The sequence below is a fragment of the Falco biarmicus genome, chromosome 1, assembly GCF_023638135.1.
Source record: "Falco biarmicus isolate bFalBia1 chromosome 1, bFalBia1.pri, whole genome shotgun sequence".
NCBI lineage: Eukaryota > Metazoa > Chordata > Aves > Falconiformes > Falconidae > Falco > Falco biarmicus.
The window spans coordinates 62,658,747-63,235,462 of record NC_079288.1 but is presented as its reverse complement, the minus strand read 5'-3'; the positions used below and the strand labels follow the sequence as shown (position 1 = coordinate 63,235,462).

The following is a 576,716-nucleotide window of genomic DNA, read 5'->3' as shown; positions in this document are numbered from 1 at the left end:
ATCCATCCTTACAAAACATGCAAGAATTTGAAGGGAATTCAGATCCAAAGAAGAAAAATTATCAGATTTCTGGAAAGACTGATACACAAGGAGATATAAGGTAGCTTAAATATATAGCTTATCTAATCAATAATTAAGCAAGGGAAGGATAATGGTTTAAAAATATGTAAGAGAAGGATAATTATTTCAGATGAGGCATCGTCCCAGTTCAGCACAGTGCTTAAACACATGCGCATATCCATCAGCACTGCAAAACACCAGCGCACGTGATTTCAATGGACCTTAAGCACTTACCTAAATTTAAGCGTGCATCAAAGTACTTTGATTAATTGGGGCCATAACCACAACTAATGGTATGAAATTAAGAGATGGAAAAATGTAGGCTGAACAGCAGGAAAATCTTCCAAACGACAAGATATATGAGACTGGGGAGTAATCACTCAAGGGAATTGGTGGAAACCTCATCCCTGGACACCTTTCAAGTTTCGCTGGACAAAGCATTGGGAAAATATCCTTTGGGAAATAATCTTGTTGTTGCCTCTGGAGACTGCAACTGCACCACCTAATGTAACTTTTCTGTCTCTAAGTTTTTCTGGGCTGGCTCACAGCATTAAGCCGGAGAGATTATTTTAATGAGCAATGATAGAACAACAGGCTGGTGGCCTTCCGAAGCTCTTCTTTGCATCCCCTCACAATTCAGTGTGTTTTTTCCATCTTCATTACATGTAATGTTATGAGACTTAAAAAAAAAAAACCAAACCGAAAAAACCTCACAACACAAAAACCACCACACTTTTAGCGTAGTGGTACTTCCATCTTTTTTCCACTCACTGACTAAACATTGATTTCATAGAATGATGGAATCATAGAATGGTTTGGGTTGGAAGAGACCTTAAAGATCATCTAGCTCCAGCCCCCCTGCCATGGGCAGGGTCACCTTCCACTAGACCAGGTTGCTCAAAGCCCCATCCAGCCTGGCCTTGAACACTGCCAGTGATGGGGCATCCACAGCTGCTCTGGGCAACCTGTTCCAGTGTCTCACCACTCTCACAGGAAAGAAGTTCCTAATATCCGATATAACTCTACCCTCTTTCAGTTTAAGGCCCTTACCCCTTGTCCTGTCGCTACATGCCCTTGTAAAAAGTCCCTCTGCAGCTTTCCTGTAGGCCCCTTTGAGGTACTGGAAAGCTGCAATACGGTCTCCCCAGAGCCTTCTCTTCTCTGGGCTGAACAACCTCAACTCTCAGCCTGTCTTCACAGGAGAGCTGCTCCAGCCCTCTGTTCATTTTTGTGGTCCTCCTCTGGACTCGCTCCAACAGATCCATGTCCTTCTCATGTTTTGGGCTTCAGAGCTGAAGGCAGTACTCCAGGTGGGGGTCTCACGAGAGTGGAGTAGAGGAGGAGGATCACCTCCATCAACCTTCTGGCCATGCTTCTTTTGATCAGCCCAGGACAGGGTTGGCTTTCTGGGCTGCAAGCGCACACTACCAGGTCATATGGAGCTTCTCATCAACCAGCATCCCCAAGTCCTTCTCCAAAGGGCTGCTCTCAATCCATTCTCCGCCCAGCTTGTATTGATACTGGGGGTTGCCCTGACCCAGGTGCAGGACCTTACACTTGGCCTTGTTGAACTTCAGGAGGTTTGCACAGGCCCACCTCTCAAGCCTGTCAAGGTCTCTCTGGATGGCATCGCTTCCCTCCAGCATGTTGACCGCACCACTCAGCTTGGTATCATTGGCAAAACTGCTGAGGGTGCACTCTCATTCTCACCTCTGCATTAAAACAGAGCTTAAAGTTATATAGGAAATCTAATTTTAACTTGTAGGGCTTTGTTTCTTTCCCAGAGCATGTGTGATGAATATCGTCAGAGAGGTAATTGTATATTGGAGAATCTCATAACTCTGAGGATCCCAGCAGAGGTAGTAATAAAGATTTGGGGGGTTTGGTGGTTTCTTTGCTGGTTTTTTTCCCCCTCCATGCTGCCTCTGGCTGTTTCAGAAAAGGATTTTCTCAATGATGGACTGGTAGATTCTCTGAGGGCTTTTCCCACTGCAGGGAGTGATTTTGGTCAGCCAAATGTGAGGCCCAAGACACAATGTTTTTTTAATTGCTTTAAAACCTATCTTTTTCTTGAAGTAGACATTTGTAGAATGCTGTGCATCATCCACCTGAACTTTTGGGGATATTTTGCAGCCTTGTGGGAAAGGCCAGGTGTTTTTTAACACGACTTTATAGAGGTCTGCTGGAAATGGAAATGGTTGAGACAGATCTGTTATAACTTTTAGATTCCTGCCCCCGCCCCTGAATTTCACCGTTTCACCACAGCTGACATTCTTCTTCCTCCCCCCTGCCCCAGTGTCACAGAGATGGGCCCTGTTCTTATTCTTGGGAAAACAGCATTTATGTATATTGGTCTTAATTTTCCACAGCACACCAATGCATCCAGAATAACATGTTTTAATCTAAAGTACAGATTTTTGTGCCCATCTAACTAGCGATGCAGCTCGGAATACATGTGAGCATCTTCCTGACTCATGGTCTCAGTTAAAAAACAAGATTAATTAATTAATTAATTAACCCACTGAAAAGGATGGCCTTGCCAGTTCTCTGTCATCAGAGATCTTTAAGAGCTTGTCAAAGAAACAGCTGGGCAGGATAATAACAGGTGTGGGCCTTCCATGGGGGTGGGCTGGGTGGCCTCATTTGGGCCCTCCTGGCTGTCTTGGCCGCAGGGTCGGGCTGTGTGTGCTGGACGCCGTGGCTGCAGCCGCATCGCCCCGAACAGTCTGGTCACTGGGGTAAAGTGTGGCACGTTGCATCCGTTAGAACTGGGGCAATTGGGAATTAATTGTTGGCTTTTTTCCCCTTCTGTTTGATTTGTTTGGGTTGTGCTCTCCAAAATTAAGAGCCAACGGGCAGCGCAGCCTTGGAAAAAAGTGTTTGTCACCTTCCAGCCAAGCACCATGACCTCTGGAGGTCCCCTGTAAACACGTAAAACGGCAGTTTAAAACAACAGCACGCTTCTCACGCCCTGTGCTGGGTGGCCTCGGCTGCCCAGGGATCAGGGGATTCACATTTTCCACCTCCAGGTGGCCCCAGGGCAGGGACAGAGTGTGTGTGCCCAGCCCCGGCTGCCCTGAGCCCCATCCCGGGGCTGGGCCGCAGGGACAGGGTCTGTGGCTGGTAGGCAGGCTGCGATTGGCCGTTTGGCTGGGCAGAGGAGGCCAAGTGGCCAATCGGGAGGTGGGGAATCCTGTGGAGCACGGTTCCGCGCCAGAAAGACAGGCTGCGATTGGCTTCCTGGGAGGGGAGCAATAGGCCGGGCAGCGAACGGGGAGGTGAGGAAACCAGCCGGCGATGGTTCCGTGCCGGCAAGGCAGGCTGCGGTTGGCTGCTTGGCCGGGGACAAAGCTCAAGTGGCGAATGGGGAAATAAGGAATCCAGTGTGGAACGGTTCCGTGCCTGGTAGGCATGCTGCCATTGGTTGCCTGGGAGGGGAGCAATGGGCAGAGTGGCCAATGGGGGGGTGGGGGATCCTCTCGGGAGGTGTGCGGGAGGTGGTGTGCGGGAGGTGGTGGGCGGGTGGGTGCTGGGGCAGCGGAGGGCCCGGGGGGGGGAGGGCGGCCGCGGGGCACTGCGGGACCGAGGGTCGGCAGGGCGGGAGCCCGCGGCGGGGCCGTGCCGTGCCGTGCCGGCCGGCTGCTAGGTGGAGCCCGCGTCCGCGCAACCCAGATCCGGGCTCTTGCCGCTCCCCCGCCCCTCGGCTCGCCGCCGGCCCGGCTCCGTGCGGCAGCCGCCGGGCAGGGCAGCAGCGCCGCGCTGCCCGCTGCCTCCTCCGCCGCCGCCTCCTCCCCGGGCTCCCAGCCCGGCTCTGCGGGGAACGCGGGTGCCGCGCGTCCCGCTGTCCCGGAGCCCCCTCCCGTGTGCGGCACGTCCGTGCTGCGCTGTGCCGAGCCGAGCCGGCCGGGCCGCCCGCCCGCGGCCATGGGCCCCCCCCGCGCCCGCTAGGCACTGCGCGGGGCGCGCCCGCCGAGCCACCGCCGCTCCGCGCCCGCGGAGCCGCCCCCCGCCCGCCGGAGCCGCGCTGGGGCTGGCGATCTCCGCAGCGGGAGGCGAAGCGGAGGCAGGATCGGGGGTGCCGGCGGAGCCCGGGGGGCTGAGCAGCACCCGCCTCCATCTGCGCGGGCGCCTTTGTGTCCCCCAGCCCCGGCGGAGCGAGGGGCCGCGGGCAGGGGAGCGGATGCGAAGGGCGGCTGGTGCTGGAGGGGGAAGAGAAAAGGAGAAAAGGGGGATGGTGGAAGATTTCTCTCCGTGGGTTTTTGGTTTTTTTTGGTTTCTGGTGGTGGTTTTTTTTTTTTGGTGGTCTCTTCGGCAGCGGCTGTTCTTCCCCAGCAGCAGCGGCAGCGGCAGCAGCAGCAGCACAGGCAATGACTCTGCCGCATACAAATCGCTTGGTCGGTGGTGCCGGTTCCGGAGACATCACCTTGCTCTGAAGTTGCCCACCTGGAGGAGGTAAATCGGAGCGGGGCTTTGGTCCAGAGGGGTCGGCGACGACGGGGGAGAGGAGGGAGCGATCGCTTCCCCCTTCCCCACGCATCCTCCGTCCTCCGGGAGGGAGCCTGTGGTGTAGGCAGAAGAACACGGCAGAAAAGGAGAGACTTTTTCTTCTTCCTATTTTTTTTTATTATTATTATTTTTCCTTCCTTGAGGGACATTCCCTGCTTCTCATCCCCTCCTTTTCCTCCTGGCTGAGGGGCTTTAGTACTGTGGCCGGGTCTGCTTCCTGCCTCCACCCCTGGTTTTAATGGCTGGATTGTGGCAGCAGCTCCCTGCTGCAGGTTGTTGAGGAACTGATGGGGACTTGCATCGCAGGAGCTGGAGGTGACTAAAGGTAATTAACCACCCATCGGATGGATGCTCACCAGCCCTTGCCTTGCCATCAGTTGCACCCTTGCCCGATCGCATTGGGCTGAAGGGTGCCAGCCGCCCTGGGCGCACGCTTGGATTGAATTATTTCATAATAAGGATAGTTGCCTTCAGGGAGGCTGGATCCTCCAGGTAACGGGGGAGCATCTCTGGGGGTCTGCATGCGGGGGGGGACGACAGTGGGAACGACAGTGGGGACAAGGGGTGTGCTGGTAGTTGGGGAATGCCTTGTAGGCTCCAGCTGGGTTTGGCCGTGGACAGTTGGGTGGCGAAGGCAGTGGGTAGATGGAGGAGACCTGGTAGATTTTGTTCTTGCTCTCCCTTCTGTTTTTCTGTGAAAGGCACCACATTGGACCGGTGGGTTTGCTGGTGTTACACTGAGTAATTCCGGAGTTTCATGTGTCCCCCCCATCCTCATGCCCACCCCTTCGTGGATCTACGTTTCTTTCTAATTACTGAAGGGTGCCTCAAGAAGCAATGGCTTTTCTGGATAGCAGGAGGCAGAGGATGGGCAGGGGTTATAGGTGGGGATGCTGCTGAACTGGGGGGTTGCCTCCAGGGTCGCATGTACGTGGATATGGGGTGGTAGGGTAGAGGTCTGCATCCAGCCCAGCGGCCCCAGGTTACAGGTAGGCACGAGATTCTCTTTCCCTTGCAGCCACAGAGGAAAAGATACAGTCCAGGTAGATGCATTGCTAGAGATGTTCTGAGCTTCCACCTCCTGCCTGTGAGATTGCATTTGCCAGCTCTAACCGTATAGGGCTGGCATTTGCCAGAGGGATTTTTGAGCAAAAGGGCTGGTATGTATGGCTGGAAGAAGAAAATTGCTTTTGGTTTTGTGCCTTGTTTTTTTTTTAATTCTTGGTTTATTTGCTTACTTAAATTACTTATCTGCATTCCTCTTGCAATCATCTTGTGACTGTTTAACTTGGAAATACGATTGCAAGGCAGATGATCGCTCCCTGCCATGAGCCAGAGAGCAGCCCGTTCCTGTTTCCCAGCCTATGGAGCCTACCTCGCGCTGGTGCCCTTTATTGCTAATGGAGATGTAGGTACAGTGCCCCAGAAACGTGCCCTGTGTATCTGGGGGATTACCTTCACGGGCTCAGTTTGATCAACAACATAGCCCCCACAATGCGTTTAGTTGGATTTTTTTCACCCTTTTCCCTACAGACAGGCAGACGTTTAGTTTTGCGGGGGGTATGGCAAGGTAGGAGAGGAGCCTCTCATTCTTTCCCTTTCCTGATAGGCATGTGATTCTTCTCTGCGGTGGTTAAAACCATTTGTATATTGCCAAAAGCAATGGCTTGTTGTCTGCTTGTCACTGTGGCATTCCGGGCTTTAGCCAAAACAACTCATGTCTATTGTATTTACTTTCCTGTTTAGATCACTCATTAGGAGATATTAGCATTTCCACTCTCCCAGTCCTGGTTCCAGGCAGCTAGCTGCCTAGGAGGAGGCTGAGATTAAAAAAAAAAAAAAAAAAAAAGGGGTGTGTGTGAAAATGCCATCTGTGTCTTGATAGAAGGCACATAGGTAGTCTGCTAGTTACAGTTTCTTTCTGTATTATAGCACTGATTATTCCAGAGCGTTGAACTAAGATTTTCAAAGCCGACCCCCAAAAAAATCTTCCCTGGGGTTAAAAATAAGTTCCATTTTCTTTGTGGAATGCTGTCTCTTAAAGAGTGCAGCCAATGCTGGCTGCTTGGTATTGAGTAGTAGTGTGTGTATTGTAGAGCTCATTTATCATCATTTCCAGGGGCTCGTGATATGAGCAGGCTTCTACTGTGTATTCATTAGGAAAGATCCTTTTATGGAGTTTTTTATGGGGGTAAACCAGGCTGCTATCAAAAAGTCTGCAGTTGTCACTTGAGAATACCGGACTAAAAAGGGAGAAAATCTGTGCACCTGTGCTGATGTTAGGTGACAAAGTTCGGGTTAGGGCTCCACTGTAAAGGCAAAGCTAAAACAACTGCTGTCAGGTGGCGGGGGTCAGTCCCCCTTGTTGTGGTTGAGCCTGCTCCTGTTCCAGCTCCTTAAGAATACTTTTTCCTTTTTTAGACTTTGTTTACTATAAAGTGACTGTTGTCTTCTTACCTGCTAACAAAAAGTAAAGTGAATACAGATCTCTGGTGTGTCAGTTTCCAAAAGGACTGAAGTTTTTACAAAGCTAGTGTTGGCCTATGAGTTCAGTATGATTTTTATTGTTCAATAAAACATGAATTTTCTCTTTTCTTCTGGGGGCTGTTAGGAGAGGGTATGTTTAATTTTGCATTTAATTCCAGAGCAAGCTAAGTGGCAGTGCAGATTAATAACAGTGAAAACACAGAGTCCTCCATTGTGGGGCAATGAGATTTTAATGGTATTTATTAAACTTAAGGCTAGCAAGTCCTTGCTCGGATGTTTTGTCTGACAAAAGTAGGAGCTCGGTTTTTGATTTCTCTGTGCCCTCCGGAGATGGTGGAGCAGCTTCTGTGTCAGCCTAGAAATTCATCCCTGAGCACTTGCTGGGTTGATCACCTCCTTTGTTTGCCGCAGCCAGTGCTCGGCTGCCTGTCCCACAGGTCAGCATGCCATGGGGACCACGTCCCTCCCTGCCAAGCGTGATGTGGCAGAGGTGCTCGATTCCCTATCCTGGTGTTAATTGCAGAAAAAAACTTTTTCCTCCCACATCAGAGAACAAATCGCCCTGCCCACCAGTGTGAAAATGAAGCTGGTGTCTTTTGCTGGCTGGGAGGGAAATGCAAGCAGGTTTGTAGGTAAAGATGCAGGCACATGCATTGAGCCGGCTGGCTGGTGAGCTGTGTGTCTGCATGCTGCCCAGCATCGCCGGGCTGTTATAAAAATTAATAAATAAAGATTTAGAGGCAGGTGGACCAAATTATTGGCCAGGACTGGAGAGGAATATGCATGATCTTTGGTCAACAGGTCAGTTGAAGGGCCTGATGCTGTCATCAGAGTTTTCACATTCAGAGCATGAGTGCATGCATCATCAACATGAATAAATGAGATGCACGCAAGAGAATGAAGTCTTTGTAAATGGAGTAGTCCTGGGAACAGGTGATTTATTATTACAGATTTTAATACTAATAGTGTTGGAACTGGTGTAGACTGACTAGGAAACAATTTCATGCGCAACACAGTATAAAGGATGGGTTGGAGATTGATGAAAGAGATGGAGTTCAGGGAGCAAGAATGCATCAGGGAAAAGCTAAAACGTGGAGGATGGGCATGAGGCCTTTTATGCTTTAAATAAGTTTTGTTTCTTTTTTTTAAATTCTCTTTAAACTATGTTTCTTGATGGTTGTGGTGGAAACAGCCCAGTGCTGTGATTGGAGTGATTTTGATAAAACTTCTTACTCCTTAGGCTATTCTTGCACAAAAGAGGTTTGGAAGAACAACTGAAGAAATACTCTTTTGGAGCAGTGATGATCTGAGGGCTAGGCATCACAATATTGGTGTATTGCTTGGGACAATACTGAGACACCATGACAGCCCTGCAAAATAGAGAAATGTTTTGCTGCCACTTTTGATGATGGGCTGCTTATTGGGGTGGGATGCACTTGGTGAGCACTGAAGTTTTGAAGAGATGTTTCCGTAGTTCATGTGGACTCCCAATTCTTCCCTGCTAGTCCCTTTCTCATTCAATAGATGCCCTCCTGCTGGCAGGTGAACGCTAGAAGTGCACCGTGATGCCAAATTTTGAGTGTACCTACACACTTCAGTTTCTGCTGTGTCTATAGGCAATGTTTCAGGTGCCTGTAAGATGAAGAGCTAGAAAATGTGTCATTTGTAACAGTTTGCCCTGGGGTATTTGTAGGAACATAACTGTCCCAGATGTGGTAGTCCGGCATGCTGGCCTCTTGACTGTGTCGTCTCCTGGGGTCATGTCTGCCATGGCAAATCTTTGTCACGATTCTCACCAGCACTTAGTGTCAGGCTCTTTAATCCCTGCTTGGGACGTGTATGAATATGTCCTCATTTTGTAGGTGTTGAGATGCTCGAGCACTCCCTGATCTCATCCTGGTGCTGTAGGCAGTGGAAGCTCCCAGAGCAGGCAGTGAAGGAGGAGGAGGAGCTTGCTTTTAAGCATCTACTTTAATTTTTGGCTACTTTAATGGCAAGGAAACCACCTCCTACTCAAATGCAATGTGATTCTATCTAAGACCTTATCCCATGGTGTGTTTTTAGCTTGCAAGTTTTCGGTGTAATGCTTGCTTTATGTTCCTCACTAGATAATCTCTATAGCACAGCCTGAAACACATGTGTCTCCTGGGTGCAAGCTAAGCATCATTTTTAAGACAACTTCTCTAAGGACACCTTGACACTATAACTTTCTTCAGCAGTCTTTGCAGAGAGCCTTCTGATTTTGCCTGTAAGACATACGCGGTTATCAGTTATCACACCAAGCTTCTGTAGCTATATTGGGTAGCTAGTATTGGGTGGCTGTATCTGTAGCTATATTGGGTAGCTAGTCTTTTCAGGCAATAAAAACTTTATTTTAATTGTGTTCTCGACCACTGTTATTACTTACTAAGCAGTGCTCAATGTGGGACATCTTCCTAGCCTGTCTGAAACCTCTGTTTTCCTCCAGCAGAGAAGTGAGGACTAAATAATTTTTTTTTTTTTTTTCTTTTTTGTTTTTTTCCTCCCTTTTTAAACTTTTAATCTCTACTTTTTCAGGCCTACTCCCATCCAAGGGAGATACTGCTGCATCTGTGGTGAGGTTTCTGCTGTAATCAGTAGAGTACTACTGTTGGCTTCCCAAAAATCTCAGATGCAGTGTCTTCTCAAAAACGTTGCCCTGCTTCAGCATCATTTTTCTAATAATTGTGTTGTAGTGTCTTTGCCAGAGGTGGCATTTCAGGCTGAACAAAGCTGTGCACGCAGGTAAAGACTTGAAATGTGTGCACACTTCTAAAATCGGCTTATGAAAACAGTCAAAAGTTAAAATGAAGAGACTACCGTTTGGGACTTGACAGCTTTTGGTTTCAAGCACCATGTAATAGATACCATTCTGAAGGAAGCAAAGAAGTATTTGGAAGCTGTCCTAATTAGGCAATATGAAGTTATATATATTTAATTTAAATGCCTAATAGTAATAAACTTCCACAGAGCATCCCTTGATGTATGACCTCATGCTACCAGGTTTTTTTTATTAATTTTTTTTTAAGCACCTTAGTCAACACGTGAGTAATTAAATAAGAATTATTTTGGTGGTTACAAACCTAATGCTTCCTCAATCTGTAGCACAACTCCAATTCATTGCAGTTGATACCCGACAGGGAGCAGCTTTGAAATATTTTGTACAATGTTTTGAGTAGGTTAGAACATAGCTTTGGTACTGTTAATTGTAATAGGTTTACTGACTTGATTGCAGTTGTATTGATTTATAATGTTTTGAACTTTGCAATGGAGCTATGCATTTCTAAAACTTACAGTGAAATGTCATAAATACAAAGGATCAACATGAATGTGTTCATACAGCAATGCAAAGTTAAAATGAAGTGCAGGAGAACTCTCTGTACTTTTGTAGAAGTGGTGCTTAAAATTTAATCATGAAATTGCCCTACTATAAAGTTCTGCACAAAGGTGCCAGTGCTGAACAGTGCTGTTCTGAAAAGAAGTCTGGTGTAAACCTGGTGCTTTCGGATAAGACTCTTAAGTGGTTTTATACAAACGACAAGTAGTTTGCTTGTAACAGGCATCGCGTACAATGCATATGAGTTTTTACAGTAAGTCCCATTCCCACTCTGTGGGAACCAAGAATTGAGTTACAGAGCTGAAGGTGCTGAATGAATAGACACTGTTTAAAGTTAGAGGGATAGAAACATTCTGACTAATGCAGTCTTAGTGCATCCACTTATTATATGCAGACACCATAGATAGACTTATGAATATCACAGTTTGGGCAACAGACACGGTTCTGAAATTTTTTTTTTTGGTCAAACTTGGGGAAGTGAAAAAGAGGTATGTAAGAATTGCAGCTATACCCAAAACATATGTACCTGCATCTGTATGTCTGTGTGTGTCCATAGGTTTTGTTTGTGAAATCATGGTGCTGATGCATAGAGGTGTTTTTAAATTCTATTGCTGGAAAAACTTCTATCCCTATTGATTTTCTGATTCTTTCTTGCATTTGAGATGTAGGTGCAGTGATGGACAATAACAGCAAAATACTTGTGTATGGGCCTGCAGTTTTAAAATTTTAACTGAGTTGCTCAGTTAGTCTGACACTGAAATAAACCAACCACGTTTCAGATACGCTGAGCAACCACATGTTTCATCGGAGCTGGTGATAGTCCTTGCTTATTTGTTGCAGGAGCTTGTTCCCATTCTGAAGTTGCTGATCCCAAGCCTTCCTTAATGCGATTCTTTTTCACTGCCCTCAGAGCACAGGAAAGTGTCACTGTGTTGCAGAAGTGATGTGTGCAGCTTTCTTGGGGATGTCAACATTTTCCTTCAAGAGAGGAGTAGGAGTATGTTAGAGGTAATTACGCTAGCAAACTTTGGGCTGATTTAGGTTAGATGGGGAATTTAGCTCGCAAGAGCCCCGCACCAGGAGCTGCCAAGCTGTTGACTTTTTTTAATGTACCCGGTGCGCCGTGTTGGAGGACAGCAGGGGAAAAGGGAAGCATTAAGCAGAAGCCAGCGACACCCCTGTTCTTGTTTGATCGGTGGCTCTTGCTGTTTGCCAGCCCTGCAGGGGCACTGCCCTGCCTTACTATTCAGCACCCTGTTGCAAACCGAGCCTTGGCTTAAGCCTGTGAGAATAGGGGAGGGACCTGAGCCCAGTTTTTGATGTTCTGCATCGGTGGGTACCCTGAATACTCAAATGCATTCCAGTGACAGCTGACCCTGTAAGGAGATTTTCAATAGCTCTCTGGGGTTTTTTCCCCCCGCCCCCCTTTTTTTTTCCTCCATCCTGCCCCTTTTTCTCTTTCTTTTTTTTTTTTTTTTTTTGCTTTTTTTTCCCCCCACCACCCCAGTTCCAAAGACTGCTGCTGGGGGTGGGGGGTTGGGGGGGGAAGCACCCATCATAGTTGTCTGAGTAGATTTCACTGTTGGAGAGAGTTGAGAATTTCAGTGATCATGCTAACTCCTTTTCTTTCACACTGCCTTCGTGCATGCACATCGTCATTTTGAAATGGTGCAAATTCCTGTCACTTGTTTCAAAGGGGACAGATTTTGGTTTTTTTTTATGGTTGGTTGTTTTTTTTTTTTTTTTTTTTTCAGCCAGATGTACATTGCAGGTTTTGTATCCAGAAATATCTGCCATGTAGTTTTCCTTATTTGCCACTTTTTTTTCTGTGTATTCTTTTGTATCTTTTGGCTTGGGTCTTCCCCCACCCCCCTTTTTTTGTCCTGTAGTAGCAAAAGGCTTTGGGATTCTGTCCTGAATGACTTTTTATGTTAAGGCTATCTGGAGGTACACAGAACTGGTCTATAATCCTGTAGTAGTTGGCTTATCCAGAGAACAGTCATTCTGGTTTACAGCATACAGCAGATTGCTCTGTTGGACATTGCATCTCAGCTCGACCTCACTGGAACTGTGTGTGTGATCTAAAATTTTATTTCTTTGGAGTTAAGATATTTGCCTAAACCAAGGCTTTTAATAATTTGGTAATGTGGTGTATATATCCCTCTTCCTTCTGAGGGAAATTATGATGTGACTACTGCACTTGCAGCTCCTGCAGCACAGACTTCTTCAAGATGATGTCATTTTGGACTGTCATTAATGGGCACAGGTGTGTGGAATGGCTGCATGTCTTTTGCCCCCTCCCCCCTTTTCCTTTTTTTTTTTTATTTTTTTTAAAAGGGACAGTAATATTACAATCTCTACTTTATTTGGTGCAACTCCAAAACGCTATGTGTCTCCTTGTGTAAAATTCATCCTCATAGGTATTTGAAACGTAACGGTGCATAGAGTGATAACTTGTGACCTTTTGACAAGCGATCCACAATTACGATTGTAACGCACTTTATAGATCTCCTTAAGTAGGTCACCAATTTGCAATGAGTCTTTCTAAAGACTGTGTGATGCATTTTGTTTGGGGGAGTGGGGAGCATTTTTCTGTATACACAACATCACTGGTTTTCCGAAGGAAGGCTGAAATGCAAGAAGGGATTTTATACCTGTGCAAGTATCTTTGTTTGGATGAGAAATACAGGACACATCACTGAACGCATGAGGGTGCTCCCATCTGAGCAGCTCTGTGTTTGCAGAGGGGTGGAGGTGTTGGGTGAAACTTAAGCACTTGTAGAAGGATGTTGGCCAGTAGACTCAAGCAGTTGTTTATGCCAGCCTAAGCTAAGAAGTTGTGATTTTCCCACACAAGGGCAGAATCTGGACCTTCACTGTGTCTGCAGGGATGTTTGTGGCAGGGAGAATGGGATACGGTGGGGAATATATCTAAGAGCTGCCTGGCTGTTTGTCTCCTCCAGCTTTGGGAGCAGCAGATGGGGGTGGGTGGGAGTCTTCTCCAATGCCTTTACGCTTGATCGCTCCCTCATCCCGTGGGAGTGAAGGGCAGGCCAGCATAACCCATGGGACAGGCTGTAAGGGTGAGGATGCCAGCTTTTGTTTGACACGTTTCAAGCTGTGAGCTTGAGCACAGCGAGGGTCCAGAGTTCCTCCCAAGTTCATGTAATCTGGGAGCAAAGCCTTTCCAGAAGTAGTTATTGTGGTAAAGCTGGGGACTTAACTACATAAATGATTCTATGATTCTACTAATTTTTAGGTTGGAAAAGATCTTTAAGATCATTGCGTCCAACTGTAAACCTAACACTGCCAAGTCCAAAGTAGTAGGCAAGTTAGTGAAGGGTCTCATGAAAGTCTGGTCTGTAGTAATATAGATATATTTTGCAGTAGTAATAATGTAATGCTGTTTCTGTGAGCTGGTTCATGCTCTTATTACTGTGATAAAATAAATGGAAAAGCGTATGTTGACCTAGGGGTGCCAAGTTCACTCCTGATTTCTCAAGTCAAATAGGTCTCTGCTGGGCAGCAGTAGGAGCTGTAGTCAAACACCAAGCAGATAATCACATGGTTGTTTGTTTGTTTCTTTTTTTTTCCTTTCCTGTGAATCACTTTTCCTTTTATGCCGTAGACATTTGTGTGGGTGGTTCCTTGCTGACCACAATGATGTGTTTTTTGTTGTCTTTCATTTACGTTCTCTATTGAATTAGCAGAGTTACGCAGTTTTGTCTGTCACACTTGGGTGGGAAACTGCAATGATTTAATTTAAAACGAAAGAGAGATGTCTTCATTTTAGGGAAAACCATGGCTAAGCGGTGTGAGTAAGCAGGTTTAGCCTTTACCAGAAACCCTAATTAGAAGAAATCCCATGTACGGTTGACCTTGACTATTGAGACAACCCTCAAAGAAGAAAGAGCACTAAAAATTAGTATGCTGCCGGTGCTGCACTTTTATTATTTGACGTTATTAAGCAAACTCGGTGTGTATTTCTTTTTTGAAGCGTTTGATTAAATGTGTGATCTTATCTTGGTGAAATGGCCCGCTGGGCTGCAGACAGTGGTGTTCAGAAATGAAATTTGTTTAGAGCCTCTGAACAGACATTTATTCAATGAGACCTTTCTTGAATAATAGATGTGACAATGAGATAGCTGTGCAAGGTGTTGTGGGGTTTGGGCTTTTTTTTTTTTTGGTGTAGGGACGTGCAACATGATCAGGGGGAGAAGATAACACAGGAGTGAGAATCAGGCCCCAGTTCTGCAAAGCGTTATTTTTGGGCCAAGCTTTGCATGCTTCAGGACCTCTCTGTTGACATGTTATCTGGCATATCAAGTGATGCACATATCTAGGTCTGTATCAATAATCTTATCCTTTAGCTAGAGCTTTTAAGATGCTTAAATTTTGTGGAAATAAAAAATCCAACCCACAGACAAAAATTTGTAAACAAAAAACCAGAGAACTATGGTAGTTGACTCTTGGGGCCAGTGCTGATGTCCTTAGGCATTTCTTTGGTTTATAGTAGTCCCATCAAATCAGTGGGAATAAGGGAAGGAGGCTAGTTATTGCATAAGGAAGGCGGGCTTCACCAGAGGGTGCTCACCTCTTGCATTGTGTCCAGCAGTGAGAAAATGTGAAATGTAGGTAAATATTCACATCTTCCTTGTTTGTTTTTTTTTTTATTTGGAAGCATGGTGCTTTCTTATTAGGCACAGCTACTGTGGGACCCTCCACCTGGGAAAAAATACCCTAAATGGGGCTTCCAGTTTTGAAGCGTTATCAGAGACACAATGGTATATATCAGCAAAAGAGTCAGCTTCATTGTAGCTTTCCATAAGCTCACAGGGATAAGATTTCATTGAGCATGTGGACTGCACAGGATTTTCAGCTGTTGAGACACTATTACCTGCCTTGCTTTTCCCAAGATGAAGCTGAGAAGGAATATGAATACCTGAAAAATGTATTTTTTAGAATTTTCTTTTAGTAGTGAATTTGTAAGAATATACTGTGGTGATCTCTGAGGGTGAGAGATGTGAATTTTCCGAGTGGGTTAGTCTTCCCCTGCAAAAGGGCCTTCTTTATATAAAAAGTTTGCTTTTGAATGAAAGGAGCCCCGGAGTGCCTCTGTTGTAACTGCATTTTGATCAATCCCCATCTGCCCCGCTGCTCCCCTGCATTGTACAGCAGCGGTTTTCACATCAGGTTGGATAGTGATTAAGTGGTTTCTCCTTTTAGAGGTAAAACCAAAACCTTCCCTTACTGGAGCCGGGGGAAGATGTGAGCTCTGTGCTTGAATGATACACTGAGGTGCCAGGTTAGGGGCCCCCCAGCATTTGGCGCTCCAGCTGCTCACCTTACCTGCTCATTGGTTAATGTAGTTTTTCTCGAAAGCTGTATGGCTCTCAGGACTTTCTGATAACTTTCAATTACAGAGACATTTTTCTTTCCTGGCGCACAACTAATCCCACCAGATGCCAAGCGTGGATTCGTGATGCTGGGTGTAAAGTACAGGAATTCACGTGTTTGGGAGCCCTGTGTATTTTGGCATGATGCTTGCTTGAGCTTGAGGGATAATTTCTGCTTGTGAGGTGGTTTGCGTATGTGGTATACTGAGGAATATTTTAAGGGCCTCTTCCATAGATCTGTAGCTGGATGGATATGAGTCATCTTAGTAGCAGAGGGAGCAAGCCCAGAACAAACATGATCCTCTTGTCTTGAGCGTCCTGGATGGTGTTCCCCAGGGGGCTGGTTTGGTGCTGGGTGAAGCTACCTGCCATGAGATCATCCCTCTGGGATGGTGGTGGGCAGTGGGGAAGGGACAGGGGGCAAGGAGAGCCATGTTTATAACTGCTTTGTTGGTTGCGCAAAGATGACAGGCATTCTTAGCTCTGGCATGAGCTCAGTGAAGTGCTCAGATGGGCCATGTGTCATCTGGGTGCCTGCATGGAAGGTAGGTTATAATCCAGCCTTAAAAAAAAATAATCCCCAAACATTTAAAAATGGTCCTTTATGCAGGTGAAACTTGCATAAGAAAGCACAGCCTGCTAGAAAAAGCAAGGTCCCATTATGATCTGCTTAAACTAGAAGTTTGTCAGGAAAATGAAGATGGAAAATTCACTGGACTGAAGTCTGCTTGACATCTACTCTTCTACAGAAGTAACTTGGTCTAAGTAACTCCATACATAGTGGTTTCTGACCCGGGTCTGGTAATTTGTTTCTGAACTGGGAATGGTAACTCGGTATAATTTTTATTATTCTATCTTTATTTTTTTTTTTTTTAATGTAAATGCTGCAGAGCTATAGCATTTCACCTAATTTGGAACTCTTAATGGGACTCTACAATGAGAAAAAAAAATCCATCACAGATAATTTTCTAGGGTAGCTGTTTAAGAAGGGAGCTAACATTACATTTTTTACTAGTATTCTGTTGCTCCTAAAGCTAAGCCAATGTTTTTAATTAAAAAAAGTTACTTGCCGCGTGTGCTGGGTATGCACGCTTTTAGTACACCGCTGAAGCTTCCCTTCCTGAGAGATGTGGTGGCCCGTGGCAAAGGTGCATGGGAGCAGTGCTGCTCCTGTACCAAGAGGTAGTCCGTGGTCCCATTTCCCTGTCTGGAGGTCACCTGTGCGGCGCTTGAGGACTTTGTGTTGTGTGGGCTTTGGGGCTGCAGTTCCTGCTGAAGGTCCCACATGTGCCAGCAATCTCTGTGGCCAAAACTAATGCTACACATGTGCCGTAAGGAAGGGGTCGTTCCCCCTTACAACATCATCCTAGGACCCGAGGTAACCCACCTGGAGTGGCATTACACAGAACCTGTGTTGCCCCAGGAGGCAGCACAAGGTGTCTTGCGGCAGCACATCCTAATAATCCCACTTGACAATGTTGCTTATTTTCTGCTCCTGTTGAATTTTTATCTAATTTTGCCTAACACGCCTAATTTGAGTTAGGGAGTAAGAGACTAATCACAACCATGCAGTTAGACTTGTGTGTGTGCAGTAATAGGGTTCAAAGGTGGCTGTGTAATTATATTAAGTTTCCAGCCTCCTTGCTAATTTTCTGCTGATTGAGGGGAGAAATGAGGATCCCTTTTTGTGCCCTGACAAGTATCTTCCCTTCCAGGAAATCAGGGGCTGATGCCTGGCTACCTCAGCCCTTTCCTAGCCGGATGCCTACTCTATTTTCTTACAGTTTCTTCACTTCCATTTCCAGATTCATTATGTCAGACATCCAGGGTATGTAAAGATGATCAATGTGCATCTACTGATGCTATTGTAACATGGAGCAATTATTTAAATTAAGCAAGAGGACATCTTTCATCAAAAGGGTGAGATAAAATAATAGCAGGAGTGCTGCTTTGTTTAATGCAGGTCTGCGGTCTCGCTACTGAGATTTCAGCAGCTGGCAAGACACTTCATCATCTGGGAAGGCCTGCTGGGAGACACAAATTAATCGTGTCGTCGTATCTTCATGTTGCCTTGCAGTGTTTGTGCTGCGGTATTCAGCTGTAGGTGCTGGTGTTACGTTATGGCAAAAAATATATCGGCATGTGCCGATGGAGCAGGATGAGCAGATAATCTTGTGGTTGCCTCCATTTTCTGGCTGCAATGAGCTTATGAAGGGAGAGGGCTTCCCCCCCCCCCCCCGCCCCTGCCCTTGCCTTTTCTCATTTTCTCACTGCCTTGCATATCAGTTCTCATCTTATTTACATTTTAGGATATCGGGCCAATGGAAGAGGTATTTCCTGTGTTTTCATATTGATACAATTTTCCTGTCCTTGTCTCTATACAGCTTTTGTCAGAGAAGCATATAGTGAAGAGTCAATTTTTGCTTTTAAACTGCAAAAAAGCCATCTTTTCCTTATTAATTTGGCTTTGGCTAATGCTCTGCAATCTTTGAAGTGGTATGGAAATGTCCCTTTAGTTTGCATGCTTGGACAAAGGCCAGCAGAGGTTTTCTTGTGTGGACTTGCTTTGTTTTGCTCAAAAACTGTGTGTTGATTCAGGCCAGTTGCTGCTGATACAGTCTGGGTCTTTGGATGTGGTATTTGTAGCTAATTAAAAATAGCTGCTAATTGAGAGCTGAATGTTTTGGACTTGAATTTTCCTACATGTTAGCTGGGATAAGAGTTTTCCAGGAAAAGTAAAGAGTGTATCTGCTTGAAGAGGCTTGCAAAGATCTGCTTCGTTCAGTTTGGAGATGCATTTGGAAAGTAATTCAGTGGTGACTCATAATATTGCTAAAATGTGCGGGAAACTGAAGTTTGTTTAAAAAGTGCAACATCTTGTCACTGTGTTTTACTTTTAAGTAATAACTTCCAGGTTATTACTTACTATTTACCTATGATTCACAGGGCCATCACCTGCAGGTACCCGCAGCAGAAGTTGAGTTCAGTTGTGAGTGTGGCACAGTGTAATTCCCTCGTGCCACATGATCCATCTGCTGAACTTCCTTCATTCCCCGTGCTGACCTTTATCGTTTCATGTCTTTTCTCTTTAGACAGTTCTATGTATGCCACTGATTGAAAATGATGTTTAAACACTCCAGTGCGGAGTTGCATGTGTACAGTGACTTCACCAAAATCATGGTGTGCCAAAGTCTGTGAACTCTGGAGATACCATAAAAGTTGTTGCCGCTCCAGAAATGGCACCTGTTATACGTTGGATATGAAAGGAACAAAGATAAAGAACTCTCTTTTTTTTTTTTTTTTAATGTATTTATTATTTTATTTATTTATTTATTACTTTATGCAGAAATAGTGGTTGATGCTTGGGTCGTACTTGTGTATATTTTTATTCTGACGAATGCTTAGCTTTTCCTTTCATCAAACCTTGGCTCCAGATTGCTTGTGCTTCTGCTGGCTGCTTTTTGGTGAGTATTGCGTTCCTGGGAGTTTACATTTTACTTTTCCCCCTGAAATAACTGGACAGAATTATTTGAGCTGGTCAGGTGTCTAGAACACCGTTCCAGTGAGCAGCCTGCCTGCTCTCCTGGTACCTATTGGGTCACTGAGTTGGGTGTAGCCATGCAGAGTGGGATGCTGCTGCAGCTGGAGAGCATCCACCAGGGCATGTTTGGTCATCAGATGGCCAGTCAATGCTTTAGGCTGCTAGCTGGTAAGCCTGGGATGGTTAACAGGCTCATTAGCAAGCTTTTATTGCAGGGCTGAAGTGTGGTGCAGAGGAAGCGGGCATTGTTCTGGCTTGTTTGTTTAGCTAATTGATATTTTTATAATTTTATTCTTTTATTCTGCGCTTCACTTCTGCTTTGGGATTAGTGTGTGTGGTTTTTGTAGTACTTTGGTTTGATTTTGTGGTTTGTTGTTTTTTTTTTCTGTGGGTTCTGGTTTTTGTTTTTTTTCAAAAGAAGGATGAGGTAGGTTTAGTTTATCTGTGTGAATGGAGGTATGTGGGTGTGCAAACTAATAATTTAAACTGGCTTTGTACTTAATGGAAAGAGGCAGGCACTTGAGAGGCAGGGTTCCTTTCCTTCTTGTGCAGACATTTAAAATAGGTCAGATGAATTGCACCCTAAAAAGCTTATCTCTGTCCACTGACTGTCAAGGAAGCCTAAGGTGACAAACCCAGAGACATTTACATTGCAGATACCTTAAGATGGAGGAGGTGAATCCCACCCCAGGAGGTCACTTTCCTTGGCTTGCAGTGCATTTCCAATTTAAATGTGAATCTAAATGTGAATGTGTGTGATAAGCTCAGCAAAGCTAATCCAGCAGGAAGTGCATGGGAAGGAATTAAAATGGCCCCTGGTCTTCACAGAACTTGTGCCCAGGAGGATCTTGTACTTACTCAGAGGAGGATTGGCAAGAGTTGAACAGGTGTAAGGCATGTACCTTAAATATCACAAAAATAAGTGCAAGCATGGTGGAATTTGAGTGATCCCTCCTGTTAGGTTTTGTGCAGTCCTGTATGTTGAGAGTGGGACTCCCATTATGTGCTTTTGTACCCTCATGGCTTTTTTCCCCCAAGAACATGTAGTAATCTGCAAACCTGAGCAGTTACACCTCTACTGTCCTATTTTCTTTCAAGAACTGAAACACAAGCCTGTGAAGAGGCAGAAAAGGTATTTGCTGGGAGATGTGCCTCCCGCTACTTGAGTGGGAAGGCATCCCTTGGGTATGTGCTTTGGGACGCTGAGCACATTGGTGGGAGAGGAGCTTCCCAGACTGCAGCCCAAAGCTCCTGGTCCCTGGCCAATTAAGGGTGTAGCTAATATAGCTGTGTCCTATGAATACGGTGTGGATAGATCCTGCTAGTCTCTTAAGACTCCAAAAAAAAAAAAATTGTGTGTTTTTTTTTTCCTGCCCTCCTTTCTGGAGTCTCTGAGAGCTGCAGTTTGGACAGATGTTCCAGTGCAAGTTTTGGCTGCTTCCCCTCCACCCCAAATCAAACCCCTTCGTTTTGCCATCTGTTTCTGTGGCTGTATGGGGAACCAGGCTGGGAAATGAAGCTCTAATTTTACAATCTACGTTGGGTTTGTAGCTCTTGCTGGGCTGTTTTCGCCTGGGATTGGTTTCCTGGATGGTTTACAGCTGACTTTTGTGTAGCTGTGTAGTAGTAGCACAAGCTGTGGGACGGTGTGGGGAGTGCAGAGCTGCTTAAAATGTGTATGAGGTTTTCTCTGCAGTGTAGGTGGCTCTCACAACCATCCTGTTTCCAATCTGAAGGTCAGTCCCCAATGTGTTGGCAGTCTCTTGCTCTAGGGAACACTGAACATTGCATGTATACAGTACACATGTATATGTGTGTAGGAGTGTGTACATATATATACATCTATATATGTATGGTAACTTGCTAAGCAAGCTTTATTCTGTTCTCTTTCTTCCCATTGTTTGTAACATACTCCAATGAAACTGGACAGAACCGAACCTCAGCATCATACAAATCCATTTTACAACTTGCACAGAACTTTGGAGAAAGACGCAAGAGCAAACTGTATCTTGCATCTTAAAAGCAGAGCTATATATGCATAGCACATGCCTGAATCCATCAATATTGCAGATACGTAGCACTAAATTCACTCACCCCATTCCTAATTATTTGGTGCCCGTTTCTTCTCTGCACTGTTGGTTTTAATTTTTTTAAGCAGGTGACTGAATCCTTCAACAGCCCTTCCTCTTGAATTGGATGGAGATGGGGATTTTTAGGACAGTACTATAGTAGTAACACACTGGTGGCTGTGTCTTTGTTGGTTGGGGTTTTTTTGGATAGCTGGTCTCATGTCTGTGATGCCATTGTTTGGATGATATTGCCGTCATTAGAGGACCGAGGGAAGATTTATTCTTTAGTCTTGATGTATAATGGTATATGTTACTTTAAATAAAAGGAGAGCTGATAGAAGTATTTAAATACCGAATGTAAGCTAATGATGAAGGAGCATTTAAACTTTCTGTTGTTCTGAATAAGTTTTAAATGAACAATGAAAACAAAGCAGATTTAAACTGAGTGTTTACTCAGTGTGACTTAACAATTCAATTTGTGCTTTACAGTTGTAATTGTCAGATCAAATTAAAAAATCGGAGGGAAGCCACATGGGGTTAGATCCAATAAAGGACTTCGTATGACTCATTGCCTCCAAAAAAAGAAAAAAAGGGATAATATTACTTGAAAATTTTTTCTGCCTTTGCTGGACATGGCCAGTTCTGATTTAGGGGATTGAGAATGTTCTCTTCAGGGTTACTTGGTAGCCCTTGGACTTGGTAATTTTGCTTCAAGTAATTGTTTATGAATATACTATATTCCAATGTATTATATTATTCATGCCTTCCATAGTCTTACAAAACTGTGCATGTCTCATTACAATGATCTGTCAGATATAGGGCCTTTTTTTATGATTTATTTGTGTTTGTTTACAGTATAGTCATGTTGATTTTCTCAAATTGCTGGGATTTTATCAGTGCATCAAACATCTTTACTTACTTTCAGGTTAGCATTGCCCCCTAACTACAGTGGCCAAGCAAAGTGCTTTTGCACAGACCTGTTACTGAAAATATCTTGAGGTCATGAAGACATGTGTGTTCATTTTGAATAAAATTGATTTGCATTAAAAAAAATCTTTGAGCAGTGAGAAGGCCGTAACTTTGTAAAGCTCCCAAGTGCAAGTTCAGACTCTGTTCGTGTCCAGGGCAGCACTTGTGGACAAAGCCAGTGTCCAAGGTATTTAAACGTAATATTTAATGATCTTAGTTGAACCTTCTTTTCAGTAATTTTCCTAATATTTGAAAATTTGAAATCTGAACAAATCCTCCTCTTATTGGACAAAACTAGGTTTCTGGTTAGATCTTGTGGTACACTAGGGGCTCTGATCAATACAGCTTTAGCATCTGCCTCTGTGAGAAAGAGCGGATTGAGCCTGAATAGCGTTGAGGCGTTGCATTACGACCAGCCTTTCGTACTGAAGGACGCACTTGAATAGAGAAGTCCAAGCACCAGCTTCTCTCTGAGTTATCATTCTGTATTTCTGCAAATCTGCTACTCTCTTGTGGGGATCTTAAATATTATTTTGATGCAGGCTTCTGTTCCCTCTGATTTTACAGCAGCTGTTAATACAAACTGTTCATAGAGCTTCTCTGACTTCTGTAGTGTTGATTTTTATTATTACTATTTGTTTAAAGATTTTTTTTTTTGAGAAAGAATGTAAATTTGAAGCCTCATTAGTAAAAATGGGGCATGGGGACTGGTTGGCGTACATATGTGGAAGGACAGTCATAGCAAAGAACAGGCTACAGATGTTTACAGAGCAATGAAAAGTTAGAGGATGCATTTCAATAATCATCTTAGCAAGACATCTGAATTCTGTAATGTGTAAGGTAGTATTTAGATAGCTCTTTCTACAGGTGGCTCTTGTTTTAAAGCTGAAATTTTAAGTATGTGCAGTCTCTACAATTCATACTGCTAGAATACCTTGAATGTTTTTATTATTTGGCCTTTATAGTTTATGTATTCTTGTGAATAGTTTTTAATGCTGTTCAGGAATGGCATACATGCTTGCTCTTTTCTTACAGTGATTTATTTTTCATTTTTCACTCTTTTGTTTAAAAACAAAATCTTAAGAGGAGAATGATAATTACCAGTTATTAACCTTCCTTTGCCACTAGTTGTGTTGAAAGCTGGCGTCACAAATGCTGTGAGCATTAAGAAATGTTTTAATTGGGTCATTAGATCCTGTGTGATTCAGTGATTGCCCAGCGAGAAATGCTAACAGGAAGAGGTGTAAACGGGCAGAGTCTTAATTCAACAAAGCGTTTATGCAGATTCACTAATAGGGCTTAAATCCTCCCTTGCAGTTGAGCATAGGCTTTGCTGTGTTAGAGCCTAAAACAGATTTCTACCTCAAATGGGGAGGCCTCAGCACCTTGGCAGAAGTAGCTGGTGCAGTGCAGCTGGTGAAGTTGGTGAGTTCTGGCTCTGTGGGCACTGTTTCTGTTAGCTGGAAGTGGTGCCACATGGCGGTAACGTCTGCCTTGGTACTTCTCCTATGCTGTAATTTCTTCATTGAGAGTGTTGTTAGTCTGTTGGGGGGAAAAAAATTAAAAAGGAAAAAAAAACTGGGGGGGGGGGGGGGTGTGGAAGGAGGAAAAAAATATGAAAGGAGTAGGTAGTAAATTAGTAAATTCTGCCTCAGACTGGAAAATGACATCTTGTTTCTCATTTACTGCCCTGAGCTTCAATAGATGCTTTCACTGTGGCAGCATAAGCATGTATTTTTATCAATATAATAGAGCAATTCTCTGTGCAGTTTCCTAAAGGGCCCATTGACTGCCTGGATTTTCATGTCTTCCCAGTGAATGGCTTAGAGCAGGAAATACTGGGTTGGATTTCAGAAGTCAAAAAACCCTTGACATTTGGCTGGGGGGATGTTTCTTTCGCCTGCTTTACTAAAAAGGGGAAAAAACTTCAACATATTAATTTTTACAAGATGTTTAGTAGCAACGAAATGTCATATCCTCTGCAATCACATTGTAGCAATTTTAGAGCACAATCAGTAGGATTTAATATTTTATCACATGTTCCCTTCCCACCTTTAAAAAGTGTTTTTCCTGGAAGGAAGACATAGTTAATGGTTGTACAGGTCAATGTGCCCTGTGTCACAGCCTGGTAACTTTTGAATCTGTTGCTGAACTTGATTACCAGAGGAGGAGAGGTTTTAGATTTTTTTTCTTCAGATTGTGAAAGCTGAGGCCCAGTTTTTCATAACCTTAAGGGTGGGGTTTGTTTTGTTTGGGGTTTGTTGGGATTTGTTTGTTTTGGTTTTTTTGGTTGGTTTTTTTTTTTTACAAGCAGAGATGAGCAAGACCTGAACCTCAAATGATGTATTGAGGCAGTGCTTACAGAACCTTCCACAGTGCTCCGGTCTATTTATACCATCTGAAGTCTGGCTTTAATTGATGGATTTTTGTACCTTTTTAAGTGATCATAAATTATATGAATGCTTTACAGTCCAAAGTAATAAAAAATCTGAATTGTCACCATTTCTTTCTACTCAGGAATCTGTCTTGTGATACGATTAAAGTACGCACATAAACTTTTAGCCCATTGAAATATGCATATATAATTTAATTTGCATCCATTAAATTCTTAGTTTCATTAATGATTTAAGGTTCTTTTGCAGTTGGATGGCTCTGTCACATTTTTTGCTTGATTGAATTGCCTATTCTATTTAAACCAGACTTGGTAATATTGCTTGTGCATTACAGAACGATACTGGTAACTTTGTTAGACCTTTTATCAACATGACTAATTTATAACTGGCCACAGTGTATTATTAGCCAGAGATATATTACAGTATAAGACTTCCCAAGAGTGGAGATTTTAAAGTACAAGTAAGATGGCAATTGCAGGGGATGTAGCTGGAAAGGTGAAGGAAATAAACCTTGGCACTGTACATCAAAAGAGCATTTTCATATTAGCATTGTGAAAAAGGCAGTAAACCAAATTTGTGGTTTCCTTATAAATAAAAATATTAACTGATATAACAAAGTTCTTCTTTAAAAATATGCTACAGCAAAACAATAAATGCAGATTATTTTGAACAGATTTTAAACAGTAGCATACTAAATGAATGAAGAGCCTTATTTTGCTGCTGGCCCAGTGCTGGCTTGGAAGCTGCTGTTGCTCATGGGCTTTTTCTTTTTGCTGGGATTGTTTCTTTTGGAAGGTTGTAGGAGTATTGCCCCACTAGGTGACCTCCCATGCCTTAGGCATTCTTCTGGCATGTAGTAAATAAGGTTTTTAAAAGGTGGGTCCATAGGAGGCTATTGCTGTTGGGATGCCATTGGGTCACATTTTCTGTTCATCTACTCAAAATCTCCAGTTATTATCAGTTTCTACTCATTTCCTTGAAACTGGAGTAGTCTATGTGATTCTCTGATAACCCCATAATCATATCTCTGGTACAGACCAGGAAGAGTGAAAAACAAAACAAAAAACCAACAAAGCTGCACGGGGCACATGCTGACTCCCTGGATGTGTTGTGGTGGGACTTGGCCCTGTTCAGAATTTATTTTCTCACGATAGCAGTTGGGTTTGGTGCTTTCAGAATCTGGGTGGACTTCCAGGAGCTCCTGACCCATCTTCACAATGCCTCTGGAGTGAAGGCTGGGTGAAGACAGAGCTACTTCAACACCTCCGTCTCCTCCTTCACCCAGAAATGCAAATGTTTTTCTTCAGTATAGAGCAGCTCACAGAATCCCCATCCAGAATTTAACAAGAACCAGTGAAAACCTAAACCCAAGGTGTTACTGTCTGGTGGCCAAAAATAACCAGGAGAAAGACAAAGCTACAGAACAAACAGAAATTGCCTGCTTGTGTAGCACCCACCTTTCCAGGAGGTGGAGAAAACTCCCAGATTTAGGAGGGTCCTTGTCTCTTCAGAGCTAGTTTATCTGTGGAGCAACTGTACCATGGTTTCCAAGCAGTGAAGAAACTAAATGAAGAAGCAACAGGCAAGCAGGGTCTGGGAAGTGGCAGCTTCTTTCATGGAGAGAGCAAAGCTGCTATGCAGGAGGGCTCTTCCAGAACGGATGCATGGAGGTGCAGGGCAGTAGGAAATCCCTCCAAGGAAAAACAAGGACTAGGGACAAAATCTAGAGCAACAGGGTTGGGGGTAGGAATGGGTGAACTGAGAAACCCAGTGTATTAGGTCCAGGCGTGTGCAGGCTGTTTGGTGGGGTTTTATCATCTCAATATTTAATTCCTGGGGTGGATGCTTTTTGCATCCAGGCTTGTGTCCCGTTTTTATTTTATCTTTCTTCCCTGCCTACATTGAGGGCTGAAATGGGAAGCCAATCTGGACTATCTTTGCCAAGAGGTGGTTCGTAGTGAAGGATGTAAATGAATTGTAATTGCCCATGAGGGCCCTGATCCTGTAGGTGCATGTGTTGGCTGTAGAAAAGAGTGGTCCCAATAAGGTTGTGGGACATGTCTGCTTCTTAAATATACATGTGTAGATGAATGTGCTTGCCTTGGTTATACTGTGAGATGTTGGTTAGGGCCGGTATTGAGTTTCAAAGGTGCTGTGATTATAAAGAAACAAATACTAAAGAAGGAATAGGAGAGAAAGTGGACGGTTGCTGAGAACAGAGAAATCACATAGTGCTGAAAGATTCCCTTTTTACTGAGTATCAGATATTCTCGGAGAATGTACTGACACTTGCTCTTGAGTACAGCCAGTTTGCACTTTGATATTAATTGAACCAATGACTAAAATTCCTGCTTTTTTTTGATTGATTTTTTTTTAATTTTAAACTGATTAATGTTTTCATTTGAATAGCACTGCTGACTCTGCAGAAGATGTGATCTTTTAATTAGCAGATGTCAGGATTAGCATTAGTGTTGAGCTGTAATTAGCATTTGTACGCATAGCAAAAGACCTGGGCTCAGCTTGGCAGCAAGGAGAATGAAATTATAGGTAGTGATGTAGCTTGGCACTTTCCTGCATATCTGTAATGTGTTGTTTGGTTTTTTTTAAGTGAAACCCACAAGTATCATGATCAAGGCATGAAGTCTAGCAGATTAATTGCTGATAGAAAAATTACATATAAATTATTGGTATGTGTTCTTGCTAGTTAAATGATAAGTTTTGTTGGCCTAATAGAATTTAGTTTATCTAATTGTCACACACACTGATGCTCTTAAATGGAATGCTGCAAATGATAATGATTTCTTGGCTAACCATAGCAGCATAGAGACATGGATGTCTCTGGGAATGGTGTTTTGTGAGTAGAGTACACCTAACTGAAGTAGGTGACATTCAGGGCTGCTAGAGTCCTACTTCAGATTAATTTAAAGAACAAATGCACATTGACTTTATGCTCCTATTTGCAGAAGTGAGGGTTTATGTGAATGGGGCTGTATGTGAATGTAGGACAAAGCAAGAGGCAGTGCAGTTATCACGGGTCAGGATATACAGAGGGACCCAGGTACAGAAAGTCATGAAATCTGGGTATCTCCAAGGAAGGAGACTTTCCCTTTCCTGCTGATGAAAAATCAGCGTCATCCCAACTCAGTGAAAAGAAAACATCATTGACTAATGTAGGACTTAAGAGCTGGTTATCGGTTATTGTGGGGAAATCTATTCAGTAGCATTTAACCCACGTAAAGGAAAAATAGTCCTTTTTAATGCTACCAAGGTAATTGAAGACAATGGTGATTTCTGTGACCATTTGTCAAACAATTAGACAAAACTCAATGGCTCTGCTTTCTGATACACCAAAGGAAAAAAAAAAAAAAGCTACTTGATTATAGACAGTTCAAGAATGGATGTTTCAAGTTTGCAGTTTTGGTGCTTGGTGGAAAAAAGGAGCCTTCTGTACAGCACATCTATGGTAAATGCCCATAATGTTGTAATATAAAATTAGTTCCTAGGACTGGATAGAAGAGCAGGATCCTCTTCCTGACTTGTGTGCATGGATCATTCTGGTTTTGGTTTCCTCATCTAAATGAGGAAAAATGAATCTAAACGCCATTGAAGTGGGGTTAATGATTCTGACCACCTTTAAGGCTCTGAAATTCATCACTGACAAGTGTTGTATTAGGGTGATGAGTTGTTTCTGGTTGCCACTTCTTTGTGGTTTTAAACTCTATTGTAGATAAAAAGGACAAAGAAAAAGACAAGCATTATGTATGTGAAGCTATGAAATGATGCTTTAAAAATTAAAATCTTTTGGGAGAAAACACAGAATTGAGCTTCAAATCCGTATTACTTTTTTTTTTTTTTCCCTCTCCTTCTTTAAAATTGAATGTTTCCAGGTAACAAAAATTTCAAATACTTGTAGCAGATGACAGGCTGCTCCCATCTTGCATTTCCACCAGGGAGAAGCGATAAAGATTCAGCTGTCATCTTGCATGTATAAATAATGTTTGTATGCATAACCACTCCCCTCAAACCAACCTTCTCATGCATGCAACCCCCTTCTCAGATCTGTGGAAATAGACATGAGTCATCATAGGAACTTAATGTATGCTATTTCGGGTGGGGTTTTATGATTGCATTTGAACTTCCCTCCAGTGCTTTATTTCTGGAAGGCAAGAGAAATGCTATCAAACCCCTTTTCAAGGTGTTTGACCTTTCCAGGGAAGAGTGTGGTACATGCGCAGCGGTGTAAACCCTCACTGATCATTCAATAAAATAGCATTAAAAGCTATGGTGTGTCTGACTTGTCAAATGAAGAAGTAGTACATCTCACATTCCGGCTGAATAAATACAGCTCATAGCAGAGGGTAATGCTGTCATCATAACATAATTGAAATTATATTATTCCAATGTACAATTCAATAAAACTAACCACAGTAGTGGAGTTATCAATTTAAACTCAGTTAAAAGCAGTTCACATATTCAGTTCAAAATATTTCTGATGAATATCAGCTTTGGTAATATGATTTCTTTCATTCAGTAGCAGAAAATAAGTTTTTATCAGCCTGAAAGATCAGATAAACTGTTAAGAAAGTATTTCATCTTTGCACCATTGGCTTTAGCGGACTGACTCCTCAGTGGCAAGAGCACTTTGGTTTTTTTCAGTGTATGCATTTCTGGTGCATTCCTAGTTTTTAGCATGTTTCAAAAAAACCCCAAAAAACTGGTGCATTACTTAATCACACGTGTCCAAAGGCAAGAGGAGTCCTTTTTTGCTTGAAGCAGCCACTGCTAGTTGTAGGCATGATTATTTGTCATGTAAGTGCATGGCTCAGACCTCTTCTGAACCAGAGGAAAGAGTCTGTGGTAATTACTTGGGTTTTTCCTAGTGTAATTAGCAAGTAATCTGCTGTGACATCTAAGTACAACGTATGTAGTCAGTGTGTGAGTAAATATGTTGTTTGGTGGATTTTAAAGCAATGTCGCCCTTTTTTTAAGTGGTATTGCAGGAAAGCCTTTTGCATACACTGATGCTAAAGGATATTTTTTCTCAGGTCATTCTGTGTACAAGGAAGATCAGTGAAGCTAGTGAAGGATCTAGAGAACAAATGCTATGAGGAGTGTCTGAGGAAACCAGATTTTTTTAGCCTGAAGAAGAAGAGGCTGAAGGGTGTCCATATCACTCTCTACAACTACCTGAAAGGAGGTTGTAGCAAGGTGGGTGTCTGTCTCTTTTCCTGAGTAACAAGTGGTAGAACAAGAGGAAATGGCCTCAAGTGGCACCAGGGGAGGTCTACATTGGATATTAGGAAAAAAATTCTTCACTGAAAGGATTATGAAGCATTGAAACAGGCTGCCCAGGGAATTGGTTGGGTACCATCCCTGGAAGTATTTAAAAAATGTGTGGATGTGGCATTTAGGGACATGGTTTAGTGGTAGACTTGGCAGTGTTAGGTTAATAGTTGGGCTCTATGATCTTAAAGGTCTTTTCCAACCTAAATAATTCTATTATTATATGATTGTAAGAGGTCATTGAAACATGAGGATGCAACAGCATAAATCATTTCACATGAGGGGAGGTGAGAATATATGGGCATGTTTCTTCCTTGTGTTCCTCATGGATCAGTACTGCAGTCCTAAGGCCAACACCGCCCTTCTTTTTCTTTCCCATCTTCTTCTGTTTTTTCTTTCCTTCCTGTTTTAAATCCACTTTTAAAAGGGCAGCACAGCAGTTAATAGTTTCAAGATTTAGATTTTGCAGTAAGTTTACTTGTTTGTTGGTTCTGTTTCAGAATAGCTATCAACTGCTTGTACACCAGTGCTGCTTTTTCTATAGGAGTCTTAGAAAAAAAAATCACGTGTCAAAGAAAAGTGGATCCAGTGTGCTTTCTTATTCCTCCCACCCCCCCTCAAGAGTTGTGCTTGACCCTTTCCATTTTATGTATAGCTTTTACCAAAAAATATTTCCCCCCCCCCACCTGTCTGCTCTTCTTTTGTGCTTACTTCCCCAAATTGCCATACTTGTTCTGTGCTTATGTGTATCCTTCTGCTTTGTGGCAAGTGTTTGACAAAACCCCTTGCAGTAGGAGCAAGCCAGCTCTGTGCAACCTGCTGAAGCTGGCCGGAGATCCTTGCTCTGTCTGAGATTGCTTTATCACACTGAAACTGAGATATAAGATGTATTCCATGTTGCTTCTAAATGTGATAACAAGGATGCAATTGAGAGCTGTAACCATGAAACAAAAGCACTTTTTTCGTGTGTGTGGGTTTTTTTTTGTTTAACATTTTAAGTTAGAGGCTTTGCATTTGACTATTTTTTTTCCTGCTTGGCTTATTCATAAAGATGCAAACCATTTTCGTCTTTCAGCAGCACGTCTAAGTGATTTCAGAGTGAGGAAGAAAATAAAACGAGCTCATGGTGAACATTATTCCTCCTTGAAATCTTCTGAATACTTCAATTTATCATACCATTCTAGTTAAAAGGAGGGCTGTACCCTGAAAAACCAAGAAATGAACAGTGTCTGCACCTGCTCATGGCAAGACCTTATTTAGCAGGCTATACCTAATGTTCTTTAATCTGTCATTGCATAAATACCAGGCTGCCTGAGTTGGTGGTCCCCTACCTCTGGCAAATACAGCTGCTACGCCGCCTTGTTTTCTCTGAGTAGGTCAGTTAATGCTGTAAATGGCTTGGGGAAGGAGAACTCAAGCGATGAGGTAAAGGTTGTCCTGGGAATGGGTCTTGGTTGGTGATTGAAGGCATTCAAGCCTGGCTGGCCACAAATATAAGTAACTTACAGTTAGGAGCATAACCTGGAGTTTGCTGTTAATGGTATCTTTGGTAAGGCAGTTTTGGAAGCAAATTTCCAATTTCATGCATGCTATCAGAGGTTGCTATATGTGGGGTTTTTTACACTAGGGATCTGCAAGAAAGTGTTGAGGAATTTTTATGGTACCCCTTGAAGTGAATTAAACACACATTTGTGTTTAAATACAAAAGAAAAATCGAGTGAACAGTGCATTGGGCAGAATCCTCCTGCAGTGTGTGGTTCTACATGGAGTCTGCAAGGATGCATCACAAGCAAATTCCTTATCTACACTGGCACCAGCACCAATCCCAGGAGTGGTTTTTTGGGGCACCTCAGCCTGGCCATGGGTGCATCCTCCAGTCCCACTTTGCTGCCCAAAGGTGGCCCCTGGGGGCTCCCATTCCAGGATGGCTACAAGACATTGCTGAGGCTGTTTCTTATCTCATCAGGGAAACTTTACTCCCTTGCAAGGAGTTCTTTCATCCCTGGCATTCCTGCTTCCAGCCAGTTTAACCCCTTGTTGTAGTTGGGCCGCCTTGCCCTTTGTGCCAGATCATTCCTGGGTCACAAATAACTACTGCTGAGTAGTTAGAATTAGAATTTCCCCTTCAAAAGCAACCCTTGCACAGTACTGAGCTGAATGACCATTAATTTCATGGAGGAGATCACACTCTATGCTATACCATCAGTATGCTTGCTTTGTTACATCAATAATGGAGTTTAAAACGTTACAGCCCTTTCATGAGCTACTGCTTCCTGCCTCCTTGATTGTAGCACTTAGTATTTCTTAGACAGGGGATATATTTTTAAAAAAAGGGTTTCCTTTGCTCTTCTCCACTGTACGACCTCCACTTGCTTCTGCCTGATTTAGGATTTGTTGCAAACTCTGGAAGAACATTTTAAACCCACAGGGAAGCCTGCTCCCTCCCTGGGGCCTGGGTCTGGGATGTTACTAGAAACATCCCTTGTCTGGTGCGGCCTGTGATTGCTGCCCATTGCTGCTCTCCCAAGTGGCCAGTGCTGACATCCAAACAAGAAGTCTGAGGGCGACCAAGAGAGACCTCAGGGCCTTGGGGCGACTGGCTGAGGGATCAGGAGCACAGGCAGTGTTTGCTTCTGCAGTGCCAGTTGCGGGGAACGATGGGGCATGTAATTGGAAGGTGACACAGATCAGTGCCTGGCTCCAGGTCTGTGTCAGTGGCTGAATTTTTTTTGATCATGGGTCAGTTGGCACAGCACCAGGTCTGTTGGCAATAGATGGGGTTCACCTGTCTCAAAGGGGGGAAAAAAAGAGTCCTAGGCCAGGATTTAGCAGGGCTCATTGAGAGAGCTTTAAAGTAGATCTGAAGGGGGAAGGGAATAAACCCAAGGTCACTAGAGATGAGCCTGGGGCAGCATGCCAGGGTTGGAGGTGAGACTGATAGCACAGCTGAAGTGCATCTGTGCCAATGCCCAAAGCATGGGCAGCAAACAGGAGGAGCTAGAAGCCATCATGCAGCCGGAAGACTTGTGACAGAGTCACCATCACAGAAACATGGGATGTCTCACATGACTGGAGTGCTGCAGTGAATGGCTACAAGCTCTTCAGAAGGGATAGGCAAGGAAGGAGAGGCAACAAAGTAGCTCTGTATGTCAGGGAGTGTTTTGACTGCCTACAGCTGAACGACCATGACACTAGAGTTGAGTGTTTATGGTTAAAAATCCAGGGGAGGGCCAACAAGGCAGATATCCTGCTGGGAGTCTTACAGACCACCCAGCCAGGATGAGGAGGCAGGTGAAACATTTCACAGGCAGCTGGGAGAAGTCTCACAATTGCCAGCCCTTGTTCTCGTGGGGGACCACAACCTATGGATGCTTGCTGGACACACAACACAGTGGACAGGGAACAGCCCAGGAGGTTCCTGGAGCGCACGGAAGACACTTCCCGACAGCCGGTCAGGGAGCCTCCCAGGGGAGATGCCCCTCAGGACCTGCTGTTTACAAACAGGGAAGGACTGAAGGGTGGGTGATGTGGTGGTCAGAGGATGTCCTGGGCACAGTGAGCATGAGATATTATTGGGGAAGTAAGGAGGGGGCTCAGCAGAACCTCTACCTTGGACTTCCAGAGGGCTGACTTTGGCCTGCTAAGAGCCTGGCTGGCAGGGTCCCTTGGGAGGCAGTCCTGAAGGGCAGAGGGCTCCAGGAAGGCTGCACTATCTTCAAGAAGGTAATCTTAAAGGCACAGCAGCAGGCTGTCCCCATGTGCGGAAAGATGAGCCAGCTGGTAAGACCGGACTGGCCTGAAAGAGAGCTTTCACTGGAACTCGGGGTGGAGGGGGTGGGGGGGAAGGACAGTTTGGCACCTTTGGAAGAAGGGACAGGCGGCTCTGGAGGACTATAAGGATGTTGTGAGGTTATGCAGGGCAAGGTTTAGAGAGGGGGAAGCCCAGCTAGGAACTCAGGCTGGTCACTGCCATAAAAGATAACAAAAAATGTTTTTGAAAATACATTAGAAACAGAAGGAGGGCCAAGGATAATCTTAATCCTTTATTGGATGCAGCAGGGAACATTGCCACAAGAGTTGAGGAAGAGGCTGAGGTACTTAATGCTTTCTTTGCCTCAGTCTTTAATAGCAAGTCTGGCTTCCCTCAGGTAACTCAGCCCCCTGAGCTGGAAGACAGGGATGAGGAGCAGAATGAATCCCCCACAGTCCAGGAGGAAACAGTTAGTGACCTGCTGCTCCACTTAGACATGCACAGGGATATGGTGCTGGATGGGATCCACCCGAGGGAGCTGGAGGAGGAGCTAGCCAAGCAACTCCATCATTTATCAGTGTCCTGGCTAACTAGGGAGGTCCCAGTTAACTGGAGGTTAGGCAATGTGACACCCATCTACAAGAAGGGCAGGAAGGAGAATCCAGGGAGCTACAGGCCTGTCAGCCTGACCTTGGTGCCAGGGAAGGTTCTGGAGCAGATCAGCCTGAGCACCATCACGCGGCACCTGCAGGACAACCAGGGGATCAGTCCCAGCCAGCATGGGGTTGTGAAAGGCAGGTCCTGCTTGACTAACCTGATCTCCTTCTATGACAAGATGACCTGCCTAGTGGATCTTGTCTGCCTGGACCTTAGTAAAGCCTTTGATACTGACTCCCACAGCATTCTCCTGGAGAAACTGCCTGCTCACGGCTTGGGCAGGGGTACTCTGTGCTGGGTTGGATGCCTTCTGGACGGCCAAGCACCAGAGAGTTGCTGTGAGTGGAGTTACATCCAGCTGGAGGCCAGTCACAAGAGGTGTTCCCAGGGCTCTGTACTGGGGCCAGTCCTGTTTAGTATCTTTATCGATGATCTGAATGAGGGGATGGAGGGCACCTTCAGTAGTAAGTGTAGAGGAATGAAGGCAGTGGGTTGATTGACATGGATGATGTGCAGCTGTAGCTCGTTCCTGCTAAGTGGTTAAATAGCCCTGAGGATGGTGGGAGTGGTGGTTGGATGGAGGGGGAGTAGTGTGGTCTGAGCTCTGGAGGAAAGAGAAACAGTGTGGATGGTAGAATCTGAACAATGGTAAAAGCCTTGTTGCAGTCTACTAGTTTGTTTGTGCTGCAGCAGGAAGTTTGCAGGAAACACCAAGTTGTGGGTGAGTGTTGATCTACTTGAGGGCAGGAAGGCTCTGCAGAGGGATCTGGACCCTTGGGCCAAGGCCATTTTAATGAGGTTTGACAAGAAGTGCTGGGTCCTGCATTTGGGTCACAACAGCCCTATACAATGCACTAGCCTTGTGGAAGAGTGGCTCAAAAGCTGTGTGGTGGAAAGGGACCTGGGGGTGCTGGCTGACAGCCGGCTGAACATGAGCCAGCAGTGTGTGTGTCCAGTGTGCCTAGGTGGCCAAGGAGGCCAACAGCATCCTGGCCTGTATCCAAAACAGGGTGGCCAGCAGGACCAGGGCAGTGATTGTCCCCCTGTGCTCGGCACTGGTGAGGCTGCACCTCAAATACTGTGCTCAGTTTTGGAACCTTCACTTCAAGAGGTATATGGAGGTTCTGCAGTATGCCCAGAGAGGGACAGTGAGGCTGGTGAAGGGTCTAGAGCACAAGTCTTATGACTAGTGGCTGAAAGAATTGGTGTTGTTTACCCTGGAGAAGAGGACTCTCAGGGAGGATGTTACTGCTTTCTGTAACTCCCTGAAAGGAGGTTGTAGGCAGGTGAGGGTAGGTCCTCCCAACCTCCCAAATAATTAGTGACAGGACAAGAGGAAAGGACCTCAAGTTATGCTAGAGGAGGTTTAGTTTATATATTAGGAAAATCTTCCCTGAAAGGGTGGTGAAGCATTTGAATAAGCTGCCCAGGGAGGTGGTGGAATCACTGTCCCTGTAGGTATTTAAAAAATGTGTAGATAAGGTGTTTAGCAACATGGTTTAGTGATGGACTTGGCAGTCCTGGATTTATGCTTGGACTGGATAATCTGAAAGGCCTTTTCCAACCTAAATGATTCCATGAACAGTCTCTAGCTGTGGTGCTGGTGGTACTTACCTGTGCAGCGTCATAACATAATCTCTTCCAAAGGTTTAGTTGATTAAAACACGCTTTCACAGCTGTGCTCAAATGTTGCAAAGTTGCTGAATTTTGTGGAGTGCAATTCACTTGCTATCTCATCGTTCACAGGTTTTATCAAGATTTTTTGTTTTGTTATGAGTTTGAAATTTTGAGAAGTGCAGCTGATACGTATACTGAGCCCTGACAATGACACAATTTGAAACACAAATGCCTGTCTGGCAGTATCCTTGTGAGCCTCTTTGGTCATGCCATGATGCTGTTCTGTAAAAGGAGTAAAAAGCTGGGGCTCATTGAAATGATAGCAATAGAAATCAAAATAGATCATTTGATATTTCACTGAGGGAAAACACTGCTGCAGAAGCAACAGCACACCCAGGGTTCAGTGTGCCATCAACTTGCTCTTGTTTATTAATGTGGATGTATAGAAACCGTCTTTTGCTTGAGTGAATGAGATTGGTGAAGCTACTGGATCTCTCTTGGCTTGGAGATGTGATGTGTTAGGAGCAGAGAGCCTGCAGCTGCTATGGTACTGGAGGAATGGTATCATGCAATGTCTTCAGGCCTTCTGCAAGCCCAGGGATGAAACAGAAGCAGAAATGAGCCCTGTGTAAAGAAGCCTGTGTAGGGATGTGAGAGTGGTTTACTTGAGAGGTGATGAATGTGCAGAGGAATTACTGTATCAGATGAGATAAGCTAAGGTTCAGCACTCTGAGGGGTAGAAAAAGCTGCAGTTGTATAAACTGCATGTGTGTAAGCTGTGATGGTTTGGCTGCTTTTACCTCCTGGGACTCAGTTATTTGAGCAGGTGGCAGGAAGAAGCTCTGCTTGTGGTGTGGGTGCATGTGCAAATTCATTAGCTTGAGAAAATATTCCCATCTTAATGATATTGGATCAATTGTTTGAGGCAGAACGCTGACCTTTCCCTTTTTTTGGTGTTCTGGCTTCTTGCAGGAGTAGTCATCTGAAAGGGTGTTGCTCTGCTCTGCCAGGCAAGGCTGGAAGGCTCTTCTTCCTTCCACCTCAGTAATAGCACTTGCCATCTTGCTGTGCAAGTGGATTTTTACGCAGCTCAGCATGCTTTCCAGCAGACACGAAAATATTAATTATAATGCTGTAAAAATTAATTGAAACACAGCATAATCTTTGTTAAGTAAGGTCACTTAAATTGTCTTAAAATAGACCCCTCAAGAAACAAGATGAAATCTCTCGACAGAGAAACTTGGCAGATTTCCTGTGCCAGTCCTCTTGAGATGCTTCCTGTTGCCATTGAAGTGCATTCAGTATTTCTGTGTTTTCCCTTAGAGCACCTGCCATTCGGAGCAGCTTTCCTATCCTGCTCATCTCTGCTAACCTGTTACAGTATTTTGGCCTCCCATGTCCAGGCAGTGGTGATGGGAGCCAAGCACTAACTGTTGGCATCTTTGTCTTTGGGAGAAGACATGGAACCATAGAGGATGTGGATGGAGATCCAGTTGGGCAGTTCTTTGATTCCCACAGATCTAATACCTGAATTACCTGTGATGACCTTGCAACGTTTTGGAGCAGAGCTGGCACAAAACATTTGGTTGTTAGTGTCTACCCAGCGCCTACAAAACAGGTCTGGTGAAGTGGGTAGAAACATAAAATCCCACCTGCTTTCCACTAACCCCTGTCCAACTGTTCTGTGGTTTTTAGGAATGACAGCAGTGTGTTTTTCATCCCATTTCAAGCCAGCCCATACTAAATCTGGTTAGATTTGGAAGCAGAATGCACGTTTATGCTAAAGATTGTTCTTATTTCATTGAAGTGGCTACAAATTATACAAATAAATATAATAAAAATAATATGTTTCAGAAACACTTTTTCTTGCAGGCAGATGGCCTATAACTTCAGGGCCACAGTGGAATGCAAGCTAGCATTTTAAGGATCTTGCCAGTGATACAGTTACTTTATAAGAAATTCAGGCTCTCAAACGGTGCAATAAGCCTTTACTTCCAGAGGCTGCATGAATGGAATCTCTGACAGTTTGTGATTTTGGCTGACACCCGCTGCATTTTAAGTTAAACTGCTGTCTGGAAAGGTAAAATAATTTTCTGCAGTCAGAGAAGATCCAGCTGGACCTAACAAGCTTCCCTACATATAACAGTGTGACCTTTTTCCAGCTCTGGTTTTTTCTTTCGATCTTATAAAGTCCTTTTCTCCGACCAGAGATCAATGGCCTGCAGAAATAGTAACCTTCAAGTGGAAGGGGAAAAAAATAAGAAAGAAAAGAAATCAGAGCTTCAGGTGAGCAAGATGAGAGCACGGGTGGAGGAGCTGCAGTGTTGTCTGGATGCTGTGATGCTCTGTGCCTTTCACCTCTGTGCTCCAAGGACAAGCCCTTCTGCAACAGTGTTTGTTTGGGTTTTTTTTTTCTTTCCTGTTGATACAATCTGTGGGGAGGAAATAGGTATGTGTGAGGCTAACTGTTCTAAAGCTAATAGAAAGAGGTTGCTTGGATCACGGCTAGGTGAGAAATAAGGCCCTGTGTTAGTGCTTCTAAGGTGCTGGCAGCTGCTTACAAAAGCACATCTGTGAAGCAAGTGGAGAGAAGTGGTTTCTGTAAGCAGGGCCAGAAGAGGAACACCCACAGTTTTGCAGGACTGGGACCTGCACATTTGGAGCAGAAGACTATTTGAAACATATCCTTAGCATTTAAAAAGAAGTGTGGTAAACTCACAGTGTCCTCCTTCCTCTTCCCAGAGGGCTGTGAATAGGCAAGGCGGGCAGTGCATTATTGCACCATGGTGGATTAAATGTCTTTTAAATGTTGGGAATGGTGATTAATAATGATGATTAATAGCCAGTCCGCTTTCCCACACAGAGCTAGTTTTAGGTAAAAGGCTACAGGGCTTCAGTGGGGAGAGGAGGGATTTCAGACCAGAGGCAGCCTGCGCTGGGGATGGTCTCTGCCTTTTGTTCGTTTGCTTTTCTTTTCAATAAAAATTCTGTAGTTTCAGAAGGAGCTTCCTAAGGGAGAGAGGATAGCAGCATTGTGTGTGAATTTTTAGTTCACTGGTATGGTAGAGCTTTAAGAATAAAAACCTGGACGGCTTAGCACTTGAAGTTTTTCTGTGATTTTGGTTGATGTAAAGATAACTTTACTGTGAACTCTAGACTGGCATGGTCTCTGGACTCATGTAGCAGCCAGGGAAGGGACTATGTTGCAAACTGCAGTGATTAATCCAGGCAGTTTGTTTGTTAGGCTTTCAGGAGGCGTGCCTTGCCATGTAAAAGTTGAAGCAAGCAGAAATCTGAAAATCAGACTGCAACCTCCTCTTAGATCCGGCTTCGCACAATGCATCTGAAGTGTGCTATATCAATTTTTTTTAAAAAATTGTTGCTAAACTTTGCAAGAAAAGAGCAATCAGACTTCATGTTATGATGACAGAGGGTGGATCCACTGCAGACTAGAGGCTTAGGTTATCCCCAGCGATTGCCATGCTGTAAATATTCAGTCTTCCTCACTGAAGTCAGCAGCCTATAACCCTTTTAGAGAAGAAATGCAACAAGGTTGTGAACCAGCAGACCCATTTGGAAACTTACTCTTCCTCTGTTGTTTTTCATGCTGTAACGCCCAACAAATTAAAAGGCTCCATCATAGGATATTATTACTAGCTTATGATGCAACTTAGCTTCTGAAAGACAGTCTGTTACTACAATTCCTTCTGGCTGCTGACAGCTCACCAGGTGCTTGGAAATATCAGCTACTGCCCCAGGATATATGGAGAGGTTGTGGTTTAATTCTCAGGCCTTCCGTGCTCTCCGTGAGTGGAACTTAGCGGGGAGTTGGCCCCAGAGGTCTTGCATCCAGCCTGTGTTTCTCAGTGTTATCTTTAGTCTACATGAATGGTGCTCTTGCAGACCGCACTGTTTTGTCGGACTAGTGAGTTTTGGTGCATTACAGTCGCCTGTGTTGGTAGTCAGTTTTGGTTTTGGCTTTACTCTGAGTCCTTCAGAATTTGTTCATGTGCTGCCACTCCTTGTTTTGTTTTTTTTTTTTTCCCCCCCCCCCCCCCCCCCCCCCCCCCCCCTTTTAAGGAGGGGCCTGCTCAGCCATACTGGTATGTTTGGTAACTGTATAATTAGAAAGCTAAAAATAATGTACTGAAAACAGCAGTTTCAGAGGAGGCATCCCAATTGGCAATACTGGGCTCTGACTCACATTTGCTTTGCTAAGAGCTGAGCTGGTTTAAGACAGGAGTGGATATTAAGCATTGCCTTTCCGAGCAGCTAGTGTTTGACTGTGGTGCAATGTAGCTGAGATCTGGCCACGCAGCTCCAGCTCTGACAACACAAGTGTGATGAGGATGGAGATTTATTGCACTCTGTGTTTATTTAGGATTTATTACAATGCTTACCAAAACCCTACCCAGCTCTCTAACTATCTTGGTGCTAGCAGCGATGATACAAATCAAAGAACAAACCTCCACATCTTTGTCTGACAGCCAGCAGATCTCAGTTTTATCAGCAGTAATGTTTTTATCCTTAAAGACGGTACTGCAAGCAGTATTCTTTAAATTTTTTAAAATTACTATTATTTTGCTTCCTTCTGTGCAGTGACAGGCCATAGATTCCTTTCTCTTGCACTGGTTTTTATTGTTTGTAGTATGCCAGTTCGCAGAATCTGAACCCAAATCATTAATGCTGGTTCTTTACAAACCCACTGTAAGGAAGGAACTCCCTAAAATACCGAAGAAGCCTGTTTTACCACCTTGCTTTATAATTTGAATATGTGCTCTTCTGGGATAGAGTTCGAATGAAGGAAAACGCAAACTCTGAAGTAAAGATTTCGTACTATGCTGATGCACCAGGTGAAAATCCCTGTTGTTGCTGATGTGTTGTCCTTTTTATAGTGTGTTTTCCAGTATGCACTCTTTTTCATCAGGTCCCAGCCTTTAGATTTGTGTGGTCTTAGAGGGACCTCAGCACGTTGGCTGCTTCACCTTGTAACTGTGTGGAAAACTTTTAATTATGGATCTTAAAAATGGTGGCACCCAAATACAAGCAGAAAAAGTCCCAAAGCTGTTGCCCTTGTCTGTTGTTCTGTGAATAGCTTACCTGATCTTCTGGGGGTTGATTTGTGACCTTCAAGCACTGAATGCCTGAGATGCCGTCAGGATGGTGGGAAGTCAGATCTGGCTTTATATAAATCTAAATGCACAAAAGCTCATAGGGTTTAACTTATTTAGTTATTTATCCCCTGCACTGTCATTTTACTGGTGACCACATTCAGTGAACTGCAGAGGAGAGGTACCTACTTAAAGTCTGCCTTGTTCTGAACAGTTTCTTTCAAACTTTATCTTGCCTTTTAGTTGAAATAGGGAGTAAATGTACAGCTATGGTTTGTGAGCTCAGCTTAGCTCAAATGATAACTAACTGTTAAATGTGCTGCCACTGGGTTTTGAAGGGAAGCAATTGCAGCCCAGTGCTGGGACCATGGAACTGCCTGTAAATGGTGATTACTGGTAATAAATAAAAATGCATGAGGAAAAGGTTTCGGCTAAAGACTTTAAACCCTCACTACGAGTGCTTTTTAAAATCTCTGAGACTGCTTTGCTTTATATATACACCACTTCCGGACATCCTCATTTCCCAGTGGATTGGCTGATGCAATGTACAGATTTGAGATCATGCTGTAAGAGCAGCCGAGGGCCATCTGCCCACTGATCTGAATGTGGAGATACATCTATGTGTACCTGCAGAGCAGAAGGTAGACATTGGGCCTGAGCAAGCCCTAAATTGAACTGTGTTGCATCATCTGCCAGGCTAGTGCATCAGCTTTCTGTGTGTCCACAGCACAAGCAGGATGTTGTTCCTGCATGTAGCTTGGTTTCTCCTAGCAGGAGGTCCTCAGGAGCACTGCTTTCAGGATAACCTAGTCATATGAGTGGGTCCCTGGATCCCAGATGTGCTCCTGCATCCCTGCAGATGTGGTTCCCAGGGTTTTTTAACAAGTTTTGGGTTTGCATGCCAGTGTGACAGTTATCCACAGGCTGGTCATGTTGATCATGCAGCTGATGAAATTGATGGTGGGTGTCACCACAGGCTTAACAGTGGAAGACTGCACACTGGTTTAGGAAAAGACAGGCCTCAACATGGGGTGGATCCAGCCTCTGCTAATGATAATAAGCTATGGAGCAAAGACTAGAGACAAACAGCATGAGCCCTGAAATCTGGCAGCTGCCTGAGTTGGCTGAGAATGTGTTGGGCAGTCCAAGTCCATGTGCAGCTGAGAGTTTCCCTGCAGGGTGGTGGTGAAGTAGTGTGTTTTCCTGCATTTGAGGCTGAGCTCACATAGTTACCTTGGAAGAAAAATTGACTGTGTCTTGTCTCTGCTAAGCTTTAGGGAAGAAAAGGAGGGCTGCTGTTCTCAGTGGACTTGTCCCAGTGGGCAGGGTTGGGTGCTCTGGATCACAGCACACAGCTGAAAACTGGCATTTCTGGCCCTGTGATGGTTTGCCTTCTGCAAGAAGTAAGAGTTTGAATTTATTCTTGCTGAGTCAGTGAAATAAGGTGTAACTGGTTTTGGGAGGGAAGAAGAGGTGTGTAGATATATTTATCTGGGTGGCCATGGGTCACTTCTTCATTGCTGGAGCACAGTGTGGCTCTTTCACTTACTTATTTATTTGCTAGATAAAAAAACTACACAATTTTGGAGGAAAGGCTGAGAATGCTGATTTGTTAGCTGAATGCCTTCCATCCATGCTGTGCACAGGCAGATGCATCTTTGTATCCGGTTTTTAAATTCTAATCCGTGACGTTGTACATGAGGTGTGGGATGGTGGCTGACATTTCAGCTCACTTCATGTTATATTATTTTTAATCAGAAGTTAGTGCTCAACTTCAAATAAACACTGATGAGTCAACTTCACTGGTCCCATCGAGTGGTAATAAGGATTGTGATTTCATTCTTTGCAGCATCATTAGTTGCAATGCCTATAAGTGATATTTTGACCGTTAACTTTTGACACCGTAAACTCATTTTTAGAATTCTTAACAAAAATGATATGCAGAAGTGTTTCTTTGTGTCCAAGATCATGTTGGCAATTGACAGGAATCAAATATTTTGCTGCCCGCACTATAGGTGGATTACTGACATCACAGAAATCAGTGATTTTTATGAGTGATTTTGCAGTCTCTGGCCATTCCTGTCCTCCAGTGTCAGCAAGCTTCTTAGAAAAGAGGAGAACTTCAAAAGGAGGACTGTGCTATATCAGAGCTCTTAATTAAATTACTGAAACTTGTCTTTCCTATCCTGTTTTCCAAATTACCTTGTAACTAATCTTTAAACAGAATACAAAATCTGCAGGCCACCTGCAAGAAGGGGATTATTTCCATTTAATAATATTTTCTTAGCAAAGATACAAAAGAAATGCCCCACAGAGTTAATCACAAATATCCGTTGAGAATAAACATGCAAAATGTTACATCAACAGTGTTCCTATGTATGCAGCACTCCAAGCTCTGCTGCTATTAATAATATGGTCAGAAGGCATGGGTGTGCAAAGGAATGAAGATGTTATATGCATATATATATATATTTATATATACCCACCAACTGTATAACCTACATGCTAGACTTTACATGTATCTGGATTAGTTTCACCCTACTGCTGCCTGCAAGACATCTGGGACTTAATTGCGTGCTAGAGGATCTTTGCAGCATCAAATGGTGAATATGTTATTAAAAGGAAGAGCTTGGCAGTGGCACAAGCTACAGTCAGGAGTGCTAACTATAAAATGTTGGGTGATGACTTGTCTTTGCCAAGCTTGGTTGCCACACGTGCATCCCAAACCATCCTGGCTACAGGTGGAAATATAGTTAGGTCATCGGAGGGAGGATGGATGTGTAGCCACCTGAAGTTTACTTAGATAATGAACAGTTCCCATACAGAAAAACATCCTTAAAAGCTGAGTCCTGGGGATTTCTTCAGAAGAGAACCTGCAGTTGATTTTGCCCCCAGCAGCAAACCAATTTGCTTGTGAGAGCTCATGAACAAGCTGCCTGCTATAGGCTGTGAAGGAAGCAGCATTGTGAATTGTTGCAAAGAGTTAAACTCTGAAAAAACCACAGTTTTTCATGTCAAAGCTGGGTTACTTAGGTTGTCCTTGGCACTGCAAAACTGCTTTAGCCCCTCCTTCCCCCCCTCCCATTTTATTCTGTATTATACAAGACCACCTCTATGGAGGAGAGAAAATTCACTGTAATGAAAGCACCCCTCTCGGTTCCAACCTGTTTTGCGCGGCTTTTTTTTCTTTCTTTTTTTTTTTTTCTTTGCAGTTTTATAAACATCCATGCAGGAGCTCAGCTTTCAGTGCTCCTATATAGAACTCTGTGGGTATCTGCTTTACAGACAGGTGCAGCTCTGGCAGTCTAATGCAGCTACAACCATTCCCAAAATATTTTTGGGCACTTTCATCTGTAAGAGGGGTTACCTGCGTTTGACTTCTCTGATGGAGGAAATATTTCATGATCTAGCAACTTTTAATTCTTCACTGCCCTGCTAGCACGCAGAGTCAGCTCAGATCCCAGCACGGGGCATTGCAACCGGTGTTTGGCTTCAAGGCAGGAGAGAGGGGCTATCTAAATCATCCCACTGCCTCCTCTGTGCTCCTGGCTGGCCACGTTTTTCCCCTGTTGTTCAGCATTCATCAAAACACAGCCCTTGGAGAATGGATTTGCTGTGCTCTGCAGGAGCCTCCTGCGGCACTCATTTCAACCAGGAAGAGCAGCATCATCCCATCCTGGCTCAGTGCTTGGAGGATGCTCAGGCTGGACTACCTGTTGGGATGTGAGGATGGACCTTTACTAGACACCTTAGTGCCTGTACTTGATGCAGAGAATAATGTATGTACTCTCCACCAGCTAGCGGTGATCAGATTACTGTTCGCATACATGGGTATGTGCATCGTGTATACATGGCTGCGATATCTGGGTGCAACCAAACTGGCACAGCTTTCTCCCTTCCTGGGATGTTGTCTTTCCTGTAATAACCCCAAATTTGCCTATTTGCTTTGCAGGTCATGGGGTGATAACTTAAGATGGTCTTACTTGCTGGGCAATTTGAAATTCTAATGTTAATCAGAATTTTTAAGTGGCTGCTTCTGGACGAGAGACAAGATGCCAAAATCAACATTTATCCATTAAAGTCAGTCTTAATTACTACAAAGCCAAGCATTGTCTGTTCAGACCACAAGCTTCACATTTGGTTTCCTTTTTATTTCTTATTTTTTGCCAGTTTTTTCGTTGTAATGAACTATGTTCATACTTCCATCATTTTTAAAAAAACCTGATTTCTAATAAATATATATTAGATATTTTTTTTTGAGGGAAGTGACTTAGTTTTGCTGAAAATGGAAATCCAGATTCAATAATATATTTTTTTCTCTCTGTTTTCAGTTTCTTGGTGCAGTCCAATCTTCTTTCTCCTTTTAATCCAGAAATAATAGCTTTTTCAGAGTACTCTGTCTGCTTGAAATGCTGTATCTACCAGCTTGACCAGATTCCTCTTCCTTGTAATCAGCACAGATGTCATACACCACCTTTCTTCTCTCTGGGTCCGAGGCTACAGTGATTTTAATGGGTTTGAAGACAACTTCAGTATTAATAACAGCAGTGTTCATTTATTTCTATTGCTTCTGACAGGTTATGCAGATATTGCAGTTATTGTAACATTGTGCGTGCTTCAGATATCAGATGTCCTTTGATAATTTTACAAGATGTGTTTTGCCTAATTATTTTGTCCCTAGGTAATTCAGGCTGTCCTTGACGTCAGGGCAGCGCAGGGTGCACGTGCCGTGGATTCCTGGGAAGGGATTTAAATTCCTGGGCTTGCTGGGGCTTGCAGAAATAGCTTCTTCTTGCTTCAGATATGAACCAGCAGCATCTCTGCTGTCCATGCCCCCGATGGGTCTGGGGTTGCTCAGCTCCTGCTCCCCCTCAGATCTTCTGGGCCTCGGTGGGATGGTGGCTCTGGCTCTCCCTGCTAGCCATGGGTGACAGCAGGCAATGCCCCTCTCCAGCCCTATCCCTGCACTCCTGGGCTAAATCCTTAGCTTGTAATGCTGGAGGATTTCCCTTGAAAGGGCTTGAGGAAGGGAAAATGCTGTGGACAGACAGAAAAAGTGGCCTTTCTTGGGGTTTTAATGTGTTAACTGCAATCAGCAGGCAGGCATTAGTTGGGTTGTTCTTCTTTGATGCTAGCACGCACAGTGAAAGTTCTAAAATTCCTGGTTTCTTTGTTGTTTGTTTTATTTTATTTTATTTTACTTTATTTGTGTTTGAGACTATGCGCAACAAAAGATTTATTTGAAAGTGCCAGCAGAAATAAGCAAAAGTAGAAAATGGAATTAAAATGTGATGGAGGCAGAAGCTAAGAAATTAATCAGTTTAAATGAAGGAAAAAAGTGTACTTTATTTATTTTAAGGGCATCAGATTTGAAGTATTAAAAGTGAGAATTGGCAAAAAATATTTAAAAACAAGAAGGCACCTCTCCTTACCAGCGGAGCCGGGCACACCCAGCTGTCCTCATGACAGGCTTTTCTGCAGGAGTAAGGTCTGCGTGGAAAGTCTTGGCACAGGGCAGCCTGGGTTTTGTTGGCCCCTAGCATAGCACTCGCAAACAAACAAGACTTTGAACTCTATGGTAATTTTGGGGCTGGGGAACGCAGTAATTACAGCCAGGGAATTGGTATTACGCCGAATTATTTTCTGATTGTACTGTACTGGACTTGCAAAGCAAAGATTATTTCCAAGCCAGTTGCTCCTAGAAGCTTTCTGTAAGCCTCTGTTTGTGTTGGGCAGTGAAATGCGTATTTCTCATCTTCTGTATGAGAAACACCTTCTGCAGGAGCGTTGGCTTTTCAGGGAAGATGAGCCTTTCCAAAGCTCCATCGTGGCATCACTGGCAAGGTGCTCCCACGAAGCAGCTCTGTAAATGACACTTTTCACTGCTATTAGTGTTGGCCTGTCCTCATTCTATCTTTTCACCATGCCATCCCAAAAAGGGGTTGCTGCATGTCTTTGATGCCCAGCAGGCAATTAATTACAAGTGGAGGATTGAAAGTTTTGGGAATTTTGATGTCTTGCTCGTTCTGGATAGAAACCATAAACTGGGAGGTAAAGGAGACATAAGTTGCTTATATCTTCATAATATTTTGAGGTGAATCTTGAGTTTTGCAAGACCCTTTGCAGCCTTTGGGGCAGACTTAATTTGATTTCTGGAGTATTGCAGAGTGGCTTTTAGCTGTTCCATATTACAAGGTGATGCAGATGATGCTGTGGCCATCCTTCATTCCTGTTCTTTACTGACAATTCAAAACTGCATTTTCTCAAATTTGAGAAAAGTTATGCCAGTTCCTTTTTGCTGGTTAATTGGTTTATGCTTAATGGTAGGATTACATGTCACATAGTGTTGATGGTAGGTAGCACATGAAGTCACATTGCAGGAACACTCTACTGGGCACTGTGCTGGTGGGCGCTGAGGGCATGGCACTTGCTTGCAGCAAGAAGAGAAGGTTATTTCTCTTCCTTACTTGTCAATTTCCTGGTTTTGTTTCCATCTGAAGACCCTGAGATAGGCAGTGCTTTTGGCTTGACTGTAAATGAAGTCTATGCTCAGTCTTCTGGTTGGTAGGCTGTGCTCCTCAAGTTGCCCTTGAATTGAAGGAGATGAAGGTGGTTGTGTGCAGAAACATTATTTTACGAGTAAGGAAAATTGTCCCAATCATACTTACCAAGTTTGTTGCTTTTTTGGTCAACCTGAAGCACCATGTATCTTCTTAAAAGGCTGAAATTACTCAAAATAACTGGATTTGTAGTTTTGAAAGTCAGTTGTAAAGTAATTTTGTGATCATTTTGCTGACTGAGACAGCAGCATGTTATATTTCTGCTCCTCTTGTCCCTTAAGACATTCATAAAATGAGATCTTCTACCTCATGAGCCTGTCAAAATGACTGCATTTTAAAGTAAATATGAAGACATCAGTGAACATAATTTTCTTTGAGTTCAGTCCCAGCCTAATGGCTATGACAGAACATCCAGTTAATTTTGCTCTAGGCTTCTGCTGCAATATATCCTAAGGAAATTACTGGAGATGATCAGATTTCTTTGTTTTTGAGAGATGAATGCTGCTGAGTTTGCCTGCTTTCTCCTTGCTGGTATGGCTACGAGCTGGGGTTGGCTTTCCAGAGAGCTTGATGTGAGGTTGTACAGAATTAGAGGTCCTCCATGGTGAGGAATAGCTGCCGTGATGCCTTCCCCAAAGGCTGGCACTGCAGGTGGGTTGGCCAGCAGTAGGTGCAAAGCCTCAAAAGTCCTCTTTGAGCAGACTTGGGGCTCATTCCTCCTTGCTCTGCCACAAAGCCTTTTATTCATCCTTCCAGTTCTCAGCCAACAAGCATATCACATGGCTTTCCTTGCATTTAAATACTGCATGGGTGAATGTAACACCATTAACCTTTAAGCCATCAGGGTAGCCATGTTTACTGGCCCACAGGCTCATGTATTGTGTGGTGGAAAGTCATTGCATTTTGCAGAGCAGTGCTGCTTCGCGTGGACCAGCAGAGAAGCTGATGTGGAGCTTTCTCACTCTGGAAATTTTGTCCAGCTCACAGTTAGGTGTTTTGCTTCTAACTGTTGGCAAATGAATGAACATGTTGTAATTAATCCAAAATGGTCTTGCATTGACTAGCATTTGCATGATCTTGGGTGGTGGTCCAGCTGTTCAAAGTTTACTGTATCCTTCAAAAAACAATGGCTTAAAACTGAGAAGAAATAGGGAGAAAGCCACTCCTCTTAATCAAGAAAAAATAAGCCCAGATGCATGTGTGCATGAGAGGCAAGAAAAGTGGAGTATGAGGGGAAAGAAGAAATAAAGCAGTATCTCTTGTGCTAACTGGGACCAGGGTTTATGCAACAAATCATCTCCAGCCAAATCATCCTCCTCCTTTTCACTGTAATGCAGCAAAACACGCTGCCTTTCTCTCTCCCCAAATTGGTCCTCCCGTATGAGTCTTGCCCAGTACAGAACACAAGTATGTAAAATCATTCAGCATTGGTTTGTTTGAGAACAGTGCTTAGAGTCAAAAAGAATATTCTGAACAAATTGGTACAAGGATGTTCATCTGAAACTACTGTACTCTTGCATTTTAAAAACAGATATTTTGGAATTTGAGTCTCGATTTAGCCTTAAAAGGAAAAGATTGTTTAAAATTAAAAAGAACAAAATGGAGCACAAGTTCATTACCTAGCATCTAATGTCTTTGCAGAAAATGTTTTGCAATAATGTTGGGGTTTTTTTAGGTTTTGTTTTATAATAAAAGAGTCTTTTTGAGTAAATTGTTTAATCAGAACTGTTGGCAGTGTAACAGATTTAATATTTTTGAAATACCTTTGGGTTTGTTTTTTTCCCCAGAATATTTATGAAAAATCTTCTCGTTTGGTGTTTTCTGTGGAAAATGGTTTTACAGCCAGTTCGGTAAACATTAATGCTTTTACTACAGATATCACTGCGTTTGAAAATGTTACACTAGGTTTTCTTAAAAATCCAGCAGACGTTGTCATTTCTCACAGGAGGTAGGTTTGCATTTTACCCAGGTCAGTACTTCATTGTGGTAGGTCAGAGGTAGAGGCTGGGTGCGAGCGGGGCCGTGCCATTCCCAAATTGACTCATGTTACTGGTGTTGGTGTGAGCCAGCTGAGCTTTGCTGGACTTTTGACCTTATTCATCTCCCTGCATATCCAGGGAGCACGCATTTAGCCAGGAATGCATCCCGTTTTAGAGAAAGATAAAGCCATCCCCGCACCCTCCCCCTGTCCCTGTCCTGTATTTAGCGCTGCACTTGCAAGAGCAACGAGTTCGTTTGCGTCAGCATCGCACAATCACCAAACCAGTTTTCCAGGAGTTGAAAGACTTGTATCTTACTAGTTACTGAGATATTAATTTGGTGCTGTAATCGTTAGGCAGGATTTGCAAACAGTCCTGAAGGTTGGGGAAAACTCAAAAGATGCCATAGGCTGATTTTCAGTCCTCTCTGTAAATCATACTTAACCGTGTAAGTTATGCTGCCCAGCCAGGTATTTAAAAACCTCCCAGCCATACACAGTATAGCCCCATTTAAACACTGGATGTTACGGTGTGCTGAAATCTTGCATAGGTATCTTGCTCTTTATCTCAAAGGAATAAAAACCCCAAACCTCAGCCTCTTTTGAAGGGAATGTTTCCATTCCTTCAGTAGTGGCTGTGAAAGAGGGTGTTTCAGTGGGAGTCTTGCATTGTGGGTATCTGTGTTAATGAGATTGAGTGAGGAAACCATGGAATACGTGAGCGAAAACATTACCAGAAATTATACATTTAGATATTTTACTATCTTAGTAAGCTTTTTCAGTCTTTCTACCAATTTATCTTTACTTTTTGCTTCCATGTTATTTTCAGTGCCATTCTGAAAATCAGTAATGCAAATGAAAGCATTGCTAGAAAAAGAGCAAATGTGGGGTTATTTCTTTTGTTTAGTATTATTATTTCCATCTCTTTCTTTTTTTTCCGCATCTGATAAATGATAGGAGCTGAAAGGACCGGTAATTTATGAACTTCGAAAAAGCCTCCTTTAAATGACATGAAAGTTTAATTTTGCATTGCCTTTGGGGAATATTTTTGAAGGTCTGTGGCTAATTCTAGTTCATTTCAGTGGGAAATAGGAGCCTAAACACCCTTTAAAAATCTTTTTGGTAGCACTTAGGGCACTTTACAAGGCAGTGGTATTTGTGTGCTTATGTTATCGAAGCATTTTTGAAAATTACATTTAACAGCTTTGGAGGCAGACCCACCATTGGAAGCTATGGGGATTTGTTTTACTAAGTTACTTAGGTGCTGTTGATAACCTGAAGTGATTGTAGGTTTCTTATTTAAAACAAATTAAAGTCCCCTTCCTTTGGCTGAAGACCATTTTTCACTGCCTTTTTTATTCGTGGTAGAAACCGTGGAGGGCCTCCGTGTTTCCAAGAGTAAGGCAGGATGCAAGAAGCTGCTTTTCCCTACAGTGATACAGAAATCTTAATTACAAAGACTGAGGAGAAGAAAAGTATTTTACTGTTAATACAGTGTGTATTAGCACTCCTTAGGCAAGCGGGCAGATCAGTTCTTACCTGTTCAAAATAAATTTGCAGTCAGCTTTATCCAAGGCTCTTCTGCGGGGCTGTTGGCAGCACACTTGCCCCGAATGGCTCATCCTGCCCCTGGCTCAGCTTAAATGTACAGAGGCTGCTGCTGAATGCCCAGATCAAGGTATGTGTCCGTAAAGCCTTGCATGCAGAAAAATATCTGATTCCAATTTCAGGTGGAGCTGCAAGCTTGACATATATTTTTTCCGTCCCCCCCTTTTTTTTTAATAATTATTTTTTTATTTGCATGAGCCTGTACATTCGGGGCAAGAACAGGAGTAAACCTTGTGGCAGTGTGTTTGAGAAGGGTTTCCTTGGAGAAATGCTGGATGTACTTTCGGAAGAAGGAATGGTGCCTTATGTTGGGTATTTTTCTGCTTAAGGGTTATCTTGGGTGAAAATTATTTCTTCCTAAAATGATCCTCATTTATCCTCTCCTGTCTGCTTTCTGTGTACAACCTGCTTCCCTGGCTGCTGACAGGGTCCAGCCAGAGCAATCATTAAAGACAGGCTGGATGGAAGATGGGTCTTCCGAAAATCTGCCCCTGTGTTAGAGCATTTAAAAAAAATACAGATGAGAAACTTTATCATCTGTAAGTGGTGCACAGAGCATGACTATCATTTTCCACCTCCATTAATCTTCCTTCAGGGTTCATGGGGATACCTTAAGCCAGAGTTAAAGCTAGACATGTGCCAACCCTGGATTGCACCATCTCCTTGAATCACAGCCTTAGTGTGACAATGATTTTAAACTTAGTAGAAGGCTCAGAGTGCCTGTAAAAATATTTCTGAAGTATTGCTTTCCTGGAATAGGGGTATACCAATGAGATACTGCTGTTGGCTTCATGTGGTGCATCCAGAGGGGGGCCAAAATTTCCTGGTGGTTTGCAATTAAAAGAACTTTACAATAATAAGTGCTGGAACAACCTGAAAAAAGTGAAAGAAATTCAACTTCAGAGCGCCTGCTTTGGCTTCTAGGATAATTTAAATAATCGTTAAACCTTAAATTTAGGAATTAAGGGTTTGTTTTCTGAATACTGCTGCCAGCTAGCATGCTTGGGGATGCTTAGGGATTCACCTGCTAAATTTAGCTCTTCTCCACTCAAGACTTTGCTTCTCAAAGCATTTCTGAGCAGTTTTTCCTGCCTTAAAATACAGGGGCGATGTAGAAGAGATAACGTAACTCCTAAACACACATAACACGCTTATCCCCCCTCTCTCCGACGCTATTTACAGAGATCCTCCAGACCTCACCAGCCCCTCCATGAGGTTTCTTCAAAGGGGAAAACTTTCAGAGACTTAAATAAATAACTTTCTTTGAAATGGTTGTAAAGATAGCAGCTTCTGGAGCAAAGCCCAGCTTTTGCAGGCGTCTGTTGGCCAGGTGTGAGAATCTGTGGGCTGCTGGCCAGTGTCAACCCAATATACTAGGGCTGCTGGCCGGTGTAAAGCCAACAGAGCATCTCTGAGATCTTGCAGCTTTGAAGTTTGGGGAAGGAGTCCTGCCAGCCCCAAAGAAGGGGCTATGAAGGTGGAAACAACCACGATTAGTTTAGGAAGGATTCTCTGGGTTGATGTTTCGCTGTGGGATGCTGCTCTCTGTGGAGAGGCTGTTTGCTGCCACACTGAGGGTCCTGATTTCTGTCTTTAACTATTTTGAAGCTCAACTGAGTGTTCAATGAGCAATTTTTATAGCACTTCTGGTGTATCTTCCAGACTGTCTGGTGGCATCAGTCTGATTGCTATGAAGTCTTGACTGATAGTATAAGTGTGTTTTAAAGTAGCAAAATGCATTTAGTATGAATAATAGCTGTATTGGCAAAGGCTAAATTGCATGCTGGCTCTAGAAAACAGGGCAGATGCCTGTTCTGGCATGAATTGATTCCAGGCTGGTGTAAATTCCCAAGGGTGGCTATTGTGTTTATTGCTAAGGTAGGTGATGAGTTCACTTGTTATCTGTCTTGTCCTGGGAGCCAAAGACAACGTGTCCCTTAGGGGCTGGCTGAGCATGGCCTGAGATCTTTCCTGAGCTGGGATGGGTATGGTTTTAGCTGAATCAGACTCTTGTTTCAAAATGTGTCAGTGGCCATTCCTCCAGGTTTTCTACAGCAGGGAGAATTTTGAATCAATCTGTTAATTTTGATGCACTGGTACCTTACCTGTAGTGACATTAACTTTATTGAATGAGGTTGCTTTTGACCTTTCCAATGATTCTTCTGGTGGTCATTAGCCTGTCTGGGTGAATGGAGGAAGAGTTGGTGGCTTTGATAGATCACCAGCCATGTTTTCTGCTTCGTTTGGAGACAGAGATGCTTGCACCAAGGTGGCTTTTCATTTTTTCCGTCCAACTTGCATGGCACTCTGCTCCCTGAGTGCTGACACAGTAAATCTTTGTTTTGGTCTGTAGCTTTCTAAAGTTGTGTGCACTGCATTATCAGGATGGTGCTAGATCAATCTGTAAAAGGATGCTTGCTGTGTAGGTAATAATTTCTTATTTGTCTCCACCATCAAATAAAGTGCAGTGTTTTAATATATTTTGCATTGATACTAACCATCTTGGTGGATAAATAATGCAATTCATCTTGTAATTTCCCCTACTAAGAAGTAATATAGCTCTTTGGTTTAAATACAGTCCTCTTTTGTGTGTAATTTCAGTATCAGTTGGTTCTGGGTTTGTTGCTGTCCTCTGGTTTACTATGAAAAGGGGTGGACGTCTGAATTTTGGCATGTCTTGGGTTTGATGCTGCTTCACTTTCAGATGGTAGATGGTGATGTTCTGTCAGACAAACCCTCTTACAACTTGTTCATTTGTCAAAATGGAAGCACAGGCAGCTGCTCTTTGCTTGTTCATGTCTTGGCCAATTTTTAGAGAGGTTTTTTTTTTCTGGTTTATTAGCAGTTGTATGATCGTCGTCAAAATGTCTGATTATTTATAATTTATGATATTGATAATTAATTTATAATTTTAGTTCAGTTTTTTATTCCTGTTTCTGAATGGCCTGACAACCTTCATATAGTGTCAACAGAAAATTTAACTTGTAACCAATGAGGAAATAATATTACTTTGAAATAGAAATTTAGAGCATCCCTAGTTGTAGGAGGAGTCATTTCTTGTCTACTTGATTATTGTGACCTTCTTTGCTGTCACAGCTAAGCATCTCACAAATTTTGACATGGAAATCTTCCTGTTATGTTGTTTTACAGCTGGGGAGCTGGGGCAAGGTGATACGCCAAGTCATGCAGGTGCCCAGAGTACATCAGAGCATCTGGCTCCCTTCCCACTTGGCTGTGCACCCTCTGAAACACGGAAATTATGTCTGTAGTTAACATTAATGTAATGTGGTGCTAGTAGTGGAAAGTGCAATTGCAAGGTGATGCAAGAGGCCTGTGCAATTTATGGCATAATTACTTGAGCTGGATGAGTGGAAATTTAGGGCTAAACCCCCTTCCAAGGCTTGGGGTACAAGGAGAAAAAAACACAAAGGAAAAAGAGTCTCTTTGCCTGTGCTTCCCCAAGGACTAATAAAACACTTAGAAATGCTGCCACCTTATTCTCACTGGTTTTCAGTCCCCTTGGCTTTTAAGGAAGCTTTTGGCTTGTGTGCAGGTTAGGAAGTGGTACTTGGATTTCTGAACCTCCCTCCACTTAGACATCTAATCATAGGTGTCTGCATGCGAAGAAATTTTCTGAGAACTTTATTTCCCAGTTAGATGTTATACCTGGTGGATCCAGTAATTTAGTTTTAAAAAATTCCATTCATTTATTAATATCAAAAGGAAATACTGCAAGACAGGGGTTTCTTAGTAGCATGTTTTGTTTGGGTGTTTTTTTGTTTGTTTGTTTTGTATTGCTCATGAAAGCGAGAAGTTGCTTAAGCTAGACTTGAGACTCCATGTTCAATAGAGTTACCATTTGGATCTCTTTGCACACCCTTGCAATAAAATCATCTTATGTTTTCCTTTAGATATTTTTGTTTCTGCTCATGAAAAAGATGAACAGCTCATTGAGATTTCAGCACCCCTCATAGTCCCTAAGGAAAGGAGAAAATTATGGATGCATTGGAGGAAACGGTGATCTGAAACATGCTGAACTGTTGAGCAGAACCTCCCAGTGAAGCTTGTTGGATACCTCCTTCCTCTGCTTGGAGAACAGCTTTTGCAGATATTTAGGACATGCACCAAACTGTACTATGAGCCAGGAGGGTGGGGAGGAGGTGGGGGACAGAAAAGGCATATTCACATGGCTGGTCAGCTTAATTACTGGCTAATGATGCTGTGTGGGCAAGCAGTCTTGGTAAGGGAAGATCAAAGAAACAAGGTTTTCAGGTCAGTGCTACTTAACCAGCTCCAAGCAAAAACCTTGGCGCAGAGCAAGGGCTTCTGTTTTCAGGGCCACCTGGGAAATGCTGTATTTTTTTGGAACAGCTGGTGAGTACTGGTAAAGAGTTAAACCCTTCCCTGCTTTGCAGATCTGAAAGGCCACAGCATTGCTTATCTGAACTTGTTAGTTCATGCCCAGTTTGAGCATAGTTTTGTGTATTGAACCAAATTGTAATTCTGCAAATTCTAAGCTCAGATGACTAAAGCAGAGTTATGGAGGTCTGGTTTTTAATGTCTTAAGCAGGAATAATTTTTATCCAGAGAGAAGGTAGTCTAGAAATGCATGCATTTAGGTCAGATACCAGCGAAATGCTGATTGTGCTGTGCTGGACAAGATACCTGAACACTTCATACCTTGGAGCTGTGCATGGACGGACACCACTGTCGGGTTCAGGGTGGCCTTTTTGGTGGGTGCTTGAGATGACATGCAGGAAAGGAATGTTTACTCTATCCTTTTAAAGTCCCATGTGTACATAGCTGAGACATCATTATGATAAGAATCTTGAAAGTTTTAAGAAGCACAAAGCATGTATTTGTACAGGATGGGCAACTTTAAACATACACGTTTTAAGGCAAAAGCTATTTATCTTCTCGACCTGCTATGTAAATGTAACATGTAGTTCTAAATATAACAGTTTCATAAATGACCATTGCCTCTGTCAATAATACGTCATATACAGCGTATTGCCATGACACCTGGTTGCTGGAAGCAGAAGTTTTTAATAATGTGCAGAGAAAGTTGCTGTTGCATTGCATCTTGTGCTCATTGCCTCCTGGATTATAAATACACATAGTGATGTGTTTAATGTGACACATCCTGTTTCAACATATTGACATTTCCATTTTAATGCACTGTACCTATCTTGTGAGGCTACCTTTAATGTGCACCACGAGCATAAAAATCATCAGGAGAAAAGAAAAAAGAGCCCACTTGAAGAAATGATAGCTAATTTAGCATCGTATTACTTCTGGGAAAGTTTTATGTGTGAACAAATGTTGCAATTTTTTGGAGTGTGCACCGATCCTCAAAATGTGTTCTGCAGCTAGCATAATAAAATGGTGATTGGGCCATGGGAAAGATGCTGTTTCTCCCAGGGGGAGCATCGCTCCTTCTTGTTAATTTAAGCTATGGCTTAAAGGTTTTAAAGGAGATACAGTCACAGGGTGCTGAGGTTAGATTATGCATGGCCACCACCTAGGAGCTGAATTTTGATCTTTATTAAACTGGGTGGAATATCTTCAACCTGAGATATGGAGGCAGGGGAGGGAAACTGTCTAGAGATGCTAGGGAAATAGACCTAGGAAGGGCAGGGGGCTTGGGGAATAAGATACTTGATACAGGGAAGAGCAGCAGAGCCCACTGTTTTCAGCAGGGAGCAAAGCTCCTTTGATTGCTGTTTTTTATTTAGCTGTGACATATGTGAAGAGAGAGGGGAAAACCAGTGAGATTTTCCTTTTTTTTTTTTTTTTTTTTTAAATGCTTTGGAAGATTACTGAGGGAGTTGCTCCTTAAGACTACCGAGAGAGTTCTAGCTTGCAACACAAAATTTAATAGATTCCAAGTGCATAAAGTAAAATACCATCCTTGGATGTCTTGGAGAAATAAAATCATACTGTCAGGGTATTGCTTCGTTCAGAACATCTATTTTCCCCCAATGTTTGTGCGCTGCAGTATGCAGATTAACTGGAGCTTTGATTTGCCCCCCAAAACCATCCACATCCTCCTATGGAGACCTGATAAAGTAAATTCATAACTTTTTTTTTTTTTCTTTTTTGACTGCAAGAAGTGGTGATTGTGCTTTGTGGAGTGTAAATAAGAAGTGACATGGTCGGCAGCAGTGGCTCTGAATCAGCCCTTGTATGCTATTGTGTCCCTTGCCAATTAAAGGTCATTTGGAGGGCACAGCAGTAGGGATGTAGGGGCTAAGCCTATTGTCCACACATTAATGACCACTGAGATCAGAGGCAGCTGAAAAATTCGGGGGCCAAACCCAGTTCTTGTATGCTGGCAGGATGAGGGCAGGGCGATGCTGGGAAAGGCACACGAGTGTTCCTGCCTAATGATGCATGGTGGCCACCGCTGCCCACCTCTGCTTGATTTTTTCCCCAGGCTACCTCTGGCTCTTTTACCTTCCTCTGTGTCTTGTCGGTGGGATGATCTTTGGAACAGGGACTCTGGGTACCTCTTGGTATCGCTATGCAGATGGGATCCTGAAGGTGCTGGGATGGGAAGAGCAGACCCACTTTCCAGTCACGTGTAGCCCCAATGGTTTCTTCCTACACAACATTCCTTTGGATGTCATGTTCCATGTCAAAGAGCCTTAAAAGCAGCCACAATTTGAAGGTTGTGGCACCTTTATTGGATGAGCTATTAGAGTCTTTGTTTTAGACGTGGCAGAACCAAGTGAAGAGATGTTTTTGCTTCAGCAGATTGAAGTCTCTCTGCCAAATTTTGGAGTGGGTATGCCGCAAGAGCTTAAAATGGTGGTGTGGTCCAGGCAATGCTCAGCACCAAATGTGCCAGTGCAGAAATCCCTAGTAAATGCAGAATTTTGAGGAGTGCAGTGATCTACCCTGAGCTGGGACGAGCAGCCTTGTTTGAGGACATCTGCCCCCGTGTTCTACTGTTTTACTTGCTGTCAGGTTCCAGCATCTTTGTTATTTTTGGTGGTGTTATTTACTGTTTTGGCGCTGTTAGAAAACAAATAGTGAAAAATTTGTTTTTCCACCAGGGACCCCATATGCCTTTTTGAAGGCTCAGTACATAAGAGCAATGGAAATCAGCAACCAGAATAGAATCACTGACAAGCCGTATATCTTTATCCATAAATTACCATTGCTGAAGGCACAGGACTAAAGTGGGGTTGACAGGGAGGGATAATAGGTCTGGGACTGGAATTAAGAGTCTTCTTAAATGTAACGCAGAAGTAGATAGCAGAAGGCTTTCCTTTGAACATGCAGGATGGGTGAATTCTGACTGTGGTGTTTCCACAATTTAATGTCAGGCTCAGGCATGATCTTTTGAATTTGTAGCCGAGGCTGAAGAGGTAATGGTGCAAATGTGCCAGGCAGCAGAATTAATAACAGGTGTTAAACCATATTTCAAGAGACACCACTACTCAAAAGCATACTTCTCTAGCCTCTTTAAGACTGCATTGTTTTGTAGGGGCTTTATTTCATGTTGGGCATGACAATTTGGTAGCAGATTTCTTCATCTTATATTCTCTTGACAGCTTCTTAATGTTGCTGTCATATCTTGTGATTTTTTTTTTTTGTCATGTGTCACATGGTTTCATATTTTTTTAAAAAAAATTCTGGTGCAGTTTATGGAATTGGAATATTTAGTGCTTATTTCAGCATTCATTAAAAAAATAAGTTTTAGCAAGGAAACCTAGCACCCAATGTCAGCAAGGGTGCACTAAAGTCTGTGTGAAGATAGGCTGCTGCATCTCTCTTGTTGTCCAGGTGATACTTACTGCCCAGGAGGCTGAAGGAGGCCAGGAACTGAAGATGCTCTTTAGCCACAGGTTCCTGCTGCACTTTTATTGTAGTCTATCAGTGTTTCCTTGGAGAAACAGGATGAGCTGGTGAGGCACCTGCAGGAATGTCAGGGTGACTTTTTCTTCCAGGGCTGAGTTGCATCCCAAGGTGAGACCCTGGTTCCTGTGAATGGATTGCCAAATCCTCATTGAGTCAGGGCAGTCAGGGTAGCACAAGCAGTTTTTATTGCACTGCTTGCAGCTACAGCATTATAGCGACCGGCAAGAGACACCACACACAGTATTGACTTTGTCTGCTGTAGTAGGAAATGCATGGCTTAATATAATGAATGCCTAAATGCAAGAAAGGATAACCATCCTGCACAGGAGTCCTTTACGCTTATTTAATTGTGTGTCACAGACAGGTTTTTGGCATAGCTTGTCTCATGGGCAGTGGAGTCTGCAGGGTGCTAAACCCTTGCTGGCACTTCAGGTGAGGGTCCCAAACTGGAGGAGGAGGGATCTATCACTTGATGGGTGTTGGTCCCTCCTCCCTCACCCAGGAGTGCCATCCTTCTGATTTATGGTGCCCGCCTTTGGGTTCAGCAGACACATCGCTCCTGTCTGCTGTCTAATTTCTCATGCTTGACAACCTTCATGGGTGAGCTGGCTTTCCGCTCCTTGATACAGCACACTTCTTGGTTTACGGCTCACACAACAGAGTCTTTTAATTGAATTTATATTTGTTTGTATAGCACTTGTCAATGCAACATGAATCTTTATCAGGTTCACTTGCCTTCCACCAAGTTCATATGTAAACCCCACAGTAAGCGCTTCGAAGCTGGAAGTCTTGTTTCCCCTTCAGGGGAAAGGCAGCCACTTTAGGGAATGGCTGTATTTTTTCTCATGCCTATCCAGTACCTCGCACCATCAAGCTTTTGTCCCATACTGGAGACAGCAATAATAGGGTTGTGATTTTTTTGTTTGTTTAATGCATATTGAATATTTACTTATGAAAAACCTAACTGTGGCTATTTTTAATACTGCCAAAGCAGTGAGATAAGCCAGGGGACCATGGCTGTTGGAAATCCTGGGAGGAAGGGGGGTTGTGTGGTCAGATGCTTCCCCTTTGCATGTCAGAGGACCAGAGTTTGCGTGGAATAAGCGGCTTCCCCTCTCACAGAATCTGAGCTGAAAGGCCTTAAGGCCTCGAGAATTACTGACGCAGGAAACATGGTAACAGTACTGGAAAAGGGATAACAGAAACAGGACTGTAGTAATTCAGTTAACAATATGTTTGACAGATTACCTTCATAACTCTTTCTACTTGGGGACACAATTTGCTTGCTGTATTATGCCAGTAGAGATAACCCTTAATTCCTTTCATATCCTGGTTTTGAATCATTTTGTTAAACAAAGGCCTTTGAGTCCTCCTTTGTTGCTGAGAACAAATGGTGAGATTTTGGGGACTGTAGCTACTTTTGTTATTCACAAATTCCAGAGCCTTTCAAAATTCTTCATCATTCACATTCTAGGCTTCACCACACAATCATTCATTATGTCAGCAGCTGCCTGGGGAGTCTCACTTCAGCTCATTCAGCCAAATAATAAGCACTGGGACAACTGCTTCTTCATTAAAATAATAATAAAATAATAAATAGAGGTCCTTGCATGTGCAGAACAATGTGGCTGTCTTCTGCTTTTTGACACATACCTGCCTGAAAGTTGATGATCGTTTTTTCTCAGCATCAATATTGAAATGAACCTGGGCATTTGGGAAATTACCTTTTTCTGAAGGATGTTTCAATATGGCCAAAGACTTAAGTTCTGCCCAATTTCTGGACACGTTTTAAACAAGTTTCTTCTCGGATGTATTTTTATGTTGCAGTCATTTGCCAGGAGGATTTGTGGTGCCCACCCTGCCCTGCATTTGCAGGTGTATTAGCCTATAGGTTTAGAGATGTGGAGATACCACAGCCCAGCAACTGAAGTGTTTTTTCCTGATACGGAAGTGGGATTGCAAGTGAGTGACCAACACTATGAGTTTGTTGTTTGGTGCAACGATTTTATTTTTCCAAGTGAGTGCATCCAATGAGCTAATAATAATGTTAGTGTGCTGCTTCACCCTTCCTGTTTAATTAGGATAAGGAACGTAATTTACAAAGTAAAGCAGGATTATTCCTTCCATCTCCTGTGCAAACAGTTTGTGCTAACTTCCTGCGCAGATGTATGCAAATATAAACGTCCCATCTGAGTGCAGGTTATCAGTGTTGCAGTCTCCCTGGTAGCTGGCTAATCCAACTTGGCTTTATCCAGGTGTCGTGCTGTCCCAAGACCTGAAGCGATATGTTCTGCCTGCACCATCGCCTCATTCATCTAAGTGGAATTTACATGCTGATTCAGCTGAGCAAAGGAGAGCTGCCCATGGCTTTTCAGGGATGTGTAGCTTTTGATGCATCAGACAGGCTATGCTGGACATTGCCACATTTTGCTGAACTCTTCCTGCCTACACAGAGTGCCACATGCAACAGAAACCTGCTATTGATAGTGTGTGGAAGCAGCCCGCTCTGTTAGAGGAAGGCATTTAGATATTTATGGGAGATGCATGGAAGAAAATTTACTAGTTCTTTTTTTTTCTTTTAAAGTGAGTATGAGGACTGTATGGAAGTGATGTTCACCAAAAGGCTGACATTGGTCAGTTTTAAGAGAGAGTCTGAAAAGGTTCAGTAAGGATTTTCTCTTCTGAGCACAAATACAAGGTCTGGACAAAGTTTTTTCCTTGTTCACCCACTTGGCCTCACTCCTTTTACTAAAGAGACTGGGTAACAAAAAAATGAAAGGGAGAGAGAAGCATTTAAGTTGTGTTTGTGACTTGTTCTTTGTGGTGAAGCACAAAGATCTTGTGTTTTCAAATGACATAATTTGTTTTTATATATTAGGTCGTAAACAGGAGCCTCTTGTAACCTGCCATCTCCTTTGTGTCTTGCAGACAGGGGCATTGCCTTTAAAATGGGAAGATATGCCTTGATCTGCACAGTCTCCATCATTTCTTACCATGTACATGCTGGAGCCACTTCATATTTATGGTCAAGCCCATTTATAGCTTATTTCTTTTTCCGGTTTTCTGTTTTTTTCTTTTTTCTTTTTTCCCCCTCTTTTTTTCTCAAGTCAAGGGAAATGTCCTTAACTGTTGCACCTTTGGAGGAGAGACTGTTTTCTTTTACCTTTGAAGAGCTGCTAGCCCACGGAAACCCCCTCTTAGCCAGGGATCCCGTGGTAACAGACTATGTTATCTACCTGCATGGTTTGTTGGTTTTTTTGGTGGGGGTGGGGTGATGGAGATCGGAGCTTCCTAAGCCCTTGTGCAACTCTAAACCTAGACGACTGGCTTGTCTCAGCCTGGTGAGCCACATTCCTAAATTGTCACGTAGCAAAGAGCCTTCTCCCTCCTTCAACACTGTACACTGCAGTTTGGCTCCCAGCCTTATGCCTTCTATTTCTACATCTTCCTTCTTAAACCTCTGCAGAGGAGGTTCTCAGCCTACACTCTCACATATCTGAAGCATCTCAAAAAGGTACAGTATTGATGACTCTCAGGTGGCCTGGACCCCAGCCTCCATGTCCAGCTGCTGCAGCCTGGTTATTGGTAAAACAGCCCCTAGTCGCTCCCTGGCTTCTTCACCTCTTAGTCATTTGTCTGCCCAATCTTTTATTTTATGAGTATTTTTCTGCTCTCTGTGTTTGCACATTTACCACGGTGCTTACAGATGAGGTGGGAAAAAACCCCTTTTCCCTCGGCACTTGCCTGGAGGAGAGTTGGGAGAGGTGATACTGAGGGATGGCTCCCCTTGGGTGAAGTCAATGCTGGGCTTCACCAGTGGAGACAGGCAAAGGTCTCTTCCAGCACTTGGTCTTTCAGGCAGTCTTTGTGAATCTACATGAAAATCCTGTCTTATCTTCTGCAAGACACCCAAGGCACATTGCAAAGTGATATGGGTTGCAGTCTGCATGGCCAAACCTAACCATATCTTGCACTAGAGCAAGATAAAAGAGCTCAATTAAAAAAAAAAAAAGGGGGGGGGGGAATACTCAGATGGGGAAAAGTTCATTTGCAAGATTTCCCACTCAGGTTTTTTCCAGGTTTTGGGTATGAACTGTCTAGAAAGACCGAAGTGATGCCTGTCTGTGCCGTAGCTTCCCAGACCTTGCTCAGCAGCCTGCCGCGCTTTCAGCACTGTGTGGGCTTGGCAGAGCCTTGTGCATACACTGTCTGCAGGGGCAGAGGGATGTTTGTATGCTGATGTGTGTTCAATTTGCATTTTCAAAGCTGGGAATGCAGGCTGGGCATGAAGAGTAAAGGCTGATCCCCTTCATCTGTTTTACTCAGTTCAGCTGCTGGGGCCCTCTTTGCAAAAATTGAACACTAGTCTGAGAAGAAACGTTATTACATCTTTATGCAATAGCAACACAGGTTGTAGAGGCTGTTAGGACAAGCATAATTTCTGCTGGCCTGTCCTCTTGGCAAGCAGTTTACTTCTTGTACATGCTGGTGGACGCCCCTGTTTGGGTCAGATGAATCACTCCCTGGACTCCCCTGACTACATTGGCTCAGCTCTCTGCTGACTATAAAAGGAGCCTGGCGAGTATTTAGGCTACTGATGGCTCTGTTTTAGCCACCAGCCCTTGGGCAGATGAATCTGTCATCTAAGAGTCATTAGCCTGGGAACTGCTGGGAAACAGTGGTCTGAATGCCAGGAATGGAGGGTACTGCTCCATCAGCCTTGCCACCCCTGGAGGTGGAGAGACGGGCACTCGCTGGGATTGCAGCCCCTCCCGATCCTCCTAGCAGGGCTACTTGGAGCCAAGCTCCCTCCTTCAGCATTTAGCCTGCCCAGTGGCTAGCTCACCCTGAAAGCTGTACAGCGCACCCCGAAATTTGGTTTCCTTTGGCCAAACCTACCTGTCAGTCAGGGCTATGCCCACAGGTCACATAAGATTTCTCCATTCACATACTTGCCAGGGTCCCTGTGCTGGGGTTCAGGGCAGCTGTTGCTCCTTGAGAGGGTCTGGGGTTACAATGACACTGCACAACATGTAAGAGTGGCAAAGTAACAGGTTGCAACAACTTTCCCATGAATGAAACTTAGTGAGAGTGCAGGAGCAAATAGTGTATCTGCTAGTCCCATTACTAGAATGGACATGCCATAAGCATGCAAGAAATACATTCTTTAAAGATATATAAAGATGACTGCATTAAAATCCATACCTGTGTGGTCACAGCACAGTGCGTGATCTGTCCTTTGAATTTCAGCAAGCTGAGAGCTGCCAGAGAAATGGTTGAGCACGGGGCAGTGGGGGAGGAGGAGTGGTTGGTAGCACATCCCCTGGTTTTCCTGCTCTCCAGCATCCCTTTTCCCTGACAAAGGCAACAGCTGTTGCTGCTGTGCACAGATGTGACAAAGTCCTCCAGGTAGAGGAGAGCTGCTACTCTTGTCTGAGGAGCAGCTGCTCCTAAATTGTTATTTTCCTCTGTTTCCACCAGCCCTGAATCTCACTGATACCTCCTTGTAGAGTGTCTGCCTCTTCCAGCCTTCTCAGCATACTTCTTGCTTGTAGGGAGGCAGTTCTGTTTTCTTCTCCTTTGAAGAGGTGAGAGCTGAAGGCTATGCTCTTATTTTTGATAAACCTTTCTGCAGTGTTTGTATCCGGTTTAGTTTGTCTTTAGCATGCTGGGTGACCCATGAAACCAAGTATCATTCTCTTTTCCTCTGCCTTGCTCCTCCATGCACAAACTCTGAGCAGTCTCTCCAGATCTGCTGTATCTGATGTATTGTGAGTATTTTGGGACTCGAGTTTTTATGTCAGTGAGGAGAAAATCCTTTTAATCTTGTGTTTTGCACTTTACTTGGGAAAGTCAATATTCTTCCCTGTTACCTGGCTTGGATCTAGATACCAGCTGAGTTAAAAGGTGCCAGTTTGACTTGACTTTTGCAATTTGGTCATGTGGTCTTTGATCCTCTCTTTGGTTTCCTACATCTGCTTTTACGTTGGATTTGTATGTGCCTCCTGTGGCTCAGCCATGGCTAAAAAACTTCACTGTGGTGTAGCTGTGGATTTAGTTTTACTATATTTCTGCTTCTTGGCTATTAGGAGACCCCTTTTCTTTGCACAATCACTGGTCTTTGCAAAATTGTTTCATCCAGAGAGGAAAGGCAAACCTCCATTAGTTTATTTGTTAATCAAGCACCTTGGCTATATTTCTGTTTTGAATTAGCACCTCCTGTATCATGATCTAGAAGCTGCTTGGCAGGGGCTGTGCTTTCCGGTGGTGAAACCCTGCTTTTCTAGGGCCTGTACCTTTGGTATGTTCCCATTCAAATACCTGAGCTCACTGGTTACCACTGTTTTTACAGATTCTGGTCCTTGCTTCAGTACCCTTCACACATCCTTCTCTTGATCATAAGGTTATGTTTATAGGTGGCAGAATATTTTTTTTCAGAGAGGGAAAGTTATTTTCCTGAGAAAAAATCCTTATTTTTTAAATGAGACATCTGGGGGAAAAGTAATTGTTTTCCATTCTCTAAAATACCATCATGATCTCTTATTGTTGCATCTTAACAATATACTTAAATGTGAATAATTGTCTTTCAGTACTCAAGGCAAAAATGAGGCATTATTTGGTTTAATATATTTTAAACACTGAAAAAAAGAACGTTTGCCTTTTTGCATTCTGTAGCAATTGCACCTAGGACTGTTGGACTCCTGCACGTGTTTGAGAGCCTATCTCCTTTAGAGATGCATGATCAGCCCCCTTCTTTCACTATCAACTATCTTAAGTTCAAACACTTCTTTTGTTTCAAGCAGAGGACAAAACTTAACCTTGTACAGACTGCTTTTTTCTCAGACCAGAGTGGACCAGCTTTGGCCGTAAATAACCCAGAAGGCATTTTGGTTCAACTCCCTGTCTCAGTTTTCCTCAAAAATGTAATGGAGGTTCTGATTTTGGCAGTACTTTTGGTTTGACCACATTCCTCTTGCTGTGTTGTTGTTCATCACCACTGATCTCAGGAAGTCCTCAGAGTCAGTGCTGGACCACCCTTCTCTGAGCCCTGGCTCCTTAAACTGCTTGCTTTCCTCTTAACCTGTTGGTTTGAGTTGTTCCCAAAACTGCGTGTGATCTCTGTAAGCTGTAGGGTGCAATGGAAAGATGCTGTATGTCCATTCTGTAGTACAAAACCCGTTTCTGAAAATGGTCTAAGCACATTTTGCTGAATGAGATAACACCCTTGTGGTGGTGGTCTCAAACCAGGTAAATGAGAGAGGAAGTAGAAATTAAACGTGTAGATTTCAGAGAAGCAAACCCACCCCATGCTTGCAGTCCGGGGCACTTAACATCTCTCCATTTAACCTGCAAACCTGTATGGCCACATTTATTTAATCTGCCTGCATTCAGGGATGGGTGTACTGGCAGGGACACTGTGATCTTTAGCTTTGTACTTAACCCTTTCTCTTGCCCTGACGAGATGCTGGTGGCACATCCCCTCTCCCAGCAGCTGCATGGATTGCAGAGCTTTCTGGCATCTCCTACCCCGAGGAGAAGCTGCCATGTTTTCCCACATCTGTGCCATCTACTGGCTTCTGCCACGTCATCTGATAACATAGGCATGATTCTGTCCTGTGACCCTGGTAGAATCAGTTTAATGTGAATGCAAGGCTCGCTCAGAGCCTTCATCAGCCCCTGCTTTATCATCCAAAGTACTTTGAATAATATAACAGCAAGGACAAGGATGAGAGAGCTGCAAGAACCTCCAAAACCAAATAGACAGCTGGATCAGGACGTGGCCCCAACTGCACACAGCAGTATGTAGGACACACCCTGGCTATCAATAACTAAAATTGTTGTGCATCCTGACTTGTGATATATTTCTGTAAGAGGGGTGGTTGCTCTGAATGCTCCCTGTTGGCCTGCATTCCTAATGAAGGCTATGGCTGGAATCACCCGCCCCAAGCTAATGATGGCACTTTTACTGCTGATTTCAGCGTTAAGCCAGAATGCGATAATTTTGTAAACCCCGTGCATTGCCACCAACATGTCTTTAGTGTTACTAGGCAAGGTGTATTTTTAGTTGTGATAAGCTTTCTACATGCAAACAAAGCAAGCAGCAAATTCCTCCTTTCAGTTGTAACAGTATTTTTATTTGTGTGACTTTATGTATGTCAGGAAAAGCAAATCCCATTTGTTCTACTTCTGCCACTTAGTGTGGAAAGGATGGGAATGCATGGGCTAGTTTAATGCAGATGCCAAAAACTACTATGAGGAGAAAACTGGTCACAAAGGAACAATATACAAGGTCTTCAGAAACGCAGGAGAACCCACGTAGCAATATGCTTGAAAGGAAAACTTCTGCACAGGATAAAATTTCTCAATATAATTACTCTTTGTAAGTTACTCTTCTCAGAGTTTGTGGCTTTGTTTAGTATTAGATTGCTTTCATCTTGTGGCTTGTGCAACTGGAGTTTATCAGGATTGAGTGACATGAAAGTGTTTGCATATTCATAAATTAGACTTTTTAAGACTTCCCAGTGGGACTCTTAACTATGCTTAGTCTGTTTATCCACTCAAATCCACCACTACAGTGTTTTAAAACTTGAAATCATAACTGCATCTGAATTTCACTGTGAAATAAAATATTGTAAGTGAGGACACATGTTAGCAATCAACACAAGGTCTTTCAAATGAACCCTTGTGCTACAGGACGGGAGGCTGTTTCCGGGCAAGTATTGACAGACCCTTGATCAGTTGAAGCCTGGGGCACTGAAGTCCATCAGTAGGCAGAGGTTAACTCAGAACAGGTTTCAGAGGTGCTCAGCGCTCTTCAGGATGGACCACATTATTTCAGTGTCTTAACTGTAGCTGGCTGAGCTTGTCAGGCTAGCTGTAAATCACATCATGGAGAAGGTGCAGAGGTAAAAGCAAGAAGGACAATTGGCTTAAATTGCGTATCTGGAGCTATCACAGCTTTTTTTCAGTCTCCGCATGCCCCCGAGTGCTGATGTTTTGACTGGCACCAAATTTTCCATGTAGTAACAGTGGTCTTGTTGAATTATTCCTCTTATCTCACCTCTTCTCATTTTAGTATGAGCGTTGGCCAGTCTGTAGGATTGCTGATTGGATTTGTTCAATTAAAAGAGACTTTCATGTTGCAGAAATGAAAAGTCATATTTTTAAAATTTTATTGCTGTATAGCTGAACTGGCCAGCTGGGGATGAAGTTTTTAGAAGATAAGCAGCAGTGGATTAAAGTTAGGAGTCACGGCTGTGATTTTCCAGCAGACTGGAGATCTTGTGGGTCACACTTATTAGAAGTCCAGCTTGGGGCTTTTTTGAAGAGGTTTCACTTCTAAAGGACAAGTATGTGGAATTTTTTAAAAAAATAATTCTGATGGCAAAATGCTTTGCATGCACTGAAAGGGGTGGTAGTTCTGGAAACAAGCAACTGGATGATTAAAGATACTCGTTATAGTAGAGAAAAGTATAGAAATTGTAAGATGTGGTGCGTTACAACACTAGGGGGAAGCCCTGGGGAAAGTGCTACACCATAACATAAAGCACTGCAGAATGGAGGAGCTGGAAACAAAGGCACAGGAGTATCTTCAGAAAAGCGTGGTGTAGTTGGCTGAGATTAGAAAAGAATGAACACATCATCTTTTCTTGAGGGCAGAAGGCGACTTGTAAAACTAGCAGGTAAAATTCTCATTTAATATTTTTAATACTTAATACAAATTCTGTGATTTGTAAAGCTTCAGGCCATGTCTTTTTTTGCATATATATATTTTTATTAAATTGAAATTATGTCTACTTCTAAGCTGCTATGAAGTTCCTTAATTCATTTGGCATGCCTTGGCCACTACAATAGTGGAATAATAAGAGAGACCTCTGATCCTGGTGTGTGCACATTATACTCTACTGTATAGCAGCCTGCATTTCCTAGCCGTACTCTTATCTTCTCCTTTAAAGCAATACAATTTAACTTTGCCGGCCCTGTCATCCAGCAGTAATTTTCTGTCACTGCAGGATACCAGTCCCCTGTTTGCAACTCAGATGCATTTTAACACTTTACCCTGTTAGCATGCATCATTTTTTGAGGACTTATGTAGATGAGGGATCCCTAAGCTGAGTTTCTGAAGACTGAATTCACTGTCTTGTTTCAAACATTCAGTACTACTTTTACTGTGGTTACTTTATTTTGGACCTTGTCTTACATTTGCTTTTTGACAGATTGAAAAACAGGCAAAAGTAAAAAAGAAACAACAAACAAAAACAAAACCACAAAAAAAATCAAACCACACCCATCTTCTGCTGTCTCCCAATGTTTAAATGCTGTTGATAGTTCTTGTCTTATAACATAGAATGATAGAATGGTTTGGGTTGGAAGGGACCTTAACTCTCAGTCCACGTCTCTGCAATTTAAAGACAAGGATGTCGTGCGGGATGGTGTTAAATACCTTGCACAAGTCCAGGTAGATGATGTTAGTTGCTTTTTCCTCATGTACCAGTGCTGTAACACTGTCATAGAAGGCCACCAAATTTTTCAGGCACGACTTGCCCTGAGTGAAGCCATGTTGGCTGTCACCAGTCACCTCCTCATTTCCATGGACCTTAATGTAATTTCCAGGAGGATCTGCTCCATGATCTTGTTGGACACTGAGAAGAGACTGATCAGCCTGTAGTTTTCCAGGTGTTCCTTTTTTCCTTTTTAAAAATGGGGGTTATTTTTCCCCTTTTGAAGTCCGTCGGAGCTTCACCAGACTGCCACAACTTCTCAAATATGATGGATAGTGTCCTAGCCACTTCATCTGCTGGTTCCTTCAGGACCTGCAGGTGCATCTCATCAGGTCCCATGGACTTGTGCACCTGCAAGTTCCTTTCCTCCATTCTCCCAGTCCCTGCCTTTGCCTTCTACAGTGTGGGAGGTGTGGCTGGCACACTTGCCAGTGAAAACTGAGGTGACAGTGTCATTGACTACCTCAACCTTCTCCGTGTCCTGGGTAACCAGGTCTCCCATTTCCTTCTGGAGAGGGTTCACGTTTTCCCTAGTCTTCCTTTACCACTGACATACCCATAGAAGCTTTTCTTGTTGCCCTTGACATCCCTGGCCAGATTTAATCCTGTCAGGGCTTTAGCTTTCCTGACCCGATCAATGTGAAACTGCTTGGACCATTTCTCTGTATTCCTCTCAGGCTACTTCTCCTTGATTCCACTCTCTGCAGGCATTCTTTTTGCTTTTGAGTTTGTTCAGGAGCTCCTTGTTCACCCATGCGGGCCTCCTGGCCATTCTGCCCGACTTCCTCTGTGTTGGGATGCATCACTCCTGAGCTTGGAGGAGCTGATCCTTGAATATTTAACCAGCTTTCTTGGGACTCTCTTCCCTCCAGAGCTTTATCCCGTGGTACCCTACCAAGCATATGCCTGAAGAGGCCAGAGTCTGCTCATCTGAAATCCAAGGTAGGAAGCTTGCTGTGCACCCCCCTTGCTGCCCTGAGGATCTTGAACTCCACCATTTCATGGTCACTGCAGCCAAGGCTGCCCTTGGACTATACATATAGAGAGGGCTTCACCTGCTCTGTCTTCCTGGTTGGGTGGCCTGTACCAGTCTTATAGCTAGGTTTGTGTGGGATCATTTATTATAGGTTTCCCTAGACCACAACATTTTATTTCTTTAACCATTGATGAACAAATTAGCTTTATTTGATGTTTAACTTACTAAGACAGAAGAGGAAGGTTGGAGAGAGCACAAAGAGGACGCAAGAACAGTTACGGTTAGAAAAAATTGTGAGAGGACTTAAATAGCTTAAAGAAAACAAGAAGAAAACAGAAAATGAGAGAATAAAGAGAAGTAGCAGAACCTTAGGCAGAATACTGGAATCTTGCCCTGTGCACAAGCTCCTGCTTTGTGCTTGTGGATATGGGAAACCCAGTCAGTACAGCTGTTGATTTGTGAATGAACAGAATTTTGTGTTTTATAGCTGGGAGTTTCTTTTGGTTTGTTATTTTCTCTGTTAGGCTTACGTATAGGCTGGATCTTTCGGTGGGGAGGCAGATGTTTGGAAGTCTGTGTGTCCTTGGTACACTACAACTTCTTACACGTAGTGTTTTTCAATGACTTTGTAAGCAGTTTCATTGTTGCTGAATTTACATTTTGTGTGATTAGATGTGATTTTTAGGTTAACCATTTTCAAGTTTGTGGTCTTTTTTAGAAAACACATTGTTACTAGTATTCTTTGAGCTCTGTGGAGATTGTAAAATGGGTTCTGTAAATAATAGATGCGTAAATAAATCTTCATTTTAAAAAGCCAGAAACTGTCATTGTCTACAAGGTTAAGCTCTCTACTGTTGCACACCTGAAAAATGGTCACCCTAAGGATTCACTGTAACTTTTCAGTGCAAACAGACCAAGGCCCACACATGTGCCTGGTTCTCAGTTTCTTCCCCTGCAAGTAAGACGCATACTTTGTCCAGGTTGAAACCCCAGATTCTCAAGCTGGCTTTTTAAGTCATGTGTTTGCGCAGCTGTTCCATCTGCAGCAAATTGTCCCATCCAGAACGTGCCTGTGGAGATTTGGGAGTCTGTGCAAGGCTCTGTGTGTCCTCCCAACCTACTCCCTCCCTCTGCAGTGGCAGCGATGCTGGATCCCAGCATCCCATCTCATGTGCTGAAGACCAGAGCATGACACATTGCGGGCCAGAGAGGCGAACGAGAAAACCACTTGGTGCAGGTTTCCCCAAGGAAAAGCTATGCTCTTGGAAGCTGGTACCTGGCAGAGAGGCCCATGCAAGGTCCAAAAATAGACCTTCACCTTTTCTTTGCTGCGGAGCTGTTGCAGCTTGATATGGATCAAGCCCCGGTTCCTATTCTAATGCTTTGAAGAACTGGTGAACCTGTAATAGCCATGACAGCGAGTGTAAGTGGGAAAGGAATCCTTCCTCAGGAGCGCTGGGATTTTTTCTTTCTTCCCCCTTTGACTGTTTTTAGGACATGTATTTCCTCATCTCAAAGCTGGTTGGTTGTTTTTTTTTTTTGTCTGAAAAGCGTGAAGGGCTAGAAGCAAGCAGCGATGCATGGCAGCATGGGGTCTACAAGAAGCATGGCGATACCAGCTCTTCTCCTTTGTAAAAGGTAGTGCTGGTGTGGGGTCAGAGCTTAAAGCTGTGCCTGCTGTGGGTGCAGGTGAAGAAAAACAGGGGAGCACTGGGAGACGAGGTACCTGCAGCAGCAAGGGTAGTCGTTACCTGGCTCAGAGAATTTTAATTAGGAAAAGATGGGATGAAAGGAAGAGCTATTTGGTCAAGTTGTCTTTTTTAAAAATGCAAAGTGCATTGCCTGAAATAAATTTGGGGTGGAGGAATCAAATGGTAATTTTAATGGTGTAGCAAAAAGTAATGTTGAAATATAGTTCCTCAGGGGTGTTCATCATAGCATGTACCTTTAAAAACACAGGCTTCAGGGGGTAGAAATTGTAGCGTCTATCTGTGCAGGCTTTTATTTGACATGGTTGGGTAGGCTATTGAATTCCTACTCTCCGCCTTTAGCTTAGCTGTGTACTATATGTTCTCCACAGTACCTCAAGCTGAAAATTGATCTCTGGTCAATACTGTGCGATGATTCGAACCACTCCCGTAATCACGCCGCTTGTTGAATGAAATTCATCACGGGAGGCCTGATTATTGTCTCTGCCAGGACTGACCCGATTGAAAGGGCTATCAGACTGTCTGAATTTGGACACTTTGGACAATTGCCATCAGGAATTATCTATGCTCACAGAAAGGGCTAAATTGAGCAGAGATGAAGTGCTGGTGTCTATTGATTCTTTTTTTCTTTTTTTTTAAACTTTTTTTCTTTTTTCCCCTGCACTCCTCCTGGCTAGGTAGAGTAGAGGCAGCTTTAGCAACATGTTGTGGGGGCTGAGATAGCATTGCTGCAGTGAAGATGAATCTTTTCGGACTCCATGTCAAATTGTCTGCAACATGCACTGGAAGATTTCAGGGCTGCTTTTTAAGGAAAGACCATTTGTCAAAAATGCTACAGTCACTGGTTGGGATACCCTCATCTTACATTATGAAGCTTTCTGCAGCTGTCTGAGCAAAACGGATATATTACATGAGCACAATAATGAAGGGCTTATTAGCAGTTAATATTTTAACACTTGACACTTGCTTGGATAATACCTTTTTTCCTCTTAACCTTTGTATAGGAGTACAGAAAGTGGAGCAGATTTTTTGTCTTGCCTTACCGGTATGGAAATTTCAGTTACACTGGTACCATCTATATTGCAAAAACCTGTTTCCTCCTACAGGAGTAAATGCCACTTTTTATTTTGTATTTAAATAATGTACAAATGAATAATTGTATTTATTTCACAGAGCATTTTTAAAGTTAGTGTGATCAGGAGATGTCGAGCTTTAATCACGGAAAACCGAAGTAAGGCTCATTGGTGAAACTATATCACCGTGCACTGTTGCCTGCCTACCTGAAGAGTTTTATGCAGTAAGTGCATGGTCTAGGCTTGCTAATGGCACATTTTCTCTCCCCAGCAGCAACTGTTTTGCCTCTTGACTTGTCGAGGACCTGGACTGAAGTCTTAATTCACTGCAAAGCTCTCATCGACGGGTATGGACTTTGCTTCAGCTCAGTTTGATGGAGTGCAGTGGAAGCGCTCTTCACCAAGGGCATTGTGCCTGTTTGTCACCAGATAACCTCTCGTCTTTTAATAGAGTTAAAGCTTCGTGGGCAGGCTCTGCCCTTTAATACCATGGCATTGTTCTCATTGGCTTCAAAAGGAGGAGACACTTAGACTGGGACTCACAAAGGCCTTTAGGAGCCTAAGTCCCATTCATTTTGTGATTTCAGTGGGACTTAGAGTCCTAAATCCCTTTGTGAATCCAAGCCATAATGCTCTACTATCTAGGCACAAGTATTAACAAGAGTTCTCTTTTTATCCTCTTAACATGGTAAGCTTGGAATGTGGAGCTTCTTATTATATTCCCTGTGCTCCTGAAATAGGCTGAAAATACATGTAGCTGTTTAAATATGGAAGTTATCTTCTTACTTGAGTCTGGATTATCTCCTCTTTTCCAGAACTATGGAAGCAAACAAGTCTGGATGACCAAGCTCCTTTCTGGGCTGAAACTCTGCGGGAGGGGTGTTGGGGTGGAGAATGGGTAACCTGAGTGAAGGGAGAGAAGTCCATCATCACTTGAACCCATTTTGTTCTTCTTCCTCCCACCAATATTGGTCCCTTGGGATGTGAATGAGTCATCTATATGACAAACCCTTTCCATAGTGGTAACCAAGCTTTGGAAGAGCCCTGTGCCATAGTCTCCACAAGAACTTTATCCACAGACCCTGTGCCGAAGCCAGGTACTCATTGGTGGGGCCATAAAAATCAAACCCTCAGTAAGATACCTTTGTAATACCCTCTTGCTGTCATTCTTCCAATGAGTTTTTTGCATCTGCTTGCTCATTTCCAAATCTATTGATGATGGGCCCGGTGCTCAGCTGATGCAAATTAGCTTAGCACCACTGAAATCAGGTCACTGCTGTGTCAATTCATTGCATTTGAGGAGCTGATATAGGCTTTCTGGTTCTTCTGGTGTTAAACACTTCTCTGTCTGTACCCATCTTCATCCATTCAAGAGCAATGTGAGTCTAGAAATGATTTTGACTAAAAGAAAGAGCTCTACGATGTGTTATGTCAAAAGTAAATAATGTATAGGCTTACAGGGGATCTAATGATTAGATGTTGGCATGTATTCTTGATAGATTAGGTATCCTTATCCCATTAATGGGTCAGCTCTTAGCCTCTGTGATAAATAGCTTTGATTGACAGAAAAGCAGAATGATGAGATGTATTCCCTTTGCTATGATGATCCTAAGAAACGAGGGATGTCTAGTTCTGAAAAATCCTTTCACCAAAATAAATAAAACACCTAATTGATCTACAGTTAGTGCAGGGAACTGCTACAGAGGTGCCACTCTACTCTTACCATTTACAGAAAAGTGTGTTTGCAGCAGGAAGGCTTTGACTTAACTGATTTTGTGTCAATTTTCAAATCCATGAAGTACAGAGGCTCACCATTTTCCATTGTTCCAGAGGGGAACGGGGTAGTAATAGTTAAGTTGATGGGAATAGAGAACGTAGCGTGGTCTTGCATTTAGGAGCCAGGGGTAACACTACAGGGATTAATTCTCCTCCTCCCCTAGTGAGCCATCCTGCCAAGCTAGGGAGCACTGTGATGTTGAGTTTCTTTGTCCTTCTGTTGTGGATCACTGGTTTTAATGGCTTGCGCCACAGTTGTCTCTGGAAACAGGGCCCTTCCTGCTTTTTTGTATTTTTGCTAAGAATGTGTCCCGAGTGCTGCATGGAGTTTTGTAACAGGAGAAGTATTGATGAGAGGGGTTATCAGAAGGTTTCACATCCCTTAAGGGACATATATTTTCCATGCTTGGTATCTGTTTGATTACCTCGTGTATCAGTTGGATCCTAAAATCCAGAGAGGCTCAGAGTATAGCTCTGAAACAGTCGGTTTTTTGCAACGCATTCAGGGGGATGCTTTCCCTTTTCTTGCTGAATTACCAGCTCACGATAGCAGAGAGTGGCATTCCAGGAGGATGCATGAAGTACCTAACCACAGCGTTTAGCAGCACTGGCTCAGACATCAGAGAGGGGAGGGCTGGCCTTGTGGTGGGCTCCAGACTGCAATTCAGGTGACCTGTGCTCACTTACCATTGATTTTTCATCTGATCCCACACAAGGAGTGTAACCTCCTCCTGCCCCGGTTGGCCGTCTGCACCGCAGGGACAATGCTACTGCCTCTTTCATGGTCTTTGTCTTCAGACGTATTGAATATATATTGTTCAGGGCAGAAGGGGTTTTACTGTATGTGTGCAGTACTTAGCAGGCAGGAGCTTAGGGCTCCACTGGGATTTTTGGGTACGGTGGTAGTAGTAAAATAATGAATGATATCTTGTGCGCTGCTTTCCTCCCACTTTATAACCATTGCCATCCCGACCCTTTTTCTGCCTATAAAGCTACCACATTGGCTTTGAAATGGTTTCCTGTGACTGTTTGTGCGACGATGGACGGGTAATATGTAGCTTATGCAGCCGATAGGCATTTTGCAGTTTATGTCATTTCCAGTTGCAGGTACCTCGATTTGGGAAGAATCCCAATTTTTATTTGCTGAAGTTGTATTAAAAATTCAATGGAATAGCAAAAAACCTGGAAGAAGAGTAACTCCGCATGCTCTTGAGAAGTTTAAGGTGTTATTCTACCACTAGGAATCATTGTTGAAGCTTCTGCAAAGTTAGTCACATCTTGGCTTGAACAGATATACTGGAACAAAACCTTAAAATACTTGCTTTAAAATATATGATTAGACTGCTGGGGAATGGTTATAGAATACATTAGACTGAGTGGCTCTTAAATAATTCTTTTTAAAGCAAATTAATTTGGTTCTCAGAATTGCTTTCTGTAGAAGTGCCAGTTGCCATGACCAACAGGGCTCCAGTGACTCTCAGGAATGTATCATTTTTAAAGTGATTAGAGATTAATTAAACAGAGCTTCATCATCGGATGGAATAGTTAAAATATACATTTGCTTTATCGTAAGTTGGCAATAAAAAGGATATATATATTCTCGGTGGCCAAAGGTGCTGCTGCATATTGTGGAGGCAGCATGCCGCCCGTTGACTCTTTGGCAGCTTCTTCAGCTCTTCTCTTCATGACTTTGGTCGTGAGGCAGGAGCATGGCATGGCTGGGTATTGCCTAGGGCATCAGGGACCATTCACTCAGGGCAGGGGGAATAATCACAGTCCCCTTCGAGAGGCAGCCAAAAATTTTATCTTTGATCTTTCATGGTTTCCTTGGGTAGCAGCTTTTCTATAACGAGGAGCTCAGATCCGTCTATTTAATCCCAGGGTCTAAAAGCTGTTCTTTCCCAAATTAACATAGAAGAAAAAAGAAAAAAAAATGCCTTCTGCGCATCTGCGTTTGACTTAAGCTAGCAACTTCTCCTTCTCCAAGTGTTTGTCGCTAAAATGTGTGTTTGTTGGGGGTGGAGAGCAGGCTTGTAAACACTGATATTCTCCAAACATCAAAGAAGTCTGGTGTGTAGCCCCTGCACCCCCCAGTTTGAATCACAACAATTTTTCTCTAACCTCTTGGAATTAGTTTGAAAATCCCCATTGTATGGCTGTAAAGGATAAGCATAACCATAGGAACTGGTGAGCTTAATTCAAAGTCTTTACGGTTCATCTTCAGAATGATGCTTTAGCACGCAACTTCCTTATTTTTTTTACTTCCTTTTAAAGTAGATATTCCTATGGCACCTTCTTCTGGAATTAACAATGTCTTTGTCATTAGTGATCAAGATAATTCCAATAATGAAAAATCACAGGAATTTTTACAATGGTTCCAATTCATGCTTGCTTTCTTCTTCTTCCCCCTATCCTCCCCCCTTGTTGGAAGGATTATAAATGTATGAGAAAAAATGTATGGCTGTTCAGGTCAAATTATCCTTCAGCAATTATTTTTACATTTTGAATCTTACTCTGATGTCCGTATGTCAGAATTTTGGAGGCTTGACTTTTCTGATCTTAATGTCACTTCATTTTTTGGCTGCAGGAAGCAACTGTAGACTTCAAAGGGCAGAAGCAGAGACGATTTTCTAAGTGCAGGAAAACCAGCCAGGATGCTGTGTGCATGTTCAGTTTGCAAATTGTGTGCTGAGACAGACAAAGGCACTGGATGTAGCCCCACACCAAAAAGCCAGCTTTCTTAGTGCATCCTTGCTGATACTCTTCACCTTGGCTTCCTGGGTGTGAAGAAGCTACGTGTGGTCAGGCATTGTGTACCGCATTGCTTACTGTCTTCAGCAATGCTGCTGCTCTGTTGAATACGTGAGTGCTGTTCTAAGGCTGCCTCCCGGCCATGCATCTCACCAGCCGCATCAAGAGGGTTCCTTTATCAAGGTGTTTCCCTTCTCCTTGGGTCGGGAGGTGAGAGAGCTGAACCTCTTCCAGGTCTATTGGAAATCCTGTAGGAAAAAAGGTAGAGAGCCCTTGGTGAAAGTTGTCTGGGATCTTCCGCCGTTGTGCATCAGCATCATTGTGCTAATCTGATTTCTTACTTGTATCTTCTCTTTATTAAGATCTGAATAAGAAAACCAACCTTAGGTGACTGTAAGATGTTACTGTGCAGTTTATTTCCCCCTAACCTACTAGAGTGTATCCTTGCCTGAGGCAATACAACATGCTGTCATATTGTCAGAGTGGAGTTGTACTAAACAAAAAAAGAAGGAACACACACACACCCCACCCCCCCCCCCCCCCCCTTGGTTTTGTTCTGGCCTTAAATGCAGCAACATGGCAAAGCAATCCAGTGTAAACCTTTAGGCAGTCTATGCCTTTATTGCAGCCCTTGAAAATAATACAGCAAACAAGCATAATATGGAGTGAATGGTGAAATGTGGGGTTTCTTTTTAGTGAGCTCTCTTCAGCCTTCAAAGACAGGTGAAATGACTGATGGAAAGAGAATGTGTGTGTAGTCAAAAGGCCACCCTTTGTCCTAAAAATGACCTGATTGCCTAATTTATTTTTTTCCCTAACCAGCTGTTGTTATAAATAGCAGCTTTGTATGGACTGGAAGTGTTGACAGTGTATCTGTTTTTACATTGCTCACTTTGCATTTCCCCTCTGTACTTTAAAGATTTGTTGTTTGTCGCTTTGGTTTTCACCTCTCCCTTTTTTTACCCTGCAGGCAAACAAAAACGCCCAAACCAAGCCATTTTGTCAGGGGTATGAAAATCTTGGGGTCAAGTTGCGGACTTGGCAATAGAATATCTAAAACTTCTGATTTAATTTTGTAGGATGGTACTCATCAAGTCAACGATACCTCCTTTTAAGCAAGCGTTACATATCATAGTCTTAAGCACATTGCGTGCCAGGTCTTCTGTATATACATACATATATGTATATACTTATGCAGAGATATTTATATGCATGTGTGTATATATATCCACTAGGAAATTTAAGTAAACTATTTACAACAAGGTTCCCAGCTTGCAATGATACTGTGTAGCTAGGATTCACTGTACCCTCCTTGGAACATTTACAAGAGAGCAAGGAAGGAGCAGACACTTCTGCAGCAGTGTTTGAGCTTTGTAATGGGATCTGCCAACTTTGCCGGTGGCTGTGTTTTTCAAAGTCACTTTGGAGCACGCTGTAGGCCCCTGCTAGTGCTTGTGATGGTGCAGGAGCAGGCACCAAGGGCCTGGTTTTGGGGAGTCCTGACCCAGGAGAAAAGAGGAAGGTTTCATGTTTGGTTTCTGCTTTTCACGGGATGGGGCCACCTGTAGACTCCATTCTCCTCCCTGTTGCTTTGAAAACATCAGGGGTTTGGGTTGTACATCAGTACTTGCAATCCCAACTTTTGTTTGCAATATTTCCAAATAGCATACGGGGTTAAATGCAACCCTGTGTTTTGTTGTAACATACAAGTAGAGTACTAAAGGCGATTTCCATCTGTACCAAACACCTGTCTACAGCAAGGAGACAGGAGAGCTCCCCTCCCCTGAAACCATTCCCTCTGAGCAAGGTTAACCTGCTTGGGTAGTAGAGGATGGTTGCTTTCTGAAACAATTCCTGAAAGCCAAGTGCTCAAGAAGTTTAAGAAAGACTGAAATCAGTGGGCTTTAGGCATCTCAGCCCTGTCCCTTAGTACTTCTGCATTGCTGTGTAGCCTCACTTCCTGAGCTTGTTCCACTGGTCTAAGGAGGGACAACGAATGTTCAGTGAGCATCTTCAGAGTATTTTGTATTCTCTCAGCTGCTGCCCTCGTACTTTATTCCCTGCAAAGTATCAAAATGCTGAAGATACAGTTATTAACATAATTTTGACTCCTTTGTGCTGTTTGTTGCAGATGTATTGCTGTGCTCCAGAATCAGCAATGAATTTATTTTCTCCTTACCATTGCAATGTATCTGTCTGTCTGTTTACTTGGGTGGCTCTGCAGATGGCAAAGTCAGGGTTGGAGAACTCTGCCTGCTGGCTGCAGGTGTGGGGTCAGACTTGCCCGCATAGTGAGCATGTGTTGTGCTCTGTTTATTCAAAGCAAGGGCTCCCCTGACTTCAGTTGTGGTTTTATATGCATTAAACTTTTGCAGTGGAGATCCTGGGTTCTCCCTTCAGGTTTCTGACAATTTTTGCCTTTCTGGAAGTTCAGCTCCCACTTCAGCTTCTTAGATTCACTCCTGTTCAATGGGGAGGTCCAAAACCAGAAAAGGATGCTGTTGGTGACTGGGAAGCATGAATGCTGTCAACACCTTCTGCCTCAAGACAGCTCAGGTCTTCACCGAAAGCTCTTGGAAATGTGTGCATTGAGCAGCAGGGAACAATGCAGAAGCACTGGAAAGGAAAAAGGCATCTGGCAGCATGAGAAATAGCAGTTATCCTTCTTACTGGAGTGTCCAGTTTGGGAAAACCAGAGACATGAATGAATTCCTTTTCCTAGGGGCTGGAGCAAAGAAACTGGTAGGTCTCCACTGAAGTGTTGCTGAGTGCCGCGTGCCTCCCAGTGCTCACTTACTGTTATCTTGCTGGGTGCTGCCCGCTCAGCCTGCTGGGCTCCGTGCACCTCCCAGCCTTGCCGTGTTCTGCTGATTATGCTTTTTCCTTGTGCAGCTGAGTTAATTTTCCTGCAGCAGAGTTCTTTGTGAGGCTCCCCTGCCTCAGGAATTCTGCCGTCAGCCTTCAGGAGATGCTGCCTGCAGGATTCAAAAATAGTATCTGACCTGCAGGGACTCCCTGGCTGGGGTAAGTGGAGCCTTGGCTCTGCTAACTTCAGTGGCCCAGCATCACCTCTAGGCACTTTACTTACCTGTGTAAAATATTTAACTGACACCTGGGATTCTTGGTTTCTCCAAAGCCTTAAGGCTGCCTCTGGCTGACTTCCAGCCACAGCAGAGGAAGGGAAGCCTGGCCAAGCAGTGCCTGTTCACCCTGTCATGGTGACTTTCTCGGGGGAGGAAGGTGTGTTTTGTTCCAGATGCAAACTGGCTCCATGCAGCTTGCTGGAGATGTGTTGCTGCCTTCCAGTAAAGCAGAGGACTTACACGGGTCTGAGTTCTCTACAGAAGAGGGCAATACCACTGCCTTCCCACGCCTGTAAGTTCTTCTTCCTTGGGAAAGGAAATGGCTAAAAGGACTAAAAAGTTTGTGTGGACTTTGGAAGTGAGCCTTTGGTTTGGGGTCCCATTGCTTTCCCTCTTTTCTGCCTTACTGCTATTTGTGGAGAGAGATTTTTTTTCATTGTGGAGGAGGCAGAAAGGGGAGCAATGCTTCCAAAGTGCTCAGTCTTTCTTCTTAAATATGTGTTGCCTGTGTTGTCTTGTTTCCAGGCTTAGGCATAATGTAGCTATCAAAGCCTCCCCCTTGGCCTCATCGTGCAGTGTAGCATATTTTTGCCCTTAAGCAAGGGAAACAGATGAGAAGCTGAAGCTAGCCGTCCTTGTACTGAAAGTGCCGGCATGGGGCCAGCGATCCCCGCCACCGCAGGTATGTGCCTGCTATGGATGCCTCGCTTTCCATTAATTCGTGCCATGTGCCAGCTGCTCCTTTTCAAGGTGGTGCAACATCCTAGGAGGTCACAGTGTTGGGGAAATGGTCAATGCACTCTTAGTCCTGCCTCTGCAGTCTGGCAATGAGAAGCGAGGCGCTAAAGCCAGGCCAGGAGAAACCTGTGGACCAAGAGCAAGCAAGCGGGTGCCTCAGCCTGAGAAACACTAACCAAGAGCAGACCCTTTAAAAGTGAAATGTTCTCTCTTCTCCAGTGTAGGAGACTAAAAGGTTCTTGGTATCTGTGGAGGACTCACAGGAAGGTGACATGTTGTGGCCCTTGTGTCCCCTACCAGGTGTCCCCCCTCTGCCAGCCTCCCCTCTGGCAGGGGGGAGGCTACCAGTGCAAAAGAAGATTATTGTCCTCTCTTAAGGAGTGGTTTATCAATTTAGTTTGCAGGTAGGCGTTGTGTTTTAAAGTTATAATAGAAGACAATTTTGATAGGTTTAGAGATCTCCTGTGGTGTCGATTTGTTTGTTGCTTGGGGTTGTGCCTCACCTTGCAGGCATCCTAGCATTATGCCATTATGAAGCAAAGTGTTATTATCCATTACTTGTAGAGGGGAAAGATGGCATTTTTCTTCCCATTGCTTGTGTGTACACAGTTTCTAGGGTTTTTTTTGGTTTTTTTTTTAGCTTTGATAGCAGGAAAAGTGCTGACTGATAGATACAGATCCTCATCATAGACTTTGTTCCCATGGAAGTGAGTGAGGACATCTGGTCTTGACTTTAGAGGGTCCTGATCAGCCTTGTCAGGTGAGAATGCATGAATGGTGCAGGTCAGGAGACGAAATGGGAGAAAAAAGGATTGTTGCTGTATGATATCTGCAAATCAATTCTGAGAATTTTGTTTTCCCTTTTGAGTGTTTAGCCAAGTAGTCTGCCTTCACCTTCTGTTCCCAAGAAAATATGAAGGGGGAAACCAGTGTGTTAGCCAGAAGGAACGCAGCTGCAGGAGGAGCGCTGAGTGCACTCATTGTCCCAGCAGCATTGTCCCTGTGTTTCACAATTGCCTGTTTGACATTTGGAGTTCCTGGAAAGCTGTCTGCGCTCATACCCCTCGCTGAGGGTTGATGTTTGCAGAAGGCATGTGAAATCCTGCTGTGAAGACTTTAGTGGGCACGGGGTGTTGCTCAGAAGGTTTCCTGCCTGCTGTCAAAAGTGCCAAACCTCTTGATTGTCCTCCAAGACCTGGAGGCCTTGCAGCACTTTCAGACTTTCCCACTGTCAAAGTATTTTGCTTAACAAATATCCCAAAGACAACTTTAGAGTTGTATGGGTCTGATTGCAGTACAAGGCTATCAAACGGCTTCTTTCACCATTTGATTATTTTTTCTTTTGCTTTTTCTAGAAACGTGGGCCTGTGCCTCGATGCCCTCCCCTCTAGTCCCTAACTAAAAGTCCCATGGGAAACACCAGCAGCATTACTGCTTTCAGAAGGGCAGGTGTGTCCTTGGGTTTGACAAAGTTCATGCAAATACACATTACTTTTCTAGGGTTAATAGTGGTTGATTTTTTGATCCAATCTCCGATCTTAAGCAACTGGATTTGGGTACCCAGTTGGACACAGGTTTATATGCTGCATAGACAGGAAAGACAAATATTTGCCCAGATGTCACAAACTGTTTCCTGCGTTTGCAGAGATACTAGATCACCTTTCCTTAAAATGTAGCCACTAAGCTTCTTTCATCCCTGTTGATGAGAGATGTACCAGCTCCTTTCTGTGCCATATCCCTTGCTATATTCCTGTTGAGGTAGTTGGCAAAAGTGCAAGACAATTAAGATTATGTACTCTCCAAAGTGCTGTGACTAAAAGAGAGTGCTGACTGGCAAGCATCTTTGAGGATAAGTTTAATAATTCCTCTGTTTGGGAAAAAATGGTGAGCTGCAAAAACAGTCCAAGAGATTTTATCTGTGAAACATTTATTTGAATTTTTTTTTTCTTCTCCCTGCCCCCCCCCCTTCCCCCTATTTAGCTGGATGGAATAGTATTTTATGAGCTGTGTTAACTAAATCATGGCTGTGAATTGTCTCTGACTTGGAAACTTCTATGAAACATAGAGATTAGCCAAAGTGGGATCTTACTACGTAGTGTCCAGAGCTGTTGTTGATCTGAAACACTTGCAGCTTGCCAGTGCTCAGCTGGTGGGTAGCACTCAGCTCGCTGGGTTGCAGGACTCAAGTCAGGCTGAAGCATGTAGATACTCAGAAATTAGGGAACCGCGGATGTGCTGAGTAGGACCACAAATCATGCATTAGCTTGCATTTGCACAATGCTCTGAAGATGATAAATGCTGTCTAAATGTTCACTTGAACTTCAGCATGCATTAAATCCAATAGAAATTTGGTTTGAACTTTATTTTCAAAACGTTGCAACTGCACAAATAGTTTTTGTGGTGGTTTCCTGGTTTTGTTCATTTAAATATTTATGAAAAATACGGGGAAAGGATTCTATTAAGAAATAAATCTTGCAGTATTGAACTGACTGTCTTAATATCTAGTTCTGTGGTGTGTGACTGCAGCACCAAATCTTGCAGATTCCTTTTGTGGCTACAGTAAAACCTGTGTATGATGAGACCAAGCAGAGTCATCAAGAGTTAGAAGTAGTTCTTCCCTGAGCTTAAACCTCCTGTTTGCAACAGGGGTTGCCTCTAGTTTCGCACTTTCTGGAGTGGGGCACAGACTGACCAGTGATGACTGCACTTGGTATGGTCAGAGCAGTGAGCCAAAGTCTGCTGGCTGGTGTTACACAGAAACCTAGAGCAGCTGAGCCATCAGTCCTTTCTAGCCTGGAAATGGGAGAATCTGGGCCAGGATTCAGGGGAATGCTGCCCAAGGTTAGGCTTTAAAACACGGCCTCCTGAATTTCAGACATGCTAAGTCCTCAGCGGCTCCCACAGGTGTCGAAAGCTGGTTTGGAAGCCTTGGCACAGCGGAGGATGAGGCTGCTTTATCCAGGTGACTGAAGGCATTTGGCTTTAAGATTGATTTTCAGCCCATGTTTCTGGAGGGTTTATCTTCTAGCAGCCCAGACCTGTTTGCAGCAGCGGGGATGCTGCCTGCCTGATCAAGGTCTGACGTGCAAGAACCTTTACAGTCCTAACAAATGATAAAAATATATAAAAGGAGGTTAGTTGTTTTTTTTTTTCCCCCCCAGTCTAAGTAAGCCTTAGTTTAATTTCTTTATGCTCTGCATCCTCCTACTGTGATGCGCGGGATCTCAGCCCTTAACTTGTTTTCACCTTGTTAAATTCACTGTGTATATTAGTACAGTGAGTGAGTCATCTGGCATATTTAAGTGCAGACCTTAGGAGAAGATAGCTCTAAAATTACCTTTTCTACTGGAAGCTGATAAGCTCATTATGTATGCAAAAAAGGATGAGTATATTAGGCAAAGCCAATATGTGACTTGGTACCGAAGACCAGTCTGAAATACAAAATATATGTAATGATGAATTTAAACACCTTACTAAATCACAGCTGTGCCATTTTATTAGACATTGTTTCATAAACTATGAAAGCTTTGGCTATCATATAAATCTGTCTCTTAATAGGCAACAGTTCCAGTTCTTTGTAATTTATTTCTCTGATACCACTGAGCAAAAATGCACCTTCCTGGCAACTCCATTTATGTACTACAGTTTGTTTATCATTGCAAGCCCAGATTTCTTGCCATGCTCTCGCTGCTGGTTCCATGTGAATAACAGAAACACAATCTAGAGGTTGTGAAGATAGAAGTTACAAGGAAGTCCTTGTGTTGCTGGTGCTGAGCAAGGGGGTTGAGATGGGTTTCTGCAAGCAGCTTCTCACGTTTCTCATCTGGGATCACCCACTGCTTAGGGTTTGCTTAACACCAAAGGCAGTGGGGCCTCTTGCAGCAGTTCAAAATGAACTTGATAAATATACATGAGCCGTCAGGGATTGCTGGTATCCCAGCTCGGACTGGTCATTATCATTTTTATTGCCCTAACATGATGCTTATGCGAGTCATTTGCTCCAGACGTGGGGGTAGGTGTGAACATCTTTGATAAATGTTCTAGGAGATTCCAGCCAGCAAATACCTAATAAATTACAATTTGAGGATGTTGAGCATGACTTGTGATGCCAGTCAGGTATGTGTACAGACTGCCTTTCAGGGTGGTTCTCAATTCAGCTGTCATGATTTCCCCCAGCTGTCTGGTGTGGAGCTGCCATTGGCATCCAGGAGCTGCAATGGGTTTGTCCATCCTTCTTTTGTTTAGATCATTAGTGTCTCGCCACCAGTTCCAATCAAGAGAGTGGTATGCCCCAGTCCTAAGTCTACTAAACATTTTTACATTTTTCTGTCTGCATTTTTTATACAAATCTAACACTGGATGAAAACCTGCAGCCTCTCATTCTGCTAAATGGCTAGCACTGGCCTTTTTTCATACTGTTTTAAACAATTCTGGTCTTCCTTTTTCGTTCATTTGATGTTTTTTCAACCAATGTTCTTGCTCTGGCAGAGTATTTTGAACACTGTTTCTTTGTTTATACTTCTTTATATCAGCAGAGAAGCAGCAGCGGGAATGGGGATAGACAGAGCTTTCTCTGTGATGTTCAGCAACTGATGCTTTCTAGCCAAATGACCTCTGTAATGATTAATGCTTTCTAGCCAAATGACCTCTGTGATGATTAATGCAAAAAAAGGGAAATTTAAATAATATTTTTTGTTCTATTTACTAGAGGTCTGCCTTTTTTTTTTTTTTTTTTTTTTTTTTTGGCCACACCGTTAGTAAAATCTTCTTCTCCATGTTAAGGAAAGCCTGAGCAGTGCTTATTGTTTTAGGAGTTGATTATTCCTCTCTTATATCTAAAAACAAGACAACTGTGAAAGATGTGGTATTCATTGAGACCTCCTTGTACAAAACTTCCTTAAAGCGCACCTGAGAAAAGTGCACTTTTTAATACCTTTTTTTTCTTAAATTCAGAAGGGATTACTAATTCATGTGACTTGAGAAAAACATATCAGACAAAACCAGTGTGCCTAGAAGATCGTCAGGTTCTGTCAGCTCCAAATGAGTGCAGTTTTCTAGATGTTGAAAGAGTCTGTAATGGGGGATTTGAATGGGTACAGAAACGTTACCTTGTGGTTGATGCATTTGTTATCAAGGACCGCCACAGCAAAGTTCTGATTTACCCCAAACCAGTGTCTCTGCCAGTTCCTGCAATAGGTTTTTCTCACAGCCATCCCATTCAGTATGTCTCTATAATTTAAATAAGTAATTTAACTCCTTTAAAAAGTACATGCTTACCTGGAATACTTTCCTGCATTTTTAATTTGCTTTTGCTTGTCTCAGACTGCTGATGACATTGCAAAATGAAATGAATATTTGATTGCAGAGTTTATAACAAATGCAGGTCTGATTGCTTAAGCCAGCCATGTTTATATATCTGATGCCATCAAACTTCTTTTGGAAAAATACAGCACGACCCCAGTCTGACAGGGCCCTTCACCACATCCTTAATTTTCATCTGCATTAGTTTTACGGATGCTGCCAAAACTCCTCAGTTATTTGAAGCTGAGAAGGGGGTTGGCTTGTTTTCCTTCTGCAGCAGTAATGCTGGGGTTTAAGCCCTGTATTAAGGATGGTGTGGCAGCACGTGCCAGCAAATCCTAGAATTTTAGAGCATATGTAGAGTTGAGCACATGCTTAAATTGTGCAGTTCTATGCTTTGCAATGCTTAGTAAATGTACCCATCAGTTGAATGAAGGAGAAGTGTTACCAGGAGCATCTGTCTTGTCTGAGATTCAAGAAGTTGTCAAGAAAGAAGTGTCTTTGCTGTTTGGTCAGGTGTGTCAAATGCAAGCAGCAGCTTTGCAACAGAAGGACTCTTCTGTCACGGATATTTAAGCAAGTTATTAAAACACTTATTCTTGTCCTTTCTGTGAAAAATTGTGGTGAGTGGTTGAGAGATGATTTGTTTATGCTGCTTACTGCAAACAAAACTTTTATCGTTTTAACTTTTAAAAAATTTAGGGTGAAACCAAGCAAGGAAATTTAAAAAGAAAAAAAAAAAGTGGTTGAAAAGCAGTGACCTTCTCAAACACACAGAGAAAACATTTGTTAGTGAGAGCTGGTTATGTTCTACCTCTGGGAAACCAGTATCGATGACAATTAAAATACATTTATTTGTTCAGAAGGGAAAACCAGAATATATTTGATTCTTGGTTACCCTTTTTTTAATCACAACAGGCAAGTTGATATATTTGGCCTTAATTCCAGTTTTCCTGAAAAGGGAGGATTATACAAGTTGCTGGGCTGGAGCTGAGCAGGTAGCGGTGTAGCACCTGTTTTAATTGTGTGCTCGTGAGAAGATCTCTCTGTATTGGGGGGTGATGCTTCACCCACGTGGGATGGGGTGACATGCGAGAAGGCCAGGCTTGAGTGTCTAAACTTTCATTAAACCTCTTTCAGAATAATGGAGGATAGATCCTGAGGATTTCAATGGGTTTGCAGGTGTTGTTAGGGACACCGTTAAAGGTGTGAGCGCCCCACTTCAGAAAAGTTTACTGCACACCTAGGGCAGCTCTTGCTTCCTTTTAACTTGGGACATGTCTGACACTCAGTTCTGGGACTGCTAAGAGCCAGGGTCTTTATGTTTGTAATCTATTCCACTTTCTGGTGCAAAGAAGAAAATATTTTTAATGCAAAATCCATTTTAAAACACACACACACAAAAAGCTCCTGCAGCTGTTTGAAAGCTGTTCGGAAGTATGGCATATTAGAAATAGTCCCAGCTGAAATGGATTAGCAGGCAGAGTTCAAGTGAGGAGGTCAAATGTGTAAACTGAATGCAATTTATCTTGTGGCACTGCAGTTTATCATGTGGTTGCAGAAATAAAGGAATACCACACGCATGCACATATTCACACCTAATAATTTAAGAATAACTGGAAAAGGTCTTAAAAGACATTAAAAGGCTTCTGATGACATCATGCTATCTGGGGTAATAAACCAAAGACAGTTGAAGTCTGTTCCAAAATAGCTGTAGCCAGAGATATGCCCGCCTTTGTATATATTTCACGTCTCAAGGTAAAGGTATCGAACACTAGTATTGCATATTAAATGTATGGGGAGACACTGGTAAGATTTTTCCTCTTGTGGATTTTTTCATGCTGCACGTTTTACTTATTTATTTTTTACATGTACAGAAATCCTTTAGTGTCTGGAATAGCTGTATGTACAGATCTTTAAAACTTGTGGGATGCTTTGTCCCTTAGAAAAACAAAAGAAGATTTCAGCAGGGCATGACTCCGCAGTTTCCTTGGAGTCTCTCCTTTTGGGAAAGTTTTATTTTCTGTTTTAGGAGGAGCAGGAGGGTTTTTTTTCCCCTCCCCTTTTTAAAAACCTTTGTTATTAGCTAGAGAGCTTTTCCCTGAATTCAGATAGCAGATTGTTGGATAGTTGAATTCACGAGAGTATAGCACAGAGACCCCCTGCTTCCCTGTGGTTTCAGATCCTGACGGTGCGGGATTTCCAAAGCCCGTGCTTTGCCAGTGCCGCAATGTTGGTGATCCTTCAGTGCATTGGGACCGTGTGCAGTATTTTCCTTGACAGGTTGCAAAGCTCATAAAATGAGCTTGTAGAAGCTCATTTAAAGGTCATGGAAGATGCTCATGAAAATCTGGCCATCCTGGGACTTGTAGATTGGACCACATTGCCTTGAGACAATGCAGCTTGTTAATAACCTTTAGTCATGTGTTGGGTATTAATATAATTTGAGGTTGTGCATGTGTGTTAATCATGCTCTGATGTGGGAAAGTATTCCTCTGCACTTCGAAAGATGTTTACTAATGTCACCAAAATAGAAAAGGTGATGGGTCTCCTTGTGAAGGAGGAACTGTGACTGGTGTGCCACTAGGAATTAAAAGGTCAAGATAATTTTACATTTCAGTCACATTGGATGCTAAGTGTAATGATAAGGACGTTTTCTGAAAGACACTTTAGGTGGCATAAACTCCAGTGAAGGATGTTAGAGTCGCATTAATAATAATTATTTAGAAGTGTCACAAATTCATCTTAAGCAGCCCCTATTAGACATAATCTCAGAATGAAATTTAAAGTAGAAGGTAATTTCTAAATGCAGTTAAAAACTTGTCAGGGTGAAGAAGCAGCCACTTTCTGTGTCTGTTTGATTGTAAGCACTGTAACGAAGTGGCTCAGCCTGGCATTTTCCTGCCTGCAGCTTGAGCATGGGCAATCCTAGCACACCATCTGATGCCATTGCATTTCTAACACATTAAGCTGTTGTTCTTGGAGGAAAAATACCTCTTTTTTTTTTTTTTTTCTTTTAAGGACTTTTTAAAAATAAGTCCCTGAAGTATCAGTGGCCCTTATTTCAGACGTAATTGTTTCAAGATGTGATCCCTGCAGAAAACTATTGAGTTGGCATGTTTGCAACTTTTCTTTATCCTTACATGCCAGTTGCTTGAGGGATAGTAACTGGAGCATGTAGCCCTCCTTCCAGCGTGCCTTCCCAAGGCTGCATATTTCTGGACTCCTCCTTTCCTTTGGCCTGCTTATGTTTTACATTATTAAGGAACTTGATATGTGCAAGAAGTGCCTCAACAACAGCCTCAGGGTTTCTTTTGGTTTAGACCAAAACCATTATACTTTGCTGTTTATGCATCCCCATCTACCACTTCTGTGACCCCAGTCTACTGGCCTGGGCAGCTCCTGTAATCAGGGCATGGATGGACTTTTTAATTGTGACCATTCTAACTCCAGATTTGAATTTCTGTGTCCTCTAATCTGGTTCTCCCACCTGGATTTCTAAGAGCCATTTGCCTCATTTCACATTAACAATATTCAGGAGGCGGCATTAAGGGGGAGACCTTTGATGGGTCTAAGATAATTATTGTATGCTAGCATCCATGGTTTTATCTTGACATTTCCCACAAGCAGGCCATTTAATAGCAGATCTGCGAGTGTTTTGTCTTGCCTTGTTGCAAGGCTCAGCTTCTCAAAGGAAGTGGTGGGTGCTCAGCAGAGAAGGCTGATTTTAACTCTGTATTATTGGACTTGATGCCCCTTAAACCCTCAGTGCCAGTGACTGTGCTGATATCGTGTCTTGGTGCACATACAGCCTGTGACTTGCAGTGACTGTGCCTATCGGCTCTCCACGAGGCTCAGTGAGGTCCCTGTAGGACCATCCCTTTGCCAGCGTGTTTCCATGGTTCAGGATGCCCTTAGGCAAGCTGTGGTGGACCTTCACAAATGTCTCCCCAGCTGTGGTTGACAGCGACACAGAGCTGGGATAGGGGCCTTGCAGCTACTGGTTTTGGTTACAAGTGTCAGGATAGGGCTGCCTGGGGGCCTGAGTTTCAGCTTGGGGGCTGGGCATGCCCCATCACCCAACACATCATGAAGCCAGTGATTTAGATTTTAAAGAAAATAATGTTGGGAAAGGACAGAAGTCTATAAAACAAAACTAAAATTAACTGTGGGTGGAATGTATGCACAGGAGAAAGGTTGCATTTACCCTCTTTTATAAGGATATTAAAAAACCCAACAACCTCAAAACATTGACTTAGCATAGAAAAAATGGAGCCAATATGTCCTAAGTTTGGATACTGATGTCTGGTGGGATTCTTGCTTTGTGTGTGTTTTGGTAAATATTGGAAGAGTTCTAGGGTTGTGTAGTTCTATGCATTTTATGGCACATTTAAATGTCTATAACATAAATAGCTTTACCATCAGAAGGCATAAATGTCAGCCTATTGACACGTTTATAAAGACACAAATGGAATGTAGCCTGGCAGACTGATGCTGGTTTTGAGATTTAATGGTACATCTGTATCATTTATCCCAGTGGGAAATAACACAGGATGTTGCCTTGTAATCTTTTACTACTGTATAATAAAATGTAACCATAATAAATGGTGTATAAGCAAGTAATGCAGCAGATTCTGGATTTTGTCCAGTGTGTCTTTACCACTTCTCTTAGGTTAGGTTTGCCCTTCCCACATTAGGCAACATATGATTTTGACTGGTTACAAATTGAAGGTGGATCTCTTCAATGTGTTAAGCACGTATCTGTAAGAGAAAGAGATCTTCCTGTCCCAAATGCATCCCACCTTTTAGTTAGCTGGTGTTAGCAGTGTACTGGTTCATTCCTCCTTAACTCGCATCCTAAGTCAAACTGTCCTTGAAAGGATCTGTTCTGCATTTCTGCACTTCAAGAATGTCTTTTCAGGTTGATTGCTTTCCCAAATGTCTTTAGTCTGATACCGTGTTATGTGAAGGTAGCTTTTTGATAAAACCTCAAGAAAAACCTTATCAGACTCATGCAAATTGAGAGCAGGGATTTGGTGTGTTTATGTTGGTTGAATTTAACTCTGCACACATTCCCTGTGCAATGCTAATGGGACATCCTGCATACCGTTCAGCAGGCTTTGGAGGTGCTGTGTCCTGCCCAGTGCTGGTCCTTCCCTAGCTGCAGTGCCTGGGCTGTCGCATTGCTGCAGGCTGTGATTTTTTTATTAAAGCCATGAGAAGTCTGTAAAAGGGCTCGGCATCCATTTAGGCACTTCTGCAGGGGCCCAGGAATGCAGAAGGGCTCTCTGGGTGCTTTCTAACATCTGGTCCGTCATGTTCCAAGTGAAGAAAAATACAAAAACATTATTCTGTGTGTGAGTACTGCACATTTGTAAAAAGACAATTATCGTATAAATGAGGGAGGCTTTTGATTCATCAAGTAGATTCAACAGACTGTGTCATTTCCTTGATTTTCGTTTTAATTAGGATTAATCAGTTTTATCTTCTAAGGTCTTTGCAGGGAATTTACAAGAAACAGAAGACTTTGGTCAGTGGTGTGCCGGTGTAATAGCCCCTACTTGAAGAAATCCAGCTGTGGCATGCCTAGCCAGGATTAGATTTGGCAGGACTCCAGGCTCCCTCCTCCTCTTGCATTAAATGTCTTGCTGCTGCAGGAAACCCTCTGGGTCTTCCAGTACCAGGGCCTGGGCTTCACATCGTTGCCTGGTTGCTTGCTTCTAAAACCACTTGGGACCGGTATATTGCTTGAACTCCCCCCCCAACCCCCCCAGGGATGCCAGCTTGAAATAATGGCTGCTTTCTGCTCCAAAGACAGACACAAAAAGTCTCGCTTAACCCCAGCAGCTGTTGGTCCTGACAGCTGGGAGCTAGAGCTGGTTGAGACAAAATGAAGCTGACCTTTTTCTCCTCAAACTCAATATATTTCACAGAAGCGTATGGGTTTGGATGGAGCTTCAGAGATTCTGTTTGATATGTTAGAAGTGGAAAATGAGGGAAGGGAGCCAGGTAGTTATATAGGAAGGAGTGAGGCATCCCAACGGCCTCGTAGGGGACGCGGTCAGGTTTAAGTGCGTGTTCTGCATGATGCAGAGCAGAAGCATGGCTCCAGCATGCCTTAGGTGAGTGTTGCTGTCTTAGCATTGGTCTATGTGCTGTTTCTCTTCTTTTTCTTTCTATTTCTTGCACCTTTTTTGAAGTTGCATTCTCATCTCACTGAGGAAAAAAAATATCTTCGAAAACTTCGAAAAAAAATCTTCAAAAACCAAATGAATCCTCCTGGTTTAGTTGCTAGATGTATTTATGAGCAGACAAATTTCATCTTGGAAATTAGAGTAATTTGCAAACATGATGAGCATTTTATTATGATTGTTTTTCTCTACCTAAAATAGATGTCTTGCTATGAAAACTTACACAGAACTTATAGGTGAAAATTCAGCTTATTTGTTTCCTTAGTGGAAAGGATATGATTGCTCTGGAATATATGAAATGTAAATGTTTTCCTGTTAATTGTAGAACAAAATTTCATCCATGTGTGCCCTACAACAGTAAAGTATCAAGGGTAGGCTTTAAGCTTCTTGTACAGTCAAATAACAGATTTGAAAGCCATTAGGCATATGAGCAAGAAGAAAATTGAGACCGAAGGCAAAGAATGCTGAGGGGAGAATCCTACTGAAAGCCCACAAAACATTTTCAAGCTTACAGAGATGGCCTGCTCTGTTCCTGTTACACAGAAGTGTTAAAATGAGAGCAGGCAACCCCTCTCCCCCAAAATCATTAATCTGTTATGTCTGCAATGTATTTAGACTGACTCCTTTCCCAGATGCTGTGGATCTGTTGGTTCCAGAAGAAATCAGTGGGATTTTACCGTTTGGTTTGAGGAAGAGAGGACTGGACTTTCTCCTGATGTCTTTGGCAGGAAGAAGCGAGGAGCATGCCTGTCTGCTTTCTTTAAATATTGTGTCTTTTTAAGCTTTTTTGCCAGATAGCCTAATTTGTGTTACTGCAATATACCATGCTGGAAAATTACAGAGGTTAATGTACATCTCTGTGATACACGACTGTAATGGTAGACTCTAATGTTTTTTAAATGGTAAACCAAAGGCATTCATAATACGAGTTACAGTGAATTGCCTGCAATCCTTGCCAGAATTAGTTAGCATTGCTTTTAATATTTTATGCACTGAAATTGTTTGCAAAGACTAAAGTCTTCGCTCACTTCGCACACTCGTGCTTTATTCTTTTCCTATACGAAGCACAAGAGAAGTACTGTCTTGCTGATAAATTGTATGGCAGGAAGTTTTATTAAATTCCAGTTATACTGCCTTGGAAAGATTTTTCTAGTAATCAGTGAAAACTATATCAGATTTATGGTGTCATAACTGGGCCGGGTAGTTAGAAATCTAACCTTTTGTAATATCCTTAGTTGCATATTAATATTTTTAAATATCTGAAACACATATGAAAGATGTAGGGAGGTTTTGACTTTAAATGTTACTGTAGAGGTTTGACTGTACATAATCCCATTAAAATGGAAGAGTACAAGATAAAAATGATCCATTTGCAATTATAATTATGCATATCGAGATTGACCATTCTTTAAAAAATTGGAAGCGCAAGGTGGAGAAGGGCGCTTGAGCAATCACTCTTTCTTGAAAGCATTGATGGAAGAACAAAAAAAATTGTGGGGAATCGATTTGTCAGTAATGTGCACAAAAAAGTATGGGAAGCATTTCTTCTGAAGGTGAAGGGAAGGTAACTCTTTTGCTGTCGTGGTTAGCTTTGCTTGGAGAGAGCCACCAAGAAAGTACGTGATCAAACACAGAACAAGCAAGTAACTCTATGAACTATGCCATCTGTTCTTGATACTTGATAAATGAAGTGTATTAGTTGATCAGCTTGGTATCGAAGAGTCAGCACGGCCTCATGGGTGGTGGGTTTTGTTCTAGCTCTGTCGGTGGCCTGTTTGGTCTTGAGCAACTATTTTTTGTGTCTGTGCCTTTCTGCTGTTCCTTGATTGCCTCGTCTTTTTGGAGAATGAACTCTTCAGGAGAGAGATTTCTGTGCTCTGTACACAATGAAGTTTGAGCCTAGCTGAAGCCTCTAGGGGCATCTCTAACACAAATTATAATTGTTAGCTTTAATCACTTTCATCAGAAGAGCTTGGTAATGGAGGATGGCAGTGTGCGGGATTTGGAGAGATCAGTAGGGTGCATGTTAATTAAGTCACTGTAGGTGAAAGTTGCTGATTTGGTTTCATGGGGCTGCTGCAGAGATGCTAACACCCGGGAGTTATGCTGCGCTGCTCCATGTGGCTTTTCACCTCCAGAAGCATGATGTCGGGTGCTCGCTCCTCTACTTGAACAGAGCCAGAAATGAGGTGCATTTTAGGAAACAAGGCTTTTTCACAAGCATTCTGCTGGTTGCCTAGATCTTTGTATGTTTTTTTGTGAGTCCCTCTGCTGTGAGCATTGATGACTGAAGTCAGACTGCTTGGCGTTTCGTGGTGAAGACAGCTGCTTAAGGGTGAGCCATCCCATCTTGGTGGAGTCTCCTCCCAGTCTTTGCTGTTGCTGAACAGAAAGTGTTTATTGTCGCTCTCCCTGATAGCTGCTTCTGTTTTGGTATGAAGGTGCAGCAGCATGCTGGTTTGCAGATTAATTGCCCTTCTTCTGGCATCTAGTGATGCAGAGCAGTATGCCCTCGTCCTCTTTGGGCAGATGCATTATTCATCACAGCAGAGGATTTAGAAATATTTAGCTGTAAAAATGCCAACAGTCAGGTTAGTAAGAGCAGGCTGTGTTCAAGTACCTACATTATCCATTTAGCAGTAATCATCTCTGCAGGTAGAGCTCCAGGGTAGCCCGGGATAGAGCAAGGGAGAGAAGGTGATTTCCTCTCCTCATTAGCACCTCAAGTGAAACCTCTTGCCAAATTGTCCAGACAGAGTACAACTGGGGAAGAACTGGGGAAGAAATGTCAAGTGCTTTCTGAGAGTTTTAGGGGGGGAGCAGGTTTGTCCAGTGGTGTGGAAAGCAGTAAAAGAAAATAAACCCAAGCTTCTCTTTCATACGGGACAGGTACTGTACTGCTGTGAGTATTAACAGTAGTCAGATGTAAAGCAACGTCTCTTTCTTTAGTGTGTTTGTTCTCTCTTTTTAGGGCTAATACCAAATCCCTGTAGTTAGTTCACCCACTGCCAGTGAGAACGGACTCTCTAGCAAGTCTTTTGCAAGATCTTTGCTGTGCAGGAATCCCTGTTTTGTTCCCTTTTTATTTCAATAAGAACAAGTATTCCCCAAACTGCAGTTGAAATCTGCATAGAAAAAACATATGGTACAGGCCAACTCAAGGTCATACATTTGGCATTTGGGGATGGAAGGCAAGAAAGATTTACCAGTCCATACACTCCCATTACGATAAAATAAAGGTGAGGTGGGAGGAGAGCATGTGCTGAATCCAAAGACTACACAGAAGTGCCATAAACCACTGTATGTTGTGCTGTCTCTAGCCCTTTATGCTCCAAGCAGAAGTGAAATCTGAGGTGTCATAAATGAAAAAAAGATCTTGTTTTAATTTCATTTTAAAAGCCACTGCAAGGTAATGGGAGAAGAAACAACTTCTTCAGACTGGGCAAGCCACCATTTCTCTGCTCTATACTGCTGCCATCAAATCGGTTATTTTCCAAAAGCTGCTTGGAACCGGTTGGAAGTTTTGCTATATAACACAAGTGAAGTAGTCTAAACAAATGGCATTCTTCTGGAAATAAAATACACGGATGCCCTCATGAGGTGTTGCCTGGTCTACTCTGCATTTGTGGTTTTTCCTACTGAAACTGTATCTGTTAGATGAAAATCTAGCGCTGGAAACAGGTAACATCTGGAGACGTTTTCATTTGTACAGTGAGAAATAATAGCTGGTCTTACCCTGAATTTGCCTGTAAACTTCTTAGATGATCCAAAACCTGTTTATTGCTTACAGAAGCAACTTTGATGACAGGTGACCTGGAACAGTTCTCTTTTTCTTCCAGTGCATCCATACTAGCCTGGTATAGAGAAATCACTCAAAAAGTGGCTTGCATGATGTTGGACTCTCAGGCCTTGTTTTAAGTTTTAATTTACTTGTCTAACTTCCAAGGTTACTGAACGCAAGTGATTACTCCTTTAGTACATAAATAAGATGATTTATGTGTTGGGGACCAATGCCTCAGCCTCCTTCTTTTCATGCTCTCGAAGGAGTACCTGCCGAGGAGTGCATAGAGCTGGGGTGAAATTGTCTTTTTTTTTTTTTTTTTTTTTTTTTTTTGGCATCAGAGATTAAAGCAGGACAGTTCTGGGTCAGCTGAGCTGTGAAACTGGAGCCCTAGGACCTTTTTAGTCTGTAAAGTTTTTAAGGTAGAGGATGGTCGAGCGTGTGGGACCATGGCCGCAGGGGGAAAGCTGTGCTGCAGTCCCTGTTGGGAAAGGCTTAGGGACCTCCTGCTGCAGTCAGACCTAATCGTTTTTCATTTTAATAAATTTCTTCCAAATGCAGTGACTTGTGTTCTTCCTTACAGGTTGCGGAAAACAAGGTGGGCTTGTAGTTAATGTTGGAAGCAAATTGACGCAGGAGGATTCCTTGCTATTTCCCTTGTGTGTGGTTTTTTTTTTAATTTTAATTTCTAATTTTTTAATTGGGGCAGGATGGGGGTCCCAGGGTCCTGTGCCATCCAGCTTGACTCTGGCAAAACTGATTCCCACTGAAGTGTCATATGTAGCAATCTCAATTGTCAGGATCAATTTTTCATATGTAATTAATCCTAATAAAACCAACACTTCCAGGAGGCTGACCTGGATCCATGCATTTCATGCTTTTGTCAATTAATGTTACATTTAGCATCTAACAGTATAGGTAGAAGAAAATACCGAAGATGTAAGGAGATGGAAGAAATCTAACTGTTGAGTAACAGGAATTAGCATCCTTACAGTCATAATTCCTTTTACTTTCTTTACAAACTAGATATTTATCTATTATTGTGGTGCAGCAACCTCTCAAAATCTCTGATAAGTTCTCTAGTATAGCAATAGTTTATCCAGGGCACATGGGAGTCTGCTATGGTGAAGACATACTTGCGTACCTGCACATGTGTTCGATAACTACTTGTGTATCTAAAGCTTTTTTTTATAATTGGCAGTGATAGCTTCCACTGATTTTTTCATCCATACGTTGTTGTTTATGTGCTAGTACTGTTTTCCCATACCGAGATGTGCTTGATAAAGATTTAAAATTCTTACAGGCTTTTTAAAATCAGATCTGTTGACCAAAACCAGTTGTTCATTGCTGTATCCCCTGGTACGCGTACAGCAGAACATTCGTGAGCACCTAATAGGTCCTCAAAGGCAAGTATAAATGTTTTCTAATTTTTTTTCTTTTTCTCTTTGTTTCCAGAAATGCTGGATTTGGTACTCTGCAAAAAATAGTGTGTGGATTTTTACCAGCTGAAGAACAAGAAAAGGTAATTACTGGACCATATAGTCTAGTCTCATTTGTTAGCTGTGCTGAAATATTAAACTGCTCAACCTGATCACACTGCGTGAGCCTACAGCACCATCACCGAGTATGGGCTTTGTGTATTTTCAGTTACGCAGGCACGGTTGTTTCTTGAGAATACTCCTTTATGGAAAGGGAGCAGGGGAACAAAAGCAGCAGAGCATGAAAATGCTGAAGCAAAATGGTAGGGAAGAGCACACCATGAATTTTTCTAGTGCATATAGGAGTGAAAAAGGTAAAAGAGGGAAAAAACAAATCAGGGTTTATACGTGCCAACAGAAAAGGCTGTGGACTTGTCTATATTTGCAAGACCACCTAGCGCAGCCTTGCAGCCCAGTGGGCAGGTATTGAAGGAGGCTCGGTGTTACAGCAGCCTCCTCATGTTTCGGTGACCAAGTAACTTGTGGGGTGGTGCACCCTGCTTCAAAGGTCATGAGCTCCTCTGCTGCCTGTGAGTCTGCCTCTTGCAATCAAGTTTCTTGATCCTCTTGGGTCGTGACATTTTGCTTGGGCAATGCAGCTCAGCAGGACTGTGGCTCAGTTGCTGGTGTTAAACAAAATGCTGTTCATGAAACTTTTATGAGCCGCTTTGCCAGGGGCTGCATCTTGAAAGACTAGGCTCCGAAAAGCACCGAGGAAAGCTGTGCTGTTCTGTACCACTGCCATCTCCTGTATTTTCTTCTACCTTCTTTCCAAGGCTGAGGGGCAACAACCCCTGTGAGACCTTGTGTGGTTTTGGCCTTTGTTCCTTTCTGGAGACAAGTGATATAGAAGTTGGGCAAGGAGGGCATGGCCACGATGAAGAGTGGCAGCCCTGCTTCAGCTGGTACATCCTTCCATCCGTACAGTGATCCAGAGGAGGGATCAGGACCCTACATCTGCCTTAAAGGATGTGCATGGCTTCCTGATTACTGTGGATAACCTAGAGGAATCCACACAAACTGAGCCTTTCAGTTAGTTTTTGTAGTAACTAATATAGTAACTTCAAAGTGAGAAGAGATGTACGTAGATGCCACAGTATGGAGAACAAGGGGAAATTACATGAAGTGAAGGTCTGTATATTTGAGTATAGCAAAGCAAGCATAGTGAGATTTTAAAATGCATATGCAAAGAGATACAGATAGAGATGTTGCAGGGGTCAGGACAGCTTCTGTATGAACACGTAGCGTTCTTAGGAGACACTTAATTTCATCGCTTGCGTTTGAAAAGTGCATGTGAGTGACATCTTGTGTTCACTGCAGCTGCAGTGCCATGCTGCTGATGATTAGCGTGTGTATTTCGGAGGCAGTATGTAAGCCAAAATGACAACTGCAAACAAATCGTAGGGTGGACCAATGGTGCCTTGTTCATGTATCAGCATTACAATTTGCTGGAAGCCCATCTTCCCACCCTACAAGTGGAAGGGCCTTCTCATTTCTCAGGAAGGATGTTGAAACATATTGAAAGGGCTTGAATTTGCAACTTGCTTTGATCCTTTTGTATTTTTTTGTGGTGGACTCTGCATGCATCAATTTAATGTGGAATTGTGACAGAAAAGGAATAATAGCAGACAGAGGGAAAAGCTCTAGGAGCAAATAAATGCTTGAACAAAATGCAGTGAGTGTTTAGAGAACCACACTGTCCTGGTTTGCGCTCAGTGTTTTGCATTACTTTCCATGTGCTAATGAATGGGATTTGTTATGTTGGGTACTTCCATTAGGATTTAGGCTGTCATTTAAAACTCTGTAAAGCCTTATGTCACCATCGCCAGCACATTTCTCGGCCCTGAGACTGTCATGTTCAGGCACTTAACACATACAGGAGATGTAGGATAATTTTACTGGGGACTCAAACAATTCATTGCTTTGAGTATAAGTCGGTTTATCCGTGTTGAAAAGAAAGATTGAAAAACCTGATTTCTTTAAAATCACGAATTTCCCAAGGGGAATAATGGAAAGGTAGTTTATAGCTTTCTCCCCCTCAGTATCCTGCAGTTTACAGTAGGAAGTGATGTGTTTGCAAAGAGAAAGACTGTGCTGCACTGTTGAATTTCACTAGTATTTCACTGCTTTTTTATAAGAAGGTGAAGTGTTAGTTTTAAGTTACCTGTGAAATTTAAAATTATCTCCAGAGATTCAATTGTTCATGTTTATTTATGCTTTTGGTACAGTTGTAAAGCTTTTTTTTTTTTTTTTTTTAATCAGTATTCCTTTTTGCAAGTAAGAAACTAAAAATAACTCCCAGATTCATCATGGCCAACTGGTTTCCAAAGTCTTTGAATGAAACTACCCGTGCTTTAATGCAATGTGGCTCAAACAGGGATTTCTTAAAAGCCATAGCTAAACATAAGCAGTATTGTAAGTAGGTAAGGGTATGTATGTAGCAAAGAAGTGGCCCCTCATGTAGTTACATTTGATCAATGTGTCATTTTAATCATCTTCTCCTGTTCTCTGAGGACAAGTGGTTGCAGGCAAGCTTTTTTCAGCCTGCGAAAGGGATACCACAGAGTCATTCAGCTCTGTCAGCTGTAAGAGGAGGACAACCTCACGGAGCTCTATAATTCCTCCAGACTTCAGCACTGGCCTTTCATTTGGTACCATGTGGCACTAGGTTGCACTAGCTGGGCTAGAGACCTGTCAGATGTATTTCATTGTATTGAAGAGATACTAGCTGCTCCGCGTGTGAGCCATCCCCAGGAAAGGTTTTGCCCCATCTTATGAGAGAGGTGACCTTGATGCGGGTGATCACCACCATGAAATGGGGGATTTTTTCAGGTGGAGTGGATTTCATGCTGTGCTGCTGTTAGTATCAGTGAGTGGGGTCCGAAGCTTCAGAAAATGAGACCGTACTTTAATTCCCTGCATGGCCAGGCCGAAAAAAGAGAGCCCAAGGCTCAAGGGCATGAGAAGCACTCTTTTCTTTTGTTCTTGGTGCCTTTTTTTCCCTTTTTTTGAACCAGCTGGCCATGACATTAAGTTTTCTAATTAATTTAGAAACCACAGGCAGTTGAGGAGAGTGAGCAATGCAATAACTGGGCCATGGGGCAGAGTAAAAGCACATCAATTATTCAGGCAGTTGCTGCTGCTTATTTCCTTCCCAGAGCTGGGCTGACTGTCAGTGTGTGTCAGCGATGCTGCTAATGCCCTTCAGAATTTACATGCATAAACAGTGGCCTTTTTAAATCTGCATGAGGATAACTTTAGCATTTCCAACGATAGCTGCCAGCAGCATACTCCGTCTGGTGAGTGTTGGGGACTCCGACTGGTATTTTGGGTGTCTAGTTCAAAACCAGGATCTTGGCAGGCGTATCCACCGGAAGCCTCTGCCATGGAGAAGTTGCTCCTCAAAGAGGCTGAGGGGCAGTCTGAGCCATGGGAAGAAAGAAACAGTTCTGCTTTAAAATGCAGATGGTGTCTGAGAATGTTCTCAGAGTAAGTAAAGACCAGCATCTCTTATAATGCATCATCCTGTCCTGCTATTTCCATGATGTCTCCAAAGCACATGGTGCAAGGATGCCAGGGTTGCCACTGGGGCTGGAGCCACTGCAGTTGCTCTACTGGGATGAGGGGCAGGAAGCATCCTCCTCCTCGCTGCGTGGCTGTTTGATGTCCTGGGCTTTGGCTTAGCAGTGGGAAAGTTTGAAAATGAGGAGTCTTTTCTCACTCCAAACAACTAGATTGATGGGAATGCAGTGATTATTTTACGTGGGTGCACCACAAAGTCTCTGTCAGGGATGCCACAGCGAGCAACACTGATTTCTACGTTAAGCCATCAAGCGAACTGAAAACTGGGGAACCTGTTGGATTTTTCTGCTGTGAACTACAAGCAGAGCACAAAGCTTTATTTTCCTGGCTGGTCAGCACGGTTATCCCTACTGCTGGAGGCAACCACCTTGCTTTTTAAAAAGTGAACTAATTTGTGAAGGTGACAAAATAAAATGAGCCTTGCTAATTATGTGTTGTGACGGCAAAATGACCAGCTTCGGTTTGGAAAACACTGGCTGTAATTAACAGTGAAAGGCTTTCTTCTCTGATCTGTGTAGCCATTTATGAACCACTTCTCCCCGCAGAAACTTTTAAATCTGTCTCACTGGGGAGCCTGAGGAGGAACAGGTAAAATGGATTTGCTTTAATAGCTGCGGCTGTAACTTAAACACTTGAAATATTAAGAATCTTTCTCCATTAGCATTTCACGTTGATCCTCATGATATACCAGGCGAGGCTAAGGCAGGATCAGCGTTCATTAAATGGAAGAAACTAAACTCCGTAGACAAATGCTTTGGCTAAATGGGGCCTTCATTGCACTGACAACAAGAATGCAATTAGCTCAAATGTTTGTTTACAAAATCTAATTCCTGGGGAGTATCTTCTCAGATTGCCGCTTACATCTCTTGGGCTGGTTTTGTTGCCAAGGCTTGCAGATTGACGGATTTTGCAAAGCTCAGTTGTAGCACATATATAATGGATGGGTCAAACTTTGCATGGTAAGGCTGAATCCTGCTGAAGAGGTGGGGCTAAGCTGCAGGCGTGCCGGAGTGTATTTGTGCATTTCCCCCGTCTCTTTATGGTTTACAGTTAGGTGCAATTGATAATAACTGTTAGATTTCCACATATTAAATGGTGTAGGCTGAAGAGAAGCTGGAAAGGGTGCAGTGCTGTGTTGTTAATTGCTATCCTCCTGTCTCCCACCGGGAGCCTAAACCAGGGAAATCACAAATGGGTTCCAGCTGGGTGAAGATGCATCTCTCCCAGGGTACCTGCATGAGGAGCCGTGTCCTCCTGGTTAGCTGAGAAACGTGGACATCCTCAGAAAATTATTTTGCCCATCTGTGATATGAGTTGTGCTCTGGAAATGCTGCTTCTCCTTAGGTTTAGAAGGAGCTGACAGGACATGGCTGCGATCCGGATATTAGGGTTGGGTGTTACTTTTTTCAGTTGAGGATTTTTTTGATGTGTATGGTTTTCGGTGGTTTTGTTTGTTGGGTTTTTTTTGTTTCTTTGGGTTTTTTTTGTTGTTTTTGAATTAAGGCCGGTTACATGGTTAAGAGGTTATATTTCGGTGAAGCAGTAGACAGGGAAAAACTATTGTAGGGAAATGTAAACATGGGTTGTAAGACCCAGATGAGAAAACTGGTCTTGACAAGAAGAAAATGGCTCACACCGCTTTTAATTGGCTATGCACAAAGGGTGGGGGCTTGGGCACTTCTTTCTGTGCCTTGGCACAGGTGATGAAGTGCTGGTGGTGGAGTTTGGTTTTGTTGATGTGTAGGGTTTGCAGAGCTTGAAGGATCAGGTGTTTTGAGTGCGTGTTGATAACACCAAAATAGCGTGTATGAATTTTAAAATGTGTAATAAAACATTGCTTTGCACACCAGGATATGGTGTGGTGGTATGTATTACCTCATTTTCTTCTTACTCTGTATGGTGGCTCTGCTTTCTTTGCAGTTACTTCTTGTGGCTTCCTTGCAAATGAATAGGATGTCTGGACTTACCCATCAGGTGACATTGGGCAAGCAAGCATTTCCTGGACACATTTGCCTTGTGTGTCTGGTGACAAACATTAAACAGTTACCAGAATAATACAATTTCCTCCCCATTTGCGGAATACAGGATATTAATGGAATAGTCAATTTAATCTGTTTGGTGATGGCTTATAGTCGTGTTAAATGATGGGTAACAGGCTAATGAAGATCATCCTATTGATGGATAGGGGTTACAATTCACCAGCCCCACAGTACCTGAAATAAAACAAAACTGCTTTTGCCTAATCTGCAGAGTGATCGGTGATGCGCAGGTATGTTCATGGACTTTGTACCGAGAAGGGCTGCAAAACAAGGGGGCAAGCCCTGGACCGCTGTGGGAGGTCAGGATGGGATGGTACTGCTGCAGAGGCTCCTTACCTGGTTGCAAGATTATCTTTACAAACCTTACCGTGTTTGTAAAGTCTCAAATTCTTTCAGGTGTCTTAGCCGTGACTTGTTAACAAACAGGTTGCAGTGTTTTGGGTCTTGCTGCCTCCTCCTGCGGAAGTGGTGCTCCCTGGCAGTGCTGCTCCTTCAGACAGTAAAAGGGGAATGGCAGGATCTGATGCAGGGGCTTGCTCCTTTAGGGGGGCTGCTCAGGGGTTCCCTTGGGATTTGATGCTAACATAGCATTTAAAACACTGCTTTTTCAGTGTCAACACTGGAAATGACAAATGCTTGCCTTAATTTGAGAGAAGTGTGCCTATATTGCATGCTCATATATGCCTGAGAATGTATTCTCAAGACAATAAATGGGCCTATCTCCTATGAAAGCTGATTTCACTATTAGAAGAAGATCCTGCTAACTTAGTAAGATACATTTATTTGTGTCTTAAGAGGATTTTTTGCTGAGGTGAAAGAAATCCTGAACGTTGCCAAATTTTATTGGAAATGTATTGTTCTTCCCTGTCCCTTCCTCTCTCCCCATGTCAAAACTGTTCTGGAAATTGAAATTATTTCATAAGAACGAGGCATGCCAATGTAAATGAAGTCCAGCAGTATTTGACTTAGCTGTAGAAAAATTTGTTGTGCAGATGGCTTGAGACTGATTTTATTTTCTTTTTTCTCTCCTGTGAGATAGTCAGTAGGAAGCAGTGTTGCTGACAGAGCCATATATATTAAAGGTATAGAAACCCCAGGGGAACAGAAAGCACCGTGGCATAGGTATCTGCCTTTGACACAGGTCTGCTGTGACTTCAGCAGCCACCTCAGGTGCTATCAAGACTTTGGGGCAGATCAAGAGTTTTATTGCCTGGGTGTACCTTGGGATGGAGGAGAGGATGTGGGGCTAGAATGGCTGCATCTACCCCTTCCCCAGCACCCACTTCTCGATATCCCATGATGCAGATCATCTTTATCTCCTCTGCACTTCCACAGACAGTTATTCTTCCACTGCTATTAGGAGCTGGACCTTGAGGTTTTGTACCAGCATGATTTGAATGAAGTCTAATTTAGACAAAAGTTTTAAGAGTTCTCTCCCTTCTCTCCCATGCAAAATAAATTGCAGAGTTTAAATGCACTGTGTCTGGCTTGGAGGCATTTCCCTGTGGTTTATTGCTTTGCTTTTATTGATGGGCCGTGTTTGCTCTCACACAAACTGATTAATTTGAACTCGATGATTTGTTTCACAGAAGTTGTTTGCTTACGGATGAAGGCCAAATTAAGGGAATTTTATGGGGTGGAAACTTTAGTTCCTGCAGACTTCTTCAGATCTCGGTTCCACTCCCTGCAAAGTTCATAGAGACCTAGATAAAGTAGCCCTTGGCCAAGCTGGAAAGATGCAACCTGCCAAGTTAGCTGTAGGGAGAGCAGAAGGATACGTTAAATTACAGACAGATACATTAAATTACACACAGCATTTGAAAATTTCAGAATGTCCTGCTGAAGCAAAATGATGGACCTTTTAAGATGATCTGATTCTGATGCTTAATTTCCAAAAAATAAGAACAAAATTGAAACAATCAATCCAATTATATTAAAATAGGAAGATATGCAAAGTACAGCATTAGATATGTATTGTTTCACTATAAATACACCCCCAAGGAATCATTCTATTTTTAAGATGAACTTGGTATTATGGTAATGTGAAAGAAGTCTATAATTTATAATTCCAATTGGAGGTGAAGAAATTTAATGTCAGTTTCTCTATTCATTACCCCAGCAGTCAAGACTAACAGGCTGTTCCTTCAGCCTTGCTGTCAATCATTTAGATAGACCACTTACAGAATCAGTTAAAAAAATTTAGATATCAAAAGTAAATGCAGCATAAGAAGTTCAACATACTATTTAAAAAAAAACCCCAAAACAGGTCTGTAAGAGTACATTTAGTTCTGTGCTGCGCGAGCTTCATGACCAAAACTCTCCAACTATTACTTTGGTCTTTCTGGAGGTGCCATATGGACTAAGTTGAGAAGTGGTTCTTCAGTGTTTGCGTGATGGAAAAGAGCTGGTGACAGCTGACAGTCACTTCTTGAACCACTTAGAAAACACTCCCTGCCTGGCAGTTTTGTGTTGTGTTTTTTGTTCGTTTGGCTTTTTTTTTTTTTTTTTTTAAAAAAAAAAAAAAGGAGGAGGTGAAAGAGAAAGTCCTATATTGGTATTTGGGTCTTGGTTGTGCAGAGCTGTTCATGGATGCTGAAAAAAAAAAAAAGTGCGTTTTGGCTGGGTTGAGATTGCTATTCATTTTAAGCATTAGTTTTTGGAGTTTTGAGCCTTAAGTTTCCCAGTGCAACACTTCTGTAGCACTGAATTTAGAGGGGACTGTTTCGTTTTGAGATGTAGGATATAATTGCATTGACCTCTGTTCTCCCAGTACTAAATATTCAGTGTGTTCCAAAAAAAATTCCACAGAACTGGAAAATCAGATTCCTTGTTGAGATGCATAAATATAGTCTGAGGTCTAGTAATTTTGTTTTAAAGAAGCCGCATACCTTTGGGGTAAGTTTATTACGACAAAATATACATGGTCAGACTTAAATATAGTTAACCTAATATGATTAGACTTATTTGGAGCAGAGGTAGGTCAACGCTAAGTGCTTTTGAAAATCTCATTCGAGCTCTCTAGAGGTTAAGGCTATGAGTGCAGTGCATCAGCCTAAGTTATGCTGAAGAGGTAGAAGGGAGATTTCTCAATGGAGAGAGCCTTCAGCTGAGAAGCAGGAGCACTGGAAGGGTGAGAAAGATCTGAAGCCAGATGGGGAAAAATCCAGCTTTGCCCAAGGTGTGAGGCTTGGAAGTTAACCTGCTTGGTTGGATCCATGACTCGCCCTGCTAGCAGCAGTTTGTGTCTGTGGGCAGACTCCCTTTTTTTCGGGTGGGTAGGGGCATCCCCTCCTCTTGTGTTTTGAGCAGTACTGCTGCACTGAGGGAGTACAGATGAAAAACTGGAGGTTGCCAGCCCCAGTTTTCTCTTTGGTTTCACCTTCTTTTCTTTTTTTTAAAAAAAAAGTTGTTGAAAAGACAGTGTCTTTACTCACTGGAATCTCACAGCGTGGGAACTCATTTTTGGTGTAACGTTTACATTTCAATACTTAGAAGTCCAGTATTATTTTAGGCATTTGAGTGAGTAGTCTTGCTGTTGCACATGGGAAGAGACTTGAGGGCTCTCCTCTTGTATCTCTGTGAAGAGCGTGTGTAACTGATACAGTTAAGGCGTTGAAAACATAAGGTCTAGCAAGGCCATGGGAAGAGTACTGACACCCTTTGCATGCATAGCTTCCTATTGAAATAACTGGAGCTGTGTTTTTCTGAAGTGGGTCTGAGTTTGGCTCCTAGATCATGTGGCTGTGAGAAGAGAATTGGCCGCATCCAAGCCACACAGCGTTGGTCCCTTTACAATCACTTAGGTGACTCGTTCGATCACCTCACCTTCAGATGCTCTTGCTCATTGCTAGTGCTTCATCCTGCACGCGTCCAGCCGATGGAGGTGCTATTCCCATCAGCCTGTGGTGTCCTGGCCTGAGATGCTTGCAGTCTGCTGGTGCCTCCCCGACTGTGCTCTCAGTGCCAGCTGTGTTACTGCAAGCCCCCAGAGGAAGGCATTCTTGCCAGTTTCTGTAATATTTAGAGTCACATTGTCTCCCCTTATAACTATTGCAGTTTATTCAAGTGACAGCTGAATTCACCAACGAAACCTTCTTTTATAGAATTAGCAATTTTAAAAGCAATTCCTGCTATTTAAAATAAATAAAAATCTAGCATAAGCAGTAAGTTTAGCTCTTAAACTTCAGAAGCTTGGTGCCTTTTGGAAAAACACACAGCTGCTTTACATATAACGTGTGTGTGAGTTAAACCTCCTGGGTTACTTTCTGTGATCAATGGTTTATACAGGAACACGCACATCTCAGTAAGTGGATCTAAAACATATTATGGCTTATCCTTTGAGACTGACTTTTGCATGTCCATATTACATGGTGCCTGCAAAGGACTGGAAAGACTTTGTCAGCATCTGTGTATCCCTGGGCTGGGCCTGGCACCTATATATAAGAAAAAAACCCTGCAAATGCTCAAGGCAGAGGATAGGAAAGAAGCAGCACATTGAGTAAACAGATGGGGCGGGCCAACGTTTAAGAGCAGGATGGTTATGGTAAGTGTAATGTGCAGAAGTCACAGTACATCAGCTGGCTAATCAGTGCCAAATGATTTGTAGGCATCTCAGCAGAGGTGAGTTTTAAGGAGGTTTGAAGGAGAACAGTGTCGTGGCTCTGCAGATTTTTACTCTTCACCTGCATAAAGAGGGACTCTGGGAAAAGCATGAAGGTTATTACTTGAGTGCTGCTTTTCTACATATTTTTATATATTCTTCTTTTTCTATAATCTTTTTCTTTGTATTTTTTTCTGTCTTTTTTAAAATTCTTTTTTCCTCACATTCTCTACAGAGTCTCTCTAATGAGACAGGGTGATTGTGGGCCCAGATGCTGTGCGGCAAATGCCATTTTTTAAACCAGCTGAGAATCTGGCCTGATATTTAGCTGTCGCTTAGTACTTTCATCTTCAAAGTACTGTGCAAACATTAATTAATTCTGCTGGGGAGCGCACAAGAAAGTGCTGCTGGAATAGTTATGCAGACTGCAAAGGCAGGAGAGGTGGCAAGGACGGTGTTGCTGGGCTTGGGAGGTCTATACTTAATTACATGATTTGGCAAAGAGCTGCACAACAAGCGCTTTCATGAGAGAAAAAGCTCCTTTAGGTGCATTTTTTTCCCTCACTGAGTGGGCACTTGGTGTTTCCACAGAAGAGGGTATCTCCCTGCTGCTGCTGCCCTGCTTAGGGAGATGCGTGACCTGGGATTTCTGTGCCCACAGCCACCCCTTCAGATGGGTTCAAGCCTGCAGAGACAGTAACCTCAATAGCCAGGCAAATGCTTTGTGAATGCTTGGTGCTGAGGCAAAAAGAGGCTGTGCAGATGTCAGGGCTGCAATTGCATGCTTTTCACTTAAAAAATGTATAAACTGCTTGTGGCACATGCGGATTTGGAGAGGCACAGTGCTCTGCTCCATGCTTGCAGCTCTTTGCATACGCAAAACCATTTTGCCCATGCAGACTTTGGCTTTGGCAGGAGTGAAAAAGCTCAGTGGAACTGCAAAAAGTTGCACCATGAGAACGCCTTTCATCTGCTCTTAAGGATAGCATCAGCAACCTTTGGCATGGGCTGCAGTAACCTACACTGGAGAGGATGAGTAGTGTTCGTACATCCTCTTCCCAGGTGGGATAGCGCAGCCAAGGAGCAGCAGTAGCAGCATTTCAAGCTATTGCTGTCACTGATGTCTTCTAGCTGCACACCTAATTCCATCTGGCATGAGGCGATCAACACTGCCCATGCTTTGAGACTTGCCTGGAGTACCGCTTTTGAGCAAAGATGCAACTCCACAATATTTTAACACTAAGTCCACTCAACCAGTCATTATATTATTAAAAGGAGTAGTTTTTACGTGATCGTGCCTACTGATGTGGAATTATTAACAGTGAACCACGCAAGCTTTATTTGACTTGACTAATGCTGTATCAGTCAATTCCAGATTGAAGCAGGCATTGAGGAGTGAGGAGGTATGCCATTTTGTTGGTATTATGAGGGTAAGATGGAGTGGGAATGCTGAGGGGACCAAACGGGAAGGCAGAGGGATGCTTGATGCCAGAATATAACACAACTGTAAAGAGATTTTGCTCCTTGAACGTCTGTCAGGGATTGGACGTGAATCTGTGCTTTGGTCTGAAAGCTGGAGGCGAGGCATGTCTTCATACTGAGCAGAAACAGGTCTTTGAACAAAAGACAGATTCAGGTTGACAGTATGGGAGCTGGGTTTTGGCTTGACACCTCTCTCAGATGAGGAGGGGGTGGGAAACTTTAAACTTCTCACACAACTCATTTAATAGCACTTAACGCAATGGCAACTCTCAGAAGTTCTGCAAATGCATGTGGGGAAGTATATTTCTTTTACCTTTGGTGAAACAAGTAGATAAAATGTTCCTGGCTGCAGGTTTGCGTTCATTGAGATCTGTAGCTACCTACTGACAGTTACCTGAATTTATTTTTCAAGTCGGTGAGTTAAGGAGCCACGGAAAGAGAGATCACGACCGAGGCAGTTACTTTTCCAGCGTGGATGGTTTATGCAGTTAAGATAGTAAAATTATATCTAAAGCTGCACAGTTTTAATTTCCCACTCTTCCTAAGACTTCAGCAGATTAACGTGCTCAGAAATATTTCTTTTTAATCTCAAGGTATTTCCATGCCTAGGTTTGCATGAAAGGCAAGGCCGTATCTCTTGAGGCTTGTAAGATGTAGTCAGAGATGTTTATATGAAATTCTAGTGTTCCATCATATCTTACCATCTTGGGACTGAAAAAATAAACTTAATGAACCTGGATCAGACAGATTTGTGATGAAGTCCCAAAGAAGAGAGAGGATTTGCAAGTAGCTGTGATTTTGCTGTGTGATTTTAATTTTATGGGCCCCTGTTGTTCAACATTTTCTTCAGAGTAACTAAGAGTTGCATTAAACATTAAACAAACGGTGTGATGATTCATAAAGAGGGTCATGAGCTCCATATGTGAGTTAGAAATTTAATCTCCAGCTGGTTTCACTATAATCCATGTCATATGTCTGGGATCAGAGAACTCCAGTGTCTTCAAATAATTAGTTAGTGATCAAAACAGGAAAAAAAAATTCAATTGAAACAATTTTCTCTTAAAAAAGGCTGTTTCTTCAAAACAGAATTGCTTGTTAAAGCTCATCAATTTTAATGGCATTTTCTTTTGAGTGGAAGTAAGACAAAAATAATTTGGAAAATGTCAGAATGTCGTCTTGATATTTGCAGAGCTGATAAATTTTTTTAGTGTAAAATGTCTTTCATTTAGAGTTGTAACTCTTATTTTTTTTTTTAATTAGGAAAAGAGGAAAGTGAGGCTTTTTCTTTTCATCGAATGTAACTTACTTTAATTAACCTAAAATTACTTTCTAGAATATTGTTTCACCAAAAAAAGGAAAAGTTGATTAGCTTTTTCTGATATCTATATATAATTTTAATACTAGTTCAGTTAGGGAGAAACAAATTTAAATCTCCAAGTCTTTTCTCTGGATTAGGAAATTAATTTTTCCTCTACTTTCCCCTGGAGCCGTAGAAAAATACTTGTCAGCCATTCATCTCTGAGACAAATATGCGGAGGTTTTCCCCAGGCCTTGCAGAGATTGCATCGGCCATGCTGAGGGATACCACACAAGTTAAAAACTTGCCTGTCCTTCATAGCAGCCACTCACAAAAAAACACGCACAGATATGCAAAGTCCAGTGCTTATCCACAGTTTCCCAAGAGGTTTGCCAATGCTGCAGGTGGCTTTCCACCTGCGCACAGATGCATGCATAGAGCTTACATGTTGGCTCAGTTTCATCTTGGACTTTGAGCTAGCTATACAAAGTTTTTGTTTGGGGTATTTGGTATTGGATCTACACTCAAGAAATACCTTGGAGGCAGTGGAAGTGCAGGTCCTGTTGTGGTGTGGTAGGTTAGTTCATGTGTGGCTCTAATTAAGGAGTGTTGCTGGCCAGGGATATGGATGCACGCAGAATTCAAGTTTTAATGCCTGTAGTGGCTGAAAATACAACTGTACTTAGTTTCTTATGGATGAGGGATGTATTTCTTGGTGTGTGGCTTGCGTCTTACCGTTTTGTTCAGAAAGAAGTAGGGTATGAAGTTTCCTGCCCCTGTGCTAGGATGGTAGAAGCTGGAAGGTATAAAAAACCTGGTGGGGTGGGATCTGTGGGGTTACTGGTCCAGCCTCCCAGGCAGGGCAGGACTGTTGTCTGTGGAAGACCAACTCTACAGTGGCTTTGTATAGCTGTATCTTAAAAACCTGCAAGGGTGGAGACAGCACTATCTCTCTGAAAACGTGTCCTGGGGTATTGAATGCTTAAAATAAGCGAAATGTGTAGACTTGAGTAAGTTTTGGGGGAGAAAAAGTAAAGCTAAATTAAAAAAGTAAAAAATGCCAAACGAAACCAAAACAAAAAAACCCAAAACCAAACCAAACCAAAAAATCTCATTAACTGTATTAAAACCATGCAATTAGGGAAGCATGCAAATGATTACGCAAGCAGAAGTTTGGTATCTAATTGTAAATTAGACAGCTGCAGGATATCGATAGACATATGGAAGGAATGTAAGTAGTTTGCTAACACTTTAGTGACGTCCTGGAAAGCTGTGTATAAACTTTCTGAAGTGAAGAGAGAAGATAATTTCCTGGAAAAGAGAGTTTTCGAGAGAAATGATCACTAATAAATAATCCGTGTCCCTCTGGAAGGTGAAAGTTTCATTTTGGCACTCGCTTAAAAAGCAGCCTCTAATCAGATTGCATTTTCTCTTTGGCTGACAAACACCAAGCTAGCTGGAGAAGGTGCCGGCTGCATTGTGTAGTTGGAGCCATCGTAGGTCAGAGATAGCTCCTCTGTGGGACCTGCCTGCTGATGTCAGCGTAACCTCCTGCCAGAAACTTTGGGTCTACCAGGATTTAGGGAAGATGACAAAGGGTGTGTGTGTGGGGGGAGGTAAATAGTTGAGTAATTCAAGAGGGAGCGTCAGATTCCAGAATATAAATTTTTATGTCAGTGGCCAAAACTCCTTGTTCTTCTACCAAACAGAACACAAGACTTGCCTACATACCAGCTGTAGGGGTTGCTGCTACTTATAGTGACCTTTAAAATAGTACACTAGTGGAATCCAATACTGTGAGGCACTAATTTTGACTTATTTTTCAAGCCAGCAAAGCTGTCCAAATCTTTAATTCTCTTTCATTAGTAGTTGGCCATTGTATGTTTTGCTTTGCATAAGGTGATAGTATCGATACCATAAAAACTCCTAATCTATTGATAACTAATGTTGGTTCTCATATTTTCCAAAAGATATAGCAAGAGTAAACTCTTAATAGCATGCTTGATTTCTGGATGTATGTCTAGTGACTTCTTAAATAATTATTGTAAAGTTTGCAGTCAGCCAAGTTCTGGGCCTGTTGAGGTCAACAGTAGCTATTCCAGTTTACTTTGTCGGGATCATGCATCTGCCTTGGGGATGGGTTTCAGTCCCGTAGCTTGTTAATTGTAATTTTAGTCAAAGGGCCAGGCTTATTTAGCAGCTTGACGTTTGGTTGTGTGGTTTTTTAAAAATTTTTTTTAAACATAACATTTCTGAAGGATGTGAAGAAACTTTTATGGAGAAGAAGTGGTGAAAGGAGAGCGACCAAAATAAAAGAAGTTTAGGCATTAGTAATGTTTCAAAAGTACATTTCGTAAGGGAGATTTCCTTAACTATCCTTCAAAGATGACATGATTGAAAATTCGGTTATTAATCAATAGTGCTATCTCTGTTGGGTTCAAGAACATATTTTAAAAATGAAGATTAACAGCTGGTTCAGTCTGCAAAGGATTTTTTGAATTGTAAAACTTTTAAGTAACCATAAATTACTTAAAGTGCATTGAGGATTAATACGAAAAATACTTCAAGCGTTGATTCTTAAGAGGTGAGTTCAGCCTCTGTAGTCATAGAGTTATGTCATTGGTATATCCTTACCAAATAATTGCAAACATACAGCGCAAATCAGTCCCTGGAATCAGCTGACATATAAATATACTATAGGGTGTTTTATTACAGCAGAGCTTGAGAACTGCAAAACCAATTTTCCATAGAAAAATTAGTTTAATACAATCTGAGTGCCATGATTTGGTTAATTTGAAATGTTGCAAGTCAGGCTGTTTGCTGATGTGCCTAGTAGGCCTCTGTAATTCTACATTTATTTATAAAAGCCTAATTTATAATAGAAATTATGCCCAGTGCTAGTAAATAAGAAATTGGAGTATTTCTTAGGTGGAGATGGGTGGGGGGTGGGTGTATTTAACCAGATAACTTTCCACTCATGAAGCAGGACGGACCAACCATCGTTGCTTTCCAAAAGCTACTGTGAAAGATGAGATCTCTTTTTTTTCTCCTTTATCGCAGCACATTTCTGGTTTGCTTTGCAGCAAGCAGAGGACTTTGTAGTCATCTCATGGCCATAACACTGTGGATGGCTTTTTACCTGGACTGAACTTTGGTATTTCAGTAGCCCCGAACTGCTTTCTCTAAAAACTTACGTATTGGTGTCTCACTTAAAAAATAGTACTAAGTTATGTCCCTGTTAGTTGTGGTGGCACTCTTGGCATTTTAATGGCGGACGTTGGCTTTATGATCATTCTACAAGCTCAGTTTTGCTTCAAATGAGTCTAGAGAACAACATGATGAAAATAGGGTTGTATCTATGTTTGAAATTATTTTCTATGGGAGAGGTACCGGGTAGCATTGGATTGTTTTCTGACTGTCAAGACCTTGGCAGATTTTAGTTACGGATGCTGGAAGCTAAGTAGGTCAGGATTGTAAATGTATAAAATGTCTTTTCTTCTTCTGGAAAGATTGGTTAATATTTTTGTTGGTGGGTTTCTCGGAGAAGACTAGATAAAAGTTCATATACGTAAAAGAAGCCTGATGCTTTATTTCAATCTTACAAAGATGTAAATATGTTATTTTCTGCTGTGCGATTCTGCACTTACATGGCTAAATTGAGTGGAGCAAGTGGTGACTCAGGCTCTGAAAAAATGCTTAGGCACAAATTCCTAAAATACCAAAACCTATTTTTCACTTGCTCCAGATGGATGAAGCATTCATTCTTTGCCTCCTCCGTGGGCTTCCCTGTAGTGAGACTTTCACGTCTTCCCAGTCTCTTGTTTTCCATCAGCATGGATATTTAGGGTCACTATCTCCTCTTTTCTCCTCTCCCATCCCTGACTTCTTCCTCTGCAAATCTGTCTCCTTGAGTCCCAGGTGTGACTGATAGGCAGCTCTGTGGAAAAATGAAGGTTTTGTACGAGGTTTGTTTGAGAAAAAACATTGCTGGTTATTACTTGCCTGCTTTAAAGCCCTCTTAGGTGTTTTTCTGTGCTTCAGCAAATACATGGTCATTATATTCCTTCTTTGGCTTTCTCTTTTTCTGGTTTGAGTCCCTTTTAGCCGTGCCAAACAGCACTGTGCCACCCCAGGAGCCTGTAGGTCCCACATCCCATTGAGAGGATTCTCCAGCCTTGCTAAGGAAGATGCTTACCATCGATGAGATGAGATCTCTGCTGGGAAATGCCCATTTCTGCCTTGGCTCCAGCCATGTCCCGTTGGGGTTGCCCTGAGGCTTGCGAGCTGAAACTGCTTTCCCCTAGCAGAAAGGTAGAAGGGGAAGGGGATTTGGCTGCTGCAGAAAATGTCAAGTTTTTGTTAGGAGCAGAGGGGTGAAACAGAAAAATTAAAGAAGGAAGATCGCTTACAGTGAAGACCATATAGAAGAGTTTAACATCATCCCTCCAAGGTTGACTGAAGATATCCTGAGCTAGGTGATCCTTCCCAAGTACTGCCTGGCTTTTCCCCAGCCGGCTGAACTCCTTGCCTGCCTGCTTTTCCTGAGATGCTTTATAACTGTGTGACTTCCACGCTGCCCACGGTAGATGAGCAAAGAGATGTTTTATCAAGGAAGCACGGGCTAGAGGAGAAAATGGAGCATTTCAGCGCTGCAAGGGGCACTGCAGTGGACAAACAGATAGAAAACTTTCTAAGGTAGTTTTGACTTGTTTTCAGTCTCTTTGAAATAATCCCTTTAGGTTTCCCGGTGGGAATTTTGTTTTTGCTTAATGCTTTTTCTTCTTGGAGTTTTGATGAAATGTCAAACATTGTGGAGCTTTTCCAGCTAGCTTAGTTTTTGCCCCTCTGGAAAGACCTGGGTAGAGATAAAAACAAAGTCAGAGGGCCTGCCTTGCCTATTTGCAGGCTGGAGGCATAATTTCTAGCTAGAACAGTAAGGATGTAAGACTTCTCCGGAAGAGCTTAGCATTCTGAAGCTCCCATTGTTCTCACTACGTGGCACATTTTGAAAAATTGGCCCTGCCTGGAAAAGCTGAAAACTCTACAAAACTTACCCCTGAATTATTCTATGTATTTTGAAAGCCTGGACTTACTTCCTCAGATAAGGCACTAACTTGCTAAGAGAAAGAGGGAGGAAAAAAAAATTGGAAAAAATGCCCTTCACCCCAATATATAACTCTCTGCAGTGTCAGCTTCTCCTGACTGGTTGCTTGTCTTGATTAACTTATTTTCAGGATTGGTGTAACTGGTTTGCATGTAAATTACATGTTTAGTAATATACATCTTTCTTTTCCATTGTTTTGGATTGGCAGAGATTTCATCCTCTGGGCTTGCCATGTTTCACTCTTTCATGCATCAAGGAAAGCTCAAAAGTCTTCCCCATACTTATTCTCCATTTTAAAACGAAAAAGTTACACTGAAGTTGAACAGCGCAGTCGTCTTTAATGCAATATGCAGTTTGGACTCAGACCACTTGCTGCTGTGTATAATTTATACATGAATCATGAGTTATGTTTGGATTCTCAGGAAGTGAAAATAAATTGGGTAGAGCCACGTCCAATTATGTAATGAATTCCTCACAGTGAAATTTATGGTGGGGATGTTGCAAAGTGGAATACTGATAAAAGATTTCCAAAAGATTTGTTGCAGTATTTCCCAATGAAAATAAACCTCTGTCCATTTTAGGCGCAGAAGAGCCATTTTGATTCAAACAATAAAATATTTAAAGGTGCATTGGATTATTTTTCATTGTAGTTTAAGTACTGGTGCATAGATCAAGGAGGAGAAGAAATACTTGATACAGTCTCACTGAACAAAAGCTCTTTCTGCACATCGTAAAGACCCTGCAACATAACTCTTTTTTATGGCTCTAAAAGCACTTTCTAGGTTGCATCTAACAGATTATATTTTGAGGGACTATTTCGTGACCCTGGCCTTGACTTTTTTAAACTTGCTGCTGAACCCTGCCTTGCTGGGCAAAATACGGCTTGTGAGCTTATATAAGGCAAGCAAACAGCCGATAGCACTGTGAGAAATATTGCTAATTTCACCTGTATTTGTGGCATTGATTTCTTTTAATAGATTTTGTTTGCATTTCTTCCCACGTGTTTGTCACTGTGCCTTTATCGGTGGCTTTTGATTCATTTTTCAGTCAATACTTAAGTAGCCTGGGCTTGGTGTGTGTTGTGCAGGTGTTTTTCTGAGGAGGACATTCCCAGTCTTTCCAGTGGGATGTCCTTCGAAATTGTAATGTGGTTCTGAGAAGTTGCATATTGGTTGCAGTCAAAGGGCAAACAGGAATTAAATAAATTGTCTTCTGATGCTGCAGCTCATATCAGAAAAATTTCATGACAGTTACCAATGACTTGCACCATACAGATATCAGTAGCTATTAATCGAACATTTTCCTTTCTTTGCTTCAAATTTCCTGCCTCAACAAATCTTCATGCTATTTTTCACCAAAAAACTGTGTCTGCATAGCAGGGAGCCGACTCCAGCGTGGGAAATGGAATAGTGGCATCCAAAGAACTTTGCTTGAAGCCACATGCTATCTTCAAAGCTTAGGTTTTATAAAACCAGAAGTCCATAGATAGGCATTTGAATAAGGAGCATCTTTTATTTTCCTAGATGATTAGAACATCTTAGCAGCTCCTATGGCTTAATACCATTTAATTGATTAATTTATCTATTAGATTGTTTACATGAAATGTAGAAGCAGATCTATGCAAGAGAAGAGCTTGGGACTCGCTCTCTTAATTCCTGATGGTTTCCAGTGTTTCCTGTGGTGGTTTTAATTTTGCCAAATGCTTTAAGTGTAAATAAAACCTTGGCCTGCTCTCAAGCTAGTGGTGGGAGGTTTGCCATCATCTTCAAAGAGGCTGAGGATTTCCCTGAGTAGGGTTAAAGGGGATGTATGCCCTGGCAGAGTTCAGGGTCAAAGCAAGAAAGAAAATGCTCTCGCTTTACACAAAAGCAGCCTTAAACTCTCAGGCCCAGAGCTCCTCTGTGGCCTGATGTCATCTCCCCTGACAGCACCCACATGGTCCCCTGAAAGAGGGTGCTGGCTCCCAGGGCTCAGCCGCTACCACTGCCCAGATCCCCACATAGCTGTATGGAAAGGTTCAGGAGGCATGGTTGGGGCGACCTCAGAGGAGGTTTCTAACCAGAGCGCGTGGTCTAAGCAGTCATTAGATGACCATAATCTGTAGTTTGCGTCAAGGGCTTTATAACAAGAACACTGCCAAACCAAAAGGCGTGTATTCTGATGGACTCTTCCAGAACTCAAACTGAACTACTCTGTTCCCCTACGCTTCCTTTGGTAATGACACAAGTCCCATTTTATTCCATTTGATCAAAGCAATCTTTGACAGGGCTGTTCTTTGCTATATACCCAGTCCTAATCATACCGAATTTTGTAACAGGTGATTTCCAGCTTGGCACGTCAGACTGTAGCTGATGGGAGTCAGATGCTTGTGTGCACAGCTCTGCTCAAACTATGAGCTTGGTGAAGGCATCCCGAGTGAATGCTTTTTTGGACATCAAAAGCTAAAAAAAAAAAAAAAAAGCTAAAGTCAAGCTGAGCTATATAGTTCCTGTGAATTTACAGCTTTCCACATATTCTTAGCTAAGCAAAACTTGATTATTTTTTTCCAAGTGCAAATTCAAGCTGAGACAATAATTAGCATCTTGTTTGTTTGTTTGTCACCTTGAAGGAAGAAAGGTCAAATATAGTCAGCCTGAGAACTACTTGCATTTCCCCCTTGAAGCATTTAATTAGATTTCTCATGTAATTGTAAAAAAGAGATGGTACTTTGAATATGGGAGTCAGAGCTTGCTGAAACAGCTTATCCATTTAAGACTTTTTTCCCCCCCTCCTTTTCTTTCTTGCTGGCTTCAGAGCCCTATTTGTAATTTTTCTGAGAAAGTGACAAGTTTAAACGCTTAACCCTTCTTGCAGAGGATAGGCAGGGGTTTTGCCTTTTTTAGAAGGGAAAGCTATAAATTGGCACAATATACAAATAAAAACGTGGCTGTGTAAGGTAGTAAGAGTCACTTAAAGAAAAGAAAATGCCCAGAATGGTAGTCTTAGAGCTTATGCATCTTCCCCTCCCCCCTGGAATATATACGTAAATTCTGTATGCATAGCTCTTTGAAAATAGACTAATTATTTCATGGGTTTTGCAATATTTTTTTGCTTGACTCTCCTGTTTTTCGTTTTGTTTTGGTTTTGTTTTCTTCTTTTTTTCCCTCCCAGAGGACAGGCTTGCTAGATAACTGGAACTGTACTTTTCAGGCTGTGAGCTTGGTTCGGTGATTTTCATGATGGGAAGCAATTGCAAGGAGGAGAGAGGCAGTATGCGTTGGTGGGTTGAAGACCAGGCTTGCTGCATGTCACAACAGCTGACAGACCATGAACACATATATCTTTTTTTTTTCTTTCTGTCGTGTCCTGGTTCATTTGAGTTACAGCTGGGAGGGCGCTTCCCTTGTTCTCTCTCCTGTGGTCTTGCAGTCCCTCTGCCTGCAGAGGCATGGCCACCAATTTTCTTTAAAATCCCAATACAGCTCCTCTCCATGCCCAATGGACTGAACTACGCTGTGGGTATCTTTTACCTACGTGTATGTACTCATGCACTGTTTCAGACATGCATTAAGTCCGCACTGAAACAGCAGAGTGGGTTTGCAGTGTTACTTGTGTCATGGCATTAAAACAGGAATTTTCCTGAAATTTCTTTCCCCTGTGTGCAGTCCCATCCATTTTCTCTCCCAGGTGAACTGGAGCTTGTAACCTCTTCTAACCCACGTCTTTTTGCTGTTATGACTTTTACTAGTAATGCAAAGCCCCAGAGGGGATTAGCCAACCTGAACATTTCAAATTTTAAAGTTCAGTAAGTCTTGAGTTGTAAGTAGTGAGAAAAAGCCTTTCTCGGTCATATTCAAATCCACTTACTGTCTCCCCCCCATACCTTCCCCTCTCCCTCCTGCAGCAGAACTGGTGGGTTGTTTTTTTTCTGTGTGAATGTAAAATGAAAACTCTTGAAGGAAAAATCGTGCCCATCCTTCCAGGGCATGGAGAGATGGTGAGGCCTGGAAAATGCTAGAACACAAGGAGGATTTTTCAGTGTCTCCTGTATGGAGAAATGCTCCTGTGGATCTGACCCTAACCAGCATCTTGCAGTCACTAATTGCGCCTTACTTTTAGACTGGGCACCTAAATCTGCTGGATATGGAGGAGAGAGTTGTGGATCTCAGGATTTAAATCAGTCTCTAAAGCAGGTACCATTTTACAAGGGTATCAAAAGCCAGAATATCTCCTTGTTTGTAGCAAAAGCTGCTTGGTGGCGAGTAGCTAAAAAGAAAAAAATAAAAATAAAAAGGTCGTTTTTTATGGTGTTTTCATTTCAGTTTGAATATCTAAGTCGTATCTGTGAGGATGTAGAGACATGCAGACCTAGTTGACTGTTTCCCAAAACCTTCTTTTGAAATGCAGCAGCACTTGGTGTCAGAAATTAAGACAGGTACATTAGCAAATGCCCATGGGATAAAGTCTGTAAACATGAAGAAAGGAAGACAGATTTATTGTCACACCTGGGAAGGGAAAAAAAAAAACATTCTTAGGAAGTAGGAAAGGCAATAATGGGCATACTGCAGTGAAAGGAGTGCCATGGGGCCGGGGGGGGGAGGGTTTTTTTGTTTGGATTTTTTTTTTAGCAGTAGAAATATATCAGTTTATTTCTGCATAACACATTTGTATTCACGCTGCTTAACCACACCATTAAAATAGCAATTCAAACGTCAATATTATATTGAAATGTCAGACAATTAAGTTTTCAGTTATTTCTTAGTAAAAGGGCTCCAACTGAGAACATACTAGCCCATAGTCTCCTAAGTGGGAGTAGTCTGCAATGGGCAACTATTGACTAAATGGGCAGGGTTATGTGGCGTTTATTTTATTTGTTTATTCAGAATTATTCAATATTTTTTTTAAAAAAGCCCTTAATGGGTAATTGATTTCTATAAGCATTTTATGTTTGCTATGTTGATTAGTTGCGATCTATAAGATGGTGTAAGTTGAAGTGGACTTTCTGGTTCTGGAGATGTTTGCCTGTGACTTTGCATTTCGATTTCCTGCATAGTTAAATTTAAAGTCACTGCAAACATTTTTTCCAAGAAAATAGAAGAAGATACCATAAAGTATTTGGAGTCATTAAAATTGCCTGCTAAAACCATGAAGTGGTTGGCATTAAAGGTGGCTGTTTGGCTAGTTGTACCTGTATTTTCAATGACATTCAGTAATTCATCAGGTTAATGAGGAGGAAAAGTCTGGAGGTGTTAGAAAGTAGCTAAAGGAATATCTGGGAGATGTGGACTTATTGACTTGGTTGTGGAATAAAGCGAGCGTGTTTGTTTTAGCAGCCCTTCAACTGGCTTTGACACAGGTCTTGTTTCTACTTCTTGTTCGAGAGGGACAATTAAGGACTCCCACTTACTTGAGTAGGAGTAATAAACTTTAGTAAATAGCTCTCTCCTCTTTGAAAAAGAGTTCTGCATGTTCAAGAGTAATTTTGTTTATTCTTGAGCAAAACAGTGTGTTGAGGAATTTCTTGGCTATATGTCAAAAAAGGAGCAAGGAGGGTAGGAAACGGTCTTATGCCATCCTTGGTTTTTCCAGTCAGCCTAAAAAGTGCAAATTAATAGCACAAATTAGGAGCCAGATTCAGATGTGGTGTATTGTTAGAGGCACAGCTGTAATTCATGTATGATACATAAAAACCAGAAACACCTCAAGCTGCATTAGGTGGTGTTGATTGCCAGTTCCCTCCTGCATAAATGCCATTAGATGCCTAAAGTTACAAATTGCTTTAATAACTTTCACAACTGATTGGTAATCACCCTGCAGTTAATGAAATAGGGAAAACACCTGTCGCTAAATGCATTGTATTCATTTCCTCCTGCATAATTGCCAAGGTGTACAGATAATTTTCAATAAATCCCATGCTAGAAAGGTCATCTGTTAGGCTTTACACATTTCTGTTTGCCTTTCTCAGTTCAAAAAAATACAAATCCAAGCCAGTTTTCCCATGCCCTGTTGTCCAGTGTGGCTTTGTGCACACGCTGCGGTGTTTGGCTGCTGGTTACCTCCAAGGAGATCTTTGCAGCTCAGTGGAAGTGACGCTGAGGACAAGTTTGCCAGAGCTGCTCTTGCTGTGTGTCCATCCAGACAGACGGAGAATCACACTGTAAACTCCCATAGCACTGCACTTACAGCCTAAAAAAGCCATGTGAGATGGAGAATTGCAGTTCAGGATAGACCTGTTTGAATGGGGCGGTGTTTTTTTCCCCCGCCCCCCCGGCCTCCTAAAGTGATAAGAGTTACACGAATTGGTCTCTGGAAAAGCCCCATAAAATTGTATCGTCATTTAAGGATAAAATTAGTGGCCACTAGTTAATGATGCAGGAATTAAATACATGGCACTGAACTGAGTGCAACACTTTACCTCTTGCTGTTGCTAGATTTCAGAGGCATTAATGTCCCTTAACAAACATCTAAAGGTAATTTCAAACGGTTGGGGAGGTTAGAGAAAAGAGCACAGCAGTGTTTTGTAGTTGAGATTGCCTATATTTTAGACAGCTCTGACAGAGCGTGTAATTAATTTTTTAAGTGTTTATACTGAAGAATAAATAACTAGTAATACATATGGCACATTATAAATGTTTCAATTGCACTGTAGTTGGGCTAGATGTTAAGCTATAGCTTTGTTGTGGTTTTGAACAGTCAGCATAGGTAAAATTGGCTATGTTGGGGTCAGGTTTTCTCAAGTGCGTTTAGCATACACTTAAGAGTCTAAGTAAGGTGTCCTGGTTTGGGAAAAGTCTTAACACCCAGGCTGTGTATCAGCAAAATTCAAAAGCATGGTGGTGGTTTCTGCCGTTCTTGCTGTCCTCAGAAAAAAATCAGCTGATTTCTCCAGCGGTCTCTCTGCTGACAGTTAGTATCTAAATGGGTGCTGAGTGCTTTTGAAATTCTGGTCTTTAGCTTTTAATATGATATATAATTTTATACACAGTGCATCTGAAGAAGAATATGTATGATTCATATACACATACAGGAACCAACATAGAGGGATAATTTTAATATAAATTCCAGTGCTGTCTGTTTGTTATGTTCTGAAATGTTGCACAGAATAATTCAAATATTTATAGATGGTAGTTCAGCTGGTGCTTTGCTTGCAGCATTTGCCTTTTTTCATATCTCAGTTGAGCCATTCTTCCTTCCTTCCTTTGCACTGAAAACATCACCTGTGCCCAGCTCTGCCCTTCTGCTTCATCCTCTGGAAACTCAAGCCATCAAAAAGACACTTCAGGGTCTGGGATCCCATTTTCTGCGCTCTCACTGAAGCCATACCAAGGAGGAGGGCTGCATTCCTTTGCCACGTGTTCCATCAGGAATGGAGGGCTTTGTTCTGCTTTTTGTGGAATGTGTCCTCTGCTACTAAGGCAGAGGAGTTTGTTTAATGGCAACTTGTATACAGTAAGTAAGTTAGGACTATGCTAGATGTGAAGTGATGATTAGAAGGGTGTTAACATCTGCATTTTCATGCCGACCACACACAGTGTCTTGGCCTGGCAGTCCCAGCTGGGGGGTTGCTTTGAAACAGCTTCTTTGCACTTTAAAAAAAGGGGTTTTTTTCCTACCAGGGAAGCCCCAAGAAACGCTTAGGTTTGAGATGTGCCTGGAAAGCAAGGCTGGTATAATTACCCATAGAGATTCACGTCTGTCATCGGCACTGGGGGGAGGATTTAATCTATATGTATAAAGTTGCCTGTTTAGGAAGTTGCACATTTTATGTGTTTTTCTTTTTGCTTGTGCTTTAGTTCTTCACCGCCTGGCTGGGAGATAGAGAAGCAGTAAAGTCGTCAACATTGAGAAGTGTGGTATAATATTAAAATGCTATAGTTTCCATTGAGCAGATGATGGCAAGAAGTTATTTTAATGGGTTTGTTGAGAATTGTGCTTTCAAAGACTCTTAAATTATTGCAGACTGTGCTGCTGGGATACATATGGGAAACAGCCATTTTAATTAGGAAGATACGCTTGGAAATGAAAAGTAATTTTTTAAAGGTAATTTCCTTCATGAGTGTTTTACTGACCGCTTGAATTTATTTACCACACAGACCTAGCAATAAAATAGGTATTTATGGGTTAGTTTTTAATTAGAAATAATGGCTGGTAGAGTTGAAGTGATTAATCATCTTATCCATATAGGCTGCGGTAGTCCTAGCGAAAGACAGTTGTATTGACAATTCAAGGAGTGATCTAACTACATGTTTTGTCCTTAAACGCCACCACCACTGATACAATTAAGTTTTGATGTTGAAGAGGAGAAATCAGGCTATCACAGTGTAGCAAACTTTACATGCGGATGACTGAGGACACACTCAACAAAGCTGGGCTTTTGGCCAGTCGATACCCAAGAAAGGTGGGTTTTTGGGCATCGTTGACATTCATATAAGAGTAAATGAAAGAGTAATCCAGTGATGTGGCTTTATTTCTGCATGCAAATGGCATTTGGAGGGAGTCAACCGATGATGACAGATTTATGGTGAGAGTATTCGTGACAGTAGTGGGCTCACTGCTGAAACCGCCTGGGCAGATGCAAGTGGGTATCGTTTCAGGAAGGATCAGAGATTTTTAATCAGCCTTTTATTTCTTGGTTGAGAAGCGTGGGCATAGAAATTACAAGAAACCCAACTTCACAGCTTTAATGGCCTCAGCAGAAAGAGGGTGAGAGTTTGGGGAGTGTAGCACAAGGAAAATGGTGCATGTTCTACCAGTTAGCTTTATTAAGCTTCACATTGAGTCATACGTTTCCTTTACCCTCTCTGCCCGAGGAGGTTTTCACTCCATATTTCAAAATGCAGCATGTAAGAAACAAGAGCCAGCGTGCACTGCAGTATACATTTTAGCATGTAAGAAGCAAGAGCCAGTGCATATCATTTTCGGGAAAGTAATGAAATGTCATGGCAAGTGCATGAAAGAAATGTATTTTTATGTACTCATTTTTAGAAATCAGTGTAGTTATAAGATTCAGCTTTTTATTGAAGGGCCTTTCCAGAAGCTGTCTGACTGCTGCTAATGGCTCTACCTATTTTTCACTCTGAAAGTATGCTAATTATTTTTACAAGAATCAAGGCACTTTCTTCCTTTTCAGTATCCATAGGAACCCATCAGGGATGAAAAAGCGGACATTTTGATTCCCAGCTTTTGTTTCCCTAATCAAAAATAAAGGCATAATGGATGAGAAGAAGCAGTTTCATTCAGTTTTCTCATCACAGCAAGTTTTATGATTAGTCTGAATCCCCACTGCATTTTATTAAATTATGCCTCTGTTGGAGTTTACAGCATCACTTCTTCAAGGAGAGCTCACTGCAGCCCAACTTGTAGTAATCTGTGTTTTCTCATAAGCTCAGTGTTCATCAGGTGAGCTTGAAATTTCTCACTGGCCTACCTAATTTGTGAGTTTTGTGTGGTAACTGAATCAGTGCCTTCCTGTGTGTTCCCCCCACAGCCCGGTCCTGCAGATTTGAGCTTGTCCTTGCTAATGTAGGCAAAAGAGAGACAGGGCTGTGTCACACCGCTTGCTGATTTTGCTAGCAAAACAGGCTTTGCAAAGCTGCTTAAATTCAATTTGCATTTGGAAAATAAAACCACAGTGCAACACGGTCCACTGTGAGATTTTTTCATGCCACACAGGTATATTTTCAGAAGTGGTAATCAAATATGCTGCTGGCGTACACACAAGGTTTCTGGTTTAGTTATGGTCCTTTTGTTTCATTTGGGATGAAAGTGAATTACTGTTGTTTCTTGCCTATTGAAGAAGTCCATTCACAGGACGACTGAAATGGTAAGCTGCTCTGAAAGTGCTATTTATTGACTTGAAAACCAGTTGAAAGGCAGTTTTGTCATCCTCTAAAAGTTCATATGGCGGCTCATGTGTACAGCCAAAGCCCTTTCGTCTCCGAGGGAGACCTGCAGTAGTCAATGCTGAGTCCAAGCATGTGTGCGAGAGCTGCATCATCATTGATGGGATGAAAAGAGATTTATCATGTATTTCTCATTTCACAGCCTGCTCATTGGAAAAGAGCTGCTTTGTGAATAGCAAAAGTCCCTGGCATCAGGCTGAATGCACAAAAACTGGTGGGATAATTCAGTAAACATGTTAAAAAAAAAAAAAAAAAAAAAGTCTCTGGGTTCATCTAGGTACAACTTAATGCCCGTAATGTTGCTAAGATGTCATGCTCATATTTTTGAATTAATTTTTGTTGTACCTAAAGTTGCCTGTGTCAGCCTGTAATGTTTTCCTACCGATTGTAGGCTGAGAACTTTGATTTAGCCTTGTAGAAATCTTCCCAGGCTGAATTTTCTGGCACTTCTTTTCTATAAAGGAGCTTCTTTTAAATAAAATCTCTTGAATAGACCTTTTGAGTAAGGGGTCCCTCATTTCCAAATGTACAAGGTTTCTCCTTTCTTCCCCCAGAGCGCCTTGAGTTCAGCGTGGAGATGGTCTTTGGTTTGCATGGGAGTGAAGGACAGGTTTTGGTGGCTCGTAACTGCTCACATGCCCATATAGGAGGACTGGCCTCATAAGTCACTTTCTTTTAAAAGCTCTTTAAAAAAAGCTGAGAGCGAGATTTCATTTATTCGTTAGACAGAGATCGTATTTGAAAGTTTACAACCAGTATGTATGAAGTAAGTATGGCTTTCGTTAAAGAGGAGACATGTATTTTATCTCACCTGAGGAATGAGGAAACATGGGCCATAAAGCAAATATTGTAATAGTCTCCCTTTTTAATAGCAAGCTGTGTGCTGCACTTCTGAAAAGCCTGGAGTTCTGGGAGCTGAGCTGATCAGAGCTCAGCATGCTTTTTTTTCTCTGTGCCTTATAACCCTTTTTAACTTTTCAACTTGTCAGGTACGTGGTGGTTTATGAAATTTTAAAGCTAAGTATGCTGTGCAGGGATCACAGCGATACGCTAGACTTTTGAGTGCATCCTGAGATGAATAAATCATGAAGTCGCAGAAAGTTGCAATTAACGAATGCAAACCGGGATGCTTGAAATATTATACCTGGGTTTGTGTGACTTCAAACAATCAGGGCTGGAAGTGGTCCACGCTTAAACTGGAGATGGGGGTGGGGAGATGTCTGTGGAACGTGAGTCTCTTCCAGGACAGCAGACTGATATTTACTGACCTTAAGTGGAATTACTGCTGATGGAGTCAGTTTCCTTCAGCTGAAACAGGTAGACATGATCCCACTGGAGACGGAAATTTCCTGGTCTGGTTTCCTCCTGGAACGGCTTCCTTATAAATTAAGATAATCCTTTGTTTGATGCTTGCTTAGTTGGTGACCTTCCTGTATTTGGCTGAGTCTCTGTGAAAACACTGCAGATTATATTAATTTTTTGCTAGAATCCACTATGGCTTTAGTAGTTACATTGCTACTATGGGTCAGGCAAGGGTTGCATTAACATTTCATCCCACCCCTGGCTCCCCAGTAGCCTTTATTTCTGATTTTCCACAGACTTGAGATGAGCAGACAGTGTGTCTCATGCTTGTATCACTTCTTATTTTAGTTTCCCCTTGAAAAACATGAAAAAAAATCACCATTATGGCCCTGTGTTTCAAGAGGGTCTCGGTGGGAGTCATGCCTTTTCTGTCAGTAGGGACACCCTGTGATTCACTTTTTTGACTTCACGTCCATGAGTAATCTCCCTGACTTCAACAGGATTACCCAGGTGTTTAAAATAAGACTGTGTTGTAAAGGTCTGTGGGATTATGAGCCGAGAAGGATAGGTTGTGTGACTAGTCACTGGGATTTTCTTTTAATTTCTCCTTTTATGAGTTTGAAAAGTCAATAAAAAATAATGCAAAACACATGCATGATTAAGGTAGGGCTTAGCTGCAGCTATGCCAGGAAGTTCTCAGTTGGGGTTTCTGGAGGAACCCTCTCGTGTTTTTTCTTCTGTATGTTTTTGCACTGTAAAAAATGTGTAGTATGTATCCGCATATATGGACTGATAACACTGCATCTAAGGTCATTTTTAACTGACAAAAAAATGTATTTGATCAATCTGGCCAGGTCAGGTGGGTACACTACTTCACCTTGGTTTCGTGTGGTTTTGTTTTTCCTCTTCTCGGTTGTTTCTTGATATCACTCTTACTGCTGCAGTTTCCAAATAGCTTCCAGCGGTGCACATCTGTATGTGCTCTTTCATCTGCTCTCCACAAAAAGAAGGATGTGGAGTTGAGTGTTTTCATTGGGAAGGTTTATATAATCATGCACATGCCTATGCAGGTAACGTATATGTACATGCTGTACTAGAAATGGGAATTAAGTGCAAAATTACCCTTATACCCCGAGCTGGAGGCTTGTCCACCCAGAGCAGCTGTCAAGAAACTTCTGCTTCTTCTGCCAGCAAAGCTGACCTAACTGCAAAATTATACACCCACATCACTCCATGTGGGTGTCCTGGGTGATCTTTATGACTGTAAGGGCCACGGAAGACCTTTGCAGTAGTGGCATAGTATATGAGCTCAACTGGAACGTTTTTAAATTTCTGCAGGCTGAAGAAGGTTAAAAATCACCCGGTGACCTGTGTGTGTGTGGAGTCCCAAATTTATTTCTCCTGCAGTCCTCTGGACTCTAATTCCAGGTTGTCTTCTGGCTCTGATTGCTTTATGATGGTATTAATGTCCTGCCACCATCCCTCCCCTTCAGATGCTAAGAGGGTCCATTTATAAGAATTTGCATGAGGAACATTAATATTGGGAAAAGGGTAATTGGAAACAAAACAAAACCAATACGTATACATATTTCATCTTAATTTCTGAAAATTAATTTTAGACTTTTTTCCCTCGTGAAACATTTTAAAAATAATATCAGTATTAACTTCCTAACAGAACTTCTTTATTTCTGTGAAAATTGTATTTGTCTTGGGGATGCAGGCTTACACAGCTGCAAGATAATGTAGAATTTGCATGCGCCTGATTTCTGACTGGAAAAAGAAAAGCTGTCGAAACAAATTGTTAAGATTTGAGGATGCTGGTGACACAAGATATATGTATGTCTTTGATGGGCATCAGCGGGGAAGAAAGAAGCATCTTGTTTTTATCAATCCCCATCACCACTGCAGTGAGGAGATGTGCGTACAGTAGTGGCAAACAAAACATAGGAATAGTTCTTTCCCACACACAACCCATATAGGAAAGGGAACAGGGTCTAGTTTCACATTTTTTCCACAATATTTATCGTCACATTTTACTTCAGTTAATAGTGTGCTTGAGCTGGTTTCACTGAGATGTCCCTTAAAGTGGAATAATTTGTGCATGCAGTTGTTCTGCCCTTGTCTCCCCCTCCCGTCTCTGGCTCTTCAGTAATTGCATCCTGGTTCATATTCATTTGGCATGCTAATTGTTAGAGATAAGAAAGAAGAGACTTGGCAAGATGCAGAAGAATTAAAGTGATTACCCTTTTGTCTGCAGAAACAATTGAAGTTAATAATTATTACTGTTATATTTTTGTTGTTAAAACTTTTCTCTCTCCCTCTCAGTTTCTGAGTCCTCTGTTTTTCCTGTGACAAAAAGCGATCTGGTTTGATGTGCATAGACAGTACTTCAGAATCCATCACTCACAGCCACAGCCTTCCCTGCCTCCTGTATATTAACAGGCAGATATGTCATCCTGCAGACTGTTCAATAATAGATCTTTTTAAGAACTGCTTTTCCTCTGTGTAGTTCAGGTACTCCAAAACTAGAATTTAAGCACTGCTTTCATTTTATGTAGAGGTATCAGGAGATACTCAGCTTAATGTAGAGTTGTATATTTGCATTTGCAGAACATTTTGTCTTCCTTTGTTCTCTTTGCAGACACAAGGTTTGGAATGCCAAAGAGCTCATCAAGATATACAGTGTGCAAGGAGGAAATAATGTCTAACTGTCTGGGGTTTTTTTTATTTTATTTTAAAATCTTCCTTACGTCACTTTCAAGGGAGCCTAAAGAACTCAAAAGTACATTGAACCTAATGTTTCTTTTTGCTTTCATTCCTACAAATTTGACACCTAATATGATAAAGCAAGCCATCAAATACGGCTCATCCCTGCTGTTAAATGTAGAGAGGAATTACAGTAGCCTTCTAGGAAGTTGTAATTAAAAAACCCACCATTAATTAGATTAAGCTTCTTATAAAACCCCAAGAATCCAACATGTTTCTATTCACGTGGTATATGTATGGACACTGCCTCATGCATGCATGCTCGCTCATGGCCAAATTACAAGTTTTTAAGTTCAAAAAGTGAATGCAGTGATCACCGGCAGGGTTAGTTGGGAGAGGCAGAGTAAGCGGCAGTTTTACACTCACCTGTATGCTTGCTCCCTGAGGATGCAGGAATGCTGCAGCACTTGGATCTCATGGGCTCACTCCAGCAAGCATCCCCATAATCTTGCTTTACTGTCCTGCAAATTCCTTGTCAAACACTTTCTCCTGTCCATGCTGGCCAGGACCCTGTGGATTTTGATGAACACCAGAAACCTACCTGTTTTCTATTAATTTGGACTCCTCCTGCCTTCTGTTAAAAACAAACAGGGTTCTAACTGGCAGGAGGTGGCCCAGCTGGAAGAAATCAAGGATGTAAAAATGTGTTGGAGGGGAGGGAGGGGGCTGAGAGCTGCTGGGAATGCCAGCCAGCTCCCACCTCAAGCCTTTCTCCCGGATCCTCAATTTTAAGGGAAATCGAGCTTTCTAGGACTGTTCCAAAATTGCTATGTAGAGATAGCAAGGGGCAAGATGAAGTAAAACATAAAGCATAGCAATTCCTGCAAAGGTGCTGTAATACAGACAGCAGCGTGTGTTCTTGAAATTAATTATCCAAATATCCAGTTCCTGTAACATCTGGGAGCCCCAGATGTGAACTGGAATCTCCTGCGCTAGGTACTGTACAACTGCAGGACAGAAAAGGGCACCTGCCCCAGAGCCCCCTTGCTGTAAGGTGTTATAGCCTGTATGTATATGTAGGGAGGCAGTGGGACAGTGATCCACCTCAGTTGCCAGCCTCAGCATGCCAGAAAGCAAGATTTTTTAAAAATTCACCATATAAATGCACTACAGCTGCAAGCAGAGTTACATGTGTTGATTTTAGTGGCAGTTACAAGGCCAGGCGTGTTTTTGTACCCTACTCTGCATGTCTGTGTCTGTGGGACTTCAAAACCAGACGTGAGGTCTGTCTTCTGCATTGCAGCAAGAAAGGGGTTTAGGAGAGGACCAGAGAGTTTTTCAGCACTTCTCCGCATGCCAGCGTAAGAGAAAATATGTTTGTTTGGCTTTTGAATATAGAAATTCAGGGGGGAAAGTTGCGTTTAGTGGCAGAGTAGAAGTACACCTCGGTAGCAGGAGAGGTGATGTTCAAGTTGGAGATAAGCCATAAAAAAACCTTCCAGCTAAAAGTACAGCATTTATTCTGAATGTGTGAAGTAGAGGGAACCGTGAAAAAAGCATGGAAGTGGGACATGGTCAAAGCAACAAGGTTGCAGAAAGGATCTTCATGGCAGTGTTTTGAGAGAAAACAAATGTGTCAGTGTGATTTTCTGCAAGGCCACAGGAGAGGATGTTGCAGTAATCAAAACATGAGTCCTTGGAGAGAAAGGGCTCAAACTTTTTATGGGACTGTGAGCTCCATAAAAAAAAGTTGCGAGTGCCACCTTCTTGGGCACAGCAAGGAAAATCTGTGCATGTGCAGCACAGCCTTAGTGTCTGAGGTGTACCCTGGGTTTCAGTGAGCTTGGGTAACCTGCTGGGACCACATGTAAAGCAGAACCACAGCTGCGGATCGTAAGTAGTGCCACAAGGAGGAGGCCAGGAGTGCCCCTGGGTGATGGAGGGGGGGAAGGACAAAATTTCCCCCAGACTGCTTCTTGCATACTGGTTAATGACATTGTAGTAAAACATTACTGGAAGGAGCTGTAGGACTGCATAGCCAGGCTCCCCAGTGCAGGAGCATTGTCATTTTGAGCTGTAGGGAGTCTGGCTTTCTGAGTTGTGTTAGGCACTAAAGCTGATTTTAATGTGAGATCTTGTGTGCAGTGTGTCATAGTTCCTGTTTGTTTAACTCTGTTGTTTTTATTTTTGAGTGAAACATTAGCTTTTAATTTTGGGTGTTTTTTGCTTGTGTCTACTAGTCACCCATTCACTTTCAAGTTGGGTTTAACAGCTGAATTTTACTTGCCTTTCCCTGGGCAGCAGGCTGATTGGCATCTCTTCCCCTGTCCAGCTGCTAGTGTTCACAAATCATGAAAAAAAAAATCGATTTATCTTTCTACTCTTCTTTCAAATGTTCAAAAATGATTGAGAGCAACCAGTGGGTTCAGAGGTATGAGGCAGGGAGGGAAGACAAATAAGAGAGACCAAAGTACGGGCAGTTGCATCGGTCTTGCTTCCTTAGGAAACGTGCAAAAAAAAGATTGTACTGGAAAATCTGGGGGAGCTAGAGAAGAATTGCTTTTTGTTTTAAACAAACCTAACTGTTGCTGTGAGGTAAGCTGTTTTTCTTTTTTGGTTGGTTTGAGGTTTTTTTGGTTGGTTTTGTTGTTGGTTTGTTTTTTTTTTTCTTCCCCCCACTTCATTTAAATGTGGTGGAACTTCTGCCAAACCTTCAAGGTAATTAATTTTCTTACACAGTCACGATATTGGTAATTTGATGAGTCTTAAAGCCAAAGGAGCGTCGCCTGTCTTCTGCAACTCAAAGGAAGTTTGCTCGCAGTGGCAGGGGAGGCATGCAAAGCACCTGGCTTGGTGCAGAGTTTTGGCAATGGAAATACTCCTTAAAAGTTCCTAATTGATTGTAAAAAATAAGTCATTACATAAATGTTTTTAATTCTGGGCTGCTCTGAGAAGCTTCATTAGGAGGAATACAAGAGTGGGAATTAGTTTTACTTACCTGTAATGAAGAGCGGACGGATCCTGAGAAGAGGCTGCAAGGTTAAGGAGGAAGAGAGATGGCTGCTCCCCCTTTACTAGCTCTGTTCATGAGATGCCATTTCGTACGGATTCACTTCCTTTTTGGTTTTATTTCATGGGAGGATGTCTGTGAATATATGGCATGAGAGCACGCTTCTGTTGTCTGCTATGAGTCTCTTCTAGGGGTAGGACAATGTGGAGGTGTGCAGCTAAGGCTACGTTGTAGGGAAGCATTAGGGACCTCTATCTCCACGAGTAATCACCAAATAATGACCACTCAGATAAGTTAACAAGAAGTCGGGGCTACTTAGAGCTTTAACTCGTTATTTCCTGACCACCAACAGACAAAGAGGCCATTATTTCTACAGTTTTATTTAATGAGTATTTCAGACGAGTACAGGACTCGACGTCCTGGCGGGGGCAGGGTGCTGCCTGAACATTTTGCTTCCAGCCTGTGAGAGACCTTTATAAAATCATGTAATTGGAAGAAAATCCTAGGTCTCTGGTGGCTGGACGAAGGTTGTTTAGCGGTGTCCTGGCTTTGGCTGGAATGAAGTTAATTTTCTTACTAGTAGCTAGTGCAGTGGTGTTCTGGCTTTGGTGTGAGAGCCACGACGAGCAGCTGCTCACCCTGGACAAGCTGGTAGGATTTCCGAGAGGACTTGGCACTAGCTTTGATGTTGATGCTCTTCAGCCCAATGGCAGTGAAATTTCAGGTGTGCTTCTGCTTATGCTAAATTTGCTGTGCAAAATGAGGAAGAGATCATGCTATCTTCACTCCCATGGAGTAGAGATCACCACCAAAAAGGCCCTCAGCTTTTGCTGGGCCAACTCAGTGAGAGAAAAAAAAAAAAGGGAGCAGAAGACATGTACTCTCATGTCTGTTGAACATCAAATTTTCATACCAATAGTTAAGTGGGAAATTCTAATTTATTTAATAAATAATCTGAGAAGCAGGCCTTCAGGTGAAATCTTGGCTCCACTTGAAGCTGTGGTACATTATCATTTGATGTCCTTAGGACATACATTGCATTTGATACGTTGAGTATTTTGGGCTTCAGTGGACACCTGATCTTGTCTCAGAACTGGATGTTTAATGCCTGGTACTAATAAAAGTTATTGATGGCAGTCAGGGTGGCAGAGAAGAAGGCTTGAAAGGAGAAAAGGAAGCAGGAAAATCTCAAAAGAATAAGCACAACTGCATTGGACTGGGCAGGCAATGCCATTAGCGATGAAGGGAGAATGGTGGAGAAATCAAGATGTGATACCACTAAATGTAATTGCCTTGTTCAGTAACACTAAATGCCCCAACAGCAGTTGTGTATGTCGCCTTAGCAGCAAAAGCACAAGTTGGGGGAAACATGCAACACCTGAGAAAGTGCTTACAGCTGCTGGGACTGGGCTGCTGACACTCTGGATACTTAACTTCGGCTAATAGGGATATTCCTCCACCTGCTGCGCTTCTACCTCTATCAGCAGTGATTATTGCTGCTACTAGGAGCCATGAACATGCTCGGGCAGAATGTGTCCTTTGTTTTAAAAAAATCAAACTCCCATTTTTATTGCTTCCTTCTGCACAGCCTTGCACAACGCGGCAGTGTGATCCCTTCAGGTTTTATAATATGGGCTTCTTTCATCTGGGTTTGGGGGTGGTGGTGGAGTTTATTAATGAGGTCTTCTGTCGGGCTGCTATGCAGAGTGGTAGGAAGGGATAGGTGAATGCCTTTTTGTATTGCCCAGGCATCAAATACGAATGCTTTGTAATAACAGAAAGGAACAGACAGGGGAGCCCTTGTAAATACATTTAGAAGAGGCTGTGGAGGTGATACAGAAGTTTCGTATTTGTGGCTTCAGGAGGGAAGGACAATTAAGTGTTTCCATGCATGCTGTGCACTGCTGCTCCTGCATCCTGGGAGCCTTGTTGAGTCTCCATGCACCCCCTGAACTCACACGGCACACACAGGCCGTGGTCCCCCCCCAAAGACATTGAAAGGACAGGGACTAAGAAGTTCTTTTCCTTTTCTGCTGCAGCAGTGGGGAGGTTCCTCTGGCCGGGCCGCTCATGTGCACTGAATTTGGGCCCCCAGCCCTGCCTTGTTCCCCTGGAAGGAGGCGTTATGGCTCCCAGCTGTGGCCCCAGCTGTGCACAGGGAGGAGGTATTTAGCTCTTCTTCGGGCAGGAGGCTGCTGGGCTGGATGCTGGTGGAGGTCTTGCTTTGCAGCAGCTTGTTGGGATGCTTCTGGCTAGTGATGGTGAGAGGGGGCTGTAGGGGGGTGGGAGTGGCGGTGGTATGCCAGTGACCTAGTGCTTGCAGGTCTAATCAGCAGGAAGAGAAACGTGCTTTTTCAGGGTTGTGTTTGTGAGGTCTTTCAGGCTTTCTGCCCCCAGCAGAAATGGGGTTTGGGTCAAACGAAACTGATGTGTTTGCAGTATGGTCCTGGGTCTGTGTTGATAAGCTTCTCTCATGCATGCCTCGCTGGTGTGTGGTAGCCCTCCGCTCCCTGATGCTGTTGCTGCCCCTCCTTTCGTGTAAAACACAGGCGGTACTTTCAGTGTTGTTACAAAGGCTTAATGTTTGTCTTGGGTACGCAGCCCAAAACTGGGCTGTGCCCAGACTTAAAATGCTCTTAAATGAGAATTAGTAACTCTTATAATGAGCGTCCCTGGGTGGTGGTTGTAACGTTCCTCAGCCAGAGATGTGAAGGAGAAATGGGAAGGGTAGACTGTATTATTTGCTGCCTTGTATTATTGCCCTTTGAAAGGGTTTATAGTGTTTTGGTTACTCAGGGAAAAGCAGGGACAGGACACAAACAGGCTGTGGAGAGCTTCATGTGTCTGAAGCCCTGCCTTCGTTATTATGCAGTGCAAGTGGGTGGTTGCTGGCACCAGGACAAATTCCACTGTAGATTATGCATGATTTACATGAGAAGCTCATTAATTCTCTAACACTGGATTTAGATGGTTTCATTTGTAAAGGGTGTCATTATAAACACTGCTCAAACATATTTCCCTCTATCTGCTGACTCAGAGTGTGTGCTGAAAGATGATAAACAATAAAGTGTGTATGTGTTCATAAATACATGCACACAGACACACATTAAAAAATGGTACCAATTAGAGGGTAACCTACACTCTGTGTTTAGCAATGGTGCCTGCAATACCCAAATTGGCTGCCTATTTAATAATTTTGCCTGCCTCAACATTTGCATGTTGTAGACCTCGTAAGTTTTTTGTGTTGTGCTTATTGATGTGGAGGTATTGTCTTTCATTTTTATTATTGAACCTGGATCCTAATGTTTATTATCTGCCCCTATGGCCCTGGGCGAGCCTTGTAGCTGGCTTCAGGAGCAGCAAGACTTGGTCGTGAACAAGCAGTACAGTTCTGCAGGATAATCAGTAAGCAATGTGTCTTGTCTTCTTTTTCCTCATATATTGCCTGTTTTTCCCAACTCTGTTGTAATTCAGAAGTTTGACTAAAAGAATAGTCAGGGGGGAAAGTAATCCCTCGGTGGAATTGATTTTTATTTGGGACTCTGTTTCTTGCAGCAGGATAGATATAGCTGATAAGCATACCAGAAGTAGCTGCTGTTGCAGCTCATAGGTTGAGATAATGTAGTCCATACTTCCATTTAATGTTGCTTTTGCATTAAGCAGCATGACCCTTCTGCATTAGCTGAAAGAATTATATGCTCATTTTCAGCTTGTACTTACTGTCCAAATCCAGCATCTGGAGCTACGTGTTCTCTGATACAGGGCTGATGCTGAAATTTGGGTGATGGTGTAAGTGTTTTATCATACGTTCATGTGCTGTTCAGATTTAAGTTGCAGCTTATAATTATTTTAAATGGGCAGTTGCTCTTTAGAAAATCTTAAGCTTGATGCAAACAATAAATGCAGGACAAGCTGCCAGACTCACCTTTGAAGTCTGGCCTAAGGAAACTATTCCTTGAGATCTCATTACTTTCCTTCTCTTATTGGAAACAAATGTGGACTTCCTACACGTAGATTAAATATGGCATGAATTAAGAAAGCTGAAGTAGACAGCAGCAGAAGAGGAGAAATTACGCTGCGCTCCGCTGCGGTTTAGTTTATCAGGACATGTCTGAATTTATTATTTTTTATGACTTGTAAGTTAGCACAAGGAAAGAAAAAGGAATAATATTTTTTTTTTTCCCTGTGACTATCAATCTACTGTTCCATATGCATTTAAAAAATTTTGCCACAGGGAAAAGAAAAACGTGCCAGTCTTAAGTAATCTGAACATCCACAGTGGTTTTTCCTCTTCTGCACGTAGCAAGACTTTCCTTGCTTTGGGTGAATTTTTTTCCGCTGCCTGGAGAAAGTGGTTGTGACTCGCAAGGCGTGGGGAAATGTAGGACAGGGTTTTGATGGAGGAGGAAATCCTGCTTGTGAACAGCATATGTCAGACCTTCCCTGACCTTTTTTTTTGGCCCTCAGGCTGAAGTCTTATGTCGTGACCTCTCTGCACCACTTGCAAGGAGTGGATGAAAATGTTTTTGAAAATAATACGGACATTTTTTTTTTCCCCCTAGCAAAACGTATTGCATAGAAGCTCCTTACCTAATTTCTTTGAGGATTTTTTTTGGTTTTTTTTTTTTAGGGTGGGCACGGGATGGGGGACACAACGACGGATGGGACACCAAGAAATGTTGTGTTATTTTGTCTTCAACAGCTTGCTTCTTGTAGAAGAGCATCAGAACATTTTGTCTGATTTAACAAGAATTGCAAAGTTGGTGATTCTGCCTCTCCCAGCCCCGCATCTTGAACTTGAGATGTATTGGGAAGGAGGTAGGGTGGGATACACATAGTTTTATATATTGCAAACAGCTGGAAATACTATACCTAAAGTTGCCACTTTGCAGGACAGAACACCTTATATGTGGTGCCACTCTGCATACTCTCTCTATGAGCCTTAAGTAAACACTGTGTTGTCTTGTTTTTCAGTAGCATTTCTTCTTTGAAGACCCAGCACTCCTGCATGCACAGTACCAATACCTCTTACATTGTTTTTGGTTTACCTTGGCTAAACTTTAGGTCTGGAAAAGCATTTTGAAATTATTTCATGGTTTTTTTTTTCTGGGGGGATATGAATGGGTCAGTTTTGTTTGAACTGTCCCAAAATATTGTACCCTCAGAGAATACTTGTGATTTCAGCCAGCTGCTCCCTTATGGACTGAGAAGGAGGTCTGTGTCTGCTGCAAATCTGTGCAAGTATAGTGGAAAAAAATTACAGGAGCAGTGCCAGATGAGAACCACGTGAAAAGCTGATCGCAGCTGTTAATGGCTCTCTTCAAGCGTCAGTGTTATTTTCCAGTGCAGACAAGCCCTCCGTGAGATCTCCCTTTCCTTTTCCGAAACCCATGGTACAATATACTGTCTTTAGTGGAATATTTTGATTTCTTTTCTAAATTTTTATGGAAGTCCATAATTCAAAATGCAAACAGAGTAGCAAGTGTTTATTTCTTTGTGAGGGTGAAGGTAAGAGCACCTTTGGGTTTGGTTGTAAACACTGCTTCCATCCTGAAAAACATACAGCTCTAGGGAGGCAAGATGGACAAAAGTTAGGAGATAAGAAGAGTTTATCCTCATTTGACAGGGACTGTACCAAGGCAGAAAAGAAAAACTAAGACCCCTAGTTTTGTAGACTTACAAGTCTACAAAGTAATCCCATCTGGAGAAACACAGTGGAATACAGGAGTGAAATTTCCTCTTATTTTTCTAAGGGAAGGCACCAGGAACATTTATGACATGTAAGAGGCCAGGCCAAGTATTTGCCAAAAATAAAACAAAACGGTCTCCCAGCAAACTACACTCTGTGTCTCTGTGTATGTATATTCCTATATATCTATATGTATTAAAATAAGAAAACTCTTACCCCATCTTTGTGGACTTTTCCATTTGAGGACATTTGGATTTGGTTTCTGCATGGTGCTGTACGTTAGCAAGCATGTATGTAGGTCATTTTGCTCCCAATGAAAGCACTGAAAATCAGCAGTTAATGTTATGCAAAGTGGAATGGCGAGCATGTCACCTGTGATATGACAAGGTGTTAAGCTCTTAATTCAGAGAAATGGCTGGACAGGCTGGAGTTTTAATCTGACTCTTGACTTTTGTGTCAAATAGGTTTCAGCCAAGCTACATGAATGTTTATAATTAATTTTGGATCAGCTAAATTTTTACACATTAAGCAAACTTGCATCTTTAGTCTCTGAAACAGGGAGGCGACTCAGCATGAGCCCCTGTGTGTTTTATTTAAAAAGAGACTGACTTAGGGACTCTGAAGCAATGTTTGGGGTTGAGCTGGCATTTGTGCACTGTGGCATTATCTCCTTCAAACAGCATCTTCACAGTGAGGTGAAGTCAGAAGCCCTTGAGATGCACAGATGAAACTTGAAAGGTTATAAGCCTGTCTCTTTTCTCTTTGTGGTGGTTTGATAGTGGCATAACTCTAGTGATACCAGTCACTTAATGAGTGGTACCACTGTAATAAACACCTGGACACTAATGGTGTTTGCAGTACTTTTACTTGTCCAGTCTTTGGCTACTGTTAAAACCTTGCTGTTATATGCTGCCCGCCCTTTCCACAGCTGAACAAACATCAGTTGACCAGCAATGGTTTTTGCCTTTTGTGCTTGGGGTCCCAATCTATTCTTCCATCCGGGCAGTAGTCAAACCCAGGTTTGCTCACGTTCCAAGGTCAGACAAAATCTTGTTTATAGCCATAGAGGAGAGCTCTAACGAGTGGTGATGTTAATAGACAAAGTGAACAATAAGTTGTTTTTAAGCAAACAGAGAATTACTCTTAAAAGGCCAGGGGAGATGGCACAGCACGACAGATATTTTTATCCCTCTAGTGATGCTGTGTGCAGCTCTGCATAGCTCTATGATGTTCCTTGCCTCATTTTTGCTGAACAGTAGCTGTTGTGCCACTTTCTCGCTGGGCCCTCTCCTGCAGTTCACATCTTCTGGTCTACCCATGCAGAGCAGGTTAACGTTTTATTTTGGAGTCAATGGATACCTTTAATTTGTCTTAAGGGCTTTCCCAGTGAATTACAAGGAACTTGTGTTTGTCTTTAAAATCAGGTCCCACTGCAGTGAAGAGAGGGCTGAAAATTGTTATGGAGGAAACATGCTAGTGCTTAAAACCCTACAAATGATGTTTCATTTTGCCCCCTCTGCTTTTAATTTGTTAAGGATCCCTAAATAGGAGGTTTTTAAAGGAGTAAGGAGCAAAAGCATGTCACAGAGCTATGAGCAAGATGTCAGTTGTAGTATCTCAGGTGTGCTATTCCCTAACACCCATGCAGCTTTCCTCATGGTGGTTCCCCACAGAGGACCTGGGGGCTGGATGCAAGCTGAGATCATTCCCCGGCTTCTGGCATCTGTTTGCTGAGGGCTGGAGCTGTGCGTTGAGTTGAGGGTGTGTGAACTGAGAAACAGAGACAACGTGATGTTGGGAGCAAGCCTGGATCGTGGGAACGTACTCCTCAAGCAGTCAGAAACTACTAGGCTGCCGTCTTTGTACCAAACTGAAGTCAAAAGCCATGTTGGTTTCGGAACCTCATTTTTTAAAAAAACATTATTAAAAAGTAAGTTGGATTTGTTGATTGATACGTTGTTGCTCTTTCACTGCTATTTGTACTCTTAGCTTTGACTTGTGCTGTACCCCTGAGGTCTTACGTTACAGGGAGCTGAGTATGTGCAGCAGAGAACTGAAAATCTGACCGAAATACTGATGTCTTGAAGTGTAGAACTGAGGATTATTTCTGCAACAAGTAGTGCTGCAATGTTTTGTTGGCTTGGGGTAGAAAAGAGGGAGGAGGGCTTTTTCTCTTAACAGTTTCTCCTCTGGCTTTTCTATAGTTGTGTTTGGGATTCTGGATGGAATAACTCCGGATGTTGCATCAAACATTTTGGTTGGGAACTGAAGGTAGGCGCTGTTCCATGTCTGTAGCTTGCTACAGAGAAAAATTAAGAAACGGTGAAAAAACTGTATTGAAATTCCTTGGTTTCTGACCTAAGATGTGGTAGTGCACGGAAGGGGAAGCTTTCCATGTGGGGTGGAGGAGTGGGAAGCTGGATGTAGAAGGTGGCTGTAAGACGTTAATATCCTAACTTACTTCCTATGCAAAGAAGGGGAGAGGATGGTGGGGGCAGGCTTAATTCTAGGACATTGGCCCCAATGAAACTCTTGCTGGTGACTAGGTCCGTCTTGAAATAAGCCTTTTTAGCAAACACGTAATTACTGAGGTTTCATACCTACTTAAAATGGTTAACGTATGATGCCCTTGTACAGTATTTCTTGCAGCTCATTTTTCCCTGTAGGGTGACTGTACAGGATTTACACACCCAGTTTGTGCTGATGGTGTCTCACCTGACAGTTTTTGGTCTAGAAAGTTTAAAGGCTGCTTGTGGGGCTTGTGAAGGCGAAAAAAATATATTATACTTGAGCCCAGTATTAGGCATGCTAAGCTGTCTGCAGACTAATTTGGTACTAAATCTTGACTTCTTTTGTTAACTAGATGCCACCAATTTAGGCAGCTCTACTTGTGTACCTTGCAGTCAGGCTGATGGACCAGTCAAAAATCACAGGGCTTCTCCCCTCCAGATACCCTGCTTTCTTCTCTAAACGTAGGCAGGAGGACTTAAAATGCCACCACTAAGTGAGCAGAAAGTGCATATTGGCTTCATGCTGTTACTGGAGCAAATGTCTTTCTATAGAGGGAAATCTGAAAAATTTAAATATGCTACTAAAGTTTGCATTAAAAATTCTGCATCTCCTTGCAGGAGGTGAAATAGTGCTCTCCTAGTGTGCCTGGCAAAAGTGATTGCACTTGAATTTCTTTGATACTGAAACTGGATTAAGAAGGTAATAAATGTTACCAGACTTGGTTTCTCCTTTTATGTCTGGAAGATGATCAGGCACTGCAGAGGACAGCATTAAATCTAAAGGAGGTTTTACTTGCCTCTTGAGCTGAAGCCCGCTTCAGGGGCAGGGTTGTTTGCACAGAGGTGGGATTATTGGCATCCTCATCTGCAGCTGCCTAGGTACTGTCATTGTTCAAATAGGAATTGCTAGATTGTTTTTTTCATTTTTTTTTTTTTTTTTCCCCATGAGCGTTGTTCTTGGTTGGAATTTGGTGGAGCTGAAAACACTGACAGGGCAAACTGAGCAACTGTTCAGGGCGTCTTATGGTTGACAATCTGATGAAAGAAGTGGGCAGCAGTATATTTATGAGCCCTTACCCCTTAGCAATTTTCATTAACATAATAAAAGGTTTATTTGATTTCTATTTTACCTTTACTACTTGTTACCTTAAGGAGCCATATCAAGTACAAGAAAACTTCACCTATCAAAACCTGCTACTACAGCTGAGAAGTTAAGCCATGGGCTTCAGTTGTGAATTTGCCTTGTGGTTTGTTTGTTGGTTTTTTTTTTAGTTCCCCTCCATAGCTCAGCCTTATTTATACCCATATGACTATGATATCCGTAGTCAGCTTATGGTATACAGAAGAACAGCATTTTACTAATGGTTATTATTTTTTTTTTTTTAATAAAGATCAGTTAAAGATACGACTACAGCAAATACAATAGTCTGACTTAGAACCATCCTAGGATATTTCTGCCCCACCCCACCCCCACCCCCCAGTTTTTCTGCAGTGATATAAGATGGAAGAAAATATCTTTCCAATTTTAAGAGTTAGTTATGACAAATAAGTGTTTGCATTGGTTGTGCACAAGGACAGATGCCACACGTACCTCAGTGGAAAGTACTTCTCATTACTTCAATGTGGATGATGCTCGCTCAGCTTCAGAATAGAGATCCCCTGACTGATATTTTTAATGAGCTAGGGGAGAGTATTAAAACTGCCTGCCTATCTACCTACAAGCCCTCAGGGCAGAGAGCTAAATCACTATGAAGCTTTAGAAGTAGAAGAGGTTATCTAACCAAGCATTTTCTCTGGTGTATACATATTTGTGTATGTGCATATCACACTTTTTTTATTATTTCTCCATTTTCTTACAAAGCAGCATGAATGACTGTGCTTCCATCAGCAGCCTTGAGTAACTCTTGTCTAGCCGACAGCCTCAAAACAATATAGCATGCCCAATTTCCTTGCTGGTTTGAGCTACTGAAACAAATTCTTTCTCCTTCATTTTCTTCTACCCTAAGGATATGAAAGGGGGGTGTATGTGGAGGAATGAGTGTTTGCGTGGGTGGTGGTGGGGCTGTGTATGTATGTGTTGTGTGGGCTGATAAATGTTGGGGACAAGCTGGAAGGGATACCTGTGACTATGCTACATTATACTAAAAATAAAGAGAAAACCTTTGGTAGCAGAACTTAATAGAATCAAGGAAAATATTGGATTCTGGGTGCTATTTTGAAGTCCTTTTCATCTGAATGGAAGTGGCATAATCAATATGTAGCTCTTTGGTTGTTAACTCTTCAGATTTAGCTGAAATCACATTAAATGGAATAGATTTTATTCCTGGCTTAGGCATAGAGGGTTATATTTAACTGAACTCTCTGGAAGTAAACTATTTGAGAGCTGCCAGCTCCTTGCAAAATGATGATGCCTGTAGCTGTAACCAAACAGATCATATCATTTCTTTGTCATTATTGATGTGGGCCCTGCTTTATAATTAAGTAAATACAAGAAGTTCTGGTGGCATGCATCCTGTTTGCTCTTCCTAATCCTTCCGTTGATTTTTTTGCCCATCTGGCCTCAGGTGAGCCATGCCATGCCTTTTCTGGCCTAAGGTATCTTTGCAAGAAACCATCTCCTTATCAGTGATTTGAAAAACTCTGCTGTAAGCAAAATTGCAGGCCGGTGTTGTAGGAAGGTCAAGGTTTGGACTGAGTTTGCAGCTTTAGGGAACATCTGTAACCAGGAGAGATGTCACTGGCAGCAGTTGTATTTAGCACCACTGCAAATGGCACCCAGTGGTTTGAAGTTCAATACTGAAACTGAGCCAGTCTTTACTGGAAATCTACAGGTAAGACCGCTGCAAAAATTATTGCTATTAATTACCAAGAAAGCTATTAATGGATGCATTCAGAAAGCCTTGGAAGCCAGTATTTCTGATTGCAAAGCAGTTTTTAAAAATTATTTTTGTTTCTTGCAAAAACCCTAACCTACCACTCAAAGAGAATCCAAACAAAAAACCCTTTTGAGTTCTGGAGATGCTGTCATGAGAGAGGGCTCCTAGGTTGCATCTGTTCACACTTCCCACATATTGCATAAATATATCTATCTCAAGTACTTAATCTCCTCAGAAGTCTGTCTATCTTCTCCAAAAAAGAAAGGTGGAATCCTCTCTTTCCTTACAAAATCTACCCATAGCTTGTCAAACTACCAGCTTAAGGTTGTTTGGGTGTGTTGTGTGGTCTGTTGGGCGCCTTTTTTTTTTTTTTTTTTTTTTTTTTTTTTTTTTTTATAATACTCCAATTTTAAATTTTGTATAAAAGCTGTAAATGTTTCTGGAGTTATGTATGATCTCATTTCCTCCATTCCCCAGGAACATTCCTAATAACTAACTCAGTTGTTCTCTTTTCTGAACAGGGAGAGTTTCAGTCATAAATAAAGCAACACTTGAAACTGTAAATAATGTTTGGACAGCTTGCACTGAGGGTTTCCCAAAGGGAAGAAGGTATTGTGTTGTGGCAGTGTATTGCAGGGCTATCTGGTGTCATGCTGAAAGTTGATGGTGTTGCTTTGGAGCATGCTGTTACGTGCGCATAGCGCCTCAAAGTTCCTGCAAGTTGGGTCGTGTTATTTTTTCCCCAAGGACTCCTGAAAAATTGGCTTGTGGGATGGCGAAGTAAATCACATTGATTAGAGAAGGGGAAAGGAAAAAGAAGGGGGAGAATGAAAGCCACAAAATAGTAACTGGTGCTAAGAAATTTCACACTGAGGCTGAAACTGCAGCCATATCTCAGGACTTGGTGGAAAAAAAATATGGCAGGAACATATGTCAGTGACAGATTGCCAACCGTAGCATTTAATTCCTGGCATTTTGTGGGTTTATAGGATTTGCTGACAAAATTATGAGGGGAGAGGGTTGGATGGGGTGTAATTTCCTGAGTGGTGTTCTTGAAGGGAAAAATCTCAACCCATCTTCTTTTATTTGAATATATTGGAAACAGCCTGAACAACTGTAGTTTTTCATTAGAGTAAATATCTTTGAGTTATGACACTCTCTCTCCTTTAAAAGCAGTGTCCAAAGCATAAGAGAAGTATGCATAATTAAATGCTTTCCTTAGCTGAACTTCATTAGGAGGCAGTCTATTTCTTTCTTCGACACCTCTGAGCTATGTAGACTCACGGTCTGTTAAAATGTGTATGTTTACAAAGATGTGAATAATCCCAGTCTGCCTGTTTTGCAAAGATGTATAATAAGTGATATTTTGAAAACTTCTGAGAAGCGTGACAATTGAGGATATTAGAAACAAAGCCCTATTTTGTACCCAGTTGTTTCAGACACTAACTAGCCACAGTGTATAAAAATACTGTGTGCTTCCTTGCTTTGCCCTTTTATCTCTAAATCTCTTATCTACCTGTTGAAATATGCTTGATTTGATGGCCTCTAACCTGCTTTTGGTAAGGGCCCAAACCAGGGAAACCATTTCAAGTGATACAATTAGAAATCCTGCGGGGAGATTTCATCTGGATAGCTCTGAGTATTGTACACTGAGTGGGCAACCTGAACGAAGCTATTAAAACATTTGTGGGAAAACTGTGAAACAATCTGAACATAATTTTTTTTTCCTTTTTATTTGTGGGTTTTTTCCCCTTTTCAGAGCAATTCCTGGATGAAGGAAGTGGGGATTAGAGTGCACTTTTTTTTTTTTTTTCCTTTGGATGTATGACCTGTTTCTATTGACCAAGGAAACAGCTTAGGAAAAAGAGAGCACTCCTCCGCTGAAGGGTTTGAAACATTTTCAGAAAAGGTTCTTCAATATGTAAAAGGTCTTTTAATATTCACAAAGGCCCCGGGTCTATTTAAGTGTGTGTCAATCTGCTGCTGTTTTTCTCACTGAGCAAGAGTACATGGAAACTGCTTCTAGGGGTTGGGTGCCAGAGTTCGTAAAGTGCTGGCTTGCAATTTTTGCCCTTTATACATCCACATCTAAGGAGAAGGCAAAAGGCCTTATCTTTTGGCTGTGTATCATCTCAGTGTGTACTTTGAGTTTGAAGGTCCCCTGGCATTACAGAATGAATATATGAACTTAATAGTTGTTTTTTTGTTTTTTTTTTTCCTTCCTGCTGATGTAAGTTTTGCAGACTATAAACTCTGTGCTGGTTGTAGTGGGCTCCTCCTAACCTGTGCGAATCTGGGAGTACAGAATGTATCTGGGTCAGTTTGTTGGTGCACCTTGTAAACTCCGCAGGTGACACCTCCAGTGGAAATACTCCGCAAGACCTTTGTTTCAGGTTTTATTGAGCCAACAAACTGCTCTAGCAAAATGATATGTTTTATAATCTCCGTGAGTTAGTTGTTCATTTCAGGGCTCATGAAATTTAAAAGCTAGGCAGGCCAGTTGACAGTACTTATAAAACCTATGAGTCTGTCTTTCCAGGTTGAGAGACTTGAAAATCCCTGACATGTCCATTGTGATCTTCATGGATCTGCCATGAAGGGGTTGGGGGAGCATGCAAAATCCTCAGGTAAACCAGAAGAACATATAACTACACGTGGCATGCCACCTCTTTTGGTATTCTGTTAGGGTCTTTACATGCTGAAATCCAACTTTCTCAGTCTCGTGAGGATTACAGAGGTTGTGGTGAAGGCAAGCGATATTTTTAATCCTGCTCTGAGGCTCTGTGGTTTTATGTCCCATGTGCAACTGCCATCATTTCTGCTCCATTTTGTTTGGTTTCCCCCCAAAATATTTGTTTGTTCTCATCAGTCTTTCTTCCTGTGCATTGGGTGGCTTAAGTCTGGTCCTTTGCAAAATGCATCTCTTTGAGCAGGTAGAAACCCCAGATGAATGGGGTGAAGGTGCATGTCTCTTCTCTGTAAAACAATGTTTAAACATCACGTATGTAAACACCTGCTGTGGTGCTGGTGTGTCCAGCCTCATGGCTTAGGCATGAGTGGAGGAGAGAGAAGTGTGGCTTAGCATGGACCGCTGGACTTGAAGAAAGGCAGTAAAGAAGTATTTGCTTGCTTAGCCCTGTGGCAAACTGATCATAAGTTGAGAGGTTTGTCCTTTTTGGCACATGTAGGCAGGTGACTACATGCTTGAATTACATAAATATCACAAGCTAGACTATCTTGTGGTGCTTTCCTGAATGGTGCTTGTCTTTAAGGGCCTTGGTACTAAAAACCAGGCCTAAAATCCTGTGCTTTCCGTGTCTGGGACAATGGCAAGGTTGGCTTGGTACATGGAGGGCCTCTAGTCTATAGGTGAGTGCTACCTGGAACTCCAGGGCAGGGAGATTTAAGCATTTCCAAAGAAGATTTTGTTTCAGTATATAATGGTTGCTGTGTTCTTTCTGGAGAAACATCTGCCTGGATGGAATCTTTTGCCTGAGGCTTTCATTAGGATTATCCAGCAAACGCCTCATTTTTTATCATTGAAGACTGAGTCGAGGCCCTTGTGGTGGGATTCTTCCCTAAAAGAAACTGAAGTGACTTCTTTGAGTTTTGTGCATGCACAGACACATATGTACATGCATACCTTCTAAATTGCTGTAAATTGCTACCAGCTTTTGAACTTAAGGGGAGGACGGAAGGGCCAAGAAAACCAGAACAGGAGAGGAAGAAGCCCACCCTACCTTTCAAGAATCTCAGGATCTCTTAACAAAACCTGCATGCTTGTAGGGCTCATTTGGTGTTAATGAAGCATGGAGAAATATTTTTGCAGCTGGATTACTGCTAATGAAAACTGTTAGTTTTGGAAGGACCTGTGTGCAGAACTGTGTTGCATAATTTTGGGTCCCTGGATTGCTTGAGCCTGGAAGAGTGTGCAGAGGGCTACAGCTAAATGGTTTTCTGGTCCTGATGCTCTGGCCTAGGCATTCACTGTACGTGATGTTTGAAGGTAACGTATCTAGACCTGTGGTCTACCCTAGGATGGCTGTTCGAATGAAGAGATAATAGATGTTTAAAAGTAGCTTTTTGTTTCCCTTGATGCTATTGTGGCTGAAGTGTGTTGTGTCCTCGTCTAAATGAAAGGATGAGACCGTGTCCAAGAGTGTGACAGAAGTCCAGGAGAGCAAGTAATTTTTATTTTCTAGCACTGAGAACTGATGGATAAACCTTGACTATCCTGCTGTAATCACGGAGGGTTTCACAGCAGTGGAACTGATCTGTTAGATATCCTGGGGAGTAGGACTGGGGCCACTTGCAGTGATCCATGTCATGGCTTTGTGGACTCGAAGCCCAGTACACATGGGTGTGTATGATTGGGCTGCAGGTGGGAGAGGAAAGTGAAGGGCGTAATAATTCCTCCTGAATTCTGTTCAGCTGCTTAGTGTGCAAGCGATGATTCAGCTTCATGCAAGTGGTCCATGTTTACTGTTAAAAAGCAATTTATTGGTGAAAACAGCAAGTCAAGTACTCTTTCAGAATTTGTGCCTGTTGTGTCTCTGGAGGGATACCAGCTCATACCAGGTGGCAGTAGCGGGTGTGTTTGTAGAAAGCAAACCACCAGGTTGGGAAAACAGGGCTGTTTGGCTAGGGCTCAATCTCTTACGTGCCCTGACTCTTGCTTTGTTGTACATTCTAATACATAGAGGGTTGTGGCTTCAAGTTTGCCCCTGTGCCCCACTCAGACCATCTGCCCTAAAGATATTTATTCTTAAGGATATTGCCTACCTTTATTTTAGGTTTTTTTCCCCTTTTAAATTCCTCTTCTAAGAGGATTGCTCGAATAGCATTTAATGAAATAAGGTTTTTTTAATATACATTTATGTTGAGGGAATAATGTAAATGTACGCAAGTAGGATGCTGTTGTGCAAGAGCTGTGGTGTATTTTACGTAAGATATTAAAACGTGGAGGTCTCATTTTATAACACTGAAGAGTTAATGGGAGTAAGTCATAAATCACAACATTAAGCTTACTGAATGTTTGAGATCCCTGTTTCTCTGTGTGAGTTGATGGACAGGAGAATGGCAGGTCCCTTTCTCTGTATGCACCTTTGTGGACTTTCACATGTTGACTTTACATCAGTATATCAATTCAGTGAGGCATAAGGAAATATTTTTAACATGCGGGTTTTGAAAACATGGGGAACAGGGGAATTACTTTCCCTCTTTGTCTGTCCCTACCTTCCTCCTTTGTTTCTGAAAGCAGCCCTGGTACCTGTGCCTGCAGAGCACCACACTGGAGCTCCAGCTCTGCGACATTACTCACTGAGGGCAGCAGTACACATAGGAGGTGAGGAGGTAGCTGGAATTGCCAGTAGGATAAAGATAAAGAACTCCAACTTTATGCACATGTGCGTACCCACACACACACACCCCCACCCATGCAGGTGTCTGTAGGTTTTGTGTGGCTGTAAGGATCTGCAGTGAGAGCCACTGAAAAAGGTGGAAGGTAGGGGTAAGCTATGCGTAGGGAGACTGATATTTATTCACTTTAGATCTGAAGCTGTGTCTGTAAAAACAACGTGCTTCTGATCTCCAAAAAATGCCCACTGTTGCCAAAGCCAAGTAGGGAATGGGAGGGAAGACCCAGGTGCCCAGCAGAGAGGGACTGCCCAGGCAGTACCAGACTGGCTTTCCTCATGTCCCATTCCTGGATACCTCAGACAGTCCTGATGGATGAAAGGCAAATGTGTCTTTTAAGTGCCGTTTTCGGCACAAGGAAGACAACGACACAAGGGATTTCGGGTTTATGGAAAACAAAATTATTTGCTTCTGATTCTGCTCCTCTGGATTAAATTTAAGACCCAGTATAGAAGTGCAATGTTGATAATGTATAAAATTATTTTTTCTAGAAGTCAAATAGATGTATTATAGCAGGGGTAGTTAATGATGAAAGACCACTGTTTATTGGTAAGCCTTTGAATATTAATGTGAATATTTAAATAGATAGACAGTTTGCCTTGGCTAATTATTTCAAGTACGGTTTGGTGACATACAATCAGGAGATGTCAGAAAAGAAAGCATCCACCCTTGAATGGCAAAGCATAATTGTTATAGACACAATTGATAGTGGCCAATATTGGACTCATGCTAATGATTGCTCAAACTGTTAGATTTGCTTTTTTGTCAGATCTCAGATTTTATCTGACAGCAGCAAAAGTCTTCTATCAAAATGTTAGTTTCTTTTTCTTTTCACCCCTCCACCCCCCACCCCCCCCCCCCTTCTTTTTTAGTCATTTGAACAATAATTTACTACCTTGCTTAGCTTTTTAGTCAGTTGTCTCCCACTCCGGAAAGCCAGGTTTCTTAAGTGCTTCTATGATGCCAAGTTAATTGCCTGAAAATAAGTGCTTGAAGATGGATCAAGTATTGTCTCATCAGCATTCAGCATCCCTGCCAGAGCATGTGAGGGGGAAGGGAGGCAAGCCAGGAAGGTTTGAAGAAAAAAGATGGGAAACAAAGGAAAGCACGATTGTCCTGCAAATGGCCCTGGCTAGGGCAAGCCAGCAAAGCTCTTCTTGGATGCCACTGAATCCCTGCCAAACTCACAGGTTGTCCTGGGAAATGTCATCAGTGCTGCCATGTGGGCACAAGTGCAATTTATCTCCCCTACCAAAAAATAAGAGGGGAGATTGTCCTTTTGTGTGGCCCCGGTCTTGATGCTTTACTAAGGCAGAAGTTGAAGCATGTACCCAGCTATTCAGGCAATACTAGTGTTACCACTGCTTCATTTTCCCTGCTTCTCCATAGAGCAAAGTGTGCGTGTGTGTGGGGAGTTGGTGTTCCTGACCTCTCATTATGGAGACAATGATCTCTAGATAAATGGGCAGTGCCAGAGGTATGTCTAAAATGCAAAGATATGTAAGAGCAATCGTTCAAGTTAAAGTGGGAAGAGCAGAGTAAAATTCACAGCTGGCACCCATGAGTCCACCTTGCTGCTGGTGTGTAATGCAGTTGCATGCAGCACAAGACTGGATATAAGCCAGCACTTTTTCCTTCTTTCATTGCCGTGGGCGCTGTGCGAAAAAAAACATGAGCAAGGGACCTAGCCATTGCAATGAAACCATGCTCATTTGAGGCAGGACAGGGGTTTTTTATAGGATTAAGCACCCAGTATTGCCCTTTAGGCTCCCAGGGGACTTTGAAGGAGCTGTGGGATGAGGACCAAAGGTGAATGCCTGGCCATCGGTAACACAGTGTGCAGCAACTGAAGTGCGAGATGAGTCCTATTGAAACCCCCTGTGCCTCAGTCAGTGGTGGGCAGGTGCCCAGCAGCTCCTCATGAGAGCATGAATGTGTTTGGGGTACCCAGCTGCCCAGCCCTGCCTGTCACCTCGAGTTGTACTCCCCAGATCTGGGGAGGGGAAGGGGACTACCACCCCCTCCAGACTTGCCAGCACCACTGGGGCTTTGCTTTATCCTACTTTGTTGAAAGCAAGGGCCACTCCCTGGGATTTAACAAATCCTCTGCTATTTCAGAGCCTGAGGGTATTGGCTGTGCTTTTGATCCCTCCGGTCCCATTCTTCCTCTGATTGCTTATGCTAGAGTGCCTTGGACTCTGCATCACAAGGGATTTCTTAACAGCCTTCCCTTTCTGGGACCCACTGGGCAGATTTGCTGTAATGGTGTGTATATTCCTGCCAGCCCCTTTACCTGACCTCAGTGAGTTTCAATGCCTTTTCTACACACCTTTAGTCTGCAAGAGCGTCCCTGCTCTGGAGAAGGAGCAAGCTTTTATTCCCGCTTGTGTGTCATCAGCATATTTGTTAACTAAGCTTTATATGTAAAACCTCTAATAAATGCGATGTCTGCACTTTAGAGAACCTGCCTGACTTTCCCATCCCACTGTCAGGGCCTGCAGTCAGAAATACTGGATTTGATACAGGTGTATGAATATACACATAGCCTATATTAGTCATTTTGGAGAACATGCGTATTATTTGAAAATCTGTTCTACCTTTCAGCCCTCATCTTGATCAGAAACGTTGCAGTCCTTTACTTGATTAGGCAGCACTGAAAGTAAATAATTATAGTTGAAAAAGGACTCTGAAAATATTAAATATTGTCTTAAGTGCTTTCCATCTACATTTGTGCTTTTTGTCAATGTGCAACCCTCGATTAACGTGTCAGCCTTTCTTTACCATTCATCTGTGAATGTTATTCCATTTATTGCATGCATTTTTGAAGGACCTGTCACTGCTGTGTCTGTACAGCTCTTCCATCTCTCGTTCACCAGACAGGTTGGGGCTGGCAATAACCAGAAAGGAGCGTGATGAGCCAGAGAGAGCCCAGCATGCCTGGTGCATATATTCAACCGTATCCTAGGTGATAAATTCGCACATATACCTTTGTTGGTGCTCATGCAGTAATGTCAGTTCAATAGTATCCCTTCAGGACAGTAAGATGGATTTTACATTTGTAATGAATTAGATAATTTTATTATTGTTGCTAGCAGCAGAGAGGTTTAGAGATAGTCTAGTTCGCAGCCCTGTGAGAAGCAGAAATGATGAAAGAAACATTGTGGCATTCCTCACATGCATTTGATCCATCAATCACACAGGGAAAGTGTGCACTCTTAAACCATTAAAGTGTGACATCGTCTCCTCAGACTTTTGAGTTTACTGACTTTAAAGCAGCAAGTCAATTAGGAAGCCAAACCTAGGGAGGAGAAGAAAAAACACTATTGAAATACTAACTTGACATGCTTAGGTTTGTTTGATAGGCTAACAGACTGCTAATATTTAATTTAAAAAACCTGGATGTAGTCCAAAGCAAACTTATGAATAGCAGAAGTCATATTAAAGCAAACTTTCATTAAGCAACAGCTTTCTCATAATTAGTTTCAGCAGAAGGATACAGTTTCGGAGAAACTATGGCATTTCTTTATTTTGGTGACAGAGCTTTCTGCTAAAGGTTATTTTCAGAGGGTTACTCCTCTTGTGGTGTGATGAAATAAATGAGGGACTGATAAATCTGGAAGGAAACCTAGACCAGGAGCCCAGCTCCTGATCTCTTCCTGACAGTCCCTTGGAGGTCAGTGTTGCTCTAAAATTTAACCCTCTACATGCAGTTGCCAGGGAGTACTTCAGGGTGAAGTGTGTTGGGTATTGGTTGCAGTTCTTTGTTGGAAATGCCACTGTCAGTTACCTGCTGAAAGACTGGGTAGGAAGAAAAGTGTAATGAAAGACAGTGTTGAGTAGTTCTGAAATGAAATTGTTTCAGTAACGGGACAAAGTAGTCTAATGGATGTATTGGAAATAGCTGCTTAAAGATTTGACTGCTGCATGAGATGCTTGCAGCCCTTGCGTGCTCATACCCCATCCAGAAGTCACAGTGGTACGTTGCTGTGTCTGGCAGTGTATGTGTCCTTGGGGCCAGCTGCGCTGAAAGCCGTATAGCTTTGGTTTTGGAGATTTTGGCCTGGTGTAGTATTTATGCTTTTGCTTTTTCTTTCATAAACTGCATTGTTAATTGCTAACGAGGGGAGGAATGTGCACAGAAACGTCCAAATTAGGAGCCCAAATTCTCTTGCCCAAACTGTCCTCAGTTCCTTAAATAGAAATGCACGCATCCAAAAATACAAAATCTAGCCCAAAATAATGACATGATGATATGTAGTTAGTGGCTTTTTTCTTACATTATTGTTTTGAAGCTTGTGCGCTTTCCCAGTAGTTCCACCATTTGACCTAGTAAGGTTTCTGCAATGATGAGGAGCAAGGGAGGTTTTATTACTTTTTGGTGAGTGTTTATTTTCCATGCCTTAGAAGCCATAATATGTGTGTGACAAGTGTTTGTATTTCCTGGGTGAGAGGAATGAGTTGTGGGAGTTAAAGGGGTCAGTGGATGGTGTCAGCAAGAAGTGTTGGAGGTGGCCCTGATCACGAGTCCTGCAGCTGCTCCTCAGAGGCATGGGAGTTCATGTTCTTGACAGCTTCCCTTTCAAGGTCTTCAGATTGGCTCTTAATTGGCAAGCTCATTAGCAAGCTCACTAACAGAAGGGAGAGCGAGCCAAATTTGTATTCTATCAGCACTTGCTATGAGGAGTCAGTAATCAAATAGCTTTTTTACAGTGTCGTCTTCAGTGTCTACTTCTGATGGCTCAGGTTTGTAGGCCTGCTATAAACCCCAATAAATATAACGGTCATTAATAACTGATTGACTGAAGGGATTTATGTAATCATGGGATTACAGATGCTAAATCCTTTCTCCAGTCATGTTTCTGCATTTTATTGATCGGGAAACTGGCTGTAAAACTGATTTAAACTAATGGTATGACAATGCAAGGGTGTGTTTAATACCACTTGGATGCCAAAAGACTGCTTGGGTTGAGCGATGCTTGGGCTGGTTTCACAAACACTTGTACGGGGAGGTGGGAAATCGTTGTGTCTCCTGAGGACAGCTTCTGCAGGAGTGCAGCCAACTCGCTTAGTCACCTCAGAGGAGTTGGCCATACTAGGCTGGCGTAAGTCTACCTCCTTGCAGTCTTTGCATCTGTAAGAGATGTACTCTGCTGTAGGTACCTATTTTCTTTGAGTATCAACATCCAGGACCCTGTTTTGTCTTACAAGACAGTTAGACTGTTTGGACTTCCTGATTCCAAATGGGAATTAAAGGGTTTTTCAGCTGGGGGGTGGGTCCAGGGAGAAGGAAGAAGTGCTGCCCTTCTAGAAGGGAGATCCTGGCTGGAGGTGGAGGCTAGGAGGGCTGGAGCTTCTGGGAGCTGTAATTGAAGGTCATAGAGGAGGACTCTGGCTGAGTGCTGGTGGGCCACAATGGCTGCTAGGGTGAGTCTGGGTAGTAGCGTACCCCCTCAGAGCCTGGTGAAACCTTGGGCCTGGCTTGGCATGAGGGGTCTGTCACATATGGGGGTGTGAGACACCACTTGCAGAAAAGGGGTTGCCCAGTCGCAACCATCCCTGCTCCCAAGCTTCTCTCAGGGCTGTCGAGCATGTCTCCCCACTGTGTTTCACCAGCTGGCATCACCCCGTTAGGCTGGGTCTCTGTCCCTTCCCCTGGCTGGTGTGGAGTGGTGAGGCTGATTGATACCAGCTACCAGCTCTTCCCCATATTTGAAACTCACGTGCTTAAAACCCCTTCAGATCTCTTCTGGAAATTACTAAAGAGCACACTTTCTCTGAGGTGCTACCTGAACGTCTTTCCCAACAGTCCAGTCTTTTGCCTGCAGTTTGACCTGAACTTTCAGCTGAAAACCAATTTTATTTCCTCCAAGATGTTAGTGAAATGGATGCTGGTGGCAGGAGAGTTTGGTTTGCTGAGCATGGGATGATCCTGTATTAGTAATGTGGCATTACTCCAGGTTGCAGAGGTGCTGTGGGTAGGTATCCATGAGGCACTGTAACACACTGCTTGCTGGGCTGGCTTCTTGTTATCTGCTGGAGACCCACAGCTCAAGGTAAAGTGATGAGGCCTCCACTCTTACGAAAATGTATTTCAGTTCATCAATGCTTTAGGCAGACTGTGGGAAATACCTCTAATGAACCGTCTTTCTTCATCATAAAGTAAACAAAATTTAAGTGAAGAAGCACTGACTAGAAATTATCAGATGGCAGTGGTTGACAGTCAGTGTATGCGATGTGAAATGTACTCTCAGCTCTCAAGGTAGAGGATGAATTTGGTGCCACATGTACGATGCCTTTGAATGCCAGACACGCCAGCTACATATGAAAGGTATCAAACCCAAAATCTGAGCAGAGGTGAGCGCCTATCAGCTCTGTCAGGCAAAATCCATTGTGAAAAGTGGCTGCTGGTAGAAAAACAGACAAAACATGGAGATGAAATGCTTTTCATCTGTGTTTCTGAACTGAATGTTTTTCCCCAAGTTTAAATATTACCCCCCCCAAAAAAAAAAAAAAAAAAAAGCAGCACTGACAGCCACATAGTTATTGAGAGTGTGTAGAAAACAGAAATAATAAAAAGAAGTGAGGTTGCTGGGTTGAATCCCTTGCTCTCTTGTGTTGTGGTCCCCAGAGCAGAACTTTTTGTAAAAGCTGTGGATGCCGCTTTCTACTGCACCCTTCCGTCCTACAGCAGAAGCAGTTCCCAAGGGTATCAGAAGCCTTTGCTATCCAGCTCTGGGAACAGTATCCCTGTTGTGCTATTTTGGTAGGCTGGAAGAAGTTAGGCCTTTCAAAGAGCAAGGGTTTCTGGACAAGGTATTGCCGTTTCTACTCCCACTCTGTTGCTGGCCCCATCGTGTCTTCTCTGCTGGAGCCTGGTGCACAGGTGGGCACAGCTGAGGGGGAGTTGCCCTTACCCAAAGGGAATCTCACTCTGTTTCCTTAACAGCTCCACATCTTACGGTCCTCCTGGGGCTTAGCTGGTGTAAAAAGTAATATCCCAACTTTGTGTGTCTGTTAAATTAAAAAAAAAAAAAAAAAAGAGGATTATTATTACCAGCAGCTCAGAACTGAGTGTTAAGACTTAAATGTTGTATCTAGGCTGTCTTTGAGGGGACAGCATGAATGAGCAGCAGACGCTGGATTAATGCCTTGTCCTAATCTCCTCTTATTTGCAAATATCCAGTTCCTTGCAGATGGTTCTGAACAACAACAAGCATACATGGCCTGCCTCTGGGGAAACATAGGTTATTTGTGGCCACTGCTGTCTGTGTTACAATCCCCGCTGTCAGTTTCTTGTTTTGTCACCAGAGCAAGGGTTCAGTGGCACTTCAAAGGCACAGCATCTCAAGGTGGTAGTGGGAGCAGCACCCCTTTGGGCTCTGAAGCAAGGCAGTGGAAAGAGAAAGAAGAGGACTTGCTCTTCTTAGAGAGCAGGAGGTGTGGGGTGGTTTTTTTTTTTCTCATCATCCTTTCACCAGTACCATGACAAAGGGGATCAGTGTAACCAGGTCACGTGAACATCTCTCCTTGTAGCAGGAGATGCCTTCCCATGGCAATGGGCTGAATCTGGAGCTAATTTCAGTGCAGACTGTCAGTTCTCCATCTTGACTGCTGTCCCCAGGCTTAGCTGATGTGTGGCAAGGTAGTGCTCATTCGTGACTTTATCCTGAACTTGTCAGAGCATCATATGAGAAATCAAATTTGATGTGATTAATTAAGGTCAGGGCTGGGCAATAACTACTCTTATGAAAGGTGGTGGTGGGGAAGGCTGCTTATCAGAAGATAATTAATCATGAAAATCAAATGATCAGATTAATTTTTGTGGCCTGGCTGAACCTCAGAAGCTGCCGACAGAAAAATGCAAGAAGCTTCCAATAAAGAGTAAGTGTTTCAGCAGGAGAGATAAGCGTGAGGGAACGTGTGCGAACAGAGGTACTAGGTGGTACTGTTAAAATTTGTCACTGCTAGCTACACAGCAAGAAGATTTTACTGGAGATGTCAATGTCACATTGTTAGCTCAAAGTGAAATGCTTTTTTGACTCATTATCTAAGACTGCAGGAAACTGTGGAAGATGATTAGCTACCAATGATATATCACTAGGGTACCTGAGCCAGCTTTTTGGATGCTGCCTGGGTAATCTAGGAGCAGCCTGTGTGTGGTTATTTGTGTGTGGGTTTTTTTGTTTTGTTTGGGGTATTTTTCTTTATGTGGGGAATTTCTGGGCCATAAAGGAGATATCTTTTCTTATCTGACGGCACTGCTCTTTATGAGGCTGGGGGCCCTGCTCCTCCTGCAAGCCAGTCCAGGGGCACTGCAGCCCTTGGGCCAGCTCATGGAGAGAAGCCCTGAGTAGAAAACTGCACTGGCTGCAGACAGTTCAGGAGAGGATCTGGTGTCCTTGCGTCTGGAGTTAGCAAAGTCCCTCAGACCTTCAGTTTGTGGCTGCACGCTTGTGAGGGCTGGTATCTCCACTAAAAATAATAGAAAGTTAGGCTGCTCCATCGCTTGAATGCCTTTAAATGTGGGATTAGTTAGTAAAATTGTTCCTGTAGCAGCTTAAATCATATTGAAAGTCTGTGAAGCACAAACATGCTAGTACTGTAAATTGTAATTGTAGTGCGAAACCTGCTTTTGATCAAGTCTATCATGGCAGCAATAGCAATGAAGCTCTGGCAGGACAAGGCTCTGGCACTCGAGTCAGCCTGATTAAACACGCTGCAGGTATGTCGACATGTGTTAGTTGCACCTTTGACAGAAATATGACTGTGCCTTGAGGCTCCTGCAATTTTGGAAGTATGTGGTTTATCTTATTTAAAGCCTAGAAATTGAAACAAGTTGTGTGCATCTCTTTTTCCCTTTACAAGCTGACAAAATCAGTCCAATATATGGGCCCTATCCTAAATCCTCTGCCATCACTGGGTGTTCCACCAGGTGTAGGCAGTGACAGGACAGAGCCTGACTCTGGAGAGGAAATAGCTGTCTTCAAAAGCAATGTTTTCAGTGTAGGCCTTGCTCCATTTCCCCCTTTTTCTCCTTTGTTAAAAATGTTGGGTTTGTAATTATATTGAAATGTGCAAATGGTTTTATGGGTGCAATCTGTAGGAAAGAAGCTTGGCCAGATGTACTCTCATATGCATGTACCCCTCTAGCTAGATTGTCTGAGTCACCTGAGTACCTAGTGCATGTCTTTGTATATGCTGGGCCTTCTGACTTTTAGTGCAGGAAGGCTATTTTATTAAGATTAGATTTACTGTTTCCAGATGGCTATTACAAGGGTTTGTGCTGTGACATTTTGTTCTGTCGTAAGTGCTTCATCATGCTGTAGCTTTCCAATACTCTCATCTTTTCATGGCAGACTGCTGCAGGTGACTCTGCCCAGGTGTAGCATCTCAGGCAGCTGACTTGAGCATCCTCTTGAAAGAAATGTGGTGTTGCAGTGTTGAACAGACTACTTATCTCAACTTTGCTTAACACACTTTGTGAAATATTGTGTTCCTCTCCCTTTCCTGACACACCTCCAGCACTTACTCAAGTGTCACTGAATTCAGGAGGCTTTGCAGGTCAAAATCCTCCTAGGGAAGAGATTTGGGGTTTTTGTTTGGTTATGGGGCATTTTGTAGATTTGTGCAGTGGTGGTTTGAATCATCAGGAGAAATACGTGCAGTTTAGCTTGAAGGGGCATTGATATTTTCCTGTTAGCTCCTGCTGGTTTTGAGACGCGTCCCTGGGTAGCAAGACTGTTGCAAACATGTTGCTTGTTATCTGAGCAGGGTCAAAAACTGAGCTTTGGAAGGCTGCACATGCTGGTGCTGCAGAGTGAGGTCCAGCTGGTGGCCTGAAAGTGGATTTCAAGTGGTTTAGGCAGCAGAAGGGGCCCACCTTGTCCCTAAGTCAGTTAGGGTGATGGCAGAATGAGGATTGTCCCATGGGGCTCATCCCTAGATGAGCACTGGCAGCTTGCTGCAGGGCTAGCTGTGGGCTGCAGCTATGTGAGCATCATTGCTCCAGCAGCTGTTGTGCTTGTTGCTGTCTGTGGGAGTGTGTCTGGAAGGGATTGCTGCAGGCCAGCTCTGCCTGTCCCAAGGCTTTTCTGGCATTCCTGCTGAGGGGTGCACACTGGTATTGACTGATGCTTAACAAAAGTGCCTTGGCACTTGATTTTTAATTTTTTTTTCTTCCGTTGGGTGGTTGGGGTTTTTTTTGGTTGTTTGTGTATTTTGGGGTTGTGTGTTTGTGGTGTGTTTTTTGCAATTTTGGGCTTTTGCATGGTTGGTTCTTTTTGGTGTGTGTGGTTCTTTGTTTTGTTTGGTTGTGGGGATTTTGCCTTTTTTTTTTTTTTTTTTTTTTTTTTTTAAGCAAACTGCCAGTGTCTAATAATACCAAGGCTGATAAATCTGTAGTTTGGTGCAACAGATCAAGGCAGTGCTTGCCTGCTCTAAGAATAATGCCATCTCCAAAGCACATGGAGGGAGGATTAAACAGTTTTCCAGCAACCTGCTGCCATCTGTCCAAACTGTTTCCTAAAATATGCTGGTAAATGCCTGTGGGAAGAGCCACAAGTCTGGTTGCGTTTGCAGACTGGTATGTTAGTCATTGGTCCTGTCTGCGAGGTTGCATATTGGCAGCATAGGCGGAAAGACAGCAATAGGGGTGGGGTAGATACAGCATGGGTGTGGGGGGTAGTGCTAACCCTTTGCAGGTGGTGGGGAGGGAGAGGTGGTGAGCATCAGAGAACTGGGAGGCTTTGAGTCCTTGCTCAGCAGGGATGCCTCCCAGAGCACCAGTGCTATTAAGCAGGGAATGGCTATCTTCGAGCAGTGCGGCAGTTGTAGTGTTATTATTAAATGATCTCTGTAGAGATGAGAGGCTGTTATTTCTACAAATTCGCTTTGAGCCAGATCCTGCTGTCTTCTCTCGTGTGCAGCAACTTGGTTTTCTGAATCCTGTTGGTTTTGGTGAGAGCTGTTGTGTGCCTAAAACCTGCTCAGCTTGAATATTGGTGGAATAATCTGGTCTTACTACCCCAAATGTTATGTTAAAACTCTGTAATTAAAAGAGGGAGAGGGATTTTCAAAGCATTTTCCTTTTCATATCACTATCTCACTCAAAGACGTATCTTTGCGAGAGAAGCCTTTGTGCTGAAGTGTGCATCTCTGCAGAAGGAAAAACAAACAGACTCTGACATAAGCTGCATTCTTCCTTGAGGCCTGTGAGATAGCAGCATAAAATATGACATTAACATCAGCCTTTTTTAAAGGCTTCCGGATAATTGTGAAGGATCTCTTTGTTCAGACCAGTCACTTTTCACAGCTCCTCTGCAAAAACCCTGGAGGGGAGGATCAAGAGCAAGAAACCCTCCTCTCTAGTCTGGGAAACACTGCCTTAAGAGGTCTGGGTTTTAGCATTTGTCTTACCTCAAATTTGATAAGGCTTCAGCTGTCTTGCTTGTTTTCTTTCCTTTTTGCTAGAAACTGGTGAGTTCATGAATGTGAATTCAAAGCTGCTATGCTGATGTTTGCCCTATTTGAAGTGATTCAGGACTGTGAAGGGCCCAGTCCTGCAAAATGATCTGTTAGTCTGATGAATCTCCTTATAGGAAGGTAGGATTAGTCACTATAGTTGAAATTATACCACCTAGGGCAGCAGGGCTCTGAGCAAGGACCAAAGACTTCATTTGGCTGAAATTATTCCAGGGAAAACATTTTGGTTTGCAACTGGAAGGCTTGGGAAAAAAATAAAAACCAAAACAAAACACTTTGTCACGGTAAACCAGTTCTCTTTTGATGGTCCCAAGCCCTTTTCTGAAAGATTAGGGAGTCAGTTTGAGGTTTATAAGTATGCTAGAATATGCTCTCTGTTTTAAAGCAAACATACAAGTTTTAGCACCATAAGTGGTGATAAGCGCAAGTGTGTGTCAGGGTGGCCGGACAAGGCCATAACACTGATCAGTTGCAGAGGCATAAGCAGAACACGGGTTCGCAAACACCAGCTCCTTGTCTTGGCCCATAGGCTATGTAACTCATCACCAAGCAAGGGAAGAAGAAAGCTTTACTTCCATTGGGGTATGACAAGCAGCTTGATTTGGTGTGAAGTTTAACTTGGAGAGAGTTTGAAACTTGTACATGCTTACTGGTTCGGGATCATTTGCCCCCTCTCTCTTCCCTCGGAAGAATGGTGATTTGCTGCTGTGAATGCTTTGCATGAACATGAGGTCTTGGGTTAAGACTGTAAAAAATCATCCATTTAAATCTGGCTTCAAGTCAAAGTCATAAATACTTGTCTGGCGCACAGTGAGAGAAAGGCAAGGTGGTTATCCCAAGCTGCAGCCGTCACTTGGGGTGGTGCTGACACTTCCCTGAACTTTTACTGGGGGCTTGATCCAAATTTCAGATTCATGGTGAAACCCGAATGGAGGTCGGCACAGTGCTGCCTCTGAGACTGTAACAAAACCACTCGCTTGGTGCTATTTATAATCTTTTAATTTGTAGCCTGGCCTGCTGAGCTCTCCAGGGGGCTGAAATAATAGTGACCGTAACTCGGCCCCCAAGAACGAACCAGTTCTAGCAGGGTCACTCTCTTCTGTAGCTGTTGAGTCCAAATTAAATGGTCCTGTTGACCTGTCCTTCTGCCTCTCAGAGGGGTCTTATAACATGGCACAAACACAGGTAGTGCTTTTAACAACCAGACCGGCACAAGTAGGAAGAAATTTGGTGTAGTTGTGCTTCCCCCTTGAAGGTTCCCAAAGCCAAGGGTCTGGTGGCACTGACCTTTCCCTCTTGCTTCACAGATCAGTTTGGTTGAAATCAATAGCATCTTGGTAGTGTGTGTGTTGTGATGGGCCTGAGCATGGAGCAGAAATACTGGAAGGTAATCTGAATGAGGAATAAATACAAGCAAGGTGCCTGTGGAGTAAGGGGAGCTGTTACCCAAGAACTGGTGATTTCCTCTGTTGCCCATCACAAGTCTCTTAACTTTTCCCATGTTTCTATTTTCAAAACCATTGTGTGCCTTGCTGGCTTGTATTACAATGTGTAATTGTCAGAGATTTACTTGTCTGGCATTTTGCATTTGGCTGTTACTGGGGTTTACAGCTAGGAGAGAATGTTAGCTCATCTACTCTAACCTTCAGGGTGTCTCAATTTTTTGTTTTCCAGGGTGTTTCTCCCTGGATTCCTGTAGCCTGAAGTTTTAGGTAGTCATAAGTATTGCTGTTGTCCCTACCCTTGCCTGTACCAAGAATATGTTGTTACAGCTCTTGGATATCTCTGAACAAAGGCATGCCAAGGCACCCTTTCACTCTTAGCCCCTGGTCAAGCAGCGTGTCTGAGGATGAGCTGTGCAAGGGTCTGGCCTCCCTGGCTGTAATCCCTCTACCTCTTACAAATAACCTTAATGTGTGTGTTCTTGTTTGGTGGTTTGTTTTTTGTTTTGTTTTGTCCTCTCATCTTTGATGTTGAAACTTAACTGCTTTAATTGAGGTGATTTGTCCACTAATTACTCAGGGCTGCTTTTGGTTCTACAGTTACTTGCACAAAAATGCAAACTTTTTGGATGCATGGATTGTAGGGCAGCAGTGTGTGCCTGCTGCGAGTGTTTATCTTGTCTCCCAAGTGACTCTTAAATGTGATATTATACTGTTTGGTTTTTTAATAAAGAATAAGATGCATGGCTGTTATTTAGAACTATTTTTTTATATGTTGTGAATCTATAATATTTTTATAAAGCACTTTTATTAGTAGTAATATAAGCAAGCTGCATCTGACTTGCTGGATGTGTAAGAGAGCTGTCTGCTTCTCATCCAAGTAACCAAAATAAGCTGGGGGAGGAAAGAGAGTTGCAGAGCAGGGAAGGAGACTGATTTAGGATTTTGCACCACTCTTGCTGAGTGCAGTTCTTGATTCAGAAATTTAAGGTGTGCTTTCTCATGGAGGCTGTACCTGCAGCTAGATACGCGATTCATGGGCAAATTTCTGTGAGATACCCAGTGCCAGTACCCTGTGGTCTGCAGGCACACGTTTGCTGATGTCCTGTAGGGAATTTGAAATAATTTGAGATATCTTTTTCTCCTGTGAGAGCTATGCCCTGCTTGACCTGGAATTAAGTCTGTGCACAGATTTACTAGGGAACGTGATATAAGATAACTTGTTTCAGAACACAGTATTTAGGACGGTGCAGGGCTAATGCTGGATTTATAGGTGTGTTGCTGTCATGGGCAGAGTTGTCCTTCTGCTTGCAGGCCATGTCTAGTGTTATTTTGGCCTGATTCCCACAGTCTTCCTTTAATGATAGTAGAAGCAATTAGGTCTCAGGAAATAGGGCTTTTTTAGTGTTAAAATTTATTATTCTAATTAAACTATGATGGCCAAGATGAAGTTAATGTTTCATGTTTGCAGCTAGGCATCAGTTCCTGATATATTCATATCCATCAGTATCTCTTTGTTGTGGCACACTGCAGTTTGGATGAGGCCATAACACAGCACTTGAAAATGATGAAAGAATATCTACTTAGCCTAAATCCTTGCCTGTCTAAGGCAGTTTTGTGGTACATGAGTGTATTGACTGTTTTGGCCTTCAGTGCAGTTTAATGAGCTGCTGCCTAAGAGAGCAGAGGGTTCTTCCAGCTTTGTTGCGAAAGCACAGTCTCTTATGTGACAAGCGGGGAAAAGGTGCTGTGCCTTTACCCACAGAAATGGTGTCTGCTGGTTGCACAGGCCACTGTATATGTCTGTTCTCTTCCACCAGTTTCATTGTGAAACTTACTGTATTTTGTATCTTTCTTGGAATCTCAGCTCCTTCAGTGCCATTACTGTGTGAAAATTGCAGCTTCACATTTGGTCTCTGAGCTGTGGAGTGAACAACAACAACAAAATCAGACATCTCTTGGGAAAGGGGAAACATTTCACCTTCTCCACAGCTGGAAAACCTAAAAGTTAAAGAGCAATCCAGTCAGTCCTGAAGGTGTGTGTATATTTCTTTTCTTTTTTTTAAAAAAAATCCATTTTTTGATGCAAAGAACAGTATTGCTAATATAGCAACGTTCTTAAAAATAGAAGCAACTCAGGTGCATTAGGGAATAGTGCTGTAGAGCAGGAACAGAATGCAAGTAACATAGGCTGCATTTGTCCCACTGTAGGGTGTTTTTGTTTGTGGTGTTTTTTCTTTTCTATTTTATTTTGGCCCAGCATCAAGGCGATGCCAGCTCCTGCAAGCAGTTTGTTTGATATTGCAGATTCCTTTTGTGCATGTCCTGTGTTCATGCTTCTCTGTGTTGATAAATGTTATAAGCAGGTGAGTGAAAGCATTGCAGCAGGTAAAAAAAGATAAGTCATGAAATCTGGTTTTGTATTTGTTACTCAGTTGTTCCTACATTAGGTGCAATATATGTTGGGTTTGTCTAAACATGTGTTAAACTAATAGGAGCTTAAAAAAAATAATCATGCATGCGTATATGCACACAGTTTACTATTGGTCAGTAAACCCTGGGGAGACTTACTTCATCATTTGCTACCTGAGAGTTTAAAACCAACAAATCCTCCCCTGCGGAGATAAAGCCCTTGTGAACAGTTCATTATCGTAGACTCTGTTTTGGTCTTAAGTTCTTCTTTCCTTCAGAGAAGCACCTGTTTAACAGCTCTCTTGTGTCAAGGGCCTTGGGGAGATAACTGCATGTTTATGGGCTGTGTGGGCTGGCAGTCGGGAGGAGAGAGAAGGATCTGTGTATGAGTGCTGTTGCTCAGTGTGTCACTGACCATCCCCTCTGCCTGATGAAGTGAGCTACTATGGGAGGTGACATGTTATTTCCCACCTTTGTGTTAACTGAGAGTATTGCTGTGTGGGGCACTGGGATGGCAGCTCTTGCTTGCCTGCTGTATCTGCATCCTCACAGGTGGCTGGGATTTGTGTTCTGGGAGGAATAAGCGTGGTGTTGTGCACAGGCAAAAAAGAAAATTGTTCATGTACTTGACCTGCATTGCAGTGGTGCCTAGCAGTTCTCTTTTTCAGCTAGCTCTTTGATGTGTATTTTCAGAGAGGCTCTGACACTGTGAATGAGGGACAGTGACTGACCTGAATTTTGGTGGAAAAAACCCAGGCAGGCAGTTTCATCAAGTGCCAAAGAAATAGACGATAGATGTTTTATCTTGAGAATCTCACAACTCTTGTTGCTCTCAATTTCTAACATTGTTTCCAGTTGTTTTCCCACTCCACTGTAAATGATAAACTCTTCCACAGTGGGGGGCAATCATTTCTATGTTGTAGAAAGTGCCAAGAGGCATTGGTACTTACATAAAGAATGGATGCTTTATCCCCACCCCCACCCTCCCCCCGGTTTTCTTACATCTGACTTACGGAAGGCTGTTTCTACAGAAGCAGCCTTTTCTTTGCACTCCATTCTACAGCCATGCTTGAACTGGGTAAAAGTTTATAACCCTTCAGCAGTGGCTGGGTGAATATACTGGATAGGTGTGCTATGCTGAAGAGCAGCCTCTTTGCATAGAATCAATTAGATTGGAGAAGACCTTTTAAGATTGAGTCCAGCTGTAAAACCTAAAACTGCTGCCAAGTCCACTGCTAAATTGTGTCCCAAAGTGACATGTCTTTCAAATACCTCCAGGTATTTAAATATAATAGTGATTCAGCTACTTCCCTGGGCAGCCTGTTCCAATGCTCCCATTCTGTGGAAAAAAAATAAAATTAAAATATCCAATCTAAACCTCTCCTGTTGCAACTTGAGGCCCTTTCCTCTTGTCCTGTGGGTTGTAATTTGAGAGAAGAGACCTACACCCATCTCATTACAACCTGTTTTCAGGGAATTGTAGAGTGATAAGGGTCTCCCCTGAGCCTCCTTTTCTCCAGGCTAAACAACCCCAGTTCCCTCAGCTGCTCTTCATAGGACTTTTTCTCTAGACGCTTCACCAGCTTCGTTGTCCTTCTTTGGGCATGTTCCAGCACCTTGATGTCTGTCTTGCAGTGAGGGGCCCAAAACTCAACATGGGATTTGAGGTGCGGCCTCACCAGTGTCGAGTAGAGGGGGACAATCCCTTCCCTAGTCTTGCTGGCCACACTGTTTCTGATACAAGCCAGGATGCTGTTGGCTTTTCTGGGTGCACTGCCAGCTTACAGTCAGCCAGCTGTCAACCAGCACCCCCAGGCCCTTTTCCACCAGGCAGCTTTCCAGCCACTCTTTTCTAAGCTTGTACTATTGTGTGGGGTGGTTGTGACCCAAGCGCAGGACCTGGCGTATAGCCTTGTTGAATCTCCTACAGTTGGCCGCAGCCTATTGATCCAGCCTGTCCAGTTTGTAGATATGTTAGTAGCAAATGTGAGGAAAATGCTACCAGCTCCCTCCCTTTTTGCCAATTTACTCATCACCTGTTTATTGAAGTTTCTCTGTTATGAATAGCATTGCAAGATTCCCTCTAGAACACGTCTTCCCAGGCAAAAGGGATAGTTAACTTCTCCCTTGTCTCTGACCTAACATCTGATTTCACTATTGCGATCCATCCGGTGCTCAGGTGAAGGTGATGCTAGGGTGGCTTCCCCTCAGCTTCAGTTTGTTTGGAGTTGGATGAAACTGACTTCATTTTGTATTTCTGATGCTTCTCCAAACATTGTGGCAAACTTTGGGCTTCATGCCAGTCTGTGAACCGAATTCTTACTTGAACTTCCATCTTCAGCTTGTGAGACCGCAGATTCATACAGCTGATGGCTACTCCTTCACAGGAAGTGTTGCTTACGGGATGCAAACTCCAAAAGCAGATTTACTGTTGAAAGAGACTTTCTAAATGCTTGAGTCTTTGAATTTTGTTATTTCTAAGAACCACATGAGCATTTAAAGCTCTCTGTAGTCCATTGGAAATGAACTCCAGGTTGAATCAAAAGACATCTCACTGGATCTGTGTGTCTGTCAATCACTGCTGGAAACTGAATAGCTTCTGTGGTGGTTTTTGCTTTTTTACTGTATCATGCACATCCAAATTGCCCTTTTAAAAAGGGGGAGTGTTACTGTTCTGCTCGTTTGAGTGCTACAGACTTCCCCTTTCTCTGAGTGCAGAGAAAGAAGCTTTGGTGTAGCCGCACATTTTTGCTTGTATAGCTGTACGTGCCTGTGACATCCAGCCTGGCCCAGTGTCATACATGGATGTGCCAGCCTGTACAGAGCCTGCCTGGCCATAGAGAAGGCTTCCATTCATCTCCTTTGCTGCTGCTGTCACCTTTTAGTTGTGTTCTGCCTTAGGTTTTGCTTAATGTTTGGCATTTCAGGCCAAGAACCATGCCTTTTAATCAAGCTGTAAATCACTTTGTACTTTTTGAGAACTGTGTAATAGAAATTTGCTGTCAACTTCTGAAAGATGCAAAAAAAGTTAAAATAAATTCTTACTAGAACAAAGGGTGATCACCTTTTGATGAATAAACTTGCAGGCAGTTAACATAGTAACTATAATGTCTCCAGACACCTGTCCTCTCCCTTTTTTGCCAGCCTTCCATATGTCATAGTTTCTAGGCAGAAAGTAAAAAGGAAATCCCCCATGAAATGTGTTGCCATTTCACAGGACCATTCCCTACCCAGCTGCTGCCATGATGCAACCCTGACATTGGCCACTGTACATGCAGAATAAGGTGATGCTTCTTCATAACCAAGGCCCTTCAGGGACCAGAATGTATTGTACAGTGCTTTGTGGAAAATGAAACTGCTCATGAGCACAGCCGTGCCGTAAGGAAGATTTTGCCAGTCATGGAGGGAGGGTGCATTGTGGAGGACAGTTAGGATCTGGGTATATGTGCTGGTTTTGGCTGGGATAGAGTTAATTTTCTTCATAGTAGCTACTATGAGGCGATGAGTTGGATTTGTGTTGATAATGCGGAGATGTTTTTAGTATTGCCAATCAGTGCTTACACGGAGTCAAGGCCTCTTCTGCTTCTCAACCCACCACCAACTAGTCTGGGGATGCACAAGAAGTTGGGAGGGGACACAGCTGGGATAGCTGACCCCAACTGACCAAAGGGATATTCCATACCATATGATGTAATGCTCAGCATATAAAGCTGGGGGAAGGAGGAAGGAAGCGGGTGAACATTTGGAGTGATGGCATTTGTCTTCCCAAATAACCATTACATGTGATGGAGCTGTGTGTGTGTGCTGGTGGGAAGTGGTGAATTAATTCTTTGCTCTGCTTCGTTTGTGTGTGCAGCTTTTGCTATTAAAACTGTCTTTATCTCAACACATGAGTTTTCTCACTTCTACTTTTCTGATTCTCTGCCCTGTCCTACTGCAGGACAGTGAGCAAGTGCCTGTGTGGTGCTTAGTTGTTGGCTGGAGTTAGACCATGACATTATGAAGACAGCTGTTCTCATACAGAGGACACTGGGGATACTTATCAATGAATTTTCCTTGTAGTTTTGGAGCTTAGACAGCCAGATAGTATGAAGACTGATACAGGGTACACTGTGCCTCAAACCTGCTCCATCTTCAGGAATAAAAACAATTTTGAAAGTGGTTTTTGCTGTAAGTGTCTATATTCTTGGTATGCAGCAGGAAGAATCTCTAAAAAACAAAACAAAAAAAAAACCCAAACAGAACTATCCAGGAAAGAATATAGGTAGTTGATAGGATGGAGACGGAGCAAGAAAAGAAATATAAATAAATAAAACCTTGCTTATATGTTTATTTTTAGTCACTAACATAAAGTGTTTTGTGACTTTTTCTTGGTTGGATGACATTTGCCTTAAGTTTTTCAGGGGATGATGGCAAGAGCGAGTCAGAATACGATTGCATCCAAGTTACCCACTTGCTGTTGCAACAGATGTGAGAGTTTTTCTGTATGTGAGTTTTTTCTATTTTGTTAGATCCTAAGCAGCAAAGAGATTGCCATATTGTCTAATAAATGGCTCCAGGATAACCTGGTCACAAGGATTTTGTGACTTCCTGAGGATTAGGGGCTAGGACATAAACAGCGGTGCTTTTGTGAATCAGCCTCATCACCCTCTTGCAGCAGTGAGTTCCCTGACTTAAATGGGACATGGAATTTCTTCAAGATGTTTTGACTTACTGCTTTTTTACACTGCTACATGACCCTTGATCTCATCTGGGGGAACATCAGTACCCAAGGTACCTGAATATCCTTCACGTTGTGACTGAGCTTCATCACTGTTGCTTTGGAAGCGGCACCTAAATGATGTGCTTCCATTGTATGCAGGATGTCTGGATACAGAGTATCTCTAGCTGATCGTGCTTTTGCGAGCCTGAATCATTGGTTTCCTTTGCACTACTGGTATGAGGAGACTGGATTTGTGCCGAGTTTTGTGGAAATGAGGAGTATTCTCGCTAGCATGCTGTGTGTTCCCACTTTTGAGACTGTAAAACTGCTTGTTAAATTTGTACCAACTGGTAACTAAAGGGGTGGTGGAGATGTAGTAGGCAACTCTGTGTTTGTGGCCCTAGACAAAGTGTTGTTTTTACACTGACTTTTGCAATATGAAAAGAAAGTATTTGCCTGCTAGTAAGGAAATTAGAGTGCTGGCTGGGGGAGAAGCAAGGGAGCACAGGAGTAGGAACAGGGGCAAGAAAAGGGAAGCAAATGACTGCTGGCTGTGTTCGAACTGTGCTTTCTGACCCAAACATTCTGCACATCTAAATTTCGTATGTCTTTGAATAGCTTAGCAGTATTAGGTTGAAATCCAAAAGATTGCTTTATTCAGCTGGGAGGGGGAAGTGTTTGAATCATGAGACTTTGAGCACAGCTTATTAACGCAGAGGGGATAAAATAAATTGGGGGAGCCATTAACAACAATGATGAAAATGTGTTATAGTGGTACCACAATTGGTACCTTGGCTGAGTGAGAAGTACTCAAAGCCAGTTGTATTAAGTGTTCATTTCTGAGGTGCAGACAAGGATTTACAGCTTCTTTTCTGTAAGTCCCATTTAGTCTCCGTAGCACTACATCTTTTACTGATGCACGTAAACAGTTACTATTAGTGGCTGGACCATTTCTCTAGAAGGGTATGTTTAAAGTATGATTGTTTCGGGGCAGAGGAGGAAGTGCTGTAGATCTTTAGCAACCTTTTGCAACGGCTGTGTTGCTTTTAGGGTACTGCTCTTGGTGTTCATTGACTACTTAAATGCAGCCTGACCCCTTCAGCTGGTGAAGGATGGCAGCCATGTTCTTACCATACTCTTTGGCCTGCTGGGGCACTTTGAGTGCCTCAAAGACATTGGGGAGACCTGATCTCACATAACAAGTCTTCGCAAACCATTTTACCTGCCTGTCTGGTTGGTTTAAAAGCTGTTTCAGCAATTTAATGGCCTCTTGATGTGCCTGATATGTCCTGAATTTGGGTCTGAAAGCAGCACTACAGACCTGTGTCTCCTTTCCTGCGTGGCTGATAGCCTCAGTATTGGTTTCCATAGAGGGGCAGCAGCGAGGACAACTTTTGTGCTGTGGGTGTGGGACCGGGCTGCTGGAGAACTTGTACGTTGTTGTCGTGGGGCCACTGGGCCCTGCCGGTGGGTCGCTGGGGCCTGGGGTGGGTTCTGCTTGGGGGCCATCAAAGTGAGGCCTTAGGGTCAGGGGTTGCGTGAGCCCCAGGGACCTTGGTGATGGGCCCTGAGGAGAAGGCCATGGGGCAGGCCCCACACCGCCTGGGTGGTGGGCCCCAGAGTGTGGGTCCGAGTGCCCTGAGGTGGTGCTGCCCCACCAGGGCCTCTACACTGTCCCCCATGAGACGGGGAAGCAGGGCCAGGGGTGGTGGCTGCAGTGACCATGCACAACTTCCCCTGAGATGCCACTCAGGGGCTGTATGTGACCTGTGCAGCCTTTTCCTACCCCTGCTGTTTCTGCCCACACCCCCACACCCCATCCCACCCCCCAGAAAAAATAAAATCTTTGGCTTGCTAAAGAAATCCCTTCGGAGGCCTGTGGCGCAATGTTGAAGAGGCCCTCCCCAGCACTCTTTGGGGATGCCCTCTGCAGTAGGAAAGCACTAGTAAGGAAGGTAGCCCTTCATGTTCCAGTCCTTGTCTAAAAAAAATAATTTTAAATAAGAGTCAAAATGATAAAAATTTTGTATGAAAAATTGTATATATGTACGATATATATGCATGTGACTTGCATGTATTTTTCAGAAGTACGCTTTGTCAGTACTTGCTGCTGCTGTGGTCTTTGAACTTGTAATCTTCCTAAACATCTCCTGACCCTTGTAGCTGTCTAGTTGGTATTTATTGTTTTACCAATGTGTTTATCCCCCAGCTCTTTTCTAATCCTGCCCTGGTTTTCACCCTGAGATCAGGGGCACAGTGGTGAGGGAATGCATTCCCAGAAGCCTTTAACATGGCTGGGAAGGAGGATGGGGACATGTGAGCCTCCAGTGGCTGACAGGCTCTTCTGTCTCTGGATGCCTGTTAAAATAAGCTCGTGCATTAATTTTACCTTGTTTTGTCCGCGCATAGTGATGTTCTTTGTCTGCACTCAGCAGGAGCAGTCTTTATTCAGGCAGTGTGTAACAAACCTGTCCAGGGAGTCTCACTGAGTTACCTGAGGTTGTCGTAACTAAGTGTTCAGCCTGATAAATCCACAGCAGAATATTAATAATAATAATTGAAAAAAAATACCCACAATTTTTTATTAATGTAAAGCCTTTTGACAAGTGTATAATGCAGAACATCCTACTAAGGGTTTTTGTAATTATTTAAGCGTGACTTCAGGGTTTTAGGAAGTATTATTTAGGAGTTTTGGTCTTCAGTTTTCTATTTTGCAAGGTGATTGAAATGTTTCAGAAGATGAAGAAAACGGTGTGGAGGTATAGCTCTACAGAATCAGTAGGTTCACACTGTTGCTTGTTTGGTTGGTGGCTTACCGATATTGGTCCTGAATAGTATTGATTTAGTTTTCTCACTGTTGCTGCAGCTATAGCTTTGCTTTACACCACAGAGATACAAGTTGTACGCTTTCAGTTTTCAGTGATTTTCATGCAGGCTGCATTTGGAATTTTCCTCACGGACAGAAGTATTTGCTTTGTGAAGATGAGCTTTTGCATTATTGTCTATCCCCACAATTGTTTCTGTCCTGCCTCTAACCATGCTGTGGTGTCCTTGGGTATTGCTCTTTGTTTGCTTAACATGGGAAAACCTTTCCAGGCACTGTTTGGTTAAGGCGACAGAGGAACATGTTTTAAGGGTTGAGGCTTGCTCCATTTCACAGAGAACTTTGCCAATTCAAAATGCAGTGATGAGATCTGGAGACACTGAAGGGCTACGAGGAAGGCTTAGTCCTAGTATAGTCTTGAAGTGTGGGCTGCAGGTATTCCCTGAAAGTATATATGTGACAGTGGCTTCATTAGATAATGTGAACCGGTCTGACTGACCCTGTCACTTAAACTGGATGAAATCCTGCTGTTGATTGGAAGATTAGCATTCAAAAATGAATCAAAGGTGCTGGCTGTTTTTACAGGGAAAGGTAATTAATGCTGCAGAGAGGGAGGCACAAGGAAGTCCTATGGATAAAAACTGCTATGCCAAATAACTAATTCAGGATTTACCTTTTTTTCTTTTCTGTTTTTTCTTTAACAGAAAACCTTAAGCTTTAATTCCAATTATTCCTGACATGAGCTTTTTAGGTCTGTGTTGTTTATGTGGACAATTCTGCCATGCATGGTAGGGAAGACTGCTTCTGCAGTACCAGTCATTTGTAGATGAGAATAGCAAGACCCAGATTAGGTCAGAGAAAGATCAGTGAAAGAGCGCTTCAGTCTCGCACCTTGCTACTTTGAAAGCTAAACATTAGTGATTGTGTTACAAGGCAGGCAGGAAACCAAGTAAGTTGAAGAAGCTGAAGTGCAAGAGGTTCTTGCAGAGAAAAGTGTTTGAACTGATTGTGTGGCACTTGAGGGTGGCTCTGCTGCAATGTCCTTTGCTGCTCTTCTCTTCCCTACTCTGTGCATTTTTGCTTGAGTAATGGTGAATTTGGTAGGGATGGACAAAAAAGTACGTGGTATTTTCCCTTACTGCTGGTACTAGTGAGTGTGCCACCAGGAAGCAGACCCACTGTTGGACTAGCTGTTCTGGTTTAATTGCAGCTAACCTCTAATTACTCAATAAGGAAAATATGATTCTGGGGAGATCAGTATTCTCAACTGTTCTGTCTATCAATTTTTAGTGATGTGCTGGTCTGTACTTCTCCCCTCAGTTTTGTTTTTACCTACAGTAATGAAACGCTTGGGACTCATGGCAGGTTCTGGGGGAAGAAGGCAGTGAGTTTAGGACTCAGCCCAGTGGGGTGGAGATTCTGGGTATTTTAAGAGGTGAAGGGTACACAAGTTGAAGTATATTTGGTAGCAGGAAAAAACGCTCTTGAAAATGTATGTGAATTTTGCATTGGAGGGGAGTGAGGGAGAAAGGACTTGTCCTTTTGCTGAGGGAAGTGTAAGAAAAATATGATGGGGAATCCGGGTCGTGGAGAGCATTCCAGCACCAGCGTTCATTAGTAGAACTGTGATTCCTTCTGGTTCTCCTCTCAGCACATAGTAGGCTGCCCAGTGGTCTACCATTATATGCAATAGTGATCTGAGTCATCACATTGCACGCATCTTCTCCACTGAGCAGAGAGAAAATTACTTTAAGTTATTGGCAATTTTGAGGAGGAAAGAAAATCCAGGGAGTACTATTTTCTGCAGAAAATTGACACTTTTTAAAATCAAAATCATGTATCAGCAAGAATGTTTCAACACAACTGAAATCTTTTCTGTTAAGAGCACCTTAGTTTCTTAAAATGAAATGCCATGAAGTGAAACATTACCAGAAAAAGTAATTTCTAGCTGTGTAATAGGAAAAACTTATTTCAAAAATATTGAAGTTGATCACCTGAATATTTTCAGAAAAACATAAAATTCTGAAAAGTTTCACTTGGGTCAGCAGCACAGGGGTAACAGCAAATTTGTGTCTTCTGTTTTCCTGGAGGAGAGTTTACATAATTCTAATTCTCAAGGAAGAGATGAAGGTAACTTTTCCAGGATATCCTTGATATGTGCTGGTTGGTTGAGAAGTTCCTACTGCACCCCAGTCCTGTGAGCAAAGGGCTTCTGGTGCCTCGGAGTGAAATTCAGCTCTGCTGCCGTGTAACCTGGGATGACTTCCTTGCCTTGGAGATGATCAATTCCTCCTCCTTCAGGTGATGTGGCTTGTAAAAGTACCTCATTTTCATGTGGTTGGAATGAACTGTGTTTGAAAACGGGAGGGTTTTTAATAGAAGGACAGTTGTAAAAGGGGATTAAATTCCTAGAAGTTTCCCAGCCTGATTGCCATGAAGAGGCATTTTTGTTGCTTGCTGTCAGTATGTGGACTGTGGCACTCAGACTCCTCAGGAGTGAAGCGAACCTCTGACATGAGTGTACTTTTTTGCCAAGCATTGCTGTCTCCCTCTAGCTGTGACTGAAGCTGTGAGAAAGTGCTTGTTTGGGGTCCTCCCCCCTGCCATTCTTCATGCTGGCGAACTGAGCCCCACATCAGTAGTTTTAATTCCTAATGTAGGAGGAAGAAATCGTGCATAAACTCCTTGATAAAGTTCTGGTAGCAAACTGTCCCATTTGGGCTCTCCCTGCTCTCTCACCCTAAAGCTATCTACAGCCTGAAATCTACTGGCATGTAATGCTCTGGCTTTATACACACAGATTGCTGAAGTGTTTCGATGCTAAACTGTTCCTGTTCCTGGTGATAGTACCTAATTTACGAATGGTATTTCTGTCTTCTTCCAAAATGAAACAGCTCTGGCTGGGATCTTGCGCTGTGAGCTTGTGTATAATATGCTGCTGAATTATAGCGGCTGCATTTGCAATGAACATACGCTTTGGGTAAAGGGAGAGTTAAACTGTGCGGTCAGAAGGGACAGTGATGCCAGGAAGCAACTTACCCCTTCTTGCCCTCAGAAGATGCACTCAGGTCTTTCTTCCCTCCCTATTTCTATGACAGTTTAGGCAAGGCCTGAATGGAAAAATGTTAGAGAAAATTAATTTTAGATATTGTTCTTTTTGTTGATAGTCAGTTTGGATGAACAGAAGGTCTTGACCTTTCTTTTCGCTGAAATACAGTTTTCTTTCAATTCAGATATTCCCATCTCTGGATTCTCATTGCTTTAGACGTGAAACTTACGTAAATGTAAGGTAAGCAGTGGATGAAAGGATCTTAATGTTAAGATTTTTAGCCATCAGTTGGCTCTGTTACATCTGATAGATTTCCCATCACAGGCGATCTGTGTTCTTGCTTGCTCTGATCCACACTGGTGCCAAGTGCTAAACAATGACACTATCTATCTTTCTGCACAATTTGCCAATTTTGGTTACTTTTGAAGCCCAGTGTTCCTGCTTTTTGCTTGTGAATCTCCCTTATAGGGAGAACAAAATAAACAAAAGAATGATTGCTTTAGTAAAATGTTTAGGGCTGACTTCTTTTTGTCATTTATCCACTTGTTTTATAAACTAGAGTATTTACTTCTCATACAGTAAAATAAGTCAAAGTAAAGATGTACTAAAAAGTAGTCGTTTGTTGTTTACCATGAATGGCTTTTCAGATAATCGAATGAAATACTTTATTGCAGTTCCACCTCCAGCTATGACCTTAAATAACAAAGGTTTTACTTGCTGCTTGCTAGGCTTGGGGTGATGTTTTTTCAAAGGCCCTCTCTTGGTTGTGCTGCTTACTACAGAAATCGGGGGGGGGGGGGTTGCCAGTGACCTCAGATTAGCTAGAACTAGAGCAGTGCATTTGGAACCCTTTCCTGTGGAGGATGAGAAATGTGGTCATCTCTTCACAAGGAAATGTTTAAGCAGATACCAAAATTCTCCTCCCTGTCCCCCAAATTAATCTTGCATATCAAGGATAGCTACATTTTGGTATTTATATACTCCCTTGCAAAATATCACAAGAGACAGGCCCATACATCAGACTAATTATCTTGTATTATAGTTGCCAGAGGTGCTTAATTTCTTCTCTGGAATTGCATATGATTTCTACAGTTAAATGTTTCTCCTCAACTACTAAGACATCTTGCTTTTTCTAGGCGGAAGCAATGCATTAAGAGTAAAATCTGAAGTGGACTTGCATACTTTATATACACCACCACAAATAAAGGTGTTACTGCAAATTTTACAGCTCTTAGGGTATATGGAAATGAGTGTTTACTGTTTCCTTAGAAATGATGGAAACTGAGTAGTTAAGTTCATTGCAGATTCTCGGTGGTGCAGCCATCCCATTGCAGTCTGACTGTATTTGATAGTATTTGATTTTGCCAGATGCCTGTGACTAACATGTTTACATTGCTTTCTTGATTAAGTTCAATGTGTACTTAAAAATGTAAAATGTTATAAAGGTCATTGTTGCAGTTTGGCAAACTACAAGTTGAGAGCATTGTTGTTGAATGCAGTCACTGCAGTCCTGCAATAATTCATCTAAAAGATTAATTCAAATCTCTTAATTTTAGGAGGAGTCAAGTAGGAGTAGGGTTACTTGGTGAAAAAGGCACTGAGAAATTTTCAGGGTTTGGTTTGGGCCCCCACTTTCTTCACATGATACTGCATCATTTTTCTGGGACTATAGTATAACTTGCAGTGGTAAGAACTGTCTTCATTTGTTCCGTGGATCTTATAGCGACCCACTATGTAATAAGCCATTAAGAAACATTTTTAATTTGAGTCTTACCAAGGCAGATGTGTTTTAGGCAAATTTGAAAACAGGTGTATTCGCTCTTTTGGCTGGTTGCTACTGATCTTCAGGCTATGAGACATGAAAATAGGCAAAGTGTCTCACATTCCTTACTCAGCTGCCCAAGAAAATTCTCTTAAACACATTTATCCTGATTGTCCTTGCAATTAATGTCTGCAAGAAAGCACTCGAGAAACTAATTAATTTTAGCCTGTCACCTACCCAAACATTTTATTGTTTAGAAACACTATAATAGTACCTTTAGAAAGTACATGTGCATACTGGATTAAATATTTCTTTTGCAAAACTCACTTTCCTTTTGCTGAAATTAGGGGATTAGGATTACGGGGCCAGTGCCTTTGGAGGACAACCAGTCACCATGTGGATCTTGGTGATGCCAGGTCATGATGCAGGAGTGGAGCTGGGAGCTGCTGGTGAAATTCCAGCTGAGTTTAAATGTTCTGTTTAATTAAGATCCCTTTTATACTTCCAGCCGGAAATATCTGGCTTTTGTTTCACTTTAAAAGGGAAGAGACATGTGTGTATGGGATCGTTATTTATGTAAATATTTTACCTATTCAGAGTTTCTAGTATAAAATGTTTCCTTTGTAATAGCAAGAGAAGCACTGGTGTTCAGCTCTAGTGCAGCGGCCCCTTCAGATTGCAAATCGCTGTTGTGTACAGCTGTATGATACTCCTCCTTAGGAAGGAGACCAAACAATGTGCACTCTGTCAGCTTGTGTTTGAGGGGGTACCGCTAGCTTGTGGTGACACCAAAGTATCTTCCTTCACACACAGCTGAGCCTTCGCATTTTCACTGGACAGGTTTAGCAGCGCTTTACACAAGATTGGCTGTAGTCTTGTCCTCCAATGTTATGAAGGCAATAAGAGAGATGCTGAGGATATTACCTCATTTCCATAAGGTTTGACAGGAGCTTTGCTGTCCAGTTTGCTAATCAAGCTTAAGTGCTGAAGCGGTACCTGGGGAAAAGACTGGGTTCACTGCTAACCTAAAAGATCTAGAAAGTACTCCTTTGGAGAGGGACAAACCTAAGGCAAGTGTATATTACTTGGGGGGAATAATTTTGTCAGAAATTGGACTTTGTTCAGTTGCGCTCGCTGGAGGAGCTGATTCTACAGAGATTAAGGAAATGCTGAGTATTTATCACTTGTTACTGAAGTCAGCTGGAAATGGTCCACTTACTGGCTGAAGCTTGGTTTCAGAGTTGAAGGGCAGACATGGAAATCACTAGCTGCTATCCATCTGCACCTCTGTTCTCTGCAGAAGAGTGTCTTCTTCCCATTCTTTGTTGATTAGATAATATGAAGGAGGAATGCGGAAGAAGGAAAGCTGTGTTTAGTGTGAGAATGCCCAGGACCTTTCATAACTAGGCTTTGGGTTAGATGGTGACCTCTGTTAGGAGAATATAAATAATAACAAAAGTACCTGGAAAAAATGAGTGCAATAATTAATTTTTTTTTTTCTTCACTCTACAAAGGTCAATGAGGCTGGACTCTTGATTAATGTGCAACACAAGTCATTAACATGGTAAAACGTGGAAAAACAGGCTCTTTGTTATTACTACACAGACATTTGCTGTAGGGAACTGTAAATATTTCTTGTTCTGTTATTTGGCCTATTGCTTTTTCTATTATTCCTGTGTTTGTAGCTCATTGGAAAATACCATACCTAGAAATGTAGATGCAACATTTATTGCACATGTGTATATCTTTTTTTTTTTTAATGATGCAGAATGCTGCTTCTGTGTTACTGTCTTGTTTTCTCAGTCAGTTGGTGGACTGGCTTTGCCTTGTTTGCCTGTTCTTCTTACACTACATCAAGTACCGTGTGTTTTTCTCCTAGCAGCCCATTGGGCTGCTTTATTGTCTCTAGGTCTAAGATGATTTTTTTTTTTCTTTGTAGGTATGAATGCGTAAGGTTAACTGCTTGCGTTGAAAAGGAGACAGTTTCTTACCTACTAATACTAATTTTTGAGAGTGTCAACAAAAAAACAAATTCTAGCTAAGAATTTTCCAACGCAGCAAGATCAGGAGTTTTTCATAGATTTTACTTCTATCCAGTTTTTCTTAATTTGCATCATTTGGTTGAATAATGTAACCCTCCTAATATTTTTGAAGCCACTTACACTTATCACACTTATCTTCAGCATAAACCTCATTGATTTTATTTCTCATTGAAAACATCAGTAGTAGCAAATATGATCCTATTGGCTCACAGTCTATTAGAAATAAAATTATATTAAATGTCTTGTGGGGTGTGAAGAGGTTAAGTCAAGGAGAGTCATCTGAGAAAGTCATCCCGGTGTAAAACATAAATCTGGTTTATATTTAAACTACATGTCACCCACCAGCCAAAAATAGCAATGGTCATTAAAACCTAATCTGCTGCTAAACATTAATAGACAGTTATTACATCATAACAGATCTGAAAGACAATTAAACTTAACTTTTTCCTAGATAACTCACTTGTAAAAATGTTATTTGCTTGGCTTTTGCCATTAATCTCATTTGCTAGTGATTTTTGTTTCATTTGAGAGGGTGCATGTATGCATAGAGTTGTGTGTATAGGTGATCTTGTTACTACTTTAATTCTTTCAAGAGCAGTATATTTTAAATGGGAAAAGCAATTAACCTTGCTTATACTGCCTGTTAATTTCCTAATCAGCACAAAAAGTGAAGGAAATTACACTTAGTGTGAAACAAGTAATACCTGTTACCATCCATTTGAGAAAGGAATAGTAAGCAAGAGCAGAATAAAAAGGCACTGGAGGCACATTTCACAGATTGCAGCAAAGCTGTGATCTATTTCCTGTTTTCACTGCAATTGCTCAGTCCAGTCATTCTCTTTCCCTTCTTTATTACTGCATATAGTTATACGTGTGAATAGTGACTGGGAGTAAGTCAAAGGCCGAGGAATTCCAGCATTGTCAAAAGTACTGCTTCCAACAACAAACACAGTTGTGATCCTGGTAATTTGGTTCATGCATTGCTGTCTTGTCATGTCCCTGCTGCTGCAGGTCCCGTGAAACAAGCCACTGTAGAGGCTGGGCTTTCTGTGGCAGCTTGGCAGTGCTCAGTTCCCTGTAGCTGTTGATGTCTTCAACTCTGCTGTTTAACCTTCTAACCAAAGAACTGTGGGGCCAACTGGGCTGTGAAAGTGTGCTAAGAGGTGGGCGTAAGGCAGTCCCTTTCCCCCTTTTCTGAACAGCAAGGCCTACATAAAAAGCGTTCACCATCATCTTTACATGTAGAATTCTTCTCTGGCATGTGCCATGGGGAGCAAAGAGCTCTGAAAGCCTGTGTACCATCCTCCTGTTCCTCACTGATGTATATATAGGGAGATGGAGCCCACCCATAAGGGCTTTGGGCTGCCTCCTGATGAGCTGCAGGTGAATGACAAATGGCCCCCACCTGTATTCCCCTACACCTCCAGGAAGAAAACCTGATCTTGCTCTGATGGCAAAGGGCACTAAACTCTTCTATATCTGCAGCTGCTGCAGTTTTGGGCAATGTAAGTTACTGGTCCTTTCCAGCCAGGAAGAGAAAAGGAAGACTATTGAGGTGGTATGGAGGTGGCAGAGCAGGAAGGGAGAGAGAGGGTGGATAAATGAATATTGAAAAATGTTTTAAAGGTTGCATCCAGAGGCATTTAAGAGTATCCCTCTGCTGGTCTAAGTATCACACTTCACTTAAAGATGTGCTATTTGAACTCCCCTGGAATTTTCTGTCATCTTTAGCTAATTTTCTCTTCAGAGGCTGTCACTTCCTCAGGTTAAAGCAAGACCCAATGCAGAATATGTGCTGTCACAATTACAGCCACTGTAAGACACTTGACTAGATGGGGTCTGTATGTATGGGAGAGGTGATGCCTTAAAATACAAGCTTGGCAAAGGGAAGTTAAAATTATGCTGACCCTGTTGATAAGCTTGTCTTCGTTTTCGATGCATGCACCACACATGTTTTATTTGTCACAGAAGAATTGCCAAAGGCTCTGTAGAATGCAAATAAGTATTATGAGAGTATGTCAAACCCAGGCTTTCAACATCATGAATCATTCACAGAAAAAATTGAGACTTGATTAAAAGTCATGTGAATTTCAAATCAAATAAATATGTTGAGTTATGTTTATTTACCACCAGTTTACTCAGCCTCTGAGCTGCATTAGGGTCACATTTTTCAGCTTTTTTATGTAATGAGAAATTTACTTGAAAAGAAAACTGAAATTTTCATTATTGGAAGGAGCTGCCACATACTGAGGGTTTTGCAATGAAATCTTAACTGTTTGCAATACTGTGAGGAATGCTTGTCTATGTACTATTTTCCTTGTATGAAAACAAAAACTTTTATGAAAGACATATTATGTAGGTATAATAAATTTTTGAGAAGAATCTGCAAACTATTCTGGAGGTGTTAAGAACATTGTTGTAATAATTGCTGTATATGATGATGAAATAGGATTGTTTCAGGTGGTCAGACGTTTATGGTGCTGTGCAGCTTGTGTGAAGAGCTGTATAGCTTTTCCCAAGACTTGTAGGTTTATTTTCCCCTGATGGAGTGATTGAGGAATCGATTTGCTTCTTGCCAGATGCTAACTGTTTCAGCAGGTGGTGCTTAACCAGTGAGAGTACCAAGTTTTTCCTAACCAGTTTTCGGAAAGCCCACTGATCTAGGGGTGGTAATACAGTACAAACATTTGCATATTTTACCACATCCTCAGATGATACCCTGCACCTTTTGAAACCCTGCATGTGTTATCATATATTTGCATACATGCAGGGACCTTATGAATGATGTATCTTCCTCTTTAAAATCTGTAATGGCCTATTACATTACAAAAGTTTTACAAAAAAATTAACAAAATTTTACAAAAAAACCCTCCCAAAATTACAAAAAAATGGCCTATTACATTACAAAATTATTACAAAATAAAAATGTAATGTAAATACCTATGGCCAAGGGTAACTAGCAGGTGCTTGAAGGCTGGAATATTCAGTAGCTATGTTACTCATGCGTACAATGCAGTACAAGCTTTCTAAGCTTCTGGACCACGTTTCCAAGACCCTTCCTTTTCTTTCTGTTCCTTCCCTCCATTCTCTCATGTGAAGTCTCAGCATGTGTGAGTAGCTTCACTTTTAGTTTGGTTATAATTTTCTGCTGAAATTGCATTGATCCTGGATCGTATGGGAAAACCAACAAGTAGCTGATAGCTTAAGTTCCCCTTTTGACCTTTGAGAAAGCACAAAAGGCCTCCATTTCACCTCTGCGGGGCGGGGGGAGCTACTGTATTCAGCTGGTCTGTATTTGGATGTACTCTTACCAAAGGTTTGATGAATCTGAAATGAATGAATTCAGTTAACACTTGAGAGGTATTTTGCAGCAAATCCCTTAGTACCTCTGAAGAGTTCTTTGTCACTTTGAATTATAGCTTAAACAGGTGGTTGTTGAGGCTCAGTTTGATCTGACAGTGGTTCCTTGCTGCCCCTGCTACTCTTCTCAAGGTGAGCATAGGTAGCACTGCAGGGATACCTGAGAATCTAGGGGGACCACAAACTTATTAGATGTTGCCATTGCTGCTTGCTTTTAAGGTTGGGTGTTTTTTTTTTTGTTTTTTTTTTTTTTTATTAAAAAAACAACTTCTCAGAGTGTTAAGATACAAAGGAGGAGTAAAGGGAAGAATGGTCTTAGGTTTTCAAACAGTATGCATGAAATAAATGTTAATATACAGGAATGTGTAATTAGGGACAGAGGTACAAGTGCTCATTTTAAACCTTGTTTGGAAATAGGTACTTGGAAGCACCTGTGTTTGTGTCTGTGGGGTGAGAGGGTTGAGGAGGTTCCTCCTAAGTTCATAGCCACAGCAGAGACATGAGAGAGAACAGGAGGGGCCTGCGGTGCAGAAAGAGGGTATAGATGTGAACAGGTTGAACCACAAGTTGTTGAGTCTACTTACCCAAAGTAGCATCGTCAAGTCTCTCTGTGCATCACGTTTAGCAAACTTAAAACCTGAAATGAAGAGCCAAAAGTCATGGCTGCCCCTTAACACTTTGAGAAACAAAAGCCTGTTTTCCTGAACTCTGTGAGAACTCTAACTTTATGAGCATTTGTGGTATGAGATGAACCTTCTCTTGGACTGAATGCAGACACAGATAAAAGTTTACGGACAGTTCAGTTTAGGTGTCTCAGAAACATGTTCTTGACTTAAAAATGCTTATGGAAAAATCTGCCCATAAATAACTGTGTCCCTGTAGTGATAACTTCAGTGAGTGTCTAGGAGTAAAAAGTACTTGTGGTTCCATTGAAATGCCAGGAGTACAACCTGCTCCTGCCCTGCTCCCCCTGTGTTATACTATCAGTAATGTCTGCCCTGATCTCTTGTATGGCAAGTTGTGTTCCTGACACCACAAAGTGACCATGAAGCCACATCCTGAGTGCCTGACAGGCAAAAAGATCTGAAATGGGGTAAAGGTGGAAGGCGAAAAAACTTTTCTTTTTTAATAATGTTTCAAAAAAAAAAAAAAAACCAAAAAAAAGTGTTATGCAGGTAACTCATGACCAAATGTATTGCAGCAATTCTTTTGTTTAGTTATTCATAATGGAAGTGGCAATATAGGTCATTATTTTACTTAAATTTTCTGACATTAAATTGCAGTTGATCTATTTCTGCAGAGATTGCATGTTATTTTTTTCCTTGCTGGGATTATTTCTCTTCCCTTTCTTCTTAGTAAAATTCTGAATATGTTGCTGGAATAAATTCTCTGAAGTAGCAGATGCTGAAAATGGGGAATTACATTCATGGTTCCAGCTTGGCCCATCAGTTACAAGAAGCTTAATTACTTCCAAACTTTTCCCCTTGTAAATGATGGATTTAATCAATATTTGTTTGAAACGTCACACATTTTCTACTTAGTAAGCAACTTCTGCCAATGGAGGAGATAATTACAGGAATCTTTTCTATTAAGAAATATAAAGTAATCCTTGTATCAATGATTTAAGGTAGTTTTAATATGCACGTTTTTAGGGGTGGGGAGAAAATTGATGCAAGTAAAACTGGATGAGAAATACTCTGTTTTTTCTGATGAGACCCCTTGTAAAACACTCTTGCCTCTCTTGTGGCTGTACCTCAACTGTCTCGAAAATGCTATATACCTGAGGAAGGCAGGCAGCTTTTGCTGTGTGAGAAGGGTAGTGTCCAGCTTTGTGCAGGTGCAAGGGCTTATGTTTGGAGGAAGGCAGTAATTAAGTGCGTTTATGACAGGTTTGGTTTGCGCTGCTCTAAATTCTACTTTGAATTTAGCCTATCTGTTCACTCACCAGATGAATTGGTTTCCTTTTCTTTTTCATCCTTCCTGTAGACCATCAACAGATGAACTCAGAAAATGATCTGTGTGCTGCTTGACATCAACTGCTGAATAACAGATTTGAGTAGATGCTGAGTTTGTCAGTGTATCTATAATGCTCTTTTATGAACAATGACTTGAATACTTCACCGCTCGTTTCTCTACCACGAGGTCTTAGTTTCCTTTGGCTTTCTCCTATTCTGTCAGTACCGCTTTGAGTTGGATTTTTGGGAACTGCTGGCATGCAGATCAGGTTTGGGTGATGCTTGGCAGCAGATCAGATCGTGAGGATGTTGGGGGCAGCCCTATGGGTAGAAAGGTCAGTGAGCAGAACTTTCTTTTAAGTCAATGCAGGCTGCATCATCTTTGTGGTTCAAGTCCAAATCCCGTAGGTCAAGCGTAGTCCTTAAAGTTTTCACTGTGATGGTATATCCCCTTCTTGCATCAATAAATGTATCACTCTGCAGTGAACAGTTCAGATATGTGTTCTAGTTTCTCTCTTTGGCTGTACTTTACCTGGATGTAATCCAAAGTGAATTTTGTTTCATGGGCCTCTTTCTGCATCTGACAATGCTGCTTGAGAGGGTTTGTGTGACCATTAAGAAAAAGGGTTGCTCCACTTGTTTCCCATCTAGCTGTTCCCCTGCAGATACCCAGTTCACAAATACACTGTGATTATTTGATTACATGAAATTCAAAACCGCCCAGATTTTTGTAGCACTACAATGTGTTTTGTTAATATAGTGGTCCTCTGTGTGGTTAAACAACTTTGGCATTTCTCCAGACACATTGTGGAATTGTTAGGATTCATGCATGAGTTTAAGCCTAAGGGGTTGAAGTCTTTGTAGGAGCAGGCTTAAGGGGAAGGTGGTGCCAGCCAGGATGTGCAAACACAACCTCACAGGCTGTGTCTCTGGCTTGTTCTACTCTGGCAGTAAGGAAAATAGAGCTGGGAATATTGGGCCAGATTTACAACCAGAGTAAATGGTGCATAATGCTGAGCTGGTCATATTGTCTCTGTTTTGCACAGGAGCTTCGCGACCGGATAATGCTCTTTCCAGTAGGATAAAATGTTTATTTGTGGTTCTGGTGGTTGCAAGGCATTAGTTCCCAAAATTAGGTTTTGGATGCTGCAGAGAGCAGGTGAATCCTGTTGCTCATTCAGCTCCAGCCCATGAGGTCATAGGATTTAAGGAATGTTTTTTCTATCGTGCAAGACAGATAAAGATAATTTTAAATGCTGCAGTGTAAATATTTTGTTGACAATTATTCCTTCTCAGGGATAGATAGCATAATTAATTTGTGACTACTTGGGTTTACAGCCAAAAACCTCTTACTGCACCATAACATTATCTCTTTCTAACAGATTTAGATTATTCAGAACTTGATTCAGTTAAAAAAAAAAAAAAATAATTCAAAAACAAACCTCCACTCCTTCAGTGCCTGGCAGAGCTTTTCCTTCAGGGAAGCGTACCTGACCTTGGATAGCTTCCCCCATCTGTATGCTTTTTCAGATTTTGTAGCACAAAAAGCTTCTCACTTTTAAAACTATACAGAGGATGCTGTAGAAGAAGCATGTATAAATAATGGCCAGTGGTATAGTTTGATGTGTACTGGTGGCCTCCTAAAATATAAATGGAAAACTTAATCACAGTTTAGATTGTATGATTTAAAAGTCACACAATTATATGTACATAATATTCATTAATCTTGTCCCCCTTTGGAAAACAGGCTTTAAATATTATCAGTGACTGTTCTGATTAGTCCCAGCACAAGCAAAGTTTTAATTTCTAGGATGTCTATAAAGAAGCCACTTGATTGTATATTGACTTTGGGCTTTTTAGTCACTCCAAGTAACAGAGCTGACAAAAAGCTTTGGAAATTGAATGCTACATTTCAGTGAACAAATTGCAGGGATAGCCTGTGAAGCAGAGTAGGGGGCAAGAATAAAATCTTGGCAGTGCAAGCAGATACATTTATTAAAAAAAAGCTGCATCTTCCTTAGAGACTTTGGTTCTGAACAATGTGGGGATTGATTTAGTTGATCAGCAGAGATAGGAGGCAAAACAAAGGCTGCTCTGTCATGCTGGAGTTTCAGAAATATACCCACATCACAATGGCATGCAGTGCAGTTTTTCATATAGTGTTTTGGCTCAAAGTGGATTTTGTGTAAGAACAAAAGTTGGCAAAAACAGCTTCTTTACTGAGAGAAGAATAACTTCTGTTGATCAGAGATTTTTTGAGAGATTTTTTTAATTAGACTAGTGCTGTGAAGGCTGCGGAGTCTAGGGAGTTCAAAACAGATATGCAAAGTACTTTTCAATTCCTCATATTTTATCATCACTTCAAAGTCAGCAGGGAGCTAAGCCTCAAACTGATGTTTATCCTGCCAAGTTTGAGTCACTGGCCATCTAGCCCCTTCTTGAGAGATGAAAATGATGGGAAGCTGGAACACTTTCTCCAATTAAATGACTGAATGTTTTATTAAAGCATGGATTTAGATTTCCCTGTGCTTTCCTGTAAGCATGTGGGGTGGACGAGACCGTTATTTTTAATCCCACAATGAGTAACTGTGGAGCTTGACTAGGAGTGAGTGACTTGAGTCACTGGTAGTGATCATAGAAAGTACTCTGTAGAGTAAGGGTGACTTTTAGGCTCTACCTGAGTTCAAATCCTGGTCTAGATTCAGTGATTAAAAGTCATACAGGACATTTCAAACAAGTACAAGTGACTTTTAGGTATATTTTCAGCAGACATACTCCCAAACCATATTATTGACCTCATTGCCTGGTATCTTGGTGTCAGCCCCAACAGTGAAGGGATGAAAGAAGTGGCAAAAGGAGTGGAGGGTCTTAGCAGAAGAGTGCACTGCCTGGCTACCTGGAGAAGAACTGGTCTCAGTTTCTGCCCAAGCTGTTCAGGACATGTAACAGATGTTTGCATAGATAATTTTTGGCCAGCATGTCCACCTGCACAAAATGTTAAAGAGAAAGTGGGATTATTGTCTGGCTGTTTTATCCCCTACACTGGGACCAGCTGAGCTGGTGTGGATGAGTTTATATATATTGAAAAAGGCTTCTGTTTGAAGGGTAGGGGGAGGCAGGCCAGGGAGTGCAGCTCTGTGACAGTTTAGAGTTGAATTTTCTTCTAAAGTGCTGGCTTCCTAAGCGTGCTCACAGGTACGGCCTAGACCAAACAGTGAGGTGACTTCTCTTGTTGGCATTTTGTTTATTTGCCAGCACGCAGGCAAGCGTGTTTTTCAGGAGCTTGCATTTACTCTCTGGCCCACGTGTATTTGAGGGTTTTGGGTGGAAAAGAAGTGGCTGGGTTGTAAATTTATTTCTGTTTAGGAGATCAGTGTGGATCCTAGGAACCAGTTAAACCTATTTAAGGTCTGGAATTTTTGTTGGCTTGTGATTTACAGATACCCAAATATTTTCAAGAGAGTTGCAGCCTGTTTTAAAAGTCCAGTGTACATAGGATACAGTGCAATACATATGGACTTGTTTTTTCTAGTCACCTTTCAAGCCTGTGGACTCTCTGGACCTCTGTGGGCATCATTATTCAAAACTGCTGTCTTAAGCCCTGTTTTGGGAGAGGAAGCAGAGCATTAGTGATGCACAAATTTAATTCCTATTGTGTGTAAGAATGTGCATACATCTGAAGGGCTGGGGGGAAGACTCATTTGCCTTTACAGCTGTTGGCAGCAAAGAAACACAGCAAGACTTGATTGAAAACACCTATCTTACTGTTTTACTAACGGCTTTTTTTTTGTTTTTTTTCTTTCTTTTTTTACTTTCTCATTTGTAGGTCTCAGACTCTGGATACTGGCTGTGGGATTTTTTTTTATTATTATTTTTTATTGGGTTTTTTTTCCCCTTTTTGGATGTGAATTGAAGGCCAACAGTTGAAGTGTTGGAAGCAAGAGAAGGAGGACGCTCACCTTGATTTGTTTGAACCCTCGTTTGCTGGGATACTTTCAAGCCCTCCTTCACAGTCATGTGGTCATCACAGCTGCTGTTCTTCACAATGCTCTTAACACCGTTAGCACATGGTGAGTGAGAGATGGTGTAAATTTGCCTGTGGGAAGGGAAGAGATTAGCAAGGATTTTGCCTATGTCTTCTACCTAATGGTGTGGTGGTTTTTTTCCAGGATGTTGATTTCTCTCCCTGCTTTCACCCCAGGTCTTTGAATTCCCAGGCTACATTATGAATAAAGTCCTGAAACAAAGAACTCTGGTCACATAAAGATTTGTGTTGTCAAGTTTAACTGCTATGTTAAGGCAGACTTTCTTCTTCATGTCCAAACCTATTCTGTTGGCTGTGTGTCACTACGATTGTTGCTCCTAGCCTCTGCATGGAAATGCCTTTCTCTTCTGTGAATATTGCTCAGTTAGGGGCTGCATGCTCCCCTTTATCCACAGCTCCAGGGTGGGCTCTTGCTTTCCATCATGTTAGACTGTGATTTCAAGCATTGTAGTTGATGTTTCCATGCTCTCTTGAAAGATGGAGGCTCAGTGATCTTGAGCTGAGAAGAGCCAAAGCCAGTAAAGTTGCCTTAGCCTGGCACGCTGTGTAACCCACCCAGCCATGTGGAGTTACTAGGTGTAACGCTGTGCTGCACAGCTAAGCTGCACCTGAGAACCGGGCTAATAGCATCAGGCACAGCTGCTGTGCTGTGGATATGTATGAGCCTGTGGTGGGTTGACCCTGGCTGGATGCCAGGTGCCCACTAAAGCTACTCTATCACTCCTTTCCCTCAGCTGGACACGGGAGAGAAAATATTGAAAGGGCTTATGGGTCAAGATAAGGACAGGGAGAGATCACTTGGCCGGTACCCTCATGGGCAAAACAGATTCAATGTGGGGAGAAAATAATTTTTTACCAGTCAAATCAGAGTAGAAGAATGAGGAATATAACCATATCTTAACCTGATACACCCACACACATCCCCACACCCCCCTGGCTTCTGCTCAGGCTTAGTTTTACTCCTGATCTTTTCTACCTCCTCCCCTCAACAGCACAGGGGGATCGGGAACGGGGTTTGTGGTGAGTTCATCAGATCTTGTCTCTGTTGCTCCTTCCTCCTTAGGGGGAAGACTCCTCACACTCTTCCCCTGCTCCAGTGTGGGGTCCCTTCCACAGGAGACAGTCCTCCACAAACTGCACCAGCGTGGGTCCCCCATGGGGTCATGAGTCCTGCTAGCAAACCTGCTCCATCCTGGGCTCCTCTTTCATGGGTCCACGGGTCCTGCCAGGAGCCAACTCTAGTGCAGGCTTTCCATGGGGTCACAGCCTCCTTCAGGCATCCACCTGCTCTGGGGTGGGGTTCTCCATGGGCTGCAGGTGGAGATCTGCTCCACTGTTAACCTCTATGGGTTGCAGGAGAACAACCTGCTTCACCATGGTCTTTACCATGGGCTCCAGGGGAATCTTTGCTCTGATGCCTGGAGCATCTCCTCCCACTCTTTCACAAACCTTGGTGTCTCCGGAGTTGTTTTTCTTGCATATTTTCACTCCTTTTTCAGGCTGCAGTTGTTCTTGTGCAGTTTGGGTTTTTTGTGTGTCCCCCGCACCCCCTTAAATATGTTGTCCAAGAGGTGCTGCTGCTATCGTTGATGGGCTCTGCGTTGGCCAGCAGTGAGTCCATCTTGGAGCTGGCTAGCATTGGCTCCATTGGACGTAGGAGAAGTTTCTAGCAGCTTGTTACATAACCCACCCTTGCAGCTTCCCTGCTAATAAAACTTTGTCATATAAACTGAACCCTACCCAAATGTAGGCCCCAGAAGTAGGTTGCCAGATTTTGTAAGGGCTGAAGGGTTCAGGAGCTCCTATTTGCAGTGATGGTTGCTAAATGCTCAGAGCAGGGTTTTGGAAAATCTGACTTGCCTGATTTTCTTGATGCCTAAATGGAAGGTGAGCTCCACCAAGGATGTAATTTTAATTACAGGTTAGTGGGAACGTGTTTGTAAATAACATGACTCCCTGTATGTAGGCAGTGGGCCCGGGCTTTGAAAATATTCATCAGACTTTTTGTGCTTTACATGCACTGTGTATGTGCTGAGACACTAGAGCAGAATTTACAGTGGAGGAGGTTAAAAAATGAAATGGGTGTAATTGGCTGAATATATCTGTAAAGAGCAATCTGTTTGCTCTTGTCACTTATAATACCTTTGGGTACAAAGGTTATCCATACTATTGTTCTTCAAGCAAAACTCCTCACTGGCTTGAAAATGAGAGTGAACATTTGAACTGAGCCAACCAGTTGTGGCAAAATGAAAGAGCTAATAGGAAAGGTGCTCTCCATTCTTCTCCAGGAAAGTTAAATGGTAATTTTTTTTTTTTTTTTAATCTTTATAATTAAACAGTATTAACAGTTAAAGCCATTAACGATTTAAATATGCCTCTGGCAGTTCTGTTGTAAATTTTTAATGCTATTGTAGCTGGAAAATCCTGCCTGATAGTTGCAGTAAATGAAAATGTCACAAGTATCCTAGGAGTCATGTTATGCTAAAGGTGAGCAAACACCAGAGATGCAGAAAGTAGGTGCCTGGAAGTTTTTCTACCCTTGATGTTATTCCTCAAAGTAAATGTACAGGGTGGTTGCTGTGGTTTTTGTAGCAGTCAGTTGTGGTAAATCTGACTACCACACATCTAACCAACACACGTCTTACCTGATCCCAGTAAATTGCTAGTGAAAGTACAGGAGAGGCTCACAGCCATCTTCTGAATGGCATGGAGACTCAAGACCTTTGGTGTGAGCCAGAGGACTTGGTTTTGATCTCTGAGACTGGCCAGGATGCAACTACTATCTCAGTTTTGGCTTGTTGCCTTTCTTGGGGGAAGCAGGTACTGAGTGTGTGTGTATTTGCTCAAGGGTGGCATGTTCCTTATACTAAATGAAGGGAGAAGCTGTGTGATGTTTGATGAGCGTGTTTTGTATCAGCTGGCACTGGGCAATCAAATCCATTCAAACTCCCATTGGGACTGAGGAACCAGCACATAAAAATAAGAGTTGTATCGAAGGTGGGAGTAAATAATTGAAGGGGGCTTCCAAGGCTTTGAAATCAGAGACTGAGTTTCTGATGACTTTCAGGTGCTCTCCCTTGGTGCCCTGTCCCCACAATTTCCTGCAGAAGGCTGCCTACTGGCAAGCCAGTATCAACGCAGGGGTTCCTGCTAGCCTAAAGACAGCATATGTGTGTTTAAACACATGCCACAGCCTCACATTGCATATAAAAATAGTCCAGTTAAGCCCTGGGGTGTTTTTACTATTTTTTTCCATTTTAATAATTCCCTTTAACTGTATGCAGAAAACTTTCATATTTTATGTTTAATGACTCAGGTATTTGAGTTCCTGTTTCATGGGCTGGAAAGACTCCTGTCCTTTAGTGATTGCCAGAGTTGAGACAAACTTGTTTTAAAGCCTAACTTTGCTTTCTGAGTTTCCTAACGCAGACTTTTTATCTGTAGTGGTAGCTACATTGTAGGCAGATTTCTTAGGCCAGTGATCTCATAAATTTGTCAAGTTGTTGGTTCCCCCACCCTACCCCCATTTTTGTTGTTTTTGTCTTTGGTTGTTCTTTTTTTAGTTATTTCTTGGAGTATATTGTATGTCTTGTGTTTTGATGGCAGATGCGGAGTCAAAGAAGGGTGTATGACTTCAGTGATCTGCAAGATGACAAGTAACCTTTAAGGATACTGCCCTGGTATGATGTCATCTTGTGATAAGCTCTAGAAATAATGAAAGGGGAAAATCATGAATTCTTACAGTTTCTTGATGGTTATGATATTCTGCTGTATCCTAAATGTACAGACACTGTACTGTCTAGTTTTGCTTGGACTGCTCTGAATCATGGCTCACAAAAATCTGAAACCATGTGAAATACTTGAGATAAAAGCAGAATTAAGTAGTGGATGCTTTCTTTACTGTTGTCCTTCACTGGAATGGAAAATAGCTAACAGCCTGCATAGACAATACAATTTGGACCAGTGGGAAGGCCCCCAGAAAGTTATCCCCTCTTCTAAGTTCCAGCAAAGCTTGTAAATTCATTTGTTGAATAAAACTAAACCAGTTATACAAAATCAGAATTAGCCAAGATAGAAAGAAACAATAACAGGGAACAAAAAAACCCCACCCAAAACAATCAGTGATAACAACAACAAAAAAAGGCTTTGTCATCCTTTGTATGGGCTCTGCTATAGACAGGGCTTTTGCATTCCTGCTTCTTTTTTTGCCAATGTTAGGAAGCTTTTTCCAAAGCATCTGAAGGCACCTAGGAAAGTGCTCCTTGGCTTGTATCCCCCTGTGTACACCTGACCAAACTGGTCCTCTTTACCTGTAACGGGCAGACTTCTCAGAGGCATCTTCTGGAATGAGCAGCTGTTCTCAGCTTCCTCAGCCTTGCACCCCTTGGCCCCAAACAAAGCAGATTTCTCTTTACTCACAAATGAACGCTGTCAAAGTTCACCTGAAATGAGATGGACGTGGTGGGCAGCAGCTCAGTTGGCGAGCCTGGAGAGACAGGCAGACACTTGCTGTATCACACAGCCACACATGAGCATGACAGCAGAGAGCTGGGATTTAAAATTTTGAGACTGCTGGACAAAAATAATAGTTAAAACGAAAGGGTACAAAACTGCACACTGTTAAGAGCAGGATAGTAAGGATACCGTGGTGATCACTGTGGGGTGATAGTTTGCATGTCTCCAAACAAGTAACTAATTTTAGGCTTTGGAAAAGAGCTGAAGGCCTGTTGTATGTAAAGATCTTTATCATCCCATCAGTTGTTTTATTATTATGCATTTGAAAATTAGTTTTTAGATTTGTATTCTGTGCATAATTTCATGATGGGCAGTGAAGAATTATTTGTTGGTTTTGTTACTCTAATGCTTTAACAGTCCAATCAAAAAATGGACAACCACTTATTACTACTCAGATTAAAGCAATAATCCAAATTGCCCAGTTCCTGTTGGAGATTGTTAGAAATGCAATAAAATCAACAGGCATAGCTATCTGCCTGTTTCCTCTGATGCTAACCTCTTGCCCTGTGCAGTTGTGTTATGAGAGTGAGCTGTCATTATCCTGGTTCCTGCTCGGGTGAAGTGTGGTTTTAGTTTGGGGGTTGGTTTCTGCTTGCTTCTTGGGGTTATTTTTTACAAGTTTTAACACTCTTGTTTGTTAATGGGTTGCAGACTGTTGTCTCCTGATGTTCTATGGGGTTAGTTCATTATTGCTGTGATTACTTAGGTTTCTTAATCTTTTCCTTGGTATACAGTGTGATTCTGGGGCTAGAACTATGTGCGTGGCCAAAACTAAGCAAGACTGAAGCCAGAACAAATTAGGCAATGATATAACCAAAACCTGGTTGAAATTACAGGACAAACAGTAGGTATCTGATATTAGAGTAGTTTTTCTGTTAGCTGGAATGGACTAGATGAGTCATCTGATCTCAGAGCAAGTTGCTGGTGCAGCAAAAGTTTCTCAAATAGCTTTGTAGATGGAGCTAGTTTTAAACTAAAATAGGTTCTAGTTCAGACAAAGCCTGAAAAATCCTGGAGCTTGTATTTTTATGAGGCTTAAAGCCTACAAAGGCCTACTTAAGGCCACAAAAGTGGCAGGGCTACAGCTGCTGCTGGCCCAGCTCTCCAAGAATTTATTTATGCAGAGTTGTAGCATAGCTGTAAAGTGACCTTCCTGCATTTAGGGACAGATGCCATCTTGTCTCTCTGTATGAGAATTAGTTCAAGATGAGGCTGAACTAATTTATCATTTGCAGAGTAGAAAATTAAATTTGAAGTCCTTTCAAGTCATTGCAGCTGCAAGGAAGAGAACCTTGTCTGCTGTTCTGTTCCTCACCCTCTGTGCTTCTGTGCCATCTTCCCAGTGTTTCTGGGAGACAAACGTGGTGAGGGGGGGCTGCATCTTTGTGAAAAGATGATGCTTGAAGGTCAAGCTGATCTCTCTAGGCATTAGCAGGTCTAGATGCCAAGCCAGTTTCTGTGGGAACAGTGGAAATATTTATTACTGAACAGCACTGGTAGTTGCCTGGTGACAATGATTCTGTTAGAGCAAGCAGCATTATCTTTCTTGGGGGAATATGTGATGCTAGCAAGCTGGTCCTCAGTGACAGAGTGCTGTTTAATGTGAGCTGAACATTTTCTTCACTACTATTTTAATACAACGGAAATACTGTCAGTGCTCACAATACATACTGTGTTTCTTTATACTTGTACAAGTGTTATGTTAGCTAGTGAATAGTGGATAATTGCCTCTTCCTACAGTACTCTTTATATAGTCAAAATGAAATACAAGAGACGTGTTTTATTAGTTGTGAAATAGCCAAGTTGACATCCAGGCTTCTGCCTAACTTCATTGTTTTAAAAGATTAATCATCCTTGAAATATTTCTAATATTTGCTGTTCTTGGTAATTTGTGTTACCTACAGCTGTGCCACCTTTTCCATAGTGGAACAAATGATCAAGGAAGTTTTCTCCTGATAAAAGGGGGTGGCTTTTCTATGTATATACTATAGTGCTTTCATTAGCAGCAATGTATTAAAAACAGGACTATTAAGTTCCCATCTGATGACTGACCAATCTATAAGCTGATAAAGGATGAAATTCAACCATGCAAAGACTCTATTCACCCTGTAATTCTCAATTAAGCCATGAAGCAGTGCACAGGTCTGTGTGGACCCATTTCTTTCATGTCTGAATTTCATACTAAATAAGGAAGGAGATTTTTAAAGGGTGTGGGTGGGGCTTTTTTTCTTCAGTGTTTGGCAAGTGTATCTGCTCACAGCATCTTCCAGTGTTACGGAGGGAAAAAAGGTCTTCTACTTTCACTTGCCATTTGTTCTAAAGCACACTTGGGGTATGTAACCCATAGCTATCAGCACAGCTGTAGTTGCAGTGAAGCTGGAGTTGTAGGACTTGAAGTACCAAAGGCGGCTGGTGTCTAGGGCCCAAACTAATGCATGGAAGTTATCCTTTCCTACATGCTTCTTAACATGTGTGACATACAGTAGCAGGTCACGTGGGTTTCTTTCTGAGCTACAGCAGTAGAAAATGTGCGTGCTGTCACAGCAATAGGAAGGGGGGAGTTGTGTTACCCTACAGGCCTATAACCTCTGATGCTTTCTTCATTTGTAACCGTTTCCTGCCAAGACTGGTTTCTGATCTCTAGTGACCAACTCTGTGCTCTCTGATTTTTATGGTTTTTTTTGTAGCATTAATTAAGCCGTAAGACATGACAGCATGTGAATTACAGTGTAGTAATTAACGCCCAGCACATTCAGGCACAAAGGTGAAGGCCAAATGGCCTCTGTGCAGCTAAGTGTGAATTATTGTACCATAATTTAATTCCCATTATATTTTACTGTGATTATAAAAATGTTTTTGTTAGGGAACGGCTTTTAAAAAAGTTTCTTTTTAAAAAACAGAATTGTGAAGTACAACACAGATCTTGTCACAAAGAGGGTTAAGTAGCTTTAGGAGACAAGAGTTTTAGTGAACCCTAAGAATTTATATTTGCACAGTTATTAACCCTCGCTAATGAGTGGGTGTTGTGGTGCAGACATCTGCTGTTTGAAAACCTGACCTAACTATTAATTTCATATCAGCTGCCAAGGAGTTGCTAAGTAGGATGACTAGATTTATTTGTTCCTCACCTGGTCTTGATTTGATTGGGAAACATTAACTCACAACCAGTCTCTTGAGTCATCTAATATTTTTCCAGGTCAGGCTATGCATATGTGCATGTCATACACTCTTACTATGGCTGGCATGTTTGGTTTTGGTCCTTGTGAGCGCTGAGTGAATAGACAAGACTTATTGTCTGCAGCAGTGTGGAAGAGCACCAGAGACACCAAGCTGGTATACTTGCTCTGCAGCGTGCTGAGGAAAATAAGCCAACCTGGAAAGTGGCTTGGGTGGTACTGGAGGGGGAAAACCAAAAGGGCTATGAACCCCTTAAAATCTTGCTCAATATTTCTTTCTCTTTGTCTTTCTACAAACTCTAATACTCTTCTTTTTTACTGAAGACAAAAGGCAAAGCTTATGAAGTTAAGGTTACCAAGATAAAATTCCCTTTCCAATGAACTGTTTTTGAAGAAATGAATGAAGAGCCGCTGTGTACTTGGCACATTGTTCATATGAGATGACAGGACCTCTGGGGTAATACCTGGCTGACTCTTTCTCTTAGGATTCAGGAGATGTTGAGTTTATTCATCAACACTGATCCTGGTGTGTGTCTCTTGCAGGAGTCTCAGGCTAATAAGCACTGTTAGCTAGCCCTGTCCACAACTAGTTCTTGTCATAGTTAAGTGCAGAATAAATAAGCAATAACTATTAGAAGTGAGTGCTTCCAAGGGACTTACTCTCTAAGTAAGTTTACTGATTCTTTCAGCAACTTCTGGCTGATCAGGATATTGACGAGGCCAGGGCCGTTTCGCTTTTGGTGGATATCTAAGTTTTAGGAATATTATAGCAGCCCAATGAAAAACCATGGTCATTTTCCATGTATGCAGTACATGTTTGTGATACTGTTACTATGATTTGGCTTTAGATGTAAATACTCTTTAAAAAAAACCCCAAAAAACCCCCCAAAAAAACCCAGAACAAACAACCCAAACAACAAAACAAAACCAACCCTAAAAACCTGCCTGACTTTTACGAATAAACACATCAGCGTAATTTTTTTAAATATCCTTTTGGAGTTAATAAACCCAAGCTACCAGAACTGAAAAATTTAGTGGGTCAAAGCTTGTCCCTTACCCAATACCCAGACGTACCATGGAGTACCAGGAATACTTCTGTGTCTGCAGCTATCTCTGCATGTGAGAAGACAGCTTGTCCCCTGTCTTTCTGGACATGCAGGGCACTCCAAATGGGCTGGTGTGGGGCAAGCCAAAGTTGAATGAAGCTGGTTCAGTAGAGAAAGAGGAGCAGAAGTGGGCAGCTTTCCTTTTCTCATCCCAGTGAATAGGGGAGGTGACTGCCTACTCATTCCTTGATTGTTTTCAACAATTGCATTATTACCTGAGTGGGAAAAGGGAGATCTATTTGGCTAATGGCTAATCATACCTAACACTTTCTTAATGCTAAACTTCCAGATAAAGCTTTTATGTGGTAAAGATGATAGGAAGCTACTAGAGGTTGGAGAGAGCCTACTATTCTGGGCAGTGTAAAGGGGTCTGGTGGATGAGGCTGTGTGTCTTTTCCCCAATAGTTGAAGTGCAGGACCTGAAGGCAGCTTCAAAGCCACAGTAGCTGCATAGTGCTAGGGCAGAGCCACCCTTTCCAGCAATGCAGATGGAGAACCATGGCCAGGTTTTGAAAGCAAAGCTCAGAAGCTTGATATGCCCATTCTTCCCATGCAGCTATAACGCCTCTTTTCCGGATGAGAACATGCCTACCGATGGAATGTCACTCCTGTTTATTTTTCTAATAACTTCAGCTAAGCTTAAACCATTAGAGTTGGGGCGGGAGATACTTCTGAGAGTTGCCTAGCTCTAGTTCTCGTGTTTAAGCTGGGCATGTTGAAGCACTTTAAGCTAAAACTAGAAAGGAGTGAGTATGAGGGAATGAATTTACAGCCACCTTCATTCTCACACTGCCTCCTCAGTTGCTGCTAACCTGCTCCCATAAGCTCTGGGCAAATCTGCTTTTTTTCTGTGTTACACACAGCACCCTTGGCCCAGCAAGAACAGCAAGCAGAAGCTCTTTATTGCAGATGAAACTGCTGATTCCCTAGAAGAAATCTCTAACATCCGTTTTATCAACTTCACAGTCATGTTGAATGAATCCTTGAGCCATCTGATATTTATTACCCCTTGGCACATTCATTGTTGTTCAGTTGGTTCCTTTAGTGATGATGATTTCTTAAATTGGTTATGTTGTTGGTAATGTGGTTTTATTTGAATTTGGAAGATGTTTCCTGTTGCTAAATGAGCAACACATCTGGGAAAGACACTCCGGGAAGGGAAGAAATTAAAAGCACGTCGGAGAGTTCAGAAGCTTTTCCCCACATTGAATTTCCCTGATTCTAGGAAACTGTTTGGTGCGGGGCAGCTCCCTCTAAATATCCTTCCCAGTGCCTGGTAGGACCATCTCTGTTCTCTCAGGAATCATGTCCAAGCTGCAGGATGCTCAGTGGGTTTCTAGCAAACATGCCACAGATGCTGCAATCTAGCCATCACAGAGAGCATAGGACTAGGCTGGTGGGTTGTTTTTTGTTTTTTTTTTTTTTTACTTACAGTGTAGTATTGAATGTATACCATAAATTCAAGGAATTGTAATCAGAGCAATGTATTTCCTTGTACTTTTTTGTATTGGGCTGCTTTCTGCAGTGCCTCATAGGGTGTGTACCAAGGCACCCAACACTGAGGTGTGAGTTTTTCATGGTTTTCTGTTTCTAAGATTCATGGATGCTAAAGATCTTCCCCAGTCAGTGTATGCATTAGAGTGGGTCTAATCCAAATCCCATGGCAAGTCAGTGATTCCATGTAAATGTACTTTGAATCTGGTCTGCTCAGCCCAGAGGGGTTATTTTGGGGAAAGCTGTAGTGTAACATGGAAGATATTGTACTCTCATCTTGTCTTTGCATGATTGTCTCCCAAATCTTACTGTTTATTTTAGTGTAAATCTTAAGAGTTGACCAGGTGGTGGGCTGCTCCCCTGCCCCAGGAGCTGCAGTGTTACACTTGGTCCTTATTCTCTTGGGAAGCTGTTCCCCTTCAAGCTTTTCTAGGAACAATTAGCAGTCATCAGTGCTGCTGAATTAAATAAGGATTTGGGTTTTCTGACACATATCCCCTGCCCCCACAGTTCTTGTTGCTGGAGATCTGTCTCCAGTTTTTAATTCACAATGTTTTGCTTCTATTACTGAAATGCTGGAGGCTGAAGTTAGGGTTGATTTAGTATCAAGAGAGTAGATGACAAAAAGAAAACTAGCTTTGGTATGTCAGTCTTCTGTAATACTCTCTCTAGCAGGGTGGAGGGGGAAATGTGCATGTTGGTTTGTAAGCAAGGCAGACAGGCTGTGCTAGTTGTGTCAAGCTGGCGTCGGGCTAGGAGCTTAGGTCCTTTGCAGTTCAAAGTGTGGATGAACAAACCCATGTGGAAGTGTCTCTGCAGACAGAGAAACCCAGAGTGATGCTCCACAAATCCAGGGGCTGGTAGTAACCATGCCAGCTGCTGCTTGCCATGCATGTCTCAAAGATGCATCATCTCCTTTCCCCTAACATGTCTGCCCCTCTGCTGGAGGGGAGCGTTCTGCAGGAGTGCTGACAGCTCTTCCTGCAAGCAGGTATCCCCTTTATTCCTGCAGTGGAGGCACAGCTCTGCTTTGCAAGACAGATTCATGCCCAAGTTCTGTTTATCGCTTAAAATAATATTTTGCCAGCATTGCTGCTCACTTCTCTGTGTATGTAATTTGTAACATGTTTTAAGGAAGAATGTCTATTTGTAATAGTTGTAGAAAAATCCAGGTTACTGAGTTTATTTTTGTATATTTATATATATGCGTGTGTGTGCTTTAAATATAATTTTCACACTGCATATATAAATAAGCCTATAGAGAGCTGGTCTATCTAAACTTGGAATAATGCAAGGAACATTTAACATGCCTTCATTTCATTGACATGACTGGAAATCTGGCCTGTCATCACAACTCTTATCTTTCGGGCATATGCAAATAAAAATCTTACTATTAGATACTACTCTGCGGAAATTCTGAGGACTAAGAGATCTACTAATGTTTAGTTGTTTTCCTTAATTTACTTTGGAAAAAAAAAAAAAAAAAAAGGCTTAGTCAGATGCCAAATTTGTTATGTATTTGTATCTTTAGCAGACACCTTAGAGTCTCCGAGCTCTGCTGACAAAAGTGCTTGGAAGTCGTGTGTTACAGTATCGGACAGCCTTAATAAAAGTTCTTGCTTACCTTTATGATTTTCTGAAAAAACAGGTCTGGATATAAATTTTTGGAGCTGGTGAGCTCTTTATTTGTGAGAAGCTATTTTGACATGTCCAGAGAGATACAGAGCAGTTGCTGTGAGGCGCTGTGTGTATGTCTGTGCATCATGACAGCTACAATCCTTGCTTCAGATCGTGTGCCAGAATTCACAGGACCCTTAGATTAAGGGTGTGGAAGACAGTAAGATGGAGGAGATGTCGCACAACAATGGGTGAATATGTATGCTCTGTTTAGTGTCTTTGGGGAAATGAAAAAAAAAAAAGGGGGGGGGGTAGGAATAGTGTTTAGTAGCAACATAAATGGTTTAGACTATCTGCTATATGCCATGATTTGTAGCATTGGTGCCAAAAATGTCCTAGCGGGCCCCAGAAGGTAAGACTGCTCTAATCGGTGCCTGGCTTGATGTAGATTCATGTTTTGACCTGTGCACTCTTTGTCCCCGTAATGCTGGTTGCCTCCTATTCACCTATACGATATCTGAGCTCTTCCTGCCTTTCTCTCATTAGGATGTTGAATTGTGGTCTTTCTCTTTTAACCAGCCAGCGGTTCTTGCAAAGCATGATAGTAACTTAATTTTTCAGGGTCTGCACTGACTAGCCTTGCATCTTGAGGCTACGCAGACACTCAGCCATAGAACATCTGGTGAACAACCAACTTTCTCAGGGTCGTAGGCCTTGCACAAATAAATTCTCTCTTTTTTGGTTAGTAAATATATGACAGATGAAATTCTCCAGCTCTTGAAGGAGTGCTGATATGTTGAACTTCATTGTCCCTTGTTGGCCAGTTGGCAAAAGGCAGCGAAGAATAGCTTCTGGGGAGGGCTGGCATATCCAATATAATTCTGGAATGCTATTACAGTTGAATAGCTTAAAGAAGGACAAGCTTGGGGAACAGAAAAGTTGGTAACAAGGAAATAAGATCAGTGTGTCTAGCACCCATGAAAATGGGTAAACTTTAAAGCCTATGGGAGCTGTGAGGTACAAACCTCTGTGGCAGTTAGACTCAGAACAGGTTTAGGTGCCAAGACTGTTTCAGTAGACTTCACTGCAGTGTGTGATTTTTTAAAATTATTATTATTTTTTAAATGGTTTACATTAGGATATGGCAATCTGAGTATCTTATGGAGGTGGTAACTGCAGAGCTGTCAAATGTTCTTTAGTTTTTATAAATACATTCACTAGCGTTTATACAGTAAGAATGCTTAAACCACGGCGGTACTATGTGTGAAGCCAAATATAAATTTAAAATACAGAGTAGTGAGGTATACTGAATGGAAAATAATAGAAAAGCTAGTTAAAGCTGTGGGGAAACAGCTAGTTAGAGCTGGAAAGGTAACAGTAATGCTAGTTAGAGCTGTGGGAAGGGTTATAGCAATGGTATTTTTTTCAGGGAAAGCCTAGGGGAATGATTGTTCATAAAGCTGAACATGTGGCTTTGACAACATTAAAAATAAAAAAATAAAAAATCTACTTTGAATGGAGTTTGCTGTGTTGTCTCAGGTAAGCTGTAAATCCTAGTGTCATGTGTGTTCTCTCCTGGTTGGGCTCCTTGTCTGAAACGTGTTTCCTGGTGCGACCCACCTTCCCTCAGCAGGCTAAGAAAGAAGGTGCTGGACTTGGCTGTTTAAGTTAAGCTGTGCAAAATGAAGACTATGTAGGCAGACACCACAACTTCCTCAGTTCTTGAGTGGGGAAGTTGGTCAAGTTCTGCTTTCATTAGATTATGAAGTTCAAAGCAAAGTTTAGGAGAAAATCATGCAAAGAAAGTGAATGAACTGTGAAAGCTATGTACTTCATGCCAGTAAAATGATGCTATTGTATAGCAGAGGGAGTGAAGGACTTTTCTCATTATACAGACCCTTAAATGACTTACAAACATCATAATCAACTTTATTTTCCCTCCTTCACTTTCATTCCCTTCCCACTTCCTAAACAAGGAGTGGAGAACCCAGCACCGCTCTCCCACCCCCCCACCCTCCCCAAACCCCCTTAAAATAACAAACCCAGCAGATAATCTTGTCTGCAGGGAATTGCCACTGTTCCTCAAGGACTGTCTCCAGGGTAACTTTGTTTGCAAGGTCCTCAAGGGGATGCTGCCCCTCAGACTTCGTTCTGGGAAACAAAGCTTTTGCCTTATGCCCTCAAATACATTGCATTATAATGCTTTGAATATTTCTGAGCACTCACTTGAACCCTGCAGAACGAGTGAGACTGTCATGCCAAAGTGGGGCAAGATTGAATAGCTGTCAACAGGATGTCTTGCTAGCAAATGTAACCACTTATGTATTAAAATAGATGTTCAGTGAAGCAAGATACTGGCTTGAATACAGAGGTATCTGGTTTAAGAGCACACTCTTTGTTTCAAGATCTGTGCTGTTCAGAACAGTTCCTCTTTTTGTATTGTTCCTTGCTGAGCATTAATTGATGGTCAGTTAACTGACTGACTCCCTTTGAAATAGAGAGCCGTAGTAAAAAATTTATTACTTGACTAGGAGGTTATGTGACACCTGAGATTATTGGCATGGCACATGCAATCTATCTCTTTAGCAGGAAGCAAGGAACATAGGAAAGCATCTTAGCTCTTCTTGTGCAGCTTCAGTGCAGATCATACATTGACGTCAGGAAACTTTTCCTGAAACACCTGTGTCCGATGCAAAAAGACCTGGAAAGTCAGAAGACTTTTCTGTCCCTGTACTTTTAGGAAATAGTCTGAAGAGATTTCTGTGTGGTCCTTTGGGGAGATAGGAGTTAAACAGGTTTTTTTTTCATTCTAAAAAGGTAACTTGTTTCATGGGCAAAGGAAATGATAAGAGACTGACTGCTATTTTGAATTCTTCCCTTCACTGGAGAAGCTAGTAGGGTCTGTCTCCAGTGCTAGGCTGCTCACTTCCATGAAACTTGCAGAAATTGAATTACTTATGCTCTCTGACCTTTTTGCCGGACAGGGTTCCAAATGGACAACAGGCTCAAAGTGGTTAGGGGGACACTGTCCAGCAGACATGGTCTGCAAGCTCATATTAGCTTCAATACCCTTGTACAAGAAGCCAAAACAAGAAAAAAAACAAAACAACCAACACCCAACTCCCCCCCCCCCCCCCCCCCGAAAAAAAACCCAAACAAAAAAACCAACAAAAAACCCTAAACAACCCCAAACCAACCAACCATCCCTTTTGCTATGCAGTTAGTTCATCGCTGCTTCCTGCTTCCTTGTGTGGATGTCATCTGCTGGCCCACCTTCCTCCCTTTCTGTGCATTAGCAAGGTTGAGGAGAACTGTAGGGGTCATCATCCTGTTAGGCCTTGAATGGCCAAATTTGGCCTTAAGGGGAAGGTGGGCTACCCGTGCAGGTTCAGTCTAGCACTGCAGAGACCTCACAGTCATGGGCTTCACGTGACCATTACAGCATGAGTGTTTTATAGTATTAGCTGCTGATTGCATATAATCTGTCAACAGCGCTCGTGGCTGGGCAGAATGAGAATGCTGGGGAAGTTTTTTCACAGGGGTGGGGATCTATGAGGCAAATGCTACAGCACCATTAAAATTGTGTAATGATGCTGTTGAAATGAAACCCTATATGGTGCTATTACAGATAGGGCTACATTTTCATGAAGTTTCTGGACTTGACACTGGTTTCCATAATTTGACACCTCTTTGTTCAAACAAAATATCAAAATGACACTTAAATGACACTGTGAGTGAAGAGCTTAATAATAACCACACAATGTAACGTGTTTAAATTAAAGCACAGTGTTGTTTCAGTCTGGGGTTTCAGATTTAATTTTAAAATGCTTTTCATCTCTGTATTGCAAATTTGACAGATGCTTTTTATTGGTAGAAGGTTGTAAAGACTATTTTCATTTACCTGACCTAAAGGACACAGAGTTTATTTGCATTTGGGAGGGAGTTTGCAGCACAGTGAATTAGCAGTAAACTGATAGTTTAGTTCTTATGGTTTTCAAAAAACAATTTCTCCCAGGCTTTTAAGTTTTTTTCAAAATACCATAATGTGTTTACACACAGCAAATTTATTATTTTTTTTCCCCCAAAGAAATTCTGTTTTCTTTTCAGGATAAAAAATACCATAAAACAGTAAACCAGAAAAAGAAAATGATTTTGAGACTTCTTTTGTGTTCCTTTTGAATTGTAACTTGGGTGCCTTAAATTTCATGTATGTGGAATGTATCAATGTTGATTTGCAATGCAGACACCCCGTATGATGTGTAACTTATGAATATGCTTGGTACTATCAGTATGTGTATCCTCTGCTGTTTCATTTTATTATATCTTTAATTCTGCTGCTAGTACAAGCTTAAATCTGCAAAGGCAATAATGAAAAATTAGGAAATGTTAAAATACAAGTGTCCTTGGCATGGTGAATCAGACTAAACAGTCCCCACTGCTGAAGGGCTATAACTTTACAATGCTTCTACTCTAAAGCCTCAAGAGCCAAAAACTCTTGCTGGATAGATCTAGAGTATCTAATGCAACATCTTTGCAGGCTAGGTACTGTCTAAGTACATTTTATTTTTCATTTCATTTAATCTTCCTTATGCCAACATCTATTCTTCTCTGTCATTTGTTGCTATTTCCATCTGCTTTGTGGTGGTGGTGTGATCAACTATTTTATCTTCCCTGCAAATATTTCTCAATTAGATTTTTATGGATGCTGTGGTTTCTATTTGATGGCTTCACATGGGGGATCTGAGTGAATGTGTCTGAAATGTGGGCATCCCTCCTTTTTTTTGGTAATAATGTAGTATTCTTACATGATACGTACTGAAACCTCAGAGTTGGTACTTGTAGATGTGAGCAGTATTTTAATGAGTGAAAAGCAGAAGTTAGAGTGAAGAACTTGAGGAGGGAATAGGCATCTGTTGCATCTTAACGCTCCTAACACAGAGTAATTTTTCACAACTGTAGTTACATCTACAGTCTTTCCCAAAGGTCAGTTTGTTGTGAGAAGGAAGCAAGGAATTGTCACAGTAATGCCGTAAATCTGTCTCTGGGGATGCTGTGTGGCAGCAGCATGAATGGGCACTACATTGTGTGCTGAGTGGGAATCGATTACTGAACACATCATGGTGTGCTTCACGTGGGACCCTTCTTGGTCACTGGGTGCTTTCTTCTTGGGTGATCTCCGGGTAGACGAGAAGGCAAAGAACAACAACTGTAAATCTCTAGTGCCCTGGCAACCTTTCCCCCTTTTTGCCTGGGCCTAGAGGGTTTATTTGTTCCTTGATTAATTCTTTTATTTTCAAAGTGGGCTGCCTACAGTCTCGGACTGGTCTTGAATGAGACAGAAATTGAGGCAGTCCTACAGAGTAACACTTTTTGGCATTGTTCCTTGCCCTAAGTGATACTTTTCTACCTGGTGAATAGAGTGGTGTTACAGACTATGGTATCTAAAGAGGAGCAACAGGTGGTACTTGCATGCATCACTAGAGATGGGAGAGATACGTGGTATTGGGGATACTCTTCCCAAAGCAACTAAGATAAAACTGGCTAAACCCAACTTTGTTGTTCATTGCATCCTATAGAATCATTTAGGTTGGATAAGACCTTTAGGATCAAATCCAGCCACTAACCTAGCACTGCCAAGTTCACCATGTTCCTAAGTGCAATATCTACACATCTTTAAAACATCTCCAGGGATGGTGACTCAAGCAGTTACCTGGGCAGCCTGTTCCACTATTTGCCAACCCTTTTGGTGAAGAAATTTTTCCTAATATCCAAATCTAAACCTCCTTTGGTGTAACTTGAGGCCCTTTCCTCTTATTCTGTGGCTTGTTATTTGGGAGAAGAGACCTACACCCATCTCAATACAACCTGCTTTCAGGGAATTGTAGAGAGCAGTGTGGTCTGCCCTGAACCTCCTTTTCTCCAGGCTGAACAGTGTTGGTTCCCTCTTTCTCTAGACCCTTCATCAGCTTCATTGCCCTTCTCTGGACACGGTCCAGCACCTCAGGGTCCTTCTTGCAGTGAGGGGCCCAAATCTGAGCACAGTATTTAAGGTGCGGCCTCACCAGTGCTGAGTACAAGGGGACAGTCCCTTCCCTAATCCTGCTGGCCATGCTGATTCTGATGCAAGTCAGGATGCTGTTGGCTTTCTTGGCCACCTGGGCACACTGCTGGTTTCCCATCTCTGTGGAGAATGATCTTCCAAGAAGTATGTCCAAGAAATTGTCCAGGAATAATACTTGTGTTAAGTAAATTCTGCTTTTAATGGCTTTTATTAAGTATTTGCCTAATTTCAGATCAGCTAGTTTAATAGCAAGCAAAGGTCATCATCAGAAACGGTGTATGCACAGAGATTCTTGCTAAAATGCTAATAGTTTCTGAAACTCTTGATGTTGAAGATGCTATAAAAATGCTGAAATATTTCACAGAGGGAGTAATTCACTTGACTCATGATTAAAAAAAAAAAAAAAAGGATTTCCTATTTTGAGGTTTGACATTTTTCCTACCGCAGCATGATTTTTCCCATCAGAGCCAGCTGTTAGCTGAGTTTTGGTGGAGACATATCCAATATGTGCTGCTTAAGAAAACTCTGTCTTATTGCAAGGGTTCCTGGAAATCTCTTACATTTCATTTGCCCTCAATGGATGGAGAAAACCAAACCCATATGAAAAATGTGATTTTTATGTTTATGGCCAGGCCAGAAATCCGAGCAACAGAAGAATAAAAATAGTTATCACTGTTAAATCATTTGAGGGTATGGGTGTCAATTTTCCAACTAAAAGGAAACTTCTAACCATGAGGAAAACTCTTGACTAAAACAACATTGTGAGTCCAAATGAAATGGTTTCTTTTTTCCTGTTAGGTTTTCTTAATAATGTTTTGGTCTGACATGCAGAATAAACTTCCAGAAGGTGCTTGATAACTTTAGAACTGCTTTTTGGTGACTAGGCTATTTAGGTGGAAAAAAAAAATAATGCATGAGGCAGAAAAAAACTCATCTCTTGCATCACTGAAGGTGGCATCATTGACTTAAATCTTGTGATATTTTGTGGTACGCCTTGTGATATTTAGTGTTTATTTAAAAAACAAAAAATGCACAACCAAAAAAACCTACTTGGTAGGAATAAGTGATTACCTTAGGCTTCCAACTTCTATTTAAGAATTAAAAATCCTATATTGCCCTCAATTTAGTGCAGGGAGCCTTTTAAAGACATGACTTGATGTTGCTGTTTAAGACAAATAAGATATTGGCTTGGGTGACTGCAAATAGTGATGTGAGTATGTCTAAAGTTCTCTCTCACAGTAGGCTTTGTTTTACTTTGCTTCTTGTGAGATTCATGCTACCCTAACAATAAATATTAGGGTTGGGTGCTAAGGGTTATAGTCAGTGGAGAGAGACTGACTTCTCTGGAGATACTGGCTGCATCTGTTTTTTTTTTTTTAACCTGAGTTACATGAGTAATGGCTTAGACTGCAAAGGACACATGGAGTTGATAGTGGATGCAATTAAGTAATAAGAATATGTCCCTTACAGAGCTCGTAGGACTGTACTGTTGCATGCACAAATCCTAAGCCTTCAGTTACTTCTCATGCTCCTCGCCTTTTCCTCCATTTCCACCTTCCTGCTCTCTCTCTCTCTCTGGTTTTTTTTGTGTTTTTTTTTTTTTTTTTAGTGTGGCCTTTCCTCTCTCACTAGCTGCTTTTTGCTGTTCCTGTTTCTTGAAGGGCTGCTGGTATGTGCAGCAGAAATGTGAGCTGGGTCAGGGGCTGAACAACTAGGAAAAGTGATGATCTTTGAGAGATTACAGAGTTTTAAAATAAATTAAAATGCAATGAAATTATGTGTCTTAAGAGGGTGAGGCAAATGCTTTCAAATTCAGGCCTGTGCTAATGTGAGCAACGCTTGAGGAACACATTCAGTAGGTTTGACATCGCGGGGTAGTTTAGTAAATGGACGCCATCACCTGCTAGTGTTTGACACCATTTCTTGAGGTCAGCATGCAGCAGGTTTTGGGGAGCTGGAGCAAAGGCATGCAGAACGTATGAAAAAAAAGTAGTGGATGGAAGACAACTTTTTTGTCAGCTCAGAGCATGCTATGTGCTAGAGCACAATAAACAGGTTATAACTGGGCAGCAGCTCATACTGTATATATCCCAAATACATCCCAATATATACATTTGTATATATCCCAAATACATCTGAGGAGCAAAGTAAATGTGGGGTTTTTTGCTTACTATGCAGATTATTTTTAGCCTTGACTGCTAAGGCTGGTGTGTGCGGGAAGACAGATTTTAAAAGCACAAGAACCCCTCATGCGTCATGACAGCCTTGTATGGCAAAGAGACAGCAAGCACTCTGGTGCCTCATCTTGGTGCGGGTGTTTTGCCCTTTGCTGTTAAATGTTCTTCTAGGCCTATTGTAAGACAAAGTTGGCTAGAGTGACTTTGCCAGAAGAATGGCTGGGAAGCAGAAGGTGGTCCCAAAAGCTTTCAAGACCTGCAGTGTCTGAGCAATGATCTCCAGTGCCCCCATGGGTACTGAAGGCACACAAATGCATCCTTCCATTATACCACTTACAGCTTTGGGCTAATGTGTTAACTGACAGCCAGCTGTTGTATAAGCAATGCAATTAAGCTGCAGACTGTAAAGATAGAGAAATTAAAGCCTTATTATTTTTTTTTAAGCATACTATTTCCTACAAATTCTATGGTACAACTGTCTGTAAAGTAGGCTTGTTTCGGTGTGTATCTGAATGCAGAACCATGTTGCTGTTACTGAGTTCCTCAGTCTTGAAATGTCAGTATCCTCTAATGTAGACTCCTGAACAGGGGGACAGTGTGGTGCAATTAGAAGACTCATGGGAGAAATGTAAGCTCTCTGCTAACCACCTTGTAGGAATAAAAGTATGAAAGCACCTTTACGTGTACACCAGCACAGAGAAGAGAGATGCCAGAAAGGTAGAGTGCAGCATGTGTGTATTTGTCAACATAGATGTCTCTAGAAGTCTATTATTAATTAGAAAAGTGTTCCACTACAAATTATGAAAATTAGCAGGAGACTGATTTCAGTTACTCTTGTTTGCTCTCATTAACACTTCAGCATAATGTGCACTTCAGTCAAATAAAGAATGGAACCTTTTTTTGTGCCTTTTGAGAGTGCCTCAAAAAGGGCCTTGATTTATACTCTACTTTTTAGCCTGATTAAAAGTGATGATTAAACCATGCAAGTTCCTTAAGGTGACTGTGTTAAGGTGATAATTTTTTTTTATAAGCTGAATAATGTTTAATGTTCAGGGTAAAGCTGTCTGAAAATGGAATTACAGCATTTCACTATGTTTTGTATTTAAACTTAAGTAATTAGCATCACCACCACCACCACCACTCGTGGATATTATTGTGGAAGATTATACACAGTTACTGAAATCACATACGAATGACTGTTATAGCCTTAGGCCTTACATCTCCGATATTGAATACCAGGGTGGCAGTCCTTGTCTCACCCAGGAACTCCTCATACCTGACTGTGTGTACCTGTTGTGCACCTTGGAGAGGCGGTCACTGCACGTGTAGAAGTGCTTAACTGAGCTTTATCTTTGTTGGGTCAGGTAGTGATGGGAGTGGAGGAACTGCAGAAGGAAGCATTCAATGTGATGTCTTGTGTGTTTGGTGAGCGGATCTTGTGCTATTTCAGCCTAATTGCTGGATTAAAGCTGCCCTGGCATGCTGATTTAGGCCTTGGTATGTTCTTGATGACACTTCTCCTCCACCTGGCATTTTAGAAATCTCAAACTTGCTATTTCTGTTTCAAAATGAAGGCTTGCTTTTGTCTGTCTGTATTTATGTTTTTGCTGCTTCTGCTCTGAGTATAGAGGGGTTTACCCTGCATAAGCATGGCTCAGTCCCTCTTCTGCCCACTTGTAAGGGCTCTTTGCAACCAAACTACTCAGAAGAGTGGAAGGTGTTGAAATTTTGGGATGAGGGGGACTGACCATGTACTGATCTTTCTTCTACTTGATAGCATTGTTTCCAGCACTACTTGGGCCTACACAGAGGGTTCTCCATGTGTGTGGCATCTGCGGAGATATGTGTGTAGGGTGGCAGGAAGCAGGCAAGCCGCCGTACACGTTTTCCTCCTGCAGCATGCCATGGTATCAATAAGAAGTCTGCACGAATGGCCCTTGGTGATGGGTTCCCAACCTATGGCTCTTGTATGGTGTGAAAATACATTTTACAATGCTGCACTAGCACTCCTGCTTTTTTGTGCACTGCTGTCATATTATTTTGAGATGAAGGGCTCTGTTTGGCTGTCACGCTTACAGTACATGATTTGGTCTGATTTCATTTTGGGTTAGTGTTTTAGACAAGCCACGCCACATGGCTTATGGATACAAAAGACCAGGCACAGCTCAGTCCTGTGAGGTTCTGTAAAGTGTCCTTTACCAGAAGCAGAGTAATTTCATTGCTGCATGGCTTATATGGAAGCTCTGGGCAGCTTGGGTCTCGTAAGATCAAACTCTGAGGATTACAGCCATTACTCCAAATTATCAAGACATTGCTCTGGGTCACATTTTCTAAGTGTGATGGGAGAAGTATATGTAGTTTGTGCTTGGGGAAGCAGAGACAAACATTAACTCTACTACAATTTTATAAAAGCTGTTGCAAACCATCTCTTGCAAGAAACACACACGCACAAAGAGAGGCAATACCGAAATGTGTATGGTGGACTTACAGAGAGCCTGATGTCTGCAGCATCTCCAGTGATGTGGCAGGGTCTGTGTTTAACCAGATGAACAAGGACAGTGCTTTGTTGTTGTAAAATTACATTGAGAATTCACTGGTGGAATGAAACCTTAACCTTTCTGGCTGCATTACATGGGGGTGTTGGAAGGATTTAAAAAAATGAGATCTACTGAAAAGAATTCCCATGTATAAACAGAATATAAATGCTGTAAGTGTATGGCTAGTATAATATTGAGGCTGTTCTAACTTGTATGCCTGCTTGACTGGGAACTGTGTTCAACCAGACCCTCCACAGTATGTATCTAACGTCCTTTACTCCCAGAAATTGCTCACTCGTTCATTCTTGGGCGGGAGTGATGACATCACTCCTTTGTTGAGGACAACAAACCTATTCTGTGTGTTGCAGGGTCCTGTGTTGCCTTTGCCACAGTAGTATCCAAACATTTGGCAATATTGCAGGGACCAGCATGAGAATCGGATGCAGTCTGCTCTTCACCCAGCAAATGAACTGTGACGACTGGAGGCCTTGCTATAGTTTGGTTACACTGTATTTTCTGTAGCTCTGAGATGGATGGCGTGATCAGGCTGTACATACAAAGGTAACCCTCCAAAACAGGGTGGCTACTTCCAGCTGAGTTACAGGATATGGTCTTTGACCTGCCCTAAACCCTTTGCCTTATCTGGATGTTGGGAGAAAATTGTTGCTGGAGCTGAAACCCATGGCAGGAACAGAGCTAAAAATTTGTATGTGGATGAGCACATGCTAGTGTCTGTGGTGGTGTCCTGGCCTTGTTGTATTTGGTCGTATAACTGTAATCTCAGTGTTGGGATTTTTTGGTTGTGGTGTGGTGGTGTGGTTTTTTTTGTGTGAGTTTGTTGTTTTTTGGGGTTTTTTTTGGCAGCATTTGCTCTTTCTTGCATACATTGTATTCTCACATTGTGCTACTGTGGCTAGGCTTGCACCAACTGTGGTGATTTGGCAATTTGCTTGGATAGACAATCCTGTGTATGTTTGGAGCAGGTCCTGCTGCTGCACACACAGAACGTGGAGATACTTCATTTTTACTCTAAAAAAACCTGTGTGAGCAGTGATATCTGGAGGTGGCTCTGTTTTGGTGTACTCTGCCCGGGTGCGCGTGCCCTGCAGCTGCTGATTAACAGCTGCTCTGAGGCCTCAGTGCGACAGTTGACGCGACATCAAGTGGCACCAAACCAAAATCCCCAAGGGAGACCAGGAAAGATCATCTAGAGAGCAACTGGTTGCCTGGGTTGTATCTCCTGCAGAGCTTCAAATGCCATGCGGGTAGGGCCCTGTGCTGCACCCTTGAACCCAGCTGGCATCCCTCCAAGGGACTCCCTCTGACAGGACCCTGTCACCCTTCGGGGTTGCCAGTGAAAGTCTCCCTGTGGCACAGTTCCCTCTGTCTTCCATGTCAGCATACCCAGGCTGAGACAGATGGGTTTGCTAATGGGTTCGCTAATGGGTTCATAGAAAAATGGGTTCTTAAAAAATTGTGGGTCATTGTTTAAATAGCTGGTGCTGTTCAGCTGGGAGGAGGACAAGAGTAACTGACACAGTAAAAGAAATGAAAAAGTTAATTTGAGGGAGTGTTTGGTGGTTTTTTTGCGTGGGTTGGGTTTGGGTTTTTTTGAGATGTAACCTGCATGTTTTCAAGCTTCACTTCCTTGAAAAATAGAAGAGTTTAGCTTTCTGTGTTTAAGAGGTGGTAATGAAAAGTAGACATGGGTACTCCATGAAACAGAATCTCAAATTTTGCTTATTTGTATTATTGTCCTTGAAACAAGTTATATTTTCATTCTGGTTTATATCTAATAGGAAATAATAATCTCTTGTGTGTTTATCTAAAATATGATATCCTTTTGTTTTTGCTACTCGCTCTTCCTTCAGGGAGAAAATGGGTATTAACTCTGCTTAGATTTTTGCAGGTACTTACGGTTTAGCACTCCTTTGTACAGCAAGTGTTAGATTAGCTCAAAGCTCTCAGCGTCATTGTTTGGCACTTTGGGACATGGAGATGCTCTTTGAATAAGTGTAAATAGCAGTGCATATGCATGGTGGGTGTCGAGAAGCCTGGATTACTGGGAAGCAACTTCTGAAACGTGTGGTTTATTCCAGCTTTGTGGTAGAGAGCCCATGTTGTGTTGGTGGTGTATCACATGCATCCATACTTGCTGCTCCTTCTCTTGACTGCCAGAAGGAGTGAAGGGAGATAAAACTCATGTCTTCAGTACTTTCTGTCTCAGCTTCCTTCACATGCTGTATGGCTCTTTTGACTTCAGTAAATGGGTCAGATCCCCAGGGGCAATTACCAGTAGTTTGCCCCTGACCTCATTCCTTAGGGACTAGGGATGTGGTGATGATGCTTTCCAAGAGCCAGGGAGGTGTTAGGTAGTGGGAGGACTCAGGCAATACAGGAAGACCTGGGAGAAAGACAAGTCCAATTTTTGAAGTGCTAGAAAATGCCTCCTGTTCTCCTAATAACCTTGCTGTGTGCTTCTGAATGTAATTAGTGCAACATTCATAGGTGAAGAAGCAAGTATCTGATGAGAGATTGCTTTCTTTTCCTGTTTTGAAAAAGGCTAATGATTTAATTTTCCTTTCACTGTACCTATACATGGCAGTTAAATAATTTAGTTGTTTTGCTTCCTTACTGGAGGAAGTTTCTGCTTTAGAAAAAATGAGATCTGTTTTTGCATTTAACTCTCATAGTAAAAGGAATGTGAAAGGAATTTCACTGAGTCAATGAAAAATAGCTCTATTACAGCAGCTACTAAAGGTGAATCTTAAAATTTATTTTAAAATGAAGTTATGAAAGGTATTGGAAATATTAAGAGTGTGCTTAGGTCTCTCACTCTCTTTTTTTAATTAAAAATAAATCTTTTGGTTCCATTTATGTGAATGCACTTGGTAAATAATTTGATAAAGAAAGAGCTGGCCGAATGAGGCCTGAAGTTAACAGCCAGAAGGGAAATGCAATGGGCTTTGGTTGTACTCTTTCTGAAATACTTTTTTTGACTTTTAAATGTTGGAAGCTTATGGTCCTTTAAACAGATCTCCAAGCTCAAGGTCACCATCAGCCCTTTGTGCTAGGAGTTAAATGGGGTTGCTCTGAGAATATCTTGACGTTTTGAGTGAGATACAGAATGCTCTCCACATTCACGACACTTGCCTCTTCTCATCAATCTCTTAATGGGTTTTTGTTTTCTTCCTGTGTTTTGGTAGAGATTCTTATTTCCTCCTGCTTTATATGTCACTGAATATTTCTTTTTTCTTTCTTTACGTACTCCCCTTTCCAGCTGCCTTTTGTGGGAAAAAAAACCCTGAATAACTACTTTTTTTCTCTTTACCTTTTTGCTCTGCCGTCAGTCTCTTCCCTCATCTCCAGGGTGACCCCTTGCCCTCTCATGTTTGAACTGTTGCTCTTTGTCTCAAAACGTGTCAGAAATTAAGTTCTCTGGGGCATAGAGTATGTCATCTGTGTCATCTTTTACTTGCTTGGGAAGGTGCCGTGGACGTTTTTGGCAATGGAGCTGTAGTGATGGCAATGGGGAAAGAGAACAGCAGAGTGGCTGAACTCTGCCTTTACTGAAACTTTCCCTTTTTTATAGTTTTGATGAAACAGCCTGGATTGGGGAGGAATACTGAAGGTCATTAAAAAAATTCATGAAATGCTGTTCCTTGCATCCCTGCCTAACAAGATCTGATCCTATTGGCATTATATCACTGGCAGGATGCTGGAGTGCCATATTAATGTCAAAAGCATTGAGATAAATGACAGCTACGTTAATTGGGTAGGCATTTGGGCTCAACTTGAGAGCCTCACATTTTTTATAGGTTTGCTTGGGGCAACAGAGGGGTAGCATGTTGAGAAGTTACTGGGCTCTGATATTAACCGCTAGGTATGTTAATGTGAACATAAGCATTGCTGTATCTGTAAGGCTGGGATTGCTAGAGAGGTAGTTTAGGGATGCTGTGCACATAGCCTTGAAAGGAGATAGATTCTCTGCATGTATCAGGTTTTTTTTCAGCTGCAGTCCCTTAGCACAAGGGGAGCTGTGCACAGGCAATATGAGCTGCCTACTGATCAGGCAGACAACTCCTACTCAGGTGGGGATTTTTAGGGAGGTTTAAGGGAGCTACAGCTGGATCCAGAAAATTAAGCACTTCAGCTTACATTGAAATGGGGGGGAAATTAGGAAGTACATAATATGTCAGAACTTCAGTCTTTTTGTGGATATCTGTTTGATGTTCAACAGAGCAAACACTTTTTTAAAATACCAGCTCTAAACTGTGCATGGGTTTGGGTATTCCTGTAATGTCAGTGTTGTACCAGAGGTCGTGATGCAGATGACACAGTGGGTGACACAAACGGTGGGCTTGACTTGTAGAGGCAACCAGGAAGAAAGTGCATGCTTTGCATTGACTGCCCAGCTGTTAAAGAGACTGCAATATTTGGTTGCTCAGGAATCTGTTGAATAGAAATGGTCTTTTTGATGGTAAAGAGTTCATCCACTTTGACTAAGTTAGTGTGCTGTGATGTCACCTTCCTGGTGACAACACTATTGCTATATTTATATTTTAAGAATTCCTGCTAGCAAATTAGAGCTAAGAAAGCTGGTTATTCTTCCTCTGCTGTGTTGGAGAAAACATGGCTTACTAAATTTTTTTCTACGTGGATAATTAGTTACACTTGTGCAGCTCCAAAAAAAAACAAACCATAAAATTGCACAGCAACAACCGTAGTTTAATTTATCTGAAGAACTTCTATTACTTATGCTGATGTGCAAGAAAGTTGTATCCTGGGCTGTTTTTTGCATTCCAAGCTAACTTTTTCGGGTGGGCTGACAGCGAGGCATTCCTATTTCATTCTTTGAAAGAACCCTGAAAACCTGCAGTCTTTTTGTGTATATGCTGTGCACATTTACTATGGAAATTACAGAGACAATAAAATCAGAGCCCTGCCATGTTTGGTGTGTTTTGTTGTTTTTTTTAACCTCCTGCTTGTCAGAGTTGAATAACATTTGCAGTCTTACGCTACAGCTGGGGAGTGAAATTGGTAGAGAATTGAAATAACATCTGATTCTAGAGATGTGCAGGTTTTTGGAGATAAATGGCATTAAGGGGACTTTTATGGCCTTTCTGATTTTCCACAAGTGGCAGCCCAGGATATACTCATTTTAACTAACATTTGTGCTTCAGATGATTTTATGTGCTAAGTAGGTCTTGAATAAAGTTTTAAAACTGGTTGCTTTCTATTTTATTGATGTTGATTAGTTAACAGGTGGCTATTAATAAAACCAGGAGTTTTCAATTGTTCTGCCCTGCGCTTAGCAGAAAGTGTCTGGACTTTGCCCCAGGCAAAGTGCAAGTCAGTGAGGGCATTGTACAATGTACGGGGTGAAGCTTGAAGTAATGGGTGATCTAATTTCCCTGATGAGATTGAAACTTTGTATTTTCTCCTGACAGAAAGCAGGAGACTCACTGGTACAGAGGAGGTAGCTCAAACCAGCTGTGCCAAAGCATTTGGTATCATAGATTCACAGCAGTCTCAGAGCTGGAGGGGATGTTGCTGAGCCAAAAGGGAGGTAAACAGCAGGAATATCGAGCCATGCATTTATTAACACCAGCTTTAATGTGATGCTCATCACATAAATAGCACTGACTGTATCTTCAAAACTATCATAAAAGCAATAATGGCTGTGGGGGGAGACATAGGGGAGTTTATCAGCAGTCGCATTAATAACCCAGGACTCTGGGTTTTCAAGTTGCAATTAGGTGCTCAGCAGCTGTGACCTGCTGGAGTTGCCCATTACTGTCACTCTCAGGAGCTGACTCTCCTGCCACAGCTCACTGACATCATCCACCTAAAAGGTCGCCTGCAGAAACTGGTCTTCAGATACTCACTGTCAGCTCTGCTTATGCCATATTCCATTTTGTTATGATAAAAAAGGCAAAAAATTGTTAATACGGCTATCGTAAATCCAGCTGTTCAGCCAGGCTTTAATGGGAGTGGTGATCATTATGCTTCTGATAACTCATGCTCCCAAAATTGGCAGACTTTTGAATGGTGGTGGTAGGGTGTGCTCTATCTTACAACTTTGTAACTAGATGAGGTCCCAATGCAGGAAGAAATTATTAAACTATTTGACGTGAAAAAAAACTTTCAGGTAAGGGAATAGAATTCTGCACGAACCTCCTGGGACTGCTGTCTTTTCTCCATATGGTCCTGATGGAAAACGACCACGTAGACGCTTCCATTTCAGATTTTTCCCTTTGAGTCAGAGTTTGACAGGAGCTGGAAAGGAAGGTTTTTTTTCAGATGTCTCGCATGTCAGAAGCATGGGGTGAAAATGGCAGTGGTAATTTTAGCTCAGAGAAGAAAGGTTTTGATGGTTTTGCAGCTATAACCGCTTCTCTTGAGTCTGGGTTTGTGCTGTGTTGCAGTTGTTGTCAGAGGGGTTACTTTCATCAGAAATGCGTGCCCCCTAGCCAAAACAAACAAACAAAACCCCCAAAAACTAACACCACCAAAACAAACAAACAATAACAGAGATCTCTCTTCCTGTGCCACAGCTAGTTCCTAAAATGTATGATGTGCAGCAAGATCTTGCTATGGGCAATGGGGATTTTTTCCTGATATTCTCTAAGAAATTGAAATTTATGATAAACATGGTTGTTTTTCTTACACTGTTTTCTGCTTCTCATATTTAACATTCATTAGAGATGGTTTGTTCCATAAAATCCTAATCCTGAAGGAACGCAGTAGAGTGTGGCTGTGTGCATGACTATGACAGTGCAGACTCCCTATCTGCTGAGAAAAGCCAGAGGAAAAAAAGCTTATTTGATCATGCCGAAATGATTTTGAGGCAAAAAGAAAAGAAAATTTTCCCATCCTGACTGGAATGTTAGTCTCTCAAATTTAATCAGTGTATAATTTGGCGGTGGGGAAAAGGGCATGAGAACTCATCAGTGAAAATATTGGATTTATGGTATTTGGAAGCACTGCATTTTAATTTCAACTTTTTTAAAAAAAACTTGATTGAAAAAAAGATTAATACGTGGTTGCAAATGAAAAAGCATTCAAGATTAGTTTAAATCTCTTCATTTAGAGGATGTTTTAGTTGGGCATTTTGGCAATTTGGAATTTGCTGGTTTATATGCATTTTTCTTTTCCAAAAAGGATTTCTCAGAATTTCCCCTCATTCTGTGAAGTTTTAGTTTTGACAGATCACCATTTTCTGATGAAAGAATGAGTTTTCCAGAACATTCTCAGCCAGCTCTTCTGGAGACTATACCTACTGAATAATAACAACCTGACAAGCATATTTTCTTAATCCGCATGTGCTTCAAGTAAAGCGTGAAAATGGGTGCATGTTATATTAGAATAAAATTTTAGGTTATGTGGGTTTTTTCTAGCTTTTTGGTATTACCAAATAACAGTGTGACTGGAAGATGAACCACTTTGTGGGTTTTGGGTGGGGTTTTTTTTTGTTTGGGTTTGTTTATTTTTTTTTTTTTTTTAAGTAAAACCAGGTAGTTTTGTACACTTTTTTTTGTGGTGAGAAAAAATGATAGTTCTGGTATAGCAGGAGCAAACTTCTTTGTTGGTATGTTGTGTTGTTTGTCATGGAAGACCTTTATGCTATACTGAGTAATTTGCAAGTAATTATCTTGTGTAGAAAACGTTTGTATGCATGGCAGGCCTTGTAGCATGCATGCTCGCGTTTCTTCCAGAAAAGCCGATGTCCACAGAATTGAAATACTGGTGGTGTAGCCTGAACATTTCCTGCTTGTGTTTGAAGTCAGCTTTTGTGGTAGTTAAATTACACACTTTTTTTTGTTGTTGTTTTTTTGTTTGTTTGTTTTTTAAACTCCCCATCCAGAAATAGGTATAATACATTCCTTTTAAGTAATGCAAAAAAGGCTTTCCAAAGAAGACACCACCTTACTAGGTGGTGTTATCAGGTGGGTCTACAGGTCTTACAGGTGAGGATAGCAGAAATACAGCCAGGTGTAGTAACCTGTAGGTCTGTGGTAGGCTGGTGTGACCAAGGCTTGGCTTTAGCCGTGTTCTCCCATTTGCAGGTAGAAATGTAGGGGAAAGCTGATTTTTCTCAAGACCTTGCTTTCTGGGTAATCTTCTGGATGTGGGCTCCAGAGCCAGGCAGCAGTTACTCTTCCAAAAAGTGCTGTTCCTACAGCTGTTGGCGCTTTCTGCTCATGCTGGGCTGTCCTCCTGTGCAAGGTGGTCCCTGACAGCTGCCCACAGCTCCTTAGCCTTGGGGCTACCCCTCTATGCTAATGGACATGGGAGGCAGCAGTGCAGATACAGATGCTTCAGTTTTCACTTCAGCAGAAATGTGACAGTTTTTAATCATCATTCCTAAATCACATTGTAAAATGGTGAGTAGACATAGTAATAGAAGTAAGAAACCTTTCTTCTTTTCAATCGTGTGTTGATTCTCTTCATTGCAGTGTGCAGTAACCTTGCCCTGAAAATTTGTGCAGTTTTGTTCCACAAGGTCCTGTGCACCCTCTGAGTCTTGGTCTGTGGATCGACAGTTCACTGGCTTGGAACAACTGTAGAATAGCTGCTACATCTTTGGTTGATGACTTTTAGGGGCTTAAATTCTAGCCTCTGTCATTTTGCCCTCGCCTTCACACAGTGGAGGCAGTTCTTGTGCACTTGTGCTGCAGACAGCAAGGGAGCAAGTGTCATTAATGTAACTTTTATGCCTGAAGGGAAGTGTAGGCAGAAAAGCTGGTCTGCACCAGGCTAAAAGGTAGTGGTCCTCTTGTTTTTACCCTTTTCCTTTTTTATTTTTTTAAGTATTATTTTCACTGCCCGCCCCCCTTCAGAGTTCACCTTTGTTATTTTTGAGAAGATGTATACTTCCCAACACCCTGAAATACAACTGTACAGAAACTTCAAACAGCCTGAAATCTGCAATTCCCATGTTCCTTAGAATAGGAAAGAGAAAGGGTGATAAAGTAACCAGTTATTCAGGCCTAGAGATTATTTTCAGCTGAATGCTATTATATGTCACGTGATTTCAACATCTTCTGCTAAGCAAAGTGACTCTTCTGAGGCTTCTTTTAGCTTTTTTTCCTTACTGCAGTGAAGCCTTTTTGGTCCAATAATTCACTGTTTCAGTGACTTTCTTCCTCTGATGGTTCTTCATTGGCTATGTTATTTGAGGACCTCAGCAGCTACTTTCTGAAATAGCCCCATGATTGCATCTGTCTAGGCTGTTACTGTATTTCACTACAGCTCTTTATTTTCAGTATATTAAATATATTTTTATATAAATATTTAAAATGCATATAAAAGGACATTTTAAATGCATACCAGTTGGTAAGGTTTCTTCTTCCTGTAGTAGGCAAACCTTAAACGGCAGCGTACTGTGTAAAGTAATACCTTGTTAGTTTTATGCAACCTATAGATTTGATTAAAATGTGGTAGAAAAGTGCCTTTGATATATATGAGGGAGCAAGGGCAAACCTTTCCTGAATCATTGCATGGAGCTCATGTGAGTCTTGCTGAGAGAAGCTGTAAAAGCTCCCCAAAGTGTATTAAATGAACCATGCTAGAGATCATGCAAAAGTGTTTTATTATATTCCAGAAATATTGTATCTTTTCTTTTTTTGTGTGTGATTTTAAAATGGCAAGAAGAAAATGAAGTCTTGAAATTAATTTGACAGTTAAAATGTAACTTTGCTGTGAGCTTGCCGTAGGACCAGCGGCACAATTAATTCTTCTTACATGCTGACAGAGCTGTTTGACAGCTGCACCGTCTGGTGGGGTGTGGGACAGACTGATTCTGATCAATATTTATTTTATAATTAACCCTTAGGATGCTGGCCTATATCCAGGAAGAAGGGATTTAGAGGTTATTGGTTCCTGCAGGGTTGGAAGCAAGGGGTGGGCTGGGAAAGGTTTTTTGATGACTGGAAAGCAGACGAAGATCCCACTCTCATGGGAACTGTCTATTCTGTTGTAGTGGGATATCCTGAGGCTTGAATACAGTCTTTGGATTAAGGGCATTGCTCGTTGCAGTATGTGCCTACCTAATGGGAGCCAGAAGATGGTAGTTGAGCAGAGTACTGAGTATACTGGATTCCTGTGGAGTCTAGTATGGGCTGAGCTGAAACTACAGCTTCTTCTGTGCTGCTAGGGTTCCTCTCTTTTGCCTTGTAACTGTTCTTGGGAAACAGGGAGGAAGTTAATCATTAGCAAAGTCTCTTTTTCTTGACTTGAAAGTCAGCGGCTTGGCAGGTTGCAGAATTACGGACCTATATGTAACAACGTTAAACACATCATGTTCCCATATGAAACAACACTAACACTAGGCCAAAGCAGGGTATAAGGTATATTGGAGCTGAGGTCTCCAGCCTGCCACAGTTTCCACAGCTTTTGTGCAAATGATAGGCCATGCCCTGTGATTGCACTTGACTTTGGCATGTTGGTATTGAGGAGCTGTTTGTTCTGTTTGAATCTTTGGGTTTTAGCGATAGAGACAGGTAATGTGTGTTGGGTGCTTCTTGAATGTTTCCCTTGGTGCTTTTTAGCTTTAGTCTGAGGAGTAGCATGTGAGATGTGTTCTCCTCTGCTGCCATTACTACCTTCCTTCAGAACTATCATTGAATTCAACAGGAGTTTTAACACAGAATTCAGGGAAAGCAATGTTAAGCCAGTCAAAGCTTTGCAAATCTGTTCTTTAGGAAATAACTTTTTACATTGATGTAATGATATCTTATTTATTAGAGCAATAGGGTGCAGGGGAGAAGAGAATAACACATGTATTTCCCCAGGTTTTGTCTACACAATAGCTGGGTAGAAGCTGACTTATGTTAACTAGCTCTAATTGCCCTCTCTTTCTCACAATCATTCTCATTTTTGTTAGGGGGATGGTAGAAGATGCCTTACCTTACTCAGTGAGAACACCCCCGAGGAAAGCGTTACTGGATCAGTCTGAAGACTTACTGACCCAGTGTCCTGTCTCCAGCAGTAGTTAGCAGCAGATGGGCTGAGAGAAAAAGTAGTATGATAATAATATGCTGCTTTGAACCTTGCCACCGTGCGTAGTTTATTGGCTTCCCTCACTTATGGTATTATGAGAAATACTGAACAATTCTTTCCTATTTGCCGCCTTCATATCATTACCAATGTTAAGCATTTCAGACATTTCTCTCTGTTGTGTTTTTTCCAAACTGAAGTTGGTTTGGTACATTCGTATCATGCTTGTAAGGAGGATATTTGGCTTTTGCTTGGGTGGAAGCTTTCCCATCCAAGGGTTATGCTGTAGTAATGAGCCTCCAAGTGAAGACTAAATTGGGATGCTTCTGTGATGGGTCAGTTGTCACTGAAGGTGACATGTGACTTGCTGTTGTGCCTTCCTCTTTGACTGTAGCTTTTTTTCAGCATTTTTTGCATCTGCTCTGCAGGCTGAACTGCCTCGGCTCCTCTTACCTGTCAGGTCAATATCTGATCTTTTAGTGACCTTGCTTGAAAGCTAGAGGATTTTTTAGGAACTTCCTTAGTGTAGGAACACTTGTGAGGGATAATGTTAATAACAGGGCTTTGCGCTTTTTGACATATGCATGCAGGCTGCTTACCTGCATGCCTTGCATCAGAATGCTGCCTGTGTGCATTTTGACCAATCCTGAGGGCTGTCATGGAAGCAAGGGGAGAGGCAGAGCAGTGATTTTTCTTCCCTAAATATTTCCACCTCTCTCAGCTGCCTAGTGAAAATAGCTAAGCTAAGGATCCTGCTTTTGCGCAGACATTCCTTATGACCACGGATGAGATGTTTGGGCTCATTTCCATGTGTCAGGAAGCCCACTGAGATAGCTGATGAGTGGGAACAAGGTGCTTGCATGCTGCTGTGGCAACAGCGAAGCTACCAGAGATGCTGATAGCACTGCCATGCTGAGCCTCATTGGGAAGATGCAGGATGGGGGTAAGCATTGGCTTTTGACTGAAGTGCCCATGTCAGTCCTTGCACCAAGTCGCATGATATTGCTTCTGACCAGTCTTTGTGGACCTGGCCCATAATCCTTTCAGACCCTGGTGTATGAAGTGAGGACAGGAATACTACTTTGTCTTTTGTTGCATGGTAGGCAGAAAAACATGAAATGCATTCACAAAAATGTGAAATGTCATGGGAACTGAGCCTTTATAAAGTGTGTGAAGTAGCCTTGACCGGGGACTGCATTTGTCTTCAGACTGTAGTTAAGGTCCTTATGTTGCTCTATCAACATATATGCTGGGAATAAGTCAAGATAACAAGGTCAATATCCAGAGAAATTGAAAACACCAAACAACTACCAGGTTCTGGTGCATTTTTTGAGGAGCTAAAATAAGGTGTAATCTGGAAAACTGGAGCAATCAGTGTATTTACAAGTACCTATTTTCTAATCTCTTTTAGACCTTGCTTCTCTCATCCTGTTGGTGTGTTGGTGGTAAACAACTGCAGGATCATTGAACAGCCCTGCGTACTGCTGTGAATGGAGCTGCTGTAATTTGCCACTGTATTTTCTGAGTAGTTGTGTTTTTTCAATTTTATTTTTTCCCTTTCCTTCCTTTGCCTGCTTCTCTCTATCTTGCCTACCAGTTACTATTGGTTTGAGAGCCACATGGGCATCTCTGTAAGTGTTGAAAGCCAGTACTGGTCACTGAAGGGATTCTCAGCAATTCTGAGAGGGGGGGAAAGGCTCTTAAGACCTTTTCTGTCTAATGGTTGTGACCACTTTGTTTCATGAAGTCCTGGAGGCAGCACATGTTTATAGCCACAAGAAAAAGAACAGCAGCCCAGAGCCATAAACCACCTAGCACATACATATGAAAGATGTATTGCAGACTTTTTTGACAGGATTGCAGGCCAGATTTGTATGGCAGGCCCTGTAAGTACATAGGAGACCTTGCACTGAGACAACATGATCACACCTTTGCTGACATGTAGGAGAAGCTGTAAGACAAGGGCAGGCTAGATGGTGCTTCTAGCTAGGGCTTGCCTGGCTGCCGGCTGTTTTGAGCTTGCCCAGCCTGATGTGACCCTACAAAATGTAGCAGTCCCTGTTACTGTGGAGCTGTGCTGTGTTAGTGTCAATATGCTGCCCAACCCCCCCACACGGGGTCCAGATCTGAGTTTTCCCTGATTTTAGCAGCTGTCTTGTGGCAAAGGCAGGTCTCATGTAAAAGCAGTGCAGGTGGGATGTTCTGGGTGGTGAGCTGTCCGCTTGAATGGGGAGAGGCTACATGCAGAGCTGCTGTTTCTGTGCATTTCAGTTGCTACCACCAAGTCATCTACTTACTGCTCTTGCACATGTGCACATGTGTATGTACAAACTGCCTCCTTTAGCATTGCGTGTTGCTGGTGGGCTGTTTGTGGGGACTCCCAGCACTGCGAAGAGCCCATGTAGCATGATGGGGAATGTGTCCACAGAGCAGGAGTGTTTGAGGGTCTGGTCTTTTCATCAGAAGCTTTCTACGTAAAGATTTGAGGAAAATGGATTTATTAGTGCAAAAGATACATTTGGGGTTTCTTCCATACCCTTCTCAGTGCTTTGTATTTCTTGTACCGCTTTTTCTCTCTGTTTCTGAAAAAAATCTCCATAGCAACATCCCTGGTACAGGGAGGAAAGAAGCCAGGATAAGAGAAGCAAGAGAAAGGCAGTCTGTAAACATGGCCAGAGTGTGTGCTGTAGCTGTAGCTCTACCTTTGCTAATTATGTTACTGAAGTAACTATTCAGTTTGGTTATTATCTAGAATAAGAAGGATAAAGTACAGTGGTGCCAACGAGACTCACAAGGGGGAAGAATTACAGCAGTGCTGGTTTGGAGGCACCTCTAGGGATCTGTAGTTCAAATTTCCACTCAAAGCAGGACTGGTGGCAGCCATATATCAACAAAAGATCATGATTAAAATGAGAAGGAAAAGAAAACCACCCTCACTATCAAACTAAATTAGAACTCTATGCAAGATCTCAAACACACAAAAAAAAACCTTTCATTTTGAACAAAATTCCCTTGCCAGGATCAGGGTGATAGAGAAAGGCAGACATGAGTGTCTGCACAGACCTACCTGGAGGATAAAGGTAACAAAACCACCATAAAATTTGCTTCCCAACTTACGGGCGAGCAGTGACCCCAGGCTATGACTGAGAAGCAGTTGCTGGGAACACTGCCCAAGGCTGCCTGGAGTTTGTGAGTGTCCTTGCTCCAGGTGGAGCAATACTGCTTCAGTTGCCCAGAAAGAAGATGCAGGAGAAGGCGGAGTTAACTGAGTTAGATAGCTGACAACTGTGGCTCCATCACATAAATTCTGGAGACCTTAAAGACTCCCTAGCAATGAATCCACATGATGCATACAGGAGGGAGGGTGGAGAGAAAGCTAATTGAAAGACCCAGTGAAGGGCTGAAAACCTAATGCAGAAGCGTGTGTGGGCTGCAGGAACCCAGAGTGCAGAAGGTATGGACCTACTTGTCTCTGTATGTGCAGTGCTAGAAGAGGTTGCCAAACATTTGACTGCCATATTTGCAGCTACGCTCTGAGTCAACAGCCCATTCAGTTTGCTCTAGATTGCCAAGCCAGCTGCTGTGTAATCCCAGCTGCGCTGATAAGTAGAAAATACAAGCCTAGGGAAATATGATCAGACCTTGAGACACAGCGCAATCATTCTGTGGCTAGCAGGCAAATATAAGCATGTTGTGATAACAAGCCTATGCAGGAGGATAGATTTTTGCCTGGAGCTTCGTGCAGCTGACGTACAGCAATACCACTTGTGGCATGGCATGGGTGTAATTGTAGGACAACACTGGAGAATACCCCGGAACAGGGCAGCAGAGCAGATACCTGGGCCTGTCCAGTGTTTGTAATATGAGGGTGCAACTGAAAATTAATGTCTACGGGGCAAGGTGAGAATAAAAATTAAAAGTCTTTTCTCTCAGCCTTGTCTCCTACTCCCTCCACCCGTGCAACACCTGTGTGGCTTCTGAAGCATAAAGTACTGATAATGCTGTTGGAGAAATCATTGCGTCCATTGAAACTGTCCTGTTCTTGATGGGTGGCTGACAGCATCAAGGAAGCCCTTTAGCAAACTGAGGAGTTGGTCCAGTCCAAGACCATTAAGGAGGATGCAGAAAAATAGCTGTTATTGTTGCCAAGGGGAAAAGATACACTGCTGCCTAACACGTGACAAAAACGGCTCTGGGTTATGGCAAGCTGACCTGGATGAGTTCCTCAGTGTCCGGACCTCAGGAACTTATTACAGTGTTTCTGAATGTGCTCACCTATAGTGAAAGGGCTTCCAGGCATATAGAGATGGTTGTTGATGGCGTTTGTATGGCAGGAACACAAAGATGCCACAGAAAATGATCACTGGGAAGTGCAGTGCCAAGGTCGGCGCATTCTTAAAGGGGAGATAATGCAGAGTACGAACAGGCTCACACATCAGAGCCAAGCTGTCCACCACTGATAGCCTCTAGCCTCCTCATCTCCTATCTTCTGTTTCTCTGCTGTGGTTCCCTTGCCAAAATGATTGAAGGGGGAGAAGGAAACAAAAAACAGAAGTTCCCGAAACCACTGGGGGGGGGTCCAACTAAGCTTTTTGGCTGGGCTGAAAGGAAAGGTTTCCTGTAGCTTTTGTCTATTTATTTTGTATAGCTGTTCTAAATTGCATTTAAAGAAATGTAAAAATATCTTTGTAAGGTGTTTGTTTTGTTTGGAAGATGTATCAATGGAGTAGTGTTGGGTGTGTGTTTAAAACTGAGAGGGGGAGATACTGTTTGATCCACTTCTGGTGTGCCTTACAGATTGCTTTGTTTAATGTGAATCTGGGCAAATAACACATTTGATTGACGCAACTGCTGCAGACTTCTGCCTGTGGCTTTGTATTTAAGTGAAGTTGTGGCACATCTTTATTTAATTCTTCTAATCAATAGAGTTTAATTTTGGAAACATGGTATTTTGTTGGTGCAGTGGGTTTGCATGGCAAGGTTTTGGTAGCAGGGGGGCTACAGGAGTGACTTCTGTGAGAAGATGCCAGAAGCTTCCCCCATGTCCAATGGAGCCAATGCCAGCCAGCTCCAAGACGGATTCACTGCTCGCCAAGCTAATCAGTGATGGTAGTAGCACCCCTGTGATTGCATATTAAGAAGGGGAGGGGGGAAAAAAGAATTGCACCAGCAGAAAAGAGAAGCAAGATTATGTGAGAGCATAGTCTTAACAGTGGAGCAGATATCCAACCTGCACCCCACAGAGGACCCCACACCAGAGCAGGTGGATGTCTGAAGGGGGCTGTGACCCATAGGAAGCCCATGCTGAAGCAAGTTTGCTGGTAGGACTTGTGGATCCGTGGAGGACCCACACTGGAGCAATCTGTTCCTGAAGGATTGCACCCCGTGGAAGGGACCCACGCTGGAGCAGTTAATGAAGAATTGCAGCCTGTGGGAAGGACCCTGTTGGAGAAGGACAACGTGGGAGGGGGCCCATGCTGGAGCAGGGGAAGGGTGTGAGGAGGAAGGAGTGCCAGAAACAGCATGTGATGAATTGACCATAGCCCCCATTCCCCTGCACTGCTCAGGGGGGAGGAGGTAGAGAAATCTGAAATTATGTTAAGACCAAGGAGGAGAGGGGTGGGGAAAGGTGTTTTTCAGTTTAGAATGGTAATAAATTAAACTAGGTTTTCCCAAGTAGAGTGTGTTTTTCCTGTGACTTTGCCTGTAGTTGCTGTGTGATCTCCCTGTCCTTATCTTAACCTGTCAGCCTTTCATTATATTTTTTTCTCCCCTGTCCAGTGGAAGAGGGGAGTGATAGAGCAGTTTTGGTGGGCACCTGTCGTTCAGCCAGGGTCAGACCACCACAGTCAGGTCCTTGTCTAGCACAAGATACATGGAAATAAACTGTCAGTGTTTACTGGGCTCACTGTGCTCTCTCTGTGTGTGCTGAACAGTGATGGTAATGCAGTAAACAATCACAAAGTGGGAATTACACTCTAACTTTAGGGGTCCTGGACCCAAGCCATGCCCAGGGGAGGTTGCCGCTATGAAGGAAGGATAATTTCCAGGACTGTCTCAATGTGTGACAAATCTATTAACATGCATCAGTCATAATAATTTTATATTCGATCTTGCTTTCTTCTTGTTACTGGTGAATGAGGCTGGAGACAGAAAAGGTTGATTACAAAATGCTTCATGGATGTCAGCTAGGCCTTTGGAAGCATTTTTCTTAAAAGGTGAGGCTTCCCCCCACTCCCCCCCTTTTTTTGGGGAGGCTGTCAGGAGCCCTGCCATAGCGTGGAAGAGCTTCCACCAGGTCTGTTCTGGACCTGTCAGGTTTTGTATCTGCTAGGATGGCCTTTCATGCAGAACTATGGCTGGTCCTCGAAGTTCTCTCTGCAAACAAAGAAACAACTGCGTGCTGACAAGGCAGGGGGAAGGCTAATGTGATTTTTCTCCTCATGCTCTTGCTACGTTCAGGGACCTCTCAACATGCTGCTAAAGCTTTTCTGTCTCCTTTGTTGTTGGAGCAAAGACCAAGACTGAGACGTCTTCTAAATGTGGTTCGTGTTGGGCATCCCCTGCAAGGCATGTACTGGGCCCATGTGGGGAAAGAGATGGAAGAGGAGGGGGTGAGCACCTTGCCTTTAGGTTAGAAATGGGACAACGACTGAAAAAGTCAGTTTAAAGTTGATGTGACAGTGTGCATTACAGCCAGGTTTTTAGGAGCTTGTCTCTTGCTTTTTAGATGGCTTATTTGTTTAAAGATAGTCAGTTCAGTGAATTAAACTTTTTCGCTTCACCTCACTTAACTTCTGTGTGCAGAGAGGCCTAAGCAATTGATATGACTTTTGCTTTTTGTGGCTGTTATTTTCTCAGGCATGTTTTTGCTTACTGTTGTCTCTATTGCAGTTGTTTGTTCTGTAAAAAGGGGGCAAAGCACTCCTACTCTGTATGTATTTTATTCCTTTGACCTCATATGTGTCAGTTACAAAAAATAGCAAAGAGGAAACGGAGAAGCAGGGGTCCCTCCTTGCAGACTTTTTTCCCCAAGGGGATGGGTTCTCGTCCATCTCTTAACAGGCATTAAAAGCAGAAAAGCAATATATTACTTTGGATTTACTCTGGAAATAGCTGATTTTGACACTATAGGAGAAGTCACCACATTGAGCAGCTGCAGAACTGATGATGCTTGTAATATTGCATCTCTGCCATTTCTGTGCTTGCTTTTTGACATAAAGCCCAACATGCCCAAGGCATGATAAAGCCCAGCGAAACATGTGTGTGCTGTTGCGCCTGTGTAACATAAATCCATAAGTTAACAATGTAGGATTGTTTCACTAAAGTAACTGTAACCCTAAACCCTTTTTTCCCCCTCATTTCTGTCAGTAGCGGTAAACAAATATTTTAGGTTTGATTTATGTAACAATATTGTGATGTACCCATCTTACTATAGGCTTCTCCTGAAGCCTCGCTGAATAGTAGTTGACATGTTCTTCACAGCCTGGTGGTAGTGGGGGGACTGCTTGGCATGCTGGCTTCTCCTTGTCTGCTGGTATTAGTATTCGTATCAAAGCGAGCTGTTTGGTTCCCTTTCTCTTGGGCAACTGCAGGAGTCAATCACTGCTCCCTGATGTGAATGGCAACAAAGACAAACCGTTCATAGATTCAGAGCAAAAGAGCCCAAGCGGGTGCTTTGATTTCAGAGAAACTCTGCCCTGCGTGGGCTCTGCAAGGTAGCCTGCCAGTGTTCTTCTGAATTGTGACTTCCAAAGTGTTTTGGCAATAAAGAAGAGTGAAAGATAAGCAGGCAGGCCTCATGGATAATTTTAGATTAATAACAATGACTTATAAATGCCACTGTAAGACAAGTGATTCCACTGTGAGAGTCAGACCATCATTAAAATATCTAACTCTGCAGAAGGGCTATGCTGGTGGTAAATGGATTATTGACTTCTGGCTCCTAGTTTGACTAAAACTACATACAGGATGTAAGGACTCCAGCAATTCCCAGTGCCTAAGGTGGTAATGTATTCTGTAAATCAATAATATATTAGTAATAAAAATGACCAAAGCATGCATCCATTAAGGTTTCATAATAGAAAATTGTTTAGGTTACATACTGTGTGTATTGATTGCTGCTATTTAAAGATGAAGTATGTCTTTCAAGCAGAGTGCTTATATATGTAGTTGCCTACATTTGAAATCCATTTATTTTTTATATGAAGATGAAATTAAATAACATGGGGAAATACGTATGAATAGAAGTCAGTATTTTATATTGTGAAATGTTATGGATATATAAGTGTGTTCAGAAGCCACATGTATATGTCTGATGTTGCTGAAACCTAAATATTGGACCTGAGCAAAATAATAAGCAATATATTTGGCAGTCATTGTTTGCAGCTACACACTTCCAGGTAGCTTAGGGTTTTTGTGGCTTTGCACCTTAACGTGGAATTGCTCACCTTTCCATGTGTCATGGTTTAACCCCGGCTGGCAGCCAAGCACCATGCAGCCACTCGCTCGCTCCCCCCACAGTGGGACGAGGGAGAGGACCGAAACAGTAAAAGTGAGAAAACTTGTGGGCTGAGATAAATACAGTTTAATGGGTAAAGTGAAAGCTATGCATGGAAGCAAAGCAAAAAAAGAAATTCATTCATTACTTTCTGTCAGCAGGCAGGTGTTCAGCCATCTCCAGGAAAGCAGGGCTCCATCACACATAGTGGTCACTTGGGAAGACAAATGCCGTAATGCTGAATGTCCTCCCTCTCCTCCTTCCCCCAGCTTTATATGCTGAGCATGACGTCCCATGGTATGGAATATCCCATTTGGCTAGCTTGGGTCACCTGTCCTGGCTGTGTCCCTTCCCAACTTCTTGTGCCCCTCCAGCTGTCAGGGCCTGAGAAACTGAAAAGTCCTTGATTTAGTATAAACATTACCTAGCAACAATTAAAAACCCATCAGTGTGCTATCAACATTGTTCTCACACCAAATCCAAAACACAGCACTGCACCAGCTACTGAGAAAATTAACTTAATCCCAGCTGAAACCAGGACACCATGTTGTGGTATAGTGTGTAATGTAACATGATGTAATATAGTAATATTGGGCCCTGCTTTGCCCAAGTGGCAGGGACAGATTTGTGGTACAGAGCTGCTGGCAGAATGGAGACCCTGCTTCTATGCAGTTATGCTGGCACTCTGCAACTCCCTGCATCTGATGTGAGTGGCTGCACAGTGAAAGAGGACTTATGGGACCATGCCAGCATGGGGGCTCCTGCAGCACTGTGACTGGGAAGTAGAAATTGTGAAATAATGCCCTCAACCCATCCCAGTGACATTGTAGGGTGCACACCACAAAGACTTTATGTCGCTGGTAGCACCTAGAGACCAGTTAATATGCTTTGCAGAATTATAATAGTTTAGTAGATAACCATATTGAAAGGCTGAATTAAAAAAAACCTACACACCCACACCCACCCAGACGAACCCAAACCCAGAGAAAACTTAAAAAAAAAAAGTAGTGCCATACATACGCTTTCCCATCCTCCTGAACTTACTCTGGCTGACTGGTCTAGGGTCCACTGTGTCTTCGGCAATGAAGAGGTACCTTCTGTAACAATGAATGGTTGAGAAAATAATTCCTGTGCCGTAGCTACGGTCTTTATGTCTCACTGCAGCAAATAAAAACTGGTTTAGATTACACAGATTATGGTTTATTATGAAAACAAAGCAAGCCTCTGACTGAAATTCCATCTGTTGGTTTGCAGTAAGCAATTGCCTTCCTCCTCCTTGCTGTCTTTTGTTCCTAGGAATTCAAAGATGCTGTCCTGGAACTTTTTTTTTTTCTTTTTCTTTTTTTCTCCCTATTCAGGACCACTCAATAAAGGCAAGATACAAACCTTCTTTGCATGGATGAGCACAGCAGGTATCTGCATAAAAGCTCCCTGAGGGCTTTTTTCTGTTGTTGTGTTTTGGTTTCTGCTTTTTTAATAATTATTAATATTATTTATTTTGTTACTATATTTTACACTAAGATAATAAATTCAGTGGGTTCCATGCTGCCAAATGTCTCCCCTCTTCCTGTTTTCTTTCTCCCAAATCTCCATAGATCTTTAAAATTCAAAGAGACTCCTATGATCAACAAACCAGAGTGTTTGCGCAATAAAGATCTCATCCAGTAATTTGTGAATCAGGCTCCTGTATCTTCTGTTTGAGCTGTAACATATCTTCCAGAAAAATATTCAGTCATGATTTAGGGACAGCTGATAAGGAATGCATCATATAGCTAAGTAAACTGTTCCGTGGTAAATTACACTGTTAAATATATGTGTGTTATTTCTAGCCTGAGTTTATCTGGCATCAGTTTGCAGGTTTTGTATCTCGCTTGCCTTTCTCTGCTAGATTAAAGAACTCCCTGTTGTAAGAAATAGTTTCCCTCTGTAGATACCTTCAGACTATAATGGTCTTCTGGACTAGTTAAACAGACTAAGCAGCGTTGGTGTCTCACTGGTAAAACTGGCTTTTCAGACTCTACTCATTTTTTAATTGAGATATATATATATAAATCTATAGATTTTCTTATGTTTTGCAAACCTTTTCAAAGTTTCTGACAATCTTTTTAAAGTATAGGCATAACAATGTACATGATCCAGTAATGGACTCATTAATACGTGTAGGGCAATTTCATCTTCCCACTTCTGCTTGTTATTCACCTCCTAAGGCTTGCAGAGATCATGTTTGCCCTTTGAGCGGTGGTGTAGTGTTCAAATCCTTATCAGTCATGAAAACAGTCTTGTTTCAGAATGACTGCTTGCGAGGCTGTGGTCTCACATAATGAGCACTTTTTGTATTCCTACCTGGATTTGTATCTGTCTGTATTAAAGCACTGTCTGCTCAGACAGTTTATAGATCAATCTGTGAAACCGACAAGGTCCATGTCTTACTTAACATTTCATCAATTTTTGCACTGACTGCAAATTTGGCAAGCTTTGAGTTTATTTTCTTTCACGTCGTTAAGAAGTGTGTTGAATGATATTGGAGTGATGAGGTTCTTGCTGAACTTCCTTCAGTGGTTCAGCTGGGATGATAATTCCACATTTACGGTATTTTTTGAGAAGCAGCAGCTAATGTATTTTTTCTGTGTGCAACTGAACTTACGTTCTGATTTTATAGCCTTGTTTTTGTGTGTGTGACTGTGCGGTTTTAACTAGTAGCAGTCTGTCAGTGTCCCTGATAAAAGTTAAAAAACAGCAAGGGTTTCTAAGGTGGTTGTGGGTTGGGTTTTTTTCCAAACTTCTGGGTAGAAGATACCTAATACTGCAGAATGAAAAATACTGAGCTGTTTGCTGTTACAACTTTCCTAATATCTGATAGAACAAAAACTACCTCTCCTATCACCGTGAATTATGAATACTTGTGTTTGCTTCTTTCCTGATACAGAAAGGAGTGAGTTGCTGAATAATTGTAGGGTGTTGGTTTTGTGCTTGGTAACTGGTTGTCTTTGCATCGTGCACCTTACTATTTCAAAAATACTGCTAATTCTTGAAAAATTTTGCAAGCATGATTTTTCTTAGCCTGATGGTCCACAGTTACTTCATTTGTATTTTGAGCTTTATTCCTGCAGATTTGTGTTTCCAAACTAACTTGCGCTTGTTAACTACATTGCTGTCTTTGTTTTCTTTTTTTAAGTAGGGTTTTGGATAAACCTTTAGGATAAACTTTATTGTTTATCAAAAGAGGCTTTATCTTGTGATTGCAGAGCTGGGGATTTTGTGAACTGGAACCAGACATCCCAGTTTACTGTCTGCATTTTTAGGCTTAAATCTTTATTTCTGTTTTATTTTAATCTACAAGGAGCTGTCCTGGGTAAAATCCTCAAGTATATGTGTTATATGTATTGGGACTGTGTTACACAGTCAGGACTGTGATCTTATTACTTCGAGTTACATTGGTTCATGGCTATTTGCTCATAGGTGTCTGTGTTAATTTTTTGGGGGGTGGGGGTGGGGCAGTGTCTGTGATCAACTTATTTGTTGGAAGAAGAACCTATATGAAGTTATCCAGAGACAATTTCCCTAAAGTTTCTGTAAATTTTTGTGGTCAAAAGTAAGCATCAATACTTCATTGATTTTGCCAGTTACGGTATGAGATCTCTAATATATACAATGCAATGAAAAAATTGCAGAGACATTTAGGAGTTTGTCTTCCTTATTCCTTATCTGAGTAGGGGTCTTAGGGCAAGCCTCCACCAGCACAACATCCCATATATTAGCACCTGTACCCAAAAGCAATAAGGGCAAATACTGCACTGTATCAAAACCTACTTGCTTTTTAGAGAGGATGGCCTCAACAGCAGAGTTGCTCGCTGACTTTTGGTATTTAGCCCAGGTAGTTCTCCCCAGCCTCTACAAAACTGTTTTTTTTAACCCTACATGGTTTGAGGTGCTTTATTATATAGTGGGGGGCATGGAAGAACTGTTAGTTAGAAAAGTGTAATCTCTTTTATGAAGGTTTTTCCCCGTGCTACAAAAGTGCCCTTGGAGAGGGCAGCGACAGCAGAATACTTTCCTTGAATATGAATGATAAACACAAGATGGTGGAAATACACAACAATTATAGTCTTAGAAAAAGCAGAAAATTCTAGATGTGAAGTATAAATAACTCTAGAAGAACAATGCCTGAAATAGGTACAGAAGGAAATGGGTACAGGAAAAAGTGCTTGAAATGGATCCTTTGTTAGAGAAGTCTGTTTGTGTTTAGAAAGTGTACTTAAATGTGCTGTAATATAATTACATTAGAAATTTAACTAATAATCTCCCAGAAACAGTTCTCTGGAAACCTTTCTATGGTGCTTTTATCAGCTTGGAGAAATCTTTCAGAAACCTTTAGGGAGGGACAGTACAGAAGGATTTTGCAAGTATCAGAGGTCAGTGCTAGGTTGGAAGTCTTGGTTCCCTAAGGCTGTCTGCTTCCAAATCTCGTTGGAGGGTACCGCTAAATCCTGTACTGGCGTCCTGGGGACTCCTGCCCTGAATGTGACAGCATCCCAGCCTCACCCATCTGCCACACTCAGACAATGTGTGTGAAGCTGCCTAGACCATCTTCTGTCCTGGGACATCTAAGCCGGGAGTCTGTAAGCCTAAGGTCAGTCTTAGTTGAGGTCTCCTAGATGTCCAACAGGGATTGCTCGGTTGAGGGTGCTGGATCCTGCATCTCACTGATCAGGGAAACTGTCTGTGAAGGACGCTGCTGTGTGGCTGAGCTGCGGTGCCCAGGTGTGCCTGAATTAACTTTGGCCTCACAATTCTCAAAGGGCCTCCTCTGTGTTGTACTCTTCTGTGTCCCATCAGTGTTGTCTTGTCTGGGGCTTGAAAAAGTTCTGCTCTTTCTGACCCTGTTAACTATAGGGGAAGGAGTCAGAGAGTCTTTATCAGGTTCTTTCATTGAGAACTTTTCTTTGCCTTTAGACCTGCTATCTCTCTCTGGTTTTGTTGGGCAATTAGATCCTGGTGGTTTTTGCCAGAGAGATCTGCAAAAGATTTACTTCTTTCATCTGTCTCTCAGAGGAAGAAAAGTTGAAACAAGATTAGTGATTGTGTTTTAAAAAAAAAAAGGGTGGGGGTTGGGAGAGTATTCCACCCATCATAGCTGTTTGCAGGTGATTTTATTTTTCCTGAAGTAAGTTAGATTTTACTTTTTTTTTCTAAACCATATTTTCATTGACCTGGTGAGCATTATGCCCTCAAGTATAGTATCTGCATCTGTTTGTTAACCGTGCTGCATGGCTGTCCTTTTCTGTGTTACCGTAGTTCCTGTCTCTAATCTGCATGTATTTCCTCTTCTTTTTAAAGCGTCCTTTGTGGCACTGACTCTCTTTTGGTTCATTGGGTGTCTGTGATGGAGCCCTATGCTTTCCCACAAGACAAGTAATAAATCATATCCAGTGCTGTAGGGACTTCCGTGAAACAGTGTTACCTTTTAACTGGTACTGGGTTGTTTTCTTACTGGGTGCAATGCCTCTGTGGATATTCGTATGTGTTATTACTGCTTTTTAAAATGCTTTTTTAGACTATTGTTAACCACTTTTGAAGGCTGGAGTGGAAAGTAAGTGGAAACATATTCTGGTGTACCCTGGTTACTTTAAACTGAAATTGTGGGGTGTGGAGGGCAGGATTCAGAGCATTTATTGCAGACAAAAATGTAATCAGGCAAGTTTGGTCAGGCTGCCAAGCCCCAAGCAAGCTGGGTTAGGGATGGCAGTCCTGGTGGTGCTGCTGGATAAGCATCACCTCCCTAGTGTGAAGCCCAGGAGTTTGCAGCTATTTTGCAGAGCTGTTCACCTGACTCTTATGGGAACAGTGAATCTGTTCAGAGCATTTCTGGAAGCCTACAGGTGACCATTATTTCAGAATTTTTTGTGGCTCACCTTGAGAAGGGAAGTATTGTGTGTGTATGTGTATTATATATACAGGCATATCTGTATGCACACTGTTTCTGAAGCAATGTTTGCACAGGCTGCATTAGGTGGAAAAACAATTAACCGCAGTGTTTGCTGTGAGCAGGTAAGTACAATAGGAAACTTTATCACTCAGGATTTTAGTTGTGTATCCCAGTAAGTGGACCATGTTGTGGAGTTAATTTAGTTCATTAGTTTTAATGTTTTGCTATATTTCCACTGAGGAGAATGTGTATCTGCAGGCATGTGACTTCCCTGAAAACCTGCTTCTACTTGGAATATATTTCCACCTGGAGCAAGTGTGTGTGTTGCAGGTCATTCTCCAGATTTAAATCTCCTATTATTTTTTATTTTTAAGACACGGGGAGTGGGGTGGGGAGTGTAGATAAAGTTGGCCACTGTTCAGATGACTGCATATGCTTCTGAAAAGCTCTTCTTAGCTGCTAGTATATTTTAGGTGAAATCCTTAATTTTTTGAGGTCAGAGGGGAATTATGTCAAAGGCTTTTGGGAGAGTCATGATTCAGAGGGCTGCAAAGAATGGCTTGCCACAGCCGACTTGTAATTCTTGTTAGCATATGAGCAAAAAGGGTCTTGGATCTCATGCCACTGTTTCAGAGATGGAGCTCGTAAGTGTAATGCTATGGAAATCCTTACCCAGAAGCTGAAGGGTGGATTCTCTTTGTAGTTTACTCACAGATCTTGCTGATAAGCACCCACTGGTTTCTAAAAATAAGTGACCTTAAGTTGTGCTGAGTAGGGTCCTGCCTGAGTAGGGGAGCCCAAATTTCATCTTGTCATGTAGAATACTACACTTTCCATTGTGACTGTTTAATATATATCATGCTTTTATAGAAGTATGTATATATATATATAAATAATATATATATATGTATGTGTCATGGGCAGTTGCTGTTTATGGCAGAGACTCAAAGGAGCTGTGATGTCAAAAACACCAAGAAAAATCACAATTATTTATTCAAGGATCTACAGTTTAGCCATACTACTTCCTGGAGATGGCTAGTCTTCAAGGTCGGGGTAATTTCTTGAAAAATTAACTCTAAATTCTTGGCATTTGATGATGTAAAGCAAGTGGTTTAAATAACAAATATGTGACGCCCTAGATTTTTATACAGTTATTTGAATGACAGGCTGTAATACTTAGGGAGAAAGTCTTTTCTTTTGCCTGCCTATCTTTTTTCTCTGGACAGTTCTTCAGATTTCACACACTTCTCCTTTCCAGACAATACAAACTTAAAAATAGATTTACTACTCTGGCAAACAAGTCCATAAACAGCACAAAGTAATCCTCACTCTGCTGTTCATAATTTCTTTAACAATGCAAATACTTCTACAAGAGCTTTCATGTTCTCCTTCATAGGCTCTCCAGGGAACTGAAATTCTAACTCTGAGGAGGGGTTGCTCAGTAGGAATCTATTATTTGTAGTCACTATGCTCCTTAGCAAAACTCCAAATACATCCAACTTGTCCGATTTGGGTCAGCCATAAAATAATTTCTAATTTCTGAACCTGCTAAGTGAACTGTATCTCTTCCTGACTTTGGAGGGGTTTGGGGATATTTTTGTTTTGGTTTTTGTTTTGTTTGTGTCATTGTTTGCTTTTTTGTTTTCCCCATATTTTTTTTTCTCCTGTTGTGAGATAGAAGTCAGTCTGGCCTCTATGGCATTCAGCCATCCTCCATGGCAGACAATCTCTAACTTTTGAGGATGCATTTGGGTTTCAGTCTCCTCCAGCTTATCCTTGTCCCGCTTCCTGTAGCTCACGGTTGATGCTTCCCAGTTCACAGCGATACAAATGATGGAGAGAAGCATGTCCTCAGCGTTTGGGCAGTGTCCATCTGGGGACACCACTAATCCTAATGAAGCCCATTTTGATTAGATACCTAAAAAATCTCTGCTGGTAACAGAAAAGTTATTCCAGATCAGCATTATTTTAGCAAGGCTAAGAATTTAAGTTATTGTTTTAAATGGAAATGATACTAAAGTGCAATATCAAATGAACTTATGATTTAATATGAAATCTGAAAATGGTAAACAGTTTCTTTTTCCTTAATCTTTCCTTTATCTTAGGCTAACCCCTTGATACTTTTTATCTAACTGCCTCTATGATGATACCTACTATGGTGGTTTAAAAAAGTTTTTTTTTACCAGTGATCATAAAATTAATGTTACTAATGGCTAAAATAAAAAGCTACAGTAGAGTAGTTTAAAAATGGGGTGAGTTTTGTTGTTACTCAGATTCTGTTGGCCTCACCACAATTTGTGCTGCATTATATTTGAGATTTCAAGGTTGTTTGTCAGAGTTCACTGTTTTTTTGGGTCTTTTTTTTGGGTTTCAGTTGGTTTTTGTTCTTTTGTTTGGGAAACAGTTAAGTATCTATTGTAACAGCAATAACTTTGAGTGCGGTAGGTAATAAATGGTGTGGTTTTCCATATTGAAGGCCCCAGTCTGATTTGCAGAATTTGTGAAAAGGACTGGTCCACCTGGCACAGCACCTAAAGCTTCCTTTATCAAGAACATGAGCATCTCAGTGTTATGGACCAGTATCTGAAACCCTGATATTTTAAGTAACGTCACTGTTAGGCTGGAGGGCAAGTTTAGCATAACGGTTGGTTATACATCTTATGCACTGCAGTACAGGGCTTTAACCACGGACTCTTTCTGTATCTGTGCACCATTTTTCTACACTGGAAAGTTAATTCACATGAAGGAAGCCTGTGAATTTAAAGAGCAGTCATATCCAAGTATCTTCTTGTGCATGCCTTTCATTAAATGAGGTGATACACTGCAAAGGAAAAGATACTTGGGAATAGCTTTTTCCCATGATGGAGCCTAAATATGAATGTACTTGCATTCAACCTTTCTGTTGGAGACAGCGTTTCATTTGCCTGTTGTTCTCAACTGATTGCTTCTGCTTTAATTAAAATCCTTTAAGTGACATTCAGGTCAGGCTGGGATTGTACTTCTGACCTCTGATTTGAAGGTAGGCTGGCCCTGTGTTTTTGGAAAGCACTTAAATGCAGCTTCCTTTCCTGCCACCTAAAAATCTTTTCCTTCCTTTCTATGACCTTAGCAAAGCTGTTCTGAGCTGATTCAACTCTACCAGTACAGCAGAATCTCTCTTTCTCCTTTCTCTCTCCTCTGCCCCCCCCCCCCCCCCCCCCCCAGTTTAGTTTCTTGGTGGACTGCTAAGTTGACATTCTTCATGAAGGGATGCAGTGAGCATCAGAACTGAGTGCAGGTCCAGCAGCTGAACCATGGCTGGAGATAGGAGGGCTTGGCTGGGTGAGAAGCAGGACCTACTTTCTCTTCAACAACAGTGGACCTGGATGTCAGCTTACCCTGAACCACTGCCTCTTTAGCAGCATGGAGGGTGGCCCTCGGTGATGCCTTGCCTTGCGGTATGTAATGGTGTAAATATTAGTAGCAGAGGCATTTACCGCTGTAAGTGGGATATTTGTGAAGATAAGAGCTGGTCAAAAGAAACATTATTTGCAATTCTCATCACTCGCTGATGAGGCAACGGCCCATGAGTCCCAAAAGTTGGGAGTGGAGAACCAGAAAGAAACTGCAGTACTGCTGTTGCACTGCTTTCTCCTGCAGGTCTGGTTCGGTTCAATGCCACGTCTCCCTGAGGCAGTCTGCCACCTTGCCTCTCTCTCTTTACATGTCCTCAGTCACTTCCTACTGTCAGACTCCTCCATTCATAGTTACCATCTAGTTTCTGTGGTCTTGCTCTTTTATCACTTCATGTCCTTTCCTCATAAGGCCTCACAAAGACCCATTTCCCTTGTGAATGCCCATCCTTAGGTGCAAATGCATCGAATTCACCGTTCTTCCCTCTTTTTGGTGATCTTCCACCAGTCCTCTTTGCCCATTACTTGTGGATTTATTTTCTCTTTCCACCTATAGGAAGAGCTAATGTAATACTTAGAGAGTTTAAGAGAATCTAATATTTTTACTAATGAGAATAGCTTCTCCATACTTTGATCTGGGTTTTGGAAGAGTGAGGGGAGAGAAGAAGGGCATTTACTAGCTGGGCATAGGAAGAAGATGAGGAATATCAGTGGTACAAAGTATGAGCAGCAGAAGTGCCCAAGGATGTAGCTGTCTGGTGCTTAGTTCTCTAGCTGCTGTTCCTGGGCTTCTTGGACATCCAGTGGGTGCTAGAAAGGGAGAGTTGTTTCTGCATCACCCTCTAGGGTGTCTAGAAATGTGGAAGGAAGAGATCTTCCATGGAAATAAAAGGTATTTTCCAGAAGGCTGGTACCTAGGGGCTGAGGCTTGCTTCAAAGACGTGCTGTTTGGGACTTGGCTAGGCTTTTCATTGTGCTCCTGTTTGCACCCTCGGCTGTATTGCCTTGGAAAATGTTTTCTGTGTGTAGGTTTGGCAACCCCTATAGAAAACTCTCTCTGTGTTTACTACACCCTTCTCCTGTGTCTCCTCTTCATTGTGGAGGAGGGTGTCAGATGTAAACATGGTGCCAAACATCTATTGTATTTTCAGTCATGTAACCTGAGAGCAAATCCCTAGCAAGTGTCACTTGAGTGTTATAATGGAGGTATATTGAGCAGTTTATGGAACCATAAGATAGTTGACCTCAGCCTCCACCTAAAATGCACATGGAAGTGTGTGAGAGTGTTTTTAGCTTTTCTTTTGTTGCCATGGCGGGGGTGTTGCACAGCATGTGTTTCTCTTCTGTCTTTTTGGTATACTCCATCCCACCATGTAAAAGGATGCTCTTCAGTTTGTGAAGTCTGTTCACAGGTGGGTGTTTATTGGGTAAGGGGAATCACTGCTGGTGGAGGTCCCTGAAGGAAAGTCACAGGGTTGGGGTTTTTTTAATATCTTCTATAAAATAGGAATCCAAGATAGCCTGGGGGGATGTGGGTACTTGATTCTCATGGGGAAACCCAGGCTGAGGCCACACTCCTCTCTCGGAGGATTATATCTAGTTCTCTTTTTCCTTTCTCTAGCAGATTTTGGAGTCCCTAATGGAGGAGATCAGATAATATCCCCATTTTTATCACTGAGAAAGCAATCATCTGAGTCACAGAGGGAGAGGCAGGAGTGGAAAGTAGCACTGTCGAGCTCCACCTTTGCATTGCTGATGGCTCCAGCTGTTTGGCCACGCTGGCTGCCTTCAGTCTTCATTTCTTCCCCAGGGGAGCTGGATGTGACTGTTCCAAATATTTGCTGCAGTGTCTTGGCACTAGCCACTGTCTGTAGGATGCACCTTTAACCCTTCTGCAGGCTGAGAGTAGAAGAAAGCTGTTCCCTAGAAAAGACACAGTGTTGTATCCTGTTTAATTTGTTGTCAGCGTATGTAGAGAAAATTGGGTGGGAGAGAATAGTATTTCCATACTCGTATACCAATCCCAAGTTTGCAGAGAACTTTGGACCAATGAGGATTTTAAGCTGTTTGGTACTGGATTGATATTTGTGAGCAGTGACAATACTGGGGAGTGGGAGTATTGTGCATTGGACAAATGTCTGTTCTCACGATCTTTAACCTGAGTTTTTGTTTGCTACTAATAATGATGAGATCAGAGGCCAGGTATAATATGATTAAGGAAAAGGGAGACAGAGAAGAAGCACTGAGCTGTGCTTGGACGTGTGGTGGGCTGACCTTGGCTGGATGCCAGGTGCCCACCAAGCTGCTCTATCACCCCTCAGCAGAATAGGGGGGAGAAAATAAGATGAAAAAAATTGTGGGTCAAGATAACTGCAGTTCAGTGGAAGCAACAGCAAAAGTTATGTGTATGGAAGGTAAGGAAACCAAAAGATGATATTCTCTACTTCCCATCAGCAGGCGATGTTCAGCCACCTCCCGGGAAGCAGGGCTTCGGTACATGTAGCGGTTGCTCGGGAAGGCAAACACTGTAAATAACAAATGCCGCCCCTTCCTCCTCCTTTCTCTTAGCTTTTATATCTGAGCAGACATCATATGGTGTAGGATATCCCTTTGGCCACTTTGGGTCAGCTGTCCTGGCTGTGTCCCCTCCCAAGATCTTGCCTACCCCCAGCCTACTGGTGGTGGGGAGGTTGGAGAGCCAGCCCTGATGCTGTGTGAGTGCTGCTCAGCAGCAGCCGAAACACCGGTGTGTTATCACCACCTTTCCAGCTACCAACACCAGCGCAGCACTGGGAGGGCTGCTGTGGGGCTCAGCCAGGCCCAATACAGCATGCTGCAAATGAATGCATTAATGAGACTTTATATCTTAATAGCAAAAAGCAGGGCCCTGATTTAGAAAATCACTTAAACGTGTTGCTTCTCTTTAGGCAGTGACGGTCACGTAAGGCCTGTTGACTCAAGAACTGTAAGGGATTTCAGCTCATACCCATACCTGAGTAGGCTTCAGAATAAGAGGGGGTAAAGGATTTTTTCATTATTGCTTTCTGCTATTTTCCGCCACCCCCCACCCCCGACTGAAGGTGAACTGTGTGAATATTATGTACTGGGGAATTACAAACACACAAGCATTCCTCCAAATTAGTGGGAAACCTTTTCTGCCAGCATGCTGTATTTGCCTTTGGGAACAGTAAGTCCGATTTTTACCTGGGCAGACAAAATCATTTGCAGAGCTTGTGAAAATAATTATCTCTTCATTTCCAGCTTTTGTTTCACTGCCCTTAAATATGCACAGAAATTTCACTCTCAAAATTCTGAGCCAGAACATGATGTTGCTGGGAAAATTGCATATAAAACCTATTTAATACCATCATCCCACACTTTTCTTTTAAAAGTACATCTACTACCATCATGGCTCTAAATGTAACAGAGCTCAACAAGTCTCTAGCAGCCAAGAAGACATGTAATTTAAAGGCTATTTCAGCATTTGATTAAGCACACAGTGATAACTACAAGCCCATGCCCTGCAGGCATGACAAGAGGCAATTATGTTCTGAGGTCAAAAGCAAGGGGGAGAAAAAGCACAAGATTTTGATGACTTACTTAATTTTCCAGCTCCTGAAATTAGCAGAGACAAAGAAGTTCTAAATCGCTCAGATAAAATCCTGTCATTATCTGTTGCCTTTTTACCCTCTGCTCTTGCTTTGCCCTGCAGAGGCTCAGGAGGACGATTTTCAACCAAATGGCTGCACTTAGAACACTCAAGTTGGCACACGTTTAAATGTTAAAAAGAGCGTTTTTCAAAATCTTTAAGTTCTGTCATCTGTATTTAGATGGCTGTCTGCACATAGGATTGTGGAAAAAGACACCTGTTTTCCAAAGTAGTGAGCAGCCATCAGCTCCTCTTGACTTCAAGCCAACAATTAGGTCACTTATTTAGGAGATTAAATAAGGAGCTCAGTGAGAGACTGCAAAGATAGAGAGCTACTCAAAGGAGTGAGAAGTGTATTAATGAATTAATACAATTGTGCTGTGTATTTCACAGATGGCCTTTGATGTATCTTATTTCATAGCAAAACCAACAAAAAATCTTTGCTTCTCACAGAAGAACTAGTAGAAATGTTTAAGATTATCATATAGGGACACAGCATCAAGAAATGTGCTTACAAGGAGATAAACAGCCAACCTCTAATCTCCCTTTGGAGTATTTATTGCAGATTATCAGGGTAGAAAAAAAGCCATGCAGAGCAACTGATTTGTTGGAGGATGGCAGGATGTAAAGCACGCACCATTGCTTTCTCCTATTATATTCTATTATAGTGTTCGGCTATTCCTACGGTTTCTCCAGAGTGTCCCATTTCCTTTATGTCATATATCCAGGAAATAAATGTTAACTCCGTGATTCCACAGTGGGGTGCCTGTAAGTAAAAGCTGCCCTTCTAGTGGCAAGCGGTCAAGTGATTATGTGAGAAACAAAAAGGTGAATACCAGTAAACAGAAAGCCACATCTAGAAATGTTTGCATCTTTCCAGATGTTCTTCAATGTGAAGTAGAATGTGAGCTGTTACTTTGGGGGCAAGAGGTGGGTGGGTTGGTTTTGGTTTTTAGGGGGACACTAGGCACTGTCATTCATGCAATTTTAGTAGATCAATGCCATAAAGTCTCATGTACAGGGAAGTTACCCAAGGTACAATAAATGTGCTTTCTAATCTGGTAAAGAAATTTGTTTAAAAGCTTTTACTAAACTTCTGTATTTTCGTATTAACTGTGATATCCTCCACCAGAAGCCTGAAGTACTGCATCATCATGGTTGATAGAGTTGCTGTGAGATTAAAAATGCTACCTTTGCCCCCAGATAAGGTTCTATTTTAATAGAACCATATTGCTCTTAGCAGATCCTAATGTCTTATTTCCAACAAAACACGAGAGTTAAGATTAGCTGCATATGTACAGGATTGCTGTTTGAGAAACACACCAGGTCTGTATGAGTGAATTCCCAGACAGTTAATTTCTGTGATTTTAAGCGTGATATTCCTCAACTATCATATGTTGAATGTTTGCTTTCTTTGACAATACAGAATGGTTACTGCAAAAAAATGTATAGGAATTAACAGCAAAAATACACTTTCTGAAGCAATTGGGTTGGAGGTTTGAGTTTTGTGTTCTCTAATGGGAACTGTGAAGTAGTATTAGCAACTGTCTTTGCTGTTTCTGTAGTCTACAGTAGCCTCCCAGAGAAAAGGATCCCATTTGCCCAAGAACCGGACTGAACCCTAGCCCCAAACAGCTAATGTTTACTGTAAACCTGATTTTTCTGCTTTCTTGGCAGTTAAAGGAGTCATCTAAGCACATGGCAGGAGGAGGGAGGGCACTTGGCCTCAGCATTCTGCCAAATGCTGCTAGAAACCTTCTGCCTCCCATGTCGCTAATCTGCTCAGGTTTAGTATAGAAGAGGCTTGAAAAGAAAGCTCACCACAGCTCTTGTGAAAAATCAGCAGCCTGGCATCAAAAGTTTTCTAGTCAGCACTGGGCCTGTGAATGCTAAAGGTAATGCAGGCAAATATAAACTCTCCCTCTGTTGCCACAGAGCCTGGCGTTTCACGGAGCAGGGGCTGCTGTAAGCTTCTGCAGACAGATCCTTTTAAGCAGAGTTAATAGCTCTTGATGTCGTGTGTAGGACAGGCTAAAATTGCTGGGCTTTGCTGACTCTACCTTTCTGACAGGCTTACCTCTTTGGTCACATGTTGTCTCTAACTTTATGTCCCGTTCTTCCTCCGCTCACCTTGTTGTTTAGTGATGTAAAGCCACAGGTAAGAATAAGGTTTTGTGTCTCAGAGGTTCACCATTGTCCTGGCTTCCTTCCTTCTGTAATAGGAAAACTTGTTTGTAGTAAGAATTTACTGCATTACACAAACATATGGTGTGATACAAGCTCAGGCCAAAACTGTTTCTCCGATATCAGGGAAGGACATCGTACATGATCCAAGCTCTAAAGCTATCTATGCTAATTGTAGAAGCTATTCAAGAATAAACGCGTGTCTGTCTTGGGAGTTTGGCAATTAGTCCACAACTCTGGCACATCAGTAAGAATCTGATATTAGAGTAATCCCTGCAAATTTACAGAAATGGGAATTCTTATATGTCCAATAATACAAATCTAAATGAGACAACAATAATAAAAGGCTTAACAGAAGTCAGAGTATTGTATTGGATTCCTGCTTGCTAGAAAAACACAACAGCCTTGATGGAGTTAAGGGGTATACTGAGAATTATCAGTACACTTTCATTTCCATAAGCGAAGTTGGTGTGCATGTACCGTGCACAGAGTTTTGGAAGGGATTTTTTGATTTTGAGAGGGTATAACGGCTTTTAAAATGGTGCTTGAGGGTGAGTGAGTTGTTGAAAGATGATTGGTGTCAGATGGGCCCTGAATCTGTTAGAGGGTTAAAACTTCCCTGACTGCTCTGTGACCATCGCACAGATACAGACTTAGTTTATATCTTTTGTTTTGTGGTTGGAAGTAGTACAACATGGAGCCAGAAGGGCATGTCATCCCTGCAGCTGCAAACCTTTTGGTGTGGGTGAGTTTTCATTCTTGTGTAATAAGGAAGGGAAGGGGCTAGCTTTAGTTTTAGCTTGCAGCTGGTGTGTTCGGCTGGAAAATAAGTATTTTATTCCCAGTTTCACCATGGATTTCCTTTGAGATCTTCTGGAAGCCACATAACCCTTCTGCAGCTGAGACGAGAAAGGCAATGTATAGCTACTTCGTATGGATATTTGGGGGATTAATGCATTAATGTTTGCCAAGCTGTTGAAGATCTTTAAATCAAAGACTCTGTAAAAATGGGAAATATTATTGCTTGTTGTCATGTGAGTTTATGTATAATAATTCAGTGCTTTGTTTTCAAAGCATCTCAAAGCGTGTTTCTTTTTTCTTTTGCAAACTGTAGCCTGGATTTCTTTTAAAACAGGTAAGATTTCTGAGAGATCTTTAACTTTGCAAGTACGTGCCAGTATTGAACATTCAGGCAGATCTGATGCAAAGCTAGGACTAAACTTTAATCACCTAGTGTCCAATATATTGGCCTTTCCATGGAAAATATCACTGCAGGGCCCAAACTTTGGGATGGTTGCCAGAACCTGCAGACCATCCCCCGACACACTGCAGGCAACAGCAAAAGCCATTAGGCTCGTTTTGTAAGGACCAAGAGAAGTACCAGGAGCAATGCAGATGCTGTTGCATCTGCAGGAGGACCGAAGCAATCTCACTGAGCAGGTGGGATCCTGGTGCTTGGATTGCTCATGGTCAGAAAATTTTCCCTGGTTGATCAGGTACGACAAAGGTCTGTAATTTTATATATCAAAGCCAACTAGCTTTTCACCTGGTAAGTAGAAGTAATAACAATGCCATAGTTGCTATTTACCTCTTTCAATAGGGTATTTCTAAAGCCTTGTATAAAGGAGATCACTAGCTTATTTTTGAGATGAGAAAATCAAGCCACTGAGTGGAGAAGTCATTTCTCTGGGCAGCCAGCAAACTGGGGATCAGACCTCATTTCTGCAGATCATATCTCAATGGTACTGAAACTATCTCAGTACAGCATATGGATAAAATCTGCTGCTAAAAGTCGTTCCGCTTTTAATCCTAGCCTCGGTATGGAAAGTAAATGTTTGCTGTGTTTCTGTGTTAATCCTTGCAGCTTTCAGCCGTGCCCCAGTCCCCATGGCTGTGGTCCGAAGGGAACTGTCCTGTGAGAGTTACCCCATAGAGCTTCGCTGCCCGGGAACAGATGTCATCATGATTGAAAGTGCCAACTATGGGAGGACTGATGATAAAATCTGTGACTCTGATCCTGCTCAGATGGAGAATATCCGCTGTTATCTGCCAGATGCATATAAGATTATGACTCAAAGGTATAGTATTTAATAATCTTTGTTTGCTGACTGTCATTTTTTTAATCCAGTATGTACACACCAATTTGTGCTTGTGTTTGCATGAGAAAATGCAGGTACTTTATGTATGTATGTATGTGCATAAAATTACAGCTATCACTGCTAAACTGTGGGTTTAGCAGAGCTGGGTTAGCATCACACAATATAAATAACATTTGCTGTAAGTGCTACTAATCAGTTATCTTGATACTCACTGTGTCCCAGTTTTACCTCTGAAATACCTAAATGTCATTGCTTTTAATGACCATGGAAGCGAAGTCTTTCTTAAATGCACATTCATTGTTTTTTGTGCTGTGTTCAAAGAGATGGCCAATAAACCATTAATATTTTGTGTTCAGAATAACATTTTTCACAATACAATGAAAACTCTCCATTTTTCATTGTGTTGCCATGTTTAGTTTTAGGAAAGGTCTGAATTCCCGGTCAAGGACTCGTATTCACACTGGTTTTGCAGAAGACGTGCTAAATTTCTGTACAGTAACTATTGTTGTTAAGTGTGGCTACTGCATCTGGAAATGGCACTGAGATACACACTATTTCGACAGACTCCTATATTTCAGAACCAGGCTACTGCATCTGGAAATGGTAACTGAGATACATGCTACTTAGACTCCTGTATGGCAGAACCAGGGCCTAACAGCTTATTCCAACCTAGAGGTATCCTGATTGTGGAAGGTTTAACTAGTGCTGAATTGTTCAGGGTATTTTCTGGCACCAGAGGTGCTGTGGGAAAGAGTTGCAAGTCACAGCTCTTGACATGTAGTTGCGTGCAGTATTTCTCATAATAACTGCATGTGAATATTTATTCATTACTTTTGACTGTGAATTAAATATAATAGACATTAATATTTCAGTGTATTAATAATGGTATTGATATAGGCAAAGTGTTGCTAACTGAAGTCATGACAACAGTGTTTGCGTGGTGATGTAATGGATAAAGCACTGCAAGGTTTTAACGGAGTATCTTGCTGTTGTTTGCTGCGAGACACTTTGCACTAAAAATGGAGCTGTGTGAGCAACAGAAAGCATGTGTTTCACTTTTGTTTGACCTCTCAACGGCTATTTTTGAGCTCCCTTTAGAATTGCTCTGGGTCAACGATTTAGATCTCAAAACGTTGAGAGGTCTTGTGAAAAAAAGTCCTCATCACTGCATATGCCTCCTGTAAGTCCATTCTTAAAGTTAAACCTCCTTGCATAGCTAGTTGAAGTTCTGTTTGTAGGATAGTGCCAGTTACGTTTTCAGGACAAGCGGAAACGCTAACAATGTGCATCAGCTTGTCCCTTGGATTCAGTGGTTTTAGTGGAATTACTGTAATTCTCCTGTTCAGGTTGTTAGTGGCTTCAAGCAGAAACCCCTAATCCTCTGCATATTGGCAGAATAAAATGGTGTCATCCCCTTTGTGGACTATCACAGTATAAAAAGTATTGCTATTTTTATATATATATATATGTAGCAGCATCCTCCAAGTGCCAGCCTTTAAGCCAAGTGCAGAGCTCTGCAGTCTTCTGGTCAGTCCCCGTGTGTCGCAGGTTTACAATAAATATTAGCTGTTTGGTGAGGGAGGGCACATAATCATGTTGTGCGCCCACTGTACTGGGATGAAAACTCGCATTGGTAACTCGGCTGCAGATGTCATCACTGTGGACTCGAACAGCTGGGCTTAGCAGAGAGTTATCAGGGAAGGATATCTCTGTGGCAAAGCATCTCTGTTTTCCCATTTGGGCAGAAAGTGGTGCTGTAGAGAACGGTCACCGAGGAAAAATTGTTTGTAAGGGAAAAGCAACTCCCTACTGACTGAATATTAGTATCTGTGGGGCCTTGTTTGATGCTGTTTATCAGTGGGGAGGCTCAGGAAAGGGTGGTGGTGGCTCTTTCCGTTTAAGTCATTTGGGGATCAATTTCCATGAAAAAGTGTGCAATCGTATTATTAATTGGATACTATTGAGTTTCTTGAAAATAAATATAAACCGGTTCTAGTCAAAAGGCAGGTTAAAAGGAGGGAAAATACATTTTTATGTCAGTCTCACGTCTTTTTTAACTCTCGATTAATTTGAAGAGTTGAAACAATTTTAAAACAAAGCCATTAAAATGAAATACGTTCTTACAATGCAAACCAGTCTACCAGCTCACAGCCCTGAGTACGCCTTTATAGCTTATTCTCTGAAAAAAGTATTGTAAAAGGAAAATTGTGACAGCCCTAGTAGCTGTGGCACTAACTATGGCATTTTCTTCTGAAAGACTTTAACTGCAAAATTAATCAATTTAGCAGTATTTGGGTGGTTTTGCAGACTTTAATACAATGAGCTTGTCTTTGCTAACGCTGCGGGGTGGGGAAGCAGTTACTGGGAACTAAAGATCCTAGTGGCAGTGTAACCCACATGGTAATCGAAGCTGTCTGTGTATGGAAAGAAAAATGATATGCGCAGTGCATGCTTATTATGCATTGATTAATTATTGCATTCATAAATACACAGTCCCCTTTTTTAAAATAAGTTGTCTTAACTGCTGGCAGTTTTTAATCAGCAATGCTGTACTTAGACACATTATGGCATGGCTGTGGGGTTGGGGAAGACAGAAAGGTGGGAAGAAAAGTATGTGTGAGACATGTTATTAGTATGTGAGCTGAGGCTGTGAGTGAGCAGATTTATGGTAGATATTAGAAACTGCTCCCCTAGCGCAACCTCCCCCTGCACCTACTGCCACTGGAAAAAAAAAAAAAAAAGCTAGCATGTTTCTTTCTTCTCTATGTTTATTTAAATTAATTTTGCAGACAAGTACGTGAGGTTATTTGGAAGGGGAAAGGCATAAATCTGATGGTGTGTTTGTGTAGCCCCCTGAGCAGAGGGAACACAAGGAGTTCTTACTGCAAGCGTTGCCCTGAAAATCTCTAAAATCTTCTAAGTAAAGAATTGTTTAAACAGTTTGTAGGGAGCTATTTTATAGGAAATTAAATCTCTGTGGCCTGTTTTGTTTTTTAACTTGCCAGCTCTTCCTTCAAGCATTTGAGCAGCAGCTGCTCATAAAAGCTCAAAAAGACTGCTTTACGGAGTGAGGTTTTTCTGATATGATTAGAGAAAAATGTATTTCATAGCATGTTTGCTTTGGAGAAATGTCTTTTTGAGGGCTACAACACACAATAACATTCTAGCCATGTCCATTGTAAACTGTGTGCACTGTACCATGGGAGACTTCGCTATGTCCTCCGTTGAGCAACTGTGCCACAAAATTAACATATCATCCATTCAAACAGCCGGGGTTCTCTGCGAACAACAGGGAAAAGCAGCCTCCTATTCCCATAAGAGTAGCCTTTGTTTTCATAGTGTTAACACTGTCGTTTATTAAAAAACACCCTACTGAAGAAAAGAAAAAAGAAAAGAAAAAAAAAAGCTTTCAGCATCCTCTCTTGAATTTCTTGTGGTTGCTTTCCACCAAGGAAACGCCCCACTCAGAAGGACAAAATCTGTGTATTATTTTTTGCATGTTGGTGGTTTCACAAGTCAGCGGAGCTTGTCGCCCTGTAAAAGTGCCACAGAAATTTAAGGCTGCAACGTGGGTAAGGGAATTAAACATTTAGTTGCCTCCTCCTTGATTCAGACAAATACACCAGCACATGTTTCTTTTTAAGGCACGTGCTTAAGCATTTTGTGGAATGAAGAACTGTCTGTGTACTCTCCTGGGTTGAAGCCAATGGAAGGAAGAAGATGGGGTGGATCAGGTTTTCCTGTATGTTCGCAGAACTGAGCACTCTTGATACCACTTTTGGTTTTAACTTTGTAATTTGAAACAGTTACTGATCTCCTTATCCTTTCCTGTAGGCTTTAACCTTGAATGTTATTATGGGCTGGAATGTCCAAGTAGCAAAGCTGGCACATGTAGGTACACATACACAGAACAATTGTATTTTTTTTGTATTGAAGGCAAGATCAAGGCTTTCCTTTTGCTTTCCATATATCAGGGGTGAAGGGATCTTTGTCTGCCCCAACCATTGTCTGCTACTCTTAAGCTGGAGGAAGGAAAGGAGGGATGGAATAACAAGATAAAACCAGCAGGCACAACAGGAGAGTCGGGGGAGAAATGTTCGCAGGTCTCAACAGCTGTTCCCAAAATCAAAGCAAAATTCCTTCTGCCTTTTCAAAATCTGGAAGTTAGAAAATGTGGAAAGCTCTTGCTGGGGAACTCAGATTTCTCATCAACTCGGCTCAGTTTGCAAAGGGGGCAGCTTTTGCTTTCTGCCACAGTAGAGCATTGTAGAGCTCTGTGCCGCTTTTGCCACTTCTGGCTTAGGGATGAGGGCTGAAAGCTGCTCAGCTCTCTCCTCGCCTGAAGGAAGGACTGGACCCATTTTGTGTCTCACAGGCAAGACACCTCTTGCCCAAAGCCACCTGCTGCTCACAGGACAGAGAAACTGCGGGTGCTCCGGTGGAGGATGTGTAGTCTGCACAGTGTGGCAGGATGGGTGCCCTCAGCACCACAGAAGCTGGCCATGGTGCCGTCTGCCCCAGCAAAGCGCCCTTGTGCGGTGCCCACCAGGGCCTGGCAGCTGGGCACTGCAGCTCTGCTGGACAAGCAGATAGGGAATTTCTAGTAGCTCTGGTGGAGGCAGAGCTGGAAGGTACTAGATGGCCTACCAAGCTGCAGTTGCTTAGCTAAGCTAGTTTCCTTTAGGTTTGAGTTTAATCTGCATGGTTTGTCTCTGTGGTTTCAGCGTTGGCATCGTTGAAGAAGCCCGCAGTTTCTTTTCCAGTAGTCAGAAGCATAGCGGCAGGCACTCTGCACGTGGTGGTTGAGAAGAAAGAAACTGTATGAACCACCTTGCGTTACACTGCAAAGATTTTTCGTTCCCTGAAGGGCTGTGTTTTGTTAATGTTTTTGGTTGATGACCTGAAAAATGCAGGAGTCCGAAAAAAGTGCCGTTATTATTTTAATAATATTACATCTCATGGTGTGCTGTTATTGATGCTATCGGCACCTGTGATTTTCAAGACACTTCTCAAATGCCAGTGATCTGCTCTTGCATTGGGAAATAAGAGGCAGGGATGTGCATATTTTACAGATAGGATAATTCACTGTAATAATGCAAGAAATAGCCACAGTTTTTGATCATACCAATTTTGGGATGTTTTGGTAGAGTTTTTTATAAAGTAGCTTGTCCCAGCGTACGTGGGGGGAAATGTGCAGGACAAGGAGAGCTGCAGATCTGGAAGTTCTGTAATGACATGGCTGTCAGTAGGACTGAATGAGCAGACTTCAGCTGAATTGCAGCACAGTTGTGTCAGGCTCTTCAAAATTAATGGCATATTTCTCAGAAAAAAAGCCCCCTGCTTAGACGTTGTCCTCACCTCTGACTTGGATACTGAATGTCCCATTTGGTAGGAACCCCTCCTCCTTCCCCTGCATCCTGAGTACATTTTGCAAAGACTGCCAAGATACTACTCATTTTTCTAAATTCGTTATCACACAGATGGCATGGGAAGTACATTTTTGAAGGACTGAGTTGTTGCAATGGGAAGCTTTTTTCTCTTCCTGGGAAGTGTGTCTGGTGCTTTGAGATTACCACGTGAAAAGCATCTATATGGAAAAATATTAATGTTTCAGTTAAGCAGTAGTTTCGGTAACCAGTAGAAATTAATAGGGAATACTGAAACTCATATTCTCAGGATTTAGCTTTTAAAGGCTAGAAAACTAGCCTCATGACTTGATTAAACAATCTATTTTCTCACCATGTGGAAAGATATTTTAAAATGAAGTAAATTATACTGATCTCATTTGCACTTTGACCCTGGGACAAGGGCACATATACTATTGCTAAGAGTGGGGAAGAAATAAAAAAGAAAAAAACCAATCCAGTAAGTGCTGGGTGGAGCAGCATGCACTGAGCTGTTGTATCACTGTAAAAAAAGACAGTACTTCCCAGCCTGTACAGTCTTAATTTATCCCACCTTTTCCTTTCCTGAAAATGCTGTCAGACCCAAGCAGAGGAGTAAAATTCTGAGACAGCCCCCTGGAATTGCCCTGGTACCTTAGTAAATCAGGTCTTGTCAGTCCGAGCATCTCAGCTGATTGCAGCTGCCATGGTAACAGATGAGGAGGCAGTAGTTTCTGAAGGTAATCAGGTTCCAAATCGTGGAAGGCTCTGTAGATCAAAAATAATGCTCTAGGCTTCTTTGGTTACCAACTGGTAGCCGTGGTCTGCTATAAACCACCACACTTAAATAAATAAATAGACAGTTGTGTTGTGCCATGGCCGCTTTTTGTTGCTGTTAGCATGCAACTCCAATCTGCTATCATTTGAGAAGATCCAGGCTTGCACTGGGAAAAGCGATGTGCAACTGGTGACCTCTGTGGCCAAAGGGAAAGGCCACCCTGAAGTGCACAGGCTGGAGGAAGCTGGAGGAATTAATCATTGCTGTTTTCTAAGACTGTTTAAGTTTTCTGGCTATTTTGTTTTGTTAATTTCATTTTTTTCCCCCCTCACTGGCCTTAAAGAGAAGGCATGGGATAATCTCTTGGATAAATCCTGTCTTGAAGAGGCCTCAGAAGTGCTGAACACTTTGGTGTGCTGAAAACCAAGCAGGGAAAATCCAGGTTTATTACTCCATCCATTTCTTTAATAGTATGAAAGTGGCCAGCTCAAGCCTGTCAGAGGGAAGGGACCGGCCAGCCCCTGGCAGCTCGCTGCGTGTAGCTTTTGCCAGTGGGAGAAGGCCTATGTGAAACATGCTCCTGTCATCTGTTTTTTCTGAACGTTTGAGGCTTGTTGAAAATAGCAGCTAGTAATTTGTACCCAAGGAGGAGGTGTTGAGCAAAGATGGAGACATCTTGCTGACAGTGGTGTCCACCATTTGAAAAGTGTGTTACATTTATTACTACATTGCAGGAGGCAGGTGCAAGCTCATAGAAAGCCTTCCTGTAGCTGCAGGGAGGGCAGTCGGGGAAGATGCAGCTCTAGACCCTCAGGTACTGTTCTCTGCTTTTGCTGAAACAGATTTCTACCTGAAAAGCATTATCCAAGATGCCTGAAAAGCAAAGTTTAAACCAAGTATCTGCGTGGTGCCCATGGTACCTCCTGTCCATTGTCTAAATTGCTGAAGCAGTCAACATTGAAGATGCTTCTGCTCAGTCTTCCTACATCTTCAGTCCATGTGAATGTGACAGCCTTACAAGGCCATCTCAGGGCTTGTTCTTCAGGTGCTTGGTCTTTTTGTCACAAGGCTTAAACTGATTTAGAGCACTGCAAGGTAGTGTAATGAGTTTATTCAGGCTAAATGGACTTATACTGTCTTAAGATAACAAAGAAATAATTTAGTTTCAGGAAATAGATACATTTCTATACTAATATATACTATACTATATATTATAATATATACTAATATATACTATATATACTAATATACTATACTAATATACTAATATATAGTAATACACTAAATATACTAATAGATAGTGGAGAACATGCTCCTTCTCCAGTTAGTCTTCTGGCTAGAAATAATGGCTAAAAGGCTGAGAGGTAAGATGACTTTGAAGTAATGCATCTATATCAGTTTATTTTGCTTTTTTTCTTTCTTCTTGTACAAAAGAGCTCAATTAGTCTTTGCCTGAGGTCAAAACTGGGTTTATACAGAGGGGATTGTCTGTTCTCCAGGATATTTCAAAGCTTGCATTCAGCACGTTTTTGACTGCATCATTTGTGGAATCTTTGGAGCTTGAACTCCATATTCCATTCCAAGACATGTAAAACCTGTGCTGGGTTATACCACACCCTCTCTGTGTGTATCCCTGGGTTTTCTGTACTTCTCTGCGGGGCTGGAAATGCACTCTGCAGTCTTCACTCTCCTCTGCATGTTTGTACTTTGGCATCCATAGTGTAGCTTTGCATTTTGTGTAACCACTCTGCTGATACCAAACGCAAACAGGCAAAAGATGGGTATTAGGCAAAAATCATTTGCTTCCCAGTGTCAAAAACATGGACTGATGCAGGCAATGTTCCTGGATCATCAGTTCAACATGGTCCTTAAATTTTAGTGTGAGTTTTTTAGTGGGATGAACTGAAGTTTATTTCAACCTCTTTGAGGAAAAGAAGGAACGAATGGCTATTATCAGGAGCAGTGACCCAAGAAAAGGTTTTGCTGCCATTATGATTCAGGAGAAGGAGTTTATGTATCAGTAAGCAGAGTGCATAAGAGATGCCAGGCCGCATCTGTGATGTAAAGGAAGGGCAGGATATGGAATTTATGATTAGAGCCATCTTCTATGCATTATGCATAAGATAATACATTGGTGTCAGTTACATACAGTAGAAGCCTTAATTCAGCTGGAGTCCCTGCTGACATCGTAAACTGGGAGACAGCAAGTAGTTTATGGGCAGTGGTAGAGCCTCTGGACTGAATTACAGTCTCAGCATTCAGTCTGTTAATGAGAGTTGCAGTTTGTGGTAGACAGTGTATTACATGCTTTTACCCAGAGTAGGACTGGTGACAAAGGAGGAAAACGTTTATTGCAGAGATGCTTTGAGGAGTGGGAGATGGAGTTATGGGCAAGAGAACCATAGAAAACTATAAAACTAATGCAAGGGAAGAAGGGATGATTTGGAGCTAGCCAGAAGAAAAGATGCCAGAATGGGAATAGGATTCCCCCATGCAGTCACTGGGCTACCGCTGTGCCTTGGCGTGCCCACCTTGAGCAAGAACTGTCTCTGCCACCCCCGTGCATTTTTTATCCTGATCCCTCATAGTTAGAGAGGGGCTTTCACCCCAATGCCCAAAATTGTTAATACTCTTTCTAGGTTGTTTTCTTTTTTTTGTTAGCATTAATTGCAATTGCTAGATGTTCTTGCTGTCCACGTGAATGGCCAAATTCTTTCTGAATCTCATCAAATCCCTGGCCATGATGACTTCCAGCAGGGTAACAGCTTATCATGTGAAAAATGATTGGGTTTTTGTCAGGTTTTAATTTTCCCTCCTCAGACTGTGGAGAGGGAGGCATCCAAGCTACCTTTTCCATTTCTGTTCATTAGCTTGTATGCGTCTGTCATGTTGCTTCTAACTTATCTGCTCTCCAAGGGAGAAAGTTATGATCTTTCAAGTATTTCTTCTTATGGGTGGTGTTTTGAGTTTTTATTGAGGATGTGAAGGTTCTTCTTGTTTTTTCCCTGGTTACCCTTTAATTCTACATTGCCATGTTTGAGGCAAGATGAGCTGTACAGTGTTTCAGTTCAGGCTGCATCTTGACCTATATAAAGGCAAGATGTTATTTTTTTATTATTATGTGCTCTTGCTGCCCCCACCCCCTGTGAAGCCTACTCCAAATGCTGAGGGTTTTCTTTATTTTAAGCAAAACCAAAAGGACAGGAGAGGGAGAAAAAAGATCTTTATGATAAATTTATGATAAACTTGATGGTTTGGAGCCATTTCTCTTTGGAAAGCTTGCTTCCTCTCTTCCTTTCCCCAAAGTGGCTTTGAATTAAGCAGAATGTCCCATTTGACTCAAATATTACAAGCCACATAAATATATAGCTATGTCCTTCCCCAAAATGCCTGTTCTGTTCCTGATAAATTAGGTCTCTTGGTCACTTGGAACAGATTGTTCTACTTAAATGATTACAGTGGTGCCCAGCTAGCACTGATGGAAAGTAAAGTTTGGTCCTTGATGCTAGTACTAGCAAATGTGTGGAGTAAAATACAAAAGCAACCATTAGCTTGGAGGGAGCAAGGTTAATTCTGGAAAAAAATTAGTGCTTGTTGCAGATGTCCTGGGTCTTAACTGCGCTGCATATCAGAGCACTGTGCTGTTATCAGGGATGTTGGTGGACTGGAGGTGTGCTCTAGTTGTAATTTTTCCCATGGGTAACTGAGAATTGGGTGTGTGGAGACAGATGAATAATCTCTGTTGACATTTAGGGGAGCAGGGGAAAAATCTGTAGGAACCCTGTGAGATCTACCTGTGTCAGAACTGCTCCTTGGCATTCTTTGGAATTACTGGCAATGTTGCCGACAGCTGAACACAGACATCTAATATCTGAGACAATTTAAAAAAACTTAAAGCCCTTACCTATACATACACACAAATAATATAGGTCACCTTCAATGCAGTGGATTTAGACTGAGCTCTGGAAAATCAATTTCAGTTGATTAGTTGCACTTGTAAAGAGTTAAAGCCAGGTACCAGGCTACACAGACTAATGTCTGTTGTGTCAGGCTGCAATCCAGAAAACACATTGGTGCTTGTGTAATGCCATGCATGTGACAGGAGCTGTCTGAAGCCAGTGCAGAGGTAGAAGCATTCCATGAGATCTCTGCAAACTTTGTTTCGTGGATGGCATCCAGGCAGCAAAAGCACATGGTGGGTCATCTTACCAAGTCACTGGAAGTCAAGGGGACGTAAGGGCAACTAAGCAGCCAGCTACTTCGCTGCAAACTGTGCAGGTGATTGGGTTGGCAAGCCAAGGGTGGATTGTATCCTAGTCACCACTTCCCCCATTTCTAATTGCTGCAGTTTTCTATGCCCAGGGGTGGCTGAAGTGAAACTGAAATTGTAAATATTTGTCAATTATTTAAAAACCAAAAGTACTCTATAAAGAGTGAAGGGAGTGGAAGAGGATGGAGATTTTCTTCTATACTGTTTAAAGAACACACTGTTTCATCAGTTTACAGATTCCGTGCCAATTAACACAGCATCTGCCAAAGGTGTTTTGTGTCAGGAGACTTTGAGTGGAGCAGAAACCTCCTATAACGAAAGTATCCTTTCAGAAGGACTCATGTATTTTCACTGGTTTTGACAATAGGTGAAGTAAATTCTTTTATGTCTTAACAACCTTTCTCTGTAGCTTACAATTTAAGGGCTTAAAACACTCAAAAGTGCCCATTGCAGCCAGGAGCCTGAATCCCACTGAACTGGCACGAGTCCTGGGTTCCCAATGTCCAGAAATTTCTTTTGGAAAGTGAAATTCACTCTTAAGTAGCTTTAGTGCCTTTTAATATTTTGCTCATGATCTAATTTGGATCTTAAGTATACCAATTTGGAAACAGCCTGCCTGACATCAAGCTCTGAGTTTTTAAACTCATGTGGTTTAATAAGATTAACTTGCTGCAGTTCTGATACAGTCTTCTGTGAAAGCTTATTCAAATTAAGAATCAGTCAGAGGGGAAGTAGCCTCAAGCATAAAGTTGGAGTGAGGTGGTGCCAAAAATCGGGGCTCTGAGAGGCTCTGTTGTCTCACCCTTCAGTGAGAGCAGAAACCTTTAGCAGCCAAAGAGGAGGGGGGGGAAAGCATAATTAAGAGATGAAAAACAAATATTCCCTTTTTCAGCTGTCGTCTTTGGAGATGTACACAGATAGGCACACACAGGAATGGATATGTAGTTCAAAAACTCATTTTTGAAGCTGTATAATATATATTAATATATGTGGGAACTGGGTACTTTCTCAAATGTCTGCTTGAATTATCAAGAATAATTCACAAAGTAGAGCATGGCCACTAAAATGAATGAATAAATAAGTGAGTCTGAGGAGTATTCCTGCCAAATCTGTGTTTTGGGGCTCTTCTGCATAAAGTAATTAATTTGTTTTTTAATCATTTTAGTTTCTTCCAGCGTTCCCTTGCATTTCTGCAGGTGAGCATCTCCACCATGAATTTAGTATCCTCAGTGTTGGTATGGGAAAACCTGATGGTGTAACCTCTTTTGACCCAAGGTTACATCTTAATCCTCTTCCTCCCAGGGGAAGACCATCACGTTTGATAAGTACTGTGCAATTTTCAAATGTGTACCATATTGATAACATGTATATGGAATCAGGGCCCTTCTGGTTCCAATTTGGATTCTGAGCATGTTGGGCATTTTTTCTTCTTCCATGAAGAAAATTTTCAGCAGAGTTTCCATGCATAATTTCATTCCACTGTTTCAGCAGGAATAAGGCAGCTGTGAAAGAGGAATGTGAAATCAAGAGCCCATCACTTTCTGATAACACAAATTTTATTAAAGGTGTTGTAGGAAGGAGAAAATCTATAGGACAGGTAGGGCTTTGGTCACAGTCCAGTGTTACTCATCTGGAAGAGAAGCAAGCTAATTTAAAGACATGCTTAGCATGGGCAGCAGGAATGGGCTGGAGTGCTTAGTCGTGGATATGAAGCCCTGGGGTAAACATTAGGTGATTCTGAAATCCGTGTGCTGCGACAGGAGCCATTGTCAGCTCTTGGTTGCCCAGACCTGGTCCAGGGGAGGACTTAACTAGAAATAAATGGTACAAAAAATGTGTTGACCACAGAGGAAAATAAAAGATATTGAGAGACTGAGATTTTCACGGGGTATGTCCTTTGTAGCGGTGATAAAAGTGTGTCTGTCATATCTTCCACAGCAGTTTAAAATACACTGAGAAGCAAGATGGTCTTCTGCCGATGTTGGTTGCTACTTGATGTAGCCTGGGTGTCTCTGATAAAGCTATTGCAGTAATGGTTAATTTGCTTGCAGAACAAAAAGCAGCTGGTAAATTTTCTTTGTGTAGGTTGGCAGAAGTGTACAAAATCTAGTTTGATTACATTAAGTATTTCTTCTATGTTTTTTTCCTCTTCCAGATGGCTATTGCCAAAATAGACAGTATACAGTATGATATTTTAAATATATGCATTTCTTTAATGTGAAACATTTGGCATGTTTGTATATATCTAGGTTGACTTGCATATATGTAGAAAGGGATATACATATGAGAAAGTACAGAAACGTGCACAGAAAAATAGCAAATGACAGCCTTTTTTAAATGGGAAACTTCACAATTCTTCCCTTTCATGTACACAAAGAGTAGAACAGATTTAAAATAAGAAGGAAAGCAGAAACAGCTCACTATCTCTGAAGATAATTAAAACCATTATCAACATCCAGAAGACCCCAAAGGTGGTATAGCATACTGGCAAGTCCACATTGGTTTATGATGCATATATTTGTTGGTCATTTGTTTTTCTTTGAAACCACAAAGCAAGTAAGAAAGTTGCACTGTCCTGGATGTCTGTTAAGCCTGCCCTGTTCCACCACACATAAGGCTGAAAAATTGCTGTGTCTTCATATCCCGTACAGGTGTTGTGACTTTCAGCTTGGCACCTCCAAACTTGTATGACTCCTAATCAATGAACTCACATGTGACCTTATAGCCCACTTGGTGCGTAAGACCATGGGAGGCAAATAGGGTCCAAGGGAGCTGGCTCCATAATACACCCAAGAATTTAGACTTTGACTTCCAACTGTATAAATTTTTCCATCTTATCCAAGCTTTTAACTTTATTATCATATTATTATCATCTCATTATTAGGCAGTGGAGAAAGCTGTAACTCTTGCTTTTAATACTTTCTATTTTTTCCTGACTTTATATCTGTTGGATTTTTTTCTTCCTAGGAGCTTTTCAGTGTCCTTTTGCTCCCGGGTGATCACTGTATTTTCTCTGTAACTGTGAAACCCGCACTGTTGTTGCTTATTTATAGGTAATCCTTATGTTTGGGGGTTTTATGTGGTTGCAGGGACTTTCATTACGCTGTATGGAAGTCTAGGTCCTGAACTGCTCTAGGTAAGCTGCACTTTGCTGATGCAGTTGGAGCACCTGATCTGCAAGTTCTAAGGATCTGTTGCATTCAATGCATCCATTGCATGGCTGCACCAGCGAATGCCTTCCATGGGGATAGCATCACCAGGGAGGGAAGTTTCTACTTTTAGTGACTTCATATGACCAGCAGCAGGCTATCTTCAGATTCAGGTTTTGCACTGAACAGGCAATCTGTGTCTTAGTGGGGTACATTGCATGACTGGAGAAGAGGGGAATTTTTCAGAAGTTGCACAGTCAGCTGGTATGGAATTAAGTGAATATTTTGCAAGACACTTGTTCTGTGGCTGTGTTCAATCCCTTCAATCTTTCTAGTACCTAATGAGGTGGGACCCCTGACTTTGTGTGCTGTGTGTGCGGCTCTGCAGATAAATCTGTGTTTGTATTCCTGGCCTTGGGCTGTGGTCTGAGCTGGGCATGGAGACTCTTCCTGCCATTTCAGCTCAGCTCAGTGTAAGTGGTCATGCTTCACGGAGGCTCTGAATAGCTTGAGATGGTGTGCAAAGCATCCTGAGCAGCACAGTAGGGTGGAAAGTACAGGGCTGTACGCGCAGGGAGCAAAACCAGATGAGTTTATAGCCTGGGAAGCATTGGCTATGGTCAATGATGGTTCTAACAGTGTTTTGGAGCATGAAAAGCCTGATTCTGGAGGGTCTGAGGTAATTCAAAGCGCTGTTGAGCATTAGTGGCTTGGTTCAACTGAAGACATTTCCTGAGTCATAGTGGTCATCTTTGTGATGTTTGCAAGATCCAGCCTATTGCTTTTGAAGGTCTCTCGCTGTGGATTTCAGGAGGCCACAGGAAGGAGGGAGGTGGAAGAGAAACGTGCTTCGCAATAAGGAGAATAAAGAACATTTTTGAGGCAAACCTTAATCTGAGGAATTGGCTTTTTTCATCAAGTAGTAAATTCATTAGTCATGTACAGCAAGGAAGTTGATTTATGGCTGTTAACTGTATTGAATTGATGAACGTAGCTTCTTGAAATTTAGTGGCCAAAATTAAGGCCTCTCCAGGTGTTAATAGATTAGACCGCTTAACAATTTATTAATTTATCCTGTGCAGGTGGGGGATAGGATACTTCTACAGTGATGCCTGTATTGCTTTAGAGATATTTTAGTATACATGTGATTAAAGGTCTGTTTGTAATTCCTACTAATTAACTAATGGCATGGAGTGGTGAAGGATGGCAAGGACCTTGGCTGAGGGTTAAGAATTTTGAATTTTGGAGACTTTGGAGTGGGAGACCCCACCCCAAAAATCTCAATTTGATTTGAGCAATGCTCTCTTCCTCTGCTTTCTATAAACTCTGTCAGCATCTGTTTGTAAAGGAGTTAAAGAAGTAAAATCAGAGGCTATTAACAGTACAGTATGTCTGCATTAAAATACAGTATTATGCATATATACTGTTATTTTTATTGCTGTAGTATGTGGATCAAGTGACATCCCATCATGATAAGCTCTGCATATACTTAATTTCCCATCTGGAGACCTTAAAAGATCACTGTATATTTTTGTGACGGATCATGTCACGCAGTCATATCATCTCCAAAGGAAATGACTTATGCTGTAAGTGGCTCGTCCTTAAGTGCTATCCTACCCAGAAGAGAAGGAAATAATTAAGATGGCATGCATTATGTAAAACAAACTTGAATAAAGAGTGACAGAAGGGCTGGCTTTGACAGCTGGATGCTAAATGAAATTTGTTTCTGTTGTTACAGATGCATAGACTGTTTTTAAATGTATAATTTATTTAGATTTATTTAAGGGGTAGAGGAAAGAAACAAGAAATCCCTGATGCGGAGAATTGAAATAATGAGTTGTTATACATACATAAATAGTCATTACAAAATATTTTATTGGTCTATTTTTTCTGTATTTATAAGGGCATTTTAAGACTCCTTGAGTCTGCATTTTACATGCATGCAAATACACGCTGCATTTTACCCAGCAATCCTTATTGCCTACTTAATTGAGTTAATAGCAGAAAGACATGAATACTCCTGACTGCTTCAGCTTGGCTCTTGGGAGAGAATGGATTTTTCATCTTTTCTAAAAGAGAATTTATCCTGAATGGCTGTATCTCAAACTGTGTTTTATTACTCATATCTTTAAGGATGCCAGCGCTTTAGGTAAGGAAAGGCTTTCTACTCTAAGCTGCAAGAGCTTTAGCTATGAAGTCAAAACATCTACAAAGAAATACTTAAGTTGCAATATAATGGTGGGGGAGAAAGGGCTGTTTCAAAAAAACCTTCAGATGGATGGCTGAGGTAGAATTGATCCTCTGGTTATGATGGCAGAGTGCTTTGTTGATGTGTCATTAACACTGTGGACCAAGGATTTATACACTGAGGGGAGGAATGATTTATCCTGGGTTTGTTAGACCAAGTCACATCATAATTCATCTACTATTTGCTCCTGACTTTTCCACTTATGCTATATGCGAATACATGTTATCACTAATCTTTATAAAGAAATTGTTTTCAAGATTAGCAGTATTCAGCACTGCATACTGATTTTATGGAGATTAAACTGGAGTAGTGCTTAGGACTTGAGTAGTCCTGAAGCAGGCAATTGTGAAAATTTGCCTTTAGGGCCAGTTCTTGCCACCTCTCCTTTCTGATCCTTGCTGTCACTGATTTAGTAGGTTTCACCAGATATAATATTACACATGTTGTTCTCTATTCTCTTTTTCTGGCATCCTAATAGTGTCTTAGAGCTCTTGGGCACCCCTGGGGCAAGTGGCAGAGGTTTCTGTTCTCCTAACCAGCTGCCTTGCCAGCACTGTGCTTTTGCTTTTTCTCAGTGTGAATACCTTCTGGGGTTTTTGAGGCTTATATATCGCTTCAGTGTAGAGAGATCTGTCTTCCTGCCTGTCCGTGGCATTTACTTTCCTGTAAGATGTTTGGAATGAATTGATGTCCCTGGTGCTTCTGCTTCTGCTGATCCTTTTTGTTGCAGATGCCTTTGGTTGCTGCTGACAACAGGATTGTCTGATAGCCTGTATCTCTGTGTTATTGCTTAATTGCCTCTATGATACCTGCAGTAATATGGTCAGGAATTTGTCGCTTTGGTCCTGAAAATCATAAAATGTGTGGTTTGCTCTCAGGTATTTTGTGATTCTTACAGAGAACTCAAAACTGAGCTTCTTTCTTTCGTATTTTTTATGTACAGTCCCAAAGGTGCCTCCGAAGTTGCTTTTACACAGTAAAACAGAACTAGTTTTCAGTTTGGTAGGCGCACAGGCAGAAATGCTGAGGGGCAATGGCATGGTAAAAATCTCTGATTCCTTCTCCAGTGCAGACACTGTTGGCAAGTTCAACAGAGGAAAGAAGGCAGCTTCCCATGCCCTCCACTCCTCATCCTAATTCCACCTGAAACATTCAATGTGTGGATCGCTGGGATAATTCCCATTCTCTGTTGTCCAAAACCAGAAAGCATATATGTATGCAAGTCAAGAATTAAGTTGCAATAATGGTATTTCATCATTGTGTACCTCTGTTGCCTATATTGCTGACAGACAAAATGAGAATTTCACCAGGGCAGTGAGAGCAGAGTTGGATGGTCAAAGCCTCTGGCATTTCTCATGTTCCTACAATTTTGCCTTTTATGTGCTTCCTCAGAAGCAATCTGAAGAAAAGTCTTTCCCCTCATTTGAAGTGTGCAGTAGATTCTGTTTTCTGCATCCAGAAGTGATGTCATTCGAAAAGTCTTTTCTGTGATGAAAAATTTGATTACCTGATTGTGTGTCTAGATCTACCTAGATAAAGAGGACCAATTATCATGTGAATAAAGTGTGAGGATTATTCCTTAATTATTGTTGACCTGAGTATGTTGTTCTTTGATGAAAACTGTTCTTTCAGCTTGTTGTCAAGTAAGAAATGCCACCTTGAGATCCCTTCTTAAGGGAGGACTATTTCTGGTCATGAAATACAGAGACTGTTGGCTGAGACTTTGTCCACCAGTGCCTTTTCTCCACAAGTAAATGCATGCATTTGGGAGAAACATGGATCCTTCCCATGTCAGAGATGATGATTTTGTACTAGTTGATCACAAGGAGGGCCATCAGTGGTGTTGGCAGCAGCTGCTCACAAGTTGCAGAGTGTAAGCAGAACCTCTCCCACATCCTTAGCTGGGCCCTTTGGCTGCATCAAGGCAGTAGAAAAGTTTTAGCAGCTTCACAGAAGGAAGGTTATTGAGACCAAACTTGTAAGGAAAGCTGGGTGTCGCAGGAATCTGAGTGAACTTCTGGGTGAAGTTGCAGTTTGTCCCTTTTTTCTGTAATTGAAAGGCACCGAGTTTTTTGCCTTAGAGAATGGCAAGTATTGAGTACAGTAAGGATAGAGTAATTCCTTTTCTGTTAAGTCATTTTAATGTGTGTTTTGGATCAATAGAAAGAATGAAGTGCTTGTCAAAACAGAAATTCTGAGAAGAATGTGCTGGGGAAACTGACACCGTAGATACTTGAATATAATTGTTTCTTGGCTCTCCAGAAGCCGAAAGATGGTGTGATTCAACTAACATAATAAAAACATGTACTAGCAGGTCCCATTCAGGTTACCAAAGATGTTTTTTGTGTGCTGAATCAATGTTTAGATGAGTGTTGTGAGCAGGGAGAAGTCCCCTGGATAGCCATTTGCAACTATTACTGCCAATAACCTTTCATTTCTGTTCAATTTTCTACTTACAGGTTGCTTGATCTGAATGTGGGTGCTATATATTAATTTTACCCTTAATTTTTATAGGACAAGTTACTTGTGAACAGTAAGTGATTTCTGTTTCCAAGAAATATTAGAATACTCTGTGTCTTTGACATTCTTGTGTATTAAAATACATGGTTACATCAATACATGCTAAAAAAATATTGGATAATCTGTAAAGCTTACTTGGTATCCTTTCCACCAACATTAAAAAGGTAATGGGGAAGAATGGGACTGTCTCTGTTAGCAGAGTCTATATTTTAATTAAATGTTGTGTCCTTTACGTTGTTTAATGAAGGTCTTTCTGCACGTAAAAGTTTGCATCCGTATCAGATAGCTTTCGCTTGAGAAGTACTTTTGTCTCTTAGAGAAATTTAGACTGGAAAAAGCCTCCAAGATATTGTAACCACCTTTGAGGAAGGAGAGATGTGTATGAAAGCCTGGTGAAGGACTGGATCATCTTGTTAAGTGCTGGATGGTTTGGTTTTGTTGGTTTGGGGTTTTTTTTGGTTGTTTTTTGTTTGTGGTTTTGGTTTTTTGGGTTTTTTTAGCGGGTGTGGTGGTGTTGGCAGTGTTGCTGCTGTTTACTACATGCTGTGTACCAGCAACATTAATTTGGAGAATGATGAGAGAGCAGAGCATGCAACAAGCACAACCTGGAGGCAGACGAATTTGGTTAGTATTAAATGTGTGGTGGCAGGGATGGACATCTGTGTGATAGCTGAGAGAGGTTTCTAGGGAAGTATTCTGGGAAGGAGCCTGGTGAGAGGATCTGAGGAAGAAAAGGGGGGGAATGTGGGTAAAGGCAGAAGAGTGCACTGACATGGATGCAAACCTTGACATGGATCATGGGACATCTATCTCAGTGATTCTCCCTGTCCTCTGGGCCATGGAAGAAAATGGAGGCAATCCCTGACTTCCATCACATCCCAAATTAGATTGTGGCCATGGTGGAGATGTAATTTAATTATCTCAGAGAACCTCAGTATCATCCAGAAGCTGGAGTGACTTTGCAAGCATCCCTATGACTTCATTGTGCATTCGTTATCCCAGCCTACTCTCCTGTCATGGCTCCTGCTTTCCAGTTGACAAGAGCCTCTGCCTTTCCATTTGGTCGATTAAATGCTGTAAATTCTGCGATGAGGGTCAAAGCATTAAATTTCTGAAGTGCGTCTGTGTGCCTTATCGTGGAGCCGCTTCCATGTTAACAGTATTTGATTCATACTGAAGGAAAATTGATGACCTGAATCCTCCTCACATAAGAGCTTCATTGTTAACATCTCTTGTTCTCTGTCACACACCTTTTTTTTTTTTTTTTTTTTTTTTTTTTATGCTATCCTGTTCAATTTATCAAGCGTGCTTTCAGCAATCAAAGGCTGGAAAATCGGTTCTCTTCTTGAGGAAGATACTCTGTGTCATTTTATCAAGATGCGGAACTTGATTCTCTGAAGAAAAGCGAAAGAAGTGGGGCTTTAGCTTAGCACCGTCTTCCAAGTCACATTAACAGAGGATTGCAGCCAAGGTGACAGCAGACCATTCCCAGTAAAAGAAAGCTCCCTCACATGGTCAAGGAGCCGTGGGTAAAATAACCTTTCTCATTGTATCAGTGTTCAGTACTAAAATGCACCGAGTCAGCTCTGGCACATTGTAAACGGCTTGGGGAGGAGTCTTTGAAATGCCTGACTTGGAAGCTGTAGAAGGATTGCGTGCGTGGATTTAAAAGAATAAGGAATATCAAGGGAGTTGATAGAAGGGAAAAAAAAAAAAGACAATTAAAACTGGTCAGACAGCATCAACCCAAGTTCAGATAATCTCCTGCTTTACAAAGAGTTGAATTTCAGGTGGATTTTGTAGCCTGAGTTGACAGGCTGTGTGTGGGCAGGCTGCTCTCACCATTAGTACCAAGTATATTTTGTTCGTACTTGTAAGATTAATTCTAACTCTTTGCTGTTGTTTAATACAACTAGTACTTGTCCCGTTTATGTAGACCCAGTATCAGGACAAGCAGATTTAGGAAGACACAGGAGTAATTAAAGTGCAGTTAGCTGTGCAATGGACCCATACTTAATTTTAAGTGCGTGCTCAATAAGTGAAGACAGGCTTGTTTGATGTTTTTTAAATGGGGCTGAATAGGTGAATAATCCAACTGAAAACTTTTTTTTGCAGTGTCCTTCTAGTGATGATACATGTGACACTCCAGTGTTTTGAGGGATTTGGCATTTGCTGTTTGTACAACCCCCGCTCTAGATGAGGAATGGTAGCATGGTTTTCGGCTCTGTTTTTACACTCAGAAGGGAGAAGGCATGTCATTTTGGAAAGTAAATTTGTTGGGAAATAGCTGTGAGACTGATTATTTTGCTGTCTGCCAAACCCTTTAACTATGACCTGGTTCACCTAACAACTCTAAACAGGAGCTGAGCAGCGCGTTGGAGAATTTAGCCCAGAAAACATGACAGTCATTATGTATGACCTGGTGCTGGATACCTCAGATTTACACAAGCAAGATTCACGCAATTGCAGTTTATTGGAAAGAGGACTGAAACAAGAAGTCATATAAACTTAACTGAAAACATCTGTCTGGTCACCATTTCAATTTCAGTACAACTGGTAGGTCTGCCTGCTGTGTGGCAACTAGCTCACAAAGATAAGGGGTAGGATGGTTAGTTATGCTAGTAGAATGAGGGGGAAATAGTAAGAAAGAACAATGAAGGGGGGGAGGGGGCAAAGATTACCTCACTATCTACTTTAAATACCTTCATTTATCTCTTGCTTGGTTGCTGTAACCTGACAGCTTTCACTCTGTGGAAGCTGTTGTCTTTGTAACCCCAATAACAGCTGAGATTTGTCTCTCGGGTTGTTTCTCGTCATTGGTACTTGTCACTGCAGCCCTGCCAGAAAAGCAGGATAAACCCTTTGTGATGAAGTATCAATCACCCTATATGATTCATTCTGGTTTTGTGCAGCTTTTTTTTTTTTTTTTCCCCTCACTTGTTAATGCCCTGGGTAGTTCAGCCCCTATGCAGGAATTTCTCTGACACTAATCACCTCCCATCTATCTAGCCATTCTGTCTGATAGGTAGTGCAGTCGAATAGCTTGAAGGTATGCGGCATGAAAACCATTGGAAAATGGTAAAAAATTGTATTTGGTGGTTTGCCAGCTGGGATTTTTTTGGTGCAGTCCATTTGGGTTTGACATGGTGATTTTGGAACATATGCTTTCCTTCTCATTCACCAGTTTTGGCTTTTGTAAAAGTTAGTGAAATTGCTTTCAGAGACTTACTGCATTCAGGTTGCAGAGATGGGCTGGGTAGAAAATGCTGAACGGTCCTCCAGATACACTTAATATGACGGCAATCTTAAACTAACAACAATATTTCTGTAATGCTTTAAAATAAACTGGTTTTGAAGCCTTTTCAGTTAGTGCTTTCACCCTGTTTTGTTTTCTGAGGGTCATAACAGGTAGCATATGCTTTCTCTGTTAAGGTTTCTTTGTTTTTGTTGGGGTTTTTAGGTAATTGTTGGTTAAGTTGCTGTGGAGCTCTGCAGAATGTCTCAGGATCTAGATAGACTGATCCAGCCCATGGTGCTGGCTTAATTTAATCCCTCCGCACAGAGCTAATTACTCACAGTGCTGGGGAGAGGGTTGGTTTTGGTGTGTACTAGAGAGCACTTAGAATGGAACTGAGAAAATTCTCCCCGCTTTTGTTGTCCATGTACGATATCACCACTATCACAGGTCTGTAACTTTGATGTATTCTTGCAAACTTCAAGTCAGAACCCAACTATTCCCCATTTTCAGTGCATACTTGCCATGTGTTGTATATACATACGTCTTTTCCTCTGATGTAGGTCATAAAGCTGAACTGTCAGGTATGTTTTGTTATGAAGGAGTCACTTACTGTAGCAATGAATTGTCCTCACCGAATTAATTTTCACTACAACAGCGTTTTCAATGGAAGTTTACAGTCACCATAGTTCAGGCAGGCAGCCAAGGCAGAAGGGATTTCTGTTTGTATTTCTCTGTTTCAGTGCCAAAGGAGGATTAGCTTGTGCTGAAAGGAGTAGAGAGGTGAGATAGAAATGCTTGACCTGGTCTTTACTAGACATTTGCTCATTATTTTCTTTTGAATGTTTTGCAAGTCCTTCTTCATGCGTGTGGAAAAGAACAGGTTAAAAACCATGTAGACCTGCCAAAGCTTTACAGATGTCTTTACTAGCTTTATTAAACCAAGCTAAAAGAAACCCAGTATATCTTCTTTCTTTCTCCTTTATTCTCACCCCACCCCCATCCTCCTACCCCCATAGGATTTGGGGTTTTTCTTTCCAGCCCACACATGTGTAAGTGCCTCCTTGGTGCAGGAGACACGTTTTCATAGTTTGTTAGCTTGCCTTTCCAGCCCCAGCTTGTCAGTACCCCTGACTGATGTGTTCAGGGCTTTGTTGGGTTGCTTGTGACCGTGTTTGGATGAGTGCTGCAATTTTTCTGTAACCTATCTGGTAATTTAGTTGAATGTAGCACAAGCTGGAAGATGGGGACAAGCCTTTGATCTCTGACACTGTGATACCAGCAGGGGAGAAAATAAAAAAAAACAAAACCCTTCAGAGTCAAGATGTGTTAAATTAGTTGGAAAGTAAATTGACAGAGAGTTGGCAACTAATGCATGCTATAAAATCGCTAACCCTTTTGGTAAAGTACGGGTATTTTCCAGCAGTGGAAAGTAGTTTGCCATTAAGCTTTTGTCTAAGTAAGCTGGCTAGTAATGGCAAGAGCAAAGGCTTAACGCTTCTGTTCTATATCCAAGAACTTTTTTGGGGATACCACAGCATTGTCTTAAGAAAATGAAAGTTGTTAATACAGCAAGAAGCTCTTCACATCTTATTTGGAATTCTTAACTACTTGTTTAAAGGTGCATTTCCTATTAATAGCCTATCAGGCTACTGTTTCTGCCAAAACTTCCCCGTGCCCCTCTTTTTGTAAGTTAGTTTGGTTTCCCGTTTCCCTTCCCTGTAGTAATGTAGTTCATTTAACAACCAAAATATTGCAGACTGTCAACACTGTCAGGCGGACTAGCAGAGTAAGACTTTGAAATCTCTGCAGTATTTTTGAGATAACATACAAAATATAATCAACAAGCTACGCTGATCCAAAACAGTCCGCCACCTGCCAAACCTAAACAAAACCCTGATTTTTTTTCCATCGGCGCCTATCAGTGAGCAGGTAATCCCCCTGCTTCCCACTTTGGAGGAATGCATGCGTTGCTGAGACGGCAAACATGGTCTGTAATATAAGTTAGTAAGTTAATTTCTATATCCAGTGGCTTTTGTTGAAGTTTCAGAAATAGTTATTTAACAAGTGTGTATTTAAAACCTTTTGAATCACTTCCTAGAAGCCTTCCTAGATTCCCTTTCCAGAAGTATTCTCTCTGGGTAGAGATGTCACGTGGTCTAAATAACTTGTGTGCAGATTTCTTCTGCATGAAATCTGACAGCGTCTTTTCAGGAGCAGTAGTGGGAATGGTAAATCCATAATGTGTTGCGACAAGGAAATGTGGAACAAAATGGTGTCATTTAAATTTAGGCCAGAAAGCCAGAACACATCAAGGAGCAGCTCTGAATTAAGGCAGATACACTGGGCGTGGAGGAGAGCAGCCAGGGATTGGAGGTTGAAGGAAAATCAGGAATCAAACCACTTAAGTTTTCCCAGAGAGCAGTATGTAGCATATGGCTGTTCTCTGCAATTGCGTGTGTGGTAGCAGTTTGTGTGCATGGTTACTCCTCAATCTGCACATGTTTTATGTTTTTTTCCTAAGGTTTCCTCTCTTTGTAATAAGATCAAACTCAATTATTGAGCTATGGACTGACTTCCCTAAAACTCCACAGGCCTAGATTTTCCAGTAGTCTGACTGGAACACAGACACCAGAGTAGTTTAAACAGGTGGTCATTTGCAGTGTAGTTACTGAAGTTGTTAATGATAAATAACAAGCTCAGCTTGCAAACACCAAGAATATCTAATTTGTTTGTCTGTCTGCAATGAATTGTCTTCTGTGCAGGATACAGATGATCCTGCTATTACAAGCCATAAAAAGGAAATTATTTCAATTCATCTGCCCTAGTCCTGGAAGCACTTGCAAGCTATCTGCAGGATTAGGGCCATCATTTGCTTCTGTGAGGGCAGCCAGTCTTTACCAGCTTTAATGGTATCCCAGTTTTGCAGAGGAGAGAAACCCTGGAGCAGCTTTCTGAAGTTTCCAGTGTGATAGTGATTTTGTTTTCTTTAGCAAACTGGACGTTTTTTTCACCTTAATCTCTAGCTGCTGCAGGCATGTTATTTTTTAACATTTTGATTTTTGAAACTATATTTTTACACTGGCTATTTAGAAAGACTTTTATTTGAGAGAGAGATTCATGCTCAGAAATGTCAGGAAAATGTTCCTTCTTTTTACATAGTTTTTTTTCTTAAATCATCCTGTTTTTAAGCGAATTAACACGTGATGTTCAAGCATCTGTGTTTGGCAATACTACTCAGTTAGCAATCAGTATAGGTTCTTCTTAAGGAGTACGTGATTCAGGTGAATCTTGTTGCCTTTTCATCCATTTCCTTAAAAAAATGAAATAATGATTCACCATCTATACTCTTTATAATCCCAAACACTTCCTCCCTTTCCCTGTATTTCTTAGGTACAATATATAAATTTGTGAAGAAATGAAGAATTGTTATTACAATGAAGAAATAGTCCAGCAAAAAAACTATGAGAAGGAAAACATCACCACCTTACTGTTAGAGTTAGGGCATGCATTTTTTCCCACTTACGAATTCTGTATTTTTAGTTGATTTGTATGGTTTGCTACCCACAAAAATTACACAGAATGGAGTAGAGGGAAGTGCATTTCTATTAAGCTGTCTTTTCTTTTTAAATACAAAAACTGTGAAGCGTGGATTGCAATGCAGAGGGTTTTTTCTTATAAAACCTTCCTTTAAGATATGGCAGGTATTGGAAAAAAATATTACTAATTTTTACTGATAACATTTACTTACACATTGTAGTACTAATCTTAGTAAGCGTATGCTTTTATATATTTGAGACCAATTCTTCAAATTTCTTTGCCGTTCGTTTCCCTTTGTGTTTATTAAACTCCAGTAACTTTTAAGCACACAAATGCTTTTTGATTTGGGGATTTTTTGTGTTTGTTTTTTTCCATTTTGAGATTATGCATCTGAACAGTTTGTCAAGAAATGCAATAAAAGGCTTTGCCTTGCTTTATGTCCTGTACACCGTTACAGATCATTATATCGTTGATGCTACAAACTTGCATTGACATTACACAGCTTTGGTTCTAGATGATGCGTTGGTAGAGGGAGGGAGGAATTTGATTTCAACTGCAAGTATGCCAGCCAAAAAAATAATAAAATAATAATAAAAGAAAAATCAGTTGACCATTACTATTTTTGTTTCTTGGGAAAGCACCTTTCCTTTCTTTAATCTGTGAAAGCTTGCCTACCAATAGATACTCTCGGCTGCCTTCTGGGGAGCTTGGAGTCGTAAACCATTTGTCTGCCTAAAGACATCTTAAAGAAAACCTATAAAGCAAAAATATAACATAGCTTAGCATGTAAAAGCTGAGCATTCATGTTAAACCTGCATATATCACAGAAAATGTGCCTTGCAGGAAATTTCACCTAAAAATTTTTAGACTGTTAAATCACAATTATTTCTTGATACCACATTTGATATATTGCCCCTGTCATTGGCCTCTTGTGTTTGTGAATATAGCCTTTATATTGAAACTTTGCTATTGATTGGTGATGATATTAATTCATGTTTGTTAGGAAACTGCTGCATCTTGCTAGTTTGAGCTGCTGAACACTGAGGAATGTCGAGGTGGACTTGTCAATAGAGTTGGTAATCCCACTTTGAGTAACTCAAATTGTCAATATGGTGCAAGAAAGCAGCATGCAGATGCCTTTGCAGAGAGTTAAGCTTTGTTAAATATTTCTGATGTGTTTGGTGTTACCTGACTGAACTCCCGTTGGGGGAGAACTATGTGTTGAAATTCACCTTGCAGTTTGAGCCTGATCTTTCTGCTGCTGGTTGTTATGCTCGCAGCTTCCAGGCTTCTGCTCACCGTCAAAGATGTCTAAGTAAAAAATACTAATGATCTGATGTCCGTTCTAGCTGGAAGGCTTTGTAGGTAGTTACGCTGTTATTAATTCTAGCTGCTTGGTTTTTCTCCACCTCGGGAACATTACATTCTCCACTTCCTTTTGTCACAGCGATGCCACTGTCCCATATGCATCCATTGTTTACAGTTTCCATTTCCATGTCGGTTACATATTACTGGCAATGCACCCATTTTTATTAGTTAACAGCATAAATCCATGTTGTGTTCTCTTTTGGACAAAGCTGCTTTTGGTCATATCCAAGTAAGCTGCCATTACAAGCTGCTGGAACTTGGACTACTTTTGTTGGACATGTTTTGTAATGGCATAAGATTCTGGCACATTATGTTGTAGAGGCTGATTTCAGTCAGTGCTGTTTAAACACACTAGATTCCCCATCAATTACATTGCTAAATCTTTGACAGACTCTGCCAATCTTTGGGTAAAAACTTTACAATTCTTCATTTTGACAGCCAAAGGAAGAGAGGGAAATGAGAACTACTTTGTACAGAACATTCAATATGGCGAGTGTGTCGAAGTTTTCTTAGCTGACTCTTTCCACAGTTAAGAAATGTATGGTAGGTTTTAGTTGTGATAGAGTTTCTTCAGATGCTTTACATCAGAAATGTCCTAGTGTTGTGTTTGAGTCTAATTTAACTTAGTAACTCTGGTTTTTCTTTTTCTTTTTTGAAATTATTTACATATATATATATATAAGTATATATATGTTTTCAATGGATGGTGTACTGGTTCACTTTTTAGCCAAAGAGGGTTTTTTTTTTTGATTGAATGCAAATGAAGACACATGTCAGTGCCTTGAATCTTACAGCTACTATATTTCTTTCCAAGGCATCTTTGAAGCAGCACTTCAGTGATACAGTACAGGAATCTTCCAGTTTTGTATCCATGACTGTCTGCATGATTCTTTCCTGTACAGAAATTCAGCTGGATGCTCTTTGGAAGTGTTTAAATACGCATGAGTTGCTTCATTGCCTACACCTTAAACTTTTTCCCAAATTCCTGGATCCTTTGTGCATGTGCTGTGTAATTTCACCAGAGCCTGTACAGTGTGCACAGCTAAGATTTGTGGACATACAGTAGCTTCATCTGGGCTACCAGATGCCCAGACATTCCTGCATTCAGCATTGTAGATGTATGAGCAGTCCTCAGTCATCCACAGAACATTTCTAAGAAACGCGTGCAAAGAGCAAGTCTTAGATTGTACTATTACCCTATTTTCAGTCATATTCAGAATCCTTTCTTTCATTTGTTGGGCGGCATCTTATTGAATATGTTATACCTGTACATTAGATGTGTGCGTATGTATATTGTGTGTGTAGTTTTATAAGTGTATTTTGGAAAAGATCTGTATTTAAGTACATATGCCTATAGCATAAGTACACTTGTGTTTGAAACCAGTATTGGCCTATCCCTGTACGTATTGTTCTGTGTGAATATGTACAGAATTAAATTCTGTTATTAGGAATGTGATTTTATGCAGATGTGAACAACATCTGAATGTAGTGGTTGAAATCTTGTTCCTATTAAAATCATTAACTGTCTACCCCTAGGTACTCAAGAATGGTATTTCAATAAGCATAGGTAAGTCATTCAAGGAAACAGGAAAAATAATCAGGGAAAATGAACTTGATTTATTAAGGCTATTCTTTATTACTTCTTAAAATAAACATTATTTCAATTGTCTTGCTGCAGAGTTAAGTGACCACTGAAGAGAGAAGTCAGAAGTCATTTGACATAATAGTTCATTGTGGCTTTCAGTGCTGCTGTTACTTGATTTTATGTGAACACAATGGTTAAACATAGGTAAATTAATGGAACTGGAGTTGTTTTGAAATGGTTATGCTAAGGGGAAAGAGATGGTTTCTTTTTCTGGACATACCTGAACAGCAGTTTTTCTCTTTTTGGATGGAAACCTAGACCCTAGGTCTAATGAAGCGCAACATAATGTGGGCTCACGGTTCTCGCTGTTCCTTTGCATTTTGGAGCTCTCTGCACCACAGAGACCCAGCTGCAAAAACTACACTGTTAAATTGCCAGCTTGGGCAAACTGAAAGGTTAAGACAGTCTTCGTGCCTCTCTTCTTGCTATTTGTGTCAGCCTTTGAGACCACCTTGCTGTCGTTTTGTTAAACTGTCCCCTTCTGAGGGTAGCCGAGAGGCCGGGATTGGCAGCTTGTCAGGACTCCTGAATCCCTTTGTAGCTTTTGGAAATTTGGGCTGAAGTTTGAGAATGTATTCCCTCCTGTAAATGTATAGGTTGTTATTACTTTGTTTTCAACAAGTGAGGGGCTTTGAGAATCTTTTTTGGCAGGGATTTTCAGCATCTCCCCCTCCTGCCCCCGCCCATCCCTTAATATTAATAAATGTTTTCTTAGGGTTTACCTCAGGTTAAGGAATTTGCATTGTGTGTGACAGTCATTTATAGCAAGGGTATTCTGTTTTAATCCCTTCACTATCATTGAACAGGAAAGGAAGCCTGTTCTTTCAAGTTGATGCAGGGAAGTATTAGTGATGATAAAGGATATTTTGTTTTAAAATGGCTGAGAAAATGTGCTGTCTACCTTGCTTTTTCCACCTTTCCTTATCTGTGATGGGCTTAGGAGGAGCCTTCACTCCCTCTTTGGGCATCTTCATTGTGGCTGCCCTGTGAGGGGCAAGGAAACGGAGAGAGAGAGAAAAAAGGTGAGAGCGCTGCTAGCATCCTTTTCCAAACCTGGTTAATGGCTCAATCAAAGGGCAGAATCTTGTGATGTACAAAGACGTTAATTAATGATCTGCACACACAGAGCTGTAGCACTAAAATAGGATTTTCAGCTCTTCCTTGTTAACAGTCTTTTATTATTATTTTTATAAGAAGGATGGCACTTTTCACTCCCTTCGTGCAAGCTTCAGTCATGCTATTAATACAGCTTCCTAAAGTATATGTGAAAGAGGCTGCAGTCAGCGATTTAGCAATGCAGACACACACTCATGGCAATATTGAGCAACACCACAAGCATGATTTGTAATGGTAAAGGGCTAGAGGATGAACCTAAACATGCAGCACATTCTCAAATCTAAGCCTCCAGCATTTGAATCAGAGTTAGGTTAGCAGATCCTGCTCATCTTTGGGCAACTTTTGAGAAGAGAGGTTTTCATCTCAGATATGACTGAAGGCTGGGGTGTGATTCAGTGTTTCATCTCTATGGGAGTACTAAAGGACTCTGATTTTGAATGTGATCTCAAAATGGATTAAAGTCTTTTAAAGGGCTGTAATGGTTACATCTGACCATCTAGCACCACGCCAGTGATGGCCAGAAAATGAGTTCTCATGCCCTGTGGGTTGCTGATCAGCAGAGGAATAAAAGATTAAATGGAAATTACAATCCATCTGGAAAGGATTTCTTATCACTCAGGATGGACTGGAGTCAACAAGGGATTTTATTAATTTAATTACTAAAATCTTTTTTCTCTTCCTTCTGAAAAAGAGAGATTAGATAAGGTGGCTGAAAAATAAGGTGTCAGTGATGGGATTAGAGAGGTTCCTGCAATTTTTCGGTCATTTTTTTTTAATTAAACATCATTCAAGCTTTATTTTGGGGCACTAATGCTCCCCCCTCCCCCACCCGCCCCACTTCAGTTTCAGGCTATAGTTGTAGACCTTTTTTTCTATCTGGGCTGGCCCTTGTCCCTAATCCAGACTACGAAGGAGCCACTTCTTGTAGATTGCATTTCTGGCAATGTGTTTGAGTGTTTGCCTCCATGTGTCCTTGTCAGCTGCTTCCCTGGAATAAGAGCCCTGCTCCTTCCAGGGTCTGATCTGCCTATCCTGCCGGCTAAATGCAAATGGCTTGCATGTGGCTGGCTGTAGTCACAGGAATCTTACCAGCAGGATAAGACCATATACTGGATTTTTGTAAGCACTTGAAGGTTTGTGTTTTCCTTTTATTTTGAGCTAGCTCCTTATCAGTAGGCACACAGCAAACTATCTTGGAGTTTCATTAAGAAGTAGGTTATTAGGTGAAAGCTTTATTTATTCTGTCTGTAATTCAGTGATTTGTTCCAAAATCATAAATCCGTCTTCCTCTTTCTTTTGCCACTGACCAGCTCATTCTTTCAGCTTCATGTCAGGCACTTCACTGCCCACTCCCTTTCTAGATCAGGTTTCCTTCATTACCTCCTTTCTTCTTACATCTTGTGAGGTTTTTTTTGCTTGTGGGTTTGTTGTTTTTTTGGTTTTGTTTTGTTTTTTGTTTTGTTTTTTTTTAACAATTATTGTGTTCCTCTAGCAGCCTCCATTTCCACAGTCTTTTTACAAAGAAACTGGGTTGTCTTTGTCTCTTTGCTGACGATCTTCCTGTCAAGTCAAAGCTCCTGATTTTTGCCTGGCTCCTGACCCTAGCACGATTTTGGCTGTATTAGTTGCTTGTGGGAAAATTAGCTGGTTCTTCCTTCTCCTTGCAGTTCCTTTCCTTTATACATCTCACATGTCCCCCATCAATCACCTTGTGCCAGCCTCAGAGGCTGTCAGGAGAAGTTGGCACTTCCCGCTTCCCCCCTCCTCCCAGGGATTCCACTTTTGGATCATGCCTTTATGCCTCCCGGAAGGACTTGCAGCTTCTTTTTGTGTGCTTTCTGTTCTGCAGAGCTGGCGTGCTCCCTCGCACACCTCGTTCTACCCTTGGTGCATCTTCCTGCCCAGCAGACGAGATGTTCCTTCCCTGCTAACTGCATTTAGCTGTGCTTAGGTGGTCTTCAGTCTCTTAGTTTATCGGCACCTTTCACTTTTATTGGTTGGCTCTTCTTTCCTGCTCTAGTTCTACATTAAATCTCTCCTAGGCTCTCATTTCTTATGAGTGTTATTCTGATTTAGATATGGTTGCAAAAAATGATTTAAGCTTCAGGGGAAAATTTGGACCCCTCCAAAACAGCAGACTTCCATTATGACAAGAAGTGTTTGGAGGGGAGAGCATGGTAGTGCTGGTGGGAGCAGGAAGGTTAAAGGGACTTTGGAAATCTCAGGCAGCTTCCCGAGATTCGGCACAGTGATGACACTCCTGAAGATCTCTGTTGCTGGTTTTATCATCAAAAAATACTTAACTCCCATAATCCTAGTCAGGTGGAATGAAAGAGCTCCATCCTTCAAAGAGTCCTGGCATTCCCACTGCCTTCCCATTACTTTTATCCCACTGCGTCTGCAGTCCTTAGCCAAGCGTGAGTTATATGCTTAGCAGTATGATCAAAACAGGGCTGAGGCTCAGATAAGCTCTCACAATTTTTTTATGCTATCTTTTGTACATTGCTGTTTTGAGATGAGAGAAGGAAAAAGGGTTAGGCTCGTATAGGCATTCAGAGACATATAGGTCTTATTTCTTAGGAAGTGCTGTTAGGATCCTTTAGGGATATGCTGCAATCCCACTATCTCATAATCCAATATTAATGTGCTCTTTTTGCCCTGCTACCCGTGAATCACGGTAGTAAGCAGTCTCCAGGTTTGTTTGCTTTTTACTTGGTCAGGGCCCACACCCGATGTGTGGTGGGTAGAATCAGCCTTGACTTCTAAGCAGCCTGCTAGCGCTGTCTGTAGCTAATTAGAAATCTGCTCTTACAGTCAGGTTTTCCTTTCAGAATGTTAATTAATTTTCCGAACCTCTGTTATTTGGATGAATTGGGACCATAGTGGCAAGATAAGAAACATCTGGCTTCTTTTCCAGCTCTGTTACACTTCTGGATTCCTATCCTCCTGTGTGCCGGTTAACCCTGTGATACCTGGGGTGGGGACGTGAGCCAGCTGCCTTTCTCCTCTCCATTTGATACGTCATGTGTGTGTGTCTGTCCCACCTTTACTTTGTGTTCTCTTGCAGTATCTAATTGATTCTTGATGAGGCCTCTGTGCTCCATTTCTTTCTGTGCAAAACATGTCAGTGCTGTTTGGCAGCATTGCTCTGTGGCATGAGTCCTTGGGGTCAGGAGACTGGCTCTGGGTTCATGTCCTCCCTGTCCCCCAGGGTCATCTGTGACCCCTTCTGCCCTCGCAGTCGGTCTGCTCTGTGAGGCTTTGCAGTGTGCACTTAGAGCTGTGAGCTGGAGAAGGAAGCGCCTGTAGCCTTTGTAAATTCTGCAGCATGTCATGTTATTTCTCTCCTTCCATCTGCAAAACAGAGATAACTACCCATCTGTATAAGAACAGTGTTGAGAGATTTAATTAGCTGCTGTCCACAGGGCTCTGAAGGTGTAAGGTATATCTGAAATGTTTTTAAATGTATTACTAAGTTTAGTTTTGCAGACTTTTGCTCTTTCCCATACAATTACCGTGAGATGTGCACAGTAGATGCGCAGATACGAAATACTTCAGAGTTCTTGTGTGTCCTTAGAAAAGACACCGCAATAAAACAAAACAATACATCAAAGTGAATTAAGGCCTTTTGAAATAATCTTTCTTACTGTATGTGGTTTAGGACCAGCTGAATCCTCTGCAAAGCCAACACAGGGAGCAAGAGAGGGAGAGGGGAGAGAGAAAGACACTTATTTATGTGAAGTCTGTCCCTCCGTTCGACTTTGTACAGTCAGAAACTGAAAGAAAGGCTTCCCTAGTGTGTCCAAGTTTCTGGTGAATGGCTCCTTTGGGTGCGGAAGTGAGCGCTGCAGAGCCTTTCAGCCGAAAGGAACAGTTAATGAGTGTTTCTCTGTTCTGCCCTGCTGGAATGAGACACATCCCTCTTTCTAGGTCACTAAGTTAATCAAGTCAAGGATTTCTGTCCATTGTCCTTCTTATCAGTCGCAGCTGCATTTGCATTAGGAAGCTTTCTGTTTCTTTAAGCCTCATTCATGCACTGATTAAATGCCTTTCCAAGTCTGCAGAAGCAAATGTCTTATGTATTATATAGCCATCTCTCGACCCAAGTAAAAACAACGTACAGTAGAATATGTTTAAAAGCAGATGAAAGGAAAAAAAATAATTATTTTGATTTATCTGATCCTTGGTGATAAAACATAGGGGCAAAACAGGTGGAAGCTAATGTTTCTAATGTGTGATTTTTAACTTGATGTTGGGTAGCATCAGTATCAGTGTGCAGCCGAACAGTCTAAGGTGGGATATGAAATTGCTTTTCTTGAATGTTTGAGTAACATTGCTGTAGCATTTCATAATAAGCAGCAGTAGCTGTTGCAATGTATTAGATAATAAATCAGTCCTGGTAGCACATTTCCAATTCACAGGGATGACTGAAGGATAAACTTGAGACAAAAATACAAAAACTACCACCATTGTAACCAAAGAGTTTTGTTTGTTTTTAAAAAGGTGGCAGTCTGCCTATGGTTATGCTTTGGTTTTCCCACTGATTCATAATCTGCATGTTTGCAGGTATTAGCTAGAATGTCCATTCTTTTTATTATGCATACAGCTTTGGACAAAATAATAAAGATTTCCTTGTCCTCTTGTGACTGCTGCAGTCCACCCACATCCCAAAGGGGGGACCCCATTGTTTGTTTTTTTTCCCCTCTGGATCTCCTGAGTTACTGGGACATGTTGACCTTAATTTTCTGCTAGTACAATTTTTGCCTTTAACAGTGTAGGAAAAATGGCCTTGGCCATCTTCTTACCTTTCCTGTGGCCATTAGTTCATTTTCCAGACCTACTTCAAAAATGTTGGGAAATATCTTTTGGGGAACAATACTAAGCTTTTTAGGTTTGGTTGGTTGTTTTGGTTTTTTTTTTCCTTTTTAAGAGCATCATCAAGGGTTCCCTGCTCAACAACTCTACTTTACCCTTCCTTGTATATTTTTTCCTGTAGGTTCCTTTACAAATGTCCTCTTTTAGACCATAGGTGATGTCCTGAAGCTTAGACTTTGCTGTGCTCCCTCAGCCTGGTGAGCATGTATGGGTTCAGCTCCTCTGCAGCACAGGAAGAAGTTCCTGTTGCTCTCATTTTCTTTCACTGCTCTCAGATAAATACTGAGTTCACCTCAGCCCAGCAGAATTCAAGTGCTGTGTCGTGATCACGGGGCCTCCCTCAAAAAGCAGCTGACTGAAGGTCAGCAATGCCAACAGGCAGTGGTAGGAGCAGGTTAAACCTCAGAAGTGCTGTGTCACAATACCAACACAAGCAAGATCTGAATGGCAATGGTTGTCCCAGTGGCTGCTGGATACCCCGGTACTCTTGCAGCTGTGGAGTGAAGAGTCATCTTGAGGAGGAGAAAATAAGAAATGTGTTGATAAGAAAACTTCTTATTTAAAAACAGGATTCGTATTATGAGAGCTAAACACACAGTGGTATACAAACTGCATAACTTAAAAGGCCTTACAATGCAGCTGGACCAACATGAAATCTTTTTCCCTCCTTACAAGCCTGCTTGCTGTAAAAGGCTCAGGTTGTCTCTTGCTGAGCAGTTTCTCCTAGGCTGCAGTGCAATCAACATCTCAAGTGTGCACACTTGTTTTTGCATTTTAATGCCCAGAAATCTGCTCAGCCAATCCTTTGAAATACTGTAAGTGTCCAGGATTAGGGACCAAGGAAGGGCTTTGTCTGGACAGTGAGGCACTGCAGAACAGTGGCTCTGCAGTAACTCTCAAAAAAAAAAAAAAAAAAAAAAAAATATATATATATATATACACATATATGTATTTTGAGGGACCATATAGTAATCCCAAGTCAATTTTAGGTAGCTTGTAAACTGCATTACTTGGCATTTGCTGAAAGCATGGTCAGCTGCTGGAGAGCAAATATATATTCAGTTAAAAGATAGGAATAAAAATAAGCAACTTTTGGAGTTAACTGGAGACCAATTATTCTGTGCTGCAGGAAATTCTGTCATTGAAGTGGCAATGTAACTTCATTGTAAAACAATTCTGTATTAACATAAGATCAAACATTTGTAAATAGTCCAGAAAAAAACTGATTTTGCATTGAAGGAAATATTTCTGTTGAATCAGAGTATTTTGCTTTTCAAGGCTACATAACCAATTTTAACGAGAACACATAAAATGCATTTTAAACTGGAAAGCTTTTTCCTAAATGACAATGTGAATAAACATGTTCATAACATTTTGATTCAATGGTTCCATCATACTCCTAAGGAAAACCATCCCTCAAAAATATTTGGCTGTGACAACTATGTGGATTCAGTTGTGTTGATAAGAAACAACATGGTGGTTCTTCCTGGGAATGCATGTGAGAGCCTAAAGAAACACAGAGACTGGAGTGGTGCAGCATTTGGTGGTACTGGCTCTGCATTCAGCAGGGATTACTCGTAGCTCCATGGGATTCTTATTGACTGAGACCTGCTAAGGATCTAGCTTGCTAAATATGCAAGATAGTTGTATCTCAAGCCTCCAGCATACTTAGGAGCCAATGACAGACAAGCTACAGATTAGCTGAGTGGTTTATTTGTTCTTATTATTTGTCCACTTTAGCCTGTGGTTTCTTGAACTGTACTTTGATTAAAATTCTTTGATTAAACAGATGAGTTGACAAGACTTGATGACAAGTTCAAGGCAAGACAAGCTGGCAGTTCCTCACAGCCCTCTGAATTGTGGTACAAAATTATGAACCTTTTCCTGCTTCATTTTTCATTCCTGCTTTCTCTCCCACCCATAGCCAAGTGGACTTAGGCTAAATCAATAGGGACCTAAACATATTTTGGAGCGGTATCTCTTGTGTAAGAACGTGTAGCAGCTATAACTGAAAGAGGGAGAGAATGGAGTTTCTTAGTAGCTTTTGCAGAAGACCATTGCAATTTTTTAATTGGTGAAATGGTTACAGACTTTTTAGCTCCCTGTTTAACATCAATAACAGAAGAAGAAAAGGAAAAAAAAAAAAAAGGGCAGCAGAGACCTCGACAAATACAAGCACTCAGTATCTGTCTTGCTGATGATGTTCAATCTGCATCTGAACAAAGACGTCCGATTCCTTTTGCGTTGCTATAATTGGGATTTGCCTGAAATGGGGTGGCAACACAGGAATAGGCAGGCCAGTGTGAGAGAGGATTTGGAGTGGATAGGGAGGGAGACTCCAGCTTTGTGCCCTTGTAATTATGCTGTGAAGTAAAGTGGATGGATATTCTTAAGGGCAGATGTTTAAGGGCATATCAGCACCAGAGGAATCAAAAGCTGAATGGGATTTTCCTGATGTGAGGGGGAAGCCTTTGGAAACAACACTGGACACCAATCTGCAGGCTGGTCTGCACTGGACCATTTTGCCAGTGTGTTTGTTAACAGTCTGGGAAGTTGTGCCATGCTACAGGGACTCATAATTTGAGCACATAACTATTAGCAAATAACTTGTTTTGCAAGGGTAGCTGGTTTTACAGAGAGCATGAGGAAAGCTCTGCCAGCAAAAGCCCTCACTTATCAACCTCTTTTACTTCACAGTGTTGTTCATTTGGTTTAGTTTGGATATGGTTACACAAAAATCAGGTTTTTATGAAGCAAGCATTATTTTTATTAAACATAAATGCTAAACTGGATTCAACATCACTTGCAATACTTCTAACAGAGACAGTGCTGACTTTGCGCCTTATGCAGACCTTAGACAGAGGCTGGCCCCTTCAGACAAGGTCCCCTTCTCTTGGGTGACACAAGGGTCCTGGGTGCTTCCCTGATTTCAGAGCATCATTTTGAGCATCGAAGTTATTACAGTGTGCAGGTTAGACTGCAAACTCATCAGGTCAGGGGTTGTGTTTCAAAACCAAGGGGGGCTTTGGACACCCAGTGAAGGTCTCTCGTTGGGGTGATGTAGTAAAAATAATCATCCTTGTTGGAAATCATTAGGTAATGAGAAATCTGGTTAGATTTGATAAGTATACAGCTATAATAAAGTAACATAGTGATGTCAGACCACCAGTGCTGCTGAGCATGTGCCATGTGGGCCATTATTTACTTTTTCTTCACAGAATTTATAGTGAAGGTTCACCAAACAGGAGCAAAGAGCTTTCATTTTGCTGTGATTGCTTGTCTGCTATTTCACTTGATGTAACAGGTTCCAGGTGAATAGGCAAAATGTCTTTCAGTTCCATGGGTTTTTTGAGATGCAACCAGCTTTTGACACTTACATCATCACAGGAAAGTGCTGACCATTTATCATATCCAAGAGTGTCCTGTTTAAAAGGGAATAAAACCTGAAAGCAGTCTATGAGCCAGTTTCAAAGCACTGGGCATCCCAGTAGTTCTTAGCACAAAGGTAGCAGGGGCAAAACCACAGCGGGTTTGATTCACTGCAGTGTTCTAGTACTGGGGGATTGGAATAACTGCTGAAATCAATACTGCTATTCCAGTGTACAAACAGAATCTTGCCAGGGTGAATTTCTTCCCTTGGAAACAAAGTGGACATGGATTTACTCACCTAGTCGGTAGTCCTCTCAATTTTACTTGTGTAAGTAACTGTTGTTGGCATGGGCATAACAGAGTCTACACTTGTGGCCTGGCTTTTTCAGTAGAGCTATCTGCCCCCCCCCCCCCCCCCCTTTTTTTTTTTTTTTTCTTTCTTCCTGTATCTGGTGAAAACTGCCTTGTTTGCCAGAGGTCATCCCACATCACTGCAGCTCACCAGGGAAATGGCAATAATTCAGCTACTTGGTATGGATGTCAGGCTGTCTCCCTTTTGTTTTGTGGCATGACTGCTGTTACTTTGCATTGGTTGAAGGCAGCAGTTAAGGGGACAGGATGAGTAAAGCTATGATTGCGTGAGATGTAAATGTACCTTGACTATTTAGGTGTTAATACCATTCCAGGAACAGTGTGAGAGTGCTTTGAAGTAGAGCAGAGGGAAAGTGGTGAGGAAGGATGAGCAGAGAAGGCACAAGAGAGAAAGGTCAAAATGCCAGTAGCTACCTCTGGCAGCTTTTGGCAGCCTCATAAAAAGTGAAGGACTGAACAGATCTTGAAAATACTGCCCCTAGGATGGTAGAAGATGCTGAGAGTTGCTGGAGCAACAGCATTATGTTTGCTCCCTTGTTGTCATTTCCATTTAATTTTTGCTTACGAGAGAAGAACATCTATTATGAAGAGAATACGTCGGTTGTCTCCTATACAACTGGGACTTACTCGTGCTGTAGTGGAGACATAGGGGTCTCTGAGCTGTCTTTCTAAAGCCTTTAAAGGCACAAAACCATCTTTTCAAATACATACCTTCGAGGAGAAGAGAAGGAGATGAGAGGCTGGGTATGATTTGTTAAAGACACCAAGGAAAAAGTCTCAAGATGTGATTCTCTGCATCATAGAGTAGAGAGTGGATCTCACTGAAGGTAGTGCCCGTTAGTCATACAGTGTTCAAAGAGTAGAGAGTCCCAGGGTTTTGCGTCCATAGGCACATCGGGTCCTGTAAGGAACAGTACCATAGTGGTGTGTCTGTTCTCCAGCTGAGTTAGAAATGGCTTGCATAAGACCCAGGGACCACTTATTTGAGCTGTCCATGCACCAGGTGGGACACATGAAGGCCACGGTTATGCATGCATGAGTGGAAGGGGTCGGAAGGAAAATGGTAACATTCTTAGGTACAAAGGGCGGCCTTAGTGTAATTTAGCCCACTACCCCCCCCCCTTCCCCACCCCCCACCCCACCCCTTTCCCAACCCTAGCATTGCTTGGAGTCAGCTAAAGCTGTGGTTTCATGTTTGTGTAATTTACTCCTGCTTGGAGACATGTGTTGGTGTTTTAATATGCCTTATTTAGTTTTATCATAAGTCAATTAGCAGGAAGAACAGGACAGAAACTGATTCTGTCACTCTTAACCAGGGGTTTGTATCAGCTTAACTAAATTCGTTTAATTAAATCAAACACTACGGCTTTCCTCAGTCTCCCAAAAAGGTTCCTGTGCTTGTGCATATGTATATGCAGAAGGTGCATGTGTGCTGAATGTGTATGCCACCATGTACATGCAAGCAACTTTCTAAATATCAACCAGTACCTGTCTGCACATTTATAAGTTTCCAATTACTCTAATATCACATCTAATGGAGAGATGTAAATGCCCCTATAAATTCAGCTCACTGCTTTGGCGGCTTTGCTGACAGACTAGTAAACAATTTCTATGTAGAGTGCAATTTTTCTACTTTAGGAATGGAGCCACTTAGATTAGAACTCAGTGTTTTAGTGAAAAATGTCTAAAACGTTTACATAACCTATTTACATATGAATACAAACATTACAGGCTTTATATTAACAGCCCTTGTTGTTGCTCATTACTATGCATAGAAAAAGACATCAGCATTTCTAGTAGCATCTACAAAATTATAAATATGTGATAGAGTAATTACTGATTTGGAAATCCAAATTATATTAAAATGATTGTAGCATCTGTGTCTCCAAAAACCTCTCCATTTGTCAATTCTAATCTTCTTTTGCTTAGGCAATAAACATAAGTCTGATGTCTGTTTACATAGTTCTTTGTGAATCCCACCGTCCCCTTGAAATTTTTTTTAAAAAGTGGAGGAAAGAGAGGTTTGATATCAAGGTACCTGAAATTGGTCCACAGCTGCTCCTCTCACCTTTTCTTTACCCCACACCCTCAGAAATATGAAAATTGATGGTAGCTCTTGCAGATTTATCAGAGGCAACCAGGAGCTTCCAGGAAGATCATGCTGGAGCTGACGATGTTTTGCCCTCATGGTAAAAACTGCAAGGGATGTGCCTTCCAAGAGACAGGGATCCATTTGGGACTGATCCTTTACTCTTTTTACCGCAAACTGGCTTGAGTCAAATGGTTGTGAGGCTTCTGTAAGCCAGGGAAGCATTTGGTGTGCTCCATGGCATGAGTGAATGAAACTCAAGTCTTACTGTGGTGTCAGTGATGCAAAGTAGAAACAAGGGACAGGTTCTGCTGCCCTTCATCCCAGTGGTGCTTTACTTCTAGAGGAGATGCCGTAGGTCTCAGCAGGTTTGTGTAGCAGACTTCACACATCAATGAATAGTAATAAAAGTAATATTTTTTTCTATCTGTGAATCTCAAAAGACTTTGCAGGGAGTTCACTATCATTCTTCCCATTTTGCAGAAGAGCACAGGTGCTGCCTCCAAGGTCACTCTGCCTTGCAGTAGAAATTACAGTAGAAGCCCTTTTGCTGCTCCCTGTCTGATCCGGCCACTAGAAGACACTGCCCAAAGGAATTTATTCATGTCTTGCAAAATTGTAGTTATTTGTAGCAGCGTCTGCTTCCAGGTTTTTCAGTCCTGGACTGAAATTCAAATTGGGGGATGTCAATGGGAGATGATTTGCCTGGAAATAATGTGCTCGCTATATACAGTGGATGCTGATGCCATGAGTACTCTGATAAGCTGAGCGGGGATTGACAGTGTAACGCTGACCTTTAAGAGGTCTTTGAAAATGGGTCCATGTTTTTCACCTTGCCTGCTGATGGGGACTGAACACTTCTGAAGTGGTAACTTTCCTCTGGCACACATTCTCCAGTTTTAGCTGAGCCATCCATGATTACCCCCTTGGCTATAATTACAGCACTGCCTCTTGTTTTCATCTCTCTTTACACCTTCTGCTTACGCCACACAGGGACTTAAAGGGCTGCATATGCATAGTAACAGTTCTGCGAGATGAAATGCTGTTGTATAAATAAAGCATTCATCACACCTGCAAGGGAGGTTTGAATAAAATCCCACATATTTTTACTGCATGAGCAATGAAAGATTGGAAATGACAAATGGGTTGACAAACGGTTTGCAGTGCATAAATAGCATTATTTATTTACTCAGTCATGTCAGAGTAAGTGAGATGAGGCTTGCTGGCTTTTTGAGAGAGTTGTTAAGAGTAATTGTAAAGGCAGAGGCCACAGAATCAAACCCGATCCCCTGGCACTAGCAGGTAGATCGCTGTTAGCTGGAAACCTGAAGCTTCTCTTGCCCAGGCTGCCCGGTTGCGGGGAGTGACTGATAGGAGGAGGGTGGTTGGGACACATAGAGAATTTCCTCGTTGGTCAGTATTTTACAGTTTGCCTGTCAATTTGTTTGCACTAAACTGTTCCTCAGCGCTGTCCAGATGCCTGTACTGGCTAATTCAGTATACTGAGGGGCACTGGTTTTCTATACACAAAGCTTCAAAAAGCCTGGAGTGAGATGAACGCTGTTAAAGGCACTGACTGACATAAGGGAAAGCACCGTTTTCTCAACATTTGAAGAAGAATTTACTTTCATAATGGATGAATGAATGAATTTACATCCATAGATGCACTGAAAAAAGGGAGGAAGAATTTAGATGCAGCCTGTGACTTAAGCTAGTCTTATTTACACTAACAGCAAATAAAATACTGATAGTCACCCATTATTTTTACTGCCTTCAGGGTTGGCAGTAGTGAGTATACGGAGAGTTTCTTTAACCCCAAAGCTGACGTGAGGTGTCTTCACCCCTAGCTGCTTACTCTCCAGCACCTGAGATACCATTCACCACAGCTCCTTATTACAGCCAGGCTGTAAAATGACCTACCAAAGTATTGCAGGATTTTAAGTCATCACAATTGTAACGGCATTACATAGAACTGAATGCATCATTTTTTCCATTGCTGCTCTTGCTTATATGTTAATTAATCAAATATTCATAGAGACAGATAGCAGCAGAGCCTGCCTGATACTTTATTCTAACAGTCCAACATATACTAGAAAGTGAGGATGCCATTTTCAGCCCCTACCCAAATGCTTCCTTAATTATTTCAGAAAAAGTGGAGCCCGTTGCAGAGAAGAGGTTGGACTTCATTGTAAGGCTGTTCTGCTACAGGATGGGAACTAAAGGTTTACAGCCATCCACGGAATTAAATCCAACTTTTTCAGATCCTGAACAATATCTGTGGTCCTTCAGAGAGCAGGAATAAAGTAGGCCCAAGGGACAAGGCATCATCAGGCCACTGTGCTCAGCACTAATGGCCCTGATGGGGTGCAGGACTTAAGTGGTGGTGGTGGTGTTGGGGATTTTTTGTCATGGTGTTGTTTTTGGTTTTTGTTGTGTTTTGTGGTTGGTTTTTTTGGTTGGTTGGTTTTTTGTGTGTTTTTTTGTTTGTTTTTGTTTTTTGTGGTTTTTTGTTTGGTTTTGTTTTTTTGTTTTTTTTTTTTAAGCCTGGGAGGTGTTGTAGCATTTTTAACAGTTAATTTCTGTGAGCTGTTGAGCTGGTACAAGGACTCCTGTGTCATGAGGCTGGGGGAATTGCTCTTTGGTGCATGACTCTCACCTCTGCACCTGTCTCTTCATCCTCTTGAGAGAATAGGGAGCTTTATAAATATAGATGTCAGCAAGGCACATATGGAATTGGATTTGGCAAAAAGTCCAGTAGCAGCTTCATGGTCTCAAGCATTCAGCACAGGGCTCAGCAGGACTGAAAGCCAGTTGGAAAATTATCCCTTGATTGGGAAACATGGGAGGAGCTGTCGGGTGTTCAGAAGTAATTTTCTGACCATGATGCCGGTGCTGGAAGGGCTGCCCACCCACGGTCTCTGCTCAGCAAGGAACAGTTTTTGGTTTTTCTCACTCATGTAGAAAAAAAAATCCTATTACCTCACCAAAGCTTCAAGGGTTTGTCTGAGTATCTGTAGTCACTTCAACGAAAATCTAGAGATCTGGGCAGCTGGTGAGTGTTTTTGTCTAGCTGTTTACATTTTAAGCACTTGCTTTCATTAATTGTACAAGGCTGGGGACAGATTTCTCCCCCAAAATGGATCTCTGATAAGTCAGAGCAGGGGGCTGTTTGTGTGAGGGCAGGAGACAAGGAGGCCGAGATGAGTATTTTAGGGAGGAGGGTGACGAGCACGTAACATGTGGCTGAATAATCCTGTAGAGAGGTTCGGCACAGTTACAGTGGCGAGTGTAGCTGAGTGTGGGTCACATGTATGGGGTGGTTCTTTTCATTAACAGCATTTTAAAATGTTAATATTCATGGGAGGCTTTGGGTAGGTGATTTGGGGGGTCGCTTTGGTGACATGAGCTGGTGAAACTCTTGTGTATTAAAATGGGAGCATCCTTCATTGTACGCTGCCACTACGTAGCTCATTAACCCTGTTAATGGTTAGTGGTGCCTGTAAATGACCATTCACCCCCTGAATTCAGTGGGGTGTGGATCAGGCCCATGGGTAAGTGCAACTATATGGCCAGCAGGATGTGGTTTGGTTGTTTCGTTTGTGTTTTTTTTCAAGGCACAGGTTACTCTTTTACTTCTTGCCATGAAGTGAATAGTTGATGCCTTCCTCCTGGCAGGGCTGAAGTACTCATGGCCTAGCCCATGATGTGACTGGGAGCAGACCACATTGCAAGGTACAGTAGGTCTCATAAGATAACAGGATGGGTATCACAGGCTACAGTCTTCTCCACCTTGGTGGTGGCTAGCAGAGTGAGCTAGCCTGCCTTGAGGAGCATTAATGCATAAAAATACCCTGTATCTTGTTATCTCTCAAATGCAAAGAGGAGGAATGTGATAGTGGGAGCCACACTCTCTTGGGAAACTGCTGACAAATTTGAAAGCTTTACATGGCTGTAGCAGTGCAGCTCCTTGTCATAAAATGGAGGATTTTATTTGCTTTTATTAAGGAACAGAAGCTTAATTAAGTTTCTCCTGAATGTAATAAAGTGATACAGCTGAATGTAGGTCAGTCCCAAGTAACTGTTCAAATACTTTAGCAGCTGTTTAACTAATGCTCAAGTATTAAATAAGAATACTGAAAAATCTTAATTTTGTTGTTGTTTGTTTGTTTTTTAAAGGGGCTAAGTGGTCTCTTTCTCAGGGGACTGTGAGGTTAGCCTTGGCCCTCAGAACCTAATTAATCAATGGCAAGGCTTTCTGAGTGCTGGCTGTGGAATGCTCTGTAATTGCTCACTTGTGCAGTCATTTGTTTTGTTTAACCTGCGACAGATTAAACTCTGTTATAAAGGTCCTTGCCTCTGTTGTAGAATAACTCCAGCCGCAAGAGCAAGTTCTCTGCTCAATTCCTGACCGGCCCAGGGTCATGGCGGGGAGAGGGCAGGATGGCCCTTCCCGCTCCCCCTCGCCACACCGCTTGGACCTGCTGCTGTTTTTGTGGGTCCTCCCCATCCCTGTCGGTGAGCTTCCCAGGCCTGTGCTCTTGGCAAAGGGAGTATCACTAGTTGTTAATATAACCCAAGAGTTCTCCAGATATCTCTCTTGCTTTCTTTCATTAAATGTGAAACTTTAGAGACAGAAACTTTAATGATTTTCTGTACATGTGCGTGTGTGTAATACTGTATGCTCCGCTGGGACCCCTCTGGCATGCCACATCTCCAAACAGCTGTCACACAGCTTAGATTCTTTTCCAAAATGCCAGTCTCCAAAAATATTTTCTCCTCTCCTCGAGTATGGAATTTTGACCCTGAGTCAGAGGGTCTGCACAAAGCAAGGTCAGGATTTGGTGACAAACTTAAGACTGCCAAAACATTAGGATCAGAAATAAGATCTTTTCTACCAGGTGGGGGAGTGGAGATGGGTGTGGGGGAGTGGAGATGAGGACTGTGAATTTCCAGGCTGCAGTGGGACTCTGCTTTCGTTCCCAGCCCCAGTGAATTGTTTTGAGACAGTATGTTTCTTGTAATGCTTGCCATTAACATTCAGAAGAAAGCTACATCATTTTAATATGTTTCAAAAAGGGATGTTAAACTTTATCTTCCTTTTTATTAGATCTACTGCACCAAGGCACCCAGTGGCTTTAGAAATGTAAGTAATGAAAGGCAGAGAACAAATGTGAACTATAGAAATGATTTATGGAGACATCTGATGAATTTATTCTGCATCTTTACCCTTTCATCCATCTCCCTGGACTTCAGCTAGTATGTCTGAGCAGCATCAGTCACATATTTTAAAGTTGACTTGCTGGAGAAATGCTCCATGCTATGGAATGTGGATTTCCCAGTTTCTGCTCCACCTAAGGCCCCTGTGAAATCCCAGGCAGGCAGGGTGTTTTTCTGCAGAGCTGTCTGGGTTGGATTACTAAAGCGGTTACGCACTCCATAACACAGCCTGCTGCCTGAAAAATGCTTAATAGCCAGCAGCTTCACTGCTGTCCATGAGAACACAGGAGTCCCTGGCCATGCTCAGCAGCTGCGCCTTTTTGTAGTTCCTCCAAGATCCAAGCGCTGGAAAAATTCAGCTCCAGTGGGAGGCATAGCCTTTCCGGAAAACTTGGTCTTTGAGTTTAGCTTCCTCAAAGGAAACTTTCTTGCATACAGCGAGTTTAATTCTGTGAGTACAGCATTAGGCAGGCTCTGTAGCATGAAATCGTCAATCCTCCACTAACCAAGTAGTTTCTGCATCTCACAAAAAAGACTTGAAGTTTTGCAGAAGCCCAGTTGCTTGGTTCCTGCCATTTGTTGTCCCACAGGTGTTCAGAAGCCATTTTCCTATCAGACTTTTTTTCAGCATAGTCTTTTTAGCTAAATCTGTATGTATTTTAATCATGTATTTTAAAGGCAGATAAGATATGTGATGAGCAAGTAGTGTCCCTTTCAGGATGATGACCAGATAGGGTGGAGCAGGAAAAGAGCTGGTGGGTGTATATAGCTGAAAACTGAGATAGATAGATAGATAGATATGCTGAAAACTACCCCTGGAAGAAGAAGCGAGGAGGGAATGGGGTGGTGGGAGGGCAGGCAGCAGAGTCTGATCCCTGACTTTCCCCAGCTTAGTGCGGAGCACAGCATGAGAAAGCCTCAGGGGAGCTGCTGGACAGGTGTTCTCAAAAATGCATCCCTCCAGCCCCTCCATGTTGCTGCATGCAGCCACAGAAAGTTCAGGGCTGTGTTTAGACATTTTGAGGAATTTCACAATGGATGTTTCCAGTAATATATTTAAGAATAGGCTTCCTGCCCCCCTACCATTTGCTTTTGTGTATGCTTGGGTTGGGCAGTGCCGGGCTGGGAAGCACATGAAGGTTTTGTGAGGCTGTGCTTTCTCTTGAGCTTAGAATCAAAGTGCAGGCTGCCTATATTCAAGCTTTGGGCTGAAGATCAGAGAGGCAGAGTTGGCTATGTTGGGAAAAAACAAAACAAAACCAAACCAAAAAAACCACCACAGGCTTTTGAATATCAAAAACATATTTAGCTCATTTCAGGATTATTTTTTGAGAAAGTTTGGTTTGTTTCTGATTAATATTTGTACTGATTTAATGCCTGAGACAGACAGGGGCCAAGACTCCTTTGCACAAGGTGCTATACAAAATCAGGCACCATAAACAGATGCTGTATTAACAGCATACAACCCTGGCAGGCTGTTTGTTTTACTTGGTAGTATTACCTTTTTGTCTGAACTGATTTAGCAATGATGCTAAAGGCATAACCTGTCACATGTTGATCCTAAATCTGACTCAGTTGGGAAGCTTCCCCCCGCCCCCCCCCCCCCCCCCATCAAGAGGCTGAGGGGTGATTGTTTCTTAACTAAAATCTATGGACCTGTACTTAAAAATCACCTTGGTGTCATGTCATTGGTAAGAGTGATGAAGGGAGAGGTTGCTCTGGGTTTTAGAAACAGTGCTGCATGGCTGCCTTCGATTCACTCCTGAGTTCATCAGGGAGTTGCCCAGCTTCGACCTCCTGTGCTGTTTGGATGTATGCATTTTTGTTTCATTGAGTCATTCAATTATTATGTCAAATTTGAGACGGAGAGCAGTACAAATTATTTTGGCCCAAAACCCTTCTTTAACCCTGTTCGCAGAGGTGAAAGGCTAATACATTAAACCTACCAACCCATGAATACAGATTACTGTAGCCCTTTTACAGACAATACTCTCTAATCTCAGTTTTTCCTTTTGCAGGAATCAGTCAGTGGTTGGGACAGGGGCATTGGTTGGTGACAGTACACGGCAGCACTGTGGTTATTACAGGCTGTGTAATTCCTTGTCCTTCAAGAAAACCTGACAGTTACTGAAGGGGGATGCAGTGGGAGTAATACTGGATTTTGCTTTAACAACAGGACAGAATTATCTTTTGTTAGTATTTTTAAAAGGCTTCTACATGCTCACATTCAGATTTGCTTTTTGCTTTGCCAGTGCTGAGCGCCAAGTTCACACCTTTGTGCTGCTACACAGCTGCAGCACCTTGATGTGCAGCATGGCATGGGCTCCCTGTGCTGCCGACTCAGTGGATAGGTAGGCAATAGTAGACTGAGGGTCTGAAAGCGCTTCAGAGCTGTTCTAGAGAATATAATCCTTCGCCACTTCCCCTGGCTATCCTAGCTCTCGGTAGCTGTACTAAAGAAGAAAAAATGGGCTTTAACTTGCAATGACTCTTGTTAAAGTGGCAGTGAAGACAAAGTAATGTGGAACACCAGCTGAAATTCAGCCTTGACCTCATCTAGCATTTAATTTGAACTCATAATCCAAACTAAAAGCCAAATTGTTTTCTGTTCGCAGTTATTTTAAGTAGCGTTAACTCTGGCTAAACTGATGAGCCTTTTATTGGTTGGTTTACTTCAGGTGTTTACTCTCCTCTCCAGATATCCTGTCAGTGTTCTGTAAAGTGGATTTTTATTAGTGTGCTACAGAAGTTTATGGAGTTGGAAGAAGTAGAATACCTGTAAAAAGGCAGATGTAGTCCTTTAAAAGATCTACTTTACAGCCTTAAGGCTTGCCTAGTTTGGTTTTCAGCCCTACAGACCAGCATCCAATGAAAGACATTAGTCTATATTGCAAACCTGCCCTTGCTTGGAACCTCAGCTACTTGCAGCTGATGCAGCACTGTGACTGCTTCAGACGTGCTCAGTGCAGATCTGTTTTCCATGGTGACCCAAAGCTTTTGTCAAAATATACCCAATGGCTTGGACAGAATGGTGCTTTGTTGTTCTTGCACTAACACTGAATGTTTCTTTCACTAGCCTTGCATTCAGATTGCCTTTGCTGCAGGGATGCTGTAGCCAGGCGCATTAGTACATGGTTCTTGGCAGGTTTTCCTGTTACACATTCATTGCCTTTGGGGGTTTCATCTCCCCTTCTCACTCTGTTGATCACAAAGAGATGGGACAGAAAGAAATCCAAGGAAACTATAAAATGTGAGGCATTACATGATGAAGCACAGAGGACAAACCTTTCATTGCTTGGGGGAGACCCTCCTTGGAGGGTGATGATGAGGCAGCACACCTACTGGCAAGTCCTGTCCGAGACCTCAGATTCCTAAGCTGGGGAGTCCCTGGCAGGGGAGCAGATGCACCATGTAAAGGGGTGCCCCAAATTGCCATTAAATCTGTAAAATCTTATGAATTTGCTGTTTAATGCTCCTGTTAAATTTTAAGGGCCTTATCAATAAGTTGAAACAGCATAATTACTTTTTTTTCCCTTATGTAAAACTAATATTTAAATTATGTCCAGTACCTGTTTTCCATCTTGCTCCCAGGCTCTCCATAATATATGAAAGTAATCCCATTGGTGACCTTTACAACTCTGATTCAGTTCGGCTCTGCAGGAATTTTCTGCTGTTTGGCTGGCTGTGGTTTTGGTGGTTTGTTTTTCCTCAGTTTTGCTTTTCTCAACGTAGAATAATAATCAGAGGAACAAAATTGTTTGAGGCTATAGAAAGAGGACTATTTTTTCTCATCAAACATAATAACATTTTACAATAAACACAGCAGTTTAAATGTATCTCATTGGCATATCTCCACAAAGGCACTTGGTGAGGCTGCAATTAGTGTGCTTTGCCTCTCCTTGTATTAGTTTGATCACATAAGCAGCAGCCCATCTGACAGCTCTAGCACCTGGATAGATAATTAAAACTCATCAACAAAACAACAAAATGCAGTATGTAGTGGGAATCACCCATACTAGCATTAAACACTGCAGATAATTATATCGCAGCAGAGGTTGGAAAGCCAGCTTCTCTGTGCTCTGAAAGATCAATAAAAAGGCCCATTCATAATGAAGAAAACATTTAGAGAGACTGGATTTTCATATCCCTGTCATTAGATCCTTTGCTTTTAAGGTTTTGCAGAGGCAGAAAAAGATTCTGTTGAGGAATTCATTGTTTCTGGAAGCTAAACAGGTGAAGATTTAGGTTTGCTCTTGTGTACTGCATTATTGAAAGCAAATGTGGTGAACCAAAGGCTTTTCTTGGGGCTTGTGGTTCTGTTCTCCCGTCTCCACCTTCCACTGCTTTCCTTCTCTGCTTGCTTTTTTTCTTCTTATTTGCAAGGCATCACATTAACTCCACTTACAAGTGAAATTTCTCTTTTCTTCCTGTTTACTTTCTCCAGGGCATTTTTTTTTTCCTTGGCCCTTCCTAAAGGGTTGATTTGGAAATATCACATATTGACAAGGGAGAACACACTCCTGGCTGACTTATTTGCTGTGACAGCCTCTTTCTTAAAGCAGTCATCTAGAGAAGAGATTTTTGTGTTCCAGAGATGGAAAAAGGATGTCTTGCAGCGTTACCATGAAGGATAATGAATTAAGTCTGTCTCTTACTGTAAAACCATTAGAGAAGTATAATAGACCTTGAGAAAGAGGCTTAGATACTGATGTCTTGGGTATAGTAGTGTGCCTAGGCACACGATGGCTGCCGTGTCTGTCATTGCAGAAAAAAAAATAAAATAGTGTCTGTGTAAAGTAAGTGTTTCAGTTGAGGGCAGAGGGAAAGAGTATCTTTGCTTTTGGTGACTGGTGCTCATGAAGGCAGGTGAGGCAGCTTGGTCTGCACGTGTGGGCATTAAGAAACCCTTGTTATAGGTTGCTGTAGGTGGAGGGTAGCGCCAGCTCCGAGCAGGGTTTGTCAGCAGCAGCAGCAAGGGATGGAAATGGCAGCACAGTGCTCTCCGTACAAGTCCAAGTTCACAGATGTGTAGCCTGAAATTTTCTGATCCTCAGGGTATTTAAGAGCCTAGCCCTGGACTCTGACCATCTGCTTGTGAATTCAGAGGGCATGGGTGACTTCCCCGTTTGTAGTGTTTTCCAGTACGCCCTGTTTGCAGGAGCTCCCCGCCCTGGTGTCGCAGAAAGCCTTGCTCCACCTCAGAAGTGCTTGTCTCTGGAGTGTAAGGGTGAGGAGAAAGAGGTTGTGTTGGGCTGAAATGGATGTTTGAGCCTCTAGGCTTGTTGTGGACTTCTGCACGGATTTCTGGTTGCTCTGCTCCTGCTGACCCTAGTATGATGGGTGCCTGCCCCCATGGTTTTGGCACCTGTTTTTCTTGTCTTCTTACTGGTATTGCACCTGCAATGATTGATGCTGAAAGGCTGTTGTTTGGGATTGATCTTTTATTTTGTGCTGCCTTTGCATTTTTCTTCTGGCAAACATATCACCACAGACATATCTAGCCTGATGCTGTCAACATGTCTGTGCTATTAACGTTTGTGGAAAGGCCTAAAATAAACATCACCTGCCAAACTATTATTGTTTCTTTTTTTTTTCTTTTCTCTTGGTAAATATATCAGAAATGTCAGCATTGGAAGAAAGCAAAGATATTGGAGCAGGAATAAGGAGCTGTTTATGTCTTAAAGTGTTCCTGCCTCACTATCACAAAACGACCTTGTCACTTAAAAATCATAAAAATGTTGCCAGGGAGAAGGAATGGAAGTTTGCTGAAGGGAAATGAAGTTTTAGTGGTGGGTTTTGTGTTTTGTTTTTTTTTTTTTTAAGTCTGAACTGGGAGTTGCAAGCAGCATTGAGCCCTGCAGCTGCTTCTGAACTCAGATGCTTCCTTCAGTCCCACTGCTATAAATGCAAAACAAATGCCACATGAATTATTATTACTGTTTCACATTAAAACTCTTGAAAGTCATTTTCCACTGGAACTGGGAGAAGTTCTGAAAAAATAATCCATGCTTTCTGTTACAGTGTCTGTGTTACACTGGATTGACACTTCTCTTCTAGGATAAATATTTTTCCACATCTGAAAGACAGAACAGGTACATTAATAAGTGGTGGGAATAAATATAGCTAGAAAGAAGGCAAAAAGAAACCCCCTTTCTTTCTTCTTCTTTCTTTCTTTTTCTCTCTTTTTTTTCTTATGACTGGGACAATTTATAATTTTCCCAGGGGGTAATTTTTCCTCACCAAAACATATAAGTGAATAATGTGAACTTCTGTTTATGAGCAGTCTTAAAGACTGCTGAGTATCTCAGACTGATTTTTAGGAGGGTTTTGAGTTACTCTCTTTTCCTGAACTACAGGAATATATATTTCCATCAGTCTTTCAAGTTGGGGTGAAAATACAGATCTTGGGTTATGCTTTGGTTTCTGATCTCTTTGTTGGTCTTGGTAGGCATCTGCACCTTGGCAAGTGGATGTGACATACTGACCTTTTCATTGCCCTTTGCACCAACATAAGCATTTTCAAAGGAAACCTGGGCACTGGCAAGTCACAGTTTCCATGTCTTGCGAAATGGAAGATGCAGCAGGCTTTTTGCCTTGCTAGCCTGAATGCTGTGGCAGCGTGGTGAGTTATTTCTGAAGAGCTGTGTGGATGCTCTTGGTCCTGGCAAAGTGTCCATGAATCCCTGCACCAGTTATGGAGGGGCCTGAGACGTGCAGGGTCTCTGAGAAGCAAGCTGTATGTTCATGTGCCCACCTCGCACTTCAGGGAGCAACAGAGAGGAGTGATTACAGTTAGAAATAAGGATTTCCAGATAAAACAAACCAACCCTAAACAACAGGATGGTGATAAATTTCTTGTCAGATTTAATGATAAATGGCAATAAAGGGAACTAAAACCACTTGAGGGGCTCCTTTAATTCTTCTGTGTCTCCAGAACATTTGCCTTAAAATATGGTACAAAGTCATAAAATTGAAGCTACTTTTTTAACAGGCATAAAATTGTGTATTTGTTCCCCCAAATTCACAGATTTCTCCCACAGCTCTCTTGTTTTCTTGGTGTCAGAGCATATGGAGAATGAGAACATATTCCAAGACACCAGGGTTCGCTTGGGAAAGTTTTGCCATGAGGGTAATGCAGGGGCAAGGGAAGTAGTTTCATCTGAAGGAGCTGATGAATCAGTGTTGGAAATATATTTATATAAACTAATATACTGCTTGCCAAAAGACAGTAAAAGAGGTATTGATGGTTGTAAAAAAGGTGACTGTAGTTTTTTGGAGTACAGTTATGCTAGACCCAGTGATGCAAACAGTTTCTGCCCTATTTTGGAGGGGAGTCTGGCAAGATGTAGAGCTGCTGTTTCTAGCATACAGCTAAGGGACTCTGGTAGTATTCCTGCAGTCGACCTACAGAAGAGACAGTTTTATGAACTGATGCAGAACTGGTTCTTACTGCGAATTGTAACTCCAGTAGTTAGTAAAGATCTTCCTTCAAGAAAGGAGGGAAAAAAGAAAAGGAAAAAAAACCCCATAATTAAAACAAAGGATTCTTGTTGTATTGGCTGGTAAGGTCAATACCCAGCAGTGAGCTTCGCAACTTGCAGGAGTTTGGAGCAAGTATTACTAAAACCCAAGCACCAAGAAATCCCAGGGTTCATTGTATAATCCCATAATTTACAAAGAAGAGCTCATGGGCTGATTTGCTGGGAATGCAGTAAAGCAAGATTATATTTCCCCACCGCCCACCCCTGTGTTTTCAAGTCTACAGATGCATCTTCTTTTAAACATCTCCTTTTCTGTGTCACTTCTTGTGTGTCACATAGTGTCACCCGGGCCTTTAATCTGTCGGGAAAGAAATAAAAAAAACCTGAAGGGACCAGGAAGCTGTTGTAAAAATGAAGAAAAAGTTTGAGCAAAAGCACAGTGACCAGAGCTTTAATGATGAGTATTTTTTACCTCTTTCTCTGCTTAAAATTTTCATAGACTGATGTCTGACAGTAGTAGTTGGTTAAACAGTTATTAGGGTTTTTTCCTAAGGTTTTAAGTCCATATTGCCCTCATCTCTTAGCGTGTTAGAATGGGAACCTGCATGTTTCACCCTGGGGTGATAAAAGGAAACTAAAAATGCCAAGTCTAGACTCAGGACTGCTGCCCATAGGAAATGGCTGTGAAAAAGAGAGGGGGCTGAGTTTCTCTGGTTTTGGTGGGGTGTTTTGTATGAGCCCTTTTTTGCAAATTGTGTGAGGTGACATGGCATACTATTTGAGCTTTTATTTAGGACTTTTTCACCTGCTTTTCTGTTGTTTACCCCCGCAAGGTGATACTGTTGATTTGATTTTGCCTACTATTGAAGTTTCTGTGCTTGGTAGGCACAGTGCTTTGCCATCCCCCAATCCCCAGGGATGTGCAAGGGGGCTTCAGGACTGCCTAGAGTTAGGGGAAAAGCCCATACCACCACTCTGCATTCCCAACTTGACCCCTTGTATCATGGTGTTTTTACTCTCTTTGGTGATATCTCAGAAGTCAGCGTGCATTTGGAGAGGTTAAAGCTGGTGTTCACGACTTTCGACTTCCAAACCAAGTTTTGAAATACTGGTTATGAACCTGGAGCTTTCTGGGTTGTGTGTTTTCACTTCTGGTTTTTGACCACAAGGAAACGCTTGGTCAAGTGGTGATTCAAACCAAACACTTACAGATAGAAAGAAAGAAGAAACACGCAGATGAACCCTAAATGTCTGTTCCTCCCTCCACATCCAGTTCCTCGCAATTTTTGATCCTGACTCATGCTTTTGAAATGTCTCTTTGATCCATTGCTGCTCTTCTATATAACGTGGCCAGGAATGTCGCTACAGCCAGAGAGACTATTGATTAGGCCAGTGCAATTGCTTTTTGAAAGGCACATTGAGCCCAGTAAACGATTTTTGTTGGAAGTGAAGGTTTGGATGATGTTCAAAGCCTCTCCTGGAAGACTGCCCGCTTGCATGGTCTAGTCTACCTGTGATATCCCAGCCAATCCACCTAAGTGTAAGTAGCAAGGGTGAGGACAACATAGTTACCCTTTTTTGTTAATTAAACTGTTTTTCTGTGTGTATAATAAAACTAGTCAGTTGCTGTGATAACTGTCATCTTTCAGCTAGGAAAAAAGAGAACAACCCAGCCCTCTGGATTATGTGTTATCCAGCAAAACAGCCTGATGAGCAAGCGTATCAGCTCTTATTAATCTTTCCATAAAATTAAAGAAAGTATGGAGCTTAAGGCAGTCACTAATGAATCAATTTTAATTTATGGGCTCAAATAAAATCTGCATTAAGGATGACAAACTGTAGCCTCAGGTAAACATGAAGCATTTCCACTGCAGACCTAAATGAGTTCTGTGCTGGATGTCACAGCTTCTGCTAGAAGAGCAGGAGTGTCAGGGGTCTTATGTCACATCAGAGGATGCAGCATCTCAGAGAAAGTAAATGCAATGAACTAGCCCTTAGGAGGTCTCTTTGTCGTGCAAAAGCATAAAAATCAAATGCTAACTATACTTCTCTCTCTTCACACACACATACCGCCCCCCCCCCCCAACAAACAAGCTGAGGATTCTTCTGTGTAAAACTGCTGTAAACTAAGTAATTTGGCATTCCACACATGCTAAAATCAGTCACCCATGGATGTGAGTCATATGTGCCACAGAGAAAGCATCTCGCAAAGCCCAACCTGTGTGCGTGCATAATCTTAACCTGAAAGATGCTTGCTGCAGCGGACAGGGTCGCTTCCTTCTCTGTGCACTTGTATGGCAAGTTCTTCAGTGAGAACAAGGTTTGCTTCTGGAAAAAATACATTGTCTCAGTAGGTGCATCCATGCTGGGCAGAATGAGTAACTAAAACTTGGCCATTTATAACTGATGTGTGTTGGCTCTGTGTGAAAAACCACTTGACAATTAAAAATTCACTGAAAATTAATGTGTTTTTAGACACCTTATTGGGTGATTATTTTTTCCCTCAAAGGTTGCTGTTTCTAGTCTTTGTATTAAACATTATTTGAGATGACTGTTTTTGTGGGAACACTTTATAAATATGTTGTAAAATGTATTTATTATGCCTGCTATAAAATATACAATGATTATTTTTGCCACAAATGTTGTTGGTTTAGTCTTTGCATTTTGTTTCGTGGGAATGCTGGTATTTAAGGTTAGTTGAAATCACTGTGATGGAGTTTGGGTTTCAAGATTTAGAGGACCACATCTCTGTAATTATTTGTTTTTTGTTATTGTTATCTGTTTTAAACCATCCTCTCAGATCCGTTTCAAAAAAATAATTCCTAGTGCTGTAAGAACTGCTTGGAGGGAAAGGGGTTATGCCACCATATGTCTTCGCTTCTGGCAATAAGCTGATGAAGATATCGGCGTTTGCCATCAGCCTTTACACGCTCTCTGTCGAGCTTCCCCAGCTGATGCTGAAGTCCTGGCTTCTGCATGTTCACTCCTGTTGACACTGTGGGGGCTGCTGCTCAACCTCTTGACCTGTCCTTCTGTCTGGACTGTTTTCTGACTTTTTTTCTTGTTTTTCAGATGCAGTAATCGGACCCAATGTGCAGTTGTTGCTGGCCCTGATGTGTTTCCAGACCCTTGCCCTGGGACATACAAGTACCTGGAAGTGCAGTATGAATGCGTCCCTTACAGTATGTATTTTGATATATTTGCCTTTGTTTCTTTAATAGAGATCTGATTGATTGTGGAGACTAGGCCATCCTTGAGCTTGTCTGTTGTTGCCCAAGGGCAAGTAAATGCTTGGTGACAAACCGGGTGCATCATATGAGACTGAGCTAGCAAGATATAAAAAATTTTCCTCTGTGCAAGGTTTGTGTTCATGTTAAAAATATCCTAATAGTGCCCCATGTTTTCCATGTAGTACAGTGTAACAGTGACATATCTCCTTTTGGAAAACATTTGGGAAGCAGACCGGGAGAATGAAGCACTATTGCTAGCTTATAGTTTCTCTTTCCAGGGTTTTATGCTTGTAATCATGTAGCAGCGCACTTTGACCAGCATGTGTCCGTGTAATTGGTGACATTTAATAAGTGCCTTAAATACAGTATTGTATCACTGAGGAGGCAGAAAGCTAGCGTTTCGGGAAATTTGATGCTTGATGATAGAAAATACTAATTTATAAGCTTCTAAGATTATGAAGGCAAATTACAGGCAAGCTATTTAGCCTAAATTTTTGCAGGTAGACAGTCAGTCATCTGGGATTACAGAATGTGTGCCAAATGGGAAGTGTCAGAGCTACAAAAAGTTAAGTATATCTCAGGTTTTGCTTCCTGTAGAAACCAAATGTGTTAGGTGCAGTTATGGTCCTACTATCATTAATGGCATACCTCAAAAAAGACATAAAAACTGTAATAGTAGGAGTGCACTTTTTGTTAGCAGTCGTAAAGGCTGAGCAGTGAATAGCAGCACCATCTCTAAGTTCTCAGTTTGTGTAGGCCACTGCTCATAGCACAGCTCTCAAAATAATAAAGCAGGTACAGGAATGGATGCTTTTTAGCTACAGAGTTGCATTAGACTTCAGTTTGCTGAAACCCAGGATTTGGCTTGAGGACTAAAAGCATCTTCTTTGTTGCCCTGAGCATGGGCTTCTGGAGAGCAGATGTGGCCGACAAATGATAGACATGCTGTCTGGAGGGGAAGCAAGAATTTACAATCCTTTGGGTGGTCCCTGTCCCTCATGCAGGAGGTGGGCACCTGTCTGCCACTACGATGTGGAAATGTTGTGCAAGGTTTTGCTTGTGAAACCACGAGTTGAGGGATGCAGCTAAGACCACCTCTCTGAGCAAAGGAGACCCTCTCTGCTGAGCGACTCTGTCTGCTGGCAGGGGTCTCAGCATAACCATATTTGATTTTTCTAAACAAAAATGTGAAGCTTCTAAATGCAGTGCTGGAATATTTTTAATGGGGTGAGCTATTAAACCCATGGAAAGAATGACATCAGGGCTTAGGGTCTGCCCTAGCAGGCTCGTACCAAATTACTGGTTTGGAGTTGTTCCACTCTAAATGAGATCTTTCATTTTACACACAACACTGTGTGCGGGGGAGGGCAAGGGGAGATTGGTTTCTACTTATCATAGCAGGTTGTATTTCCTTGTGATTTGTGATTTGCATGAGGTATGCTGCTCCCTTCTGAGACTGAGCTGGTAAAGCAATAGTGATTACATAGTATGCCTCTGTAGCCTTTGTTGCATATAAAACAAAGAGGAATAGTGGTGTCTTGTGAGAAAGGTAATATGTGAATATTATGCCCTGAGGTGTTAATCGGACCTGTGTACAAGATGTAAAATAACTCTTGTGAGGGGCTGCTGAGTACCAAACATACAGTAGGGATTGAGTATATTTTAATGAACTGAATGTGGGGAGGAAAACAATAATGACAAGTCACGCTGCCTTTACAGTTAAGTTAGTGGTTTAGCTGGCTGTTTCCTCAATTTCTTTATAAATCAAATATAGGGCCTCTGCTAGTACAGTTATGGGGGTGGAAATGAGGCGGAAGCTCATTGTAAAATAGGGTCCCATCTCCGCCCTTGTTTTTCTGTATTGTCTAGGAAATTTTGGGTCAAACCTTAATTATTGTTATTCAGTGTAGCTCCAGGGAAGCCGGTTGTGTTCAGGCAAACTGTGTCTCTTCATCTGCAGACATGGAGGGGGAAACCTTTTTATTCTTGCCCTACCTCAGTCTCCGTCTGGCTTTGTTACTTCCTCCGTTTCTGCCCTCTGAAAATGGTCAGCTCAGCTGTACAGATGTTCCTTGCCTGAGCCCCAGGAGTGCCCCATGAGTGAAGGCCATCCAGGTGATGGGGAAGGTGTCAGCTCTGGACAAGGAAGTCAGCGAGGGTATGGTCAGACCAAAGCTACCCCGGCGGATGAAATCTGTTTCCCCTTTGATGCCCTTGGTGATACCTCTGCCATTTGCTGGGGGTCAGTTGGTCCCCTTGTCACTGAGCCCACATGCTTGAGCCTGTCTAGCTGAATTTGGGCTGTTGCCCATGTCCTTTCAGGTCCAGCTTTCTTAGCATTGCTACCCACACCCAGCTGCCTTGCGTGATGCTTCACTGGAGGGAGGGTAGTGGGCTCTACAGGTTCCATGGTGCTGGTTGCTACTGGGGACAACCCCTCCTTATCCGCTGACATTTCCTCAGTGGCTTCGTGCACCAAGCCCTTGGTGAATGGTGGTGCCTGCCATATGGCCACCTCCTAAAGAAAGACAGCAGCTGCGTAACAAAGGAATTAATATGTCAGCAGGCACTTGTACTTGTGTGCAATTCCAGCTTTCTTTGTCTGGTTGGATGAGTTACTCCTTATGGTTTCAAATTATTCCTTATGGATGGAGAGAGAGAGTTTACCTAAGCGCTAGCTCAGCAGCAGAACGCAGTGTGTGTATGTCTCAAGAGAGCAGCGTTTAGGAGTCATCTTTAACATATGTTGTTAGGGCTGACCTTAGGTGCTTATGCTCGATATAGTGCTAGTGTATACACTCCCTTGGAGAAAAATTACAGAAGATTTAAAACTCCATTGGGTAGCATACTCCTCTTGAACTTTTATTTATTTATTAAATTTTCCACCAACAACTCATTTAATTTTCAAAAGGAAAGCATCCCCCTTTCCTGTCAGGAGGGGGGGGGAAACCCAACCTCTTCTAACTTCAGTAGTTCATATATTTTAAAATGTCCTCTGTGTTACCGTCTGCACCACATTCCTGTGTGTTCAGTACAGATACTCCTGATAATGAGAGTTTCGTGAGGCTGCAGTTACTTGACATGTGGGGAGGAAAACAGATGATCACGCAGACAGCCCAGTTGTCTCCTCGTTTTGCTGATCCCGTAGTCAGTTTATGTGATGGCAGATGCTGTCTGAAAAAATGGACAGTCATTCCAGGGATCTCTGGACTTTGTTTGTTGCCCTCTGACAATGAAAACCAAGTGAAAACCTGATGATTTCAGCAGGTTAAAAGATACTGGGCCTAAATTGACAGGCCTCAGTTGCACTGAAGTTGCCAAATTATTTTTGTCCTTGTCAGAGCAGGCCTTGGCATGTGCTCTTTATTCCTCTGACACCTGCCTTAAAGACTGCCCCTTTTCTTCCAAAATACTGAAATTACTACTCCAGTTTTCTAAAATTGAATTTTCTTTCTGACCAAGACAGCTTTTCCCTGGTTTTCTATTAATTTTTTGCTACTCCAGACCTGTAGTTTGCTATTGCTAGAGCTGTGCATACATGGCACGTTGCAGAGAGATGTCTGAAACTGCAATTTAGGCAGTGTTGCTCTGTATGTAAGTATGAGAAACCTTGCTCTGCGAGGGTCCCTTTGATCCAGTACTCTGTTGTTTCCTAGTGCATCCCTTCCCTCTCCCCTTCTCCCTTTACAAAGCAGCATTAAATGGGTAATGAGAATGGCAGTGGTGGTGGTGGTTTGTGAAGCTAGGCCAACTCTCCCATTGCAGAAACACCTCAGTATCTTCTTCTGGTGCTTGTACAGTCCTGTTGTCCTGGTGCCAGTACATGTAGGACTGTAATTTTTCTTACTTCACCTTTGTAATGTGCTGAAGAACTTCCCATTTCGTTCATGAGCCAGCACAGAAAGCAGATGAACAATTTATCCAATGCCAACACACGAGACTGGTGACAACCAAGAGAGTCAATTTTGCAAGAGCTTTGGTGATAGGGAGAGCTGCTGAGCTAGTTGTCATTGTAAGTAGCCAGTTTTTGTATTGGTAATCTGACAAATTCAAACCAACGTGTTGGTTTTCCATATAGAAACACAGCCTTTAGTATGTGTAAACCATCCATGTTTTAGTAGCCCTTTATGTATTTTCGAGATGGATGAAGAGAAAGAACAATCCACTTGGGGCTGACAAGCCTCCTTGCCTTTGCTCTCCTGAGCATGGGAGCTCTGTGAGCCACAGCGACAGTGCCGCCCTTCATGGGTGATACCCCAAGTCAGAACAGGGGGAGATTTTCCAACATGTGAGCAACTACCCCCCACTGGCTTTGACTGAAAATCAAGGATTGTCTGCATTTAGATTTTACTTTAGTTTTGAAAAAAGGTGTGAGTTGAATGTGTGGAGGTATTTTGAAGTGGTTTTTCTGTTCATTTCCCCCTTGAGACAGCTGTTCAGGCTCCCAAGGATCCAGCATGGTGCTAGGAAGAGGATTTAGCTAGCTGAGTTGAAATCTACCTTCAGTTTTTTCTGAACTCTCAGTTCCCTTAGGTTCTAGGTTTTGGAGTTCGCAGAATAACTTGTGCGCTGTTGTCCTCCAGAAACAGTCCTTTTTTCTACTAGAATTGGAAAATCTAAGGTAGAGGGCAGGACAAAGTGTAAAAAAGATGGGGGCTTAACGAGGGCCGTTGCTGCATTAACGGAAAGGATGGCAGCAGCAGAAGGGAGCAAGAAAGGTGGCCCAGGCATGGCATAGCCCACTGTGATGATAAATTGTCTTGCACCCAGGCGACAAGTCTTCCATCAGCTTTTAATATTGGGGAGATCTATTCAAAGGGCTGTTCCCCGCAAGGGAAAAATATTTGTGGCTTCTGAGGAAAGATGATTCATCCTTTCTTTCTGTTCCTCTGGGTAAATGGGCTAATAAATGTTATGAAGGCACCAAATATCTTTGGTGCTTACAGAGATTTTCCTGCTTCTTAAATGCTAACAAGGGGAAGGAAAACAACACTTGAGCATGGTTCATCTTTTCTTAAGACTTTTTTTCTTTTTACACATGGAACCTGAAATCACATATCCCAATTACTGTATTGATGGAAGGAAAGGTCATTTCTTTGCTAGAAATATTCCTATTATTGCTGACAGAAGAATAGATGGGCTCACATATCAATAAAAGTGAGGGATGGTAAGTGTGATGTGGGAACAGAATTCAATAAAGTTTTATTGTATCACGAGTGGACTGAAGTGCATTTAAAAACATTAAATGAAGGCTCACAATATCTGCTCCACTGGACCTTCGGGCCAGTGAATAGACAGATAATTGAATAATGACATTTTTAAGAGAATGCAAGCACTAGAAAGCAAACTGATGTTTTCATTGCTCCAAGATTGCTGGTGGAAGGGGGAATAGAGGGGGAGAAGCTGGGAGAAAATTGCAATCTGAAAGCAATTTAATGAGACCACTTTTCCCAAGAATACAGTTCTTAATTATTTCTGGAGTGCTATAAGACCATTATGTGGCCTCCAGACTTTCCCTGCGTGTGTTTTCTTGCTGCCTTCCCTATCGGTTGAGAAGCAGCGTTAGCCCATTGAGAGCAGGGCTGTGTTTTGTTAAACAAATGGACGTGTGGCTTCTCCACTTTTCTTTTGCTCTGGGTTTCTGGGTGTTTTGTCTTTTTCCAGGAGATTTTGGTCCTCTGGGGCCCACCAGCGAAAATGGCAAGCATTCCCAAGGAGTTAAACCCAGCTATTGGTGCTTTGGTCAGTAATGAGTGATTTCCACCTGAAGCCAGGAATCCTTTGTTTTATTTAGTTAAATGAATGATTTGTGTGCTTGGGCTAGGAACGATAATTAAGACTAACCAACCAAACAAAAAACACCAGACCTAACTACCCATTATGATTATTTCTGAGCAAAGATTCTTTACTTTGTATCCTGCTGACTAATTGCCTTTCTTCCAAGGCATACAATTTCCTGGGCATTGCAACCAAAAAAACCTTTTTTCTGCATTCGCTGAAACTTCCAGCTTTGCTTGTTCGTTCTTTATCCACAGAGGCAGAAATTAAGGATGTGGTACTTCCCCTGTCAGTCTCCTTTCACTGTGTGTTTGTGGGGAGAACGGACCTACACAACAGCCAGCTGGAAAAGACCCTTAATTAAAATAACCTGCTATTATGGTACTTTGTGATCATGGAGGCTGAGCTATCTGCATAGGTGTGTGCATGGTTTTCAAGAATGGGAAGAAAACTAAGTGCTGAGATCTGGGGGGAATTTTGGTGTTTGAAAACTTGAAAGTAGCCTGAGATGAGGGGAAAAGGACATTTTTTTGTGAGACACGGTGAAATATATGGCAATGTTGTTCATTTTTGGACCTAAGGTGAGTTTTATTTAAATTAACAAGATGATTTCAGCTGTTTGTGCCTGTAATACCTACTGGTTTAAAAGTCTGTGGTCACCAGGAGCACTATGGATTTTCTTATGAGAAGTTAGATAAATGTTAGACGGTCTCCATGGTATGAATGCCATCACTGCTTGCTCCATCAATAATTTCCAGCGTGCTCTTGTGAAAAGCCAGCTCCTGCTATCTTGGTCCTTTCCTCTAGTGTCTGTGGGACACTTCTTCATGTCTCCAACTTCTGCCAGTACGAGCCTTTGTGTGAAAAGTAATCTTTTCTCTGTTTACCTCTGTTTCTCTCTTCTGAGTGTTTAGCTGGTCACTTCCTGAACTAGCTCATCACTCCCCAGTGCCAGGCTTAAAATACTGAAATGCTTCTATTTACTGATGCATTCTATCTTTACGCCTTGTGCTGGTTCTGAAAATCCTATCTCCACATACAACAGGCAGTGCTCCCATGTGTCTTTGAATCGCACATGCTATCTTTATCAGAAAAGTTGCCACAGTGCTTCTGGTTAATGGTATTAGTTCTGAAATGCAGCAGAGGAAAGGAGTTGGAGTCTGTTATAGCCTGGGCACCTATGAACTTGTCAGCCAATCACAGGGTGTTTTATTGCACATTTGCTGTCAAAGTCAGTAAGGACATAATTTGATGGACATGTATGAATACCACTTAGAAAAATAACTTGGTAGCTTACCAGCTGAACAGGTTGTTATGGAAGAGTCATTGCCATGAGTAAGTGTAAATTCAGTCATATGAATGTTTGAGCGTCACTTCTCTGCCCATTTTAAAGTTGCACTCCTAATTAATCATGGAAGTGAGGTAACCCCAGAATGAGATCTGATATTTAAGCTGGACATCTGCAAGCTTTGTAGTTGTTGCTTTGTAGTTGTTGAAGATCTTGCACTCAAGCACAGTGAAAACCAAAGTGTTGCAGGAGGTTGAGGGGGGGAGACAGTTTAGTTTGCTCTCAAGAATATAGAAGGATGCCTTGCACCCCTGTATATTCCTTTTTCTCTGTTCTCTTATAACAGTTTCATTACCTCCAGATTTTTCAATTTTCACTCCAAAAAATGTATTTTTTCCCGCAATATTAAAACATGTCTTTTTTTTTTATCTGAAGGCTGAGCTAACCCATTATATGAACTACAAGCAGAGCAGCCAGCAGCATGCTCTACTGACAGGCGTCTGAATGGCACAGCTTGTTGGGCTACACAAGGTATAAATTAAACACACATGGTCTGAAATGTCAAGTCTTAGAGTGAGAAGGGTGTATTTTTATTTATTTTCTGAGGCAAATTCAGAACTTCCTTTTCCACTAATTTGGAAAACACTGAGCATCTTTTGGAGATGTTGGACACGTTGAACATAGGTGAGAGAAACAGCAGGAATGATGTGATTCTTCTGGTGTGAAAATTTGGGTATTCTGGTGATAGATATAATTAAGGAGGAGATTAGATTTTTCCCTTCCATTTTCCCTTCCAATTAATACTTAAGTAGGTGGAAAGTTAAATGGGTACCAGTGAGAAGTTTGCAAGAGTAAAATTCACAGACTGAAGGGAATGTGGGGGAACATGGAAAGTATGACAGTAATTTAATGTTGGGTTTAATTTAATATATTTTTTTTTCTGAAACAAGTGTAGCTGGGAGAAGGTATTCTTTAGAGAATATAAAAAGGCTTCTGTGGTACAGCAAGAGAGGCAAAATTTACATCTTTATCCCCGCCATCACCTCATGCTCACAAAATTTGCAGTGTGGAGATCCAGACTGTGAATAAGTCAAAGACTTTACTGTAGATAAGTGTTTCTCACATCTGATGTTTTTCTTGATGTAGAGCCCGGTCAGTTCTCCCTAGGGCCTCTATAACTGGTTTATTATGGAAACTGAAGGTGGAAAACTGTGATGAGTAGTGTAACATCTCATTTTATGAAGATTATGAATATAAGGGAGTAACTCAATTCCTTGTGTGACTTCTGTGCACCACTTACTCCTTTCTGATCTTGTCCCACAGCAGCTGCATTTTTGGTAAGAAAGCGTATCTTGTTGCTTTAGGTTTAGCCATTTAAACTAAAAGCTGCTTAAAATCTTTCAATCTGTTGCCTGAATGCCTTTGGCCTTTGAGTCTGAATCAAAGGTCATTAAATCACAGGGTAATGATCAGTGTCAGCAAACTTTGGGTCACATCCTGGCAACCTGAGGCTATCTGAAGCCATTAGCTTTTCTCCACAAATTAGTCTTTGTCACCCCCATGTCTAGCATAGCAAATAACTGATACTGTCTCACCTAAAATTGGAATTGTAACCAGTACTGGGCAGAAAGAAGAATGAAATGTTGTTGAATTCCTCAATATATTAATACACTACCATCCTTCCACCTTAGAGGTTGATGGTTCCACATCCAAATAGCAGAGTGTCTTTTGGATGTCTGCAATAGAATTGTGTTTGCTTAACAAACATGTTGATGAAACAAAGCAGCGTGACTCCTGCAAATATGCTTGTCTGGCATACCAATGGGGAAAAAACCCACTGACTTTAGGTCATTTGTACATCTTTTCTGACAGGTCTACTACTAGATATTTGCCACCAGTTTCTTGTCTAAACATGACCCCATACTTCCCAATTATCTCCGAACAATTCTGTCATCATTAAGTAGAATATATTTCTTTCTGTCTTCAATAATCATTGTTTAAATTGTGCTGTTATGCCAAGTGCCCTCTGGAAACATGGGTAGGGATTTTATACATTTTATAACAGATCTACATGGAGATTATATTTATATTTCTAGATTTTTTTTCCTGTTATCCTTTCATTTCTTTAGCAAAAGTACTGCAAAGTTTTCTTTCATTGGTGCAAGCAGTGTAAGGAGATTAAGACCATCCTTGCCAGGTGCTATTATAAATCCAAAAAAGAAATTAAATACATTTATTGGTTTTTATTCTGGCCAATGGGGAGAACAGAATACGTGTATCCAGTGGTTAAGTTGAGGATTGAAGTTCATGTCTTCTAGCACATGAGGGAGGAGGAGGAAGGGGGAAATTTGAGTGTATTAAGGCAAATCCCTTTAGTGTGTGAAATACGAAAACGCATCTTTCAAGATCTAAAAATACAACTTTGTTGAGTTTCTTTATATTGAAAGAGCTCCCAGGAAGAGAGCCAAATGTATCTGAATGTATTACTTTTTTACTCATTTCCTGCACTTTCCTTGCTAACAACATTTCCAGTCCACTTTTAATAACAATATAGGCCTGCATGAAACCACAGTAGTTGTATGTACCTCAAACTCTGGCAAAAGAGACAGAAACACAGACTGCATAGCATTTGATTTTTGTTAGCTGCTGTCTCTGTTTCCAAGAGCAATTAAATGGGAGGAGGATTTGTGGGAGGCTAAGGCAAAGGGGCCTTCCCCAGGGCATACTTTGGGGGGGTTGGGAAGGGATCAAGTTATACCTACATGTTTCCTAACCCAGACCTCACCAAAAAAATGACATGGCATGTCATTTACCCAGGCTGATTGCCAGGCTATGCAGAAATGTTCTTAAATGTTTTTCGGGGATGTGTCTGGCTTTTGTGGGGGGCAGTGACCAATTCAGATTAGAAAAGATTTCTTCCAATTGATTTCCTAGATGAATGTCTTGTTGAGGGTCTAAACTAATCTCCTCCTCCAAAGTCTTTTTTCCCCTCCATGGGTAATTTAAATATGTCTGAGGTAGTTTTAAAAAATGCCTTAATCTCATTTATCTTTAATTTCTCTGTTCTACTCTAGAGGCCCACATAAAAGGATTTACATTGGGTATTTATCCTTTCCAATATCAAAAGCAAATTCCCTTCCAGGTCTCAATTTTCACCAATAATCCTCAGAGATGTATAATTTTAATTTACCTTGCAGATGACGTCTACCTGGTTTCTCTCTCTGCTTCTGTGAAGGTATTATTCAGCTGCCCTGCATTAACTCTGGTTTTTTTCCTCTCTTGTGTGTGTGGAACAGTGTGTGTGAGTGAAACTATTGTCTTGCCCTTTGCAGGAGAGCACATGCTAGTTCAGCAGAGGCTTCGGCTAGCACCTCACTACGTAATCCAGCTGAGTCCTTTCTTTTTATGCCAGGAGAGGCAGTGTCGGGCCTTTGTCATTTTTGCTTTAAAAATTAATAATTGCACAGTTTTCAATTTAAGCTCTTGCAGAAGCTTGTGGGACCACACAGACGCACACTCATACCTGAAAGCTTCCAAAACCTCAGATGTTCAGATTCGCAAAATAATGGTTCTGCTAAACAGAACAGGAGCTGTTGCACTCTGTGGGATTTTGAAAATGAGCCCATTATTTTCAGGTGCCCTAATGAAAGCTAAGCTCCCCTAGAAATCTGCCTTTAATGTCTGTATATGAAACACTCCAGAGTTATTCCACCTATGTTGCTGTTTAAAGTAACAAATCGTGCATTTAAGCGCTATTCTGAATGCAACCTTAAAAGATGGTTCCATGTTTCTGCAGCAAAACTGAAGGAATGGGAAGGAATGTAAAGTCCACGTAGCAAATGCACACTAGGGTTTGAAGATTTGACCCTGAATAGAAAAAAAATCAAGAAACAATACAAAGCTGATGTTGGAGGTATTTTTTATTGATAAGACTTGGCAGAAAACATTGAAATTGTAAGATGAGTGACTGATATTCTACCCTTGCTTAGGAGAGTAGAAAGGAGTGTTTAGTGGCTTCAGTATAAAATTACACTATATTGATACTGGTGGTCCTTTTCTTATCATAGGCTGAAATTAGTCCTGCTTCAAGTATAATTGCATTTGTATGCTATTGCTACTTTGGGTATTTATACTCAGGTTGGCAGTACCTTTTTACTTTTGGTTGATAGTCAGCATAGAGCTGAAAATATGGAGGCATCAGCTATTAAAATGTCACAGGGAAAATGTGGTGGTATCTGAGTACTGCCACAGGTTTGATACCGAGCAATGTGTGTGCAGGGAGTGCCAGCAGTACATACAGGCACACCTGAGGTGGCTTTGATACCAACTAGAAGTGATGCAGAGGCACAAGGTGTGGCAGTGGAATAAATGTACCACATGAATATTTGTATGAGGCACAGTTGCACCCCTAGATTTTTCCCCATTTTTTTCCCATTGAGACCACTGGGATGCTTCTACCTAGGCATGTGCTTAAATGTTTGATGAATGTCAGCTTGTTTTTACATTTTATGTATGCTGTGCATAAATAACAGAAGCATAGTTTGGGGGTCACTTTATATGCTGAGGCTACATTTTCAAAGAAGGAACAAATGGGCCTTTGTCCATTTAAAGACTTACTCCGAATAGTGAGCATGTGCCATGTACATTTTCAATGACGTCAATAATTAAATACGTTCCAGATGACTCTGGTCGGGGAGGATATTAGTAATTACCATAAAGTGACAAATTTACATTCTGTGCAGGTACTTTGAAAACAAAGTCTGTGTTTCAAATAGAATCCATTAAAAATATATCTTGGTTCTATTGTCACATTTGTTAAATTAATGTCTTCAATTTTAGTTTGTTTTTTTTTTTTCTGGCTGTTTTTAATTGTTGATTGTGTTGTATGTTTTTAGTTTTTTCAAACAGACTTGATAAAGGTGCAGTAGTTGTCTTTGAGCACGTGCTTCTGATGAGAACCCAATGAAACACTTGGGAGTTTTCTTGTTGACTTGGAGGGAATTTGAAGGTACAGAGTAAAATTGGGCAGTATTAAAATCAGTGCAGCCTTGGTTATTAAACAGAGTGAGTCTGAGCCTTCAGATTTGTGAGTGGAGAAATCTGTGGTGCAGAGATGAAATGAAGATATTTCCAGTGCAAAGGAAAGGCATTCCTTTCTCAAAGAGGACTGCTCCATCCTCCTGTCTCCTCTCAGAGACAAAATTTAATTGCTATCAAAGTCCTATACCAGTTCCAGAGTACATAAAGCAATCATTCTGTTTTTCCCTTGATACAAGGAAGATTACAGAGCTATGGTTCATATATGCAAGAAGATATGAAAGGCCAAAGCTCAGTTAGGGTTGGAACTGGCCAGTGTTGTATCAGATAGCAAGAAGGACTTTTTAAAGTACATTCATAGCAAGAGGAGGTCTAAGAAAACATTGGACCAATACTTGTTGAAAATTGTTATCTGACCGATAGGGATTAAAAAAAAAAAAAAAAAAGAAAAAGAAAAAAGGAAAGAGCAGAGGCATTCAGTGATGTTTTGGGTTTTTTTTCTTGCCTCAGTCTTTAATAATGCTGATAGACCTTGGGCTGCCCAGTTCCCTGATCTGGAGGACCATGAGCGTAGGAGCAGTGACTTTCCATTTGTGGACACTGAAATTGTAAGAGACAAGCTGTATCGGCTGCATGTTCACAAGTCCATGTAGCCTGATAGGATTCATCCCAGAGTGCTGAATGAGCTAGTAGATGTTACAGCAGGACCCCTCTCAATTACTGACTGAAGGTCTTTGGAGTCTGGGGAGGTCCCTGCTGACTGGAAGCTAGCCAATGTTATTCCAATTTACAAGAAGTGTATGAGGGAAGAGTCAGGGAACTACAGACCTATTAGTCTGACCTCAGATCCTGAAAAAAATATGGAGAAGATTATACCGGATACTATTGCAAGACATTTAAAGAATAATGTGATCATCAGGCACAGTCAACGTGGGTTCACAAAGGGAAAGTCCTGTTCAACTGATTTGATACCCTTATATGATAAGGTCACCCACCCAGTAGGTGAAAAGAATGTGGTAAATGTAGTTTTTCTGGAGATTAATAAGGCAAGTTGTCCAACTGTTGGATGAGTGGGTTTACAGTGCACTGGGTGAAGAACTGGCTGAAGGGCAGAGTTGAAAGGGTTGTAGTGAATGGGGCTACATCTGGCTGGTGACTGGTCACCAGGGCTGTTCCTCAGGGCTCAATTCTAGGGCCAGTTCTGTTCAATATATTTATCAAAGGTCTAGGTGCAGGATTTGAATGCACTATTAGCAAGTTTGATGATGATACCAAACTGGGAGGTGGTATTGACTCTCTAGAGGGACAAGAGGCTTTGCAGAGGGATCTCCATAGATCAGAGCATTGGACAATGATTAATGGGATGAAATTTAATGAGAACAACTGCTGGATTCTTTATCTGGGATGGAGTAAAGTCAGGCACAAATGTAAATTGGGAGAGGAGCGGCTGGAGAGCAGCCCTGCGGAAAGGGATCTGGGTGTGCTCGTTGACAGCGGCTCAATATGAATCAGCAGTGTGCCCAGGCAGCCAAGAGGGCAAACCGCATCCTGGGGTGCATCAAACACAGTCTAACCAGCCAGTCAGAAGAGGTGTTTATCCCGCTGTATTTAGAGTTGGTTCAGCCTCCTCACTTTGAGTACTGTGTGCAGGTTTGGGCCCTACAATTGGACTTGCATGTCTCGAGAGGAGGGCAGCAAAGCTGGTGGAAGGGCTGGAAGGCATGTCCTGTGAGGAGCAGCTGAGGACTTTGGGTTCACCTAATTTGGAGAGGAGGTGGCCAAGGAATGACCTCATGGCTCTCTACAGCTTCCTGAGGAGGTGAAGTGGAGAGGCAGGTGCTGATCTCTTCTCCCTGATACCCACTGATAGGACACGCAGGAAGGGTTCACAGCTGTGCCAGGGGAGGTTTTAGACTGGGCGTTAGGAAGCATTTCTTTACTGTGAGGGTGGTCAAACACTGGAAGAGGCTTCCCTGAGAGGCAGTCGATGCCCAAGCCTGTCAGTGTTGGCCATTTGGACAATGCCCTTAATAACATGCTTTAACTTTTGGTCCGCCCTGAATTGGTCAGGCAGTTGGGCTAGATGATCCTTGTAGGTCCCTTTCAACTGAAAATATGCCCTGTCTATCCTTGCATTTTAAAAGTTCTGTTGACAGAGTCAACTGCTTTGCACAGTCACACAAACATCTAGTAATTTGTTTATTAACTGCTTGAGGGAAATGGTGCCAAATTGTTAAACTATTTTTGCCACAGGAAGATGTTGATGCTTTGCAATGACTCGATAAATGTGGCTTATAGAGCCCCGTGTGTATGCCTGGAGACAGTTGGCCATTGTTGCCTGTAATGTATAGCAAAGAAAGCTCCAATGAATTGCTTTGCAACACTTCTTCATCTGCACATTTATACTCGTGTTGAAATGGGTTTTCACAGTCAAACTCAGCCCAAATCTTATCAATTATGAATGGCTGCAACAGATGGTATGTATTATTGTTTTTAAGAATGAGTGATATGTTTCAAATGAGAAACACGTGTTGCTCTGCAGCTTTAGCTGCCACTTCTGAGATGGGAACCAACTCCCTGACTCCTCCTCCACTTGTTGATTAACATCCTGTTTTAATAACCAGAGAATGAAGACCATGAAATACTGCATGATGGAAAACTGTGAGCAAACATCAATTCCAGTGTAAGAGAATCCTACTCTTTCTCAGCTTGGTGGGAGCTGCACCTGTCTGGGCAAGGCTGAAATTTGTGTTCGCAACACAACAAAAAGTATTGATCAGCCTTTCCTGAGGGACCTTGGGACTGGGAAGTTTTGCAAGAGCTCTTACCTGACATCTTGAGAACTTCATACAATGTTTACTGCAAGGGGGGCAGCTGCTAACCTAAGGTCAAGGTGTATCATGATGATGTTCATGGGTGCTTTGTCAGTTGCCTGGCTTTGCAGAAAATACAGTGTATTCCTTTAGTAAGCTAGTTTTCCTTTCATTCTGCATCTCTTGTACTGCTTTCTTCTAAAAATGAAATTATTGCTCTAAATACAGCCAGGTGAAAGGTGGTTGTGGAATAAAAGCCTGGCCCTTGAAGAGCAATCCAGATAACAGCAATGCTGTGACTCATTAGCATCCAGATGACTGCAGCCCAGCCATCCTCAGAAACTGGACCAACCGTCTCAGAGACTACATTCTCTGAGTGTGTGCCTATTTTTACTACAGACATAAAAGTCCATGCACATGCCTTATCTGGAAACAAATAAACTGTGTAAGCATCTGCAGGATCGGTGCTTAATTTGGTGGAGAACAGGCTGTTAAAAATCTTTGTTGCTTTTACAAAATATGCTGCAAAAATATTTGCTGGCTATGATGCAAAATACATCATTAAGGCACATATTGCCAGAACAAATGAGCCAAAGGTCTTTTGTGATAGTAGCCATTCAAAAATAAAATCACAATCATTTTCTTACTTTCTCATTTATAAAATTGCTACAGCATCTTGCCAGAAACTGGGAGTAGAAATCATGTATGTTCTTCCTCTGGCCTTTTAAAATCCACACTTAACATTCATAACACAGCAAAATATTAATTTCTGTGTCTTTAAAACCAACCATATTAGTTATTCTCCTGCTGAATTTAGTGCTTATTCAAATGCATTCTCTGCTCTCCTTGAAAAGAAATTTTGGCTCAATTTCTTTAGTGCAAAGCCCTTCCTTAGTGCCTAGATAACACAGTGTTATCTTATTCTGTAATGCTTCACCATACAAAGCAATCTAAAACCCAAGGAAGCATGCCAAGAGACACTGGGCAAAAAGCCCTTATGTAAAGTTTGAACTTCTTTCCCTTAACAGAGCAGCATTTACACAGCCCTCTCTTCAGGCAAAGAAAATAAATAAATCTAAACAAAGCTCTAAAGTTAAACAAGTTTCTTAAGCACTACTTTTGATATTTATTTTAATGGGAAAAAAAACCCAAAGCATTTTATTTTTATCTGACAAAATTAGAGGAATTCTGCAGTGCTCTCTGCTAACAGTGGGACAAACTTCTTGTATTGTGCCATAGGTCAGATCTGGTTGTAGAGAGTGTCCACTGTAAAAGCCTATTTTTTGTGGTGAGATATGCTGCTCTATGGCTCCTTCCTGATCATCTGCAGAAGCATGGTGAGAGTCATGCAAGCTCTAAACGTTTTAGTTTCTGTAGAGCTAGGGGCAAGAAGGGGCAGACTTAGATACTGATGGTCATCTTGGCAAGAGGTGCACCTCCTGCTACCTGAATATTGCTGCGTGAAGATGCATGAGAGACGCATCTTCTTCCTCCTTCTCTCCCACTTGTGATCGTACTCCCTGCGATGCTTTTGGTCCAACACTGAGCTACTGTTACCTTTGCCATGCTATTTGCGGGCAGCATAAATCTCAGCAGGTTGACAGACTCATTAGAAGTCAGGATGTGTGGGAAGGAGCCCTAGGTAGCCAAAATTTGCTGTCTTCCTCATGATATCAGAGTCTATGGAAGTTAGGTGTATGAATACTGTTAAACAGTGTAGACATGTGAGCTATCTGCAGAGAGATTATTTATTCCTTTTCCTTCTCTCTGTCTGAATTCAGGGAAATGTTATTGAAAATTCACATTTCCTCTCCCCTCCTATTCTCTTTCCACTTCGTTTCTCCCACTCCCACTTACTCTATCATAAATGTACCTGTACAGCTGTGACTTTGGCTTTACAAGTTTCAGTCTTTTAAATCCAAGTGCTGTTCTTTGCAGTTGACCTTGCCTTTTGGGAGCAGAGGATCTTCTGAAAGACAGGGCTCTGGGAGGATATTGGCTTTTAGAGAATTGTATTTACTATTAAATGGTCAACATGGACTTCCCTGCGCCCCCCCCCCCCCCAAGTTTTTCTTGTTATGCCAGTAGAGAGTCCTAAAATCTGTTCACTGCTAGGAATGCAGAATTGTTGTAAATGTGCACATGGGTTTTGTGGTACCAGTGGTGTGTTTTACTTTGGTCAGTCAATAGGGTCAAGAGGAAAGAGTTTGTCTGGTTTATACCACTGTTTGCCTGAAGTTGGATAGGTAGGCAATTAAATTTTCCGATATTGAACAAGAATAGAGTGGTAGTGTCAGCTCTTCTGCAAATGGATATGAAATTACATGATGTAAAAGTGGATAAAGATGATTCACAGCAATAATATGACCCAGTTATGTATTTATTGAATTTAAAAGACAATTGGGCGGCTTGATTTCATTGCCAGTTGTGTGGTAGTTAATGATCAGTAAGAAAGCATCAAACTGAGAACAACTCCTGTTTCTAAATATAGTGTACCTTGCTGAATTTCAGAAGTTCCCAGAATGAATTGTGTATGTGTAATGGATCTAAAAATAAGAATTATGCTTTTATTGGAGACTAACAATATATATTCACCATAAAACTATTCTTAACCTACAAAGAAAAATCATGTGCAGAAATAATGGACTTGCTTCTAAATGCATATAATTGCTCTGACCTACAGCTATATGACTCCTGATTAATGCTGGCCATAAATGAATGTCCTAATAAAAATTTGAAATTTATGAAATCAGTAGTAGAAGCCAATATTGTTAACTTCCTCTTCAGACTGACATTTTTACTGCAACCATTAGTTTTAAAAACATCAGGCAAGCTCTTTACCGGAGTGGTCTGTCCAGTATCACTGTTTTGAAAATTAATTTCTGGAAACAATTGCACATATGATAAGCATCAGTTTGAAAATTCAATTTACTGCATAAAGAATTTGGGGGGACAGTTTTTCATAAAACAAAATAAGTCAATTAGAGCCTTCTTTTCACAGCCTGCATGTTTTCTTTCAAGCAAAATAACAGATTGTTTTTGGTCTATAAAAGCATGGACATTAAAGCTCCAAAGAATTATGTGCTACAGAAAATGTTGAATTGGACGTACCTAAGAGAAAATTAATTTTTCCTTTGCTTTTAGGTTTTATTATTTACGTGACTTGTTAGTTCCATTTAAAGAAATGAATATGCAAACAACTTTTGCTCCAAAACACATTTTATTTGAAAAAACAGAAATTCTTTCACATATTAATTAACATGTAGCAGCATCCTGATGTCTCTCTTCACCCAGGAGATGTTTATGTGGTGATACATGGCAGCTCTATAAAAAAGCGTAACAAACTGGGTGATGCTCTGGACAACATGCAAAGAAAACACTGGCTTTACTCATTTGTCTTTGTAGTTGGGAAAGAGTGCGATATGTGGGCCTGAATTTTGGGCCAGTGGACGCTCCTGCTGGGCCATTTTGGCAGGCTTTTGCCTGCCTTGAAATGGGGATGGAGCAGAAAACAGAATTTCAGCACCACTGCTTCAACGTTTGAGTCATTCTTTTAACTTAAATCCAAACAAAATTTGTTTTAGTTTCTCAGGGAGATGCCTGATCTGTAATGCTTGTGTAGATGCAAAACCTCCTTAGTAGTCCAGTACCTAGTGGAAGGGCTTTTCCAACTTCATGGGCTGGCAGGCTCCAAACCTAATTGACCTGAACTTTAAAAGATTTGATACCAAGGAAATGCTGGAAATATAAATGCGCCATTGTGTGTACCTGCAGCATACAATTGAACTAAAAGCTCCAAATGTTTTGGACTAGGCACACAGAAGTAGTTTGTTTTTAAAAACCCAATCGGCTCTCAGTAAGGTTTAAGTCTGCAAGAGATGATTAATGCAGCCTTGTTTGATAGTTATCCTGCTGAAGGTGCTTTGCAGTGGGCATTGTGTGCTGCCTGTGTTATTCCTAGCTGCTCAGGCAACTGAGGAATTGTAAAAAGATTAGTGACAAAAATAGCAAGCTTGGCAGGTGAAACTTGTGAGTGAAATAATAGGTAAAAAAAAAATAAAAATAAATAATCTTCTTCTACTTCTATTTAGTGTGAAGTTGTCATTATTTAGAATTTTTGGATACACTTTCTCTTTTTATCCAGAAGAGCTAATCCTTGACTGTTTCACTGCTAATGGAGCAACATTTACAAATCCTGTGTCTATTTAGTTGGGGTGGAATTTTACCAAATGTTAAGAGTTCATTGTAAGTTGACCAAAAAAAATAAAAAAAAGCCTATTGATTGCAGGACCCTGCATCCTTTGATGGTAAGTGTAGATGATGTAAGCTGTTGCCAGCTTCTCACAGTTAATTGCTTTTAAGGAATTGAAATTATATCTGCTGAAAGATGTCAAAAAAGAGAAACCAAAGGGGATCTGATTGCTCTTTGTCCCTTTGTTTCTTTCACTTCCTTTTTTGTTCCATGCAAAACATTGGAACTCATTGATACCAATGATCCCACTTCAAGGGATGCCATGGCTTGCCATGTAACATTCTAGGGGAAGGCAAGCTCTCCATGATTATGGAGACCTTTTGGACCAGTTGCATCAAAATGTTTATGCTTCAGTTGGGAGTATCGCAATGTAGGATGTAGAGAAGACAAGATATGCAGGGTGTTTCATCATTCCTGTTTTGCTCTTGCTAATGCCCTGGCTCCCTTGTGTTGGATTTCTATCATCTGGAAGGAAAGAGTCTTGGCCTTACAGCATGACATTGGTGCTACAGACTGCATTTCTATTCCACAGGTAGGAGATCTCCCCCTCCATTCCTCCATCCGATGGAGATTACTTTTAGAAAAGCTAATAGATATGCTCAACATTCTTCCTGTCTAAAACAGTTTGGTCATAACGTGTCACTTTCCTCTCCTCTTCCCCCTTCTGTCTTTAAACTATGTCCAACCAAGTCCCGTACTGGATGACCTGAAGGTTTTTTACTGGCTGTATACCACCCATCTTTTCTATCTCCAGCTTTAACATGTGGAATTAATCTAGGACAAGTTGAAAACTCTCTCTGCTTCAGCTTTGCCCTAAAACTGTAGGGCAGTAGCCTACGATGGTGCTATAGATGATTTTAATGTTGACTTACAGATCCTGAATATGTGTGGTGCTAGAGGTTGTTATTTTCTTACTCTTAACACAGTTTCATTTATACACGTTTGTTGAAATGCACACATGGTGGTGGTGGGTGGGGGGGGGAACCCTTGTTTTTAAAGAATTTTCAAGCACTTTGAAATTACTTTTTTTATAAAATAAGGGTTTTCTCTTTCTATTTTCCTTCAAAATGTGCACTGAAAAGTGCTGAACAGCAATTCTCACATTCTCTGTGTGGAAACTGTTCTGTACAAGAGACCTCATGTGTAGCAATGTTGAAAATCTAATCAGGAATGCTTCATGGAGCTGCAAAATCATTGCTGGATAAAACATTTTAACAGGGAAGCAAAGCTGTAATTGTCAGAGAAGGTCATGCTTGCAAACACTGTGTTGATTGGGTGTGACTTGGATGAATCCTGATGGTCCAGAAGGAAAGCCAGTTATGCCCTAACCTGGTGGCCACTATTTTCTGTTCCAGTTTTCCTCTTGTGAAACATAGTCATTATGTGGCTAAAGATTGGAAGACAAAGCAGAAATTCTGATTATAGTCAACAAGCTCAGCATTCTGCACACTCAGGTCCCTGGTGTGATGATATTGTGTACAGCAGTGCCATTTTCCACTATCGACTTTGTGAGCAGGAGCCTTCCCTGACCTGGTCTATAAATAAAGTCCATGTTGCATACAAAGCTCAAAGTCCCCTTTAGATTTATTAACAAAGTAAGCAACAAAAAACAGCGTGCTGAGCTGCTCCTGGGGCTCCTCCCCAAGGACTGCACTGTTCAGATCTGAAGTCCTCTCTGCACACTAAGTGCTCTCAATTTATCCTCCTTGTGAGGAAGGGTAGCAAGACTTGCTTTGAAGAATCCCTTAACCCTTTCCTGGAAGGAACTGTATCTTATACTATCTCTTGGGGGAGGGGTTGTCGTTTCCTTTCATCACAGTCCTCAAAGCATGCATACACTAAATGATTTTTATGGTATAATCTAACAAGGCAAATTCCTGCTGTTATGGTAGGGGAATTCAGAGTCGAAGGTCCTGTGACTTTCCAAGCCATCGTGTGTATGTCACGCATGTCACTGCATCAGGCTATCCCTGCAGTCCTGGCCTGGCAAAGCTGAGAACGTAACAGAGGGCCGAACTGGTGGTGCTCCACTGGCATCTGTCTGTCTTGGCATTTATTTTCCTGAAGCTCCTAAACATCTCATTTTGCTCTCCCCTGCTGTGAATGCCACCCCTATGTGGTCTCGCAGTGATACTGAACTCCAGCTCTTGTTGTCATATTTTCCACTTTCCTGTAGTTCTGGTCTGTGTTTTTTTTTAAGGTAGCATCTTGATGATCCTTGGCCTCCCCTGGCATTGCCAGGAAAGAAAACAGTAAGGCCATTATCCAGAGCCCCTTCAAACTGGTGCAGCTCTGGTGGTGGATATTCAGCATGTATCCTTATCCATGACCAAACTGACATCCATCAGTCCAGCGTGGCTCTACAGCATATGCGTACATGCAAAGTTTGACTTCACCTCGCAGCTGCTGTGCAGACATCAGGAATGGGGGAGAATGAGCATCAGTGAGAGTACCATATGCCTGATAGAGATGGGAAGGATGGTGGCACCCTTGCATCATTTGTCAAAGCGGCTATGGCTGCAACCTCATACTGTTTTCCTGTGTTTGGTGCCCATGGAGCAGCATTCCTGTTTTTTCCAGCTTTGGCTGCTGGAGAGGATGGCTGTCACTTCTTTGGCCATCCCCACTCCTGAGAAGGCCATTGCCAGCAGGTTCATGCAAAGACAGCTGCCCTGACAACAGGGTGCTGGGGGTGGCTGCTTCTGAGTCTTTGCCAGCTTCGTGGTAGGTTGAAGTGCATCCAGAAGGCAACTGGCACCTTGTCCAGAGCAGAGACCATGGCCTTTCCTCTTGGGAGCCGACTTGTGTGAAGGAGGAACAGCTGTGTTGTGCGCCAGCTTTAATCTGGTGGCTTTCCAAAGTACAGCCTATTTCTGGGAGTTTAACCTTGTAATGGTTGAGGCCAGGCCCATCTCTCAGAGGAAGAGAACAGACTTTTGACAAGCTGAGGAAGAGGAGCTTTTCTTACAGGGTTTTTTTCCCTCCTGCTGCTTCATGAGTCATAGTGTCAGATCTGTGGCGAGGCCGTCCCTAGGAAGTGGCTTGGCCAGTTAACAAGCCAACACCTGAAAATGATGCTGTAAGGTAACAAACTTTCTCGGTTCCTTAAAGCAGATCTCCCCATGACAAGGCATTCCCCACTGTCAACCAGACTACTGACAGCAGCCAATAGGCATCCAGGCAGGTGGTAGCATCTGTGTTCACTTCTGGTGCTTGCAGGTTTTTGTATTTTATTTTGGACTATGGTTTAAGTGATGGAATCCAGATTTGGCACCATTTCCCAGCTCTGCCACAGCTTCTCAGGTGAAGCAAGTAATGTTTTCCTGCCACTGTTCCCTAACAGGACTCTTAATCAGTCTTTCATTAATCCTGACTGTTTTGTCTGATTAGCTTGCAAGCTATTGGGAGAACATTTTTTTCTCCCATTAGCAGTGGACGGCTGTCTGTTTCTGCTCTGGCCCTGGGATATTGCTATAGGACCTGTATCATCAAAAATAACATGGTATTTTCTCGTCCCTGTCTTTGCTGTTGCAGTCACACCCATGGTGGAAATACTGTCATTGACTTGTTGATCCATAATTTTAACTAAGCATGCGTAACAGGAGTGTTCAGAGAAGCAGTTTTGCAACATCTATGAGATTTATGTTTATTATAGGATTAAGAGGAGCAAACCAAGATACATCCATGAAAAAGCGAACTTTCTTCATAGCAAAACTCAGTGGTTTAGGGATTTTTCACATTTCATCTAGCGTTTGTATTGTGTTTCAAACTTTAAGCAAGTATAAACAAAATGCTTTTTATTTCTGAAGGTCTTTGCTTAAGAGACTCAGCATGACAAGCTGAGAATATGTATATAGTTTTACCATTAGTGGGTTTTTTTCCTGTGAGTTAGAGTTGCAAAGTGATTGTTTCATCCCTTTCATTAGAAAAATGAGCACTGTTCTTTTGGGCTGGTATTTTTTCTCTGTATTTGGCTGTGATACAGTCAGAGATGACCAGAGTTGTGAGCAATGAAATAAGTATTTTGACAAGAGCTTAAAATTGCAATTCCAGTCCAAAGTGGCATGTGACTTTGGATGGAAATTACAGATATTTTTTAAAGTACCTCTTTAGGTGTTGGATATTGGTTTTGTTTGGTTTCACTGTAAAACTTACATATGGCTGTCTTTATATGCTTCACTTTCCTGCCCCCCCCCCCAAAAAAAAAAAAAAAAAAAAAAAAAGTGCCTTTGCTGTTCATACTGTGGATGCTTTCTCCTGGCTCCACTCACACTTCAGCAAGGAATGAGACTTATTTAGCAAATGTAGGTTTACTGTGGAACATCCAGATCTTTGAAGAGCTCTGACGTACTAGACTTTTCATCTCAGTATTTCATTGAGCATATTTCTCCTGTCCTTGTGTTCATGCATGGCTGTGCGTATGTCAAGCACAGTTTCATTTCACTTAATTCACTACAGATTGTGCTATGAGCACCTGGTCCAGTTTTCCTCTGACTTTGTTGCATGACTTGGAGCAAACTGTAAAATCCCTGGGCTTTTCCCTTTTGCCATCCTGAAAACTGGAGTAGTAATATTTTTAGAGAGTTTTTGAACTAAAAATTGCTGTAAGTTAATGGACATTGAATTAAATACCTGGCCAGCTGTGCCAGGTCACTGATCCTTGCACTGCCAGGGTTGCAGGGTGTTGCATTTGTGTTGGCTTCGTTACCAGTATGATGGAGATACCACTTTCTCAGATGTGGTTTGGAGGGAGTAGCTTTATAATACCTAGTCTTTGCGTTGAATGGAGAGTCCAGAACTCATTAGTCGCATGTTTATTTTGCAGACTCAGAGAGGTCCACTGAAAGATCTGGAGACCAGCAAACCAGGCTGCTTCCAGCTTATGTTTCTTGCCTTTTGGGCATGACAAGAGCAATGCCGTAGCCCTGCCCAGAAGGTTCACCATGGCTTAAAACCAGAGATGTCTGCTGGGGTTATGAGCTATTCAGCAGTGAGAGTTCCTGTAAATCAATCAGATCTGTCTTTCCCTATAGATTTTGCACTTGTTGTAAGGAATGCTGTCTTTGCTGTACAGCTGTGGGAGTGAGAGCCGCAGAAACACTGTCTGGAAGACACGGACATGTGGTCATGTAAGGAGAGGGTAAGAAAGCATGGGGTCTTCCGGATGTACCTTCAGGCAAGAGGGACTTGGGGATTTTTGCAGAGATGAGGACGGCTTTTCTTTGTTCTGATGCACCCTGAAATGCCGTGTGGCATTGTTGCGCCCATTTTGTATTTGTTTCCAATGGCATGTCTCAAGGGCACGTGTTCTGCTGGTTGAAATCGTGCATCATGAAAAAGCTTGGATGCTACAGCCCAACAGTAGGTTCCTTTGCTAGGAGCCTGGCCTAGGTTCATCAAAACCTCAGTGCACACCAAAGAGCAGGATGTCCCTGCTGCTGCTTTTTCTTCTCCCTGACTCCCATGTCAGCTGTCTCCCGCAGCTGCCTGTGACCATGCAGCACTGGAGCCATCCCATCCATGTACCTTTTTTCCTTCCCTCCATTTGAGTGTGACACCAGAACAGGCAACACCAGCTGCCGAGAGCCCCCAGCACCCCCTCCTTTAACTCTCAGAGAAGGGCAGTCTCTCAGCCAATGTAATATGTACACTTTCATCCTTGCTCCATGTCTCAGGTCACACACACAATCTACTATTATTAAGAACATTGCCGTTAAATGAAGGTATGGGCTATCATGTTTCTGAAACTGCTCAATACCTGCTCTCTTTAAATTAGAGGCCTTTTTGAAAAATAGGTTGGTCTTCTGCTAATGTAGACTAAAGATCAGGCCTTCCACCTCAGTCAACCCAGGTAGAGCTGTCGTGGGGACTTTGTTTCATGCGTTAGCTCAATGAGAACATAGTAATGCACTGGAAATTGTTTACATTTGTGTAAAGTATGTGTTTGTGAAATATCATACCACACAAGCTCCTTCTAGCAGTAGGATGGGCTACCCACAACCCTCACTTGAGGCACTGCTCTTGCCTTCAAGTTGTGATGAAGATGCACAGCATCCTAGGCTTTCATAAACCTGTTGAGACTACACAGTTGACTAAATCTTTGTTGCATTGTGCCTAAATATAAAATTCATACTTAAAAATCATAATGTGCTGTCACTGCCAAGAACACATGTTATTCTCATGTTGGTGTTTTGCTGGTCATCAGAAACTGCTGCATGTCTCTAAGAGGTGAACATGGAAAAAGCAGGCTGGGTCAGCAATGAGCTGTGGTGTGTACTAGTTGAGATGTGTGTTGTTGGGTGGTCTCTAGGTTGTGTTTCCATACCAGTCTTACTGGTAGATGCTTCTTAAACTGTTTCACTTCAAGTTCTATCCTGATGCGGCCTCTTCTCACCAGCCTTAGGTCACCTAGTTGTGCTTATTTTGTTCCAACTCTTCTCTGCCTTCTCAACCTTTCCTTCAACCTTTCCTTCCAATGCAAGGTTTTTTAGTAATTTGGTGGGAAGCTGGATCTTCAAAAGCCTCTCCCAGGAGATGCTGTAAGCTATATGCTCGTGCTGTACATGGGCTCAGGCCATGACATGCTTCCATTTGATCTGTTAGATGAGGCCTCCTGTGCAGAAGAGAATAGCATACAGTGAAAGAAAAGGGCCAAGTCTTCTGTGCCACCATATCAGCATGGCATCATTGATGTCCCTCTGGGAACCTCTGACAACACGATCATTTAGTTCTTGTGGGTTTGCCTCATCTGAATTGTCCAAAAGAGATTTCAAGAGAGCATTTATGTGAAGCAGGCATAGCCTTGTCATCTGGCTCTGTCCCCTAGATTTCTCAGCATCCCTCTTAGCTCTATTTCCTATTTTCAAATTAGTAAAATCTGGGCTGAAAACTAAACCTCGCACTTAATTCTTTTTTCCATTTTTGAAGTTAGCAAGATAAATAAGTGTTGTTTTACATAAAAACTAAGCCTTAGCAAAATAGACAGATTTACTGAATTACCTCATAGCAAAATGAGTGTGTTTCATTGTCACTGTTGTTTTGTTTTGTTTTACTTAGCAAGATATTATTTTTTTTTTTTAATCTATTGGTGCTATGGGGAAAATGCTGCATTGGCTATGAAATAGACAGAGGGCACCACACACTGACTGCTCCAGTAACGTGCACCACTATATATTGTGCAAGAGCTCAAGGATCCTAGTTTTAGAATACATAATATATTAGAAGTTAAGCTGTTCCAAAAGCACACGCACACAAAAGACTTCTCTGAACTTTCATAAATTCTTATGCTTTAAATTAGAAATAAAATAGTCTCTTTTTCATTAATGATGAAAATGATAGGTCTTAGCGGTGCCTAATACTCGTTCATTGCAAATAGTACCAAATTTCTATGTATTCTCTGCATATATTTTATTGCTGTAATTTGTGGTTCTCCCAAGCAGAATAATATTTTTACTTGACTGGTTATACCAGTACAAGTTAAAGGTCTCTCATGTATTCGTTTAAAATGACAGTTCATTCTAGCTAGGTCCCTTTGTATCAGTACTTATTCATTGAAAAAAAGTATAAAATATAATGTCATCCTTCTTAGTCCCAGATTCAAATAGTGGGGAGCCAAATCCCGAACCCCATACAGTGCTCTGTATTCACACTTGGGCTCAGAGCACACATTAGTAGTAAGCTACTGTCCCTTAATGCATTTACCTGCATGCTTGGTTGAGTAGATGCACCCCAGCACCAGCCTATGAAGGGTTTGCTGGCACGGCAGCCTCAGCTGGTGGCAGGCTGGCCTGCCACAGCCTTGCCAAGAGCACCACAGGGACTCTCGGCTTCATTTCTGCTCCTCGCTCAGCTCTGCAAATCTATGAGGGTTTTCTGCACTGTTTGGTAGGTAGTGATTAATGGGTGCTTGGCCTGGCAGGGAGACAAGTGAAACAGAGGCGAGGAAGATGCTTGTGCACAGCAGAGAGAGATTTGCTCAGCTGGAGTTTGAGGACACCCTAACGTTCACCAGAACCAGCACATTTAATGTTACCTTCTGGTCTGTGCATCTCGAGGAGGCAGCGATGACTGTCTCTGCACTGCATAGGCATGCACACAGTCTCTCCCATCTCCCCAGCACATCTGGAGCATGAACTGGGGAAAAGGCATGAGAGTATTTCACAATTCAGCAGGGCATGATCTCCTCTGAAACATCTGCCTCTCAGCTGAGATTTGTGTTGACTCTTGAGTACTGAGAGTTGGAGCAAAAGAAAAGATGAAATTAAAACTCCCAAGCAATTTTCTGCAGTACTTGCTTTAACGGGTAGTAGATGGGATGTGCGTGTCAGTCTACTGCAGAATCGTTTCTTTAGAGTGTTTGGGAATGTGCCTCAAAGTGTAAGCTATGCCAGTACCTTTCTGTAACACATGTGAACGTATGTGCGTGTGACATGCTTGGGTTAATTATTTAAATCTTTAAATCTTGGAAGTCACTCCTCTGCATATGAGTGTGCATATGTGCACACACATACAGCACACTTGCGTTAATTACTTAAACCTAAAAATGCTAGAAGTCGCGCCTTGATTCTTTTTTTTCTGCTTTTTTTAAAAATAGCAGATGTTGTTAAAATTTAGACCAGATTGTAAAATCTTGTTCCAAAGGACCAGTTCCTGAAGAAATCTGACGACTCCTTCCCCTGCTGTTCACTTGCTCTCCAAAGTGGTTGTAGTAAAATCCCACCTCTCCAGCTACTTTGTAGGTGTTCCCCCAATCCAGAGAGGAAAAAACAAATGTGTTGTTTTGGTGTTCAGCTTTGTGGAAATCCTTTTCTGATTTTGATGGGCATTTTACTACAGCATGCAGTTGGAGACACTTACCCTTTAAGTACTAGTGAGAGAGGCAATCGATGCAAAATCCTTCCATACCATTTTCTCAATAGTTAAAAAAGAAGCGGTGTTTTACCTACCAAAGTGTTATTAAAGGAAACTCAGCCATAGGAGCCAGTGTCAGCAATATGCCTTGCAATCAAACAAGAAATATGGTAGATACTCCAAGACATGAGATAACTGCCAAGGCTTATTGCAGAGCAAAGAGCTTTTCAAAAAATGTTTTCTCTGAAGAGTATCAGATTTCACTCACTTCTCACAGCACAGACATGCCTTGGCAATCATGATTAGCCTCATTTGGGCCTGTGAAATCCATTATTTTATAGCTAGTCTCATAGCTGGCAGGATGACAAACAGTTTATTCCTCTTTGGAGAGAAATCAGACCAAAAGACACAGAGCTTTAATTCTGCGTTCCCCCACCTAAGACATTTTTTCCTTCCTGCTTATTGCTTAAGGCAAGACACCTAGTGTTTGCCTTGATGGCTCTGTCAGGCTCTTGACATCCCAGATTTATCTCATGCCTGGATGAGGACAAATCTTTAATGAACTTCAGGGTTTTGTTCCTTTTAAAGTCAGGCAAGGAGGGTTTACAGTTCATCTGGCAAGGAAGACATAAAGAGCTATGCAAATAATAATTATTCTTAATTAGCTATATTTGCCTAGTTGCCAAGTAATCTTTCCATGTGTTTGACATCTCAGGGGGAAGAAGAAGTGGGGTGGTTTTGCAGGTCCATTTACCTGACCCGATTCCACTCCCTTACAGGGGGAGTAAGGCCCAGACTCAAACTTGCTTACAAGAGCTCTCCAGGGTTAGATTTTACCAGGCAAGGTTATTTCTCAAACAGCTGTTCTGTCATGGGGGTTTTAACGGTTCTGTTGGTCCATGTCTCCGTGCCCCCTCTCTGAGCATTCCTGGGTTGACCTGGCAGCACTGGGAATCAGGTGTAAGGAAGGTTCATTCCCTGGAAAGCCACGTTTAACAGCCCTGGAGAGTCAAACCCTGCTGCCAGCACCTCCTTGTGCTCCTTTATGTGCACAGAAGCCTTTCCTGATGGAGGGGAGCAGCATCTTAGTACTCATTTTGTGTCCAAATCTTTTCCAGAGGGGCACCCTGGAATTAACACATTCTTGGAAAATGCTCAGCTCCTTTTTTTTTTTTTTTTTTTGGACCTGGAGCTGTAAGTAATGCATGGTAATGCCGCTCTCCCCTATAAAAGGAGCTCAAAACCTAGGTGAGGTTTAATCCACACCTCCATTGGAGGGACCAGATCTCCACATAACTCTCTCGTCCTAACCATCAGGCTGTGTTGCAAAAGGCTGGTGGGTTTTCATTGGCAGCAAGAGCTGGCTACAGAAGCAGTGCTGCAGAGGGTCAGTCCTGCAGTGCTTGCCTACCTTTCTGGATCTGCACTTTCACTTTTCCTGTCCTGTCGTGTGTTGTCTGTCCATGTCCCTCCCCCATTATTGGACAATGATGTCCAGGTGGCTGATTCTGCTGTAATTTAATGGCAGCTCACTCATCTGCTGTTGTGCTGGAAACAATAAGAGGCCAGCTGCCAAGGGAAGTCGGGCTGAATGACTTGCAGCCATAATTGAATTTCACGCAGTACTTGTATGCTCCTTCCCCCTCTTTTTGCTAACTCATCTTGCTGCTTCTTTTTAATTGACAAATTCTGAAGGAAAATTCGGGTGTACAACAAGTTGAGGGTTGCAGTGAACTGAGAAGTTACTACTGGTTTTTGTATAAACTACTGACAACAGGGGGATGTGCTACTGGCAGTAGGGTCACAGCAGAAGTCTGCAACGGTTCATTTTTCTGCTTGTGATGGTGGTGGGTAGTGGCCAGTGCTCTGACACTTTGACTAGCATAAACAACCTTTCTATTTCAAAAATTCAGGTTGCTTTATCTCAGGAATAGTGCTCCAAACATAAAATCTCATCTACAGAAGAGATTTATACACTTGAAAAAAATTAGATATTCCTTCTGAAGATGAACTTTGAATATAACAATACTTGCTCCTTTTTTCCCAGTGTAGTATATTTCAGGGCTTATTAGACCTTAAATGAATTATCTTTACTTGAGCAAAAAATATTTACCTCTTGGAATAATACATTTAGAAACGCAGTGCAATCACATTCAGTATCTGCTGAAGCTGATGAAGTGTCTGCTTCTTCAGAGAAGCCAGTCACTGTGACTGCCACCTGGAATAATAACAAGAAGAGAGAAGCAAAGAAAGAATAGAAATTATTCACAGAATGTTGGGAAATCTGAATGTTTGCAGAACCGTTCAGAATCATCTCACTGATGATCTCTGCTCTGCACACCACGTCAGCTCTTGCAGGGCCAGGCATGTAGTAGGAATCTTACAGTTTAACCCTGAAACTCAGAATCCCAATGTTGTGGGTTTTGTGTTCCCCCCCCCCCCCCCCAAAAAAAAAAAATATTTAAAGGCATAATTTTTGTGTACTTTATTACCTAAAATTTGGAAATGAGTTCATAATGTTTAAGCTCCTAGAAAATTGGCCTTGAGAGGATAGTGCTGTGGAAAAGCATTTGTTGATTTTTGGGTTTGGCAGAAACTCTGTGTGAGGGCTTGGGCTTCTGATGCCTGTCATTCCTTATAGAAATGTCTAACAAAAATATGGCTTCCTCCCAAAATAGCCTAGAGTTTGATCTATAATACACAAGGCAATTTTGTAGATAACGGTGACTTTTTTCATCTCTCAGAAACCTCTAGTGGACTAGAAGAGTTAATGTATATTAGTGGTTTCCTGGGTCCTGATGATTCACAGTTAGACTGACAAGGATTTTAACATTAATAATCCTTAGTATTATTTCAGTGAACATCTATTAAATTTAGTTATTATGTATTAAAAAGCAGACTAAAACCACTGACATTTTAAGGAAGCCCAAATTAATGGTTTGAAAGGTTTCACGAATTTATCAGATGAGTGGAAATCTAAGCAGAAAAAAAAAATCCACTTATGAAAAATGACAGCTTTGATTTCTGAAAATCTATAGGTACCATATTTAAGGATCTAATTTAGGTTGTGGTTCGTGAAAGCATTTATGGATTACTGACATTTTCAATCTCTGTACTTCACAATGAAATTAATTAGGAAGCGATAATTTTGAGAGTGTGTTACATGAAGCTGTTGTAAGGCAAGGTACTTGTAGAGCACCTTCATTCACTGATGCCTGGGTATTATATGAAAAATGTAATTTGGAAACGGTGTAAGTGAGATTATTCATCCCTTTTATTAAATAAAGGATTAGCACTTCATTTGCTGTAAAAGGCAAGCATTTCTCCTGTGCAATAAATCAAGATATTTTTTTTTTTCCCCAGCCATATGGGGGGGGAGTATAATGTGCACACACAGGTACATACAGTTAATAAGAGGAAAGTACTCTGTTCACTGCAAAAGTTAATAATGTTACAGCCTAAGTGGGTCCCACTATTATAACCATTTGAACCTAAACAAACTTTAAAACTCTGCTTGCAGAATAGTTTTGTTCTGGTGGAGAACTGCAATGGAGAGGCTCAAATTTGTGTGTGGTTCTTTCGTAACAGAAATTGGCAGCTGTGAGAAAATTAATTTGTGGCAATATAATGGATAAAGAATAATGTCTTCATTCCTCTGACTGGAGTATGAAAATCTAAGTGCTTTACATTCAAGTGTCAGTTTTTACCTGACTGCAAAGCCAGGCAATGTGAATAGGGTCTGTTTCCCATTTAAATCCATGTGTGTCTTTGCCAGTACCACGAGTGAAGATCCCCCAGGTAAAGCAGTGGTGGGGCACCAAGTGCAATCTGCGGTGTGTTTCTTTATTGTACCTTGCCAAAGGAAGCTGACATTGTTCTTGCTCTGAAAAGGAAGGGAAATGAGTTCTAGAAAAGTTGTCATGTTGAGTGGGGGAAAAAAAAAACAGTGATAGTAAAGTGGGATTAGGTGGCAAAAGTGGGAAAGTAGAAATAGTATGTATTGGCAAAGTAGCCTTAGAAAACTTAGTTCTTCTATTCTCTGTGCTTGCTCCTGAGCCAAGACCCAAGAGGACTTCCCCTGTTGCATGTTAAAGCTTTTCACATTAAAAACTCGTTTTATGAGAGCTTCACTGGGGCTAATGGGGTAGGAGCTGAGTTTCTGACTTGGGGGCAGCTTGATGTGGTGGATGGGGACAGAGGCTGGTCGCTGTGTCTTCTGGAGCAAGGACAGTTGCAATGAAAGGACTGAGACCAAAGACCACTGTATTGCTGTTGGTTTTCCTTTGCTTACAGGCCAATGTCATCTGACCTTCTGCTGGCTACAGCTTGCTGCAGTGGATGTAACTGTTCCCATTATTATTAGGGCGTTCAGGGTCCAGCAACCACCCACCTGCACTACAGTGCGACCCCAGGCTTTCCTAGAAGGAGCAGGTGGATGACAGAAATGGTGGCATGTGCTTTGGTTTGCATCTGTGCTGCATGGACTAAGTGCTAGGCTTGGCTATGTGGTCTCTTTTGTCATTTTAATTATGTGTCAGGAGAAGAAAATGAAACAGAGAGGGGTACTTGTGCAGTGTTTTGAATTTTAGGTTGCCAAAAGATCTTGTGTCATATAAATGCTGAGCTAGCTCTCTAACTGTTCTTCTGGCAAACTGTATGTGGGGGTTTGAGTGTTTTAAGAGCATTTCCGTATTTTTTCTATTTTAATGGGGCTTTGAGCAACCTGGTCAAGTGGAAAGTGGCCCTGCACATAGCAGGGAGGTTCGAACCAGATGATCTTTAAGGTCCCTTCCAACCCAAACCATCCTATGATTATACGATTCTCACCCCCTGGGTTTAAATATATTTATTTTACATCTGCTGCTGCAGAGTTCAGCTTTCCTTCAACTGTATTTCCCTATCAGCATCTGTCTGTGTAGCACCTGCACTTCTAGATGGGAGAGCGCTATGGGTTTGAAAAGTGTACAGGTGTGGTCCTCTTCAGCATTGCTAGCTGAGTGCTAGGATGAGGAACCAGAGGGACGAGTGAGAAGCTGATGACCCTCCTTCAGTATCTGTGCCCCACTCTCATCATCTGTCAGCTGCTGCATTTCCTCAAGGACCTTAACCACTTTCTTAAGTTTTAGATGTTGAGAAGAGAAACTGCTCAGGACCTCATGTGCCCTGTTACTATTAGCATGACTGGGAATACATCCTGCCCAACAGCTGATTTTCCTACACCCTAGAGGACAGAGTTTCTTTAGCACTGACTCTGCGGGGTCCTGTCGTCAGTGATCTGCCACGCTGGACATGCTGGGAATCTGATGCCTCCCTCGCCTGTATATTGCCTAGTTGGCTAGACTGCTGCTTTTTGTTTTGATAACTAAAAGGAAGTCTGTTATCGATACGTGCTTTGGTGCCCTGAATTTTGAACACATCTCTTGTTTACTGTAACCTTCTTTTAGTAGAGGAACACAGAGGCTCCAGCACCCAACCATGTCTTCAAAAAAGAAGAGCGCCTTCATCTCCAAGCAAGCTCTACATGGGTACACTTTGGGGTGCCTTGCTAGGTTTGCAGCTTCCCTAATATGTTCCTGTTCAACCTAAAACCCACACATTGGGGGGGGGGGGGGGGGGGGGGGGGGGTGTTGGGGAGAAATGTGTAAACTGGGAGAGCTCTCTGTATGCTACAGGGAAGCCCTCAAGTCAGAGGTTGAGAGAGTTGTGGGTGCTTTGCTTTTCGCAAAGAAGCTTGCAGTCTAGGGATCAGAGAAAGAAAGAAAGAAAAGGCTGTAGATCTGAGACCATCCTTGTCTGAGAAGCCCTGCCACAAGGCATCTTCAAGACTTCGTTGTATCATTAGAGGGAGCTGAATGCTGGAGTCCAGAACAACAGGGCTCAGGGCCAAACAGTGTCAGCTCAGCGAGATGGTCACCATCTTGCACCATGAGTCATCTGTCAGGACAGGGTGCAAGGCCAGTGCTGTGCCTTCTGGCGATGTTTCTCCCTAGTTGGTTCCCTAGTGCTATGACTGCTTTTCAGCTTCATCTCCCCATGCATCTGGTCAGGCTGGTTGGTGGAGGCGAGATGCAGTAGTTAGCCAAGACTGGCAAGAATTACCCTCAGCGTGGCTGAGATGCTGCCTCTTGAGCTACTAAGATTAGCCTCAAAAGCCTGTTTCTTAGTCTTATTTTGTAATTAACTGTGTTTAATGCTGATTCTCTGTATATTAAATCAGTTTGACCTGTGAAGGACAGGAACAGAGATGTCACTTATTCTGCTATTAAATACGTCCTGAAGAAAACCAGCTGGCAAAGTACAAGGCACAACCTTTTACTTACTTCTGTAGTTGCCTTTTGAAATCCCCCCATATTCCATTTTTTTCCAGGAGTTTTGTGCTCCTGCTGTGGGTTTGAAGCATTGCCAGGGAGAGAGCTCTCTACAGGACTCTGCCACTGCATCCTTGTGTCTTAAATCGTTGAGTGCACCTCAACGCAGTGGTAAGAAAATGAGCAGTTAATGTTGCTCAAGTGTTAATTGTGCCAGAAATTAAGAATGTATTTTCAGAGCCCCAACCCAGCAGTACTAAGAGCATTCAATTAATGTGTTTGTGTGATTTCCCTGAATGGGTGGCAGGAATCTGCCTGATCACTTGGCTCTAGGCGTAGCACGCACAGGCTGTAGCAGCCCATGATTGCACATTAAGCTTGGTTTTTCTTCCATCCGAAGAAATCAGAGAAAATCAGGGTATGTGGAAAGTCTTGTCTGTAAGTCCCCTCAGACTTGGCAGGTGGTCCTTTGGGCCTCTGGTGCTGTTGAAGCCAGTGGCACTGCCCTGCAAACGGAGTAGGAAATCGAGGTGAAATACCCTTGCTCTACTACAATGCGTTAATAGCTGGAGCAGAAGATCTCACTGGAAGAGAAATAACTGTGTATGCTTACTTTTTCTGTACCTCCCTGTAGGGAAGGTAAGGTGCCTCCTGTGCTATAAGCAGTATTTAAATTCTGTGGATAGGCACAGGCATTGCAGAGACGTTAAATTGTCTGTAATTGGGCAAAATGTTAAAAATTCTTCCAATACCTTATGAAGACAGTTTTGCAGTGTTATGTTGTGTAATTGAAGAGATAATCAGACCCTAGGACAAGAGGAAACAGCCTCAAGTCACACCCGGGAGGATTAGATTGGATATGAGGAAAAATTTCTTCACTGAAAGGGTGGTCAAGCATTGGAATGGGCAGCCCAGGGAGGTGGTGGAATCACCATCCTTGGAAGTGTTTAAAAAATGCATAGATGCAGTGCTTAAGGACATGGTTTAGTGGTGGACTTGGCAGTCCTGAGTTAACAGTTGGGATTGATGATCTTCAAGGTCTTTTCCAACCTAAGTGATTCTATGATTCTAATTAGACCCTTCCTTTTAATATTGCTCAATGAGTTAAGTCCTCCAAGCTTCCCATGCAACCTGTTCGAATAGCATGATGTCCCAATATAAATTGAGGAATTATTGAAATTCAGAAGTGTTAAGTCTTAAATCGGCAGGAGGAAAATATGTAATGGTGATATATTGAGTGGAGAGCATTATGCAGGAGGTCACCAAAACACATACAGTGTCTGAAATTATAGGAGAGCTAGGTTTGGCACTGACCACTAATAACACATATGAGGTATTCAGGACAAGGGTAATCAATGCTACAGGTCACTCTGCTCAGCTGGTCATGAATATATTATCTCCTGCAGAAGCTTCACTCTTCCTTCTTTACAATATCACACTGTTGTTCAAAAGCATTACAAAAGCTTTTGCTCATTTGGAAATGTAAATTACTACCTTCTGTGCCGCCAGAGGTACAGCATACCATCAAGACAGAAGAATCAGTGTGAAGCCATACATTTGGGGCTATGTAGTGTTGCTTTCTTGCTTTTACCAGGGACATTTAATGTTTTTCTAACCACCTTACTTAACTGTGGCCAGCCACAGCCTCAGACAGGGGGAGCAACTGCTGTGTAAGTTTCTCCAATTGCTGGGTCTGGTGCCTTTTAATCTTGCTGGCTCTTTCCCTTTAAAAACCAGGTGCTTGCACGGAAATGCATCATCCGTACTCCCTAGAGCCCTGATAGCCACATAGTGAAAGCTTGTGCCTTTAACCTTAACCTATTATGAGGTAGAAAGGAGCCTGAATTAAAGCCCAGGTAGAAAAGGCTGTTTTGAAATTTGGAAACATTTATTTTGGGAGCTGCAGTTGGCTCCAGATGTATGCCTCCCCACACAGCACAGCGCAGATCCACATGTCTAGCCAATGCATTTGCACTCTTACCCTGAAATTGTTCTTCCATTGAGCCTGCAGTTTCCCATCCAAATGAATGAGACTTCTCAATGCAAAGGGGTTTGCAGTCCCAGCACCAGAGGACAGTCGTTTGGCAAGTGTCTCGGCCTGAAAGAGGCTGGAGCAAACTCTAGGCAAGCAAAACCAAAGCATGCATGCATGCCTTTGCATTCCTGTCTCGCTTCTCTGAACAGAGATCTTTCAGCTGTCAAAACCATACTGTTATGCTGGCACATTCTCACTTCTCCCTCAGTGATATTTTATGGGGCCTGTCTTCTCCCACACCTTTGGGGAGAAGGCCCCACAGAACCAGCAGCCCCCAGGGCTGGGTGTGCAGAAGCTGCTGGGGGCCCCACCGTGCTGGAAGAAGAAGGGGTCTGTGCCACGACCACAGGTGGCTTTTGGATTAGGGCCCCCAACGCCTCTTGGAGGAGGTTCTTGGCTGTAGAAACTGGTGCTGAGCATTTAGCAATTAAAAAGCGCACTGCATTTATTTATTCTGACTGCAAGGAGTTTTGTCTGAAGGGACGCAGCTTCTTCAGCAGCATTATTATGCATGGTGAATAATGCGCATAAAAATATCCAGCCAGTTCTGGGGCTGGGCTTTTTAAATAGTGCTTATATGTTTTTAACTCGTTAACACTGTAAGTCTTCAAGTTCTTGTAAATCATGTAAGTATTACAGTATTTTCAATGTTTTATTCCAAGTCATACTAAAGCTTGTTTCTCAGAGTCATAGGACCAGACTCTATGAATGTCCACCAAAGTATTTGACTCTTAAATTCTCTGTTTGTGTCACAAGGGAGTATATTTATGTCATACGGGAATAGTCTCCTGCTTAAAATAGGGATCTCTGTTCTACAGGATCTGAGCAAAATACATAAAGATGTAGATTCTATAAAATTTCTCCCTGGAGTTTTTATTTTATACATAAATCTGTATCAGTCGTATTTCAGTGTATGGGTATTTCATTTTGCTCTATGAAATTAGTCTAAGGCTGCTGCTATTGAGGTATCTCAAGTAGTTTATGAAGCTTGGTATGTCCCAAGTGTTGAGTTTGGGTTTTTTCTTCTTAAAGATTTTTGTAAAGTTAAAATTTATTTGTATTTTGTTCAGCTTGTCTGCATATTATCCAGTGTGTATCAGAGGAAAGGCTTTTAATATATATATAAAATGTTCACATACTGAAGTAAATTAATAAAGCTTCCTTTTCATGTGAAAGAGGTAAAGAAAAGTACTTGGCCAATACAGTACCATTAATCTATTCTCTTTTCTCCTTTCTCTCTTTACCTCTCTCTCTACAATAGAAGTGGAACAAAAAGGTAATTAAATACCTTTCCAATTATATATATATATATATTACTTATGTATAGGCTAAGTTATTTAACAGTTTAACGTTTTAGTTGAAATACTTTGTCATTAATTCTCACTACTTTTTTGTTAAAGTTTATTTAGTATCTCTGCTGCTCAACTTCACCAGATAACTCATTTTTGCTGAAAATTTTTTACCAGTGCCACTTTTTTCATTAAATTTCTATTCAAAGGTTTAGATAACTGATGCTTCTCCTGGCCCAAAGATTTTAGAAAGTGTGCATATGTATGTATGTATGTGCATAAGTATATCTAATTACAGCATAAAAATCTCTTGGAAATGGCGCCCCTTTATTCAGCAACTCTGGGTGGATACTTGGAGTCCAATAGAGCAATGTACTTTTACACCAGTTACTAAATCTGATTTTCATCCTGTCTCACTCTCCAGAGGCTATTACCAATTGCTGCATTTCCGAAAATAATTGGTTATGCTCTAAGCAGGGAGCATGAATGCAGGATCCAATCTGCCAGCCCTGAGCTACCAGGAGCGTGGTGGGACACCTCTTCACACCTCCCTGCTGCCCATCCCATTGTCATGGTTATTGTGCTACTCATGCTCACAGAGATCAGCATTACAAATAACCAACAAATATTCTCCCTGCAAAGCGGGTGCAGTGCCTCCAGGTCAGGAGGGTGCTACCAGGGATGATGAGGGCTGAGTGAGCCAGTTTTGCTCCACAGCATCCCACCTTTTGTCTCTCCATCCAGCTGGATGGCCTCTTGGCGTTGGCATTCTCGTGATGCCAAGGTCAGCCAGGCACCACTCGAGCCTCCTCCCAGGCAGTGAGCATGCCCTGGCCCCTCTCAGCCCCCCTGAAGTCTGAGCAGCAAAGCACCCCCAGTTAGTCAAACTGCTCTTCTGTGCTCCTCTCATGTAACAATAGAAGGTATATGTTTTTAAGTTTAAATTACTACTATATTTAACAGGACATTTTTTAACTGATTAAAATCTAGACCTTGGGTTCCTCTCCAGTAAACTTTATTCTTTTCCTTCCTTCTTTCCTTTCTTCCTTCCTTCCTTGTCTTTTCCTTTCAGCATCCATACGTCATTCATTTTTAATTGTGTGGACTGCATGTTTCCTGTGTCCTGTAGCAGCTTTGAAAGCCTCATTTCTAGTTACACTACAGACCTGTAGATGGGTGTTTCCCCCTCTGCTCCCTCTGCTTTAAACGCTTTTCCTAGTTGCTTAGGGATTCGCCTCTGCTTTGCTGTTGGTACCCTGTAAATATTTAATATTGCTTGGGCTGTAAGGATGGGAATTTCTTTCTCTTATTTCCATTTCTAGGCCACTCTTCTGTGGGCTGTTAAATAAATATGTGGATCAATTCCCCAGGAGTTTACCCCTTCACCTAGTAGGTACAGATTCACTGCAGAATATAATCTGGAAATACAAACCCAGAAATCCTTTGGGGGCACATATTCATTTCAGAGTTTACAAAGGCGAATGGTCCAAGTAAGTACATCTGTAAAAACAGATTTGAAAAGCAGTAAGAAAATGAGCCACAGTTAATAGAGAAAGCTGGGGAGGGGGAGGCGTGGAGTGATATCAGTTTGGTGGAGCAAATCTCTTTGTAGAGACATGGCCAGCAGGAAGGCTAGTCTCCAGCTACAAGGCATTGCTCTTGGATTTCCTCTGATCTCAGGTGTCCTCTGCTCCAGAACTAAAAGCTGTTGAGGTGTTTGGTCCATCCACCCCAGCCTGTCATTAACTTTTTTTTTTTGTTTTAAAATCTTTTTTCCCCTCTGACAGTTTTTCTTTGCCCTGGACTGCTGAAAGGAGTATACCAGAGCGAACACTTGTTTGAATCTGACCACCAATCTGGTGCCTGGTGCAAGGACCCTCTGCAGGCGTCTGACAAGATCTACTACATGCCCTGGACACCATACCGGACAGACACGCTGACGGAGTACTCCTCCAAGGATGACTTCATTGCTGGGAGGCCAACTACAACCTACAAACTCCCGCACCGGGTGGACGGCACAGGGTTCGTGGTGTATGATGGGGCTTTGTTCTTCAACAAGGAGCGAACCAGGAACATAGTCAAGTTTGACTTGCGGACAAGGATAAAAAGCGGGGAGGCTATTATAGCTAATGCAAATTACCACGACACCTCTCCCTACCGCTGGGGAGGCAAGTCTGATATAGACCTGGCTGTGGATGAGAACGGGCTATGGGTAATCTATGCAACAGAACAAAATAATGGCAAAATAGTCATTAGTCAGTTAAACCCTTACACGTTAAGGATTGAAGGGACGTGGGATACTGCATATGACAAGAGGTCAGCTTCTAATGCCTTCATGATCTGTGGGATTTTATATGTGGTGAAGTCTGTGTATGAAGATGATGACAATGAAGCCACAGGGAATAAAATAGACTACATCTATAACACTGACCAAAGCAAGGATAGCATGGTGGATGTGCCCTTTCCAAACTCCTACCAGTACATTGCTGCTGTGGATTATAATCCCCGGGACAACCTCCTTTATGTATGGAACAACTATCATGTTGTGAAATATTCTTTGGATTTTGGCCCACTGGACAGCAGAGCAGGTAAGAGTTTTAATACTGAGCCAAAATCTGAATCGGGCTGTCTGTTTTTCTTGCAAATAGGGTATAAAATTGAAGTACAGTCCTGTCTTACTTATTTGCCTGCTGTCTGTAAATTAAGCCCTACCCCAAGACTGTGTTGGATATTAAGACATTAATACGTGCAGAATATTTTTTTTTATAATCTTAGTTTGAAATGAAATGAAGAAAGGAGTGTGCTATCCATAACTAACCTGAAACAGTCCTCAAATGTCCATGCCTTTGTTTGCATCATAGGGTAGCAGTCTTTTCTCCTTAGTTGAATTTTCCTCCATACATCAGATTATCTTCCCTTCTTCAGGAATTTTGGCAAAACAAAGCATGGAAGCTGCTGTCACTGCAAACAGCTGGGTGGAAACTGCCAGCCAGCTTAAATGGTTTTGTTGGATTAAACTGGAGCAGTTTGGGCTGTTTAAGGAAGCCACCACCAATTGCATGCATGTGCATGCACCCACAAGTGTGGGTCTAGAGTCGGGGGGAGAGGGGGGTCAACAACAAAATCCTCCAAATTGTTGATGTCTTAAAGCTGCTTTTTTTTAAAAAAAAAAAAAAAGCATTTCATGACAGCTATACTTTCTGTAAGAGAGGAGCATCTGGCTCCCAGAGGATTCCCAGCTTTTCCACCTTTTTTTTCTGTTAGAAATTATGCCGGTAATTACTTAGTTGGATTATATTCCCTTAACGTTACCAACTTCATTGTTTTGCAAGTATTATGTTCACAGTTGCCACTTCATTAGTAAAATGACTTAGCCTAGATTGTGGCCAAACTCATGTAACGGTTCAAGAATTTCTAAACAGCATTTGCTCAGTCATTTTCAAATGTTTACTGCTATACATGATGTAGTCATAGTTATCAGGTTGTTCCTGTGGTGGACTGTGTACTTCAGAAAGGCTGAAAAACTAAGAGGAAAGGTAGAATTAATATAATTTGGACAGTAAACAATTTGATTCATAACATGGCTATTCCCAAAACATACTTCTTTGTTAGTAAGAAACTCGGAAGTGGATGAGTGGATTCAGGGCTTCAGATTGCAAAAGAGAAGTCAAGAGGTTTCTGTTTGCTGAGCTTTTATTTTTCTTTTCCTGTGTGCAGCCTGTTATCCATATAAAAAATGAATCAAGAAATGCTGACAGAAACTCTGGATATGAAAATCTTGGGGGGGTGGAATAAAAATAGTAAAATGGCAATGAATTTCTCATTTTTATACAAAAATGTAAGGAAGGGGAGAAGGAAATCTTGAGAGGTAGATGAACAAAACCAAGTGACTATTAAGAGAGGAGCAGGAATGTTTTCAATTATGTTGACCTCTGCAAGATCTCAGATGAGCAAAAAATGAAGTAATACTTCTCATTCTCCCGGCTTAATGATGAGCATGTACTTTCTGAGTGGCGGAGTGAAACAGCAATTTGTGAGCTATTGGTTATCCCCAAGGAGTGAAAATCAATTGCATCCCTTCTATTTCACAGAGTTCCTTTCCTTTTCAGTGAATCATTTCCAGGTATTACAGCAGACTCTCTGCTGCCATTTTTTCATGCAGTGACCATTGTCAGTAACACTGTCTTTAATTTAAAAAAGGCCATAATCAGTGAAAAAGTTTCCTACATAAAAGGAAGTGGTTTTCCCCTTTTCCCCAGTCTAAACTGGTGAGATGGGAGAGCAGGTGAAAACCTTGCATAGGACTGAAATTCTGTGACATGCAAGGATTTGATTTGTCCTTGTGTTACTCTAGATTGAAGCCCCTTTAATTTCACTCATGTTTGGATGACAATTTAAAATTCCCCAGTGCCTCAGATGGAAAACTGAAAAAAACCTTTGGCTTCGGGTGGTAAAAATGAGAGGGTGAAACTGATGTCAGGGAATGTGGTGAACCTCTTCTGATGTTCTTCTCGTGCACTTTTTGATAGCTTTGTAATCGTAGAATCTTGGAGTCCTTTAGGTTGGAAAATACCTTGAAGATGATCCAGTCCAACTGTTAACGCAGGACTGCCAAGTCAATCACTAAATCATGTCCTTAAGCACTGCATCTACACATTTTTTAAACGCTTCTAGGGACGGGGTTTCCACCACCTCCCTGGGCAGCCCGTTCCAATGCTTCACCACCCTTTCAGTGAAGTTTTTCCTAATATCCAACCTAAACCTCCCCTGGCATGACTTGGGACTGTTTCCTCCTGTCTTGTTGCTTGTTACCTGGAAGAAGAGACCAACCCCCACCTGCCTACAGCCTCCTTTCAGGCAGTTGCAGAGAGCAATAAGGTCCCCCTGAGTATCCTCTCCAGGCTAAACAACCCAGTTCCCTCAGCTGCTCCTCATCAGCCTTGTGCTCCAGACCCCTCACCAGCCTCGTTGCCCTTCTCTGGACACGCTGCAGCACCTCAGTGTCCCTCTTGCAGTGAGGGGCCCGAAACTGAACACAGGATTTGAGGTGCAGCCTCACCAGTGCCGGGTACAGGGGAATGATCACTTCCCAAGTCCTGCTGGCCACACTGTTTCAGAAACAAGCCAGGATGCTGTTGGCCACCTTGGCCACCTGGGCACACTGCTGGCTCATGTTCAGCCGGCTGTCAGCCAGCACCCCCAGGTCCTTTTCCCCCGGGCAGCTTTCCAGCCGCTCTGCCCCAAGCCTGTAGTGCTGTGTGGGGTTGGTGTGACCCAAGTGCAGGACCCGACGCTTCTCCTTGTTGAACCTCATATGTTTGGCCTCGGTACATCAATCCAACCTGTCCAGATCCCTCTGCAGAACCTTCCTGCCCTCAGCAGCAGATCAGCACTCCCCCACAACTTGGTATCATCTGCAAACTTACTGAGGGTGCACATAAAATCATAGAATGTGGCCACAAAGCTGAATTTTACGTGTGTTTCTCTTCTCTGAAAATTTCTGAGATTTCCTTTTTGACAGAAATGCATAAGGAACCCATTATTACCACACTGTTTTGCGGGTTTAGAGGACTTTTGCGAGGACTGCTCTGACAGCAAGTAAAATTCTCATTGACATAGCTCAAATGGGCCAAAGCATTTCAATGCAAAGAAAAATAGCTTTGCAAACGGAGTTTACTGCTCTATTACCTGTACAGCCTGGCTAGTATAAATGTTATTTTTTGAGTAAATCAAACAGAGCACTGATTTTGAATTGAATGGGTGAGCTTGACACCAGGTTTTGGTTTTTTTTTCAGAGAGGAGCTGGGAGACCGTGTCTCTTCCAAGTTCAGTGCAACATATTTTTTGGTTAGCACCAAATTTCATGCTGCATTGCTTTATATAATACTAAATATATGGCTGGCTTAAACCCAGCTCCTCCATCAAAGAGCAGATCAGGAGCTGATGCAACAGAAGACCCAGGATGTTTTTATTTGGTTATTTAGTTATTTATTTTTTACAAGATTGGATTGTGGATATGTATTTCTCCTCTTCCAAAATTCTAGTATTTCTCTTGTTTAAAGCAAGGCAATGTTCAATGCAGCCATTTTCCCTAGGGCTGCAGTTTGAGTAGCAAAATATGTAAACAATATCTGCTTAATTAGAAAATAAAAGAAAGATTATAAAATTGATGGGTTGAACAAATTGGTTGTTAAAAAACAATTAAGGGTGAAGTTTTAGGAGAAGAGCTCTTAAAATCACAAATCGATCTTAACAAGGAAAGTGATACATTTAGCTACTTAAGTAGCCAGTAACATATTTGAAACCTATTTGAAATCTCTGGTATCATACATTTCAAGGATATCTGAAATAAAAGATAGGTGCTGGGAGCTTCAGTTCACATAGAATAAAACATTTTCTGTCGTTTTCCAAACCATTCAGGGAAAATGGGAGGCAGCAGGAGTTGCTTAGCTTACAGGAAAGGCAGGGATCACATCCTCTGGCTCTTCACAGTGATTAAACATCTTCTATGAGTTTTAATTAGAGGTATGTTTGTGCATGTAGGTTTGGAACATATTTGAGATCTTCGCTGTCACAGAGCTTCTCTCACCCGCTGTTAAAAAAAATAAGCTTTTATTCCTTGGTAAATGACTGTCAAAACCTGGAGTCTCTGTGCTCAGCTTCTGTAGCAGCTGAAGGTACCAAGGAAGACAAAATACTCTGAAGTCTTATGTGAGGCACAAAGCTGAATTTAACTCATCTAAAAGCAATTCTGTGCTCTTGATTGAATTAAAACCAATTGTTCATTTTTCTCAGAAATGGGAAAAGCTGCATTTTAAGGATTTGTCGCACTCTTTTTATTTCCCTTTTGACTGGGATTGTTTTCGTTTATCCCCAAAGCAGTTTTGAAAGTAAACACTCCTCAGTGCCTGCACATCCCAGGAAACCTGTCATTGATGTCTACATTCAAGAAGTGAACTTGACTATGCCAAAATTCTTTGAAGCAATTTTCTTTGAGCTGTATGGCCATAAAATGAGGTTTCTGGAGGATGCTTCTCTGTAAATGCTTCTGAGCCTTTGGCCTATTTCTTTGTAGCTGCTCTTGAGTTTGCTAATTTGAAATGATAGTGAGAGTAGCTCTGCAACTCTAACAGTATTTTCCATGACATTCTTCAAGAAGTTGAACCTAGAGAATTGTTCAGGTTATTTTTTTATGTGCCCCACTAGACATGTGCAGACAGAGAAATGAAAGGCTGTATCAACTGAATGAACAATTTTCTGCAACCTGATCTGTCTTAATATTCACCAGAGTTACCTGTTTTAATCATCACCCACTTGTGATACAGTCTGTGTAAACAAATTCAAGAAAATATCAACAAATCCTCCTCTCCAAAAAGGTAAAGTGCTCCCATCATACTTCCCAGTGCCGTGCTGCATACAAACACACATCTCCTGGCTTTGCATCTCTGCACCTCCCCAGGTGGTCATGGCTCCTGCCTGGGCACCACATAGGGATTCCTGGGCAGCAAAAAGATCAGAAGAAGAAAGTTTTGTCTTTAAATGTCTGAGGTGCCCCACGCCAGTGACAGCAGCTCTCACGTGGGGGCTCAGGATGAGCACAGCTGTACATTTAGACCAGGGGTACAGACTGGAGCCTGTCCTGTAGTTCAGCAGTGGAGAAGTCCAGGGAAGGACTTGAACCGGGATAAGGATCCCTTCTGTGTTTGTCTGGGACTTGGAAGTCCTGGCAGCCATTTCCAGTCACATGGGAAATACAGACCTCCCGTTTTAAATTATGTCAAGGAAACCCAGGCATTACAACACAGGGTATTTAAAAGATGTATGAAGTTAATAAATACATATGCCCAATACATAAGGAGGACAGTGATATGATGTAAGACTTCTAATACAGCCTCATTGTGCTTAAGTGGCTTCCATAGATTGCATATTAACACTGTGGACTGCCAGTCCAGTAATCGAATGTGATACGAACCTTCCGTCCATATCTGTGATATTTAAAAAAACTCAGAGGGTGCATGTCAAACTTCTCCACATGTTGTTAAATATTGTGGGACGCTCTCTTCACATGTGATTGCAACCATTTTATTCAGTAAGAGTGGTTAGGTTGTGGTTTTGTTGTTTTGTGGGGTTTTTTTTTTCCTAAAGCAGTTTTACAATGCAGATAAGGTGAAACCTCTGTCCTTATAATATGCTAATTAAGTGCATTTGTGTCTTGGGTAAAAGATATGGCAGTATGGTGATGAATAAGAACTTTAAACACATGTGACACCTCGTTAAAATGTAATTTTCACATCATAAATCTGAGGCCTTTCCTTTGACAGCTGAGTAATGTGGATAGTGGGCAGAGGATCTTGAATGTTTCAAAGCTGTCACGTGCTAATAGGTAGCTGGAAGCGGCATCCTGCTCTGCCTGCCTTTAACGCCCTACATCCTTGCCTGGGAAACGCATCAAAAGGGCTGTCGAATCTTAAATCCCACTTGTGCACAGGATATGAATTGCCATCGCTTCGAGATCCCATTGATATAAGCCACACTTAGCATCTCTGAAGTTGAATTTGGGCTGCATTTTAAAAGGCTAGCCGAGCTATTTTGATAAGCAGCTTCTCCTGGTGGACAAGGGCCACTTTTAGGGAGCTGCTGAGTGTTTAATTGTGGCTTCTCTTGTGTTTTTTATTTTCCAGTTCCTTTCCTCCCATCTAGGAGCATCCCTAGCTCTCTCATTCCTGTTCCTCTTCATTGCTTACAGTGACAGCTGCTGGTTGCACAGTGTTGCTAGAGTTTTTCAGAGAGATCAGCACTCGCGTTCAGCAGCCTCTGCTAAACACGCATGATGACTGGAGCCCTAGCTTTTATCCTCTAATATTTGCCCATATATGTGTCCCATTTCTTCTATAAATTTCAGCCCCTTTTTGCTGTTTATGATAGGAGGACATGCCTAAGTCCGGAGGTGAAGAAAGCAGCACACCTTTTATAACAATGCTGGCACCTCAGCCTACATTTGCTGGCCAGCTGGTACCTTAAGCTCAGAAGGACAGGAAGGTATTTCACTTAACTGGGGTGTGCTAGGATCCAGAATTGCATTTGTTCCCCATTTTGAAGCCTCATTTGTCTCTTTATTTTTATCCTGTTTCAAATTTTCCTTCTTTTTAAGCAGTGTTTGATTAAAAAAAGAAAAGACAGAAAAGTATACCACTGGACACTTTTCTGGAATTAGGGATTTCTGGTTTTTGTTAGGAAAGCTCTTTCCTCTACCATCTCACAAACAATCCTTAAAAAGTGCAAGATTATTCAGCCTCAAAGTACTCCCTTTGTGGAGCATTTCATAAATATTAATACTGTTTGGTTAGCACAGTGGGAGTATCTGCATTACCTCTCCAGTACAAATAAATACGTGGTTGCTTGTTCCTCCTGAATAAACGTGTACTTCTCAGTAGGACCATGCACAGGAGATAGCCTTACCAAAGGGAGGTGGAGGAGCCCTCCTTTGCCTTGGGTCACTGCTCCCAACTCTGAGGCACTTATTTGAGCCAGCCTGAGAAAATGATACAGCAGACCTACCCCACCCAGAAGCTAAATGGAATACTGCGGTATCCTCCTTGAGGTCATTGTTACCATAGCAAACCAGACAGGAATCTGCCGTAAGACCTGCATGCCATGGAGTCACAGCTAATAACTGTGGGCTGGGGTCCTCCCTTGGGTGCTGGGCCGGTGGGCAGCCAGGACGGTTGAACTGGGGGAAGGTCAGCAAGAGGTAAAATGATTAAGCTAAACTTCACTTTCAAGCTTCAAAACAAAAGAAGGCCGGAGACTTCGGCGCTTTATAATCCTGTCAAACACCAGGAGGGTGAAAGCACCTTGCCAAGAACATGTCTGAAAAGCTGAGATGGCTGTTCCTGGCAGCAAGCATGGGAAGTACAGCCGAAGATAGCAGGGTGATTGCATAGGGAAAAAAGCATTAACTGTGTATGAAGGATGTTGGCTCTTCCTCTTCTGCAGCGAGCTCTTTGACTTGAGGAGTTAGCCTGGAGTTATGATTAATTGTCATTTCATTAAGTTCAAGACCACCAGGTTGTCACACTGATATCCACCGCAGCTTATCAGTCCGATGCAAATACTTTGCATCAAACCCAGCTATGAGTGTGCCAGCCCTTTGGGTCTGAGCTGTTTCCCAGAGGCAAGAAGTGAAATGTGACATGGAGCAAATGTCCGAGGCCGCCTTTTTGCAGGAGAGGACTGCATCATGTACTAGAGACAGCTTTTGAGCATTGGATTTTTATGCACGGATTTTAGTGACAAATGCATTGTTTATCCCTTGGTCAGCAGATTTTTCTATCTTTTGTGCAGTGAAGGGGGAATCTGCAGAAGGCTGGGGGTTTAGCCCAACAAGAGACTCGAGGATGTTCTATTTTTGAGCTGTTCCCTCTGCTAGCTTCTCTCCTCCTACCCCAAAAAAGGCTTGTAACCTGCCAGGCTTTTGCTCAAGGCATTATCCTCTCACCTTGGGTTGTATCTGTGCACCTGATTCCTCAAGACTGGCCCTGTATGGTGCAAACACCTTCTGCTCCTTTCAGCTCTGCTCTGGCCTGGCTGCCGGGACACTAACCTAGCTTGGGGCATGGGGTCCTGGATGCTTTCTTCATGTGCCAGCTTGGGGTTTTTTCTACTGTTTTTAAAATGAGCAGCCTTTATGCCTGCTCCTTTACAAAAATACCTCCACCATGGCAGTTCATGGGTCTGGATCGCTCTCCTCGCTTGTCTGCTGCTGATTGTGTTTGTTCTAGAAATGACTACTGTAATATTTTTAGCAGCACTTATTAAGACTCGTCTCCTGAAGTCTAGTTCAGTGTTGTTAATTAACTTCTTCAGTGCTGCCAGCACTCTGCAGTGCTGCCGTTAGAGGTTTTCTTTCCTTTTTTTAACCAATAAAGCCAAGAAAGCAGATGTAGATACCCTGCCATATTCTGCTTTAGAGTGCAAGCAAGCAGAGGATGCACTGGATGCCCTTCATACTCCTGGCCTTGATACTCAGGTTAAAGAGACATAAAAAGCTCTTTACAAGTAAGCTACAAAATCACTGAACCTTTACGGGGAGGCTTTACAGAACCTTCCCGTGACTTCAGAAAGTTGTGCTGCCCTTAGCATCTCCCTATCCTTAAGATGTGGCAGCAAGTCAGCTTGCCAGACACATGAGGTATAACTGTGCTGATAAAAAGTACCCCAAGGCATACCTGAGGAATGGAAATGCTCAGAAGTCCAGCTGAACTCTCATGGTAGGGTAGGATTTGATGGATTGCTGATAGGAAGGGAATTTAGATTAAAGGTACAAAAAGAATCTCATTAGCCATTTTGAAGATCTCCACATTCTGGAAGAAATGGGACCAGCCACAAATGGCTGTGAAATGCTATTTAGTGATGCTGTCAGCAACCTGATAGGGGAAGATAGGCAGATTCCAGAGAAAAGAGATAATAGGCACTTTGAAGCACACCTTAAAGTGCATTTTGGCATTAGTAACTATGCTAAATCAGGAGAGTTGGGTTGTGAAAAAAAACAATAAAACAGTGTCCATTTCTTTCAGATGAGTCTGCCGAGTATGCATGAGTAAAATTTAATATAATGAAAGAGTTTCTGGGACAAAATCCTAAAGTGCCTGGAGAGTTTCAGCTCAGCCATTATTCATACAAATCCTCTGAAGTTTGTGGGAGTTTGGACTAGGAACTTCAGGAGCGAGTCTGCAGTGGATTTCTGTTTGCCCTGGAAGGAATTGCATTTTGCCGGTGGGAGACTTTCTGACTTCCTGATTTGTGTCTAAACCATCCGAATAGATGTACATATGTATCAGTATAAATTGTAAGCTGGAACAAATAGTGAATATCAGTAAGAATTTGAGTCATAATATCTGCCATACATTTTTATTTGAAAAGACTTTTTTTAAGGGTGTACTCATGATTGGAGGGCAAAGGCGGTGACGAAGGCTTAGGTGAAAGAGATGTGTCCATTAAAAGAATGTAGTGATTGTTCACTGTAATGGGATTTTTTCACTGTAAATAGGATTTTTGCGTGGTTAAAATGTGCTGAGAGGAAACAGGAGTTAAGGCACATTTCACTGAAACATGGGATTTGGTTTAAAAAGATTGAATAAGCAAACTGGGTGTTTCATGCTATGCAGCTCCTTGGCTCTGTGTTCTCACAGAGTATCAGCTGCTTGAGACTGAAAAAGGAGGGGGGGGGGGGGGTGGGGAAGCAAAGAAATATCACAGCAGAAAACTATGGAAGTCATATGCTGGCCACAACAGAGGGTGGGAAAATCAGCTGCCTTTATTCCAGTCTGAGCTGGCTTACTGGGATGCCATTCATGCTTCCCTCAAATAGCTGGAATAAACTAACATAGCTACTGAAGAGATGAGGCATTAGGCAGCTCAGCAGTTCTTTTTTATCTGTTGATGTTAGGACTGAGATGGGGAAAGGGCTGTGTGTATGCTGCAAGCAGAGAGAAAGTGGCATCAAGTATAGATATGCCAGCAGAGAAGAAATCCTTAGTCCATTTGCAGAGTCTTTCCAATATACCGTGTGAAGAAGAGCTTTTGTGAGCCCCTGTATATCGGCCTCAAATTCAGTTGCCCTTCTGACTGTGTTAGATTATTCCCTCTATCCAAGGCATGTGTAAGAAGGATGCTGTGGTTTGATAAAGTCAATCAGCCTGATGTGATGTTTTGTGTTCTTGTACTGCTGAATTAAGCAAATGACTGGTAATGGTAATGTGAACACTGAGGCTACAGAAGGAGGGAAATACTATGGGAAGGCTGCATGGAGAAGAAAAAGAGGGTTTGGTTTTGGTTGTTGGCTTTTGTGTGTGTGTGTGTTTGGTGGGGGTTTTTTGGGGGTGTGTTTTTTTGTTGGGTTTTTTTGTTTGTATGGGGTTTTTTTGAGGGAGAGGTAATAAAATATATTTGCTTCACAGGAGTATATGTATACACTGGAGGGACTTACAGCCATGACTATTTTTGGCCTTCTGCATGTACATGCTTGCTTTTCTCACTGGACAGTGACTGCCAAGTATTTTCTTGGTGCAATATTAAGTGTTACAAGTTATTCACAGGAGATATCCTTGGAGTGACTGGAACAGATTTTATTGAATACAGCGTTGTGCTCTTCATCGTGGCGAGTATCAGATCTGAGTGAGGAATACCAGCACCCAAAAAACAAGGCAAGGTGGAAAGCGGTGTGGAAAGTTTCTGGTCAATTCATATAGTTTCAGATGCAGGTTCATCCAGTGTTGTGTTGAAAGAGGTGCCTCTGCCTGGTGCCTTGCTTGTAAATACAAGCTCTCTTTATGGATAAACAAAGCCGCCTCCTGAGCTCGATGGGAAGTAGATGAAGCTTTTGGGCAGACTAAAACTGCACAGTCAGAACACGGTATGTTGTGTTAGGCTGTTGTAATGTGTTCTTCTCATATAAATGAGTTTAAATTGACTCTGGTATGAAGAGTGGAACAGAGAATTGAATTAGATTAATAGATTTTTTAAGACCAGAAGGGACCATTAGCTCATTTAGTCTGACCTCTGTAATGCATTCGATTGGATTTCATCCGCTTCCTCTTGTACTGAGCCTAATGACTTGACTTTAACTGGAGTGTACCTTACAGAAAGGCACACAGACAAATCATTGCATCACTTCATGGAGTGCCTTTCTTGGGTGGATATTCTCCTCTAGTGTTAAAGAGGTAAAATAGTATTCACGTTGTAAATGTTTTGGTTATATTGCCTAGTCAGTGACTCCTTTTTGTGCCTTTTTGCATCGTACATAAAAAGTCAAAATTGTGCTTCTTGAATTGCATGCTTTGCACCTTGCTCTGAAGATGCTCGGGAGGTTGCTTTCTGTGACAGTTATGGGTAGGTCTGAGATTTTTAGATTTTTTTTAAAGGTATTAGAAACTTGTCCCATGGAGTGTGAAATTCCTGAATAGACTGTGAAAGCAAATAGTTCACTAGCAGTGAGAAAACGGCTTTCTGGGCACTAAAATCAAGAAAGCCTTCTACTTTCAGATGTGTACTTTATGATTAGTGTTACTAAATGTGTCTGTAAACTCTGCTTTTCAATTAGAAGAAATTACCAGTCTGCAGAGCTTGCATACTGCTCTCTTAATGCCACTTCCATTTTTATATGAACCAGAGTGGTAGGGAGTGACATTTAAACTTCAGAGTTTGTCATCAAGTTCTAATTTTCTCCTTGATGTGAACATCTGTCCATTGGAAAGGGCAAAATCTTGTTCCAGCAGTTTTTCCATAAGGTATTGGAAGATTTAATTCCTAATGGGTTTTCTGATTGTTGGTTTAGGGGTTTTTTTGCAGTTTGTTTCCCATACTCTTTTTATGGAGCCTGTATTTACACTGGGTAGAAAAATTTGATGATGCAAGGCAGTGAACTACAGAGGATACAAGAAGCATTTTGGTAAATAACCATTTATTTTATTAAGAGCGTTGCTGTACTGGCAAATTCTGGTGGAAGAGGTTGTCATTTTCTTAATATACAAATATAAATGGGCTGCACTAAAAAAAGTCTTAATTTGAATTGAGATACTATGCTGTCAGAATATATTTTTTCCTTCTAACATCATATTTTGTGATATTTCGGATAAACTACCTTTAGACATTTCTTTAGGGTTATTGACCACCTAAGAGACAGTTTATCAAGGCTGTGGCTTCATTAGATTAAGCACTGTGAGAGTAGACATGATACCCCCTCTTTCTTGTTTTTTCAATGGAGAGAAGAAACCTTTAAAATGGGCATGTGTCAAGGAAGGCTTGGGAAGTCCTCTCTTCCCTTTGCAGTGTAATTTGTGACCATGGTGATCTTGTGCGTGTTTGGAAGTCATTGCCTCAACATAGCTGACAGTGTGTGTATCAGCTGTAACCAAAGAAAAAAAATTCAAATTAGCAAAAATGACTCCTACATGTCTTTGGAGCTAGCTGGTACAGGGTAATGCCAGTGGGAGTTTTGAGCTACTGATTTCCATGCAACCCGATTTGCACATTGAAGGCAGTAAGCATCACCTTGCTAAACCATGGCCTTTACATGTTTCATTACATTTCCCCCTTATGATGACTTGTAGGTTGGGGGGAAATGATGTGAAAAGTTTTTTTCTGCAGTTAGTTGACATTTAGCAGTGATGACTGTTTGCTTTAGCGAGTAGACCCAGAGCTGTAAAAGCTGGTCACCTCCAGATACAGGTTTTGTTACAGTGACCTTACTGTCCTATTCCTACTTTGATTTGAAAACTGGCTTTAATCTGCAGAAAGAATAATCATGAAAAATATAGCATGCATCAGTGCATTTCTTTAATTTATCTTCCCAGGAAGGCTTGCGGATACAGAAGCAGCAGACATAGGCTTGTGCATACCTAAGGTTTATGCACAGCTTGCTGACGTGAGGTTAAAACGTGATTCTTACTTCTGTGCATGGACTGCAGAGACCTGTTTAGCATCATGGTACTAACCTGATTCCTCCAGTCACTTTGTGACATGACCTATTTCCTTACTGGAGGAGCTTAGAGGAGCCTGTTGTTCCTTCTTTCCCATGGAGATGAGGATCTTTTGTAGGAACAGAGGCGCTGGTGTTTTGGGAGGTTACGTGCTACCATATAGCCCAGGGCTGGCCAAGAATGATCACACACCTCTGTGGGTGCATCTTGCCACAGAGGTTGCCTGTTAACCATTGTGGTTGTGTCAAAAAAATGTCTGAGGCTGTTGATATCAAACAGGGGGCCAGGGAAAAGGTGAGCTTTGTGGCTGCCTGCAAGTAAGGTCTTTAAACAGCACTAGTTTGAAAGTGGACATAGCAGAAGGCCAAGGACCACAGGAGGAAAGGCTCTGTGTATCATGGAGCGGCCAATAATGGTAATGTATGCTCAGTAGATCATAGAACAGAGTAAAATTACAGAATGGTTTGGAATGGAAGGGGCCTTAAAGACCATCTAGCTCCAACCCCACAGCCATGGGCAGGGATACCTTCAACTAGGCCAGGTTTCTCAAAGCCCCATCCATCCTGGCCTTGAACATTTTGAGGGATGGGGCATCCACAGCTTCTCTGGGCAGCCTGTTCCAGTGTCTTGCCACCTGCACATTAAAGAACTTCTTCCTTTAATCTACATCTACTCTCTTTCAGTTTCAAGCCATTCCCCTTTTTCCTTTCATCCATGCCTTTGTAAAAAGTCCCTTCTGGTGTTCTTGTAGGCTCCTTTTAGGAACTGGAAGGCTGCAATAAGGTCTCCCTGGAGTCTTCTCCAGGCTGAAAAACCCTGACTCTCTCAACCTGTCTTCACAGGAGAGGTGCTCTAGCCCTCTTATCATTTTCATGGCCCTCCTCTGGACTTGTTGCAACAGGTCCATGTACTTATTTATGTTGGGGGCCCCAGACCTGAATGTAGTACTCCAAGTAGGGCCCTACAAGAGCAGAGCAGAGGGGGAGAATCACTTCCCTCGATCTGTGGTCATACTCCTTTTCATGCAGCCCAGGATTCAGTTGGCTTTCTGGACTGCAGGCACACATTGCTGGGTCATGTTGAGCTTCTCATCCACTAACACCCCAAAGCCTTTGTCCTCAGGGCTGCTCTCAATCCATTCTCCACCCAGCCTGTATCTGTGCTTGGGATTTCCCCAACCCAGGTGCAGGACCTTGCACTTGGCCTTGTTGAACTTCATGAGGTTCACACAGGCCCACCTCTGTCAAGATTCCTCTGGATGGCATCACTTCCCTCCAGTGTGTTGACCACACCATAGAGCTTGGGATCATCAGCAAACTTGCTGAGGGTGCACTCGATCCCACTATCCATGTCACGACAAAGAGGTTGAACAGTACTGGTCCCAGTACTGACCCTAAGGAACACCATTCGTCACTGGTCTTCACTTGGACATCGAGCCTTTGACCAAAACACTTTTAAGCGCAACCACCCAGCCAATTCCTTATCCACTGAGTGGTCCATCTGTCAGATCCATGTCTCTCCTGTTTAGAGACAAGGATGTCATGTGGGATGGTATCGAATCAGGCCCAGCCAGCACAGGGTTATGAAAGGCAGGTCCTGCTTGACCAACTGGATCTCCTTCTACAACAAGATGACCCACCTACTGGATGGGGAAAGGCTGCAGATGTTGTCTGTCTGGACCTTAGGAAAGCCTTTCGCACCGTCTCCCACAGCATTCTCCTGGAGAAACTGGCTGCTCATAGCTTAGATGGGTGTACTCTGTGCTGGGTTAAAAGCTGGCTGGGTGGCTGAGCCCAAAGAGTGGCAGTAAATGGGGTTACACCCAGCTGGTGGCCGGTCACAAGTGGTGTTCCCCAGGGCTCAGTACTGGGGCCACTTCTGTTTAATGTCTTTATCGACGACCTGGACGAGGGGATTGAGGGCACCCTCAGTCAGTTTGCAGATGATACCAAGCTGTGGGGGAGTGCTGATCTGCTGGATGGCAGGAAGGTTCTGCAGAGGGATCTGGTCAGGCTGGACCCATGGGCTGAGGCCAGTTGTATGAGGTTCAACCAGGAGAAGTGCCAGGTCCTGCACTTGGGTCACACCAACCCCACACAGTGCTACAGGCTTGGGGCATAGTGGCTGGAAAGCTGCCTGGGGGAAAAGGACCTGGAGGGGTTTTTTGTCAATAGCTGGTTGAACACGAGCCAGCAGTGTGCCCAGGTGGCCAAGGCGGCCAACAGCATCCTGGCTTGTATCTGAAATAGTGTGGCCAGCAGGACCAGGGAAGTGATTGTCCCCCTGTACTCAACACTGGTGAGACTGCACCTCGAATACTATTTTCAGTGTTGGGCACCTCACTGCAAGAGGAACACAGAAGTGCTGGAGTGTGTCCAGAGAAGGGCAATGAGGCTGGTGAAGGGCCTGGAGCACAAGGCTGACGACTGACAGCTGAGGGAATTGGGGTTGTTTAGCCTGGAGAGGAGGAGGCTACCTAAATGGAGGTTGTAGGGAGGAGGGAATAGCTCTTTCCTTCCAGATAACTAGCAACAGGACAAGAGGAAATGGCCTCAACGTGTGCCAGGGGAGGTTTAGGTTGGTTATTAGGAAAAATTTCTTTACTGAATGGGTGGTCAAGCATTGGAACAGACTGCCCAGGGCGTTTGATGCATCACCATCCCTGGAAGTATTTAAAAAATGTGTAGATATGGTGCTTAGGGTCATGGTTTAGTGATGGACTTGGCAGGCCTGGGTTAATGGTTGGACTTGATGGTCTCAAAGGTCTTTTCCAACCTGAATGATTCTGTGATTCTATGAAATGGTTTGCACAAGTCCATGTCAGTTGGTCTTCCCTCATCCACCAATGCTCTAAATCCGTCATAGAAGGCCACCAAATTTGTCAGGAATGATTTGTCGCCAGTGAAGTCATGTTGGCTGTCACCAATCACCACCTTATTTTACATAAGGCTTACTGTAGTTTCTAGGAGGATCTGCTCCATGATCATGCAGGGCACTGAGGTGAGACTGATAGGCCTGTACTTCCCCATGTCTTCCTTATTTCCCTTTTTAAAAATGGCAGTTATGTTTCTTCTTTTCCAGTCCATGAGGACTTCACTGGACTGCCACGACTTCTAAAATATGGTGGATAGTGCCCTAGACACTTCATCTGCCGGTTCTGTCAGGACTTGCGCAGATGCATCTCATCCGGTCCCATGGACTTGTGCACCTTCAGGTTCCTCAGATGATCTGGAATGTGATCTCCTCTTACAGTGAGCAGCTCTCCATTCTCCCAGTCCCTGCCTTTGCCTTCTGCAGTGTGGGAGGTGTGGCTGGCACACTTGCCAGTGAAGACCGAGGTGACAGTGTCATTGAGTACCTCAGCCTTCTCCATGTCCTGGGTAACCAGGTCTCCCATTTCCTTCTGGAGAGGGTCGACATTTCCCCTAGCCTAGTCTTTTATCACTGATGTACCTATAGAAGCTTTTCTTGTTGCCCTTGACATCCCTGGCCAGATTTAATCCTGTCAGGGCTTTCGCTTTCCTGACCTGATCACTGCCTGCTTGGACCATTTCTCTGTCTTCCTCCCAGGCTACTTGTCCTTGATTCCACTCTTTGTCTCCTCTGCACCTTTCCAGTTGTTTGTTGGTTTTGTTGTTGTGCTGTTTGGTTGGGTTTTTTTAAAGGAAGCCAAATCCTTTTCTGGTGGCCGTGTATAGTGAGTGAGGACATGAAGGAGAGAGGAGGGCTTAGGTGGCCTTTTTTTCCACTTTGAAACTACAGAAATCAAACAGTATTTTTCGCTGAAATTAGAAAAAAGGGAGTTTTATGAAGTCTCTTAACATGCATGGCCGACTCTAGCCTGTCACTAAAGGTGGCACTTCCCATAGCTTGTGTGAGTTATTAGAGTGACATCTTCAAGCCTTTCAGTAAAAGTGTGTATTTGGTGGGTTTTTAGAAACCTGTAAGAAAGTCCTTTGGATGTTTCCGTATGGAATTCTAGAGATCTGTTTTATCTATCCTGGACTTGTCATTCTTCTATTACAAGAGATTGATCATTGATATTTTTTTATATTGTTGCATATTTAACAATAAATCTGAGTGATGTTCTATTCCCAGCTGAGTCTCCAAGAAATGCAACTGTTTCTCATTATGAAGGGGAAAAAAAAGTAATTAAATTTTAATTATTTTTCCCTTTTGCCCAAATATCTTCAAACAGTGCAAATTAAATAAAATTACTTAACCGTGACAAACACTTCTGCCAATTAATCCCTGAGAACTGAAGCTGGAAAACGTATGCCGCATGCATGCAGGCAGTCACACACAGATGCCTGGGAAAAAGAAACCCAAAGGAATCGAAGAGAGGCATGAGTTAGCCAGCCCAGTGGAGGCATGGGTGGGAGTTAAGTGTTGGCGATGTCCATCCGCAGGCTAATCTGAGCTCTTTGCAGCTTCCCATCTGATACTCCAAAGAATATTTTTCCCTTCTGGCTTAATAGCTAAAGATTAATTGAAGTTCAAGAACTCAGTATTTCTAGTAGCCTTTATACTGAAATTTAAGATAGGTAATTTAACTTTGAATTGATTTTTTTCTTCAATTTGAGTTTTTGGTGTGTGCATATTTTTATCTTGGCTGTGCTTGTGCTTCCTGAATTACAGGCAAGATTACCAAGAGATATTCATTAGACAAATGTGTTTATTAACAATGTAAAGATTCTTACACTGAATGCCTGAAAACTGGATCCAGTTATTAGAAAAGGAAATCTTTCAGTCAATTTCAAAGCATTAAAGAAAATAAATCACCTTGTCTGTCTGGATTCTTATATAGCTCGTTCATTACCTATTGGAAAACACTGATGCTTTTTGTAAGAGCAGTGCTTCAGTGACAGTGTTAGCCCTGTTTCTGAATTTCAGCAGATTAAAAACCCTGCTTGAAGTTAATGACCATGTCCCAGGGAAGTGACTGTTCTCCAGAAAGACCTCAATTCACTTCTGTAGGGAGGTTCTCCAGTACAGGCATCTGGAGGCCCATGTGACTGTTGCTGGCTTGCTAAAAGCCATACCTGTATCTCTGAGGTGTTTGTTTAGGCCTATTTGGTATTCAGACTTCATCTTCTAGCAGCTGAATTAAACGCTGAGCATAGAGTCATCTGAAGCTGCTGCTGCAGGAAGTACAGCAGTAAGTAGTGCACATTTTAGATACGTACGTGTGCATGTGTGTATATATAGATAGATATTTGCACATCGATTTGATGTATTTGAAAAAGTAGGATTTGCAAACTAAATACACACTTATTCTCATGAAAGACAGGCATGTACTCAGCTTTACAGACAGAGGAGAGGGTTGGTTTTTTTTTCCTCTTTGGATGAAGCTGTCTCAAGCAATGTACATGTTCTGATAGATACAAGCATTTGGGAGGCTTCCCTGACTACTCAGACATCAAGATGTTAAGCAGATCTAATTAATCAGATTCCACACATCACTCCAAGTACAACATGGGGAATTGATACATTTCTATCCCCTTACCTATTTTCCCTCCTGTAGGACGCTCTAGGCAAGACTAGTTGGGCTTTGGCAGAGCAGTGAAGGTCCTTGGCTCTGTCGGACCAACATCACATGGCTGATACTAAGCTTAATGTGAAAGGAAAAAGGCCTAAACCAAACCAAAGTGGGGCAGCAAGACTGTAAGGGAATGGGCAGGTTTCCTGGATCTGGTGATTTTCCTATGGTTTGCAGTGAGGCAAAGACTCGGTCCTAACTGACACTGTTAGACTGTCTTGATTTGTTAGGCAATGGTTTCCAACTTCTGACGTTCCCAAGTGTAGTCACTGCTTTGTAGAGGAGAGAGCATCAGCCTGATGGAAATTCAGAAGCAGATTTTTGAAGGCAGTAAAGGAGTCATCCAGGTGGCAAATGGGGACAGCTGGGACACTGCTGCTTTCAGTCTGCTCTGTTGAAGTTGAAGGGTTTTTATACCATTGTGGGCGTAGAGATAGAAAACTGTATGCTTACACTACAGCACACTGAACAACTGTCAGCAGAATTAAATATTTATTTATTTTTGGGTTGGAAAATGTCCCATCGATATAAAATCAAAATATTTTGTGGGAACTTGTTCTCTTTTGGTAGGGAAATATCAAAACAAGCCTTTTGGATGCTGCTGTTGTCATCAGTAATGTCAGATTGTTGTTATATTACTGTTTTATTGTACTGTTGAACATTAACATTTTAGTATTACTGGGGGGGGGGGGGGGGGAGTCGTTCTATGGAAATGAAAGATTTGGTGACCCTTGAGTCAGCGTTGTCTGAAAGTCACAATCCTTTAGAAATTTTGGCTTTTTGTTCCAGGTCATTATAAAAATAGGTCTTCGCACATCACAAGTTCCTTTGGAGGGTAAGTTTTTCTGACCAGCACTGATCTGGACTCAGGTTATGGCCCCTCAGCCCTGCCAGAGCAACATAAAGCTCTTGAAGTTGATTTCATCCCTGCACCTTGAACTCATTGCATTTTTAGACCAAACAGGGAAACTGGTTTAGTTACCGAGAGGGGGTCTGACAAGGAATATTCCCTGTCCTTTTTAGGTGGTGCTATAACTATTTTGTGGCTATTTCATACTCTTTCCTTTTCTATAGCTCATAACTTTCCTCTGCAGGTGGCAAATGTTGGAAAATCTTGGCAGTCATTGCCAAACTGACCAGGGAGAGTCTTAAGTTTGCTGATCACTGCATAGGAAGATCAATCATGCATCCTGCATTTTGCTTTGGGGGAAAAGGAGCAAGCGTGCCAAGGGACTTACTGGGTGATTTATTTATTTGCAATTCTGGGATGGAATCTTTTGTCTTCGTAAATCTCATGTTAGGATAGGTATTGTAACTATGCCCGGTGGTGATATATTTGTCTATATAAAAATCAACGCCTTAACTGTGCATACGGAATAAACCTCGGTGTTTCATCCTAGCTGCGTTTTATATCCAAAGTTAACTAGGATTGTCCAGTGTTTGATTACATGGTAAGGTAAAGCTGTGTATTTCATCTGTATTGCTATATGCAAGGGCTAGATTCAGCTTCACGCTTGCATGAAGGGATTGGCATTTAGCAGGGGGTGCATCGTGTGCCAGATTTTCTGATGGTTGGGTGCATCTCACTAATAACAGACCAGCAAGGGGAGCTGAGACACGCATGAAAATGTCAAATGCTAGGAGCAGAGGCATGACAGTGACTTGGCAGTGTTAGGTTAATGGCTGAACTCGATGATCTTAAAGGTCCTTTCCAACCTAAATGATTCTATGAGGTGACCAGCAAGAGCTAACTGTGAATATGGCCTTCTTTTTATGAGGCCATTGTTTGTTGCAGAGCTAAGCAACAGATGACTTTGGTTAAAAATTAGCATTAGTGCCTTTCCAGGGTATCTCTCTGAATGTGAGGCAGAGATGAATCCAGGCTCTGCATCTTCCTGAGCTGGGCTGGATTTCTTTCTGAATTTCCTGCTTTCCTAGGAACGCAGGCTTACTTTTCCACTTAATCTTGTGGGGCCCTCCTTCTCCAACCACAGCCTTCTCTGAATGCTTGGATGCTCACTGTTTTCTAGCTAAGTCATAGTGTGCATCCTCAGATGGTTGTGATATTTTCTCATTTCATTGCACCCTACAGTAAGCTTATCGCCTGCTCTCTTCTATCCATGTTAGTGCTGTATTGATAGTATTCTAAATAGAATTCTGGACCTTTGATCTGAAACTGGGAGATGTGGACTAGATCAAGAAGGGTTTGTTGACATCGAAGTGTTGCTTCTAGCAGTTGCTATCTGACAGCAGCCTATCCTTTGCTTATATATGCTGATTCGTTCTGGTGTTTCCAGTGCATTACTTTCTCTGTGACAATTTTTGTAGCTGAAATTTGAGCAGTAGGAATGCCCACCTTAAATGACTCTAATTTCTTCATCTTGGAAATGTCTTTCTCAATAGGAGGTCATTATAAATGACAGCAGTGAAGTTTTGGTAGATGATCATCAGCTTAGGGAGATTATGATAGAATTGCTAAGTTCTCCTTTGTCCTGCACCCACTGAAAATGTAAGATGTATCAGTTCACCGAATCATATTATTTTAGTTTAGAAAATCATATGAATGGGCCAAACTTTATAAACTGGGTTGATGACCCTTGCCAGCTTCTGGTGGTCAGAGGGTAGTGCCAAATATCTGCTCATGTTCCCATCTCTTTTTGCCCAGCTGTCCCCAGTAAAGAAGCCTATCAGCAACTGAGAGAGGAGGCCGACGCAGATGACTATTGTTGCTGGTGGCCCATCACTGTGTTGTAAATCCCTGTGCTGTATTAGAAATACTGTAAAGTGTCCATTTTTGCCTCCCTACACAATAGCTTTTTCCCAGGTGAATGCAGTTGATCACCATTTATATTGCCAGCCCTGTCCCACACTGAAGAGGGCTCTATCTACAGCTCGCATGGAATGCTGCAGCACTGCTGAAGGCAGTGAAGTTGCAGCCAATTGCACCACTTAAAGATTTGGCCATTTGTCTTGAAACTGGCTTATCATCTCTGCAACCCCAGGGCACGTTGCTCCTTGCTTGCTTAATTGCCAGTTTAATCAAAACCTGACGTGCTGTTTCAAATATTTCTCCCGCTGAAAACTCAAGCTGTCACAGTGTTTCTGTGCATGTGTCTGGTGTATGCCATGAATAGCTAAAATGTATGGCTCTAATTTGTGGTGCGGTGAATCTGAGCGGACTTGAGCTGCCCAGGTGCTGTGCCTGTTTAACGATGTTCCCATAACCAATTCATCATTAACCTCCTTGTGGGAGGTTATCCCCAGCAGAGCTGGCAGGACAGAGCACTTGAGTGCTCATCTGCTCCAGTGCAAAGTCCAGCAGCCTGACTGTTAGCAGGCCACCGGGGGTTGGGCATGTGGGGTTATATTCTGCTCGCTTCATTTCCTACATACCCACCAAAAAATACAAGTTTTCACAAAGACAGGCTCAATGTTTTGCTGCCTGAAGTTAAACTTCAGAGCTGTCAGCTGTAGTGACTATGCTGTTGAGCTCAGTGATGGTTTCTCCAGGGCCTCAGCCTCTGTGATTGCAGGATTTTCAGTTCTGTTTAAAAGTACAATAGTCGTCTTGCATTTCTAAGCGGAAAGGGAAGCTTTAAAACCTAGTTACTGAAGACTTCGAGGCACAGCGAGGAAAGGCCCAAATCCGTAGTATTTATTATTTCTAATGGGTTTATTTGCTGTTGGCTTAGAATTCCTGGGATGTAATCTCAGAATTTGGGGAATCTCTCCTGACTTGTACATACTTGAGGATGACAGTGAAATGTTTTCCCAGCGCCAGCTTTTGAGCAATGTCATTTCAAGCATCTGACAAACCTGGGCTTTTTCACAGGTTGGGGTTTTTTCTGCTTGTCTTAGATCTAAGTTTGTCCCAGTCATTTGTAACCTTTGTAATCAGCTTGACTGAGGTACCTGGGGAAAACATGCTTCCCTGCTCATCCAGCTTGTAAAGCAGAAAGTGTAGGTATTTGCCCTCAGTTCACATCACAGATATTTTGTTGCCCTCCACTTTTTCTTGCAATCACTCCCTTCTTTTGGTCTCACCTGTTAATAAAACATTCTAGTATTTTCTAAATCTCTATTTATCCTGAGCAGAAGGCTTCCTTTCTGTCAAGTAACAAGCAGTTTGCAATCTGGCCTCTCATCCGTATGAAACTAATTGGAGATTTTTTAATGGCTTCTTGCAAAGGAAAAGCTTTCAGAGAACTTGCTCCCTGAACATAGCAATACAGGATCAGATGCCAGGGTCTGCAACCTGCTGTGAAGGTGAGCAAGTGTTGTCCTTTTTGTAGATGTGTCTTGGTTTATCTCTCTCTCTTTTTTGTGTGTGGGTTTTTGTTGTTTGTGTGGTGGTTGTTTTTTTTTTAGGGATTTCTTTCACCTCTGTTTACTGTCCCTCTTTGATTCTGTTTGTTTTGCCTGGAAATAACAAAAGCATAATTCCTCAAATCCAGTAACTGGAGGAGGAAACTCCATCTTTAATTAAGTCATCCTTGGAGAGAAGAAAAATGAAAGCTTGAACTGCACAAAAAAGTCGCCTGAGCAAAGGGGCTTAAAGTCACTTTGAAATGGTTGACTGGCACAGAGAGCAGTGCAGTCACCTTCCTCAGTGGTATTCCGCCCCAGCCACAGGGGCTGTAGAAAGGAGGTAGACTTTTGGCAGGGCCTCGCCTGGGGTTCAGCTGGTTTGCTTAAGGACTGATGGCTGGTTTTAGAAAGGTGAGTTTGTGCTGCTCTGAAAGTGTCGCTGCCACAGTGGGGTCACAACTATTTTCACACTGGAATATTATTTTTTAATCTCTTTTTTGTCTTTAAGTAGATTGTGCTGCTTCAATAATCCCTCTGCAGCAAGTGGGCTTGTTTGTAATACAGGTTGCTGAAAGCTGAATACTCTCTTTTTATCAGATTCTTGTGTACATGTAATTCTTGCTTTAGTGGTCACTGAGCCATTCAACCAGTAGTACTTCATTTGAAACTATCACGTCAATCAGAGCTGGAATTGCCAATATTGATGAGACTCTGTATTCAACTGAAGGAGCAAACCCAGAAATCTTGCCTCCCTTTGAGTGGCACCAAAGCCACTAAACGCTGTTAGATACAACCCTAAATAAGAAGGATTGATCAGAATTGCTCTATCCTTTCCCTGATCTGGGGAGGGCAAGCATGTATCCATCCTGGGGACCTCAGCAATGAGGTAGTCATTTCTGTTGCTCAGTGTAAAGCTAATTCTAAAAGTTGTGAATCCCATGTAGTTTACAGTTCAGAAATACTGGCATTTCTTCTATGCTCGGATTGCAAGGGGGTTAAGGAAGTGCTTCATGTCACAGACAGAGGCTGGGTTGGCCATGGAGTTGAAGCTTGGGTTTGTCAGTTTTTTGATCAAAAGATCATTTAAGAAACCCAAACGCAAGGTTAAGGGTTTGCATGTTAAAGGAAGTTTAGCTTGAGATGGTTGTCAGGTCTAGCATATATGAGTATGTTAATCTGTACATTCATTAAAACAATTAAGGGGTTGTGGCTCTAAAGGGGAAAAAAATACCTCTTTTGCACTGAAGTGTTGGGTGATGCTGTTTCAGGGGTGATGATATATGACTAAGGACAATGTAATTATTGCCTGTTGCAAAGGAAAATATTCAGAACTAAAACTGTCTATTAATTTTATATCAGCAGGGAATCATAGAATGGTTTGGGTTGGAAGAGACCTCAAAGATCATCTAGTTCTAACCTCCCTGCCATGGGCTGGGACACTTTCCATTAGACTCAGTTACTCAAAGCCCCATCCAACCTGGCCTTGAACACTTCCAGGGATGGGGCATATTTTACTGAAAAGAGCAAGAGCCTGAGACAAAAGAGGCTGTAAGAGTTTTCAGCTGGGCTGAAACATGCTACCTTTTGGGTGTACTTTTCAGACCCAATGGTCCCATTTTCAGTCATGCCGTATGCTTCCTGAAATCCTTTTTGCAGCCAACAAGCACATCAGAAACGATGTAGTGTAACATACCTCTCCCCCTGCACGTATGCAGTTAGATCAGTGGGATCAGGAAATTTGGCAGTGCCTCGGGACCTTTGCCCTAGTGCTGGCAAGACAAAGCGGTGCCCTTGCAGACCTGTCTGCTGCCCTTGCAGAAGACAGACATCCAGCATGACTCATACAGTGTGAACGAGGCTCAGGCGAGAATTAATATGTATGATTCAAGATGTACCAATCAGGATCTTATTGTTCTAGGCAGTGTGCAGACTTATAAACAAAACTGTCATCCAGAGGCCTACAGTAACATCATGGAAACTAAGATAAGAATAATCCAGAGACATGCTTGAAGGGCCTGAAAGAATTCAGGTTCCAAATACAGAGTATCTGATCCTAAAAAATGGTATTTGACCTTGTATGAAACATCTGGTCTTTAGCATGATGTTTAATGTATGCACCTGTGTTCAGTGGGCTTGTGCAGTTTCTGATCCAGGGCAAATTTCTCAGTCCCTGACTGTGTAGAAAGAAATAAGTGTAGAACGGCAGCTTGAAGGAAACAGATGGTGAAACCTGTGTCGTTCCTAACTTCATGAAGCAATGAAGAAGGACATGATGAAGTTTATAAAGTCCGTAGCTGACTTCAGCAAAGCTAAAATTGGTAGGCTACAGACTTCAGATCTCTCTGAATCAACAATTCTGCTGCCTGGGTCTTTAAAAGAAAAAAAAAAAATTGGCCACATTGAGCACGGGTTCCCCAGCTGAGTTTACAGCAGGTGGGTGAAGAGGAAAAACAAACAAATATCACCGTGTTTTGACACATAGCTAGAAAAACTGTGGTGAAAGACTCAATAAGCAAGACGACAGTCATTGAGTTTTAAAGCTATGTTATGTGCAAAGGTGAAAGGAGTGCAAAACCGACACAGCCCCAGTTTGTCTTTGCAAGGCACTTTTGGGCTGCTTGGCACATGCTTCACCTTACAGGACGGGGGATTTCTGGAGTTCCTGATCAAGGCGATAGAAGGAGATGCTCTTTTACTGACTGTGACAGGAACATGCTTAATCTTTGCTATAAAGCGGTAAGAGTGCTCCCAGGATTTGACCATCAAAAATTGTATTCAAAATTGTCACTGATGCGGAAAGGCTACAGATATATTCACCGCTAGGGACAAGTTTTAAAAATGCTTAGAATTCATTTTCTTTGAGCCAAGGAAGTGAGAGGTGATTCCTAATGACTATGGAAAACAATCCACGTAAGGCGTTTTTTGGATGGCTGATCCAGCAGCTTGCCTGTGGTTGTCATTGGAGATATACTCAGGCCTAAAAGCTCTGCTTCCTATGTTGTTACCGTCTGCACCCAAAATATATTGACTTTGCCCTTGCTGGCAGTCAGAAAGTCCATATGCAATTGCTATATATGTTAGGGAAAGTGTATCCAGATCCTCTATCTGTGTGCAATAGGGAGATGTGAGACACTTTTAAGACCTTCCTCTTCCCCTCACAGGTTTCTCCATCCGGCTAGTTTAAGGAGCAATGCAGCAAAAGTAGGTGATCTCCCCTCTGCTCCCCCTTCTCTGAGGTTGAACTGAAAACATGGATTCCTTAGAAGGCTTTTGATTGAGAAAGAAAACGTGAAAACAGAGAGAAAGTCTGTCAGAGTTGGATCAGTTTGCCCAAAAAGCTCTGGTTTTCGGCTGACAGCATTTTAGCACTCAGAGGGGAGTTGTCAAAATCTCTCTACAGGCAGTCATGTCCTTCATGCTGAGACATACCTTGTATTATCTCAAAAACAAAGAAGAAAAAAAAAAGAATTAAAAAAAAGAAAGAAGATGAGGTGGCTTAGATTACTGTTCTATTAGGTCATGGAGAAAATACCCACCCTGGTTTAATTTCTTTATCAAATAACATAGTGTCAGTCTCATTTACTGCTTGATCACTCGCTTTGGGATGGAGCCTGCCCCCTCTTGCAGGGACTCTGCACCATAGCTGAAGCTTGGCAGCAAGCTGGAAGCAGAGCCAGGCAGACTGTGCTGCCTGTCTCAAGGCTCCCATTGCAGATCAAAAGAAGTGATTAATGAAGTTAGGGTGCCCTGACCCTCTCAGAAAACAAATTACTCATCTCTTTGCACTTCCTTAATGAGAGCAGTTGATAAAAATACCTGTAACAAAGAAGACTGCTTTAATGCTTTGTTGTCTGGCAGTCCTTTCTGGGCTGCAGCGGCAGTGAGGAATAGTCACAGAAGCCCATGGAAGATAGGAGTTAAGGTTTGGGTGGTATGTGGTTGTGTGGCTATGGAAGGTTCATTAAGCTGGACAAAAGGAGCCAGAGAATCAGGCCCGTGCTCTGGAATTGTCTCCTGGAGGCTTGCAATCACGAATTCCTGGAGTGGAGGTGAGGTCTCACCTGCTTGGGAGGTGGTGAAGAGGTGGTGCAGAGGGGGAGTTGCAGCAGAGGTATAGGCACTACCAGGAACGTACGACATGGAGTTGGAGACCATGATATGCATGCAGAGACATACAGGCTGGAAAATAAAGGCAGAATTGGAGGGGATGTTTGCTATAGGCTGTCACAAATGAAGGAAAGCAAATGTGACAAATTCTTGGACCACATCTCACGATATTTCAAACCGCAAGACACTTCAATTACCATCTCTGGGCTGGTGACTCACAGATCTACCTGTCTGCTTCAGACATATCTCCTACCACGTAATCCAGCATCTCAGCTGATTTCTCTGGCAACCCCACCACTTTTGTATGCCTTTCCACTGAAATTTAAGCTCAGCATGGCAAGAGCTAATGCCCAGTTTCTTCTTTTCCCTGACTGCTCCCCTTTCTGCACGCACAAGAGCAGTGCAAGTAATAGAAAGACAGGGCTGTGTCCCAAACTGCCTGCAAGGAGTGAGCGTGCTGTAACGTATTTGACTTTGATTAAACCCCTGACCTGGAGTTGTGAGATGTAATTCTCTAAATTATGTTGGCAGGTGAATTACAAGCTGTCTGAAAGGTGGTGAAGAAAGGTTGCAATTGGTGGGAGTCTCCCTGGGGCAAGGAGACAGTCAGGTGTGGGGTTGGAGGGGATGTCCAGATACAATGCCACTACTGTTCCCAGGTGCAGTTTTATGTTACGGTTCAACTGATGGCTGTCCCCATCCCACCCCTGACTCTTTTATTCTTATCCTTTGCATCAGATCTGGCACTGCTGCTATGGCAGCCTGAATTGATTCTGCTCATTGAGCCAGTGGAAAACTACTAATTATTGTTTTCGGTGGGTCGTTTTCCATCAGATCAGCTGTAACTCGCTCTGCACTTGCATTAATTGCCAGATCTGCTGCAAGGGAGGTGATGGAAATGTCTGGCTGTGTCCCAGGGGAGGGAAGACCGCTGTGAAATGGTTAGCTATAACATGAAGCTGCACCCTTGGCTGTCAGTGCCCAGCTAAAGAGAGATGGGGAACACAAGAAATGTGGATGGTAGCGAGAGCATAGCAGCAAAGGGCAGACCCTAAAGGAGCGCAGGCAGGGGAAGAAATAAGACAGAAACATCTCAGGCAGGGAGGCAGCAGGATTCCCCCACCCCCACCCCCCCAAGAAAGTGAAAACAACAATTAAATCTTTTGATGGTGAGATCTGCTGCTCAGCATCTGAGGGGGAACAGTGGCCAGCCCCAAGGAGGTAACTTTCAAAACAGTGTAAGGAACAATTAGGAACAATTTTGCCTCTGCAGGAGATGGACTGGATGGCTTTGGCTAGGTTTCCCCCAAAAAGCTCTTCTTAACTTCTCCATCCCAAGTCTTTTCAGCCTCCTGTTTAGGTAGAACAGGCTGGGCTTGTTGGAAAACATCCTGTTTGACTTCTGGGACAAGAGCAGAGTAAGAAGAGTAGGAGCTGGCACAGTACTCTTCATATCAGATAAAAACTTCGAGAGGTGGCCAAGAAAACCAAAACCTCCCTGGGCTTTGCTGTATTCGGTGTTGCTGAACCCACTGGGTGGTTTGTAATTACCAATATTTGTTATCTGCCCCAGGGCTCTGATGAAGGCATTGCTCCAAATCCCTTGGTCGCCTCTGCACCAAAATCCCTCTCCTCCTCCTCCCTGTGTTCTAGTGCAGGTGACTGGTAAATTGTATTTCATAGCACAGCAAGAACAGCTAGGAGGGGAAGAATAATATGATGTGTCAGGTTTCTTTTTTATAAAGTTGCCAGGCAAGCTTTCGGGAAGCAAAGCTCAAAAAACATGCAGCCCTGCAGGTCAGCTCCCTGCATCAGGCACTGGGGAAAGCCAGACCTTGATACAACTTTCCTCCATGTGCTGCTGTATGATGGGGGGGGGGGGGGATAGAAGGTCTTTAACATTGTTTAATTATAATGATGTGTGAAATATTTCCCTTTTTTTTTGGTTTTGTTTCTGTTGGTTTTCCACCCTGCCCTTTATACTAGGCTCTCATACTGCAGACGTGCACTGGAGGATGCAAAGCATCACTGGAGCCGAGGTGCTGCTAAATTAAATGTTTTAAGTCCTTAACAGAGGGGTGAGGTTCATCTAAACACAAAACACAAATTACAATGTTTGCACAGCAAAACAAGGAATCTCTGTGGCTTGAAGCTTCTTCACCTCTGACTTCAGCTGGGATAGGAGTTTCTGAGTCCTAAACACTCCTTTGAAAATATGCAGCTGCCACTAGTGAAAAGACTCCAATTGCTTCAGCTGCTATAATACTCAGGCAGTTTTTAACCCATTCATTTGGCATTATTTTCGGCATTATTTTTGCCTGTAGTTCAAACCTAGCCTCTGCCCTCCCAGGTAATGGCTGTCACATGAGGGACAGTTTGATCATCAAAAAAAGGCCATTTTGATTTCCTTCCTCTCATAGTTAAGGGTGGTGGTTGTTGCAACAGATTCAAAGCAGGAACAGTACGTTCTTGGAAAAGAGTAGTCCATTTTATCACGCTTTCTGCTCACACAAGCATGCTGCCAGGCACTGCTTTTAGATTTGCATTTACTCTAAAACACGAGGTGCATGTGTGACAGGGACTGGGCCAAACATCTGCCCAGCGAGCTTTCTTCCTTGAGTCCAAGGTTTTCTTCGTGTTTGGCAGCCCCCATGGCTGAGCCTGCAGGTTGCTGTGGTGGGTGCTGGGAACTCAGCCACAGCTTGGGACAGGGAGGTGAGGTGACCTCTTGCTTCTCATCTTCAAATTGGTTCCTTCTGAGTTTTCCTGTTTACCCCTCTCATTGGAAGGCAGAGAAGCAAAATGCATGTATCAAAGCAGGTTTTTACTTAACAAAAAAGTGCACTCCTGCATCTCCTACACTCAGACTTTAAATAACCTGTAAGATAAGATACGTGAGTACACAATATTGGTGTTTGAAAGAGCTAATATATACATTTTATGACAGCTTCAAAAGCAGTTAATAGCTAATCAACATATAGATTTGCAATATTATAAGTTTGCTCCTGTCAAGAACAGTATGGGAGAGCAAACATTTACTTGCTATGCTGGTACTTTGCACAGGAGCCCTCTCCTTGACGTGGATCGTAGGCTCTCTGTCGATGTCCATTGAGGCTGCTGGGTTCAGTAATCTCCATTTTCAGAAGGCAGCCATGACCAGGAGCCAGCAGTCCCTCTGCATGCTGCCACACTTATAGGTACCGCACTTCTCCTGATGCAGTTGCTTTAAGCATGCAGTGATTCCTGGTATGAAATACAAGAGGCAAAATGGCAAGAGAACAGAGATAATGTAGTCAGAGAGCATCCTTTGGAAAAGAGGGTTTTCTTGTATTCAGAGGCATGTGTGGCTCTGAGGGAAGGACAGGGAAATAACCCTGTGAGGGAGAGAAGAGGGAGCAGATGAGTTACTGCTACCCTAAGGAGTTAAAAGGGCAATGAAAGATGAAAGAGAGATACACAGATGAAAGAGACATACTCCATAGAAGTCCATGAATAAATGAAGCAGTGGACAGAATCAGTGCTAACACTGACATGTCTGAGGTAGTGAATGGCTTTGTAAAAGCTTTATTTAAAAAGAAAGCTTTTAATGCAAAATGGAAAAGGGTGTGCAGTGAGGAAATCATGTTTTGTAAAGTTAGTTGTTGATGAAAGGCAGAAAAAAAGGCTGCTGGGTGAAGTCTGAATATATACCACGTAATAGTTCTGAATGAAATTTGTTTAATGGCATGTCAAAAGAGTTTGTTAGCAAATCTACGAGCTTTTTATTTTCTATTTCTGTATGTTTTTTATATGCCTACACATTATGGAGTTCAAAAAGACTCATAAGTGGAGAAAAAGGACAAGAACAAAATGTCCTAATTTTGGAAATTAAAAGAGGATGAGAGGGATGATCCTGGAAATTGCAATCTGACAAAGTGGAGTGTAGTTTTCAGATAGATAATAAATCAGATTTTTGAAAAAATTCCGTTAACAGTTAGAGGATTACAGAAACGTGGCCAAAAAGTAATGTATTTTTTTTTACAGATCAGATCATCACAGACAAACTGGACTGCTTTTGAAAATGGAGTTTTTCAGTTACATAAAAAAAAAGGCCACAGCATGCAAAGGATATTTTATCTGATATTAGTAAAAATGGCAGTGTTTTCCAAGACTTTTCCTTAGGATATGTATTCAGCATACCTAATCTGTTCCCTTCCCATTGTTATAAAGAAAAAAATACATGAAGAACTGAAATCAAAGTCTCAGGAATTGATGTGCAGTTTCATGTTTATAATTAACTTATCTCGTTAGTGATCCAAGCTACTAGGCAAACAGAATGAGGGATTAAGTCCATGGAGATGGCTGCATTCAGAGGTGCTGACAAGGGGCGTAGGAGAGGCAGTGCATGGGAGCACCTGGTCATCAGAGGTACCAGCACAAAATTAAACTAAGTCCTCTGCATGAAATGCTGGCTAGGCTATCTGAGAATGATCCAGGAACTGATGAGCCCGTGGAAGACAAAAACATACCGAAAAAGGCTGGAAAACAAGTGGAAAACTGAGCAAGAGATGCAGTCTGACATAGCACCAAAAAAATGTGTTGCAGTGATCGTGTCTGGATGAGGACAGTAAGGAAAGAGGACTCTCACCCCTTGAGTCAAATAGTTCTAAGCATGTTTGTTTAAAAAAATATGTATCTCGGTGGCTTGTCATTGCTGCTGCCGCAGCTGGGTCAGGCATGGGGGCAAACTGCAATTTAGGTGCATGACTGTCCGTGCCCACCACAGTACCGTGGGCACTGAGCAACAGTAACAAAGGGTGAGGACCAGCCATTCTGGTGATTTTTGTTCTCTTCATGACATTGTTGGTACCAGAGCTTTAGGAGACAAGTGTCAGGTGTTTAGGAGGTGTCTCATCAGATGCTTTAAAAAGGATTATTTTTAGTCTACTAAATGTTGGTGGTGTTTCTCTTTGCTTTTGGTGGTTTGAATCTTCCAGGCTTGCATTTCTATTCAGGTTTTCTCTGTAAAAGTACACAGTAAAATTTCAGCGAGAAAATGAGCAAATGCTGGGCAGAAATGTTTCTCACATGTATACATGATGGTAAGAGCTGTGGTCTAGGAAATCAAATGTTATGGGCACTGGATACTTGGCATAGAGTTAGGAGGGAGATCTGCCCTGTTAGATGCTGCAGACAGTGGGTAAGCTTCCAAAAAGGATCTGGGGAAAGTGGGTTTAATAGATAAAGAGACAAGACTGCTTTGTTGCTACTTTCCTTGGTTAGTCTGTGCATTCGCAGATTTTTTTCTGTACTTTTATATCCTGGCATCTGTAGATGACTAAATCACTTAGGGGCAGATTTTTGAAGATGTGTGGATGTTTATATTCTGTCTATGAGCATCCAGATCCCTTAAAAAAAATAATCCCTTAGGCTAAGCTTTTACATTTCCTTGAGTCTTCACAAAACATTATCATTGTTCTTCTAAGTTACTGGCTTTTTAAAATGTGTTGCATCTCTCATGTGTCAGGCCTGAAAATAATGGCCAGCCAGATACTTCTTCTAATCCGCAAACATCTCCCCTGTTTTCTCTACTCAAGGAAAGCCGTGTCACCAGGTAGACTTTCAAGGTCATATCTGTATTTTGCTCCTGAAACCGGTGCTACCAGTGCTTCTTTTTCCATTGCCACAGCATGTGCATATGTCCTGGCTATTACAGATTGCAGATGCTGTATGTCTGTCTTCATTGAGAGGGGCAACGTGAGCAGAAGACATGGAGTTTGTAGCTACCTGTGTCCGATTTGCTGTTTGCCCTGCCTCATCTGAGGCGCTTTTGACATTTATGCAGTGTTGGCCAGACCTGAATCCTTGTGGTATGATACAAAAAAAGTGGACAAGGACTGACCCTCGGTTGTCTTTTAGCCCTAGCCCTTGTTGCCTGTTGCTACCATTCACGGGGAGCCACGGCCACTGGCCATGTCGGTGGCCAGACCTTGCCAGCAAGAGCAATAAGGAAATGGAGTCCAGCCTTAGCGATTAGATACGAAATTGGCAACTTCGTCGCATGTTACTTTGGTGATTGCATTTGATTGCTGTTTACTTTTTTAACTGGGAGATGGCTGCAGAGACACCAGATGGTTATAGTCAGGATGGGATTTGGAGAAGGCCATGCAAGTTGTTGTCATACAAGGCATGCTCAACTTTCCACCAGCAACAGACACCTTAACCTTTGGTATTTTGTTATTTTGTTGGAAGCTGACTTTCCACACACCCCCCCTTTTTTTTAAAAAAAAAAAAAAAAAAAAAAACTAAAACCTGAACCACTTATTTAAAGAGGTGCAGTTATTTTTGGAGTGTCCTGCAAAATCCAGGAAGGACCTGACACCTGCCGTTTCCTCTCCTATAGACATGGGCACCAGGCCAGTAATGTGGGTAGCTCTTCAGGTCAAGAAGCAGTCAATCAAATAGGCTGATGTGGGTAGAAATGAAAGCTTGACAGCTGGAGAGATGGTCATGCAGGCAAGGGGAGGCCATGTCCCACCTCCTGGTGCAGCACAGTTGTCAGCCCAGGCCCAACATACAGAAAAAACAGCTGAAGGACTGGGCAGTTTGGAGAGGGTGGTGTTGAATGTTTCTGCCATCTCTTTTTTCACTAAAGGCTTTCACATTCCCCTGTTCAAGTGTTTTTCTGCAGTAGCTGGAACTGGAGAGGCAAGATTGGAGTTAGTGATTCCTAGAGCTGGGGCCTGAAGTAACCAAAATGCAAATAAAAGGGACTGGGAGTTGGCAACACTTGGCAAAACTTGTCCTGTCAATCTTTGTGACTGACTTGAGCTGCACCAGTGATGTCAGCCTCAAAATCTTGCACAGGTCCATTGGGTAAAATTCTGGGGTTTAATGGAATCAGTGGCAAATGTTGTAACAACATTAAAGCCAGAAGAACCATTTCTCTGAGCCTCTCGTTTGGCCTCCTGACTCAGTTGTCTCCATGTGCTTGTGTACCAGTCCCATTGTTAGGGTTTGCTTCAGGCACCCCACACCTTACCTCTCTATCCTCAACCCTCTGAGACGTCCCCGTTGCCAGTAATGGTAAAACCAAAGAAAAAATGGGATTCTGTTGATTAACAAGAAGGTTTACAAGGTATCTTGATTGTGAATGTGTAATTTGGGACACAGATGGTAGCGGAGAGCCTTTGTTCCCCATACAGGAGGACTGTGATGAGTCTGAAGAGCAACTAAGCTGGCATTCATGCCCAGAAAATGAAGCAGAATAATTGTTTCCGATGTTTTTTTCTGAAGAGAGTATTAAACCCCAAAATTTTATTTATGAGCATTGCAAGAAGGGTAAAGTCCAACTGAAGTCAAGTTTGATTTTTAGTTTAAGTAGTGTGTTTTACATCAGCAGCAAGTAGATAAAAGCTTTCTGCAACTTGTTTCATTTATCACAAGAGAGCATTTGATGTTACAGCTTCCTCCATATTAGGTAAAAGCTTTTATAAAACATTCATAAACTTTCATAGCTATTACTGAATTGTAATGAATGTCTAAACAAACTCACAAATGTTTTGTAGTCTTTTTATATAGTGTGCATGTATCTTCTTTACCCCAGCCTAGCCCTTTAAGCCTGCAGATTCATTCTTTCTTGTATTTGAAATCACTTGGTCCCAAGAAAACCATGTAAAAAAACCCTAAAAAAATCAAAACAAACCCATAAGCTAGCAGTGGGCAAGAAAAGGCACCAGCCTCCTGGGATGCATTAGGCAGAACATTGCCAGCAGGTTGAGGGTGGTGGTCTTGCCCCTCTGCTCATCACTGGTGAGATGTATCTGGGTGTTGGGGTTCAGGGCTGGGCTACCCAGTACAAGAGAGACAAAGGCGTACTGGAGCTAGTCCAGAAAAGGGCCACAATTATGATTAAGCGACTGAAACGTCTCTGTGTGGGGAGAGGCTGAGAGAGCTGGGACTGTGCAGCCTGGACCAGATGTGATCCACGAGCTCTTACTGATGTATATAAGTACCTGGTTGGGGGGAATAAAGAAGATGGACCCACACCCTTAGAGGCATTCGGTGACAGGACAGGAGGCACGAACTGAAATACAGGAAATTAGTTAAACATAAAAAAAGGTGGGTTTTTTCCTGTGATGGTTGCCAAGCACTGGTACAGATTGCCCAGAGAGGTTGTGGAGTCTCCATCCTTGGAGATACTAAAAATCATACTGGATGCTTGCCGTGGCTTTTGTGGCCTTTGGGCTGAACTAGGTGATTTCCAGGGCTCCCTGCCAACCTCAGTTATTTTGTGTTTCAGTGGTATCTTTGATGCAGCAAATGGGGAGCCTGTCCTATGGTTGTAAGGACACTGATCCCGCATATTGAGCAGAGCAGTTGGAGTGAGAGCAGACCATCTGCCTGGTTCTGCTGCAGAACCAAGCAGCTATGAAATGATGACTTGTGCTCACTAATGACATCAATAGATTTTTAACATGTAAATGAGAAGGGGAAAGCAGGGTAACTCATTATTAGTTATGGGTTTGCCTGAAGCTGATTTCCCATGTTAAAGCACTTAAAAGCAAATATAGAATTCATGGTGTGGTGGTAGATTTTAAATGTGAATAATGTCCAGTTGTTGTAATGGCTAATAATGCAAATTATCTGAGTCAGCCTCAGAGTAAAGCGGTAAATATATCCTGCCCATTCAAGACAGACTTTTTTTTCCCCCCCTCCCCTTTCCATTAATATTTTATCCCCCCTTGAAGAGATGCTTTCAACATATTATGTGTATACCAGCATACTGCATTTATGGTATTCCTGGATGTCATTACAAAGAAGCTTAAAGACTGTACCACTGCTCCGCTGCCTGTGAAGCTAGCTTGGAAATTACTTGGAGCAACAACAGCAAGTGTCAACAGGGAGCCATATTAATTATTTGGAATGTGTCTCATAAGAGGAATCAACTGCTTTTATTGCAGCACAAATATTACTTGAAACAGGAAGGTTACTCTAACTGTTATTGTAATCTATGTGTCATTAACTTTCCATGTTTAGAGAAAGAGATTAACAACCCTGTAAATTGTTACAGTAAATAGATGAATTATAACAGCGTGTTTTTATTATAAATAGAAGTTTCTTGATATGCTTACCTCCAAATTACTGGAGAAGATTTGAGTCTTTAGCAACTGGGAAAAGCTGCATGGTGGTGTTGGGAACCAAAAAGCTCCTACTCAGGTGTAAGCAATGCTGAGTTCCACAAACTGCTATCTGCTCTTCTGCAGGTGGGGAAAACAGATGCAGTTGTACTTCATACCATGCTTCCTTTAAAAACTACTGTGACCGAGAAATGCTTGCTTCCCTTTTAGAGTGAAAATAACAGATTAAATGTGCTTGTGTGAAATCAGTTGTCTTCTGTGGCATGTGGCCTTTTGAGAGAATATTTTCTAAAATATATGTGGTAAAGCAGGTGTAACTAAAGTTCAGCATAATACCCATGCATGCATGGGAAAAGCAAAAGAAATGGGAGTGTTTTCAACTCTTTATCAGGTGTCTCCACAAAATGGAAGTTCATTGCGAAAAATACACAGTAGAACAAAATACTTTAAATCTATTTTGAATCCAGTGCCCTAAAAATGCTGTATGTTTAATGATAGCCCTGATAGATCTCTGCAGGAAATAGTGGAACTAAACCACTTATTTGTCCACAGGGCAGGCTCACCATGGGCAGGTTTCCTACATTGCCCCACCGATCCACCTCGATTCGGATCTGGAGAGACCACCATCCAAGGGTGAGTTAGCAATGCAGTTTACTTCTGCAAGGACAGGTATACCTTAGGTCCTGCCCTTTGCCATCCTCCTTTTCTTCCTAATGGCAGCACACAGGCATAGGGGGCTTGTGACAGGCTGCAAAAAGGCAAATTTCAGCTGCCCATCAGGTGAGTAAAGGTACAGATGTGGTTGTGTGGTGGTTCAGGCTGGGATTCAATCTGCGTTGCCATTGCTCAAGGGTTTTTCTAGAGTCTGTGAGGACACATTCACTCTAGAGGACGATTCACATTTTAGGTGGGCTGATTGCCCTCAGGAGCAATGCTAGTGGCTGATACAGATGGAGTCACTCTACAATAGCCCTGCTAAGATAGGTTCCTCTCTTGAATGGTGCGAATAAGGTGATATGAATGTGAGCCCTTGATTTCTCTGCCCTTTGGAGGATCGTCCCCTGGCTGTGTTGTGATGAACCCGCAGTGTTTGGCTGCATGGCCTGGGGAAATAGGCTTGGTCCCAGAGCAAGCATCTGTGCTGGTGCAGACTTCTTACACACCTCTCTTTGCTCCTTTTAATTAGGTTGTCAATATTCAGGTAGGATATCAAAATGACCACCTTGTCCTTCTTGGAATGGATAACAGCAAAGTTAAAATCAAACAGGTAGATGGAGGGATTTCTTGGTCAGCTCCAGAAATGTGTGTGAACATCAAACACAGGGGACATTGTGGAAGAAGAGAAGGGGAGGAAGAAGACAGCCAAAGCATGTTAGCAGGGAGATAAACTGTACCTTAGGTTTGGGGTTTTTGCTTCTCCTACTCTCCAAAGGCAGAAGGGGTACAGGATTGACCTTTGTAGTGTTTGTCACCATTCTGCCCCAACACTGTAAGACTGTGAGTATGTGTGTGCACAAAAGTGCTTCTCTGTATGCTCACAGTTGAAAAAATGCAGCATGTTAATGCACAGTTAATCTGGATAGGCACACTGTTGTTATGCAATAGGAAGAAAGCTGTCTTCTAAATCTCACTTCGTTACCTATCTCTAATATTTGGGGAGACAGAAGAACATTTGTGTCAGTGAATTGCAGCTGCAAACTCTGTTCCTCAAAATGGCTCAAGAACTTTGTAGGATAAATGAAAGCATACTGTTAAAAGCGATACGCTCTTGGCATGAAAGGCTTCCTTAGTGTTGAGTGTGCTTTTCCACGAGCATCCATGAGGCTAGATCTGTAACTTGATCAAGTAAACATTTGCTGTTTTTTTTTTTTTCCTTTGTAAGCATGAATGTATGTTTTTTTAGCTGGTGCACTAACAAAAAAAAAAAAATAAATTAAGGAACTGACTCTTGCTGCACAGAAGCAGCCTCAGAACTATTACTCCTTGATGGTTCCTCTTGCATCTCTGCAAGATGGAACCGTGTGCTGGGTGGTGGAGCCTGGGTATAAGGATGCTGGATTCACAGCCCTGTCTCCAAATCTGGTCTTCTGAGTCAGGCTGGTCACGTAAAATCTCTTGGTGGTCCACAACCTCTGCTCAGCTTTGTGTGAACGACCCTGAGATTTGACACATGCATTTGAGGTCGTCAGCTTCTTCTAAGCCACTTGAAAACATCCAGTTCTGTGATAAAATTTACTACCTTGCTTTTTTAGCAGAGCACTCCAGTAAGCAGAGACAGTTATGACTTCCAGGACCTTCTTGCTCAACTCTGTCTTTGATGTGGGGTGTGATGATTCAGAGCTTATTCAGAGTAGGTCCGTGTAAATTCCTTGCTGTGGGTTCTGGTGCAGCCTATGGAAGACTCAAGGACACTGGAACAGCAGCAGCCAAATAAGCTGCACTTTGCTTTCTCCAAGATAAAAGAGCTCAAGACTAACAAATATCTTCAGTGATCTGCTGTTCATGAGGGCATAGCTACCTCTGCAAGATGAATGGCACTGCCACCAGGAGCAGGACAAAGCAGGTCAGGCAGAACAGTTGAAGAGAAGGTAAAATGGAGTCTATCCAAGATAAACTGTTACATTAACTGCTTCCACTGAGGCCTTCACCCCGCAGTTGAGAGATCTTAAAGAAAGGGCTGCTCAGGGTGGAAGGACTTGATGTTATTCCTGCCACGCACTGGTAAAAGGACTCAAATCCCCTTGTGTAACTTAGTAAGAGAGGGCCAGGGAGGCAGCCAGCTCTGTAGGCATCAGTCTGTTAGCTGGTGACTAGGGGTATTAAAAACGTAGTAATCGGTACTGTCCCCTGGAGGAAGAGCAAGGTTTTCCTCTGGCCCTGGGATCTGGGACGTGTAGCTCTACTTATGTGTCCACTGCCTTGTTTCCAGCCTCAGTGCCCCAAATCCATTACAGTGGTGCAATAATAATGATTGATTTTTTTTTTTTTTTTTTTTCTTCTTTCCCCTAAGCATGTGAGGATTATGAAGTGGTTTTGTTTGGCTGCATTTTCTGACACGTTAGGACATACTCTGGTCACATTACAAGCTTCATCCCATCACCACAAGAGCTGTTTTAAACAAGGGACGCAAAAACACCTCTGTCTTGAAGCTCTTGTTGGTTCATCACATTTCCAGTAGCTGGAAGTCTAAAAAAGGAGCAGCATTATGACAGTCGTCATGAACTACTAATGCTTTTGGTTGTTGCTTTGATGCTCTTAATTTCCCTTCTGTATTCCTGCTTGCACCAGGCTGAACACCAGGTGCAGGTCAATGCTGCATTTAGAGTGGCAAAAAGAAGGAGCCACTGTACAATTTTAATTGTAATAAATGGAAATGGAGCCAGGGTAGAGATATAAAAGCATCTTTCCTTCCCGCATTATTAAAACAACAGTACAGCTTTAGTGCTCCTGTGGGTCTGTGCAGTTGCAATTCTCAGCTGGCAGGTTTGCTTGTAACTGCCTCTTCCTTCTCCTTTTTAAAAATTCTATCACTGGTGATATTTACGTACATTGTTTATGGATGCAGGACATTTTTACCTGCCTTTCAGAGTCCTGATGCTAGTAGTGAATAGAGTATAAGCTCCAGTAGTTTAGTAGTACATTAGTGTCATCGTGCATTACAGGGTAATTACTCTGAGCCACTGCTCTGCATAGTAACTCAGTAATGACACCTTAAATCACTTAATAGAAGTAAGGCCCTGAATCAGCATTTTTTTATCAAGACGATTCTTATTCCCCACCCCCTTTTTAATTGGAGGGTATTTTAAAATTATTTCTGTATACGAAGTACTGTTAACCATTATTTTTACACCTCTTCTCAGTCTAATGATCCAGACGTGATTACATGGTTTTTATCCAACTGTTTACACCATCCATATGCAAAATAATTGCAGGGGTAGCCGAGACCTTAGGTTGTGTTCTTATAGACTGAAGATTAAACCTGTGCTTAAAAATGTATCACTGGTTACTGACAGTAGCAAGGAGCTTCATAGGTGAGGGTGATGCTGATAGCCTGGCTTAGAAAGGGATTTTATGGAATTACCCTATATAGCAATAAACTAAATTTAGTGTTTGGACTCAAATTCTGCCAGGTGCTAAAACACAGCAAATAAGTGAATTAAGCTCACCAAATCCACACACTAAAACTATTTATAAAGTTTATAGAAACAGATTTTAATGTATCTGTGGAATCACATTAAACATGAAATACATGCCTGGCATTTAAAGCTAGGCAGTCTGAGGAGCTCTCATCCCCTGCTAAGATAGCGTTTCGCAAAGGTTTCCTTCAGAGTTGGATCTCAGGGAGCAGTTGTCTTGGAGATTGATATGCTTGAAGTCAGTGCATTTTCAAAACATGAATTGATAAGCAAAACCATGTCTTGGTCCCCAGTTCTAGAAATAAATAGCAAATAAAGGAGTGATGGGAGATTCTCGCCCTTCTGTGCAGATTTCTGTAGCCAAGGAGGTTGTTCTGGCCCCCGTTAAGGCACTGTGGTTTCTTGTTTGCTTGTAAACCTCAGTTGTGAGGTTCAGCCTCTGTAGATGCAGAATCTCTCCCTGCCCCTTGGGCTGCATGTCGGGGAGACAGCCAGAGGTTTTGCTGTTTTTTCCCCCCTTTGTTCTCCAGCTCAGTGGCATGTCCCTTTGTGCTTTCTTCTTTCAAAAGTTGGATTCATTATGACATTTTTCTCCCTCTTCACATTTGCAACATCTGAGGGAGAACCATTCCTAAACGTCAGAAGCATTGTGAAATCTTATTTAGAAAAATAGAGCAGGTTTTTGGATGCACGTCTTCTTGGTCCTTTTTTTTTTTTTTTCTTTTTCCTCTCACAAAGGTCCCAGACAGGGTCGATGGCTTTGCAGATGATGTGGGAGGATCTGACAGCTGGGCTCCTTGCACAGCCCTGGTCCTCCTTCCCAGGTCCAGAGAAAGGGGAGCACTGAGCAGCGAGGCCTAATGGCACTCCCTGCCTTAATTCAAGCTGACACACGGAGTCATGCATCCCACGCTTGCCAGGCCTTGAGACACCAGCTCTCTTGCCTCTCCTCCCCCGGGTCCAGTGCTGAGAGAGAGGTGCTGTTCAGCAGTCCCTGCTCTGAGCTGGTGGTGGCCAGCCACCTCCTGTTTCCAGGCTTTTTCTTCTTCTACTTAAGTCCCCTTGGGAAAGCCATTTCCTCGGGTTGAGAGTCCTTTACAGTGTCCCTCTGATGCTGTTTGAGGTCACGCTTTTGCTCATCGTGTTCTTTCCCTTTAGAGTTAGTTACAGCTACATGTTTCCATCTTCTTAAGGCGATACTGTTTTCCTGCCATCTTTCAGGCAGGAGAGTCCAGGGGAGAGGCTAATTCAATGCCTTTGAGCCAAGAGAGACCACGCACTGGGTGCTGGTTGGGGTCCCTCACACTCAGGACCCTTATATCCTTTTTCCCTATGCAATGCCGGGGTGCTATATGGTGTCCTGCTCTTCCTTGGTTATGTATGTACAGGGGTTTCTTCCTTGCTTTTACTCAGACTTTTCTCCAAGTTTAACTGCTCTTAGGGCTTCTCTGTGACTGCCTGAGCCTGCTGAAGGCTCTACGTCCCTCCAGCACGGGATGTGAAGGCTCAGTGCAGTAAGCCAGCAACACAGATGCAACATTTTCACATCCCATGTGACTTTTCAGGCAAGCAGTTTATGAGACATGCAGATAATTGGTGTTGTGTCGGTTGGATGGGAGATGACTGTTCACCATACCTGCACAGTCAATGGAAAGGTTTCGCAATAACTACAAGCTTCATAGGTACTATGAATTTCAGCTGCCTTGTTTTGAAAAGGTCTGTACAGATTTTTTTGTTGGGTTGCTTTGCTGTTTCTTTTTCATTTGAACTCTGCCTTTTGTCGTGGTGGGCAAGCTCATTTAAAGCCTGTGGCTGGAGATGAATCTTCAGACAGCTTAGTGTGATGACAAGGGTGGATTTTGGCCAGTGGTGGATGAGTACACAGGAATACATTGCCAGGTATGGAGCTCATTTGGGCTGTGAAGACACTCAAGGGGTGAGCTCTGATACAAGGATGCGATGCTTTTCTGTCTTATCCAGAGCTGTCTGGAAATTCTGTCGTTGTGGCTCAGATCTGCACCAAAATGTCCACCTTGAACAACACTGATTTCCCTGAAGCAGGCAGCTGATTGGAACATGGGCTACGCTCTGTATTTATTAATTCCTCATTAGGTATCATGGGTGGTGATAACTATATCAACTGTAATAGCCAGAGGTCCTGGAAATCTTGCAGCCAGCCTGCAGTCATCCTGTTTGCTTGTCATTACTGACAAGGTCCTGCTTTATGTCCTGTTAGTTAGAAAGAGTTAATTGCATGCCGTTTGCCATTTTCTTTTTTACTATGGTGTTGAACTGTTGCTCTTATTTCTTTGGAATGTGTGTTTTCATTGCAAAGGGGCACCTTGGGGCATTGCTGTTTATTTATAAGATAACAGCATTCGCTCTAGCAGAAAGACGGAGCTAACAAAGTCTCTCAAGGAGGAGTGCTAAATCCTGTATACTGGTGGGAACTGTTCAAAGTATTTACACTTAAAAACAGTTAAAGATTGGGGGGGGGGGGTGGGTGGGGGGGGTGGGGAGAGACAGTCTGAGTGATGTTTAAACACCTTTTCCATTATTCCTAGTCATCTAAAAAAAGAAAAAAGAAAAAGCACTTTTTAAGTAGCTTTTTTTTTTATCAGCTAGCTGCTTCCTTGTAAAGGGTTTTTGCTATGGATATCAGCATGAGCTGTGATTCAGAGATGCCTTGAAATGTTATTCTTTGTAGGCTGTTTGAAGCTACCATATGACCTGATAAGCTCAAAATGGACATAGACATCCACCCAGGAGATTCTTTTGACAGTGGGTTTCATTTTTTGATGTGCTGAGTTGTGCCACTTGCCATCAGCAGTGGAAGTTTTCACCCACCTGACAGTGGCAACAGCTGGAAAGCAGGGTCAGCTACGGCAGTGCACCCTCAAGCATCACTAATCTAAAGTGAATGTCCTATTACTGGCTTGAAAAACAGTGGCTGAACCATTTCAACGTGGAAAAAAAGAGCACAGTGCTGCATATAGCATGAGACCTTTCTCAAGCTTTTTTTCTTTTTGCCTTTTCTGCCAGACTAATTTTTGGCTACACTTCTCTTTCTGAAATATTTATAGGGCAAATAACTGTTTTAAATGAGCAGATGGGGGGAGACATAAGACAAGCTGTTAAATTAATAAACATGTGTGGTGCTTTATCAGTAAGGGAGCCCATTCTGGCATTTTTTCTGGATGATTTGTATGGCCTATCACCATTGCACCTGGTGCAGGGACAAGAAATGGGCACTTAATAACCAAACAATGTGCAAACTCCTTCTATTATAACTTCATTATGTCAGATATAATCGTCTATAACTAGATGTCAAATACATAATTTATGTCCAGTTTCCCTGTGGAATAGTGGCCATGTGAATGAATGGTCCCATTAATGGGAAGGAGCTTTTACTGTAACTTTTCCCCTCCTGGTACATGGTCCATTTTGTCATCTGGTATTAATTCTGAATCATTTCAGGGCTACAGAAAAATGCCTGTTATATTTATATTTGTAACGGTAGAAGATGGCAAATAAATCATATCAGAGATCAAATTTCAAGTCCAATGATTTCCTAAGCCATATGGGTGTTTAAAAGAGAATAGGATTGGTCTGCAGTGCTTTGATTTAAAGGCATAACTGGCCTTCATTTTACCCCTCCAGAGACATTAAAAGGGTGTATGATATGAGGTTGCACTTCCTACGTGAGCCCTTTGCCACAGCTGAAGAGCTTACCCACTAGAAAGTCTTTATTTGCCACTGCAGCCATGCTGCTTGCATCCTTTGCTGCAGTTTTCGTCTTGTCTCGTGTTATGTTACATGGTGCCTATTTATAGAAGTGCTCTATCAGATATGTGATGCAGTGTGTCATCATCACCTGAAAGGATGGAGCATAGGCCAACGATGTTTTTCTAGAGGAGTCCTTCAGAAACACGTATGTGTATTAGAGTGGGACACAGGATCCCAGTTGTTCTGTGCAGGGTCAGTGGATATTCATAAATAGGTACAAATTCAAAGGATCAGGTTGGCGTGGGTCCCTCTATAAAATGCCTTATATACATTTTTATGATTTTTCTTTATATATATATGGCCTTGTTTTGGGGTTAAAAACCTGGTGGAGCGCAACTCAATACTTTGAATCTGGGAACGACGGTTTATTAGTAATATAGCTAGGAAGCCGTCTCTGATACAGCATTATTGGTATATTATTGATATGTTGTTACTTAATGAGAAAACATGCTTTATTCCACTGCAGCTACAGAGGTAATATTTTTTTTTTATTCTTTCCCAAGTATAAATCTGGATGAAAAATTATCCAGCGAACACCATTTATAATAGTAGATGACTTTTTAGTGTCTGATAGAGTTTCCCATTGCCAGTACAAAATTATTTTAAGACTAGATAATGAATGATATGTTTACCTAACAAAATATTGATGTTTCCTAGGCTTGTGACTTGGAATTCTGAGTGTCATATATGCTAAAATGTTTGCAGTGGTTGAATATCATGTTACATCTATAGCATCTTCTCTTGGAAAGGATTTTGTTCATTCTTTTCATTTTCTGTGGTTGTTATTTTCCACTGTGTGTATGATGTATTTAAAGAAAGCAGATCACCCTTACAAAAGAAATTTTTTAAGATGTAAGCTCTGGTTTAAGACAAGTTAGAAAAAAACAACTGATAAGACTTGGGCTGTTCAGCGGTATAGTCTTGTCTGCCTTCCAATAAAATGTAGAAGTATCTTACTAGTCACTGAGCAAGTGTAGCATGCTCTTGTTAAGTTCTTCAGACTCAAGCAGTGCATCTCTAGAAAGGCAAGCAGCCGATTTCCCATACAAGTGAATCATGTCAGGCTCAGACATACTGCTGTTCACAGCACTGAGTCAAAGAGTTTTGTGTGCATTTGATGGCTCTTCAGCTGTGCAGTGGGATTTTCTGTAGGTAAGCAGGTTTTTTTACAGCACTTGGCTCTTGGAATAATCTTGGGCTGAGACAGAAATTGTTGGAAACAAGAGATTTCTGAAAAACTTGGGTTTAGAGCCTTCTTTGGCCCTTGAATTTCCATAAAGTGGATTGTTGAATTTTGGTTCTTCCTCTTGTGTGTTTGTTGCAGAGGAACCCTAGTAATGTGATATAGTCCATTCAGAGGGAAATTTATGATCATCAATTGGGTACCTCATTCTTGAAAGGCACTTTTGGAAATTCCAGCCTTAATAAATGCATACCAAATACTGATTTACAGATAAACATGGAGCCCTGTTGCTAACATTGTAACTTGGCTCCCTTATAAGAGGCCTCAATCATTTAAGTCTTTCAGCCAAGTAAATTTGGCTTGATAACTGCAATACTTGCTCAGAAGACAAGGACTGCTATCCTCTAGCACCAGTTGGTTTGTTGTTGACTTCAGGTTGGCTCACTGTAGTTCATTCTTCTTGAAAACTCTGAAGCAGCAGTATTTAAAAGACCTTGATTTCCTTTGAGAAGAGATTATTAAGATTGGTTAAATGTAATTATAAGGATTAGAGGGCCAGCATGCATTATGGTGCAACAGCCGTGGAGCTGTTGGTCAAAGGGCATTCAGGGATAGAGAGAACCAGGTAGACTTGGGGCAAGGAGAAGACATTGCCCTTAACCAGCTAAGGATGCTGTTCTTTTGCAGATACGGTATATGGGGAGCCTTATGGAGGGCTCTAGACTGAGTGTGTGGAATTATAGCAAGTTATATCCCTTGTTTCACTGCAGCTGTTTTTTGGAGAAAATTGCTTGTCTTTCTTCATTAAAAAATGACCACAGTTATGGGTGCTCTCATGGCGGTCTCCCCTTTAGATTTTCTCTAAGTTCTGTTTTCACCTTTATTTCATTATGAGCGCTGCTTTGCACAGAAGTGTGTGTTTGTGTGTGTGCATGTCTGTATTATGCCCACAAATTTAGTAGTAACATGCAGCAAAATAATACTGTTACTGAGGAAACAATTACATTTCATTTTCTGGAATAAAAGGGAATGTGTGCATGTAAATCTTCTTCTAAATAATCTGTGTTGGAGAGCCAAAAGAAGATGAGATTTCTAAATTCATGAAGGCCCTTCACAGTGGAATCCTGTGTGCCGCTGAAGTGTAACAAGCTTATTTATATTTTATTGTGCTTCTAGATCAAGCTGCATTATTATGGGCTGCATTCCCCTGACACTATAGCTGTTGCTAAGGAAGAGGTACATTATGTTAATATTTTGCGATCATAACTATGCAAGCTGGGTTCTATACATTGAAGAAGTTAAGGGGGGGGGGGGGGGAGGAGGGCAAGGAGTGATGTTAATGCACCATTTTGATTAGAGCCTCTGCAGATTGTCGTTCACATTGAGAGGCAAAAAGTAAGCTTGAATTTGAGAAGAATTCACACAGAAAATGGGAGAAAACCAAACAATTGAAAGAATTTGTTCACTGAACTTTAAAATTGCTTAGCAGTAGGGATCTGGAATGAGTGCTGCTAAGAGGGAATATGGCAGAAGCAAACTGAATGCTTTTACCAGGCACAATCAGTGGAGACTTTTGCAGCCTTCTCGTGCCTTAATGTGTTTTGATCACGTAAACACAGCATTCATCCTTAATTCCTATTTCCTGACCGTTTCCAGTGTTGGTGTCTATTATGTGATTTCAGTACCTTCTAATTAATTTAGGTTGATTCACTAAGAGCCTACAATCATGTAGTAACCAGCACAATACATAAAGTAAAACGGTGACGTGATGCATTAGCTTCAGTGTATGGAGTCAAAGAAAAGGCAGAGTCATGAGCAAGAGATACTGATGTCCACGCTGGTTATTTTAAAAAATACACTCTATGGACTGTATTGATGAGTATTATCAAAATGTTTACACAACAAGTAAAATAAGGAAGGATCTTGGCACGCCTCCTAAAGGAACATTGTGAACTCAGTTTCCCCTTTCAAAACTGTTCTCTCATTAATATGGCTGCCAAGGCGTGAAGCAGCTGTGGAAAGGGAGGACTGGATGGCTAAGAGCTTGTCTCAATTCTGGCATGCCTTGCACCTAGCTGATTAGACCAGGACAATGTCCTCAGGAGTATCCACGGTTACCATGGCCATGGCACCTGAGAAAAGATATTTTTTGCCTCGTACTACTGCCCCTCCCATTTTCAAACATTCAGTGCACCAAAACTGGGTTTGCACCTGGATCGAGTACTGTGAAGATTATTCTCTCTTAATCTCAGCTCCTAAACTGGGGCAGCGCAGAGCAAGCAACCCACTCATCTGAGGTCAGTCCTGCTTTCCAGAGCCCTGGCAAGCAGCAGCCGTCAAGAAGGACTGGGAAGCCTGTCGGAGGCTTGCCGGCATCCTAATCCATCAGCTTTAGTCTCTGACCCTGCCATGATGAGCAGAGCCACTTATTCTCCCTTCTCTCCTCACTGTCCTTTGCTTAAACCTTGTATAATGGGTTCTTTGACCCTTAACAAGGCTTTAGGAAAGTTAGCACTATGTTTTCCTAGTCAAGGCTGTAATAGTTCATGTTACACCTCGTTGCATGCACCTGATCATACAATCCCTAAAGAAGCTAAAATGCCTGGCCTGGGAAGTGTCACTTGCTTGGGCAAATTAAATGTAGTGTAAGACGAGAGTGGGATGGAGGAGTGGGAGGGAAAGGAATAGTCACCCCTGCGATGCAGCAGGTACTTTCATACTGGAGGTGTATGTTGTAAAGAGGAAAATGGGAAGAATAAAGAGTGATGAGCTACCAGTACACGGGCTGGGCATGAAGTCAATGGAACAGAAGTACCAGAGGGAAAAGACAGGCTGCATGGTCTCAACAGAGAGGATAGCCACAGAGGACTTGTTGGGCAAGCCACACAGCTTAAAGTAGAAGGAGGCAAGACAAGATGGGAAGGAAAAAATGTGTTTTTTTTTTAAAAAATGCTTTTATGTAACATATAAAGAGATTTAAGGTCCTTTAGCTTTGGATGGTTAAGACTTTCACTGCCTCCAGCAACTATGCACAAAATAATCACGTAATGTTTATATTCCTGATTTCCTGCCCCAGGCACACATTCCTACCTGCTTGCTTCTTCCCACCTTTTGCACTGAGTTGCTGCAATTTAACAGCAAAGATCCAGAGTTTTCCTTGAGCATCATTAACCACTCCTAACCTGCCCTCTTGGCATTAATATAGAGCTCAACCTGAACATTGAGAGCAGCCTGGTGTGCTCATCTATTTTTTTGAATCTGTTGATGTTTCCTTCTCAGTCTGGCCACACAGATCTTCAGCTCATGTCCTTTTCAGATCAGTGTAGCTGTGCCTGCTGGGTCCGAAAGCCATGGGCAAGGATGTTCAAAGTCCTTGGCCACCCCATAATCTGCTCGTGGTTTTAAAAAGTGTGTGTGCCCCCTTCTGGCCTGGGGTTTGTGCTTGTCTTTAAAGCACATTGCTGCTCCTCCACGTTGTGTTTGTTAAATAACTGCAGCTTGGTGTAGGTATTTCACATATAAGCTGACAGGGTTGACATTGTGAGTATTTTGCAATCATTTGTTTAATTAGCTGGAGCTCTCTGGGGAGACGTTTATGAAATGGCATACTCCCAAAGTCTAATTCAAATCTGTTTTGCTTTTTTTTTGTTGGAGGTCTTGTAATGCAAAGCATTAAAAAAGGTACAAGTGAATGGAAAGCAACAAAACCCCTTCTGTTAATGGGCAGTGCCTCAGTGACAAACTCGCCCAAATACAGAAAGGAAATTACATTGGGTAAAATGACCTACAAGAGGGGAAATTGGAATTAAGTCTGCACAGATGTCTTGTCTTTTTTTTTTTTTTTTTTAACCTGTACTCCCCTTCTGTTTTCTTTTAGTGCGATGTTTAATTAAGCTTCTCCTTTGTTTGGAGGTTAATTCCTTTTCTAATCTACAGCTGTTTTTACAAAGGTGTTCATTACTGGGATGAACAGAGACTGGAGACTGGAGAATGGCAGGAGCTCGGCCTCATTTAGTGAGAAGGGTTTTTTTGCTCACAGAAAAATCTCAGGGCCCCTCTTTCAGATGCAGGGCTTCTGTGTCGATTCTTCTCTGGAAGGGAGCTGAAGTTTCTGCCATAAAACTGGGGCTGTGCCATCCTGTCTGCTCACTTAATGCACTTAGAGCCCTTTGTGCTCCGCAGACCCTTAAACTCCCATCTAACTATACATAGAGACCGCTGTTTTCTCTTGTGATACTTATCTGCCCATTGAAATCACTGAGAAATTATTATCCTAAATATTTCATGAGATCTGGCTTGATCTTTCTGAGTCCCCACAGAGCAGCAAGCTCCAACAAGCATTGTCACAGTGTGCCCTCGTTGCTTGAAGGTAGGCTCTTCTGCTTGCTGGGATATAGCAATGCTCAGAGTACCTGAAGCCTCTGATGCTTTGCTGTACTATCTGTAGAACATGCAGAGCACATGTCAATTATATCGAAGTATTTATATTGCAAGAAACTGGGGTAGCAATGCTAATTTTTACTGCTGAGCTGCAGTGCCGGGGAGCAGACAGCATTGACAGAGCAGGGGCCGGCTTGGAACAGGATTGTCTGTTTCTCTTGCATGTCGTGCTTGCTCTGACAAATTGAAGTGAACACAACAGCAAAAGCTAAAACAGTTTTTAGAGGAATAAAGCCTGTGGAAAACCCAAAGGAGTGACAGAATGCCCCAACAATTAAAAGCAGGACCCCTCTTACTCAGCATGGTCCTGTTAGGAGCAATGTGGTGGGCCACATCTCCAGGCAATGCTCAGCCCATGCAGTCCTTCACTGTCCTGTGGCGTGGTATTAATAAAGGGTCACTCCTTCCAAACAATGGGCGTGATGTAGGAGCCATTGCTTGTCATCTGGAGGCCAGATTTTGTTGTTATGTTTCCTTGTTCTGGTTGTGTGAATAGTCATTGCATAAATTCACACGCATACCTAGTTTTTATAGAAAGTTGTTTTTTTAACTGTGGCACCTTCTAAACTTGTGGCTATTTCTTTCCTTTACTATCCTGAGAAATGGGAAATGGTCTTTTGGGTTCTGTAGAAGCTGTAGGTTTGCAGGAAAAAAGGCAGTTGTGGAGCTAGTCAGTTACTGCTGACACAACATAATTAATGTGCAAATATTTCTGAAAGCAGCAGCTAAATGACAGAAATACATGTGCTATCCCTTCCATGCAGAAAAGAAATGGGATTATACTTCAAAACACTGTTTCTCATGCTCTCTAGGCACTGTTGTTGGTAACCTGCACATGTGGGTAAAACATTTTGCGCTTTCTGACATCTTGGTTTTTTATAGAAGAATTGGCAAGATGAGAAATGGTGTGAACAGCTCAAGGAGTACTGACTTTTGCAATCAGTAGCTAGTGAAATTAGCGTACTCCTTCAGTTTTGTTTGCACAGACAATTACAAATTAGATCCAGGAAACATGCTCCCAGAGGTCTGGTTTTAGGTTTTAAGAGGGTGCTGGCATGGGAAGGAGGGAAAGCATGTTAACACAAAGCATTTTACCCCCATTCATAGATGGCTCAAAGCTACCAGTCTTGCAAAAATTCAGTAGAAGTGGAGGAGAAAAATGTGGGAGGAAAGGCAACACAGGAGAAAACAGAGTTGTGTGAACAGCTAATCAGTCTAGATTACATTCAGCTGTGCAAGAGGTGCTAAGATACCAAGCACGTTAACGTGAGTAGCAAGGATGGAAGAACGGAGGTCCATGCTGAGCAAAATATGTTCTACCACCCACCACAATTGTGTCTTTGAGCATTTCCAAATATGAAAGTTGCTTTTCCAAGGTGGCTTTCCTGTCCAAAATGCTTTCTTTGTGCTGGGCTGCTTTAAGAGACAGTAGCACCTATCCCTCCTGCATTGGTGGGTCGGTATGGCAGCGTTGTCTCTGGTAGCTCTCACTCAAAGAGTGTGAGTAGGTTCAGGCCAAATAGTGAAGCACTTGCGTTGCTGCGGAAAATGCTGTTTGGGACCTTGTGTGGACGTTGAACAGATGCACAGACTCGCACCTAGTGTGCCTGGAAAGGGTTGTCCTTCAACCAAGTAGTGCCAGGTCAAAAATGCTTGTCAAATACCTGTCTTCTGACTGCCCTGGGTGAATACAAGGTAAGGTCGGATTGCATCCGTGAGTTTGAAGTCTGGGTGCTTGGCCACTGCGTCTTCTGAAGGGACTGAGCTTTATTTTCTGGCTACCTTGCCGCTTGAAGTGTATCCACCACCTGGCACCTCCCTATTTCAAGAACAGCAGGATGGGGTAAGACCAAGCATCTGTCTGCAGCTTGGTGGAAACTGCAGAGCAGAAAGGGGCTTCTAGTGAAGAGCCCAAGGTACAGTTACAGTCCTGAGCTTTTTCTTTAACCAAATCCCATTGTGGATGTGGTGGTATTTCTGGGGTGTTTTTCTGATCCACACTTCTAAGCCAGTCCCCAACATACTGTCCATGTGGACCCTCATCCCAGAGGGCTGACCACCCTTGAAGTGGTGCAGCATTGGGGTGGTCTGTGAGTGCCTCAACCTCCAGGTTGTTATTTGGATGTGTAGAAAAACCAGCCTCTGCCCCTAAATCCTCACCTCCTGGAGGACCTTAGTATCTAAGCATCTTTGGGACTTTAAAGAAGCTACTATTATTGACTGGATAGCTGAGAGTTTTCCATACAGCATCTCATGGATTCCAGCACCAAAGCGATGGAAGTAACAAGCAGCTTTTATTGACCGTAATTGCACTTGAATTAACTAGATGCCTGTGTAGCTGGTGGCTACTGCTGCGTGGAAACCTCACTGCTTTGCCTCGCAACAGCTCCTGTGGCAGGAAGCTTCAGAGGGCACAGCTCTCTTGGCATAACTCTAAAATAACTTGGCAAGTAAGCTCCAGAGACTTAAGCTCTTGCCCCAGCTGGGATACATAATGATCTAGCTACCTGCACTCTTTGATCTTCCCTTTGTTCTGTGATTTTCACAGCGTTATTATTTGTTCACACAGAAAAAAAAAAAAAAAAAGGCAGACAGAATAGAAGGGAAAAACAAAAAAGGAAGAGGATTGGAAACACTCCCCGCAATTTGCAGGCAGGGCTGAGATGCAGCCTTGATTCTGCTCTTTACGTCCTCAGGGTGGTAGTGCAGCTACTGCTTCCCCAAGCCTTGCTGACTGGCAGGGAGGAGGAGGAGGCACATCACGCATTTAATTTGCTGCTTAGAGGTTTATTTTAACCTGCATCCCTGTATTTAAATGACACGGATGCATCTGCTTGTGTGCTCTCTTTCCTGAAGCTGTGTCAGGGCTGCTGGAGTGAGTTGTGAAGGGGGCATTTTTGTTGTGCCATGCTGGATGAGTGGGTTTGGAATCAGGGACTGCAAGTTGCTGTCAGATCAGCAAGGATTTAGTGAAAATCTCTTCTGCCACTCTGTTGCAGCCTCAGGAGACAGGGCAGAACTTTGGTGGACAGCTGGCCGAAAGCTACACAAGTGAAGAATAAAGAAAAAAATATATAGGGAACTTTTACTAGGTCCAAAGATACTAAGATTTTTTAATCTGTGTCCACTTAAAAACCGATACAATTCATCAGAAGTCTTTAAAGAAGCTGCCATTACTGACCGGATAGCTGAGAGTTTTCCTACAGCACCTTTCAAGAGGCAAAGGTATTTCATACAGTTACAGCAACAGCCCCAAGCAAGGCTGAACCACAGCCATCCCTAGCATAGTTATTGAGGCTGTATCCCTCAATGCTTCTTTTGTGCTTAGATTTACTTTGTTGGGGTTTGCTCCCAACACAGGTGTGCTGATATTCTGAAAAGTGTGGTATTACAGAAAAAGATAATCACATACTGGGATTTAAGCTGTTGCAGAAGGGAGTGTAGTACATGATCCACTTAAAATTGTACGTATACCTATTTTACAGTGCACAAACTGTAATAATACTGCAGGGTGTCCATCTTTTGTAGGAGGGATTACAAATCTCTGGAATTTTTCAGTCTTCATCTATGGAATCATTTTACAACTTGGGGTTTTCATTTAGCTTTCTACTCTGTTTGATTGTGGCCATCTTTGAATAATGTCAGAGCAGAAATTGGTTTTATTGGACTTAATGTTGTCCACAGCAAGATGCACATTGCCTTGAAATATGATGTAATTCCCAAGCAGGAGGAGATGGGCTTCTCTTCAAGTCAGACCTCAGCTCTAGTGTCGTGGTTTTTTAATACACTAGGCTGCAACGTAGCAGGAAATGATGGAAATTACAAGATGGAAGTGGGTTTAAAGGCAGTAATCTCTACCCTTGCTTCAGAGAGAGAACTGTAGATTACTACACTCTCTTGGTTCTTGCCCTAATGCAGGTTGCCACTCTGCCTTTGTCCGATGGTATTTCACCTTTTCTTTAAGTAGACAAAGGTAAAAAATGATACGGAAAAGAAAGTTACATAGCACTGTGGTAAAAAAAGGGTCTGTCTAAATACCTCATATTGTTGGATGTAGCTACTTCTTGGTTAGAAAAAACTCCTTCCAAGGGTGCATGCAGAAAGATGGATAGTGGCTGTAAGTGAGGGATAGCCTGAGTCTTTAACTGAATGCAGTTGAGTGAAAAGAACAAAGAAATGTAGTGCAAAATCTCCCAAAGCTCTGAAATCACGCATGGCTTGTCCAGCAGCTATACTCCAGTTTGAAGCCTCCCAGCCACTACACTTTTGTCTTAAAAAACAAAGCAGGAGTCTCGGCCATGTGAAGAACTTCAACAACAACAACAACAACAACAACAACAACAAAGTGTTGCTCACATTTTCTGGTTGCCATGTTTTTTTGAGACTGTGGTATTCACTGTGTTCTAGGTATCACATATAGGCATAAGTAATTTCACCTGGAAAAGTGGTGGGATTTTATCTTTTCAAAGTGAAGATTTTGTCTGTTTGTTCTTACCCCACAGTTGGGGGGGGGGGGGGGGGGCTGCTTGTTGTTTACAGTTTTGTTTACAGTTTTGTGTGTGTGTGTGCAGAAATGATGTTGAATAAGATCAATAGTGAGTCTTCTGTTGGGCTCTGCTTAAAAATGCTGGAGTTTAGCTGGGGTGGCTTTGTAGTGACTCAATCCAGTGAATGCCCGTATCAAGATAAAGGGTGGTGAGCCAATTTTTGGCTAAGAGTCACTGCTTTCTCAGCAGGCAGATTCAGCAGTTACACAGCGCGACCGATCTGACAGTGATGCAAACCCCAGAGCCTGAGTTTTTGGCACAGGGACTGGAACAGTGCTGGCCAGTTCCCGCAGAGGTCAGAGCAGATGATGCCACCATGCCTTCTTGCTTGAAAAGTCTGTGAACCAGTGCAAGAAGTAGTGTCTCCGTTTATGTTCTGAAGAGGGATGATTTATTCCAGTGTGCATACTGTACTGGCATTGTGCTGGGCTGCACTATCCTTGCTGGTTTGGTTGGAAATTAAATTTCCCTTTTCCTCCTTTTAGTGGTACTTTGGATTTCGTACCTTTTTGAACTGTGGATTTATTCAGCTTCAAAGGGATTTTACATTTGCCTATGGGAATAGCTGTCGTGTCATAATGACCATGGCCTTAAAATTTGCCATTAACTAAAAAAACGATTCTCTCATAGCTGCACACATGTTTTTGGAAGAAGTTTCTCTTGCCCTACACAGTGTTTTTTTTGGGGAAAAAAAAGTTATAACTAGGCCCTAGGAGTAGCTGTGCAAGTCAGAATATTGTTTGTTCACTCTGTGTTCAGTCTCTCCTTGAGCCCAGCACGTTTGGATCCAAACTGGATCCAAGCCAGCTGGATTTGAGCTTCAAGCTGTAATGTACCAAGTGAAATGCATAGTGGGATACAGGTCTTACCAGGTGAGAAATGTGAGAGAAAGAGGCTGTTCCAGCATAGAATTGCAACTGGAACTGGTGCTCCTCCTGCCCTTCTCCAAAGAGATCCTGGTGGTCATACATCACTTTAAATGGGAAAAATTGGGGGCAGGAGTAGAGAGGGAAACATGGTTTACTGGAGCCGAGGTAGTACATATCCCTGAATGTTATCTGAACTGGAGACAGCAGTGAGGATAACAAGTTAATTTCATTTTTTTTTAGTTTTGCTGAATATTACTTTTCTCTGCTAAAATACACATTTTCTTTTGCCGTTGACACCTGTAGCCATTTGCTGCACCAATGGAAATGGAGGGTAAAAATATCTCCATGATAATTCCGTAGTACTCTACACCAACTGTGCCGTCACTTTGCACAGGCATAAAAACTACTAGATGAGGTACAGAAAATCAGTCTGTAAATCTGTAGAAATCGTGGGTTTTCTGCATCTACTGATTTTCCATTGTCTGTATTCATTAACAGAAAGTAAAATGGATGAATTAGTGCTCAGTTCCAGGCAGCTGTTTCTCTAACTTCCCCAAGCTGCACATGCTGAGGGTTTTTAGGGTATTTTCGCTTGAAAAGAAATGAAAAAAAAAAAAATTCCTCAGCTTCTGTTATCTCTTCCGCTTTCCATGCAGCCTTCTGAGGCCAGGGAGGTGGCTGCTGCGTTTTGTGCTTCCCTGAAGCCCAGCTCCGATTACATGGCCACCTTCAAACAAAGATTTTGTATCAAAGAATGGCTTTTGCAGGAATGCGTCCCCTTCTTTGAATGGTTCCCAGATCTCAGCCACCAACTCTTGTGTTGGGATGTACATTTTGCATTAACCTTAAGGTGCTGAGATCCGGCTTCCTATATTGGTCCTGCTAGAGTACATGCAAAAATAGTCTCTCGGTTAATGACAGGGGATTTTTGAACTTGGAGGAGCAGTTGGAAAGCTTTGAGCCCACTGTGGCAGCATAGTAAAAGGACCATGACTTCATCCGTCACTTAATGAGAGGTAGAAAGGCTTGATTTAGCAAAGGGTGAGGAGAAGTATGATGTACTTAATGCCTTCTTTGCCTTGGTCTTTAATAGTAAGACCAGTTGTTCTCTAGGTACCCAGCCCCCGAGCTGGAAGCCAGGGATGGGGAGCAGCAAAGGAAGATGGTCAGTGACCTGCTACACCACTTACACACACACACACATCCTTAGCGCCAGATGAGATCCACCCAAGGGCACCAAGGCAGCTGGAAAATGTGCTCCTGAGCCACTTTCAGTCATTTATCAGCAGTCCTGCCTAACTGGGGAGGTCCCAGGTGACTGGAGGATAGTCGGTATGATGCCCATGTACAAGAGAGGCAGGTTGGAGGATCTGGGGATCTACAGGCCTGTCAGCCTGACCTCAGTGCTGGGGAAGGTTCTGGAGCAGATCAGCTTGTGCATTATCATGCAGAACCTGCAGGACAACCAGGGGATCAGTCCCAGCCAGCATGGGGTTATGAAAGGCAGGTCCTGCCTGACAGACCAGATCTCCTTCTATGACAGGATGACCTGCCTAGTGGATGGGGGAAAGGCTGTGGATGTTGTCTACCTGGACCTTAGGAAAGCCTTTGACACCATCTCCCACAGCATTCTCCTGGAGAAACTGGCTGCTCATGGCATGGATGGGTGTACTCTGTGCTGGGTTAAAAGCTGGCTGGGTGGCTGAGCCCAAGGGGTGGCAGTAAATGGAGTTGCATCCAGCTGCTGGCTTGTCACAAGTGGTGTTCCCCAGGGCTCAGTACTGGGGCCAGTCCTGTTTAATATGTTTATCAACGATCTGGACAAGGGGATTGAGGGCACCCTCAGTCAGTTTGCAGATGATACCAGGTTGTGGGGGAGTGCTGATCTGCTGGATGGCAGGAAGGGTCTGCAGAGGGATCTGGTCAGGCTGGACCCATGGGCTGAGGCCAGTTGTATGAGGTTCAACCAGGAGAAGTGCCGGGTCCTGCACTTGGGTCACACCAACCCCACACAGCGCTACAGGCTTGGGGCAGAGCGGCTGGAAAGCTGCCCGGGGGAAAAGGACCTGGGGGTGCTGGCTGACAGCCGGCTGAACATGAGCCAGCAGCATGCCCAGGTGGCCAAGGTGGCCAACAGCATCCTGGCTTGTTTCTGAAACAGTGTGGCCAGCAGGACTTGGGAAGTGATCATTCCCCTGTACCCAGCACTGCTGAGGCTGCACCTCAAATCCTGTGTTCAGTTTTGGGCCCCTCACTGCAAGAGGAACACTGAGGTGCTGCAGTGTGTCCAGAGAAGGGCAATGAGGCTGGTGAGGGGTCTGGAGCACAAGGCTGATGAGGAGCAGCTGAGGGAACTGGGTTGTTTAGCCTGGAGAGGAGGATACTCAGGGGGACCTTATTGCTCTCTGCAACTGCCTGAAAGGAGGCTGTAGGCAGGTGGGGGTTGGTCTCTTCTCCCAGATAATTAGCAACAAGACAGGAGGAAACAGTCCCAAGTCATGCCAGGGGAGGTTTAGGTTGGATATTAGGAAAAACTTCTTCACTGAAAGGCTGGTGAAGCATTGGAATAGGCTGCCCGGTCAGTGTAGACGTGTAGACATGGCACGTAAGGATGTGGTTTTGTGGTGGACTGGCAGTGCTAGGTTAGTCGTTAGACTTGATGATTTTAAGGGTCTTTTCCAACCTAAATGATTCTATGATGCTATGATTTATTTTATGAGAAGCCATCGTGCTCATCCTCTGTGTCTGCAAGGAAATGGAGGGCTGTGGTTTAGGCAGCCTTTGGCAGGAGACCTGTAAATTCATAGCCCATGGGGAGAAGGGACTTGGAGGAAGATTGTGGGTTGCCCACTGTCCCAGGCACAGCTGGGGGTAGAAGCCAAGAACTGAGACAAAAGCCAGCTCTCACTCAAGGACCTGGTACGTCCTGGAACGGTGGAAGGGAGTTGTATGTGATTTCAAAAGGAAGCATTAGCCTCGCTCCTTTGGCCTAAAACACATTGGAGAGCAGCAAGATGAGCAGCCCTGCTAGCAGAACGGGGCACAAGGGGCGACCTCAGGCAGGAGACCAAGGAGAGGCAGCTGGGAGAGGGCAGATGCTTGGATTCGCCTGGAAAACACAACTGAGTAGCTTAGGATACAGATGGCCATGTCAGAGAGAAAGGCTGTGTAGGTCATTAATACGGTGGGTGGCTTTCTTGGGGAGGGGACTTCTTAAGGTGTTACTTTTCTCCCCTTCTGTGGCCCAATGCTGCTGATTACAAGAGAAGAGGATTATTATAGATATTAGCTATTTAGACACTAGAGATAACTCACAATGCTGAAAACTGAACTTCCCTCTGATTAAAATTTAATTGCTCCCAAGCTTCCACTAGTTACTTGCATTAAGTTTCACACTATCGGAAAGTGCTTATCAACCAGCATTGGATTTAACAGGAATTTGGCAGATGTTAGTGAAATGCTGGAGGAAATCCAGACCACAAGATCTGCAGCATATCATATGTTTGAAAATTTGTTGGCAGCCAAAAGAAAAATCACAAACCTGGAAATAGCAAGAACTGGACACAGATCTCTTCTCATGAGCCAAAAGGTTGGATCATCACCTCCAGCACCTGGAAGACCAGCATGGGTCACGAAGTGCTATGTGTCAGGTGTCTCCATGAGGTGTAAAAGCAGCAGATATTATATTACTGGATTTTAGAGTGCTTTATGTGAGGAACCTTGGTATCTCCATGGAAATCTTCAGCAAAAAAATCCCAGTCTGTTCTGAGGCAATTTAGCAAATTAGCTATGTTTTATAAAACTTAGGTTTTCATTGCAGATTTTCCTGCCTCTTGAGGACATTTATTCAGAAACAGGGTCCTTGCTCACTAAGAGGCTAATTTATTTCTGCTACATATTTCCTTCCTACTGCTCTCTTTCTGTGGCATTGTAACCTTCAGCACTGCTTAGCTTTTTGTCACCAGGATTTGCTTCTGGTGCAAGCAGAGGACAAACACAAGTATCTAACAAGTTTTGAGAAAGCTTGATCCATTTTTTCGTAAGTATATATAAAAAAAAGAACTTAGCTTTGTATTGATGTGTCGGTGTGTAGTATTACGGTAGCCTCAGCAGCTGTAGCGCAGTGAGGCTGCAGAGGAAGAATATGCCTCCTTTAGACAAGCAGGATGTGAATTAAAATCTAGGATGGTACTAGTCCTTTTCCAAAAAAATGCTTAGTTGTGTTTGAAAAGAAATCTAACTTCATGATTTATTATCTATCATGTTTTAATGCATGCAAATATCTTGACAGTGGTTGTGGCACGAGCTTGTATGGAAAAAGTAAATCTCACCTTAAGCCTTTTTCAATTGAAACAGTGTTTGGTGGAGTTTGTGTGAAAGATTAAGTCTGATTCACCCCTTGTTGAGACTGAGTTGATGGCTACAGAGATAGAGCAGGACCCACCCTGTGCTATTGCAGCATTTGATCCCTTATATATGATTTCATTTGTTCTCTAGTATATAGCAAAATGCATTTCATATGCTTTCATTCACTGTAGAGCGACCTGGGCTCGGCAGACCTCTGTTGCTAGGTAGACACTGCTTGGGAGAGATGTTGAATCCTTGTGTTAATCCTGCTTCATCTTTTGGTGCTGATCTGGCTTTTTTTCATCTCCTGAGGAGGATGTGAATGAATGAGGGTTTAAAATTTTGGGTCTGTGGCTGGGAAATGAGCTCAGCCCATGCCAGGCTCTGAAGCATTGGCTTAAATAACGTTAAGCCTAGGCTTAAAAAACTATACTGAACTGGGGACTATATGCTGACATGCTCTGTGCTATTAAGTTAACAAGTTTAGTATGTGGAAGTCTGTTTCCTTAAGTTATGTGTTCTATTATTATTAATAATTAATACAGTTTTTACAGAAAAAAGGCAAATCAAAATACTTCAAAAAGTATCAGTCCCAGATGCAAAACCCATCAGTGCTCTATTTCACATAGTATTTTCTGAAGATTTATAGAGTATATTGTGCAAAGCAATTCAGAAATACATGAATAGAAATTCTGTTTCCAGCAGTGAAATTTGTTCAAAAGCTGATAAGAAAGGAGAGATTTCTTTTCGAGCACCAAAGGCAATCGACTTGGAACTTGACCAGTGACGTGGAAGGTGCGTGTAGGCTGGTGCAGGGCTCTTTGACAGTGAGTGAGGAGAAATAGGGCAGTACAGGCTCATCTTCAGGTTTTTCAGAGCAAATCTGAAGCAGATGTTCCTTAGCCCTGAGACACTGCTCTAACCATGAGTGCTAATCTAACCTGACCGTAATAAAGGCTGGCCCTGCTTCTAATTCTGTCCAGCAAATGCAAGGAGACGTGTACGGAGGTAGCAAACCATGGGATGGATTTCAGCCATCTTGAGCTATTTAAAGTGTGATGGGCTAAACCATCCATTGGGTTCCCTCTGACAATGAGGGAGAAGGGCACCTCCAGATTGAAATTCGGAAAAACACATGCCAACATTGTGCATTCATGTAGATGCATGAAGAGAATGTTTGAGGTTTACTGGAAATTATAGGCGTTAGAGGTATGATGTAACTAAAGCGGTCAGTACCTAGCAAGGTGCACTCAGGATTTCCCAATTACCTTGAATGAAATGGGGGCCTTATTCTTTTAGGGTTTTTTTTAGAGCTGGCCTCACATGTGCAACTTCATTAGATTGGATTCCCAAGCCAGTACTGAGCCTGTGCTATGCGAAGATGAAACTCAGAGGGAAAGTAAGACTGAGACCCCTAAATAACCTGATACTCAAACGGCCAGTGCTTTTTTAACAGTGGGAGATACTGCTTTCTTAGTATTTTTGAAAGTCAGGCCCGTTGTTCAGAGTCTAACATTGGGATCATGTCTATGAAAGCCTTGACCTCAATGTCTTATCTATTGTGTTTGGTTGTGTTGGGTTTTTTTTCCCATGGGAGAAATCACAAAGTGCAAAAATCAAGGGAAAGGAAAGTCTGCAAAGTCCTGTTTGACCCACTCATAAGGGCACAGGTGGCACAGGACTCAGTCCGTACCTCCGGGCACAGCCCATTACTCTTGCTTTCCCCCCTGCCATTTTGCTTTCAGTCAGCTCTCAGGGACAATGGTTTTCTAAATATTCAGTGCCCAAAGAATTTACTTTACTTGGTTAGGACTGTAACATTTTGAAGGGACTAATTTTAAACAACAGAAGAGCCTAAACTTGTGCCTGCTTCACGAGCTCCTTCACTGACGCATGGAGAAGGAGCTCCCCGAGGAACATGCACTCGACTCTTACTCTCTCTTAGCACATCTCTGTCATGATTTGCTGATGTTCTCAGGACAGCCCTTTTCAAGGTCTGAAGTATTTTTCTAGCTCTCTGTAGCTCTTTCCATCCTTGGCCTACAAGCCTGGGAATAAAATGGACCTTTCTTTACCTGGGAGCTCTTGAAAGATGCTGTGATATGTCGGGTGTGCGATGGCCTTGTCTTCCCCAAAACGTGGTGCTACCTCCAGCATCGTACACCTGGAATAAATATCCAGCTGCTCTTTCTGCAACCTAAAGCTTCTGTGCATTAATGCAGTAAGACAGATCCTTATCTGTGTCTCCTGCTGACTGCCCAAATGATGGGCTGTGTTCACAGAATTATTGCCTATCATCATTCATGCTATTGCCACATACTGGCTGCACGTCTGCCGCAGCTCACCTAACCTTGGCCACCAAGGACTGTGTGGACTGAATATATATTTCACAGAGAAAATGGATGATGTCCTGCAACAAGGAAGGTTTAACAGAGCTTTATTGTGCTCCCATGTGCTGTGTAGTAGGATAGCACGGAGAAACAGGTGGTTTGGGAAATTGTGTTGACACAGCTCTTATATTGTCAACAATCAATTGGAAAGTTTTGTTCAATGAAATGTATTACAGCCTATGAAGGATGCCCTTGGCTTCAAGTTGGATTATTAGAGGTGAGACTGACTGGCCTGTACGTCCCTATGTCTTCCTTATTGCCCTTTTTAAAAATGGCAGTTATGTTTTCCCGTGGCTATAACAGAGCAGCCAAGCCTCGGCATTCCCAGCGAATGCAGGCAGACAGGGGATGAGACCTGGCTCGAAAATACCACTAAAGCTAATCTGGGGCTTTGTTGGGCTGCCCCAGTTTGCAGGGCTGACCTGTGGCCATGGTAGCACTGGGGAATGAGTTGGTGGACGAGCGGCAGTGGTGGTGGACTCCTGCCATAGTGAAGCTCTGGAGCTGCTGTGGGTCTGCTCCATCGTTGTCATGTTCTCTGGGCATGGTCACTGCAGGGTTGGCAGGGGGATCTCCCATTCCTCTCAGGTCTAAGTTTTCCTCCCTCCTGTAGGATAACCCTAAGTGGTAACTTCCTGCATCTCCAAAGTGCCCTTCATCCCAAGGTCATCCCTAGAATAAATTGTAAATGAGAGCTGGAGGCACCACCCCACACTGTCGTTGTGGCCTCTGGACTTGGTGGGGGAGTGGGGAGAGGGTCAGATGTCAAGTCAAGCAGGTATCCAAAATTGTTGGCATTGGGAATATCCTTGGTTTTGGAGTTAAGGGAACAGAGAGCTGAGAGGCAGGCATGAGGCTGAGGAAAGCTCTAGGTCGGGATGTGTTTGCTGGTAGAGGCTTTTTTGGGGAAAGGAAAGCAAATGGGAAAAAATGGACAAATAAAACTGGAAGGAGCAGCTCATTACTCAAGGGGCAGATATAGAAGTGGTTTGTAGGCAATTACAGGTGAGCCAGGCAGGGGTAAGTTTTGGAACTGACCTGGGATGAGGAAAAGAGCTAAAAATAGTGATTTAAGATCCCCTTTGGTGGAGGTAAGCCAGCATCGTGCCCAGAGAGCTGTAATGCAGATTCCACATGAATGAGATTTTATTCAACATGCAGGGAGAGAAATCTGGGTAAGAGGGACACTGGGGAATTTCTGAACGTTAGGATGAAGTTTCAGCAGGATTCATATCACTTGTGAGGGCTTGGCCCCACTGGCGCAATGTTTCTGTTGGCAGCAATCTAACACTGCATTTCCCACTTGGAGGATCCCTGCAGAGAAATTGTCTCTAAAGGAAAAATGTTCAGTGATACTGGCTTAGCTTGTATTGTTTCCATCCAGTTGGGCTGGGCTTTAAGATTTAAATACTATCAAAAAGGAAAAAGCAACCTAGAAAGGCCCACTTAATATTGGAAGAAATTGTTAAGCCAGGCTGGTCCTGGATTCTTTCTCATTTTAGCCCTTTGCATCCTCTTTCCTTTGTTCCCTAGCTCTGTCCCATCTCATTTGACATGCTCTCAGGCTGGCCTGGGTCAGTTCTGCCACAATTTTGATTTTCATTTAGGCAAACACCACAGCATGGACTTGCCTCAGCTTGACAGAAAGGGACACATAATTTTCTGTTATGTTGTTAGGAGCCTTGCACGCTTCCAGCTGGCAAAGAGATTATCAAATATCCTTGAACAACATTTGCTCAGAGTGCAAGAGAGAAAAGAAATCTAGTATCTGCTTTTAGACTCACTTCCTTCCTTATGTGTTTTATTTGGTTTTCTTTGCACACACTTCAAATTTCCTTTCTATAAGACCATATTCAGCCTAAGTTGCTTAGTGAGATTTGTTATCTAGTGAGTGCTTGCTCATGTTTAAAAGTTGACTGGATCGAGAGCTGTTTTTTCTCCTTGCGTCCACCCCTTTCCCTCAGCGGTGGTGAATGGCAGTGAATAGTAGCTCCTTTTGGGGACAAACATTCACCATCTCCACCCAAAACAGCAGCCACCTAATGGGCTGAAATCTGTGGCGAATAAGTGTTGGGTCAGCATGCCCCGATAGGTATCAGTGTCTTGTAGGCTGCTCTTGAGGTGTTCTTGAGTCTCTTCAGTACAGGATGCATGTTGCTGTTGCTGAAGACAAAATCTCAGCCATAAAACATAATTTACATTGCTGCCCCTGGAGCGGAAATTATGCAAGTTGCTGAAATAAAGTTGCATCTCCCTTAGTTAACAACCCATTGCCTTGTTGGAGTCTGTTTGACAGGCATTTCTGTCTCTGAGATTTCAGTGTGCTCTGCTCTGAACAAGAGCTGCAGACAGCAGTGGTTTAACTGAATCAGTGTCACTGTTTTAGCTCAAATATGAAGTTTAATAAGGGAAAATAACGGCTTAATTTGGAAAGGCATCTTGTAGGCCAAGGGGACTGACCTTGTACGAGTGACTGCTGCCAAGAGGATTAGGGAGTTGTATGTTGTACTCAGAAACGTACTGTGGACATGCCGAGCTTGGCACAGAAGATGGGAAGACTGGTCCCTTTAGTCCAGTACCTTGTCTGAGCTTCAGACTTTGCAGAATGAGATTCCTTGGAGAATAACCTGGATCGAGAGAAGGGCTCATTCTTTTGCATTAGCCAGTAATTTTCTCATACAATAACACAGGAGGATCAAAGCTTTCCCCATCCTCCTCTTGTTTTACTGTAGTCCTTGGCATGTCTCGGCACCTCCCAGGAGTGTGAGTGGACTGTAATGAGTGGTGCTCTTTGCAAGAGGAGAAAGAGGTAAGGACACCGGTTTGTCTGGTTGGGGTGGAGTTTTTTCCTTGCCTCTCCCCACCAGTCTGTTCTCAGCATCCTTACTGTAGTTTTGGATTTTCTGGTTATCCATGGAAAGGCTTAAGCCTTTCCCAGCACCAACTAAACGCCTCAAGGAAAGCTGAGCAAATATTTGAGATGCTTGCAGTTTCTTTTGGGTCCCAGAGATCTGCTGTAAGAGACACTGCATTTTTCAGGAGACAAAGTCAGAAGTTGCCTGCTGTTCGGTGGCATGATTTCCAGCCAAGGCTTGGACATGGAAATGTCAATACAGTGAAGGCAATGGCACTGCAGGACTCTCTAGATTCCCGCTGTCATCACTGTTGTGAGGCATCTCCAAAAAGCACCTCAGGTCTTGGACAAATTGAACAGCTTTTGATGCTACCTTTTCCTGTCCATAGACTGGCTGACACAGATTCCTAAATCGAATTTCTCTCTTTTTCTCTCTCTTCAAGCAAAGTCACATTTTTCTCTGCCTTGGAACAATCTCCGTGGCAGCTGAACAGAGCAGGCAAGCTACTTGTCACTGCAGCGCTTACACTTGTGATTTCTATTCTGCTGAGCAGCTTCAGGTTGGGATGCCAGTGAACTCTGTGTCTCTGACCAATGGTCAGTCAGGATCTAGCCTCTTAAAAGAAAATAATATTTATTTGAAAATTTAAACGTTTCTTGAATTGCTTTGTACTGACCATGAGGGTCTATTATAGGCAACCTGAAAGGAGCCTACAAGAAAGCTGGAGAGGGTCTTTTTACATGGGCATGAAGAGATAGGACAAGGCATATAATGGCTTTACACTGAAAGAAGGTAGATTTGGATTTTATATTAGGTAAAAATTCTTTACGATGAGGGTGGCAAGACACTGGAAAAGGTTGCCCAGAGAAGTTATGGATGCGCGATTCCTGGATGTGTTCAAGGCCGGGTTGGATGGGGCTTTGAGCAGCCTGGTCTAGTGGATAATGTCCTGCCCATAGCAGGGGGGTTGGAAATAGATGGGCTTCAAGGTCCCTTCCTACCCAAACCATTCTGTAATTCTTCTTCCCTTTCCATCTCAACCCTGACCATCACACTAGAAAGTCTGTTATTTCCTTCAATTCCAGAGGAGTTCAGTGTTATGGTCTGGTTTTTTTACTATTCCTGGCCTGAGATTTCCTCTCATTATAAATTACTCTGTCTGCTTCAGCTGCATGCTTTTTCTCATTTACATTTAAGATGATGGAAGAAGAGTTGCTCTTGATGACATAAGTGAGCTAGATTTTGGGTTGGCGTTATTATAAAATGAGATTTCTGGCTGGATAATGTAAAATATTAGGGATTTTGAGGTTTTTAGTACCTGTAAAGCACCGCAATGACTAGAAAAAACTAATATACTTCTTCCCTGCAAATTGATGAAACTTCTTGATGCATGCATGGAATGTGAAAGGCTCAAGGCTAATAACATTGCAGGTCTCAACACATGTACTAAATGGTCTGCTGTGAAATATTCACAAAACAAAAACATTTCAACATATCTGACACTGAAGAGGGGAAGAATTAATAATCACTGTAGACTGGTGCATTTCTTTTATGTTACCTGTGAGAGCTGTAAAATAAGGTTTAGGCGGTGTGCTAGAAGCATATAGCAGCACTTTAGCCCTATATTGTGGCAGTAGTTTTATCCTATACTTAAAGTAATATCTGTAAGTATATATGGGTCTCTGCTGTATTTCAGTATCAGATACAAATTGCTTGACTACTTTTTTCTCTTGGTTTTCTGTTATGCTTTTGAATCTTGCAGTCACATGAAGATACACTCACTTTTAGCTAGACAGCAGGTATCTTTTCTAAGGTACACACATTGGACCAGGTCAGACTTTCTCTCATCTTTTCTACTCTTTTTCCATGTGTTGAATATATGTATCTTTTTTTTTCCCCCTACAAGAGATGTGATTCTTTTGTTCGAAATATCACTTTTATGCTTTGCAGTGGCATCAGGTACATAAGTTTATGGGTGTATATATTATACAAAGGCAAGGAGATTATACAGCTTAAAAATCTCTGAAGGATACATTTTACTTTTTTCATTTCTGTTGTCGTATCTGCTTTCTTTTACCAGTCACCAGCTTCCACAGATTCTGCTGATGCTTGTGGGGATCCACAATGCCTTTGTTGGTAGTCTAAGTGACTCAGGTACAGTTTAGGCTTCCAGGAAAATTCTACTGTACGGAAAACTGCTGTTCTGGCACATCAGTATCTGGATGTTCCTTTGTGCATTTGGTACCCTTGGTTTGGACCAGTAATTCCCCTGGGCATGTAAACTTTAACACCTGACTGCATGCAAAACCACATGCCAAACCTGGGGAGACAGGCATAGAGTTTTGACCTAAAATGTATTGCTTTTCATCACTACTATTCACTTGTAGGGCTTTTTTTATGTCTGTCTTTTCTGTGTGCCCAGTTCAAATTCCTACAAAGTCAGTGGGTATATTCTTCCACTTCACAAGAAAAAAAATGGCTTACATTGCAATGTGCTGCTCTGAACTAGCCATTAACAAGAATAATCTGAAAGCTGGCAGATGTAAAGCTAGAAATAAGTGTTGAAGGGTTTTCCACCTTGAGCTTCTGTATTGTCAACTTGTTATCAACCCCTCGGGTAAGAGTGTTAAACTATGTCTCAGCGAAAGCTGACTGCACGAGAGCTGATAGCTTTTAATAGTGCAAAGCCAAACAGGTTAAACCTCTTTTTCTAATTTTTGGATGCTGTTCCTTCCTACCTCTCAGCTTTCAGCTGTGACTCTTCAGCTGAGATGACTAGCCATGGCAATACCTCCAGCCCTTGTGCCTTCAGGCTGGAGATCTTTGCCATCTTCTTAGGATACTGAGGCATATGAATACATATTCAACATCACTATCAGCCCCATATTTGTCCTCCCTCAACAAAAAAATAGCCTCTGGGACACAAGTGAGGGATGCTTGAATGCCAGGCTTGTTAGGACGTCGGCATGGACTTGATAGTGTACCAAGTTGCCTGTGCTGTAAGTACTGAAGTCTGGTATGAAAATGGGAGACCCTTGAAAGTGTTACCCAGTTCATTTCACCTTTAAATACCCTGTATATTACACAGTTTATTTGTTATAAATCTGCTCTCAGAAGCAAATGTGTTTTTCATAATATTAATGGTGCTCTCGTTGTTAAAGCCCTCCACAGAACATCAGATATCCATAACACAAATTTAGATGCCAGTCCTGTAGTTAAGCATTGTTTAGGCAGATCCCTGAGCCAACATGAATACAGCTATTAGAAATGAGCTTTACAAAATACTGACATTTCTACATAAGTAATAAAGAGTTTTGGAAGGGAGCTAAACATCATTTTATGGTTTGTCAGGGAAACTATTTCTGAAAGTAGCTGAATGTCGATATTCTTACAATGGAGTTTTGTCAGCTTCTTAGGATTGGCTTATGTGAAAGATTATTTTTCTGTTTAGCACAGGTTTATTCCATCCCTCCCTTCCATCTTTCTTTCCAGAGGCAAAACCAAACCACTGGCAAGTTTGGGGAGAAGGCTGAGCTAATCTGAGCTCCAAAATGAGATGTGGCTGAGAGGCTGAGGCCGTGCCTGCCTTCTGATTTACAGGAGGGGGCTTGACAGCACATCCACGTTGAGGTGCACCAAAGCATGCTCAAAGAATGAGGAAAGGCAGCCTTTCGCAGCATTTCCTTGTTTCTGCTGGTTTCGGTGGTCAGCTCTTTCCATAGTTCAGGCTGGTTTTCTCGTAGGAGCAAGAATAAATAGAATAAATAATTAACATAGAAGCCAAAGCAGTCAGAGACTGCTGAGTGGAGCAAGTGCCCTGTAGAGAGAAATCACTTTGGTGGCTTTGGAGAAAGGTTTGTGGGTTTGAATCAGGGCTGAAATAATCAGGGGTTGTAGCAAAGGGAGAAAATAGATGGGTTTGGTGAAAGACAAAAGGCGAGCTTTTACTGGCAGGTTTATCATTCCTGTTGCTCTAGATGATGCTAAAAGTACAGTATAGATATAACATCTACTGTACAGACAGCAGGCCCTGCTTTCAGGTCTCTGATTCATGTCTGGGAATGCAGCATGACCTGCATGCTAATGAAGTCAATCCTAACATGGGTTAGAGAAAGAAGGATATAAGCAACCCTAACTCCACCTTTGATATTATGTAGTTTATTCCCTTTCCTCTCCTTGATTTCAGCTGACCAGCCCACCCACAGAGTGTGTTTGCACTGGACATTGGGGCTGATTTGGAAGCTCAGCAATGGTTCACAAAACTCGGAGGGACCTCAAATCCCAAGCCTCAGAGCAGCTGGGATTGAGGGACGGTGCATGTGGTGTAAGGGGAAGTGCACAGTAAATGCAAAAAGCAGCCTTTGTGATTTTAATCTACCAAACCAGACAGGAGGAAGCGGAGCCTGGCGGCTTTCCACCCACCTCTCCCCCCACACCTCTTACACATGCATGTGCTGTGGGGCCAGGGAGATGATTTCTTGTAGTTCCAGTGGGTCTCCTTGGTTTCAGTTGTACTATGCCCTCTTCCTCAAGATAACAGCATAGTGCAATCAAGTTTGAAATATTAATACAGAGATCACAGGGGTGTAGCTTGGAAGCACTGAATCACTGAGAATTGAAAAGTCTAATCAGTCCTTTTGAAAGCTGTCTTAATTTCTCTTTTATTTACAGCATTTGAACCGTTTCACAAATTAGAAAGCAACTATCCGGCCATTTCACAGGCAGATTATGATATGTTTAAAAAAGCCCAAAGCATTTATCCAAATGCAATTGGCCATCTTGCTAACAACTAGATTGGAAATACTACACGTGCAGATGAACAGAGACGATTTGAAGATGATAGTTTTCTCCTATTAAAGTTGTGTTTGTAGCTTGCAACTGAAGAAATATTCAGATAGTGGTATAAGCTGCCTGCCTTTGGCCCTCAGAAGGACTCGTGTTGATTGGATAGATCAGAAAATGCTAGGGCGTGAATAGTCATTTTATGACCCCTGCACGCACTTCCATTCATCACAAGTGCAGAGGTGGAGAACTGCTGGAGAAGGACCGGCTCCATCTGGCACTGCCTCTGCAGAGCGCATGCAAGTTGTTCAATTAAAGATGCAGAAGGCAGGAATACTACATCCATTGCCAAACTGATGGGAATTTTTTTTTTCTCTTAGTGGCTATGCATGTGCTTCTTCTGCATAGAAACTAAAAGGTATGTTTCAGCTTGCATGGGTAAAACATACATATGGTTTAATTAAAAGGTTAAAAAAAGAAAATACAAACTTGGCAATCTCAGCCTCCAGTAAATCTCTTGAAGCTGTAAGCATAGCACTCACATGTCTGCACTCTAACATGGTCTGAATGGAAAACTGACAGCACCTGTTACTGAAATCAAAAGTGATTTCTGTAACAATGGGATACTGAGGAATTCCTACAGGGCTTCTTTTTAATAGAGTTTGAAGGATTCAGATTGGAAGACTGCATAAGATCTGCACCACTGGCTCTGATGGATGTGAATCACGCCAGGGGACAGAGATTGTTTAGGAGGTTAGAAGTTCACTCTATACATTCAGTAATAATATGCAGCTGGTGTGCCTTGAAGAAGAGGTTGTAAGCTTTTCTCCCTGCCCCCTCCCCATGTGAAGTAACATGTGGATTGAAAAAAATGGTAGTCAGATTTTATATGTTCAAACCCAGAAATTCAAAATAACTGCAACCACATCTGACAGTATTTTTGAGAACTGGAGTGATTTGAAGCTAGATTGCCTAAAAATACCTCTTGAACTGAACTCTCAAACCTATTAGAATAGTCCATTAGTAATAAATCCTGATCTACTGTCTATTAGATCAGCTCTTCTGTAATCTTTTCCTGTTTACCAGGCCTGTGTGGACATAGTTCATCTGTATTTCTAAAAGCATTACAACATGGTGTTGAAGAAGTTGCTCAATTTTTATGTCTTGCACACGATGGTCCAGTTAAATTTCTGCCTGACCATTCAGAATCAGTTGCCAAGTCTGGAAGGAGCACTAGGGCATTAATGCCTTCATTGGATGGGCACCAAAGAGTATGAGAGGTTCATGAAGGTGGATTTGGCAGAGGTCCTGGGTAGGAAAACAGAGCTAAGATTTTAGGAACCACCTTCTCATAGAAAAGGACCATGTTAGGGACGATAGCTGATGCTCATGTGCTGTACCACCTAATTTCCTGGTATTGCTAGATATGCCAATGTGCTGTAACCTATGCCAATGACAGTTAAAACACTGATCTCTCTGAAGTTACAGATTTTAAGCAGGATCTGGTACATTTCTGGAGAAGAATGGATCAGAGAGGAAAAGAAGACAACAAAAAAGTAGTTTCTTTTATTCAAATGGCAACTAAATTGGGGACCTGACTCTTAAGAGCTGTTGAGAACTAGATAAAGTATTAAACACTCCCATACATACACACAAAAGTCTCACAAAAGCATAGAATTTAGTATTTCACAAAAAAACCCCAGTTAGACTGCTGTTTGTGTTCTTATTTTTTCAGGCAAACCCTGGAAGTTTGCAATAATAGCTAGACTGTTTTTGACAGAGTGACCTTTCCGTAGCAATCTGGCACGTGTAATGAACAGTTGATCATTGTCAGAAATGTAAAGTTTTGATTCAAAAGGGCTTTAGTAGACATATTTTTTGCCTGTTGGAAATTGGTCCCACATGATGACTGCTTTGAATGTATTAATTGTCTTGCTGAGAGTTGTGGTGCAGTGAGAAAGAAGGAGCTGGGTCAGATTGACTATACTTACCTGTTGCGATGATTTTGCACACTTCAGTTCACATTCTTTTTTGTTTAATGGTAAATGCTCAAACTGAGATTCAGAGGAAAAAACCCCAGCATATTAAGTGAGTCCAGCTGGAAGTGCACTGAAATGGCCATGTTTGCACCATGTCTTGAACCACAGCTGTAGGTTTCCTTCTAGTACAGGGAACATCTGGCCCTTATCCATTGCAACACCTGCCCAGGCCCAGCAGAAAAGTCACATGTAGACAGTGTAGTCTTGGGCACAAAAACTGATCTGCTAATGGAAGAGGTAGAAAAAAATGATCCAGAAGGGGGGTTTCCATTTGGCAGCAGTCCACAAGGGAATGGACCTTTCTTCTCTCAGATCCAGCATTCTCCTCCTCTTCTATTTCAGACATTAGGTGCGAGGGAGGAAAAAGAAGAAGTATATGTGTCTATGTATCATACTTCACCTGACTTTTTCAGGGTGCAGGACTACATGCAGTTGTGTATATCTTATCTTTCCTTCTGACCGATGGTTTTTACAAGCCTTTTGTCAGTCTCAGTCAGTAAAGGTGCAACAACAAAAAACACAACTCCAGCCTCTCCAAAAGCAGTGTGTGTACTTTTAGGTTCACGCAGGATTCTCACTCAGCTTCCCCAAACAACGGTATGTGTGAGCGCAGGGGAGAGCTGTTCAAATGTTTGATGTGAGACCTGCTTGGCCTTCACTTGCAGTAATAATAAATCATAATTTCTCTCAAATACATGGAAAGAGCTGTACATAATTTAAGGGCTAATCTCACCTGGCTGATTTTTCGGCCCACAGCTTCTGGGTGGCACTGGCATCTGGTTTTTGGTCTTCCAGTAGACATCCAACCTGAGATGGTTTTGCAGGGTGATGTCTTTTGTAGCATGGCCTTGATATAATGTTGCAGTCCACCGGTGTGTTAAAGGCTGGATTGATGGGTACCTGCTTACACAGCTCTTACTGAAGGTACCAACAGTGCAAGGCTCAGCCTAGGTGTTCCTTGGCTTCAGTCCTCCTTTTCTATCACCTTACATGGAGTTCAGTGAGAAGACACCCCAAAAAAGGCAAAAGAAAATGGGAATATATTATTTTCAAATATTTTTTTTTCCAGGGAGTTTCATAAAATGTTCTGAAATGCCTTTGAAAATGCCTTTATAAAACCAATTCCCATGAGATGCATTTCCCGTGAGATGCATGAGGGAAGAGAAAAACAGCTGTGATATAATCCTTCAACAGTATTTGGTTTGAGCTTTTTTGTGCTGCTTCTTTCAGATGTGCCTAAATTTTCTTATTTACTATGTAAATACAACTTGCACCATCTTTCAGTAGAAGAAATTATAAAAGGGGATGCTGCAAGCAAAGGATGTGGTTGCCAAATGTGAAAAGGCTAAAACTAACAGAGAGGGAGGGAGGGCAGCAGGGACCCTTCAGGTTTTTGTTTCTTCCTTTCAGGAACCAGTAATACTCCGTTTGTCTTAGTGCGACAGTGACATGCATAAATAATTGTGAGCACAGCGCAGATGTGCTCAGGAGGGCACTCAGATTGCTGTATCCTCCCAGAGATGTTGAACCCCTTGGATTACTTGTACCTCACTTGCTCAAGCATTGCACTAGCTGCAGCGCAGGGAGCAGGCATGGGATCTTGGCTGCCAGCATCCTGGAATGTCTGCTTGAGTGTCAGGCTCAGGGATGCAAAACTCACCGGAGAGTGGAAGTCATCATGGTTTGCTTGGACCTTACGCATAAAATTTGGAATGCAGCCTCTCGTTCCAATTACATGAGTGAACACTGGCTCATAGCACATAGCCATCAGGCTAAACCTTTGGACTGCAATCCCCAGGGGAGAGCTTGACAGATGTCTCCTGTCGTCTGTTACCTAGCAAAAGCCAGTAAACCTCACCCAGGAAATCTTGTCTGCAGTTTTTGCTCAAGGGGGACACAGTTATCTTCATTTGTGGGACAGAAAAACACATGACATGTCTTAAAAAGTATTTTCAGTTACTGAGTACACTGGGTCATAGACTGGATACTTAGGTGTCAAAAGAAAGAAAAAATGAGAGAAAAGGTAGCTTAGTAGTGATCACAAATGGCCTTGCTTGCAATCAAAGCTGCTTCTGTGATAGGAAGAAACTAGTTAGAGTCATCTGGAAAAGCAGAGTCCCGTGACTGGGAGCACCAGAAAGAGGTGAGCAGAGAAGAAGGTAAGATGACTTCTGCTGGATTTTCCTGGTGGCAGATACAAAATGCTGGTCTTAAGCCAGTTGTGCACTTGCAACGTTAGTCCAGGGAAGGGGAAAAGAAGGAAACGTGTGTGTGCACGCGTGTGGAGAAAGACAGAGCCTTATTTATTTAAGAATTTTCCTTGTGAGTAAATGCCTCCCATGATTTCCCTCCCACCAAGCAAAATTCCTCCTCCAGAGGCCTGATCTCTGTGAAAAGGATGGAAAATAAAAGAAAGAAGGGAAAAAAACAAAAAACTTGTTTTTCTTGCAAGTCAGTGTGCTGGGAGTAGGGAGACTCCTTTGGGAGTTGCAGTTACTCCCCTGTGCATGCTGGAAGTGCTTTGGGTCTTTTTTTTTTCATATCGCTGCAAATCTACTCTGAATAACGGCAAAACTTAGTCTTCTGCTATTAGTGCCAGCTCTCTAGATAGAGCAGGAAAGAAAAAAGTGAAGTATCACTTTGGAGTGTTTCAGGGGAAGAGATGTTTCCACAGCCACAGTTTGCTTTCTTGGGAGCACTGTGAAGATGCCTATCCCAGTGCCTTGCTTCATGGAATCAAAGTCTGCAAAATGTTGGATTTGAAGCCTAGGAGTTAAAACTGAGTCTTACCCTAAAGCTGTCTTTAAACTCTTGAATGGCAATGCGTGGTAAAAACAAGTAGTAAAAGTAAAACAATCAAGTTTATACATTTCTAGTTATAAAAGTGTTGATGATTTTTAAAGGTTAGTGCTTGTCGATGAGCAAAGATTGTATTATGAAGTATTATCTGAAGAATCCTTCTGTTAACGTGATGCTTTTCCCCAAGTTAAAAATTCACAGTTTATTGGCAGCCTGAGTTAATCTGGAGGTTTGATCTCTGTTCTGTGCTGTAGGATTTAGGTAATTTTGCACAGGTTGCAGTCTCTTTGTGGTTTTGCTTGGATTTGAGAATCATTTATATGTAAATGATCCTGATCTCTTGTTCTTTCCCTTCTTACCAATTAACTTTGTTTTAAAGAACACTGTTGTGTGAGCAAAATCAGCAAATGGTGCTGCCTGGGGCTGGTGAAACTAGGTGGTGTTAGCATGGAGATTGTGTTCGCTGGAACTCATTACCAAATTGACTCGTTGAATAAATCAGACCTTTGAACTGAGTTCAGTGGTATCCCATCAATCTTACTCCATTAGGCCACTTCAAGGCAGCTGTTTTATGTCTTCTTATAATTTGTCCTATGTAAATGGCGGAGGTGTTTATTTTTAAAAGCAGCAAGAAAGCCCAGCTGAACAAGAAAAAAGTTGGAAGAACAAGCCCTTAGAGATTTCTACACTAGTGCCAAGGGCTTTATGACAGATAAAACAACTAATTTTTTTGTGGCTAAAGGAAAATGACATTGAAACCCTTGTGCCTAGCTGCTACAGTAAACTTGCCAGAGCTATTCCAACAACAACACGCCAGGAGATAGATATTCAGTGGCTGTCAATGAAAACTGTGCGCAGAAACGCAGCACCCCTGCGTGTGGATCAAGGGGAGCTCCTGGGTGGTCAGTATATATTTCTATATGCTCACAAATGACTATAATAATGATTTTAGGTGGTGTTGCTAGTTTTGGCTTTTGAACTGGAACTGCTATATCTACTTGCTACCTCAGTGCCTGTAGTGCACAGTGTAGGTAATTTTGCAAATGGAAAATAACTTGCTATTGCGTGGGTAAATGGGAAAATTTCTGCAGGTTGTTAACTAGTGGGCTAATCGTTATTATGAAGAAATAAAATACTCATGGCAAGACCTGCTACAGTAAAAGCAGATAATATGTGCTGCAGTTCTCTACAGATTTTAATCTTCCCTGTAACGTCAGGTGGAAATTATTGCTTGGTGATCTAGCACAGCTTTGTGCAGAAACTAGGAGGAATATGTCTATGTCTGCAGGATTTCACATTGTATTTTTTGGAGTTCATTCAAAGTCAGGGCTCATAGTGGAAGGGAGGGTGACATGAGAAGGCTGGAACATCTGATCAATGAGCTTGGGAGACCCGATTTCAGAGCAGCATCCTGGCTCTGATGGTTTACTGCCTGTTGCTCTATTGCTCACCTTTTTGGAAGCTGGGGGAGAAGATAATCCCGTTTTCTGAGGGACAGTAGAGCAAGGATTTTTTAACTGAACGTTTTCTTGAAGAATACTGTTTTTTTACGATGATGCTGAGTTTCAAAGTTTGAGGAGAGGGTGTCTCAGGTTTGGAGTAAAATTACCTGAAATCAGAGCAAGCGTGTGCTTCAATGGCCATGTTATTGATTACTCTGGGGCAGGAGAATTTCTCACAGCATCATGGGCTTAAATTACTTGAATAACAACAACAAAAACCCCTTTCAGAATGGAAAAACTCCTATCTTACGCTAAAAGCAGGCATCTCTATGCTTGAAAGAGGTTGATTTGAATGAACTCCAGTGACAGCAATATCGTTATACATTCATTAATAACTAATACTGCAAGAATAGTGACCGTGGTCTGTTTCACTGGACCTAGAAGAGAGGACAGCCTGCACTCTCAGGAGCCTGCAGGCTGAGTCTGCTCACGCAGCTGGATGGTTAAGAGGCTGTTCCTGGGGGTGACCGGGTGATTCCCACATTTAATTTTAATTTCTTGCTAGGCTGGAGTTCACACATGGCTGTCTTTAATGTAGAAACTCCTAATTCTTGTTGCTGGACATGGAGCAACTGTGACTCTGAAGGATTTCTGGATGCTGGAAGAGGTGGGATGGTAGGGAGATGCTGTGGCATGGGAATTAAAGAGAGAATGGTATCGGACAAGCCTTTTCATATGGCCTCTTTACCTGCCTTTCCTGGACAGCCCCAGTGTTTCACCAGGCAGGGACTGAGGGGGAAATTATGAGTATCTGTTACTTAACTGGAGTAAAGGTGTTACGCTGAGACAAGAAGGAGGGTGCTTATCTTTGGTGAGGGGAGATGGGAGAAGCGGGCTTCTTCACAAGCTGTACGTGGCACAGCACAACGGGGGGGATGGAGGAGCAACCGGAGGCAGCCTGCCTCAGTTGTCCCACCTGAGATTTCAGGTCAAGCCTTAAAGAAATCCACGTGAAGCTCCAGTCTGTGCAACACCTTGATCTAAAGAGGAGGCAAAATAAAGTAATTATGAGGTGGCCATCCCTCAGTATTCACCACATGCAGTACTTGGTGCATCTATTGCAGAATGTAGGATGGGTTAATGCATTTCTCTAAAGCAGGTTCCTCACCTCTTCCCACTTAACCACTCATTGCAGGTTTTAAATGAAATAGCCTGTTGAGCATTAAACTCTCAAGGATTCGGCTGGGGTGACGGGCACCTTTGCATCTGCCACATGCCTTGCAGCTCCAGGAGCCAAGTGCTGCTATTGGGCTGAAGTAGCGAGGCATGAACCTGAGAGAAAATGAACAGCCTTGCATTCATCCCTCTCTGAGAGGATGAATGCTGTTTTGGGGATGGATTTGTGGTGTGAGTTTTTTTATTACACTATGGAAAATGTTTTTTTGTCCAAACCAGCTGGGTCTTCAGCAACACTAAAAAGTTAAAAGCACTTCTGTGCTAGGTGTTCCCTAAAAGATGGAAAATAAGATTTTTACATTAAAATGCCAGGAAGAAAAATGGTGAGGGCATAAAGTGCTGCTTTATTTTCATCAGATGCTAGTGCTTTTGGAAAATTGGTTGTGCTCCAGCAGTCATTACCCCCCTGCGTGCTTTTCTTGCTGTGCGCTCCAGCTTCTCTCTGAAAGGTGGCTGTGCAGCATGCCTTGTGTTAGCTGTTGCTCCAGCTACACCCTGCCGGCCACCGCTGTTGGCAGGGGGAACACCCTCAGGACCTACGCTTGAGTCCCTTTTTTCCTTCCTCTCTTTAATCGGCTCTGCCTTTGTTTCAGGAGTATCAACATTGGGAGCTCTGGGCCTGGGAAGCACCACTGCCAGCACTACGCCACGGGTGGTCACCAGCAGCACCGGCCGCCCCACCACCACCTCGGCCTCAGGCAGGAGGAACAGGAGCACCAGCACACCATCACCCATGGCTGACGTCCCTGATGAAATGACCACACACCTCCCACCCGCCTCCTCCCAGCTGCCACCGACGGGTGCGGAGAGCTGTGACCCCATGGAAGCCCGTGATATTATGTGGTCTCGGACTCGGCAGGGCCAGGTGGCAAAGCAGCCATGTCCCATGGGCTCGATAGGTGAGTCAAGGGGCAGGAGAACATGGCGCTCCATCTCCATTTGCACATGGGATGTTGTGAGTGTGTAACCGTATTGCCCATGGGCCCTGTGGCACACGTGCTTGAATCGGTGGAGCATGCTGGAGCATGCTGATGCCTTCTGTCCGATCTGCGTTGCCTTGCTGAGGTATGGCAAGAAGCTGGCTGGGGCCGAATCCTTAATATGCTGAGCATGTTGTGCAGGATCTTTGGCATCTCAAGCTCTGGCCAAAGGGGAGCACAAGCTAACTACCTTGTGGGGTCGAGCTTGTGCTGTAAGAGCCTCTGCTTCCACAAGTTATGTACCATGTGCCTGTTATCCTTGGTTTTGCCTGTGTTTGTAGCCTCTGGGCTCATTGACTGATGTATTCATGACCGATGCTTTGCTTGTTTGAGGGGTGGGAGGGAGGTGGGAGAAATCAACAAAACTTAAATTTTGAAGCTCTGTGCTGCACTGTTTGCATTTCAAAGGCCGTGGCCAGCATTTTGGAGCTCAGGTATTCCCAGATCTCAGTCCTGAACCAGTGTGAGTGATATTTCAAACTGCATCCAGCATCCAGTGTGATCAGCAGGGAAAGCAAGGGGGAGGGGGGAGGGGGAAGCCAAATCTTTCAAAATGATTTATTGTTTATGGATTTTGCTCCTTTTCTTCTACGCTTCCCTCCAGTTGTTTTCTTCCAAAAGGTTGCTTTTGGAAATTTTGTGTCCACATTAAAACATAGTTGAATGAAGAGTGGGTTTTGGCATATGGTTCAGTTTGCTGTATTTTAACAAATGCAATTTTCTGAAAATATTTATTTTTCAAGCTAGTCTTGGTGTCCAGCCCTGAGAAGCTGCTTGCCAAGAAGAAGTCAGAAGGTGGAGGAAATTGCCTGAAAATAAGGGCTGGAGGGATCTGGCTTGCAGAGGAGACTCTCTTAATTCTCCGCTTCATTGCCCTGGAGAGTCATTCACACTTGTGTATACGAATACTGACTCTCTCTTGACTTTGGCGAGGTCAGAGTGATAAAATATATGTTAAAGTATGAGGGGCATGGAAAGATGTTAGTGATGAGGATAGGTAAAGAAGATTTTTTGCCATCTTTTCCAGCCCCACTTGCTAAAATTAATGCAAAAAGTATCATGTGGTTCCCAGAGAGGGGAAAGCATAGTCTGAACTGAAGCTGTGAAAGGAAAGAAAAGATAAAAAAAGCAAATGATGGCTGGATGCAGGGAGCCTTTTTCTAAGCACCAGAGTTAAGGACTGGATGATAATAACTAAGGGGAAAAAAAAAACCAAAAAACCCCAAACAAAAACCCCCAAACCCCCAACTTGTTGGTAGGGGATGACATAAGCCTTTCTCATCTCTAATTTCAGTGATTCACACAACTTGTAAAAAGCTGTGGTATATTAGCAGTGGGCCTCTTCCAGCTCCCTTTGAAGGCATGAGCAAACTCTCACTGTGTTTAATCGGTGCTACCATCAGACCTAGCCTGTAATTCACTCCTCTGCTGAAAAATTCAACTCTGCAGGGCAGAGCACTTTATAGGATGCAGTCTTCAATCTATGTGTACTGGCTTTCTTGCTTTTTTAAAGATCTTTAAGTGCACCATTTCGGATGCATTTCTTCTTGTCTGGAAGAGCCTGAGGCGCTTTGCTGTCTTTTGCAGCAGGTATCTGGGCAGCCCTTGCCAAACAAAACTCTCCTCTGTAAAGTCCTTCTCGATGATTGTGGGTGGACAGTAAAGTCCAGAGTTACATCTTGGTGTTTGTAACAATTAAACTTTTGCATGTTTCCACCCAAATTGTTTAATGATGATTCAAAGGAATAAAATCTTCATAAGGCAGTAAGGGAGTCAAGGGTCTGATCCCAGGGCACCAGTGGTGGGGCAGAGCACTCAAGGTGCTGACTCAGCATTTGAGATCCAGCTTCAATTTCATGGTCCCTGGCAGCTTTTCTGCCTGGCCTAAGACATAGAGCCCTCTTGTTGTTTGGCGAAGCGGAGATAATATCCCTGAAGTACCTCATGGGTCTTCTTTGTCTTAAGGCCCCAAAGCACTAAGATGATGGGAAATTAGGACACTGAGATGGCTCAGTAATGTCCTACCAAGGTCCTGAGCACTGAAAAGCTCCCTGGCTTTGCATGAGGTGTCCATCATTGTGAAATGAAGCCTGTATCTTGGGGTCCTGGGGGCACAATGCAGCTGATAACATTGAACACAGCTGCTTTCCTCTTGTAGGTGTTGCAACTTTCCGGTGTCTTGTGCCAGATGGGATCTGGGAGCCTCAAGGACCTGATCTCAGCAACTGCTCTTCTCCCTGGATCAACCACATCACTCAGAAGGTAAAACGCTTCCTGTGTGTTGACCACACCAAGTCTGCACACTGACCTTCCTGAGCTCCCTGGTTGGTTTCACAATGCAGAACCCCCAGTTACCAAGTCATGCATAAAGCATGAGCCATGCATAGTAGCCAGCAATTACAAGAGAAAGCAAGACACTAAAAATCTGATGGAAATTAAGGCAAAAAGGGTGAGGGAACAGTGAAGGAGTGGGACTGGAGAGCAGAATTAGAGTGAATGACAGTTCTTGTTTGTGGCAAGAAAAGGAGGAAGAGGGAGATGGAGGTGGGTGGACATACGGAAAATACCGACTTATTGCAAAAGGAAACTTTCCTTTTCATGCATCCCCAAGGATTTTCTCATGCTAAGCAAGCACAGGATAAACCCTGTAGTTGAGAAATTCTTACCAAAGAAAGGCAGGCTCAATATGATATGTTTCCATTGAGCTTCTGACTTTCTGTTTTTAACTTCTGCCCAAATTGTAACATAAATGATGGAATAGAAAAAAATGCCACAGTAATGCCTATCTTTTGACTCTTAAGTCCCCTAATGAACATTTTGTAGCACTTCATAATTTATCAATGTTTAAAGTGCATTAATGTGACAATAGAAGTTCAAGGCAAGAAGAGCTTATTTGGTAGCAACATGTTGAACGTTTTTGTTATTAATGCACAGTGGTTCTTTCAGCTGATTTCATTATAGACAGAGACCAGATGTGTGTTTATATCATAGAGTCTGTGGGCTGAATCCTTATTATAGCAATTTGTAGGGATTTATTTGCTCCTTTAGCCAGAGCGAGCGAGTCCCACTGTTGCAGGCTAGCTGTACCACTACGCAGTAGCAACACTGCACTCCCAGAGAGCCAGTGCTCGCTGGTGAATGGGGTGGGGTGACCCTACAGACGAGACTCTTTGGCTTTCTCCTCCCTGTCCCCCATTTTAACTGAGGCTCAACAACCAGCGAAGTACACCCCTGATCATCCCTATCTCACTTCATCTGTATTTATAGTCATCCTTCCCCAAGGATGAGGGAAGACATCAATTAACATAGGGCTGGTGTGACATGGCACAGCCATTACAAAGCCTGTGGTCTTTCTGTCCCGCACAGGAGGGTGGGCAGCTCTCCTGCCATACACTCAGCTAGCTGATTAATAAAGGCCGCCTTTGCTGGCATTAGCAGCTGTGCAGCTCTTGTTTTATGACCCATGTACTTATCCTAGAGGGGTTAATATTACTTACTCCAGCCATAATTCACCCAGGCAGCTGGGAGACCTCTTGCTGCTTGGTGAAGATGGCTAGGCTGTTAGCCATTAGCAGAGGGAAATAATAGCCTGCACTGATGAAATCTCCACCAAGGTTAGACTTATTTTATTTGAAACCCCAGCTATCATTTGCGTAACAAATAGGCCTCATTTAATTTGTTACGCACTTTCAAAGCAGTCTAAAATTGAAGAGCCAGTTTTTCAGAAATGCCTAGCAGGTTACAATCGGGACTGCTTGCTTGTTTGTTTGTTTGTTTGTTTTAATTGTTATTATTTTTCTCCAGGAATTCAGTTATATTCAGCTTTGGGAACCTTCCACCAATTGGTGGAAAGACTAGGGGGATCTGCCAAGTTACTCAGGATCTAAACTTCTTCTGCCTGAATAGGAATCCACTGGGATCTTGGGATATGTGGCCCAACCTTTATGAGAAAGCCCTGCCAGGCTTTCCTAGGGGCTTGTGTTGGGGGTTGCATCCAGTAGGATCCTTACAGCAGATGAATTTAAATTACTTAGGACATAATGAGTAGCCACTTGGTTTCCCTGCCCAGGCAAGAGGCTCAGAAATCATCACTGCGCTTAGAGATGGAGACTGATTTATCCATAGATCAGGCACTGGTTTCTTACATCCCTTCTGTGGACGGGACACTTCCCTACTCCAAGCTCGCAGGTTTGCTCTGGCACCTCTCTAAAGCTGAAGGAGGAGCCTACTTCTAAGCCAGGCCAGCTCCTCTTCTTGTTCTGGTGAGGGCAGCTACAGGAAGCAGTAAGCCAGCCGTGCGGCCAGGACAGGGTGGTCGCATCCTGCAGCTCAGCTCTTCTGTGACCCCAGTGCTCAGGTCCTCCTTAGCGACCCATCCAACAGCATCTGCAGCGCAGCTTACAAGATGGGTAGAAACACTTTGGCAAGCAAGGTTCATACCTGCTCAGCGTGTCTTCATTCCTAATCTGCTTTGTCTCCTAAAAATCCCCTGTTCTGTCACCTGCTGGGTCCGAGCCACTCAGGAAGAAGGGTGAAGGGAAGAAGGAAGAAGGAAGAAATTTCAACCAAGCCAGAGAGGATGGTAGAGAAATGCTTTGCTTGCTTTCATGTCCCTGTAGTGAAGTAAGGATTATTATCTGCTGCTTTTCTTTCTCCTGCTGTGCTCACACTGTACGTAGTGTTTGCCTGCTTGCATCATGGTATTCGTTTTTACAACCCTCTATTAGCTTCCATTAGATTTATTGTGCTTGATGGAAGATGAGAACAAATGTCTGCTTCAGCAATTCATTGGCCTCCTGACATTTACTTTAACTTTATTGTTGGTGCCTACCATGCCCTCGTAACGTAGCAGAAGAATAAACTTGCCAGTGCGATTGAATTATGCACTGCTACCAGGGTTATTTCTAGAGTCAAGCAGTAAAAAGAAGCAAAAAGGTCAGCTTTGGATACATTGCATCGTCCTGATCATGAGGTCATACATTCAGTCTCAGCCTGTTTGTTTTAGCTCTTGCTTTCATCAGGACCGTCCTTGGCGCAGTGTGTGACTTGCTTGAAAATACCTTTTCCTCACTGCAGCTTGTAGTTGTGGGTGCTTCCTGTGGGGAGAGGCACCGCTATGCCCAGCTTAAGCCCCTGAAGAAGAGGACTTCTTTGTAGCAGAATAGAATGTGTTGTGTCCTTCATGAATGCATGAAAAGCCTCAAACTGTAAATCTAAATCACCTGCCACCCATATTCATATTGTCCTCCTGAACAGCCTAGATGATATAGTCACAAAGAGCAGATAACCCTTAGGGTTCAAAGTACCTTCCATCAGGTCTTGTAGATCTGCTTGGGTGTGTCTGGCAGAGGGAGTGGGACTTTCTGGAGGACATCAACCACATCATTGTGTCCAGGCCCGAGGGTGAAGTTGCAGTCATGATACCACCATGATCCAACTTGCTTTTGACAGTCTGTTTTCAGAGCTCCATCATGTACTGGATGGAGCAAGTGCTACAGTTGGTGGTTAATTAAAATGACATTAAATACATTTTAAATTGTTTGACTACTATAGTTTCAAAACCACTTTATCAGTGTCCTCCAGCTCTGCTGTAACTGTGTGGAGAGCAGCGATCCAACTCTGTTGGATAACCAGTGTTTATAACTAGTTAGTAATATCCTTAGGTATCATCTGATGAAAGCAAAAAGCAAAGTTGAATGGAATGAGCTGGGTTGTTGGGGTTTTTTATTATTATTTGTATATAAAAAAAGAAGATTGTACATAGGTTGTGACACTTTTCTGTGAATCCATACATGTATAATGAAACCTCTACCAAGGAAAGAAAATGGCTATGAAGACTTTTGCAGTGTAAGAAGTTACCCCACAGCCCCTGTTTCAGCCTTGCTACTTGGCTGCTGGCAGCTGATGGTGCCTGATGGAACCTGTCAGATGTTTGCTTCTCCAGAAAATACCATCAGCTCCATGGCCTTCCTAGCTGACCGGTCCATCTGTATGTCACTGTTTTCAAAAATCCTGGTTCAGTCTTTCATACCATCGTTTTTTATATCAGTCAGCCTGCAGCAGCAGGAAAACATTTTTGCCTATATGACTACTGGTGTTTCAGCACATTTGCTCCCTTCCCAGCATCTTTCTTATTTCTTCTGACTTTTTTTTCCCTAAATACTTCTTTTCTGCAATTTCTCTCATTTTTATTCTACTGTCCTCTTCTGCAATTGATTCCCTCTGAGAAAGGTAGGGCTGAAACAGCAAGTGACACTGCAGTAGGGTCATTGTTAGTCTTCCCAGACAAAGCTCTCTGCTTCTGTTCCTTGGCATATATGAAACAGGCAGGAGTATATGCCCTCTCCAACACCTGTTATTTCACAGTCTTTTCAGTCTTAAAAAGACGTGAGATAGTGGTACAAGTTTGGAATATACTAGCAAAGTGTTACACAGCATGATTTCAGGTATGCCAATGCTCATTTCTAAATCTGGCTTGAATCCTGCCAGTATGCTGAAATAGAAGACTAGAGCAATCTTTGGACAGAGCTAGAAAACTATGTTTTTTGTGTTGGTATTTTTGGCAGGAAACATATTTTCTTTCCTTCAAATTAGCATTCCAAGACTAGATTTAATCAATTTGTAAAAGACAAAAAAAAAAAAAAATATCACTCAAACCGACCAGAAACCAAATTTGGTTTAGAACAGAATGTTTTGTTTTATCCCAGGATCCTTTTTTGTTTTCAATCTTTATTTTTTTGCAATCAAGATAGATTAAAAAAAAATATGTCTTGGAGAGAAAGATGTATTAATTCACTTTATTGTTCTTGAGCCTCCCAGTAGAAAGCTCAGTTACTTACACATTTTTTTACCTGCTTCTCGCTTGCCTTTCAATAACAGCCTGACCCTTGAAGAACCTCCAAGGACTGTTCCTATGTGACTATGTTAGTGGGTTAAAAAGTATTACATATTTTGAAAGAAATAATTAATGAAGATCTTGTCTTCCACATAGCACAGATGAAAAAGAAGATGTGGAGAGGTGCTTTATAGAAGGGAAGCAAGTTAGCAATGCATACTCTTGGATAGTGTTAAGCTTTGTAGCATTACATAGAATTAAGCAAAAAAAGGGGCTCAGTCCTGTTGTTCTAAGAGCCCAGACGTATATCTTAGGCCTGGAATATTCAGCCAATATTTGGGACTGATGGCAGAAATTGGGTTTGATGAGACTTCATAGGAGACCCTTCAGTTTCAGTGGAAAATGCTCAAAGAATTGGGGAAATTAGCATTAGCATGTCCTTTGGTCATCATTTTGGATACCCCTTACATTATCCACACAAGCAGGATGGAAAGAGTGTCTCAGGACTGTTGTAGTGACTTGTAGCTGCATTTTCTGGGTGACAATGAATAGGTCCAGGAATGAGTGTCAGTGCTAGAAAGTAGCTTCATCACCTGTCAACCAGACACGTTGTTCCAAGGGAATGGCACATCTCAGTTTTCAGGAAACCTGGGTGCATGAAGTGGGTTTGGGTAAAGACATCTATGTACCCAGGAGTTTGCAGATTTTGAGCTTTAATGTGCCTTTTCTCAGGCATTTCTTCCATTGTTGCCTATTTTGGGGTGTTTATTTGGTCACACTAGATTTCCTCAGATTTGCAATTTTTAGGATCAGTCCAAGATAAAAGGAAAAAGGTTTATTAGTGACCAGTCCACACCACTTTGTTTACAGGTAGGAACAACGGCAGCCTGCAACAAGGCACTTACTACAGGGAAAGAAAACTCTTGGGTTTGCCTTTGTAGCAATTGAGCAATTTGCTCTGACTGTGCCAGTTTGCATAGGTGCATGGTCCAAGAGAAAATGTACACATCAAATATTGGGCAGCAGTTTGGGTTTTTTTCTAATGTATGTGTAAAAACCTCTTGCATTCCTGCAGTTTTCTGCAAAGCTTACACAAACACTGTGTCTCATGGTACATGCTAAGCTCCAGCTCTGAACTGCAGGAAAATGTTGAAATTTTTTATTTTTTTTTTATGTAGTCATTCTTTAAAGTTCTGGGTACCAAAAGAAGAGGTCAAAATTCAGCTTCTATGCTGATGCATGGCTTAGGAGAGCAGGCAGCTGTAAGAATAGGATCTGGTTTCTATGGCATTAGCCTTGTGTGTAACAAGGAAGAAATAATTCAGTTTTTGAATGTATGTTATCATTGCTCTAATGGGAAGAACAACACACTATCTCCTTTATTTATCTTATCTGTATCATCATATGCTTTAATTCTCTGAAGATGAGCATATGAACATCTCCAGTTAGATTTCATTAAATCAGATGGGCTGTTGCTGTCAAATTGATGGAAGTAAGTTATTCATTTATAACTCAGCTAATTGATTTACGGAGAGGTAGAAGCTCAGCCTGAAATCTTTCCCTAGGATCTCGCTTTTATAATAAGCACCACAAATTGAGGGAACAAGAGAAATATCTGATTTCTAATTGTTGGAATATAAGGCAGTTGGAAATTTCATACAAAGAACCCAGCAGAGTTGGTCATTGAACCTGACAGAGAAGTAGGAGCTTAATTTAAATGTCATCCTGTGTAATTTCCCCTTATCCCTAGTACATCCCCCATAGATACACGTTCCAGATCACAGAATAGTATGTAACACACACACAAAAAAAAAAAAGAGACCAGTAATGTGCAGTAGTATTTTTGTAGTGTGCTGTTCATAGGAAGGAGATGGGACCAATTTCTGTGTCCCCGATCCCCATAGCATAGAAGAGGAAAGGGGCACCAGACAGGCAGAGCACAACAGATCAAGAAAGAGGGGAAAGCCACAGGGGGAAAGAGTTTCCCAAATAATTACACAGTGGCTTTCACTGCAGGTGATTTGTGAGTTTTATGACTCAACTAGACAACAAAAGTCTTTTAAGAGAAGATTCAATCAAACAGCCTGCTTGGTTTTTCCTTCCAGCAGCCGCTGCTTAAGCCTTTTGCTCCTCAGTGAGTGTGCTTTTATGTGCTGAGAATCACTAGCCTCACTACAGATGTACTGGCTAACATGGTAAGGAGTGTGTCTCTTGCACGCAAATGCTAAGTGATAAATTAGCACCTGATTATTAAATCCACATGATGGGAATGGTGAACTTTTTTCTCTTGTTCGTCTAGGTTATGTCATCTATTTTTGTTCCTTTTAAAAGGATCTTTTTTGAACAAGAGTTGTGACAAAATTATCTCTTTGCTATCAAATAATCTTCTGGACTCATAAACTGCTCTTTCTGAACAGGAGAAACTATTTACAGGGTTTGGGTTTTTTTTCAAGTGGCATAAATAAGGCAATGGGACAAGCTAACTGAAGCCCTCCCCTAACATGGGCATCCCATGTAAAGCAACGTCATCTTTGGTTGCATCTGCTGCAGTGTAAAGAAGCAGCTGGCCCTCAATTCCAGCAGAGCCCTGAGAGAACATCAGAAATTGTTGGGTTGAAGCCAACATGGTGACTGTAGCTGGAAAAACCACTTGTGTTTAAACCAGGCTCAAAACACTGCACATGATCAAACCATGAAGACCCCTGCCATAGTTTCCTTCCTGGGAACTTCTTCTCTTCCTCCCTTTTTTCCTCCTCTTCTTCTTCGAGGAGTTGACTCAACAGTGTGCGGCTGGAAGGGACTGAAGTAGCATCATAGGGCTGGAAGGGACTGAAGTAGCATCATACTAGCTAGGGACAACCTTTTCCTCTGCTTTCTCAATTGCAGATGAAGTCGGGGGAGATGGCTGCCAACATTGCCCGGGAACTTGCGGAGCACACAAAAAACCATTTGTACGCTGGTGACATCGCGTACTCTGTGTCTGCCATGGTCCAGCTCGTGAACTTGCTTGATGTGCAGCTCCGAAACCTGACTCCAGGCGGGAAGGACAGCGCTGCACGTAGTTTAAATAAGGTAAAAACAAAGGGGCTCGGGAGGGGACAGGAGGCTGAAGAAGGGTTTGGCTTTCCCTGGAGAACTATTATAAACGTCTTTCTGAATGACTGCCGTTTCAGGGTAGTGATTCTTTCATAGTAGACAGGAGTACCTGGCAGGTTTTTGTTTACAGTGTATTTTATTCTGCTGAGAAATGAAACAGTTGTAAATGCCAAGTGTTCTATTGGTGCTGGGAAATGTATACCCTTAGATGTGTAGATATACGAACTCCAGGTACTTCACTGTGGTCTCAGCTCTCATAGCTCTGTATGAGAATAACTCAAGTGATGCCACGGCAATTCTTTTGGACTTGTGCCAGTGTAAGTGAGACCAGAATTTTGTCCAGCATTTCCAGTGCGGAATCCGTCTGTGAAATGCCTTGTAATACGATCCAGAAAATCTGAATATTTAAAGCCCCAAGAGGCAGAGAGACTCTGGATTTTGATTTCTTTTTCATCTTGTAACATTACAAGATGCTGATTTGAAGGTCAAATGAACACTTTTATGGATGAATGTAAACAAATAAAAGGAGACAGAAACATTTATTTACACTGGAGATACATTTACAAACGGCACATCAGATACTACCATATTTACACTTAAGGTCTTCAGGATAGTTTAGTATTAGAGGGCGTTTTTTAGTGATGACCCATGACTTAGCCCAGAAGCACCTTACTGCATGATGATGGTGTGGTTTCTGTGCCCCCTGTTTGAGAATAATTATTAGTCCCTTTGTCATTTCCAGAATTAAGTGGAATTGCTACATACTAAAGGTACTAGAAGTTGCCAGTCGTGGAAGGAAATACGGGCTGTGGAGTCTGTAAGAATACATTGAGAGTTGAGGGTTTCCTTGGTCCAAGGCCCTCTTCATCACTGAATCTCATGTAAACACATGGGATAAGACTTACATAGGATTCAGATAGTGAATTGTGTGGGCCTGGTCATTAGAACAAAGAGCAGCTGAACCCCGTGGCTATGAGTGTATAGTTATATTTGCCACCCATTTAAAATATGACACGGAATTTTGTTCTCAGCTGTGTAGCTGGCTCTGACAGCCCTGGCATCCATGTAAGTGAGAACAGAACTCGGTCCCAAGGTTATACAGGGAATAAATGATCCCAGCTAAGCTTGAAATTTCTTGTGTGTCATCTGAAGAGAAATACTTTTCGCAGAAGTAATGTCTTTTTTCTTGTAAGTTATTATTGTAGACTTAATGCTGTTTTAAATGCAAAGGGCTTCTGGATTGTTTGAAATTACAACCGCATGGGAACTGAAGTCCTGCATCATGTGTGCTTTGCATGTGCTGTGAATTGGGTTATCCTGATGCTTTTAATTAGTGCTGCTTCCAGCTATTTTGTAACAAAGTAGGTAATAATTGTATTAACTGTTACATCAGCATAACATTATTTGTTATAATCATACCATGGTTCTTTATTTGAAATGATGGTGATGTCTGACAATATCAGGTAAAACCAGTGATTAATGTCACCTACTAACGGGTTTCATGGTTGTAGTCTGCTTCCTCTTCTGAATATTCCCTAGCCACAACCAACATTTCGTCACTTCAGCTTTGCAAGCACGTATTTTTCACCTTTTTATATCCCACCTTCTGATATTTGTGTCAATTACATGAAATAGGTTTGTATCACAGGGACAGCTATGAGTCACTTAGAGAAGGGGAAGACTGGGCAAGGCAGAGCTCCTTGGCTTGGCAGTCACTTCTGGGGTCCCCCTTACAGGCTTCCCCCCCCCGCCCGCCCGACCCCCCCATCAGCTTTGCACAAGCAGCTCATAAAAATCAATTGCACTCTTCATTAAAATTCTGGACTGCGTGGAGTCCTGCAAAACAGTGATGCGAGTCAGTGATCCAAATGACAGGCTCAGTAATTTACTTGCTCTCATTCCCCACTTAATTCTTTAGAAGAGCAACTGCTCTGTGTTCATTTAAGAATGCATGAATTCAACTTGGAAGTCGTATTGGGCAAACAAAAGCAGCAGAGTTACTGCTCCATTTTCCCCTTCACTGATCAAGAGTATTTCAAGAAAAAAAAAAAAAAAAAAGGAAAAAAGTCATTTCTGAAGAGTTTTGTTTAGTGCTGTTTAGTCAGAAAGAAGAAATAAAGTAAGAACTAGCCATTAAACATTCTTTTAATCATTAAAGGAAGTGTGCTGGGGATCTGAAAGTAATCACCTGTGCTGTTTTTACTGGTTTGTTTTGGTTTTTTAGAAGGCGATGTACAATGAATTGAAATGAACTGGCATAATCAGAATTTTTAAAAGCCATCATCTTTCAGGAGCCACTTTCCTGTCAATAAAAGCTTTATGCTTTCCACTGGATCAGGCTTAATTAAGGTGATAATTGTTCTATTGCAAACTGGCAAGACCCCCAAGTGGATAGCTCTGTAATTTTTAGCAAGGCTTTCTTTGATCTCCATTTGTTTCTGTAAAGTCTTCATACCCACCAGGTTTACCCAGAGGAAGATTTCTGCTGTTACAAATTGATGAATTAGAAATTGAAATTATGCATTGCGTGATACCTGGGTGTATTTTGTTTATTTCAGAGCCTCAAAACTCTTGGGGATAAATTTGGCTCTCAGCTGTACTAATGGGATTACACTGCTGTGACTTGAGAGCGCAAGTTACCCCGAATCTCTATTGATGTTCAATTTCCAACCCAGGCACAGCAGCAGAAAGAAACCCAGCCAAGCCAGTGGTTCTGAGCAGCCTGATTTTGCGAGGTTTAGTTGCACCAATGCAGAGCTCGCCAGTTCTAGCTCACTGCTGCAGACTGCCTGCAAAGTCCTGGGGAGGTAAATAAGTGCCTGTTTAAATATCGTGACACACTAAAGTGCAGTTATCAGGCAGGAGGCATGCAAGTGCATATCGAAGTACATTCCTAAACGTGGCACCTATGGAAAAGGTGGGATTCTTTACGGGAAAACTATTAAGCATATAAAGCATTTAGGCCCAGGAATTACAAAGGAAAGCATGACTCGGTATGAGGCAACTGGAAAATGCATTCCTGGAGAAGCAATTTAATCCAAAGGGGAGAGAATGGCCTCAGCTGGAAATATTACATCAGATTGCCACTTCATTGTTATGTCCTCTTCAGTGGCCCTTTACGCTATCAGGAGCCCTGGGCAGTGCTCTCTCCTTCAGTGCAGTGTGTTATCACACTCGACATGTGCCTGCTCACAGCAGCAAAGCTGGAGCTGTAGGTTTTGCCTTGAGCCAGAGACCTGAGCAGCTGTATCAGGATGGGTCCGTACAGATCCATGCTCTATCCAGATGCAGTCCTGCATACGTCTTGCTCCCTGGAATTGGTCCTGCTCATTCAAAGCTTGGTTAGACCTCACTGTGCCATCAGCGCTGACTGCAGAGCTTCTCTTACGTAAATAACCATCAGTCCCATCCTTTCCAACCTTGTTTGACATGGAAATATCATGTGTGATCTCCAGGTTGTAAGGAAAGCATCATCTCTTGAGCATCTCTACTTGACTTCAGTGTCTCCTACCATCTAACAGCTGCTCTTGCAAAGTTGCCAGTCTGCACTTTACTTCACTGAAAAAGGACTAACCCATATTTCTGGAGCCAGTCCTTCCAGCCTTCCACTGCTGCCTAACTCGCATGCTTCCTTTGGTTTGGTTGATTTTCAGGAGCTGTTTAAGAGGGAAATGAGGTTTTTTTCATAGGCGTTTTCTTCAGTTTTTTTCCCTTGTTCTGTCACTAACTTGTTTTTTCTATTCCGTCTTTAATCTGCTGTCTTTATGGACTCAGCTTCAGAAAAGGGAGCGCTCTTGCAGGGCCTATGTCCAGGTATTTCTTGTGTTTTTAATACACATGTCCAGTTGTTTGACTGAATGACTGTGAAGTGAGTCTTGTCTCTGTGTATAATCTGATTATCACCATCTTTGTGGCAGCAAGTTCTAAGGTTAAGGTTACAGGATAGTAATTTCATTCATCACCCCCCCACCTGCTCAGTTGCTCCCAGACTTGACAAAAATTTGGGGCAAAATCTCTGAATCAGAAAGTGGGAAAAATCACAGGAAAGATCTGACAAGACTCATCTGGCCATCAAAATAAGCGAAACAGTATGGGTGTGTGCAAGTAAAGAGTGCAAAACTCCTTCTTACAGAGGTGTCTCCAGACCAGCTGCATTTTGCTTATGGCATGTCACTCATATAATTGCCGCCTGCATTTCCTTAGTTTTCTTTCTTCTCCTCTTACACTTGCAAATTTAGAAACAATTTGAAATGGCATGAGGGAGGAGGTAGAATCATAATGAAATGCAGAGTGCCCTCGCAGAGGGCTGTAGGAAGGAGGAGAGTGCTGCAAACTAAATATAGGATTAGGAACATAACATCCCGTGAAGTTCATTCAGCTGTGGCCTGACTTTTGTAGGCTTACATTGTGTTTTACATGAACAAAGTCAAGCCCCAGTGTTTTGGAAAGACCTGCTCGTAGGCTTTTGAAGAGTGTAGCCTGGGATTATTTATCCTGTCACCTTGCCTTATAGCATTTGCTCCAGTGACTTTTATATAAACCTGTTTGTATATTATGGGTGAGTTAATGCTGCTTTAAGAAATGTGAATGTTTTACCTTCTAATTTCTGTCTTGTGCTTGTGAACATTGATGTCGTACTTACGGGTGGTTGATCATTATTTATACGTGTATGTATAACATGCAGCGGTGTAAAAATGAAACCTGTGTTTCTGGAGGAGGCTGTCTATACCTGAATTTTCCTGCAAAATTCAACTTCATACATTCGGTATTTATTTGGTGAGCGCATATTTCATTTAGCATGTGGGATTAGATGGTTTAGATTTCTGGGACATTAAAAGTAAAACAGAACCCCTCTGCACTGGTAGGCTGTCTGCCTTCCCTTTGGATGTGGTCATGAGAAAAAGTCACCTTTTCCCTTCCATATGCATTAACAGATAAAGATGACATATAGAGTTACACACCCCTTGTCTGGAGTGACTTCTTTTAAGATGCCAGAGAAAGTAACTAGCATGTGAAGGAATTCAGGGAATTTTTCAGTGCAACTCTCACTCCCAAGCTAGCTATCTTGTCTACTGATACCACTGGAAACATGGTGAGGCTGGTTTGACCATGGACCTGTTGGGGACCGTGGCTGCTACCTGACCCATAGTTTTCCTTTCCACTACCTGCACAGGCATACTGTACAGAGCCAATGCACGTGGTCTTTTCATCTTCTTTCAAACAGTAGTGGATTGTGAGTTTAATAGACTGTACAAAAAACCTGTGATTGATGGAATAAAGCCTGAATATTCTGCACAAACTTCAGCTTACCCTTAATTTCAAGGACTTCTTTCCTTTCGCTTGGAAAGGGTACTTGTGTGTTTAAACATTAATCATGTACCTGCCTCTTTAGTAGACAAAAACTGATGAAAGCTCATTGCGTGAGCTGTTTGTTATAAATATGGACAAAACTGGTAAATTATATTGAAGAGGGCAGTCCTGTAATGGAGGGCTTGAAGAATGAATTAGATGACCTAATTGAACCTTTCCAGCTCTGCTTTGTATTATATGGAAGTAAAGTAATGTATCTGGACATGTTTTTCATACAGCATGTTTCCATTCAGAAAATCGTGTAGCTAAAGTAATCAGAAAATCTTGTGAAGGAGAGTTTGTCTGTAGTAACAGCTGAATGTGACTGCAGATATTCCTGTTACAGGACACTTACCCTTTACCAGGCAGTGAAATGTCTGGGCTGGCTAAGGCAATTCAGCAGAGATTTTTCAACAAGTCTTAAATGATGAAATCCTGGACTTCGTGAAGTCAGCGGGAGATGGGAAGTCACTGGGAAATACGCTGCTGGTGGCAGAGAAACAGTTTTCAAACTCGCTGACATGATCTCCTTGTGCTGATCCCATTACTGTGAAGAGCATCCTTGAATAAATTTGGCTCACATGACTGGAAGTGTACCTTCAGTCCTGTGTTCCCTAGACAAAACAAAGTGGGTGCAAAGTTTACATGAGAGATGTCCAGCAATTGCAAATATCAAAAGTGCAATTGAGAAAAGGTGCATTTTGGGGTGAAGGAGGTTGATTTAAGACAAAACCTGCTAAAATCAGTTTTATGTTTTTCTTTGGGCTGTCTAAAGGAGACACGACAGAGCCCCTGCAGCGATTGGGGTGTAAAGTCCTCTTGAGCCCAAAATTAATTAATACAAAAAATATGTTAAATGGATCTGAAAGTTTTGTGAATTACTCAAATATGAGACTGGGAATGCCCTATCATATTATCATCTCATCACTCTGGATAACTTTATAATGAAAACAAATATTGATGTAATTTGTGCAGTGTCAAAATACTTGTTGAATTAAAAGTTCAGGGATTTTATTTACTAGCGATAGAGGTTACAAATTCTACTCCTTTAGTTGCGTGTGTGGTAATTCATTAGTTTTGTCTCAACAATCCAACCGGAACCAACCCAACAGGCGACATGATAAATGCGTATTAATATAAAGACTGGAGAATTGCTGAGAGATTTTTCAGTCACGGTACTATTTAAGAAACTGTCACATGGGCTTCAATTTGTGATAGTAAGAGTCTACTTAGGCTGAGCTGACCTATGTGGATCTCCAAGATGGATGGGGTGAGTGGCCTTGGAAAGGTGCTCTGTTAGCTAAGGAAAGCTTGGACCCAGTGCATGGCTTTTTGGAGAGCAGAGATCTGCATCTCTCACATGCCCACTTTTCTGCAGTACACTGTTCTTGCACTCTAATTTGGGAAAGGGATGGAAAAGTCATCGTGTGGGAGAATGAGTCACAATGGGTGACGCATTTGATTAGCATAGCTTCGTTTTGTGACTGTTGTGTGATGTAAGCTGGTATGAATTTTCTGTAATTTTTTCAGAATTGATGTTTATTCCTTTTCCAAAGGCATTCCCCCTTAAACTGAAGCACTGGAGTTGTAGAAAACACAAAATGTTTGTCTTCTGCAGGCTGTGAAACTGGATTTGGTGTCACAGATTTCTTCTGTGCCCTTCAGCAAGTGGCATGTGCTCACAGCTCCCCAACTTAAAATGTAATAGGTACGATTCCCCTGGCCTCTGAGAATGGAGGTAGAGTAGTAAAGAGGGGGGCAAAAAACCCCAAAAGGCTGAATACTTTAATATTGCAATAAGTGAGGCCGTAGAACATGGAGAGCTTAAATATGGGGAAGAAAAATAGAGAATTTTGCAGTAAGATTTAGTAGCTGTATACTTTAAGCTTTAATAAAGACTCATACCACATCCTGGCATGCAGAGTCTTTTTATAACATATTTGCACCTGATTGCAAAATCTGAGCTTACCTCCTTGCTTCGCTTGGATTTCTGGGCTGAAGCTCCGGGGCATCATGAGGCCAATGACTTTCCCTGTGGTGCCAGCCAACGGTCTCTTCCCATGTGAAATTGCGTGCTGTGTTTGCGATGCAGATCTCAGAAGACAAAAACTTCACAGGCTTCCCGTTCTTTATGACTTTTTATTTTTTAAATGCAGTCTTGGTGGCTTCAAGCTGGAGGCTGGTGAATGCTATAGACGGGTGGCCGCATGGGTGCCACCCCTGAGTGGTAGCTTTGTAAGAAGGGTGGAAGGACACAGCAGAGTTGCTTTTGCAGCATTTTCCTGGTCTAATGGTGTTTGCTGCCATCCTCCAGGCTGTCCTGTAAATCAGCTTGCCCTGTTTTGTAATTCTGGGCTTGATTGTACAGCAAATGGTGAAGATTATGAGGGTGCCACCCAGTCTGAAGGTCACAAGAGCTGCTGGGTGCAGGTGTCATTGGAGCCACTGAGGAAGCTGGTACGGAGCTGCTGGCAGGTTCCAGGTAGCAGACAGTGGTGGGTGGTTGCAGAGGTGTCCTTCTGGTTCTCCTGGAAGTTTTCTGAACACTTCACACTTGTAACATGGGCTGTTTGAATTGCTGTACTAAGCAAAAAAATGAAAGGCTTTCCTCACAGGATTCAAGGCATTAAGTTTAAAGCTGAGTATAAGAGACTTTTTTTTTTTTTTTCTTTGCTAACCTAGTACCTCTCAGCAGATAAAAGGTGCATCTGGGACTTAGCCAGTACTATTTAAAGTGGATTAATTTTGTTTGTCCCACTTCTCTCTTGCTTGCATGGCTGGTCCCAACTTCTGTGAAGACTAAACGAAATAAACTTGTAGCTCTGAGAGGGAGCATAAATTGAATTATGCTGTGTTTACTTGTGTTCTTGTGCCTGTGACAAGAAAGACTCTAACCTTCATTTATATAGAAAGGGGCAAATTAATGAGGATTTTCGAGTTCCTTGTTTGGTCACTTAATTGGCTGTATGACAAAGAGCTCTGCAGTGCATGTCAAACAACTTTCAGAGTCCTCTAATGATATGTGCATTGCTCGACTCCTGATGCTATTCTGCACAGCCTGTCAGGCGAGGTACTGTTGTTAAAGTGGCTGGAATAAATTGGCTAGCAGTGTGCATACAATGCCGTATATTAACCATAGCTACAGGGAGTACTTTTAGCAGCTTTTTCAAGAGATCGAGATGTTTGCCCATCAGCATCAAAGTGCCCCAAACTTTCATTTAATATAATTAAAAGGACATCTGAAAGAAGTGTGACTTGCAGCAGGGTTCTGCGGTTTGGTAGCCCTTTGTTAAAACTCAGTGAACTTAATATACTTCACAGCTTGAGAAACCTGCACTTGATTTGTGTCAGCAAGAGTGAAACTAGAAATCCCCACACTGCATGTTTCTGCCATGGTAAGCCTGTTGTTAGGGGAGAAGAGGATCAAAGCAGCAGCCTTGGGTTTGTCACAGGACACTGAAATTCTTCACATAAATACTAAAAAGGAAGGTGACCACCTACTCCTCTACCTACAGCTGAGCTACACCTAAGGTTACGTGCTCACATGTAACATAGCAAAACTCAGAAGAAAATCTACCATTTTCTACATTGCTGTGTGTTTACTCTGCTTTAGTCTGAATCGGTCATGGAATCTGGTGGCACTGGTAAAAAGGCTCAGTGCAAATTGCCGCAGAGGTCAGTGAAAGATGTCCCTTTCATTTGGACCGTTGGAGGAAAGGATGAGTCTCACGGACTCCCTAGGAGTTCCTTTGAAGGCTATGGATATTGTGTCAAAGAGGCATTTCTTGTTTGCAGGCCATTTTATTTTCTTGCTACAGCTTTGCTCACTTCCCCAGTGTAATTACTCTAGCGGTTGCTTGTATAGTCTCATATCCCGAACAGTAGGGCAGCAAATACAGATGATTCATAAATGCAGTTCTCAGCTTATTCTGCGGGGAAGATCTCATTAGTTGAAACAGATCATATGTTACTTCCTTCTTCCCAATCAATTCCTTTTATTTCAGTCCTACAGATGCCTTCTGACCTTAAAATATTCTTCCTTGTATACTAAGCAAAGCAAAACCATAACCTGTAATTTGTAACCTTGTTATATTTTTCAGATCTCCTATTTTTTTGTGTGGTCCCATTAAGAGATTATTGGTAGTTCAAAGCCAAGATTGCAAACCTTGCATGCCTAGTGCAAGACCATTAATTCCGTAGTTAAGCATTTTGTAGATGGCCTAATTTTAATAAAGGTCAATGCCTTTCTTCTCACTGCAGTCAGTTCTCAGTGCTGCTGAAATTCAGGCCATTTCTGAGTCAGTATAGTTCCTGTATCCACAGCACAAACATTTGCTGTAGACTTGAAAAGAGAAGATTTTGTGCTTTTTCTTTAGAGCTTTTCCTCTGAATCTATGGAGTAATTTTAGAAATTTATCTGCAAGGTCAGGAGTTCTCCTTTTGCCTTTGCCATGAGTTGTAGGTTTTGGCTCAGTTCACCAAAACTGGTACCATCAGTTGCCAATCACCACTCTGGTATTAGATGTAGGCTAGTGCTTCTGGCTGAGTTTTGAAGGAAAAAGCAGGGATTGCCAGCAGATATTCTGATGATTTATTTATTTTTAAGCACTTGTGATCCAGCAAGTTTCAATCTAAATATGCGTTTGTCTGTTTTATTGAATGTTATAATTGTGTTGTGATGACCTTACTGCTTTGCAAAAAGCCTTAGACAGTGGCTGGGCTTCCCTGTAGGAAATTGTTTTCAGTGTGCTTTACTTAGGCTTTAACCTGAGAGAAATTTTAGTTTGGAATTAAAAGAATAAATGACAAGATGAAAAACGATGAAAGGATGAAAAGCCTTGTCAGACAGATTTGAAAGCACTTCTCAGCTAAGAAGTAGGATTTAATGCCAACATTTAGCCAAAATGACATTTTACGTGTTTTGGAAGCTGAAGAAATGACATAGGCATCTATTTTTGACCTGAAGTCCTACAGAATGGATGACTGTTCCAGTTTGATTGGTGACCCCTGCAGAATGGGATTGTCGTGCTGTTCATATGCCACTCTAAAAAGACACGTAATTTCCTTAGCTGATCCCTTTCAATGCAATAAACTTGCCAGAAGCAGCTCCTTGCATGCCCAGACCCACGCTTTCATGCTGGTTCTCTCCTCCAAAGTGGCCGTTCTGGCTGCACCATGTCCATTCAGAGTTAATGGGAGTTTCTCTTGTACTGGTGCTTTTTCTGGCCAGAGGCAAGAATCTCACAGCTTCCAGCAGAACTTGCCATCAATGGCATTGATTGTGCCTTTAACTCAATTAGTTTGGAGGCTTGAAAATACTGATAGCTTGAGAAAAGGTTTTGGTTTAGCACTGGGTGTTTCATATGAATACAGAGCAAACCCAGTAGTTCTTGAACAAGGAAGCAGGTAAGCTTTTTTGAAGTAGCACTGCTTTCCAGTAAGAAAAAGGAAGAAAGCATAATGTGATCATTGAACCATATCCACATTTCAGTGCGTCTGCTCTCTGATGGGTTTTTCATTTTCACTGTGCACTGTGGACCTGAAAGGGTTTTCATGCTTTTTTTCCTCTGCTGATTGCCATAAAATGTCAAGCTGCTATTAAAAAGTAGGCTAGTAATGTTTTTGCATGCTTTGAATAAAGATGATGCACTTATTTTGGAGCAGTACCTGGAGACCTCAGGCAAAACCAGAACCTCAGACCATAAGCACAGCCTGAGGCTCTCTCTCTGTGATTTCACTCTACAGACTTAGCGCTGCTGTTCTCAGAAAGGATAGGCAAACGTTTTTTGTTGAGGCAGTGCCAGCAAACGGCCTTGCTACAGTGGTAGCTGTACAAGCACTGCTTGTTTCATGCACTAGCTGTGATTTTAGTCTACTGATGCAAAGCACAGCCTTGTTGCTGTAGCTCTACCCTAATTTTTGAAAGCACACTGCATGAAATGTTCCGGTGAGATCAAGGAAGACAAGTGTTAGCAGTATTACACAGGGCCTTAAAAGTTAAAAAAATGAAGATATTGTAATTAGAGATGTCATTGCAAAAGTGGTGCATTAATGCCTTATGCCACTGTCCTCATTCTGCCGAAGCTGCCCTAGGACGTAAGACCTTGATGTAGGTTCCATGCAAAATAATGTATACATTGTGTTCAGTCTTCTCTTAGGACGTGCTCCTTTGTAAGGAAAGACAAACTGAGTATTTGAAGATCACTCAGCAGAAGGATTCAACCAATGTTCCCTGTAGGGCCTGCTGGTACTCACTTGCCATGAAGCAGTATTTTCTCCAGTCATAAGTTTCTTAGGGTTTTTGTTCTTCCATCAGCTGCTCAGCGAGAGGCCAAAATGAACAATAAACATTTAGGGAGCTCTTAACTGTAGGAGAGCTGCTGGTTTTCTAAGGTTGGGTTGCTGTACTTAAGGCACCATAGCACATTTCAGTCTGATCCCAAATTTGGCGATGGGATGAGTACATCTAACTAACGCTAATCTCTTAGTGATTTCCAGTGTTAACTCCCAATTAAAGACAGTTTTTTTACATTACAGTATCTGTTTTTGTCAAAGAGCAGTGCCTCGGATGTTGATACGTTGAAAAATAAATAAATGTGGTATCACTGGCTGTATACTCCCCTCCTAGGTTTAAACTGTGTGTCACATAGCCATATATTCTCACCAGACACTTCTAGAGGAGGAAAAGATAAAAATAAATGAACAAGAAGAATTCAGTTTTATGGCATTAAGTAGCTGTCACAAAGGAAATCAATGTGATATGTACAATTGGCCTTTTAGTAATGTATAATTACTGTAAGGCTCCTAATTAGTTGCCTTTTGACAATACATCTTTTAATACCAATTTGTAAGTGTCTGAGGAGGTAGGTTTACATTTTGTTTCACTTTTGTCACCTCAGAACAAAAGCAAGAAACCATGAGCAGACGCCCTTATTTGGGGGGAAAAATCTCCATCTGCAAGTTACTAACATTTATTTACATTGAATGTACACTCTGTGGTGCTGTATGACCACATAATGGAAGGGATCACCATCATGGGATTTGTTTTCTATGCTTGGCATGTTCTCGCTCTTCTCTCAATGTACAATTGTAACCACTGCTGGAGAGATGAAAGGTCCACCAAGTCTAATATTCTCTGACCCACGATGGTTGCTCTTCATGGGCTTGTATTTAGGTGGGTTGGCTTTGCATGTATAGGTACCCTGACATCACAGGCAGCATACAGCTACACCTACATATCTCAGGGTAGAAAGGCAGATGGAAAGCCTTCCTTCTGGGCTCCCTTCTGCCATGCCCTTCTTCCCTTGTTTGATCTTAGGCTACCAAGGCTACCAACAAGCAAGCTATGCCGTGTGAAAGCCTTCCCTTGATGTCATTTGAGTTACTTTTGTCCTTCTCACTGTGCATATGTGGGGTGGTGCTGAGGTATGTTTGGGCTCCAAGCCCAACATTTTTATTTTGCATGAGAATCACAAGGGTGCTTTGGAAGTTGTTCACCCAGTTGAGCTGCATTTGGAAGAGGGATCAAGCAGAGGAAGAAAAGAAAACCACAGGAGAGGAGGTCCTCTAGCTTGGGAAGCAAGGACAGGGTCTTCAGTGAGGTAGCCATGAGGCATCCTTTATTAGGTGTTGTGTTCTTCAGGGACAGGATTAATCTCATGTGATTTGGGACACCTAAATGGGGGTAATACTTGCTGTAGTTCCTTCTGCTTTCAATGGGGAGAGAAACTAGAGAGCGTCTGGGCTCCCAGCTTGGCTGCATGTTAAATTCTGAAACTGAAGTGGGATGAAACTAGTTTAGAACTTTCCTGGCTCCCTCTGAAAGCCCCCACCTTTATCAGGATCACTGGGGATCACAGGTAAAACCTATCATTCCATTGGTTTCCAAGCACACCTATCTCATGCCGCCTTCATTTTAAAGGTCCTCCATCAGGGCTAACTCTCTTGCTGCTGTTCATCGTGAGGGTTCCCTGGGAGCTTGGCACTGCTGCTGCTTCTGTGCTGGAGCTTCAGCAGACCACAAAAGTCATTGGAGCGGGTTCCAAACCAGCCTAAACCATGACAGCTCAGCTTAAATGCAAAGGCTGATGGTTGTTCTGTGTGCCTGCCTTCCCACCGTTCCCATTCCCCTGCCCAGCTTTTCCCAGTTGGCATCTTTGTCTCAAGAGACAGTTGCTTTAACAGCTGTTTTGTTTCATTTAAACACCTACCTCAGCTCCTGTCCAAAATGCAAACATTTCGTTAGCACCTCGTCTCCTTGGCTTCAGCCCACAGCACTCAGGCATAATGAAGTGCTGCACTCAGAAATATAATGCAGGGAACACTTGATTAATGCACTGAGACAGGTGAGGGGAGTGACCCTCTGGAAAAAGCTATGGACTGAATTTGTCTCAGATGTAGTGCCAATGGAGACAATCTACCAGCTTTGTTCAGATACATGCTAAGCACCTGGCCCAGATTCCTTGGAAATATTTCTGAAACTTTTGTGTCAGCCCCCAGATCCAAGGTGGTATGAAGTGGCTGGTTTCAGGTTAGTCACTTCAAGAGGATGGATGCTCACCAGCACTTCGTCCATTGGGTGTGGAGTACGTGTTGTGCGGGAAGTGGCACATTAGGCCTGACTGGTGTTCCCTCTCAAACTTCGCACACACTTCAAAAAATAAATAAAAAACACATTAGCTAGAATGATTTTTCCTCAGAAAAAATCTTTTCAGCAGATGTTTCACTGTAACACAAATATTTCAGCATCTGTTTCATGTTTTGACAAATAGGTATTACCGTTCCATACAGAGCCAGGAGCTGGATCTGCTGCAAAGACTCTTTTCACCATTCAGATACTGGTAAAAGTATCCAGGATGTTGTTCTAGCAGAGATTTAAAGACAACATTAGTAGCTGTGCTAAATGGAAGTAAGGCAAATTGTAGTGTGCAGGGTAACATTGAAAGGGGAGAAAAACTCTCATTTTCTACTTTCTGTGCCTAAAAGATCTTTGCAAGAAAACACCGTGTTGTGGAGAACCTGCACAGCAAAATAGTCAAGGTTTTTGGTCACTGGAAAAGAATGCTACCTCCCTTTTGCCTGTAAAGAGATAAGCTACCAAAGTAAACTACAGAATTTTATTAAGAGCTACAGAGATCAAGCTTCCAGAGTTTAAAACGCTGAACACAGACACACACACCCAAATGCTATGGATTTTTAGTGTTTCTTCTTGACTATTAAAGTCAGCCAGCTTTTTGTGTGCACATACTAAATGTGTTAAGATGCTTTTTAGACTCTATAGGAAAAAATCAGTTTAATAATCAGTTTAAGAAATTGATTTATGGTTAGTAAGTTCCACTTAACAGCAAATGAGAGTGAGGTTCCTGTCCTGGATTGTAAAGGCTTGATAGCAAAGATATTTTTGCAGTGGCACCAGAGGACAAGATTTTCAGCCATTTTGATTTGCTTCAGTGGTTGAACCATGGATTGCTCCATACTTTGGGAAACCAACTGTAAGGCTCAGGAGAAATGTTGTCTATTAATCAGGGGACCGGGGAAGATCTATTTAAGGTACAGGAGAAGCTTGGCACAAGAACAAATGAGTTAATTGATCATTAATAGATGTAGGTTGGCGAGTAGGAGCTTTGTACTGTCAGAGGAGTCTGATTCTGGTTTAGTCTTCCAATAGGAGCCATGGTAGTATGAGGAACCTTCCAACCTGAGGGATATTTAGGATGAAGATGCAAGTGGCAGTGTCTCAGTGAAATGTCTTTTCTGGGGTTAAAAGCACCAGCAGTGGCATGTCTAGCTGTCTAAGCTGCTTCTTGAACCTTGCTGTAATTGAAATTTTTTGGAAGGTCACCTGGATATAGCAATAAAGTCAAATTCTGGTTTGCTATGATGATATTCTCCTGTTGCACATTTGTATCTGAACATGACTGGTGAGTGAGTCAGGATGCCCTGCTTTCTCTGTGCCATGTGTTGCTGTTGTAACACTCCTCCTGAGGGCTTTGCTGGAGAATGAGCTATGCTGCATCTTCTTTGCACAGGTCATGTTGTGCAGGTGGGTTTAGAAATAGGAGTAAATACTGAAGCATTGTCATGAAAGTGAGACCAGGAGGCATCCTTTAGGCTTACAGTGTTGAAATTCCATGGGACTGTCCTTGCCTTGCAGAACAGAGGTGTGGGTACGATGCCCGTGCATTTAGCCTACAGAAGATTATTAAGAACAGCAGCTTAAAAGAGAATCTTGATTTCTGCAGTCAGCATTAGCTGGCAGTGGAGGTGTTTCTTTGCAGGTTAGGATAGCTTGGTGGCTAGAGAATAACCAGCACAATCAAAGTACCTTTTTTTTTTTTTTCCTCTGCACAATCAGTTCTACCAACTGATACAGCTGGTTTGATTAAAAAACTTTAGTGAGAAAGTACTTGAGTCAGCTCTGATTAGTAACTAAGCTGGTGAGTTCGGGTTGAGCAAAACCTTCAGGTTGGGTAGGCTCAACTGCTGTAATTTTGCAATCAGGAAGCCAGTGCAGCTTTGTGCGATCCTGGATGCACATCCAGATTAACCTGTGGGAAGTTCTCCATGGGAGAGCTCTTTGTGCGTGGCAGCCCAGGGCAGAAGGTGCACCACAGGAGGGACTGAAGTTGTTACCATGGGGCTGACTCCTTCCTGAATGGAGCGATTTGAAATGTAGTGTCTTAACTAAATCTCTACAGGCACCTGCTGCTTCTCTCGATGAAGTTGTGTAACTCAGCTATCTCTGTGTTTTCATGACTGCCTGCCAGAGGTTATGTGATGGGAAGCGCTCTAAGGAGCACAGCCCTTGCAGATACTACATACATTTCTTGAGTGCCCCAGCCCTACTCGTGAATTCTGGTGCTGCAGGTATCAGCAACCTGCTTCACAGATGGTTTTTGAAACCTATTTTCGTGCGTGTTTCCTTAACGATTTTCTCATCTCCCCTCCGCCCCCGCCCCCAACCCCCTAATTCCTTCTTACTGCAAGCCCAGAGCTGCTGATCACAGCAGCAGGGAAGTGCTATTGCCAGCCTGCATTTAGAATAAAATGGACGTTTCCTCCCTCTCCCATCCAATGGCATAAATGATGCCTAGCTCCATTGCAGGCTGCCCCGGTGGGTGGGGAAGTGAGATGTTGTCCTCTCCCTATAAACCGATGTGTGTGCAGGATGGGACTGAGCATATGTCAAAGGTCTCAATAGTGCTTTAGGTTCACTAGAGCCCTTTCTCACTCGATCCCTGTCCCTTGCAGGCCATGGTGGAGACGGTGAACAACCTCCTGCAGCCACAGGCTCTGAATGCGTGGAGGGACCTGAACGCAAGCGAACAGCAGCGGGCAGCCACCAAGTTACTTGACACCGTGGAGGACAGTGCCTTCGTGCTGGCTGATAACCTGCTGAAGACAGACATTGTCCGGGAAAACACTGACAACATCCGTAAGGGACAGATCCTGTAAATACTGAGAGCAGCCAGAAGGAGAGTAAAGGCTGGGAAACCTGGCTTTGGTCTTGTCCCCTAGATTAACTGGAGAGCAATTTGTTGGATATGTCTTGGCCCATTGTCTGAAGGGCTTAAAAGTCTTTCCAAAACAGCCTAAAGGGATGAGGCAGCTCTCTACCCTTGAAAACCCATTGGAAATGAGCACCTAACCTGCCTTTATTACTCCTGGCAAAATTTGTGCTAGAGCAATGAGAGCACCGCTTCACAGGGAGATTGTTCATTGTAATGCAATTGTGTTTCATTTCATACAAATTTGTGTCTTTATTTGGCTGATTGTTGATTTTAATTAAAAAACAAGCATTATGGAAAGAACGAGCACTCCCGCTGTGCATATGTAAAATGAGAGCAACTCTTCTTTCTATTTCTATGAATATAGATCCCAAGCACTGATAACATTAACAGAAAGTACCAATCGCCACTGGCAAAGAACTAGCATTTTCAGATTTTCATTTTAACCATTGTCCTTAATATCCTGAGGTTCTTGTTTACAAGAACTGGTTGTCTTTTGTCTTCCACAGAGAGTAGAATTTATTTGCACTCTTTTTTTTTTTTTTTTTTTAAATTAAATTTAAAACTTCTTCAGGGCAAAGATTTAAAAAGAAATAGGAGCCCAAACAGAGTCTAGCATGAAACGTTGTAAGTTGATACCTCTGCCCTCAAATGGTCTGGAATACCATTTTGTAGCTCTGAGGTATCATGTCAAAGATTATTTCAGTAGAGATTTTTCTTAGTGTCGGTCTCTCTTGCAAACAGAGCTGGAAGTTGCGAGACTAAGCACAGATGGGAATCTGGAAGATCTGAAGTTTCCCCAGAACACAGGCCATGGGAGTGCCATTCAGCTGTCAGCAAATACCTTGAAACAAAATGGTCGAAATGGTAGGTCCAGCACCTCTAGCCGCACCAACCTCACGAATCAGTTGTGCTTTAAGCATTGTTTTGTGCTTAACCAGTTGTAAGTATACGATCAATTGCTATATTAATATTTAAATTAACAGTAGTGTCAGTTGCTCAAGCCCTTGAGTGCAAGCTAAGTTGGCTGACTGTGAATGTATGTTACTGCTGAGTGATTCACAGCCTTCAAAAGTATTACATGCTGGTAAAGATGCATCAGACCCTTAAATGATGTGGCTGTTGGAGCACAACGGTGAGTCCAGAGAAGTGTTTTTAACTGCTGTTATCTGCAATAGGAGGCTTCTGATGGGATAAGAGGCTTGTTTGAGTACACTGCTTCACAGTGGGGAACTATACAAACATCTGAAAAGCGAGAGGGAAGAAACAATAGTAGCAAATATTAATAATGAGCAAACATGGCAGAAAAGGTCAATTAGTTGTTATGAGTCTAAATCTTCAATGCCTTTCTCTCTGAAGCTTATGAACCTCCTGATACAGTATAAATTAAAGATGATCTTATATGTGAATAGTCTTCATGCTGCCAAGCCATTTATTTCAAGACCAGGAATCTGAGCAAACACATTTGTTGATCTCTACAGCCCTGCTATAGACTGATTTCAAACTCCCCGGCTTTCTACCAATGGGCCCAACATACTCCTGTTTCTGAGTTCCTTTAAAATTTAATTTGTGTGCAGTGGGAAAGCGCTCTAGTATGGGCTTTGATAACTGCAGGGAAATCACGAGTGATAGGGTAGTATTACAGCCAGACCAGATGCGTTAAGCTGTTGAGAGACAAGTTTGGTCTGGTGGTTCAGAAGGAAAGTGTTGCCATTGGCTTCCTTGATGGGGTTTGGTACTTTTGCAAGTAGGATTTGAAGAAAAGTATTTCTCTTAGAGACAGTGTGAAGCCCAAGATGCGCAGCACAACTCCAGTGTGCAGGAGTTTCACTCCGCTAGTGGGCTTCGGAGATTTGTAGGGAAAGAGAAACTGTGTTGGCAGCAAGGAAGGGGAAGTCTGTATTTCTAAGCATGGTATCACTGGAGTTCTGGTCAAATCAGCAGAGTGCCATCAATTTGCACCAGCCTGGCACCTGCCCCGATGTGAACAAAGAGCTAGAAGTAAAATTATCATAGAAGGATTTAGGTCGGGAGGGACCTTTGAAGTCATCAGTGCTTCACTTTTCTCAGAAGCTGGGGTGATTCCTATAGAAACAAAAGAATACCTCCCCACAACTAGTACATATAAAGGCAAACTAATCACATTAAATTCTTCTTTACAGGATATGAAATAATGTGCAAAACAAAAGGCAAACGGGATGGTTTCAGATAAAAAGAATTGTCTGGTAGCCTGAGTTTTCTGCAGGCTCCCTAATGGTGTTTTTTTTGTGGAAGAGGGGGTATCTGATTGGCAAATTAAGAAAATAAATATGTTTTAAAATGAAATATTTGCAGTTTTGTTTTACCCTTCATGTGAGATTGGATTTGTGTTGGAAAGTTTTGGATTCCTTCTCCAAGATTTGTCCCCACACTTTTCTGAGGTAGTCTTAATTTATTAATGGACTAAATTACAGTGTTACACTGCATCTGCGTGACAGGCCAGAACCAAACACGTTTCCAAAGCATAGCCTGGAGAATAAAGTGTTATGTCAGGTGGGAGATGGGCCACCTGGCCCCTTTTTCTCTGGAGCCAGTTGTACCCACTGCCACCAGAAATAAGCCCACCTTCTCTGTCTATTTCTGACCAATCTGTTGAGAACGGCAGCTCTGGCCTTCTTATCCATGGGCTGCTTGTTGCACCTCGTGGTGCTCATTGGGATTGGCGGAAGGTGAGTTTCATATGCCACATTTTGGTCCTTTCACATTTTCTCAGAGAAGTTTTAACGTTGGTTCAGAGAAGAGATGTGTCTTCTAAAATAAACAAACCAAAAAAACCCACACCCACCGTGCTGACCTGGATATCTAACCTTTTCCTGCTCTTCTAGGTGAAATCAGAGTAGCTTTTGTGCTGTACAATAACCTGGGCACCTATCTCTCCACGGAGAATGCCAGCATGAAGTTGGGAACAGAAGCAATGTCGACTAATCACTCCGTCATTGTCAACTCCCCTGTCATCACAGCAGCAATAAACAAAGAGTTCAGCAATAAGGTTTACCTGGCTGATCCTGTGGTGTTTACTGTCAAGCACATCAAGGTGAGTTAGTTTGAAAAGTGATTCTTTCCTAATATCTAAAACAAAGTGATGCAAAAGTTGGCTGATGTGAGGCCCCCAGCAGTCCTTGATTAGATTTTGAATTATACATTTGTTCCTTTGCACTCTGTGTTATTTATGGAGAATGTCTCTTTTACGTTACATTAATAAAAGTAAAGAAAGACTTTCCTTTGAGCTGATGCCCATTGCTCAGTTGCTGACACACATAATTCTGTAAATTAAAAACTACCACTATATTAGAATACACCATAATATTATTTTATCATGGTGGCAGGGAATATTAGGGGGAAGTGGAATTAGAGTGAAAGAGGACAGCTAGTCCTCCTGTTAGCCAAGCACAGTCATTGCAAAAGTTGATTGCTTAAAGCAATTAATTTCTCTGTTCTGCAATGCAAATGAAGCAATCTGGTTTTGAAGAGCTGGGTTTAGTCTATGGCTGAAATTAATCAAGAACAAAGAACTAAGTCTGCATTAGCAAAGAGAGCAGCAGCAGCAATCTTTCTCTGGTATCGGCAGGTAATACTTGACATATAAACCGCTGGTGTTTGTTTATCCAAAATTAAAGGGTGAGAGCTACAAAGTGCCTCTGGGGAAAAAAAATAGTGCGTTTAGAAATTTCTGAAACTCTTGTCATTTTTATTGCATTTATTCATTTCTTCCCTGCAGCAGTCAGAAGAAAATTTCAATCCGAACTGTTCGTTCTGGAGCTACACAAAGCGTACAATGACAGGGTATTGGTCCACTCAGGGGTGTCGCCTCCTGACAACTAACAAGACACACACCACATGCTCCTGCAATCACCTAACCAACTTTGCGGTCCTCATGGCACACGTGGAAGTTAAGGTAAGCATTGCAGATTCACAAGCTGCCAATGCAGTGGGCAGGAAAAGTGGCCAATGTAACATTGTTTTGTTACTGCAGTTGGAGCGGAGCAGGGAGATTGTTGTGTGACAGTTACTCTTAACAGTGGAAACCATCTGATGTAAATCTTCCTTCTGCTATATGGTGAAACAGGAGACAGTCACACCAATATAAAGCCTGCCTTGAGCTCCTGGCATGTGCAGCTCTGAGCTGAGGGTGATGAGCAGAATTAGCAAATGCCACATCCTTGGCTTACCAGTGCAGAACATCTCCTGGCTGGGTCCTTGCTCATGGGGTCCTCACTGTGCCACCAGGGAGTAGTGAGTACCCTGGGGGGTGGGACAGAAGTATGCAAAGCCTGCCTGGTGGGGCACAAGTTGTGTGTCCTGCTTGCAGCAGCTGCAGATACACTGCCACACATGTTTGTGTGAGGTGCAAGTGTGAAACCAAAAGTATTCTCCAGCTTCCAGCTAAGGGAAAAAGATATATTCTCTGCATCTCGCTATGTGACAGTGAGCTACACATAAAAGGGAAGCTCCTTATACCATCCTGCCTAGACTGCACATCTACCTGAGCCCAGTACATAATCAGCGAGTTCCCTTGCCTGCATTTAGGTCCATGATGTAATTCTATTTTCCCACATGACTATCCCCACTGGAGCTAAAGAAGTTACTCCTGGAAGTAAATGTTCCTCATGGTAGCAGTATCTTGGGGAGTGAGCTCATTCAGGATTTTATTCCAGAATGGGAGAATGTTTGAGATGATCCTCCTTTTCCTGAGTTGTCTTGGCTGTCTTTGACTGAGAACATCTCAGCTCCTGTAGAAAGAAGATGAGAAGGCCCTGGTGCCCAAAAGATTTTGGCCTGGTGATTCTCTGTATTGCAGTGCCTCCATTTCATGTGCCTGGCACTGCAGCAGAACCCACGGCTCTGAGCTAGATGTGGATCTGGCATCTTCCATGCAGGCAGAACATTTTGGAGCCACTTCCATGGCTGCATAACCACAAAAGCTATTACAGTTTTAAAAGACCTTTTCTCAAATAGTCTTCCAGTGTCACTCCTTTGTATATTTTTGTTTCGTTTGGTAATCTGAAGAGGAATGTGAAGAACCACAGTAAAAATATATATTAAAGCACCGACACACATGACGAAAGCTCTTCAAAAAAATAAATGGGAGCCTGGCAGCACATTTGCCACAACAGCTGGGGCCAGCTGAGAGGGACAGGATAGATCTGCTGCTGCTGCAGGATTACATATCCCTTGTGTTCTGCAGGAGTCACTACCAGTCCCGGAGACATGCTATTAAATGACTGTGGCATTATCCTGAGAGATGTCTGAAGAAATGGCTTATTCAGAGCACATGTTTACAGTTTAATGCCATTCTGAAGTCCAAGTCTATTTTTGCCATTTTCCTACAACTGCTTGAATTTTCAAAAGAAAGGTGTTTTGGCTCATTATCACCTGCCTGGAGTTAACAGATATACCGGAGTCACTGAAGTCAGAGGTCGCACCTGGGAAATGCAGATAGCTTTCCACTTCACTGGTGTGAATGAGGGTGATCCTTGCTGCGTGGTGCAGATACAGGCTAGTGCTGAGCAAGCCTCTTCCTAAACTGCAAGCTGGTCAGCCTTGTCTGCACAGTATTTCACCCAAGCACCATTGGACTAGTAGCACTGGTGTTATCTTCCGGAAAGAGAAGTTTGCCCAATGCTCAGATTGGGAAGAGCTACGGCTGGAAGCCTCCTGAGTGCCAAGCCAGCTGCTGATAGCTGGTGGGTGGTTCTGGGTGTTAACATGAGCCCTCAAGACTTTCAGGTCATGTTTTGTCATTTGGCTGCAACAAAAGTATCATTGCTGTAAGAGCCAAATTGGTTCCACTTAGCTGACTGATGTAACCGGACAGCTTCCTGGCATGTCAGCTTTAGCGATGTCCCAGTCCGAGGGCAAAGGCAGGTGCGTACCATGCAAACATCTGCAACTCCTCCCTCTAGCTGCTAGTCACCTTGCTCTTCCTGACAGTACCATCCTGCTCCAGTCTGCTGGTGGAGCTGGCCGTGTGGCTCTTGGCAAACCCGGGGGGTGGCTAGTATGACATTCCTTATGCTGATGCAATGAGTTGATTTTAAGGTGTTTGCAGCAGAACACCTGCTCATTTGGAAAAGTGGAAGTTTTGAAATAAATGAGGGTTGTTGTCATTCACTGGCTCACACTCATCTCTCATAGGCATGCTTTTGAGCCGTTTCGTTGTCTCATGGCTTGTACGAAAAGGCATTCCTTGCCTCAAAGACCTTTAAGTGTTCTTGGAGGTGGAACAGTCCTTGAAGAGATGTTGCGTGCTTGTGCAGAACTTCTTCCAGCAGTGCTCTGGCCAGTGACTGGGATCTCTAAAGAGGACTGTCATACACATAATAATTAATAATATTTTAGGAGTTTTGCAACAGAAACAATTTTCTTCTGTCATTGAGACTTATACTGTACTGACTTGAGTTTGTTGGATTTTTGGATCCATAGGGAGCATCCTTTAGTGTAATAAGTAATCACAGCACCCCACCTAATGAAACTGAACGCTGGGCATCATGCGAAGCAGACATCAGAGTCCTGCTCCTTAATCAAAAGCCAGCACCAGTTTGACAAGTGTCACTTCTGGTCATGAATGATCTCCCTCCCTGGTAGCATGGCAAAAGAGCGTGTTCTCTGGAGGAGACCTCGATGGCTACTCTGTGAGTTACAGGCTGGGATTTAATTATTAGCAGAGTATATGTGGCAAGGCTGAGCTGGAAGGTGGCACCACTGAGGAGGTGATTGATGGCCGTCTGGCTCTTTAGCATGAAACAGCAATATGTCTTTGTCCAAAGGGGCAGAAAATTACATTGGCTGACTATGGTGGCAGGGATTTATTAGCGTGCTTCAAGAGCAGAAGTTGCTGGGATCGATTCTAGTCTTAATAGGGCAGTACCCGATTAAGAGGAGGCAATTTTAATTTGAAGATGCTTTCTGCCTGTTAAAATTAGTTGGGCCCAGAGTTTCTTATTCACTCGTATATTTCAGTGGGGTAAATAATGGTGCCCTAGACCAAGAGCCTGCTGCGCACACGGTCAGGACTCATAGTTGCTGGGAAGAGTGATGAAGCAAACCTGCAGGTGCCCCTCCAGCTGCTGTCAGAGCCCCAGCTAGCATGGGAAGAGGACAGCAGAACCATAATGACCTATGAGCTGGACCTTGCCGATGCGTCCTCCTGGCAAGGGGTGACCTTGCAGACCAGCAGTGCTCATTGCCCTTTCAGACAATTTACCAGGAAAAATGAGAACCTCCATTTGAAGAGATATTTTAAGACATGGAAACAAATCACTGTTTTCATTATCTATGAAGTTCATTTGACCTCTTACAGAAAAGTATTACAGTCTTACAGATATTTTGTTAAATAATGAGATATGTTTAATGTAGATGAGACCTGTGTAAAATATCTCTCTATTGTTCGAATTGATAGGATATTTGTTATAACCATTTAATGCTATAAAAACATGGTGGTTTCTGTGCCATGGGACAAAGCCCATAGTTAAATAAACTATTCTACCTATGTAATTGCTGCAGAATTATTCAAAATTTACAAGCTGTTTCTCATATAAGCTTGCACATTGCATTATATTAATTATAGCAGATGCATCTTAAATGTACCATGGGAAAAATATGCAGCCAGAAAACATGTTTAGAGCTGGTGGGAAAATGCAATTAAAAAACCCACGCAAAACAGAATAAGCAAAGGTACCTCAGGGTAGATAAATGTTGCTTATCAGTATGTAGTGAATGCCAGAGCTCACTCTTCTTTTAAAAATAAATAAATAAATAAAACAAGAAAGAAAGAAAGAGGGGGAAAAAAGAAAGCTGTTTTAACTGTAAAAATTAATTGGAAGCATTCGGATGTTATTCTATCCTACAAACATGTTACACCATGCTAATTATTTGGGGAATGGAAGCGTAAGGCAAGCTAAGGAGAGAAAGGAATAAAAATATATGAAGTCTAAATGGAATGCAGTGGTCCATTGCCTAAAGCAATACAGCCATTTCAGATATAAAGAGCAAGCTGAAGTTATTGCAGTGCTGGCTTACCCATATATTAGTACTTGTGGGACTGAAGAGCAGTGAATGAAAGCATAAGTGTGTGCAGGACTGCAGAAACATCCTAACTGCAGAATTAAATTACTGAAACTGCTGTGTAATGAATTTTGCAAGACAAATCATTTTGTACTATCAAAGGGGTTCATTCTCAAAAAAAAAAAAAATATTTACACAATGTAAAAAAATAACTTATTCTAAAATGTTATTGAAAAAGAACAATTTTAATTAAGCAGAAAAGTTATTAAATGTGCTTGTCTTCAATGAGATTTTAAAATTCAAAATACAGCAGTATTTGTATTTATTGTGTTGGGAACAAAAGTCTGACTTCGATGAACTCCCAAGGAGTTGTAAACAGCACATTTGGTTATACCTTAGGGCAAATATACCTATTAGGTCAAGAAATCTATGCCTGTAGGGTTAATTCAGAGTTGATAACTGTTGGTAACAGGCCTTGATCTTTTTGTGTAGGTGGGCAGTAAGTTGCTCCAGGGAGTTCCTTGAGTTCCCCAGCCTCAATTTGACACATTGGTTTGGGTTGAGCCCTAGTTTTGTCTTACTGTTTCTAGTTCTGTCATGCTGGATGTCTCACTGGTCCTTGCCTCTGCATTCCCCAAAGCATTCACCTGGATCTCAGGTAGCCATATTTGGGTGTCCAACCTGAGAACATTTAGAGGCTGCCTTCAGAAACACATACTCCAAGCCCTTGAATTTGCAGTTTCTTAGCTCAGTGCTTAGAGGTGTCAGAAATTTGAGCACACAGCAGCTTATTAGCCACAGCTTGCTTTCCCCTCAGGCCAACAGGTACATGTTTGCTTAGCATCACACTTCTTGACTCTTCAATCTGTGAGCCAGGGCTAGTTGCACAGTGCAGAGCTGTGCTGCAGAGCATGGGGACAGCATTGCTGTGCAGGGTTTCCTGATCCTCTGTCCTAAAATGTGCAAATCCAGCAGCTCCCATAGGCAGGTGCTAAGCCTTGCCCTGTTTCTTGCTACCTCCTTCCTTTCTGGCTGAGAGCGGGTGAACACAAGGACCAAAGTGAAGGTATTGGCTGTGGTGTGGTGGAGCCATGTCTGAACTCTCTCCTGGCACCAGACTGCGTAAGACCACCAGTGCATCAGCAGAAGCTGATGATGCTGTCACCAGATTTTTTCTGGGAACTGAAATTAACCAGCCAGCAGCTTGCCTGGGCAGATGTCTACACTGAGTTTGGCACAGCCCCCGTATCTCATTTCTGGGGTTGGAGATGCCTTATGAGTAACCAGAGCTGCGCTGCTTTACTAGATCCAGCCAGCACAGGAGGGCAGGATGATGAATGCAATTGTTGTCCCAAGCCTCCCTTCCTCTACAGAACTGGATCTCACCTCAACTGCATCTCAGTTGCAGTGGTGTTGGTGAGTATGATGGAAACGTTGGGCTCTTGTCATGTGATGCATCCACAGCAGCATTTGTAACACATGGGGTGGTGAGGTCTGTACGCATTTCTCTGTGCATACCTGCCCCCGTATCACTTCATTGTGGCCGTGGGGATTTCTGCAGCTTGTTCTGGCTGCTGATTCTGTCAGTCACTGGAAGGATGTTGCATTTGGGGGAGAAATTTGTGGGAAAAGATACTTCTAGGCGGCCTTCATCTTATCAAGGAAGGCAAAGGAGGAGGAAGGTGGTCTGTGTGGCCTGTGCAGAATATGAAGGCAACTTTGAGGACTGGGGGAGGGAGAGGAAAAGTGGCTAAACAACCTTACAGGACTGCCGAGGCATCTGAGTCTTATTTTGAATGGCCATAGTCAGAAGACAGTGATGTTGCACAGGGGCTTCAGGTAGTAATTAAGCTCTCTTTATTCCTGTGTTAGGACCTGATGGTGCCCATGACAGCATTGCCTTTGCAGAGCACTGTGGGGGTATGTACCAGGCCCACAGGTGCTGTGTCCACTGTGGGACAGGGCTGCCTACCTCTCTCGGTGCATCCTTGGGGAAAAGGGAGAGGATGAGTGCTAAAGCAGTGGGATCCACCCAGCTCATATCATTCTTGGCCACAGACAGGGGAAAGCCCCCTTGAAACTTCTCGTGCTTGCATAGCCACAGCAGACAATGCCATTAGCCAGCCCAGACATGCTGTAAGGAGCCCTTGGGGTTTCCTCCTGGTCCATGTAGCCCAGCTGATGCTTTTGGCAAATCTACAAAACCATTTGCTTCTTAGCCATGAAACATTACAGCCAAGTTGTAGCAGTAATCCTTTCTCAACACTAGCAATGGGGGAAGAAGGGCAAAGGGAGCCCACATGGCCCCAGAGAGGTACAGATCCAAGGAGCACCATCAGCAATGCACAGGGGTTCAAACGTGTCCCGCTTGGGTCTCTGCCCAGCCCAGCACACTGCCAGCTCCCACCAGGCACCAGGCGGTCATAACTAAGCTAGTCAATGACATTGTGTTTTTATTTACTGCTTGCTTATTCCTCCACCCCCAAACATATTATTCTTTCCATTCCTGGAGGGACAGATTAGGCCAAGGAATGTGTCCTTTGCTGCTGGCAGCTTGCTTTGGTGGCTGTTTTCTTCTACTGATGTTTTTAATAAGTGAGGAAATGGCTGTTCATCTCAGGGAGAGCCATTCTGTCATAAGATGACATTCCCTGGGATTTGTTTTTATTAGCTCAGCTCTGGTGTACAGGTGCTGCAAGAACTGCTTGTTGATTTTCCCAGCCTGGATAATACCTAGGCTGCCTGCTCACCCTGCTGGGGTTGCTACCAGTGCTACCTTAACTCCTCCTGCACAGGTTACACTCAGCGCTCTCCTTCTGTCGCTCTTGGTCCCACTGGAGCAAAAGTGGGGCTTTATTCCAAAGCCAGGGAAGTCTTTCACTGGGCTTTGGGTCAGGTGCATGCTTAAATCATAAATGTAAAACATATTTAATATAGAAACCCTTTCACTGAAGTAGATTATTTCTTTCAGTTACTCATTAAGTTGTTCCTGTGCTGAAAATAATCTGCATGACAGTTTACCTGTAAAGCTATCACAACTTAGTGGTAAAAACCCCACTGGCTTGCATGCTGGGCCGTGTAGCACCGGTCTTGACAGCCATGGTGCATTTGGATAAGGAGGTGTTTGATTGGTGCTGTCAGGAAATTGTCCCTTGGATTAACATCTGGTACCCTCCGTGGGCTCTTCTGGTTGCCTAGGTCTTTGGGAAGATTATCCAGAAGCAAGAGTTGACTGTTACCAATACACTGGTGGTTTCAGATATATTTTCCATGCCTTAGGGACTCTAGGGCTTGCAGGATGCTGGAAGAATATCATTAGCGCGTACGTCAAAGCTATTTAATCTTCAGTCAGGGAGTGCCTGAACAGTGCTGGGCAGGGTAATGAGAAGATTTGCTCCTCTTGCGTGTCTCTGCAGTTGAGGGACCAGGCTCAGAGACTGTGACCCAGGTACAAAATTTTGGTGTGCTATTTATCATATTTAACCCTGGAACGCCGTACACCAACTGTGTAATTTAGGTACATTGCTCCCTTATTTGTCACATAGCAATTGGGTGGTGGCAAGAATAGTCTCATAATATTGAGGAATGATTACCACGATTCCTCCTTTTCCCATATTATTCTGCTTTGTAGCCTGTGGCAGTACAGTGTTTTACAAGTTTCAGTCTCCAGCAAAAGGCAAATTCCCTTTTGTTGGACTTGCGTAAAAGCTCTGGGTGTGCCTGGCCTAGGGGCACTTGGCACTGCCATGGGAAGGCTGTCAGCCTTGCCAGCTCCTCCCTGGCTCGTCAGCTCTGCCATGGCACCTGAAATTGGGCATCCCAAACAGGACAGTGCACCCAGCCTTTGAAATCCAGCTCGCTTCTCTTGGACTTTACTAGAATTTACATACCCCCACCCCCCACCCCAAGGTGTTTTTAAATCGTTCCAAGTTTATTATTGCTTTTTGTTTGTTCTTTTGTGAGTTGGTTGAGGTTGGGAAAGGAAGTTGTAATTATGGAGAAGTAGATTTTATGGTTGTTTTCCAGCGCTCCAGGGATGGATGTAATGTACATAAAATCAGTATTATCATTGCAATTAATATTAAAAAGAAGAGTAATAAGAGTGATAATAATACCGCAGCACTAAAGTCTGCATTTCTTGCTAAGTATGGTGAGCTTCGGGGCAAATGGCCCTTCCCTGAGGAAGACCAAACTAGATGACAGGATCCCTCTCCAGGAGCAAAACCACTTCTAATTCCTGCATTGTGTCTTAAAGTCAGCAGAATTATAGTTTTGTGATAGAGGTACAGGAGCTGAGACCTGTGAGATTCATCTCATGCAGGGGAAGAAGCCCTTGAAAAATTTTCCTGTGCTAAGCTAACTTTGTCTTGGGATAGATGACTCTGTGCTGTTGGCTGCATCTGGATGTTATGGCCAAAGTCTGCCTGGTTTCTTTCTGCCTGCATCTAGGCACATCAGCTGCTTTGCCCCACTCACACAGCCCAAGAGCTCTTGGTCACTTCAGCCTGACAGGGCGATCTAATCAGGTGAGCTGGTGGGGCTGGTCAGGGAGATGTTCTTCTGCCATTCCCCAGCAGCCTTGGTTGAGAGAAAGAATGATTTGCAAGGTACAAGGTTTGTATTAACATTTTTTCACACTGAGTTAAGAGGGATGCATGAGCTGGAATGACACTGAGATAAAGCAGTGCATGGCCGCCAGAAAAATGACATGCACTTCATCTTCTCAGTTTTCTGGGTGCTGCTGAAGGAGCTGCCTGGAATAGGAATTTCTGTCATGATCTACAGTAAGCACATAATGATTTCTTACCTCTCAGTTGGACTTGCAACCCCTAATTCCTTAGATATTGGAAACAGGAGAGCTGCAAGAGCATTTGGGGAAAGAAGCCCTCATCTCCCACCTCCAAGTCTCCCTAGAGAGAAAACTTCCAGCACAAAAGAGATGGAGCTGAAAGTCGCTCCCCATGTTTCATTATCATTTGATGCCTATCACTCATGCTGATAAAGCTGAATTGCTGAAAGGTTTGAGTTGTTTCTCACAGGTGATGATATAGCAGAGTGTATATCAGGAAAGGCCTGACATTTGATGTGGCTTTATCATTGGCAAGCAAGCAAAGAAAATGGATAAATTAGTCACCTTTTCCCTCCGTCTGTCATAAGCTTTTATCCCATGGGGAGGAAAATGTTTCCAGTTTTTCCTGGCTTTTGTGTGGCACTGTTGTATTTGCCAGCCTACATAATGCCTAAGTCATCAAAGTGCCAGAAGTGGAGGGGAATGTGAATACCATTTATAACACAGCCTGGTGGACCACAGAGCTGGGTTTCAAGCCTCTCTGGTCCTTTTGAAAAGCCCCCAGAGATTTCCAGCCAATCTTCCCCTCAGCTCGTTGACTCTAACCACTTAGGCCCAAGCAGCCATCTCATGACTCACCATGTATTTCTTATGTATGTTTTACTAAGTAATGATATCACTAATTTCACCACATCTGGTGGAAACTTGGGAAGTTATGAGTGAATTTTACAGCCTGAATAAGATGGTAGGATACCCTCAGAGTCAGGGTGCAGCACCCCCCTCCTCTTTCTGGGAGCGAGGTGGAGTGTAAGCCCAGGAGCAGTCCAGTGACGTTCAGGATCGCCTAACTTTGCCACTGCAATGGCCATGGTTGCAAGGGTTTGGGGTAAAGCCATGTTACAAGTCCATCACAGGGAATCACTAACTTTTTAGGATATCTTAAAATCATTGTTCTGCTACAATTTAAAAGCAAATTCATGTAAAAAGTTCTGTCCTTTTTGGATTTTTTTTTTTTTTTTTTTTTTTTGGCTAGCATTCTAACTTACAAGAAGTTTCAAAATACAGCTCCAGAGTTTGAAAAGGAAAAAATCAAACTTTCTTTTGCCTTCCCTGGTGAAAAAAAACCCCAAAAACAACAAAAACCCCCAAGATATTTAAGTGATCTCTCTCTGTCTGAAGCCTCCAAGCTCATATGTCTTTGTGAATGTTTAAAGAGAGTCTTTTTTCAGTGTTGGTAAATGGTTATAATGGACTTGCGGTTGTAATCTCCACAATGCTGTTAGCATGAAGCATTTTTACACTTGAATCACAGTGTTCAATGGTTCTTTGTACTGTGTGTCCGCTCCTTTGCCGTATTTGCAAAAGATGGAGCTGCACACAAGGCTAGCTATGACATCTCAGTATTTTCAGCAACAGCATCATTGTTTCTAGGATATTTTGGGGTCTGAGTCTGTTCAGAGCACCTGCAGCTTGCCAGATGCTTTGGAGTCTGTATTTCAGATTGCAGCTTTCTTGATGCAGGATTCAAATCTAGGTCCATTTAGACTTTTTGCTACTGGTCCCTTGCGCCACAGCTTGGTGAGTGTATAAAAGTATTTGGGGAAGGGTCTTCAGACAACCTTACTCTGTGTCTAAGATGGATTAGAAGTCATGCAGGATGCAACTGATGATTTGTTTTTGGTTTTATCTCAGCACAGTGATGCAGTCCATGACCTGCTCCTAGACTTTATCACGTGGGTTGGCATCTTGCTCTCACTAGTCTGCCTCCTGATCTGCATCTTCACCTTCTGCTTCTTCCGTGGGCTGCAGAGTGACCGCAACACGATTCACAAGAACTTGTGCATCAGCCTCTTCGTGGCAGAACTCCTCTTCCTTATTGGCATCAACCGAACTGACCAGCCGGTAAGAAGCAAATCACTTTCTTCTCCTGCTGCAGTCTCCCGTCTCAGTGTGTATGGGATGTTTAACCATGCAGTGAGATATATTCTAGCACAGCCTTAATTCCATGCGTGAGTCCTCACAAGGTTGGGCCCCTGGTTGTTAACGGGGAGTCAAATGCTGATGCCTGCCATGATATCAGAGGTTGTATGTGCATTGTTTGTAAATAATGTGTGTGTGTGTTTAATAAGCAGGCTGTAAAATTTTGCTTATACTATGTACATCTCTATATGTTTATTTGCCAGATTGTGTACATACCTACCTTTGTATATTTGAATGTAATTAATATACGCAGAGATGTGTCAGTTTTAAAATAGTTCATGCACATTTTCCAAGCGAAAAAAAATGTTCTTTTGGAGAAAGGAAGATAAGAACTCCCTCATCCTTATAAAACCTCCCAGTAGGAGTAATCCTGACTGTTGCATTAATTCAACACAGTACAAACACCTTCCTTGCTCTTTTTAATCTGCACACAGATTGCCTGTGCCGTCTTTGCTGCCCTCCTGCACTTCTTCTTCCTGGCAGCTTTCACCTGGATGTTTCTGGAGGGAGTGCAGCTCTACATCATGTTGGTGGAGGTTTTTGAGAGCGAACACTCCCGGAGGAAGTACTTCTATTTGGTCGGCTACGGCATGCCTGCGCTGATTGTGGCAGTATCAGCAGCGGTGGACTACCGGAGCTACGGCACGGACAAAGTGTGAGTGGGGCTTAGCAATGCTTGCACCTGGTCAGGAGGAATGGCAGTCAGGACAACAAAGGGAAGTGAGGAGCCCAGAGACCTGGCAGGCAAAGGAGGCTTGTGCAGACAGAGCTCAGCCATGAGGCATGCCTTGCCTTATCTCTGTGTCTCCAGCACAGACCATGATGATACAGCACCAATTCCCCACTGCGAAATGTTTTACAAAGGTGTTTTCTTGAGGAGGTCAGTTGGGGAAAATTTTTATCACATCATTGCATAACATCAGGAGAGGTGGCTGTCCCAAGTCGCAGTTTGGTGCTGTATCAGGTAGGTCATCCTTCTTCTCTAACCAAAGAGTATTTCTCCTTTGGATGATGAAACACTGCTTTCTTCTTCCACTTTTTTAAGTGTTCTATGAAATTAACGGAGCCTGCAAGTGAAATAGGGGGTGACTGTGGAGTGCGTTAGACTATTTGCAAATTGGAACAGCTACATCATTTATCATATGAGTATTCTTAAATGTTTTCAACATTGCTGAAACTGGTATCAAAGCACAATTTAGATGATCGTGCAACACTGTCTAATGGAAAACAAAAGGAAAATTGAGCCTTTGGTTTTCTTTGCCAGCTTTGTTACAATAGTACTAACAATGGGGTTTTATTGACTCTTTTTTGCTTTTCCTTGTCAGGCTACCTTTTCCTTGTCGTTTTAACTGAGTTAAGGGTTCAGTCTGAAGGCATACATAACAATAGGATGGTGGTGTTTTTAAAGCTGTTTTTTAGCACAGGTTGGGTCAGACCATAGCAGCAGTTGATATTCTGTTAAATTCAACTGCAACATTTTTTGCCTGAAACGTTATTGGTATATACGAATGCAATTCCTTGCAGAAGCAAATCTGTAGAGCAGTGGAGCTGCTCATGATCAGTTACTGTGCCAGCAGTTAAGCTTGGATCCCAGCTGGATATTTGCACTGTGTTCCTCCCATGAGTAGGAGAATAGCAACCTGAATTTGTATAAATGTCATACTTTGTGGAAAGGGAATGGCCCACACAGATAAAGGTAGGAGGAAGTAAGTTTTCAAGGATCTCTACCAGTTTATCCAAAGTAGTTTAAGCAACTTTGACAGGCCTAGGGGGCAAAGAAAAATAATGTAACAGCTGATTACAGTTTTTGGAGAAGACTTTTCCATCAGCTGCCACCTGCTTTCCGCCCTGGCCAACTCTTCTGTTCATATCCCCTCTTGAGCAATATATAAGCCCTCATTGAATCAGGTATTGAAACGTTCTGCCTTGTCCCTTTAGACAAATTTATTCTTACTGTGGTGTTTCTATGGAGGACCTGTCTCTTGACAGTGGCCTACATGGGGCATATTGAGCCTCAAACCTGTTAACGGCCAAAGGGCCGTGAGCCCAGCTCCCTGGAAAGCCAGCTGAGATGCTTCTGCATATGCAGTTGCTGGAGTTGTACCCCAGCAGTGCAGTTTGCTTTCTGGTGTTTTAGTGGCTGCCTTCCATGCTGTTCACCCTGGGACTTCCGCAGTGTTACCGTTGCAGGGCTTGTAGCACCGGGGCAATCCTTTTAACTTCTCTCTCAACATTTTGGGCTGCCTCCCAAGAAAACCCACCATTGCAGCTAGTTTGTGGTAAGAGCTAGCACCAACTGTGTTCTGTTACAGTGCTCTGTGACTGTTGGGTGTTGAAAATGTCTTCATTCGCTGGTAGTTAAAGGGACATCCCCAAGCCCAGGGTATTACTTTGGATGTGAGACAGCAGTTGATTTGCATCCACCCTCATCTTTGCAGAATTCCTCATGATGCTCTGTAGGGACAACCAGAGTACCAGTGTAGATGGTGGGAGATCGCAGCATGCAGCAGGCTGCTGTAGAGAGTGGGAACATATGGCACCTAACCACAGCTCCATACAGCACTGTGGCAGCTTTGCATTGCTGAAATGTTTCTGCTCCTGTTAAATGAATATATGACCTTTCTCAGGCATAGCAAAATAAACATTTTCCATGGGTTACACTGCCTTTTCCCAGCAACCTTGGGTGCCCAAATGTTTCCATGGCATGGGAGGTACAACCAGAAAATTTGGCTGAAATTCACTGGAGGCAAACAACAAAACTTTGCTATCTTTGTGTTGAGGAGGCAGCAGTTCTTTGTCTGTGCCAGTAAAATCTCTTTCCTTCCCCACAACATAAAGTACTATTTTTAATGATTAAACTTGTATATGTAATATTTTGCAAATAAATATTCACAGAGATTTGCAGAGCCTAAAATATTTATTTATAATCTCTGATTCCAGAGTGCACAATTTTATCACGTTCTCATAGTGGAAAATAAAAAACATACAATATGTTTTGTATAACTATCATGCTCCATCTGGCTGATGGATGATGATGTATTTTTCTGTATAATGTTATTAGAAGTGTAGAACTGATTAGAATTTGTTGTGAACTATATGCCAGGCATACATAATTTGATTGCAAGAAGTTGCTTGGTTTTTCCGGGTTTTGTAAAACATCCTCTGGAATATATTACTTGCCTCCCTCCATTATTTATTGCATTTGTTTAAGCAGGACTTATGGAGCTGTTAGTGTTATTTGTTTTTTTGCTTGGCATTTGTTGCCACCATTCATACATCTCGGAATGATTTGCTCAGACACCCAACGTAGGTTTTCTTGATTTCATTTTCTTTTCTAAATGCAACCTTCCTGTAACATATACCCAGATTACATAGCCAGGAACAGGCAGTTGTTCCTCTCTCTGTTCATTGCTTGTTGCTTCTGATTTTCTGAAGCATTGCTTGTCCTAGTATTCATATTGGTGTTTTGGAGTAGCTATCCAGTAAAGAAACTCTCTCTTACAATTATTTATTCCAAAGATTGGAATTAATCCTTATCCTTTTACTGTTTTTGTTTGTTTGTTTGTTTGTTTAAGAGCAGTTCAGACTGCTCATATTACCAGATTAATTTGCTTTCAGAATCAAAAAGCAGTGTAGTGATTCCATTGAAAGATCATCCCTTTCAGAACAAAAGGGACTATCCATGTGAGCAAGCTGAGCCGTGTTAGGCCCTTTCCCTGAAATAAATCAGAAATACTGCACCTCACCTTGTTCTGGTTGTAATTTCTAAAGTAAATGTGAGAAGCAGGAAGCCCCACTGCAGACAGTGTGGTTCCCCAACACTGGCAAAGCGATTCTGGCAATGCTTATATGAACGTCCAAGTGACCATTTCTTATGGGCCAGGTCTTCAGCTGCTGCGTCTTAAATGGCTGTGTCTCAAGTTTTGCTGCGAAACTCAAAATACTCTGATTGCAGTTTTATAAATTCCATCATTTGCCTTGTCCTGTGTGTTAACTAAATCCATCCATCTCCTGGCCAAATCTGATGTCAAACATAGTGGTGGGCAATGCTGTGAAGTGCAGAGGGAAAATAGCATTTGCAGTTGCTGTTACTGTTTGAAAAGAACTTGTGTCTAAAATTTAGTAAAAGCTGGATTCAGACTTTAGCCCTCCTTTTGAGGGCACTCACTCAAGTAGCAGGCCATCCAAAATTGACAGCAGGAAGCTGTTCCGTATTCCCATACTGTCTTGGGTTTCGTATCAATGCCTCTTACAAATCTCAGAGGAAAGCTCCTATGCTTTGAGTGGTTCAATATATTTTAGAAAACAGACTTGTAGATATATTCATCTGCTGGTAATCAAATTCATCATGACAGGAATCTCTCTCTTGTTTCTCCTCCCCTCTCTCCCCTTTTGATATGCTATAAAGCAGGATATACATGGTAAGCAATCTAGCTGTCAGAAAGCAAAATATAAGGCTGGTGTATGTACACAGCCTCCAAGTCCATCAGCCAGCCACCGACATTTTATGCATGTTAATGTTGCTTGGAAAATACCTTCTAGCCGTATGGTCTGTCTTGGGGTGGCTCCACTGAGCTAGTTTTGTTTTCAGTGTTCATGCTGGGTATTTGGAGGAGGAACCATGAGCAATGTGGATGCTGAACTGCATTAGGCAGAACTTACATTGCATCCTGGAAAGGCACGTCTTGTGCATACATATCCCACTGCAGCACCCACACAGGAGGCTGTATAGCCACTTGAAACAAACCACTGAGCTCCTATGAACAACATGATATGTTTAGGGCTCTTCAAATTTTATGGTCCAATGGCAGCTAATGATTGTTTATTGGTTATATTTAATGCACACCGGGGATAGTTCAGTATTTGATTTCTCTTCATGCAGAAAATAGAGTAAACTCTTTGTAGTCTTTATTACTTGGGAAAAGCTTTAGGTGAATGTCGCGACTTCTCACGGTGGAAAAGGAGGAAATGAAAAAGTAAAGGACAGTGGCACCACAGAGCTCATTGCGAGCACTGAATATGCTGGTGTGACTCTTGGAAGAAGCAATGGGGTTATGAGCAGCGTTGCCTGCATCCGCAGATTTTCAGATAGTCTGCTCTGCCTTGTACTGAGTCCTGAAGCAACTCATTTGATTAAGGCAGTGTAGTCTAAACTGGAAACGCGGCGAGTCCACGTTCACGGTGCAGCTGCACATGGGGGGTCAGAAGTAACTCAGCAGCCCAAGATTAGCAACTTTGGGAAGCGAGTTGCCTGATTGCTTCCTTGTTTGGAGGAGCTCATTTATGCAGCTCATTGTGCATGTGGGTTTTTGTCTTTTAAGGAAAGAAAAGCTCAGTGTGGTACTTGTCTGATTAGCAATTTACAGCTCCTCAATGCAATTGGCGGGATGCCTGTGTTTTGATGTTTTGGTCTTAATTTGCATTTTTAATGAGGTATGACTTAAATGGGTTCACAGTGGCATCTCTTCCTGATGTCCACAAAAAAACCCTACCAGTCTTTAAAGTCCCTCTGTGGATTAAAGGCAGTCCTGCAGCTTTCTGTTCACCCATGACTGAGTGCCATACACCATTTCATAGAAAGGTGGTTTTTCTATTCAGACAAATAAAAAATGACATCATGTTCTTTAGAGCATTCAGAGTGGTGACAAAAAGCCTTGTCTGGTTTTTGCAAGCTTAGGTGTACTCTTGCTTAGATGGAGCCGTCTCTTGTTAGCAGGGAACCCTTTTGCTCCATGCCTGTCCCCCAGTTATCCCGAGGGCAGAACTGGGCTTCCCTGTTTCCAATCCACAGCATCCATCTTTTGTCACTGAATTGTGCTACAGAACTGAAGAGACATTTTTTTAAAAATTTCATCCATTTGGCTGACTGAAAAGGAAACCAGTTGCTTTGCATTTCTTTGCTCAGCCAGCACAGCCTTTCCCTCATGCTGGATTTCAGCTTTCACTGATTTTCTCCATGTCCCAATTTGTGTGCATTCAAAACCAACTGCATCAGATGTGACCATATGCCTGGCCATCATTCTTTAAAGAGTAAAGAGAGAGTGTATGTCTTTCCTCTTCCCTCTGTTTTCCAAGAGCCAGCTTTCTTTTGGGGCTGAAGGAGAACCAAGTTGCTTGTCAGTTAAAATACGCTGTGCTCCCAACTCCTGTGCAGAGGGGCTGGGGATTGTTTTGAATTTTAACTGGCAAAAAAGTTCAAAATGTTTTAATTAAAAAAAAAAAAAAATCAAAAAACCACCACAACCCTCTGGGTCCTCTCCCACACACCAGCACGCTTATTATCAGTAGAAAAAAGTTGTGGGGCTGCGTATTCCCTGACATATATGTGGCAGCTGAGGCACAAGCACAAGTTACACTTTTTTCCTATGGTGTAGGGTAGGTGTAAAGTCTGACATGCTGTGTAATGTGTGAGCTGCTGCGATGCGAATATCTTTTTTCAGGGATGGCGGGAGGACTTTTTCCAGGGACTTAATTATCCTTGAAACCTCTATTCTCTGTCAAATCTAGTTGCAATTGGGTGACATTTCAGATGTTATTATGGGTGATACACAGATGTCATGATCACATAAACCCTTTCCTATAGGAAATCAGACTCAAATGGTTTCTACTCACTTGTGTTGTTCCATTACCAGCTGCATCTAAATCACCTTGAACTTCAGCAGTCACAGAGGAAACAAGATTTCCCTGCAGTTGCTCTGAAAGCCTCTGTTTGCCTCTTGCATTAAGATTTCGATGCTGTCACATGAAGATTTTGGATGAACAGCTGCAGAGGCAGTTCAGGAGTAACGGTCACGGAAGTGGGTATTTTAATTTGTGATGAATAGCAGTACAACTATATATATATCGATACATCTTCAGCACTGACGAGACCTGAAATTTATATGGTATTGGGAGGGAAGTGAGAAGCTTTCTCTACATTTTTAAATTTATTCATATCTTGGCTTCTCCCAGTCAGAGAGGTCCAGGGCATGTTTTATTCTCTTGGCAGGTGGCTCCTGCTGATCTCTTCCACGGAGCTGCTGGCACAGACCTTTCTGCCTGTTGCAAAGTCCGTTGGAAGGGAAAAAAAATTCAGCATGTGCACCAGAGCTGTCATTTGTGAGAGATGCTATCTCTTCCACCATGATAAATTAATGTATACAGTTGCTGTCACTTGCTTAATTACGAAATTCCATTGGATGTTTAGTATAAGAGTGGTTTTGTGCTTTCTTAGTCCTCTGTGTATAAATGGAGCTGTGATTTGCAGTGTTGCAAACACGACAAGATATTATTATTTTAAACATCGTGCGAAACTTTCTTTGAATTTATATTCATCTGTCTTGTAACCAGTCACTTCCATTTTATCTTCCTGTCACCTGGAATGAACTAGGAATGGAAATGTAATTTCCCAGGGGTCTTAAAAAATGTGGGGAGTATTAAATGCAGTTGAAATTAAGTGATTAATAATTTAGTTTTAGGCCATGAATCAACTTCATGTGATAGCACGTACCATATGCAACCCTTGAAACATTAGTGGAAACAAAACACTCTGGAGGTTCAAGGAAATAAAGTGCTCAAAAGGGGAAGTTGCTGAACCTAATTAAACCTCAGCCTTCTGTTATCCAAATCGTGCTTCCTATTTGCACCAAATTTGCTCTGATCTGCTGGCCTGAGAAATGTCATCTTGCTTGACAGTTGACAGACAGCTTGTGTTGCATTAGAGCTGAAGAGGGAAGAGGAGCTTAAAGCGAAGAAGCAGCTCCATGGTTCCTCATCAGACCCCTTTTTTAAACCCCCCACAGTTTTAAGGTTTTTTTCCCTACAGATGCAAAAAAGCGCCTTAGCAACTAGGCCTTGTGCCATTTTCTTCCTGCTTCCTCCAGAGGTAATTATCTTACTCCATCAATAGCACTGTCAGAAATTGGGCACATAATTCAGCATTTAAATGAACAAGCAATGTAATATTTCCTGTCTCCCACCGGCATGTTTTGCAGCTCCCATTCTTCTCTGTCACTTGCTCACTCCTGATGTATGTCCTGGGTGCAGTCCTTGAATGCCTTCTCTTCCCTGTGTTTCATTACAGATGTTGGCTCCGACTTGACACCTACTTCATTTGGAGCTTTATAGGACCAGCGACCTTGATAATTATGGTAAGAACTCCTAATTAACTACTCCATCTCTCAGGTCAAGAAATAAAACTTTTGCTGTCCCTTTACACTTTATCTTTAATTTACACAGATTAATTTGAGAAAGGCATGTTCTTCTTTGACCCCACCTGGCACAAGCAATTAGACCCTCGTTATGAGCAGGCTCTTGGCATTGCAAAATACTTGCTCAAAACGGGCTGGGGAGCTTAGGAGTGGACACTTGCAGAGTTTGGTTTCTACCATTGAATGTTTAGAAATGCCAAACTCTGTGTTGATGCCCCTCACTGCCACCCCCCACCCCCTGAATTCCAGAGTGAAGCTTTGCCTTGATCATGCAAAAAAAGAGAAATTGGCGCAGACAGGGGAGGGAGTGGGGGCTGGGGGGATGAAATAAAGTCCAAACTGGAAGAGCGGTTTGGTGGGGGTTTTTCCACCCTGGCAGACGTTGAAACTCGTGCGACTTCACAGTTAGCACGTTGCTAGCGTATAGGCTAACACAGCAGCAAGGTAGAGAACCCAACTGTAGAGGCAGCTGGAGTTTTCTTATACTTTAATCACTACAATATGGCTTAAATAAACCATCCTTTGTTTTGAATAGGCTACAGTTTGGCTAACACAGCAAACCAGGCGCTCTCACTTCAATGCAGACATTGTCCCTGCTTCTTCTGCAGCTGGGGGCCGTTTCAGCAGCCTTCCACATCAGGGAGGGGGCCATGCCACCAGCTGCAACTACTGGATTTTTTTCCCCTCAAGCAATTCATTCATAAAAAGATATCTTCCCTTTTTGATTATGTCTCAAACCCTGGCCTGGGCTTATGGGGGAACTCCTTTTGAGGAGTTGGCAGCCTTGTTAAGACTGAGGCATTGAAACACCATCACATCTTTTACAAAACAAATCAAACTATTTTTCCTTTTTATTTTTCAACTTTGCATTGTGCTCAGCATCTTTAGCAGTTGTGATTACTCTTTACCACCTCCTCTGTTACACCATATTTAAAAGATATATTCACAGAAAAAGATGCTTTTTTGCTTCATTTCAGTGGGGCCAGTTAAGCAAGATGCTTGGAATGATTTTCACAACTGTACACCTCTCAGACACAGAAGAGCCATTACAGAACGTATTTTTAATTTTCCATAATGTTGTTTGAAGCACTACAGTTGATGTTGGAGCCAGCCCTGTATCAGTAACATATGCAGTGCCACAGCTTTGGTAACGCTGTGGCATCGCCAGTCCTGCAGTCTACAGGCCAGCTCACAGTATAAAATGCTTGGCAATTTTCTGTGCTTCAGTCACTATAAAACTGCAGTGAGAGCTAATTTTCTACAGCAACTCATCTGTTACACAGAAGCAGAGGACTTTCTCCCCATCACATTGTGCCATGTCACGTAACCCTTTTTTTTTTTTTCCTCCCCCCCATTTCAGCTTAATGTCATCTTCCTTGGGATCGCTCTCTATAAAATGTTTCATCATACTGCCATACTGAAACCTGAATCTGGATGTCTTGACAATATCAAGTAAGTGGCTGGGTTTTTTTCTTTCTCTTTGCCTGTTTCTGTCATTTGCTGTTTATGCCCCCCTTCCTCTCTGAGGAGCGTACAGTGATAACCAGGGGCAATACTTTGGTTATGGTGCTGCAGAACAGTTTCTAATAGGTACCAATAAGTGGCTGATGATGAAGCATTGTCTTTATTGGGATTTGGCAGCCAGTAGTGGCATTTTCCATTCAATTTTGCATGAAAGAAACAAAGTTGCATTTGCTGTCCTTGAAGCAGGTAGCCTCCTACTCCCTCTATGTTAAAGGAAATCATGCCTGATAATTACCAGCTAATTATTGCAGTCTCTACAGGGAAGGTGTTGAAATTGTTGATCATTGCTATTTCTCTGTGCTGTCAGAGCAGCAGCCTTGCTGCTTTTCTGTTTGTTTTGGCCCCTGACAGTTTTAATGACCAGAACTTCTCCACGGAATCTGATTAGTTCTGGCAAAATTACTGGGGGTTTACCTGGGGGTGCCCTCATCAGAGGATGTGCTTGCCAGCCAAGGCATGTTTTGACCTTGGACTTGGTTAACATCTGAGCCTGGGCATCTTACTGTCTAGCAAGCTGCTTCATTATATTGATAGAATATTAGTCCCCATCAGGGCCTGTTTATTCAGGTACCTTTGGCTTTAATTACTGGCTTCAAAAATAGAAGTGGGACTTCAGGTGCAGCGCATGATAAGATGGGGAGCCTGCTAATTAATAAAACCTTCTAATCAACTTCAGGAGGAAGAAATTGTGGGGAGCCAGAGTTTTACTGCCCACCCAGGAAAGGAGAGTGTTGTGCAACACAGCTGGAAGTTGGTTCTCTCCTCTCTTCTGTGGTGGGAGCAGGAGGAGAGGCTGGAGGGCAGCTCATTAGGTGATGACTGAATTGCACAGTTACAAGGCAGTTTTCAGCAAGGTTGTTGTTCCTACCGCTGAGTTGCTCTCACAGATGCGGCTTTAATTTAAACTAGGTCAGTCCCCCCTTAAAACTTCCCCAGCAGGCAAGGCTTGCAATGCCACTGGCATGCCACAACCTCGCATGGTCCTTTGGGTAAAGTTTTCATTTCTTAAGCACAGCTTCTTCTTCAAGGTTTGGTAGGAAAGGGGACTGGAGCCTGTACAAATGCAGGAGACCCCAGTGACCTTGGGATCCACAGGGTGCTCATTTGACGGTCTGTCCCTGCCCAAGTTGCAGGCAGGCTGCTCTACAGCATGGCTCTCTTTCTCTTGCCATCAGCTAGAAGATGAAATTGGAGGAACGGCCCCTTCTGCATGCCCAGGACTGATCCCAGCATGATAGTCTTTCATTTGGCCTTGGATGAGGCATTAAAGGAATGGTACATTTCATAATACTTATTAATATGACTACTCGTCATGCATTAGTGCTATAGGATTGCTCACTGAGAACAGTCTTTCTAAGGTTACCCACACAAAATCTGTCTAGAAAGCCTTACAGTATGACATTTAAATTAAAAGGGGGGGGAAGGGGGGCATATAATTAAAGCAGAAATAATAATTGCTGACTGAATAATCTTGCTTGTGCTAATCCCTAGTATCTTTGTTTAAAATGCCAAGAATTTATACAATATCATTATAAAATACTGTATAGGTTTTTCATCAGATGAGAGTCTATTCCTGATTTGACTTCATTAAAACGTTTTGAAAACACAAGCAATTAATATACTTTTAAGTATGTTGCTGATACCCTTCCAATTGTGTTGCTTCATTACAAATGATGTTCTTATGTTTGAAAAAATAAGAGAAATATAATATAAACTCACAAAGACCACAAGCTCACCCTAGGAAATTTATCAAAACAAGAATTTCAGAAGGGACTTGATTGTAATTTCTGAATTCCTAAGCAGGATCAAGTTAAGTCTCTAAATCCAAGGCATGTGTTGTCTCAATATCAGATATGCTTGAGTTAGGAAGAGCTGCACATTTGTAACACAGAAGGGAATTTACCTTTGAGGGAGCTTTCCTAGGAATGTGAGGGACTTGCAATCCCTGAAAAACTCTTAGGTAAGATCATAGTAATCTTCTAGGTAAAATTGTATGCTGTTTCTAGGTGAGATCATGGTCTTCTTCCAAAGTCATTGATTCTAACTCAGTTGCAAAATGTGGATGTGGTACAGCAGCTCTGCAGTAAAAAGCCACAGACCACATTATTTCACAGGTGAGCCGGAGGATCCTTCCTGAGCTTACCTCCTTGGCTCTGTACGGTTGGTGAAGAGACACCCAGATCTGTTTCTCAGGACGTGTGCTGTCTTTGCTGGCTCTCAGCGTGGTTCCAGAGCCTTGCATCTTGTCTTATAATTAAAAAAACAAACCAAACTGAGGGTCTGCATTGGAGGGCCTCTTGCTGCCGTCTGAATGTGACAGCTTTACGGCACATGGGGAGCTGAATGGGATTTTTTTTCTCCTAGTTCATTTCCTAGCAGTGCTCTGTCTTAGGCTGTGGTGAAGCTCTCGCAACATAAATCCTGAGCCTGTTCAACAACAGCAAAATACTTGATTCCCTATGGCAACGTAAAAATAAAGGCCATAAAATATTTTAATAGGCTGTTAATAAGCGCCCCTGCAATCTGGTGCTTGCCTATGTCACTTTAGAGGTTAGAAATACATTATGAAGTATAGAAAATAGAGAGCCAAATAACTCCACTTAAATTAATGAACTTGATAAGGGATCAGGTGTCACCTGGGATACCTTTAATTACTGCACCAACAGAAAAGCCATTCAAAGGGCAGTGCCTGAACCAGATGCTGTGTGGCTGAAAGTTCTGTATGCACTGTGCAAAGTTGTAAAAATAAACTTCCCTAACCTTCAGGAACAGTCCCTGTATTATTGTGCCAGCATGGGAGAATCTGACATTCCTGTGGTGGAGCACTGGTAAGGGGTTACCCGGCAAAAGATTTGATGTGTACAGAGCTGGTTTATTTTTCACCCACTTGAACTTTTCCAGCTTAGCCAAGCGCTTTGAAGAGGGAAGTAGGGTAGCCACATATGTGGGTCCTGCTCCTTGTGCCAAGAGCACCCTCCCTGTATGGCAGGTTGGTACTGAGCTGATTCAGTAGGCTGCACCCACTGAGACAGCAAGGTTTGTGCTGTCGTCCTGCTTTTGAGGCATGTATCCAGGAGATGTGAGCTTGCGTACATGGGATATGTTGTTCAGAGCTGCAGGAATTGCTGTGCCTGCCGGTGATGCCAGGAGGGCCAAGTAGCTCCTGTATCACAACAGATACCGTCACCAAAAGTAGCATGTTTTTATGTAGGACCTTTTGAAAAAAATCGGTTTGACTTCTTTCTTCAATACATTTAAACAGAAATTGTAAGGATTCACCCAGGGTGGGGATCTCTTCTGCCTTTTAAAGATCTCTTTAGTATGAAGTGACGCAGATAAGAACACCAAAACAGCTGCCTCTTGGGTGGTACATTTGGGTGGTACATGCAGGTTCTGCCCATGCCTCCCCAAACTCAGCATTGGAGGGGATTTTCCTTCCCAGCCTTTTCCAATGGCTGTTTCTCAGTGTTTGAGGTCCACTGTGGCTCTTTCATCTCTTCACGGCTCGTCCACAAACATAGCTGGGCAGAGATGGGCAGCAAGGAGCATCATTTAGTCTTTGGTAGCTCTGCCCACATCACTTGTATCTCACTCGTGGCCCACCTGAGAATGTAAGTGGCATGCAAAGGGTACGTGAAATTGCTTGTGAGCACAAACTGATTCACTGCAACAAATGAACCTGGGAAGGCATTGTTTCGGAGCGTTGATTCCCCAACCCCTACAAGCTTGCAGGGAAGACGGATCTTTCAAACCAGGGACTACATAAGCTTTTGAGATGGCGAAAGCCTGCAGTGCTGCTCACATCTGTAGCCTGCAAGGTAGAGATTATAGGCGTATCAGTGCAGTATTGATGCGCTCTTGCTAGCAGATGGCTGCACGCAAGGACGTGTTACCAGCTGGGATACTTTAGAGCAGCTGTGAGGCTGTTTTACCGGAGGTTGCTGCCGTGTGGAGTGATTTCTGGAGTCGAGCAGCTTGAAGTCTCTCCTCTGCACTTTTCCATTGTGCCAGGTACATACTAGATGTGCGAAATGTCTCAGACTGTCATAGACAGGAGCACGCTGTATCTTTTTTACATTCACATTCCTGTAGGAAGCCTTGTGTACAAAGGAAAATACATCTACATCTATATGTGAACAGTCCAGCATGATTCTACAGTTTTCCATCCATCAACTCCTTTCTGGGTGGTCAGGCACATACTGTGGTTGCTTGTGGTCCTCACACACTAAGTTTTCATCTGACCTGTGCCAGATGCTGCAGCTCAACAAACCTTCCATGTGTTTCTGAATGCATAATCCCCATTCTCTGTGCGAAATGGAGGGTTTCAGATGAACCCTCTCCCTAAATGCCTCTTAACTGTAGTACAGTGCTTGTTCTGCAGCCATTTAAATACTGCTCATTTGAGTCGTCATGGTGTTAGTAAAGAGAAGAAAAGAGGGGCTACGCTGACAGTAATCCAGATGTTCTTTTCACCGTATCTACTGAAATCTGAGGTCCTGTCTTTGCTGTGTGCTGTTACTGTGCACATTGTGAGGCACATTAGTTACTGACATGGAAAACTGGTAAAAAATTGGGTGGGTGGGAAGAGCAGTTATTTAGTTGCCAAAAGGCAGGTTCTCTAAGCAGATTGAAAGGATTCATCAATGGGGCTGAGCAGCTGCCACATCTGAGGTTACACAGGGCATGTCCAAATGGCTGGAGGGGAGAGGGTGAAACCTCCTTTCTCCTAGCGTAGACCAGAAGCCATCCTTTCTCTTCCTTACAGACGTAACCTCTCCTTTGAAGTTCCTGCGGGCACCCCTTCCCTCTCCCCCTGGTGCTGCCTGGCTGTGGTTGGGTTTGTTAGCATTTCCCCCAGCCAGACCAGACTTCCTGACATTCTTCTGTGCTGCAGTATGTGGCAACGAGATTTTATTTTATTTGCTTTGGACAGGCATTGCGTCGTCTGTAGCTGCCAAGCGCAGTTGTGGATCTGCTACAAAGAAGGCAGGAGGTAAAGGGATTTGTCAGCTCACTTCTCCTTTTGTCCCATTTTATTGCAATATTGTTTTAGCCAGGGTATAGCTTGGCTTGTGCCATAGGCCACCTGGATGCTTTTTAGAAAGCACAACTCATGGGGACCGCTTTAAAGTGGAGCGTGTCAGGCTGTAGTTCTGAGTTTGTTGGAAAAGCTCATCCAGTGCAATAGAAACCCACCCAAAAGTCATCCTGGAAATTTAATTTTCTTTCAGACAGGGAGACCCAGAGACTTAGCTGGAAGCTTCTTTTGTTGCTAAAGAAGCACTATTAATTAGAGGCCTTGAGATCACTTAATCCTGGCATTAATCACTGTAGTTTTGTTGCAGCTTTCTTCCCTCTTGTGGAAACCTGCTCCCATCCCATCTTCTGCAACAATAGAATAAACACTGTATCAAAAAATTCCCTGAAATTCCCTGGGAAAAATGTATTTATTCCAAACACGTGGGAGAGAACATTTTTAGGTGTTATGGCCAGATTCACAAGAACACACACTGAAATCCCATTAATGCGGATGATGCAGAAATGTTCAGCACTGCAGCCTTCAGAAATCGATCCCAAATGACCAAAGTGAGCCCCCTCAGCTTGCTGGCTGCTGTGGGAGCTTCAGATGGTCCGGGGCTAAAGGAACACAGCCCTAATTTAATGGATAAATAAAAAAGTATATGTTCTCCCAAGTTTCTGACTTGAAACAAAGCTCACACCATACACCTTTATTTTTCTTTTTTCCCATGGAAGTCTTGCTCATAGGCTTACAGAAATAAATCTGAGAATGTGCAACCTAAAGGCCAAAAGTAGGAGCCAAATGCAAAGACTCAATGTTGATTATTACTATATAAAACTTGCAAAGCCCAGTCCGGGCTCTTTTAAGAAGTCTAGCCCAGGCTGGGGGAAGTGAGGGGTGAGGAGTATCAGGCACAAAACTGAGAAGCCCCTTTTGAAAATCTGCCTCCTTCCCAAACAGTTGCCATATCCCACTCTCCCCATATGTTGTATGGGTGTAAGTGATTATCTGCTCATTTTCTTGCTTCAACATATGTATTTTATTTAGAGAGACATGACTAATCCCAGCCCCCAGATTAGCTTGTTGTTTTAGTCCTACGGGTTTTCTTAAGTCATAAAAAAATCCTCAGAGTTAGGTAGAAAATTGAAAACAAAGGTTAAATAGAACTTCCAAAAATCATCTGAGGAAATGTTTAAATTAAACCCTTGATTTAACACAGCAGTATTGTGCTGGCAGGAGCAGAGGTTTACCAGTCTAGTTTTATTTACTCAGCTGATTGAAATGCAGAAAAAGTAAACGTTCTGGGTTTGGTGCAGAGAGGAATGACTTAGACTTTTGAAAACGCAAGATTTCTTCTCCTTTGGTAGGAAGAGCTTACGTTACTGATGCAGAACAATAATTTGTAGCAGGTATCCTTTTACTAAAGGAAGATTAATTTGTGCTTAATTCTAGCTATTTTAGAAACAAGGGAAAGTAGGGAGACAATAAAGATTATGTTGTATTTTTCTATTGAGATTTAAACTGGTATATTGGTTTCCAGATCTTTTTCATTTAATCATAAGACACTACAGCTTGGAAATGGTTTGTGATGCCAGAGGGTCTGGAATTGAATATTGCGTTGGGTTCACCCAGGGGACTTGGCTTGCAGAACAGCAGCACTTTAATTCTTCATTACTTCTGGGTTTGCGGTTGCTTGGGAGTGCACAGTGAGGCCACGGTACAACGAAGGGATCCAGCTCTGGGAGCATGCCCAGCGCAGCCTCTGGGTGCAGAGGGCCCGATCCTCTATCTTCAGCGTTCTCATTTCCCAGCGAAGTCAGGGCTGAGGGTCTGTGGCAATGTGCAGACTCCTTCTTTGGAGCAGCAAGCAGGGAGAGCAGGTTACGTGCACTCATGCAGCTTCAGAGAGGTGCGTGTGTTGGCATGAATGGTGGAAAAGACGAGGTACAAAAGATTTGAAACGCAAGCAAGTGAATGCAAACACTTACAGGAGCCACAGTGAACCTCTGTTAAACGTGACCTGAAACCCTGACTGGCCATTACCTATAACTTACAATGTTAAATAAAATAGCAGTGCCTGTAAAGAATGAGCTTTCTGTTAAGATTTTCATACAACCCTACTAACAAAATAGAAAGACTCTGAGCAAGCTGTTTGAGAATAGAGCACTGAAATTTCTTCCCAGCCAGCTGTGCTATATGCAGCATTTTTGGACTTCTCTGACTTTTGGGGGCAGCAGGCTCAGAGCGCAGCACCTCCAGGGATGCCTTTTGGAGAGGATTCATCCCTGGATTCCCACTCTAGTAAAAGATAATACGATCCTAGGGAACAAAAAGAGACCCTGAGCCAGTGTTTTGGTCTGGATAAACTAATGAGAAATGAAGTGTGTGTTTTAACAGTGCTTTGGATGGGCAAGCAGCGTGTTCTCTGTAGCCAGAAGACTTGACAGCAGTATTTTGCAAGGATGACCAAGTGATCTGGGTAGTTCTGAAAATTAGGAAAGCTCTTTCTCTTCCTTGGAATACTTCCCCCTGTGCGAAGTTTAGATGTTAGCTGCAGAGTACTGAGCTGGGCATTAGAAACTGTCTGCCTTGCTTTCCTTATACAGGAGCTCAGGCTATGATCTCTGTGTCTCATATGGCCTTGATGCCTGTTGGTCAGCTGAGCATCTCCCTGGATCCTGTGTAAGAAAGCACCATGCTTCCTAGGCCCCTGGGTAGCTCAGTGCTGCTCCTGTACAGCCTTCCTCTGTCTCTCTGCATGAGCAAACTTTGAACAGGCAGCCTAAAGCAAACCCAGAAAATTCACTTGAAGTTGGCACAGAATTAAGTATTTACAAGCTTCCTACCAAGAAAAGATACAGCACATTTATATTTTGCCAGAGTGCAGAGTCTGTGAGCACCTTGGAGACAGAAACCCTGCCGATGCTAAAAAAACATCTGAGATTGCTTTTCTGTTTGGGTGCCTTTTTCACCCAATGCTGTTATGGCAGCATCCGATTTTGTTTGGTGCAATCTGCTGCTGTTTCAGTTTTTCACAGAAGGGTTTGGTTAATATCTGACTGTTTTGGCTTTCAGTTTTGTTGTTTATCTTTGTTTTTTGTAATGGCTTCATTAATGTTGAATGGTGATTGTAAAGCACTGATCTTCCGCTGACAGGTGTCGTCCTTTCTGAATTAAGAAAAAAAAAAATCAATCAGCAGTTATTGATTTGAGACAGTGTCCTGGAAGATATTAAATACCTAAGGTCTTTATGTGAACCCATAAATCATGATTATTGTTTTAAAAAGCCATCCATTTTAAGTATTTTGTCAGCAAGCCCTGTTGGTGCTATTTGGATAATACAAATGTGTCTAAAGGCTTTGCTGAATCTGTATCATGTGGAAATAATCAGATATGTGGTTATACATCAGTGTGGTTTGAATAATCATGCCATACCTTTGCAAAGTTAGGAGGAAGGAAATAAACAGGGTAAGCAATTCTTGAGGGTAATTAATTACTTACAGAAAATGAGATGAGCTTAACAGAATTGCTCTTTCCAATTGCAATAACTAAGAACAAATCTCAGAAGGCAGCCCATGATTTCCTCAGATGAGTTGAGGGGGAAAGGGATGATGCTTTGGCAGAAGAAATCAGGCATAGGTTGCCCCAGATCCTGGGCTTGGGCATCACGTAGGGCCAGAGAAGGTTTGGCCTCATTTGTCTGGATAAAATTTTCAGTTACTGGTGGAACTCAGAAGTGTCTTTCCATCTATGTAAAATATCGCTTATGCCAGGAGATGGGACCCCAACCTTAACAGATCTCCAATGCATGTAAAGCCAGGGGTTTCTTCTGGGAACGTAGCTGTGACAGGCCCGCTGACTCCTGAGATGGTGGCAGAGGTCTTCAGGGGACTGGCCACCTCCTGTCAAAGATGGCGCAGGAGCCAGAAGATAAGACGTGGAAATGATGACTTGGAAAGCCATGTAATCATTGCCAGCATCCTAAGGCAGGCGATTAAGAAGACATTTGGCTTCATGCCATCAATGTGGTAACTTTGTCACGAAACACGAAGGCAAAATCCTTTAAGCACTCTTTTATTGCTTGCAATTGATTTTCCTCACCATGAAGACACTCCTTCACTAATTAGCAATGAACCTGTTTGCTTTATGAGGGGAGTGCTGGACTTTCCAACTCCTTCCTGTAGATCTACAGCAGTTTGATAAATCAATCTTTTCTAATCCTTGAAATTTAAAAAAAAAGGAAAAGAAAACAAACATGCCTACTGCCTCATATTGATAGGCTGTGGGGAGGCACAATAGCACGCTTTATTTTGTGTGTCTCTCTCGTACTTGCCTGCAGGAAACGTCTGTGTGTCTGCTTTATTTGCACCATATTAAAATGAATTCCACAGGTCTTTCTGAATGGTTTGGAGAGGGCACATCATCCATCTATTTTTATTTGGGTTTCATCACCCACAACAGCTACTAAAGGTCCTGTCTACTCACTTCGGCATTTTTGCGCACTAGCCAAATTGTGTTATTTTGGGGCCCAAGCATTAAATCCATGTACTTACTAAGCCTTTCCCTGCTATTGGAAAGATGGGAAAATACTTCGAATTGTCAAAAGAGTGATAAATTTAGGTTATATAAAGTTAAACCATGAAGGGTTGTATAAAATTATAATACCTGATTAGTTATATAGTGTTTTATCAAAGACCCATTTTTACTGTAAAAGTGGCTCAAAAAGTATGCTTTGTTAAATATATAAAAAAAAAAAGTAAGTAAACTATTTTCAAAATGTAAGAAGACCAGACATTATTCTTTTTAAATAAGAGCTGAATAGCTGCTTTTCAATAACAGGCTTTCTCTATTCAGCAGCATTTTAGGACCAATCTGTGTGTGAAGGTAAATTCTTGCCTTACTTTTCCTGCTCTAAAAAAAAAATAATATATATATATATATGCTTTAGCAACCAAGGATATTGCTAATCTACATACATGGAAGTGGTTTGCACTGTATAATACAAGTTGCAGATTTTGTCTTGGTATTGGGCTGTTATTGTCTTACTCTGGCAATTTGGTCACTGTGTCAAAAGGTACATGTTGGGGTTTTAAAAGGACAGGCAGCGCAAAAGAGGTTCCTGAGCTCAGGATGCGTTGGTTTAGAAATTCCTTAAGCATCTAAACAAGGGTATAAGTAGCTAATTTTGGCAACTTTTTTAAAAAAGTATTGCTCTGGAAATACCACAGGAATCTAGAAGGTGATATGAACAGTCCTTTCTCATCATTGAAGGAGAAGGTACTCTGGGAAATTAAAAGACATCTAACTGAAATAAGATTTTGAAAGAGTTTTACATGATGTGTAATTAACCTTAAGAAGTCTTTGCCCCAAGGTAAAGTCAGGACTTTTTCAAGATTAGAAAATGAATTAGGTATTTATACAGATTGTTAGACCTTCCACTATCCATCATCTGGGCTGTGAAGAAACACAAGGGAGGTGAGGTAAGATTTTGCAGGGTAAAGGAATAACGCAGCCACTGAAGATCAGCCTTTTAACTTCAGGTATTTGAAAGTGAAGCCCCCACCTAAGCCATCATTCATGTTTCCTCTGCAGTCAGCAGAGAAAAGTATTACTTCAGTGAATGGCAAAGCCTCACCTACCTTAAATGCCTGTTCTGGTAGGGGATAAATTGCTCTTTGGGGGTACCAATCTCCCCTTAACTATGGAAGGATCAGAGTCACATAGTTTAAATTCAGTGGGCTGTGTCCCTTACTGCCAGGAATTGGAAGAATTTATCCAAATCTGGAGAAAGCACTTTAGATCTACTGTCTCAAGCTGTACTAGGCTAGGTTTTCCCATGATTTCTGCTTTGACTATTATTTGCTTGTACTGCTAGTGCATATAATCTCAGTTTTCCAGTTAGCGGCTACATTTTCCTGCGAGCTAAGGCTTTCCAAGGCTGTTGTCTTGTCTAAGGGATAGGTTTTATTCATTGCAGATAATGACACAGTATTACTGCAGCACTGATAGGTTTCACAGACTTTACTGGGGGGGGGAACATTTGGAGTAATTTTTGTCAAATATGAATTGTTGCTAGCGCAAGAGTTAAGCTGCTTATGACACTTGAGTTGGTAAATTGAAAAGGAATTATTTGTATTTCAGGAGGGATATAAAAGACTAAGTCCTGTGGACCCTATGTGTAGAGATTTGAAGTGTTTCGGAGTTGGGCGTCTTTGAAAATGTCAGTTCTTTAGGCACCTGCTTACTTTGGGCCGTGGGTCCTAGGCACGTCTGGGTTGGAAATGGAGTACAAACCACTCAGGTCTTTTTGACAGTTTTCTCCTGAGCTGCTTTGAAGTGTTAGCCTTAAGCTAAAAGGCAATCCGAGTTTACTGATTTCGCATTTTGTCTGTACAAAGATGAAACAGAGCCTTAAGCTGCCTGAAAAAAGGCTTATTACAGATCGCTGAAAAACTTTGCAAAGGTCTGGATAGCAGCAACAGAGTGAAAAATTTCCCTAATTCTCTCTTTTTATAAGCTATCACCAGCGACATTTCACCAGTAAATTCTTTACCATGAAACCCGAGTGCTTGTGAACACAGTAATAGAAATTAATTCTCCCCAACATTGCTGGGCTGGGAACTCCAGACTGTCTCACATCTTCTTCTAATTGAATTGCATCGTGTGGGAGCTGCAGATGCTGTGGTGCTAGATGTGCCACGAGCACAGCGGGAACCTGCCCCGATGATCTTGCAGGCTGAGTGGATAAGAGGGCAAAGAGGAGCAGAGGGATTTGACCAACATCATGCTACCCAGGTGGGATGGGCTGGAGGTCCCTGTTGGTGCAGCTGTGGGGGGAGCCTTTTAATGCCAATGGCTTTTCTGTGTTCCTGGTACCCCCCAGATACATTGCAGATGCAGAGGTGACACTGTCTCAGCCTATGTTTTGCTAAGCTAAGCCAAAGGAGCTGAGCTTTTCCTTGCTGTGTCTCGGAAGCAGGGACTCAGTTCTCTGTATCAGGTTGCCTCCTCTACACTTGCTTCCTCCTTCCTTCCTGAACCTAAGGTGCTTTGTGCTTTCCCTGTGTGTTTAGATACCACCTTTGAGTGCCCTAGGGTACTTCAGGTGCCCTCATGTGGCTGGCAGGTGTGGCACAAGATCCAAGGCGAGCAGCTGTCAAGGTGGCAGCTGATGACCAGAGGGGATTCCTGCCAGGGATGGCAGCTGGGGAAGCTGAAAGGGGGTAGCTGGATGCTGGAGCAGATCTGCAGGGAGCTGTCAGTGGCTGGGCTGGGATGGGGATGGAAGCAGGGAGGCTGTAGGTGCTCAAGCTGAGATAGCAGTGCTTATCTACCAGTGATGTGGGGACAGCTACCTTGTCCTCCATGGTGTGTCCTACGTGTATCTTACTGTTCAGAGTGGGATCAGGACAAGCGTTATGAGCGTGGCCAGATCCATCCCATTCAATGACTTTTCTCTCCCTTTCCCAAAGAGCCAAGGTGACCATGCCAGGGCAAAGCTGAGACTGGCAGCATCGCTGCCTCTTCTGTCTCAGCCAAGGACAAGGTAGGGAGAAAAAGGGAATATTTTGCACATGGTAAGATGTGAAACCACCTTCCTCCCACCACAACTGAATTCTGCTCCTGTTAATACTCAGATGGCCCCTCTGTGGCTTCAGGTGTGTGAATGGTGCAGAAGTTGTCCCTACATGGCTTTAGCCATTGTGAAGAGAAAACACAAAGCCTCATCTGGACATACTTGGTGTCCCTCTCAGTCAGAAGTTACTGCTGAAAATCATTCAGTTTTAATACAACTTCTCTCTAACTCAAGCGAAAATCAGTCCTCTCCAAGTGGAGTGTTTTTTTTAGCGGAGGGTGTAGGTGGTCAGCTTGCCAGTACTGACCGAAGGAGGTCTCAGCAGGGTGGACTGGCCCCAGCCACGTTGGCAGGGATAATGAGATGAACATAGTGAGCCAGCCTGCCTCTGGTACCCATGGTGGCTGCTGCAAGGGATTGCAGGTTCAACAGCTCCATGCCAGGGGGGAGGCTTGGAGGCCTAGGAGTTGGCCTACCCTCTCCACGTGTTGCACATCACCTGCCACCCAGCCACAAAGCCTGTCCCACAAAGTCAGGGACACTCCTCTAGGAAAATTGCTGCGACTAATCTTGTGTCCCTGCAGCGGCAGAAGCTCTTTTTGGGTGGTCCACCTTGGCTGCTTCTTCACTGCAGCAGGCTGTTTTGCACTCTTGCTTGGCAGAGTCTGTCCTTTGTCCTTCCCCATGAAATGGGTCAATGATTTCAAGATGATCCTAATGCCATTTTCTCAAAAAGAAGATAATGCTGCAGTCTGGCTTGTAAGTTGGCAACTTGGGAGTTACACTTACAAAAAAGTAAATGGCAATAAAGAGTATTTAAACAAAAAAACAAAAAAAGTGGAATGCACTACAGCACTGCAGGTGGGAAGTGCTGGAGGCACCCTGAAGTTTTGCCACCTGAATGCATGAGACCTTTCCACGGTGACTACGCTAGAGTTTCAAAACTCATCTTCTTCAGAGATACCCATGATTTTTAAAAGAGATTCTGAAATCAGTTGACAGTTGTGTGATTGGAGCCAGGAGGGCTAGCTGCAGCTCGCAGCTGTTGATGCTTGCTTCTGTGTAAACCAGCGTCCTTGGTTGCGTTTCAGTTCCCCAGGGCAGTGAGCCAGGCTGGCTGGTATGTGCCAGGCACACCGATGCCAGTCCGTCTTTGGTTTTGGTGATGGCTGGTGGGAGAGGGAGGGGAACTAGCAGTAAGCTATATTCTGTATGTTGTTATATTTCTAATGCTGGTGTTCTTGTCTTTATGTCTACGCATTCTTTAGCTATGAGGATAACAGACCCTTCATCAAGTAAGAATGACCTGAATAGCTGATAAATTTCATTTATCAGTGTGGTCTCATGAACCAGCTGTCAGATCAATCTTGAAAAATCATTAAAGCTTCTGTCATTTGCATTTAAGGCAGAAGAGCAAACTGCAGGAAAACAGTCAGGCATACAGCTAACATGCAGAGTAAATGTGCTGCATATGTATTGCCAAACAATTGTCACCTTATTGGCTTTATATTCTTTGATTGGACATTACTTGAATTCAAGGTGAATGTTCCCAAGTTAATCCTGTGTAGTACAGACTTGCTATACCAATCGCAACCCTCTGGTCCACTGTGCTCTGTTAGAGAGAGTGCTTTATGGTAATAAAAACACAGAAGTAAATTTTCAGAAAGGTGCATGGATGGTAATCCCCATGACTCCCATTCTAGTTAATGGGATCAGTGCAAGCAAATCTGTGTTTGGTGCATTGGAGCCTGTCTCCTTACTCACTGGAGTACCTAATTGTACCTAATTGTAAATCTCTGATTTTCAATTACACCAAAACATGGGTGGTTTTGTTTCTTTATTGCTATTAAATTGCACTACAGAAAAGGAAAGCTGTGAAAAAGCAACAGCAAGTCTGTACAAAGAGCAAAACAAAACCCACAAAACTGCACTGAAAAAAGTGCAAAAAAAGCCAAAAATGCCTAGAAATTACGTGCCTTAGGGCATCTGTGCTTTTTCTCCTGCAACCAAAAGTAACGTGCAGTACCATGAAATAGAAACAAATCAACTTTGCAGTAGACTTTCAGTTTGTTCTTCTGGTGAAGAGTCCTTTGTATTCATTCTTGCAGCATCATTCCCATGTTCTCTTTCATGGCTTGGTTCTTTTTTTTTTTTTTCTGTGGATATAGGATGGAGCTATTCATAGTAATCTCCACACCCTCTTTTATCTCCAGGTCTTGGTTTCTGAAGCACAACACTGTAACGCATGCAGTTTGCTCTGTTGAGGGTCTTCTAACCCACAGATTCCTTTCCATCACTGAAGTTGGCATATTTCTGCTAAATAACTCTTTTGCTCCTGCACAGCTCTGCAGCCAAAGGCTGGCTTTGCTTCAGAGCAGAATAGTTTTCTGATGTCCTGGGAATATTTTTTAAAAGACTCTGTATGTGCAGGAAGCTTTTAGTCATGGAGGATAAGAGAAGGGAAGGAAAAAAGAAAGTGTTATTCACTTCATTTGTTGTTCTTTTTTTAAGGGGAAAAAAAGGTATTTTTTAAATTAGCGTGCAATTAAGATGATAATGTGCTCTCACTGATGGTGGAATCTCAGGGAGAAAAGTAAACCAAGTGGCTGAAGCTGTAAACTTTATCTAGTAAAACTTTATCTAGTAGCTACCTTTCTGAAGGATTTGGAGAGTGCATTTTCAATTTGCATTGTGCTAAATATTTATTAGCAGGATTGACTGGAAATGCTTCAAAGGAGCTGTTCTGGTCTGCTAGATACATAATAGTGATTTTTAAAGAACTGCCTTAATAAGCGGTTACCTTAGGGAGCTCTTCTGGTTGTGTGGTTAAATAATACATATTTTATAAAATTCAGTGGAAGTCTTAATGCTGTATTTTCATTCTGATACCTAAAGAAAACAACAACACAGAACATGAATACAACATCCTTATGCTTCTGTTTGTGACAAGCACTGGTAAAAGGAAAAGGATTCAAGGCTGCAGCTGTCATGGAGTCTCCACAGTGGAGACTGTCTGCTTGACCTCTGCAGGACTTATTTTTCCCCCAAGCTGCTGCTGCTTCATCTTTCTCCCCCTTGCCCCACGCTGTGCTAAGCAGGTGGGAGATCAAATATGGCCAAACCCTGGCCAGGTTTCTATAAGGCTGAAGTGGCTTAGAAATGTAGGCAGGTCCTTGTCCCGGCGAGAGCTTCTGCAGCACCCCAGGCTGCTTTGGGGCAGACAAGGAAGTAGTGGTGCTGGCTGGCTGCAAGCGTGTCTGCTTTGGGGAACCGAAGGGTTAAATGGTGAGGAAGGGGTGCAAAGATTGGATGTCATTGCATTCATTTTTATGTTGTTACACCTAATGATACCAGGGGAAGACAGAAAAAAATCAAGACCTTGAGGGAAAGGGCAGAGGAGTGCTCACGGTGCTGCTTGCTACACAGTTCCTGCTGTGCTTCCCAGCTAGAAGGTGGCTCTCTCCCCTGTGCAGCGGCAATTCCTTTAAAGCTGTAGGTATTTTAGCGTGTGGAAACTAGGGAGATAGCTAGGAGCAGGACCCAGTTTCTGTCTTGATTGTCACACTTCATCTTCTGTCCTGGTATTGGAAGAGCAGTCTCTGAGAAGTTAAATTAGCAGATGACTAAATGTTATTTAGGAGGGTAACATGGAATACTTCAGCCATCCAAGCAGGGCTTCCAGCTTTCCTGAAAGCACACTTTAAAAAATAGCATGCAGCAGCCATCCCATGTCCCCAGCTCTGCTCAAGCAGAAACTGCAGGCTACCCACATTTGCTTGAGCAACATTTGGGGCCAAGCAGTGGCTGCACTCCTACTTCCTGCTTCCCTCCTGGGATGGACCAAACCATAGTCTTAGTTTTGCAGCTGATGTGAAGGGCTGCCCTTCCTTTTCTCCAAGCACAAGTGTGGCAGCAGCTACTGTTTTAGCAAATGTGGTGTATGAGCGTCTATACGTGTATATGTATTTCCACTCATGGCAGCGTGGAAGAAGTGTGAAGCAGCATTGCAGAGAGCCTCCTTGTGTGGAGCTGATCTGGCAAGTGGTGAGGGCTTGCCCGCATGCTTGTAGTTGTCTATCTGGCTTACAGGCATATGGGAGACTAGCTAAAATGCAGCAATACATGTGTCTTGGTGTTAAGCATAAAGAAACTAACCCAGCTGGCACTTCTGTCCCAGTGGACTTCAAGAAAGGTGAAATTTAGCGTTGTTGTTTCAGTTGCTTTATTTTCTTTTCCTGCCATTTGCAGAAATAGCATCTACATGTCATTTACATATACGCTGCTTTTACATTACAAAAAAAAAAAAAGATAACATTGTGGTTACAAATATGCTTTTTTATGATAAAATTCTATACTCATAACATTTCCATTTCTGTATATTTCGTCAAGCCTGAAGATTGTAAACTGCATCCAGCTTGAAGACAAAACTCCCTACAACTCATTTTGATATGCTATTTACTTTTTTGCTAAAACCACGGGCAAAGCCTTTCTGCTTGTAAATGTGTGCTTTCTTTTGTTGATGAAAAAACAATCCCTTTTTTTTTTTTTTCTTTTTTTTTTCTTTTTTTTCTCCTAACAGGTCCTGGGTTATAGGTGCAATAGCCCTACTCTGCCTATTAGGACTGACCTGGGCATTCGGACTCATGTATATTAATGAAAGCACAGTCATCATGGCGTATCTCTTCACCATATTCAATTCTCTGCAGGGAATGTTTATATTCATTTTCCATTGTGTCCTCCAGAAAAAGGTAAGACAGACGGTTCCCAGCGGCAAGAGCTGGTAGCGGGGTGTTTTGTTGCCTAACAACCGGAGCTTAACATCATCTGTGTGCCCTGAATTTGTCTTGCGCAGATTTATCTCCATGCACCTAATAAGGGTGGTATTTAGACTGGAAACTGGCAAGATGCAGGGGAATGAGGTGATAACGAAGATATGTGGCAGTGGCATTTCAGCAGCCGGGGTGCTAGTAACAAGCACGTTGGAAGCAAGGGAAAAGGCAGCTGGCAGTTTACAGGGCTTTACGGTAGTGAACCTGTAAAAGAACTTTTAACGTCCAGATTCTGTTTTCCCGTATGCCAGTGTGAGACAGGATTGACTCCATGAGTATCTGGAGTGTCCTCGTGTGGCTGAGTGCTCACAGCAAAATGAAGCTTTATATCCTTTCTCATTTGCAGTCCCTGCAGGAAATCACCCCTCTTTATAGCAGCATGTATGGGTTGATGCTATATAACGGGGGCTGCTTGCCCTGCTTTTTTAAGAACTGAAGGACCAGTGCTCTGCAACATTTCATTAGCCTTTGTGTTGTTTGGTCCTAATGTGGGCTTTTGGAAATCTTCCTTAGAGCAAGCACAATAAGTGCTTCTTGGTGGAACTTGGAAGTATGTCCCAACTAACGCTTGCAAGGTAACAGTGGAGTAACTTCGGTAAACTCGGGGCAGGGGGGAATAATAAAAATCTCTATATGTGGATGTAGATCAAACTTACAGCCTCTTACAATCAGTAATAAATAGTAAACATTTTTAAGAACCATTTTATACTCCACTGAAATTCAGTAGTTCACAGGTCTCCAACTCCGCATGTCTGCTGATATCTATGCACATCTTGGTTTCAAAGCGCAGTTTCTTTATCTAAATATAGGGTGAAGAGTTCATACATGGATACATCTGGTTCCCAGTTTCTCAGTGTAACCAGTGGTTTTTGTGAGAAGTGGCTTAGTGGGTAAAGTCAGGGCCATGTTGAGGTCTGTTCTCTATCCAAGTGCCCTGGGATTGCTCCTGTTTCCCACATTTTCCTATACAGGGAAAGGACATCTGACGTATGAAAATATAAGCAAAATTCATCATAACAAGTGAGCTCTGCAAGCGATGCCTCTGGAAGGATCTGCAGAGCTGTGCAAAAATGTCATTCTTGAAACCAAAGGAAGACTTTTGGTGTTCAGATTTGTGTCCTTGTCATTTAATCTCAAATTTGCGTGTGTTAAAAAGCTTAAAAGCTTTATCTATATGCAACTACCTACTGATGATCCCAAAACTTTCAGCAAGAAAGTTCCCAGGCAAGATGATCATAAGAATGTAGGAAGCATCACCGTCACTAGTGAAACCTGCAGGTGCCTCTTTGCAAAGGAGTTTGAATTTCTGCACCGTTCTCACTGGTCCATCCTCCTTCCTCCAATGCCCCTCACAAAGGCTCAGTCCCTAGCCTGCCATCCCAGCACAGCAACCTCTTTGGCTGTCAGGGTGCTCACGCAGTGTGGAAGAACCATTCTTTTTTCTGTCTCAAGCTAGTTTACACCCTTAAACCATCACTGATGATTGTGGCATTGCTTCTGATTTATAGCTGCATAGAGGGAAGGAGAATGCAGCTGCTAACGTGCTGTGGGGTGGATGCATCTCTCTGACCCAAGAGCTGAGGGAAGAATTATTTGAGGAGAAAAACCCCAAACATTTCCTTTCCTATCTATCATGGACTAGAAAATCAGCAAAAGATGCAGAGAGGCAAGCAGTGGGTGGCTAATTAAAGCAATTGAATTATTTTCTCTCAGCAAAGGATTGATTAGGCCATCGAGCATATTGGGCACTCGTGATATTGTGTTTGTCTTGAGCGCTTAAGGAAGAGCCTAATGAAAAAGCAGTAATTTGCTATTTAAGCACTTGTTTCATAGAGTTTTGAAATGCTCATAAATAGTCTGGCAAAATTTCGCAGCTAACCGTGTGCTTCAAGGAACCTCAGCTGGTGTTTTGGAAATGCATGGGGGCGTTGAGGGCTTCTTTTTGTCAGTGGGCAATGTGACCTGCTTTTGGCTTTTCAGTACAGTCTGCTCATTGTCAGTCTTGTCACATCTGGGTTTCTGGGTGTTGCTGCCCATAAAAAGTCACACCTGAAGTTCAGTCAAGGCATAGATCCTACCCTGACACAAGTCAGTGTAGTTCCCCCGCAGCAAAGGAGGTGGCCCACCTTTACTCCAGGTTGTTGGCCCGGTTTGACTGCACTGCCCATTTAAAACATGACGGGCTTGCACGGTCCTGTGGGAAAGCAGGCTCCAGCCTGTGCACTGGGAATATAGTCTCTAGAGCTGCTGGCTGTACAGTTTCCTCGAGTTTCTACTGCAAGAAATAATTGAAAAATAATAAAAATAAAATCAATAGGTCTTACATTTATTTTGGAATTTTTCTTCTTAGTCCCCTGCCAGAAGCCATAACTTTTAGTACCTTGATGAGCCAATATGCTAGTTTACATCAAATCTATGAGGATATTAATTTTCAGTCATAAACAGTGTATCTGTAGTTTCTCCTGTGCTTGTTTGGTGTGCCTCAGAGGAGGCTGCCACTGTCTGGTGTCAACAAGCAGCTTTGCTGCATAAAAGCAATCCCTTACACCATTGTAAATGGTGAGCTCATGTATCGAGAGCATTCAGCTGCACGGTGTGATAGGCTTCTTCCCCACATACTGCAACAGCTGTTGTTTTAATGAACCCCTGAGGAAAAAATCAGAGGCTGTGATGAAAATTGGAAGGTGGTGGGTTGGAGGAAGAGCTGCTCGCTAACCACCTTTGCTCTTCCCTTGGCCAGGTACGTAAAGAGTATGGAAAATGCCTGCGCACACATTGCTGTAGTGGGAAAAGTACAGAGAGCTCTATCGGCTCAGGAAAAACCTCGGGGTCACGAACACCTGGAAGATATTCCACAGGCTCACAGGTAACCCGCGCTTTTTGTCCATGCCCCAATCCTTTGCACCACTGCACTGATGCCTTTCGCAGCTATGCTGGGAGGGGAGCTCTTTTCAGCACCGAAGGACCTGCCGTAGGGCTTGCTCCAGTGCACCTGCAGAGGTTTCCCACCCTCTCCGACCTGAATTCAACATGATGGCTTCCCTTGGGATGCGGTTTGGAATTAATGTCTCTCCAAGAAATTTCTAAATAATTGTGATGAGAACATAAATCCAAATTTGCCTTCCAGAGGCAGGTGGGTGGTCATCACCTGAGCTTCCTGCCCACTCTCCATGGGAATCAGGAGCTGGGACCATGTCAGCTATGCTACATCCCAGTATGTCCTTTAATCATGAGCTGAGGGTTGTTTTCACCACTGTAGCCATGTACAGGAGTAATGCTATAACAACCAAGTATTTTTCTTGCTAGAAAAAAAAACCTGCAAGAGTCTTGCAACAGTCTTCAAAGTGAAAGGGCTTTCTTTCTGGCATTCGGTGGTTTGATCAGTTCTTTGCCTCACTCAATTTGCCTTAGTTTATAGATCTTTTAGGAGAATCCATTGGGTTCAGATTATCTTATTAAGTTGCTGGATTTGTTACACTTTGGTCACCTGAAAATTCACATTTTGTGTAGTTTGTGCAGTTAGTAATTTTGAGGGTAACTTGTACATACAGATGCAGATTTATGGACGAACAGTTCATATAAAATAAAGAAGCTTACTTCTTAATCAATAGAAACCAAACACAAATTTATCCAGTATTACTAATGGTAGTAATTATACGTGACAGTTCCACTATTAAATTATGAAAGACATGCAGCGAGTAACAGTTTATAACCTCCCAGGAAAACCTAATTTGCGATTTATTTCTTGGAGCAAATTATTATTTATTTTAAGCATTTTTCAAGATGTCGTCCAAGAGCTCCACTTTGGCATGTATGTAGGTCTGGGTGTTACGCAGGGCAAATAACAGCAATAGAATATGGAGTTTCTCTCCAGCTGGCCATCACATCCCACAGTAATATCCAAAACACACTATATCCAGCAACATTTTGGTGGCCGATTTGAAAGCCTTTGGGCTTACATAACCTAGCTACAGGGCAGGTGCCATCCTCTCTGAGAAGAGTTGACTTAATGGGCCCTTCCTCTTGGCAGTCTCAGCGCAAGAAACCAAACCCTTCTGAGGGTGAACTGAGTCTCCTGGCAGTCGTGCTGTCATGGCAGGTGAGGTTTGAGGTAGGGGAGATTATTTTGCCTACAGGAGCTTGTCCTTGGAAGGGTGGAAGTTCCTGAGACCTATTGTAGGCAGGGAAAACCTCACACAGGTGATGGAGAGTGGATGGAGATCAGTCTGAGTTGCTGAAAGTGTCTGACTTCTAACTTCTGAACAAATCCCACGATGAGGAAATCTCCTAAGATTCTTTTTTTCTCTGAAAAGCATGTAGGAAACAGAATTAATCCACAATGGATCATGTCAAAGACATACAATATATTAAATGTCCAGGTGAAAAAAAGCGCATGGGCCTCATGTCACACTGTGTTTCCCTTTATAGAGGGCTAACGCACGATAAAGAGATGCCGTTACTACATAGTTAATGAGTAGACTAGGACGCACTTTTCAGCTGTGACCACATGCGTAAGCCCTGGAAGATCTCCCATGGCTAAGATCCCACTATGTGAAGTACTGGATTTTTAGCAATTAGGAAAACCATGATCTGTCACAGTGTGAACCAGCCTTCCCAATCCCCCAGACTGCCCAGTACCCGCTTTCACACAGCCATGGGATATGTCCATCATACTCTGAGAGGTGAGGCGAGGGAGAGTTTCCCCTGCACACCTGGGTTCCCCAGTCATCTTCACACAAGGATTGTGGTTGAAGTACTCGCAGGATGTGTATTGGCTGAATTTTTGATCTTTTGCAAGGTCTAGTTGGGGAGGAGCAAGACAGTAGCATAAAAGCCACGGAGATAGATACTCCACAGCATATTTGAGAAACAAAACAGAAGGCAAACATATTCAGGACAATTTCCCCAGCAGCAGAAGGTATACCACAGATGGGAAAACCGTAACAGATTTTTCAGTAGGGATTACAGAAGTCATTCATTTGGGTGGGATTTTTTTTTTCCCCCAATATTCCCCAAGATGGGTAGTAGCTGTAGAAAACTCCTGTTCATTCAGGAACACCAAGACAAAGATCAAGTCTCCTGTTACACTTCTTAAGAAATAAGACACCAGCTATCTGAGATAGTACAGGAAGCATGCATGCTTCTGTGTGTAAGTTATTTTTCTGTTATTTGGGGCTGTATTGGTAAATCTGTAGCTTGCAGGGGTCTAGGTTTTTTCTTATGATTTCTGTTGCTTTTTTTAGTGAAGATGTAAGCAATCCAATTATGCACTTCTCTGAGATAGGCATTTGTGTTATGGAGTTAGGCAGTCAGGGTCTGGCATGCACGAGGCGGGTTATAGCAAAACAGCAACCGCTTGCTTACAGCTGGCTAGAAACAAGTCTCATCCTGATCTAGACATACCAATAGCCATCTTTAGTGAGGCAGAAAGAAACCTATCTGCAGCTGCTAAAAATTCATTACCTGCTGTGGTTCAATCCTTCTTCAGAGCCGGATTCGTAGGATGTGGAATGACACAGTTCGAAAGCAGTCCGAGTCTTCCTTTATTACTGGAGATATAAACAGTTCAGCTTCACTCAACAGAGGTAATTATGAACTATTTTTCATATCTCTAACTCTTGTGATGGCTTTAATGAGTCTGGAATGTGTTGCCCCTTTCCCCCACTCGCCCCTCCTCCTCACCTTGAATGGCACTGGACCCTGTTCTCCTGCATAAGAAATGTTACAATGATAACTGGGAGGAGGTTTTGTGGTGGTGGTTGCCTTCTTTTCCTTTTCTTTCTTTATTTTTACACATGCATTTTCAAGAGTTGTCATTTCTGGAAGGAGGTTAGGAGAAGCAAAAGAGATAAAAGAAATGAAGTTGAAAAGAAATCTCCCTTTTCCCTCAGCAAACTGCTTGTGCCAGAAGCTGCTGAGGCATCAGGCCCATTGCTGATGGTGAAAATGGGCCGTTATAGCACTGTAAAGCCTGTGTTAAGCATCACAGGAGTCCTGATTGTCCTGGGTATGTAGTAATGCTGTCATCTTTATGGAAGCAAAAACGAGCAGCAGAGCATAGACATAAGAAAAAACCTGTGCTTGGTACAAAATTGTCTGCATTGGTGTTAACGTACCTAGTTTGAAGAGCTGACTGATGTGAACTTTATAGACATCTGTGGAGGAAAGGCTATCAGAAAAATATATGCCAGAATGTGGTGCCGGGCACAGGAGGAAATCTGAACAGCTTTTTTTAAAAAAGGCATTTTCAGGGAGTTGCAGGAAAGCAATGGTAATGCCACAAAAAGAGCTTCAGAGACTGTTTTATTTCTTTTTCAGTATAATTACTTTATGGCTTAGCCTTGAGCAACCAGATGCAAAATTCTGTTTGGTGTATCTGCCCAGTGTGTGCTGGAATTAAGAGGGGGTAGAATTGGGGATTACTGGGCCCAGCTGTTCTCTCATGATGGTGAAAATAAAAAATATTTTCAGTCCTGATGACTGGACTGCAAAGCTCAGCTGAGAACTGAGTTGGAACTTTGGTTTGGTTCTTATTCAGTCTTTATTCACCCAAAATTCCCACTGATTTTAGGGTGAGTTTTGCCTGGGGATGGGCTTGAAGGATTTTGACTGTGCCATTAGTAGTATTGACTGCTGAGTGCTGGGGAACCGGGGGTATGCGATTCAGTTCTCTGCACGTTAAATATATCACCCAAATCAGTGCAAAGGGGAAGGCAGTGCAGTTAACACGGAGATGTACCTTTCTCTCTCAACCCCCTCTTGTGGGTTTTGGGCCGGGATGTTTTCACTTTGTGCTGAAGGTTCGTTAATAAAGAGAGCTATAAGATGCCGTTACTGCAAATGCCTGATTTAACCACATGTGTTGCCCTCACATCTGTCTTTATATCAAAGACTGGAGAGCTACAGCCAGACTTCTCTGGGGATAGTTTAGAGGGGGATCAGTTGTTGCACAAATGTTACAGCAAGAACCACTGTTTCTCTTGGCCATCCATCGCTCCATCCCGGCAGCAAACTAAAATGTGTTTTGCATGAAATGTTCACTCCCTTAGTTAGTGCAGAAGTTGATTTACTCTCCAACGCAGCCGGGGCTACAAAGGGAAATGCTTTAGCAAAGAGGATCTTCTGGGCTCGTCGGCAAAGGGCAGGCACCTCTCCTTTTTCTTATTAGGCTTTTTTTCTGTGCAAAGAAGGGAGTATGACCATAAATTGGGAAAGCTGTGAAGAGGTTTCACGTGGGCAATCTTCATCCCAGTGTGGCGAGAGCCTGTTACTAGATGTGCCTGTTATTTAAAGGTCAGTTGGGAAATGAACTGCTGGAGTAGGCATCTTCAAAGTGGATTTCATCCAGCTGTTTTCCTTGTGTAACATCAGATGAGGTGAATCACCTGAAGGGCCTGAATCTCTCCGCTGACTACAGAAGCAGCCTGATAACTGTCTCGGAAGGGGAGCCTTTTAGGTGGGACACTTAAGTGACTTGAATAAGTTGTCCTATTGTACAGGGGCATCCTCCGTATTTTTCACACAGGCAGGCACAGTACTTGTTGGTTGTTTTTTTTCTTTTCTGGTAGACAGAAGTATCTGCAAAATGGAGGTTAAAACATTTATTTGGGCAAAGCAGCAGGTGGTCAGTTCTGCTAGGAAAATACACCTGACATCAACAGTAATCCCAACTGCATGGGGCCTGAGATATTTCACACTTTATCCTGTTTATTCAGGCGGAAAAGAAATGTTCATGGTCTTAGGGCTTTGCATAGAACGCAAGCTGGTTTTTTTCAGTCTCTCCAGAGAAAGCTGCAGCCTGAATAGACCAATGGGACAATGTGGTTTTCACAGTTCTTGTCTTCATCTTAATATTTTAATACATATCAAGCTTTGAAGGAGCTGTTTCATTAATGTTTTATTTACAAGTGTGCAATAAAAGCTCAGAGAAATCAAGAGTGAGCCTGGAATTGCCCAAGGTTGATAGAACAGGCTTGCGTACCGGTTCAGAAGTCCCTCTCCAGCCATCCCAGCCTAGATACCTTTCTTTTGAAAGTGTCTGTATTTTCCCTAATTAAACGTCCTTTGTGCACTGGTATTTTCCCCAGAGCCTTCAGACACCAGCCCCCTTTCTAAAACAGGGATAAAATGATACTTTCTCCCCAGAATCACCCCATCCTCCAGGTCCTGGCCCAACTCTACTTTTCCATGTCCTGGGCCAGCACCGAGTTTCCATGTTTCTGTCATGGGAGCAGAAAGCTGTGAGACATCCTCCAACTAGGGTACTTTCTTATTTAAGTCTTTTTTTCAGTGATCACATTCACGGTACTCACAGTGCCTCGCCACTTAATAATGACCCAGGCAAGACTGCGCTGTCTGCATTCCTGTATGATGACCAGGATCTCTCTATACTATCCCATCCCCTCTTCTTCCTCCATGAAGCTCCTGGGCATCAGTCTGGAATATCATGTCTGTGTTAGTGTATCCCTCCTTTAGACATAACTATGTCTTTTTCTGATTTAGCAGATGTTGCACTGCTCATTGCTTTTTCCAGCTCCAGATCCTCTTTTAGGTACTACCCCCTGCTCCAAAGTGATTTGCCATACTGTTATTTTTCTTATTGTCATTTATCATACCAGAAATTTTGGGCATAACCCCAAACTTGCCTGACATAATGTGCTCTGTAACAAAAACTATACTCACTCTTGACTCGTAAGACGTACAAGACCATTTCAGATATTTCCTGAAGGTAATGTCTAATTATGCATTAGTCCAAAATGTTTCAGGCTTTGTTTCTTCTTGTTTGTTATGGCTTAGTAATGGTTTAGATGTGAGGTTGTTGTACCACTAAAATCAGGAGGAAAGGAACATAAATTGACCATGGAATTCCTCTTCTACTGTCAAATGAAGAGAATGCCAGTCCACCCCATGGTCATGAACTCTGTTTCAGGAAGCAGTGGAATTCCTGCTCCCTGCACTCCCACTCCACACCCTTCCCCAGTTCTTTGCACCATAGCTCTAGCTGGATGTTTCTGCTATCTATTTCACATTCAGCCTGTGCTCTGCATTTCTTTTCCCAGTGCTGAAAACTTGCAGGGGTGTAAAAGCTGAACCAGACTGGTTACCTTGGCAGAAAAACCTTTTGTTTGGTGTAAGTGGTCGTGATGCAGGCACTTGGATGCAATGCTAAAAAACTGAACCAAATGGTATGCATGTAGGATGGACTGTTTGCTAAAACTGACTACTTTGAAGACTGAAGAGTAGAAGGTATGAAGGGTCTTTTGTGTTAGGTTCATGAGGAGAAAGCGGAGCAGATGACTGCTTGGTTGTAACAGCAAATTTTTCAGTACTTGGGCTAAGGACAATTTTTAAAAAGAGCTAGAGATTAAAAGCAATTAACAGCATTACTGTTACTCCAATTCTGCTGTACTAGTGCTTTGGTAATTTAATCGTGGACCTGTGCTGTACCTGTGGAAGCAGCGAGGGAAATCAGAATGTCTCTCAGCGCAGTGATGATAGAAAGTGGAGTGGTTTGCAGGGGACTGCTATAAGCGTGAGCACTGCTGGGCTCTGATGGTGCAACATGGGCCCAAGCTTTGGGTACATACAGGTGGCCACCTCAGGAGAATGAGGGACAGGTCTGTTTGCACCTTCAAAGCGTTACTGTCAAAAAGCACTTGGATAGCTCAGACAGCCTTGCAAACAAGCAGTCATAGCCTGAAACAGCAGTGTGACTCCAGCCTATTTTTATCCATGTCTTAGGTAAGAGGTAATACAGTAATTACTGTCTCTCTTTGGATATGAGACAACTGGGAGAGAAAATAAATCAATGTGAACTATATGGTACTTTGTTACCTTTCAGGGTTTCAAGTTGGGTAGGAGGTGATATTTATTTTTTTTCCAGAGGAAAAATGGAAGTTATCTGTTAAAGAAAGGATTGTTCTTTGTTTTGGTGAGGCTTGTGAGCAGCAGAGACAAAGAAGAGTTTGTCACTGATAAGAGGCAGTGCTTTGTTATAGGAAAATGCACTGACAGAGCTATGTATATACATTCAAGTTAGCTGGTAAGGGGAACTATATCTTCATTCATGGCAAACACTTGGTGTATCTTAATGTTTTTTCCCCTCTTTGGGGAATTAAATGGACTAGGAGTAAAGCCACCAGACTTCTTTGAAAATAGAAAGTACTCCAGAAGTCTGCTATGTTGGTCCAAGTGCTGTGATGCTCTGAGTCTTGGCTTACAAACTAGACAGCAAATTTAATAGTTTATTCCAATAACAGTCTTGCTGTACAAACGTGGACCTCTTGTCTTTTGGCTATATGCATATATGCTCTATGTCTCCTCAGCCCCAAAGCACATCCCCACCACCCTCATCCACAGAGGTCTCCTAGAGGGATTTCTTGGCAGTCTACATTGCTGCATGACTTGTCTAAAGGACCAGAAACATCAGAGCTGTAAGAGCAGAGCTGTTTCATGAGGGAGAAGAGCTAGGACCTGAGAGGAAGTCAAGCGCTAGCACACCCTCACTGACAGGACATGGTCCTGCAGGGACTTAAGCCAGCAGGCAGACCTGGGTGCTGGTATCAGGGTCCATCCACAACCCTGGACAAGGTGAGAGGATGAACCAGGCCCAGGGTCCAGCCCAGAGCAGCAGGAGATGTTGGCAGGCAGGGCTGGAAACTGGGCTACAACCCAGGTTCGAGGTCCAGCCAGGAGACAGACACAAAGCAAGGACATGGTGCCCAGGGCTGAGTAGGGAGTGTGGGTGCCTGGTGGGTCTCATCGGGGTCACTAAGGCTTATGGGAGTCATCAGGACCTGGACAGCTGGTGCAGGATTGGAGCCCAGGACCTCTGGCAAGGTCTGTTCATGAGGGAGTGTGCCCTTGCCAGCAAACCCCATCAAACAGTCATCACAAAGCCCAAAGATCCCCAGTATTGGCACACCAGATATTATTCCTGGCTAGGAAAGCTGTATTCAGTCCCTGTTTGTTCCCATGCAAATGGGCTGAAATGGGAAATGGAAATGAGGGTATTGTTTGTCCCTACCCCTTGCTTTTTCTTCCCAAATGCATGTGTCGTTGCATGTCTCAGCTTCTAAGTAGCACTCCAGAATAAATACTTGATTTCCCTTTGCTTTATTATTTCTCCCCTGCGTTTTTATATCAACCACAAAAACTTAATCTGAAATGTACACAGGAAAAAGGGAAATTATTGCTACTGTTTTCAGAGATAATCAGTTTAATGTCAAATTCATGTGGATTTCTTCATAATGAACAGAACAAATTGCCTTCAAATTCAAACAGTGGGAATCTGAGTCAGAGAGGAAAATTAAAATGAAGAACATTAATATCCTGATTTCTAACCCAACCGAGACCTGATTGTTTCCTAAATGAAATCTCCCATCAAATTCCTCCCACCCACCCAAAAATATAAATAAGCTGTGATTTCCAGGCTGAAATCGTATCTGCACTGTTAACTCAGCGGGGATGACTGTGTGTGTTGCAGGGAGGGTGAGTGAAGTTTTAAATTATCTTCAGGTGGCCATATTATCCTGCATTTTTAGGAAGCAGTTATTTAGAAAACACAGTAGAAGGTAAAATTCTTCCTTTAATAGGAGACTGTCACTCCAGAGGACAGGAGGTGTGGGTTAGCACGGGGGCACTGCAGTGAGTCAGGCTTGGATTCCTATCCCCAGATCTTCCCTTCCTGCTCAGAGACAGGGACTGCTGGATATGCCTGTGTTGCGAGATGAAGATGCTTCAGTTTAGCTGTCTGCAGGGGTGGTGGGTCATTGTCTGGACTTAATTTGGCAATAAAGCAGTGAAAACAGGGTAAAGTTTGGTGTGGCTAAAAGGAGAGACAAGCAAAGGAGGAGAAAAAAAGAAAAGGAAAAAGCAAAATGGAAAAAGAAAAATCAAGTCAAGATTCCCCTAGGGATCTCAAACCCCATCCCCAGTACACTTCAAAGAGCAATTGCTGCTCGTTGTAGCCCAGTTGTGATGCTGACTCTTTGCTGCCGGTGCCTAGATTAAGCAAAGAGCAGGTGGAAATTTGGACCATGCAAGCACTAGTGTTGTCATGCATCAGTCCTTCTCAAGATGCTTGTTCGCTCCTTGATGGATTGATGTGACCGGCATGACAGTCAGATTTCTACTGAATTTATGTTGCATATAAAACAAAAAGCAAGCAGCCAGACTCTGGGAGAGGTAGAAACGCCTCTACTCATCTTCATAAGATGTTCAGAGGGCGCCATCAACTGATCTGTCACAGTCTGTCTAAATGCTTCTTACCTGCTCTGAGTAACACCTGTGACTTTTCGTGGGGCTTAAAGATATTAGAGAATAAATGCCTTCTCTGTTTTCTTTCCATTTGTTTTCTCTTTACTGCTCTCTTTGGCAGCAAACAGTGCCTCAGCTTCTCCTATGAAGTCAGTCAGTTTTCATGTCATTTTCAGAGATGGTTTTATGGTGTGGGGATTTTTTAAATTTTAAATTAGCAAGTTGTAGATGCACGAACATGCAAATTGGCAAGCAGAGTTAGTGATGACCACTGCAATTTTTGAACACATTTTCAAGTTTGCCAGATCCCATTTTTTTTTTTTCTTTTAGTCTTGTTCCTGTTGTGGTACTGTATTAGGCAGGTTCAGCACAGTAGATTCCCAGGATGTTGAAGGTGCTTGTGGTTGCTTTCCTTGTTCATGAATGCATCTGCAGATACCTAGAGGGAACTCACTGAAACTCACGCGGGTATAAAAATGCTTTGCATTCTTGGGGTTTTTTTCCTGAGCACTAAGCACTAAGGTCCAAAATAATTGGACCAAAGCAATATGTATGTCTTCTGCAAACACTTTGCTTTTGTGAGTATCATTACTGTGCAATGGGGCATGTGGTGTGGAGCAAGAGGTGCATCTGTTTAAATCTGATCTCCTGGAGATGCTTTCAAAGCTTGGTGCTCTGCTTTCAGTGATGCTCAAGCTTATCTGGAGGTGAATTCTCAAAGTTGAGCCCAAGATGGCCCTGGTAGGGGCAGCAGCCTCTGTGACTGTTCAGAGACCATCATGTGCTGATGAGCAAATCTCATTTCTTTAGCAGTGTTACTTTAAATCTAACACATGGCGCGTTTCCCCAGAACCTATCGTTTTTGCAGAGTGCTGAGAGGTGTCAGCGCTTAACACTGTCCTTGCTCACCATTGCTGAGTCAACAGGGGCGAGGTGCTGCATGAAGCTGAGGGATGCAGTGATCCTTGCCCTCGAGCTTCTCCCTTCCCACTGGCTAGAAAAGCCCTCAGCCCTGAAAAATATAGTCTTTGTTTCAAGGGATTCAACAGTCCTGGAGCCTGGTGGCTTCTGGTTTAGCCACAAATGGCAACAGCAGTGCCACTCTCCTCTGGGGTATGATTAGAAGTTCAGTTTCTATTCCTTGCTGGTCCAGGCTGCAGCTTGAGAAGGGGGTAATTGTTTTCAGAGGTACCTAGGTGTCCCCTGGCTGTTTGGTGGAAATCAAGGGGTGAGAAGCAGGATGAGAGTCCGTGGCAGCATCACTCTGCTAATCCAGAGCGAGCCTGCAGGCTGTTCTCTAGCATCTTGTCCAGCCACAGTTTCTTGAGTGCTGCAATTTCTGCTCTTCACCAGGGAGACTGTCCCAGCACCATGGATGCTTGCAGCAGTGCTCACAACACCAGGGAGAGCTTGCAAAACAAATAGCATGGTCAATTTATACCGGGACTTTAACATTTTCATTTTACCCAGGACTGAAGCAAAATGGAGGCTGTTCCTTTACCTCCTCGTTTCACCACCACTGGCATCTTCCTGATTAAGCTCTGTGGTTTCATCCCCCCTACGCTTCTGCTTCTTATATTCTCTCTTTTAACCCTTACAGACTACACACGTTCTCTCCTGACCCCATGGATGCCTCAGCCTGGGGCCCATCGCCAAGGTGGAGGGCATATTTGGAGGGAGTAGATCACATGCAGTTACACCAAATCAGCCAGGGGAGATTGCTGTTTGCAAGCCATAAATCTCTGCAACCCTCTTAAGTGACTGTTGGTTTGGCTAAATGTCAACATCTGGCCTCCAAATGACCCATGCTGATAATGTCATATGAAGCAGAGAGAAATTCCAGGTAGATGACAGCAGAGGAGTGCTTTCTGTTTGTAAGGGAAATTCCACAGATTTTTAGACAAGCAAAATGCCTCTTCTGGTTTTTCCTTTTTTCCTCTTTTTTTTTTTTTTTCCCCTCTCCTTTTTCCCCCCCTAATCAGCTGTACATTTTGTGCCAGGAAAATTATCTTTTTCATGATTGAGGATCAAAACTTGGGGAATTTAACTCCTCTTTCTGCCTATGTGCAATATGAATTCCGCTGTCGATTGTCTTCTGGTTCATTTTGCCTCTCTGCTGCCTGGGACTGAGTTAGCTGAGATTTGTTGCAGTGATTTCAGTGAGTGACGTGACATTCTTCCTTTGGGAGATATTATGAACTGGCTTTGATTTTAGGATTGACAGCCATATAATTGGAAGTTCAGTCATTAGGTGGATCAGATTTAAAGAGGAAAAGTAAGGGCAAGGCAATTTCTGAAATCAGAGCAGGCTTTGGGGAGTATTAGATCCAGCAGAGTATTGCTGCAGAGCAATTTTAATATGATGACTGTGAAGGAGGAAGGAAGCATGGCTGCTTATATAGATTCCTGTAAGTATGGTCCAATTTCCACCATAGGCAGGGCTCTCTGCATGTCTTAAGTAAAAGCTCAGGTCTAGTGAGAAATAAGCATAAGCAAGAAGAATAAGGGATAATGTATGTTTGTATAGTCAAGGTAAAGTGAGGTATAAACTCTTGGAAGTTGTAGTTGAGGTAAAAAGAAATGTCCCATCCTCGGACAACATCTCTGCCCCAAGCAGTTGAGAAGGAATCAGCAAGTGGGCAAATATTTACAAACTGATGTAGAACATGGCCTGCAGATTATAATCCAGCAGAGGTTTGTCATCTGAAATCATTGCAGAAGAAAGGAAGGAAAAAAAGGGGCAATGAAATACTCTCCCTCCCCTGTCTCTGCATAAAACCATGGGATGTTTCATTTGGCAGAAGATGGCCCAGAGCTTAACCACCTCATTTGCTGAAACTCCATTTTGCTGCAGTCAGTATTAATAGCTTCTCAATGAATAGATCAGATGCTGCAAGTGACAACAAACCTATTTGAGAGAAATTTAATAGGGAGGTTTATTGAAGTTTATTAACTGAATCCTGTTGGCTATTATAAGAACACAGCTTGATAAATTCAAACGTCAGAGCATTTGTTGGAGGGAACCAGGAAAAATGCTGAAATTACCTGTTTTCCTCCAGCAAATACGTGTGATTTCACTTTTCATGATTGCGTTCGTCATTGGAATAAATTGTAAGTGAACACGTGGAAGACCAGGGTTCTTTAAATACTTGAAAACTCTGCCTGTTGACACAGAAAAGGACGATGCTGAATGCTGGTAAGGAAAGTCACCAAGAAGACTAGAACTTTGACTCCTAGAAACCTACTTTGAATGTGTTTTCTTTCCCCAGGAATAAAATAGCATAAGTAACTTCATACTAAGTGAGATCCAGAACCAGCATAGTTTACAAACTGAAATCAGTGCAGAGGCTATTTCAGTAACGTATGAGCTAAGGAGATGAGTTATTTACTGCATATAGGATGAGGCAGCATATGTTGTGGGGTTTTTTAATGGACACTTAAGAGAGGATTCATCTCTAACCGTACAGTTGGTGTCCAGGACTCAGCTGTGCTCCCTGGTAGCTCAGGCACTGTGGTACTTTCAGGGAACAGTCCATGTTCTCTCTGGCTGTCACTTGTCTCTGCAGGGTGGTCTGAAGTCAAGTATATGAAGTGAGAAGTTGAAGGACTTGATTTATAGGGGCTGTGAACAGCAAGGTAAGTTGGGTGCTGCAGGAGGCAGAGCAGGCAGGAGTACAGCACCGTGCCCTAGCCCTGCAGGAAGGGATCTTCGTGGATGGCAAAATGGGGAGGAAACGGAAGGATTAAGGTTGACTGAAAACACAGCACTACAGGCTTTTCTTATTGTTTCTTTCTCCTCAGAACAAAAAAAAAAAAAAAAAAAAAAAAGCCCAAGTAGAACTACATCTTGGGACTGCTAGGTCAGAGGCAATGAAACGTCTTGTTATAGCTCAGATGTGCTTTTTCTAAGCTACTTATTGTTTCTCCTCTAATGAAAAGATGACATCATTCAAAAAATTCAAAGTCAGCTTTCAGACAAACCATTTGTTTGGAATAAAAAGTGGAAATTTGGAAATTTGGAAAATACCAATTTTTATATGGACATTTTTAAGCATTCAGCTGATTCACTAGTTTGTCCCATGGAATTTCTTAACTAGTTTGGTCTCCTTTCTCAGCAAAACTGTGCTTCTGGCTCATCTGCTGGGCGGTGGGGGAAAAAGTGGTCAAAGGCTTGTAAAGCTGGTGAAAAGGGCTTTAAACTAAAGTTCCTGGGGTAGGGGAACCTCAATCCATCCCACTCCTATGAGTTTGATGCCAGTGCCAGCAAGAGATGCCCAGAGGCTGGAGAGGAATAGTGGGGCAGCAGGAGAGCACCTGAAGAGCAGCACAAAGGAATTCCAGCTGCTCCAGCCAGTAAATCAGCTTCATTGGGGGCCCAACCTCAATGCCTCTATGCAAATGCACTTAACGTGGGAAATAAACAAGAGGAGTTAGAGACATGCACACATCTGCACTACTGTGATCTTATTGGCATCACAGAGACATGGTGGGATGGCTGCTATGACTGGAGTTCCAGGATGGAAGTGTACAAGCTCTTTAGGAAGGACAGGCAGGGGAAAAGCAGAGGGGGTGTTGCCCTCTATGTCAACAAACATCTGGAGTGCACGGATCTGCATCTGGGAATGGGTGACGAGCAAACTGAGAGCTTATAGGTCAGGATTAAAGGGAGGGCAGGAACAGGGAAAGGTGACATTATAGTGGAGGTCTTCTACAGGCCATCTGACCAGGACGACTGAGTGGATGAGGCCCTTTACAGGCAGATAGAATCAGCCTCATGTTCACAAGCCCTGGTCCTCATAGGGAACTTCAGCCACCCCAATATCTGTTGGAGGCACAACACAACAAGGCATAAGCAATCCAGGAGGTCCCTGAAATATGTTGATGGTAACTTCCTTCTCCAAGTGATAGAGGAGCCAGTGAGGAGAGATGCTGTGCTGGACCTTATTCTCACCCACAGGAAGGAGCTGGTGTGGAATGTAAAGCTCAAGGGCAGCCTTGGCTGCAGTGACCATGAAACGGTGGAGTTCAAGATCCTTAGGGCAGCGAGGAGAGCACACAGCAGGCTCGCTACCCTGGAAATCAGGAGAGCAGACTTTGGCCTCTTCAAGGATCTGCTTGGTAGAGTTCCATGGGATAAAGCTCTGGAGGGAAGAGAATCCCAAGAAAGCTGCTTAAATATTCAAGGATCAGCTCCTCCAAGCTCAGGAGTGATGCATCCCAACACAGAGGAAGTCGGGCAGAATGGCCAGGAGGCCCGCATGGGTGAACAAGGAGCTCCTGAACAAACTCAAAAGCAAAAAGAATGCCTGCAGAGAGTGGAATCAAGGAGAAGTAGCCTGAGAGGAATACAGAGAAATGGTCCAAGCAGTTTCACATTGATCGGGTCAGGAAAGCTAAAGCCCTGACAGGATTAAATCTGGCCAGGGATGTCAAGGGCAACAAGAAAAGCTTCTATGGGTATGTCAGTGGTAAAGGAAGACTAGGGAAAACGTGAACCCTCTCCAGAAGGAAATGGGAGACCTGGTTACCCAGGACATGGAGAAGGCTGAGGTACTCAATGACACTGTCACCTCAGTTTTCACTGGCAAGTGTGCCAGCCACACCTCCCACACTGCAGAAGGCAAAGGCAGGGACTGGGAGAATGGAGAGCTGCTCACATTCTCACATGGAGATCACATTCAAGACCATCTAACGAACCTGCAGTTGAACAAGTCCATGGTACCTGATGAGATGCGTCTGTGGGTCCTGAAGGAACCGGCAGATGAAGTGTCTAGGGCACTATCCATCATATTTGAGAAGTCACAGCAGTCCAGTGAAGTCCTCATGGACTAGAAAAGAAGAAACATAACTGCCATTTTTAAAAGGGAAATAAAGACCTGGGGAAGTACAGGCTGATCAGTGAAACCTGTATGCCTGGCAAGATCATGGAGCAGATCATCCTGGAAACTGTTAAGGTACATGGAAAATATGGAGGTGATTGGTGACAGCCAACGTGGCTTCATTTAGGGCAAATCATGTCTGACAAATTTGGTGGCCTTCTATGATGGGTTTACAGTGTTGGTGGATGAGGGAAGGCCAACTGACATAATCTACCTGGACTTGTACAAAGCTTTTGACACTGTCCCACATGACATCCTTGTCTATAAACTGGAGAGACACTAATTTGATACGTAGACCACTCAGTGGATAGGGAATTGGTTGGATGGTTGCACTCAAATTGTTGCAGTAAATGGCTCAATGTCCAAGTGGGGACCAGTGACAAGCAGTGTTACTCAGGGATCCTTACTGGGACCAGTGCTGTTTTGTCGAAGTGCATCTTTGTTAGTGACGTGGGCAGTGGAATTGAGTGCACCCTCAGCAAGTCACTAACACCACCAAGCTGAGTGGTGCGGCTGACATACTGGAGGGAAGCGATGCCATCCAGAGAGACCTTGACAAGCTTGAGAGGTGGGCCTGTGCAAACCTCATGAAGTTCAGAAGGCCGAGTGTAAGGTCCTGCACCTGGGTCAGGGCAACCCCCAGTATCAATACAGGCTGGGCGGAGAATGGATTGGGGGCAGCCCTGAAGAGAAAAACTTGCAGGTGCTGGTGGACAAAAAGCTCAACATGGCCTGGCAATGTGCGCTTGCAGCCCAGAAAGCCAACCATATCCTGGGCTGCATCAAAAGAAGTGTGGGCAGTAGGTCCAGGGAGATGTTTCTCCCCCTCTACTCCGCTTTTCTGACACCCCACCTGGAGTACTGTCTTCAGCTCTGGGGCCCCCAACATAAGAAGGAGATGGACCTGTTGGAATGTGTCTGGAGGAAGGCCACGAAGATGATCAGGGGGCTGGAGCAGCTCTCCTGTGAAGACGGGCTGAGAGAGTTGGGGGTTGTTCAGCCCAGAGAAGAGAAGGTTCCAGGGAGACCTTATTGCAGCCTTCCAGTACCTAAAAGGGTCCTACAGGAAAGCTGGAGAGGGACTTCTAGTAGGGCCTGTAGTGATAGGACAAGGGGTAATGGTTTTAAACTGAAAGTGGGTTAGATTAGATATCAGGAAGGAATTCTTTACTGTGAGGGTGGTGAGGCACTGGAACAGGTTGCCTGGAGAAGTTGTGGGTGTTCCATCCCTGGAAGTGTTCAAGGCCAGGCTGGATGGGGCTTGGAGCAACCTGGTCTAGTGGAAGGTGACCCTGCCTGTGGTAGAAGGGTTGGAGCCAGATGGTCTTTGAGGTCCCTTCCAACCCAAACCATTCTATGATTATATGAAATCTCCTCATCCCTAGTGAGTTTCTGCCCTGCTAAAATGCACAGAGCAAGGATGGAGCTGATTCTGGCATGCAATTTAAAAGACTTAAAGCCAAAGAAGATACATGAAAGCATTTTTACCTATGCAGACAGATGATCCCAGCTAAAGTAGTGCTGCTCAAGCCATTTCAGCCTGCTAGTGCCATGCTTTTAGGAAGTCTGGAGAAGCAGTTGGATCCATTTCCTTTCCTGTTGGGTAGACCGTGCAGATGATTCAAGTTAACATGCCTTTGTGTGGCTTTGTCAAGCAGCTGCCCACAAGAAATTACTTGCATTTTGTTCCTGAATGATGCAGTCTAGATTCTGGCAACATGTGCTTGTCATCACCATTTTCATCCTTTGCTTTCAGTGAGTGGATAAATCATACTTGTGTTTAACGAGGTGCAGTTTTCCCATACAGTCATAACACAAAACTCTTCCAAAAGTTATTTCTGTGTTCAGTGTTGTCCTGCGTCAAGGACATCAACTTCTGTCTTAGAAAGGGAAGAAAAAGGTACCGTTTGGTTGCATACTGTCATTAAAATAATACCTGCTTTCTCATGCGCACAAAGCAGCTGTCTGAATCCTGTGTGTGTGGTTGCAGTGATGGTAAAAATCGTGGGATTTTTATTTTCTTTGTCCTGGTTGATTTCTGTATCAGATTTTCTCAGTTTGCAAGTCAAAAGTGCAACTCCCCAGATCTTACCCTGCACCCTGAGCACAGGCCATGCCTTCTCATAGCCTTTTAAACCCAGTAAGAAAGGCTGGATCTTTGGTACTTGGATCATGATGATCCCTGATGCTGTGAGAGGGACAGGAGCATCTGTGTGTTACCCAACTAATATTTGCCAACTGCAACAGCACTGTTCCTTTCTTCTTGTGGTCACGGTCTGTAAATCCTTCACTTGAGTAAATCCAGCATCATGAAACCTTGAACTGAGCACTGGCATTTGAATGTCATTTTGGATGTCAGAGCTGGCCTGGTAGCTGTGTTTTGCATTAAACTTTAATCTTTGGTTGAATATAAGTGTAAAGAAGGAGACTTGGAACTTCAGTTATATTGGTGTGGTTGGAGGGAATATTTTTGTTGATGTTAGAGTTCTGCTGTTAAATGTTTGCTTGTTGTGATGATCAAATTGCACTGAACAAGGAGATGCCCAGGTGAACCTGTGGGTTTGAAGCCCCATCTTTGTTCCAATCCCAAATTCATGCTCCCGCATGTACACAGCATGATAGAGGTTTGGAAGTGGAGTGCATTTGCTTTCAGTTGGGTAGTCACTCTTTGAAGATAGTTGAAGGCAGTCACTCTAACTAAAGCAAATAGTGAGTGGTGGCTGCGTGCTGGGCTCAGGTGCTTTGGGAGATGGTAAAGCAGGGATTTGTATGGGGAGTGGTATTGCTCAAAGGCAGAGAAGCAAGGATGACACAGGGCTGTGGGATATGCGGGGAGAAACCAGTGTCCCATCACAGATGCTGAGAGCCAAGGACCTAGTCATAAGTGACTAAAAATAAAATGATGAACAACTGCTGCTTGCTGAGGATATTAGGCACATCACCAACTCTGAGCCAGACAGCTGCTGAGGGTCACATCCCAAGAGTGTTCTTCTGGGGAGGAGATTTTGGGCGGTCGATGGGCACCTGCAGCCCTGCTCTTTCTGCTTTCCAGGTCCCCAGCCACACATTGACCTTTGCAATCACAGCCCCAGTGCCCAACCTTTGCTGTGCACCCACATATGGGGCTGCAGAATAAGCCTTTTTGCTTTCTCTCATTGTATCTTGGGAAAGCATGCCGCTTTGATCCTGTGCTTGCTTTATTGGGTTTTTGTTGGCTGTTCATTACCAAGGCCATTTTCATGCAAATGGGGTCACAGTTTGGTAGTCTGTCTGCTCCTGCTCATGCCTCATCTGCAGACTCTTCCTAGTAGCCCTGTTGGTTGCTATAGCAATGATAAAGTATTATGAAGAAGGCAGGATGATACTTAAATGTATGGCTGATGTTACCTTTTTCTTTCTCCCTCCCAGGAAGGAGAAACCCAATAATGGTGATTTGTTTGGTGTATTATTGTTTTATCTAAAGCTTTAACTGTAGTCTTTCTGGAGCCTGAATGCAGTCCTTCTCTCTCAGCATCCTTTGAGGCTGTGAATTTTGCAGCTTTAAAGCAGTTAAGGGAGAAACAAGAGCTCAAATTAATGAATGCAAGCTACATATCTTGTTTTTAAGATGCCAAAGATTACATTTACTGTGACCTGCAGAGTATGAAATCTGCCGTGGCTGGCCCACTGTGACAGGAGCCTGCTGCAGAACGCTTAGGGCCCAGCTGGGTTTCTGAAAGTATTGAAAAGGAGCTGAACATGTTAGCAGTGGGTTTGTTTTGGATTTGCATCAAGAGAATTACTCAGCACTGCCACCAGAAATCGCATTTTGGTCAGAGAATTTAAAAATCTTAATGCCCTCAGCAGTCAAGGAAGAGGAAGGCAGAAGATGCAGCATTTTTGCTCAGTAGGTGCATAGAGGAATGGGTGGCTGTTTCATTGTACCAAACCCCCTCTTTTACGCATCCAAGAGAGCAAAAATTAGTTATTCTGTATTTTCAACTTTTTGCCAAGTTTATAGTCAGAATCATGTATCTGCATTAAAAATTGCCAGAAACTGTCTAGTTTATAATAGCCTGAAACAGCCAGGTTTGTGTTGGTGTGAATTTAGCTCGCATCAGAGCCCACCACCCCTGTGAACGTAGGCGAGCGAAGCATTAATGCTGACATAGATTAGTCTCTTCTCTCTTGTCACTGAGAGCATCCTCCATGCAAAAGACCTCAACCTGCCCATCCGTGGTAGGATCAGCTTGTTCCCGCTGCTAGGGATAGCTAGACAAGATCAGACGGGGATATACCGAGTGAGATGCTCTTTCTGGCAGTTGCCATTTAAAGATGCCTCAAGCAAAACTATGTGGCAGGTATATTCTTCTCCATATCAGATCTCACAGGGACCAAGTTGGAGGAGATTGGGTTAAATCTCAGCTGTGAGGATTATATCACTTCTGAATTTATGGCTGGCATTAACTCTGGACATTCCCATTACCTGTATGAAAGTGAGTCACTTTTTGAATCTTTTATGGCCCAGCTTGATTAAAAGTGGGATGAAAGCAGAAACAATTTTAATGGACTTAGTACTCAACGCTGGTATAAAACTAGTGCAAGAAGAGAAGGGGTTCCTACAGTCCCTCATCCCAGATGTCCGTGAGATTGATGAAAAATACATTACCAGAAAGAATTGACTCATTTACCTGTAGTTACATTTAAGGTTGCTTAGTTAAGCATTCATATAATGTTTTCTTACAGGAGACAGCTTTGTTTCCTTATTTCCAAACACAGCAGCTCATCTTGCTTTCCATCAGCATAGCCAAAAATATCAGGTGAGAGAAAACAAGTCTTTTTTTTCCAGCTGCATGTGTCGAGGAGCCTCCCTGGCATGCAGCCCCCATACAGCGCTGCCTTCTACTTTGTCCTGTGCTCAAAAGACTGATTAAGTGATCTGCTAACGCCATACGCCTGGGCTGGGAAGGGCTAGGGGAGGATGAGGGACAGGCAGGAGAGTGGTCTGCTCTCTGCTCTGCCTGTGCAGACACAGAGAAACACTGTCCTGGGAAACGGAGCCAGGCCAGTAGACAAGCACTGCAGGAGGCAACTCTGGAGGCCTCCACCTAGACTTTAGGTTTGCCCAATTTTTGCTTTTTAAAAAAAACGATAAGTAGGTGTGAGCTTTTAGAGAGCTTACCGCTAAGGGGATTGGTACCAGCCAGAAGCCCTTGGGGCTTATGTATCCTTAGCAACTCCATCAGAAAAAAAAAAAATAATAATCAGGTAACGAGTTGCAGAGAAGAGATTGTGCCCAGCACTCTACTTGCCTCACAAAGACTGCCTCCGCTGTGCCACAGGGCCACCTGCACCCCTGAAAGAGACAAATGGTGTCTCCGTGCCCCAGCCACTGAGAAAGGCATCCCTGCCAGGGTTGCTGGGTTTGGGGATTGGCTTTTTGGTCACTTGTTTGGGTTGAGGTTATCAGATATTGGTGACAGTCAGGTAACGTGAGCCCGCTGATAGCTCTGTCCTAGCAGCTCTAGTTGCCCCACCAAAGACTTACTTTCCTGGTGGAAAGATTTTGTCTTAACAGTGTAGCCCTTGAGGTAAAAACCATGGTGTGTCCTTGAGTATTCCTGCTGTATGTCTCTACTGATGAAAGTGGGAATTGTCCTGGGGACAAGTTTTTGAGTCGGTCATCTCTTTGCATCCCAGAGGAGATTCAGAGCAAGAGATTAATGGGATTTTTGGTCCTCTAGGTCAACTAAAAGGTGGGGGGAGGTCTTTGCTTCATGGGTTGATGCCTGTGATAGTAATCAAGGTAGGTCTTGGCAGCCACTTGCCAAGCCATTATGAGTCCTGAAAAGCACAGGTCCAGAGGCTGCAACTCCAAGGGATAAACCAAAGCAGAAAAACTGCTGGTTGTGTGCTTGGAAACGACAGCAAAGAAGTCTGATCTGGCAGTGGGGAAACAAGGTGTTTGTGGGGTAAACAGAGCTCCATGAAACATGCATCTCTGTGGCTGCTTTCACTTCCGATAAAAATGCCTGATGGAGCTGTGGTGCTCTCGCCTCCAGGGGTGGATTCAGGTGGTTGTGTATGTGCTTGATGGTGGTACCAGAGCAGCAGCTGAAGTGAAACTCGCCTTCTTAGACATGAGAAACGGCTGCTCTCTGATAAGTGCCAAGAGCCTTCAGAGAGGCTGCATTACTCCATCCTTTCTTTTCAGTACTGCTTTTTCAATTTTAGATGTGTTGCGAAGGACTGGTAAAAGAGATCCTAGCCCATAGTGGGAGTTGAATGTGCTGTTTTCTGTTAGTCATTATATATATTTTTTTTATTCATTTGGCACTTTCCAGAGAGTTTCCCCCACACACACATTGTGTAGGCTGCCATCTTCCTTTCTTTCTTTGTAGCAAGCATGTGGGCATAGCCTTGCTTACACTCCAAGCGACTGGGGAACCACCATAAATGTAGCTTATCTGCTTTCTGATACATTTTCTTTTGCATTGGTTTGGATTTGTGCATTGTCAGTAACATCTGTTCTGCTTTAGTGGCATACAGTTTTCTGAGTCTAATTAGCTGGCTGCTTGTAATCAGGACTATTTCAACTGTTGTCATTCTGAATGTTCTTTTTCCCTTTTTTTTAATACCACATTTGCCTGATTGACCTTTTTTGTTTGTTTTTTTTTCTCTGTCTTTCTATCGGGCTGCTCCAGGAGCCATGGCTAATCATCTTATAACCAATGCTCTGCTTCGTCCTCATGGCACTAACAACCCTTATAATACATTGCTCGGGGAATCGGCGGTCTATAACAACCCTTCTGTCAGCATGTACAACGCACAAGGTGTGCTGGAGTTTCTCTCTAATTTTTCTAGTGAGAATTCCATTTTCTGTGGCTTATTTTGGCCCATTTCTTTCTTTTTTTTCTTCCTTTATTTTTTTCTTCTCCCCACGCACACACACATTTTTATTTTTTTTTTTTGAACTGGGCACAAATAAAAGATCCCCTCCCCTTTCTTTCATTTCAATGCATCTTTCCATCTTCCGGAGGCTTTTTCTCCATGAGCAATCAAACTCACTTTGAGAGACCCTCGTCAGTTCTACTCAAAACATTCATAGTGGTTTTGATTTTTATTTTTTTATTCCCCCAGTCTCCTCGCTTTTGTATTGTTTTCGTCTTGTGTGTATATTTTGTCAGATGCATCCACTTCTTTCTTTGTTGTCTGCACATTTTCTTGTTAAACCATTCATTTCAGAAACAGGTACACCTTTGAAGGTAAGTGAAGCTAAAATGGCCTTTGCACCAAAGCTGCTCTCATTTGAAATGGCGTAGAGAAATGTGGTCAGTGGCACACCGGTTTGCACAGGAAAAGAAATGTAAAATGAAGGAAAACTGCCCTTGATCTCTAAGAAAAATGACAGCTGAAGTGAGGAGTGTGTCAGCTCCAAAGAGCAGAGCTTAGATGTTGTAAGAAATGTTTTGCCGTTTGCATTACTACATTTTGTACGTCTACTAGAAAGCAAACCCCCCCCCCCAAAAAAAAATATAGAAAAAGGTGTAGAGAAACTGGCAGCTCTTGCATATTCTCCTTTTGGCAATGGGAAATAGACAAATAGAGTCAGTTGTACCTAATGGAGATTTCTTCTGTAGAAATCAGTCTCTTGTCACCTACATGTTTGTCTGTACTCTGGCTGTGGGAAAGATCCATATTTGTAAGCTGATATCCTGATGCTTCCGTGAGGGAGAGGCAGATGCATTTAAGCTGGGCCTGAGGAGGAGCTGGGGAGTGTGGAGCTCTGCCAGCTCCTGTCTGTTGGTGGCTCCATCCTGCTCTGCCACTTCCATGGATTATTTTTTTTTTTGGCTTGCTTGCAAGGTGGCTGAATCATTACAGAGTAACGCTGCATTCAGGCACAAGTATGTCAGCACTCTGTCAGCTCTCCACACCCAGTGAAGGCGTCCCTTTCCAGTAAAGGATCTCTAAGGAAGGGAAGATAATGATGGTTATAATAGAAGCAGGAAAAACCCCTTTGTACTATATGGCAGCATATTGTTTACAATAGAAATAGATATTGAACTGTGTCACTAGGGTATTTTCATTCAAAGCACAACAAAAGCACACGTTTGACCTTTTTGCTGTTGATTAATTTCCTAAACTATGCTAACTTCATGCAATAAATTTGCTTCCATTAATGCTTTTTTAAAGAGGGCTACTGTTAAACATGAAGTGCTCTGAATTTTAAGAACTGCAGTGTACCGCAAATGTCGAACTAAGCTTTGATGTTCTGTATAGTTTCTTGCATGATAACATCAAGATTTGGGGGACTTTTAAATCAAGTGGCAGCACATAATGCTAGGTCAGCATTTGGCTTAGAAGTCCTGATGTTCAGGTCTGGGTACCTCAATTGAACATAAGTGATTTGGGCAGAAATGTGACAAAAAGGTTTTATGTGCATTTTAATAATCTTGTGTTCTTCCAATTCTTAAAACTAGATGCTGATACAGTTACCTAACAGCATTTTATTCCACAAAAACAGTGTAATTGATTTGCAAGTGCTATTCAGTGCAACACAGCCAGATGGATCCTGGGTTAACGGTTGGACTTGATCATAATCTTAAAGGTCTTTTCCAGCAGAAATGATTCTATGATTCTATGGGTAACAGAGAAACCCTACCCAGGCTCATCCATGGGAGATAAAGAAAGAGAGTGGAACCTGTACTGATCCCATTTAAGCCCCTGGAGCTTTGCCATTGACTTCAGAGGGAGCAGAACCCAACCCATTCTTTTTCAGGAGGGTGCAAGTTACTTAATGACTGTAGAACTGTTGTAGCTATTGCTTTTCAAACTGGTTACTGTCCCTGGACAGTTAAAAACTGTGAATATTAGGAGATCGCACAACAGAAACAAAGGCTAGCAAAACCAGCCAGGCCTAATGGCCTCGGTGGTTCTTTGGGATTTAAGGATGCTGCACCAGCAGGCACACTAAAAGATCATAGTGCATTGTAAAAGTAGACACTGTCACCATCTCTGGGCATGCCTTGGTTGGGAGCAGCATGCAGTGAGGACATCGCTGGCTAACGTCATCCACCTAACTCATTCCACATCACTAAGGCTACGAATTTTTTTGCACCTTCATCTACTACTTCTGGTTCTGGCCATTGACAGGGCCAGGATGCTGTAAGAAACCTGGGGCTTGATCTGGCTCACCCCTTCCTTTCCCCTTACCCAGTTACGTGTTTTAAAAGACCTTCTCTGCTCAAGCTGAAACTGCTCCATCTGCAGTACAGACTAACCAGGGTCTGGGAGCCCTAGAAAAAACCCTTGGAAAGAGGCAGGGAAGCAGACCCTAAAAGGCAAAAGTCCCATTTCCTGGTGGTGAAAGTGATTCCTCGGTGGGACACAGTGCAGAGCAAGGAGGAGATGGTAGGTGGAGGGGTCTGGCACCCCGCAGCACATGGCGTCCACTTACCACTCTGATGGACATGCGCTGACTCGGTCTCTCTGACGCAGGAGTTTCTCGAAACGGCCTAACTGCTTTTGCAAGAGCTAATTTTAAGAGAAAGCAGCAATCTCATTAACAAGCTCTGGTTAAACCCCAGCGTGTCACAGACCCTTGCAAAGTGGGAGGCCAAGAGTTACCACTGGCTCTTCATCTTCATCTTTGGATCTTCTTGTTTTAACTCTTTCTTCTCAATAGCTTCATTTAGCAATGCCATTATTCAAACTACCGTTCCTCTTACATTTTTTTGCTGCAAAGTCCACGTAGTTTGTCATTTGTTCAGTTAAAAAAAGAGCAGACTTACTGAAGTTTCTAAAATGCCAGCAGCCCTGTGATGAGCAAAGTCATACTCTTACAAAGCACTGTTGCAAAGGATGGACGGCAAAACATTTTTAGCAGGAAATGGATTTTGGTTTCAACTACCAGGGGTTATTATAACTAACAGTAAGTAAAGCCATTAATTTTAAGACTTTGGAAGTGACGTTGACAGTGCCTGTCTTTTCAAGCATGACCATTACCAGCTTTAGACTTTTCTTATATTTCCAGGCATTATTTCTTGATTTGTGTTGCACGCTGAATGTTTTACAATGGCATTGGAAAACGTTTTTAAATGTGATAATTTTTTTAATAAAAATGTAGTCTATTGAATATTGTGCGTAAAATAATTTTTCCTGTCTAAAATGTCAATATTTTTAACCTGAAATAAACCATGTAACAAATTCATGTATTCTGGGCAGTGGAAATTATTTCCGTTAACTCTCTTTTCTGCATATCATCAATTTGCTTTTTGCTCATGTTTCTCCTACTGTCGCTGTAAGCTTACTTGTTGTTTTTTCTTTCCTTTTCTTCATGCTGTCGTTTAGAGCCCTACAGAGAGACAAGTATGGGAGTAAAGCTAAACATTGCATATCAAATGTAATTTTTTTTAGTTCACTTTTATTGCATCACATATAGATGATGTAGTTAATAAAGGAAATTCATCTCACAGTTTTGAAAACAAAAGAATATGAATATACATATGTATATATACGTGTATGCGTGTGTGTGTATATATATATGTATGTATACATATATATATATGAGAGTAGATGATGCTTTTTTTGTTTAATTCTCATTTTTTGGTATTGTATACCCAGCATAGTTTCTCATATAACTGTGCGTATTATTTTTTAAAATGTCACGTTTTTATTTGCAAGGTTGTGGCATTTTTATATGTCGTGTTTCATTGCAGACCCCCACGCTGTTCTCACCTGCGATGCCTCCATTTTATTTCCCCACCAAACCCCAGATCTATGCATTGGCAGCAGAAGTGCAGCACTCTGTGCCTCAATGCACACGTTACTCAACGTGATCATCAGACAGATGCTGATGTACCTGTCACCCATTACATATGGTCCTCCACACAAAATGCTCGCTTTTCATTTCTCCCCAAGCATTGTGACTCGGTTGGAAAGCTTCTATTGTGAAAATCAACGGCTTTGCTCTATGTCTGTGATGGCTAGTTGATTTTTTGACATAGCTCCCTCATTTGTTGGGAAACACGGGATATGGCAGCACCCTCTAAGCTTCAGAAACCTAAAAGGTGACCAACATATTCGGGGCATTTCACTCAAAAGCAAGAAGGCAGCCTGCAGTAGCACTTTCCAGCCCTTGACAGGCAGCAACTACTCTGTCACAGATATAGACCGAATCCTGTATTTTCAGAAGGTACACATGCCATGTACCAAGCATGGTACAAGCAACCGTTCATCTGAAATTGTCAGCTAACAGCTCCTCTGATCCACTGTGGCTTGCTGGGAGTTGCTTGCCGTGTTTTGGCAGTGCCCGAAGCCCTTAGCTGAAAGGTTGACACGTTATTTCATGCATCCCCATGCCTGCACTCCTTCCAAGGAGGCTGGTAATCCTGCATAGGAAAGCAGGGTGATTTAACTGCTGGGCCTAAGTTTCTTCGCCCTTGCCCACTCGTGCTTTGTGGCTCTCAAAGCACTTCCCCACCATCTCCCGTAGCGTGTTGGGAAAGAGTGGAGCTCCAGCCTTGCAGTAATTGTGTTGAGACACCTATGGAGAGGAGATAGGCAGTTAGTGGGGGGGCACCCTGAGGCCCTGTTGCTCCCCGCAGGTTCCCCCAAGCCCACCGTACCGTGGCAGTGGTGATACTTGCTGTACTTCCCACTGAACCCCTCTGCTTTAACTTGGCAAGTGAAATGGGAGCTATTTTTAAAGGCTTCACGAGGCCCTGCAATGGCTGCCGCCAACATCGATTGTATTAGAAAATCCCCAGTGGCCAGTGTGGAGTAAGTAATTTTGGCCATGCCCTTGTGCCAGGAGAGGCAGAGCATTTAGCCGTGTGCCAGAAAAGCCTGGGCCAGGGAGCACTTTGTGCCGCTGCCGTGCTCATCCCTGAGCCCCACCACCAAGGCCTTACGCCTGCCCGCTGGCAGCCTGCCCCGCAAAAGGGGAGAGCGGGTTTATTTTCCTCTGGAAAGGATGTGCTCCCAAACTTTGGGTGATGATTAACCTGGGCTGGAATACTTTTCCCTCAGGTAGGGGGAATTGCCCCCTTCCTCCAAATCGCCTGGGAGGGCAATTAGGACCAGCCCAAGGTCACCTATTTCTTAGCTCCCCTGGGGAATACATAGAGCAAAGCACAAGAGCTGTAGGAGGTACTGGCCAGGAGAGTTTATTTCTTCCTGCTGGCTGTTGCTGCATCAAGTCACATACTTGATGGCCCTTCCCAATTTTTTCATGGGAAGACCTCAAGCCAGCTAGCTGGAGCTGCGCCCCTCTATTTTGGCCACAGCGCTGTCCTCACCACTGAGCCCAGCAGCCACGGCAGCCTAGGAAGGGGGTTTGAGTATGCACGTCCCGCGTGAGTGTCCTGTTTGTACAAGTCACCCTCTCTTGTGTAATGTTTTTCAGAGGGGCTTCTGAACAATGCCAGGGATACAAGTGTCACGGATACTCTACCACTGAATGGTAATCACGGCAACAGCTACAGCATCGCCAGCGGCGAGTACCTCAGCAACTGCGTGCAAATCCTTGACCGCGGGTACAACCACACTGAGAACGCCCTCGAGAAAAAGATCCTGAAGGAACTCACCTCCAACTACATCCCTTCCTATCTGAACAACCATGAGCGCTCCAGCGAGCAGAGCCGCAACTTGATGAACAAACTCGTCAACAGCGTGGGCGGCGGGAGCGAGGACGACGCCATCGTGCTGGACGACGCCACCTCCTTCACCCATGAGGAAAGCCTGGGCCTGGAGCTCATCCACGAGGAGTCAGACGCCCCGCTGCTGCCCCCCCGGGTGTATTCGGCAGACAACCAGCAGCCCCACCTCTACAGCCGGCGGCGCATCCCGCAAGACAACAGTGAGAGCTTTTTCCCCTTGCTGACCAACGAGCACACGGACGACCTCCAGTCACCCAACAGGGATTCTCTCTACACCAGTATGCCTGCGCTGGCTGGCATGCCAATGACAGAAAGCGTCACTGCCAGCACCCAGACCGATCCCCCGCCGGCCAAAAGTGGTGGCAGCGACGCTGACGATGTTTACTACAAAAGCATGCCCAACCTCGGCTCCAGGAACCACGTCCATCAGCTACACACTTACTACCAGCTAGGTCGAGGCAGCAGCGATGGTTTTATAGTCCCACCAAACAAAGAGGGAACCCCCCCGGACGGCAATGCAAAAGGACCTGCTCACTTGGTCACTAGTCTATAGAAGATTCAGCAAAAAATTAAGCAAAGAGACAACAAAAAGCCCCTCCGTAATGCTCGGTTTACTGTTCTGAGTTAATCCAAACAGTGGTAATATTGTGTGTACTCCTAAATCTTCATGCTGTTCAAAAGGAAACTCTCAGACTTTTTTTACTGGAATTTTTAGGCCAGCCCGGAGAAGACAATAACTGCTGCCCCCCTCTTCTCCCCCCATCCTCCTTCCCTCCAGACAGACTTCATTATGTTAATGAAAGAGATAGATAACGGCACACTTCGTGGCCTTCTCAAGTTATGCCATGTTTGTTTAAACAGTCCTTGATGCTTTGTTGCTCTTAATACCAAGGACCTGATTTAAGAGGGGGAAAAAAAAAAAAAAAGGCAAAGAAAAAAAAAATAAACAAAAGGCCAAAAACGTGCATTTGAAACTAGTAGGCGATGATGCATCTAGGTGGGAGCGCTGCACAAAAACAAGCTAGCAAAACTGTTTCTTACCAATCCAGATCACGTCATGGGTTTTGGTCACTCACAACTTGGTTTCACTGCAGCACCCTTTGCTGTGGGAGCAAACAAAACAAAAACAAATTTAATGAGACGGAAGGGAATCCTAGAATTCTGTGCTAAATGCATATTTTACATTTTGCTGTATTAACGGATGATAAAAACTAATGGCAGAAAAAGAGAAGCAAACAATTTCTATGTAATGTACAGATACTAGCATTGCACATATAGTCTGCTTTCTGTTCCTCCAGAACTTGCGTCCCTGTTAATGTAGTGGAAAAAAAGAAAAAAAAACTTTTTTCTGTTGTGCTGGTCTTGTAAGTTTGTCTACCAGTAGGAGCAAGGTTTTTCATAACTCCTCTTTTTTTCTTTTTTCTTTTTTTCTTTTTTTTTTTTCTTTTTATTTTCTTTAGCCTTTTCCAATGCCCCTCACCTCCATCCCCTCCCATCCCAGTAAAAAAATCTCACTGGGAAGAAACAGAAAAGAACATCACTTTCTAAGGACCATATAGAAATCACCATTTCTTTTCAGCCAAGACAGTCTTTTTATTTCCTCGATGTATTAACTTTTTCAGCCGGCATATTGCCGGCACACCTTTTGGCAGACTCTAGAGCAGGGTGAGCTTCCCCGTTGACAGTGCACAACTGATCATGATGATAATCCTGCAAAGCATCTTTGGCGAGCAGCCCCGTAGCCAGGCCGTAGGGTCGCATCCAGAGGCAATTTCTATTTTTTTTTTTTTTATCGTCGTGGCAGGGCTTCTACAGGAGACAGCCATTTCCCTGGAGGAGCGAAAGGCCTTCATGGCTCCATCTGGTCCCCAGTTTAGGCACTTGTACTGCAGTGGTTAAGATGAAAATCGATTGATGCGTAGTGAGCTAAAAAGTACTTTGCGGTGATTTAAAAAAAAAAAAAAAAAAAGAAAAATCTTCTGTTCATTATTTTTCCTAACAGGAAATTTATTTATTTGACAGGATTTTTAAGTAACATAGGCTTTCTGGAGGTAAATTAGCAGCACGGAGTATGAATTCTTTTTTTCTTTTTTAATTTATGATCCATTTTGTACGGTCTCAACAGTTGAATGACCTCATTACTAATATTTGTTGTAAAAGTGAAGCTTGTTTGCCAACCAATAAACAACTGATCACAATTTAGAAGATACTGTATGTATGTACTGTACGATTAATCTCTCTTTTTTTGTTGTTGTTGTTTTTCCTCTCTCTATTGTTGTCTTTAATCTCCACTTCTTTATGGCATGGGTGAGCAATGCCAAAGAAAGGAGGCCTAACCTGAGCAATTTAAGCACGAAGGTTGTGCAGCTATGGCTGACTAGAAATATCAGGCTAGCAGTACTTGTTTAGGGGTGAGAACAACACGAGTCAACATTTGTTGCAGGTGATTCTAGGTCTGTTTTGTGCCTACTGTATAAACTAGCCCACAACATGCGGATGATTTGAGTATAGTATTTCATGTGTCGTACCTTTTAATCATTGTAATGATTTTATTTTTTTTTTTAATTTTTTTTTTTTTTAGATTTTGGTTCTTCTGAGATTAAAACTGCTGGTAGCATGTCAAAGAGTAAAACAAGTCCCCGTTAGGCCTCCTCGGTCGTTGTTTGCTGTCTCTTTATTTTCTTGCTCCGGGCATATGCAAGGTGCCAGCGCCATCCTGGGCCACATCGCCCTTCCCGTCCCAATGGCTCACTGGCGTTCTGCGGCTCTCCTCCGGCCTCCCCTTTACAGTCCCTTGGGAGCAATTAGGATTCATCATCAGGATATAGAAAGCCACAAAGTAGAATAGAAAGGTTGACAGTGAAAATAACCTCCTCTGGACAAACTCAGTACCAATTTCTCGGTATGTGATTTTTCACAAAGCCCTCTCATGCTTTGGGCTTTGGGTTCTGGTGCTGCCTCCATCCAAGCTGTCTCCATCCAGCTCCCGTCAAGCTGGATAAAAGACAAAAGATTTGGAGCAGGCCAGTGACGCTTGTGTTAGACAAGATATTCCCAGTGTCGGAGGATAAATGCAGCAGTGGAGCAGCTCCGCCTCCATCCTGGGGTTGTCCTCGTGAGGGGCAATGCTGCTTGGTGCTGCTCACCAGGGGCTTGTCAATGGGGAGAACCAGGGGGTGGTGGTATTTGGTGGTATTTGGAGTCTGGTTTGAGTCACCTGAGTCGCTCCTGCAGCCAGGCACTCAGGCCAAAACATCTAGGGAAGGAAACTTCATTTCTGACCCAGCACCAATTGCAGCTGTGCCTCTTGCCAGGTTTAGGTTTCAGCAAGGGAGATTGGGAATCACCTGGCTTTGTAGCAAAGCAGCCACTGGCCAGCCAGGTCATGCTCTTGCCTCCCTGTTTCAGTTTATTTTCCATGCCAGCAATGATGGAGCTGGGCAGAGCATGCAGGGTAGACCTATGCATGCAGACAAATCAAGCATTTAAGACCCACGTGGTCATAGCAATCCATGTAGCAGCCCAATGGAGGCAGCTGAGGCTTGGAATACTTGAAGTACCTCTTATTTTGAAGAAAGTAAAAATTGTCTTTTACTGTATTAGACAAAAAGCTTTCCAGCGATATGGAAGGATTGAACTAATGTGGAGGGTGATATACACCATAGCAAATATTGTCATGATAAAATGGGAGGTAGGTAATTAACATGGTATTTACCAGCATGTTTGAAACTATGCAAGAGCAAACCAGTGGTGGATTTGCTATGGGATGATTGCATTCTGCTGAAAATCTTTGACTTTCTTTACTCTCAATAGTCATTCTTCCCCAGCCTTTCTGTGTATTTTGGATTTATCAGTGGGCAAGCTGTTTTTCCCCTCTTCTCCATCCCTGCTCACTCGAGGTTCTGTCTGCCAGCCCACCATGCCTATTAGCACTTTGATTGCAAAAGAACGGTGTTTATTTTCAAGCTGATTATTTCCATCCCCAGGCTGCTCTGGCACCACAGGATTTGCTGTCGGTGCTTACAGCTTTGGAAACAGCTGAATCACAAAACAGAGGGGAAATAGATATTAATAATTATATTAAACCAAAAATTATTTAAGACTGTAATGGAGGGAGCAGGATGGGGATTATTTTTGTCTTTTTTTTCCCCTTGAAAACAGGCTTTTGTTGTGTCAGAGAGTTGATTATGGGCATGGTGAAGGTTTCTGCTTGTTGATAAGTAGCTCAGTAGATACAATTATTAGCCACGTGGCAATGTACTGGTGTCTTCTGTGCAGACTGCAGCATGTGAAACTCAAGTCAATATTAAGTCCTCAGTCCCTAAAATGCTCCTGGGGTATGAGAGAGAGCTACAAAACTTCTAAGGCATTTCTTAATACTGAGCCAAGGCAAAGATAAGAGAAAATAGCTTGATGAAGCAGTAGTAGTGATTATGGTGTTAAATCCATACCTATGCTCGGGGCACATAACTTTGCAAGCTGGGTGGAAGGGGATAATCAGCCCTGTACTAGAAGGATCTTCTTTTTTAGCACTTTGTTTAACAAAACAAAAAACAAACAAACAAAACCCCATTTGCCTTATAAGGAGAAGATTAAAGCTTCATCATTCAAGTGCAATAAGCATCCCACTTTCAATGAAAACCAAACTGAATATAGGCAGACAGTGCTTGATAGAATGAAAACATCACCCTGATACATAGAAATCCCTTTCTGAAACATGGGACCACCTTTGGGAGGCACAGGTTGCCAGGCATGTTTGGAGTGAGAATTGTCAATGTCAATTCCTTGCTTGAGCATCCTTTTGGAAAGCTTTCCTTGCAGGTGGGAAGAGGGGGACAGGGAACTACAAGGCTCCGTGCCTTGCATTTTACTTGAAATCATCTCAGGATGCTTTGCAAGTTGTGAATCCCTCTTTTTTCTCCTGGCTTCTAATTTGCATGGGACTGGGTTATTTTTCCTGGGTAATCCCATTGCAGGCTGCCCTGTAACAAGCTGACTCACCAGTTTATTGTTCAGTCCCTGTGTTTTCCACTGCTTAAGGACACTGACTCCAATGGGCAATGCCTGCCCATTTTTTGCAAGAGCCATAAGAGACTAAAGATGTCTGCAAAACATGTGAAGAAGAGACACAAGGGGAATAACAGGCCAAGAAAGACTGTTTAGGCTGGAGGGTTGCTACGGATGGGGTGTAGTCATCACAGCTTTGGAGGCACTCTGTAGGCAATATTACTTATCATGGTGCTGTTCCTTTCCACCTGTTGACTGCATTTAATTTCCTGAAATCTGTGATGGTTAATATTTTCCCTTCCTCCCTGCCCCCAGGTAATGAGCAGTGAGATGCTTCAGAGGGCCAAGGGAAATAGTGGCGGTGGTGGGAGGTGCTTAGCTCCGGGGAGTGTCTCTGTGTGTGTCCCTATCACCTGAATCCCCCTTCCCTCTTCTCTGGCCAGCTGGCCTCTCTCCTACACACCCCCATATGCTCTGGATCTCACTAGTTTATAAAGAATATAATACCCTGCAGACTTGCCTGGATAACAGGGATAAAAAGATAGCTCATCTTGTTAAAAAACTATCTTGAAAGCCTAAGAGCACCGGCCTGGTCATCTCTCACACCCTGATCTCCTTACACTTAGAAAGAAAAGTACTTTATTTTTAGCTACCTGCTGCATTCAGCTAGACTCTATGCAAATTTTGTTTAATGAATATTTTAGGGTTTAAATAGTCTGTGCTCATGAACATTACATAAATGTCATGTTGTCGCAGGCTCTCTGGTAACCGTGGAGAACATCCTGCAGCGTAAAGCTGAAATGAGATAAAATTGGTGATGAATGCTCCCAGGGAAGGCGGTGGTGGTTGCGTTAGCGGTGGCCATCCTCAGCAGGGACATTAGCAGTGCGGCCAGGAGAAAAAACACCCAAAGGGGTACCCTCCGGAGGGCAGCAGCACCCCCTGCTCTGCACCAAGAGTCATTTTGTTCAGTGCAGGCAGCTGGTATAGAGCCAGTTTTGCTCTCCCAAGGGCTTTGGCAAGCCCTGGGGTTGCATGGATCATACACCAGATCATGCGTCACCCCGGTTCAGAAGGGATGGTCTGTTTAATGCTGAAATATTGAGACTAGCCAGAATAGCTTGGAAATCTTCCTTTTTCACATCAGAATAGCTTTCTACAGGTGCTTCCTGTTTATTGTATTTGGTACGCCAGAAATATGGTGATAGTCTTCTCCAGCAAAATGGCAACAACAAAAAAAATCATCCTACCTATTTGCTGTCTTTTTATTTCTTCATCCTTCACATATTTTCTTTTCTTATATTTCTACTCTTTAAATATGCTGTACACATGTAAAAACCCAAGTTAAAACCTCAATAAATAAAAATAAACCACGTTGGTATACAGAGCAGTTATTATGGGCTGGAAGCAAATGCTTGATATTTTGACAGCATTGCTTAAAACCCCAAACATCAACTTAAAAGACACAAACATAGCCACTGCACAACCTCCTCAGCTATTGTGCATGGGAATACTTGTACAGATCACCTGATATCTCCAACTGCCACTTATAATTGACTGCATCTTATGTTACAGCTCTGGAAAGGTTATTTCCAGCAGCAGGATGTTCGATGGGTAAATTATAGCTGTAATAAAGCTGTTTTCAGCCTGTCTTCTCCCACTTCTTTCTGAGGTATCTCAGGCAGAGTTTAATTTGGGTCCCCACGGCAGGAAAGCTCAATGCAGGCATGAGCCCTGCAGCCTTTGTGTCCCACTGGCAGCAAAGGCTTCACCATTCAACAGGCACGAGCCTACGGTAACATCCACTAAGAAGTGTTTTGGGGGGATGACTGTTGAAAAACCAAGTGGTCAACGAACTGAGCGGAGGATTTCTGGGTATGCCGCTCGGGAAGCAGCACCACCTGGCCTCAGGCACCCCTTAGCACTTGATTGCACAAAAGCTGGAAGTGGGGTGGGAAAATGGACTTCGAGCAGGGGGACGTAAACAAAAGCTCCTAATTTCTGACAAGGCTTCATCCTGTGGCTGAAATGTACCAAAAGCAGTTTGAGTGCTTTTGGTAAGCAGGTGGAGAGAAACGCGGGGTCTTAGAGTGCAACGTGCAACGGGAGGCCAACTTGAGACAGGCTGAAGCCTTGCTGCGGCTGTTGGGTGCCTGCTCTGGCTGGCCCCTGGTTTCCTCACCATTTAAAAATATAAGAAAAGGAAAGGAAAAAAAGGAAAGAAGGCTTTATGGTTTGCCACCAAGGACCTCAGCAGCTTTTTTTTTTTGTGAGCATCCCTCCCTGATAAACAGATGAGTTGCGTATGCTGCAAGCACCTCTGCTCTGCCTTTTGGTCACATTGGCCTCACCCTCCTTGCTTGCATTGCTACCATTCATACATGGAGACAAAAGATGTCATTGCTTAAGCTGCTGTTGATACCAGCCAGAAAAAGTGCTTCATATTAAATAGGTGGAATTTTGTATTTGTTTTTTTCTGAGATGCACTGTGCACCCAGTCATTTTTAGCTGCTAGCAGTTTGCGTTGCAATGCAAAGCAGCCCTCTGAGCTAGCAGCAGCAGAAACGGAAGGAGAAAAATCATCCCACTGCTTGAAAGGAAAAAAGAGATGAGCAACAAGGAAAGGATGAAAGTCTCTGCTCTTCAGAAAAAGCCCAAAAGAACAGCCAGAATAGCCAAGCTGGGAGATGCCCAAAAAGTTGCCAGCTCTGTCTGCCACACTTCCCCTATGGTATTTTCTACACTGCCATGCAACACAGATATGCTGGCCCTTGGGTGGGTGGGAGATGAGGTGAAACGATTTACACTTAGAAAATGGCCCCAGGACATCTCTTAATTCTTCTTGAATGTGTCTAGCCTATTTTAACCTCTCCCTGAAATATCATTTATTAAAAAGCCTGCCTGTGTTTACCCCGAATTGTATGTGGCTGCCTCTTCCCTATCTGCACGTGTGAAAGAAGGCATTTTCCTCCCCAGGCCTGCGCTGATTGCAGAGGCAGCTCTAATGCAGAGCACTCGGGATGTGAAGTACCCTTCAGATAATGTCTGATAGCAAAACAAATCTGTTTACTCTGCAGTCATTTATACTGACTATTTATTATTAAAGGGGGAGGGGGGGGCACAACGTCACAAAAAATGGCAGTTTGATCAAAGAAGCCCTGTTGGGCTTGTACAAGCTGGTGGTTGCAGCTTGGCTCTGAGCTCTCCTTGCTTGAGCTGGGCTAAACCCAGAGGACCCAAGGGGCACCTTGGCATTGCCCTTCATCCGGAGAACAGTGGGCAGCAGTGTCTCATACTGCTGGTCCTTACACCATTTAAAAATAACTGGCTCGTGTGGGGCCATAGCCAGGCAAATTTGTACCACAGGCCTCAACAAAAAGGTTGGTGGTCCTGATGGGATGCTGGACCATAAATATCATTACCTCTCTGAGCAAGCCTTCCCTTTCGAGGCAAGCCTGGGCATCTTGTGCTTTGTTTGAGAGTGAAAATGGTCTATAAAATAGCTGATGGCTGCTGCAGGGTCTTGCTTTGGGGCTTTACCTGCTCTCCTCTTGTTTTCCACAGAAAGCGGAAGGACGCCCAAGCAGGAGCCAGTCTTCAGGCGAGTTACCATGGAAGACAGTGTCATCTAGCGCCCAGGTGCCCGACGAGCCTGTCTCGGCGAGCCCATGCCGGTGTGCTGCCACAGCTCCTCTGTGCCTCGGTTTACCCATCCCTCACTTGGGATCATGCAACAGGAGAGGCCAGAGAAACTAGCCTCAGTCAAAACCCTGGTTAGACCCTCGTGTCCCCAAGGAGAAGACAGCCCGTCTGTGATTCCCGCTGCCCCTCACACGGCAGCACCCTGGGAAGCACCCTCGCCGCTTGGTCGCTTGCTTTTTTTTAAGATGAGCAGAATGGGAGAAAAATGTCTTTTGTAAAAAGAATCGAGTTTTATCTGCTCCAAACATTGGCTTTGCAACTTAAAAACACTTAAAGATGGCTGAGCATGCTCAACTCTTTGTCCTGAGCCCCTCTCCGTGCTCGCAAGCTGGGCTGTATGAAGGAGAGCCTGCTGGATCCAGGTCCCTGTTGTAAATACAGACCTGTCTGTGCAGAGAGGTAATGAGGGAAGGAAAAGAGGGACACAGAAATAATCCTTACACCAGAAACTGAACTTGCCAGCAGAGTACTGTTGAGCGAAGCTGTTGCTTGTAAATAGGGACCGGCATAGGAGTCCAGCAGTGGCTCCACTTGGCAAAAGCTTCTGCAGGGAAAGCTGCTCAGATTTTATTGTCTTGTGTAAATAGAGATATTTTTGGGAAAAAAAAATGAGCCTTAGTATCTTGAAGATAGCGTTTCTCAATCAGCTCAGCTGGGGATGGATATATAGGAAATCACAGCTCCTGCCCAGTGGAGGCTGGCGTGGGGTCTCGTAGCCAAGCTGTGCTGCCGCAGCAGGCACAAGAGGCACCTGAAAGATGACAGATGTGTCCAGCAGAGGACTTGGCAGATGTTTCTCCTTCATTCCTGTAAACAGGGTGGACTTGCTGGGCCCATGGTCTCCACTGGTGTAAATACTCAGCTACAGCCCTCAGAGGACTTGGGCTGCTTGGTGCAGGTTGGGGGGTGGGGAGGGAGGGGGTGGGGAGGGGGGGTGATGGGCAGAAATTACCAGAGGGATGCAAACCTCATTGGTGTGGTTCCCCCAAGGCTTTTAGCATTCATTTAAAAAAAAAAAAAAAAGAAAAAAGAAAAAAAAAAAAAGAAAGAAAATAAAAGAAACCCTGAAGACTTGTTAATGATGTAATGGTGTTGGGCCAACTGTTCACCTGGGTAAGTGGAGGCATGCGTAGACATCTGTGTTCATCTCAGCTGGTGCCTGTATGTGCGGTTCTCCTCAGCGTGTGTGCAAATGCGTGTGCAAGACCATGCCCTGTGCAGGTGGCTGCCAGCCAGTGCAAGTCCCCATGTCTGCATAGCTGTGTCCATGAGAGAAGAAGAGAGGATATGGATGTGTATGTTGTACCCATCTTTATATGCCTAAACACATTTAAGAAGTCATAGGTAGTGCTGCTGGGTCCAGCTTTATTAACATGAGCGCAGAGTAGTGTCTGCATCTCTATGGGGAACAAAGCACGGCAGGCTGGGGAGGGGGCGTTAGATGAGCAAAAGCTGATAAATCTCTGCTCCGTGTTGAGTTGTCATCCACTGTCCCCCACCGTGACACAACAACAGCCACCTGCAAACACCCCCAGCAGAACAGGGCTGCGCTCAGGCAGGGGTGTTTGCAGGATGCAGGCTGCTGCAGCAGGGTACCTGATGGAGGCAGGAGAGGAGCTTTAGAGTTTCCCCTTCATCCTTCACAACTTAAAGCTTACTTATGCCTTATTTACTCTTGAGTCCAACCATATGGCTTCATGCAGCAGAGGGAAATTAGAAAAAAAAAATTGGAATTAGGAATTGAAATGAGAAAAAAACACCAGAAAAAAAAAGATAATTTTGAAAATTACCCAGGATAACTTTCTCTAGACATAAAAGCCTCTCTTCAGCCCAGCATTTTGCAAGGAAGCAGGGCCAAGGTGGAAGTGTCACCTCCACATTAAAAAGCCAGACAGTATAAACCAACTATTTCACACCCTTAGCATAATACTAGGGGCAAAGCCCCTTACCTTTGCAAGGAAAGGCCAGTGGGTGATCAACAGAAATTGGAAGCTGCCTCAAAGCACTGAAGGGTTTGGGCATCCAGAGTGGTAATTCGCTTGCACTGGTTCAAGGTGAGCTGCAGGGATGGTCCTTTCCTCTTGGGCTTGAATACCTCCTGTCATCCAGCTCTGTTGGGGCTGCTGTTACCATTAACAACTAACAACTGCCAGTGCCGAGTGATTTGTTTATTTATCAAACCGATGTGCAGGAGACACCATGCTTTTGTCTGCTACATGTGGACACCTCCTCCTTTGCCCACTTCTCCAGCCTTGTGTGCTGCCCCAGGCAAGGTGGCCATCATCTTGGGGAGATTCAGGTTTCCCACCCAGTGAAGGCTGTCAGCCTTTTCTTTGCAGGGAGAAAAAATAATGAAAAATACGAACAACCCACCCCATCTTTGTGCCTGAAGTGTTCTGAAAATCAAACAGCAAAATAAATACCTCCAAAAAGTTTGAAAGCTCATGATCTGGGTTGAATTGGGTGGTTGTTGGTTTTTTTTAATTACAGCCCTCACTGTTAGTTTCTTTCCCTAGACAATCCCATCACCCTGCACCTTAAAGCCTTGCCATTGTGTCTAGAAGAGTTATTCTTGGAGGCATTTGTGACAAACTTCAATGTCTTTTTCTCTCTCTGACCAACCCCAAAGACGCTGACACCTGTAACTAATGGCGATGGTTGTAAAGATGAGCCAGACTGACCCCAAGTCCTAATAAAAATGATGAATCCCTTCCCCCGCCTCCAGATCGATGGCACACAGGTGATGTGTGGAGATGAGCTGACAAGGAGGGGGAGGAGGCAGTTACTCACTGAAGAGCAGGTTCGGGAGGTGCCGTTACCAAACCCACCCGGCTGCTGGGTTCCCCAGGTCGGAGTTCTGATTTAGTCTGGCCCCGTGTCAATAGTGACTGGCGTTTCACCTGCTTTCTATATCTTAACTGGACTTCCTTACTCCTCAGGCATGGAATGAATCTTAATACATTGTAATTACTGTACTCCTGGTGATGAACCGGTATGAAAAGCTATCATGGAAAGCATTATTAAAATGTACATTATGAAAAAGAACTTGGCATTGTCTGAAATTAATAACGCGCCAGATATTTCTCAACCACGCCTGCTCATTACAGGCCTGACCTTGAGTTTTCTATTAAAATGACTTATTCAAACTATTTGTATAGCTGTATTCGGCATCAAGTTATGTGTTGTAGGTTTGCATCCCAGTTAGATGTACTGCATGAGGGCTTATTAATCTGTTAACGTCTTTCAGGCATTGATTTTAGCGACATTTATATAACGCCAGTATGACTAAAATGAACTGATTGATTCATGCCTATGGATTAGTTCGCCTGAGACTTTGAGGATAGGTATCTTTATCATGTGCTGTAATGCCAGAATTCATCACTGTATTATTTATGAGAGACTGAACTGGCTGAATCTCAGGAACTGAAGAGGTCTGCGCTGGTTTATTTATGTATAAATGTTTACTCAATCAGCCACCAATTTTGTTTAGCAGAATTTGTTAGCAAACGGAAATTGTAAGCGATAACGTAGTTTCTATTTTAAAATTTATAGGCTTTCATCTATAGCAAAATTCAAGATTTCCAAACTGTCTTTGTCTACTGGCAATCAACAAGCTTTCTGGTATATGCTTTCTGGTAATTGCAATTAGCTGCTGCAATATTTCACATAAAAAATATTACAACCCTAAGGCAGGAGACCTGAGTGGTAGTGTGTCAAAGTCAACATAAATATCCCAGTACTTGGAAATATTGCTGCAAGTTTAACAAAACGACAAGGAACCACTGGCTGGCGCAAAGGCAAGAGTCCCATGGCTTGGGATGTGGCAGGTGTCACCACCTGCCTGCCGTGGCTTTGTGCTGGATTGAGGGGCAGGACGATGCCACTGGCCGATACCTAGGGACCAGGCAATGCTGATCTGCAAGGCCTGGCCCATGGACATGCCAGTACGGTGAGTTCTGCTGCCTTCTCTTACGAGACAACCCCAATTCCAGATAACATGAGGTGAAGCTTGATCGTGTGGGCCGTATTCCCTGCAACAGCTTGAGGAAAACCTGGCCCAAAGGGACGAGGAAAGGATCTGCTCACCATGTGTTGCAGCTGGAAAAGCAGACGGGCTCCAATGTGGGTTTAACACTCCAAGGAGGCTTGATCTCGGGCTCCCAATCGATGGCACAGGTTTTCTTTGGACCACACAGCTTCTCCCAGATACCAAGGAATAAAGTGACTAAAAGGATTTATTAAATGAAAGGGGAGACTTTCCTGTTAGGAGCCATTTAGAAATATTTTTAGTGCAGAGGCACATAAGAAGTGGCATGTTAGAGGCACATAAAATAACAAGTAGTGTCCAGAGAGGGTGAATTGAGTGCTGCAGTTCACCGTAGGTAATACAGCAAGTGGCACTATGCGGGGCAATGAAGAGGTGAAGTCTTAAATGTAAAGGCAATGCTTCATTACCCAGCACAGGATTAACCCTCAGACCCCCTGACCCAATACACCAATAAGATGATGTACAATGAGCTTCAGTAAAATATTGGACTGTTTTACAGTTTAAAGAAAGGAAAAAAAAAGGTTTTTTTTAAAAAGAAAAAGCCTGGCATCTACAGCCTCTTGTTGCAGGGTCAGAAATAATTGCTAGCTCCCTGAGGAACTGAAGAAACACCCTGGTGGGTCTTCAGCCATACTTCACACCATTGTGATTTATTATTTCTTTTCTAGGTAAAAAATTGCAATAGTGTTAGGAAGGCCTGGGAAATCACTTACCAGCTGCCAGTGCTAAAACGGGAGTAAACCCTGCATGTCAGCACCCCGTGCTATGGCTCAAAGAGCGTGGGCTTACGAGAGGGGAAAGCTGGGGGGTACATGTGCCATTGAACTGATCGCTGCAGAGTTGTTGAGAGTTAGCTCACAGCATGTGCGTAACATCGCCGATACTTTACTTCTGTTGCCAGTGCATGGCTTGTAAGAGCAAATCCCATGTCTCTCCCATGAGCAAACCAAGGGCCACCACCATTCTGCCTTGAATCCACTTTGCACTCCAGCTGGATAATATTTAAAACCAAGCACATCCCCCATATTAAAAATTCACACACTCAGAGTAAGGAGATTTATGGTTTTTTGTTTTTTGTTTTTAAATATATGAAACTTCTTTTTAGGTAGGGATGTGGGGCCAAATGGTGCTGGCTTGATCAGCAACGTGGAAATGTAGTGGGGGCAGCTGAGCCTTAGTGACCTCATTCTACCTACAACTAGCTCTCACTCTTTCTTGGGGTACAGAACTACGTTATCAGTCGCTTTTATTGGGCAGCCTGTGATTGTGACCTAATGCAAGGGGTCCTGAATTGGGTTTTGTGGGTTTGATACTGGTTTTTACACAAAGTTAATAACAAACATCAGTACAAGCTAAAAAGTCAGCGATGCTTTATGAGATATTTATATAAGAGGCAGGTCCTATATGCACCAATTTTGTGGCTTTCAGGCTTTAGAACAGTTTGTCTAAAACCCACCATCCTCAAGTATGCTGTGGGCTGATTCTGACCTGAAGCCATAGTGATGTACCAAACCACAGTCCTGGAGCTGAGAGGCTTTACCTCCTATGAAGAGGGCTATGAAGTTGGGTTAGACATGTCTTTGGGATGCCTACAACCAGGCTCCCACCATTTCCTCTCTTCTAGTTTCTCTCTATTCACTGTGACTTCCATGATCTGCAGGTTTGTTCATTATTCATTTAAGGCAATTAGAAGATACACCTGGCAAGGGCTAAAAAAAAAAAAAAAAAAGTAACAACAACATTAAATATGTTGTATGAAGGCTAGGGACTGCTTTAATCAGCTCTGTGCCCACCTGGATGTTAACTCTGGTCCCTAATTGGAGAAGTAACAGCATGTCTGGCTGTTGTTTAGAGGCCCCTTAGCAAGCCCAGGGGGAAACTGAGGAAGGTTTCCCCTCGCTGAAGCTGATAGTGTCTGCAGCAAATTTAGAACTCCTGAGTGAACTGGAGACTAACCTTTAGGAAGATGTTTTAAGGCTGACTGCAGTTTCTGAGGAATGAAGAACCTGCTGGACCCCTTGGTAAGGCGCCTCACGTGCTGTTTTTGCTGGTGTGCAAGTACTGCAGTTTGCCTAGTGTCTCAGCAATTAGATTTTATTTCCTGTCTTATGCCCTGTTTATCCATGCTAATATCTCTCCTAGATCTTTCTGGATAACACCTGCTGTGTAGGAAGGTATAAAATCGTAGGAAAGGCTGAAAATTTGTCACCATAATGTCATCAAAATGGTCTCAACTAAAAGGTGTTGCTGCAGGAGTCTGACTTTTTTTCTCAAGCTTCTCTCCATGCATATGAGCTTTTAGTTAGTCATGTTTCAAAATAAAGTGAAGGCATGTCTTTTTTTTTTTTTTTTTTTTTTTTAAGCTGTAAAGCTAAAAATGAAGCTGTTGTGTGCATACTTCCTTCTGCTTGGATGCACTTGCTGGCATCTGCTGCTGTGGGAAGCTGAAGTCACTGATGGCGAGGCTAATTTCAGTCTCTCCATGTGTGTGTTGAGGGGGTACAGATCAACGTGCAAGGTGGCGTGTGGGTTAAGAGTAGCTGACCCTCACATGGACGCACTCTACTTAGAGCTTTGCTGTCCGGGGGATGCAGCAGCTGCACAAAAAGGTCTTAGAAAACCTAGTTTTCCTTGCAAGATCCTTTAGTCTTACATATGTGTTACTGTATGGATTTGCTGGGGTTAAAAGCTCCAGTGTGCACTCTTGCTAAGCACCACCCAAAAGGACCAGTGGCTGCCCGCTGCATTGTACCTACACGGAATATTAAGCAGCTTCCTAAATGCACTGAGGCTGTTGTGGCTGAACAGCTTCACCATGTGCTGGCTGCACAGATATCCAGCAAAGAAATCAAAGGCATGATGTCACTAGTATTTCTTATCTAAAATTAAATATCTGTCTTAGGTCCCCAGACACGCAGAGACTTTGTATTAGAAACATATACTGAGAGTTCAAACTCTGAGTCATCTCATATATATTTCACTCCAGCGAAGGGAATATCAGAGAGAATAGACCTGCAAAAGAGCAATTCTCTATTCTAGCATGACGAGGGAGGCAAAACTGTTCAGGGAAAATACTAATGGGTTCACAAGTTAAAAATCTTGCCAATGAAATTGTGGCTGTAATATTCTGTACCTTTGCAGTAAAGCTGTGATTTGCTGTGGAAAGTGCAGCAGAAAATAAATGGGTCAACTCATGCGCATTAACAGTGGAGACAGAGCAAGTGGCATTTAAAACAAGCCTGCTTGGAGGGAAAGCAAAATAAGGATTTATTCTGAAGTTGTGAAATGTTTGTTGTCACAATTGGCTTTTCAAGAGCAAGTTGCCACACCATGCAGTGCTGTCTGCTAGGTAGTAGGTTAAACCAAGCTCTGGACATGCAGGAGCTGAGAGGGCTGCCTTTCTGCTGCATCGCTGAACATGCAAGCTGGCTGATGCCCTTTTCCAGTGGGTACCACAAGTGTTTTGGTGTGGTTGTCAGGACTAAAATAGGAGACATGATGCTGGAAATTGTTTGTCCCCATTTATGCTGGGGTAAATTGTGCCAGGCTCTGTCACTCGACTTGCACGTCAGTGGCTGCGCTTGGGCACAGTGAATGTCTCTGGATCAGAAGTGCAGTTCCTCTAGGGAGAGGATATTTGGATGGTCAAAGAGGCCTTTTAAGAGCCCTTTCCCTTTTGTCTCCTTAGTATCCCCTTACTGACCCCGATTTAGCCCCCAGCTCGATTGGTGGCTCATCTTCCCTCCCTGATCTGGTGCCTGTGCTGCTCATTTGCTTCCCACTTAGGCAAGTTTGTGTGTTATGGGCACATCCTAGCTCCTAAAGAGTTTTCTCCAAGGAAGCTAGATACTACTTGCTCAGCAAAAGTGTTTTCTCCTTCCTATGTGCATTGCAGGCTGTTTAGGTGCAGGGAGGATCTGTGCACCGAGTTCCTCTGGGATCTGGTGATGCTGCCCATACAAGAAGGCACGGGGCAGGAGGCAGCACAGGGGCATTTCTGGAGCCACAGGGGATAAAATCCCTGCTTAGGCTGTTTTCCAGCTCTTACTGGAATATAGCCCAGGCCTGAGGCCCAACAGATGCACTGCCAGGTATGAAGTATTGGCCTAAGATTTGTGCTGGCTCCGTAATAGGAACCAATTCCCCTTCCTCATGTGCAGTCGTTGTCTTACATAAAAATCATTATATTTCACATTGTGAATTCTAATTACATTATTGCACATTGTGTAAACATTCAAATAAAGGCAGTGGATGCAATAACAGTGCTAGTAATTTTGTCCCAAATCTGGGCTCTTCACCCACTATGCAAAAGCCCAGACACACACAGGGTCAAGATGCTGTTCATTGCACGTCTGCACAGAGATGGGTGCTGGGTCGTAAATCCACAAAGCTGGCACTCCTCTTCGCACATTGTAAAACTTTTTATACGCTTTGAACAATTTTTGACAGTTACGTTCAGTCACACTTAATTCTCATCGGTTTTCACAAGCTTAGTCTCTGTTTAAAGGTACCGTGTGTTGGTTTGTTTTTTTTCCCACCACACATGTTTTGTGGGGAGGGGGTTTAGTTAGAAGAGGTCTCTCTTTGCTCTAGGGTGGATCTTTTAGTATGCTAATTAGGATAGTTCACACACAGTTCAAGTAATTTTCTATTTAGTCTCATTAACCATTTGGTTCTGCTCCAGTTTGTCTTGTTGTGCCCCAGCTTGACATATTTATGGTGTCTCTTCCTTCTCCCAAGACCATGCTTTGTTAACTGTTTGTAAAGATTAACTAGCATCCTCTGTTTTTCTAATTCTTTCTTGTTTCTCACTATAGATATTTACATATGGGGTTTTTTAAAGTAAATAATTCTTGTAACAGTAATACACCATTCCACCAAAATTACTATTTCTGTCAATTTTACTTTCGTTTGTTCCATGATTTACCCTGAAGAGCAAGGCTTATAGCTAACTTGCTTTGGCAGGTGGATGAAGTGGTGAGACCTTACAAAGGTCACAGCACCCTGTAGCTCCTCTTGCAGCTGGGAACATGTGAAGGAGGTCTACCATGCCCCCACTCTGATACACAGTAGTGAGACGTGTCTCTCCTGAAGGTTACCGTTGCTGCCTTGAGATGTGTTCAAAACCAGCTGGACTTAAGTGCCCTTGAAAGTGGCCCTTATCTCCACTGATTGGAGATCCTTGGGCACCTGTGCTGTTAGAGATCTGAAACTAGATCAGCCTCCAGCATTGGGCTACGCAGGAGGGCAGATGGTCCTTAGGCTTACTTCACAGATATATATTTGTACATGACAGTGAATTTGATTGCACTGAGGTGGTCCTCACCAGCACTACAGCCTAGGCAATGGGACCTGGACTCAGCTGAGGACATAAGGTAACTTCCCAATTAGACCAATGATGAGAAAATTAGCAGGAAAAGCAGCAGAAGTGACTTCTGAAGTGTTGAGCTGAGAAGTACTTGGCTCTCAAAGAGTATTTTCAGTTCTCTGCTTCCCTACCATTTACTTATTGTAAAGCTTGTCTGATGAATACAAGCTGCTGGTACTGACCTGCTGGTTTCTTGCCCTCTGCTCTCCTTGCAAGTTGTCACACAAATGCAATGTGAGTTCTTTGTAGTAGTGGAAGAGATGAAGAGGGGCTCCTTAAATACCTCAACATCTCTGAGGGAGTAGGTGCAGAGTTACCAGTCATTGGAATGCTGTTTGCAATGTGCCCTGAATCTATCAGCTGAAGAAATCACACTGGGAGCTGAGGAGAGACAGCTGCAGGGGTTGTGACCATCTACTGAAGATCCCTTCTTTTCAAGTGCGTCAAGTAAGCCCAGGGCTTGGCCAATGGAGAAAAAGAAATAAAAAGGGAAGGTGTCAAACCATGAACTGAGAAAAAAGTATTACTTTGTTTTTCCTTTCCTAGATGCTTTAAACACTGGAAGATGCTTTCCTGCTGTCCCCATCACAAGCTTTTCAGAAAGACAGGGTGTGAGCCTGAGGTGTTTCAGTATGTCTTTACTTCTAAATGGAACGGGATGTCGAAAGTTAGGCCCCAAACAACAACTAAACAGGAGAAAACTTGGCGCTGCTTGCACCTCCTGAAACACTCGTCTGCTGAGCTGAAGGTTCGTTCTGTAGGGTCCTAGTGCTGGAAGCCAAGTATAGCTGGTTCATCACTACTCCTAACATGCCAAGTCAACTGCATGTGAGGTTGGTCCCTGGCATGAGGTGGGCACACTTTTGGCTTTATCACAGTGTAGATCTTATTTTACACTAGGTAGTACAGTGTGTTCCAGGAACCCACCTCCATAGGATCATCTCTCTCCTAGTCCAGCATACAAAGCATCACATGCACTATGCCAAGTCCCAGCCGCTATGCTGCCCCTCCTCCAGGCGCATCCATCCACATTTACCACTGAAGCATCTTGTAAAACAACAGTGATTCATCTGGTCTGCTCACAGCCTGCCTGGAAGTGGCCCGTGTATTAGCTTTTGCTTGTTCAAAGAAAATCTGCTTGGAGATGCGTATGTCTATGGATCAAAATGTGTAATTCCTATTATAGTGTTCAGACTGTAGAGGACCTCCTCCTCTTTAATACCACAACTTTTGTCTACAAATGTGTATGGAAGGTATTCCTTGTGGTATCCAGTGGGCTATGAAATACATTCTGGCTATAGACATTACATTTCTAGGCTTTCCGATGTGCCATGGGCTCCTCTGGAGCTAGCTTTGGGGGAGCAGAGGCAGATAGAGAGAAGGTGCTGAGATGAAGGAAATGATGAGGGACTATCAACAGAAAGTTTCTCTACTGTAGGAAACCCACCAGTTATCAGACTGCATCAGGAAAAATAGATGTGGGCAGGTAAGCTTTAATTCTTCCAGCCACTGAATGGTTTTTTTAATCACTATGAGCTTGTAATAAGTTAATTAAAAATCTTGGTTAACTATTCAGTAGCCCTCCACTGGGAACATGTGCTTGAACTTAACTGTGTCCTCTTGGCCTCCTGAATTCCTATTCTGCATACACGTTTCACATTAAGGATGCCACCACTCCTTTTTCTGTCTCCTGCTAGTCTCAGAAAACACAGACCTCTATCTCTGATAGCTATCTGGCAATGCTTCCTTCAGGGGGTGTTTGTCCTCTGGTTTCATTTTTTCCCTCCTTCTCTTGGACAAAAGTCTGGAGAAAAGAGATGTGCCAAAACTATACATGTGAAATGAAAGGGAAATTGGAAGGCAATGAGGAGGGAGGTGACAGATGAAGAATAGGAGGAAAATGTAATAAGCAATCCTATCTTCCTTTCTTGTGGGGTAAGAAGGTCAGCAGAATCCTCAGCACACAGCTGAATGATAGTTATAGCTGTCAAGTTTGTATTGAACCTACTACCTGACTTTTCCCTGCAGTAAATTGCTGTGGAAGTCAACAATATTTCTGCTTTTATTGCAGAATCATGGCTATCGGATACAGAACAGACAAAAGGGTCGCCTTGATAAAGTCCTCTCCCCTGAAGTGATGTATGAGCAATGTTGGCTTTCCAGGTCCTGTTGTGGCAGGTATCGTGGGAAGGAGTCTGGTATCAGTCTCCTCCAGCCTGAAACAGAAGTGTGAATGTTGCTTGTGGACAAACAGGGGCTTCCCAAGGCTGTTTAACTTCATACATCATCTGGACTGGGACACTGCAGCCAACAGTGGTTGCACATCTGCAGCTCATGTGCAGAGCATGGAGGCTGCTAAACTCCTGGGGTCTGGGAAGAGTCAGGAGACCTGAGGTCACCGCCTTGGCGTATGGCTGGTGTGCAATGGCAATACCTTACAATCAGGTGTCTTTTTTTTTTTATCACCTGTTGATTAATCTTGCTTCACACTAATAGGTAATAATGCATCATTAGTGTAGATAAACTACCTTGCTAATGAACTAGTCTTAAGAGTTTGTACACATCATAACCTTGCCATATACCTTGTGCCCCCTCCCTCCTTCACTACCATGCCCTTTAGTGATCATGAGCTTTTTCATATTAGTTTCTAGCCTTTTTTTTTTTTTTTTTTTTGGTGCGGATAGTTCCAATTAGTCTCCCATCCTGCCAGTGCAATTCAGCCCTCACAGAAAGTTTGGTATCCTGCCAGTCCCAAATTTCAGCAGCGTCCTTCACTTATGTTCCGATGCTGAGGAGTGATGATGCATCAAAACTTTGCAAAATGCCATAGCTGCTAAGAAATGCTGAGATGTGGCATGAGTGGCAATCCTCCTCCATTGATACATGTTGTACTGTTTGAAGGAAAAAAATGAAAATCTAGCCCCCCTGCTAGAAACATGAGCCTACTGAGGAATTAATGAAATCACACCGTTCGGAGATTCACAGATGCCGTTCTGTTGGGAGTGTGCCTAGGCTTGCCATAAAATCCCTTTGGATAAGACTCAGTAAACATCTGGTACCTTTTTTAAAAAATAAAACCTATAATTGTTTTAGACCTTGTTGTCTGACCATGCTGGTAATGTGCCTGTGAGGTCTAATTAGTTTACAAGTGACAAAAGAGGCTACTGTAGTGAAGGGGAGGCCAGGTGCCAGTATCGTTAGATAGGTTGGGCAAGAGCCACGAGAGCTGGCAGGTGATGGATGCAGGAAAGGTGTATTATCCCCAGCTTTGTTACAGAGGCAGGGACGTGAGGAAAGAAGGCAAATTGATAAACTGAAGCTCAAAGTTTTGCTATTCATCTTATGTAAAATTGGATCTGCAGTCTTCTGTGAGTATGATGGTTGGGTTCTTTAATAGCTGTTCAGTGCAAAAAACACCCTGACCTTCAGCCCCTATTGAGTACCTCTCAATGCCTGTTAAAATAAGATGGAGAGGACTTGTGCCTGAGTTTAGCATGTGTAAGGTTTGTAGAAACTCATGGCATTGATGTAGCTGTGTTCTTGTTTGCCATCAGTGATAAAATCCCCGCTGACAGTCAGCAAAAGAACCCTGAACTGGGTCAAGGCAGAGGGGAGTCCCGTCTGGTTTTATAACTGAGTCTACAGGACAGGATCATTAGCTGCAGACAGCAAAAGCCAACTGCCTGCTTTGCTTGGGTCGTCTTCTTGAATTGTTGCTTATTCCTAAATTAATAAATGTCTTATCCATATATTTTTTGTAGCTATAATATATTAAAGATGTTGCTGCATCCTTTCAGGCAAAGAGGACATCTGGGCACCTCAGAAGCTCTGGGTTCAGGCACCATATGACATCTCTCTTGAGTGTGCCAGTCCCGGTGTCTGATTTTTTTTTTCAGTACTGGATCTGTGGCCTGGCTGAGCTCTGCTTGGCCCTTAGCTTGGTTATGACACTGGAGGTAGGTAGTGTTTGTGCATGGAAAATCTGGCTCATCACTGCTAGGCTGCCCAGACCACACTGCAGAAGCGGATTTGATTTGTGTTGCAGTGACCCTGAATCACAATTACCAACGGGAAGGACCGTGTGCATAGAGTTGCAAAAAAAGTTGCTTAAAGGGGATCATCAGAAGTGAAGATGAGATCACCACAGTATCTGCAATAAAATTCAAAGTAAATAGCTACATTTATTTCCCCACATAGTCAACAGTTCCCTCGCACCTCCCCATTGCTCCAGAGGGGGTACGTGCTGTGGACAGTAAGGAAAGGGACAGAAGGGACAGGGAAACAGCACCTCCCTCTCCTCCTGTAAATCAGGAATAACCCCATTAAAATCAAACAGAGTTCTCCAGGATAAAACTTTGTAAATGAAAGGAGGAAATGTTTTGCTTTCATTTTCTTCTGTCCAAGGCACCATGAAATGAACAGTTTTGAATTTAAAATGCTTCTAACCTTAAAACTGTGTCCAATATTTAAAAAAAGAAATATATATATAGACTCTTAAGTACATGTTTTGACAGCCAGTTAAGTGGCCTGATATGGTTTTGGTCTGATAAATAATGGCAAAAGAAACAATTGAATCCCCACACCCAGAAACTCCACATGTTGCTCCAGCTCTCAGTTTAGGTTATCACCTCTGAACAAAAGGAGCACATTTAGTCAAGTGCTCTCTGCCTAAGACACCACTCTGAAATTACATGGCAGCCAGATGAGATGAAAAGCAGGAGGTAGATGGAAGCAGGTAAAACACATTAAAATCTTTTTAAAGAAATCCTTCTTCTTTGAGAACAATAGTGTCTTTCCACGATACCAACTGCCTTTGATGCTTTGGTCCCTTTATTCTTTTGGAAGCAGGAAAAATCCAAAATCCAAACAAGGCAACAACTCTACACTCTTTATCTTTGTTTTCTTACAGCACAGCGCAATTTAAGGGCAGAACACTTAAATTCTGATTTTAAGATCACAGGAAACAAGGTGCCATCATCTTTACATTCCTGTCATGATCTGCTTTCTCAAATGAAAAGCTGGGATAATGGTTAGTATTTAAAAACAGGGAAGATGACAAAGGCAAAGTAGGAAATGCACTGTAAATGCAGAAAAAAAACATTATCCTGGCACCACCTGCATGTTTGTACATGTATATATGTACATAAAAAAATAAAAACCTACTGAGTTATTGAATACAAATGAGACTGGCAAGAAGTGTTTTTCCCCAAGCTGTTACATATCCCACAATCCTGTCACAAAAATGTCTTTCCTCCCACTTCTGATTTTCTATTGTTTCTTTTCAACCAAAACAAAGTGAAAGGAGATGAAAAGATTAAAGAGGAAATGGTAAGTTATTTTCAAAGGTAATCTCTGTCAGGTTTGATTTTTAATCATGTGCTGGCATGGTGACGAAAGTTACCAGTGCGTGTCTAGAATGATACCTGGTGATTTGATTTACTTTTTTCTTTAATTAAATATAATATGAACATCTGTAACACAAGAATGCCTCTTCCTTAATTTCAGGAGGTCACAGACTGAAAAGAAAAAACAAAAGGAAGGAAGAATAAAAAGTCTATTTTGGATGTCCTAGCTGGTACAAAGTGTCCAGCCTCTTTGAGCATCTCTGCATGCCTCAGAAAGAGGACAAGCAAGCAGAAATGATGCCATAGTATTCCTACAGGCATGAGATGAGCAACCCCAAAACTGGATGAGCTACTTAGTCTAGTTGTGCTTGTGAGTGTGTATGGGATACTCAGCTAAAACCCTGATCAATGCAGGATTGATCCCTGTAACAGTACTTTCCAGTTTTTATCCAGTGACTTTTGCAAGTGGCACCTAAAAGAGTTAGCCGCTGGCACGCATATAATTTGTGAGCATGCTGGTTTTGTTTCCTTTTGTTCCATGCATATTTTACAAACTTATTTTGGAAAAGTTTGCCCTAAATAGTGCTTTTTCTTCTCACACATGTTGCAGCTGCAAATGCAGGCAGGCCTGTGCTGTGGAAGAAATGTTCTGCACAGATTTTTTTTTATTTTTTAATTCTTTTTACACATGAGGAAATACTTTCTCCTAGCTTTTTATTCCCCCCCCCCCCCCCATTGCTTCTAAGCAAATGCTTGCTTATCAAGAACTATGACAGCCTGATACTTGCATAGACAATTGTACAACAGAGAAATACAATTGTACTTTCTTTTGCTTTGGTATATGGTTTTGCAAAGCAGATGTATGCCTCTCCATGGGCTTGAGGTTTTTATGTGCAAATAGAGGTCTTGGTTGACTGCTCCAAAGCCTAAAATCCCACAGGAATCAAAAGAACGGAAGAGCATCCTTGAAGCGAGATGTGCTAGAGCAATTTCCTTTATGGCAGCTGAAGTTTCCAAGCTGTAAATGCCTATTAATTCACTGCCGGGACTTCACAGGTTTGACCATTTGTCGTCTGTCTCAGCCTGGAAAGCTGTGGTCTTCTGTATGCAAACAGAAGGTGCAGGAGGTAATGATGCTGCTTTGGGTTGCTGATATGACCCCATCACACACCCTTTAGTGTTTGCTTGTGATGGAGGAGTTGCACATGCATGGAGCCTCCCTTAGTTAGCCACAACGTTCTCCATATCTCTACTGCCACGCTCCAAATCTAGCTCTTGCTCTTCCAGCAGATACTCACCAGCAGAGAGCCCCTCCCCTCCCTGATGGACATTTCACTCTCTGGTTTGCAGCCCAGGTTGCAGTACTGAAGTAGCAATGTTCTTGTGGGGTGTAGAGCCTGGTTTGCTAGCACACCAGCAAGCACATCAATGTCACTGGGATCACCCCAAAACTGCCCACCATGACCACAAAGGACCTTGCAGGTTTGGAGCTGAGCTGCTGGAAAGGTTTGCTTCAAAGACTAGATGCTGATGAATCACTTGGATATGAAATCAAATGCAGGGCTCCCATGGTGGTGGGGATGAGCCCGCCTTTATAATGAGATGCCACCTCACCTTCAGCTTGTGCTCATCATGGGAACTCTACTTTCCCACAGCTTTTCTCAAAGTACAGCACATTCAATTAGCAGATGCAGTCCATCTGAGTATTACACATGTTCATGCCTTAAAGAACCTGTAACAGCACTTCATAACAATATCTAATAGACATTAGGCCTAGAAAAGAGCTCAGTGTAATCCTGTTATATGAGAGCAAGGGTAGTTTGCAGGATATAAATCAAATGCTCCCCACAATAGAAAGCTCCTTCATTACCTTGTAAGCCAGATAAACAGTCCAAAAAACCTTAACTATAAGGTATATATTGTAACAAATAATGCAGAAATCTAAATTTAATTGCTAGCAGCCTGCCTGTTTGCTTGCAGTCATGCAGCCTTCCTTTCTTCCACGACAGGTTTCCTTCTGCAAAGGTTTTAGAAACTCCATGCATTAAAAGTGCAATTATGGAAACAATTTATAATCAAGGCATGGTTATTAGGGTAGCCTGCATGTATGGGATATTTTATACCAATTACAATCCCAACAGTCCTTTCTGAGAGCAAAATTTGCATCTTGGTTTTTCCCTTTCAGGTTTCAGTCCCAGCAGTGCCACCTACTGCTGAGATAACTTTGAAAGCTAAATTTATTATTTCTTTGGGGGAAAATTTTCAGAGGTCATTATCTGCAGGTGGAACACAAGTTCACAGGAAAAAAAAAAATGAAATGGTTGCAAAAGCTCAGCAATCTCTGACTAAAATCTCCCCACCTATACATAGCTGAGACCAATAGGAAAAAAAAAAAAAGAAGAAAAAGACCCCAGAAATTCCTAGTTTGTAATCTCACATTGCTGAAACCAAGTGTTACCCTGATCACTCCTCATTCACTCATAATAATTCATGTTGTTGTCCCACGTCCAGTCAATACCGTGGAATTATACCAGCTGCTATGAGCTGAACGCCTGGCCCAGAACTGTTAAGAAAAAAGTACGCAGAATTACTTTTTTATTTTGGAAACAAAAATAAATTACTTCTGCCAACAAAACCTACAGCCTTGCTTATTTCTTAGTGATGGGAGGTTAGCTCATTTTTTTTTAAGAATAATTATTAATTTGGTCAGTCAAAGGACAGCTGAGGTAGGATCTCAGCATCCCTGAGCGCAAGGGATGTGGAGGTTCTGGTATGGCTTTACCAGACCACTTCTGGCAAGAGAAGAGTTACCAAGGACAGACTTTAAGATCCTGAAAACAAGGGAAAAACTACCAAAATGATGTTTGTTTGGAAACAATCTGAGAGTTTTTGGGGTTAAAATGTATCCTCCGCAGGTGATACTTTGGAGGTGTTTCTGTCTCATTCTTCTCCAGTGCCACATCTCCTTGTAAAAATAGCCTGTGGGCTCAGCTACCTCCCCCGGGGACGCCTGTTTCCAAGCCAAAAGGGACATTTGGCTCTGCTCCAGGAGGTTCAGTCTGGCCAAGGAGCTTCAGCTGTGGGGAAGAAGGGTACAAAATGCTGTGCTGTACTTAAGGCTGAGGCTTAGGGTTGATTCTAGCAGGGCATGTGTTATAGGGTAAAGAGTGGAAGGGAACAAGAATTTCTTGGCACAGAATGTCAATTTTGCAAACTGTTTTGCTATTAAAATAAACTTTGAAATAACACCGCTCTGGAATTTATTTATATATTCATCTAAGGGAGATGTTTCTCCAGTGTGATGTTCACAGCATGCTACAGGTGAGGTGAAGTCCCACTGAACCTGGCAGAGGCTCCTCATTTAGGCAGGGGGAGGTGAGCTATATTTTGCAATAAGATGGCTGTAAGAACAAGGCTGTGTCTCAAAACAGGGTCACCTGAAAGGCCGGAGAGATGCGAAGTGATTTAGGTGAAGAGAGTGAGTTGGGAGTTGACAGCAAATGCTGGGGAGTGGTTAGTATCTGACAGGGCTGTGTTATTTACAAGCAGACAGAGACTGAGAGCAACAAAACTGTGGCAACAGGGAGAGGAGTATGGATGGCTGGACTGCAAGATGAAGTCCAGAGAGAAGAGGCTGTGTGGTGAAGGGCTTGGTGAAGAAAATCTTGCAAGTTTTCAGAAACCCATGTTTTTCCTCCCTGATGTATTTTTATTGCCTGTTACAGCAAGAAAAGCACAAGGAGGGATGGAGGTGGCCAAGCACCATCAGCAAAGCGCTTGCCCTTTGCCGAGGGTGCTGCAGGCAGGCATGCAGGAGGCACAAGCCAGCGGGACTGGAGGTGGTTGCACAGGGGGTGTGCATGCAGCAGAGGGAGGAATCTGCTTTGAGGTAAGGGTTGTGAAGAGAAGAGGTGCTGTTTCTGTAAGATGAGTGGTGGAAACCTTGGTATGGGGGACAGGAGTTATTGTCATTAGGTACAGCTAAGTACTGCTAAGGCATGCTGCGTGCCTGAGTACGACTAAGCCGTGATGCTGAGGGCTGAACCCTGCCTCACTGTGCATGGGTGATGCTGGGAAGGTCCAGAATAGAGCCAGTTGTGTGCTCCTTTCCCGCTTGCTGATGGCCTGTTCATTAGTGTTTCTAGTACAAACCATCATCACGCATCATCACCACGGGATCTCCCTGGACTGGCACATCACCAGGTGGCTTTCTTAATGAAGTCTTTTCTAGCAGAAGGTGTGTGACCCAGTACAGTTGCAGGTTACTGCAGCTCACCATGGTCATTGTCTCTACCTCTGGCTGGTTTGAGTGATTTTTGGTTTGTTGTGGGTTTTTGGGTGTGTGTTTTTGGTTGTTGTTTTTTTTTTTTTAAAAAAAAAAAAAAAAGATGTAGCAGTATAATTCACACTTGATTACCTCCTTGCATGAGCAGGGCTGCAGTGTTTACAGCCTGCTATGAACCACCCTACACTGTGTATATTGCCAACTGGAAACATGCCTGAACCGCACTTTTTCTTCTGACTTTGCCTATATTTGATTTCTACTGGAAGGAAATTTTCTTAGCCCTCTCTTCCATTTTTATTCAACAACTGATTTTTCCAAGACCCAGCAGCCTGGTCACGATAGGGTTTGTTTGTTTGTTTGCCTTTTTATGTTGCCTGTCATTAATGCTAAGCAGTCAATGTTTTCCTATACACACCTCTCCAATTTGACACCTGGGACTTGTTTACTACCCTTTTTCCATGCAGTTTTTATAATTTTAATTTACGCTTTCCCCCAAAGTGACAGCGCAAAACAGTAAGATAGGATCAGGGCAAACATCTATCTTATAGGATCAGCTTTTGGAAATATATATATTGGGCTTTATGCAAATCTCTGTGAATACTTCAACATAAGCACGTGCTTCTTCCCACCTTAGAAAGCACCCTCCATCAGAAGCCAAAAATAAAATTTATGAAGAATATTTTGTGGTCTGTTAGCATTTTGAATTACTATGGTGTTAGTACGACCTCTTTTTGAGGTGGGTAGAGAAGGATGAGGTGGAATAGAAGAGGCATAGAGGGTTCCCATCATCACTGGAAGCAGCCAGCTTAGGAGCCTGGGACAACACAGGGAATATTGACCATCTTTAGAGGACCCTCACCTCCCAGCAGGGACCGTGAAGCGTGGGACAGTAAGGCCGCCATTTTATACAACCCAGTTGGGAACAGTCTGTCTGCTAGGAAATTCATTGATGTTCCAGACTGATGTCCTGATGTCCCCTCGCCCACCTTGACAGGAACTGGTGGTGTGCACCTCAAAGATGCTTTTGGTTGACTTTCTGGGTATCAGCTAGATTGCTTATTCTTCCAGCCAAATTAGTAACTTTCACTGCATTTCTCAAATGCACGTGAAGACCCTGCATTTGCCAAATGAATGAAAGGGTTGACAGGGGAACTCTTTTTTTGGACTTCTTACAAAAGTGATTCCAGCACTGAGTGAAAAATAAACTTTAAAGCATAATTTGCCACTGTGCTTTCAAATCTGCTTATTTGGCCCTGGCTAAATATTTCAACCCAGAATATCTCCAGCTGCTCCCTTGCCTCTGAGAGAACTTAAATTTCAAAACACCCCCGCCATACACCCCGTTTCTGCTGGGAGCCCAGCTCTGGTCCGTGGGATTAAATCTAGACATTATTAAATTCTGCTGATCAGTGACAGAAGTGCCTTTAAAAAGCAGTGCTGAGCAGCTGCTCAACATTGCTGTTGTGGTGATGGGGAGGACACAGTCTGTGTCATTCCTAGAAGCACTTGATTGTGGAAACACAGCTCAGAGTCACTCTTTACAGGCTGGTTGCCAAAACTTCAGCAGAAACAGAAAAGCTTGCAAATAATTAGCTAGACTGTCTCTAGCAGGTGTCGCTTTGGAATTCATTGTTGATGATAATCCTCAAAGACTGCAGAGAGGTGATGGGACTAGACAAAATGAGTCGCTATTCACATATTCCTTTACAAGCAATGACTCTCTTTGCTAATGCACCAGCTCTGATAGGAAGCAGCTCATCAAAAATATCTGCATTTTGAACTACAGGGTAAAGAAAGAATAAATTGTTCTTTTAACTTGGGAGGAAAAAAAAATATTTCCCCTACCCCCAAGCAAATCAATACAATGTCTTGAATTGGGAAAGGATGCTGCATAATAGGAATACAGATCCTCCATGAAACCCTGATTCTAGTTTGAGGTATTTAATACTTTCTGCCACAATAAAAGGAGAGAATTAATGGACTCAGTGGGAAATCTAGATGCCATTTAGCTCTGAATCAGACTATTATTTTACACTTGGCATTGATAGGAGTCAAAATGAGGCCACAAGCCCAAGACTTTCTCAGCTCCTTGTGAGTGCCAATTCCCTTTATATTCCCATGATCCCTGCTTGGAGCCTTCCCTTTCTCCAGCTCTCAATCACAGCAGCAGCAAACTGAAGTAATAAATTATGAAGCCACTTCAGCCTAAATGTGGGTAAGAATTGTATGCATTTTCCCTCTTTTTAAGTATGTGGCTATTGCACATACATGTAAGATGTGGCTGACATTATATATAAAATGTATGATAAAAAGGCAGACGTTTATTACAGAAAACTTATTCTATGAATGCGTGGTTTATCAAAATGTGCTGCTTGCCCTATAAAGGAGGAATTTTATTCTCACTACGGTGATTTTTAAGGCATGCATGTGTATTCAGAGTGAATTAAATGGGGACAAGATCTCAACGAATTTTTACACTTTCTAGACAAAAACCTGGTAAATTTTTGCAATCTTTTTTTTTTTTTTTTTCATTATTATTCCTTTCCCCAGTATTAAAAAAGCCTGTAAGATATGGGGCAGGTGAGGGAAGCTTATGAGTAACAACACGAACAACACTCTGAATCCTTTCTAGAGTTTATTTCTGGGGGAGGATTTATTTGGAAGGTGTCTTGATCACCGGCCATGTCAGGAGCCATCACTGCACTGGCCCTCAGGACTCCTTGGATGTATAAAAAGTGCTGTGTTGCTGTTGCTTTCCAAGCTCAGTGTTCTGCTGACTGCAAACCACATAACACTGATGTAGAAGCCATTATTTATAAGCATGTGTCTGATGGGTCCTCATGATACCTTCAAAAGTGGATGTACAGTGTTATGAATATCTTGCTCGAAGCCACATGGCAAGTAAGGAGCACAAATGAGGTTGGGACTCAAGAGCTCCTCGTTCCCATGCCTTTCATACAAATCCTGTCATACAAAGATGAGGTGCGAGAGCAACAGCGCAATGAAAAAAATGCTGCTGATGATCACCAGGTGCTGTGCACTCATTTTGATGCTACTCTGGATGCCTCCCTTCAAGCAGTTTGGCTTCCCTGTTACCTTAAATACCTAAGGGTTGACCTTGGCATTTGCAAACCAAATTGCAGAGCAAATCAACATCAGTGTTCTTTCTAGATCCCACAGAACAAGGATGCTTGGTTCTGTGCTATGGGGAAAGGGTACCTTCCAGCAAAACCAGATGATGGGCAGCAGGAACACAATTAGGAACCCTACTCCTGGAGGTCTTGTCAAAGAAAGGGCTGTGGGCCTGTGCTGGGAAATACAGTACCATATGAGCAGCTCCTTGGCTTTGGGCTTGCTGGCCAGTGTCATTACAGCCACATTTTTCTCTTTCGCTAGCTTGAAAACAGATGTCGAGAGAGCGAGCTGAGAAAATCAGTTTGCAAAAGACTTAAGAGGGGTTTCTCTCTCCTTCCCCAGAGCAAACACGCGTAACAGGGGATTGCTTTGTGATATCGCTGGAGCCGCTGAGACGCTTCCAGGCTAGGCAAACCCCATCTGAGTACCAAGAGGAATGGCTCAGCTGTAGGAGTCATGTAACTTGGGGCTGCCTGGCTCCTTTCAGACATGCGGTGTTTTATTTCAGAAGTTAATCATGCTCTGCAGAGGATTCGGCTTAGCTTGGCAGAAGAAGAGTGCTTTTGTCCTCTCTGTCTTCTCTCCAAGGTGACCTTTAGCTTTATAATCTGATGGGCTCAAGGGTTTGGTAATCTCAGATTTGTTGGTAGTGGGTATCATGTGTTGACAATCCCCAAACTGAGCAGCCCCATTTTAAAAAATAATTGTGCTGAAGCAAAGATAAGCTATTGCCTCCAGCTATAGGGTTTTAATAAAGCCAGTGTATGAGAGGGCGAGGATCCAAGCCAATTATAACCTAATTGACCCTCCTAAGACTTCTTTCTTATCTAAAACCTCATTCTTTGCCAGTCAGGCTCATGATACTTGTGGCTTGGAAAGTATAATTTTTAGTGACCCGTTATCTACAGCATTCCTGATCCAGATAAATAAATGCAGGTGTCCACCTCTAGATGGATGATTGATTTAGTTACAGTGGCCACAATTGGTCAATTAGGGAGAAGCAGTCTGCTAAAGCCAGAAAAAATGAACACAAGATGGAAGGAGGCAGAGCACAAGATTTACCTTGACAGAGGAAGCAATTTAAATGAAGAAAATCCAGTGTTGCCTATTTAATACTCCATGGAGTATGAAAAAGCTTTCCAGAAATAATTACTTTCCATATATACTGTTGAAACAAGGAAAAATTAAGTCTCTGGCAAATTGAAATCGGTATTTTCCTGTAAGTATTGAAGGCTTATTTGGCATTACGTGTTGGAAGCCTGAGAGTGGAGAAGGAAGGAGCACACTGTGCTGATCAGCTCAGGGGTGGGTGGCCTGTGAGTATGCTGCCAGCACATCTTGCTGGCCAGATCAGGGAGGGGGCATCCAGCACCAGCACAGCTCCTTGCATTTGTTGTCGTGTCCAGCAGTGCTATGAAAAGGTTCAGACAAGAGAGGACACAGGAACACAGCTCCTGTGGCATGATGAGGAATACCATACAGCTGCTCAGGTGGGGAGGGAATTGGAGAGTGAAGCTAGGAGCAGGTAGATTAATCCATCCAGAGGGCATACAGTAGATTGCCTGGATATGTGACGTGAATTCAGAAGAACACGTTTGCTTCTTGCTTCTGAGCAGGAATATCAATGAGAAAATCAACTCCTACCACTTTCCCCTCTTAAAGACTGAAGCAGAACCTAGTGTGCTGCTCCACCAAAAGCAGGACAGACCCAGCACAGCAGCCAGGCTTGCTGGGTATTTCAGAAAGTCTACTCATTAGACCCATTTGCTGGTTTCTTGTCGTGTAGGTTTGCTCCGATTTTGCTCTGCTTGCTCCCATGGGCTCTGCTGGCTCTGGGCAGTCATTTTGAATCACTGATACCAGCTGGCTGGAGCAAACATCTGCCTTTCCTCCAGGTACAGCTGCCTTTGGGGTCAGGACTGCATCATAAGGAAGGACTTTGCCCTCAGCCAAACTTTGTGCTGTTGCATTTAGGGGATGGAGTAGGAAAGGATCTTTAGCCTGTATTTAGTCCACGTATTCCCAGTTTCTGCTTGAAGCCTCCCTGTGGAGGAATCTCTCTTTTGCTGTTACTAGAGAGAGCACCTTGAGAGATGGACTTTTACAGAGATTGAGCTAGGCATGTGGAGCTGGAAATGCAACTATCTTGCGTTTCAGTAAGCTTGCTGTCAGCAAAGAAGTCACCTTACCCCACACACCAATAGGCAACTGCCATAGCCATGAATTCACTATACTTCTGCAGTGAGAGCTGTCCTCTGAAGTCGTTAGGTGACTGCAGCAAGTTCGTACAGACCTCCGCATCTCCCCAAACCGCCTCTCTCCCCAGATGTAGATGTCTCTTGGCGCTGGCACAGCAGTCTGCCTACTGGCATAGGGCAGTGGTGGCCCATTGGGAGGGCAACATCAGTCCTCTAGGAAAAGCCTGGGTGCTCGTGATCCCAACGCAACACGCCACAGGTCTGTGGCAAAACAAGACCCCTTAGTGCTGCTGCAGAAGAGCTGATCTGTCCCTCCCTGAGCACTTGCAGGGTGAACAGCTCTGTCCTTTTGGAAAAATGGCTCAAAGGCTTAGCATTGCTCATCCTGCCCACGGTGACACAAGGGGGTTCATGTGTGCAAATGCTCATATATGTGCATGCGTGCATGTGCCTACAGAAAAACTTTCAGGCTTTCTTCTGCCAGCTTTCGGGTAGCATCCTGAGGGGCTATGTCATGTAGCATTTTCTCTTTTATTTGTTGGCTTGGGATTCATAACCTTTTCCATTCCTGCCTGGTTTCAACACCTGCATTTCCAAATGAGACCACTGCTGTTTCATGCCCAGTGTTATTTGGGCCAGGCAAGCTATCACATTGGGGTCACAGTCAGGGAGACAATTTGGTGCCATTGCCTGCAATATTTAACAGAATGCAGCTGCAGCTTGTAATAAAATACATCCCTTTCTCCCTCCTTTCTCCGAGGCCCAGCCCTCAAAACACACTATTTCTTGCAAAGCCCATGGAAGAGCTCCACAGGGAACAAACAAAAAGGTGGTGGAAGGAGCCGCAGCTTTGTGCCATTGAAAATGTCTTTGGGAAGCTTTTTTGTCTCTTTTCCATTTGTATCCCATGTCTGACTAATTTCTGTGTGTGTATTTGCTGTTGCCCATCCCTATGTGCTCTCCATGTCCAGCAGAGGTAAATGGGCTAGTCTTCTCTAGTCATCAGTAAAAATCAGAAGCAATGGTTTTATTAAATGGAAATAACGTGGTTGTTGACAGGAGGAGCCATACACATTGCCCTAGGTGCCGGCTTGCAGCAAGGCACGTGCTTTGGGACACTGGGAGAGCCCACCCACCTCTTATAGCTAAGGTGGTCTCCTAGACCTCAGCAGTGACTTTACTGCTACATCCTGAAACTTTGGCTTCTGCAGCTTCTCTTACCGTATTTTGGCTTCAAATTGAAGTAGATAAGCTGTACAAAGCCCTTGCACCACATACAGAAAATTCTCAGGGCAACATGGCCTTAATAACCACTAATTGCCCATTTCAGCCTCACCTGGGTCCCCACCTGCACTGCCCACCCACAGCAGCCATGTAAGCCCTGGCCCTGGCCCTGGCCCTAGCCCTACCCCTGGCTGAGGGTGCTGGGAAGAAGATGTGTGTTGGGGAATGGTTTATGGTACCAGCTGAGTCTGTGGGGGTAAGTACTTGTCTCTGCTCTGGCATTATGCAGGTTGAGTGAGCCTTAATGTTGGTAAGTGGGGTTAAAGAGCAGCTGCATTTGCTCCTGCTTATGGTGGGGTCAGAATGTGGTGGTCAATGCTGACAGCACAGTGCCTGAGCCTTTGATATGCTTCTTGCAAAATAAGCAGAGATTTAAGCAGCAGTTTCTTCGTCCTGGGTTTGTAGTGAGCAGTTATTTCATTTATGAGAATGATGTGCTGTATTGTGGTGTTTATATAACCCATGAATCATTTGCAAGTGTTTGTTCATTGCTCCAGTTTGCTTGTTGGGGGAAAATCTGAGCCCCCTGGGGAAGCTACTTTTTCTCTCTCAACCCTGGTTTGTGTCTGTTTCTCAAAACTCCTTGGAGGGAGACTTCTCAGACAACTCCCACAGTAAAGGAACAAAGAGCTGGGGTGGCTCACTGCCCTGCTTGCATGCATGGAACTCCACTACAAAGCTGAAAACACGCACCCTCCTTTCCCCAGCCCAGTCTCTGCCTTGCATTTGTTACTCTTAATGTTGCTGTACCTGATTTCCATCTACCTGAAACAATGCTCAGTGATTCAAGCCAGGGTAAATGCTGCCAGGCTCCCTTGGGATAATGATTCCCTGCGTTGCTCAAGTCTGCAATGCAGTCTCAAGGGAGGATGAGATGTTTTTTACCATGCAGGGTCTGAGATGGGAGGCATTAACTATCTGTTGGGCAGTGGTGTAAGATTAGGTGCTCTGATGGGAAATTAAGCTAGGGGGTAGAGCAAGGCAACTGCAGGGGAAGGGGGGTGGAGGGGGGACACACGACGATGACACAGTCTGGGCTGAAGCAGATTCATTCCGAAAAGGTAGCAAAACGCGGTGTGTTTCCCAAGCCTTTTTATGTTGACCTGGATCTCCTGCCATGAGCACTGAGCAGCACTCCCTCAGCACCCCTGCTTGTGCTGTCTGTGGGGATGGAGGCTGCTGGGCTGAATCAGATTCCAGCTCTGCCCATCCTGTGCTTGTCTCTCTGACTACCACCAGCTCAAGACACTTGAGAGGACCATGCAGTCTACAGCTGGTGTTAGTCAAGAGCAATCCTACCTATAGGGAAGGGAAAAAAATAATCTACTTGACAGAGACTGAAATAAAACAACTTCTGTAGGAGGTAGTTCCAGCCCAGGTCTGGCACAGAGGGAAAGGTAGCAAAGCAGCCCAGAAATCAAAGTGCACGGAGAAGAGCAAATGCAAACGTGTGTGTCAGGAGAGCCTTGGTGTTTCAAAAGTGTGCTGCTAACTAATGCAGATTTCCCTTGCATATCTCTGTATTTATTCAGTTACCAAGATAAAGAGGTGACATTCTCTTTTTTTTTTTTTTCCATGATGTGACCCACCTATGGTATTCAATAATATAATATTAGAGAAAAACCTTTGGTATGGTCTTTAATAAAATAGCCTGCTCTGACAGGTAGGTTATTGACTATTATAAAGCTGTTAGATTTAATATAAATCTTCTTGGCAATCCCTAGTATTCATCACATTTTCATGAGTAGCGAACGGTTGTGGATACTGCCAGATGTGGTCTCAGTGGAGAGCAACTGAGATAAAAATTGCAAAAGCAGCTAAATGATGCATGGGCTGAAATCCCACTTTCAATCAGACCCAGAGCATGCCATGGGAAGATTTAGTGAGCTACCTCCCAGTGGTTTGAAAGTCTCCTGAACAGTTTACCCAGCCACCTTGGGAGAAAGAGGAGTGGGCAGGAACTGGATAATCTGATCTTTATATTAATTGTGTCACAGAGATTAATTTAAATCCTGAAGCAGGAGATTATATAAACCTGTAGTATTTACTGTTGCAGCTCTGGACGGCTGCATGAGTGTCTGATCCCAGGACTTGCTGATTTTGACTTTGTTAACATTTTACTGTAGCCAGCATCCTAATTCTTTGCACTATATGACAGGCTGCTTTCTTGCAGTGCCTTTGATTTTAGCATTTCCTACTCTTATTCTGTGCAATTTTGGAGAAAATGTCATTTCTAACTTCCCTGGCACACAGTTTGGTCAGTCCCAATTGCTCTCCAGTGGAGGAGAGGGAAGGGCTGCTGTGAACTTCCCTGTTCTCTTTTCTGTAACTTCACAGCTTCCAGCTTCAATGCTTGAATTTGTATTGCAGTCATGCCTGGAGATGTCCCCTGTGAAAGTCTTAGGTACTGTGCAAACACAAATGCTAAACCCTGTGTCTGCAGGAATGGGAGCTGTGGGGCTCCTGAACGGAAGGGGCAGATTTTGAGAGGGGCTGTGCTAAAATAGCTCCTGCTGGTGTTGGTGGGAGATGAGAAATCTTGCAAAATACAAAGCAAACACACATCTGTTTCCCCTGTGCTGGGATCCTTTTTGTTTGGGTTGTTTTCTGGGGCTTCTTTTGGTTGGTGTTTTTTGTTTGGTTGGTTTTGGGTTTTGAGGTTTTTTTCCAGGTTTTTTTGTTGTGGGTTTTTTTTTTGTTGTTGTTTTTGGTTGTGGTTTTTTTTTTTTTAATAGAAGGTACTAGTGCATAGCCACCCTGATGAGCGTTTCTGTTGTTCAGGCTTGTGCTATTGAGTTTTGCCTTCACCAGTTGGGTCCTGCACCCCATGTTTCCGTACGTCTACTGTGAGCTGTGAATACTGTTGTTGCCTGTTTTCAGGCTTCTGAATCAAATCAAAGTGTAATTTGAGCATTGAGGAGAATATACGCAATTGGAGTGAGAGATGCTAAGTGGTGACTAAAACAGCCACGGGGTTTTTTGGCAAATCGGTGGCATTGGCCAAAAAACCTTTGGTAACCAGACTTAGCTGCTCTTTGACAAACAGAAGTCCTAAAGAAAGCACCTAAATATGCTGTGTAGACAACGTTAGGTCAACTTGAAAGAGTTAACATCTAATCACAGATTTGGTTTCCTTGACTGACAGACAATTTTCAAAAAGAGTATGTTTTGTCAAGAAGTCATTCCCTTCTTGTTCCAGAAATCTCTCTTTGAAACCAGGGCAGGCAATTTCCTGCCTGTGATGGCGTTCCAGACACGAGATACCCTTGTCTTTGACAGTAAAGGACGTTGGCTTCATTTGAGCTTTTTCCCTTATCACTGACAACAATAAAATTGTCAAGTGTGTGATTTGAAACATCAAACTCGGTATGAACTTTCTGTGTAAGCAAGGGACATTGGACATAATAACTTTTTTCTCCCATCAGTATGATATATGGGACATACAAATTGACAGATGGTAAAGATTGGCTGATGTATGTGTATGGTAACTTCTGTATGAACTATCAACAGACCAACCAGGTTGTAATGAAGTCATCTTTAGAATTTAATAATAAACTTCCCTTTATCAGCATTGGGTCAAGGTAATGATGTGATGGTTCTTAGCTGTGAAGACAAAGGAAGACTTCACAGCTGAGGAAATGCCCATTTTAATTGCAGGCTTGGAAATACTGTCTGTCAAATTATGGTAGCATTACTTTATTTTTATGGAGAAGCTGGTTGCATTTGAGCCTGACCCAAAACCCCAAAGCTCCATTCAGAACAAATCAATCGTGTAGAACAACTGATGATTTTGACTATTTTAGTTTGAGTGCCTAAACAGTGAGACTTCCAAGTCACCTGGAATTTGCTGGGTTTAGGCATGTGAATTTGAATATAAAGTCTGAGTGTTATGTAGAGACAAACGAGATCTTTAGATATCCTTCCAAATACTGGCCTCAAACTTCACTTCATCAGAGCTGCAAGGTGTGGATGAGCTGGTTCATCGAGAGGAGAGTGGACTTTACCTTGTGAGCCATGACTTCAGCGTGCCTTATATCAAATTGCTAGCCTTTGTGTGATGCATATAGCTTTACTGCAGCTGTGGCTAGGTGAACTGTAACTAGTTTTTAACCATGTGGTTGAGTCCTTAGAAGGTTTTAGCTTGTCATGAGTGTGCCAACACTTTTCAGTGTTTTGATTTTGTTTCTGTTTAAAAGTAACTAGGCATTGTCACACAACCACACCTCCATAACTTTTAAAGTAAGTCTTTATTATGGGAATTATCTCAAACTCCAAGTATTAGTCTGTAGGTTGAGAGCATCCAAATCCTTAAACCGAAGTCACTTGTCAGGAACAGGGACACAGCAAAAAGCAAATAAGAAGCAGAGCTTATTTAAGCTATGCAAGAACCTGTAAAGCTCAGGTGAAAACTGAATGGACACATGCTTAAACGCAATAAACTCATGGCAGTGCATGGTATATAACAGTAGTCACCCTCCGTGCTTGCGCTTTTATCCCTGCTCAGGTACAACGCCCTGCGTTTTACCTCTGCCATTGGGGGTAAAGTGCAGGTATGTGCATGGCTGGTTGTAGAGGTGGAGCTGGCTGATGGTAATTTGGATTGCCATAACCCAGTTGCATTCAACAGTGTGCCTACACCCAAAGCTTGACCAAAAGCAGCCAGCAACACCAGGAGGCAAGTGAGTGGCACTGCCTGCCTGTGCTGAGCTGCTCCAAAGCCTGTGAGGTCCTACAGACATGACCCAGAAATGTCACTCATTTTTAGGTTAGCACGCAACAGCCCCCAGCCCAGAAAAGTGTGTTGGTTTTATCTTCCAGCTCTCTTTCTGCTCTTAAGTTACTACTACCTCCAGCCCCCACAGAGCAACAATACACAGCAGTACTATTTCCTTGTAAGAGTAATTTAACTTTTGGTGTGAGTGGGTAGTGTTCTCAGCTGAATTACAGGCAAAAGCCTGACTCTAACAAGATATTTATTTTACTTAGCAAAAATTATCCAACAGTAAAAGTGTAGTTGCTGCCATTGGAAATATGACTGTTTGAATAAAAGTTATGGGAACAGTAAGATTCAGCTATGGTATGTTAATTTGAATCTGCAGTAAATCTGTCAGGATTAAAAGTCAGTTTAAGAGCTAAAATATAATTGTTGTAAAACACTGAACTGCAATTTATATATACTTTTCCCAACCACTTGTGTGCTAGCAATATTTCAGTTCTATAATCACAATTTGAACCTTTTTAAAAGGTTTTTTTTATGCAAGTCAGCAGAAGCAGTATTTTATTAGTTTTCTTTGTGTGGGATTCTCTGAATGATATACACTTTTGGGGAGGAAAATGGTCTGGGGATAAAAATAAACAGAGACTACCTTACACTTGCTTTTCTTTTGTGAAAGATAGATATGTCTGAGTGTGCAATGAACAATTTTTCAATCAGTTTGGAGCTCGATAAAAATGACTGTCAAAGTGCGATTTTGTTAGTTAGACTTAGAATGCCATGCAGACATGCTTTCTGTAATGAGATTCTGTGATATCAGGTAGATATGTTTTTTTTGTAAAAAATAAAAACTTATTAGTAACCTAAATATCATTTTTTAAAAATAAGCTTGCTTGTATAATTGTGTAGGAAGAAAAAAAAAATCTGTAAACCACTTTCAACTTAAATACTTGAATTGGTGCTTTAGACTGTCAGCTTTCAGTCCCAAGCATCTTCAGGTGTGGTTTTCCATGACAGCCACCTTGACTGTTGTTTACTCGGTGTTTGCTACCCATCTCAGACAAGCTACAATGGTCACTGAGAAAGCAGAAAGGGCACCTGTGCTATGCTTTGAAGATCTGGCTAATATTACAGTTAGGAGGTGAACCTCACAGTACATTTGAGAGCAGGCTACACATTTGAGGAGCTGCATGTGAGTGTCACTCCTCAGCAGAAACTCTATGGGTGATGGAAAAGAGGCTTTAATGCCAGCCCGCCCTTCAGCAGGCAAAAGACTTAGTGCCTCCTGGGGTGTATTCTTATTAAACTCCTCTTTGGCTGGGTTTCCAAGAGAATATATTTATATACTGCCTGCCACCCTCAACAAAAAACCAAAACAAAACAACCAAAAAACCCAGAAACAATACAACTTCCAAAAAACAAAACAAGAGGACCCCAGACAGTACCTTTTAAGTCCTGACTGTTGGTCAATATACCTTAATATGAAGGAGATTCTCTGTCAGCTTTTAGAACAAAAGCATGAGGTTTGGGCAAAGAATTGAATATTGTCCATTCACATGCAGGAGTTCTGGAGAGAAGTCAGCAGGAGCCACGTGCCCTTTATAGGAGATAAACCTTGCCCGATGAGCTTATCGGGACTGATGTTTTTAGGTGAGTCCTTACAGGTTAGAGGTGAAACCTAGGGCGTTGGGATCTCATGAATCTGTGGTCACACCTGGGCGGCATGGGCTCGGTTATTGCAGATGGCATGGTGGTATCTTGATTTCAGACCTGCAGGAGCTCCTCTGGAGATCCCCTGGGTGCTGCTTAAGGAAAAAGGAAAGGCAGCCTGTTCATTTGTCCTTATTAGGAATTATTTTTTAAAAGCTCATAAAGCTTTGCTGCTCCAGAGGAAAGCTACATCTACTGATTGAGGAGAGGAGGGAAAATGATAGTAAAAGTTACTCAGTTGAGGCTAATGTAGCTTTTTGAGTTTTGCAGTCAGATGAGTTTGAGAGATTAAAAGGAGAGAGAAAAGGATGGTTCATGTGCTTAAGAAAAGGATAAATACCCCTTTGTACTCATTATTTTGCTATGTTTTTGCATTTTACTTTAATTTTTTTTAAAGCATTAAGGGAAAGGGAATTTGACAGTTCTTTGGCAGATATTAGACAAGGCTGAATTAGTGCAGTGAGACCATGGGCCATCTGCATGGTCTGGGCTGCTGTGACTTTTGAAGCTAACACGCTTCACGTTAATAGGTTTTGATGGCCAGAGGATGCACAAAAGATAATGAGAACCAGAGAGAAAATTTTATGTTCTTGTCACTTGTGTTGAAGTGTGGCATCTCCTGTTTCCTGCAAGGAAGGGGCTGGGTGCTGCTTGCACTAAGGTGATGGCCCTCTCTTAGCATCTCTGGGCAAAGAGGATGCAGAGAGTAGCCTGTCCCAGAGCATTTACAGTCCAAGCAGATGGGGGGAAGTAACCTCTGAGTCAGGAGGGGTAGGGAAGCAGAGCAGAGTGTGGGGAATGGAGCCCTAGAAGCAGTCCCTACTGGCCTCGTATCCAAATGAGGGAGTTTCTGGAACCCCAAGTGGGCGTGATTCTCACCTTGCCTTTAATATCACATTGCTTTTTCCCTGAGCATGAAATTCCTTTTATTTCCAGTCCAGTGGATACAAACTTTTTTTTTTATTTTTTCTTTTTTTCAATTCACTCTCTACAGGCATACACAAGACCCTGTTGGTGAGCCCTGGCAGGTTACCAAGGGTGTGCAAATGATCATGCCCTGTGTCACCTCTGCTAGCAGGAAGGGCAGGTACCTGCAAGGACGTGGGCCACTGGACCCTAATTCAGCACCTGAACTGGTGCCTGCTGACAACTGCCTTTCTGATAGGATATCTCTTTCAAAGTAAAGAGATAGTTGCACATAATGGGAGAAAATGCCTTTCAGATCCTGTTTGATGCAGTCTTTGGGTTTCAAAATCAAGATGACATCTAGTTGTCAGCAAAGACAGCACAAAACTTGCAGGAGAGCCCTCTCTAGTTGCTATTTCCCTGTTACAAGGAGATGACAAGAAAGAAGAAAAGGCATTTTATTCTGAAATCTCTCAGGCTTGCAAATGCACTGTGCCATCTACATGCTTTCTTTTGTTTGCATTGTGCTTGCCTTGGCAGGAGCCTGCTTTGTTATCCTCCATCTCTCTTAACTTCCCCCTCCAAAGCAACACTGCAACCACTGTTAGGAGTGAGGTACACGGAGTGTGGGTGTACGGGGCCCTCATCCCTTTGTACTCAGAGGGAAAGCAAGCTGAGAGGGGTTGCAGTGATATGTTTGTGCTCATACTGCATAGATAAAGAGGGAGAGGGATGGGGCCCAAGAGCACCTGAGGGAAAGGAAAAGCCTTCAGAAGACAGACAGGGGACACATGTAATGACGCCATGAGACATAGTCCCAACTGGCAGCCACTGTTAAAAAAAGACTTTGAATGTACTGAGCTGCAGACAGCAAGCAGGGTGGTCTGCTAGTTAATCGCTGAGGGCTGCAGAAAGAGGTTGACCAGTTGGCTCTTCCCCTGAGCGCTCTAGAAAAGCACACAGCAGCTGTCCTTCCTTGTCATTTTTTCTACTTTTTGTTAGTTCGCTTTTACATCAGGCACCACACTGCTTTCCATCCCGTGTCAGTGCAGGTGAGGTATTGGAGGAGGAGCTGGGCGTCACAGATGGAGCATGCCCAGTGGTAGGGTCAGCTCTGCCATCCCTATCCCACCATGGAGGAGAAATACCTCCAGAAACCCTTTTTCTGCCTGTTTGGCCGGACAGGGGGAAGTAGTTTCCCTCTAAATATAGCTCTGTGCACGTGGTGGAGCTGAGCTCCACTGGCATAGAAAAGCACAAGCAAAGGGAAAGCCAGATGGCTGATTCATGCTGAAAGGCAGCATGAGGGAGTAGAGAAGACAGGCAATAACTTGGCACAGTTACCAATTTATTGGATGCCTTGGAGAGGGCATTGTACTTTTCTGTGACATCCTCTCCGCTTACCCTTAGCTTTTCAATTTATTTTTTTTCAGATGGTCATACCTATTTGTCAGGAGCCGCATTTCCTAAAAAGGGATAACCAGCACACAAACTTTAGGTGTGTAATAGATGAGATCTTTAATCAAAGTAGGGAAGCAGGTTCATCCTCCTGGAAATCCAAATTGACCATTTCTCTGACTATAGCAAGCTTTGGCAGGTGGGTGCGGTGGTGACTTCACTCATTTGTACCAGATCTGTGCACTGTTGGATCTCCTCGCCATATGTGGGATTACATTTCCCTTAAATCAGCTGGGGGACATGAGGCCATGTTTGTGCTGGTTTTATGAGGACAGACAGCACCCGATCCAGCAAATAGTTGCATAGGTCAGAGCTATCCCTGTGTGGGGTTTTTTTGGGGAAAGTTGTTTTGGTTTTGCAAGTGTGGACCAGCAAGTAGGCAGTTAACAACTCTGGGCTTAGTTGCATTTATGACCGAGTAGTAAATAAAGGTTTTCCCTCTTGTGGAGTCGCAGGTCTGACACACAGGTATTTCTCAGAGCTGATGCTGATACAGGTTTCCTGTTCCTAAACAGAATGAGTGGGTGGATTGGATCTCTGTTTAAGACTCAAAAATTGATTATTTTATACTTGACTTTACTCTGACCTTACCTGAGACCTCAGGCACCTGCCAGTCCTTCCTTTTTGTACCCACACTGCCTGGAGGCAACTTTCCAGATTCCCTTCAGCCTGCTGCCAGAAACAGCAGTGGTTTTCTCTGTCACCTGCTGCTCAAGCCAGGGACTCTCTAAGTCCATGTGTGCAGATTGCCTGTTGTCCTGCCTATGGCTGCGGCTCCATTTCTTGAGCTGAAGCTCCTAGGGATTGCAGCCTAGCAGTATAGCTCTAATTACTCATTTCTTGCACGGTAAGCTAGACTGGCTGTCTTAGATCTGTTGAGGAGGGGGGACAAGAGCTGGAGAGGCGCAGTGACTCCTCACTGGATGCTCATATGATGGAAAGAGGAGGAAATAGAAACTTTCTTGTCTGAGTGCCATCTCTGCACTTGAGATTTGCCCTGGCTGTTCTGTTGATTGGGCCAGGTCTTCTCATCTGCCTTGGGACACATTAGTTTTGAAGCTGCTGCTGCAAAAAAAAAAAAAAAAAAAGCAAAGGGCCAACTAGGTACTGGTCAGTGCACTTAGGAAGTTATACTGCCACTGTGTAAAAGGGATGAATTCCAAAAATAGGGGGTAGCCTCATAACATTTTAAAGCCTTTTTTTTTTCATAAAAACAAAACAAAACAGCAGCAGTGAGTGTATTGGTGGAACCACTGAGAAAGCAGGAGGAGGGTAACAAGGGGCTGAGGTACCCATGTGTGTTTTAGCAGAGAATGGCATTCCTTCCAGTGCCCACGTGCTTCATATTTGCCATGAGTGGAGAAACTGAAGCCACACTGTGGCACTGGCTTCAGGTGACACGAACACCATGACAGGTGATGAAATAAATGCAAACATTTCAAATTATCACCTTCTTTGTTTGCAGCTGAGAAGACACTAGTCAGCTGGCAGAGGAACTAAGTGCTAAACACTCAAAACCAAAGCAAGACAAAAGGTATGCCTAAAACCTCTGCTAATAATACATGGTAAACTGAAGCTGGGATTTGTCCTAGGCTAGGCATGATGAGTGGTGTTAGTTATTGGCTACTTGCTCAACAGCCACCAGCACCATAGGTGGGACATCAAAGTAATTCCAGCTTTGGGGCTGCAAGGCCTGCTGGCTTGCTAATAAACTGCAGCAGATGGACACACACACACACACACACACCCCAGTCTATTGGGATAGATTAAAAAGTAGAACTTCAAAGTCTTTTAAGCATCTAAATAGAAGGTGCCACCATGACCTGGAAACTTAATTTAGTAACAGGAAGAAAATGTACAGGGAAAAGTGATGCAAACCTGAAGCTAACAACACCTAGTCCAATTTTGCAGGAATTTAATCTGTATTGCTAAAAGATTGTGCCTATGTGTTCAGGCCATCCCTAGTTAGGTCCTTGTCATCCCTGTGATCCTTCCCCATGCCTCTGGGATGGTATGAGTAGCAGCCATCTGTTATTTGCTTTGCCAACCTGCAACGGTCCAGATCTGGTCCACAGAAATATTGTGCTGGAAGAAGGCTGGCATGGCAATGAGTATGCGTTTGCTTTTTTTTTAGCTGTGCATTAAGACAGACATGGGGCAGAAACAGGGAGATAACTGCAATGAAGCCTCAAAAAAGAAACCCAGACTCAAGCTGGGAAAAGGTCGGCACAGAGGTAGTTGTGTAGCTCTGGTATGTGCTGTGGGTACAGTCAGAAAAACTGTGTCGAAGTGCCCTGAGTAGGGAGTGATGTTGTTGGCTCACTAGCTGATTAAATGAAACATTGCCTTTCTGCAGGAAAACGGAACCTTTGAGAGGTTCCTGTGCCAGCTGCTGTAGCTTATTAGACTATATTTAGGCAGAGTCCAGAAGTACAGTTTGCTGGCTTGCCTGGCTGTGGAAGATAGCCTGATGACCTCTGGGCATCTTGGACCAGCCCTTCCATGCCCTTTTCCTGGCAGTGGGAAGCTGATTAAACCATTGAGTATCTCTGCCATCCTCCTTGGAGTCTAAGGGAAATGTAAAAATCTCCTCCAAGACATGCATTCTCCTGCCTCCTAGGCACACAAAAATTAGTAGGATTTTAGACTCCTAAACCCCAGAGAGCTTGAAACCTTACTTCCCTCTGCAGAAGATTGACTTGCTTATTTGAAGAGAGCCAGGCTGCCAACCTCCTGTAATCCTTGCAGAAGGAAATAGCTTCAGTATTGCTCGCTTTATTCATCTGCCCTGCTGAGTTAAGAAGGGCTGAGCACAGGGCTTGCAAGGCAGGATCCAGGCTGTGCTTGCACATCCTGCTCTAGCTGAAGCTTTATGGATAAAGCCGTTCAATTCCCCCATCCTGGGCTCCTTCCCATCTCTTCATCTCTTGCTGTCAGGCATCATTCTTTTTCATACAGCCAACGCAACCATGGTGCAATTACAACCAGTCTAGTTTTGGTATAACAAACAGGCCAAAATCAACCCATTTACCTGGTCAGTCTCTGCTGCCTGAGCCCTCGACTGGTTTGGGAAATGATGATTTTCTGGCAAAAAGTAACAGGCAAAAAAAAAAAAAAAGAAAGGACAGGCTGTGGCAGGGTGGGGGATAACCCAGCACCAGCCCAGTCTGGATGCAAGCAGAGCCTCCTTTACTCTGAGCTGCTGAAGAGGAGTTTCAAACCAGGAGCTACTGTGGATTCACATCTTCCAGCAAATTAGCACAGGGAAGACAGAAGGGACATGAACCATGAGATACACATGTTGTGGGTTAAACTGCCACCATCTCTCTGAGCAGAGCATGTAAAGCGTACACATCTGGAACGTGTGGGAGCTGTGGAAGTTGTAATCATATGTATGTGGCACAGCAGGTTACTGTGCTGGCTACTGAAGCATTGGAGTTGTTTGAGCCTGGACTCACTTTGGTGTATTCGTGGTGCTAATGATGCATGCACTTTACAGTGAAGGAAGAATCCTATTGTCCTTTGTTTCAGTATGGTTTTGCTTTACCAAATTTACCTTTATTCTGTGGAATATTATTATTTTGTCTCCAGTTTGTATTAATTTTTGCAAATCAGTCCCCGTGGTGAGATTCTCTATAAAGGTATCGTGCTGCATCTTCTAAGCCTGCCCTGATGTCCCTATGTTTCAAAACTTATGTTTTGAAGCTAATAATTAAAAGCGAAAAAATACTGTCTGTGAATTTCTGTCCTGATGCCAGTTGAGTCCATTTTCTCTCTTGTTGGTAATTATCTGATCTGACTTTCACCCACAACAGAGTGGGTTTGGAGCTGGGAGGGGGGCGGGGGGGGGCAGGGAGTGTTGCTTTTATTTCGTGTCTGGCCTGATGAGAATAATAATGAGAACAGCAAAGCAGTGGCATCCTGTTAGCCAGCTACAAAGCAGACAAACAGAGTCCTCGATGTACTGTCAATTCCATCTGTTGTGTAGTCAATTAACATTGATGCTAAAATAATTACGTGTATATATAAATAATCATATAAAAATAAGTTTTAAAGAAAAAAGATGTGGAAACATCAAAGGGATTTGGTGCTTCAGTTCAGATGAGCAGCAGAAGCTCAGATTGTAATCCAGGCTTGTCTAGGAGTTGTCAGAGCTGATCTTACAATCAGCTTTCTGATGCTGCAAACCACAGAAAGGCTGGGGCTTCCATCCCAAGTTTTATGTGTTCAGACCTCTAAAAAGCTCTAGAAGATGTTTTTATGGGGGCTGAGTATTTCTCTTCTATCTAATATGAGCTGTTTTGTAAGTATCTCATCAAAAGACTTATAATTGTTCTATTTTAGAGATGTGCTGCATGGGTTTATTTACAATAAATAAATACAATAATCAGTCACAAGTTGTGAGTTTTTAAGGTAATGATCAAATTCTGATCTCTGGAGCAAGCAAAAATGAAGGTGAGGAGGTTGGCACTGATACTACAAGCAGAACTTGCCATCCAAGGCAGCACCTCAATTCCCCTATTTCATACCTTAAGGACAGAATTAGCCTATATATTTTCTGGAATTATGGCTACTGAGCCTGCCTCGATAGTAACTGCATTTCTTCGGGTGGATCAGAGAAACACCTGCAACTAAAATATCCAGAGAAAACAATATATATCACTTAAAACCAAAACAAGACCCCAAAACAACAAAAAAAAAATCAGGAAAAAAAAAAAAACCACCACCAGACTATGGTTACAATTCTGACCTGGCTTGATTCCCCCAACTGTTAGGTCCTTCTAGAGTCGAATATAGAGTGGCCATGGTCAGTGCTGGAACTAGATGAGCTGATTGCCACTTTGCTACCTTCAGCTGCAGAGCTTAGAGCTGCAGGCCCTTGTAAAATACCATCTGCCACAGTCTCACGTGGCTTACAGGACTTGCATGGTGGAGGACTCAGGTGTTTCTAAAATCGGAGAACAAAGTGGTGGACTTCTACTTGTGTTTAATCTGACAAGTGTGGTTAGTTGCTTCAAACTGAAGCTACTTGAAAAACGTTAAGTGGGATGTCTAATATGCTTCCCCAGCACTGTTGTTTTACATCTTGCTTCATTGCACTAGATCTGATTATATATGCAGCAGTGTTTCAGGTCCTGTCCTACAATCATAAACATCTATTTTTCCTATAGAGGAATGCAAGTTACTGTGTTAATGCCTGAACTGCCGGTCAGCTGTAAAAAGCAGTGAAAAATTGAACTGAGCAGTGTGAGAGTTATTGAAGGGAAAGTGCATTGCAGTGTGCCACAGGAAGGCTGCGGTGGGCCAAATGCAGATCTTCTTCCTAGATGTCTGTCCTCAGAATATAATTAGATGGGTGCTGCCACATGTGTGCTTTAAAAAGATTCTTACTGACAAGAGCAGTTAGGTTTTAAAACAAAAATGTATGAACCAAAGAGAATGAAAGTAATCAAATGTTTTCTTATCTAAATAGAACTTTGATGTAGAAAAGTCACATATAACCCAAATTATCTACTAAACTCACCTCATCTGTGGCCTGCTTGATTTCAAAGGTCTTTGAGTAGACTTTTACAAAGTGAGTTTTAAAAGTTCTTGCATTATAGGTAGCATTTAAAAAATCATGACTTACTTATTTTCTGATGACTACATATACCCTTTGCCTCTTCCTAAGGTAGCAACCAAACATCTGGCTTTTAGCTTCAGTGATGCTTGGATCATGATCAAAGGGAAAGGTTGCCAATTAACCCCCCATGATCTCTCCACTACGTGCGTTTGATGCCATCTTTTTTCCATTTGATTTATTTCATCTGAGCTTGATGGTAAATCCCTTACCAAATTCAGATTAGCCATGGCTTTCCCACTGCTCTGACAGAACATCAAAGCTCCAGAGGACCCAGAAGGATGAATTAGCCACTGTCTGAATCTTCACTCAGCTGCTCTGAGAGAGATGTATCTGTGTAAGGACTAAAGGGAATAGATGATATCTCTGCTCTGAAACTTTAAAAAAAAGTCAAACAAGTATAAGGTAAGACTGAACCACATTTAAACAAAAAGAACTGTGCAGAGAGCAAGTCACATAATAAAGAGGGGCTGTATGCTTTATAGAAAAATTGCTAGAAAGTAAGTGGCAACAAAGCTAGAATAACTGGGAATAATTTCCATATATATTTCAGCAAAATGGGATTCATTATGTTACTAAAGGTAATATATTTGCTATTTATGTTAAAATATAACTTTAGAAAAGTAAGGAGGTGCCACAAGGCACTGTAAAAATATACTCTACTACCATTGCTATTATGATCATGTTACCTTTAAAGCAAAGGGACAAACATTTTCTTAAGTCTGTCTTGTGCAGCTAAGCTACTGCCAAGAGCATGCAGCGGGGTGGAAGACATGCAGCTGATGGTTGAGAGGAAAAGGGGAACAGTTTACATAGAAAGGAAAAAAAAAAAAAAAAAGAGGAAAGTGATTTTAGCCCTCAGGTATTCGAAGTCAAAAGGCTTTGTCTGTGTATGAGACTGCCTTGACCTCACGAGCCCAACAGGAGAACCATACCATCACGGTGCCCCTTCAGCGAACTTCATCCCCAAGGAGAAATTATTTGCTGTTATGAGGCTACGCAGACTACTCACTGAGGTGTGAGGAGCACAAGTCAGAGATAAACGAGATTGATTTGGTCCCATGCCATTCTCATTACCATCGTGGTAATAGCCAGTGGGCTGGGCAGGGCTTTGCTGTCACTATCTGGGGCAACTCTCCACATGTCCTCTGTGAAGACGTAGGTAGTGTCAGGTGCTCCGATGCCTGTATAATTCAGCTAGTCTATTTTGTATTATGAGGGGTGATTTGGTACAAAATCTTGGGTCTAGCAGTTGAAATAAGGATTATATTCCAAGGGTCAATCGGAAGTCAAGGAAGACTGATACTAATTTTGGACCTATGCCATGCGTGGTTAGATATTCTTTCCATTTCTCCTGCAAACACAACTGCCACCTCCTGGCAAGTCAATTCATAATTTTTCCATTTAGGAGGTCTGGGGAAGTCATTTCAGAAATGGAGTGCAGTCTCAGCATGAGAAGAAAAGATTAAAGGAGGGAGCTGTGGTTTGCTGAAAAGACAACCCAAGTTGTGGGAGTGAAGAAATCATTTAGGACCTTGAGTAGGAGCTGTATAGGATGGGAAGAATTTTCTGTAACGGCAGTGCAGGTTAATTGACCATTCCTTACAAACGTAATTGTAATAAATAGTAAAGCATGATACAGTGGTATTGGAAGGGCATACCTTAAAAAAAACACAAACCAAACCAAACAAACAAAAAAACCCCACCCAAACCCCTCATGTTTAAAAAGGAAGGAGGTGAGAAGAGAATCATATAAAATACAGAGCCAAATGTGGTCACTCCCAGAGCAATGGTCTGACAGAACCTCTACTATACGAAGTATTGCACGTGTTAGGCGACAGTATGTTGCTTGAGGAGGTGACAGAGATCAGTGTTTGGACCTATGTTTTGTTCTCATGCTTTGTATTTGAGTTGTGCCATGCGGTCAGATATGAAGGCTGCTGGGAAAAGGGATGAGATCAACTGCCTCTGTATGGTGGATGGGACAAGGAGTGACAATTTTAGATTGCAACAAAAGGAATTCTGGTTAGGCACAAAGAAAACACTTCTAACAGCTGTTTAGTATTGGCTTGGACTTCAGCTACCTGCAGAGGTCTCAGATTCTGCAGCCTGAGGTCTTGCTTCACTCTGGTATGTTTAATTGCATGTGTAAATCTAAGTATGTAAATTACCCCATTTGTTTTCAGTGTGTAATGGATCTAAGAATGTTTATTACCTACAGCCTTTGAAGTCTGGGCACTTACTGACATAGTTGCTGTCTAATTTGAGCTTATGTGTGTGGGTGGAAAGGCAAATGCTGAGATAGGAAGGCATTGTTTTTCAGCAGCTAAATGGCATTATGGGTCATCAATGGCCAATACTTTACCAGTAATTAGTCAAAAGAAAGAAACCCAAGACCCCACAAGTCCTAAAACACCCTTATGATACTCATCAACATCCAAACCACCAGGCTGGTGTAGGGATGTGCAGGCAAGATGCACAGGTATATTTGAACTCCCATTTCTGGCATTTGGGGTTCGGTTTTCTCCTAATGTGCTTATTCCATGCCAGCAAAACTGTTCTGGTTCTTTTCCTTGAATAAGACAATGAGGAAAAAAAAACCCTAAAAAACCACACCTTTTTTCTTTTTCCTGTACCCTGTGATTACGTTTGGCTGTATAGCTGTTTCTACATTTTTGTTGTAGCACATTAACTCTTACCTACATCACCATCTTCCTCTCTAAAAACATCCTTCCTTTTCCCTGCTTTATTTATATTAGCTCTTGGGTCACATGAATGAATACATCTCTCAAAGCTTCCTGTTAACTATAAGTGTCTCCAGACAGTTTGTCTTTGGACAAACCAACTTGCATAAGTGGATCACCAAGATTTGTTCCAGAGAGGTGTCAGAAGTCTTGTGCTGTTTAATGGTGAAATGGGCTTTGCAATTTGTTAATCATTTTTTGTCCAGATTCATTTGTCCTTTACAGTGAAGTGATAACAATGATGGATCTGAAAGCCAGAACAGAGCTAGTATCATCCACTGAGCCCCTTTCAAAATACAGGGCAGAAAATTTCATCCTGCTACTCTTGTCAGTGAACTTGGCAACCTTTACTTACCTAAAACATAAATTCTGTGAAAATCAATAGTCCTGATTACATGATTTTAAAAGGAGAGAAGTCATAGTATTTTCTGGCATGTCTGCTGCTTACTGTTTTTTGCACTTTACTCTTAGTAGACCTCTTCCAGCTTTGATTTCAGCCATGAGTATTCTTACTACTTTGTTTTTTAATTAAGGAAAAAATAAAGTTGATTGCTCAAATGCCACTTCCAATATTCTAACAAAAACAAGCCACTCGCAGCAGGAGAAAAGCAACCCTGAAATGGTAACAGAAATATGAACTCCAATTAGTCACCTGCAGCATCTCCAGTACACGTCTACCCTAACTTTCACGTAGGCTGGGGAGGACAGGAATCCATGGGAAGACTTTCAGGAGCAGAAGTTATGAGAGGTTTAAATTGCTCTTGGTTATTCCCTTTGGCAGTTTTACCTCTAGATCTGAGCAGGCAGAAAGGAAGGCACCTGGGGAAAATGGGATGGGGATTTGGTGCTACTAGGCAGAGGCACAGCAACAGGGCTGAGGACTTAAAAAGCGTGGGAACTGTCTTGCTTAGCTAGACAGACTACTTCCCCGTGGTGAACCTCTGAAGACAGTATTAAAGTTGGTTACAGAAATACAGACACTTAGAGCTCAGTTTTCAAAATCAGGTTCTTAATTCAGCAATTAAACACCTGCACCTTGATTAGTTATTCAGAAAGCCTGTTGGCACTTACCTCTTTTAGTGGGTGTCAAGTGCCAATTTTAGGTCTAAGTGCAGATGTAGGTGCGTGAACAGAGGGTTTCAAGATTGGAAACCAGGCTCTTAACAACAACAGGTTCATCTGCCTGTGACTTGTCTGCACTGCACAGCTAAATCAGCCGAGCATAAATGGGTAGAAGGCAAGGGGTAAGGAGCATGAGCCAGCTAATAGCTGCTGTTATGAAGCTGTCAGGCGATGACTTGCTACATGACAAGGAAAATACTGTTCTGCTGAACAGGACAACAGGCTCTTCAGCTCAAACCTTATGATGCTTCCTTGCTTTGTTTCCTTTTGGTTTCTGAACTATTTTCCAGTGCCTTCACCTGCATAGTGAGTATGTCATTTAGAAGAGTATGGCACCTTCTGAACCTAAACAGGCTGGCCACTGTTTGACACCCTTCTTTTCTCATGGGTTAAAGGCAGTGTGTTAAAAAACACCAATGCACTCTACCTACCAAAGGAGGAATGAACAAAAAGCCTGAATGCTGCAGTCTGAAGGAGCAGAGGAAAAGAGCGCAGGAAAAGACAGGCTGCAAAATGAGACGTTGCAGGCAGCAGGGCAAACACAGCTCCTGTCGTCAGGTTTCTCCCTGATCTGGGGACAGATGGCCTACCATTTCTAGCTTGTGCTTCAAAATCCCCTAGGAGATGTGATCATGTATTTTCTTTAAATCCAAGCTGACACACAGATAGTGTGAGCTACGTATATCACAGAATTGAGGTATGGATTTCTGCCTTATTCAATGTAAACCCAAAAAAGAAAGGCAGCCTTGTCAGCCTCCTGCTAATATCTGCTGGAACATTTTTCAGGTGAAGGAAAGAAATCAGTTTTAGGTTGTGAAAGGGGGGGCTGTGTTTCTGCACATACCCACCCAAACACTGACTGAGAAAAAGCAGCAATATTTATGGTATGTAAGGCTCAGGGCAGGAACAAAATGCCATAAACATATTTGTGCAGGACCTCTTAGAGAAGGAAAAAGAAACAAAGAGAAGAGTTTAACCTGCTATAAGGAGCTTTGCAAAAGCATGTAAATGACAATAGCTCCTCCCCATAGAAAATTTAGCTCTCTTAAAATGAAAGCCCCTTCTCAACCAGAGCAGGATTCCTCATCAGGATGAAAAAAAGGCTGGAGTTTGTGCCTGAAAAGCCAAATTTCCTGCAGTCTCGAAGGGGAGAGGAAGTGTTCTGGCAGCGCGCTGTCAGGAGTGGTGAGACCCCCACCTCTCCCTCCCCGTGGGTGGGAGAAGGCTCGGGAGAGCTAAGGGGCTTCCTGCTATCAAAGGGAGTGACACTGCCCCCCAAATAACAGAGCATCGCGGGCTGAAGTGGCATTTTGGAGAGCTGCCTGGGTTAGCCCTGGCCGCACAGAGCTGGGTCAGCAGTGGTGTGTGTGGGAGGCTACAGCATCTCAGAGGAAACGCTGCTTGGGTGTGGGGGGCAGTTGCAGCTCCAGCGGCACAGAGCCATGCCACCTTTTCTGATGACTGCAAAGGTGAAAACTTGTCTTGCAGGTCAAGATTTAGAATTTTAATAGCTGATATTCACAGTCCGCCATCAGCATTTACCAAAGCAGCATCCAGCATGTAGAACCAGTTCACACCAGAGCCAGCAGACCATTGTTTTTGTTTAGCAATCCTTTTCTTTTGCAGTGAGGGGAAAATTAAACAGGAGGACCTTTCACCTTTCCTTCATTTGCTTGCTCTTCCCTACCTTCTTGTCTGTTTCTCACCTCTACTTTAAGTCTTGGCCCTAGCTGCTTGGAAGAAGTGTGTGTGACATGGACAACAGGCACCCAAAGCTGATGAGGAAGAAAATCCTGTTCTCAGGAAATATATGGGGTGGAACCATAGCCAGCTGGATTGGTGGAAAGAGGTCTATTATTATGATCAGTATCTTAGCAATGCTAAAATTGATGTTGCCAACAATAGAGACCCAATGTGTCTGACGCTGCTACATATCTGTTGTGGGAGCACTCCCTCTATTTGGAGAGTTTGTGCTCCAAACAGGAAAGAGTGGAAGAGGAGATGGATTGACTTACAAGGAATCATTGCAGGGTTAGAGCATTTGTTTCTATTCGAACTTAGGCTTCTTT

The 576,716-nt window shown here is 42.7% G+C and overlaps 1 protein-coding gene and 1 long non-coding RNA gene across 16 annotated transcripts; one reads left to right on the top strand and one right to left on the bottom strand.

Annotated features, from left to right (window-relative positions):
• Positions 1-171,960: 171,960 nt before the first annotated feature.
• On the bottom strand, positions 171,961-202,712 carry LOC130152922 (uncharacterized). 8 transcript variants are annotated; one of them, XR_008823154.1, is made up of 9 exons: positions 202,552-202,712; positions 193,444-193,575; positions 189,048-189,184; positions 188,625-188,689; positions 186,531-186,728; positions 185,079-185,409; positions 183,718-183,770; positions 175,960-181,758; positions 171,961-175,571 (listed from the first exon to the last, which is right to left on the bottom strand). It is a non-coding gene; the product is annotated as an uncharacterized LOC130152922 (long non-coding RNA). The 8 variants fall into 8 exon arrangements; XR_008823158.1 differs by having other exon boundaries at positions 175,960-176,030; XR_008823153.1 differs by having other exon boundaries at positions 171,961-181,758; positions 185,079-185,172; positions 185,255-185,409.
• Positions 189,045-531,608, top strand: ADGRL3 (adhesion G protein-coupled receptor L3). 8 transcript variants are annotated; one of them, XM_056347116.1, is made up of 23 exons: positions 189,045-189,158; positions 248,333-248,546; positions 304,296-304,405; positions 343,891-344,691; positions 381,208-381,288; positions 422,100-422,405; positions 424,645-424,748; positions 432,208-432,393; positions 436,192-436,230; positions 449,017-449,200; positions 450,018-450,140; positions 452,138-452,346; positions 453,031-453,207; positions 463,798-464,007; positions 464,520-464,740; positions 472,148-472,214; positions 473,635-473,726; positions 490,974-491,142; positions 493,964-494,089; positions 496,712-496,808; positions 516,044-516,172; positions 519,693-519,710; positions 521,749-524,653. In XM_056347116.1, exons 1-23 carry the CDS (start codon positions 189,104-189,106, stop codon positions 522,552-522,554), a joined length of 4,524 nt encoding a protein of 1,507 aa, XP_056203091.1. In that variant the 5' UTR covers positions 189,045-189,103; the 3' UTR covers positions 522,555-524,653. The 8 variants fall into 8 exon arrangements, with proteins under 8 accessions (XP_056203091.1, XP_056203145.1, XP_056203106.1 ...); XM_056347170.1 differs by having other exon boundaries at positions 519,693-519,744; positions 521,749-521,936; XM_056347160.1 differs by lacking the exon at positions 189,045-189,158 and adding an exon at positions 247,591-247,603.
• The last annotated feature ends 45,108 nt before the right edge of the window (positions 531,609-576,716 follow it).

Coding starts and splice junctions, on each gene's coding strand:
- ADGRL3 (XM_056347116.1), top strand. CDS start 189,104: ATGTGGTCATCACAGCTGCTGTTCTTCACAATGCTCTTAACACCGTTA. Junction 436,231..449,016: donor CTTGCAGGGCCTATGTCCAG/GTATTTCTTGTG, acceptor TGTCCCTTGCAG/GCCATGGTGGAGACGGTGAA. Junction 450,141..452,137: donor GAAACAAAATGGTCGAAATG/GTAGGTCCAGCA, acceptor CTGCTCTTCTAG/GTGAAATCAGAGTAGCTTTT.